This window comes from Phyllostomus discolor, chromosome 13 (genome assembly GCF_004126475.2).
Source record: "Phyllostomus discolor isolate MPI-MPIP mPhyDis1 chromosome 13, mPhyDis1.pri.v3, whole genome shotgun sequence".
NCBI lineage: Eukaryota > Metazoa > Chordata > Mammalia > Chiroptera > Phyllostomidae > Phyllostomus > Phyllostomus discolor.
In genome coordinates this window covers 48461707-49038422 of record NC_040915.2, presented here as the reverse complement: position 1 = coordinate 49038422, position 576716 = coordinate 48461707, and the positions used below count along the sequence as shown (strand labels likewise).

General features: G+C 45.7%; 1 protein-coding gene, 1 long non-coding RNA gene and 2 pseudogenes across 4 annotated transcripts; 1 reads left to right on the top strand and 3 right to left on the bottom strand.

The window, feature by feature from the left end:
• Window positions 1-119947: 119947 nt before the first annotated feature.
• MED13L (mediator complex subunit 13L) lies at window positions 119948-381082 on the top strand. Of its 3 annotated transcripts, none has more exons than XM_036013872.1 (31): window positions 119948-120148; window positions 156018-156255; window positions 255219-255303; window positions 267340-267423; window positions 324755-324900; window positions 327422-327613; window positions 327991-328179; window positions 332259-332424; window positions 334496-334600; window positions 338279-339010; window positions 339848-340073; window positions 341082-341187; window positions 341507-341631; window positions 344167-344266; window positions 347593-347810; window positions 348103-348308; window positions 351744-352681; window positions 356293-356472; window positions 357016-357239; window positions 359394-359586; window positions 360168-360600; window positions 361175-361394; window positions 362937-363125; window positions 366463-366686; window positions 366873-367015; window positions 369672-369830; window positions 371070-371246; window positions 372546-372703; window positions 375394-375555; window positions 377600-377712; window positions 378226-381082. In XM_036013872.1, exons 1-31 carry the CDS (start codon window positions 120077-120079, stop codon window positions 378356-378358), a joined length of 6636 nt encoding a protein of 2211 aa, XP_035869765.1. In that variant the 5' UTR covers window positions 119948-120076; the 3' UTR covers window positions 378359-381082. The 3 variants fall into 3 exon arrangements, with proteins under 3 accessions (XP_035869765.1, XP_028383048.1, XP_035869766.1); XM_028527247.2 differs by having other exon boundaries at window positions 347590-347810; XM_036013873.1 differs by lacking the exons at window positions 119948-120148; window positions 156018-156255; window positions 255219-255303; window positions 267340-267423 and adding an exon at window positions 319681-319724 and having other exon boundaries at window positions 347590-347810.
• Window positions 172056-172481, bottom strand: LOC118497872. The gene is made up of 2 exons (XR_004900383.1): window positions 172363-172481; window positions 172056-172160 (listed from the first exon to the last, which is right to left on the bottom strand). It is a non-coding gene; the product is annotated as an uncharacterized LOC118497872 (long non-coding RNA).
• On the bottom strand, window positions 218993-238846 carry LOC114509304 (annotated as a pseudogene).
• A 116444-nt stretch (window positions 381083-497526) lies between the features above and the next one.
• Window positions 497527-499614, bottom strand: LOC114509369 (annotated as a pseudogene).
• Between the last annotated feature and the right edge of the window lie 77102 nt (window positions 499615-576716).

Sequence of the window (576716 nt, the reverse complement as noted above, 5' to 3'; positions counted from 1 at the left end):
GCTGTGCATGTGTCTTCTTCATTGCTCTGTCCCAGCAGACCCCTGGGCCTGACCCTTGACCGCCAGCCAGAACAGCTGCCCTGCCCCTAGCTGGGGTAGGTACGGGGTCTTAACACCTCCCCTCAGTTAAGACCCCACTATTCCTCCACAAACCCTGCCAACTCCCTCTGTGTCTTTGCAAACCGGACTCCCGTCCTCGCCTTTCCTCGCCCGTTCTCATCTGGACCACCTACCTGCCCCTGGCCCTGGGCCCATGCCTCCCTGCACCAAAGTGCCGTACCTGCAATTCCTCCCCTCCCCCTGCATGGCTCCCTGCGTTCAGGCTGATCCGTTTGCCTCAACACCCTTCCCCGTTCATCTGACTGGCTCCTGTCAGCTCTCCCTTCAGAGTCAGCTCAACACCACCTCCTTCCAGAACATTCCCTGTCCCCCCACCTGGGTGGGGCTGGAAGTCCCGTCTCTCTCTCTCTCTCTCTCCCTGAGGCCTCTCCACCTCCCAGATGCGCAACAGCCCTTCCTGCTCTGGGGGGGTCGCCGGCCGCCCTGCCCTCCCCTCCCTCCTTGCTAGGTCTGCGCAGCTTGAGGACAGAGACGATGTCAGTGTCCTTGTCCCCACTGCACCTAAGAGTGCCTGGCACACAGTAGGTGCTCAGTAGATGCTTTCTTGAACGAGTGCATAAATGCATGCAAGTATGCACGTGAGCGCCATGGAGGCGGGGGCTGTGCCCAGTGTCACCCGTCCCTACAAGCGTCGGCCTGGGGTGAGATCTCTGTAAACGTTTGGGGGAAGAAAGGGAGGAGGGAGGAAGGGAGGGAGACGGACGGATGGGTGGGTGGATGAATGATCCCCAGCAGTTGCCTCCTGCACACAGGATGGACAACTGTCCCAATGTGCCTGGGATGTGGGACGCCCCTGGGCGCGTCCAGGACGAGCTGGTCACTCCAGCCCTGACACCCTGTAAGGCCCCGCCCTAGTCGGTGGCACTAATCCTAGCCACCTGCTGTCATCACGGACTTCGGCTTCTAACGATTTCACGCATCTGTCCCCGGTCCTTCCGTGTCGCTAGAGGACACAGACCACCTCGCTCTAGGGCTGACGGTCACCACTCGGGGCTAGACAGAAACGGGCTCGGGAAGGTCTTCCTCGCTCCGAGTGGACAGGAATCTGGAAGGACACTGGTCAACCCAGCACAGAGGTTCCTTGGCTCGGGGCCTCCCCGCGTGTCCGTAAAACCTCACCCCCTGCTCCCTCACGCCCCCCCCTGCGCAGCACAGCCCTGACCGGCTGCTGTCCAGGAGACGGCCCCACGCCCCCCTCCGCAGCCCCGTGGACCCCCCTGGCGGGCCCACCCTGCCCCGCCAGGCCCCGTGGAAGCCCGATGGCTCCGTGACGAGCCCGCGTGCTCGTGGGAGCCGGGTGGGGAGAACCGCGGGTGCAGCACCCCAGCGTGAGCGGGAGAGGGAAAGTGCTGACTGAAAAACCGAAACCCTGACAGATGTAGCACTTTTTAACTCTGCGATGGGCCTGTTGGCACTTGTCAGATCCCAGCACGATTGCTAATGTGCATTTTCATCAAAGGGATGAGCCCGCGCCCGCGCCCATCGCTTGCCTAACCTTTTAGCTTCTGCTTCCTTTGCTCGTTGGTCCTGCCTGTTGCCCCCCAACCACCAGGCCGGTGGGCCCCTCCCTTTCTTTATATTACTGTCCTCCTCCCTCCTCTTCCCCCCACCCTCCCCTGCCTTCCCTTTTCCTTTCTCTCTCCTCATCATCCCTGGTCTCTCTCTCCCCCCAGCGCCCCCCCCCCCCCACTGCGGCCTCTCTTCCTTCTGTCTTCTCCCCTCTCCGACTCTGTCTCCCCTCTCCCCGTCTTGTAGTTCAGCAAGATAAACGTCTGTGGAGACGCACAGTGTAGCCGGGGCTGCGCTAATGGAGAGACACAAAGACAAACGGGAGGGAGTTGTGCCCAGCCCTTCCTGCCCCACGCTTTCACTCTGTTCTCTGTGTCTGTCTCCTCTTCCTTCCTGCCCCCTCTCATCTTCCTCCTCCCTCTTGGAATCTTATCTCTCCCCGTTTTTCGGGCCAGTTCGCCCAGCTCTCTCCCACTCTGCGAGGGGCTGGGGACGCAGACAGGTCCCTTTTGGTGTCAGAGTCTCCTGCACCCTCTGTCTCTCTCTTCTTCTTCCGCTCTGTCTCCCTCCGCCAAAGCGGCATCGCGGTTGCCCACTCCCTCCACCCTGCCCCCCCCCACCCCCCCACCCCAGCAGGCTCCAGCCTCCCGAACAGGAGAGGCTGCTGCGTGCTAATTGCAGGCCCCGTCTGGCGTCTCCGCGGCCCGGATCAAGCCTGGCCATGCCGCTGCGGGCGGGGAGCAGCTGATGCGTGCGGACAGACAGACGGGCTCCGAAGGGCCCCGGCCCCGGTGCCCCCCGGCCCAGAACTGCTGACCGGCAGGTTATGTGTGACGGAATAGGAGCATTTCTGAGAGGCCTTGGCCCCACGGGCAGCCAGGAAGGGTGATGCGGGTGGACACACGATTGGGGCAGAACGAAAAGTTCCCTGGCCTGGCCGTGAGCTGGGCTGGCTGATGGGAGTGGGCGTGCGGGGTCACTGGCTAGCCGGACTGGGGGTGGGCGGTGGAGGGGGTCGGTGATGAGAGCGCGTGGAAGGCAGGTGAGGCCCAGGTGCTGGGAATCCTGGGTCGTGAGGAAGTCAGGGCTGGGGGCACCGGGCTGGAGGATCACAGGACAAGCCTCGCTGGGGCTGCTTTTCTGACTCTCCGGAGGTCAAGGGCAAGGCAGCTCTGGTTCACACACCCCTCCCGTGTCCCCAGCATCTGTTCCACCCAAATGATGACTCCAGGCAGGGGACCCCCATGTCCTTTTGCCTGCGGTTGGGTTATTGGCAGTGACATGCCCCAGTGCCGGCCAGGGGGCCCGGTGGCAGCGTCTGTTGGGCTTGTGGAAAAGCACCTCCTTGCTCCTGAGAAGGAGATGCTGGACGGGACGGCCTTGCTCTGTGTGTGACGCTGGGAATGGGGCCGCCCGAGACGAAGTAACCCCGAGGACGCCAGGTCCCGGCTGGGCAGAACTCTGAGGCTGGCAATGCCCCGTGCCCACAGACGACACCCCTGGCATGTGCGCCCTTCCTCGAATTTCTTATTATGTGAAATACTGACTTTTCTGTTGTCTAAGGCCAGCTGAGCCCGTCTGAGCTGCGCTGTCTGTGCCTTGCAGCCTAACACATCCTAAGTAACAGCCAAGCATAGAACTTGACCTCTCCGAGCGTCGCTGGGGATCCCCCTGCCTGCGCCCCGGGAGGGCCGGGAGGATCTGTGAGACGGCACACTGGACATGGTGCCTGGCCCACAGGAAGCGCTCGATGGACATTCTCGTGATTATGTTTTACGTATCGGTGCATTATAGTCAGCACCTTATTCACAGTTCTCTGCCGTGGTCATTACAGCTGTTTGCCAAGTATTTCTGGGTCTTTCCTCTTCCAGCCCTAATACTATTGTCCCTCGTGGCCCCTTTGTGGGTGAGGGAAGCCACGTGACTGTTCACAGAGGCTGCTCCGCCCCCAACTTCCTGGTCCCCCAGTGGCCTCTCGCTCTGTCAGCGCGGCCCTCCGCCAGCCCACCCGGGCCGTCAGTGCCCCGCAGAGCGGGCGGGGTGCTGCCTCCCTCCAGGACACTCCGGGGTGCCCTGGGCCGAGCCGCCTGGTATCCCAGGGACCGGTTCTCTTCTCAATTCACACGCAGCTGTTTTGCCCCAAGGCACCCACACGTCACCCGGGGCAGCTGCCGGTGCTGAAATCATCGCCAGGCCCCGTGTAGGACGGGCACAGCCTGGAGCTGCTCTTTCTGTTCGTCTCTGCCCACGTGACGAATTCCTTCTGGATGATCCCGCATTGCTCCTCCTGCAATCCGCCTTTCACGGGCCTTTCCTGGAAATCAGGGAGACCGGGCTGGCTCTGTGTGTGCGTCCCCGTGGTGGGGGGCGGGCCGGGGGGGGGGGTGGCTAACCTCAGCCCCCGTGAAACAGCAGTGACTTTTTTGAAAAAGAAAGTAAGCGTGGGCAAGAATGTGGAGGAATCGCAGCCCGTGTGCCTTGTGAAATGCGGCAGCTACTGCAGGACATAGAACGGTTCCATACAGGATCCCATTGTCCCCAGCAAGCCCACTCGTAGGCGTAGATGCAAGAGGATTGAAAACATGTGTCCCCAGGAAAACTCGTACACAAATGTCCATCACATACTCATGAGGGCCAAACCCTGGAAACAACCCAGCGTGCGTCCGTGGGTGCATGGATAAACAAAACAGGGAAAATCCACGCAGTGGAATATTATTTGGCAATAAAAAATCGTGTGGCAGCCCCGGCAGGTGTGGCTCAGTTGGTCGGAGCATCGCCCCATAAGCCGAAAGGTTGCAGGTTCAATTCCCGGTCAGGACACATACAAGAGGTAACAGACCGATGTTTCTCTCCCTCTCTGTCTCTCCCCTCTCCCTTCTCTAAAACCAATCAGCGTGTCCTCAGGCGAGGATTAAAACAAAGAGAAGTAATGAGGACACCTGCTCCCAGGTGAATGCACCTGAAAAACATGAGGCTACGTGGAAGAAGCCAGGCAGAAAAGGCCACGTATGATACGATTCCACTGACACGGAATATCTGGAAGAGGTGAATCCACGGAGACAGCAGGTCTGTGGCTGCAGGGGGCTAGGGGAGGTGGGGGGGGCGTGGGGTGGGGTGAGGTGAGGTGGGGTGGGGGTATAGAAGTGACAGGTGCGGGGCGTCTGACAGAAACGTTTCAGAACTTGACACAGGTGGTGGTTGCACCAGACTGCGAATGTCCTAAGTGCCACTGAATTGTACACTTTCACTTGGTTAATTTCATGTTATGTGAACTTCACCCCCATTTTTGAAACTCCAGTACTAAGAAATGTGTGTGGAGCAGGAGAGGTGGGCAGGGCAGGTGGCAGAGGAGAGCAATGGCAGTGAGCCCCGGTCCCCAGAAATGCCCACCGCCTGTCTGGCCCCGAACCCCTTTCTCACAGAATTGGTCAGACTCAGGTGCGTGATAGGTGCTGAACCAATATTTGTCCTTCCCCCTGCCCCAAAGCCACACACTGCCCGCTCCCTATATAGAGGGGAAAAAATTCTTTTAACCATAGAGGCGCCGCACTTGAACCTTTGGACTGAATCCCACCTGCCCGTAGGGAGGGCCGTGTTTGCCTTTGTGCCCCGACCACAGCCTGCACTTGGGGGTCTGTGTCGCCCCCAGCATCATGGGCTGGAGAAAACCCTGCCCACCTCCAGTCCCACCAGCGTAATTACAGGTTAGGCGGCCACTATTTACAGAGCCAGCCTCATAATTAGCTGTTTATTAGGGTCTTTCGGGCCTGGCTGGGATTTCCCCCGGCTGGTTGCAGAGGCTCTGGTGCCTCCTTGCTGCTCCTCCCTCTCCCTGCCCTTCTGGAAAGACCTGGTTCAGGTGGCCGCTGGCCAGAGCCTCTGCACACGTCGGGAAAGTTCCCTTCTACAAAATCCCTCAGGCTCCCGGGGCTGGAAACTGTTCTCTGGGTGTGAGCGAAGTGGGGGCGGGGACACGGCTGTCCCTTCTGGCCACCTCTGCCCCTGTGAGGCCAGCATGTGACCCCTGCTCCCTGCTGGGCATGGACAGGGTGGACATAGAGATGAGGCGGCTGCAGTTTAGATTTGATGGAGCTCACGGTCTCAGGAGGGAGGAAGGAAAAGTAGATGCTGTAAGATTCTGAGCAAGGCCGGTGCAGCAGGAGCACGTCAGGCCCGTGTCAAACTGTTCGTTTCGAGGCAGCGAAAGCAGAGCATTAGCAAGCGCCAGCCTTCCGAGCGGCAGGCCCTGTGTGGCTTGCACGGGCTGTCTGCGGGCCAGGCCAGGAGCGTGACGGACAGCAAACAGGCACCTAGCGCTCACTGTCTGCCCGAGGCACAGCGCTCAGGGGCTGGGAGCCCAGGCTCCAGGGTCCGATTCCAGCTCCACCCCTTCCTCTCTCTGTGATCTTGGAGAGATTACCCGGCCTGTGCCTCAGCCTTCTCACCTGTGAAATGGGGCTGGTAAGAGTGCAGAGTGTAGCCTCATGTCTGGCACAAAGCACTGCTGTGTGAGCAGTGACCGTTGGTATTGAATTTGCAGGGACCGGTTCTGCTGATCTCCACCGTAATCTGAGAGGCGGATGCGATCCCCATACCCATATCCAGGTGGGGAAACAGAGGCACAGGTGACTCAACCTCAGTCACTCAGAGGCGAGGCCTAGATTTGAGCCCAGGGGCTCAGTCAGCACCTGGGCTGGCACCATCACGTTGTCACTGGAGAGGAACAGAGAGAAGAAAGGCAGAGAGGTGGCCATGCTTTCCTCCTTGGAGACGGGGGAGGGGGAGCACCCCCTCGGGGCTGCTGGGTCGGGGCCCCGAGCGGTGCTCAGTGAATGTGGGCAGAACAGAAGCGCTGATTTTGTGTGCAAACTTACACCTTGCGGAGCCCTCTCCTAAGCCTGCGTTCCCGTCTCAGGTGTGTGAGGTCATTTCTGCGGCAGACGGGGGCCCGAAGCTCAGCCCTAGGACATGTCTCTGGGACAGTGTCATTCTGCCGGGAAGTGGCAAGTCTGAGACTGTCCTCCTGGGGCTCTAAGATTCCAAACTCCAAGCTCTTTCCAGCCCAGCCCACTCCCCTCTGGGAGCTCTCTGCCCGGGAGCATTCACGGTTGGCGTTGCTCAGCCTGGGAGCAGGGCGCGCCCTGGCCCCGAGAGTGGCGCCTGCACTGCTGTTCCTTTGGGCCATGGGACGCTCTCCTCCCCCCTCCCCAGTCCCTGGCCCAGGTGGACAAAATGAGCAAAACTGCTCCAGGTACCAGCCCTCAGCAATGCTTCTGGGGCCGTGTGGGTGGGGGTGGGGGGCAAAATCCAGATGAGCAAGGAAGGCAGCATGGACCCAAGGCCTTGGCAGAGTGCCCCAGAGACCTCGCAGGAAAGACTTTTCCCAATAGCCTCTCTGAGTCCGTGGGTTCTCACCGTAAAACACCCAGACCCAGCCCGGCCTTCCGAGAGTGCACCGGGGTGGGGGCGCCAGGCCGAGCTGTGGCCGCTGACCCTTTCCAGATGCCGGACAGCCTGTGGGACACGGCCTGGGCAGCCCTGTCACGTGCGTGCCACCGGAGGGACACGAGAGAGGGGCCGAAGTCAGGGGCTTCCAGGAGGAGCCTGGCTGGTTCTGTCTGCCCCAGGTCAGGCGGGTCTTTCCTCTCCGATGGTGACCTCGCCCCCGCCACAGCTGGCTTCCTTCCTTAAAAGAAAAAAAAATGTTACTTTCCATTTTAATATGATTTCAGGCTTACAGAAAATTTGTAAAACAGTGTGAAGAATCACCACATACCTGTCACCCAGAGTCCTCGAATTTTTAAAATGTTTTTTTTAAATGCATTTTTAAACTACAGTTGACAGACACTATCATATTAGCGTCAGGTGTGCATGCAGCAAGGTGATGAGACATTTGTGCACCTTAGGAAGTGAGCGCCCTGGTAGGTCTGGTGCCCGTGTGACACCCCACGCGGCTGTTTCGATGTTACTGGCCGCATCTCCCGTGCTGTGCTCTACCCTCCTGAGACTATTGTTACAACGGGCGATCCGGACTTTTTAATCCCTGTCACCTTCCCCCCACCCCCCCATCCTGTCCCTCCACAACCCCTTCCCATCCGGCAGCCATCAACTTGTTCTCTGTGTCTATGAGTCTGCTTCTGTTTTGTTTTATTTGTTTATTTTTACACGCCACATGCAAGTGCAATGATGTGGTGTTTGTCTTCCTCTGTCTCATTTACTTCACGTGGCATAATACCCTGCGGGGCCATCCCTGCCGTCACAAATGGCGAGATGCCGTTCTTTTTCATGGCCAAGGAATATTCCCTTGTATATAGGTGCCCCCTCTTCCCTATGCAATCGTCACCTGGCGATGGACACGTAGGCCCCTTCCGTCTCTCGGCTCTGGTAAATTGTGCTGCAGACGGAACACCTCTGCACCTCCACATGCATCCGTGTGGGTGTCCCACACACAAATGCCATTGTTTCAAAACATATCTGACAATATACTTACCACAATCAGGGAGCTCACCCTGCCACAGCATGACGAGCTAATCAACAAGCTCTACTCCAGCCTCGCCACCCGTCTCTGCAATGTCCTCTATGACGAAAGGCAGCACTGGGTGACAGGTGGCACCCCACTGTCACGCCTTGCCCCCCGCCGCCCGCCGTCATTCTCCAAGTACGCCTCTGTCTTTCTTCGTCTTTCGTGATGTTGACGTTGCTTTGAGCGCACGGGTCACTTATCTGGTGGCGTGTCCCTCCATCTGGATGTGTCAGGTGCTCTTCAGGACTGCACCTCGGTCAGACACCTGGCATGATGGGACTGGCTGCCCTGTCCCATCACGTCGGCGCCGTGCTGTGCTCTTCTCAACGCACCTGTCAGGTGGCGCGTGCTGGGGATGCTGATCGAATGTTGTAAAGCTAAACGCAAGCACACGAACACATGAAAACAGAAAAGTTTGAATTCTAGTAATACCCTGTCTACCTCCCAGCCCCCGTCTATTTTCCTGTGTTTGGTGGAGAGAAGCCACGGGGGAGCCCTCTCCACCAATTTTTTTTTCCTCATACAGGAAAGAGTCAGTGGGTCAGCTCTCGATTGCTGCATAACAAAGCATCCCCAAACACAGTGGCTTAAAACAACAAATGTTGCCCTGACTGGTGTGGCTCCTTGGGTTGGGCATCCATCCTCCTTGCAGAGTGAAAGGTCACCGGTTCGATTCCTGGTCAGGGTGCATGCCTGGGTTGTGGATTCCGTCCCCATTCAGGACCTGGCAACCCCTCGATGCTTCTCTCTCACATCGATGTCTCCCTCCCTGTCTTTCTCCCTCCCTTCCCCTCTCTCTAAAAACAAATAAATAAAATCTGTATAAAATAACACCTGGTTTATTGCTCATGGGTCAGGAACTCAGGTGCAGAGCAGCCGGGGAGCTCGGGTCCCCATTGATGTCAGCTGGATTTGTGGGTGCGGCTGCCCCCAGGGGCTGGGAGGGCCAGGACACCCTCACTCCCGCGCCCGTGAGCCCTGGTGCTTGCTTTCCCTGTGTGCGGCCTCCCCAGCGGGATGGCTTCTGCTTCTTTACCTGGTAGCTGGGATTTAGGAAAGTGAGAGTGGATGCTCTTAGGGCTGAGGCCTGGAAATCAATCAGCCTCCCCTCTGGTTCATTCTGTTGTTCAGAGCAAGGCACGGGGCCAGCCCAGGATGGGAGACGTGACAACATCCATTTGCAAGACAGCCTGTGAGATAGGAGTGATTTTCTCAGCCATCTTTGGAGGCCAGCTACCCCACTTCCTGGAGACAGACAGAGCGCACCCAGGGTTCCCCCTTGCTCACCCAGGGCATAGGGGACAGCTACAAATAAGGAACTGGGTCACCGGCCTTGGCCAGGCCTCTCCCAGAAGAGTATCAGTCCATATCCTCAGAATGTTTCGTTCTCACTCTTCTTTTTAGTTCTGTGCAATTCTGAAACCCTTCCTTAGGCATCCGATTATTTCTTGAGCACCCACTGTGTATGCGGGGCCCAGCACTGCCCCCTGGGAGTTCGTAACCTAGAGATAAGGCTGACCTATGAACAAACTGCTGGAGATCGTCACCAGGAATTTGGGTATGTGGAGGGCGGAATCCAGAGGCAGGAGTGGCTAGGTACGCCTGGGGGCGCTAGGGATGGGAATCCAAGAGACAATGCGGGTGGATGACCCCTAAAGAAGGTACACATGGGCAGGCCAGGCCCGTATGTTGGGTGGGGAATTATCCCACCTGGTAATGGCTCTCAGAGAGGTGGGGTGGGGCTCAAGGGAGAGTCCAAGATGGAGGACAAAAGGGGGTTCATCATGGACTAGCACTTGACTGGCCTCCAGTGCTGGGGTTTCTGACCCCCTTCCCCTCTTCCTTCTGGAGTCTCCGCCAGGTTTAAATCTAGCCTCCAGGGGCTAGCTGTACCATGCAGATGATGAGCCTGATGAGAAAGGCAGGGAGGCCTCTGTAGAGAAACTTCTTTCATCTGATGACAAGGGCCCAGGCTCCCGAGAGGGGAGAGGTTGGTGGGACCGTGTTGTTGGCAGCAGGGGGGATGAGAGAACAGGGAAGAGGAGGGTGGGCTCGCACTCAGTGTCGCCACAGCGTTTGTTACAGCCGAGCATGCCTTCACATCATGTAGCAATGTTTCTGTCAATAACAGGCCTCCTATAATGGAGCAGAAAAGTTCCTTTCGCCTACTGATGCCCTAGCCGTCCGTGTAAACAAGCCTGCGCTGCTAGTCGTAAAAAAAGTATAACACGTGCAATCCTGTTGCTAATGACAATAAACGACTGTGTTACTGGAGTGTGTACTTACGATACTCTCCCCTTTATGTCACTGTAGAGTGTACTCTCCCCACTTAGGGTAAAAGTCGGCTGTGAAACAGTAGGCTGTGTTATGCCTTGTACATGTCGTCTTTATCTCGGCCCTGGATTGCATCATTTTCTCCTGTGCTCGATTTAATCCCATGTTGTTTTATCCAGCAACATGTCGTACAGATAGCCTAGCAGCAGATAGGCTCTGCCGTATACCATCGAGGCGTGCAGTAAGCTAGACCATGTAGGTTGGTGTGAGTGTACTCTGCGGTATCTGCCCCAAATCACCTAACGGCCCATTTCCCAGAACGCGTCCCCAGCGCTAAGTGGCTCCCAGCGGTACAGGCCGAGGGAACCGCATTCCTGTTTGACAGCAAGACTGCCGCTCTCTGCATGCAACTGAGTCCAGAGAAGGGACCATGGGGGGGACCCATCATTTATGTGGGTCACATAGTTTTATACGCGGGCACAAACAGTCACAAGGGCGGTCACAATTTCAAAAGGAATGTGTTCTTTACGTAATTAAAACCTCAAATAATCCAAGCACACCCAGAAAGGGGCGGCGGGCATTGTCTCTTGATCCACTAACATGTTGCTCACACATGGCAGCAAGGCACCACTGTCTCCGTCTCACTGGGGCCACTCGGCTTGGAACTGATGCAGTTTCTGACGTCTCCTTTAAAGCCGGGGAGGTTTGCATCACGCCCCACTTTGCACCTCAGGGAGGCTTTATATCGTACTGATGGGCATGTTCATACTGTACTATTTCAAACCTGTAGTTCTCTCTTATTTCATATTGTCTCTCTCTCCCGCAAGAGACCCCCCTCGCACACGGGAAGAGGTTCGGTGCAGAAGAAAGTTGGGCTGTCTTGGGAAGACCCCTACGGCTGAGGTGGCCCTCCAGGTTTTCTGGGGCGGCCCTTCTTCACGCAGGAGACAAGAGGCTCGCTGGGAAGGGGTTGGTTCTGTCCAAGATGCCGCACTGAAAGGCCGAGGAGGGGCGCACCCCTCCCCCCAAGTCAAGCTGTGCGGCCTGACTTTTCAGTCCTGGCTAAACAGCAAAGCAATTGAGAATTTGGGTTCCGGAGTCTCTGTCACCTGCTAGCTCGCTAATCTTTGGTAAGGCGTTTTCACCTCTGTTTTCTTTTGCGCACAACAGCTAGTTACTAATAGCCGCCTCCGGGGTCGCGATAACAGATGACCCGTTCCCCCCCCCCCCCGCCCCCACCCAATGCTCGGAACAGGTCATTGTCACGAGGACGGCACCACCTGGCCCCTTCAGGCCTTGCGTATCTGTTTCTGTCTGATAAGCTGCGGGCCAGGGCAGGGGCTGCTTCTGGGTTTACAGACCCTGTGACTGCAGGGTGTGGGCTGGACCCCACACCCCCACGGTGCAGGGGGAGTTCTTTTCCCTCCTTCTCTGGCGGGGAGTGGGGGGAGAAGGAAGTGAGCCGCCACTACCCTTTCCCTCCTAGCAGACCATAGGCGACCCCGTTTCTCTGGGCCCACCCCTCCACGCCAAGGTGCGCGGATTCAAACCGCTCACCCCAGTGTGGGGGATGCAAAGGGGCAGATCTGCACTTTAAAAGACCACTGAGGAGCGAGGGCGATGCTAAGCACCAAGAAAATGCAAAATGCTCGCTAGCCAGGGTGTTGTGCGGCCCTGGGCCAACTACCTAGGGGGAACCTTCCGAAATGAAAATAATCACCTCCGTACTCAACCGCAGAGGGCCGGCGCTGTCTCCGTTCTTAGTGTTTGCTCCCCGCCCTCCCCCCCCCCCCTTGCAAAGTTGACCGAGCTCAGAACTTGGGGAGGAAAGAAAATAACTTTTATTCTCACCCCAGGATATCCCCCTGCCCCCCCCCCCCACCCGGTTGCTTTTAGAGAGAAAGGGAGGGAGAAAGGGAAGTATTGGTTTGGTTGCCTTCCGTACACACCGAGAACGGCACCCAGACCTGGATCTACACTCAGTCGGGGAACAGAACGACACCCGGACAGGGAACGTTTGCACCTGGACCCGGGGCTTGTATGTGGTGGGGACGGGGTCGCCCGGGCCGGACAGTGGGGGTCGGGGTGGGGGCGGGAGGATCGATCTGACAAACTTCCCATTACGGTTAAACCCCGCAATCAGCTGAGCCCGCCGGCCAGGGCAGAGTGGCAGAGCGATAACTTTTACAACACCTCCAGGGTCTCAGACTCGCACCTGGCGAATCCCCCCCCCCCCCCCACCGCCCTGCCCCGCCCTGCATAGATAGCTGTGGCCTCCATTTGCAGAGTGGGAAACCCCCGCTCAGAGAAGTTAAGACAGAGCCCGGAGGGCACACAGCCCAGGGGCCGCCGAGGTGGGATCCAGGCCTCACCGTCGCTCCCCCAGGGCCTGTGTTCCTTCTCGAGTCGTTCCCGCAGACAGAGGCTGCAAGGCCAGCTCAGAGGAATGGAATGTCTGCCATCCGCAGGCCTCTCCAACTCCCCCAGAAGCCCCCGGGGGACCTTGATTCATGCGCAGGAAACCAGTCCCTCAGCCCCCTCGCCCCTGGCCTGCCAGCCTCCTCCGGAATGCACCAGATGTCTCAGACCTCGCTCTGCGTGGGGCTTTTCGGTACACGCGGTTCCCGAGTCCCGTATTCCCTTTGCCTCGAAAGCCGCTCCACCTCCTTAACGATCCAGATCAAATGTCTCCCGCGCCCAGGAGGATAACGCCTGTCTTTACTTTTCTCGCATGAAGCAAGGCCGCCACGGACTGCTCTCTGGGTCGCGTACTGCATGCTGCCAGAGGCGCCGTTTGCGTAGAACACAGTGGCGTGGCTACTTGTTACTCTATTAGAATTGTAATAATATCAGTGTTTGGCTACAAACCTGAGAGAAGGGACAGTTTCACCACCTTTAATGCCGCACACAGCACTGGGCCTAACTAATGCTCAATAAATGTTGAATGAATGAACCAATGAATGAATGAGTCCTAGTGGATACATACAGAGACTGCAAATGGCCCAGGACTTGCCCCTCCCCTGCTGTGCAAAGCCCAGTTCCCGGCTTCTCTCTGGGGATTGCCTTCAGTGCCAGGTTCCAAGCCACACAAGTAACCCTTGCTCATTATTTTGCAATCACAGATCTTTTCTTACCCAAAGCCAGCCCAGCCAGCTTCATCTCCTACCCTATTCATCAGCCCTGGCTCCGTTGAACTTTGGGCTCTGTCCAGAAATCAAGTCCACTCTCCAAGGATGAGAAAAGTCAGGAGAAAATGCAGCAGCCCGCCTTCCAGATATGCCGCTCCTGGCTGGCTGGGGGTCTGGCCTCCCAGGGCGGGGACGGGGGGGTCTCCTCTAAAGGCCCACCTGACTTCCACAGACATGGTCTGGTGTGTGGCTTTTCAAAAGTTCACTCCTCATGCCACAGTCAGACTTGTGAGGAACAGAGTGTTAGTTACTGAGCTTTCCTGGGTGCTAAGTGTTCTATGAGAAAGGCTGCCTGTCGGCCTCCTGAGGGTGCAGTGGGAGGGGTCTAACTCTCCCCATTGGTCTAACTCTCCCCATTCTACAGGTGAGGACGCTGAGGCTGGCATGTTTTATCGGGTCACTGAGGGGCTGAGGCTTGGACCCGGATCTTGGAGCCGTCAAAGCCTATGTGTGTGTTTTATGACAAGCAAAGGCATTGCCTTTCTGCCTTTTAGACGCCCTGTCCTGTGTGGTTCTATAATCCTGGAAGTAGGAATCTGGATTTCACTCGACCCACCCCTCCTGGGGGCAGTTGCTGGCTCCTCTCACTGCCACCAGGACGTGCTGGGCCTCCGCCCCCGCTTCCCCTCTGATGGGACCCCTCTGTGGAAATGCCTCACTCCCGTCCCTGGTCCTCCTTGTGACCATGGGCACCGGGACTCTGCTGGGACAGGGGTGCTGTCACTAGGTATGCACTCAGAGGTCAGAGTTCAGACCACATCAGCCCTAGGCTCGAAAACAGGTAAAACTGATCTCACAAAGTTGATTTTTTTTGTTTGGTCGGACACCACAATTGTTTAGCCTTGTATAGTTTTTTTTTTTCAAGAGTTTGGGTCACAGAGCATTAGCAATGAGTTTTCATTGTTTATTAATTTCTGCCCTTGGCCCTGACTGGGTAGCTGATGTGGTTAGAGCATCATCCTGAGACCAAGCCTCTGGGTTCAGTGCCCGGTCAGGGCACATACAAGAAGAAACCAATGAATGCATCAGTAAGTGGAACAACAAATCAACGTTTCTTCCCCCCTCTCTCCCTTCCTCTCTCTCTCTCTCTAAAATCAATTTTTTAAGAAAGTTTAATTTCTGCCCCAGCCTGGCCCTCCATATTCAATACGTTTCAGGGACACTGAGGGCTGAAGACTCAGCCAACACGTCCTGAGCGCCCAAGGACAGGCCGGGCCCCCTCAGGTTCTGGGACAGGGGTTGGCGATCTGTGGTCCTCAGGCCGCATCTGGACAGACAGCTGTTTCTGTGACGGAAGTCTTACTGGAACACAGCCACCCCCCCCCCCCCCCCCCCCCCCCACCCCCGCCAGTCACAAAACACCCGTGGCCGCTCCCATGCTACAACGGCAAACGTGAGTGGCTGTCCCCCGGTGACTTTTTAAGCCAAACAGAGTCACTCTCTGACTGTTTACAGAAAAAAAAAACAAAACAAAAAACTGCAGTTCCAGTTCTGGGAGACAGGGGAAGTTTTTCTGGCTGCCTGGCCTCCAAACCCCTTCCTCTCCTGGCGGAATCTCCCGTGGAAAGGGGTGGCCCTCACTGCCCACGACAGAAGCCGGAGACGCAGAGACTCCCCGCAGTGGGTGGAATGGCGGCCACAGAAAGACACGTCCGTGCCCTCCACCCCAGCGCCTGTGAGCGTGACCTTCTTTGGTAACAGGCCCTCCGGAGATGTAATTACTCGAAGAATCTTGAGATGAGATCTTCCTGGATGATCCAAGCGAGCCCTCCGTCCAATGAGCAGCGAGGCGACTCCTAGGACACCCGCACAGAAGAGCGATAGCAAGCGAAGAGGAGCCGGCCACGTGAAGATGGAGGCCGAGATTAGAGTGAGGCACGGACCAGGAATGCTGGCAGGCACCAGAGGCTGGAAGAGGCGAGGGAGGCTCCGTCCTTGAGCATCCAGAGGAAGGACAGCCCTGCCAGGGCTTTGATTTGTGGGGCTCAGACCTCCAGACCCAAGAGAGAATAAACTCCTGTTGTTCCCAAGTGCCCGGTGGGTGGTCATTTGTTACCGCAGCCACGGGACACTAATACACTCCCTTTCCCAGCTTCCCTTGCAGCCAGGGCACAGATGTGTGAATCGGATCTGCCAATCAGATGCATCTTCCTAGGTTAAACGAGAAGCTGATATTGGGAGGAATCAGGAACATACCTCTCCCGTCCTCCATGCTGCTGAGGATGGCAGCAGCAACAGCCACGCGGTATTCTCAGAAATATTGGTGGCTGCAGTTTAGTGGCATTGACCAGTGTCCAAAATTGTCAGTGGTGACAGAGCAGGTTCCTCTGTCTGGGTCAAAGGGGACAGCAGCGGCATCTGCAGTGGTGGACAATGTCTGGGGTGATCTGGGTTGTAACTCCTAGCTGCACAAACTCCAAGTCTAATTTGCCCACTGGGACTCCTGTGAGCTACGCCACAGCCTTTGGGTTCGCGTCTTTCCTGATACAATGAGCCGGAGTTGGTGTCGGTGGCCTTCAGGGCCGTGCCGACACCGGTTCATAGAGCCAACGGTCAGTCCCCCTTCCCAACTCCTCCCTCAGTCGTGTAGTCACTGTGGGGGCTTGAAGTCAGTCATTGGGGGTGGGGGGGGGCTACACCATGGAAACTGGTGAGGGCTACAAATCGGAGCTTTTTTTTTTGTTTTTAAAGAGTTGATTTATCAGCAATACCACAGACTGTTTCCAAGTAAAACTCTGATCGATAGCCACGATATTTTGTTTCATCCTTGTATCCAGCCGACGGAGAAAGGTTTTACATTCATCCTGCTACAATGCGCAATCTGAGAGAGAGGAAGGGATTGTCCAAAGGCGCGCATCTCTGAGGGCATGACAAATCAGGGTTGCAAACTTCTGATCTCACATCCTCTAGATCAAAATAAGGCTAATGACCACTTGTTTGGAAAGCGAACACTGAAAGACAGACTGTACCAAAACACAAAAAAGCTGCAAACAACAATTAAAAAAAATGCAACCCTCCACGATCCCCGAGGGACACTGCCAATCCGGCCTGAAGTGGTCCAAGTCACTTAGTGTCTTGTGGCGGAGGGGCCTTCCTGGCAGACGGTGGGCCGGTCAGAGCTCAGGTTTAGAGGCATTTAGATCAGATTTGAGTGCAGCCTGCTGCACAGTGAAACCTCCCTTGATGCTCTCGATGCAGAAAGAGACAGCCTTCCACATTTGGAGGGGGATAGATTGCAGGTGCAATTAACAGACTTGGGGGAGGCAGGCAGTCTCACCTTGATGCTCTCAGAGTCCAGGGCCTGCGCTGTGGGCACTGACAGATTTACCATCAGCAGGACGTGCCGAGAGCCTCCGTGCCCCGTCTCCAGGAGAGAGATTTATAATGCCTACACAGCTGTGTGAGCGCGGCCCCAGCCAGATACCGCGTTCTGGGAAGCCAGGCTTCCTGTCTGAAGACGCAGCCTCGCTCCTGCCTGACCGGCCCGGGAGCCTGGACCTTGGGAGCAGCAGAAGCAATCCTGTGGATGTCCGCCGGCTGGACTCACACGGCTCTGTGCCCTTGGCTTTCCCCGGACACGTGCTTTCCTCTTCGGGGGAAATGCCATTTCCTGACCTCCGCCTGCAAGACGGGCAGGTGCGCCAGGGAAGCGGCCGGCCATGGCAGCAGGAGGCTGAGCACGTGTGCACGGGAAGTGCAGGGGCCACTGGCGTGTGTCGGGGAGAAACACCAGCGGCGGGGGGTGGGCATATCCAGGGCAGATTCCTACAGTAATAAAGATAAAGACCTCTTCTGCTTTAGGAGACCCCCTGTGTGTTCAGATACACCTGTGCAGATCCCTACACTTGCCCTGCTGGGCGTGCATTGTAGCCTCATCTTTATGATGAGGAAACGGAGGCCTGGAGAGGTAAAAAAGCAGACCCAGGGTCCACTACCCGTGAGTGTCCGAGCCCAGGTTTGAACCCAGGACTTTATGACCCCAACGCTTGGCTATGAAACAGACTTGAATGACGATACCCTCCCAAAGTCATATCCACCCTGAACCTGCACATGTGACCTTATTTGGAAACTGTCTCAGAGACTGGAACTGGTAAGAAGAGTCACCCTGGGGTAGTAAGACCTGGTGCCCTCATAAGAAGAGGGAGATTTGGCCCAAGAGACCGGACTCACACACAGGGAAGACAGAGGCGGAAACGGAGTCAGGTGGCGACCAGTCAAGCAGCACCGGCTTGCCAGTGGGCACGGGCAGCCGGGAGAGGCCAGCCGGATCCTCCCCCGGGGACTCTGGAGGGAGCGTGGGCCTGCCGACACCTTCATGTCAGGCTTTTGGCTTCTCCAACTGAGATTCTCAGTCTGCGGTCACGGCAGCCCTAGGAGGCAAGTTGGCCTTCCCTGCCAAGGGAGCGGGGGAGGCAGGGCGGTTGGTACCTACACCCCATCCCTCATTGACATAACCCCTTCCTGCTCACCCCCTTCCTGCCAGGGCCGCACCTCGGAAGCCATGGGTCCAGGCTGCTTCGGCCCCTGACCAGAGAGAAGCCGCAGAGAACATTCACTCGGTGCGAAGGCCCAAGGCCCCAGTGACCGGTCCCTCCCTTCCTCCTTCCTTTTCCTTGGGAACCTGTCCTCAACCAACCCTGCAGGCCTCTGCAGCTGTAGGTGGGATGCAGAGGGGAAAAGGCCTGTTTCTCTCTGTAAACAACACTCTGAGGGCTTCTTGGTCGACAGCTGGTAGCCCAGGGGCTGTGGCGTCGATTTTGTGCGATGCTGGGGATATCGTTGTACCTCGGAGAGGCCAGGTGATGCCGTGTCCTCTCTGGGCTCCAGAGGAGCTGGACTGGTCGTCGCTGCTGCCCAGGGGACACCCTCCCAACCGACAGCCCAGCAACGTTCTTCTTCTTCTGTTTTTCTTTTGTTTGGGGTTGCAGAACCCTCAGATGTCACTCAGTGACATCTCCAGGGACCGCCACAGCAGTTCCCTCAAGACTCTGTGGTTGGGCCCCCCCCGTCCCAGGAGCCCCATCTGCCAGGGAGGCACCTGAGAGATCGCCTCTGCTGAGACGGCGTCTCCAGGAGAGGCCCCCCCCCCCGCCCGCCATCGCAGGACGCCATCCCTGTCCGGCCGCATGCTTCCCTCCCCACTGGACAGGGGCCCGGCCTGGCGCATGTCCGTGCAGTTCCCAGGTTCCCAGGAGCTGGCGTGGAACAGGTTCTTTATGAATATCTGTGGACCGGACAAGCCCCCAGCTCACCACGGAGAATCATTCTGATGGTCTCAAAACCGATCCATTCACTGATGACATTGATCCAACCAACAGAGCCGCCACTTTGGGCCTCCTACTATGTGCCTCACATTTGCCATTCCACAGGGGTGTACCGCCGTTGGCTCAGGCCCATGCAGCTGAGGCACAGCAGAGGTGGGACTTGAACTCAGGGCTCTGCAACCCTGGGGTCCCCTCCAAGCCCAGCATCTGCCTGGGCACTGGGGACAGACCCATAGCCTTGGTTCAGGTATTTCAGAGAGTTGATCAAAAATTCCATCGTGAAGTCAGGCATGCTCGATACTGGATTTCCTGGAACTTCTTCCGTCCCTATTGCCGAGGTTTCCCTGGAGGCCAGGGGACAGCGACCTCCTCCCAGGAAATCTCGTCCCTCAGGCACACCGACTGGGAGGGCCCAAGAGTGTGGCAGGGACGGGGGAGGAGGGTGGGGTGCTTCCTTAGCTCTTTGAGCTTCAGGATTCTTCGGTAGCTCATTGCTATGAGGACAGCCTGTTCACGGGGGGATGATGATGATGATGATGATGATGACAATGATGATGATGACGATCCCTCCATGGCTGTGCGCTGCCCTACGGTGCTGACCCTTCCCACGTCTACCTAGGCCTCAAACAGGGCCCCATGCGCAGAGGCACGCTGCCCCCATTTCACAGACAGGGAAACCGAGGTCGCTGCCACAGGACTCAAACCCCATCTGACCAATGAGCTGCCTCTGATTCTGGCACTCTGCTGCCTCCAGACAGAACCCACCAGAGAGGGGTCTTCTGGAATGTTCTACACAGAGCCTACCGTGTTTTGCCCTCAAGACATCAACGAGACGCTCGCTTTAGTTCTGTCCAGAAACCAGCAGTGCCTCCTTGCTCCTCGGCCCCCGGGGAAGTGGGACCCAGCGTGGGGCTGGGACCCCAGGGGTCGCCTTGGCCGGCGAGGCAACGGCCTCCCTTTGACCTGTCAGTGGAATTCCTTCAAGTCACCCCAGTTTTCCTGTGTTTAAACGGAGGAGGCTAATCGCAGCCACGCAGTTTGAAGTCCTGGTCTGAAAAGCATCATTATTACTGGCTCGAGGGTCTTGGCATCTCAGGGCCTCAAGAAGGAAAAAAAAAAACCTACACTGATTTCTAATGCAAATTGGGCTTGAAGAGGCTCGCTGGGCTGTCCAGGTTCTCCAGTCACCCTGGGAGGAGGGTACACGGCAGGGGGTGGGGGGTAGGGGGGTGGACTGTGGCCTCGAGCAAAGAGTTTCCGCTCATCCAGCAAAACCCAGATCCAGCCATTCCGCCCTCCGCCCCGCCCTGCCGCTTTCAGGCCCCGCCCAGGTGCCCGCCCCTCCGCCAGGACGTCAGTCAAAGCACCCCCACCACTCTCACAAGCACACACAAAGCACATTTGTAGGCACTCACAGACCCACACGCACGCTGACACACGTCCACACGCGTGCACACCCAGCCAGCCGCACGTCCCCACAGGAGGCACACACTCACAGACACACGGGCTGGCTCCCTGGCCCTTCCCTATCAGTGCTGGTTTCTCTCCGGCTCTTCACGGTTTCGCCGACTCATCAGCTTCTGTCTCCAGACCCTGGGATCCTCAGCCAAGATGGCAAAATACCTGATGCGCCCTGAGTCTCAGGGAGATGAAGCACAAACGTGCACCCCAGGTTTCAGGGAGATCTGCTCCTCCCGGGTCCGCCCTCGGCTTCAGCCTGCCCCCCGCGCTGCGGACAAACAAGGCACAGGAAGCGGGTCCTGGGAGGCTGTGTCCATTGCTGGCGTGGGGCAAAGCCTCGTCCTCTCCCCTAACCCCCCGAGAGACGGGTTATCTTCCCCATGGCTCCGAGGATGAAACCGAGGCCCAGAAAACTCAGTGACTCATCTCGGAGGAATTCATTCTTTCAGACAATATTTATTGAGTCTTAACTACGTGCCAGGCCCGTTCCGGCAGCGAGGGACGCAGCATCGGACAGGACAAAGGACCCGGCCCCGCGCTTACATTCTCCGGGCTGGTTAAGTGGCAGAGCGGGAGTTCCCCGTGCTTCTCCTAACCCCAGAGTCCCTGGTTTCTCCGGGTCCCCCCAGGGCCACCTGTGTGCCCTGGGCACTTGCGCCTGAGCAGGCCATTTCCTCTGTAACTGCATTTTATGGCTGTGTTGGTATAAAGACAAATATAATCCAGGCCAAATTAAAAATTAAAACATTCTCTTTAACCCTGGAAGTCCCTTTTTCCCCTCACTTGGAAAGAAATGAAGACATTTTGGTGGGTCGTGTATGTGTTAAGCCTGCTGCACACCACGGGCCCCGTCAAGCCCGGGTCCCTACACACCAGTGACCCTGAGCATGAGGTCCCTCCCCTTACAAAGCAAGCCTGGGGACTCTCCTTCATCAGAGCCAGGGCAGGGGGTCGCCCAAGTGTTCATTCAGCAAGCGACGGCCAACCGAAGTGCAGTCCGTCCGTACGACGGCCTAGCATTCAGCCATGAGAAGAATAAAGTATCGATGAGCGCTGAAAACACGCTGCTGAGTGAAAGAAACCACAGAGATCCACAGAGACAGGAAGCCCGTTGGGGGCTGCCAGGGGCTTGGAGGAGGGGGTGGGGAGAGGGAGGGCAGGGGCGTGGCTGCCAAAGGCTACAGAGTTTCCCCTGGGGGCTGGTGGACACGTCTGGAGCTGGAGAGGGGTGGCGGTCGCACAACATTGCCATTGTACTAAATGCCACTGAACTGTACATTTTAAAACGGTTCATTTTGTATCACATGAATTTCACCCCCGTTAGGACAAAACAGCAGCAGTGAGTGATGGGGTTTCCCTGACCAACTCTCTGGAGACTTTGGATACGAGCCCTGGCCTTTCTCTCCTGCTTTCCATTCCCCTTTCCTCCCTCCGGGGCTTTCCTCTTCCTCCAGCCACGTGGTATTTCTCCTCTGGCCCTTTCACTGGCGTGACAGAAGGCACCCTGGCCCGGAAGCCCCGGCGGTGCTTCCGCCGTGCCGCGGGGCCACAGGCCAGAGAGTGCACCTCGGTGACCCCTGGGCTGGGTCTGGCCTGTTGACATATTTTCCTTGGCCCCTCCAGCACACTTGAGATATGCCAATTCGTTGACAGCATTTCAAAACGGAGAGACTGACGTGGCAGACACAGATCCTGGGCTCCTCCAGAGACTTTCAGCGGTGCCGACCACTCTGGGTCCTCATCCCTCCCGAGGCTGTGGGGAGTGGGCTCTGCTGCCCCATTCAAGAGACCCCCTTGTCCCCGGTTTGCCGCACTCCCTACCGTTCCTTATAGTCTTAGATAGCATCCATTTCTCCCGGCTGGCCTCTGTGGCACCGGAGTTTGTGGCCCCAGCCTTAGGACAAATGACAGAGCCTCTCTAGGCCTCTCCCAAGACCAGCACCCACTCACTGAGCACACATTCTTCCAGGCCATCCGCCCACGTGCCCGGGGCCAGCCCTCCACGCGCTTATTTACCCGAGAGTGAGAAACCCATGCTGTTGTGCGTGGAGTGAATTTACACGGATATTGCTGAGCCACGAATCCTGTTCTGTGGCCTTTTTCACTCCACGCCCTGGTCTGGAGAGTCCCCCGTCGGGAGCCAGCCCTTCCAGGGCTGCCAGATTTAGCACAAACACCAAAACAACAGGTGCCCCGTCCAAGCGGAATTTCAGAGGAACTGTGAGTAATATTTTTCAGTATAAATATATCCAGTGCAATCCCTGGGATATCCTTACCCTAATAAGGCCTCTGGTGTTTTTTTATCTGGTAGCACTTCCGCTTGCAGAGAAAGATGGGGAGGCCAGGGAGGGGTGAGTCACTGTCCCCAGTTAAGTGGCAAAGTCCAGAGCCAAAGCTGGGTCAGTCCGAGACTGGAAGACTCTTCCACTCTGTGGCTTCTTAAGGCTTCTGGCTGAAAAGAAGTGGTTGATACAAAGTACACATGTAAAACTAGGAAGCCCCACCCAGGTAGGAGAGGTGGCTACTTCTGGCCGCACCTGGCTGGCTCTGCAGACTTGACGGCTGACTGCCTGGTGGCTTCTGGGAGGCATTTGGCATGGTGCATGGTGCATGGTGGGTGCTCAGGACATGTGTGGCGACTGGGGGTCATTTTTACAAAGACAAGCGACGCTTCCCTCTCTGGCCACATGTCAGAGGCCACTGCCCAGGGTCCACCTGCCAAAACCCATAAACCCCCAAACACCTTACGTTTCGTGCCACCACCAGGGTCTCTCTGCCTAACCTGTAAATGTGCCCTGAAACTCACTCTTAATCACGACTGAAAGCAACATGTTCCCGATTTCCATAATATTAGAAAGAGGTGGAGCTCGCCATAAATGATTCAAGACGTGTCAATCAAACGACAATTCAAATGATACATTTATTTGTTTTCGCCTCTCTGAGCTGCCTTTGCTTTGTTCCGGCTTCCTCCTTCTGGGGGGGTTTCTTGCACCCTCTTTTTCTCTTTGAAGTGCGTTGGCTAATATTTTATTCATTCCAGAACTTAACAAAGCCTGCTTGTGGCAGAGGAATTCAGGTGGGTGCCAGAAAGAGGTGGCTGGCAAAGCTGTACCGAGGCCTCAGGAGTCCGGGTGGTCCCCGAAAAGCCCGGTTCCCTGAAATAGACTCCATCCCTGCGGGAAGCAGCAGGGACACAGCAGTGAGCGGGTCACACCCCATGCCTGCCCTCCCTCGTGCAGCCGACATCCTCACAGTGACATTCACGTGCCCCGGTGGGAGGCTTAACCCTTCCGGGCCTTTCCTGGAAGCCAGGGGGGACCCCCGGGGCCATGGTTCCAAGTCCCACTTCCACAGACGCCCCGGGTGACCCATTTCAGTCAGCCCCGGCCTTGGAAAGAGGTGGACAACGCCATCAGTACGCATGCTCCCTGATGCTACTGTTCCCATCCCAAGAGTTTATCCTTAAGAAACAGGTAAGAATGTGCCCACAAAGACTTGACCACGAGGGTCTCCCTCTTGACCTCTCTCGCAGGGGAGAGAAATGGAAACCTCTCTCCAGGCGAAACCTTACGAGGCGGCCACTGCTGTGTCCTCGGCTTCCTGACGGGGAGGCCGTGCGAGAGGTCGCGCAGCCTGGGGGCTCCGGGGTCCGAGGCTGTGTCCTGTGCCTTCTTTTACTTATTTACTCCTGGAGTCCGCAGATACATTTATTTGTTTCAGTTGCTGTTGAAATTCAGTATTACTTGGTATTGGTTTCAGGTGTGCAGCACAGCGATTCGACCTTTAGGCAACTTATGAAGTGGCCCCCCCGATAAGTCTAGTGCCCACCTGGCACCGTACGTCGTTATCACACTGTCATTGACTGTAGTCCCTGTGCTGTGCTGTCCCTGTGACTGGGGACTGTTCTGTGACGACCGGGTCGTGCGTCTTACTCACTCTGCCTCTTTTCACCCAGCCCCTCACCTGCTCCTACCCGGCAGCCGTCGGCCAGTTCTCTCTACCGTGTCTTTGTTTCTGTTTGGTTTGTTTATATTGTTCTTTAGCTTCTACATGCAAGTGAAGTCACTTGGTATTCGTCCTCCTCTGTGTGACTTATTTCACTTAACATGATACCCTCTAGGTCGGGGGTGTCAAACTCATTTTCACCCAGGGGCCACATCAGCCTTGCGGTTGGTTGCCTTCAAAGGGCTGAATGTAATCTCCACTCCTTAACAGTTAAGGAGTAGTCACATTTACACAGTCCTACATTGTTTCGGCCTTTTGAAGGCAAGCACGAGGCTGAGGTGGCCCCCGGTGAAAACGAGTTTGACACCCCTGCTCTAGGTGTGTCCATGTTGTTACAAATGGTGAGACGGCATTCTTTTTCACGGCTGAGTAATATTCCATCACATACATATACCACTGCTTCTTTATTCAATCATCCATCAGTAGGCACTGAGGTTGATTCCACGCCTTGGCTGTTGTAAATAACGTGGTAACGAACACGGGGCGAACGTGTCTTTTCAAATTAGTGTTTTGGATGTCTTTGGTTCAACACCCAGAAGTGGAATCGCTGGGGCACAGGGTAGTTGCTATTTTTGATTTTTTGAGGCACCTCCACACTGCTTCCCACGGTGGCTGCACCAATGTAGGTTCCCACCAACACTGCACGAGAGCTCCCTTGTCTTCACATCCTGGCCAGCGTTTACTTGTCGATTTATCGTTGATGGCCGTTCTGACAGGTGTAAGATGAGATCTCATGGTGGTTTTAATTTGCATTTCTCTTAAGATTCGCATCTCATCTTAACGTTGGGCATCCTTTCATATATCTATTGGCCGTCCATGTGTCCTCTTTGGAGAAATGTCTGTTCAGGGTCTCTGCCTATTTTGAATCAGATTTGCTTTTTGGTGTAAAGTTGTAGGAGTGCTTTATACATTTGGGGTATTAACCCCTTATTGGATGTATCGGTGGCAAGTATCTTCTGTTAATCGTAGGAGTAGGTGGTCCTTTCCTGTTGTGGACAGTTTTCTTTGCTGTGCAAAAACTTTTCAGTTTGATGTAGTCCCATTTGTTTATTTTTTCTTTTGTGTCTCTTGCCTGAGGCGATGTATCAACAAAAATATTGCCAAGAGCAACATCAGAGAGTTTACTATGTTTTCTCCTGGGAGTTTTATGGAGTCTCACGTTTAAGTCTTTAATCCATTTTGAGTTTATTCGTGTGTGTGGTGTAAGAAGGTGGTCTGGTTTAATTTTTTTTTGCACCCATCTGTCCAGCTTTCCTGACACTATTTATTGAATAGACTCTCTTTACCCCATTGTATATTCTTGCCTCCTTTGTCATAGATTAGTTGACCATCTATGTGTGGGTTTATTTCTGGGCTTTCTGTCTTGTTCCATTGATTTCTGTGTCTGCTTTTATGTCACTACCAGCACCGTGCATTCTTGCTACCTAGCTTCTAGAAAAGTCTGAAAGACAAAGGCCACGGCGGTGTTCTCCAATGGTTAGACTCCACATAGTGTGATTTTTTTTTCCTTTTGGCCTCTGTATTTTCGGCGTTTCCTACTAACACCACATATTACTTACAGACCCAGCCCCCAAATTTAAAACAGTAAAAGGAAATATCATGGATTTAAATCGATCAATTGACAGGCTCTGCTATTTCAGTGTGTCTTCTTCTATGAATGAACCATGCCCCCCACCCCGTCACCATCAAAGTCGCTTGTCCCCAGACACTGTGGCCAGAGGGGTGCCTGCCAGGGCACCCGTCTCAGCTTGGGTCCTCCTGGGGCCATGTGGGGCTTGTGCAATCAAGGTGGGCTGCATCACAGCGGCCTGCCCTGAAGACGTGGGGCCGTCTGTCCATCACCCTGAGCTATTTTTATTGGTGCGTCAACCGAGCCGTCTTCTTCGGGAACTTCCTGGGCTGTAGAGTCTCACCGTCTCTGCAGAGGGTGAGCGGTTGTTGGCCGGAGCAGGGCAGAGCCTTGGCCTGGGGTTTTGCAGGGGACTCCCGGTCCTGATTGAGACATGAGCATCCAAAGGAGCTTGACGCCTGGCCTGGCACGCCGGGCGTTTGCCAGACCCGCCTGGTGGAGGCAGTCCTGGTGGTGATGACGATGGTGGTAACGTTCAGGTTACAAAGAAGACAGACAGCCCTTGCTTCGCATAGTCGTGCAGGTTGTAAGGACTGTGCAAGCCGAGACTGTGGGAAAACAATCTTAACAATCAATGGGATACAATAAGATGACTCTGTGACCTTTAACGTGTTTAGTCAAAACATTGGAAACTCTCTTACTGTTGGTTAAACTCTCTTATGTTTAAGGAAACAAAATACTAGTAGAGCTAACACGTGTTTTAGTAGACTTTAATGTAGTGCATCGGTAACCCTGAGGAGCGAAGTGCTGTATTTCTCTGTATAGAGATGACCCAGAGTAGTTCGCACAGAGCTCACCTTCTTCTGGTTGTCTCATAATGCACAGGGAGCATCTTCTCCGTGCCTTCCCTGGCAAACTGTCTTTCTACGGCGGGGTCAGGTCCCCACCTTTTGTCCTGTGCACTTTCAATGTCGTGAACGAGCTCCAAGAGCCGCCGCCGGCCTCCCTTCCTCTGGGACATGTGCATCGTCCTCGTCACCATTGCGTCCCTCACTCACGTTGGTAACCCCGCCTCCCCTCGGCAGCCACTGACACGGAGCCAGTGCCCACGTTCCCACGACCCCCTTCTTCTTCTGTGAGCCGGCAGTCAACCCTCTGGTGGTGTTTTCCGTCAGCTCGGCTGGGCCACAGTACCCAGATGGGCGGCCAAGCCTCACGCTGGCTGTTCCCGTAAAGGTGTTTTTTAGAAGCTGTTAACATCGAAACTGGTGGACTTTGAGTGAAGCAGATCACCCTCGTGAAACGGATGGCGTCAGCCAGTCACTCGAAGGCCTCAGCAGGAAAAGGCTCCTTCTCTCCCCGCAGCCCCGTCCACGGGGAAGAGGGGATTCTGCCAGCACACGGTGTTTGAACCCAAGCTGCAGCGTTAGCTGGGTCTCCCGCCTCCCATCCTACCCTGCAGATATTGGGCTTAACCAGTGTCCAGGGTCTCTGTCTGTCTGTCTGGAGAGTGTGTGTATACACATCACGTCTGTACATCATAAATTTTATGCACATCGTAACCGGAAGGTAGGGAGAGGGTTTGATGGATAGGTAGATAGAGACGCAGGCAGACAGACAGACAGAAATACTGATCTCCTACTGCTTCTGTCTCTCTGGAGCAGCCTGACTAACACAAAGCCATTGACCTTCAATTCAGATTTCATTCCCAGCATCGCCCTTTCATTTCTTTGCTGCGCTGCACTTTCATCTTTGTTGGCCAGTCCCTTCTTCCTTTTTTTTTTTTTTTCAATCTATTTGTGTAAAATGTCACACGGGTTATCACGGAGCGATAAGAAGACAGCACAGCTCACACTTAGCCGGCCGTGTGCGAACTGAACAGCAGATGCTCAGTGACCAATCCGCCAGACTTTGAAAGAAGTGACAAGATCGGTCACTGATCACGATGCTCATCCATTATTTACGCGGTGATTTGCGGACTGGCGGGCGAGCGGCCGAGGCCGCGCTCGGTGTCAGCGCTCACCTTAATACACGGAGGTGAGGGAAATGCAAGCCGTGTTGTGCGGGGCTAGGGCTACTCTGTAAACACGGTGGCTGAAATTCTCTCCTGTCGGGGCCGCGCTAGGACAGGACCGCTGTCAGGATACACGGTAGCACGCACTCCCCAGGGCTGACTCGGTGCCAGGCACAAACCCAAACCCTCACCGAACCGTAATCCTGAAGCTATGTGCTGCATGTCTATTTAGTCGCCTCATAATCGAAAATGCTTAAGGCTGAGCCTGCGTAAGGATGAACTTGAGAGTCAGCCGCTTGCCTCTTCCTGGGGGCTCTGCTTCAGGGGGTGTGTCACCGGCCAGGGGCCCACCACTCCAGGCATTTTCTGTTTTCGTCCATTCTGCCTCCTCCATCCTCTTGCAAACCTCCACAACTTTTTTTTTGCTGGGGTCTCCTCCGTCATGGATTGGAAGCCCCGGCTTGTCCAGTCCTGGCCACGTGACCCTGGGCAGAAGACACGGCCCTTCACAGACTTGCAGAGCCCCCGGCTTCTCCATCAGTGCAAGGGAGGCTCGAGTCCTACCTCGTCAGGATCAGATGGGATAATAACGTGTGCAAAGTGCATCATAACTGGCTCGTGGCGAGTGCTTAATACAGGTTAACTAGCCTCGTTGCTACTGAGCAGACGTTCCAACCCTCACGCGGAAATGGAATTGTTTACACTGCCACCCCCCCAGCAGAGCGGGGAGCTGCTTAAGGAAAATGAACTTTGCAGTCTCCGGCCTCGGCTCCCAGCGCAGTGCCTGGCACAGGGCAGGTGCCCATTAAACGCTTGTTAAACGAATGGCTGAAAACCAGGAAGAGCTTTGTTCCCGGCCTGCCCCTGTTGAATGTAGCTGCAGATAATAGCCAATAACATTTATTGAGAACTCGCCCTGTGCCAGGAACTAATGGTGCCAGGCCCTTTATGGGCATGATCTAGCTCACTATCCAAGCGGCCCCGGAAGGTGGCTGTTAATATCCACGTATTTAAGTCACGGAGAGCGAGGCTGGATCTCAGCGAGGTCTGCGTGCGGGACTATCCACGTTACGGCGTCTGTGCAGCTGGGGGGCCAGTGGGACAGGGGGTACAGGAGGCGTGGGGGAGCGCCTCTCAGACTGCGAGTGCTCGCCTGTGGGGTACAGCCTGCAGCGGCCATGGCGGCGTACCTGACCTTGGTGCTGCCGATTGTTCAGAGAAACCTGTTGCCAAAGTCCTGCTCCTAGCCAATCCTCACCCCGCCCCCCCCCCACCCGCATCCCTTCCTCCAGCCTCCACCCTGCCCAAACTTGCTGGGCCCAGGTTTCATCCCTCCGGGCTTCTGCTCCCTGGTGCTGCTGATACATGGGTGGTGCTGGGTTATCCAGCTGAACAGCTCCGCTCCCCCTTGACCACCCAAGTCCTCGAGGAGACAATTAATTAGGGAACCAGACGCAGCCAGGGGACAGCTCAGTTGGTTGCTACAGGGAGCCGTTACTTAATTTTATTGTCATTCTTCAAGTTTCCACAAGTGGGTTGTTTTGTAAGCTCCTCTTACACTCCCTGAAGTGACCCTCCCCCACCCCACTCCTGGCTCAATACACAATAGACATTCAAGAAATTCTCGTTTGGTCTTACTGTTGTATTATCTCCCCTGGCAGACGGAGCGCGTTGTGCCTCCAGAGATGGGAGAAAAGGGAGAAGATCTGGCTGAGGTGTGTGGGGAGCCCCAGACCCAGCGCCACCCACCCTGTCCACTCTCTCCCAGCTCCCAGCACCCAGGGGACCCCGGGGGCGCCAGGGAACCAAGTCTGAAAAGCCCTTGACCATTTTCCCCAACTGGCTGACGTGTCTGTTTTCTGTAAACTTCTTGAGAGCCGCTGGAATGAACAAGAAAATACCAAGCATTGCCCTGACTGGTGTGGCTCAGCTGGTTGGGCGGCGTCCAGCAAAGCGAAATGTCGCCAGTTCAGTTCCCGGTCAGGGCACATGCTTGGGTTGCAGGTTTGTTTCCCAGTCGGGAAGCACACAAGAGGCAACCAATTAATGTTCCTCTTTTACATCGATGTTTCATTCCCTCTCTTTCTCCCTCCCTTCCCTTCTCTAAGAGTAAAGAGGGGAGGGGAGGGGAGGGGAGGGGAGGGGAGGGGAGGGGAGGGGAGGGGAGGGGAGGGGAGGGGAGGGGAGAAAAGAGGAAAAGAGGAAAGGAGAGGAGAGGAGAGGAGAGGAGAGGAGAGGAGAGGAGGGGAGGGGAAGGGAGGGGAGGGGAGGGGAGGGGAGGGAAGGGAGGGGAGGGGAGACGGAGTTTAATTTGACTCTGCCACTTGCTGCCTCCTGAAGTAAACCCCTTAACCCTGAACTTCTCTGGGCCTCAGCATCCCCCTCTGCAAATTGGGGATAATCATAAACCCCTGCCTCAGAGCACAGTTGGGGTGATCGAATTAGCTTTCCAAGTACCTTGGGAAGTACGAGACAAGGGTGTGGGGGTCTCCTCCCCGCAACGGTCTCCGCACACTGCACACGGAAAAGATGCTGGCTGGCTGAGCGTGGGCACCCTGACAGCCCGAGTTTCCCGAGGAGCAGGTTGAGTGGTGGAGATGGGGGGGGGCACATTCTGCAGGCCCCTCCCATTAGCTCAGTTGAGTGACTCTCACTCTGCTCACACACCAGACCGGTCCTGTCTCCAGCGACTCCTCGGGTCCGGGCCTCAGTCACCCCCTAAGAAAGAGAAAGAGGAACCAGCGACTTCTTAGACAGCAGTGCCCATCCCACTTCCCAGGCTCCCTGACCCTGAGCTTCCTCCTCTTTCCCGCATGTGTTGGGTGGAGCCAGCTTCCTGTGGCCTCGGGAAAAGAAAACTGAACCCCAGTTTACATGCTCTCAGCTGCCTGGGGTGCGCCAGCTTACACATAGGGGGCCTTTTCAAATACGTGTCTCGGGAGAGGCATTCCTGAGCACTTACTACCTACTAATTATGGACACTTTTTCAAGTGTCCATTGACCCTCACAACAACCCTGCCGGATAAGGACCATTACTAACCCCATTTTAGAGATGAAAAACTGAGGCTTAGCAATGAAAGGGAACCAGGAGGAGGCCGAGTCAGGCTCTTGGGCCCTATCTCCTGGGTGCCAGAGCCCTCATGCTAACCACTGCCCTACACTGCCCCTAAAGCCCAAGCCGCCCTCAGGACCCGGTGCCCACCCACAGTTCCTGTCATGGTCTTGATGAGGCTCCCACGTCCCATGGGGCTCAGGGGGTTTGGCAGCTGGGGTCCCCCCAATCCTCTGAGGGGCCTTGGACGTCATGCAGCGATTTAGCATCCGACGCAATAACGGGTCGGCCGTGCCACATCACATAGTGTGCAGGGCACTGGGGTATAGGCGCGGTCCCTGCCTGTAGGGCAGGACATGGAGGAGACAGGAGAGCCAACAAATGGTGGTCTTTGGGACCCAGGCCCTCTGCTGCGAATGGGCTGGAGCCCAGACCCACTAAAGGAGACCCGTGGAACCCAGGATTGGCAACCCATCCTTCCAACCCGTATTAATCATCTATTTTTTTATTTTATTTTTTTGAGAGAGAGAAATATTGACTGGTTGTTCCACTTATTGATGCATCATTGGTTGATTCTTGTATGTGCTCTGATGTGCCATTGGTTGTGGGATCAAACCCACAACCTTGGTGTATCGGGACAATGACAACCTGGCCAGGGCCGTAGTAGTTATCTATTGCTGCATAACAATTTTCCCTGGAAGCTTAGAGGCCTCAAACCTTGCAGTTTCTATGGATTCGATGTCTAGGCAAGGCTTATCTTGGCCCTCTGCTGGGGGCCTCTCCCACGGCTGCCATCCATAGGCTGCGGGGTGGGGGGGTGCAGGGGGCCGGGATCCCATCTGAAGCTCCATCAGGGAGAGATCGCAGCCATGGAAGGAGAGCGCTGGGCGGTGCCCGCTGGGGGCTGGCCTCAGAGGGAAGAGCTAAAAGATACACTTTCCATTGAGCATACTAACTCCCACTTTACCAGGCTACAAGTGGGTCTCTCCCCTTCCTAGCCTTGACTTACCTCACGAAACATCCTCCTTGAAATGCAAATTAAGAAACAGTGACATACCATTTCATACTCATTAGATGATTAAAAACGGACAGAATCTGACGGTTCCAAGTGTTGGCAAGAATGTGACCAAATTAAAACTCTTTCTTATCGCTGGTGGGTTGGCCCTTACGGGTAGGTCAGACATCTGGAAATAGTGAGCGAAACTAAAGATACATTTTACCCTAAGCCTCAGCAAATACATTACTAGAGGTATGCCCCAGAGAAACCCTAGCATGTGTACACAGAGACATGCACAAAGATGGGTACTACTGATAACAAAAATTAGGAACAACTATCTTTTGCTAGGATGGTAGATTAATAAACTGTGGTTTATTTACAAATGAAAATACTGTTCAGTGGTTAGCATGAATCAACTAAGCCTCGTCATACAAAAAGGCAATTACGGGGGAACCAAACAAGTTGCAACAGGCATATGGAGGTGTGTCCGGGGTGAGAAAGGACCTCTGGACGTCCGCTCCCCCGTGAAGGAATGGGAACACTTATCAAAAGTTGTCCGGATCCACCTGTTCAGGACTCTGGAAATCAACGAAAGGCTCCCAACAACTCAAAAATAATTTTTCTTTCCCAAAATGGCTGAGTCTCACTCTTCCCAGCATCAGTGGCGGTTCCAGCACGTTTTTGTTCAGGGTGCCTCTCGCTCATTGCCACGCTCCACGGGGAAAAAAGGGTGTTGCTCGGTGGGTCGATTTTTCAACAGTGGCTCATTTTCATTTTACTCTGAGCCGACCATCTCTCTTCCAGCGGGTCTGGCCGTGTGACTGGGGGTGCCCTCCGTCTGCCGTGTGCGTCAGGCCGGGGGGCTGGCGGCCGTGTGTTTCCACGGTGCTGGATGGAAGGGCAGTTCCCGAAGCCTGTTCGGTTGCGGGCGGCGAGGGCCCCAGCAGGCAGCGCCTTCTGCAGCAAGCTTATTTTCTCGACAAGTCGAAGATCTCCAGCCTCCAAAGGCTCCGTCATGGGGAAAATGCCTTCTTCTCTGGCTTATTTGCTCAGGGTTTAAAAGGTATTTCTGGGCTTTGGCTGAGGGGAAATTTAGCTTTTGAGCAAATCCTCGTGCACCGGTTCTCTGTAAACATCTGAATGCAGTTTGTGCAGCTTGGGGCTTCCTCTGCTTGGCTTTGCCCGATCCGACAGCCAGTGGGGATGGAGTGAAGTCGGCTTGGTATTTGTACAGTGAAGTTGGGTTTGACAAGGAGGTTCTAGATGTTGCTGCTAGGGTTGGCTCCCCAGCGCCATAGCGGGGGGCGTGCAGGGAGGTGGACAGAGGTTAGTTGGCGAGAGTATTGGGGAAGGATGGAGGGTTAGGGGGCTTGATGAAGACCTTCCCACATCGCCATCCTGGAAGCTTCCCTGTGAGCCAAGGACTTCTGAGACGGGAGGTTCATTTAGTTACTTCTGCAATTATTTACTGTAGACCTACTGTGTGCCAGGCCCTGCACTCTACATAGGGAACTCTACCTTTGTGACGCTTGAGTTCTGGTGAAAGTGAGCCCTTTTCCAAGGAAACCCTAGATCAGAATTTAATTATGTGGAAAAAACCCTTCCAAAAACATCTGCATGAGCCCTGGCTGGCGTGACTCAGTGGACTGAGCGTGGGCCTGCAAACCCAAGGGTCACCAGTTTGATTCCTGGTCAGAGCGCATGTCTGGGTTGTGGCGGGGAGGGGGGTGAGAGGTGGCCCATCAATGTTTCTCTCACACATTAATGTTTCTCTCCTTCTCTTTCTCCTTCCCTTTCTCCTTCCCTTCCCCTCTCTCTAAAAATGAGTAAATAGAATCTTAAAAAAACATCTGCACGAGTGAAGATAGGCTAATTGCTGTAACAAAGAGCCCCATTTCACTGGGCATGCCCGTAAAAGTTGAGGTCCACATGACTCTCCAGCACAGCTCAGCTGGGAGGTGGGAGCAGCTCAGCTGGGAGGTGAGAGCAGCTCAGCTGGGAGGCAAGAGGAGCTCGACCCCGTGCAGTCTCTCGGACACCCAGGCACCTTGCATTCAGTGGTTCCAGCACTCCCCCCAGGGTCTCCGTCTTCCACGGAGCCTGTGCATCTGGCCAGCAAACAGAGGATCATGGGCTTTTCTCAGGGCCAGGCTGGAAGCCACCTTCATCACTTACCACCACATTCCACTGGCCAGAATTCAGTCACATGAACCCACCTAACTGCCAGCTGCGTGCGGGTCCACCCGTATGTCTCAGAGAAGGAGGACATGAGGTTGGGTGGTTGCAGGTCACTGTCTCCATCACATGTCCCCAGGACCGTATGAGGACACCCCGGGAGTGTCCTTGGTGATGGCGGGCTACAAGGACTGGGCACTCGCATCCTGAGTGCCAGACTCTCCGCTCACAGTGAAGAGGGGGCGTCTCCCGGCCCTGACTGCCTGCTCCCCACCCAGCTCTTGGTGCAATAACCATGCCTCCTCCGGCGAGTCACCTCGAGTCTCCAACAAAGCTGCTCAGCGCAGTCCCCCCGTCAGGGGTTTGTGGCGAGAACACGGGGGAAGGGGGAGGAGCAGCAAGTTCTCAGTCCGGTGCCTGCTGCGTGGTCCACAGCTTGGAAGCGTGGGTCATGATAAGAGGAGGCCTCCTCGGCTTCCCTCCACCATGTATCAGCTGTGTAATGACCGTGGCCGGGTCACCTTGCCCCTCTGAGTTTCAGTTTCTGAATCTCTGAATGAAGATAATAATCATCCCTGCCAGAGTAGCATTAGGATGGAAGGCAGTAAATCAGGAGGGTAAAAACCTCGCCCCACATGCAGCCTGATGCATAATAAATGCCCAGTAAGGACTAGCTATCGCTACTACTACTATTATTATTATTTAAACATTTGTACGTACATTACCGTGGGTTATCCTCACATCCCCTCTCTGAGATAGAAGACAACAGGCCAGGTTGCCCGTGTGTGTATGTGAAAGAAACACTCACGCACTCTGACAGTGAGTGAATGAATGAATGAATGAATGCAGGGAGGAATGAATGAATCATCACGATAACTGTGTCTTCTGTGGCAGTAGGTACATAGTCTCTGTTTCTCGGAGGAGTGGTGCAGCCTGCCAAAATAAATTAATTTCCCCACATCAGTGACTCATTTGGCAAGAAAAACAGCCTTGCAAACGGAATAGAGGGGAGAGGGAGGAGGCCACGGGGTGGGGGGGCGGGGGGGGGGGGAGGGATGGGAAAGGAGCTCGGGAATGACTCAAGGTATAAGAACCAGCTTGTTATTCCTTCTCCCTGTTCACACTTCCTCTCGGGCTCCCCTCTCTTTTTCACCAAAACTGGTGCCCTGACGCACACATTTAACCTTTGAAGTGGGGAAGTAGAGGCTCGGAGCTATTCAGTGGCTTTGGAGATTGGGACAGACAAGGGACCTGAGAGGCAGCATCGCCAGCTCCTCCCCGGGTGGGCGGGGGTCACCATGGCCACACTGTGTGTGGGTCAGGGGCAGGCCAGGGCCCCCAGCCACCTCATCTCCAGCCCAGACTTCTTCCTTATCCCATCGGCTCTGGGTCAGCCCTGGGTCCCCTGGGACGTTCCCCTCACCCAGCATTTCTCACACCTCCTTCAGGGGCTGGGGACGCTAGTCGCTAGTCGGGGCAGAGAGAGGGAAGATCAAAGTCGGAGACCACAGGTCCTAGAGAGGAAGGGACTTAATTGCCTGCTTCTTGTCCACGGGGGGTTTTATGAGGAGGCCTCTAAGAGGGGTTCCGCCTGTCCTCCTGGAAACCAGGCCAGCGGCAGTGAGCCTGGGATGAAAGAGATTGACAACAGCCAGAAAAGGAACCTTTTGATCCGGCAAACTTTCTCGAGCTCCCCTCCTGCCTGCACATCACAAGCCGGTTGCGGCGCAGAGCCTGGCCTTCGGGCCGAGAGACCGGGCTGGAAACCGACTTCGCTTTCCCAGCCTCGCTCCATGAACGGCGCCTTCGTTGGCCGGAGACGCCACAGCAAAGTCCCACAAAGTGGGTGGCCTTACGCGGGGGACGGATGTCTCCCAGCTCTGCCTGGAAAGTTGGAAATCCAAGTGTACTGCAGGATCGCTTCCTTCCGAGGGCTGTGCAGGGCAGGGCCTCTCTCCTTAGTGTGCAGACGGCTGCTGCCTCCTATGTCCCATCCCATTGTCTTTCCTTCTCTGTGTGTCTGTACCTGTGTCCAAATGTCCCCTTTTTACAGGGACACCAGCCGTATTGGATTGGGGCCAACCCTAATGACCTCCGTTTAACGATTATATCTGCCATGACCCTATTTCCAAATAAGGTCATATTCTGAGGTGCTAGGGTGGTTGGTGGTTAGGGTTTCAGCATACGAGTTTGGGAGGATGTGATTTAACCTGTGAGAAATGGGTGGCATAGTAGGACCTATCTCACAGGGTGGCTGCAAAGACTGAATGAGATCGTGCGCGTGAGGTGCTTACACTAGAGCCAGGGGGTCGGAAGTGTCCAAAAGATGTGACTAAGGCTGACTGTCACTGTGGCTGGCCATGGGCACCCGGGGTCCCTCACCTAATGGTCCCTCCTTTCTTCCTTCTCAAGCAAGCCTCCTGAGGGGGGCTGTTGAAGACACCCGTCTGTCCAGGCCCAGCCAATGGGCCATGTTTAAATTGAGAAAAAGGAAAAAGGTCTTTGGTCACATGTTCACCCTGTATTGGTTACCTGTTACTAAGTACAAATTGCTCCAAAACTTAGCAGTTGAAAACAACCCCCATTTGTCATCTCACGGTTTCTTCTGCGGGTCAGGATCCGGGCACCGCTTAGCGGGTTCTCTCTTCTCGCGAGGCTGCTATGGAGAAGGCATTAGCCCCGGTCCACAGTCTCACCTGAAGGCTCAACCAGGAAAGGGTCCGTTTCCAAGTTGACTCAGTGGTTGTTGGTAGGACTTCTGCTGCTCACAGGATGTTGGACTGAGGGCCTCAGACCCTTGCTGACCATGGCTTTGGCTGGAGGTTGCCCTTAGTTCCTTACCACCTGGACTCTCCCACGTGGCACCTTACCTATCAGAGCACGCAACCTGAGAGAGGAGTAGAGGCTGCAAGCAAGACAGAAATCGCAGTATTTTGTAGCTTCATCACAGAGGTGACACCCCGTTCCTTTGCTGTGTATTCTATTGATAGAAGCGCTCGGTAGGTTCATCCCATGCTCAGGAAGAAGGGATCACAATGAGGATGAACACCAAGAGACAAGGGTCCTGGGGCCATCTTGGAAGTGCCTACTGCACACCTGTACAAGCCAGGTAAAGTCAGCTCCTCCTGAACTACGGGGCTGGAGAGTGGAGGGCACGGTCCCCCCACACCCAAGGAATGTTGGGATGCTTGTACCAGAAGAAAGGAGAATGGCTCCAGGATGGACAAACAACAAGGTTCCTGACAAAGCCACTGGGGGAATTTGTAGCCACTCCGTGCCTGGCTTGTTTCTGAAAGTCTGTGCTATTCATTCACCCTGAATGAAAAATGTCTGACTCACCAAATTCTCACCAGCATGGAGCATTATTGATTTTCATTTCCACTCTCAACTCTGCCAGCTGAAAAGTTTGTAAAAATGATTTCTAAGTGTTTAGCTTGCATCTCCGTATAACGGTTTGTTGAATGCCCCCCCCCCCATATTTGTTTAACGTCTGCATTTACTTCTCTGACCGTTCTTCAGCCAGTTGTAGTACGTGCCTGGCTCTGAAGCCCTGACAAGATGATAAAATTCCAGGAGCAAGGATGCTGTCCCTGTAGGGCCCCCTGGCCAAGTGCCCTGCCCTCCTATGGGCTGGACAAATGATACTTACCAACTGATGGGTTTCAGGCTTTTCTGGGATTTGCTGGCCTCACTATTCTTTTGGAAGAGGGACTTTGAATCTATGTAAAAATACATGTGTGACTGAAAGAAGCAACCCGGCATTCTGCTGGGTCCACAGGGCTCACAGGAACTGCCTCTTGGGTGTGCGCTTAATAAGGTAACCGTAACCCCGCATCGCATCGTTTTGAAAAGAGTGAGTCAATTGGAGGGGGAGGTGGGAATGCTGTTTGATTCTTGGGATCAATGAAAGATTAAATTTTAAGTCTTCTTTAAATAACCTGCAAAGAAGTGCTCGAGACGAAATTACTTTTAATTGGCCAGCTGAGCCGTAGCTCTTGAATACCTAAGTGAGTGGGATGAGGTTTCTGTCTGTTGAAAACTTGAACTCGCCTTTTTATTTTTTTTTGCCTTGTTCTCCCTCTTTCCCAGGCCAAGAGTTTACTGCTGTGCTCTCTGAATCAGGGGCCTTCTGCAGGGCTCAAATCTCGGACCACCCTTGGCCTCTGCTCATCAGGTTCAAGGCAGCAGCCTTGGAGGATGAGGTGGGATGGAAGGAGTGAGCTTCTGCATTGTTTTTTTTTTTCCTAGTTTTAGCAGATAGGAAGGTATATTGATGCAGCAATAGAGGCATAAGCTGGGGTCAAATCCTGGCCCCCTCCTTCCTTAGCGGGAGACCTTGGGCAAAGGACGTAGCATCCCTGAACTTCAATCGCCTCCTCTGTTCAAAGGGAATGAGAATACCTCCCACAGGTGTTCTGATCAGGGGCGTACAGGTAAATGGTGCATAGCTGACTCTCTAGAGGAAAGCCCTGCATTGTACAACTTGCCATTCCCATGGTGTAAAGACTCCGGCTGTGACTGACTTCAAGCTACCAATGCGAGGTCAATGGACAGGGTTGGGAAGAGATTTGTAATAGCGTGCACCATTGTATAGCACCTTTCCCATGCAGACACAATAGACACAGACTATCTAAGAGCATAGATGATAGGAAAATGTGGAAAACAGAGGAAGAGGTGAGGAGTTTTAAGTACTTATTTTCTTTGTTTTTAATATAATTTGTTTCATTGTAAATTTATCTAATTCTTTAAATAATAGCAGTGGTGCCGTCCCTGCTCTGTCAAATCCTGTACCTTGGGAGACAAGGGCACCCAAAGTTGGGCAGACGAGTCTGCAGGTGGCTAAAGTACAGAGTAGCTTATTGCAGGTGCAGGGCCTAACATGTGAGGTCCGGCAGACTCGTGTTCAAACCCTGCCTCCCCGGATGCATTCGCTTAGTCAGGCTGCTCACCCTCTCTGTGAAATCCTCCTCTTGTGTAAAATAATGGTTTTATGCTCATCCATAAAATAATCTTCTTCTCTCCGGGCTATTGCCAGGTCTAATGAGGCAATGTGGGAGCAGCTTTCAGTACAGTGCCTGGCACATAGTAACAGCTCAATAAACAGTAGATGCTCTCAGCATTAATGTGATAATTGCGCTCATGGCAAAGCGTGAATGTCACATGGGAGCCTGGCAGAGGGGCTGACGAAGGAGCTGGGTTCAAGCCAGGCAGGAGAAAGCAGGCGGGGTCTGCAGTGTGAGCTGGGAAATTGAGAGGGGGTGGGCAGATATGCAGCTCTAACCTTAAAAAACAAACAAACCCAAATAGGAACTTTGAGCCTGCCCCTTGCATGGGATGTAAGCCCCTCTCTCTGGGGCGGGAACAAGGGTCAGGAGAGGGAATTGATGGGTTTAAAAACTGAAAGCCGGAGGCCTGGCTGGTGGGGCTCAGTAGGCTGGGCATCGCCAGTTCGATTCCTGGTCAGGGAACATGTCTGGGTTGTGGATTTGGTCCCCGGTTGTGGCACGTGCAGGAGGTGGTTGAACAATGTTTATCTCTCACATCGATGGTTCTCTCCGTGTCTTTCTTTTTCCCCTTCCCTTCTCTCTATAATTAATAAAAGAAAAAAAATAAGTAAAATGATGAGAGGCATCACCTGGCAGGCAGCAAGAGGCAGGCCCTGGCTGGCAGAATTGTGAGCTCGTGGTGGTGGCCGCAGCAGAAACCCCTGCAGGTCAGAGGGTCAGACTGGGGCTGAACTTTAGAAACGACCTGGTGCTTGGATGAGATTCAGCTGCTCGACCCAGCCTGTCATTGCCAGGGGCCCAACTCAATGTCCTCTCCGGCTCAGACAGACGCGACAGGACACCGGGAGGTGACCAGCCCATGTCCTCACAGCTGAGTCTGGTGGGGGCCTGGCTCTGCCTCCGGTGCCCCTCCCTCCACCGGGAGGCCTTCCCGGTGGCGCTGCAGGAACGCAATGGCTCCTGTGCAGACAGGAGGCAGAGGAGGCGAGTGTGGCTTCGCTACACGGGGCTGCGAAGCTGCACCAATAGCTGCAGACCCCCCCGCAGCCTCGCTTCCAGCCTGTCCTTTCCTTAAACAAGAAACTCCCAGCCCCCAGCTAACTCTGAATTTATACCCGATTGGCTCAACCACTGAAGCTGGCTGCCTTTCATCTGTTCCCAGGGGCCGCCATCACTCGGGCGGCTACCCCCTAACTTCCTCTTTCCAAGCTGCAGCAAATGACTACCATAGTTCACGCCACCGAGTGCCAGGCTTTCTGTGTGCTGACTCTCAGTCCCCACGGGAGCTTACCTGTGCGGTGCGTCCCCTCCCACTATCCCCATTAAACATGTGAGAAAGCCGAGTTCAAGTTAAAGAGAAGACCCATCTATGGCCTCCCAGCTACTAGGTGGCTAAAGGCAAAAGTTGAACCCAGGTCTGTGTGCCCTGGCAGCTCCTTTGCCACCGGTGGCCTAGAATGTCCTCCATTCCTCTGATACATTACCCCAGGGCAGTCCAGGACCAGGGCGAATCAGGCAGGTGCAAAATTTAAGGAGGTACTCACTCTCCAGTTCCGCAGTTCCAGGATGGGCACTTGCATGAGTCAGTGAGTGAGCGAGTGCCTCCTTAAGTGTTGTGCCCCATGCACCTGCCCCATCCCTGCCTCTGGGTAACATTCAGCTGGTAGCTCACTTGCCCACACCAAGCCCAGGGCAGCTCCCAGATAGGAAGACCCTTCTGGTCAAACCAGAGTTTCTTTCTGCTGTTTCCCCCTGCTCTCCTCAGCTCTCCTCTCGTTCCGGGGAGCAGGAGGCTTCAGAGAGGGGCTCGGAGGAGGTTTCAGAGCTTTGAGAGTTGGTCATGACACTGGCAAGATTTTCAGAAGGATGCCTGAGACAGCAGGTCCCATCTGCTGGACCACAACTTCCTTCAGCACCTGTGTGCTGGCCTCCCAGGAAGCCGGTGCTTGTCCTTGACCATGCCTGCTCCTGCGGACACATCCCTTCTGGGTGAACTCAGGGGTACGGGCTCCGGGCGCTGGAGTCGGACAGACCTGGGTTGGAATCCTGCCTTCCATTCCAACCACCTGTATGAGTTTTGGACAAAGGATTTTTCCCTCTGGGCCCTGGTTTCTCCATCCATAAACTGGGGCCAATGATGTGTGCTTGGCAGGATGTATTAGTTTCTCGTGGCTGCTCTAACAAACGAGCACAAGCTGCGAGGCGGAAAACAACAGGCATGTTTCCTCTCACAGTTCCGGAGGCCAGAATTTCAAAAACCAAGGGGTCGTCGGGCCCTGGCTCCCTCCGAGGGTGCCAGGGGAGAACCCTTGCCTGCCTGTGCCAGCTTCTGGTGCTCCTGGGGCTTCGCTGGCTCGTGGCTGCAACCTCCCCCCCCCAGTCTCCACCTCTGCCTTCTCCCTGTGCGTCTCGCATTTTCTGTCTCATGAAGACACTCTCATCGGGCGTAGGGCCCAACCTACCCCAGTCAGCTCTTGTCACGATTCTACCTTAGTGACCTCTGCAAAGAGCCTCTTTGCAAATAAGGTCACATTCTGAGGTCCCGGGTGGACATGAATGTGGGGGGACCCCATCCACCCATGACGCAGAAAGGGGCCTGACCTTGACTCCGGGGCAGCATCACCTTCTGCTCTCTACTCTCCCACTTGGAGGCCGTGACGTGTGATTTTCTGTGTCAACTTGATAGGGCCCCAGGGTGCCCAGATATTGGGTTAAACATGGTGTCTGGGGGTGTCTGAGGATGAGATTAGCATTTGGAAGGCAGGCTGAATAAGGCCCGTGGCCCTCCCCCAACACCTCCCCTAAGCGGGCCCCTTGGGGGCAGAAAGAACAGAGCAAACGGGGGGGGGGGGGGGGGGCGGTGGGAGGGAGGGACAGCTCTTCTCGCCTGTGTTGGAGCTGAGTTCTCGGTCCCCTCTGGGGCTGGGGCTCTCCCCGCCCGCTCTCCCGGGTCAGCAGCCTGCAGGTGCCACGCCGTGGGGCTTCTCCGCCTCCATAACCACGCGAGCCAATTTCTCACAGGAGACCTTTCCCTCCCCCTCTTGGCGGATCGATCTAGATAGATACAGGTACATGTGATACCTGTGTCGCATCTAAGGCTTTATATAGATTCATCCGTATCATCCCTGTCCTATCTCGGGGTATATATAGAGCGGTAGCTATGATATAACTATACAGAGAGAACTCTGTGGAGAGATCTGGACGGTTCTGTGCTCTGGAGAACCCCGGCTAATGCGGAGGCTTGTCCCCCAGGCGGAGACAAGGGCTGCTTCCAAGAACAGTGTGCTCGCTGCCAGTTGCCTCTCCTTCCACAGGCCCTCCTCCGGTGTCTGAGGACGTGCGGGGGAGGCCGAGTGCGGGCCAGCTCCCCTCTCGTCTGAACCGAACTTTCCACGGAGAGCAACTTTCCCAGGCGGGCTGTCTGCACCCCGCTCCCCTGCTCCCGGAGCCTGAGAGGGAACCCGGCCCGAGTGGCATGTCAGGTTGTCACCGCCGGGCAGGAATGTGCGGGGGGAGAGCTGGGGGTCAGAGGAGGACCGTGGGGAGCCCCGGGGCCCGCGGCTTCAGGGGTGGCCTGTGTTGGAGGGTCGCGCTGGCTGCACAGCACCCCAGCACCAGCCCGCACCGTCCAGGGTGACTCGGGCTCTGCGCCAGTCTGGGCACCTTGAGGGACATGGGCTCGCCTCACCCTGTCGGCCCCCTTGCGAGGCTGTTGGCCCCGGTCTGCGACCTGGGCTCAGAGGGGCAGGGGGAAGGGCAGTCCTGACTCTGTGGTCCCGGTCCTGTGGCCACCAGCCCGGGTCAGCCCCCAGGCTGCTGTCCCCACAGCCCTCCGCTTCCCTCTTCCAAGACCCCTGTCTGGTCTCACACTTCTGTCTCCCCGATCCTTCCCAGCAGGGACGGGGAAGGGGGGTGTGGGGGGCCAGGCGTGGAAGGAAGGTTTCCCCAGGAGGAGGAAGGCGGGCAGGTGGGTCATCTCCTTCGTCTGGTCTTCATTCTGTAGAACATGAGAAAGAGCCTGGGCATGTGGGTGTGTAAACGTGTGTGCTCCAGTGTCCATGTGTGTGAGAGCCTGGGTGTTTATGCATGTGGGACTGTGTGAGCATGAGTGTGTGTGTGTGTGAGAGTGTGTGAGAGAGTGTGAGTGGTTTCTCAAGGGGGCAGGGAAGGGACAGGGGCGGGAGCAGACATTCCTTGGACCTTGGGCCAGGGCCGGGGGAGGCATCCTCCCCTCCCCCTCCACCCTGCCCTCCCACCCCCTCTCCCCCCCTCCCTGTCTCCTCGCCCCTCTCCCAAGGATGCTTCAGGCAGCGGGGACAAATGCAAGGAGTGACCCCCGGCTGGGCTCTGCGCAGGGGGGCCGGCCGGCAGGGGCTGAGCAGGTCAGGGCCCTGTCTCTGCCTCCCCCGTTCCTGAACGCCGAGGATTACAGCCTCGACTTCTGCTGTTTAATCAGCTGGTAGCAATTTAACCATTACACCCCAGTGAGAGAATCCAAGACATTTCCTACAGGAGGGGGAAAGGAGAAGACTAAGATGGGAGGAATGCAGAAGGGAGGGCGGTGGAGACACAAAACAGCTTTATTAAAAGGAAAGGGGAGGGGGAGAACATGGTCTGTGATTGTTGTATCTCAGTGTGAAACAGAGCTCCCCAGGCTGGGCGGGGCAGCGGGCCCCTGGGGGCGCTTGCAGAAGGACGCCAGAGGGGGCTGAGGTGGGGAAGGCCGTGCCCATTGGGCCGGGCAGCAGAGGGGCTTGGGTGTGGGGTGTGGGAAGGAGCTCGGTCTCCTGCAGCAAGGGGCAGTCGGGAGACCCGGAGACGGCCCCCCCTCCTGCAGGCTCTGTGGGATGCGGCCCCTCTGAAACCTGAAACAGCCAGCAGGCCAGCGAGTTCTGACGGACTCACCGTGCCCCGCGGGTTTACCTCTAAGTGCACAGAACACGGGAGGTTCTTTATCAAATGCGTTTTCCTTCTTTAAAAAAAAAAAAAAAAGACTTCCCCAGCCCGCTTCCTTTTCTCTGTGTCCCTATGTGCCTTAAGTGTCCACACCTGTGTCCAGGTGGCTCTGCCGCAGTGGCTGCGCTCGGCCAAGCCAGGCAGGAGGGAGCCTCCTGGGCGGCCTGATGCAGAGCATGGGGGGCGTCCTGGAAGACGGCAAGGACAGCTCTGGGGGCACAGAAAGAGCACCCCCAACCCAGAATTCTGGGGCTCCAGGTTTGAGCCCCCGGGCTGTCCTCAGCTGGCTGAAGTTAACCTGGGTGAGCGGCTAAGCCTCTCCGGCCCTCAGGGCTTCCTCTTGGTTTGCAGGGCTGCCCCGCTTTTTCTGCAAAGGGTCCCGTGATCGAAGTCTTTGTGGCCACCCTACAGTTTCGGTGGCAAGTCTTCTACCTTGCTGCTGTGGCGGGGAAAAGCAGCCGCTGTCTCATGGTATAGCTGTGTCTGCTACAGCTCGATCGGCAACAACAGGCAGCCAGCCTGCAGGCTTACTCGTGACCTTGAAAGTGGGAATGATGGTGCCCACCCCTTGGGGTTCCAGGGAGAATGAAACACAGGGGTGCATGGCAGCACATGGCCAGGGTCCTGAAAACGCTGGCTGGTTGTCAGCCAGGTGGGATAAGGTGACGAGACTTCTCTGACCAACAGACTTCCCACCTTTTCGTGCCAGACTCTGGCAGAGGCAATGGTTAAGAAGGCAGAGAAGCTACGAGTGGAGATCTAAGGGACAAGTGTCTGAGTGCTGAGGAGCTGGGCTTTGCAGGGTAAATAGGAGTTTTCATAGAGTGGTTGAGGAAGATAAAGGGGAAGAAGTGCCATTCTTGCTCGGGGACCGGCAAGTGCCTAGACACAAAGGCAGGCGGGCCCAGGGTGCACTGCGGGTGTGGAGTGTGGGTGAGAAAGGGGAGGGAGAACGGCAGGCGTCAAAGCTCAGGCCCCGTCTTGGGTCAGGAATAGAGAGTATTGTTCCAGGATGCAGTGGTGTCCAAGACCCAGCAACCAGAGGGCTTCTCGGCTCTGTCCACTGACCACTTGCTCCCATGCCTCATAGCCCCAAGGGACTCTCCATTCTGTCCAGCACGAGGCTGCAGGGCATCACGGTACAAGGCAGACACGCTGGGGCCTCACTGGTGCAGCCCCAAATGCCCCATCGAACGTTTGCTTGCTGCGTGGTCTCTGGTAAATGTCTTCACCTCTCTGAGTCTCCGCTACCTCATCTGCAAACGGGGGCTGCAGTCTCACCCACCCAGCACTGGTCCTGCCCGGGGATTCAACAGGCTGGTGGAACACTGAGTAAACAGAAGCTGTTATCATTGTAGTAATTACCATTATTGTCACTGTACCCCTCCAGCCCCTCAGCTCCCCCTGCACAGGATCCGAAGGGGCCGTGGGGACACATTGGCACCCACGCCTGGGAGGTCTGGGTGGTGGCCTCCATCCTTCGCTCTGTCACAGGACACCAACTTGGAGCACTTTGAAAGCACCCAGTGCAACCCCCTCCTGGATGGTGGGTTGGGGAACAGGGAGCCCATGTGCCAGGCCGGGAACACGCATCGCTTCCTCTACCCCTGATAGCACAGCTTCTGCAAGATGAGGAAACCGAGGTGTAGCGAGGGTTTCAGTGACTTCCTCCAATCCAAACGACTCCTATGGTATTGGCAGAGCTGGGGGTCAAAATGAAAAAGAAGGCTCTCCAAACCCCGGCGTCTTTCTAGGCCACCCTGGGATGCCCTCCCCCACCCCATGTCCTAAAGAACCAGCCTATCCAAGTGTCAAACCACCATCTTGGTAGGGTGACCAGCCACCCTGCTTTGTCCGGATCAGAGAAGGTTCTGGGATACTAGGCTTTCAAGGCTAAAATGGGGAGGAGCCCTAGGAAAACCCAGGGCCTCCTACAGCTGGGTGTTCTGAATACTAGGCCCTAAGCCATTGACCTCCCAGGACCCCCAAATGCCATTCAGACCCTCTGGCCTGTGTGCCGCGCTGCGTGCAGGTGGAGCCTGCCAGCGCCGCGGCTGTGATTCCCCGGCGGTTTTCCAATGCACGTCTTTGTGAAGTCACCTTAGGGCACAGCATACTAAAATTAAAGCATTAGTTAAAATACATAAAACATGAAACAGCGAAAGCAATGGAAACAGCTGAAATAGTATAATAAAACATGTCATTACAGCAGATTAGGATGAAAAATAGTTCTTCCATTATGCCCCCAAGGTTGGCAAACTGGGACTCCGTAAATATGTCAGGAAATGTACACACAAGCGCACATGCATGGATATTTATATACGGAATCTCAGAAGCGGTGCAAACAGCTGAGGCGGTAGAACCCTGTGCACTTCGCGGGCGTCGCACGCGCGACTGCTTGGTTTAGGGAACACGCTCGGGTCTGTACGGAGGAGGGGACAGAGACTCCAGGGTGTGCAGGGCCGCAGGGCTCTGCCTGGACTCCGCCGTTCTCCTCGAAGCCTTCGCTGCAAAGCGAACTGCTGTCTGCGCAAGCTCAGCTTTCGGGCCCGGCGCCCTCGCCTATCAGAGCGGCTCCCTGGGCTTCACCTCGGTTTGTGCGGCTCTGGCACGGGCCCCACGTGACGCCGCATTCCTGCTGCTAATGGGTTCGCAGCCTGTGTTGCCACATGGGGGAGGTGGATCGTCTTAAAGGCAAGCCGCTGGCCAACTTTTACCCGCCGTCCCTCCCCCTGGGATTGGCTGACACTCGCACTGGGGTCCCCAGAGAAGGGGCATAAGTAGGGTGACCAGTCGTCCCTGTTTGCCGGGGACTGTCCCAGCTCTAGTGGCTAAGGTCCTCCATCCCAGAAACCCTTCGGTATCTATGCAAATGCGGACGACTGCCCCCCCCCCCCACTCCCCACAACAGAGTCCCAGTCCCCCGGCTATCTATCGCTGTTCAACTTCCTCCTCAAATTAAACACGGACAGTGCCAGTGACCTCGCTCCCACCCTTCCCTGAGGCACGCCCCCCCCACCCCACCAGCGGGAGCCTGTGATTCACGTTCTGCGAGTTAGCAGAATGACAGGACTTGTGTGTGGGTGTCGCAGAGCCCTGGAGCCCCGCTGTCCACTGCTGATCAGCAAATTGGCCAATTGCTTGGGGTTGATCTTCCTGGCGGGTCCCCAGGTCTGTTTTATTTAACCGAAGGCATCTGTCTCTGATAGCCGGGCTGGCTCTCCCAGTGATAAATTGCGTCCATATTTACTCTTCTTCCTTAAGCTAATTGTTGGGGGGGGGGTGTTTTAAATACCTTTTTGATGTGCTAAGGGCTCCCCAGGAGGTAAATAAACAGACCTTTAGGTTTAGCTCAGAAGTGTCTGCAGAAGCCAAGCTCCTAATTCGAGGTAGTTAATGGACATTAACCTCTCAGGCCTCCCTCCTCAGCTCGCACCCTCATCCTATAATCATTGTCATTACTTATAATAACATTTTACACTTGTAGGTCAGCTTTTCTTTCTAAGTGCTCGAGCCTTGCCTAATGAGTAGCTTTTGAATCTAAATAATGAAGTATTTGCCCTTCTCAGGTTTCCACCTCCGGTGCAGGCGGAGAACGCTCTTCTCCCGACCTTGGGTTGCAGTGTGTGGCACTCACACACACGCACACGCACGCACACGCACACACACGCACACCCTCGCCGGTGCGCACACTCGCAGGCACACACATTCACACTGCGTGGCGCCCACTCGTAGAAACACATGGACATATTCACACATGCACACACAGAGACACACACAACATGCACACGTGCACAGGCATGCGCACTCCCACACACCCCCTCTGAGTTACCCACAGGAACTCACCTCTCTTGTCTTCAAGATGCAAACGATCACGATAGCTACCATTTTTTGAGCGCTTACAATCTGCCCGGTCCCTGGGCTGAAGGCCCCGGCGTGCCTCTCCCCTTCACAGCACCCTGGAAGCACCTAATCAGCTCATCGTACCGACAGGGAGGCTGAGGGTCACACGGCTGATAAGCCACAAAGCGCCATCTCAACCTGTGACTGTCATCAGGGACCCCACCCTTAGCCGACGCAGGCCCAGATGATGTTGGCCAACTCTGGTCCTTCAAACACCCTTGCCCACTGTCCTTGGGCAAACCCAAGGGGCAGGAGAGGGCCCCAGAGCCCCTCCCAATGGGTGGCATTTGCAGCTACCAAGCACTGGATTCAGGCTGCCCTGTCACAGGAGCCTGAAGTGGCCTCGTCTTCTCTGGACCTAAACTGGCCGCCCCCCCCCCCGCCCCCCTGGGCTGAGAGGTGGCCTGGCTGTGCCTTGCAGCCCGCGGCCCAGTCCGCTTCTCTAGCCCGCTGCCTCCCTTTCCGGGTGGATACAGCCCTGTTCCCTCTTCTCAGCCAGGAAGGGGAAGAATGCAACTGTGCCTTGTGTCACAGCTACCACCGCAAGGTGAGGGACCCCAGGGGACAGAAGCCCAGGTTCTTGTTCCTTCCAGCCCCAAGGAGACAAGACTGTGGCCAAGACAGGAAGAGCTGGTCCCCTTAGCATCCCACGTGCTGGCAGCTTGGAGCTATTTGAGGTCTCCAACGTCCCCCTTTCGGTTTCGAGGCAAATGCCACTTGGCTGGGGAGGGGCCCCAGTTTCAGCAAGTGCTCTAGCAGAATGCCAGAGACCAAAATTATATGCTTTCCCCTCGCAGCCCAGAAAGCAGCCTTCCAGGGGGTTCTGCCCATGTATAATTCAAGAAGCGCCAGCGCTGGAAACTGCAAACACGGATTTTCTCTCCCCGGGAGGATCTTTGTCTCCAGCCACAATTGTTTAAGATTGCAGTGTCGCGTGCATGGAACGGCGTGGCTCTGACCCCTCGTTTAGGCGACACCTGTCAGGCCTTCCTCACTGAGGAGCCTGCAAGGGGACACACAGCCAAAGACCTGAGAGGCTTTGGTGTGCGTCCAAAGTTCTTGATCTCTTTTTCTTTGTCCTTTCCAAGAACACAGAAGCACGAAGCAAATAGCAACCCGCTCTGCTGGAGTTTGCTGCCCGGCATCACAGACGCTCCAAGGACACCTTGTTGCCTGGAGGTCTTGCGTAAATGCCCAGAGACTCTCAAGCAACCAGCCTGAGCGTGTCGCCCAGCCTCCACCCGAACTGGCAGGTGTCCAAGAGGCCAGGACACTGGGCTCCTCATGCTGATCACTTGCACCTTTGGGCCCCGCACACAGTTGCAGCCTCCATTATTTTGAGGGACAGAGTCACTCAGGGTTTGGCCACTGTCCAGATGGCCCCACTTCCCAGGAGCAGGGAGGAGGGCAGACATCAGGAGCAGGCAGACCTGGGTTCAAATCTCTGCCACGCTACTCACAGGCTGTATGATCTTGAGCCAGTTGCTGAACCTCTCTGGGCCTTCTCTTTGTCATCTATAAAATACAGCCTGCCCAGGGGGGGTGGTGAGGATTAAAAGACGGAGTGCTTGCCTGTCATGCCCCGGGTCGGCCTCTCTGTTGGGCATAGTGCCTTCAGCCATACTTTTAGGAACCCACGGAAATATGTTACTTCTTGCAAAAGCAAGAGGCATACCTTAGCGGTGTTGGTGGAAGAGTGTGTAATCGGGGCTGGGTTGCATTCACCCCATGTATGCAGTTCTAAAATATGTTTGGTATGTTTTCCCGGGGAAAGGGGCCCACGACGGTCATGGCGCGGCCCTGTTGATCCCCACACAGCGCACTGTAACGAACCTCACAGCCCTGTGTGGCAGTTGTGAGCCCCATTTTAGAGGTGAGGAGTCTGGGGCTCAGAGAGGGCTGGTGACTGTCACAAGGTGATAAGCCTGTGGCTCTCCTGCTTAGGTGCCTGTGTTAAATGAGAAGTTGTCTTCCTACAGCGAGGAACGGGGCAGAAGGGGCCTGGCCCTACCTTTGCCCACGTGTCCCCCGACCCGAGTCTTGGCCGCATTCACAGACCCATGCAATTTGTTGTTTATGCAACATGTTGCTTTAAATGAACTTGGTTCTTTATTTATCGACCTCAATGTATTTTAAAAGAAAAATGTTATATTCCTACCATGAATGGAAAGCTGGGGTCACTCGTCATCATTAAAAAAACAAACAAAAAACTCTAAGTTTTGTCATTCAAACTGCTCACATGTGGACCACCTAAAAAATCATCATGCATCAATCAAGGCTGGGACTAGAGTGACATGAGTGAGCATTATGATCGTGCAAGTGAGGGTCAGGTCGTGTGAGTGAGGGTCAAGGGCATGCGAATGGGGGTCAAGGTCATTTGAGGGATAGTCAGAGTCCAATGAGTGAGGGTAAGATCTTTGTCTTTATGACAACTTTTGATGTTTGTTCATTATGGATGTTGCTCATTAATCTTATTTTTTTTAATATTGTGTGAACTATTTTACTTTGATTTCTGAGTTTGTGGCAACTCTTGTCCTTTTGGCTCAGAGGCAAGTGCCTCGCCCTTGTCCCAGCCATGGGTTGCCTGGAGGAGGAATGTGTCCCCTCTCTGAGAAGCCTGCCCTAGCTCAGTGACTTCCTGGGCTGGCATCTGGGAGTAGGTCGGACCCGGTGGGCGGCAAGCACACGTGTATCAGGTATGTGCGGGTGCAGCGTGGAGATCAGTGTGGGCCGAAGTGGTCCACAAATGGATTTTGAGAACTATTTCAAGGCCGAATTAACTTCCAGGCCTGGAGGGACCATTAACTCCTGCTCTCAGACTCCCCTTAATGGACCACGCGCTCACTCCCTACCCAAGGTAAACCCTCCCCTCCTCCCCCCTCGCTGGCCCCAGGCCTGGTGTTTATAAAGCCATTTGCACTCCCAGGAGAAGGGAGAATGTATGGTGATTGCTTCATCATTAAGTTAACTGCGACAACTCAGACGCAGCATGGTGGTGGAGGGGTGTCCCCAGTCCTGTCCTCCTGCTGACCCACGGGCGTCCACTGTTTGTAAAGACCACCCAACACAGCGGACAGGTGTAAGACCCGGCTGAGTGAGCCGAGGCTGGGGCTGGAATGCAGACTCGCACCTTGAGTTTAGAGGGTTCTCAGGCGCAGAGTTCCGAACATTTTACAGGCCCTTTCTAGCAAAGCTAATTAACTCCCCGCTCCCTTGGGCGCTGGTGCAGAGCAAGGCATAGGAATTATTGATGTGACCGAGTTTCCTAACAGCTGGTGGGTTGGGGCAGCCTCCTTGGGCTGATCCGAGGGGGCGCTAGGTCTTCGAGGGGTGCACACGTGCATAGGAGCACAGACATGCAGAGGCCCGAAAACCCACCATTTGATATTCTAAAATGTGCCATTCTGATGCAGCTCTCCTGGAAAGGGGGACCCTTGAGCCTTTGAGTAGATAACCTCACATGACTGAGGTATAGTCCCAGAGTTAGGGGGTGGGATGAATGGGGTGGCAAAGAGAAGGCAGGAAGGCTGGGGTGGAAAGAGGCGCTCAATACCCATTCAGGGCATATACTGAGAGTGGAGGGAGCAGTGTGATAACAGCAATATGTACTGAGTGCCTGCCCTGTGCCAAGCATAGGGCTGGAGTCTAGGGACATTAGACAAGGTCTCTGTCCTCAGGGAGCTCACAGTTTAGCTGGAGGAGGAACCAGAAGCAGTAAACCAGCTCCTTATCTCAGCCTCTAAGCCTTTTAAGATCTGGCCCCTGGGCTGGACTTACCTCCCAGAGCCTCCCTTGCTTGTCAAGCTCCAGCCCCTTGGCTTTCTTTTGTCTCTTGAATACACAAACTGCATTCCTACCCCAGGGCCTTTGCACTGCCGTTTTCTCTGTCTGGACGACACCTTCCCTGGATTTTCAAGTGGCTCTTTCCTTCCCCACTCTCAGATCTCATCAAAAACATTGCCTCCTCAACAGGCCTTCTCTGACCACCCCTGTCGATGTTTTCTTTCCCTTCTCTGTCACTTTCTAGCCTTTCGCTTTGTTTAAGTTTCTTCTCAGCACTTATCACCAACCCGGCTAGCTCTTTGTCTCTGGGTTCGGTGCCTTTCTTCCCCATGTAAATGTGAGCTCCTTAAAAGTAAAGCCCTTGTCTAGATAAAGGAAGCAAACAAAAAGTTAATAAGTGATCGTAACTTGTGACGCGGCGAGCGGCTCCATGAGACAGCGTGAGGCGGGCAGGTGTGGCCTGTTGGGCAGAGGGTCACAGAAGACCTCCCCGAAGGGCAGCGTTTACACTGAAGCCTGCAGGACAAGGGGGGGGGAGGGGCAGCTGGGGAAGCGGCTGGGGGCCAGCGAGAAGGTTTCAGACAGGAGCAGCACCCGCAAGATAAAAAACCCACAACAGGCAAACGGGGGGGCGGGGGGGCATTTTTCAAGGACCTGGAAAGATGCCCCTGTGGACAGCCAGGCCCGCCTGGGCCTGAATTCCGGCTCCGCTGCCTCCCAGCTGTGTGTGACCCTCGGGCATGTCACCGCCCTCTCTGGGCCTCAGTCTGCTCCAGGATACAATGGGGATTGAGATGCCTTTATGGAATCGTGTTGTAAAAATTACGTAAGATAATATACAGAGAGTATGGCAGGAGTTTAAGCTACATTCATTCTTACACCCCTTCCCTTCATGAGGCTGCTAGGAGACCCCCCGGGCTGCTAGGACTGGCTCATTTAAGAGAGGACCCTCTCCATCCCAGTGCCCTATGCTCACTCCCATTGCCTCTCCCAGATCTGAGTCCCTACCTGCCCATCTTCTTCCATTTGCACAGCCTATCTGACCCCGTGGGTCTTGGTCTACAACCCCCTTGTTGAGAGCTGCCCAGAGGTGGCAGTGGAGGCTGGCTCCGCATCAGCAGCTGAGCTGGAATCAGACCCCAGACCATCTAAATCCAAGGCCAGCGTTCCCTCCACCACAGACTAAGGTTGAGAGCCCAGAGGTAGTGACCAATCAACATCAAGGGTGCCCCGCCCTTTCGTCCAAGACCCAGGAAGCAGTGGAGCTGACCTGCCTGCTCAAGCCGAGACATGGGCAGCAGGGTAATACCACCCCAATCACCGAGCACTTCGAGCCGGCTGTGCTGCGAAGTTCTTTACCAGCATGATCTGATTTTGCCATCACGGTAACCCCTGGAGGTCAGTATTATACTCCCATTGTATAGATGAACACATTCAAACTCAGAGGTGAAGCGGCTTGCCTGAGACCCCACAGCTGTGAAGATGCGAGGTGTATAATCCAAGCACTGGCAATATTAAAAACCTTTAATAATCGACACAGCATGGTCACTGGCCAGTCAGAGCAGACACCAGCTGTGGACACACGGGGTGGCGTACACATGCCCACCTGTGGAACACAGGCCCCTGAGAGGCTGACTTCAACCCGTCACGCTGTGTGTCCCCCCATACCCCCCTCCCCGGGAAGTCACTGTATTTGGGATAGAAATGAGGGAGCTCCCTACTAGGTCGGAGAGCTCAGGGGACAGACAGGAGCTCTGGCCCCAGCACCAGGGTGTAGAGAATGTGTTACGTGACCCAAGGTCACATCCATGAGACCAGCTAGCATACCATGAGGGGCAGGGACAACAGAAGTGTGGGCTGGAGTCCAGATGACGTCAGGTGGAGGGACAGGCTGGGTGGTGGATCCGGGCAGAGGAGCTGAGGTTGGTATTTACAGACCCACATGGGCCCGGGGGCGCTAACGTCAATGGGATCCGCACATCTCGACCAAGGGTCGAGTATCTGGACCCGGCCCAAGCTCCTGCACATTGTCCGGCCGGGGCGCAGTGTCTTCCTCTCAAGGCATCAGCCCTTCGGTCACGCTGCCCAGACCTGAAGCCCAGACCCGCCTCCCGTGAAGCTTGGCAACCTTGACCAAGTTGCCTCATCTTTCTGGGTCTCAGTGTCCCCATCTCCAAAACGATTTCTTAAACTTTTTCAGCCCTATGAGCGTATTGAACACATACATCATACTCCCAGGATGATCATATCAAAGACCAATCACTCAGAACGATTAGCTTTTCTTCTGACACTCGCATGCCTGGTATTGGTTAGACATTTTGCTCAGCTGCTATCATAACAGGAGACCTGAAATAATAGCAGCTTAGGTAAGGGAGGGGGTTATTTTCTTCCCCCTTAAAAAGAAATCCTGGGCTGGCACGCTATGTCCCCCAAATGATCAATATCCCATGTGTATTTTGTCTTTTGCTGTTATCATTAGGGCATAGTTTCCATTACCAAGGTCACAAAATGGCTGCTGCGGCTCTAACCATCATGCGTTCATTCCGGGCATGCAGAAAGAGGAGGAAGAAAGGGCAAAAGGGTGTTTCAGCTGAGTCAACTCCAGTTTTTAAGGTACCTGTCTGGGAGTTCCATCCAACTGATGTCAGAAATGCCTGGGCAGCAGTATCTGCAAGGGAAACCGGGAAATATATGGGCGTTTTTAGTTGGTTTGCTACCAGTCCTAACAAAAATCAAAGTTGCTAATTGCTAAGGAAAAGGGTGTATAGCTACTGACTGGGTGGGCCACCAGCAGAAACTGCCTCTTTTTGTTTCCGATGGTTTGCGTACCTGACACATTCCCTTCCTGTTAAAATCATACTGATACTTCGAGGCTTGGCTCAAATGCCAACACTTCCTAAAGCTTTACCCAGAATCCTCTGCCTGGCAGGCGCCGTTTCCTGCCTGCATTGCTCAGGACACTAGCCAGCTGTGGCCGCTGAGTACAGAAATGTGGCCAGGGTGACCAGGTAGATTTGTAATGTTATTTCATTTTAATTACAACTAAATTAAAAACACAAATACTGCATTCACTTATTGAGAACCTTTAAGTATGCTTGGAACAACAGGGGTATACGAATCTACTTTTTCAACTGTACATCTTATGAAATCAAAATACAAATCAAGCATTTTCGATGCGAAGTGAGCATCTGAATTGCGATGTGCTGTAGTTACACACATTTCAAAGATGTAGTCCAAAGTAAAAAAGAATGTGAACTATGTCACTAATTTTTATATTATGTATTGAAATAATACATTGGGTATATTGGGTTAAAAATACCTTATTAATTTTATCTGTTCCCTTTCATGTTTTTGATGTGGCCGCTAGGACACATAAGCTACGTTTGCGGCTCACAGAATGTTTCTGTCGCATACCCCTGCTTTCCACTTTCCGTATTCCAGTTGATTGTCTCCCTGCTCCGTGCACAGAAGGGTTTATAGCTACTATGTACTGAGCACTTACTATGTATTAGGCGCCATGCTTTCTTTAACTTAAACATTTTTAAACAATTATGGTTTTACAGGAAGTTTCCAAAAACAAAAATGAGAAAGGACAGTGAGACCCCGGGTACTGTTCACCCATTTCCCCCTGAAGGAAACGTCTTATGTCACTGGAGTGCAATAATCAGACCAGGAATCAGCTGTGGTACGATTGGTCCATGATTCAGCTTTCACTGGTTCGGGGTGCACTCGTCTGCGTGCACGTGGATCATGCTGTGCCGTTTTCCCGCGTGTAGATTTGTGTGACTGGCATAGTAGTCGAGGTACAGGCGTATCCCATCCCTGCCAGGCGCCCTACTCTCACTCTCGCACAGCTACCATGCCCTCTGCGCGGTCCCTGGCAACCATTCGCCTATTCTCCATTTCGTTAGTTTCAAAATGTAGCATAAATGAAACATACAGTATGCAAGCTGTTGAGACTGGCTTTTTTTCCACTCAGCACAATGCCCTGGAGGTTGACTGTGTATCAGTGGTTCATCCCTGTCTCTGGCTGCAGAATAGTAGTCCATCCTATGGATGTGTCACAGTTTTTTTTATCCATCTGCCAGTTGAAGGACATTTTGGTTGTTTCTACTTTTCTGTAATTGTGCATAAAGCCAGTGTAAACATTCGTGTGCCAGGCTTTGTATGAACCTAGTGTTTTTACTTCTCTGGGATGATTTTGCACGATGTAACACCATTTCGTGATATAATCCCTGTCACCATAGGCAGCGTGTTTGAGTGGAGGGAAGAATATGGGGTTTGAAGAAACACTCCAGGATTTGGGTTTGACTCGGCCACCTACGTGGGCACTGCTCTCAGTGCAGCTCCCTGTCCAGTGGGTGTGCTAAACACAGTCTCGGGGCTCCGGAGGCTGGGAGAGTCGCATGTGCAGTGCCCATGCCCGGCATCGTGCAGCGGGTGGTAGGCGCTCCTCCCAGTGCAGATGCCTTTCCTTGCATGTCCTCCGGGTCTAGCACGGTGCCTAGAACACGGAAGGCAGCGGGTCAAGGAAGGGAGCTGTGGGCAGCGATGATGGGGGACAAGCGAACAGCTGAGCCCAGCAGGGGTTTCGGAACTGGTGGATGGGCTCACGGACTCTGCACACAGCCAGGATCTGGCCTAGACCAGAAGCTGTGTGCTCCAGCTGGATTGGATTCCCTTCTTGGGGTGGCAGGTGGCAGGTGCACGCCACTTGCTTGGCAGGTGCTTGTGACTGGCAGTATCCACAGAGGCTCAGAGGTGTTGGTTGCAACCACGGTGAAGCCTTTCAGAGCCCTCGCTATTGCCCCTACATGGCACTGGAGGCCGGGAGAAGAGAACCCAGCTCTCCTTTGGTGGGTTGGGTAGAACTAGCTGATGGTCACTCTTTCATGAGCATTTACTATGCAGCAGAGAGTGTGCATAACGCCTCGCACCACACCGAGAGGGGAGACTTCCGTCCCTCCCTGTTGTAGATGAGAGCAGTGAGCCTCACAGAGGTGATGTTACCTGCCCCGGCTCTCTCTGAGCCCAACACCCTTCATCTGTCCCTGTGCTGTACGACTCCAGGATAGCCAATCCCCCCTCTCTGTCACCTATGTGCCATCACACCAACCCTTCCCCTCCCCACCAACCAAGTGGAAGAAACCAATAAGGAACCACGCAGGGAGGGGACTAATGTAGCCTGAAACCCACTTAGAGTAAGGCTTGCCCTGTGATTGGAGGTACACGTGTGGGCTCTTTTACTGAGCAAACAGAAAGTCCCTCCAGTTTGACTTATATCTAAATGAAAATGTATTGGTTCCATTAACTGACATGTATAGGTTCCAGTGTCAGGCACAGCTGGATCCAGGTGCTCAAGCTATGTCAGAATCTCTCTCTCTCTCTCTTAAATTGACTTCATTATTGAGTAGCCTCATTCTCTGTAGGGACAAAGACGGTCACCATCAGCTCCATGGCTGCCTCCCATCAGCTTAGCAATCCCAGTGAGAAAGGAGAATACCTATTCTCAGAGTTCCCCTCCAAGTCCTAGGACTGACCATCACTGGACCACATATGGTGCCTGCCTAGTCCTGATCTAGTAGTCACTGTGTAGCTAGGAAAATGCAACACACGCATTGACCAGCCTGGGACACATGCCCACCTCTAAATCTGGGGGCAGGGGATCCCCTCCATCCAAGCAAAGACTGACAATGAGGGTAGGATGATTTTCCAAAGAGGACAAAATGAATGCTATTCTCAGGAGGTATAATGGCATCTAGACATATCAAACAAACCCCCATCTCTGGGGGGGAGTGCCACTCCCCATCTCCGCCTGTGTCAGCTTGGGGACCGGGGGTGCTCTGTGGTGAGGGATGTTGGGAAAATTCCCGCTGGCTTTAGGGGACCAAAGTGGCAGTGTCATAGTGGCTGCCAGACATTTCTAGGGCAACTGTTTGGGAAAGACAAGTGTTCAGGCTGTGTGAAGCTCGCAGTTATCTACTTTGTAATCTTTATATAAGCTTTCTCTCTCTCGGCTCTCATGGACTTCAGTTCTTCAGAGATACTGAAATTGGGAGATTCACATCGAGGGGCAATTGTCAGAAGCTCACGAGTCAGTGAACTTGATTCTGTCTCTAACTTGAACCTGGCAAAGGAGAGGTAGGGAAAAGTCAGGGAGGTCCCCAGCCTTCCATGCCTGTAATTCTTTACATTTGGGGTCAAAATCACAGCCAAAGACTTCCACCAGCTGACTCACAGAGTCTGGGTCAGCCTGGAGCTCCTTGTAAAACACTAAGCCGAAGAGGTTCATGAGGTCCTGCTAGCTCATTTAAAATTCACAGCTTTCCCCCGTGTCATTTTTGTTCAAAACACAGGTCAACCCTAAGAGCCATCACACAAGAGAGCAATATGCTCTTTGGCCCTGAATCCTTCAGCTCTGGCTGTACAGGAACACTTTTTTTTTCCCCTTTAACACAGGAAATGCAGGAAACCAGCACCAGCTGATTTTTTAGAAAGAGGGGGTAGGGAGGCTCACCCACACACACACACATACACACACACCAAATAGTAAAAGCTTTTCAACTTGTCCAGAAACTTGCCCCCAGTACTTCTGGACATGTTTGGGCTGGGCCTTTGTGACATCACACCAGCAATCAACCAATGGATGGGTGGCTCCGACTTCCTAATCTGCATATGGCAGTCCATTGGTTCAATTTCAGGGTCATCAGTGTTGTGGTGGTTTCTTTATATTCAAGGTTACCCACGTCAGAGAGAGGACAAACTCCCCTTTGGGCCTTCCTGCCCAGCTAGATTTAAGGATCCGAATTGGCATTAGCTCCGAAAGTCCCTTCTGGGAAAGGGGCCTCGTGGAGGTTATGAAATCCAGCGGGGCCTGAAAGGAGAAAGTTGGCGATCCAGAAGGGATGCAGGCAGGGGTTGGCTCTGTGACCCCATCTTTCCTGTCTCCACCCCACCAACACCCCTTCCCCTACATTTCCTAAGTGATTTAATTATCTATCCTTTATCTCAGTCAGCCCTGAAGTTTGGGTGAAGAGAAATCAGACACAGGTTACCTGAGTCATTATGCTTGATTTTATCCTGCAGATCGGTAGCTCAGGCATGTGAAGAGAACACGCAGATGTGTACTGACCACAGGCGTAATTTAAGACCCTCAGATTAGCAAGGGGGAAACGATTGGGTTGCTTACTGTTTTCTCTGAAGCACCGTTTTTCTGAAACTATCATAAGGGGGTTTTTGTTTGTTCCGTTTTTAGCTGTCTGGAGGGAGGGCTTGGAAAATAGAAGGATTTGAAGCAGCAGGGTGTATGTAGCTACTAGTGGCAAGAAAAATGTGGGGAGATTGTGGCATGAGAATATTGCCTGGTTTCCCTCGTTCAGGTATCCTGTAATTGGGGTTTGCTGTGCCCCCCCTCATCCGACCTTCCCTCGACCTTGGTGCCATGGATAACCATGGCATCTATTAGAACCTGGGCTCTCAACGCCCAGGGATTTGGTTCAACAAGTCGGGGCAGAAATAAAGGAATTTTAACAGGGGTCCCAAGCCTTCCCGCCAGAAGAGGTCCACCCTTGAAAAGCTCTGCCTTGATTTTGAACCATTTACCGCAATGCTCCCCACAAACCACTGGGCTATCTCAGCAACTAACTCATCTTTGCATGCACACTTCATGTCTTTGATTGCCTCCCGTGCTCAAAAGGTGTGTAGAAACTCCTAATCCACACATAAACACGGACTTGAACTTAAAACTGGAGCCACCGTAACTATGAAGAGCAGTGGAACATCCATGACTGTGCCTGGAGGACCTCTTACCACAGGGGCTGTTGTGCGTCAAAGGCCTGATGTCCCCAGGGTTGCTGCTCCTAGCCGATGAGAACAGCAGCAGAACGCCAGCGGCCCTGCAGAGCATCCTCAGACTGCGTGGTCGTCTGAGATGCTTCCATTCGGCCTTCCTTCTTCCCTCTCCCCCTCATTCAGGGCCTGAGGGGCCTCGGAACCTTGGCGGACTCCCTCCCTATGTTCTCTCACACACGCCTTTCCCCTAATGAAATCCTCCTTCTCTCAGTCTCACCCCCCTGCCCTGGGAGAACCAGGACTAATAGGAATGGTTTGGATGTAGAAATGAATAGCATCAGAGTATAACAGCGATCGCATTCCGGGCCTTCCTTTTATTGAGAAGCCCCTTCTCTCCTTGCACCCTGACGACCTTCTGTTTAGGGTGTGTGTGGGGGGGGGGGGGAAGAGCCTAGTGAAGGCCATCTCAGGAAAGCAGAGCACGTGATGTAGGGGAAACCCATCTAGGCAGGAAGAGGAAGGGAAACCACTCTTTGGGAGGACTTCAGGCATCATTTGTGCAAAAGCAATGGTGTTCTGTTACCAAGTCAGCCTTCTGTTTTCCATCAGGGGACCCATCCACCACTTCCTACTTCTTCGCTACTTCTCCGGCTACTCTACTTTCCCCCCAGGTGATTAAATAATTTCTTCCCAAACGCACTCTCCGATTTGAACCTCGTTTCTAGACTGGGTCGGCTCACATCCTTCACTTCAGTGAGTCCCCATTCCCAGGTGCCGGGCTGTGAGTATCAGCTGGAAGGAAACCCGTGTGTGGGGGGAGGCCGCCGACCTCACGTGTCGTGCATTCGCTTGGCTCCTCACTCCGCCGCTGTCTCGCTCCAGGACGGTCACATGGTGTGCCTGCCTTGGTTTCTCTTCTCATCCCAGGGACAGACAAGGGCCCCGCTTCCTCTCTGTGCTTATTTAGAATCTGAGAGTTCTTTAAAAGCCCTGTCCCCGTTTTCTGTGGGTAGAGTTTGCAGTCGCTGTGTTTTCAGTAACTCCCCCAACTCTTGCCTTTTGGGCAGAAACACCACGTTTGCTTTGCTTTCGAGAGGGGCGGGTCGATAAAGTCTTCCTCTGGGCCGAGAGTGCCTGGCGGGCCCTCCCAAGCCTGGTTCGCAGAGCAGTGTGTTGCATTCCGAATAGCTGAAAGCAGGGAAGGCCTCTTGGGACGGCCGAGCTTCCCCTCAGCGGAGGAAGTGGGTCTGGTTGCCAGGGTAGGGACTCGGGTCAGCAATTCCCTGGCGGTTTCTGCATGGAACCCATTGAGTATCTGGCACTATTTTCTTTTTTTAAATCCTCATCCAAGGATATGCGGATTGATTTCTAGAGAGAGAGGAAGGGAGGGTGAGAAAGAGAAACGTCTATATGAGAGACAAGCATCAGTTGGTTGCCTCCCGTACGTGCCCCAACCAGGAACCAAATCCGCAATCATTTGGTGCATGGGATGGCACTCCAACCCGCTGAGCCACCCGGCCAAGTCAAGTCACACACTGTGGTCCTGATTGTCCTTGCTGGGAGGTGGGGTGCTGCGGTAAATTCACAGAGCTCTCACACTTCTGTTCTGGCTCACGACATGCCGCACTGCCTGTTCGCATGGGTCTCTCCCCAAGAGGTTTCCATGTAACGACTGGGGATGTCTCAGCAGCCATCAAATCTCTGGTGCCTGGCAAGTGCCCGGCACACAGTAGGTACTTAACAAATGTTTGAGAAGCGAAAGCTGTGAGGAGAGATCGGGAAAGGCTGGTGTTAGCAACCCCAAAAATCCACAGGTATAGACATCCTGCTCTAGGTCCCGAGGCCAAGTGGACCCAGGGTCCTCGCTTAGGCTGAGCGTTCGCTCACCGGTGCCCAGGTGATGTGACTGAGGGAGACAGTGAGAACCTTCACTGCGCAGGGAAGGCAGAGTTCGGTGACACGACTGCGGGTCACAGAGTCAAATGCGATGCATTATCCAGGAAGGAACTGTGAGATCACAGTGATTCGTTTGCATCAAATGCTGGCCTTGTGGCTGGGGCGAGACCTGCCAGCTTAAAGGCACAGGGCCAAGCCGGGCCCCATCAAATGTCTAAACATTGGAACAAATCCAGGACCAGGCCTCCCAGGCCCAGGCATGCAGGGCCAGGAGTCTGCAGCTGGGTTGGGTATTTAGGGTCCTTCCAGGGGAAAGTAGAGCCTCTGAATATCCAAGTGACCCCCAGCCCCAGACAAAACAGAGGGGTGACTCAGTGGAGATCCAAGGGGACGATGGCACAGGAGAATCAATACACAACAGTTACTCCTGGACAGCTGAGACTAGGAACCGGTTGTATGAAGAGGGAGGGCGGAGCAGGGAAGGGGAAGGGAAGGGATGGGAAGGGAAGGGAAGGGAAGGGAAGGGGAGGAAGGGAAAGGGAAGGGCAGGAAGGCCAGGGAAAGGGAGGGAAAGGGAAGACGGAAAGGGAAGGAAAGACGGAAAAGGAAGGAAAGGAAAGGGAAGGACGGGAAAGGAAAGGAAAGGAAAGGAAAGGAAAGGAAAGGAAAGAACGGAAGGGAACCGTAATGCCTTATTGCGTGAAAGCAAGTTAAATGACATAGGTCACTTAAATTCCAAGAACTTCCTTCACTTCCCTTCCCTTTCCTTCCTTCCTTCCTTCCTTCCTTCCCTTCCCTTCCCTTCCCTTCCCTTCCCTTCCCTTCCCTTCCCTTCCCTTCCCTTCCTTTTATGTGTGTGTCCAGCAGAGAAATAATGCCATATCCAGTTATCTGGTGCATGAAGTTGGGAAACTAGTCATTGGCCTTGAGGTCTTGAAGTGTGAGCAGGGCCAGGTGTAATGTAACTCACTCTCAGAAGACCGACAAGACGGGTCAGGAAGTCTAGGCCAAGGCTCAGCTGGTAGGCAGGGTATTAAGTACACCCAGTTTCCATGGGTTGGCTAACACAGAAGCAGGATCCCAGGTACACGCACGCACACGCACACTCCCCATGCTTCAAAGACAGCTCTGGACTGCCAATGTAAGGATTACCTACCTAATGATCCCAACACCTAGCAAACTCCACCCCCCCACCATCGCCCAGCCAGAGCCAGGGAAGTTCTATGCTGGCCAAAAAAGAACATAATTCGGAAGGTAAATTTGCAGAATTCAAATTGCATAATGCTTTCCAAAGTCTAATAGAAATTATTATGGATTAGCACAGACAGTGACGGGGTGGGAGCTGTGGGACCCGCTCATTCATGCATTCAGTCCCTTGCTCAGCAAATGATAATGTGGGGGGGAGCATGGGGGGGGTTAGGGTAGGGGGAGATGAGGCCACACCTGCCCTCCCAGCTTTCTACCTAATTCTGAGCAGCAAGTGAACAAAGGGAGACGCTGCAGACTCAGGCTCCTAGATTAGACCTCTAGAAAGAATCAGAAATGAGATGCCAGACCTGTTGAGGAAGCTGGGGGTGAGGGGTGGGCAGGGCATGTAGCAGAATGAGAACCCCAGATCCAGTCAGGTGTCAGGGCGGTTGAGCCCTTCTTGTCCCTTCAGGAGGTTCCTTCGGGCCCCAACAAGCCCCAGCCTGCCAGGCTGGATGGAGGCACTTCTTCCTCCAACGAATCTGCGCCAGGTTTGTGGCTTCACAAAGGGGGCTCAGCTCTCCTGTGTTCCTGCCCTGGTCTCACTCCTAGCACCTGAGAGCTAAATTGCTGAGCCTGCCTGGTAACCTGACTCTAGACCCCAGACGCCCGTGACTTGGTGCTTTGGTTTGGTGCTCTTGGCTCTGAACCAGTGCCTGTCCAGGATCAACCCCACTCAATCAGTCAGGATTACCTGTGGCTCGGTGCATAACCAAAACCATCACAGCGGCTAAACACACGAGGGCTTATCTTTTCATCAAACAAAAATTGCAGTGTTGGTTGAGTGGCTCGGTCATGTCCTGACTACCGCTTCTGAGAATCTTTTGACTACTGGCTCATGATCACACTGTGGCTGCCATAGCTCCAGCCCTTACTTTCCCAATTCAAGGCAGGAAGATGATGGCAAAGGCAATGCCAGCTGTAACTTCATTTGCCAAGAGAGCCAAAGCCTTCTGCTTAAGCCTCATTGGTCAAAACTGGGTCACATGGCCAGGCTGACTTAGACCCATCATGACCCAGCCTCGGAGGCTGGCACTTTGCTACCCCAAACAAAACTGCAATCTATTACATGATGGCTTGATGTGACAGGTTGCAGTGGAAGAATCTGGAGGCATGAAAGACTTGGAAGCAGAAGAGGAGAAGAAGGTCTCCTTCATTGGTGAGAACCAATGAAACCTGCGAGACCAAGTCACAGGGGGTTTGCTCCTCACAGAGAACAGCTAGGTGAAACAGGAACTCCGATGGCAGAAATTTCAAAATTTCAGGAACACTGCAGTGAGTCCAGAAGCAGAGCGATAAGAAAGCAGCAGAGCCACAGGCTTCGTTGAGTCAGGGGCTTTCGGTCACATATGAGGCACTCGCTGTCCATTATTTGTTCTTATTTCCCTGCGTGGTTAATTATTGCAGCCAGTGTCTGATAAGGCAGCAGCCCTCCTGCCCGGAAAGCCAGGGTTATCTGCGGTTTCACGGTCGCGTCACACAGTAACGAAGCAGATAAGCTGCCAGGTGGAGGCTTCTGGGACAGTCATGACAAGCTCTGCTGAGAAGTAGGAGCAAGAGGTGGGGACTGTCAATGACAGAAAGAGACCACAGGGCGATGGGCCAGAGGTAGTGATGTGGACTGACCCAGCAGCCCCCTGGGCCTCGAGAGCCAGCTGCTTGGGGCCTGGAGAACCTACGTGTTGACACCCCAAAGGGAGGCTTCTGTTGTAGGTGTGTAACCCGCATTTCTTCAACACACCCCACGTGGCAGGTACTGGCTCACCTGCTGTCAGAGGAAGCGGTCTCAAAGAGGCCCGTTTTGAGCTTAAACTCTTGCTTATTGGGTTCTGTGCAAGCCCTTCCCGTGTTTAACTCAGAAATCTGCAGATGACAGCCCGCGGGCCCAGTCAGGATGGCCACCTGTTTTATTTCGCCAGCGAGCCAAGAACATTTTACAATGTTTTGGGGGGGGGAGAAAAATCAAAAGTAGAGTAATACTCTGTGATACAGAAAAGCTGCATGAATTCACATGTCAGTCTTCACAAATAAAGTTTTTAAACAGCGTCACTGAGATACACTTCAGCTTATGTAAATGAGACCGCCCGACGCAGGCTGTCTTATAGGGTGCCTGTCAGTTGCCAGAGGTCATGAGCGTTTTTCCATCTCGGTTAATACAGACCTGCGGCACTATTTTTTATTGATTTTTTGAGAGAGAAACACTAATGTGTTGTTTCACTTATTTATGCATCCATTAGATGTACCCTGACCTGGGATCGAACCTGTAACCTTGGCATATCAGGATAATGCTCTAACCAACGGAGCTACCTGGCCAGGGCCCCCCAGCGCCATTTTTGATGGCTGCATAGTACTCCCTCACAAGAAAGCAGCATCAACACAACAAACTCCCTACCCATGAGTGTATCGGGGGGTGTTTTCCATAAGCAGGACTTTTGTTGTTGTTGTTAAGAAAAATAAATCATTTCTCCCAACCACCAGATTTCGGTTTTTCACCTTCTCGTCCTGTCTGTGTGCACACGACATAGTTTTAGGTGGTTGGTACCATAGCGAACATCCCATTTATATTCTGCGAAGCTTACCGCATTGAAAACATTTCCCCGTGTTGTTTTACAGTTTTCATCCAGCTTTCTCTTACTCCAGGGTCAGCGAACTTCACATCCCTTTTTTGCTTGCTTGTTGGTTTTAACAATCTGTCAAGAATGCTTGAAAAAAAATCACTCTTAGCTCGTTGGCCCTGTCCAAACAGGCCTCAGGCTGAAGTCAGCCCATGGGTCTGCCAGCCTGCAGGCCGCCCTGCCACCCTGTCTCCGCGCTGCAGGGAAGGTCTCTATGTAAACAGCTTTTTCCTTCTTTTGAGCCATTTCCTTTGGATAACTTCCCAGGCAAGAGATGGCTGGATCAATGGAGTTTGAATGGTCCCTGACATACGTTGCTGTATTACAAAATAGTGCCAACCAGCAACTTCCGACCATATTGGCGTCTTGCAACCTCACCGGCGTTTGGTATCATCAGTCTACATTTTATGCTAATTTAGTAGATACAAAATTATCTTGTTTTTGTTTCCATATCCCATTGTTCTCAAAGTAGGGTGTTTTTCCCCCCTGTATTTGATTGCTCTTTGTTGAGTAACTTTAGAGAAGCTGATGGTAGACTCAGCTGAAAAGGAGCAATCCTGAGCCCCTTTCTTCGGTTCAGAGATGAACTAGATGCTCCTCTGGTTCAAATGCGAGTGTGCATGTAACTTCTCAGTGAGTTCTGCTGCGTTAAAATGGCAGAGAGAAGCCCGGTGAGGCCTTATTGCTCTGTGGCAGCAAAAAGGACTGGAAAGTAGGTCGAGGAATTAATCCTGCTGGTTCCAGTAATTAGAGTAGACAATGGGGTCGAAAGTTCAGGCCGAGCTGGGAAGGCAGCCGGAGAGTCTCCTACCAGCCCGGGACACACGGCCCCTTGCCCTGGGCACTGCCCCGGGGCCAGGCTTCTCCACCAGGAGATCCCAGAGTGCCTTTTCTTTTTCGCTTCTCCTTTAAAGAGACATTTTTGGCTTTTCCTCCCAGGAGAAGTCAGATGGTCCCAGAGGCAGAACTGAGAACCATCATCCCCTCCAAAGGGAATTCTTGAGATTATGTTCCTCCTCGACCTTCAGCATCTGGTGAGAGGTGTTCATTCTCCGTTTCTCATCGGTTCCAAAACAACGGGAGATGCTCCTTTTATTTTCAGTGCGGCTTTGCACGTTAGATGCATTCAAATAACAAACACATGCTAATCAAGGCTAATGAAAATGGGACTCTGGCAGAAAGATTTCAATTGTGAGGTCGTGCTTGAACTAAATCATAGATCCTTCCTAACAATTACTTACCAAATATTTTACATAAAACACAGATGACAAACGCAATTGGCTACCGAAGCCAGCTGGATAATGTGACTAAGTGAAGGAGGCTATTGGATGTGTGGCAATAGGGAGCGGTGGGGACTACGGTACATGAAAGAGTACATTCTTGCCCCAAAGCATTTACACTCCAATTTTTAAAAGTCATGGCTCCAGCCCAGCCCAGTGAAACATATCTGCCTGCAAGGCTGAACTTGACCCCCAGGGATCCCAGCTTGTGAATTTCAGAAGAGCCAGTGGCTCCGTCCATCTCTTAGTCACCCTCCAGCCTCATGCTTCCCTTTTGCCACTTCCCTGCCCTTCCTCCTCTCCTCCTTATAGGCTTACCTTGATGCTGCTGTGAAAAAAGCCAAACTGTCTCCCAAAGGATACGCTTGGGGTGGCTGGGCGGCGCTTCCCCAGATAACCATACCATGGTGGTGTCTGCTGTGGGCAGAGGCAAAGCACATCCAGACACCTTCAGCTGTAAGGAACAGAGATCCACTCAGGCCCCCCCAAGCAAGGCAGGGTTTCTTGTGAAGATACAACCCTCTCGGAAACCAAAACAGAGGATCGCTGCAGCCTCCCCAGTGAGGGAGAGCCCCTGGGAGGTTTTCCAAGGCTGCGATGGAGGCAGGTTCCCAGCCCTGGGAACTGTGTGCAGGCAATCGTCTGAAGTGGGTCTGTTTCATGTGATTTAGGAGCAGATATATCATTCCACTTAATAAGCTTGGGGTTTTGACTGTTTCCAACAAAGTAGCCAATGGGCACCCACCAGGAATACAACTCGCTGCAGAGAACCACAAAGACACACCCACCCATCTGTTTTCCCAACCAGCATGGAGAATCCAACTCTCCACCAAGGCCTCAGAAACGAGTTGATAAAGCCTCATTAATTAAGCTTAACAAGCTGTGTGAGGCCACCACTGAAGGAGCAGCGGGATTCCTCCTTCCCAGGTGCTAAATGGGGGCCCTGCAAAATGAGTGGGGGCAGTGAGAGAAAGCCCACCTGGTCTGATGCCCGGCCTTGGGTCTCCCGGGGGTCCCTACTGGGTCCGGGCTTGTGTTTGGTTCTGGGGGTCAGAGCTGGGATATAGGCAAGCAGGATATCCCACAAAGAGCGAAGCGTGGGTGGAGCCAGAGATGACTGTGAGCTGAGGGCTCAGAGAGGTAGGTGGTCGGTCGGTGAATTGGAGTTGGATCAGCAAATGCAGGGTGATGACAGTGGTGCCAGCGGCAGGAGTCCGAGGCAGGGGATGGAAACAGGGAGAATGGGAGCCCAGGGAAGAGTAAGGGCGGGGATGCCCTGGCCATGCCAATCTTCTGGCGATGTCTTAAAAATACCAAGTGCTTTCCTAGCTCAGGCCTTCCAGCTGGTGGTTCCCCGATCTGGAGTGCTCTTCTCCTCATTCTTGGCCTGGCAGATCTTTTTTCAGGGTTCATTGTCACTTTCTCAGCCAGGTCATGGAGAGTCAATGCTCATGAATGTCGCCTACCCAACATCCACCCCAGTTTGGGGGCGGGTAACAGCTTCATTTTCGGCGTGTGAGTCAGCTCGGCTGCAGTTACAAACCACCCCACGTTTGGCGGCTTACAGCACGTTTATTTCATGTCTGTCGCATTCCAGCAGCTACACCTCTGCTCCACGCATTTTTTAATTCTGGGACACGGGTTGAAGAAGGAGTCCCTACTTGGGACAAGTTGCCCTTTATGGCTGATGGGACACAGCAGGTGACAAAACTGAATTGCACAATGTCTTTTAAAGCTCTTGGTTCGGCCTTAGCAGATGAATGTGAGTCATATCCGCTGAAATTCCACTGGCCAACACGAGTCACGTGCCCAAGCCTGTCAAGGATGGGGAAGACCCCACCACTTCTGAGGGTGGCTGCCATTCACATGGCAATGACAAGTTGTGTAATCCTGTTACAGGGAAGGGAGCAAATAGCCGGGAACAAATAATACAATTGCCCACAATTTCCTACAAAGTGGTCGGCTGCAAGGAACAGCAGAATACCTGAGGAACAATGGCTTTAAATAAGTAGAGGTTTCCTTTTCTCGCAAAACGAGATCTCAGGGGACTCCAGACTTGGTTCGGCCGCACATCAATGCCCAGAAGAGTGTGTCTCTGTAATCTTCTCGGGCTTTCCCCTTGGTTGTAAGACCCTGACGGCTGCCAGTCTCCAGGTTCAGAACACAAGGATGCAGGAAGTGGTGGTGACGGCCATATCTGTCCCTTTTATTCAAAAAACATAGGTTTTTCTAGAACAGCCTCCTCCCCAACCATCCCCACTCCCAGCAACCTGTTTCACTGGCCAGACCTGTGTCACGTGGCTACCTGTTTCTGCAAGGGAGGCTGGGAAAACAAGGATTTCGTTTTTCTTAGCCTTGGCAATGGAAGCAGGCAGAGGGAAGGGAGTGGAAATGCGCATGGGCTCGGCCAGCCAGTGTGATCTTCCGTAGAATCCCTATGCTCACCCCCGTCCCCACCATTCCATAGGGTCTTGGAGCAACATGCCCTGCCCGTCCACCTCCATCACCAGCAAGAGAGGGGCCCTTGATCCAGGTGAACCAGGGACCGGAACGGCTGGGCTTGCACATCCTGTTTGCAAGACATTTAAGACACACCACTCCTGGCTCCCTAGACCCCCCGAGTTTCTCTGGTTCCTGTCCTTCCAGGGCCTTTCTAGTTTTCCCATTGCTTCTGTGGCCACCCCACATCTCCCCCACCGGTTTCCAGCATCATTTTCTATTGCTTGTATCCACCGAACCCTAGCTGGTTCACCCTCTGTGTTTAAATAGGAGCTCCCCTGCTATTCTCTCCTGCCACGCTCGCTTGGCTTTTTTAAGTGCCGAAAATTGTATGACCGCTGTGCCTCCGCCAGACTGTAAGCTCAGTGCAGGCAGGGAAGGTGGCAGGCTTGAGTACCCTGTGTGCCCCAGAACTGACACACGCCTGATATGCGGTGACTCATGAATATTTAAGCCTTCATAAATATTTAAGTGTGCGAAGGAGGACCTCAGCATTTGGAGGTCAGAGCTGGAATTCGAGAGTCATTTATACATACGAGTTATCTAAAGTCCTGTGTGGGTAACCCCTTGTGCTTTGAATGCGGGGAGTCAGGGTTGACGGAGGGGTGGCCGGAAGTGTCAGGACTATTTAAATAGAGAGGGTGGGTGACTAAAGCACGCCAGAGGGGAGACTTCTGCATATGCAGGGCCTAGAAAAGGGGCTCTCAAACTCATGTGACCTTTGGCTCACTGAGACAAGGCCGAAGACCCTTCTGCTCACCTCCACCCCCAGTTCCCACTCTCTGAGCTGTGCGGCGGGAGTTCTACAGCGTCGGCAAACACGGAGCCAGAGCCAGGCCTCCCGCAGCCGAGCTCGTGGTGCACCCGCTCACACACTAATTTTAGTTATGACTAGTAAGTTGCAGTAACTCAGGTTCCTAGAAAGTGGCACTTAGTCATGCATAACGCTGGGAACCCATGGGGTGTGCGTGGCGTTGCTTGTTCTGAAGAATCAGAGGGAGAGTGTGGCCTTTTGGGGTCGATTCATGGCCTTTAGGAGAGAGCTATGGACCCACTCAGTGGGCTGCGGGTCCAAAACCCAGAACGACTCCACTCTGCCCTGCAGATGGCAGAGGTGGGGGCGGGGGGCGGGGCCCCGGCGCCCTCGCCAGGGCCTGCATTCCCAAAGGGCAGCTGGGATTGTCCATCGGATGAATAAACAATACCTCCTACACACAGACAGATGACTAGATGTTCAGCGCTGGTACAAGGGGAAAAAATGCAAATTTTTTTAAAAGCCAAGAATAATTCATAGTGGCTTTTTGTTGTTACGCCTCTTCTCCAACAGCGGGGTCTTGTGCAGGTTGCGGAGAGTTCTGGAGGGCTGTAAGAGGGTGCCCTAGCACGGGACAGAAGGGTGCCTGGAAACCATTGCTGCAGGCAGAAGCGAGGGGCTAGGTTTGCGCTTCCCGCAGCTACAGAAGCCGGTCAAGGAACACATGCATTCCCCCTCTGTCCCATGGCAAAACCTACCTGCCCCTTTGCCTCCTGAGGACAGCACTCACTTCCTCATTGCCAAGGCAAGCAGGTAGAGTTGCATTTGCATACGTTAAATGCATGTAGGGTGCAACTTGCTGGTTATACACTTTTAACGTGATTTTTCAACATCACATTTTTTTTAAAAAGTCATCAGGAGTCCCTTGCTGTCCACGTCTCAGCTCTGCCTCCTTTGGGGTGGCTCCCTTTGAGGGCAAGACCTCCCACAGAGAGTCCCCAGCCGCTCCCGGCTCACATTCTACCAGTTTAGCAACCCTACGGAGAAAAGAAAGCCGCTCTCCCCATGGCTTCAGCCAAAAAATAGCCGCCATTCACTGAGCGCTTCTTCAGAGCCGAGCCCACCTCCTGAGCACGTTACCGGGATGCGCTCATTTATCCCTCACAATGACACTCTGAGCTCTGATGTCGCTGCTATTATTATCCCACTTTAAAGCGAGGAGGCCGAGGTTACATAAACGAGCCCAAGGTCGCAGGGCTACTAAATGACAGCTAGAGCTGCCGAAGCTCTTAATGGGGCTACCACTGCGACCTTGGACTTCCCTGCAGCTAGTCCCTAAATCTCTGGGATTGGGCAGGGCCCCGTATTGAACAACTGGTTAGTGAGTTATCCGCTCCGTTCCAGCTACTTCGTGGGTGCGATCTCATTTTCCTCCTCCTTTCCCAGATGAGGAAACAGAAGCTCAGAGAGGTTAATTAACCTTCCCAAGCTCACACAGAGAGAAAGTGGGGAAGGAGTGGATTGGAAGCCAAATTTGCTGGATTCTAAAGCTCCCCACATACGGCCTTTGCACTGGTGGTCGCTGTGCCTGGACCAGCCCCTCCCCCAGCACCCACCCCTTCCTCCAGTCTTGCTTCAGCCAGGCCACCCCTGAGTAATCTTTTTAAAACCACAAGCACTCCTTCACCTCCTCCTAATCCCCCTTACCTGGCTCTACTTTTTCTTCAAGAGCACTCAGAACCTTTCAATACACTAGATCATTTGCTTATTTATTATGATTTGTTACTTACTATTTATCCCCCCTGCTAGACTGTAAGCTTGATGAGGGCAGGGACCTGATCTCTCCCAATTTTCTAGAATAGGGCTGTGTACAGTAGGTGCTCAATACATATTTGAAAGAATAAATGTTGCCATGGTATGGGTCCTGACAGGTGGAAATGACTCCTGGGCTGTGTCTTTAATTCTGTATGGAGTCCAGTCAGAGGGGCCAGGAGCATGGAGGGTCCTACAGGCACGTGGAGCCAGACCACCCAATGGTCCATGATAGGGTTAGGAGACAGGAGGAACCCAAGCCCTGTGGGGGTCAGCTGCCAAAAACTGGCAAGGAGTTAGAAAACACAGTGAGGGGGCTACATCTTATTCTGAGATAGCTGTTGATCACACAACAGGAATTCTGGGAAAACGCCCCCACCGAAAGTCTACAAGTGATCCCGGCTCTGGGTCTCGAGGCAAGTCCCTGCCTCAGTTTCTTCTTCTGCGAGTGAGCATTGATTACGAAGATCAGTATGTGGTTAGGGTTATGTGAGGGTGAGGAGCCAAAACAGAGTCGCTTGGACAAAGAAATAACTTATTGGAAAGTTGTGGGGTAGCCCTGGAGTTAAGGAAGAGATGAGCCAGCCACCCCCTACCCCAGGAAGGGGACAGACCTACAGTTGGTGGCCTCGGGAAGTCGTATCCGATGACCACCAGCTGGCTGGGCAGGAGTCCACACTATGCTCAGGAGTCCAGCTCCTGGGTGCAATCTTGCCCTGGCCTTTCTCTGAGCCCCTACCGTGATCCAGGCTCTGTTCTACAGCCTGAGGCGGGGGCTTGGGGGGGGGGGGCTGTGAACAAGACAGACAAAATTGCACCCGAAGAGCCTCATGGTGGGGAAGACAAACCATAGTCCCATTAACAAGTCAGAGGCTCCTAGCTCCTGACCAGTGTGCTTTGAAGAAAATAAAACAGGATCGATCGGAAAAAGCCTCCTAGAAGAGGCAGCATTTGGGATGGGCCTTGCAGGATTTCTGTGGGAAGGGAGAGAAGGAGGAATCCCCTAGACTTGAGAAACAGCAGAATAAATGCTCAGGGGACAGAAAGTCCAGGGCACGTCTGGGAATGGAGATCAGCCAAGGAGGAGCGGGGGTGTGGGAGCAGGAAGAGAATGTTGCCGTCACACCGCGGAGAGGCCCCAAGAACTGAGTGAGGCGTTTATCCGTCGCCTCTCAGTTCAGGTGGCTCGAGTACCCAGTGCCAGTTCCCGCAAAGCAGACCTGTGTTTCCCAGCCCTGCAGGCACCTGCCCCCCACACCTCCCCCCCACTGCGGTAGGGGGACGCCCCCGGAAGAAGGAGGAGGAAGTGCTGAACAGAGGAGAAAAAGAGGAAGCCTCCGTACTCTAAACCATTCATTCACTCACTCAGCAACTACGGACTGAGCACCTACTGTGTGCTGAGTCACGGGACCTTGGGCCCCAGGATCTGTCCTCCAGTGGTCCCCTTTCCACGAATGGACTCAACTACTCTCCACTTGCCTTTGATTACTTCGGTTCTTCAAGTTCAGATTCCTAAAGGAAGTCTGATTCCCTTGTGTTTTGAGTGCAATTACCTTACAGGCCGTGTGCTCTGTCCAATCAGGGCCCGACATGAGACACGAAGCCAGCTGACCGTTGTTCCCCGCAGCAGGGCGGTTTCCATGCACACAGAAGTCTGGGGGGACAGGCTCCACGTCACCGTAACTGCTGACAGGCACGAGGGAGCTTTGTAGCGTAGGTCGGCCCCGTACCGTCCTTTACTTAGACCAGTGTATCATCCCAACTTCGTCCAGAGACATCTTCATGGGCCTTGCTGGAGTCCCAGGCCAAGGTCGTGGATTCAGACCCTGGGCCGGGGGGAGAAAAAGTTATGAACTCTCCCAGTTCAGAGGATGACAGTGACACAGATGCAAATTGTTACTGACACATTTTGCTGCTGCATTTGCATGAAACCAGTTGAATACTGTTGAGCGATGTGTACTTTGAAAAGGTCCCCGTTCCCCATGGCAGGGGATGGGAGGCGCAATTAGCTAATGACTAGTAATCTCTGAGGAAGAGGCAGAACGGGACAGAGGGGGGGAAACAGGAATTGGTGCATTCCCGTGGGGTTGTACATTGGGCCTGCTTTTCTGAAGAACAGTTTGGCCATAGGTATTAAACACTAAAAATACACAGTCCCTTTGGTCCAGCAGTTTTAGGAATTTTCCTTGGGACGTAATCAGAAATGTATGTGAAAATGTTCCCCCAAGGTGGTTCACTGTAGCATTAATATAGTCCCGAAAAATTAGAAGTAAATGTCCAGCATATGGGGACCAGTCCAACATATGGGGACTGGCTGAATAAATGATGGTACGTTCATGTGACAAATTCAATACAGTCCAAAAAGGTTACCCAGAAGTATATTAAATGGCATGGGGTAATGTGGTATATGAAAGAAGCAGTTCATCAGACATGATGGGCAATCTGCCATTTGTGTAAGGTTAATTTTGGAAACCTCTCGGTAGAGTGGAGGAATGCTAGAGCAATGAGGACAAGGGCTTTGAGGACAGACAGACGTCAGTTCAATTCCCAGGTCCACCACGTATACCAACGTCAATGCCGGAAACCTCAGCTTCCCCATCTGTGAAATGGGGCCATGACAGTGGCTGGGCAACACTGAGGGCACGGTACTCGTTACATAGATGTTTCTAACTGAAACGGCGGGGGACAATGTACATGCGTGTGCATGCACGTGTGTGTGCGTGTCAGTACAGTGCTTTCGGGATGCACTCAGCGATTTCTGAATTGGCTGGGTGTTGCTTTTGTCATTAGGAACAAAGTATTGACATAGAAAAAAGGAGAGGCAGAGAGGAGCCCTGAGAGTATCATTCAGCCTAAGCCATGTCATCGGGGCAGGAGGAATGTCAACTGTGCGCTAATTTGCCATCTCCGCTGCTCTCAGAGTCGTCTGTTTCAAATCATTCTGTGGCATTTCTGTTCCTCTTTCTCTGAAGGACTTGTTCCAAGAATTAAAAAAAAAAAGATAGATAGAAAGAAAGAAAAATCCCAAAACTTCATGCCATGTGGGTGAGTATCATTTGCAGAAAATATTTCCAAAATGTTGTAGCCAATACAGGCCATGTTTGAAACCTCAGCTATCTAAGCAAATATCTAAATTATGCTTGTAAACCACAAGAAGTTCCTCTGCTGAGCCACACTTCGCCTGCTGGAGATCGTTTAGGGAAAAGGTTCCAAGGACTTCCATTAGTTTTGCTGTTCGGCATCCACCACCCCTTCCCGCCCTACCCCCAATGTCTGGCAGCAGAATCTGGATAGTTCTCTGGGAAAAATGCTCCTTCCTCTTGATCCTTGTGGCTCAAGTGGGCCTGCTCCTGTCTGAGTTTAAAAGGTAGGCATGACCCAGACCTTACTAATCAGACTACTGTGCTGTTCTGGCCACTGGGATTGGCTTGAGGATGGGCACGTGATCCAAGCTAGGCCAATCTGAGTCAAAGAATCTCTGCCCTGGGGTTTTTTTTGCAGGAACTATTAACAACGAGGTGCCCTCTTTTGACTGGGATGCTAAGCTGGTAGAATGTGAGGCTGAAACTGCCAGAAACAGCTTTACCACCATTTAGGAAAAGCCTGCTGGAGAGCGGAGTGAACACAAAGGAAGAAAAGCCAGAAAATGGACAAAGTCAGATTCCCGCTGACATGCTTTAAGTGCAGGGATTCAGCCATGCCTAATGCCGCGAACATTCCTTTCTGTTTCAGCGAATTGGAATTGGTTTTCCGTAGCTTGCAACTGAAAAAGACCCGGCGACTACAGGAGATCAGTCTGAAGTGGCGGAGACACGCATTGCATTATACATGTTGAGAGTTGATAGTGTTTATGGTATTTCAGGTGCTAGACTGCAGCGCTTCTTAAGTGGAGGGCCTCCAGGACTGGCTGCACAGAGCACCTAAGAGCCCTTTGTAATGAGCTCTTTAAAGGAGCCCTGGCAAAGTGGGCTGTCACCTTGCTTCAGAACAGGTGTCTGGAGGAGGCTAAGCCTCTCCCCAGCTACCTCACCTGAAAGACTTGGGCTTCACAAGGCATTTTTCAGAGTCGGGACAAACACAGACCCGCATTCAACCCCTGGCCCAATTAATAGAATTCTGACTATAATATTTCACTTTTTATTGGTAATCCTTTCACGCTAACAAAGAGTGTAGCACAGACTAACTATCTCAAAGAAGCTGTGTTTTCTACTAGCTGCTGCTATGCGTTATAACACTCTATGCAGATAATGGGGAGGCTATTTATATTTCATTTCGTCACCCTGGTCCCACTCCTTTCGGTGTGTTTACCAAGCTGCAGATTGCCCTGAAACGTTGAACTGTTCCTTTTTTTCCCTTGTCAAAAAAGTTTAAAGTACTGTCTGTCAACAATCTAAGAGGTTGATTCCCATCAAAACAAACCTTTATGGAATTCCCATTGTTAACAGGACAGGGTCGGTTCTGCGGGGGATGGAAGGAGGAGGAACTCTGATCCGAGTCTCCTGGGGATGACCACCTGGTTGGAGAGATAAGAATGTGGTTTAGTTTTGAGGGGCCTAGTCTATCTGGGTTCAAATCCTGGTTCTGCCACTTCCTAGCTATCTCCTTGGGCAAGTTATCCAATAGGCATGTTTTGATGATGACATGAGTTAATACACACACACACACACACACACACTTCATAGCACTCACAAAAAAAAATGAAGTCAAAGTTGTCTTTCCTTATTTTAATTTACGTCTCTATAAATTAAGACCTGGTTTTGATGTTTTCCCGATAATTCTCAGGTATATCTCAGGATCAGAAATCAGCGTATTTGATGGCAGCTCCTTATATTCCTCAAAACTCCCTTCGGACGCAGCCACATTGGCTTCCACAGACCATCTCTCAACACGTTACGTTCTGCCCAGCCAGAATCCCATCATATTCTTTGGCTGAGAACCAGTCCTTGTATTTGGGGGACAGATTGTAGGAGAAATGATGGTCCTTAAACACTTTAAAAACGTCTGTAAACAATGGACTCCTGGTCGTGAGGGGCAGCCATGGGCCACCCGTGGGAAGAGGCTAGTGATGGCTGAGTGTGACAAAGGATCAGCCAGCCTCAGGTCCCACTCAGGACTTGCCCTGAGCATGCACACCTCCCATAGTCTGCTGTAGGAGCTACCTATACTCATGACACTGTTCGTCTCTCTCACCACGCATACGTGACTGAATCCTTGTACACCAAGGCTTGTAGGATGCAATATTCCGATACTTAATTTGCTTAATAGTAAAGAGAGTTCAGAGATGTTAGACGTCAGGGCCAAAACTAGCATCTGACGTTCCCAACCCACCTTCACCTTGGAAACCTTTGTAAAAAACATGAGATCTGGGGTTCCAAGCATGAGATCTGAGTCTGAAGCCTGGATCCACAGTTTAACTGGGGAGCGACCTTGGGCCAGTCCCTTTATCTTTTTCAGCTTCAGTCTCTTCTTATGACAAAGAGGATGTGAAAAACACAGACCTCCCACAGTTCCTGAGAATGGAGACAAAGTCCGTAGAAGTGTTAGGTTAAGAAGCGCATTCAGGTCTTATTCACTAACTCGACAAAAGGAGTAGGGCCTGGCGATAATGAGCAAGTCAAGCCCTCACCTCAAGAAGCACCCACCCACGGGGGGACACACACGCAGTAGCAAGTGTGTAATGATACTATGATGCGGCAAGTGTGATTGCAATTATTTTCGAGTACCTGCCAACACTCCTGTCTTTTTTAGCTCCAAATGAAATGATCTGTTTTGTTTTGACAGTTAATGACATTTGGGGAGCTTCTGTTTTGTGTTTTGGAAGAGAAACACACTTTGGGGTATACATACATGTACATCCTGAGTATCGCATCCTCGCTAGCCGTCATGTGGGGAGGATCGGCCAATTCAATCAGTCTTTTCTGATCCAGGGAAATAATTCTGAGTAGCTGCTCCTGATCAAATTAGACAGATTTGTTTCCCACTTGTAAACAGTTGCTAACAGTTATTGAGTGTACGCTGTGCATATTTTCTCTTGAAAAGCAATTCAGTTTGACATCCAATGGGTTCCACCATTGACTAGCTTTGTGATTAGTCGCAAGTTTTTTTTTTTTAATAATTGTGAACCTCAGTGTCCCCTCTTGAGATAGGACAGGGCTGATACCTACCTCCCAGTGTCGACGTGAGGATGCAGGAACATGGCCCAGTGCGGTGGGAAGTGTTCAAAAATGGCGATCGGCATCATTGGCCTCACGGAAAAGTCTGGGCGACACAGACATTCCATGTCAGAAAGACCTTCGTGACCCCTGCAGGGCTCTTCAGGGAGGCCAGTGGAGTTAAATTTAAGAGAGAGTTTAGGTTCTCATGTCAGCACATCAGGCAAGAATGGGTGGAATCAAATTACCCTTGAAAATCCCCTGCCCATAGAGTAGAGTATATACGGTGTTGTGTGCCGACCTCTCGGGTCTGAGTCAGGCCAGGGGAGGGGGTAGAAGAGATGTTTATCTACCGCTGCCTGGGCATTCAAACCATTCTGTCTCCAAGGAACTGGGTCCCCACTGGGGGTAATTGTGCCCTTCTAGGGGACATATGGCAATGTTTAGAGACATTTTTTGGTTGTCATAACTAGGGTGGGGTATGCTATTGACATCTAGTGGGTAGAGGCCAGGGCTGCTGCTCAAATATCCCACAATACCCAGCACAGCCCCCTCAACAAAGAATTGTCCAGCCTAAAATGCCACTGGTGCTGAGGCCGAGAAACCCTGCACTGGTAGCAATCCACACATCGGAAGGAGAGATGGGTGGAATCTGCTAGGATGTTTCTGCTTGCCACGGGGGTTTAATGAGATGCCACAGGTGAGACCCCTTCGCACAGAACCTGGCATATAGTAGATATTCAGTAAACGTTTGCTAGGTCTAAGGTTGAATTTTGCTTGATGGGGCCCAGCCCCTCTGCTCTATTTTTGAGATGCGGTGGAGAAGAACCCGGCCACCTGCTTCCTGTCTTTCCAAGCTGGCACTTCCTGTTTTGCCTCACTCATCGGGGATGGGTCTCACTGCGGATCTTCCATGAAGGGGGGTTCTGAAACCAGCATCAAATTCAGTTGTCATTCTGCTATCCCCTCTTTCCCCATTACTGAAACTTAGATTGGAAATGACTGACCTCTCAACTCGACGTGGCAAGCCTTCCCTTGTAGCCACATGATGCCAAAACACAAACACAGACCCCATTTCCCCCCGTAAATGGGCCGGACCTGAAATAGGAGCCCGTGAAGCCAAAGCAAAGGAGGAGGAGTGTGGTTGTCACTCATGACCTAGGAAACGCGCAAGGACCACAAAGACAAGGAAATTGCTTTTAGATGAAAGAAATATTTCCATTTCATTTCAACCCCCAATGTATCACATAGCTGTAATATCATTCCCTGTCCATCTGAAATATTAGAATCCAAATAATTCTTAAGTCATTTGGACTCTATTCAAAGGTGAATTCATCTCTTTAATCATCCCTCCACTTGTTTTTGAAATAAAGATGAATATTGAAGGTTAAGAGCCTGTTTGTTGACTCTTTTTCCCTGTAAATTGCTTCTTTTTTTATGGTCACTGTTGCTTTTCTCCCCCATCATTAGTTATTCATCAGCGTCTTGAAGATCCTGAACTTGTTTTTTTTTGCTTCCCTTCATTTAAGTATGGTGGACAGCAAGCCAACTGAATAATGATGAATATGATTAATATTCAGGCTTACTAAGTCTTACGAAAAGATCTTTTTATTCCAAGGAAGGGGAATATGTTGTTCCAGTAGCATATGATGTCACAGTGACAGAGTTGAATGTCAGATAGCTGGGGGGATGAGAATGGCGTGTTCTGGCCATATGTCCCCTGAGAGGGAGGCACACTCAGGGTATCCTATCCCAGCATGCCCAGGGAAGGAAGGGAAGTTGCCCCCAACAGTGTGTTTCTGTGTCATGTCTGTCTTGGGAAGTTTCATGAGGTGCTGATTTGGCATGTCTGTGAAATGAAGTGAGACATGTGAAGCCATCTCCTTGACATTCTCTTTTGTCCCTAGGACACCTGTGTTAGAGGAGAAAACCACACCAAGACCCAGGAACAGCACACACAGAGCTGTTCAGCACTGCCTGTGCCCCTGCCTGTGGCAGACATTACCAATCGATCACAGCACTCTTTTCCAAAAACCATGCATACAGCCACTACCCATTGATTGCAGAGTAGACACAGGAGGCTGAAAGGTTTCCTGCCTCTACTAGGTGAAGAAGGATACAGTAAGAAGAGCCCTGGAATGTCACCACCTTCATATTTTTTTTCCCCAGAAACCTCTTCAGGGCTCCAAGTCCCATTTACCCAAACATTTGGAAGAGAAGAAAGGAAAGGCTTCATTTTCCACACAGCGATTTGGTTTGAAAAGTTGTCGCTGAGTCTCTGAGGGTGCAGAAACAAGTGAATTGAATGAATTCACCTTACTTCTTGATAGAACTTGAATCCATAGTTTTGTTGTAAGGTGCAGATTTATTTTTATTTGCCATTTCCTCTTGAAACCATACAAGGTTTCCACCCCAAACCCTACAACTGCTGCTTTCCCCCAAATTCCTGCTGTTATTACCACAGGGATTTTTGAAAAATAAGCCCCTGATGCTACTTTGTCCACGAGGCCTCAGTCTGGGGTGGAGATTTAGAAACAATCTAGGACCAAAATTAATGCTATCATTTTATAATTTGCCCAGTCAGATGCAAAAAAAAAAAAAAAGTATATGATTCTCAAGTACTTTCTACACTGGGGACTAAAAACAGCAGTTTTTTTTTTATTTTCTTTAAGCAAATGCAATCCTCTGGGTACTTACTGTAAGAGGATTTTAGTCATTGGAGACATTTATAAAAAGATCTCAAGCGAGAATCTTTCTTTGCATTTTTTTCCCAAAAGGATATTTACTTTGGAAAATGCTACATTTAGAAAAAATTGTGCTTTGGATGACAACGGGCCCACAAGTTTGACGGCTTTTTTGAGGGGGAGAGTGGGGCGGAGAAGGCTGGAGGCTGTGTGAGTACAGTTCTGTTCACCCACCAGCCGAGCGGGATTTGGGAGTTCATTTTCATTCATTTATTTTCATTCATTCATTTATTCAGATACATACTGAGGGTCTGCCACGTGCAGAGAGCTGTGCTAGACAGCGGGATCGTAGGCTGGAACCAAACCCTGTCTTCAACCTCCCGCCCTTCCTAACCGGGTGTGCCAGAGACCGACACCCCAATGTCCTGAGGCAGCCAGTGGTTCTCCTGGGCTGGGTGGCGCTGCTGTTTCCCAAGTGACATGAAGCCATGTCTGGACGCTTCATGCTGGAAGCCATGTCGGAGACGCTTTTGGTTGTCACGGCTGGGGGATAATGCTACTGGCATTTAGTTGGTGGAGGCCAGGGATGCTGCTAAGCATCTGACAATGCACAGGACATGCCTCCACCACAAAGAATGACCTGGATCCACATGTAAACTGGTCTGGAGGTTGATAAACCTAGCACCCAAGATGTGTGATGAATTCACTCCTGGTTGATGGTTTCGGTGAAGGTCCACCTTTAGGAGAATTGAGGGAAGAGGAGCCCGACTCATTTTCTGTCAGACTTTTTTCTCTCGTGGAAGCCCGATGGAGAAAGGTTGGTACCATTGCCTCAGGGAGAGGGCCATGGACTTTCGGCATCAGCATCACCTGGGAGCTTGTCGGAAATGCAGACTCTCGGGCCCCGCCCCAGACCTGCTGAATCAGAGCCTCGATTTTAATGTAATCCTCAGGTGATTCACGTGCACGTGACAGTTTGAGAGGCAGTGTTCCAATCAGACCTGTAGTAGGAGCATTAAGTGACAGTTTTCGTAAATGCTACTTCCATGGACTGAATTCTATGTCTCCTTCAAATGTGTGTATTGAAATCTTAACCCCCAATGTCATGGTATTAGGAGATGGCACCTTTGGGAGGCGATTAGGCCATGAGGGTGGCCCCCTCGTGACTGGGAGTGGTGCCCTTACAAAGGGGACCCCAGGAAGCTCCCCACGAGGGAGAAAACAGCCGTCTCAGGACCAGGGCCCTCACCAGACACCAAATCAGCCTGTGCCTTGATGTTGGATTTCCTGGGCTCCAGAGCGGTGAGAGAAACATGTTTGGTTTAAGTCACCCAATTGGCGGTATTTTTGTTAGAGCAGCCCAGGTGGGCTAGGAGCTCCAGGGGCCGGGCTTCCGTGAAAAACAGGGCTGTAAACGAAGGGCTGGGTGAGGAGCAGGCAGCAGCCAGAGAGGGGGGTTCCAGGCAGGAGGCAGGGCAGGAGCAGAGGCTTGGAGGCGGGAGAGAGCTGGCCACCTGGACGGAGGGTCCAAAAGAAGATGCTTTGTGTCTAGAGCCCAACAAGCACATGGTAAGTGGGGCTGAGATGGGTGAGGTGAGCAGAGTACGTGGGACATTTTTCTTGGAGCCAGTGGGGATGGTCGCTGGGCCTGATTCCCAGGCCTTGTCTGGTACGGCCTCGGTAGGGATGTCACTCATGGCCACAGGACAGGGTGAGGCCGGCTCCTCAGCCCTGTCACAGGGTGTTCTAAGAAGCTGAGCCAACTGGTCAGACCAGGGTCGGAATCCCACGAGTGGCAATCGTCCCAGGTGACCCACATCTGCCGTGAGACAGTGCAAGAACGCTTCTGGGAAATGCTGCTCCCCGGCCCCTCTGACTTCAGGCTACAGAACCATTATGTCGATATATTTCTGCACCGATTTTGTGGTTTATGACACATTCTGGCAGCGTCTAGATGCAATTTCAATGAGCCAGAATGTAGTACTGTAAACCTAAAACTGGATATCCCTTAAAGCTGCTAGAATCTGGCAGAAGACCTGCTTCCAATCGCAAGAACGGTTTCCAACTCCACTGTTCCCGTCCTCGGAGCACGGAACACAAAAGCCATTTTTAACGAGGGGCTACGAACACTCTGCATTCTGTCGATGTCCCCTCCGAGTTTCCAAGCTCCCGTACGCCTTACACACAAGAAACGACCTCCACTAGCTGGCTGCCAGGGCTAGGGGTACTTGGGTAGGCAAGGGGGTTGTTGCCAATGCAAAGATGGTGACAGAATGAAGAGCCATTGAGTCGTTCTGTCGTGGTCCTCGTTGCTGTCTATCTGCACGGGCGAGTCTCTCGGGCTGCGTTGGGAATCAGGATCCAGAGCAGTCACTTTATCACACAGACAGGATCCACTTGGCCGCCCGACTCCTCATCCTTCGCGTATTCCTAATCTTACAGACCATCCATTATCCACTCGGTAACTGGCAAACACGGACTTGGCCGCCGTCAGCGCCGAGCGATGAGATCCAAGTCAGAAGAAATGGGAGAAAGAGGGAAAGTACAGAGATGAGCCAGACGGTTTTCCAACCTGTATGAACATGCTGTATTTACCAGGCAGGGTGCGAGAGCCAAACGCCGTTCCCGTTGTTTGTCTCGTGCTCGGGGCCTGGGTTGTGTTCGGTGCAAACAGGTCAGCGCTCCCCTCACTCCCATCCGATGATTGGCGTATTGTTTGGAGACGATGAGGGATGATCTTGTGCTCTGGAGGAAGTTGGCAAGAAAGTTTAATTCTATAAAAAGCAACGCGCGGTCAGGATACGGTTTCCTATTCTGAGTCAAGGCAGAGAGGAGAGTCAGAAATTCCAACCCAGAGGGTCAGGACGGGCTCCAGGATCTCTTGAATCACATCTGAAACACGTTCCCCTGCTCCCTTCTCCTCCCTGTCCTCGAGGCCGGCCAACCGGGATTACGCAATGCACGCTCACTTTGTTCCACATGTGGCTGTTTCTCATTAGGGGCCTGGCCCTTATTTTTTCCTGTGCCGTGTCATCTCTCCCGATGCAGGTGAGTAATGCCCTTCCCTAACAGGGGGATTCTGTTCACACTCTTGGCTGGACTCAGAGAGCGAGCGAGAGAGAGAGAGAAGAAGGGAAGGAAGGAAGGAAGGAAGGAAGGAAGGAAGGAAGGAAGGAAGGAAGGAAGGAAGGGAGGAGGAAGGAAAAATGTGTACTCAAACTTTTTCTCAAAGTGAGAATCTTTATGTGCTTTTTAGCCCTGGAATCTTCCTTTCTCTGCCTGGAGCATCCTGCTTCCCCATTTCGAAGGGCTCTGCTCAATAGGAACGAGAGGAGAAGCGGGCATTTGAGTCACTCAGTGGAGTGGCTCAGGTCACCCCCCCCCACACAACGACTGTTTCTAGAGGGTTTGGTTTCTCCCCACCGGACTGGTACACTTCATTTTTAAATGGTCTCCCCAGAGGCCTTGGCGGCGCAGAAACCCCAGCTTTCCCGTCTTTCAAGTGGATGAAACGAGATTCAGATCACAGCGCATTGCCACCACTTCTCCAACCGAGCATTTAATGGTTCTCAGGAAAAATGTAAAGCCTGAGTGCAGTTTTCTTGGGGCCTTGGGGGCTCCCGATCGGATCCAGGTGTTGGCAGTTTTCGGCCTTCAAGGCCTCAGAATGGTTCTAGGGAAACCCCCCTTGGCATGAGTAGGTGTGGCCTTTCCCCGCTGATCCCTTCCTCCATCCCTTCTATTTTGCTGGCCGTGCATCAGAAACCATGACGCCACACCCCCAAGACCCCTGTGTAGCGGTGGCATGCGTGGGATTCAACCGCATCTGGAGAGACACGGCTTTGCGATTGCCCTCTGGTCTTTGCACCGCCAGCCCCCGCCCCCCCACCCCCCACTTAGCCAAAGCGAAATAGGACTCCTGCCCCGGCTTCCCGTCTCCCTCCACCTCCTGCCCTGTTTTGCTTAGAACAAGCCTGAGCATGCCATGCCACCTCGCCAGGCCCTGCCAAAATCCACGCATGGCACAGAGCGCACATTAAACAGATGGAATGCAACATACATGTAAAGAAATAAGAGCTCTGCCAGGAAAGTTGGCAGCGGCCCTGGAATGCTTTAAACAGCGTGTGTGTGGGTAGAAAAGAGTGAGCCCAGAGTCGGCGGGGCTGCCTCGATCTCAAGAGCTGTTTCTTTTACAGCCATGACCTGTTTTGCCAGTCAAAATAAATACGGTGTTAAATGCCCCCTTTTACTGGCTCCCGATACCTTGGCGATGCAGTTTGAAATACGACCTGGTCTCATTGGGAAAACGTCCTTTTAACCGAGCGGAGGGGACATGCCCCTTCCAGGCAGTAAGTGAGAGGGTCACGGGTGGTGAAGCCTTCTGCACACAGATGCATGTGGCAATCGGTGCAGGGCCGGCCGGGGCGTCCCGGCTGTGTGGTTAGAGGTCGCTGCCTGGAGAGGTTTTGGCGCACATGCAGAGTGATGCCCTGGGACCAGGCGGCTGACTGTCGGGGCTTCCTATCACCGTCGGCATCAGCCGGGGAGAACAGAGCAAGAGGCCAGAATGCCTGGCTAGTTCGCTAGGCACCTTGAGACAGCCAGGCCTTTGCTTTGGAAGGAAAAGAGCAGGGCCAACCAGGCAGGGCCCACAGGTCCAATCCCCTCGGGCCATTTAGCTTTGTCGGGGGGGGGGGGGGGCCCACAGCCACCTGGTGAGACGCTGGATGGGTTTGCCCCAAAGAGTCCTTCTAGCAACTGTTCATCAAGCATTTCCTGCATATCAGGCACACCAGACATATCTTTTGAATCATCCCATTATCTCATAAGATAGATCTATCACTGTTCCTTATATGAAGAAACTGAAGTTCAGAGAGGTTGAGTCACTTGTCCAAGATGGCACAGCTCTTAAAAGAGAAGCTGGACTTTGAACCAAGTCTGCCTGCTCTTGATGGTCAGGTTGTACGGGCCCCATGCTGGTTTCTAGCAAAACAACATAAGGCAGGAAACGTGTCGAATCACCTTCTTCATCCTCAGAACTGTCCAGCAGAGGCTAGTTGTCACGTTTCCCCGTTGAAGGTGCCATGAGATACGTTCACCTTCTGGGGTGGCTGTGACAAACGGTCACCAACTGGGGGGCTAAGAAAACCAGAAATGGATTCTCACACAGTTCTGAAGACCCGGAGTCTGAAATCAAGGGCTGGGCTCTCTCCGGAGGCTCCAGGGAGGACCCTTCCTCGTCTCTTCTGGCTTCTGGTGGCTGCCAGCTTCCTCGGCTTGTGGCTGCATCACTGCAGTCTCTGGCTCTGTCTTCCCAAGACCCTCCCAGGTGCAGGTCGTCCCCCCTCCCCTCCCCTCCCCTCCCCTCCTCTCCCCTCCCCTGCTCTTGCAAGGATACTTCAATTGGATGTAGGTCTTGCCCTAATCCAGGATAATCTCATCTCGACAAGACCCTTAATTTAATTACATCTGCAAAGATCATTTTTCTAATCAGGTCCCATTCCCAGGTTCTAAGGATTTGACTCTGGATCTTTGAGGGGACCCAGCGATTTATTCAATAAAAGTGTTTCCAACTTTTTCAGGTCTGCATGGTTTATTACAAAATTAAAAATATATATATTTCTGCCATCTCCTACCCTCTTCTTATACCGATGAGTAAAACAACCACCGACATGTCACGAACTCTCACCAAGTCCTGCCACTTGGTTACATCACTGAGTCCTCGCGCACACTCTGTGACCTGGACACTGTGTTTTCCTTGCCGGACAGGGTAGGAACACAAAACATGAGAGGTTACGAGCTCTGTCCAAGACCTCACAGCCAGGAACTGGGAAGGACGGGACTGGACGTCCAGGGTGTCTGACCCCAGGGCCCTCGTTCTTAGGCAAGAGGCAGCACTGGCATTTCTTAGAAGTGGAGGACTTGGCTGGGAGGCCGTGGTTCAGAGGGAGGCGAAGGTATGGGGCAATGGGACCATTTCTCCCATGGTTAGCCAAGGCTTATTCTTGGGCAGAAAAATCCAGAAAGGCTAAACACGAGTCATTTGGACTGGGAAGGCAAAGAGGGAGTTGGTTTATCCGGGAAACGGAAGAGCCCTGTCCACTCTGTCCCACGGCTGAGATTCCAGCCGAGAAATAGAACGTTGGAGGAATTTTTTTTTAAATGCCCATTTTTATTGTCTTCCAGATTTCAGTTCAGTAACAACTGCCAAGGCTTATGTTCTTGTTACAGGGAAATGTTCACTGGTGTTGTGCAAGCGTCTGACCCGGGAGACCGGGTGGCGCATGGGAGCCGAAAGCGGAGCTATGACCACTTGGGACTGCATCTCCCGATTCAGGCTCCTTGGTGAACGAGATCCCGTTTCTTTCCAGGCAGAGCTGCTGATGGCTGTTCTGCAGGTCTCATCTCCTTTGAGCTTCTCACCAGCCTGTGAAGCCAGATCAATAACGACTTGACCTACTGCTCAGGGAGGTCAAGTCTCCTGCCCCAGTATGCCAACCGGCAAGTGCCAGCGTAACCGTGGAAACCTGTAACAGTGGGGAATTCTCACACACCCCACCCTTCTTTTGGCACTGTTTCTGTAAGCGTGGACTCTGCAGGAATATGTAGCATGTAGAGAGACGAACAGCAGGTTTGTATAAGAATACTAGGAACTAGCTTCAAAGGATGTAGACCCTGACCTTCAAGCATCTCGGCTGACCTTCACCCACAGGGCCAGGATGACGTGGAGCCCGGATGACTAACCCAGGGTGGTGCACACCGGGCCATCGCTTACCTTATCAGAACGGACTGTGTGCATCTGCACGTAGAGAACTTTTCAACCCCCTCCCTCGATCTTTCTGTTCTCTTTCCCTCTCCTTCCTTAGAAAAACCTCTGCCTCCGCTGAGATGGGGAGACAGGCTTTGAGGCGTGAGTCCCTCGTTTTCTTGGGAGATGGGCTTTGAGACATGAGTCCCCCCTCTTCCAGGTGGCTGGCACCCGAAAATGAGCCACCGTCCTGTCCTGAACCTCAAGTATTGGCTTTCGTAGCGGCAGGCAGCCAGACCTGCTTTTGGTGACCCCAGGATCTCCCCGGGTTGCTGAGTGCAGAGTCTAAGATCTCAGCAGCTGCAATACTGTCTCTCCAAACCCTTGAATGAAGAATCAGTACTCTCTCATGAAAGGAAATACAGATAAGGAAAAGGGGAAATTTCCTCATTCATATGTTCGCACATCCATCCACCACCCACATGTCTACCTGTGTCTGTACCACATGTGGGAAAGCCAACCAGGAAATCCCTGCCCTCCTGTGTGTGCACCCAGGCACTTTGCTGGACTTAGAACAGGAAGTCATTGTCTCAGCCTTACAGAGATGGAGAAGACGGGAAAGTGTATCAATTAATCTAGGACAGTGTGGCACAGGCTATCACAGCAATATGGAAAAGCAAGATCAAGAGGGAAGAGGGAATCATGGAGAGCTTCCTGGAGGAGAAGACCTTTCAGCTGAGATTTGAAGACTCAGAGAAAGAAGGGCCAGCCTGCATTTTAGGCAATGGGTTCAGCAGGTATATGCTAATGTGGCAATGCTAGGTAAATATTGGTTTACCCGCATACTGATTGGTTAACAGCGAGGGCCTGGGACCCATCAAATGCCCCTCTCCCTGCCCCCTCTCACATTGGACTCTATCCACGTCCCCATGATGTAGAAACTAAAGGGTTAACACCTGGTACAGCAGGACGCTCCAGGGCTGGGCTTCTGTCTAGCTCTTCAGTACTCCCCATTTGGTGCTGTGATGCTATACTGGTTGTTACACATTTGATTTTTCACTCTTGGCCCAGGGAGCAGTTGAGTGAGAAGGCCCGGAGGTGTGGGGCGTGCTGGCAGCCAGCCAGGCTAGAAAATAGGGAGCCCCGGAAGTGCTGGAGGTGAGGCTGGGAAACCAAGAATGGGCCTTGGGAAAGGACCCATGTGACATGTGACAAAGGATAGACTGGAGGGTAATGTGGAGTCATTGGGCTTGTTTGTTTGTTTGTTTTTGACGTGCTATGCTGTATTGGTGTGTAATTATACACGGTATGATGCATTCCACTAAAGCCTACTGTCTGATGAGCCCGACAAATGTGTACCCTGACGCGACCACTACCCCTGCATCAATACCAAACGTTTCTGATCCTCCAGGAAGCCCCCTCTGTTTCGTCCACAGGAGGATGTTAAGCAGGGGACTTACATGGTGACACTTTGCAATTTTTAAGCTTGCATTTGGGAAATCCTTTTGCTCCCATCTTGGGCTCCTCTTGGGTGCCACACACTGTTCTAGCTATAGAGAGGAGGGCTGGGGTACATTCTGGTGCGAGGATGCCTTTGGGGTGAAGGGACAATTCCATCAGGGGCACACACAGAGCTGGCTTCATGGGCGTGCCACCTGTGCAGTCTCACACGGGCCCTGAATTTGGTTCAGTGCTCACTGTCACCACCTTTTTTAAAAAATTAAACAGAGAAGCCCTGGCTGGCATAGCTCAGTGGATTGAGTGCGGGCTGCGAACCAAAGTGTCGCAGGTTCAATTCCCAGTCAGGGTACATGCCTGGGTTGAGGGCCGTGACCCCCAGCAGCCCCACATTGATGTTTCTCTCTCTCTCTCTCTCTCTCTCTCCCTTCCCTCTATAAAAATAAATAAAATAAAATCTTTAAAAAATAAACAGAGAGAGGAAGGGAGAGAGAGAGAGAGAGAAATGTGAGCTTGTTTCACTTATTTGTGCATTCGTTGGTTGAGTGTCGTATGTGCCCTGACCGGGAATTGAACCCACAACCTTGACATATCAGGATGATGCTCTAACCAACTGAGCTACCCAGCCAGGGCCTCATGACCTTAAACATTCTTAAAATTTGAACAAGGGGACTCACGTTTTTATTTTGCTCTGGGCCCCACCAAAGGTGCAGCTGGGCCTGATGCTACAAAGGTAGTTCCCAGGGGCTGAGAGCGAGCAGATACAGAGGGTCTTAGAGAGAAGACAGTCTCGGGAAAGTGGGGGGAAGTTAGACAAGAGAAGAGAAAATGTCACGTGCAGGGTGCCATCCCCCAAAGTTCCCTTTCCAGGGATAAGTGCAGGATGATGGGGACGTTTCCTACTTGCTGCCATTCCGACAGCTCTGCCCACAGCACCAGCAAATGTAGATAGGCTCAATTAATTACACTGACTAACACATTTGACAAGCCAAATATTAGCTCTTGAGACCTGAGCACACTTATAAGTATTAAGTACAGATACAAACAATTAACAATAAGCTCGCCGGCATGATTATCTTCTAATTAACTGTAAAAAAAAAAAAAAGGATACCTTAATCCAGAGCAAAATGAAAAGAAAAGGAGAGGCAGACCTCTGCCAGCCCCAGAAACACAGGTGATAGAAGGAAGAGAGAAGGCGGGGTTGGTGGATTCCAGTTTGCACTAATGATGGATTAAATCAGCCTCCCCCGGCTGACGTCAAAGCCCCAATCAGCGACTCGGTCCCTGTGTCCCCCTGCTGAGGCCAGATGTCCGATGGGAAGAGTCTGGCAGAGGGCTGAGGGAAGGCGGGCGGAACCTCATTGGCATTCCCCTGGAAAAATCCATCTCCATCAGCTTCAGAAACGACCTCTTGTCTCCCCTCTGGAATCTGGAGCCAAGAGCAGGAAGGTGAGTCGAAAGGAATCTGGTTGTCTCTTGGCGCCCACGGTTCTCCTTCCTGAACGGAGTTCTGGAGTGGAGTGGCTCGATCGAAAACCCCCCAAAGGTACTGGGGCTGTGAGGGTCTCGCCGGTAAATAGTGCCAAAGCCAGGAATTCTAGAAACAAACATTTCCCCGACTAATGATACTTTTTCTACGCTATGAGAAGGAAGCTTTTGCAGTTAATTATAAAACGTGGGCCCCAAATCTCTATTGTGGTCTAAGTTGAGAGAGGTAGACTGTGATGCTTTGGGCTTCCCAGCTGTCTGCAAGGTGCAGAAGCCCTGGTTTCCGTTGTGTTAAAGCCTCGTTACCTCTGGTGGCCTGACAACTCATTGCAAATCACTGGGGAACCTTAATAGCTTCCCTCTCGCTCACTTGCTTTTTAGCTGCTGATCAGCCCCCGTAGGGGTGCACACTGGGCCCACCTTGATAATAATCGTGGCTACCATTATTTTGTACTAACTACATGCAGGTTCCGTGATAAGAGCTTTGCCTGCATTATCTTATTTAATCCTCCCGACAGGAAATCGTGTTGGCTCCACGTTCCGAATGTATTCAGAGCCCAAACGTTTCCCACCGCCTCCATGCTCCCGCCGTGGTCCAAGCCCCCATCTCCCCTCCCCTGGATCACTGCGGCAGGCTCCTAATGGGTCTCCCTGCCGCTGCCTGACCTGTTTGCAACCCAGCACATTGAATGATGCCTTTGAAATAAGAGTCAGCTGAGGTCAAAAACCTACAAGAGCTCCTTCTCCCTCTCAGAGGGAAGTCCAAGGTCCTCGTCGTGGCCCAGGAAATCAGCTCGTCGGTTCTGCCTCTCATGCAGCTGGGTCCAGACGCACCAGTCTCCTTGCCTTTCTGGGAGCCTGGCAGGGCCCTCTGGCCTCAGGGCCTTTGCACCCCCTGTTCCTCTGCCTCCAGATAGCCACCTATCTCGTCCCCTGCTTTCCTGCAAGTCTTTGCTCAAATGTCACCTTTGTTGTGGGGCTTATGGTGATCACACCATTTAAAATGCAGCCCTTCCCTCAGCCCTCTGGCTCTAGTTTTTTTTCTCATAAAAACATATCACCAGCTAAGTACCCTCGAATCACGTATTGTTTTTATTTATTGTCTGTCCCTGTGAAGGCAGCGATTCCTGTCTGTTCTAGCCAGGGCTGGTATACAATATTATTGCAGCATAGGTCTATAATACATGTTTGTTGAATGAATAAATAACTCATGAACTATGACCTATGATCAGTCCTGTATTACAGAGGAACAGATTGACAGAGTCAGAGGGTTATGTGGCCTCCCCAAGGTAACTTACTTAGTGGCAGAGTTGGAACTTGGACCCGTGTCCTACTGACCCAAAGCCACGGACCCACTATGCCTCACTAAATCCAAATTACCCCACCCTAAAGCAGGCCGATTATTGCCAGCAACCACTCAGCAAAAGGCCACCTGGAAGACCTGGCCTGCACTGGGACAGTCCAGGGTTAGTGTCATTGTGCCAAGGAATAGTCAGAATTGTAGGATTTCCGCAAGTGTAACAGAAAGTGAAACCTCCAGGAGAAATCCCAGATGAATCACTTGATTAATGTATGTTGAATAACAGTTCCCCAATTGCTCATGTAATAGCAATATTTGGAATATTCTAGAAGAGGCAGGATCTCAGCAGATGGCTTCTTAAGTCTCGAGAAGGCAGTTACATCTTATCTATGTATTTAACCGCCTAGACTCAGGGGGCGGGGTAGAGGAGCTTGGGGGGAGACTTTTCCCATTCATGACAGGTCCGCTGCGGTCGGGAGGCTCGCCCTCTGGGGCTTTAAAAGGAAACCTCGATAAGGTCAGACGTAGATACATAGATTTACCATAGACCGCACAACTCTGCTCCTATGTACACGTGCACAGGAATTGAAAACAGGTGTTCACAAAAGTGTGTACAGGCATGTTTATAGCAGCGTCATTCGCAACATGTGAAAGATAAAAACACCCAAACCGTCTATCAGCTGACGGCTGGATAAACAACTGCGGGACGGCCATGCCATGGACATGTTCCTCAGCCATGACAATGAATGACGTGCTGACACATGGTACCATGTGCATGGACCTTGAAAACATCGTTAGCGAAAGAAGCCAGTCACAGAAGGCCAGTCACATAGAGCACGGCTCCATTCACACGAAGTGTCCAGAACAGGCAAGTCCGTAGAGACAGAAAGCAAACCAGGGGTTTCCGGGGCTGGGGGGAGGGAAGGGTGCAGAGCGGGGCTGGTGGGTCTGGGGTTTCCTTTCAGAGTGACCGAAAGGTTCTGAAACTACAGGGTGCTGTCCTGGCGCCGTGAATGTACCCAATGGCCCTGAATCGTGTACTTTAAAGTGGTTAACAAGACACATTGGATGGTCATTCTTGTATACGAGGAAGTTGATAGCTTGCTGTATGTATGTTTCAACATAATTTTTTAACATAAATATTTAGATTCTGGTCTTGGCCAGAGGATGTTTTGGTTTGGTTCCGACTGGATAGTCCGGTAGCCGAGGGTGAAGTCCCTTCGTGGCGACACAGACTAGAAAGAGCTGTGTGACCCATCCCGTTAGGCTGCGTCACACAATCATCTCTGTGACTCGATTGGATTGTAAGCACGGTGGCACTGCACCCTGACCCTCCATGTCCTCAGAAACAGTGGCGAGCCTAGCACAGTGTCCTTCCCACATGCCAGAAAGCTAATTCTTGATTTCCTTTTTCATTACCAAAGCCATATACCCCTGTTACAAAAAAAAAAAATCTAAACAATATACAAGGCAAGTTCCCTCTTACCTGCACTATCCCCACCCATGGGTTTAGCCACCACCATCTAGAGCTTGGTGTATACCCTTTCAGACTTTTCTCTACTCATGTGGAGACTCATCTATGTAGAAATACGCACATCATTGTCAAAGGATTGTTTTTTCCCACAAAAATGAACTTACGCTATATATATTATTCTGCTACTTGCTTTTTTTTCCCCACTCAAGACCTTATCACAAAAATCATTCCATGTGAACACAGAATTACCTCTTTGTTCTCCATGGCTACGGAGCATGGACACATCACCGTTTATTTAACCACTCACTCTACTCTTGTCAAACCGTTATCTCGCCCCCAATTTTTCACCATCACAAAGTGGGTTGCAAGGAACACTCTACCCGTATGTTCTTGCATACTTGCAGGAGTTTTTCCGTGGAAGAGATTCCTAGAAGTGAAGTTGCTGGATTGAACTCAAATGCTTTCTGTTCTGTGAGTTTTTAAGAGCCTGTCAATTGGGGGGGCACGAGTGTGTATGATCTCTGGCCTTAGGACAAAAAAGCTAGAACTGAGAGCGTTCGCTCAAGCTCTGCTTAGCTTGGCATTCCTCCCCTCCCCACTCCCCCTGCCCCCTGCATCTTGCAACTGTAGCTATTTTCATTCATTTTATAGGCTCACTGTCTCCAGATTGACTCCAGCAGAGGGAAAAGAAATCAGGTCCTTCTGTGCCATTCTTCAAACATTTAGAGGAAATTGATTTTCCACGTGGGCCCTGGCCAAGCGAGGGATGCTCAGGCACAGAAGTCTCCGCAACGGGCTATTGCTACCAGCATTTGCAACAATTAGACTCAACCCAACTTGAGATATTTTATTAGCGAGTGTAATTCCTCATCAGGCTAATATTGCAGATTGCCAAGAGCAGCAGCAATTCTAAAATAGGATTTCCTTCATAATCCCTTGTAAAAGGGAGAACTTGTGGAGACTTGAGAAAGAAAGCTTTGATTCTCCTCAGCAAGGACAAAAGGCAGTTGGTTCAAGAAGTTGATAGCTTGCTTTTCTTCGTTGTCACCTTTTTAAGGTGCTTTCTTGTGGCAGCAGCGGGGACGCTCTCACGTGCAGAGACCAGAAATGCAGTCTCACACTGGCTTTGGTAATACGGTAATGCCCTGTACTTCTTACACCTGGATGTCCCAAGGGAGGCAGGTTTAGGGTCGGTTGACTCGGCGACTCAACGATGTTGTGAGGAATCCGGGTTCTTTCCCAAAGTGGCTAAGAGTACCAGTTCTAGAGCCAGACTATCCAGGAGTGAATCTCAAGTCTGCCCATACTGACTGTGGGATCTTGGACAAATGACTTAACCTCTCTGAGCCCCAGTTGTCTCCTCTGTGAAAAACAGCATAATAATGCTACACCAAGTTCTAGGGTCATTGTGAGCACTAAAGCAAGAGTGGGCAAAACTTCTCTATAAAGGGCCGGATATATGAGGTCTGTCCAGAAGGTATCCAGCCATGTCATATGAAAAATAGAGACATTTGTTGAAGAAGATACAAGATACAAAAAACTTTGTACATAGGGCAATGAGACCTCAGTCCCTTTCAAAGAAGGCACCTTGGGACCTCACACAGTTCCAATTGCCATCAGCTGTCCCATCATATTTTCCTGAATTTCATTGATGGTCTAAAATCTCTTCCCTTTCAAAAGTGATTTTAGTTTGGGGAGAGGCTAAAAGTCTCAGGCGCCAAATCTGGGCTGTAGGGGGGCTGAGTCACCTGGGTGATTTCATGTTTTGCCAAAAACCTCTGCACGGGATGTGATGCATGAGCGGGCATGTTGTTGTAATGAAGCTGCCAATCACCAGTAGCCCATAGCCTCAGCCTTCTGAATCATCCAAATAGTTTCCGCTGAGGAATGTTCCAGCTTAATACAAAATCTGATGCAGATTCGTGGCTCCACTTGCTCAGTCATTTTCAGTGCAACAACCACACAGTACACACGCTCACTCTACAGCATCTACCACCCCCACTAACTAGTACAGTGAAGTCATTACTGTTCACGCATGCGCATTCCAGTCCACTCGCCTTGGCTGCCAAGTTGCATCGATGTTGCACAAACTGTTCTTGTTATACTAACAATGGCTGGACTTTTTCCAGACAGACTTCACATAAGGCTTAGCTCTTTGCAAAGTACCTGGTGGTCTCTAACTACACAGCCCTGCTGCTGTAGCATGAAGGCAGCCATAGACAATAGGTAAATGAGTGGACATGGCTGTGTTTACTGTCCATAAATGAGATTTATGGACACTGAAAGTTGAATTTCATATAATTTTCATGTGTCGTAAAATATTATTGTCCCTTTGATTTTTATTCAACCATTAAAAACATAAAAGCTATTTTTAGTTCACAGCCCACCAAAATAGTTTGGGCTACCCTCCCTAAGCTAAAGCACATACTACGTGTTAGACTAGTATCTGGCAACCTGTAAGTCACAGGTGGCAAACACAAGGCCCGCAGGCCAAATCCAGCCCTCCACCTTGTTTTACCCGGCCCAGCACCTTGTTTCTACCCGGCAGCAGCACTGAGCTCTCGCTCAACTGTTAAGGAGTAGTTACATTTATAGAGTCTTAAAATTACATTCGGCCCTTTGAAGGTGACCACAAGGCTGATGTGGCCCCTGGTGACAATGAGTTTGACACCCCTGCTGTCAGTGCTCAGTAAATGCTTGCTGCTCTTATCAGTGGCGGGGGCAGTGTTATTACCGTCCACCAGAGTCCTCATTCCACTTGTGCCCTCTGCTGTGTTGGCTTTGCCCCCCAGTCTCACAGTAAGATGGCTGCTACAGCTCAAAGTGAGGCTCCCAGAGAGAAAAGTGTCTCTTTCTATGATACTTTGTTAGGTGCAAGGAGATCTTTGCACCTAATCGGCCTCACACATCCTGCGTGTCTCAGTGGTCAGAATGGGGTCACATGCCCTCTGCTGAACCAGTCACTGGCAAGCGAAAGGATCATCCTTTGGCCAATCAGGCCCACCCGCTGGAGGTGGGCATGGAGTCAGTTTGCAGGTAGGAGACTAGGTGGATGCCTGAGCCACACAGGGCTTTTGTTAGGACCCGGGGAAGTAAATCGCAGACACTGGGGTACCCACTCTTTCAAATCCCCTTGAAATTTTATCACAAGCAGAGGACCCATTAATTCAGCTTCTGTATATTGTCTTATAACAAGAGCCAGCCTTTTAAAGATTTGGGCCGGAGAGCCCTGGCCCTGGTCACCTTCAAGTCCTCTTAAATAGCCACCGTGGTCAAAACTCACTGGACTGTAAGAATTTCAAACGACTTTACAGCCCTTTTGCGTGTACGACCCACCTTCCCGGTCTGATCCCTCATTCGGCTGTCACAGTTCCCTGAGCCGAGGACCGGCATCCTCATTCTCAGGCAAGGCGAGAAGTGACGTGTCCAAGGGCACGTAGTGAAGCCCGAAGCTGGACTTTGAGCCTTGGTTCCCGGCCTCTAGGTTCCTGGCCCTTTTCCAGCTCCCCTCCCCCACCGGTTGCAGCAACAGCTGCTGCTCAGAGGAGATGGTGGCCCAGAAGGCATCCCTGACCACGCAGCCCGGGGGCTCGTGCTGCCGGTCCGCACGCCCCTCAGACCTGTGCTGTGGGTGAAGGCATTTGCGTGTAACTTGGGATTTTTCTCTGGAATATTCACAAGGTTCATACATTACAAAATCCCAGGAAATGTTAAACTAACAGCATTCATTATTCCGATGGAACACAGACCTGGTTTTTTCCGATCTTGAAAGGGAACCGTAATTGTCCGTGCATTCTTTATATGCGAGTGTTCATTGTATGTGTGCACCTCCTCACAGTGAAGCCCACGGCTTGGCTTACTGACCTGCAAGGAGGAATAAGGGACCTCCCCCCACCCCGCCCCCTGCCAACAAAAGCCATTCGCTTGAGTAAACTGGGTGTGTGCCCAAGTGAAGAAATATTATGCCATCATTAGCTTATGAAAAAATTAAATGCCTGGAGAATACTCTTCAGACACAGAGTTAAGGGATAAAAATAGGACACCGAATCATATACAGTTATGATATCAACTCCATTTCATGATAGAAAAGATTGGCGGCAAAGAAACCAAAGCATTCACCGAGCTGCCTCTGGATAGCGAGGTCACGTGTGGGTTTTCCCCCCGCGTCTTTATTCTTTCTACACTTTTTAGTCCTTCTGCAATACTCATTTTTATGATCAAAGAAAAAGCAAGTAAAAGCCAGGGGAAGACTGGGTAGTTTTGCAGGCTAGGGTTTCTTATTATACAGACAGATCCTGGCAATAAAGGACGGCGTGAGGCAAACCAGGGCCATTTGCAGAGTGAAGGGATGAAAACCACATTTTGAAGGATGCTTCTCCTCTCAAGGTGGCCGTGCGGCCCCAGCACAGCTGGCTGCCAAGGAGAAAATAGGCAGAATCTTCCAGATACGCACTTGGAAATTCACGAGCTTTGTGGCTTTGAGCAAATTAACCACGCTGACCTTCCGTTTCTTCATCTGTTACACGAGGATGCCTAGGACATAGCATTGAAAACCTTTAAATCATCCAATGCAACAAATGTCTATGGAGCGCCGACGGCCCTGCAGGCTGGAGATACGGCAGTGATCAAAGAGACGAGGTCCCCATCCTCCAGCACATTCATTCTAATGGAGGGTTAGCACAGGGAGTTGAGTTGCTTATTGGGGGGAACAGCAAGTGCAAAGGTCCTGCAGCAGGCAAACACTTGGCGCTTTATACCAGGGAACTGTCTTCTGAGTCTGGAGCTCAGCACACAGGTAGAGAGTGGGAGCGGATGCAGAAAGGTTGGCACGGGCCAACCCTGGCAGGCCAGGGCACGAAACTTAGATTTTATTCTAAGGGTAATGGGAAGCCACTTAAGGGTTTTTAGCCACAGACTAGCATGATCTGATTTAGAGTTTGTGTCTTAAAAAGGCCACTTGGCTGCCACTCGGAGAATGGATGGTAGGATTGTGCGAGACGATCAATATGTGAAAGCACTTAACATGGGGTCTGGCACAAAGGAGGTGTCTTAATAAGTGGTAACTGTTCTTCATTATTACTATCACGAGCCTTATCATTATTACTACTCTTTTGTCTGCCTGGTGCTGGCTTACGATTTCTGGACACTTGGTTTCACGCAGTTTGGGGCTTAGTAAAGCATTCTGACGGGCCAGCGAATTTTTCAGATTCGTGTTCCAGGTGTTTTCACATCCTCAGAGAGGAGACAGTTAGAAGCCAAGCACAAGCCGATACCTGCCTCGGATTCGAGCGATGGACACATTCCTGAATCCGGCATTCTGCCACCCTTCTGTCGGGGGCGAGTTCCAGTTATCCTGTGGCTCAGAGGACACCCCGGGTCTGGATTACGGGTTTCAACCTCCACCCAAGTCCTGGCTGAGCAGGCCCTGGTGTGGATCCCAGCATATTTGGGTCTATTTAAAATTACCTTCCCTCCTGCCAGCTCCTCCTTCCTTAAGACTCTGTGCGGAGATGACTTTCTTGGGGAAGGAAGCCTCCTGTGACCTGGTGTCAGGCCACACTGAGCACCCAACACCGGGGTGTGTTGGCTTCTTGGGGGCTGAGCACAGCATAACACTTACTGCCTTGATGACATGAATTTCTTCACCTCCATCCTGAATTATGAGAGCTGCGCTCATCAGTACAATAGTGACTGGCCACGTGTAGCTGTTTAAATGTACAATGACATTAACGCAAATGAAACAAAATGTAAAAACCAGTTCCTCAGCTGCACTAGCCACATTGTAAGTCCTCTGTAGCCACCAGCGGCTAGGTACTCACTACAAGGACCTTGAAGATACGGAATGTTTCTGTCCTTGCAAAAGGTTCTCTGGTGGACAGATCTGCCCGGTGCAGGGCAGATGCAGGTGCTGGGGGCAGGAATCATGTGTTGTTTATCAGTTTAGAGCTAGCCCAGTGCTTAGTGCAAATTCCAGCTCCTGATCTTTACTGGCTGTGTCCCCTTGGCCGAGATCGGTGTCTCCATGTCTACCCCACAGTGTGGTTGTGAACCTTAACATAAGTTAAGACACACAGAGGGCTTAAGACAGAGCCCAACACATGATAAAGCCCCAAGCAAGTCACCACCACTAGTGTCACCCTCTCCAGTAAAACAGCTGGTGCAGGGCAGGCCCAGGTGAGCATTTATTGATAGGCTGAATAAGTGAATGAAAGAATGATGAACTGAATGAACTAGATTTTTGGCTTTAAGGAAAGCAGGATACCTCTTCTGAAACCAAATGTGAGTGCCATAATAATAATGATAGCCTCCACTTATTTGGTGCTGACTGCGTGCCAGGTGGCTGGGCTAAGCACGTTGCACACATTCAGGAGCTGCTATTAACTGCCTCTGTTTACAGCTGAGCAAACTGAGGCTCGGAGATGGGGAGGCAAAGCCGGTGGGGAGAGGAGGATTAGAAGCTCCACCTCTCTGCCTGCGTGGAGATGTTGTTGCTTCTAGAGTCTTGGCTGGTGTGGTCGCTTCTAGAAGTGTTTCGGTGTCACCCTCTCTGGTCCTTCTTGGAGGAGAGGTGGGGGCTGGGGGCAATGCAGGCAGGGGCCCAAGATGCCCCTCGGGGAGGGGGGCCATGCCCCCCATTGTGAGAACGCACCTGCACGCAGGAAGGCAGCCTGCTCAGTTTTCCTTCCTGTTCCCAGAAAGACTTTTGACCCTGGTTTCTCAGATTCTTTTCTTTCCCCATCCATCCCCAGGGCGCCGGCCCTCTGGCCATGCCCACCCCTCCCCACCGCCCCACGCGCACCACCGAGCAATGGCGAGGCGGCAGACAAGGGCGCCTTTCTTCAAAGTGGTTCGCCTTCATCTCATAAATTCTCAGCCCCGGCCTGATTGGCTGCCACCAAAAGGAGTTAGGCCCCCGCTGGCTCCTTAGATACAAAGTGAGTTGTGTGCAGTTTGCCCACGTGAGGCCAATCACAGGGGCCCGCTGCGCTCAGAAATCCCAAAGGACAAAATAGCAGAGTCCCAACACAGCGACTGCCTGGCCTCGGGATCAAAATTATCTATGGCAGGACAAAGGAGAGCAGATAGCTGGGAAAGCTAAGACAATGAGGAGGCCATGTGAACACACTGCAGAGATCCGCAGGCATTTCTGACCTGCAGACTTGAAGGACATTTAACCCTTTCTTTGTCCCCCCAACCTTTTCTCTGCTAGCCACCTGGAGCCCGGGCACAGACCGGGACAGGGCCCTTGAGGAAACGGCCCCCAATTTCAGCCAGTCCTTGGGGGTCCCGTTTTGCCGCTTTCAAGAACCTGCCTTTCCCATGAAGCATGTGTTCAAATGTTTCCAATTTTTAGGCACTAAAATTAGTCCAACTGTGCCTTCTAATTCTGTAGACACAACCCAGCTTGTGTAAATGTCCCTCTCTTCCATTTCTGGGTGAGTTTTTGCACAGTACCGACTGCCAATTTTGTGGAGTGTGCTTGGGGGAAGCTGGAAGTTTAAAATCATCTCGCTGCTTACCATGAAACAAATGCTGTGGGATCCAAAGTTCCGACTTAGAGAGGAGGCTGCACGTTGCAGCTCCTGAGAAGAGAAACACAGCCCATTGCCCCACGCCCGACAGGTCACTGCTGGATGCCACAGCAGGGGGGACAGGGGCGGTAATTGCTTGAGCACTTACTATGCACCTACCTAATCCCCGGGCATGTATTTACTTCACAGGATTGTATACGTGCTGACCACAACCCTCCCTCTGAGGGGGATAAAAATTGTGTCCCCATTTTACAGATGAGAAAAAGCAGGCCCAGCCAGGTTCAGTAACTCGCCCGAAGATGCTGCTAGAAATCGAGCTTCAGTTCGAACCCAGATCTGTCTGGTGACAAAGGCTGACTCCTTAACCCCAGTGCTCCCTAAGTGGGGGTCATGGTGATCAGTGTCATACAATGCAGTGCATCATGGGTAGGAATTGGCACATGTGCGCCACGCAGAAATGAAAACCCAGGCAACAAGATTGCACGTAGTCTGATGCTATGTAAAAGGGATAGATAAAGGATAGGTGGGTAGAAGGAAACACACGAGAAGAATCTTTGCTAAGCGCTTGAGTGATATTCCCTCATGGGTTTTCTGCTACCCCACCCCCACTCCCCTGGTGCTTTTCTTTGCTCTCCAAGTTTTTTGCGAGGCGAGTATGACTTTTGCCATTAGGTAAGGGTGTGTGTGCGTGTGCATGTGTACACACGCGTGCTCACGCTTTAAAAGCAAGAGGGAATAGAGAAAGTGGCAAACTAGGTCAAGGGAGCGGAAATCTCAGTTATTTAAATCCTGCCCAAAATTGCCATTGGGGGGAGTTCAGAGTTAGCCCAGCGTGATGAAGCGAAAGTCTGCAGCCGTCGGCCCCCTCCACCGAGAGCAACCACGTGACAGTGTCAGTGAGAAAGCCCTTTGAGCCGTGCCCTGGAGGGTGCGCTGTAAGAGGGCACACGGAGCGACAAGAGTCACCGAACTCACCCAAGGGGCCCTCCCGAGCCACCGTGCTGCTGCTGGGACTCAGTCGGACCCAGTTATCAAAAGGGCCAAGGCAGCCGGGAGAGGCAGGCGGGAGACCTCCAGCCTGGCCCCCGAGACAAACCCCTACGAGTCTGGCAGGACACAGCCTCCCTGATTCCAGGCCTATATTTTTCATTTCTTGTTTTAACAGTCATAAACGCCTTCCAATGCCAAAGCAGAACATGACTTTAATCCAGATAAAATAGAATTCCTAAGCCCTGAAAATTATATGGAGATGTACAAGCCAGTTTTAAAAAGCACGAGCCTCGGTTCCAACAGTGGCACATTCCACACGGCCCGCTCTGGGTGCTGCCCCGTGGCCCTGCCTCCTGGGGACGAGGTCCCGGGACATGTCCCACAGCCCAGGAACCCACAGTCCCCTTGGCAGAGCACATGCAGGCACACGCTGCCCTCAACGTGGACTCTTCTCCGATTCCAGGGCCCTGGGGTCCCTTGGCTTCCAGGAGCCCTAGTCTGTTCCAGCTCCCCTCTCTCTACCTCCCCTCCCCCGCCAGCTGTTGCAAAAAAAAAAAAAAACAAAAAAAAACCCCGCAGCCAACATCTTCTTGCTTTAGGCAGCCAAGTTTTCTCTAAGTAAACAGGGAATGCAGCAGATCAGCTCAGTTCCACTCCCAGCCCTGTAGGTTGGGTCAAGGCCAAGGCCAGCCTGGTACCAACCTTGAGAAGTCAGGCTCCGGTGGGTTCTGGGGTAACCGTGAGCTGCCGCTTTGCAAAGCCTTACTCTGTGCTAAATGCCTTCTAGAGGAATCCCAGTGATCCTACGAGGTGGGACCTTTGCATATTGGGATTTCATCTCTTTGCCTCTCCAGGTCCACTCACCACTTTCTTTCTCCCCGCACTCCAGATCCAGGAGGCTGACCTGGGTGGGTGGATCGGTGGCTCAGGCCCCTGGGATTGTCCGAGAAGAGACGAGATCAGAGGAAGGAAGATAATGACAGGGCCATTAATCCCCTGGCTCCCCAGGCTCCTCCTCACCTTGTTGGCGTGTGTGCTCCACCTGCAAAAGCCACAGCCTTGGGTTGGGTGAGCGTCTTCCTACAGCCCCCTTTCCAGGTTCTGGAGCTAACCCTTCCCCTTGCCCCTGTAGTCCTGGGGGCAGAGACAGTGCCCTCCTTAGCGAGACCCAGGTATAGGCCCTCTTGATCTTCCCAAGCCCTGCCCACACCTGTGCAAATAATCTCTTTATTAAACTCGCCTCAAATTACCCAGTTTCAATGTGCCCTCTGTTTCCTGCATTTGTTATCATCTCCGGTTTATAGAGGAGGAAACTGAAGCTCAGAGAAGTTAAGTCAGTTGCCCAAGGGTGATTACCTGGGATTTGAATTGGGGTCAGCCGGACTCCAGAGTCCAAGCTGTTAGCCTCTTCACTGTGATGTAAAAAAAAATAAAAGAAGCTTTTGCTCAGTGCCTGCTGTGTGCCACCCAGTGTGTTTCTTTGTTATTTTGTCGACACTATTGTTGTTAATGCCTACTATCCCCATTTTACAGATGCAAAAACCGAGGCTCAGCCAGGGGACTGCGCCTGCCCACAGTCATGGAGTTACAGAGAGGCAGCATTGAGGCACGAACCCAGGGCCATCCCAGCCTCTTAACCACCTCTGATAGCTTGCCTTCTGCAGAAACTGCAGGCAGGGCAGCAGAAGCTAAAGAAGAAAACAGATTCGTGTTTCAGTGCGAGCTCCCAGGGTGGGTAGGGCTGGAGAAGCAGATTTGTTCATGAGATCCAAGAGACAAGCTTGAGAGGAAGACGGAAGGCAGACCAGAGGCAGGATGGTTGTGGGAAGGGGGACGGGCATCAGGCCAGCGGTGGGAGGAGGTCCAGGCCTTTGCCAGGAGGAGGGCTGGGGTCCCCGGGACACCTGCGTGTTAGTGCTGTCTGGGTGGGGTGCAGCCCCACCATGAACATGGAGTCTGTTCATGTTGACAAACATCTGCCGAGTGCCTGCTGTATGCCAGGCACGGCGTGGGCTCTGGGCAACCTTTGTTGAGGCGGAGGGTCAAGAACAGGCCCGTCCTGTGGATGGGAATCCAGCTTGGTTTGGAGCTCAGGTGTGAGTGCATCTCCTCAGCCCTGGAAGCCCTATTATCAGGGCCCCATCGCCACACTGTGGGGGCCTCCTGGAGTTTATAATGATAATGGACTCTCTCCCCTCTCCCCCTGTCCCCCGTCCCCAGCCCAGTGGCACCTAAACCAGTCTCTACTGGAAATCTTTTGTTCACCTTAAAATGACGTCCCTTCCCCAAACTGTCTGTCTATTTTCATCTATGTTGCAGCTTTAACTCATAATTGACATGCAATAATTGACACCCATTTAAACTGTCCAGTTTGTTAAGTTTTGATACATATACACCCTCGTGAAACTCACTGCAATCAAGACAATGAATATATTGTTACTCCCAAAAGTTCGCTTGTCCCCCTCTGTCATCCTTCCTTCTTGCCCTGTGTCCTAGTACCCAAGCAACTGCTGGTCTGCTTTCCGTCTTGAATTTCATATAAATGGCTTCTTTCCCTCAGCATATTCATTTTAGATTCACTCACGTTGTGGTGTGTGAATCTGTGGTGTGCGGTGTGTCAATACTTCATTGCTTTTTACTGCTGAGTAGTATTCCATTGTATAGACAACTTGTTCATTCATTTTCCTTTCTCCCATCCAACTCTCTGTCTGTATCATTCATTCATCTCCCTATAAAAGTAAACCTTTTTGTAAAGATGTTCATCACAGCACTTACATTTAGTAGCAAACTCACTTAGAACCACCTCTACTTCTGCCGGTAGGGAAAGGCTCACCCGCAGTTTGGTGCACCCCTGCAACTGGACACTGCGCAGCTGCTCAGAAGGGTGAGGTTCTTCTGCTGGAATCAGACCACAGCTGGCCGGTTTCGTGGCCAGTCTCAACACGGTGTCACATTCCAAAGAATCAGCAGACCTCATCCCCAAATCATGGGGCAATTGACATCTTAATTGAAGTCACATTAAGAAATCCTTAAGATCTTAAGTTTCCCTCATTACAGCAGCTACTTTTGCAAATGCTTCTCCTTACTCCTCCCAACCTCAGCCTGGGTTCTCTTTTTGTCCTCAGACATTCCTTCCTTCTTAATCCCTTGACTCTTCCACCTTGGTCTACTGACCAGAGGCATCCCACCGCGGCCCGAGGGCCACAAGCTGCCCAGGATGGCTCTGAATGCAGCCCAACACAAAAGTCGCAAATTTGCTTAAAACGTGATGAGACTTTTTTTATGATTACGTGTTGCGCTGTATTTAATATGTGACCCAAGACAACTCTTCTACTTCCAGTGTGGCCCAGAGACGCCAAAAGGCTGAACACCCCTGGTACTCTGTTCGATCCAAGGTAGCTTGTGTTCCTTCCCGATGCAATCAGTCTCTGTACGCACTCCTAGCTTTCTTCAGCCCCTGATGAGCCACCCCCCACACCCGCCGCCCTGCCCCAAGGTCTAGAGATTAGGCGGGCAAAGGTGAATCCCCTTTAGAAAAATGAGTAAGGGGAAAGAATGATGCATATGTAAGAAGTATTTTTATCCGACATACGTGTATGTTACGTGGGGAGACAACTAGGACGCACTGTGGGGTGCAAAAAGCAACTCCCAAAATGCTCATCGCACTTGTAATAACTCGTTTAATTTGTTTCCTCTAGCAGATGACAAAGTCCCTAACCTCAGAGACCGTAACTGTATTTTGTCCTTTGTATCTCCTTTGCCTGGCTCATGCTAATTGTTCTTTAAATACATTGTTTTTATTGCTTAATTAGATATTTACCAACATGTTAGCATTGGAAATCTCTGACTGATGGAATCATACATCATTTTCAGTTGCTTGTGAATATCTTTATTGTTTGATTTTTTAAAAAAATCAAAGGCTGTGTGTACTTTTCTCTCTCTTTTATTTTGTCTTACTTGTTTAATTTTGGGTATTATTTTCATAATTGGATGAAGCAAAAAAGTTTTAAAAAATTTTTAACGTGAATGGAATGGCAGGAATTTAAGGCATTTCCTTCTGGTAAGGAGGAGGAATTTGGTACCCATTCAATGACATCCACTAAGGAATACTGTGGTAGGAAAACCAAACTCAAGCATCGTGGGATCAAACCAGCCCTTGAAGGTAGCGGGACCTTGTACTTGGCACACACAGCTGCCCGCTTTCTGCAGCCTCTTTAACAGCCTGACGTCTGGGTTGCTCGGCTCCTCCCGTTGGTTCCCGCAGCCTTGGGACCTTGTCAGAGGACCACCAAACACAGAGTTCAAAGCCAGCTGGCTGTGATCTCCAGGACGGCTGTGTATGCCAGGTTCACAGCTGCCTTTCTCATGGGCCCTGCCACAGCGTTTGGTTCGACGGGGAGGAAAAGCCGCTCACCAGCAACTGGCTGGCATGTCCCAGGTGCCATCTCTCCCTGTTCTTTTGCTTTGTGTACTTTTTTCTATCTATCCATCCATCTATCTGTTCCTATCTATCCATCCCACCGTCAGCAACTGTCTGTTTCTTTATGTGTGCATCTTTTCCTCTTCTTCTCTTAAATGTGCACTCATACCAATGAGGCCAATAGATGTTAACATCCTCCTATAGGTGAGAGAAGATACAGATTACTTTCTTTATTCTTTATTTTTATTTTTAAAGGATTGCGTTTATTGATTTTTAGAGAGAAGGGAAGGGAGGGAGAAAGGGAGAGAAACATCTATGGGCTGCCTCTCGCATGTGGTCCCAACCGGGGACCGAACCCACAACCCAGGCTTGTGCCCCGGCCAGGAAGGGAATCAACGAGGCCCAGCCAGCTGAGCCACACTGGTCAGGGCAGGTACAGATTACTTTAACAGTAAATGTGACCCTCAGCTAAGAACCTCTTGGTTGCCAGGCTCAGCGTAAAGAAATTGGAAAGTGCTTAGCACGCGGCCTGACGCATATGTGTCATGGAAAAAACATTATTTTGAGTTCCCTCCTTTGTTAGTGGTTGTAATTACAGATCTCTGCCACTGCTTCAGTAAAACCTCATTCATTCATGACAATCGGTCTGAAAGGCAGGTTAAGAGGTCCGTCTGCACTAAAGGGACTGTTTAGAATCCTTAAACAAAATGAACCTTTATTTCTTTTGAGAACAGAGGAGAATTTGACAAAGAAAGGGTTCCCAAGTAGCATTACTTCCTGTCTGCTCTAATCAACATTTAAAACTCATCTGGATCTGGCAGGAATTTATTTGGGTAAGAGTGAGGTGCTAAAAGCCTTGAGACAGTTTATTCTTTTCCAGACATGTAGCATGCCTTACGCAGTCTTCTTTACACAGGGACCCTGGTAAACTTTTCTTCACAGGTAGATGGGGTGCAAACGGCAGCTTAGGCCAGGTTGAATTATAACAAATTCCATAATTAGCACAGTTCGCATTAATGAGATTTTCCTTTACTTTGGCTTCAAAAGGGGCTCAAGGCCACTTAGTAACTTGAGACCTCTTGTGAATCTCATTACTAGAATAGTTTTTAAAACACAGTTTGGTCTTTGGTTACCATAGGAAATTGCAAAGGCCAATGACTGTTCCATTTTGGATACAAGTTTTATGTCGGGCGATATGTTTAAGCTTTGATGATTTTTTTTTTTAATTTAAAAAATTCCCCACCAATGCTATAAGAGAAAATAAAATAAAACGATTAGCACACAGTGAACACATGAGCGGATTATTGGACCAGTTGAGTTCGTTGTCTAAGTTCTATGCCAAAAAAACGAAGAAAAAAAAAAAGAATGAAAAGTCAACAAAACTTTCAAACTTTACAATATTTATCTTTAAGCTCTTAGTAGCCACAGATCACAGATGCAAATGTTTTTCCTTGTCTTTTTTTTTTCTTTTATGTCTGGCAACCCCCTAAATTAAGTTGGATTTGTCCCAAGGACCAAATGAGAAAATTAATTCATGAACTCGGGCCCTCCAGGATCTTTTTTTTTCTTTCATTTTGTTTAGTCAGTTTTATAGACCTTTCCTTCTTCGGAGTCATTTGGATTTGATTGCTTCTTCGTGAAATTCTAATGTCAAGACTGTGTCTAATTTCTGTTTTATGAAGAAATCTGGAAACTATACAAAGGAATGAATTGAGATGTAGAGTCAAATAAAATCTGTAATGTGATAACTCTATCAACTCTGCCTGGAAAGATACTGTATTTCAATTAGATCTTGAGACATGTTCTTACATAAACTGACAGCGTCGGATTGACAGTGCTCATCTCTCCAGAAAACACAAGTCACAAGGACAGAGCGGCTGGATTCGGTGCGGGCTTCCGAAGGTATGTTGAGTTTCCCGCCTCACCCCGGCCTGAATGGAGGCATGATGTAGCCGACAGGCTCACTTTCAGTGTTAGAGAAGAATTGCAAACGCACTGAAAATTCCCACCCCCCAAAAAAGAGGTATTTAACATTTAAAGTAATAATAATAATAATAATAATACTTAGCGTTTAAACAGTACTTTAGATCTTCAAAGCACTCCATAAACATTGGTTCCAATTCTCTAGGTGTGCAGGGGGCTTTGTTGTGGGGAAGAGCTCCGTGCACAGTGGGAAAGAGAGAGCTGCATCCAGAAGAACTGGGCGGGGTTGCCTAATTGTAACACTTTCGTTTCTCCCTGCACAGCTCCCCCCCCCCCCCCCACCCCCCACATTCAGTTTCCTTTTTTTCCAACTACCTTTTGTTGTTCTCATTTAGCTCCCTCACCGGGTCACCTACGCAGGCCTGCTGGTAGGATCTAGGCTCCCATCCAAACCCATCCACGAGACCCGTGTGGCATTCTTTTCCCCAATTCACAGTGAAATAGAAAAAGCAAGTCCAAATGTATTCCAATTAGATTGATTTTATTTTCAGAGATTGCCTTTCAAATGTTTCAATGGAGTGAAATGCCCTTTTATTTATGAGACCATACGAGGCACTATGTTTTGTAGCTAGTGGAGTTTTAGTCTTGGTGTTTTGGTTCTTTCCTAGCAAAAGGAGACGTTGGCAGTCCGGTGTCAGTCTCCGCCACTCTCCCTGGAGGCTGTGCCCCTGGATGAAAGGCAGAAGTCAGGGAGGCACTGGACCTGCTGACCCGGGGACCTCCAGCGGTGTGGATGTGACTGGTACCACTCAGGGCGGTGGGGCTGTGGGGCAGCCGGTTCCCTGCTAAAGCAGGCTCTCTCCTCCACTTTCAGCGGAAGTATAAATTGGCGTAACCTTTTGTGATATGTGAGAACCTTGGGATTTTCCATATCCTCTGACCCAGCAATTCTACTTTCAGAACTTGGTTTTAATGAAAAGCTCACCCAGGCCCTGGCTGGTGTGGCTCAGTGGATTAAACACTGGCTTGCAAACCAAAGGGTCACTGGTTCGATTCTCAGTCAGGGCACATGCCTAGGTTGCAGGCCAGGTCCCTGGTGGGGGACGTGCAAGAAGCAACCACACATTAATGTTTCTCTCTCTCTTTCTCTCTCCCTTCTCCTCTCTCTAAAAATAAGTAAATAAAATCTTTAAAAAATAAGAGTAATGCAAACATACTATTAAAAAAAAAGAAAAGCTCACCCAGGTTTGAAAATAAATATGCAAGCCCATTAATGTCTCCTTGTCTAGAAGGGAAAACCTGGAGAACCCCAAGGACCCCCAGTAAGGGACAAGTGGAGAAAAGTGAGGCATAGCTAGACAGTGGAACACGTAACTTGGATGTGTAAGTCTTCACACAGGGAGAGGTCCATGGGGCTCATTCATCTTATACGTGTTTCTTCAGCACCTACTAAGTGCCAGGCACTGTTCTAAGCCAAGGATGCAGCAGAGAACAAAGAAGATAGTGTTCTTACCCTCATGGAGCTTACATTCTAATGGAAAAGTTTTTCACAAGCAAATAGATACATGTTATCAGGTACTAACATATTTATTAGTTTAAAGACAAGAGCAAGGTGCATGGAAAAGCCACTTTGGAAACAGTTTGGGAGTTTCTTATCAAGTTAGATTAATACTTTACCAGATGAGAGAAATGAAAACTTACATTCACACCCAAACTTTTATGCGAATGTTTATAGTGGGTTTACTTGTAATTGCCCCCAAGCTGGAAATAGCCCTAATGCCCTTCAGCTGGTGAATGGATAAACAAACTACAGTACATGCACACAATGGAATACTATACAGCAATAAAAATGAAAGGGCCACTGACTCATGTGACTACAGGGAGGATCCTCCAATGCTCTTTGCTGAGTCAAGGCAACCAGAAACAAAGGGCTGTGCACGCCATGATTCTGTGTCTTTATTTTAAATGACATCCTGGAAAAGTCAAAGTGTAGGGACAGAGAACAGATTACTCATTGCCACAAGCTGAGGTCAAGGAAGTGGTTGATTACAAAGGGCCACAAGGGAATTGGGGAGGATGATGGAGCCGTAGTAAACCTTTATGTTTTATCACAACTCATAGAACTCTACACTAAAGCCATTGAATTTTACTATATGTAAATTACACCTCACTAACTCCATTCAGGAAAAAGAGCGAGGTAAAAACTATATATGGTATGATCCTATTTTTGTAAATAATAAGAACAAGAATGAATGGTAGAGTATGCTTAGAAAAAAAAGTTCCAAATGAATACCCAGTATGCCAAATTAGCAGTAACTTATCTGGGTTTGGGGAAAGGAGTGTTTCATTTACCAGATTACACATTTCTTTGATGTTTCAATATTTTACAAGGCGTGTGTTACTTTCAGAATGAGTGGGGAAATTGAATTATACAGAATTTGATCCTCTGTGCTGGCCAGGCTGCTGGGGGAGAGGAACAGAACTCACCCGGGATGCTCAGGCTATCCGATCTAATCCATTTCTGGTTCTGGAAGGCATCTGCTCACTCGTGCTGTTGGTGATGCACTGTGACTTTGCTGATCCTTCTAGAAGGCCTGGAAATCCCCTCTCCTTCAGCCTGGGACCTCTTCCTCTCTTCAGGCGAGGAGCTGCTGCTGTCCCCTCCAGGTTGCTACTGAAGGGAACTGTCCCTCCAGGTCTCTCCCACAGGACTGATTTTTCTGGATGGCGGTGGAAGCGAGGCTCGGAGCTGACGCGTACCTTGTCCTCCTGATAAGAAGAGCTACCTGTGGCCCAAGGTGGTTTAATGCCTCTGATAATAATGCCTCTGATAATTCTTGCCCTTTGCCAGTCACTGGCCAGGAACTTGTGACAGTATTATTTTGCAATTCCTTCATTTAACACATATTTGTTAAACACCAACAATGTGCTAGGCGCTGGGGATACTGTAGTGAACAAACCGGGGGGTGGGGGGGAATACCCAATGACCCTGTCCTGATGGGGCTTGTATTCTAATGGGCAGAGAGGGAGACAGGCAAAAATATATTAAAACAAATATGTGTTGGGTGATTTTAGATGCTAAGAGAAAACTGAACAGAGGGAGGGGTGTGAGAGGGAGGGGTGGGGCATAATGTTTAGGTGCAGTGGTCTGGGGGGGCCTTTGTGATGTGAGGGCAAGAAGGCCCTGAGGCTGGGAACGTGAGCAGAGCCCAGGTGAGGTCCCAGGCCTGCTGCAGAGTGTGCACGGGGCACACCGGCCGGAGAGCAAAGGGGCCAGGTCACACAGGGCCCAGCAGGCCGAGGTGAAGTGTTTGGCTTTTACTTTGAAAGAGATGGGAGCTATGGAAGGCTTTAGAGCAGAGGAGTGATGTCTTCTGACCCAGGTTTGCATAGGATCCCCAGGACTGCAGTGTGGACAGGTGACCATAGCGGGGCTGGCACAGAAGGGACGAGAGCCACAAGAGGACAGTGGCTTAGGCTTGGGGTGGGTGGCGGTGGCAGTACGTTTGGGATATTTCCATTTCACCCTTCATTGTCCCCATCTGCAGATGCGCCTGTGCTCGTTATTGCTCTTACCGACCGCCCTCTTACCAAACGCCAACATTATGGATGAGCAGACCAAGGCTCCGAGGGTTTGAGGCTGCTTATCTGAGAGTCCGTGGCTGGTCAGTGGCAGAGCTGTCGTGCTCCAGGCCCCCGTGGGTCATTTGCAGGCAGGCACATTTGGCCAACGAAGAAAACAGATGGGAAGCTCAGAACAGGGGGCAGAGGTGGTGGGTGGGGAGGGCGAGTGCTCTGTAGCGTCTTAGGACAGGAGGCAGTGACGGCCAAGGTTCAAATCCTGCCTTGCACTTCCTCTCGAAGCCTCCCTTATCTGCACAATGGGGGCTGGGATAGGACCCACCTCATCAAATAGTTGTGACAATTAGATGCCTGGCATCAAACGAGCCTAATAAACACACTGAGAAGACAGCGCCCTCCCGAGAAGATGGTACAGCGAGGGGAGGTGTAACAGACCAGGTATGTGGCTGGCGGCGTGTCTTAGCTGGCCTCCTTCGATGACACTACACATCTCTGCTGGGAGGTGGGGAAAGAAAACTTTTCTTCTCCTGGGATTTTGAGAAGTGACTGATTAGAATGCAATGAACAGGCCTGTCAGGGTGCACATGCAACATACACAGTGACCTCGCCGTAAAGCCACAAATAAAGAACGATGCAAAATGTGCTTTGCGTCATTGCAGGGTTAGCGTGGAATAAAGTTGGCTGCTTGGAGACCATTTTAGGGGGTCTACTATTTTCTTAAAGGGAGGGCAATATTTACCGAAGTATTTTGGTAGAACCAAGAAGGGGCTTCTGTGTTCTGCAACCGCTGGGAAGATGCTGGTGGCAGACCCCCATAACACAACTCGCTAGCGTTTACAGCAGCTGTTGTGATTAAGTGGGAACCAAGCTACCGAAAAATCTACAACAAGAAGTCAGCACAGTAAGATCAAGAGACTATAAAGTAAACAATATAGAGAGAATGAAATGTAATTTATTTCCTTGGGGAAGCGATCTATACCGACAGCAGCGAGAGAGCGACTCCATTTCCATCCACGATAGGCTCTTGCAGTCAGTACATTGGAAAATTGAGAAATTGTGTCCACGATCTGAAACGCCAATGGGTGATAACTCACCAGCAGCTGAAGAGGTTGGCAGCCCATTTTGGGAAGGGAAAACTGAGGCTTAAGCAGTAGGGACGTGCGGCTTGCCTCACCCTTGCTGCGAACACATGACCCAGTGGACGGAGAAGCCCAGTGAATCTGTCCCCGGGGCAAAAGAAGACAAAAGGGCGACTCGAGTTTCACATGTGGCAGATTTTATTGCCTCCAAATTGTTGCCTGAGTGAGGATGGTGCCCCTTTCCAAGGGCTGCTTTTAAATAAAATGACCTGTTGCAGAAAGCAAGGTCCGGGCCCCAGGGCGGGGATCCCGCCAGCAGGGAGACAGGACACCTGTGCTCGGGAGCAGGAAAGTGACCTCTCAGTGCCAGACAGTGTGGAAGGACTGGGCATGATCCCTGGAGGATGACGGCCTTTGTTTAACATGCCAGGACCTGGATGTCAGCTCTCAAAGAGCCGTGTCACAGAGGTAGGTGGCTAGATCGGTTGCTTCTCACCTATCCAGACCTCGGCTGAAGTCCCTGATGTAGGCCACTCGTGAAAAGACATTTGTCTTCTTTACAAAACCCCTGGCCGCTTGGGCTTGGCCCGCAGCACAAAACAGAAAGGGTGAGGCATGTGGGCAGAATTGCCAGCGAAGTCTGTGTCTCTCCCCGCAGAGCACAGCCCGGCTCTGGGCCAGCTGAGCCGACCGTTTCTTTCCTGAGCATCAAGTTCGCATCTGCACAGCCCTGGACAGGAACAGGAAGAGGGTCCACACGCTCTTCTTTTTAAAATGACGTTGTTCCCCCTCAAACCCAAGGTGAGGCTCATCAGGTTTTGGGGGTGTGTCTCTATGTGTGTCCACCCCAAGAAACAATTCAATTTTGTGTGATACATTTTGCCACCTGCCAAGGGCACAGTGTACAATATATAAACTTAATGGAGGCTGAAAAATTATGAATGTAGTCACCTGTCTTTGGTCGAGTGGCAGTGTAGTCACAGAAAAATATCAGGGGACGTTGGTCATATACTTCTTTATTATTGGCTATTTGAAGGCATTTCGTCGTGGGCTGCTACATTTATTCCAACATTGGCATTACCAGAAGCAAAAGAGTCCTTTTTATGTGAGCAAAAGGCATAGGTAAAATGCCACTGAATACAGTTAACTTCAGCTTATTGGAATTTTTAGCAACCCTAATTATGGCTTAAATTATCTCTTTGGTGGTGTTTCTCAGAGTTCAGTCTCCTCCTGTATTTTATGAAAGAGCTCTGGCTGTTAACAAGGGTAGCTGGCATTTATTGAACAGCTATTAAGTGTCGGGCGGGGGTGCTGAGTGTTTTGTAACTCATGGAATGTTCACGATAGCTCTCAGAGGAAGACACAAGGATGACCCTGCTTTAGGAAACTGAGGCACAGAGAGGTTCAATCACAGCCATAAGAGGTCAGGAGGATAAAGGGCAGAGGTGGTATTTGAACAGTTTTGATCCAACTCGGAAGCTCTTGCCCTTACCCGGACTTCAAGCTGTGCTCCAAGCCAGCAACAACTGCTATTGTTTTTACTTCATCCTCTGCACCGTCTTAGGGGAGAGGTTGGAACAATTAGGAAATCCTTGGTGGTTATGAGCAAAGCTGTTATTGCCCAAGGGCAGCGGAGCTTGTTTGGTATAAGACCATTCTCTCAGAGGGAACTTAACACATGAACTTAAAAATTGAATTATGACAACGAGGGAATGAGAAGGGAAGGCCTGCTGCACGGAAGCATCCAGAAGAATCATTACAGGAATAGGGAACGAATTGCCTTGTCCACACCGGGTGAGAACATCCAAAGACCAGTCAGTGTCAGTGGTTGTGCCAAGGTCCACGCTGGTCTCACGGGAGCTGCGTTTAGAGCTCTTGCATCCTCAGCTGCTGGCTGGAGCGGTGAACAACTCGAGAGGAAACACAGACAGCGAGACGTGGAAGACAGGCCTTACCTTGCTCCAGTTTGGAGAAGGCAAATGGGAGCAGCAAGAATGCACCATTTTTACCATCAGGTTGGCAAAGAAGTTGAAAAAGATTTGGCAACATCCAAACGCTGGCATGGCAGTGAGGAAGTGGACAGTGTCCCAGATTGCTTGAGGCCGTGCAAATTGCTACACTCTTTGGGGAGTCTTCCGGCTGTATTTACTCCCAGTAAAAATACACGTTTATTAACAATATAAAAACAATCCTATTTTGGGGGGCTTTCTTTTACAGAAATGAAAGTGTCAGGACATAAGGATATATGGATAAGAATATTTATTGCACCCTTATTTAGAGGAGAAAAATACTAGAAACCACATGAGTGTTCAGGAATAAGGGAATAATTGGATACATTATGGCACAGGTGTTCTATGAAACATTATACAACCAATAAAAGAAGGAGTTAGATCTAGATATATAGGCCTAGAGGTGTATTTGTGATGAATTGTTAAGTGAAAAAAAGCAGATTGCTAGAATAATATGTGACACGATCCCATTTTTGTAAAAAGTTGAAAAACAATTCCCTTAGAAATGTGTGTTTAAATTATATTATTTGCACAGAGGAAGTAGAGTAAGAATTGACCACAATGTGTTAACTTTGGCGATCTCCGTGGGGCAGAGAGGACTCCCTTTTTCTGGGTATATTCCTATATTGTTTGACTTGCTTTCCTAGCATCTTGTGACTTTTGTTATTTGCAGCAAAAGAAATCCAATAAAGCTTAGGATAAAGGGGGAAGAACCCTCCAAGTGATGCGACTGGGTGCTGCTGCTTTCTGTTGTCTGGGGACGGACAGGTGACCGAGGTGTTTGAACTTATCGATCCCCACCTGTAGGGCAGGGCTCTGCGCTAAGAACTTTCCCCATGCTATCTATTGCTCTGGAAGGTCAATGCTAGGGAAGAAATGGGAGTGGCCTGCGGCTGAATGACGTGTTCAAGCCTGAGTGCTGCCGGGCAACAGAGCAGGGACTGAAACCCAGGTGTGTCCTACTCTGAAGCCACCACATTCTTAACTCCCACCGTACTCTCCCGCCCTGCAGCTGTGGCGGCTTCCTGTGGTTCCCCTCTGGTCGTATTTTAGCTTCCATTTCTCTGTGCCATTACGTTTGGTAACCATGAAAGGGAACTAAACTGTCATCCTCGGAGGAATATCTGGGGCTTGCGCAGAGTGGCATGTCTGTTTCCGTATGGGCAGCAGGCATTCTGTCAAAGGGGGAAACTGAGTCACAGGGTGTGGGCCATGAGCCCCCCCAGCACTGAGGACTGGACTTCGCAGCCCTGGTGCCCGCTGTTTCCTAGCAGTCAGTAGACGGTCTTTGTTTTCTTTGCCTCTCATCTTATCTCCCAAGGCCTCCCATCAACTCCCTTTGCTTTCTCTATTGAGTAAGAGCTCAGCCGATCTTTATCAGTCACCTCAACTGTGCAGAGACTCAAAGAGTTTCCTTGCTAGAAATGGCCGAAGCATGGCCCAGGCTGCCATCCTTTTCACCCGTGAGGAAACTGAGGCCCAGAGAGGTGGAGCGGCTTATATAAGATAACGAGGCTGCTCAGGGCCCCTCTGAGACCAGAACCCCAAGGGCCTGGGCCCTCGTTCTGTCCTCGGGTTGCCAGGGCAATGGCAATGCCACACTTCTGGCCTTTACTCTTCCACCCTGGGGATTTGGCTTTGACAGCCACGGAAATCTCCTCAGAGGAGGGTTTTTTTCGTTTGTCTTGTGTCGTTTATTTGCTGTTAGATTTACTTTTACAGTACCATTTGAGCGATTCTTTTGTTTTCAATTTTATTGATTTGTGTCATTCATAACTCATTGCATCGAATGGGTAATGTACATATTTGGGAAGGAAGAAAGGAAGGAAAGAAGGAGTAGAGCGACAAATAATTCCTTGTTTCACTCCTGTCTGTGATGTTACTAGTGTCTCCTTCACTTCCAAGGGCATCTCAATTCATAATCTACTTTTGAGGCTATCCTGTATTGATTAGTATACATAGTGCTAACTCATTATTTTTAATGGCTACATGGGATTAAATTATGTTGCAAACTACTCCCGAAATGATGGACTTGTAGGTTGCTTTCAGTATTTGGTCTGCAAACAGCACTGCAGTTCATGTCCTTGTTCTATGGGTCTTTATACATGTGCACAAGCACTTCTGGAGAATAAACTCCTAGAAGTGGCACTGCTGGGTCAGGGAGCATGTGCATTACAAATGCTGATATTCTCCAGATTGACACCCAAAGCTGTGGTGCTCACTTACAGCCCCAATGACAGTGTGTAAGAATTCTGCTTCCCTCCACATTAGCCTAAGCTTTTCAAGTATTGTCAATACTTATGATGGCTTTCGTTTCTGTTTTTCTTATGATGAAGTATCTTAGTGTTTCTTGGGCTGCTATAACAAATTGTCATAGACTTGGTGGCTTAAACAATAGATATGTATTTCTCACAGTTCCAGAAGTTGGGGAGTCCAAGATCAAGGGTCTGGATGATTTGGTTCCTGGCAAGAGCCCTCTTCCTGGTTTTGTCTTTGCTTGGGGAGCAATCCCTCTCGTTGTCCTGTCTTATAAGGGCACTAATCTTATCATGAGGGCTCCACCCTCAGGACCTGATTACCTGCCAAAGTCCCCACCTCCAAATACCATCACCCTGGGGACTGGGGTTTCAACGTAGGAATTTCAGGGGGACCCAGACATTCAATCCACAGCAATGACTGACATCGAGCATCTCTTAATATACTTAAAAGCCACGTGTCTTTCCTATTGTCTAAACTGTCTGTCCTTTGCCCATTTTTCTATTAAGTTGCTCTGGGAGACTTTTAGTGTAGGATGAAGGCCTCCTGGGATGTAAACCCACCTACATATGATGGACTGTCACACTGCCTCATTGCTCAGGCCTAAGTACCTAAGTACTACGCATGCTGATAAAGTGCTTGGCTTTTCTTCCTAAACACTGTCACCAGTACCTTCTCAATAGGAATGCACAACACTGGCCTGAGGTCAGTGGGTCAGCAATTAGGATCCCTTTTTCGGAGAGTAGGAAATGAGGCTCAGAGAATTAAGCCACAGTAGTCCCACCTTATCTGCCGGGGATGCATTCCAAGACCCCCAGTGGGTGCCTGAAATCGCAGATAGTATTAAGCCCTATAGATACTATGTTTTTCCTATAAGTACATACCTATGATAAAGTTTAATTTAGGAATTAGTCACAGGAAGACATTAACAACAATAACTAATAGTAAGACAGAGAGCAACTATAACAATATGCCCTAATTAAAGTTAAGGAATGTGGTCTCTCTCTGATAACGGATCTGATAACCACGTTGACAGCATGCACAGCCTGGACCACAGACAATGGGATGATTCACGTCCTGGGCAGGATGGAATGGGGGACAAGAGGTTTTATCGTACTACTCAGATCAGTGTGCAATTTAAAACTTATGAATTGTTTCTTTTTGGAATTTTCCATGTACTATTTTTCAGGCTGTGGTTGATGGCGGGTAACTAAAACTGCAGGTAAGGAGGGACTACTGTATGGGTCAATGGAACACAAGCAGAGTTGCCCAAGCCAGCTACAGGCATCTGCTCATGGAACCTTCTGGATACAGCCTTGTGCTTTGACGCTAGATACACCCGGTTTGAGCTATTAACTGGAGAGCTTGGAGATGTCACTGCAGTTCGGAGACTGGAGGTATTATAGTCTAAGGACAATAACAGTATCTGGTTGTTCTGAGGGTTATGTGAAATAATGTATGGATATTCATCTTAACAATGTTACTGGGTTATAACAGTATCAGCCACGACAATACACATGGCGCTCATGTGTTTTGCTTTAGCAGTTATTTGTGGTAGGTCAGAAGCTCAAATTAACAGGGGTAAGACTTCTCTCCTTTTGTTACACTCCATGCTTCCCCTGTTGGGGGCTTGTTGGTGAAAAAGTGGTTCTGTCCTCCCCACCTTTGTAGGGAACAAAAGCCGCGAGTGCTGCGAGAGCCTGTCCATACTGGCTCTCCTCTGGACTTTCAGACCGTATGCTGTCAGGAAATGTGTATTACTGAAGCCTTATTACGGGGAGCCAAGAAGGAGGGTCTGCTCCCAACACAGCCCTAGTACAGTGCCTGGCAGTGAGAACGCATTCTGGTGCACAGCAAGAGCTCAGGAAAGATTTATGGAATAAAGGGATGAGGGCACACTGTGCTTAGGAGTGAGGGTTCAAAAGCATCTGGATTCTGCATAGCGCCTCTTACACAGTAAGCGCTCCCCTTAACTATCGCTGGGCAAGGCTTATTAAATCTAGCGCAAGAGCTAGGCTTCCCTGTGCAAGGGTGCACCGGTTCGAATTCTGCCTCCTCTTCTCCCCAGCTGTGTGACCCGGGCAAGTGGCTTAATCTCTTTGTGCTTTAGTTTTCTCATCTGCAAAACGAGGACAGCGTAGTGCGACCTCCACGAGACGCTCCCCAGAGCACTTGGATGGGCTGCCTGGCCCACAAGGAGCCCCCGCCACGCCAGCCAGGCTGCGTCGGTTGGGGGCACACGCGAGGGGACCCGAGCTTCTCGCTCCGGTCGACACCGGCGTTCCCAGGACACACGGTCGTGCCCCACAAAGATCTGTGTCCCCAGGGGGCGGGGCGCGGTGCCCGCGCTGGGCAGCCCACGGCAGCCACGGGTCGGTCGGCCGCCGCCCGCCGGGGAGCTGAGCCGTCGGCACTTCTTTCTCTCCCTCCCTCTCTCTCTCGCTGCCCGAGATCTGGCCGCGAGCAGCTCAGCAGCGCCGCCCGTGTGCCGCCGCCGCCGTCGCGCCGCCGCCGCTCCGACCCCTCCCCCGCCTGCTCCTCGCCCCCCCGCGCGGCCGGCGCCCGTCACGTGACGCGGCACCAGCCAATGGCGGGCCGAGCCGCGGTCGGCGGCCGCCATTGCTGTCAGAGTGAGCGAGCCCGGGGAGGGAGGAGAAGCGAGGCTGACTGGGGAGGAGGGGGGGGTGGGGGAGGAAGAGGAAGGAGGGGACGTCGCTCGGCTGCCGGGGTCGCCCGCTGGCTTCGTCCGCACCCCCCCCTTCGCGAGTTCGCGCTCCGCGGCGGCGGCGGCTCCGAGGCGGCGGCGGCGGCTCCGGGGCTCGCCTCCCTTCACGCGCCGGCGGGGGCCGAGGGGGAGTCGGTGGCTGGAGATAAACAAGGCGGCGGCGGCGGCGGCGGCTGAGGAACAGGGAAGGCGGAGGCGGCGGCCGGCCCGCAGCGCCAGCCCGGGAGGCAGCGGCGGCCCCGAGAGGCGGGGAGGGCGCCGGGCCGCGCGGACAGCGCCCCCCGCTGCCTCCGGAGCCGCGGGAGCCGCCGCCGCCGCCCGAGCAGGAAGGAGCCCCGCGGCCGCCGCGGACCCCCCCGCCGGCCCGGGCCCGCCGCCCCCGGCGCGGCGTCGCCGCGGCGCCTCCCGCCCGCTCGCCGGCCCTCGCGCCCTCCCCGGGCGGCGGCGGCGGCGGCCCGGCCGCCCCGCGCTCCCCGGCGAGGCGCCGCCACCCGGCCCGGCCTCGCCTCGGACGCCTCGCTCCGACATGCCCCGCTCTGGCGGCCGGGCTCGCGGAGGATCATGACTGCGGCAGCGAACTGGGTGGCGAACGGGGCGAGCCTGGAGGATTGTCACTCCAACCTCTTCTCGCTGGTGAGTAGCGGGGCCGCGGGGAGGGGGGCCGTATCGGGGGGGGGGTCCTCGACCTCCGCCGCCGACCTCCGCCGCCGACCAACTTTCTCCTCAGCCGCCGGGACTTCGCCCCTCCCTCGCCTCTCCCCGCCGTTCGCCTCTTGCCGATTCTCCCCCTTTTGGATCGTCTCTCCCTCGCCTTGGATTCCATCCAGTGTTTATTTGGCTCTTTAAAAATCGTTTGTGAGCGCGGCGCTCGGCGTGGAATTTGCATGTGGAAGTCTCAGCGCTGCCGATTCTGGGTCGCACTTCGAACGCCCACCCTCGGTTGCGATCACACCCCCCTTCCCCTCCCCTTTCCCCCCCTTTTTTCCCCTAAATGTGAAAGTCTTTGCCTGTGCTGCCCGCGCCTGCGATAAGCAGCCTTCTTCCCCCCCCCCCCCCTTGTCGGATCGGCTGTCTGCCCGCCCGCCTTTTGAATTTTTTAAAAAATTCCATAATGACACCTGCAATTTCGCCCGAAAACAGTTGATTGAATGCGATTGTGTCAGTAAAGGACTCTTGCACCCGAAGCTCCCGCGATTGTAAACATCGACAGCCGCCTGCCTCTCGGGGCTTACTACGCTGGAGAGCCGTAAAGCCATTGCACCGAGCCGACGGAAGGTGGAGAAAGCTTTTTCTTCTTTCTCTCCTCCTCTGTCTTTTAAAAACTGTTTTCTCTATCCTAACAACGAATCCACACACACACAAAAAAGCAACAAGCTGGGCGGTTTGATAACATCGCTTTTATCTGCCTTCGCCTCTCTCGCGCTCTGTCTCTGATAATTGACAACTTTTCCTTCGGATTTGAATTGCCTGCCTTAATCTTGAAGCAGTTAGGGTGTCAATTGTTCTCCTGGAAGCCTGGCACCCGACGACGGCGTCTAGATTCACCGAAATTAAAAATGTATAGGGCTCCAGCAACTCTTCCCTGGCGGTGGCAGTGACATTTGGTGGTAAATGCCATCTTTGCTTTTTATTGGGTCGTATTACCTAGCTCTGAAAACATTCACGTTGTTAAACCTGGCGTTTAGGCTAATAATTGCAGTGCATGGTCTTTAAATATGTGCTTTGTGCATGAGTTACTGTATGTATAGCTATGTGCCCGGGAGACTACGAATTTGTTTAAATATTGAGCAAAGATTTGTAAACAGATGTAAGGCAATTATGTTTCAAGCGTAGAATATAATTGGAAAATTGGCTGAACGGTTTGTTTAATTTAGCCTAAAAAAACTTATTTCAAGTTGTGTACCCTTTTTTTGGTGGAGGGGACTGCCTTTTGGACAGCATGCGTTTTGGAAATTGTTTTTGTAACCTTTGCTGTAGATAAAAACATTTTCTCTTAATCCTTGTTTACACTGGATAAATAATTTAGTGTTCAAATTGTAATTAGTTACATTTAATTATGGGTAGCATAGATGCTTTTTTTTCCTTTGAGACTAGTGCAGAAATACAAATTCTTGCCAACTTTTCAAATGTGTTATTTTATTAAATGTTTCATTATGCAGACAAAAAAATCAAAACATGGGATTTTTATAAACTACTAAGACTGAGTGGCACAGTATCCTTGTTTTCACTGTAGTGAGACAGGTCAGTTCTTTCTCCCATTTTTATTCAGACATTTTATCCTAAAATTCAATTATAAGTTGTGATTCTTCTTCTCAGTGCTGTGATGATTTTACCTTGATCTTTTGATACGTGGGAATAAAACTCATTTTGCCTTCTCTTTTCTCCCCCAGTCTATAGTTTAGTATCAGACAGGTTTAGGGACTTTCATAGATTAGCAAATATATTGATTAAGTGGTATTTAAAATGGTTTTTGTTTGGCGGCTGGTGACCACATTGACACTTTAACAGGTAATTAAAATAACCAAGTAGACCAATATTAGTGAGGAGAGATCCTCCAAATTACCATATATCATGCTGACTGGTAATGGCTTGTGTGTAGGTGGCTGATTTACACACACACACACACACACACACACACACAGGTTTTTGTAGGCTAATGAGAGTATATGTGTAGCCAGTCTTTAGATACATCATTTCTTTTATCTTTTTCTTTTTTAATGTTTAAGTGAGAGTGATAATGTTATAGAGATAAGAGGATTCACATTCTTTTGGAGAAACAGTTCTGTAGGAGAGGATTCTGTGCTTTATGACCAACTCGAGGTTTGTGTTTTGGGTGAATCTCTTTAAACCAGGAACTGATTTTTAAATGTACTTAAAAAAACCCACAATTATTCTTTAGGTTGCAGCTTGGAAATGCAGAACTGCAGAAATGCATTGGGAAAATTATTTTTTAAGGACTACAATATCTACATTCTTTTATATAGAGAGTGAATAGGAGCTAATTTAAAAAAATTACAAGTTTGTTAAAAAGCTATTGATAATTATAAATTTTACCCATTCCAAATTGAATTTTCTTGAAAATCACAGCAGCAACCTAGACTATTAAGACTATGTTGTCTAAAGTACATTGTATAGAATAGTTAATTCTAAAGGAGATAAAACCATCACCTGTTCAAAATAAAGCATTCATTGTCAGAACTCTGTGCACTTATTAATAGTATATATTTTTCTTTTTGGCCTGCAGATTTTTTGAACAAAGTATTGTTTGTAGAGAAGTTAACTAGATACTCATGTTAATAGAGATTAAAGTTCTGTAACACATTAGTCGTCCACCCACTTTCTATTACCTTGAGGTGTTTATTGTGGTTTAGCAAAAGTTGATTTTGCAGTCAGGTGTCTTAAGGTTTTTGTTAGTCTTTTACTTAATTTGCTTTCTGATTTTCTACTGCATTAGTTTCTGTGGCGTCGAATTTCCTAAATTCTCTGTGAACCCCTATCTCCTTTCCTAATGTGAAAATGCCATTGTGTGTATATGATACGGGTCCGTGTGTGTGTTTTTTATTCTTACTATTGTGAGATTTGTAGCTGCTGCATTAAATGCATACATAGCTGTGTCTTTGTGACTCAAAACTGTTTTCTCATGCTGTCCATCACATTTCTGGGAGATTCTTGTTATGTAGTCATTCAGTTATAAATCAGTTAAGTGCATTAGATCTGTCTTTTCTGAAAGTGTAACAGTGCACCTTATGGTATGTCAAGTCACCCTTGTGGGAAGACATTGTGATTTCCAGATGCAAGTATATCTTTGGTTTTATTTCTCTATGGCGATGCTAGGGAGAAAAGCAGTTTTGTGTCCTTTACCTAGATTTAAGTATATACTCTTTGACATGAAGCAGTCTGATTTTTAGGTATACATATTCCACATTTGTGGTGTTTTATTTGCTTAGAATCTCCCTGACTATGGGGTAATTGGGTGATGATATCAAATTCTTCCTCCCTGAATTGAAACACACACAACACATTAGTACTTAATTCCCATTAAGGACCATTAATTCTGTATTTTAAGCTGCTGTTGACCTGATTCCTTTTTTTCTTAAGAGATTTATTTTTTACAGAAAGGGAATATAGTTGTAAATGTGGAAACTTTCGAAATCTAGTCTTTTTAGAACTCTTAACTGACAGTGAGGAAAGGGGGATGATTTCTCTAATCTTCTGAGATGTCAAAATACATACACAGGGTATTTTTTTGTCCCAATTTCTAATTTTAGTATTTACATTTAAAGCATCCTTTTCCCCTCATGCTGGTTCATTTTCTTTAATGAAAATGTTTGTAATTTGCTAATGTGTTTTCTCTTTAGCCTTTTGTTTTTAGTAACACATGGTGTTACAGTATTTATATATTTTTAATAGCAATAATTGTCACCCAGTAATAGTTGCCATATTAAACTCCAATTGCTAGTAAATATTTTAAAGTAAGTAATAGACAGCAATTTAAGGCATACTGTAGCAGTTTACTGGACCATTTTAAAGAGCCATTAATACTTGTGATTTCATAATTTAAAATTTACTTGTGTATTTATTGATTTTAGAGAGAGAGGAAAAGGGGGGGCAGAGAGAAGCATCAATTTGCTGTTCCAATATTGATGCATCCATTGGCTGCTGCTTGTATGTGCCCTGTCCAGAGATGGCACCTGAAACCTTGGTGTATCCCTGGATGATGCTCTAACCAATTAAACTACCTGGCCAGGGCTAGTTCATAATTTAAAGGGAAAATAAGTTCTCAAGACTTGTATGCTACAAAATATGTTGCTGTGTTATTGCTCGAAGTGCTCATTTGAGAGGAAGTTAGGTTGGGTTTGTTCTCTGTGAGGATCAAAGTAGGGGGATGCCTTTAGGACAGACAATAAGGGGTTTATTGAGTTTTTGCCAGGTACTTAGATAGCTTAACACTTTCTTGTAATGATTTGGTCATTTTTTTCATGATTGCATTCAGTACTTATTAGGGGAAAAAGTCTCTTAGGGCATTTCTTTGAGTAACATTAAGGTATAGTGTGGATTATATTAATTATGTATGGAAAAACTGATTCATCTTTTTTGTTCACTAATTTAGCCTAGTTAATTGTGAGTTAATTGTATTCATCAGACATTTCCAGAGATCTCTATTCTTGAGATTAATAGAAAAGATACTCTCACCAGTTTGTACTATATGCTATAAGTTATGATAACAATTTACAAAAGATGAGTACATTCTGTAGTTCTGTTTGTCAAGTTATTTAAAATTAAGATGAAGCTCTGTGTAAAGAGTAATAAGATCATTTACTTGAATTTTTGTGTCTGAGTAGTTAATTCAGCCATCTCTCCAAGTTTGATTCAAAGAGAGATGAGATATTTTTCTCAAATGACTTGACTTATTTTTGATAGAATAAAATAGCAATGCTCCTCTCATTTAAACTAGTAGTAAAGCATACTGATGTTTTTTCTTCCTGAAAGTGGGTGATATATTTATTTCACAGAAGCTAGCCATTGAGGGAGATGAGGCAAAGTTTATGAGAAATAGTAATATAGTTGAGTATTAAGTATTATTATTACTGGACTGTGCATTGCAGCCATTTGTTAGAAATGTAGAAAAAGGATTTCTGTAACACTGCTGTGTCACTTGTTTAAAATGGATTGTGTGCCAATCTGCTTTCCAAACTACATATGTTGTATAGTGTTGGCTACCAGAACTTCGATTTTGTCATTTTATAAACATTCGTATTTCAAGAAATTAAATTTAATACATTGCAAAGTGAGGTAATTAGGTAGTCTCAAAATGTGCTTTGGGGAGTAATTTAAAAAAGAACTCACACACATGCACATTTGTTTCATAGGACTTGCTTAGAGTTTTGGAATTAATGAATCAGTATTTGTAATGTGTTCTTGGAATTTAGCACTTTTTTCACTCTTGAATCATTTAACTTCTTTCTGATTCTGTTCAGGTAATTTCCTTTTGTAGTATATGCTTTCATTGTTTATTCGAAAGATTTGAAGGTGTTAGCTTTGTTCTATTGCGGGAATGCACTTCATTACATAGGGGAGATGATTTTCCATTAGTCTTGGTAAATATTAACATATACTAGGAATTGTCAATTCAGATTCATTTGCATGAATGAAATATGTATGCTTGCTCAGTATTGTTTAGTATAAAGTCACTTATGTACATCAGCATTTTCTATATTTGTTAATATAAAAATAGTTTTAAGTTCTGTAAAAATGTTGTGATTGGTGTTTGTTTACAATTTCAGAGACAGTTCTCCTACTCTACTGCATTGTTTTGTTATTTGATTTTTAAAATCATCTGTAGTATGGAATACATTCTGTCCTCAAGGACTGGCTATAGTAGTCTTTTATAGGAACTCCTGTTCCACTTGCATTTTTATATTAGCATGTTTTACTTATTTTTGTTGGAGTAGAGTTTTCCTTTTTTAAGCTAATAAAATATCTTTTGGAGTACATTTAGGTTTTAGTCTGTAAAAAGGAGAAAGATGACTTTCTTTTTCTCCTTTCTAGAAGAGGTTTAGGAGAATCAATCGTGTCCTAGGAAAGTGTGTTGCCATTTGTGTTTCCATACTCTGGTTTATTATGTGTATTTCTGAATGTTTACTTTCTCATTCTAGGTGAATTGTGGTAGCATCTTATTAAAACAGTATTTCTACTACTGTAAAACAGCACAGAGCCCTGGTTGACAGCTCTTTACATTTGGTACTTTTTCTAGCACAGCAAAATTCCATTACTGTTAAAGGAACCTCCTGAGTTGATTATATTAAAATTTCATTTGTATCTTTATTTTGCATAGTTTAAATTTATAATCTTAATTTAAAAAATGGAAAGGGGAAGATAAAGAAAATTAGGTAAATTTGCAGGTAAATATTAATTGTCTTAATTTGTATTAAATCATTCAATTAACTGCATACATTAAAACATTTGATTTTAAAATTAAATTTGAGGTAATGATTTGTTTCCAGTAAGATATAATTAATTGTGAACAGAAATTCTATAATAATATTCAGTGAAAATTTCAAAGACTAATCATCCAAATGGGTGTTAAATTTTATGAAGACTACTGTGATCCCCCCCCCCCCAAGAACATTGGTGAATTTCTAAGGAAGTACTTTTTGCATAAGACATGTGAAGCTTCCTCACATAGTTCCACATTATTTCATTAACTAGTAAAGATGATTAAATCCATCTGGGCTTGCTTTGAGAGCTAATAAGCAAGGTATTCAAAAGAGTATAATTGGTGTGTAAAAACATTTTGTGTTGGCAATTTTCATGATTGGATTTTAATGTCCTAAAGAGAAATAAGGAAAACATATATGTTGTACATGCCTGGCACAGTATTGCTCATTTTAAGTAGGTCATATGTCACCTCCCCTGTGAAGCTTTCCTTGACTCCCACAGGTAAAACTAGTCACTCTTGCTCCTTACGTGTATCTCCTTCTGTGGGCCTCTGATAAGCAGATGACACTGTCTAAATCATCTTTGCATTCTCTTCATAGTTAGGTGCTCATTAACTATTTGTTAAATGAGTTAATTGTTGGACAAGTATTCTTTGCTCTTACTCCCAAAGGAAGTGCTCGTTGCCCATTTAGGTCCTGCTCATATATATACTTTTTAATTTATTTAGATATTTAATTCTGTTCTGAATATATGTATTATCTAGGATTTATGTACTGTGGCTTGGCAATATTTTAGATCAGTTCTAGAAAATCATTAAAGAGAATCCAACTGATCAGGAGATGTGTGCTTATCATACCTCAGAGGAATAGGAATTTAGTTAGTATTTAAATTTTCTATAGTGTTACGCAGCCTATAGATTTTGGTGCCCCTTGGAAGTTTTGTTTGGGGCTTGATCTAGAATTCCTTCATTTCCATTCTTTTAAGCTATGTGGGAGGGTTTTTGCTCAGTCTTCAGTTCCAATATTACTTTCCATTAGCCCATTGATATGGCAGTGAGCTGGTAATAAGGAAGGCTGAATGGTATTCGATTTTTTTTTAAATGTCTGAATATCTTTTCTGTTTAATTGTCTTACACACTTAGTTTATCTAACTGCCAGTTTTGTAAACATATACTTTAATGTCAACATTCAGGTTGAAGCGGTTTTTTACAAAGATTGTGAGTTGAAATGTCATCATTGGATGGTATTTGATTTTTTTACTAGTGACTATTCAGATCAGGTTGGTTGCATAACAGTTTTGGGGGTTTTTTTGGCTTCAGTTTCTCTTTCGGTAAACTGGATGGAAATATGAGGGATAGGAGGCACGAAAAAACTCTTTCAGTATCTTCTAAGGAAAGCACTTTGGATGACTAGATAATGTTCTTTAACAGAAACAGACTTCTAGCAAATTACAATTAAAGCTGTATAGTAGCCCTGGGCAGTTAATCAGGAAGTTGGAGTGGCAAAATTACTTGTGTCAATTATTGGCAGTTAGGTTTTATTTGTTCTTTTTTGGGATGAGCAGAAGATTAAATTGTCCTTGTGTCTGTCCTTATAAATAAGCCGTGATTGAGACAAAAAACTTGAATTTCATCTTTAGCTGTTATTTGTATATGATTCATAGTTGTGTGGTATCTTGAATATGCTGGGTGATTTTGCTGTACCAACTCTGAGCTATGACTGGCTGAGACTAGAAATTGAACTGTCTCTTATTTGGTAGTTTAAGCTATTAATTCCTTGGCAGCTCCGGAGTGCTCTTTGAACTTGAAATAGCAGTTCTATTAACATTTTGAGATTTGTCTCAGGGAATGTCAGAAATAGTACTTAATAAATATCTTTTTCTTCCTAAAGACTAAATCACTTTTTCAGTCTGACATACATGTCACAACCCTTACTATGTTTTGAACAAAGTATGTATCCTCAACTACCGGCTAATTTCTATTTTCCATTTAGTAATGTCGCAACATTTAAAAATATTGTTTAGATCTTGTTGAAGGAAGGAAAGCCCCCCCCAACCCACAAATCTGTAATTTTTTATTAGCTATGCTGAATATGAATATTGTCCTAAGTTTTTATTAAGAGATGTAGAATTTTACATGGAGGTGGTTTTCAGCATTATAAAATGTTAGAAAAAGTTAATTTGTAAGTTTGTTTTCACTCAAAAACCTACTCTTCTATTGCTACAAATGATGGCTAATCTATTTACATTGTATGGTACTTGAATATTGGGTTGGGCATATGGCTCTGGTAGTGCTTAGTTGTCTTTAAGTTCATTTGAAACAATCCTGTTAGATTGTATTGTGACAGCTGTCATATCAGCATGCATTTTAAAAATACTTATCAACATTGGTGAATTTTTGTGCAGCCATTTTAGTATTGAAGATGGAAGAAAGCATGCAACATTTTGGGCATATTATGCTTTATTTCAAGAAAGGTAAAAATGCAACTGAAACTAAAAAAATTGTGCAATATATGGAAAAGGTGCTGTGACTGATTGGACGTGTCAACAGTGGTTTGCAGTGTTCTGTGGTGCTGTTGACATTTTGGCAAAATAACTCTTTGCTGTGGGCTGTCTTGTGCATTGGAAGATGTTTAGCAGCACCCCTGGCCTCTACCCACCAGAAGCCTATAGCAGGAGAGAGGCGACATACTCAAAATATCCAGATCAATAAAGTTACTGGTGAAAATGAAAAATGTGTCTTTTGTTTTACAGAAAAAATGTAACGGATTTTTTGGCCAACCCAATAGTTGTGTTAGAGAACTCAGATGCTATTTATGGCATGGAACTTAAATTTATTGTTCCTGTGTAGAATGGCAGGAGCACCTTTCCTCTGCCTGCAGTGCTGGCAGTCAGAGCAGCCACTCCTGAACCCTTTCTTGGCTCCAGCCATTGGGAGTGAGGATGGCCCAGGCTCTCCGTCCTTTTCTAGGCCTTGGAGAGGATCCCTGTCTGAAGGAGATGCTTGAAGGCGAGTGTTGAGAGGTGAGGATGGCCCACCTGTGGGAAGTGCAGCAGTTTTGGAGTAAGGATTGAGGCAGGTTCTCCTTTACTTTCCTGCAGGTATCTACCTTTGCTGATACTTGTATTAAAACGTTGAGAGGTCGGTGATGTCATCAGGAAAAGATTTTGTATTTCTTTGCCCCTTAGCCCTTTCCTTACCTTTGTTTTTTTCACTCACCACTGGAGACAAGCTTTCTGCCTTCTATTTTGTGTGGTAAATGAGGACTTTTGAGCTCCAGTGAAGGTAATCAATAAACTAGTATTTAGAAATGTTAATTGTTTTGAATGTCACGTTTGAGAAACTTAGGGTATATAATTCATTTTTGAGTAATGTACATACATCAGAAATGGTTAAAATCTGGCTTTAGGCTTACAGAAGGGCTAAGGGTCTTATATGTGGGAAAAAGACCTGCATGTACTATTTAATTTCCAAGATGCTATGTTGTATGTGCAGAGAGAGGGCAACATGGTCAGGTAGTATAGTGCCTCATAGGCAGAAAAACTCAGAAGGGGAGTTTAAACTACGTCTTGAAGAAATGGATGGGTGTGGCTTGCTAGAGAGGAGTGGAAAGGACATTACTTGGAAGCTCAGTTTACATCTCTGAGTTTGCCCTTGAGAATATTTACTGAAGTGGTATGAAGGAGAGCACTTCCAATTTATGGTCTTGGTTTCCTTTTAAAAAAATAGTACAAAACCCTGTTGAAATCTAGTTTTTGTTAGACGGACAATTTGAAGTGGGGACCGGCCACTTTAGATTAAGAAATGATGTTAAAATCGTTACTTTTCTAAAATAATTCAGTTCTGAAGTTAAAAAAAAAACCAGTGCTATATTACCCAAAATGCTAATGACTAAAGTGACAAATATTTCAGAAACTGGACAGACGTGAATCTTAAATGAGCAGATGGAATATGAAACTCAACGCAGGAGATAATCCAAGATGATATAGAAACTATTATGAGAAATGAATTGAGGAAAAAGAAGTGTGTTAAATGCTATTACGTTTAATAATGTGTTTAAAAGCCTTTCTAGGATTGCTGTCTTATACAGACAAATTAGAATTGTTGAACTATGTAACCTGTTCTTCTTTAGATTTTATGCATTTAAAACAAATTAAATTTTTGTGTAGGATTACTTCCCATGAAGTGTAGACATTTAAGTCAAGAAATGTATATGTTGTATGTACTTTCTATAGGTAATATAATTTTGCTTTCTGACATAAAAATAAAGAATTATGATTTTCAAAGGCAGTCATGGTGGACATTGAGTGGGAGAGGTTAATGAATGAAAGATGAGGAGTTTGCTCTTTGGACATCTTGGTACTTAGTTGAAATCATTACATTTGACAATTGAGGGTAGACTCCAGATCATAATGGATTGTGGAATGGATGGATGGTACACTTTTCAGTTGAAGAAGGTTGATTGTGAAGCAAGATGGGATGTGGGAGTGGGGAAGGTAAGAGACCAAAAGGTAGGTTGAAGGAAATATTTTAGTAGGCGAAAGCCTCATTTGTGTTTGTAGGCTTATGAATAACAATAGTGGAGAGACAGGAAGAAAGAAGACAAAAGAAAAATTGAAAGTTGATTAAACAAGTCTGGCTGGAGATGGTATCAAGAATCAAGGTGATAGGAATAATAGTGAAAAAGAGTAAAATAACCTTTTAGAAAGCAAAGATGTGAGGATGCAAGAAAAGAATTAAGTGTGAAGGAAGAGGAGACAATCTCGGTTGGAGCTTGAGTGCCTTTTAAATTCAAAGATTAAAGATACTGATTTTGAGACTGAATAAACATTAAAAAAATTTTAGCTAAAAATGTTACATTTTACTTGATGTGCCGTTGCAAGCAACCATCTTCATTTTTATTTTCCTTTAATGACCATTTTAAGTAGGTCAAATGTAATGCACTTTACAGTTACAAAATGATTTTGAGCTAGTCATACCAGAACTGATACACATCTGCCCAAATGAGAAGTATTTTTCAAAGTAAGCCCCCTTGAAATGAATCAGATACCAAGGCTATTGTTCATAATATTTTTTGGTCCTTTGGAATTGCTTTTAGACAGTTTAGTTAACCATCCCAGAAAAATCTTACTTCAAGGGATGCTTCTTTGGTCGGTGTCATGTCTTCTGTCTTTGTAAATTTACTATCTTAGTTCCATTTTTTTGCTCTAAATTGTTGCCTAAGTCAGCACTTCAGTACTTCCTGATGGGGGTCTTACTGATGATGAGCAAAAATCCTGGGAAGAACCCTAATTTTGGACATACTGGCATACATACATTATAGATGTGTGCCAAGAATTTCTGCCTACTCGAATGGCTGCCTCCCAGGTTCTGGTTATAGTGCTTCAGTGTACTGGGTTTTCATATAGTTTCAGTGGAGGTGACTTCAGTGGCCCATTGATTGGTAAGACTAGATATTGGGCCAAACTAAATGGGGGAAGTAAAATTGTAAGTTGTATCCTGTGTCTGTCTAGCAAATGTCATATATCCCGATGTCCATTTTTGGTTGGACTGAAGTTGTCATTAAGAAGATCCTTGGGCCCTGGCTGCATGTGGCTCAGTTGGTTGGAGAGGAGTCCTGTAAACTGAAAGGTCACAGATTCGATTCCTGGACAGGGCATATGCCTAAGTTACGGGGGTTCAGTCCAGGTCAAGGCACGCATGCATGCACGCACAAGAGGCAGCTGATCCATGTTTCTCTCTCCCTCTCTCTTTCTCCCTTTCCCTCTCTCTAAAGTTAGTAAGCATGTTCTCAGGTGAGGATACAAAGGGAAAAAAAGGGGGCAAAAAAATAAAGGCCTTGGGATAAAGAAAAGAATCCTGTTGAGAACACTTTAAGGTTTTACAAGAAGTTTGATCTGTGAGACCACAGTTCTTACCTTTGCCCACTTAGTGTGGCTTTTTACTCATTTGAGACTGCCTACTAAATCATCTAGTGTCTATCCCATTCATGTTCTTTTAGTAATGAAAGTTATCTATCCCAGTAAGTTCGTTCAGTTCTTACACAGTTGAAGATTAGGACAATAGCACTCATATATTTAGGGTTTTACTCTACTGTGATCTGCCTTAATACTCACTGTTAGGGGAGGTGCATAGGATGTTTTACCTATTGCAAGCCTGCCTTTATATTAGCTGTTTACGTTATGAGTTGCAGTGGCAAGTATTATTTTCTATTTTTGAATTCAAGAATATGAGATTTTTCTCAGTTAGTTTTGTTTCTGTATTCTTTAGATTACATATATGATTGTATATATTTTTTCCTTTTTTTAAGTACTACATTGAAAAAAGGGAGTTGAAATCCTATCAAAAGTATGGTGATAAAATTCTAGACCTAGAGATATTTTAGGAAAATTTACTTACATGATGATTATTCTAAACAAATAACAATAGGCACTTTTTAATTTTATAGATTTATATAACACTTGAGCTATTTAGCATTTAGAGTTTATACCAGAGCATAAATCTACATTTTTAGCTACGAAGGACCATAAATATTTATCTCCTGAAATACAAGTTCTTGACTGAAATTTAATTTATTAAAAACACTTTTCAAAGAATATTGGTTTACATACAAAGTGTAATTATCTGTGTGGATTGACTTAAGTGTTGTGATCCCAAGTAGATTACATTCATTAGTTGTTGATAAATTACTTGAGAAAGATATCTACGAAAATGGTATTTTGTTGCTGTTTGGTGATATGTGGTGAAACTGAGCTTTGTAACCCAGACAGATGGTGCTATTCTTGAGTCTGTCAGCAAGATCCTGTAACATTTAATTAAACAGTAGAATGATTCTCATGAGGACTCATATTTTGGTATGTATACGCTAGTAAACTAAGCTCTTCAGTAAAATTTACAAATTTGATTTGAAAAAGAAGTGTTTACGTGTTCTTAGGAAACTTTTCTAATGATTCTGTTAAGGCGAGTAGCTTGCTTTGGTAGTTCATATGATAAAACTCAAGGAATATTCCCAATGGAAAATGAATGGGACTCACCTAGGTAGGCACTTAATGTTCTAGTAACTTCGATTTTGTTGCATTTTCTCATATGATAGGTGTGGAGCACTGTTAAAAACTCAGAGAACTAACGGTTCCCAAAAAACTGACAAATTTGGTGATATATGTTAACTAATACTCATTTTAGAAAATTACTACTGATTTAGATTCCTTGTGATCCACCGCACATTTTAATATTGGAATTGAGAATAGAAATATTTTAAACAGCTCAATCCAGTTGCGATATATGATATGGATAGAACTTTGTTTAGCTATTTTGTAAAAGTTAGAATTTGGTGGTAATATTGTATGGTTGGGAGGATAAATTTGTCAGTTACATAAGTAATTATATAAATAATACATTAACAAGTCATACAACAATATTTCTAGATATCCTGGAAAATTATTCTATTTTTATTTTTTATTATTTTTTTAATATTGTTTCTTTAAGATTTTATTTATTTTTAGAGGGAAGGGAGGGAGACAGAGAGAGAGAAACACCAATGTGCGGTTGCTGGGGGTTATGGCCTGCAACCCAGGCATGTGCCCTGACTGGGAATCGAACCTGGGACACTTTGGTTCCCAGCCCGTGCTCAATCCACTGAGCTACGCCAGCCAGGGCTAAATTATTCTGTTTTTTAAAAAATATTTACTTACCTTTTATTTAATGCCTAGTCTCTAATAGATGGGAGACAACTGAAAGGCGATGTTTGGTGCTAGATTGGATGATATGAAGAAGCTGAAAGTTTATTTTGTGTGCACAGGGGAATGCCTGAAGTTGAGAATAGTGACATGATCAGATTTATGATTCAGAGAGAAAATTCACGTGGGCTCTGTGGAGTGTGGATTGTATTAGCAGAGAAATCAAAGGTGGACAGAAGCTCTTGGAGTAATCTGGATGTGAAAAATTATGCAGGGCCAGTAGGAATGGAGAAAAAGGAATGGATTCAGGTAATGTTTTGGGGGTAGACTTAACAGGATTTGGTGACCAATCTGTATATATCATAGGAAATGTGTCAAATGCCAAGCAGATATTCTTGGTTTTATGGCACTTGCATTCTTGTATATGAAAACAAGGAGGACAGTTGACAACACACATGAGCTATAGTTGTCAGCAGATTTAGACTTTGATCACAGGTGTGTATGTATGAAAGTATTCACTGAGTCCTGGCTGGTGTGGCTCAGTGGACTGAGTGCCAGCCTGTGAACCAAAGGGTCTTGGGTTTGATTCCCAATCAGGGCACATTCTTGGGTTGCAGGCCAGCTCCCCAGTGAGGGCCATGGGAGGGGCAACCACACATGATATTTCTTTCCCTCTCTTTCTCCCTCCCTTCCCCTCTTTCTAAAAAATAAATAAATAAAATATTTAAGAAAGTATTCACTGAGCCTGGGTTTTTGTTGCTAAATTAAGCCATATAGAACTCAGTTTTAAAATTAAACATATACAGGAGCTGGGGTGAGGCAGAATGGCAGGCAATAGTGAAAAGAAAGTAGAATCAAACATTACTGTTTGTAACTTGTCTATTTTCAGAAAATACTTGAAGCACTGAGAATAAGATTTCTCTTGTGAGTTGAGAGAAGAAAGATGCGTTTTCCTGTGTATAATGTGCTCCCATGTATAATGCACACCCATATTTTTGTGCACATTATACACGGGATTATTATACCCATTACTGTACCCATGCTACATAATCGTTATACCCATGTATAACACACACCCTTATTTTTCCCTCAAAAATTTGGGCAAAAAGTGTGCACTATACACTACAAAATATGGCATGTAAGAGGATGGACAAGTAGAGAAGACAGCAATACTGGTGGGGTGGATGGAGATGTTGGTGTGGGTGGTGGGAATCAGAAAATTTTGGCAGGGGAAGAGCTCATTAAATTTTGATTATTAGAAATGGGCATGGAGAAACCCTGATAATGGGGGGTGGGGAAGGTACCCTAAACAATCAATTGGCTCTTTCCATCAGCCTTTGTTACATAGAGCCTCTACATTTCATAGTGGTAGGCTCAGCAAATCAGTTATTTTCTCTACAGATCTGCTTTGGGTGTTTTCAGTTAGTTGTTTTTTAAAAGTTTGGTTGATACTAATTTCATATTGGTGATATTTTTGGTAGGAGGATAAAATAGACTTTAACCCGTTTTTCTTCTTACCTTTGTGGAAATTGCCAATTTTTAGGAATGGGCATAGAGTATAGCATAGAAAGGACATTTGTAAAGACTACAAAACAGTGCATTTCTTTTGTCACTGTTCCTCATTCCGATTCTGCATTCCTTCAAATTTTCATTCCTGTCCCTTTATTCTTTGTTCCTTTAGCATTTAGCTTTCCAATTGTACAAGCGTATTTATAGGTTTTGAGAGTGTAATTGTTATGCCATGTCATATATTTCCTCACATACTAGGAAAAGTTTTCCCTTCCTCCCTCCCTTCCTTCCTCTCTGCCCATCCCTCCAAATCCCTCTTCTTTTCCAGCACATTCCTGGGCTCCCTGTGTGCTGGAGCCTTCCCTGCCCGTTGCACTTTTTCTTGGCAGTGCCAGTTCTCAGTCAAACACTAAAATGTCCATATGCACTTCAGAACCTTTCGATGTAATCTCCTTGGTGTGTGGGGGATCCTCCAGTTGTTTTGAGTGTACTTACTGGCACAGCATGTGCTATCTATTGTCAGTCAGCTGTAGTTCATTCAGCCTTCTCATATGGTCAATTTTTCACTTGGCTACCCTGACGGTAGAGAGTTGGCTTTCTTGCAGTTGTCATTTTTCTTTAATTTCTCTCCAAGTGAGGTAGTACTAATAAAATACAAAATATTTCTAAGAAATAAAACTTCCAAGAAATTAAAAATGTAAAAAGTTATCCATAATCTAGCTACTCTATTGGATCAGATTTACTCCAACTCTTTTATTATTGTTAATGTGCTTATTTATTGTACACAGATGCAGTACCAGAGTAAACATAATTCTTTATTAATCTGTACACACTAACATTTTCATGGTTACAATTTTCAAAATTTAATTTTAAGAGAAAAGTCTAATTTTTATTAATTTAATAAAACATTACATAATTATTTTCAAATTCAAACAATATTGAAGGATGAAGGTTTTCTCTCCCAGGGGAGATAACTACCAGTAGTTTAATCTTTTTCATTCTAGGCTATTTTTCCCCCCTTGCTTTTATGTATATTTTTGCCTGTACACATATGCAGTTTCAAAATTGTTTTATTGGATATAGAGTAGATAAAAATAGTATGTATAAACCATAAGGTAGAAAGAACACAGTTCAATGAATACCCATGTACCTAATGCCCAGAGTAAGAAAAAGAATATTTTATCTTTCATAAAGGTGGTGCCTTTCCCTTCCCATTCTCTCTCTTGTCCCTTCAGAGGTAGCTACTATCTAGAATTGTATGTTTTTCATTCTTTATTAAAAAACTTTTAATTATGAATGTTTTGTGTGTGTGTGTATATATATAGTTATGTTTTTGAACTTTTTATAAATGGAATATATTATATTCTTTTGTAACTTGCTTTTTTAAATATTAATGCTCCAACAATGTGAAGTTATAATTCACTCCTACACCACAGTTTATGCATTCAATTGATGATGAAGATATTTGTAGTAAAAAATAATTATTTTTATATTTTAAAGATTTTATTTATTTGTTTTTAGACAGAGGGGAAGGGAGGAAGAAAGAAAGGTAGAGAGAAACATCAATGTGTGGTTGCCTCTCATGTGCCCTGCACTGGGGAACCTGGCCTGCAACACAGGTATGTGCCCTGACTGGGAGTCGAACCAGTGGCCCTTTGGTTCCCAGGCTGGCACTCAATCCACCAAGCCACACCAGCCAGGGGTCATTTTTGTAGTTTAAAAAATTGCAGGTAGGGGTTCATTCTCCAACTTCTCTGGCAATACGCTTTTTCTGTGAGAAACATTAAGATTCAGTTTTTTTGTGTGTGTATAATAGTACAGTTATATGTTAAATTTGGTAGTGATGGACATAAGTTCTTTAAAATGTTATGCCAGCTTACATTCAAACCTGTGGACAGTACATAAGTGGGCATTTCTTCTATCCTTGGCAATAGGAGGGAGGCATTGCAGAACTGGTTTGGTTACTTGGTTAAAATGAAATTTACTCATGTTATTTTTTTTCACTCTGATCAAAAACAGTTTTTCAGTATTTTAATTTGTAGTTTCTTTGAGCATCTTTTCATACACATGGGCATATGTATAATGTCAGTTTCCTTGTTTTTCAAAAGCATTTGATTGCTAATAAGTTTTTTGTTTTTTCTATTTAAAATTTCCAGCCACTCACTAATAGGAATCTTTATTACAAGTCAGACTCTTACATGTTCTGTACGCACAGTCTTGTCTCAGATCTTTTGCTTCTTCTAAGAGTGCTTACTGAATGCCTGGAACTACTTTACTGCTTGCCATCTATGTGCATATTTTCATTAAGGTCCTGTTCCCATTTTTCAGATAAGAAAACAAGAAATTCAAGTAACTTGTACAAGTTCACACAGCCAGCAAGTGATGGAACTGAGTCTGTGATTTCAGAGTCTTGAACACTTAACCAACACGTTGTACTGTATGCTCTTCTCCCTTCCAAGCGGGGGCTTCTGTGAAGTTCCCTTAGCCATGCCAAACATTGGTTTCTTTTTTCCTGAGCCTTTTAAAAATTAACAGTGTAGACCATATAATTTAGCACAAGCGTGAAGGTAGAAATCACTGGAGCATATAGATTTGCCTGAGATTAATGGAGTGATAATATAGTTTACATTTTTTTAAAGCTTCATCAGAGAGTAATGGAACAATAATGCAGCCTAAAATTTCTTCCCACAGATAGGCAGATAGATTTTTTTCCCTCTTAGACTACTTTATTTCAAATTGAGGAATCATTTGGGAATGAAAAATTGGTGTTCATTTTTTTGATCAGTACTGGGGCAAGGTAAAAACCTAACTGCGTAGTTCTTTTTTTTGTTTGTTTGTTTTTCCCCAAAATTCATCACCTCACTAAAGGCTTTTCGTTTTTAAAAATAAAGAGCCAGTTGCTGAAAATTTATATTTTATATACAAGCAGCTTGGAGGGAGGCATTTCAAAACTGGTTTGGTTGGTTCTCAGTCAGCAAGAGACCCAGGCTCACTCTTTCTTGTTACTCCATCATCTTTAGTTTATCACAGGTAGCGTATTGTCCAAGATGGCTATACAAACTCTAGTCATCATGGTGGCATTCTAGATAGGAAGGACGGGGAAATGTTGGAAGGCGACACCCTTCCTTTTAAGGAAACTTTCAGGAAATTCCTCACAGCACATCTGGCCATTCTAACCTCAGGCAGACTGGGGAAATGTAGTTAAGTGGGCATGTTGTTATTCCTGAGTATATGTTACTGTGGTGGAAGGAGCCATTCACGTTTGGGTGAACAACTAACAAGTGTCTGATATACAGAGAAAATAATATACATTTCTGTTTATAGTCTGTTATTTCAGTTGGGCAAGAAATCATCCTAATGTCACTAATGGACTCATTAAATAGTTCAGTTTCCAGAAATTTCACAAGAACTATCTTTTAGTTCAGGTTAATAAATGTAAGTCATTAACCAGTGTTCTGATATGTTTAGTTATGAAGATAATTTAAAAAAAATCTTGATCTCGTGTACTAGCTCTGGTTGGTGTGGCTCAGTGGATTGGATTGAGTGCCGGACTGTGAATCAAAGGGTCACTGGTTCCATTCCCAGTCAGGGCACATGTCTGGGTTGCGGGCTAGGCCCTCCGTGGAGGGGCACATGAGAGGCAACTACACATTGATGTTTCTCTCCCTCACTTTCTCCCTTCCCTTCTCTCTGAAAATTAAGTAAATAAAATCTTAAAAAATACATTGTGTACTTTATAAGAGATTCACAATTCTACCTTATTGATGCACAAGGTGTTACTTTAGCTATATTAAAAATAAATTTTTTGAGAGATTTTTTATATGGATTCTTCCCTTAATACATAAATTTCTGATTATCTGTATTGAGATATACTCTAAATACAATAAAATGTACTCGTTTTAAGTAAATAAGTACAGTTTCAGGAGTCTTGACAGATGTGTTTGTGAAACTGCAGCACCTCCAGGTAACCACACAGTTATAATAAATTCATTTTGCCTTTTCTATGATTTTTTATAATTGAAATGTGATAATCTACAGTCATCTTTATCTGGCTTCATGTTGTTGCTTAAGTCAGTCATTGCTTTTTATTGCTAAGCAGTAGTTCCTTGTATCTGTGTAGTACGGTGTGCTTATCTATTCATTATTGATGATTATGAAATTTCATGTACTGCTTTTTGTGTGGAGCATATGTTTTTATTTCTGTAAATACAGGCGTGCACTTGCCAAATCATACAGAAAATAGAGGTTTCACTTTGTAAAGCACTGCTAAACTTTTAAAAAATGGTTGTACCATTTTCTGCCAACCAGCTATATGAGTTCTAATTTCTATTCCAAGGTAGCAAAGATTTTTCTCTTCTGAGTTCTTCCAGAAGTTTTATTATAGTAATTATTAGGTTTTGGTCTGTGAGTGGGTGATCCATTTTTGAGTGTTGCGTGTGTGTGTGTGTGTGTGTGTGTGTGTGTGGTGGGAGGCAAGGGTTGAAGTTCTTTCTGCAATGTGACTATCTTGTTGTTCCAGCATCATTTGTTGAAAAGTCTGTTGCTTTTTGCATTGAATTATCTGGATGTCACTGTCAAAAATCAGTTGAGTGTATTGATGTGTATGTGTCTGCATGCATTTATTTCTTGAGTCTGTAATTCTTTTTGTTCTACATGGCTCTTAAGCCAATGCTGTGCTATCATGGTTACTAAAATTTTATAGTAGGTCTTAAAATCAGGGTAAATTCTCCAACTTTCCTTTTTTTCAGAATTGTTTTGGCTGTTAGGGATACTTTGCATTTCAATATAAGTTTTAGAGTTAATCAGCCAATTTGTTAAAAAAAAAAAAACCCTGGGGAAATTTGATTGTTGTTTTGTTGAATCCATAGATCAAATTGGGGAGAACTGACATGTTAACAATTTTAGGTCTTCCAGTCCATGAACACAGTCTATCTTCCATTTCTTGAGTAGTCTTCAGTTTCTCTCAGCATTGTTTGTAGTTTTTGGTATACAGGTCTGGAACATATGTAATTAAACTTATCTTTAGTAGTTCTTATTTTTCAGTGCTGTTATAAGTGGCATTGCTTTTAAATATTTTTCAATTGTTTCGTGCTAGTATGTAGGGATACAATTAAACTTTGTATATTTATCATACGTACTTCAGCTTTTCTAAACTCAATTATTAGCTTTGGTAGCTTTTCTCTAAGGTCCTTTAATTTTCGTAAGTGCACATGATGATGTCTGCAAATAAAGATGGTGTTATAGCTTTCTTTCCAATTGTATGCCCTTTATGTCTTTTTCTTGGTTCACTGGTTAGGACCTACAGTACAAAGTTCAATAGAAGTGGTGGGATTGTACATCCTTGCTTTGTTCCAGAGTTTTTTATTTTTACATCTATAAACATAAAATTTTTTAATGTTCTTTAATTCCAGTATGTATAGAATTTATATCTTTTTTAGACAAACGATGCATGTGATGTTTTAAAAAATTCATAAATTACCACATATGAAATTCCCCACAGATGTTCCCTCTTCCTTTTTAGTATTTCTTACTTGCCTACAGATTGAATTCTGTAGCAACCAAGGCCACAAAGTGTAGTCAAACGGGCTTTGTTCCAGATTTGGCAAAAAGTATTCAATCTTTTATCATTAATAGTTGATGTTAGCTGCAAGTTTTCAAACATCACCTTAAATCAGGTTGAAGAAGTTCCCTTTAATTTCTAATTTTCTTAATTTTCACTATGAAGAGGTATTGAATTTTGTCAATTGTTTTTTCTGCATCTGTTGAGATGATCATAGGTTTTGTTTTGTTAATATGGTTGATTACATTTATGAGGACTTTTGAACTAATTCAGCTAAGCTTCAGTTCTTAAGATAGACTCTTTGTGGAGGGTGTGTTATCAATATATGTATTGCTAGATTTGATTTTCTGGTATTTTGTTAACAATTTTTATATCTGTTTCATGAAGGATATTTGCATGTAGATTACCTTTTTTTTAAAGCAATGTCTTTAGTCTTAGAAGTAGTTTCTCCTCTGTTTTCTAAAAAGTTTGAGTAGGACTGGTGGTATTTATTTTTTAGATATTTGGTAGAATTTTCCAGTGAAGCCATCTTGCCTTGGAGAATACTTTGTGGGAAGGTTTTAAGTTATGAACTTCATTTCTTTAATAGATATACAGCTATTCAGATTTCCTAGTCTCTCTGTGTGTGTATGTATGTTTGGTTATTTAAAGAATTTATCCATTTAAGTTATAATTATTGGCATAAAGTTACTTAAAATAATTGCATTATCTTTTCAGTGTCTTTAGGATGTGAAGTAATTCCTCATCATTCATTCCTGATATTGGTAATTTGTCTTTTCTTTCTCTTTTGATTAACCTAGGAGAAGTTTGTCAATTTTATTGCTCTTTTAAAATAATCAGCTTTCATTTTGTTGGTTTCTTTCTATTGTTAGTTTTTTTATATTCCATTTATTGCTTCTGTGTTCTTAATTATTTCTTTTGCTCGGTTTTACATTTAGCTTAATTTATACTTTTTCTAGCTCTTTGAAGAAGAATCTTAGACCAATATTTATCTTTCTTACTTTTTAATATAAATACTTAAAGCTACAGATTTCTCCTTGAGAGCACTGCTTTACTTGTGTTCTACATGTTTTGGTTGGTGTTGTTTTTATAATCAGTCAGTTCAGAATATTTCTTCTTTTTTTGTTTTAAGATTTTATTTATTTATTTTTTAGAGAGGGAAGGGAGGGAGAAAGAGAGAGAGAGAGAGAAACATCAGTGCGCGGTTGCTGGGGGTCATGGCCTGCAACCCAGGCATGTGCCCTGACTGGGAATCAAACCTGCGATGCTTTGGTTCGCAGCCCGCACTCAATCCACTGAGCTACGCCAGTCAGGATATTTCTTAGTTTCTTAGTTTCTCCTGTGATGCTGTGATTTTTTTTTTTTTTTGTCATATGTATTATTTATTAATTTCCAGATTTTGTTTGTGGAGGGTGTTCTCAATATTTTGTTCATTTCAAATTTAATGCTCTTCAAAAATTTCAGTTTTACTTAGTATATTTTATTGATTATGCTATTACAGTTGTCCCAATTTTTCCCTTTTTGCCCCCCTTTGCCTGGTATACCTCTTCTTTCCAATAATCTTCTTCCCATCCCCCTGACTTCATGTGACTGGGTCATGCATATAACTTCTTTAGCTTCTTCATTTTCTATAGTATTCTTAACATGCTCCTATTTTGTATCTACCAATTATGCTTCTTAATCCCCCCTCCCCACTGACACTCTCCAAATTAACAGATGATCTCCTGTTACTGATTCTGTTCCTGTTTTGGTTGTTTGTTTATTTCCAGACTCAGTTGTTGATAGTTGTGAGTTTGTTGTCATTGTAATGTTCATAGTTTTTTTTTTTAAGATTTTATTTATTTTTAGACAGAGGAGAAGGGAGGGAGAAAGAGAGGGAGAGAAACGTCAATGTGTGGTCGCCTCTCACTCACCTGGGGAAACTAGTGTGCAACTCAGGCATGTGCCCACACTGGGAATTGAACCAACAACTCTTTGGTTCTCAGGCTGGTGCTCAATTCATTGAGCCACACCAGCCAGGGCTAATGTTAATAGTTTTGATCTTCTTTTTCTTAAATAAGTCCCTTTAACATTTCATGTAATAATGGCTTGGTAATAATGAGCTCCTTTACCTTGTCTGGGCAGCACTTTATCTGCCCTTCCATTCTAAATGATAGCTTTCCTGGATAGGGTAATCTAGGTTGTAGGTTCTTGTTTTTCGTCACTTTGAATACTTCTTGCCAGTCCCTTCTAGCCTGCAAAGTTTCTTTTGAGAAATCAACTGATAGTCTTGTGGGAACTCCTTCGTAGGTAAGTCTCTGCTTTTCTCTTGCTGCTTTTAAGATTCTCTTCATCTTTAAGCTTTGGCATTTTAATTATGATGTGTCTTGGTGTAGTACTTTTTGGGTCCAACTTGTTTGGGACTCTTCATTTCCTGGAGTTGTATGTCTATTTCCTTTGCCAATTTAGGGAAGTTTTCTTTCATTATTTTTTCAGATAAATTCTCAGTGTCTTGCTCTTCCCCTTCTTCTTCTGGCATCCATATGATTTGGATGTTGGAACTTTTCAAGTTGTCCCAGAGGTTCCTAAGCCTTGCCTCATGTTTTTGAATTCTTGTTTCTTCTTTCTGTTCTGTTTATTTCTTCTTTATTTCTTCCTTATGTTCCAAGTCATAATTGATTTGAATCCCGGCTTTTTTTCATTGTTGGTTCCTTGTATATATTTCTTTATTTCACTTAGTGTGACCTTCATTTCTTTGTTTTTGTCGTGGCCATACTCAAGCAGTTCTCTGAGCATCTTGATCACCAGTGTTTTGAACCCTGCATCTGATAGGTTGGCTATCTCCTCTTCGTTTAATTCTTTTTCTGGGGTTTTGTTCTGTTTTTTCATTTGGGCCATATTTCTTTGTCTCCTCAATTTGGCAGCCTCCCTATGTTTGTTTGTTTCTGTGTACTAGGTCGAGCTGCTTTATATCCCTGTCTTAGTAGTGTGGCCTGTGTAGAAAGGTTACCTGTAAAAAGGTAATTGGTAGGGCGGGGCAACCTGATTCACCATTGTGTGTGTGTGTGTGCACGTGCATGCGTGTGTTGGGTATGCTCAGAGAGTGGACAGTGCCACTGCCTGCTTTCTGGAGGCCTGTCACTCACCCCTGCTTACAGTCGCTTCACGCATCTCCTGGATGCAATTGGTACCCTTCCACCTGCTGCCGTGGGGTTTGCATAGGTTCTAAACCTGTGCAGGCCCTTTAAGTGATGAAAATCTGGCAGTTTCTTCTGCTGTCCCAAACCCCTTTGGTATTTACACCTAGAGATTATGGGGGTTTATCTACCTGGTGTTGGAACCCTGGGCTGTGCAGCCTGTCCTGGGGCTGGGATATCTCTCTTCCAAGGAATCCCTCCTGATTTTTATCCACCGCATGTGAATGTGGGACCTTTTGTGTTGTGGTCTCTCTGTACTGTCTCTGCCACTCTCCCCTTCCTACCCATTTAGATGAACGTGGCTGCTTTATATCCTTAGTTGTCAGATTTCCATACAGCTAGATTTTCTGATGTTCTGGGTGTTGTTTTTAAGATCTGGTTGTAATTCTTTCTGTGGTTGCATGAGGATGTGAAGCGCATCTATCTACACCTACGATCTTGACTGGAAATAGAAATTTCAAGTTTTAAAAATATACTGATTTTTCATGGCCCAGCATATAGTTTCTCTCGGTGACTGTTCCATGTGCATTTGAAAAAAATGTGTATTTTGTTTTTGAGTGTAATGTTTTATAAATGTCAGTTTGCTTATGTTGGTTGATAGTGTTGTTCATGTTTTCTATATCCTTATTGATTTTCTGTCTACTTGTTCTATTAGTTGCTGAAAGAGGCCTGTTGAAATCTCCAATTATAATTCTGGGTTTGTCAACTTCTCCTTTTAGGTATATCAGTTTTTGCTTCATATATTTTGAAGCTTTGTTATTAGGTGCCTACACATTTGGGATTTATGTCACCTTGAAGAATCGACATTTTTACTATTATGAGAAATTTTTTCTTTATTCCTAGTAATAGTCCTTTTGGAGTCATCTTTATATTAATCTAGCCACTTCATCTCTCTTGTAATTTATGTTTATGATTTTTTAAAAATAATTTTACCTTTGACCTAACTTGTCTTTGTATTTAAAGTGCATTCCTTGTGGGCAATATGTAGTTGGGCCTTTTAAAATTTTGTCCATTCTGAGAATCAATGTTTTTTAATTATAATAGACTATTTATATTTAATATAATTATATTGACATGGTTGGGTTTAAGTCTGCCATCTTTTCCCCTTATCTGTCCCATCTATTTTTATTCATTTTTTGTTTATTAGAGTATTTTCTTATGATTCTATTTTATGTTCAAAATTGGCTTATTAGATATATCTCTTTGTTACTTTTTAAGGACTGGTCAAGGGTTTCTAATATGCATCTTTAAGTTGTCACAGTTTACCCTCAAACACTATTACGTTTCTTTATTTTATAATGTATAAACCTTAGAATAGTATACTTTCAAAAGTTTTTCCCTCTGGCCTTTGTGCTGTTTTGTGTTATACATTTTTCTTCTATTTCTAGTATATATTTCACAATGCTTTATTATTTTTGCTTTAGCCAGTTAATTTGCTTTTCAAGAAATGTAAAAAAATAAGAAAACATGTTTTATTCTTATTTTTGAATCAGCTGTTTCTGGTACTTGTTCTTCTATGTAGATCCAGATTTCCATCTGATATTTTCTTTGAATTATTTTAAAAACATTTATTTTAAATTTATTATAGTGCAACTCCATTGGTTTCTTTTCATCTTTTAAAAATTGTATTCTATCTTCATTTTGAAGGACATTTGTGCTTGATCTAGAGTTCTAGATATGCAGATATTTTTCTTTCAGCATGCTCCATTGTTTCTGACTTGCATATTTTCTGATGAGAAGTCTGTTGTAAATATTATCTTTGTTTCTGCTTATATGTCTTTTTTCCTTTTGAAAGCCTTTAAGATTTTCTTTTTGTCCCTGGTTTTCAGGAATTTAGTTTGATGTATTTTCATGTGGTTTCTTGTGGTTTATGTTGCTTTGGGTCCACTGAACTCCTTGGTTCAGAGATTTCTTGTTTTCATGAAATTTGGAAATAATTTGGCCATTATTTAAAAAAATATTTTTATCCTCCCTCCACCTTTTCATTCTGGGACCATAGTTTTGTATTTTGAGTTTCATGTTTTTTTAAAAAATAATCTTTCATTTCTGTCCTTCAGTTTTGGCTGGCAGTTACTTGTAGATGATATTGTTATTATTGTCGTTGTTATTATTTTTGAGGTGTGGTTATTAAGGTGGGTAGGAGCAGTCTTTATTTGGGCCTAGTTTTTCTACTTTTGAGCCAAGACTCTTCTGTGACCTCTGTTTAGAGCCCAAGGTATATAACAATGTTTTTTCACTCTTGACTTTCAGAACTAGACTTATCTCTCAGCTTTGTGTAAGCTGTTAGAACAATAGGTCTCTAATCTTTCTTTGCCTGGCCCCATTGAATTTTTTTGTTTGAATGTGCATTTATTCTAGGAAAAGTCTCAAAAAAGAACCCCTGTCAGATCTCTGGAGCTCAGTTTCTGCATAGCTCTCCATTCTGGTGATCTTCCACAAAACTCGGCTGTGTCAGAGACCCTTAGCTCTGTGCTGCCTGCTGCCTAATATCTGAAAACATTTGTTTTGTATTTCTTGTCTAATTTCTTAGTTTATGGTGGAAGGGCAGTTTTGGTGATTTATATTTATAGTTTAAATGTCGTATTTGCCTGTGTTTGTTTTCCTAGTTCAGGGGCCAGAAAACTTTTTCTTGTAAAACCAAGGAGTAATCATTTCAGGCTTGTGGATCATGCAGCCTTAGTTGCAGCTACTCCAATCTATGGTTGTAGCATGCCAGCAGCTGCAGATAAAATGTAAATAAATGGGCACAGTTGTGTACTAACAAAACTTTATTTACAAAAACAAGTAGCCAACCTTATAAATCATATTTTCAAACCAACCCTTTGATGTTTGAAGCCCCATCTGGTATTGACCAGTTTTCCCATAACGCCCTGTATCTATGATTCTCAGGGATCTTAGTCAGGGATTCTTTTTTGTTGGAGCCCTCGCTGTTGTTGTTTTTAATAATCAGTTTTCCATTTGATTCTCTGCTATTATTTGGGTCTGCATTGAGCCAGTCAATTTCATCTTCCACATACCAGTCTTTTATCGAATTGAAGAATTTTCCAATTAATTCAACTGTGACTTTATGCTTTTATTTTATTTTTGCTGCCATGTTTCTTTGATTGAAAGCATTGAACATGAAGCATTATAGCCTCTAGCTGAATGCTTTGTTCAGGTTTCCTCACTCACCTAGCCCTTCATCTTTTAATGTGTTTCACTTTATCTAGATTCCTCTCAAAGTATGAAGCTATGAGCTGAAAATGATATTGACTAATGACTTGATAAGTAAGATCTGTTGTGTAGAATCTAGATACTGTACTTTTATTAATGTAGCTTAAGATGGCAGTAACATTTTTAGTAGTTACTTCATAGTTTGCTTGTCAAATAAAACCTCTGAGCCCTTTTCATCATACTTCTGTTAAACCAGTTTCCTATTTTTTATCTTTGTATCATAATGATAATATTAGTAAACTGAGGGCTGAAAAGAAAATTACACTAAGGAAAAAAGTTATGAATCAGCAAGTATGTATATACACACATGTGCATACACACATGCATGTGCGTGCACACACACACGTACCTATACACATGCATGCATATGTTAGTATCTGTGGTATACAACTTTATTGCATAGAGAGTTATCACATTACATTTCTCACAACATGAAAATACCATGTTGGTGGGAGTTACGTGCGAGGCTCTGTGCCCAGTTGTCCTCAGCCTCTCTGCAGAGGGAATCCCTGACAAACCTCTTAGCTATGGGAGAATTTGAACCGAGCTAGGTGGGAGGGAGCATGAAGCTGGAAGTATGTCTCAGCACACCTGGAGTTTTTTTTTTTTAATATTTTATTTATTTATTTTTAGAGAGGGAAGGGGGAGAGAGAGAGAGCGAGAGAGACAGACAGACAGACAGACAGACATCAGTGTGTGGTTGCTGGGGGTCATGGCCTGCAACCCAGGCATGTCCCTTGACTGGGAATCAAACCTGAGACACTTTGGTTCGCAGCCCACGCTCAATCCACTGAGCCACACCAGCCAGGCTATTTTTGTTTTTCTTTTTTAAAATCAGAGTATACTCTTACAGAGTAAAGAATCTAAATAATTTTACTAGGTTTATAACTAAGAGGAATCTTCTGCTTCTCCAGATACAAACATTTTCACCTTCTTTTGTTGATTATCTTGATTCTTAAATGTTTCTGAACACTAAAACTTAGAGAGTTACTTTTAAGTTTTTAAGTTCTGAATTCCCCATTATTGAAGATAAGGATTTCGCTCACTCTGCCTCTTAAAAAGCGAACATACCTTTTCCATCCTTCCATTTTACCAAAATGGTTATATAGTAGTTTTTCTATATTCAGTGTTAACATTCATTTGATTATGTTAGTGTATGGCTGATCCATCTAGTAAAATTTTGATTACCTTTTCTTTTTGTGTTACTTGAACATGGTAATTATCTTCTTCTTTTTTCTTGACTATTTACTTTTGTGTATATTTTTAACCAATTCATCCCCAGACTCTTTGCATCTTGTATGAATCTCCTTTTAAAACTTTCAGGTATTAGAGGTATTTATCAGTTTCATCTTCTTGGCAGAGTCTTTCTTGGAGCCATCTAGTCTGTCATAATCTAGATTGGTTCCCTTCTGCAGTGGTGAATGGACAACCTAAAATCATCCAATTATTCCCTGTAATCTTGGGGTTACATTTTTTTCCCTCCTGTGCTGGATCTATTTTCTAAATTTCGTCTCATGGCTTCTTGGTTAACTTCTCTTTTTGGTAGCGCACACCTCCAGTAGCTTTCTGAGAAAAGGGTACTTGTTAATTTAAAGACCTTGTGTACTAAAATGTATCAATTCTACTTCTACATTTGATAATGTAAATTCACATAAATATCTAGTTTGGAATAATTTTCCTCTAGAATGTTGGAGTTACTGCACCATCACTTCTTGCTTCTACCATTTCAGTTGAGAAGTCAGAAATCCTTCTGATTTCTCATTCTTTGTATGTTACTTCTTTTTACTATCTGGAAGCTTGGAGGGCCTTCTCTTTTTCTGCAGTGTGTTGAAAATTTATAATAATATGTCTTTTGTGAGTCTCTTTTTGTCTATTGTTCTGGAAACCCAGAGAGTTCTTTCAGTCTAGAAATTCCCATTCTTTTTTCTGGAAAATTTTCATGAATTATCTTATCACTCATTCTCTTTTTCATGTTCTCTTTCTGAAAGTTCTTGTATTTGGTTTTGAGCTTCCTGGGCTACTCCTCTAATTTTACCCCCCCACCCCAATTTTTAAATTTTTATTTGCTTTACTTTCTGGGCCATTTCCAAAACCTTATCTTCCAGCACTTTTACTGAGTTTTATCATTTCTGGAATCATTATTTAAAAATTTTCAATAGCTCTGTTTTAGTTCTCTGTTCTTTTCTGAAATAGTGTCCTGTTTTTTTAAAAGGTTTTATTTATTTTTAGAGAGAGGGGAAGGGAGGGAGAAAGAGAGGAAGAGAAACATCAATTTGTGGTTGCTTCTTGCTCGTGTCCTGCAGCGGGGAACCTGGCTTGCAACCCAGGCATATGCCCTGACTGGGAATTGAACAGGTGACCCTTTGGTTCGCAGGCTGGCACTCAATCCACTAAGCCACACCAGCTAGGGCATATCCTGTTCTTTTTATCTCTTTAAGAATATAGATAGATTTTAAATAAGTTTTCTTCTCCCAATGTAGTCTGTTTCCTTCAAGTTACTTTTCTACTTGTTTTTGTCTCTATAATTTCTCAGTGGTTTCACTTAACTGTTTTGTAATTCCTGCTTGTCTGTTCATGTTTAGGAATGGTAGACTAAAAACTGCTTGGAAGTTCTGATTATATGAATGGGTTTTGTTTACTGTGCACTTTGATCTGGGTGGGCTCTTTATTTGAGGAACCTCTGATGTCAATATCTTGAGGTCTTTTCTCTTGAGCTGGTCAGATGATCCAGAGAACTTTTTCAGATTTCTTTCTGAGGGGAAAGACTGGCTGCCAGCTTTTTGGGTGCTTGGAGGGAGTTTGGTGGGAGAGTGTGGTTTTTGACTCTCATTCTGTACATGTTCACCTAATGCACTGTTTTTGCTCTGGTTCCCTGCTTTCAGTTATGTCTGTGTCTCCCTGTCCACACTCTGTTCTACTGGACCCAGAGAATACCCTTTTTTGAATGGTTGCACTATTCTGTCTCTTTAAGAATATTAATAAATTATTTGCTGGGTTATGGATAGGCAGTGGGGAGGGTACCTGGGTTCTGAGTGCCTTCTAAGCAGACTTCAGGCAGCTTTCCTTATTTTATCTCCTCTCTGCCTTGCAGCCCTGCTTCCACAGGTTCCTGTATTTATAATTCCTGAGGCTGAGGGGATTTTGTGTAAATTGGTTCATTTCTTTGCTTTCTCCACAGCTAGGATTCAGCCTTCTGAAGTACCAGTATTTTGTGTCTTTATCTCTTGAGCCTCTGCTTCATAACTTTCAAAATCTTGAAATGTTGATGCTCTCCTCTTCTCTCCTCCCTACCATTGTGATTTTATAATTTAAGGAAGAACCCCCCACTCCCCCCAAAAAGCTGAACTTTTTTACTGATGTTTTTTAGAGGGATTTAAGTGAGAGTGAAAGCAGATGTGTGTGTTTACTCTGCCGTCTTTACCTGGAGCTGATTAGTTATGTTTTAACAGAAGTTTTCTATTATCCTGTGTACCCCCCCCCCCCCCATGAATTGAGTTGAGAGGTGACTTAATTTGTTTATTGTATGTTTTCTCTGATCTACTAGAACTGTAACCCTACCACAGGAGGAAGTGAGGTGAGGCAGACTTAGAATTTCCTATGCACTCATGTTATCCCCAAATGATCATATCTGCCTATTCTATACATTATCTAGATTCTTGCCCGGGAATGATATGAAGCTAACTGCTTTGTAGTTTGAGAAATCTTTCTTAAAAATTCGAATGTCTTCTGGCAGCCTTCCTATTCCTGCTGATCACTACGGCATCTAATAAGGGTTCAGTCTCATTAACAAGTTGCCTTTGTGAGCAGAATAATTAGCCTGGGCCAGGAGACTTGAACTCATTATAGTATCTAGGTCAGCCATATCACTTTACTGGTTGGGAAGCTGAGGTGCCCTAAGATAGAGATTTTTCTAATATTATATGTGTAAATAATTGAAAAAGCAGGACTTGAATCTAGACCTCCGGATCTCCAGCCATTGTTCTCCCATGGTACTACACCCTGGGTTCATTGTTACCAAGGCCTGTCAGTTCAACTCTGTTCCATGACCCCTGAAAACAGTTTTAACTCTGGAGAGCCACATTGTAAGTATAATACATGCTGTTGGTCATGAGGGATCTGATTGCAATGGGTCAGTGCAAATAAATGACCTCCGCTGGGAGAAGTTATCAGCTCATTTTCTATCTGTAGTACCTACAGAAGAGGACATTAAGAATCAATATAAATTTTCTTTAAACACACTCATGCTGTTAGAAAGTGCATTTATCCTGATTCTATTGTAATCTACTTAATTCGAACCATTCTGAACTGGCTGTAGTAGCCTCTGTTTAGGCTACTGGAGTCTCTGCCAATTAAGTTCAGTTTTCTGAGGACCTTGACTACCTACCTACCTGTACAACAGATACCAGCCATCGCTGAGAAAATTTCCCTCCAGTCCCTCTTGCTATTAGAAGGGTTATTTTCTTGGCTTGTTATGTGTATTCTCTAAGAATTAGCTTGTGTAGACACAGTTTTAGAGTGGTAACATGTAAAAGAAGGCATATAATTATCTCAGTGAAATAAAAATATCTTTTCTATTCATAGGATGGTGTGTGGGCACCCTTATACTAGTTTTCTTAATACCTCATGAAGACTAAAGAAAGATTTATGAACTTGCTTAAATTAGAAAATATGGCCATGAGCTCTTGTCATTGCTAAATTGAGTTGATGACAGTTTCTTTGTACTATTTTATAATCCTCTAGAGCTAATTTTTACCATTAGCGCTATGAAGCAGCCTGGCAGAGTGGAAAGAATTTATGCTTTAAATTCAGTTGTGCTTTAAATTTAGTTGTATTTGGGATCTGCCATTTGCTACTTGTGTAGTTGTGGAAGAATTATTTAACCTGAGTCCTAATTTCTTTAGTTGTATGTTTGTGAAGTTTAGAAATTATATATGATGACCCTACTATGGTGCCTCATGTTAGAAATTGTGAAAACTATGGGATGATGCCTGGTATTAAATTGGTGATGAAGACATGATGATGGTTATGGCTATATTTTATATATATATATATATATATATGCATGCATACTGTTTTTTCCTTGATTCTGTATTTTAAATGCCATGTAATTTTAAGCTTATATTACATTTAATTATGGATTGTTCATCTTTGACAATGAGAAATACTGCCATTTGGGGGGATAATTTGCCTCTAGAAATACTTACAGGGTTGCTTTATAATTTTGAAGTTATTAAAGAATTTTGAGTCTTGGAGATATATACATTTGTTGGAAATTGGGTCAGCAGAACTTTATGTTGAATATATTTTTAATTGTAAACATGATCATAGTGTATAAGGACATATTTTAGTCTAATTAAATGTACACATCCACGATAGAAATTTTTTTCTTAGATTTCATTACGTTGTCTTTCCTCTTTTGAACATTAATTCAAAATTAAAAGTTAAGTCTTTGTTCATTTTATACCTAGTTAGGCTTGAATGTTGGTTCATTGTTATGTTTTTCCAATGAACACTGGTATAATATTTAATTTTAGCTTTAAGATAAAGGAACTAAGTTGTTTTAATAGGGCATTTTTCAGTTATTTTGACTGAATTAGTATGAAGTGGTTAAGTTGGTAGCCTTGCTATTATATCACTTGCATTTGTGTTATATCACTTGTTAGAACAACTCCATGAAGAGTACAGAGCAGGTGGCAGTGGCTTCCTTTTACCACTGAGACCATAGAGGCACTGGTAGGAAGTTAGTGGAAGTGCTAGGATTAGGAAACTATTCTCCTGAATCAAAGCCAGATATTTTGTCTGTTGAACCATGCCAGATGTTACAGGTGAAAAATAGTCTAGTGAGTAAATTGCTGTTCATAGATTTTTGGGGGGACCAACTCACCTGATATTTAAATCTTAATATATCTTATTTTCTAATCTTTTGAATATGGTTAATATAAGTATTAGTAATTCATATTCATTTTTCTATTCCCTTTTTTCTTTCCTTCCTCTATACTATCCCCCTGCCACCCTCCTCAGGCACAGAATATTAACCTAGGGCAATAATAAGAAATTTAGTCTTTTACTTAGCTTTTCTGATTTCAGCTGCCCCCTTTTGGTCTTTTTATTTAGTTTCCTCGTTTGACCTTTATTTAGAAATTGATGTTAAGCTTTCTGATTAAAACACACAGAAACCTTTTATTTAAAGAAAGAAAGGAACGTGTGTGACAGAAAAACACAAAGAATATGGATAGACGACTCAAACAGAAGTAGTTCTACTACAACTTAGCACTACTACTACTAATAGTAATGGTAATAATATCATCTATATTTTTTGCTTGTGCCAGGTACAGTCTCTAAGTAACTTTTTATATATACTAACTCATTTAATCAACTCTGTAAATACTATCACCCTCATTTTACTAGTGAGGCAACTGAGAGACAAAGGTTTAAGTAATTTGCTAGGTACTTGCTGTCTTGCTCTACTTACAGTTAGTAAGTACAGAACTGGGATTCAAACCATGGAAGCCTGGCCCAAAGTTATACCTTTAATCAAATACATGATAATGATTTTTTCAAAGCAGAAGAAGGACTACAAATTAGTACAAGGATACCATTCTATTAACTTGGCAGTTATTTTAAAAGATGTGTAATTTGGGAGGAGGTTGTTACTGGTGGGACTATTAATTGAAAAGCAGTATGGTAGCACTCATCTATGGATTTTAAAATATTCACATTTATTGACAGGTAATTCTGCATTAATCCATCTCTCCTAAGGATATAATTAGAAAAATAACAATGTTCAAGGATGTTCACCAGTTATAATTTTAATAGTGAAAAAAATGAAAGCTTGTCCAGTTACTATAGAAGTTTTTCCCAAACAGTGAATAGAATATCATGCAAACATTAAAATTCTTTTTGAACAATACATTAGTAATATACATACAATATTTATAATAATTAAAAAACAGGGTATAAAACCATGCATTATGGTCCAAATTTAAAAATATATGTATATGAAAAAAACCAGGAAGAACATAGAATAAGATGCTTATGATTATATCTGATGTGATTATGGAAAATAATTATTTCTGGTATAATTAGTTTCTTTTCTATTTGTATTATTTCATTTATGAACTTTTTGCATTGGCTATGTTGCACTTTTATAGTCAGAGGCAACCAAGTGGCATAAATGAAAGCCTAAATGATGCCAGTACTAGCTTTCACTAAAAATATTCACTAAAGATTAGATTTGCATGTCTTATAGTGTAGAAAGATAGGTTTCTGAATTTCAGATAGTTTTAGTTTGGATATTACTATTTTTGGAATTGGAAACATTTTTTTTGGAGTGAAGCCTTTTGTTGAATCAGAGAAAATTGAATTTTTTTCTTCAATGTGTTTGTTATAGTGATTGATTGTTTCAGTACTTTAAATTTGTTTGGGTTATGTTAGTCAAATGGTTATCTTTGTACCCTGTGGTACTTGTTTTTGGAACAACAACTTGTTGACAAAAAAATGACTGACTTGGTGGTGGCAGGTGGGGAGGAAGAAGATGAGTAAGAATTGAATGCAAGGGACACATGGACTGTTTGGTACAGAATTATATTATGAATCAATTTTACTCTCAGTTTGAATACATAGTTGTAGTTTATAGTTATTTAAGTAAGAAATCCAACTTTTGTTTGTTTCGAAACATCTTTGAAGTTTAGTTCCTTAAACTTAAAATTTAAGAAATTTTTAAAATAATAAATCTGGGTAATGGAAGAAAGATAACAGGTTCTGTTCTCAGCTGGTTTAATTCCCATGTTTTAAAATATGTTTAAAAAATGAAAGACCAAATTACATTAGGGAACTGTTATAGAAACAAAGCTTTTCTGTATGGTACATGTTAAATAACACGAGCAAATTGTTAACTTTGCATCAGTTATATTAGCATCTTATTTGTTCGTAAAGAAGCACTGTTGTACTGCATTCAGACTGCTTCTTTGATTAAAAAGGATTTGAACTGTGGTTTTTGGATTGGATGAAATTGAGGAAATTCTTGGGAATTAATTGGATTTTACACTTATTTTTAAATTTCTTATCTGATTTATATATAATTAAATATAAATAATGAATCAACTAAGGATAATAATGTAGAAAATAATTTTATGTATAGAAACTTGATAGTGGAAGTTTAGGTAAAAATAATTAACAGGAAATAATGATTGTCTGTTGGTTGTATTTTGCTTTTAATACAAAGAGCTATGGAGAAATCCTGATAGGAAGAAATGAAATTTTCCCTTTTAAAAATCAAGCAGTATTCACCTTCTTCAGTGGGAGAAATATTGTGATTAAGTGTGGTGTAAATATTTAGCAAAATTGCTTATCTGTATAGAAACCTGTTTTTGGTGTTCTGTAATGAAAAAGAAAAATCAAAACTATTTCAATTGTTTTGTTTTTCTTGTAGGCTGAACTCACAGGAATCAAATGGCGTAGGTACAATTTTGGAGGGCATGGGGACTGTGGACCCATAATTTCAGCCCCAGCCCAAGATGATCCAATCCTGTTAAGTTTCATCCGCTGTCTGCAAGCCAACTTGCTGTGTGTATGGCGTCGTGATGTCAAACCAGATTGCAAAGAGTTATGGATATTCTGGTGGGGAGACGAACCCAACCTAGTGGGGGTGATACATCATGAACTGCAAGGTAAGGTTTTTGGTTTTCTTAAAATTAATTGCATCATATCTTTTTTGAGCAGTGGTAAATTCCAAAGAGGTTATTAAGAAGTGCTGAGAAGAAAATTATTAAAGTGTTTAATGGGTATGTTTCTCAAAGGAACATCCTTGCTCTCACCCTTCTTCTTTCCACTCCCATTTTCCACCCCAAATCTCTTGTTCTTTCCCAGTCTTGCTGGGAATGGAAACCTTGTGAGCCACTATTGTTAAAGGAAAGTATTGTGTCTCCTGGGTGTGTTGGGCTGGAAATGAGGCTAAGATCCAGTGTTTTAAAATGATAGTGAATTGTAATTAGCAAGTCAGTGAAATAAAAACAGTTGTTTTTTCTTGGACTGTGGCTTTTGTGGTTCATTGCCAGCAGAACTTGGGTGGAAAATTATAAAATTATAATAGAAACTTAGCACAGGCCTCATTGAGCAAAATTATGAGATGACATTGGCTAATATTTTAAAGAAAGATTAATATGAAGGATCTGGTCTGATACTGGCATAGCAAGTTTTCCTTTGTTTTGTTCCTGCTTTTTATGTAATTAGGTGATTCCGGGAAATATTTGTTGCAGTGTTGCCTAATTTTTAACTTCTGAATACATCTGATACCCGGAAATTTTGAATTAATATAAGAGTTTCATTATTCTAAGCTTTGTATTTTATATCTACCACAGATTTATAACTGGAGGAATCTCATCAAAATTTTTAAATTTCTGATGAAAGTTTTTGCCTCTTTACCTAAATGTTACCATCTAGAATGCTAAGGAATTTTTCTGAATCAAAACTAATTCTGATCTTTAGTTAGGGTAGGGCATTAACTCTTTGATTTAGTTTCCTAGAGTCACCTTTCATGCCAAACCACTCTATATTTTTTAAATTAGTGGTTGGAAATTTCAGATAGTGTTTGGAATATTTTGTTAGTTGGTATGTTTAATTTTTTTTTAAGGAAGGAGTAAAACTCACTTTATTATATATTGAGAGGCTATCCTAAAGTTTCTAAATTTGCCTGACGGATCCTGCTAACTTCTGCTTGACATCTTCCTAGCTTTTCCATTGCAGCCACTTTTATCTGCGATAGCTCCTGCCACAGCAGCCAGAGGGCAGTAAACCACAGTGGACTCACTGAACTGTTTACTTTGTGGCCCATTTGTCTATTCAACTCAAACTTTTCTCCCCATATATTTTAGAGTACCTGGTTTGTAAGTATAGGAGCCCATTCTGAGTAAGATTGCGAACTTAACTGGTTAATCAGCAAAATCTCAGAATTTATATATACACCTCAGCTTATTTCATGTAATTAGCAGTGAGCTCAGGTAAAATTTTTAAACATCTGGATTCCATTGATCAAAATTTTAAAAATAAGATTTCTCCTAGAAGATATTTCTGTCATTTATATTTGTTCATTTAGTAGCAAAACATACTTTTTTTGCATGAATTTTTTTTACACGTTGTAATGTGGCATTTGTTTTAGTTGTTTTTTTTTTTTTCAGTTATTTTTCATGATTGTTTTTTGACTCATTTCTCTACTCCACATTGATCCTTTATGTTTTAACTTTTTGGTCTGGTCTTTATTTGTTAGCAGCACAAATTAGCATTTTATAATGATGAAGAAAGTAAACCTGATTTTAATGAAGCTTATTTAGTTGATGTCTAAAGTTACTTATTCATACTAACACATGATCAGCATTCTTAGAAATAAGTCACTGTGTTATTTCTCATGGGCTTTGTTTGTTACTGAGTTAAGAAAAAGATGTAGGTTATTTAAATTGTTTTATAGTTACCTTAGATTGCATATGTAGATTCATAAAGTATTAAGTATTTTTGTAGTAAAGAATTAAGCAAAGATTAACTTCTTTTTAAATTGTTTTTAGAAATTACAGGAATACTACATTTTAATTAGAAAATTAGGAAAATAGAACTGCCAAAGAAGAGAACAAAGAAACAAAAATCCTAAAGTCTAAATCAGGTTTAATATTTGGTGTTTTTATGTATAAATGAAATTGGTATCATACTGTTTTGTAACAGTATGCAAAGCAGTCTACTTTCCTTAACAATATTGTGTGAATATTTCCTCATGAGAATAATTTATTTTTATTTTCTTTCCTATTGAGTCCAAAAACTATGTAGTGTTTATTCCTTTGTGAACCACCAGGAAAGTATTTCAGTGATGGAACAATTGTAACTTCTTAAGTACATCTGCTTTTTTTAATGTTGAATTTGTGAAAATTATTAGATTGAAGCATATGAAGCATGTAATTTTGTAGATAAAAGTGGTTAAAAGGGTAATTTAAAATGGTTCAACCTAATATTAGAAAATATTTGAAATTTAATTAGAAAAATGAAGGGCATAAAAACCGCTTTCAAGTTGGGGAGAATATGACAGAGCAACCATGAAAAAAAATGAAGGATACGAAGGGACTATTTTAATTGCTCTTTATAAAATTGAGGATTGCTGGCATCTGTTTCATTCTCTACTAATATATGTAAGAGTCTTTTCATTTTGGGTAAAATAACTTTTAGCAGAACATTGTTATCATTAAGCATGATGGTACCATTATATTTGTAACAGTCTCTTTTTATAGGGACATTTTACTTACTGTTTCTTAAAGTGCATTTTGGCTATTTTATTAGGCATTTCACTTTGTCTTTGCAGTACACCAAAAATAGGATATTAGTAAGAACCTGAAGATAAAATACGATACCAAAGCAATCATCCTAAATGTAAATGTTTAAAGTATCTCTATAGCGAACAGTCCTAAGGATACACACAGGAATTGGTTTTATAATATTAGACTTTTTGTTTAAATGTTTGAAATACCCATGAAGTAATCTGAGAGAAGATTCAAATCTACTTATAGCTTGTCCTTGTCACTTACTGCTGTTTATATGGCATAGTGGTAGATAGAATGGGCTTGGGTTTGAGTCCTTGCTAGCTGTGTATTCTTGGTTAAGTTATTTACCTTAGCAGTGCCTCAGTTTCCTCACTGTAAATTGGGTTATAAGGATAAAAAGTGAAAGTAGTTAGCACAGAGAGCAGTTAATAAATAATTGTAATAATTGCTTGCTGGTACTATAATGACAACAGTTAACTCATACATCAAAATTAAAACATTTTGGTGTTTTTCAAACGATTGGCCTGTTCTGTATCATATTCAGTGCTTATTAATATTTGTCAAATATTAATATTTAAAGTATACTTTCAGGTTGAAGTAATCATTCAGTAAGTAATCATTGAGTTTTAATGTTTGGGTGGAATAACTGGGAATAATAAAATGTTAGGATTGAAGATAACCCTGCTCATGTGAAATTTGTCTAGATTTATACTATAAACAGAGTTTCATAATAAATCTTAAGTTGTGTTACAAAAAGCTCAGAATTTAAGATTTGACTCTCTTAAATCCCTGTACGGTAGATTTGTAACTTTACTTCACACATTGGTGTTGAAGCAGGGCACTGGCTGAACAGTAAATACAGGTGCATGTCCTCTTGTGTCACCCATGAGCAGCTGTGTCAGTGGGTCCAGCTGTAGGGGTTTGATGTAATTTCTACCCTGGTTAGGTGTGCAGTCTAAAAATGGTATCGACAAGCTCACAAATATCTATAATGCAGAGAACACTCGTAAGTAAGAGAAACATAATAGGTTGACTACATTCCAAATGGGCAGACGTTCAGTTCTAGGACTCATGTGTAAGTGTTCTGTAAACTTCTAACAGGAACACTGTGAGTCTTAATGCCAAGGTTTATAACCTTCTTGGTTTCTGGTTTGTCTGTTTAACCCCTATTAGGCAAAACTGGTGATAAGTCCTGGGTATGTCAAATGAGTCCTTATCTTAGAGGAGCTTACAGTCTTATTGGAATAGCTAAATGAATCCTTAATTACAATACAATGGAGTAAGCTATAAATCATTAAGTTGTGGGATCCTGCATAACCATGAGATTCAGCCTTGGGGAACAGAGGATTAGGGAGATGACTAGAAAGCCCAGAGCTGGTGAGACTTGAGGTGAGACGTGCAGGATCAGTAGGAGTTATCTAGGTTGGGATGGGACTGCCCTAGTCAGAGGAAATAGTCTGTACAAAGGACCTGTGGACGGTGAATGAATTGTGGGAAGAGCAGGTTTGCCTGGAGCTTGAGGTATGACTGAAATCATTAGGGAGAATGAAAGCCTGGAAATGGTGGCATGGTGTGGAGTACACTGAAGCAAGGGTGAGGAGTTTGGACTTAATACGATACATTTTGAGGAATTGTTACAGATTTCTGATCAGAAAAATAAAGAATTAAGAAGATTGTGCACAGAGTGCATATGAGCAGGAAGACCTTAGTATTGTAATAAATTATTTTAAATTGAGCTGTGAACTTAAACATTATTTAGCTTAGGATACAGGTTTATTTAAATTTAAAAATGATTGACCCAAGTCATTAAGAGTCCCAGTCCAGAAGAAGTATCATATAGGGTCTAGCATATACTTTATGTTTGTTGATTGAATGAATGAAATCTGTCCTAAATGATTCTAACACAACGTAACTCTCTTATAAGGTTGACTTATAAATATACTTAAACTTTTAAATGGTTTGATAATATAAGGAGTTTGAAACAGTTAAAATTGGCATTATTACTTCTGTATTTTGTGTATGCTCTATGAAGAAATTTAGCTGTGAATTTGCACTGTCTTATTTAAAAATTTGTATGTGCTTTCCTTTTTCATTTTGATAAGACAGATGTAAATTATAATAGGAAGACATCTGTCCACCTCTAAAAAAATGGTCGTTTAATACCAGTATTAGAGGTCTTTGGAATTGGCTTTACTGTCATTGTAGGGGCAGAATGGCAGTTGTTATTCGTTGTCATTATGTTTAGAGTCATAAGTATTGTGCTTTTCCATTATCCAGAGTGCTGCCACCTATGCCAGGAGGTATGGGCCGTTGCAAAAACAGCATTAGACAATAGAGAGGAAAAATGGATCTGGTTTTCTGACTGTGACCAGTGCAAGATAATTTAAGACACTCTGATACTGTTGTTTATGCCACTGAACTGATTGCAAGCTTCTGGAAGAAGTGGACATTTTGTAGGACTAGAAGAAGGCTGAGAGAAGAGAGTGCAGAGCCGGTTTGCTAATATCCATCTGTATATATAGATTATAATCTGCGATCTCACATGATGGGATTGATGAAAGCTTTGTTTAGCTATCTCCAAGGAAGGACCTAACTCCTTACCCTTAACTTTTTATTTTGAGAAATATTTTTATGCATATATACATATACCTTTTTTTCTGTCCAAACCATTTGAAGACAATTTCCAGACATAAATCATACCCCTAAATACTTCAACATGTAACTCTTATGAGAATGTGGGACATTGTTGTACATAATCATTGTAGTACTATCATACTTAAGAAATTTAACATTGATATAATTAAATTAGCTAATATATAGCCTAAATTCAAATTTCTTCAGTTGTCCTTATCATGCTTTTTATAGTTTCTTGGGGAAATCAAGGATCACATGTTGTATTTAAATGTCTTATCTTGAGCCCTGGCTGGCGTAGCTCAGTGGATTGAGTGCGGGCTGCGAACCAAAGTGTCTCAGGTTTGATTCCTAGTCAGGGTACACGCTTGTGTTGCAGGCCATGACCCCCAGCAACTGCACATTGATGTTTCTTTCTCTCTTTTTCCCTCCCTTCCCTCTCTAAAAAAAATAAAAACATAAATAAAATCTTTAAAAAAAAAGTCTTTTAATCTCCTCTAATTTAGAATATTTTCCAAATTGTCTTTTGTGTATGTCCTTCATTGATGTTTATGTTATTTGAAGGGAGCAGCTGTACCATCAAATGTTCCATATTCTGAATTTGTCTAATTATTTACTCATGATTAGGTTAAACGTTTTTGGCAAGAATATTGAGTAGGTGACGTGTACTTTCTGAAAGGTGCATTGTATCAATTTGTCCCGATGTTGAACCTACTAAGTTTGATTACTGGTTAGGGTAGTGTCTACCAGATGTCTCCAGTGTAAATATACCCATTTATTTTTGAAATGCTTAAGTCAGTTTGGGACTTTGAGACTGTGAATACCTTTTTCCCCAACAAGTTTTTCACTCTGGCTTGAGGAACAACCTGACTTTGAGCCTATTTGAAAACAACAGATAATGTCTTGAGTCATCTGCTTTTATAAAAGCAGTAAAAAGATCAAATGAAGACTTCATTCTTAAGTCACAGGAAGGGGGAGCAGAAAAATATTGTAGAACTAGCAAAGGCAAATTTTGATGGTAAAGTCAAAATCTGAAAACAAATAATCCTCTTATTAGCATACTAAAAAGATGTTGACATTGAGTTTTCTGAAATCATAGACAAGTATGTAGGACTATATTATTGTATATCTTATTATAGTCTGAATTTTCCATTGATTTCTGATTATCTTTGACTAAAATGAAATAATTACAATCAACGTTGTAAATGGGTTCATTCTCAATTGAAATGGAAAAAATTGGTTTTTCGTGAAAATAACATCCCTTTTATATACAAAGTTAACAGGAGTGAAATTATCTCTAGGTAAAATGTCAGTTTGACAGTTTCTTGTAAAGGGAAAATCTGATCCCTGACTTTCTACCCTATTTTTACTGGTTTTATATGTTTTTTCATTATTGGTGGTGAATTTATGATTTATTGAAATTAAGCTCTGACTAAATTGGAAAAGAATTTTTTACATTGGTTGGATTTATCCTTCAAGACTATAATACTGATGATTTTAAAAACGGGTGAATTATAGCATTCCATAGCATTCTAAAGTTGTAGTATTTTATGTGTGAACATGCATATGATGTTATTTTACATGGAAGTAATAATTCTTCTACAGATTTTATTTATTTATTTTTAGAGAGAGGGAAAGGAGGGGGAAAGAGAGGGAGAGGAACATCAGTGTGCGAGAGAAACATAGATGGGTTGCGTCTCACATGCCCCCAACTACAGGCCTGGCCCTCACCCCAGGCCTGTCAACCTTTTGGTCTGCAGGCCAGCATTCAATTCACTGAGCTACTTCAGCCAGGGAGGAATGAATAATTCTTGAGATTGTTAACACAATGCATCTGAAAAATAAATATTACTTTAATTTTCATATTTGTTACTTTATGGGTAATAATACAGAAATGCACTTGTATTTCATGAGAAACAAGCACTTTTAGTGGAAACGTGCCCAGTGGTAAATGGTAGCTAGTTCTAAATAGTTTATGCAGTAAGTACTCCTTGTTTTTATTGGGATCTAAATTATTCAAGTCTTCATATAAAATTTCTGATTTTTAAAATAACTACTATGTTCTATTATTTCCTGTGTTTAGTTTGGGAGAATTAGTTTGCTAAAGCTATAAAATAGTATGATTATCCAACTGATTATAATGCATGTTTACTGAAATACTAGGTTTAATAGAAAATTATAAATGATATCCTTAAAGGAAAAAATGAAATACTTATTAAGACTTTGGTAAGCAGTAAAATTATGCTAGGATCATAACTTCAGAATTCTTTCATATGAAGAATAGAAAAAAGATCTAATGGATTATTTATTAACTAATGTCACCCCAGTAAGTTCAGTAAAAATAGTAATATCTAGAAAAAACATCTAATGGAGTAGATGGAATTATTAAGCTAAATGTGCTTGAAATTGAGAGAACAAGCTCAAGTCTAACTTTTGGATGTAAATAAAATCGATGTGTTACCACAGGCAACTTACTGAACCGTGTAATTCGTTTCGTTTTCTATGCAAAATGAGACATACTGAGATTATGGTGAAATAGCATGTAAAGAGCTTATGTTCTGATGAAATAAAAATTAAACAGTAAAAAATTGTAATTAAAGATGTTGCTTTAGGGAAGAGTTAAATCTAATCAGTTGATCAGTGGGAGAGATTTATGTTTTGGTAAGTATAGGAATTATGGTCTAATTTTTTTGCCTTGATATAAATTTACCTACTTGTATAAAGTAAAACTGAGTAAAACCCCCATTAATGGAGCAAGTAGTATTGAAACTTAACCTAAAACTAGGTAATCTGTTATTTGTTGTGGTACAGTTTGTTTTCCTTGATACGTAAATAATTTTAATGATAGATATAGGTATTTAACTCAATAATTTTAGGGATAGCCTGTTTGATTCTTCTTTCCTTTGTTTGTGAATATTTTATTCAAAATCTTGTTCTTTAATAGATAACTTTAAGATTTAGACGAGATTCCTGTACATGAAAGTGGTATAAAGATTTCTTTGTCCAGTAAAAGACTATCTTCATTTCATTCAGAGAGGTTGATATAAGAACCTGAATGTGGTAAACTGGAGCAAATGTTAGGTATTAGTAGAAATTAAGGGCCTAATGAATTCAAGAAAATAAATGTTTGAATATTAAAATTGAATGTGGAGGAGATGTAAAATTGCATATACAGAGAAAAACACCTTTTGTTGCGAAATTTACAAGCAGATTTATTGCTGACACATTCAAATGGCATCGGATCATTCTTACTATTTAGAGCATTTTATATAGGAAGTGAAATAAAAATTCCCTAAAATAAAACTTGATTTTTTTAAGGACGGAAGGAGATTGGAATGCCCTTATGGGTCATCACTGAGAGGACTCAGTGAGTGTCTTCTGCCATTTATACTGTTGTGAATAGCATAACCAAAGGGTCACTGAAGCTTAAAAAAAGTCTATGACTTAGTCATATCACTAGTAATAGTAGAACTCAAATCCATACTTTGTACCCTTTCAGATTGAAACCATTACTGGCTGGGAAGCTGTATGTAACATGAAACTAACTTTACCAGACTTTTAAAAATAAGACCCAGATAACTATTATAAGTCTATTAATGTCAAATCAAGTCTATATTCAGTACTTGCAGAAATTATACTGGCTTGCATAATTCTGGACAGAGAACTTATCTTTTTGATCATAAATGTTTTCTGTAACCCTTGGCAAATGTCAATTCCAGTGTCTAGATCTTCTGAACTGAGCACACCAAATTGATAATGGTGAAGTAATAATTAAATAAATAAAAATAGTTTTGGAGTTATAAAGATGACAAATCCATTTGATATTTAAACATAATATGAAATTAGCATTTGCTTTTATAAAGTATCTTGTTGAAGTAACTGAAAAGCTAGAATTATATGTCTATTGTCATTAGAGTTTTCTTTTTCCTCTCTCTTTTTTTTTAATATATATATATATATTCTTAAGATTTTATTTATTTATTTTTAGAGAGGGAAGGGAGGGAGATAGAGAGAGAGAGAGAGACATCAATGTGGGGTTGCTGGGGGTTCTGGCCTGCAACCCAGGAATGTCCCCTGGCTGGGAATCGAACCTGGGACACTTTGGTTCCCAGCCCTCGCTCAATCCACTGAGCTATGCCAGCCAGGGCTTCTTTTTCCTCTCTTTTTATAGATCTATTATCATAGTCGTAGATCCTGAAAAATCAGGGCAACTGTTGAGCTAAGTAGGAGTTGGTTGTTGAGGCCACCATTTAGTTAAATTATGTGGCTTTTGGACCTATTTAAAATGTAGTAGACTAAACCGATTGATAGATGTCTGTGCTTAAACTTTCATGAATAACTTTAAAAAGAGTATTAATATTTACAATTGTTGCCATTTTGTTTTGTTTTTATGATGCTTGAGCAAATAGTTAAGTACAACTTGATATAGGTATACTCAGCCATGAGCATCACTACAAGTTAAGATTTTCTAATTCTTTTAAAAAATATTTTAATAGTAGAAACATAAATATGCTTTGTCTTCTGTCTCCCAAAAGATCCCAACAGTCTAGAAATTTGTGTTAAGTACTAGAGAATTACAAAATTGGATTCTTTTTCTTAAAGTATTTCATGACTGAGCTGCTGTCTTAATGTTACCTGAAGAGAGTCTCATTGAATATTGTTATGGCTAGTAAGTGTTCGATAATTTTCTTTAAAGCTTCATCTCTGTAAATATTTTTGAACAATTTTCCACAAGTACTGAGCCACATACCTATTTATTATAAACCTGACATTGATAAAATGCACTCTTTGTATAATTGGGTCTTGTTTTGATCCTGGCTCTTTCATATTGTGATTTGGCGGTGAGTTCAACAGAATAAGCATTATCCTCTTGAGGCCTATCTAAGATTGAACTAAAGGGCTTCTGCAACATCCACATGATCATACAATTAGTTCTTTTTTTTGGGGGGGGGGGGGGTGCTGTGGTAGTGTAACTGAATATGAATTGGTTGCTAAGGTATTGTGGTAGAATAATACCCTGCAGTGTGTAGTTAATCATGCAGCAGAACTAGTTTGATTTAAAAAACACAAACAACTAAGAATAAGATAAAAATTAGGTAAATATGAAGTATTTTTCTATTGGAAAAGATTATGTTTACATTGGTAAAATGAAGGTTAGAGCATTCACAAATCTGTTAATAGTAATTTTTTCCTCTTATTTCATATAATATCATGTAAAACATTTTCCATTTTACAAATTACTTTTATTTATGACTTTGTTAGCTTTGGGTGGGGGAAGATAAGACTTTTTTTCTAATCTTATTGAAGGCTTACTCTCCCACACCAGTAGGAAATAAGTAAATATTTGTGGAAGGGCTGCCTGAATAAAGGAAGTATGAATTTCATCAAGATGAAATCTCTTCATTGAGATTATTTTATTTTTTCACAAGTAATAATTGACTTGTTTTAATGTAAGCAATTTCGATGTTCCCATGATACTTACAATGACATATATTTAGTCTAAAATAAAAATTTAGATGCTCTCAGTTCAGTTTCAGGCAATATATTTTAAACTTATTTTAAAAGTAGTCCAGCAGATATTAATAATGGAAAGAATTCTTGCCTTGGTATCCTTGGACAAATTACGTACAATTCTGTTTAGGAAGCAAATAACATTTGTTGACAATGACTGTATTATAGAAAAATTTATCATGCCATTTATTGGTTTCTGGAAGATGACAACAAAGAAAGGCTCTTGATTTAAGTAGCAAATGTGGCTGGGGCAATTATCCCCATTGCTCTAGTAAAGGCTTCATTAACCAGAACTCAGTTGGAGCCCTCAAACAGATTTAAATGTACAGCTGCCCAACCCCCTCACCCATCTTCCTTAAGCATATACCATTTTACAAAAAAGGTTAAATGACTGAAATGCACCATTATCAGTGATTGGTCTGGACATGCACAAATACCAATTTCTTTCCCAGTATACTTGGGGCAGTAAGCTAGAAGTTACTAAAGAAGGGCAAAAACATTTTCATGTGATGTCTTGGGCTCAGTACTGATTCAGCTGAGTTACCCACACATTTGAATTTATAGTATTGTGTAACAGTGATAAAACAATGTATGAAGGATGTTTTAAAAGCATTCTTGGAGCTTTATAAAGTGTTATCACTGTTTTATGGTCTTCTATATTTATAATTAACACCATGTATTCATTCAACAGATATTTGAGCCTACACTGTGTTAGGTGCTATGCAGAATAGAGAAATGAATCAGAAACATACTGTTTTGCAGAAGCTGACAGTCTCATAGGGGAGATAGCATATGTCCGTAGAGCATCATTACAGCTGTCTTAAGAGAGGCACACAGTGTGATGAAGTTATTTGGAGGCAGAGCTTTGAGGAAAAGTAGATTGTTGGACTGAGCCTTTACAGATGGGTAGAATGTGTGTATTTGGATATATGGCCATGTCAGGGCAAGGACATTTTATGTATATGTAATTGTGTGTGTAAAGGTATAGAAGAGGAAAGTTTAGAATATTTATTGGAGAAGAGTTAAAGGTGAGAAATTGATTGAAAATGCATATTTGTGCCTAATGGTGATGGAGCTTAAACATTAGGCTAAGAAGTTTGTATGTTAATAGGTAGTGGGGGATTTAGAGAGGTTTGAATAGGACTAGATGGGAAGCTCCCCACAGGCTATAAACAGCACGGAGGGGTGGGACCTGCATCTGACTTTTGTCCATCATTGTGCATGTTTGTTGAATAAATTAATTAGCAAATGAATGACTGTAATAGAAGTTTGTGTAAAGATCATCAGTCTAGCACTGCTGCATACTCTGAAGTCCTTGCAGTATTCTGGATCACGCAGGAAAACATCCTGTTGTTATAGGAGACTGTTTTAAGTGGAGTATATTGACCACACTGGAAAGATTTTCTTAGTGAATCAATTTCATTTTAACCGCATATTGAAAAGAAGTAATAATTTTCTTCTTTTATGGCAGTTGCTTATTTTTTTATAGTCTAGAGTTTAATTTAAAAAGTTTTATTAAAATTAATTATTTTTCATAAATTATTTTTATTAGTGTTGTAGGTAGCAGGTAGATTGGGCAGTTGACAAAATGGCTTGGTACAACTAGTGTTCTAGTTGTACTGTAGAGCAGTGGTTATGGAAGAGTGCTCTTTATTGGATAAGAGAGTGTAATGATATTTGTATGTCAGAAGCCTTGTTAACATCATGGATTGAATGACCTTGGCTTTTCTAGTTATGTTATAAATTGCCAGCACAATACCAGAGTTGATATTTGCTACGTATAAATGATTAGCTAAGATTGCTTAGCTGAGGCTCTCTGGGAACTGCATGTTTCACTGTAGAATCAAATGACCATCAAATGACCAAAAACTTTAATTGAACTTTCTCTCTCTCACCCTGAAACCCAAATTAATTACTAATTTAAATATCATAACAAAATACACTACATGATAAAATGGGTTAGTGTATGATTTAAGCAAACATTTTCAATGAAATCCTTAATAGATAATTTTTAGTGTTAGTATATATCTTTTCTATTGCATAAAGATAGCCTTTTGTTTCATCTACTTCTTAAATATTTAATATAGCAAGGAATACTTTGCAAGTTCTATAATTTTAAAATGGCATTTTCAAAGACTTAACAAAGTTGATCTGTCCCCTCCAAAGATGCTTGCAAACATGCTTTTGCATATATTCCCACAGTAGCTCAAATTTCCTATATTGGGTGTAATTTTTGTAGCACATGGAATGCAGCCGTGTCTCCTAAAAGGTGCTTGAAGAGTCCTTCCACCATTAGTGAATTATGCCTTTGTGTCCAGGAACTATATCTATCATCCTTTCTTCCACTGGTGACCTTAGCTCAGCAGGCAGCTTTCAGCAGATGTATAGGTCATGGATTGTGGATTGCTTCCTTCTGTTTACCCTCACCTATCCAAAAGGAACAAGGCCAGGAAGAAATTTACCATTCTTTTGTTACCTTTTACCTTTGGAGAGGTAGACGCCATTAGTATGGTGAGTAAACTGAAAATAAGATGGAATGTTCATACTGTGCTTCTTCCTGCAATATGTCATCATAGAAAACTCATTTAGATTAGCTCATCTTTTGTTCTTATCTATAGTATGGGAATTACAACTTTATTTTATGATATAACATGAAGTGCAGATGAAGAGCTCATAGTCATACTTTTCTTTTAATGAACTTCACTGTCAAAATACATAAATCTCCATCAATTTGTTTTTACAGTTCATAGATTAGGCCATAATTTTTACCTGTAGATAAAATTCTAATCCTTTTTCACGTGGCATTATCAACATTGTCTTAATTAAATTATATAGGCATTTGATTGTTTTTTTTAAAGATCTCTTATAATGGACCATTTTCTGGCTTTGGCTGTGCAAAGGCGATTGATAATATATATGCCTTTGCTCCTGAAGAAATTTTAGAGTAAAAATTAAAATGATGTTCCATATGATTTTAAACTAAGATTATAATCTAATCCTTGAAAATTGCGCTAAGTGTATGGTATGTGTTAATTATCTATTGACCAGAGTGTTTTGGACTTTCTATTGACTATTACATAATATAGACTTAGAAAGGATATTTGATTAACAAGGGTTACTATTCCGAATTCATGTTGCATGTCATATTAAGCCTTATTTCCCTTTCCACATTTATTTTCTAATGTGCAGCATAGTTTTTATTTATGCATATTGTGCCTAATTTTATAGTATAATAAACTAAGAGTAAATGATGGTTTGAAATACATGTTGAAACTAAAAGCCAGGGAATTATCAAATATTTATAGTTTACTTAACTATGTGCTAGGCAGGCATCATGCTGGGGGCTTGATCAGTCTTGGAGTAGAAAGTAGTTTTCGATTTATTCTTTCTTTCTGAATCTTGAATGACTTACAGGGAAAAGATTAAGATTTGCTGATTTGTTTTTGTAGCTTTTGTGGCTGTTAAACCCATTTTTATTTAATATGTGGGACAGATTTAGTAGTTATGAAATAAATATGTAGCAGTCTTTACCATACGGAAACTGTTCATTTAACTAGTTGAACACTAGAGGGACTTCAGAATAATCACTGACTTTGGTAGTTTAGTAGTAGTTTATTCATTGAAATGCTTTCTTCAAATAGCAGGACCATATAATGTTTTCTCTTTAGTTTTCCCAAGGTTAAGTACTGCGCCCAAAAGATTACCTGATAACTTACTTGGTTAATTAATTCTCAAGTATATGGACTATAAAATTTAACCTTTGCCGGTTTTGGTATATCAAAGCAAAATACCCTTGATGGGTTATAGCCTCTTTTTAAAACTCAGTCTATGTATATTAGATGGCCTGTGGAAAGCGATGAATCTGGATTTTGGTTATATAAATAATCAGTTTATAGTTTTTTTCTTGGAAATCTCTTTGAGTGGAAGAAAATAGAGTTCAGGAAAAGTATATAGTCATTGAAACAATAATTCAGATTATTGTTTTATAGAGATGTAAAATTATTCCATGGTTATTGGATATGTATTTTATGAAAAGATTCACCAGTTTATAATAGCACTAACAGAGCTAAGGTAATCTACATATTATAATTTTAGTTCATATAGGAGCTTTACTGATATTTTTGCTATTTCACATGAAAAGCTATTTGCAGTAGTTGAAGTTAATTTGAGAGGAACTTTCTGGAACTTAGTCTTCAGGCATTAAAATTGGCATTAATTTTGGTATTAACATTTTACTCAGAATAATTTTGCCTTGTAAATACAAATTTCAAATCATGAAAATTTAAATTAATACGTATACAATAGATGAATGCTTCTGAAAATTTGGTTTGATGGTTATCCAGGGATTTTAACTCAGATCACATTAAGAACATAAAAAATGAATCAATCTTTACATACGTATATCTCTTCATAGGGAAGTCCCAAAGATCACTTAAAGAGCTATAAAATAAGCCTTGGCTGGGTGGCTCGGTTGACTGGAGTGTTGTCCTGATGTGCAGGGATTGCAGGTTTGATTTCCAGTCGGAGTGCTTGTGGGAGTTGGCCAGTGGGTGCGTGATGGGGGTGGAGCAGTGGGTTGATGCTTCTCTCTCCCTTCCTCTCTCTTTAAAATCAATAAATTATAAAAGTTTTTTAAAAGGTCATAAAATGAATGAGTTGGGTACAGAAATCTTTATTTTCTTCTGAAATACATTTCTTCATCTTTATATTTACAATATATGCTGATTTAAGTTTATCCTATAAATACAGTCATGCTTCTATACTTGTCAGCTTCAGAACTTGTCAAAACCTGTCCTTGTCGCATTTTGACAAGAAAAAAATGTTTCAGCACTGGGTGCTTGGTCAGGACCCCTTGCTCTTGCTAGAGTCAGGACCCTGCCCTGCAAGAGAAAATGCTTCATTATTTGGTACTGGCGAGTACCAGAAAGAATAAACAGTGAGTACCAAGGTACCACTGTAGTTCGTTATAAGACTGGAACACTGGTAGAAATAGACATTTGCCTTCACCTTTAACAGTTTGCTACACTTTTTTTAATGTAGCACAAATTCACACTAATAAATATAATCCCTTTGTTTATGAATAGACACCTTCCTTTTTTATTTCATTTTCATTAATTACATATTTTTTAAATTCACTTTTTTTTTTAAAGATTTTATTTATTTATTTTTAGAGAGGGAAGGGTGGGGCGACAGAGAGAGAAACATCAATGTGTGGTTGCTGGGGGCCCTGGCCTGCAACCCAGGCATGTGCCCTGACTGGGAATCGAACCGCGACACTTTGGTTCGCAGCCCGTGCTCAATCCACTGAGCTACGCCAGCCAGGGCTTTTAAATTCACTTCTTCATAAATTGAAAATGAGGCCAGCTATGTGTAGGAAAAGAAAAATTAAAATGCTCATTTCTTTATTATTGCTATTCTGTCTGCTTCCAACATATTTTGAACCAACTAAAATGATCTGTGAGTTGGCTTTGTACCTTAAATATTCATTGGACTTTTCATTCTAACTTGTAAGAACTATGATTAAATTCCTAAGGTATGCATTTGTTTAGATGGTTGAAAAATTACATATTCAGTTCATTTGCGTTCCTTATATAAATGAAAAAGGTCTTTAAAGCTATCCTTTGTGGGCTTTTGGATTTATGAAAATAGTGAGGAAAATATAAATTACCATTGAATTCTAAATGTAGTCATTTCTTTGGGAAAACTAGCATTGAGAATATTTTATTGCTAGTCTGAAGTGCTTTGCTTAATTCTGATAATTACTGTTAATTTGCAGAATTTGTCTTGGGTTATTTGGAGAAGTTTGAAGTTGGAGATTATTTTACAATCTCATTATCCTTTTCTCAAAAGTATGGTTTTAATGTCATAAAAAATGTTAGTGTGTTAAGTATGAAACTGTTTTTTGAAGACTGAGTTTCTGGAAAATGCCAAAAGTACATGGAGTACCGAACTATGAATTTTAGAGTTAGGGTAAAGGCATGTTGGGTATAAAAAGCATGTTTTTGTGTTGTAAATGGTGGCTAGTTGACATAATTATAATTGTTGGCATTTCAGGAGTTGTCTTCAAGTGACTGTTGTTTTGAATGGAATAAAAACTGGTCCTGACTTAGTTATATTTAGGGGCAGTGGGTGGGTCAGTGGGCAATAATTGCCCAATGTATTAAATAATAGATTTAAAGGAGTCTTTTTTTTCTATGTAGAGCTAGATTAAGGTTAAGATTAAGGATATTATTAAGGAAAATTTGTAAAAATGAAATCTCATCTTTTATTCTGTATTTCAGCTTTTTAAAAACAGTATCATGTGAGGTAAACTTGACCACTGAATGCCTCTGGGTTAAAATATAATTCAGTGGTTCTAAAATGACCTGTAAAGGTTTAATTAAAATAAGGCTAATTAGATAGTTCTGTTACCAAATCTTTTATATTTGGAGGAGGAGGGAAGTATTGAGTAGTAGGCACTATGCTGTGTGTGGGAATAACATGATCATTGCTTTCTAGGGAGCTTGGCGTATATAATTAGTTACTCGTTTTTTCCCAGAAATATTCCTAATGAATATTTGAATTTAGTGCACCTTATTTTGGAACAGTTTTTAGGATGCTTGTGAGGTGTTAAATGGTTTTTCTTGACTGTGTCTCTTTGTTCAGTCTTAAGATATTGTACTTTAAACATGGGCCAGATATGTGCTAGGTATTTGCCATTCACGGATAAACTGGTCAACTAAATTTTTGGATCTCTTGGAGTTTATAGTGGGATGGTTACAGAATTACACAATACAGTGTGACAGATGCTCTGATAGGGACAGTACTTCTACTCAGTGCACACTTTATTCTCTGAGTTATTTCTGCTGTGATATCAGGGATTTGTGTCTTCAGGTTAAAATGTTTAGCCAACTCAGTTTGAGTTTTGTCTTTTTTTAAAAAGATTTTATTTATTTACTTTTTAGGGAGAGGGAAAGAGAGGGAAGAAGAGAGGGAGAAAAACAACCCTGTGTGAGAGATACATCAGTTGGTTGCCCTTTGGATGCTCCAAACTGGGGAACCTGGCCTGCCACCCAGGTGTGTGCCCTGACTGGGATTTGAACGAGCAACCTTTTGGTTTATAGGCCGGCACTCAATCCACTGATCCACATCAGCCAGGACTGACTTTTGTCTCTTTTAAGATGCCATTACTTTGGGATAGTAGAAAGAGGTGGGCATGAACTCTTTTTCTTTTTTGGATAAGTTCTGTCATCCTCCTCCCACCAATGTGTTTGAAGTGGTTGGGGGCAGGTAGAAGGGGGGTAGGGGGATAAATGGTGATGGAAGGAGACTTGACTTGGGGTGGTGAACACTCAATATAATATACAGATGACATATTATAGAATAGTATACCTGAAACCTATATAATTTTATTAACCGATGTCACCCCAATAAATTCAATGAAGGAGAAAAAAATGAAACTCAAGGGGGGCATAGTTAGGATTCAAGACAGCTAAATTTGCAGGTCCAAAATGTAAATTTTAAAAAAATTTGCTTTGTCATTTTTCTTCTGCATCCCCGGATTAAGTTTTCACGTTGTGCCCTTAATACCACAGACAATTGCTTATTAAAACTTGCCTTCTCTCAGTAGCTTCCTACTTCGTTCCCACATAGATTGTTATCTTCATTCAGGTGGATAGATGCCTAAGTAACTTTTTATTCATGCTCACGTGTTGCTCTCTCTTTCCTGGGCAGTGATAACCTTAGGGGTAAAATTAGACATTTCAATCCAATTGAGTGAATTTCTTCAATTAATGTTCTATAAAGCTAAATTACCAGTTTTGTTAGAAATGGCAAAGACTTAGCCCTGGCCAGTGTGGCTCAGTGGATTGAGCACTGGCCTGTGAACCAAAGGGTCACTGGCTCGATTCCCAGTCAGGGCACGTGCCTGGCAAGGGTTGAAGGCCAGGTCCCCAGTAGGGGGGTGCCAGAGAGGCAACCACACATTGATATTTCTTTTCCTCTCTTTTTCCTTCCTGTCTTCTCTCTAAAAAATAAATAAAATCTTTAAGAGAAAGTCAAAGAATTAAAGTTTTCTGTTCTTAATATCTCCTTTGCTGATCTTATGACATTTACATTTATTATTATTATTAGATATTATACATACCACATCTCTCTTGTAGCTAAATATATCTTCATTGGGATTTTTAATGTTAAACACAGTAATAGCATCTTAGGCTTTGCTCCAGGTATCATCTCTTACACTGTCAGATTTCTCTTGACCAGCTGTATTCCTTAGTCAAGCAGGGCGCCACATATATGGCCCAGGATGGCTATGAATGCAGATGAACACAAATCATAAATTTACTTAAAATCTTCTTCTTATTTTTTTTTGCTCATTAGTTTTCATTAGTATTTGTGTATTTAATGTGTGGCCCAAGACAACTCTTCCACTGTGTCCCAGAGATGCGAAAAGATGGGAACAAAAGAGGATGATTCAAGCCTCTGCATGGCTGCATGCTTCTTACATTGACCAGTAATACATTGACCAGTAAAGGGACCTTTCATACTTTCACCACTAATATTTAATCAGCAATTAGTACATGTTTAAACTTGGTGTTCTTGAGCAGCCTTTGCCATGGTTTTCACTTTTACCTATTGCTTTGAGACTTGTAACATAGCTTCCTTCAGAAGCATCCCTGTCTCCTTTCTTGAGTCAAGCATTGATTCTTGAAGTTGTTTAGATGCTAGTAGGAATGATGACCATCAGTAGTAATAATGCACTTTATCATGTAGTAGAAATCACAATGGAGGCACAGATAGAGTGCCCTGGGAATTTGGAATAGTAGAGATGAGACCCGTAGTTACCCTGATTAAGTGAGTCTTTGGAGGAAGTGGTGTTTAAAATGAAGTAGGTTTCAGAGACAGTAAAAGTGACTAGCAAGTGCAAAGGCATTGTGAAGAAGTATTGGTTGTAGCTAGAATTTCAGCTTGGCTGTTGAGAAAGGTGTGGTAAAGAGAAGAGGAAGAAGTAAGTTTAGAAAGGTAGTTCAAATCAGAACATGGGGAACCTTGACTGTGGGTTACTACGGCATTATTACTACATTTCAGTAGACTATTAATGGGATCCTTTGAGAGTCTTGAGCAGTTTGAAGGATTAATCTGGGTTGTAATGTGGTAAATAAGTGTGAGCAAGGAAGTTAGTCGTAAGGAGAATATTAGGAGTCTGTATAATAATTTTTGGTGGTATACAGTGAGAGCCAATAAATAGTCATTTTGTATATTTTAATCACATCTATTTTTTATTCTTAAATATTGAACTTTTGTGTGTTTTAATTTATTGATATCAATATTAAAATTAAATCAACCTGAAGTGTAGGGAAGAGAAGCTGGATTCACATTTTATCCATTAACACTGGACAGATAATGTTTCCTAAAAACAGTGGGTCTAAAAGTAAGAAAGATATGATTCTAGCACTTTAGGTTTTTACAGTTTAAATAGGATAGGAGAAATCAGATTGGATAGATGCTGAGTAATTCCATGTGTACCAGGCTTATAAGATATGTGGTAGAACAGTAGACAGAATAGGGGAGTGGGATAAAAGGTATAGGGAACAAGAATCATAAATGGTAGGTACAAAATAGGGAGAAGTTAAGAATAGTATAGGAAATGGAGAAGCCAAAGAACTTATATGTGCAACCTATGGATATGAATAGGGGAAGAGTCTGGACAGATAGGTAAATAGGAATCAAGATTGTCTGTGACTTCCTTGGCTTTAAGCCTTAAACAATGGAGAAAGACTTTGAAGATTACATGGAATGCCTGGTGACAGATTTCTCCAAGACTGCTGAGAAAAATAACCTGTAAATATGTTTGTCATTTCTGAAAGAAAGCTATTAGGCAACTTTCACTTACAGAAACTATTAATTATCAGTTAGATAATTTCATTCATGAGTGAAAAGAACAAAGATCATATTATAACATATGTGTATATGACCAGCATGACATGTATTAATCATATAAATACATTAAGCATATAATCAATATTATAGGTTATTGATCATTGCTAAGCAAAAATAAAGTATTTTTAATCATCCCTCCCACTGAAACCTTTTTATTGGGACATTGAAAAGTAAATAACTTATTATTAGTTCAATTTGTACGTACATCATAATGATACCCTTTGAAATTTTCATGTAGATTTTGATAATTTGATCATTAAGGGTGTCCTGAAAACATTAGGATACACTTGTTTAATAATAGTTATGTGAGGTCAGATTGGTGGGCTTACATTTTCACATAAGGTAGCCTGAATTTAGTTTATCAGTCTAATGAAAGGATATATTTGTGGAGCAGCAAAGATATTATGTATATAGGATTTTTTTTTCTAAGTTGTTTGAGGGAGACCAAGAGAAACAAGCTATACTAAGAAAGTCATATTTTTCATAGGTATTTTTGGTGTCTAAATAGGGAGAAATTTTAGTGCTACTTACATTTCATCCAGTTTTTAGATTAATATAAATACAGTATTTGATTTGGTGTTAATTAGATTTTTAGTTAATATTTTGAAAATATTTGATCCAGTCTAACACTTTGAAATAGATGTTGTGATGCTTATTTTCTTTTTCTTTTTTAAATACCTTTTGACAGTCTGAGGGGAAAATGATGGTTTCTTGGTAATTCCAGTTTCATTGAATGACTCTGAACTCTCAGAACTGAGTTATTAATGACTGGATGAGTCAGATGGTCCAAAGAGCAGTTTAATTTTGTTGTTGTTGTTACCATGACTAGAATATATTGGCAGGAGAATTTTATATTTTGTAGTTGTTATTTAACTTGACCTGTTGATAAAAAGTAGTTTCAGAGCTTTGTATCGATTGGAGTAGTCTACATCACTAGGGGAGCCTGCAGGTTACTGTGTGACTTAATTGTACTTTTAAAGATAGGGCAGAGTTTTTTCTGCAGGGTGTGTGTATGTGTGTTTCGGGGGTGTATAAAGGCAGTCTGTACAAGACAGATGTAATGCTGTGTTTGCAAGGTGTGAACTTGAAATTCTGGGTTTATGAGCAAAGATTTCAGAAAGCCATTCTGGAATCTTTACTAACTTATAACTAAATTAACTCCACCAGAAATAGGCTTCTTGAAATAAAAGGATCTCTTACTTGGTAATGATTATTATGTACAGGTAAGTTAGAAGCATCAAATTTAAGAATTAGGAATAATAAATTACAAAATGCTAAAAAAATGTAATTTTTGTATCTCAAAAGAAACTTGCAAATAATTTCAGTGTTAATATTATTTTTTAACTCCTAAATATTGCCCTTCTATACTTGCTTTTGATTTAGAAGTAGTTTAAAAGCTAAAAACTCATGGTTTGTTTTTAATATAGCTAGGGGAACTCCTCTCCCTCTTTCTCTTCCTGTTTCCCTTTCAGTCCATTGGTCCCTTCATCTTTGTGAAAGGGAATTGGTGGGGAGGAAACCTGGTTGGTTTATTGAGGGAGATTGAGAACTGAAATCTAAACTGTGAAAGTTTATCAGACCATGCAAATTAGGGGAGCAGTAAGCTTTATACTTAATTTATGAAATAGTATTTCTTCCAACACTGGACTTGTTCTTAGATGCTAGTATTGAGACTGTAATTGACAATAGTAATTGCCTTTTTTTTTTTTTTAGGATAGTCATCTCTGACTGCCATAGCAACATCTCAGAAGACATTATTCTGCTTGATCTAATAGAAGCATGTCAAGGAGTTGCCTTAAGCATAACTCTTGACTTTCTGAAATTGTACTGGAAATTTTAGTTTCAAAAGGAAGGTGATAGTGTACATTATAATTCTCTCTGTCTTTTCTGCTGTAGTTTTGTTGTCTGTAAGGACTATGTATTTTTAGGAATCACTTGAGATTCCTGATATTATTTGAAGCATGTTGTTTTGTATAATTTGATTAACTAGGGCAGAACATGATTGATTTTGTTTTCTTTATATGTGTTTTGCTCAGACTGTAGGTAAAAGGTTTTTTTTTTTTGTTATATGTGCTGCAGGAGATTAAATTTGAATACCATGTTAGGTTAGAGAAGTGGATTTTATTTAACATGTTCCATATGTACTGTTATGGAATAATTTTAATTATTGTAACTGGTCTTTAAAAAAATTCTTTCTGGTAGAAAGGCCAACTTACAAGGACAATACTGTCATAGATTAAAATACCAAAGAAAATTGTGGCATACAATTCTCTGGTACTCAGATATGTTAATGGCTTCACATGAGAGAATCTGTTATTCTTGAGCTATATTTGTTCAAATAGAAAAAGAAATAGCATCAGCTGTAATTATTTATAAAAATTAACAGTTACTATTATTAAACAATTAGCCACTTAATTGCATGGGTTTTTTTTTCTTTCTTTTTTTAGATTTTGTTTATTTATTTAGAGAGAGGGGAAGAGGAGAAAGAGAGGGAGAGAAACATCAATGCGTGGTTGCCCCTCATGTGTCCCCAACTGGGAGTCGAACCAGCAACCCTTTGGTGTGCAGGCCTGCACTCAGTCCACTGAACTACACCAGCCAGGGCTGTATGGATTTCTAAGAGGATACTGATTACAGATTTTAAAATTTAAGTACAGAGGTACAATATGGTTAACTGGTAGATTTGGTTTCCTTAGAGAAAATGTTATATATAAATATAATTTAATAAACATTTCAAAAAAGAGGTTTTATTATTTCAGCTTATTTCAGTAGTTATATATAGAGCTACTATTAGTCCTTTTCTCATCTTGCTTTATAATCTTCTTAATACTATGTCACAGTACTGTTAGAAAATGCTACTTAATAGAGCCATGTACAACACAGTTTTTAAACTGAATGTAATGAAAGATTAAAATGTGATACAGGCAGTACGTAAGAAGGAAACTTTTAAAACTGGGAATATAAAGATTGGCAGTTTGGGACCTGTGATGAATAGTTACTTTTACTTTTTAAAAAGGTTCAACTAAATAAAATCTTGGAAATGTCTAGATTTGTTTATTTTTCTATTCTATTCCTTTGCCACTTATCTTTCCTGTGTATCATAAAAATTACTCCCCCCTCCCCCCAATTCAGCTCTTCTGAAGTACAAACAAAGCAGTTTTAGGATATGCCTTTTAGTATTTAGGAGCTTACCTGGCTAATATTTAGAGGAAAAAATTTTTTTCCTGTGAGTTCATGCCTAAGTCAGTAAGCTGCCCTTCTATCTTAAAGGTGTATTTTATTAGTAAAACTGCCTTCAACAATAGAATCTCAGGCTTACTCACTTTGACTCTAGAGTGGCACTGTTCGATATGGTAGCCATTTACCATGTGTGGCTATTTGAATGTAGATTAATTAAAATTAAATAAAATGAAAAATTTAGATCCTAAATCACAGGGCATATTTTGGGCGCTCAGTAGTCACATGTGGTTAGGGGCTGCCCTGTCATACAGTGCAGATACAAAGCATTTCTGTCACCACAGGAAGCTCTGTTGGACAGTGCTGGTCCAAGGGGCAGACCTACAATGGTACAAAATGGCAGAAAGGCCATTTTTGATGCCATCTTAAGAAAGAGGCACTAAAAGTTTTGTAACAGAAGATCATTGAGCCCACTGTATTGTGGTAACACGTTTTCTTCATCTGGCTGGGGGTTCCATAAGAGTATCATGAAGTTTTCCTGTCCCTTTGCCCCTCTTTTCTTTTCTGAGGTGATAAATGAACTTATTCATTAGGATAGGGAACTAGCTTTCTTGATGGAAACCATCCTAGGCTTTTCAAGTTCATACTTTCAGGTGGCAAACCTGAGAGTGCTTTCCAGCATCTGCTTTTTATATGATTTATCTTGAACTGATGAGCTTTCATTTAGAAATGCCACTCATTTCCTATTAGCTTTATTTAGAGGTTCCTTTGTTTGTAATCTTGTCAGTTTACTATTTACATTTTACTAAACTCAGGCCAGATTTGTGGAGGCTTATTGTGGTGTTGTTCTGCTAGTGTGTGAAAATAAATGTGATAGATTAATTGTGCCATTTTTGGATTTTAGAGTCCTTGGTGGCTTTTTGTAGTACGTTTCTGTAGTGAAGGTTAGGTGCTGTACAGAGCATAGGCATTTTCCTTTAAGACCTGTAGTTGGTATCCATTATAGAAACATCTATACACATATGTTGGTTACCTTCTAAGATTGATTTTGGTCTGTTTATTTATTTTGGGGAGATGTTAGAAATGTGGTACATATTTTATGAAATAAGGCCATTTATTCAATAAGTATTTATTAAATGCTTTCAGAGGTTTGGGAGAAGTAAGAATATTATTCATAGCACTTGCTTAGCGATTTTTCTGATTTCCTTTAGGAATATAGATGTGGCAGCATTTAGAGCAGTCTGCTTTCCCTGAATGTAGCTGAAGACCCAGATGTGCAGTCCAGTTTATGCTCTGTCCTGAAATGATTTCACTGAAGATTATGATTGTTTGAATATAGTCTAGAGGATGTCTGTGTGCTGTTCTGATGACTGGAAATCATTTCAAGGCACCTTTGTTAACTAACCATGCTTTTGAGACTTATTCTTTAGATTAACCTGCTTGTACTCCCTCCCACAATGCTGTATTTCATGTAATGTGTAAGGTGCAGAAGAAGGGAAGGCTGTTGAATTTGTCTTCACGCATATTGGCTTAGTGTATTTGTGGCAATTGACTGACTATACCATTAGAAACATACAGGGAAATTCTTAGAGTTTTTCACAGTATTTCAGGAGGAAGCCTAATTTTGGTTAAAGTATGGTTTAATGTCATTAGCATTATGGGCCTAGATTATGGTAGAGCCACTTGGGAATATTCTGGGCTCACCACAGTTTGAGGACTCTGTATCATTTGGGGAAGTAGCATGTTGGTTTTATTTTGGCCTTGGCACAAATCTCACTGTGATAAGAGGTGAGTCCTAACAGTTATCTGGCTGCTCACTAAGCATTTGGTAGGAAGCAATGAAGAATAGTAAGAAACATACTGGATGACAGAAGGTGAAGGAATTTAGGCAAACAAAAACAAAAACGTGTATATAAAACACATAGACGTAGACAACAACGTGGTGATCGTCAGAGGGAAAGGGGCTGGGGATAGTGGAGGTGTGTAAAGGAGGGGAATGGGGATGGAGACTGCTTTGGGTGATGGGCACGCACGCAATCCATTGTGCAGATGATTTTTTTTGAGTTGTACATTTGAAACCTGTGTGATTTTATGAACTAGTGTCACCCCAATAAATTCAGTAAAAAATTAATTAAAACAAAAAAGGAAACATACTTATGGAGGAAAGCATAGTAGAGGATAGTTGGGTTGGGTATGTAAAGTGAGTGAAAAGCAGTTATTTCTGTGTTAGTGTAGTCACATCCAAAAAGCATGGATGGTAATAGTTAGCTGGATAAGGCATCAGAAAAGGTCAGAGACTAATAAAGTGGTACAGTTGTAGAAGAATTTTTTTTTTTTTGAAACAAAGCCATGAATTTTTAAAGGATAACCTCTAGCCTATGTGATTTTTTTCTGAGGACAGTTTATAAATATTTCCTCAGTGTGGCCTTAGGGTTCTCATTTAATCCAAAGTAGAAGTTATTAAAGGATGTTGAACACAAAGATATATCTCCTTGGTTTTTAATTATTCCTTCAGAACTGGAAACTTTGAAGCCTACCCTCTCTGTAATACACTTGCAATATTTAAAGTCTGCTGGTAATGAGTACCTGAAGTGTTGACAGTTTAAAAAGCCACTAGGCTCTCAGCACTGCCCATAATGATTGATAATTCTTGCATAGGTGCATTTTACTTTACCGAGACATATAGGCAGACATGTAAGTTGGAATGCACAAAATAGATATGATGACTCTTTTGGGAGGGGGATTAACATTTTATATCACATTTGACTGACACTTTCATTTTTATTTTGCTGTATTACATTTCATATAGAATATATGAATTAGTTTTGTCCTTCTCCCCTGATTGAAACATTTAAATCTTATGAGTTACAATTGAAATGGCAGGTTTGAAATGACTGGTATTTGAAGAAAACTTTCCAAAGGCATTTTTATATGTTAACTTCACTATATGGAGTGATAGTTAACTGTCCTCCAAAGATGACCTGTGTGTTTTTATTTTTGAATTATAAATGTATGGTTTTAAACATTGTGTCAGTTGATTACAGTTGTTATCCTTCTTGATGTCCAAATTGTCCTACCTTTGGCGGGTAGAAGCCTACTCACATGGCGTCAGAGTCCAGTTGATGTGACCTCAGCTGTCATTGACACCTTCCTTGCTTTTTGGCATGACAAGATGCTCCAGACTTATTGTGAACATTTTCTGATCCAGATCTGGAATCAGCCATTTTGCCTAAGAATTCTGGTTCCTTTAAGTGGGGTGTGGTATCTGGAGGTCACAGTCTGAGCTTTGGGGATTCTTGTTACTAGTAGATCAGACTTTGTTTCTAGGCCTTTTAAGTGAACAGACCTAGATACATGTCTTTTTTTTTTTTTTTTTTTTTAAGTTAGATGACCTAGTAATTCATACAGACAACTTAGCCATTCAGGTTCAGTGCTGTAGGGTTTTTATTTAATATTATCATTCTTACATCTATGTCATCTGTCTCCAATGTCCAAACTACTTATACTCCCCCAGTTTCTCATTTGCTTTATTCCATATGGTTAATACAACATTTTTAGATTAAGAACACTGCTATCAATAATATCTCTAGTGGCAACAGTACTTTTTGTTGTTGTTATTGTCTGTTATTGATGTATGCATGTATGTATTTTTACTGATTATTTTTGTTGGCCTTTGTGTATATGCCAGCAGGTATGTGCTTTTCAAGATCACGCAGAATAATTATTCTGTGTGGATTTATCACCCAACTGGTTACACACAGTGAGGCGTGTTTCTTTTCTTTTTGAGTTTTTTAGGGTTCGTCTTAAAAATTTAATCTTGTTTTATAATTATGTAAAATGTGATTCCAAAGCCAAACCTACAAAACAGGCATATTCAAAGAATTGTAGAAACACACATTTTTTTTTTTTTTAGCTTGGTAAATAGCAAGTTGTTTGGAGGATGCAGATTTATCTTTGGTTTTATCCTGTTTTGGAAACTTTTAATAGGAACAGATAATAAAGTTGTGAAAGCCTTTGTATCTCCCTTATGCTTAGGATCCCCAGGTAATTAATAATAAAGAGAGGAAAGCAAAGTCAAAAAATGGCAGGAGTGGGCAGGCTGTTCACTATTTTGTCCCTGCTGTGCCTTTGACTTATTGATTTTGCATCTCATTATAATTTTTTCCCTTTCTGTAAGTTACAGTCATTCCTCTTCATTGTTAGGTATGTTCATTGCTGAGATTGATGAGGCTTGAATGCACTGGTGTAGAGAACTTTATTTCTGTCTCCCATGTGAAGAAGTATCATTCCTTCTCTGCTCATTAGAAGTAGTACAGCTTAGCTCTGTTAGCTCGAGCTTAAGGCAAGGTTTTAAATATTCCTATGCTTTGATGACTTGAAATATAATAATACTTGCTTTATTTGCTGAAGGTAATTTCCTAGAGGTTAGTAGATTTCTTAATGTTGTCCAACTTATCATTACTATTTTAAGTTTCATGTTTTCTTTATATAACTAAAACAGAAGATCTGTGATTTTAGTTATGCAGTATATTTTAAATTCTTCAAGGAGGAAAACATTTAATCATATTAAGTGTGTGTATTTTTATGGGAGATGTAATATGTATGCTTATGATTAGTCAAGTGATGAAGCTTTTATTTCCTTAAATCAGGAATTGTTATTGCTTCCTCAGACTCCAGGGATGGCAGAAGATAGATCTGAATGAAAGGTCTGGGTAGAAAAATAATCTCAAATGAATTAGATTGGTGTCCATCTGTAACCCATTTTCTTCTTAATGGAATTGGTAGCTGAGGGTTTCAAACCTCCTTCCTCTGGCCAAAGAAACTGGTGGAAAAGAGTTAACTTTCCTTTTTGAAAGATCCTTCCTTTTTTTTTCTGTAGAACAGTTGAGAAGGTGATTCTTCTGGTCGAGGGGAGGAGTGACCATTTGTGTTTCCTTCATGTGTGGGAAGGAAAGAATCTAGTAATCACCCATGTCTTTGGTCCCTAGTAACTGATGAGAAGAGTTCTAGTCCTATTTGAGTATTTCTGAGAGAAAAGAAGCTAGGGAAAAAAACAGGTAAAAATCACTTGGGAAAATTTTTTTTACAATACATTTCTTTGAAGTGCTATCTAATTTTTCAGATATTATTGCAGTACACATTTAAATGGCATTTTGAAGTGTGTGTGAGGCCAGCACTCTAGGACAAACAGATGAAAATAAAATCTGGCTTCTTGCATCCTTTAACTGATACCTTTGTTATTTCCATCACTGCTTTCTCAGTTCTCTTAGGCTTTGGCATTGCTGTGAAAGTCAACTGATGGGCCCTAGAGGGCAAACCACATGTGTAATTTGGTAATTGTAGGAGTGCGTGTGCAGTTGGGGGAAAGGGCTCTCCCTCTCTACTCGCTGATATGTCCTTAGTATCCATGAGAAGAGATGGTCAAGAAGTGGTGTTTGTGAGTGAGTGCAAACTGTGATCACCACCAGTAATGCACTGCTGCTTTTTCTTGGCAATGATATTATTCCTATTCATTTATCTTAGCTATTTTATGTATTCTAAAAGGGATCACATCCTATCCTAGGCCAATTCATCTGGGACTCTGGCTGGGTTTATCTCAGGAAAACAGGTAGCAAACTGGGGTCTACACATAAGACAAGGGAAGTTTAGGATTAAGAGCAGGAGCCAGGTGTAGGGAGTGCAGTGAGTTGAAACAAAGTAGGAGGCACAGGCAGTGGAAAGCAAGATAAAAAAAAAAAAAGAGGTAGCAAGTAGGGGAGATTATAGCTAGGAATGATGCAAAGTTCTATATTGAAAGGCAACCAGGACACATACTGGAGGTAAGGAAGTGGGTTAAAGCTTTATAATTTAGGAATCAGAACATCCATCTTCACAGAAAAAGAGGACTATTGGGAACAGTGGCATGAACCACCTGCAGCAAGGCTACTGAGACAACAGTCTTTCCTAGCCTTGAAAGTTCTTACAGGTTCTTCCTGGGCAGTAGCTGCTGCTCCCAGATGACAGCAGAGAATGCAGCAATTCACTTCCATCTGGCAGCTCATGACTCTTGAGCAGCTGGTCTGAATCACTGGAGTTTTATGGTAAGTTAGGTTCTGTTAGGTTTTCTCTCTTTCAAAGTAGACCGATTTCTAGATCGTGGTCCATAAAATCTTAATTTGTTTGAGTTAGATTGACTTTTGGAAGCAGATCACTATGTTACTGTGATATAGCATGTTGACATTTGAAAGAGATGCTTTTTGAAGCCTTCCAAAAGTCCCATTTTTGCAGATACCATTATGACATATAATTTTCCTCCATAAAATACAATTTTTGCCCTGGCTGGTGCTCTCACCAAAAAACATTTTTGCAGATGGCTTTCTCTTGTTTCTGACTAAGCATATGGTTCACTGGTTTAGCTTAGAAGTCTGAGTGATCCCCAATGACTTTCCTCCCTGTATTTTTGGCTAATGCAGGTCCATTTCTTGAGCCTCCACTTTTACTGCCAGCTCTAGCAATTGGCTGGCTTTTAATTTTTATGTTCATTTCTGATTTTAAAAAAACTCTTAAAACTATAGCTTCAGGAAAGTTACTGTGTTCTGGCAACAAGTAGAGAAACATAAACAACAACAAAATTACAAACAACCCACATGTGGAGCTCATTTGCAAGTGAAATGACTGCTCCCTTTCTCCAGCCTCTCTGTGCCAGCAGTTCACATTGTAGCCTCTGCAAAATTGTAGGTTACTACATTTCAGTGGCCCTTTCTTTGCATCTTGAATAGTTGAAACTGAAAACTTTACATCTGTCAATGCCAAGAATCTTCTGTGTATTCTCCCCTTCATATGTAGATTTTCTTTTAAAAATTTAAAGCAATTTATTTGTAAATTAATACGAACTTCAGCAGTAGTTGAGTTGCAGGGATTTTGTAATTCTAACCATATTAAAGTTCTTAAAAGAGGCTTAGAGGAACTAAACAGCATATATTTATTTCTGTAACTCTGGTGTCTGTTTTTGGTATGATTTCCCATTATCAGAACTATATGAAAATAACATTTTAGATGTTAACTTTGTTCATGGTGGACATTTACCATATATAATGTGCTCCCGTGTATAATGTGCACTCATGTCTTTGTGTGCATTGGACACAGGATTATTATACCCATAGTATGTACTCATTATACCTATATATAATGCACATCCTTTTTTTCCCTAAAAAATTTGGGCAAAAAGTGTGCATTATACATGGCAAAATATGGTAGTTCTGGGGATAAACATAGTGGTGTAATTCTATGACATCTTGCTTATGTGAAAATATATGAGGGGGGACCCCCCCAAATAAAATTTGGAATTATCTTTTAGAGGGCGGGCTTCTTGTAGTACAGGCTTCCTCCACTATGTGAGCATTCTAGGAACCTGTCTTTATCAGTGTGCCAGCTGGTGTTGTTGTGAGAGGCTGTGTTCGACTTCAGTGAATTTTTTTTTGAAGACTCTCTAAACGCTTTGCCCATTTCATGGTGGGTAATTTATGGGTGCACCTGCCTCACCATGCTGAGTGTTCAGCAGTTTTTGACCAAAAAGAGCATGACCCCCTTGCCCCCCCCATTCATCTGACCTCACCCCAAGTGACTTTTTTTTTTGTTTTCCTGGATGAAAAAAGTGCCCAAAGGGAAATGTTTTGCTGACATGGAAGAAGTGAAACAAACAACTACAACAACAAAAAGGCAGAAACACTAAAAGGCACCAAAATAAACGAGTTCAAAAACTCTTTTGAACAGTGGAAAAAAATGTGTCCATAGGTGTATTGCATCAGATGGAAAGTACTTTGAAAGTGACTGAAATTTAAACATTCAAGAATAAATACACAATTTTATAACTAAATTCTGTTTTTGTTTTTTTTTTTGTGGGGGGGGGTCCTCCCTCATACATGTGGCTGCTTTGGGTTAGTAACTTTTTTCTTATTTGGAGATTTCATCAGTGTATAAATAACTATGGCCGTAATCATGTGTTAGTGTACACCTTCTATTATCCATGTTTTCTTCTCCCGTCATACTGCTACCATTTTTCCTGAATTTCCTGCTTTTAGAAGTAAGAAAGTAAGTACTATTGTTTGAGCTCTCATTAAGGAAAGGCTAAATGTTTATTGAATTTTCTTACGTACCTTTAAAAGTGTAGTGATTCTCTTAGGTTATTTGTCTTTGAGGATATGTAGATTAGTTTTAGTAGTACATTTGAAAACCATGGTTATATATATTTAATACTTTAACTGTATGATCAAAAATTTATTATGTAGAAGAATTTTTAAATTTATGTTGTTACATATATCGTTGAATGAATTCAGTCATTTAAAAGTTTTGTGTTTTTTTGGTGGATTAAAATTAAATTGTGTTTAAGCCCTGGCTGGCGTAGCTCAGTGGATTGAGCGTGGGCTGCGAACCAAAGTATCGCAGGTTCGATTCCCAGCCATGGCACATATCAGGATTGCAGGCCACGGCCCCCAGCAACCGCACATTGATGTTTCTCTCTCTCTCTTTTTCCCTCCCTTCCCTCTCTAAAAATAAATAAATAAATCTTTTAAAAATAAATAAATAAAATTAAATTGTGTTTATAAAATAAATACCAAGACTTTGTCTCTCTTCTTTCTCCCTTTTGACTTTGGCTATCAAATACTTTAACATGTCTATAATTTTCAAGTTACAAAGTTTTCTTACAAAGTTTTCTTTCAAAGTTTGATTTTAAGTGTTGCATATCATAATGTTAAATGTCTCGATGCTGTTGTTGTTGGAAGGACCCATCACTGTGTGTTGTTTTTTGGGGGAGCCCTATAATTCAATAATGCACAGTTTAGTGAGGGCTTTAGTTGTAATGTCAGGCTTTCAAGTTTCTGGCATTTTAACTCTTATTTTTCTCTGTTCTGATTGAAAGAATTAATGAGTTTCAGTAAGAGTTTTAACATTTAAAGAAATACATCTTTATTTTACTCACTTTTTGAATTGTGTTGAGGCTTTTAATTAACTTTTACATACCATGATAGTACTTGAAAAGTAATGCCAGGTATCTCTTGCAGTGTTAAATAGATATAGCTTATCAGTGTATGTACTGCAAAGCAAGTTTCTGTGAAACAAATAATCATTTTACTGTGAAATGCCATTTCAAAATGATAGTCATAAGCTTAAAGGATGTCAGAACTGTAAGGACTATTTCTTTATGCATCATCTGCAAAAGTAAGTACAACCTACTTGTAAAACTGTACCTTAGACACGGAACCCTTACATGGTTTTACCTTACTTGTAAAACTGAAACATACATAAAACAATACAGCTGTTACTTGTCCTGCTGGCAGATGGTGTGAAGACATTTGTCCTGAGACCTTTGGGTCACTTTCACAGAACCTGTGAGTTCAGAGCAGTGTGGTTGGTTGGAAGATCACTGATTTTAGTCCAGCTCTCCCATTCTGGCAGGTGTGAAAACTCGACTGAAGGTCCTATGTAGATTTCTGTGGAAAACGGTGATGAAATAAATCTCAAAAGTTTTCGCAAAGCCAATCCTTCTTGTTTCCAGGTACTTAGCATTGGTCCTGGAAGGAACAGCAGGGTTTTTTGTAAAGTTTTGTATTTATCTTTCCCTTCTTTTGCAAGATGTTCGGTCTTTGCATTTACTTGCAAGCTTTTGTGAGAAGGAACTTTAATTTTCCTAAAGCACTAAAATTGACTTAGTTAGGAGGACTTGAGTGAGACTGTGGGAAGATGCTGGCTCTGAAGAACCTGGGAGGCTGTATGGTGGTTAGGGGTTGGTGGTTATTAGGGGAAATTAAGGGTTCCTTGTGCATCAGTGCCTCAGGCAGTTTAGAAATGAGTAAACCAAGGCACAGAGGGGTGAAGCAACTTGCTCAAAGTCATACACTTTGTTAGTGGCAGAGCCAGAATTGCAACCTCATCTCTAGTAAGACTGTGGTTTTTTTCCTTTTCCACTGTGCTCTTTTGCCTCTGTTGTCTTGAGAGGTATAATATTTAAGAAGGTACAGTGTTATATTTCTCAGTAGATGAATTTCATCCTTAAATTTAAGACTTAGGTCTTGTAAATTGGAGTTTTGCTTTATCTGTTTAAAAAATCTTAAGCTGTGTAAAATGATTCTGCTTTGAATGAAGGGTACTGATATCTGCCAAAATCATTATCAAGTTTCCCTAGTCATTTATTTTCTTGAAATGAAACTTTCCGAGCACAGCCTTACTGAATATGGATTTCAGAGCCATAATAATGCCTCTTGCCTCTGCAGATTTTGAATTGATCTGCATTTGGCAGTGAATTATGTATGTGTTATTTCAGGAATCTTGCACATGCCCTGCTTTAAACCACTGATTATTTTTGTAAAATGCTGTTGTGTGGATTTGGCTCATTCCATTGACGCTGAACTCATCAGATGGCTATATTGTTTCTAGGAATGTGACTTGAATTGATTAAATGGCACAGGCAACAACATCTGTTTTGTAAAGCTAGTTTAGTTTCCTAAAATTTTAAATTTTCAAATTTACAGCTTACAAATAGCATAAAGTATATTTCTTTCATGCTGTAAAATGATTTACATGAAATTCTGATGATAGTTTATTTTAATCTTAATCTAATTATTCTTGTAACTTGTTTTCTTACTGTATTGTTCATTTTCAAGGAAAATTAACTTTAGGAATATTGGAAACTTGCAGTCTTAGATGAGTGACTCTTAAACTCTTCTAGGTCATTTATCCATTTGAGATTTGCAGAAAGCTTTGGATGGTTTCCTAGAAAAGGCATCGATGGACATGCTCCTGAAACTCTACAGTTAGTTGTAGGGAGACAGAGCTCCCCTGGGCAGATCCCCTGAAGGCCCATTACCTCCTGGTTGATGTCCTTTGCTTTACATGTTATTAAGTGCATGGATAATGCTGGTGATTGTGAACCACAGTTACCTTTTTCATACACAGATTGTAGATTTACAGAATATTTAAGTCACTGTTAAAAAAATATCTTATGGTGTTGATATACATATGTACCATTTTTCTTTGCCTGTCTTATTGTCCTTATATTGTTTTCAGTGAAGAAAACATCCATTTCAGGGTTTCTTTATTATCATAGGCCCTTTTTTGGATACATTTGGTGACCAAAATTTATACGGTATTAAAATTAAAAAACGTGAATCTTGTCTTATAGAGGTTCGTTCTTTATGCTTTCTGTGATAATATTTCTAAATTATATTTTCAATTTGGGATCGAGTACTTAAAGAGAAAATGGAGGCTCAGGGTAAGGTAGCTGCTCTGATGTGACAAATCATGGGGGCTTGTTTCTCAAACTAGTGGATGCGTATTTTATTTAGTTGATGCAGTACTCTGTGCAGTCAGTTTTATATTTTGAAATCTTGCCAATAGCTTCAAGGCTAGCATGTGTATTTACTAGTTAATCTTGAGAATGACTGTGCTTCTTTTGTAAATTTCTCTCTCCCAATTGGATCCGTTTTCAACTTAGAGGATGGGCCCATTTGCTCCCCTTCCTACCAACTTTTAAAGTTATGTCAGCAACAGTAGTTATCATGTCTCCTTTGTGATATTCTTGATCTCCATCCCTTTGTTTAAAAAATTTAACTTGCTGACTAGTACTCGCCAATTTCATCAATTAAAAGAATTTAAATTTATGGATAGAAAATGAAGGTCCAGTGAGGGTACTGTCTTTGAAGTACACTGCATATACCTCAGTTTGTTATCATAGGTTTCATGCAACGGAACTGTTTGCTTACTGGGCTTTTTCACCTCTCCGTGGGCCTTAGGCTCCTAGAGGGTAGGCTCTATACATATTCCTAGCACCGTTAACATAGTGCCTGCTACACAGTTCAACAAGACTTGAACAATTTACCAGCTGAATATATCCGCAATAGTTTTACAATACAGATTGGAGAGGAAGGATTATTTTTCTTCACCCGTTTCTCTTGGTGCTTCAAATTATTTTGAACTGCAGATAGTATGTTACTAATAAGAGTGAGAACTTTTTGTGAATATAATCGATGTCTTGGCTTAGCATCATTTATGGAGTGTGTGATGAGAAAAGTGGCTAAAGTATATTCAATTGTTAACATTGTAAAAAGTACAGAAGTGCTTTGAAAATGTTGAATGAGTGTCATATGGCCATTATTGCTTTTTTCCTGATCTAAGAAGGAAGTGAGACACTTTAAAAAGGCAGAGGATTGGTGTCACTTTATCAAACAAATCTTAGGTTGGTAAGTGAATTTAATTTAGTCACATATGATTTCTTCAAATAGGCTACCTAGAGTATGTTGGGTTTTTCCTCCTTTATTTCAATCAAAACAGAGTACAGGGCAGGGCAAAAGTTGGTTTACAGTTGTGAGTACCTGAAACACAGAGTTTATTCTTGTATTATTATTATTAATTACCATATTTTCCATTCAAACAACTATAACCCTTCTTTTGTCCCATCCTGTATTTTGGCTGTCTGCTGATTTAACTTATATTACGTAGAAAACATAGTCTAGGATTGGAAATGCTCATATAACCTTCAACTCGAAAATATTTTCCTGGGGAAGTAATTTGGCCTTCTAATCAATGCCCTTTACTAAATAAAGGCATTAATTTTGTTTGATTAGCTTTTTCATTGTTGGACGTGTGATGTTAGGGAAGATGCATTTCTTTATTTGGGGGATGTGGGGAAGAATGGGATTTGGTACTAGATCAAAATATAATTTCTTCTGGTGCAAGTGTGAATAAAAAAATAATGTTCAGTAAATTTGGAGTCCCAGTCTTAAAATTTGATGGCTATTCAGCCAAATGGGAAGGAACTATTTTCTTGTAAGTGCTTTAGGCCATCAATGCTAACGCCTCTATATGCTTATGAAAAGTAGAGATTTTGGCATTTATGAAAGTATTTTCTAATAGAGAATCTTTAAAGATCAGATAAATTTCTGTAAACCTCAAGTGTGACACAACTTAGTATGCCTAAATAGAGACTTAGTGTTTCCTGCAGATAAGGGTATTGCTATAGGAAGCTATTTGACATAAAAATAAAGCATACATGAAACCTGTGTCACTTTTGTGTAAATTATCTTCTTGATTTCTTAGGCAGAACTGGCTGAAATTATGTTTACTAAATATATTAAAAGTATACCTTGCTTTACTGCATAGAATAAAGTGTGTTTCTCTAGCTGGTTGGTATTGTATAAAGTGGGTCTGCTTCTCAGTAAAAGCTGATCTAGGAGAGAAGATGGAAGAGGTGAGAAGACAAGTGGCCTGGAGAGGGAAGGGAAATCACAGAGGTGGACAGTATCAGATGCTTAAAGCAGAGTGAAAGAGCAGCAGATAAGAAAATGGTAACTTTTTCTCTGAATGGATCAGATAGTAACCTGCACAGTCCCTAATCATTGTGTCAAACTGCAGATATATAAATTTTAGTGATTCCTAGGGGCAGGGAGGTGGGAAATAAGGACTTAAGGGAGGTAGTAGGAGATGTTAACTCTGTGTAATTGTATTTTTAAAGCCTTATATTCCTTGTACTCAGTTTTTTAAAGTGCATTCATATACTCAGTTTTTATCATTTTATTAAACAGTATTTGCATGCTTACTGTGTGGAGAGCTAGAAGTTGTAAGAGTAGTAAGAGACATATCTTGAGGCCCTATCTTTAAAGAGCTTTTAGGCTAGAGGTGTTGGAGGCAGGATGATAGACACTAAGAAAAAGGTAACTAACACTGTAAGTTATGGCAGTAGTAATATTCAGAATGTTTTCCAGTTGAAACACTGTTCCCTCAGTCCTGTGAGTGAAGTTGTCATAGAAGTTGCAATGTGAGGAGGTAGGCCAAAACTCTGTGTGGAGGGAAAGGAATTTGTTCCTATTGGTTATTGATGAAAACTTTGCAAAAGTAGATGAACTGTTGTGTTTAATGAAGAGTAGGACTTCACTTAGGAGGGAAAGAAGGAAGGAAAAGCTAGTCAAGGCAGACAACATAAGAAAGGCATATTTCCTTTTTTTTTTTTAAGTATGTAACTGGATACACAGGATACCTTGAACACTCTTGGGTCACTTGCACATAGAATTTTATGTCAGCAGGGAACGAAGGGATAGGTTGAGGTCTGGTTGTGATGTAAGATTGATTATACAGTACAGACCTGAGTAGGAGAAAAGATGAAATACTTAAATTTATTTTTCTATGTTATAGTTCTTTAGTGCCTCCTTTAAATTTTTTTCTGTGTTCAGTAAAAAGTTACTGAGTTTTTGGTGTGCGGAAGGAAAGTAATGAATAACAGCTCATGTTTTAGTTATCTGCTGTACTTACATAAACACCATTGATGGTATTTCTTCTGGTTAATGAACTTGTGATTTCATAGGCCTTTTCTAAGTAAGTGTTCTCTTATGTAAAAATTTCTTATGAAAGTGATTGCTTTTATGTGAACATGTTAACTTCCCCCCCTCCTCCTTTGGCTTTCTATAAAAGAGGATGGATTGCTGGGTGGTAAATGCCAATTTGAAATGTTATGCTCCTTTGATTAAAAAATCATAAAGTGTTGCTTTCTGATTTTCATGATTTTAGCTAGCAGCTGGTGAGTAACTGCTTTTGAAGCAGTCAGAGCTCCCATTTTTGTCTCAGAAGAACATCTTACTGATGAAAATAGAGTAGTGGTTGTACTAAATGAGTGAAGAATGGACAAGGAGATAAAGCAGAGAACAGAGATAAGAGTTTCTTCTGGGAGAGAGCCAAAGGCCTACTGACATTTACAGATAACTGGAAACGCACGTGGTGTGTTTCTTGTACTGTCAGATGGATTCTTCTTGAATTGTTTAGGTTAACAAGGCCAGCTCTCCACTACATGCGCTGTTCCATTCTACCATTAGCTGTATGTCTGCTCCTGGACTTCCATCCACTAGAATTCAGTGTAATTTTATGGTTCACCTGGGTGGAGATTGCAACTAATGTGAATATGCTGTTTATCACTCAACAAACAATATACTTCGTGATGGGGACACCAAACTGATGTTCTGTCTATAATTTGTGTTTCAGACTTATGTGGTTACTTTTCAAGCGAATATATATCTTTTTTTTTTTTGGTAGTTTTTAGAGAGAGGGGAAGGGAAGGAGAAAGGGAGAGAAACATCAGTGTGTGGTTGCCTTTTGTATGCCCCCAACTGGGGACCTGGCCTGCAACACAGTCAGGGTATATGCCTGGGTTGAACTGATGACCCTTTGGTTTGCAGGCCTGCGCTCAATCCACTGAGCTACACTAGCCATGGCAAGTGACTGTATATCTTTGAAAGATTTCTAATGATATGTATTCCCATCAAAATAAATGATTAATGTACATGATTGTTTGGAACCATGTCTGTGTAGTACTAAAATTAATGTGCTTTTATTAATCTAGTAGTGATCAAACACACAAAACTTTAACTGGTTGTGGATCTTAACTAGCTTAGACAAACTAGTAGATTCTTTAGCCATATGGACAACTGAGCCACCAGAAAGAGAATTAAAATTTCATCGTGTAAATGTATCCTACATTGTCAGCATTACAGTTTTCCTACCTATTTTAAATTTAGAGGGAAAAGTTAATAGACATTTTGATTTATCTGGGGACACTGATGATGAGGTATTAGGAAGACTTACCTTTTTGGGGGATTTTTGGTTTTGTCGATGGTGTGGAGCTGTTTTCTCCCTGAGATTTCTAGTTATGCTCGATTTTTTTTTTTTTTAAGAGAGGGAGAGAAACATCAATGTGTGGTTGCCTCTCACACCCCTGCTCTGGGAACCTGGCTCAAAACCCAGTCATGTGGCGTGACCGGGAATCAAACCGATGACTTTTTGGTTCTCAGTACGGTACTCAATCCACTGAGCCACACCAGCTAGGGCTATTTATGCTAGATTTTTATCTTGATTAGATTTGATAATGTATTTAAATGTATGACTAGTGTTTTTTTGTAGAAATATTGAAAAAGATGACTGGCATTTCAGGTTATTTCTAAAATAATAAATATGTTACTCTATTTCAAATTGATGTTTGTGCTTATCTAAATTTAAAGTTTAGATTATTAGACTATACTGACAATACAGTACTTTTATTACATTGAATATTAACTGAAAATACTTCTGATTATTTTTTAAAGAAATTAGTTTTAAAATTATTAATTTAGTGTTGAAGTATGGAAATGAGTCAGTTTTTCTTATTCCCTTTACTTATTCTTGTCTCTCTTCTGGAAATTGAAGAGTCTTAAACTGTCCAGCCTACTAAGTAGATTTATAACACAAGTTGAACACTGTTGTATTCAGGTTGCCAGTACATGCATCTAAGTAATTTAAGGAAGAACAGTCCTGCATTCCTAAAATAAGTCTCTTGTGAAGTCGTAGACAGCAAAACATTTTTATTAGTGGTCTGCTAACTCAGATTTAATTTCTCTTTTAAAATGTGTTTAAGTGATATTAACTCCTAATTTTCATTTTTGTTATTGTCAGTTTTTTTCCATTTATATTTGTTTTCTAATTCCTTATTGTCCTTTAGATTGAGCAGGTAGAAATCCTATTTGTTTCATTTATCTTTAAAGCAAACATAACTAATAGATATTAGAGAGTTAAATTTTCTGCCGCTATGCTAGCAGTTTTCCAATTTTGTTATGCTTGATTCAGAAAGTATTTTATTCTCTGTTATTTGGGAGGCAAAAGGAGTGCCTGGGTACATGGCACATAAGTAAGGTCCTGGCGGGAGAGGGGTCTTTGTCACTGAAAGGAGGGTATGGAGGGCTGGTTGGTCCTGTAAAGGTAGTAGCCACAACCCTTCCCTAGACTATTATTGCTTTTTGCTTTCTTTAATAAGTAGTTTTAGTGATTTTCAAACCCCTAAAAAAGCATTACCTTAATCATTTTATCTGCTTTTCTAGTATTTGAATATTAACTATTTTAGCATGCCTGTTTTAACTACTTTTTCTATTTATTGACCTTGTTAACTAAGAAAATACATGCTATTTTAGGTAGAATAAGATTATTAATATACTTTAGTATATCCTCTCGTTTATGTTCCCTTTGATAATCCCTGGTGATTTGAAGTAATTGGACTTCTAAATTTTGATGCTATATTACATGTACATTAAATTTGGATTTTTGTGCCCTTAAAAGCCTCAGTTTTAAACTTGAGAGTCAAAAACAGATACATGTTTAAATTCAGAGTTTGATTAAGGAGAGAACCACTGCAGTTTTAAACACTAGATAAATAGTGATTAGAGGACAGAATTTTGTTTGAGGCTTTTGACAGGAAATGACTGTTTCTTGACTGAACTAAGCTGTGATTTTCAAGGTAGCAGCAGAAACATCCCATGATAAGAAAGTCTCTTACATTTTCATTGACAAGGTCAAATTGTGTTGTTTAAAACAGTACAGTACTACAGCACAGTTTACACTGGAATTATAACAAGTGAACTTGTAAAAGCATGGAATGCAAAGGAGCACTTAGTTTTGATGAATTGATTTAACAAAAAATATGAGATTGTTTGACATGTTGCCCAAATGATCATGTTTTGGATTGCTTCCTGACAAAAATAAGACTTGAAGCTGTTGATATAAGGCATATGCTGTATAATAAAGAGGAATTCAGAAATTATGTAGTGAGCAGTTTTTCTGTATTCACAAGCTTCAACTTAAGAAAACCATTGAAATGAACAAAATTGAAAACCATTTCAAAGCAAAACTTCTTCATGAATTTCCTTTGCGAATTGTGACAAATTCAAGTTCAAAATTATTCATTCACGATAAAAATTCTCAGAAAAAACAGTAATGGGGGAATTTACTCAGCTTGGTAGAAGACACATACAAAAACCTGCAGCTAACACATTTAATAATGAAAGGCTGAGTACGCTCCCCCTAAGATCAGGAACAAGGCAAGAATGTCTGCTTTCACCATTCTTATTTAATGTAATGTGGAGGTTGTAGCCACTGAAGTAAGGCAGAAAAATGGGGGAGGAGATTAATATCATGAAGATCAGAAAGAAAGAAATAAAACTGTTCTTATTTGCAAATGACGTATTTGTTTCTGTGGAAAATTCCAAGGAATCTACCAAAAAAAAAAAAAAAGTCCAGAACTAATAGGTGAGTTCAGCAAGGTCATTGGATATAAGATAAACATTTAGAAATCATTTGTATTTCTATATATTAGTGTGATGAACATATGGACAACAAAATTGAAAATACAATGTTATTTATAATTGCTCAGAAAATATTTAGGTGTAAATCTAACAAAACATGTGCAAGCTTCATATGCTGAAAATTCAAATATACCTTTTCAACCATTGGTAGTGGAGTAATTGAACATCAATCAATAGGCAAAACAACGTACCTTGATCCAATTCTTATACCTTATACAAAAATTAACTCAAATTGAACCACAAGTTTTGAATGTGAAACTATAAAACTTATGGCACCTCCTCCCCCTGCCAAATATATATATAAAACATCTTTGTGATTTAGGACAGGTTTAAGAGGTTTTTTGTGTTTTTTTTTTTTAAGTTTTACTGTTGTTCAAGTATAGTTGTCTGCATTTTCCCCCTACTACTCCCCACCACCCCAGCCATCCCCTCTTCCCTTGCCTGATGCCACCTCCCCTTGGTTTTGCTCATGTGCCCCTTATAGTTGTTCCTGAAAACCCTTCCCCCTTTTCTCCCATTATCCCCTCCCACCTTAATTTCAATGTCTCTGGTTATATTTTGCTTGCTTGTTTGTTTTGTTGATGGGTTAAGAGTTTTTAGACCTGATACCAAAAGCACAGTTTGTAAAAGGAAAAATTGATCAATTGATCATCAAAATTAAAAACTTGTGCTCTGCAAAAACTCTCTTTGAGAGGATGAAAAGAAAAGCTGGAATAGAAGAAAGTATTTGTAAACCTGATATCTGACAAAGAACTAATATCTAAAATGTGTAAAGATGCCTTAGAGCTCAGTAGTAAAAGTCCAATTAGGACATGGCCAAAAGATATGAAGAGATAGGTATACAAAGCAAAAATACGTTAAAAGCTGTTTAACATCATTAGCCATTGAGGAAATGCAAATTAAAACTGTAATGAATTATCACCTCATACCTGTCAGAATGGCTAAAATAAAAAATAGTACCAGCACTAAATGCTAGAGAGGATGTGGAATTATTTTTATGTTGTTGGTAGAATTGTAAAATGGTACCCAGCCACTACAGAAAACAGTTTTTGCATTTTCTTAGAAAACTTAAACAGGCAACTACTATACAACCCAGCAGTTACACTCCTGGGCATTTATCTCAGGTAAGAGAAAATGTATGTTCAAACAAAAACTTGTACACCAATGTTTAGAGCAGCTTCATTCATAAAAGCTCCAAATTGGAAACAACCCAGTGTCCTTTAACATGTGAAAGGTTAAAGTATGATATATCCATACAATGGAATACTACTAGTTAATAAAAAGGAACAAAATAGTGATACACTTAGCAACGGATGAATCTCTAGAGAATTATACTGAATGAAAAAGCAAACTGTGGTGCATTTACACAATGGAATACTATGCAGCAGAAAGAAAGAAGGAACTCCTACCCTTCGTGACAGCATGGATGGAACTGGAGAGTATTATGCTGAGTGAAATAAGCTAGGTGGTGAAAGACAAATAGCATATGATCTCACCAATCAACAAGTGGAACCTAATCAACAAAACAAACAAGCAGCAACATAGAACCAGAGATATGGAAATAAAGAACAAACTGACTATCCAGAGGCGAGCAGGGGTGGAAGGAGAGGGATAACAGAAAGAAGGGGAAGGGTGGTCAAGGAACATGTATAAAGACCCATGGACAAAGGCAACAGGGGTGGCGGGGAAGGTAGGGCAGGGAAGAGTAATGGGGGGAAATGGGGACAACTGTAATTGAACACCAATTAAAAAAGCAAAAGCAAACCCCAAAGGTTATAGACTGTATGATTCCCTTTATATAACATTCTTAAAATGACTTGAGATACAGAGAATAGATTTGTAATTGATAGAAGTTTAGGTAGGGATGGGAGGAGAGGAAAGTTTGGCTCTTTGTGATGATAGAAATGTTCTTTACCTTGATGTATCAGTGTTATTAACCTGGTTGTGAAAGCACTTGGGATTGTATTCTAGTTTCTGCGAGCACTTAGATTGGGGGACACTGGAAAAAAGGATGCATGAGGTCTTTTGGTACTACTTCTTAGAACTGCATGTAATATACAATTATCTCAATAAAATGCTTAATTAAAAACTAATATAAACTAATTAAACTAATATAAATGAATTATTTTTCTTTTCATTACATAATGGCTTGTTTTCTATTTTACTTCAGCTTTTTGGCATCTGTATAGTTTGCTAGCTATGTAAAACTTGAACTCAAATCAATATCTATCTCCGTAATCACGGAGATAAAGATACTCTGTAAAAAGATATTCCCATCTTTTTTTGGTTGTTTGAAGATTGAAGATCTTTGAATAATATGTCCTTTAATTTGGGCATGGATATTTTTCACCCCTTTACTTTTTTACATGAATACTTAGCTATCTTCAAACTCCTAAAAAACATGGTTTTAGAAATGTAAAATAGGTTCTGTTGGCCATAATATAATTAACCTCTTCCTTCAATGTTTAGAGTTTCTTTTTAGGACTAATAATGGCAGCTGTGATATGACAGTGATTTTTATAATTTGTTAATCACATTATGTAAAATGTAATACTAGTGAGACATTAGTAACATTGCACAGATTATTTTAGTCCTGAAAAAAACAGGAATAAATTCAGTGAATGAGAAAACTGACACTATTGTTGGCACTCTGGAATTCTGCAGGGATGTACATTGTAGCTAAAATCAACTTTATCTTCTTGCTGTGTTCAAGAGGCTTTTCATTGATTTCTGTTGAGAGGAAAAGCCTTTTTTAACTTAAAAAAGAAAAGAAAAAAGGCAGTACTCTCCAGGCCCTGTGGATTATTAAAATCTTTTAGCAGGCACTTGCTCTTTCTTTGGGAAATTGGCTGTTAAAGTCAGAGGGGACTCTTAATAGTTTGCATAGTGTTTGATTAAATGGAACAGTTGGATCAGTACAGATTCCAGATTTAATGGAGCAGATATTCACCTCTATATATCCCTTATGATTAGCATAGTTTTGTTTTCTGTACTATAGAAATAAAATTTTAACATATGCTGTTTTGCATTATAAAATAAAAGAGATACATGTTCAAGAAAACCTGATAAATTGACCTTTTTTGGAAAGACTTAAAAGTTCATCATTAAAATATAACTTAAATAAAACTATGTGTCTAGCATTGTGGGATAGTTAATAGTTCTGTGGAGACAAAACTAACCATGATACTGGAATGACAGTGAAGCTGCTAACATTGGAGCATTATTTATATGTCAGGTTTTGTTCAAAGCACTTTATTTTATTAACTCATTTTATCATGACATCATTACTGTGAAGTAGGGACTGTCCTATGATTTCCTGTTTATAGATAGGGAAACTGAGGCATGGAGAAGTTAAGTAATCTCCTAAAGGACACACAAATGGTAAAGAAGGACATCTGGCTCCAAGGTCTTTGTTTTTAACCAGTACTTTATATTGACTTCTGCAGAGAAAAGCACATATAATAAAATGCAAAGTATGATTTCATAGGTAATAGGAGGACTGAAATCTGTGGCCTGGAGTCATTAAGGCAGTTTGCCTGGAGAACACAAAAAATTAGGGCAAGTGTGGGTAGTAAAGTGATAGCAGCTTGAGCACACAGCATTGGGTATTAATAAACGTGCTGTATGTGGCAGAGCAGTAAGCAGCTGTTGGGAGCTTGAAAGTTTGAGAGAGCAGTAGGAAAGATGGGTCAGATTAGGGTAAGAAATTTGGATTGCAAAGTGTGGACTTGAGCACACATTTTCTAGGTTGCCGTTTAGAGGACAACAGGAATCTATTTGATGCATGAAATGTGGGATCTTAGAACTAGAGAAACTATAAAGGTTATCACTGTGTTTTTGCTCTTTATTCTGTCTGCCCTACCGTAAGTTTGATATTTTAGTTTTGCTACTGATTATCCAAAGGCCAGGATAGTTGTGGTGAAACAAAAGATTGGATTTATTCTGGTACGAGCATTTTCCACTTTCATGCTGTAATGACCTTGTAATGGATTACTTAGTCATTTGAGATTTAATTTCCTCAGTTTAATTGCTGTATAATGGGCTTACTATCACACGTCTAAGTAAGGATTTTCATGACTATTAAGTGAGATATTCTAAGGCTTTTAATTTATTGAATTCATATAAATTATTCCCGAAAAAACAATATGCTACGCAATAAGCCCCTTAACGGGAATGAAAATGCAGATACAGAAATTGAATCTCCCTTTTTTCCCATGGGGTGAGTTGAAGACTGCTTTTTTCCCTGCAAAGATGTTATCTCATCTCTTCTGGCTTTGGGCTTTATGCTCACTGCTTTGATTCTGCAGGTGTGACCTAGTCACAGGGCATTCAGTCAAGGGGGGCAGAGAGAACATACTAAGATATGTAACTAAGTATAATGTTGTATACAGAATGGTATTTCATGGAGTAATTATAGCTATGCTATGGTAATTCAGAAGAGAGATTATTGCTGCTTGGGAGAAATGGAAAGGTTTTGTGGAGGAGGTAGTATTTGAAATTGATGAGCTTTGAAAGGAGGGTGTGATGAGATACTGAAGAGATTTTATTTCAGGGAAGGGAATATAATGAATAAAGGCATGGAGAAAGAAAAGCCTATGACCAGAAAACTGGTATTTTTATAATAAATGGGCAGGGCCAGGAATAATAGGAAATAGGTCAGAAATGTAGATTGGAGTTAGATTACCAAGGGCCTTGATTGGTACACTAAGGAATTTTAGATGCTGCATGCTGTTAAATGTTATGATCAGCAATCCTGTTGATTTTCCCAAGGTATTACCTGAGAGCAATTTAGAGCAATTTTAGGTTTACAAAGATCTTGGAAACACCCCAAAAACTTGTGTTGGAAATGACACTTCAGGAATGAACTTGTGTGACAGTGATCAAGTGAGTCACATTCCAGTGAGCATGTAGTATTTCTGTGTTTTTAAAAATAAGGAATGCGTTGTTGCCTTTACCTGTTCTTTTTAGTGGTTCATAATATTTCTGACTACCTGTAGGAGAGTAAAACAATTTGTAGTTTTTCATACTTTGATTAAATTGAATCCCAGTCTTCACCAGTTACAATTTTTTTTTTACCAAATGAGGTATTTCAAGAATAAAAATGTTTGTATGTTATAATTTCTTGATGTACATTTTTGATAGAATTTATGTGAGTTGTTGCCTGCTGATAATACAGAACAAATCTTTTGTATGTGCTGGCTTCTCTTAGGTCTTTTGTGATTCACTGGCACTGAAGACACTTCCTGTGATGATATTCCTAAATAGAGTCTTTGAAACTGAAACACTTGTGAAAAATCCCTTCACTATGCAGTGCTATTTCTAATAGGCATGGGTCATGAATATTTGGTAGTGATTGTCAAATAAGCCTTACATAGTATTGAAACTTTAATAGGAATGACTTTTAGTTCTCTTGTAAAACCCAGAATGCCAATTCCAGTGATAAATAGTTCATGGTTTTTAGATATGTGATTTAAATCAAAATAATGGCTTTTATTGATTTTGCGTGTATGTGTGAATATTTGACATCAAGAAAGTAGTTCAAACCTGCAGCTTAGATAGAGGCCTGGTATAATTGAAATCTCTGGAAATTGTTCAGATTTCAGGTTGGATAAATGATTTATTGTTATTTTACTGACATTTTGAGTGTTTACCCCAGAATTTTTTCTTAAGCTGTGTTTCTTTGAAGCCTAGAGTTCTGTTATTCTTATTGCTTCCTGGAAAATCTCATTTCAGTGACAGATTTGATTCAAAGTGAGACATTGGCTAGTTGCCACTTAGTTGAAAACATCCCTCTTTTCTTTGTTACACAAACTTCACATTTCCTGAAAGTATACAGTTTCCATTTATGCACTTTTAAAAACTCTATTTTACATAGCAGCCATGTTCTGTAACTGCTAATATACTTCTGTTAGTTTTTATTATTTAATATTGCAACAGAACATCATCCACCACATTTACTGCAGATTATAATTATCCTAAAAGTTTAAAGTTTAATTAAAGATTGTAGCCACCTAACAGAGGGGGTCTGACTTTCTGAACTTTGAGTAGCTTTCTTCAGTGTGTCTCTGTAGGTAATGAAGAGTACATTTACTGAAACCCATGTTTGTTTAATCAGGTTTGTGGATTCACCACTAAAGCAGTGGCGCAGTGAGGTTAGAATGTAGGCAGTAATCCTTCTTAAATGAGGCTTAAGCGGAGCTGGCATGGTGGTTTGTAAACTGTATTTGGAGCTTTGCAGGCTTTTCCGCAGTGTGATGTTACAGACCTCGGAGTTTTGTTCCAACCCAGATATCTCAAAGACAGTTCTCTCATTTATTTTGTCAAGGCAGCCATTAGTTGTTGCTGTTGATCTTTACACACACACACACCTTTTTTTTCCCCCTGCAGAAGGTAAATTTGTAACCCATGTGGAGGAAGAATCTGATGTTGATTTTCTCCCTTTTCTTTATGGTAAAGAAGTAGTGCTATCTAATTGCATTGAGTACTATGAATTTTTAAACAAAGTAAACTTTCAGAAACTGCGAACATATTGGAATATTTGTCCTACAGTTGAAAAATGACATTTTATCCTAATGGGTATTTTGCTTGTATTACAGAATTGACAGAGTTCTCAGTACCAAAAGACATGTTTGTTTATACAAACTTAGGAATTGGCAGTTTAGGAATTTATAAGTTGGTGTTCAGAAATTCAAAATTTGGTATTTTAAAATCAAATGTGACACTTGGTCCTTTTATTTGCTGTGCATTATAATACTGTTTTATGTTTTAAGTCAATTTTACAAATTGTGATGTTAAAAATGACATTTTAAAATGTAGCCTGAAGTTCTCATTACATTTAAAGTGTCACTAAACTGAAGAAGTTGATCACAGGTGATGTTTCATTTAAAAACTACTAAAATATTCATTTGCTCACAACATGGTTTGTGAAAATCTCTGAGATGTTAACACAGTTGTAATCTTCAGGGCCACTTTAACAACTATGAGTTTGTTTCCCAATATTCACACCCAGGTAAGTAGCTGTTAATAAACTTTTGTCAGTTGTGAGTTCCTATTTTCAAATCCATCTGTGATTCTTCTTAAAGGTAATTGTAATACATTTAAATCAGCTATTATTGCAGCAGTATTTTGGTCACTTTTTTCCAAATTTGTAAACTACAAGAAATTTATGCAAAAAGTCATTCCTTCCTTCCTCCAGCGAACAGTTGCTGCCTGCCTTCTATGTGCCAGGTGGTATAGTTACTAAAACACAGTCTTAAATCTGAAGGAGTTTAAAATCTCAAGAAGGGAGGTAAACATACATATCTGTCTGTAGTACTTGAAGAGCAAGCAGCGTGTTAGCAGGGTGATCCAAGTGCTCTGAGAGTGCCCTGCAGAAACTTGGGTGGGAGGGGGGAGAGGAAACTTTCTAAAGGGGGTGGTCCTTGGGTAATGACTGAGATCTCAGACTGGGGAGAGTAAACCTAAGATGTTTGTTGGAGTCCATTGGTTTCCACATTGTGTTTTGTGAATCTCTAAATTTATGACAAGATATCTATGTTTCTGTGCTTCTCCCTTCTACTTTTTTAAAACTTGTTTTATATGTTGGGAATGATACAGTAAGAATGAGAAAGCTAGGAAAGGATGGGTAGACTTTGCTGGAGCACTGTTAGGTGTTCTTCAGTAAGCTATAGGAAATGGGGAAGAGGGCATAAGGGGGAGGGGTTAGCTGTAAATGAAGGGAAACAAACTTCACCCTAGGATATGTTTATTGATTTTAGAGAGAGAGAAAGTGGGAGAGAGAGAAACGTTGATGTGAGAGAGGAACATCCATCAGCTGCCTCCCGCACACCCTTGACTGGGGGGTCGAACCCACAACCTTTTGGTGCACAGGATGACACTCAAACCAGCTGAATCACCTGACCAGGGCAGGAGGGGTTGGTTTGAGGCAGAACAAGGACGTGTCTGTGGTGATGCGAGAAAGCAGAGTTGATGAGTATAGATGCAGATAGGTGATAGATGTGGGATGTAGAATTTTTTTCCTTCAGTGGTTTCTGTCATGGAAAAAGGAAGCAACATCATCACTTGAGAGCAAAGATAGAGGAAGAGGTGTCAGAGGTTTGTGAAGAGTATGGAAGAAAAGAGTCTTCTAGCAGAGTAGTAAAGTGTAGGGCCTAGGGAAATGTGATTAGTTCTCTATACGATGACAAGGACTCACTTAGTTGTAGTTTTGAACTTAAAGCAAGACCAGTTTATGTTGGTTTGGGATTTTGTAGTCACATTCATCTGCACAGGTTCAGGCACAAATTAGCTGGTTTGGATTTAACTAGGGTTTTGTCAGAGTATGCAGGGAACCAAGAGAGGGCCAATGGAAGGTTGATGCATAGGGATGATTAGCATGACCAGCCATAGAGTTTCATTTGGGAGAAGGCATGCAAGATAGTGAAAAGTGGTAGAACCTGTGAGTTTTAAACCCCATGAGGTTTCCAGTTCTCCAAAGTTCATTGTGGCAATAGCAATTAAAAATGTGATTTTAGGGCTTAGCATTGGTAGTGAGGCTATGTTTAAATAACCAACTTCCCGCCACCAAATCAAAGTTTGTTTTGAGATTCTTCTAGTGTTCCCATTTTTTAAAATAAACCCATAATTTGTAGAAATGTAATCTTTTATCCTCTTCTGTTCCCTTTTACAAACATTATTTTAATTATAACTTTGATTTACTTTAAAAGAAGTGACTGTTTTATGATGTAATTTGTGGTGACGAGAGAGTGCTTTGTATTCCTGTTGTCTAAATTGTCAATGCCAGATTCCAGTTGGATGTGCAACGGAAATTTAGACTTCACTGATGTCGTGCATATTCTTAAACAGAAGGCTGGATGCTTGAATTGGGAAGAAAAATCTTAAAGTTGGATTGTAACTTTTAAAAAAAAACCCACTCATAAATGATGTATGCAGATAAGATTTCAAGATGACTGTATTAAAGAACTCGTTTTCAGGTTCTTTAGAAATTTCTTTCATATTTAAACAATAGTATATGTTAAGGAGGAACTGCTACAGCTTTGGTTGGATCCTTTAAGTTTGACTAATCAAATCTTTTGATATCTTGAAGTATATATTACTTTAAATAATAAGATTTTATCGGATTCATTAAATTAAGATTCTGCCTCTTATTTTACACAGATTGATGTAATAGTGAGAGGTGAGAATTGCTGGACAAGGCTCCTGTAGTAGCTGAGAGTGGATGGAATCTAGTGCGTCTTCCAGGGATTTGCCTTAGATAGGAACACAGAAAATTCATCTGTGCCAGGGTTTCTCAGTCTTGGCCCAACTGACATTTTGGATAATTCTTTGTTTGAGGGGCTGTCCTGTGCATTGTAGGACGTTTAGCAGCATCTTTGGCCTCAATCTGCTAGATACCAGTAGCATACTCCATTCCTCTGTCTTGACAGTCAAAAGTGTCTTCAGAATTTGCCAGATGTTCCTTAGTTGTCAGAATTGCCCAGGTTGAATACCAATGATTTATGGTAATAGAGGTGAGCCCCAGGTTCTGGTCTTTATGTAGATGTGGAATTAGGAGTCTGAGAAATTTATCTTTCAATTACTGTCCTTAGTGAAGTTAGAAGTAAGATTATGAGAGAGAGAAAAAGTGGCAGGCTGGGGATTATGTGAGAGATACATCTATGGTTGCCTCTCGCACTCCCACCTCTGGGGACAAGGCCCTCAACCTAGGCATGTGCCCCAACAGGATATTGAACCAGTGACCTTTTGGTTCAAAGGACAGTGCTCAATCTACTGAGCTACACCAGCCAGGGCTCGTTTTGTTTGACTTGACTTTGGGCACATCCTACCACTTGTTCTTTCCAGAGAGCGTTTTTGTCCTTGCCTTCTGTTAAGCCTCACTTTCTTGACTTTGTGTCTTCTCCTCTTTCTTGTGCTTCATTGCCCCGATATCTAATAATGGTAATGAAGATCCTTCTGTTGTAACAGCACCAAGTTGGGGTTGGGTATGTTTCTTGGGTGTTTTACTCGGGTTATGAGAAAGTCTAGTACTGTGTCGTGCCCCTCAGTAGTTTGTGCGTCTCTGTTATCTAGTGCCTGTCATGGTTGGCCTTGTTTCTGCTTTGGACAAACTCCTTTAAACAATATGTCACCCAAAATCCCATTGTCTCGTAATTGATTCAGTGCTGTGACAGTTGTATGTAATATTTACATTTTAATAATGTTTTTCTAAGGTCCAATTTTGATCTCTTTGATTGGAGTCACAGGACATCTTGGTTCTGCCACACTTTGAGGACTCCTTCAGGCTCTTTTATGCCTTCTGTGGCTTTTATTTCAGAGGGTGGGTTTCCTGCACTTCCTCCCCCCTTGCCTGTAATATCTGGTGGGTTTCCATTTTGGATTATATTCTTTCAATAAGTATTTGAGTGTCTATATTATATACCCGACACTTGTTTTTTCCTCCCTTGTACAACCATTATTGGAATTGTTTTAAACAAAGCATTGTCTTTTCAGGGGTGGTGAAGAAGAGAATTCTTATTTTAATTTGCATCTTGCTTTGAATCATCCCTATGTTCAAAGTAAGATAATAAGACTTTATAAAACAGGAAGACTTCCAGAAAGCATCTGGCAGGATTAAATAGTTTTATATAGAGAGTTGGAGTCTGCAGGCTTACAGGTTGTCCACATTTAAGACATGTTCAGTTTTCTTATCTTCCTTCTGGTTGGAGGCCAGGGATTAAGTGGTGAAGGAGCCTAATATTTGTGCCATTTAATTTGTTCCTTCAGTCAGTCAGAAACCAGGTACTACTGTTCTGGGAGTTAAATAAAGAGATATGTTACTTCTATTTAGTACTGTACTCTTATTTTTATGGCTAATTTACCATATTTTTAGGACTATAAGATGCACCAGACCATAAGATGCATCTAGGTTTTAGAGGAGGAAAATAGGAAAAAAATTTTGAAGCAAAAAAAATGTGGTAAAATATTTAGTAACCTCACCCTACCGCCCTCCCCCACAGTGAACCAGGCAAGCTACATTTGGACTGTAAGACACACCACCCTTTCCCCAAATTTAGGGGGTGTGTCTTATAGGCCAGAAAATACGGTGGTTAAATCTTTGTAACATTTAGGATTTTGTATTTGAATAAAAAGTTCTTCATTTTAAACTTTGAAAACTACATTCCCATATGGCTATTTGTTTTATACTTTGAAGAGGTAGAGAGCACAAGATTAGGTTGGTTTGATAGGCGATGGTGATGGAGACTTGGTAGTGTATGTAGTTTATATGGTCCATGAAAATTCCATGTGAATTAGTATAAAATATTAGATGATTTGGTAAGTTATGTTTTTTTTCAAGCTAACATTTTATCTCGAGTATTTCAGGTGTGGTGAAATGTCTAGAAAATGTCATATCTTTGAATAAACATCATTAAATAAATTCTTTTGTCAGTTCATATGGATTTTTATAAAATATAGTCCATCAATCCCAGGCATGAAAAGCAGTATTATAGCTATTAGCATGATCAATACGCATCAAAAGAAAATGTTAGCAGTGAAGCAATAATGAACAAGAAAATCAAGAAAATGAAAATCCAGGTGACTGAAAGAACACATTGGAGTATGTACATAGGCTTACACAATTTTTTTTAAGGTAGCTACATTTAAATGGTCACCATTTGATAGTATAATTTATAATTGTGTCCTAATGGAATATACAGAATACGATGAATCAATCTTTGATACTTCAAAGTGATCTCTACATGAAATAAGTACTTATATGGCCCTTACTAAAACAAGATTTTTAGAAGTGTAAATATTGTGGGGGAAAATTCGTCCTTCAAACCTGTAAGTCAGCATAAGTCTAAAAAGGAAAAATGAATGATACATAATATCTTTTTGGGCTGTCGATTGTGACATTTGTATAATGAAGTGTTACGCCATTAACAGGCTGGCATATAATTTGCTTCCTGTTTTTTGTTTTTTGTTTGTTTGTTTTTTAATCAGATATTTAGCCCTGGCTGGTATGGCTTAGTGGATTGAGTTCCGGCCTGCAAACCAAAAGGTCACCAGTTGGATTCCCAGTCAGGGTACATGCCTGGGTTGTGGGCCAGGTCAGGTTCCCAGTAGGGGGCGCAAAAGAGCCAACCACACATTGATGTTTCTCTCCCTCTCTTTCTCCCTCCCTTCCTCTCTGTCTAAAATAAATAAATAAATCTTTAAAAAAATAAAATCTTTTAAAAAATTAGATATTTAATCTGCCTTTATTTGAGGAATACTTTTTCATGTATTAAAAACATCGTAATAATCTCACTGTGCCAACAATTTTATACCTTATGCCTTTTTCTAACAGAAATTGAGATATAGTCTCCTGTGTAAGACCATTTACTCTTTCAGGGAGTTTCTTTATGGTCTGAGTTTTCTTTTTAATCCATTTTCATATCTATTTCTTTATCTTTACAAACTTGTCTTTAGTCTTCTGTCTCTTTAAAGTCGTTTTAAAGCATAGCCTCGTTCTTAAATATTTAAGTCTAGAGTGCCCTATTATTTTTGTGATGTAAATTCATGGGGTCATGTATGAAAAATTTTATCTTAATACTTGAAGTCAAAGCATGAAAAATTTGATCCCTAAAGAGTAATTTTCATGAATTTCCTATAGAGTGGAAATAAATTATTGGGGGATCACCATTGAGAATGTGGTAATAAATTTTCCTACTGAAAGATATATATTGATTTTTTTGATCCCCCTCTTGACTCATTTGTTCAACAGATATTTATTTAGGGCTCAGTTTGTGCCAGTCACTGTGCTGTAAGCACTGGGGAATATAGTGGCATGTACAAACAAACTTGAACTTGCAATTTTTAAATTTGGGCTGTGGTTGGGGGGAGGGTGGGTAAACATTTAAAAAATCACATAAATAGCCCTGGCTGGAGTGGCTCAGTGGATTGAGTGCCACTGGCCTGCAAACCAAAGTGTCACTGGTTTGATTTTTGGTCAGGGAACATGCCTGGATTGCAGGCCGGGTCCCCAGTTGGTGCGGGGTGGCGGGGGGCGTGTGAGAGGCAACCACACATTGATGTTCCTCTCCCTCTTTTCCTCCCTCTCTTCCCTTCTTCTCTCTAAAAATAAACAAACTCTTTTTTTTTTTTAAGATTTTATTTATTTATTTATTTATTTATTTGAGAGGGAAGGGAGGGAGATAGAGAGAGAGAGAGAGAGAAACATCAATGTGCGGTTGCTGGGGGTTATGGCCTGCAACCCAGGAATGTACTCTGGCTGGGAATGGAACCTGGGACACTTTGGTTCCCAGCCCGAGCTCAATCCACTGAGCTACGCCAGCCAGGGCTATAAATAAACTCTTTTAAAAAATCACAAATAAATGAAAAATATTTAAACTAAGCTAAGTATAGCAATTGTGAACTCTGGTAACATAGAAATAATATGGGACTTAATAAAAGGAAACGAGTAATCTGAGAACGTCATTTGAACTGAGATGTGAAGTAGGATAGCTGTAGATGCAGAACTGAAGTAGATGAAGAGAGGAATGACAATATTCTGTGACAGAGAAGGCAGCATTTCTTGATGACAGGAGGTTTGGTAGATTCCAGGAATGAAAGAAGACCAGTGTGGCTCTGCTGGAGAGAGTGCCTGTGGGTATGGTCATTACTTAAGCAGTGGAAACTTCTGACATGAGTGAATGACCAGAAGTAAACATAACCTGAAGTATGTATTAGTACAGGGCAGTCTTTGAAGTGTCTACTAGCTATAACCTATATTTAAGGTATTTAAAATTAATTTTTTGCTGGATTTATAGTTTTAAATTCTTGTTTATTCTATCACAGTTGTCCCAATTTTCCCCCTTTGCCCTCTTCCGCCCATCCTACCCATCCCTGCTCCCACAGTCAATCCCCACACAGTTGTCCGTGTTCATAGTAGCACAATTTACAATAGCCAAGTGTTGGAAACAGCCCAAGTGCCCACCAGTAGATGAATAGACTACACAACTCTGGTACATTTACACAATGAAATATAATTAATTCTTTACCTAGGCTTTAAATTCTGCTTCTTGGTATTTCTTTGTAACTTACAACCATCTTATAAATGTAAATTGAGGTGGGCAAAGTGAGATTGGTTAGCAGTTTTATCACCAGTCTGAGGTTCTATGTATAATTCTCAGTGTATCTGTATTGAAGCTATAGTAGAAAACTAGTGCTTTCTTCTTTGGCACATGTGACTGAGAGTGGGAGATAATGTCTGAAGCCTTTAGCTGAATAGCCATCTGCTTAAAGTGTCTGTTTTTAAATGTAACAACTCATGTCACATCAGTCAGAAGAGGCTCTTGCAGCTGCAACAGCCTCCCTTTTGCTTAAATAAATAAATAAACTTTCTTGTTACTATTTTATTGCTCTATTTCTTAGTCTTTTTGTTATTGGCTTTTTTCCTTTTGTAGACAGACACATGGATTTGGGTTGAGGAAATTGAATTGTTTATAGACAGGAGGGGCCAACTCATTAGTGAATGAATGATGTGACACCTCCAATGAGTAAGCTGCCCCTAATATGTGAATTAGTAGCACCTTCTGCTACTTCTGCAATAGCTTTTGCTAGTTTGTATTATAATTGGTTGTATCTGTTTCCTCTATAGTTTATAGGCTCCTTTTAAAGGAGGGGCTATGTCTTTGTCATTAATCCTCAGGATCTAGCTCCCATATTTACTGAATATTTAGTAAATATTTATTGAATGTAATTGCTTTATCTAGTTTCTGATTGATATTTTTAAGAGCAGTAAGATGGGTTCTCATGTTAATTTAATTACACACAAAGAACTTGGGGGTTGGTAGTGGAGGTTGCTCAAGAGGTGATAGGTGTTTTCAGACTCCTAGGTGTTCAGATTCCATTCTGCTGAGGCCCTGGGTACAGCCCAGAACTGCTTCTGGAGCTGCTACTGGAGGGATTCAGTGTGGGTCTGTTTTTATCCATTTTATTCTGGGGGCTTGACAGTGGCCAGGATTCTGCTTTAAAGGTTTGCAGACTAAGGATCTAGTTCCTACAGATGATAGGCAAGACCCCAAGTTGCTAAATGACGTGTCCAGTTTCATGCAAGCAAGCAGTCTCCCACTGCTTTGCTCTGTGCTGTCTCCTGCTGTACTGTGGTGCTTCTGGGGTGTTCGCTGCAGTGCTTAAAACCCTTTTGAACAGTAAGAGGTGGCCCCTGTTGTGATGCTTCATGGTTCATATACATTGTTTTATGTTGACTACGTTTGTTTCATGCAATAGCATTGAAATGTATGTTGGAAAAAAAACAGGACAATTGAAAAGCCTTACTGCTTAAAAATTAATTGTCACTATTTTTAAACTATAGGGTCTGGCAGAAGTAAAGCCTGCTTGAGTATGGTTGGTAGGATAATAATATATGTGTAATAATTTATAGTTTTAATTTGAACATTTTACCTAAAATGTCATATGGTATGCTTGAGTTGTGATATTGTTATGTTACAGAATTACATGCTCATGACTTTTTAATAAAAAGGGGGCATTATTTGTGCCGGACCCTGTATTAAATAAGTTAATGAACACTTATTTGGGACTTCTATATTTCTTTGTGAAAAATGTGACATTTCTGTCAATTTCACTACAATGAAATATGACCTGATATTGATGATTTGAATTGTAATAGAATTATTGGAAAACTCAGCAGTAAAAATGATATAAATTATTTTTTAGTTTATGTTATTTTTGTTCCTGTGCAAATAGTGGATTAATGTTCATGAAAAATAAATCACAGAGTTTGCATAACTGATTCCATAAGTGTAGTAATCGTTAGGACCACATTAGCTTTTTATTATTTCACACTGATGCTTTTACATAAGGAACGGGATGTGGCACATTATAACTCTTTCCTCTTGAGAATCACCTAGTGTAGAGTTCAATATTTACTTTGAAAAGCAAGAGAAGCAATTATTATGGAATTAAAGTATAGATGCTGTACATATGATCTATAAATAACTTTATATATTTGCATGTATTCAAAAACACGGTAGTCTGTATAATTCTTTCCAGACAGTTAAATATACCTGTGTATATTCTTTTAATATTACAGCCTTTTCACAGATGTCACCTTACAAAACAAGGTATCAGATTGGTGGTTTGTTGTTTTTTTTTTCTTTAAATCTCCAAAATCCAATTAAAATATACACTTAAAGTATACAGAAATGTTAACTCTAAGTTAAAATGATAAATGAATTATGGAACTTAAAAAAATTACCTGTTCACCTCCTAAGTCTACTTGTATATAAAACTAATAAGAGAGGAAATTGTATTGTGGGGTTATATAGACCTGAGTGGATTTAAAGTGGAGTTCATATCCATCCTGCTTCGTTTTCTGTCTACTTGGTTAAAATGTATTCTGGCACTCTCTGGGCAGAGAGCCAATACTAAAATAAACGCATACTATCAAAACAGTTTTTGTAATGTCTACATGAGCTCGGAGATTGGGATCTTCATTTGTTGGACGTATAATCTCAAAGCTTCTGCTTTGACCCTGTTGTATCCAGTGACACAGAAAAGAGAATTCATTTCTTTAAAGAAGTTTCTAAATAAATATTATGCTATCAATATTTAACTTTTACATGTTCCCCTTCCTTTAAAACTTAGAAAAACCCAATAAAGAAAATTCTTTTGTAGTAATGGTAATGGGTTTTTTGTTGTAGTTGAAGGAAGTAGAAATGAAATTTTTTTTTACTTTCTTAGAGAAATGAAATCTTAAGAACTATTGGCTGATGATTGACATGCCTTGTTACATTTCTGTGTTTTGCATAGAATAGAAAAAAATTGAATCCAAATGAACCACTCACTAGCCATGTGATTTTGGAAATACTACTTTAGCTTTTTGTGTCTTAGTGTCCTTATTTGTAAAGTTGGTGTATTAATAGTACTTACCTCATAGGATTATAAAAATTATTAAATGAGATGATGTATTTAAAGTGACATAGTAAATGTCCAGTAATTGTTAATCATTATCAATATTATCAAAATGTTAGTCACATGACAGTTCCTCTTGTCATTACACCATTTCACCTCTAATTTACATCTGCCATTTTGTTGGTGTTACATGTTCCTTCGTATGTGCAAATGTTGAATCTTTTGTGGGGTAGGTAGAAGTGGAAGAGGGTATAGAGGGGATAAATGGTGAGGGGGGAAAAGGAAAAAACATTTTGGGAATATCCTCTCTTAGAGTGCATCTTATATTCTTGTTCTCTTTCCTTTTGATTCTAAAGAATTAATATCATGCATTTATTTAAATAACTCCAAATCTGACTTTGCTTTGCCTATTACAGTATTTCTGCATACATACACATGTGATTGTTGTTTATACATTTGATGCTTTGATACTCATATATAAAGAGAAAGCTGGCAGTTGGAAACATGGCCTGCAGTGTATAGCATACCTTCCTTAACTTACGCTAATGCTTGACTTAGAATTAACATCACTTCTCTCCTGTCATAGGCATTAAACTTAAGTTTGGCCTATTAAAACTCCTTCTCAGGAATTGGAGGCTCTTCACATTTATACTGTGCTGCCTTTAATTTAGTATTCTTTTATTAATTTGGAGTAAAAAAATAGTATCTTAATGTATGTCTTATGTATAATGTATGTTTCATAAAAAATGCAAGTTATAGCTTACTTTTGCTGGAAAATATAGTTGGAGACAGATTTAGTACCACTGCAAAACTAAAATTAAAGTCGATGAACTTGAACCTTAACATGTTGCTAATAGTAATACAAACGTAAAGAATTTCACTATTTTTCTAAAGAAATAAAATCATGACAATTGTTTACAGTAACAGATTGAAGAAAAATTCTTATAAGTAAAGGTTTAAGGAAAACCATTCAAGAGTGACTTGTCTATAGAAACATGGAAATAATTGATATGCAGAAATTTTTCCTCTATTCAATTGAATAAAAAGTAATTGGACTGTAAGTTTACATGTATATTACAATAATGGAAATGATATTTTAATTTTTACTTGTTGCCTTACTATTTTAATCATAAAAATATATGTATAATTACATATCTTTGATCATTTTATTAAAATGAAAGAATGAATACTTGGAACTGAGAATCAATATGTTTGTTTTAGTCTTTTGAAGGACAAAAAAAATTCTCGGACTAGGCGCAGTAAAGAATAATTAATATGTCAACAGTTTCAAGTTTGATTGTTTTATGTAAGTCTTAGTTATAGATAAGTGTGAAGCAGACACTTATTTGAGATGTTGTGTAGCAAAATGGTGCTCTGACAGTTAAATGAACCTCAGCATTGCCCACAGTACTTCATAGGGTCAGATAAAAAAGCTTCTCCTATTTCAAGCTGTAAACATTTTCATGAGCAAATATGAAATGTACATACTGTGACTGAATTATGGTAGATTTGTTCTATCTAGCCTATTGGCCTTCTTTCATTAAATTAATTTAAAATAAACATGGGATTTGGAAGTATTCAAAGCCTAAAAAAGAGTATTTTTTCCAAAAATATTACTTGTAAAAGTTGAATACTTATTTTCTTTGGTTGGAATTAAATATCTATCTTTTAATAGGTTGTAAAAAGTAAAGGTTAAGAGTCTGTGTATTTTTATGCAGTGTTGGTACTTTACACATTATTTTATTGAACTAGTAATACTGCACAAATTTTCCATTCTTCAGTACAGTAACTCTTTAATTACCTGACATCTTCAGAGAATGAGTCATTCAAAACAGTGGTTTCTGGATAAGGTGAGCTTGAACTGACAGCATTGGAAAAACAAATTTTAAAAAAAGTAGAATTTTCTCCTGAAAGTATACCGACTAGAATTAGCTTTTAACAGTTTTTTATTGGGAGGTGGGAAGATGACTCTGCTTTATCTTTGTTAATGCCACTAATTGGCCTTGACAATACCAGAGTCCTAGGTCCAGGCTTATGGCTGGGGTAGGGATCCAATCGAGAGAAGGTTATAGGTAAATACAATAATTAAGAGCAGGGGCTTTGGAGTCAAACTTGAGTTTAAATCCCATTCCTTCTGGGTACCAGCCGTGCGACTTTTGACAAACCACTAAATTTCTTTTTCTTTGTAAACTGGGGAATTAGAATCATAATAATACTTCATTGAATTTGAGGATTACATGAGTTTAGTACATAGAAATCACTTAGCACAGCACTTAGCTCATAGGAAACTAAGTATAAGCTGTTCCTAATGTTAACCACTATTTCTCTACTGCTACAAGAACAAAGCTCTGGGCAGCTATTACTTTTTCTTGTTGTTATGTCTGCTATTAATTTAGTTTTCCTTTCACTGACACTAATATATGTATGCGTATTAGGTTTTCTCTTTTCTGTTTTTAATGAAGGGGTCATTTGTTTCTTTTGATCTGCATGTTGTCCACTTGGGGAAGGACCTGTGAGACCATGGTGTAAGTAAACCTTCATTGTGCTTGTGGACAAATGTACTAAGTGCAAAAGGAAGAATTAAGCTAAGTACGCTTTGAATATTAAGTTTTTCTGTTTGTTTACAAAATTTCCTTCAGTAAGGGAAGTGGGTTAAAATAGAAGCAGATGTTTTCTGCTTCTGGTTTGTTTCTTTCAGGAAGAGAGAAACAGTTGCCTTCCGTGGGGATGTGCCATTGGACTATTGACCATTATTTCTTCTAGGAGACTGAATTTAACTTGCTTTTGGCCTTTAAGTGTTCATAGCTCTTACCTTTAATTCTTTATTGTATGGATAAAAACAGATTTTTGATATTATAGATATATAATATATAACTATCATAGAAATTGATTGCTTCTGGTTCTCTTTTTTTAATTTAAAGATTCTCTAAAATTTATTTTTAGAGAGGAAGAAAAACATCGATGCACGAGAGAAACATCAGTTGGTTTCCTCTTGCCCCATCCCCAGTGGGTACCTGCCCTGCAACCCAGTCATGTGCCCTGACTGGGAATCAAACTGGTGACCTTTAGGTTTGCAGGGCGATGCTCAACCCACTGATTCACACCAGTCAGGGCTGGTTCTCTTTTCTGTTAATTTATGTGTGGTGGTGGAGATGGGGAAGGTGGGAGATTTGTGATAGCTGCCAGTCACAAATACACTGAGCCTTCTCTTGCCACCTCCATAGTAGGGACAATAATGACTATCGTATATTGGATCCCTACTGTGGAGGTGGCACTTCAGCTTCTTTTGTTCCATCATGTGCCTTTTAGCTGGTGCAAATGTGGGACTGGAGAAAGATGGTTGATCTTTTCTTTCAGGTACTCCCTCACCCCAAATGGCAGTAAGTTCTGTGTACAGTGAGAAAATAAGATTCTGACCAGGTTATTCCTTCTTTCAGTAGGAATATTAATAATAGCTAACATGTACTGTGTAATTGCTGTTTGATATCACTGTCCTAATTATGTTATATAGCAATGTAATCTTTGAACAACTCTTCGATGTTTGTATTATTGTCATTTTTTGTTTAAACAAATGAACTAAGGCTTACAGTGGTTTAGTAACTTAGCTCTATCTGTACAATACATGATTTAGCTGGAGCTGGAATTCAGGTTTCACAGACTGAGGTTTCTCTTTTTCAGTTTTTAAAATTCTTTTTATCCCCTTTAATGAAAAATTTGAAACCGCTGAAAAGCTAGGTAGATATTATACCGAACACTGCACATACTGCTCACCTTTGCCAGGTTTGCCTTATAAATTTTTTTCATGAAAGTTTTAAAACAAGTCTTATAAATAATGAAATTGCTTTTTTGATAAAAAATTGTATTCACTTAGAAACATTCAGAATGTCAACAAAACAGCTACAACTTTTTTTTTTTTTTTTGCAATTACGGAGTGGTATTCTGTTAACAGAACAACAGTTATTTTGTATAAGCTGTATCAGAGACAGCTGAAGATGAAACAACTACCATCCCCACACATAACTAATTTGTGCTGTGCACCAACCAGAACCTGCTTTAAACTTCCATGCCAATGTACAACCCCCATACTGTATCAGGCAAGGTTAGTGGCTATTGAAAATACCACCAGGACAGGGCTACCTAAAGACACATTTGGTAGTGTGTTAACTATACAAAAAAAGACACTGTACAGTTTAAAAACAAATCTTAAACAGCCTTACCTTTCAATTTTTTCTTTAAAAGGAGTGAGTTGTGTACAGGGGGGGTTAAATGCTTTATAGACAAAGAAAAACACTGCACTAGAACGAACTTATTCATCATCATCTTCCTCCTCCTCCTCTTTCTTGCTTTTTTCAGCCTTGACAACTCCCTTTTTTGCAGCATCAGGCTTTCCTTTAGCTCGGTATGCAGCAGTATCCTTTTCATATTTCTCCTTCAGCTTAGCGGCCTTCTTTTCGTCAGGCTGCTTGCCATCTGCAGCAGTGGTGTTCCACAGCTCTCCCAGCTTCTCTGCAGCATCACCGGTGGATAGGCCGGGATGCTCGCCTTTGGTTTTTGGGCGATACTCAGAACAAAACAAGAAAAAGGCTGAAGGAGGCCTCTTGGGTGCATTGGGATCCTTGAACTTTTTTGTTTCCCCTTTAGGAAGAATATAAGTTTTCATTTCTCTTTCATGACGGGCCTTCTCCGCCTTTGTCATGTCTTCAAATTTTCCTTTCTCTTTAGCAGACATGGTCTTCCACCTCTCTGAGCACTTCTCAGGAAACTTGGAGAAGTTGACTGAAGCATCTGGGTGCCTCTTCTTGTGCTCCTCCGGCAAGTTTGCACAAAGAAAGCATATGATGACATTTTGCCTCTCGGGCTTCGCAGGGTCTCCTTTGCGCGTGTTTAATTACTTTTCCTCAGCGAGCACAGAGTCATCCAGTGCCTGCCCGGCTTGCGCTTGCCTCAGCGCTGTCTCTGTGGTGCTCAATGTACTGCAATGGCTGTAAATGATGAAATTTCTTATTTCAGTATGCATCTTTAAAAAATTAGAGCATTTTTTTATATAACCACATTGTTCTGTTCACACATTTTGTTTGCTTATTGCTCTTAGGTGTTTTTTGATGTTGAACAACCTTCTCTCCTTCCCCTCTTTTTTCTGTACCAGTGGGTTTTAAAAAGAGTGGGTCCTGTGACTCCAAATTCTTACCTAGGATACCCTTCTGCTTTCTGAGGGACCAGGACAGGGTAAGTGGCAAGAAGAGGGCAAAAGAGTAGGAAGTCCCTGAGGTATAAAATGTAGCTTGCATTTTTTGAGGGGTAGACACATGCTGGAAGTTGAGGAAACTTTACGTACCTGCAGACAGACTGTGACAGTTTAAACACCCATTTCCCAGCAGAGCAACACACACACACATACACACACGAGTATCTTTTTATTATCGCACTCATGTTAGAAAGGTATGAACCATTGTTGCTAGTAAAGTTTATTTAGATACGGAAACAATATGATTATGCTAGAACAAGAATGCTAAAAATAATTTCCGACTTTGAAAAATGTTTATTTCTCTTTCATTCGTCAGACATATACTGAATATTTACTCTTTTCACAACCGTTTTGAGGCTTTATAAGAACATTCTGTTCATAGCAAGTTTATAATCCAGTAAGGGAGAGAGAACCTTCGTGAGACAAAATACACTCCATTTAAGATGGAGGTGGAAGTGCTTCAAGGTAGTGAAGGGAGAGGGACTGCTTTTAATTGAGTGTATAGGGGAGTGGGAGGAGATGGTATCTGAATGGTCCAACTAAAGAGAATTTGACATTCGGACGTCCTGGGCAAAATGAAGGAGGCACATAGCAGTATAGAGTTGAGAAAGCATAAGGAATAGAAACTGAGTGTTAATGCACTTGAGTGTCCTTAGAGCTAGGAAATGTCTTTCTGAAAGACCTGCATTACCTCTTGCTTCTCTGTCTCCGTGTTTTTGCCTTTAACTTTCACCCTCGTGAATGCTAATAATAGCATACATGGTTGTGCCTGGCTCCTGTTACAGCCACTATAGGCAGAAGGCATCATTTTGTTTTCTGACATTTTGGTTAATTCTAATTTTCTAAAATTTGCTGTAGATTTGTTCCTGCAATTAGATCTGTTGTAATGTGGCTTCTTGATGCTCAGGTTCAGCCACTCAATAGGGTATATTACACTCACATTTTCCTAAAGGCCATTTATAATACAGTTTCACTGTGTTTTATTGCAAAGTCAATGTAACAAAGGAATTCCACTGTATATATTTATTGCTAAATTTCTGTCATTACCTCTTCCTAATGTAGTTTCTTCATGATTCCTTTTAAAAATATTTGTTTTAATTGAAGCATTTTCACTTGAAGCATTTAACAGTTCTAACATTTCTATAGTGACTTAAGACATTTCTGATCTCTTAACCAATTATGTATGAAAATTGGCTTCTTAATGAAGACCTCTTTAATACACATTTCTTTTGAATAATAGTGTTATAACCAAACATCCCCTCCCCCGCCCCTCCAGGTGATTCTGGTTGCCGTAAGTCTAAAATGAAATTTAAATTATGGACCCAGTTTATTCTTACGACTTTAGTTTCTCATTTTTTTTTTTAACAGTAAGGTGATATGTTGGACCTGTGGGGAGTGGAGCAGAGGAAGTATAAAGTTGAATAACAGTAATGACTACCATATATTAGGTCCCTACTGTGGGTCTAGGATAGTACCAGATGCTTTTACATATATTAGCTCTGATTTTCAGAGCAGTTAATAGTGATACAGGTTGAAAAAGGAAACTTGGATCGAAAGAGGTAAAGACCTGCCTAAGACTCACAACCAGAAAGCAGCAGATCTGGCTTTCAAATCTAGATCTACCTAATTTCAAAGCTTATGTATTTCCATTATTCTTAAGTGCCCATCTATAAAGTAAGTTTTCACTATCTTCCTGGCCTTAGAGTCCAGCAAACATTTAACAATAAAAGTTAGGAAATTACCAGTGGGAGAGCAGTGTGCTTTAATTCTGTGGGAGGTCAGAGAAATAATAGATGATTCTGAGCATCAGCAAAACTTATGTGGAGAGGGGGGGTCAGTGAAATTTAGCTGGAGAGTAGAGGTACATTAAAGGAAGAGCAGGAGATGAGACCAGGATGGATGCTTGGGCCTGATTGTATGAGATGTGGGGTGCCAGCCCGGTGAATTAAGGCTTTCTCACCTCACTTATTCTAGAAATCTAGTTTACTAAATGATGACAATATCTAGTTGTTGATAAGAAGACTAGAAATCACCTTATTTTTGCCTTCTCAGATTTCTTTTCAATACCTCATTTTAATAATTTGAGCATGTTAAGTTGTTAGGGTTGAGCATGTGTCTAGTTGATAAGCTGGTTCTAGTGTAAGTGAAGGTAGGATCTGGCCTTAGGCAGACACAAGAGGACTAGACACTTGGTGGCTTGTTGCGTGTTGTGTGAAGTTAATGTTTGGTGACACAGGCTGCATGGTCAGCCAGAATGAGAGGTTTGGCTTAAGGCCATACTGGTACAGCAGCGATCTCAGCATCATCTCTGATTCCAATTAGATCTTTGCAAAGGTTTTTGCAGTTAGAGCCATTTTTTTGACAGCTAAGTTTCTCCATGTGCACATTTATTAAATATATAAAGTTAGGGTTTTTTGGGGGGCATATAATCCAATTCAAGGGAAATGAGTCACTACTATAGTCAGTTTATGTCAATTATGTCGCTACTATAGTCAATTTATGTCACTACTTTAGTCAGTTTTAAAAGTGTAATGATCAGAGGCCAAAAAAGAACTGTTATATCTCTCTCCCCTACTCTTTCTACCTTCCTCTTACCCCTTTTACCCCCCCCCCACCTTTACTCCTTTGAAGCGTATTTTCTCATCCATTTGCCACTTTATTTTATTTTATTGCCAGCTAGTTCCAGGCTCTATGGAGACATATGAAAGGAACCTAACATTTCCCACTCACTCATCTCTTAGGTAAACTGTCCTCACTGCCTGTTATCTCTGTGCCTTTCTTCATGTTGTTTCCTCTGCTTGGGTCCTCTCTGTTGTCCGCTGTCTCCTTAATGTCTCTCTTTCCTGATTTGGATTATTACCTGTTTTTCAAGGTCTGAAAAACAGGTAATAATAGAGTTAATCAAATAGAGTTGGAGAATCTGGCATTTAAAAACTTCTTTCACAAATATCAGATGTTGATCTTTAAGTTGCTTATTTATTCAGTCACAAACCATTGGACTGTTTGGACATACCTGTGCTCTAATTCATAAAGCTAGCTCTCTTTGTCAAATGAAAATTAAAAAGTGAAAACATGGGTCACAGATAGAATCACAGATGAACCAAACATATTTATGGATTATCTGAAATATGTGGACTTCTTTTTTAGAGTTCTTAGGGGTGCATATTTAACAATAGGACATGATTGCCAAATTCTGGGCAGCTCCTTTGATGATCCTTTGATTTATAGGAGTGTATTATACTTATTGTACAATATATAGCTCACTATGATATATGATAAGACATGACAAGTTTTGTAACATAAGCATAATCAAGAATGTCTTGAGAAGTCAGGAGAGAGAGAAATTAATCTCATTTGAGGAATATGAGGGAAGTTTTATGGAAAGCATGGCATATTAGCAAAGATGGGAGCAAGGTGTCCCATTCCAGGTACGTGGTACAGTACATGAACAAAAGTGTGAGTGTATAGGGTATGTTTAAAGTCTCTAAAGTGACTTGCTAGTGGGTGGGAACATACAGACAGAAGGAGGCACCCAGAGAAAACCTAACAAATAGGTGGGGAAAAGAAAAACAGTTCTAAGATCATTGAACTTTATTTTTAGGTAGTAAAAAAATTTTAAACAATGGAGCGACATGATCAGAGCCATGTTTTATCAAGATAACGGGAAATAGTGAGAAGAATGGATCAAAGGCAGTAAATTTGGAACACATTTTTATGGGAAGCTGATGGGGAGTAAAATATTTCAAAATGTGGTATTGATTGGCTAGATAGATAGTGTATTCAGTTCTCTACCTTCTCAAGAAGGTCCCGTAAATTCCAGTACTTCCCCTTCCTTTTTCTGTCCTCTACCCAAGATAACAAAATCAGAATAAGCTTTTATTATTATATATTTTATATAGTATTATATATTAAAATATATGATTACATATATTTTAAAACCCAGGTGGCTTTAGGTACAAATGCAGAGCAGGTTAATAAGCAGACATAAATAAATAAGCAAACAAGTTTTTGGTACAGATCGTCAACCTGTTGCATCATTTCTTTGCTTATTTTATTTTTAAGTGGTCACTATATAAAGCACTTTTTTGCTATTGACATAAGAATTTTTCAGACTTTATTCCCTCTTTTTCTCTTTTTGAGCTGCCTGTGGTAGCTCTCCTCATTTTGTAGGAGAGAAATGTAGTCCACATTTTTAAAGCTTCACCAGCAACAAATTATGTAAATAATTTTATTGCATAATTCCATAAAAATGTATGTAGTATTCTTTTATAAAACAAGTATAATTGTAGAGGGAAGAGTTGAGAGTTACTAGCACACTGAGAAATTAAATAAATAACTGGAGTTCCTTTAATACTTTTTTCTTTCTCTCTTGAACTTCCATGTAATCAAATAAATGAATATGTGTGTATCTGCGTACATGCGAGTGAATGAAAACAAATGACTTTTAACACTTAAATCACTCCTGGCAGCTTGAAAAAATCCATCTTTTAGCAGTGTATTTAATGATTTCATGTTCTTCAACACCAATAATATTAATAGGGTAGTTTCTTAGATTAAGGAATCAGTTTTGTGTTGCCAAATTTGACAAATGTATTGAAGTGAAGTGCTGCATTTAGTATGTGAAATGATTAATGATATTAGGGCTTTAGTAGAAAAAGGCTATTCTTTACATTTCTAGTAGAAAAAGGGAAAAACTGTTTTTGATAACTTTGATTGACTACCTTTTCTTCATTTTTGTCAAAATCTGTATTATATTGCATTAACCACTCTTTTTCTATAGTACAAGCTTTTTAAATAAGTGCAGCATTTGCATAGTAAATAGTTGTTGAATATTGTTTAAATGGATATATGTCTTATTGTCTCTAAGGGTATGGGCCCAGGGGTGTAACTATTTTTCTTATTTCTCTAATAATACCTTCTTGTACATAGTAGGCACACCATAAATATTTGAAAGTCATCTTTGTTGTAATAGGTAAATATTTGATACATTTTGTCTATACTTAGACTATTGCCACTCTTGAGTTGGTGCTATTGAGAGAATTTAAAGTAATTTTAATCAAAATTTAGAGTAATTTTCTTGCTAGCACTTTTAAAAACTTCTCTTGTCACAAATAGGAAAGGATTTTTTTTTTCTTATTTACTGAATTGTTTAACTATTGCAGAGATTCTGGAACCTGCTGTTAAAACTTCTTACTATTGTGTTGGGAATTTTTCAAGTTTTCCTTCAGTAAGCCTAGACTAATTGGTAAACTACTCTAAACAGTTACTGAGGAACTACTATACGGCATTTACTTTGAAAACCACATAGCAGCAGGAGAGAACATAGAAGAATCTCAGGGCTGGAAGGGAACTTCAAAAGGTGAGCCAGGTCAAGCATGCAACTGCCCTGGGACTCAGCTCCAGAAAATCCATCTAAAGTTGTTTTTCAGCCTGTGATAAGGAAATCTTTGTATATATACTATAGTTTCCCTTTCCTTTTATTATTTATATATTTTTAAAGATTTTATTTATTTATTTTTAGACAGAGGGGAAGGGAGGGAGAAAGGGAGAGAAACATTGATGTGTGGTTGCCTCTTGTGTGCCCCATACTGGGGACCTGGCCTGCAACCTAGGCATGTGCCCTGACTGGGACTCGAACCTGTGACCCTTCGGTTTACAGGCCAGCACTCAATCCATGGAGCCACACCAGCCAGAACTTGTTTCCCTTTCTTAAAGGATACACAGTGATGTGCATAGAGGTTAGTTGTCAGGATTCCTTGATTCAGACAGGTATTAATTTGTTGATCTGTAGATGATGGTGATAAACCAATTTTATTTAAATGACCATATGAAGATAATAGAGTTATAATATGAATTTAATGTACAGAGATGTCCTCTGCAATGCTGTGTTGTTTGACACCTTATCTGGGTGTCGTGGTAGATACACGTAACTACCTTTGTAAGTGTAATGGGATGAGTTAAATGGGGCAACTACAGGGCAGAAGCACTGCATTGATGCCATGAAGTGCAGCTTGAAGCGGTAGAGCGCAGAAGTTGACTGGTACAGAGCAAATAACGAAATCCCTGAGATATGTTAGCATGCAGCAGTCAGACTACTTAATGTGCATAGACTATCACAGTTTTTTATGTGCATTTACTCTCTTCCAGAGACACTGTTCTCTGTGCATTTAGATATCTCAGTTAATTCTTAAACATCTCTACATGAAGTAGTTGGAGCTTTAGAGACCATTCATTCATAGTGTATTCATAATGAAAAGTACAGTAGCTAAGTTATATGAGCCAAATTGCTTAACCATTAACATAAAGAATACATGTTAAGAATGCTTTAAGCAAAAATACCATGTTTTGGAGTAGGTTCTCTCCTTTAAGGATTTTTGTGTGTATATGTGAAAATAGATTTGGGATAAAGATTCTCAGACCAAACTCAGTGTTGGGATCACCCAGAATCTCAGAAATGGAATTTAAAATCATTCTTAGTGTTGGATATTGGGAGCTGAGCTCTTTGGGACAGTAGAGGGCAGGAAATAGGGGGATTTTCAGGAATACTTGAGCACCAACTTTGCTTTCTTACCCTACATGACAATGTGGCCTTGTTGATTCTGAATTTGATTTAGGAATCAGGAAAGTTTATGGTCAAACATTAATTTAAATGGAATAATGGTATGAGCACTTCCAAATGATGAGTTAAACCTTTGGGACAGTAGAACAGCAAGAATTGCTCAGCTCATTCAGCACCCTTTCTTGTGTGTGGCATGTGGAACCCAGGGGCGAAGGAAAAGGCAAGCAAAGATAAGCTGCACATGTGCCTGTCCTGTGGCTCTGTGCAGCCACCTGGCTTTTATTTAAGTTCTGTAGCATTGGCTACATAATTGGGAATTTGAAGGAGGTGTATGTACGTGTGTGGTCTTCTGTTTTTATAAAGGTACAAATCACTATGATTTTCTTGGAAATAGGTTTTGTATACTCATTTTATGTGATTTAGTATTTGTAACTTTATGTCCCATTTATAAACACGAACATTGAACACAGTGAAGGTCCAGGATGGGTATGAATGTGGCCCAACACAAAATTGTAAATTTACTCAAAACCTTTTTTTAACTCATCAGTTTTCATTAGTGTTTGTGTATTTAATGTGTGCCCCAAGACAACTTTTCTTCTTCCAGTGTGGCCCAGAGACGCCAAAAGGTCGGACACCCCTGGTCTACCCTGTTACTGAGATGTGAAGAAAAGAAAGCATTTTCGGTTTCTCTTCTTTTCTTGCCTTGCCCTGCAGATTGTTTGTTTGTTTTCATAGCAGTATATAGCAAGCATGGTGGTTTTATATGTACCTTAGACCACTAAATCATTTAATGCACAATTTAATTGAAACATTTTAGAAGAAGGGGGTCTCAGAGAAGAATGGAGGTCAGTCAGTTCCCAAGTAGAAGTGTAAATTAAGGTAATATCAGCTGTTATGGACAAGCTGGGAACCTAACTGATGTATTTAATGTTTCTGTAGAACAAAGTTTTGAATTCCAAGTCAGTGATTTACAAATAAAGTTTTGGAACACAACCCATTTGTAATTGAGATCTCTCTAAGTCAACTTGAAAGAAGTAAAGATGTGCCTAAATTTCCAGGACTCCGGTGATCATTGTTTCATTTTAGTTAATTTGTGACCAGGAAGTAATTTTGTGTTGTATTTCATTTGTCATATGCATCAACTGCGGCATGATAACTTTTTGTGTACGTTGGTATGTCAGAGTAGCACATTTAGTGGCCTCATTTAGTTTGACACCGAGGAAGGCAGAAAAATACTTAGCATTGATAAATTCTAAAATTTCTCCTCATGCTCTGTATCTCCCCCCTCCGAGAGAACAACAAAACAATACAAAGAAAAACAAAAACAAGAACCTTTTTCAAGCAATTTTATGACTTTTTCTTTGGAACATGTACAAGTGTGCTATGTGAATAAAATACTCTTGTCACATTTTACAATTAAGAAGTGACAGTGATGCCTTTTTCACATATGTGTTTACTTTAAATGCTTTCTAAGTTGCTTTCTAGGAGGTTAATCATAGTGCTGATCATCCAGACAAAGGACATGTGAGAATTTTAGAGGAGTATTATATTTTGCCTCTGTTTCTTGAGGTTCTTTGGTATTTCTATTGCTTGCCCAAACGTTTATTCTACAGTGTGTAAACAGTAAGGAAAATAAAATAAATCTGGGCATTTCATAATCAGTGGTTAGCTACTCATGTAGTTCAGAATTAAGCAATCAACACTGATTGTAGAGTCACTTGGCAGGGAGCAAACCTGTAATTCTTTTTCGCTTTGAAGCCAGCAGAGCCTGAACCCACAAAGCTTGTTGGTAGATAAGATAAAATACAGTAGGCAGTTGTGAATTCACCTGTTTAATCTGACTGTAAGGAAGAACTTGATTGTTTCCAATTCTAATATGTAAAGACACTGTAAAAATAGTTCTAATTTTTAAAATATGTAATTCTAACATATTAATATGGCCACTGTAACACACTTGACTTCACTCACATTGCTTTAAAATATATCTATTGTAAAAGTGGAACTTTATTTTTATATATATGCACACATGAATTGTGCATACTTGAACTTAAAAAACAGTAAATCAGTAATAGTCTTGAACTTTTAATGTCTTTTATCTAGAGTAAGGAACAGCTATACAACTATTGCTATATGCTTGCTTGATAATAGAGTCATTTACTGACAAATATTTAATTGCCACCACTTACCAGGCACTGGGAATAAAAAAAGTGAAGAAAACGTACTAAAATGTTGATTGTTGTGGACTTCAAGTTCCAGGAAAGGAGTAAACACATAAAATTAAGTATATCACATGCTGCTTAGTGTTGTGGAGAAAAATGAAGCAGCGAAGGAGGAGTATGGTTGCTGTTTTAAGTGGAGTGGGCTTAGAAAGCCTCACTGATCCAGGTGGCATTTGAGCACAGACCTGAAGAAGATACAGGGAAAACCATGTTGATGGCTCTTTTTTCAGAAGATCATACCAGAAAGAGTACAGCAAATGCAAAGGCCCTGCGGTGGAGAGTGCTTGTTGACCTGATGATGTACTATGTCTGGGGTAGAAAGAGCGTGGGGAAGAGTAGGGGCGAATTTGGGGTAGGGTATGTTAGGGTCAGTTCACAGAGGGTGTTGAAGACCATAGAACCTTTCTTTGAGTGGGGAAGCCATTACAGGGTTCTGAACAGAGAAGTGAGGTGACTTTATTAAAGGATCTATCTAGCTACTGTGTGGAGAGTAGACCGTGTTGGGGATAGGAAGGGGAGAGGAAGGCACAGAAGGAGGGAAGCTGTTGTAATATCCAGGCAAACCCTGGTGGTGGTGGAAATGGTGAGGATGGTAAATGGTAAAATTTTAAGGTAAGAGCTGGCAATTTGGATGTGTGGTATGTGAGAGAGCAAGTATAAAGCAAAAGTTTGACTACATTTATAGAAATTGCCATTGCTTTTTTGATATTACTCAATTATTTTATTATAGAAGTCATTGGGAAAATCTGGGTACAAAGAGACTGTTACTTTTATGTTTTGTTATATTTTCAGTTCCTTTTACCCATTTTATATGTGGGACTATTTGTATAATTCCACTTACGGATCAGATTTCTACATATGAGTATATAAAAATCAGTTTCAGGATTTTAATGCTGTGTACTGCTACTGCCACCTAATGTTTATAGCCATTCATTTATATAATTACAATAACTGGTTATGCATAGTTTTAATATTAATTTGAAACAATGTTAACAGATTAATTGAGGCTTTTTTAAATTGCCTTCATATTAGGTTTCTGGTATGGATATTTAATGATAATTGAATTAGCTAGCAATAAGGTTGTAGGTTGAAGATTAATTTTACTGGCATCTTGATCTGGGTATTGACTTCAGTTCAACAAATACTTATTTGTTGTGCTCAGAGCCCCTTGTCTCTCTGCCCTTACAATTATGGTTCTGACTGCTAGAGGACAGGTTTAAAAAAAGTAAGCAAATAATGAAATACTTAGTGGCTGAAGGAAGCAAACAGGACAACAGATACAGCCCCCCAAGATAAGGAACTTAGAGTCTAACAAGGAAGATAAGCATTTAAAAAGCAATTAGATTAAAATGTGATGACTGTATCATTTTAACACCCCCCCTTTTTTTTTTTTTTTGCTGCATAAGAGGAACACTAGGTAGAAACATAGCCAAAATTAATTAAGATGTTGCAGGAATAGTGTTAGTACTGTTTTCCAAGTCAGTGCTGAGTTCGGATCTTTGCTGCTGCACATTTACTTTAGTGATGACCACTTGTTATTGAAAATTATGGTTTCAGACCAGTTTTAGTAATTGTCTGCTTTTCTGGGTTCTTTTTTTTTGTGATTAGTTGCAACTGGGATGGCTTGCTCTCTCAAACATGTCCTTCTCCAGACACCTGCATTTCATGAGGGATGAAATGATTTTTGTTTACATGCATATATATATCTGTAAGACTTCTGTAATCATTTGCTAATGTAAAACAAGAGCTCTAAATAGATGATGCTATAAAAAAATAAGAACATCATTAATGAACTCTGAAGATGGATTTAGCAGATACTTAGTGAATGTTTAATGTATCCCAGGGAGTGTTCTGGGGATGTAGCCCTCAAAGAAAGCAAGCAAATCTTTGCCTTTATTAAGCCTGCATTCTAGTGGGGGAAGGGGTGAGGAGACAGACGAGCACATATAAATATATAGTATGTCAGATGGTGATAAATGCTTTGAGGAAATAAAAGTAGGATAAGGAGGATAGAGCATGCTAGAAAAGGGAAGGGAGTATGCTTTTTGTTCACTTCACACTTTTTCTTTTTGTGATAATTTTGTTCCTAGCTGAGTTATAAAAATTGTTTTAAGGTTCTGTCATCTTTGGAAACTGGAACAATTCACATCCATCTATTCATCTATTAAATACACAGTAAGGATATTATCTTGTGCTAGGTACTGTATGAAATAAAAGAGATGAAAGACATGTTCTCTAACCTTAAGGAGTCTTAAATCAGATTGAGAAGATATTAAACAAAGTAACATTTTATGGTAACTGTAGAAGAGTCATTTATCTTTTCTTAGAAAAAGGTAAGCATAACAAAACATTTTAGCTTTGACTTCAAATGACAAACTGTTATGAACTGGGACCCCCTTGGTGGGATTATAATACTGACCACCAACAAGCAATATTTTCTGTGGAGATTGTGATATCCGTCTTTGAAATAATGGAGAATCTGCATTGTGATACATTATTTCCTACTGAGTGTAATTTGGAAAACCTACCAAGTTTTTGTTAATCTTCATTGAATCACTATCTGCTTTATCTTTTAGTTTATACAGTCACTAAGATAGTGGGCACTGTAGACAGTCCCCTTTCTTCAAACTTTGAAATGTTGGCATAGTTAAAATTTGAGAAACATGCTCTATGATATTCTTGATTCAGAGGGCCTTCGCTTAGCAGCATGAAGACTTGGCATGTCATTGTATTTCTGGGTTTTTTGTTTTTTGGTGAAAAGCCTGTGTCTCATCTATATCTCATTCTTTTTTTTTTATCCCTTTGTTACAACTAAGGTAGTAATCATTGTGGATTCAGAAAATCCAGAAATATTCTTCAGTGGTATTCTGGTTTTGTGGTGTCTTCCATTAACTGAACGTGTTAATTGCTCTGGATTTCAGCAGTTTCCAGTAAAATAGGCATTTAAGGGTGGTTTCATTTGAAAACACAAGCACTTTCCTTTTAATTTAGGTATTAAAAAAATCCTAAGGCAGAGATTTTAGTTATCTTGAAACACCTTCAACTGTAGTTAAACGAAACAGAACAAAGAAATGCTACAGAATAAAGCGTTCACACCTTTCACTGCCAGCTTGTAACCTTTGCTTACAATTTTCTGTTAGGTCACAGTATGGCAGATGTTTTTTTAAAGGAATTTTGACTTGACCAAGGTTCAGATATGTGTTAATTGAGTTTCCCCAGATTTATACTTACGGCCACAGACAAACGTCTGGTATGGAAAGACAGCAACTTAACTCACCACCCACCTCACCGAATAATAAAACTCTAGAGCTACATGGAACCAGTAAAAGACACTGTGGCTTTGGGAGCATTCCAGCTTGGCCTCTGCTTCTCATGCAGAATAGAGCATTGAGAATTTCAGGGACCACCCAAGAGGTCTTTGGTTCTTTCACTTTCTCTATAATCTTTTTCCTTCCAGCCTTCCATGTTATTACCATCCTATTCCGTGTCCTGCCCTCCAGTCTGTATCCCTGACAACATCAACAAACTTTGATATGTATATAAAAAAAACCCCTTAAACCATGGAAATATCATTGTTTTTTAAGTCTTGGCTGTAAATACATATAGAATGGGGACTGTGTTTTATAAAATTTATTTTGTGGAGTAATTAATTTTTTATTTCTATTTATATCATTGTAAAAGTGTGGTAACCTACATTAAGCTCTTACTATTTTGCAAGGTATAATACTATATTCTTTAGATAAAGAAGAGCTATGTATAAGATTGTTCATATTCTCAAAGTATAGTCTAGATGGAGGCAGAATAGCATTAGGTGCAGAGTATTTCTCAACCTTCAGATATGAATATACTTGAGAAGCTGGCCAGTAGATTCTCAAGCACGTCTCCCTGAGATTTTAATGTAATTTGGCATACATGAGAATTTCTATGTAATTTTTACATCCCCTGTGATTCTGTAGAGTTTCCAAAGGCCCATGCTTTGATTAACACTAGTGTTACAAAAACAGACCAGGGTTTTGTTTTGTTTTTTAAAGATTTTATTTATTTATTTATTTTTTAGAGAGGGGATGGGGGGGGGAGGGAGGGAGGGAGAGAGAGAGAGAGAAACATCAATGTGCGGTTGTTGGGGGTTATGGCCTGCAACCCAAGAATGTACCCTGGCTGGGAATTGAACCTGGGACACTTTGGTTCCCAGCCCGTGCTCAATCCACTGAGCTACGCCAGCCAGGGCCCAGGGTTTTTGAATATAGCTCATTTGTTAGCTTTGTGACCTTGAAAAATTACGTAAAACCTGTCACCTCAGTTTCCATATCTGTAAAATAGAGATTATTATGGAGAGTGAATTTTGTGCTTGGAACTTAAAGTATCACTAGGTTAATGATAGCTGCTGCCATTGTCATCATCACACCGCCACCACCATCACCATTGTCATCTCATCATCAGCCATCTTGGTGACAAGAATGCACAAAATAGCTAACAGTGTTAGGCAGCCTGCCTGTGAATCGTGTAGACAATGTCTGGGAGTTTATAGGTTCTCAAAGGAATTTGGGCTCAAATAGTTTGGGATATTTGTATGTAGAGATGGTACTTGAATTAGACTTTGAAAAGTGAAAAAGATTTTACCAGAGTTGGAAGGTGAAGACTATTCCTTAAAATAAAGAATTGTTTCACAATAATTACCTTTTGGTTATTTACCTCAGTTATCTCTGCTTATGCTAATTGAGAATAATTAACATAGGTTAGTTGAGATCTTAAGTTTATTCAGGAAAATAAAATGTTGATGAAAATGTACATATATGTTAATATTGTATGATGTGAAAGTCATCAATTTGTATTCACTGTTGCTAATGAAAGCATTTTATTACATACACATTTTAGAGACTTGGCTGGACACTACTGATTTAGAATATATGCCCTATGCTTACAGCATAAATAATTATAAAACTGAAACAATTTTATAGGTTAAATATATCACAACTGTATAAGCAATAAAAATACAGATTTATAACATAGCATTGTATTCTACCTGATATTTACTTAAATGTAATTTTGGGCTCATAACAAGAATTTGGGCATATCTGCTTTTAAACAGATCTGTTCATTTTGGCTTGTCTGTACTACTGTGGATGGTGTGATGACTCAGTTCTTCCATCATTTTCTCCTGTTTGAACTGCTGTAAAACTTTCCTTCACACAGTTTACTGTAGCTTCATTTGGCCCTCATTTGGTGTGACTTTATCTCATATATACTAAATCTGTAGGGGAAATACGTACACACGTCAGCGCATGCACACTGAAACTTGTGGCATTCAGTTATGAGGTCATTTGGATGAACCCAAATAAGCTCTAATTTCAAAAGATTACTTAGTTTTTTGAAAATACAGGATAAATGTGGAGAGCTGCAGGATTTTCTAGAGACCCAATTTGAGAAACACCAAGTCTTTGCATGGTAGATTTGAAGGACTATAACATTTAGTTCTTTTACCTCATTTAACATCAAGAAACACAGCAGGCAATACTTTGAAAACTGTCCTAATTATAGCATTACAGTGGCTTCCTTATACAGTAAAAATAATTTCTAAGTAACTCATCAAGGCATATAAAACTCCGCATCATCTTGCTTCAGCCGTCTGACTGACTTAGCTCATAGCTCTCAGTTCCTTCTTTCTTTAAGGATTTGTACTTGCTCTTCTCCCTTTTTGGACAGCTTTTCTCTTGCATCCTCTTGAGTTTGGCAGTTTGATAGCATTAGGTCTCAGAACAGATGCTACTCCTTGTAGTGGTCTTCTTGTTGTCACTTATTCCAAGTATCTGTTGCTGTGTAACAAATCACCCTGAATTTGGTGTGAATGACAAACATTTTATTATACTCACAGATACAGTCTGTCTCTGCAGCATGATTTCTGAAGCCTTAGCTGGGGCAACTGGAACAATTGAATGGCTGAGTGCTAGAATCATCTGGAGGCATTTTTACTCATCTGTCTGAATTCAGGGTTGGGATCTCCTGAGGGCTAGGCTCCGTGGGGTCTGCTGAATGGAGTCCCTGGAAGTTGCTCGGACTTCCCTTTGCATAGTGGCTGCAGGGTAGTTAGACTTCATACAGTAGGACTTTTAGAGAAGGTGTTCCAGTGAACTAGGTGGAAGCTGCATGACTGTTGTTTAACTTAACCTTAGAGCTTATATGACTTCACTTTCATCCCACGCATTGATTGACCCAATCACAAGTCAATCCTAGCTTCAAGGGGAAGAGATACAGACCCTACCTCTTACTGGAAGGAATGTCAAAAAATTCAGGGTTATGTTTTAAAACTACCACATCATGTTATATGAAGTAACATCACAATCCTACCTCCACTGACCTTTGTAGCAATAGTTTTATTGTCTTAGTAACATTTCACATGGACTGGAATAATTTTATAAAATAAAATTGTTTTTTTATCTGCTCCTCTCGATTAAGATGAAATTTTTATGAAAATAGGCACATATTCCCTTCACTGCTAAATTTTAAGCCCTAGAGTAGTGCCTAGCTCATCATAGACAATAAATATTCACAGAATGAATAAATGTGTGAATTAAAGCCACATATCCAGTTTGTGTTAGAGCTGAGACCATCCTAGTATCTTTTCTATTGTTATAATATTTCTCATAAATTTCCTATATTGATATTTAATGTTGTAAATTATAAATTAAATGTTTCCCTGAATCTCTGTATTTTTGTTTATATTGTGCTTAGTAATAAAATCATGTGACTTTAAAATTCAGTCTTTTTTACTATTAATATACCACTTCTCCCTTAATGATTTATTATCAATTGATAATAAATCAGTTTTGGGTGATAAATACAATCTGAATGATTTATCACCCAATATTAAATCATTCAGATTATATTACAGCAAAACTAGTGTGAAGTAATACAATGTTTTTGTTTTTGTGACTGAGGTACTGAATCTTCTCTGCCTGGGGCAGTGGTTGTACTGGATGAGTTAACTTAGTGGCAGAAACAGCGATTCTTTTCATTCCCATGGACTCTGGGCTAGAACTTCAGACAGAGCAGCAAGGAGGGACTACCAGTTTGTGCTCCAGGATGTCTAAGGGCTCTTCTGGAAAAAATCCAAAACTGGGGAGTGACTCTGTGGCTAGGGCCAGATATCCTCTGGAGCTGTTTTTACTCACATAGCTAGTGGTTGATGCTGGCTGTTGGCTGGGACCTCAGCTGAGACAGTTGGCCAGAACAACCATATGATGATGGGGCCTCTCCAGCTCAGTGGTTAGGTTCCAAAAATGAGCCTTCCAAGAGGCAAGATGTGGAGACTGTCAGTATCTGAAGCTTTGGACCTGAAGTCTGGAATAGTGTCACTTTGACCAAATTTTGTTTGTTGAGGCAGTTCCAAAGAGCCACCTAAACAGGGGAGGGGACATAGGCCCTACCACTTGAGAGGAAGGGCGACATCACAATATAGAAAGATCATGTGGGATGGGATATGTTGCAGCAGCCATCTTTGGGAAATTGACTGTGTCAAACTGGGGGAGCTATGACCTTGAGGGCTTGTCTGTCTATATCCAGAGGCCTCAGATTAGTCACCACGGTCCCGAGCCTGCTAAGGCCAGTTTCTTGAACAGAGCATGAGTTGTAGTATTAGCTTGAACTAATAGGCCGGGATTCTAGCTCCTCTCCATACATAGGCAGTCCCAGATTGTTAGGAGCTCCTGTTTCTACTCTCATTTAGATTGAGCCTTTGCACTAGGAGTCCTGCAGGCAGGGAGGAGGAGCGGGAGAGGTTTAATTTTGGGTTCTGGTCTAGGACATGTTGACTGACTAGGTGAGTGTTGCAGGGTCAAGTACTATGCCTTATGAATGTACTTTGGAAATTTGAAAACAAAGGCTACTCACATAGTAAAGAAGAGAGAGAGGTATGGGAAAAAGAAAAACCATTGTAGGTCCTGCCAGAAGTCGTTCTGGTTTGGTTCAGCTGTGATAATGACCTCTGCTATTTGGAAATTTTGCCCCTTCACTATGTTGCTTCTGTCAAATTACCAAGGATTCATCGATTTTTATGCCTATATCATCAATAGTAAACCAGATTTACTGATGGTTTTCAAGAATTTCTAGTTACAATTTTTCCTAATTACAGAATCTGTACTGTGCAGCAAGTAACATTGAATTCATTTCTCCTGGTTAGTCCCTGTCCCCCACCCCCCCATTTCTCATCCACCTTGTAGGTCAGGATTGGCAAGTAGTGAAATTGTAGAAGGAGCAGGCAGAAGGAAATGAGCAGAGAGAGAACCACATTTCCATGTACAAATAGCATACTTAATTTTATTATAAGACTTTTACTCCAAGTGTTAATATTGTGTAGTATCCCAAAACAATATTTTAAAAGATTTTATGCTTTATATTAAGAGAATGCCATTACATTAGAGTTGCTGCAAAAATGACAGATTATCCTCTTCTCAATAACTTGAGTAAATTTGGCAGGTTCCAGAGATGTGCAAGTAAAATATCATGGCTATACTTAATTTGGTGCTGATATTTCTAAAAGGTGATTACATTGGGATTTCGAATGTATGTACATGCACACACACTTATATATGTATATGCATAAATATGATTTTTTTTTAAAACCAGAAACTAAAACCTAGAATGTTTTATTTCTAAGCATCTTTTAAAATTGACAATTCTGTAAATCAGTGCCCAGCATAATGCAGTTTATTTGATTATGGTTTGTGAAGTTTCATCAGTACCATTTGTACACTGTATTGAAGCAGAAGTATGAATTTTTTTTCTGTTTTGTAGAGAGAACGAAGCACACTTCTTATGTTAATGGAAGTTGTCTTCTTAATTCTGAATCTTTAGATGGCCTTTCTCTTTCTAATGATATGTGCTTAAGCTGTTCCACACTCTGTAGATAATGTTTGATTGTGTATACTTTCCATAATCAATCACTCCCTTTACTTATATTCTCTCTGTCCCCTCCAAAATAAACGTTAGACTTGAAGAAATAACAGTTCTAGATTATCTTCTCTAGTGCCCCTCAACTGGGTACCTAAGAGGGGAATGGGGAACAGGGGGAGATTTTGTCCCCTGGGGACATTTGGCAATATTTGCATACATTTTTGGCTGTCAGTATTCAGGGTAGGTTCTCCTGGCATCTAATGGGTGTGCCGGAGATGTGGCTAAACATCCCATAATACCCAAGTCATCCTCCTAACAACAGAGAATTTTTTCACCCAAATGTTAGTTACCCAAGTTGTGAAATCTGAAAACCAAGCCCACAATTGATACTTTTTCTGTATATCTGGATATTTCTAATTAATCTGGTTATGAAACTCTAATAATACCTTTTGAGCAATATATATTTTTCATGTATTTTAAGGGAAAAATTGCCACTTGAAACATAAGACACATATTCTTTCCTGTTTTTCTATTCAGTTCTTAGCTTGGCAGTTTTACGTTTCTGCCCTTTTTTTTTTTTTTTTTTTTTTTTACAGTGACATAGATACTTGCAGAGAGCTTACATTGTACAATAATCCATATATTCAGCACCTGTAGACTGTCAAAGGACTGTATGCAGCTACTTACCGAACTCCAGGATTGCTTGCATTGTCTGTTGTAGGACTTCTGTAGTTACTAAATTATCAGTCCTCATACAGTACATCACAGGAAGTTGGCAGATACAATGATCCATCTGTTATCACACCCATCAAGTGCATTGGCTCAGAGGGAAATGGCTGCAGATTGAAGCTCAGTGTGAGAGCTAAGTAGTGAGATTCCAAGATGCTTATCATTCTTTCCAGAAAGTCCTTTCTGGCCTTTTGATGAGATTGACTTGCTCATTTCTAAAACTGGCTTTCAGTTTATGCTGTCATTATCTTTTCATTAATATTTTCAGAAAAACTGGACATGTTATCAAAGATATTTACTTTTCTGAGAATGAGGTTTCAGAATATCATCTCCCCTCCCCACTGGGAAATTCTTGGTCAGATTGTCATAGAAATGAGCAGTGGAAAATTGAAACTACACAATCTGGGGAGTTTTATTTTTAAAATAGTTGTTCTTCACCCAAATTATAGTGAAGCAAGTATGAAACATTTTTATGTTATTTCAGAGTGGCAAAGAGTTTTTAGTTTTTTTCTTAAACTTGTACAGTGTGGTCACCTTCAAAGAAGGAGGCTCTGATTTTCATAGTTTATAAGAAATGCTTAGACTGTTACTTGTGAGTTTAAGAAACCCATTTGTTTCCTGGAAAGTCATAGATATAATGATACCAAGATCACTTAGAGTCTCTGAGATCTTGTAGACAAAAGCATTGATGCTGTACTCAGTGGTGCTTTGAAGTTTTGGCAACTACCTGAGAGGTGAATGGGCAAGAGCCATGCTTCCTACCTTGTGAATGGTCTTATTTATACAGTTTCCCCCTTGGCAAGGCATAATGTCTCGTTTGGGGAGGCAAAACTCCACTTCCGAATTACTGTCTGTGTATTATGTCTTTCTTAAAAGTTCACCTTCAAAAGGGTGAAATGGTTAGAGAAATAATTAAACAGGACAGTATATGACTAATTGAAAGTTAGAAGGGGCCTCACTTTTTCCAGACTGAAGGATACAAAATGAGTATGAGTAGTGAATAGTTGCTTAGTCAGTCTAAAAAAAGCCATTGTTTGTTTTTCTTCTGTTTTTACCTTCATTTTTAAGCATTGCTGATGAAAATGGGATTTTTAGTAATCTAATACAGAGTATATGTAATATATCGGTTGTCCTCAAATACATAAATTTACATCTTTTAAATATTGCCTCTCAAATCAAGAATTATTGCTGATTCCCATATATTAAGTTACATTTGATTAAAAATTTATTTTTAAAATTTTTTGAGAAAGAATCACAAAAAGTGGGTATCCATGAATAGGCCAGAGATAATTGAGAATAATGATAGTGAAGCTAATTTCCCAGGAAGAAAATCATAGAAAGCTGATAAAACCTACACAGAAATGATTCTATAGTATTTTTCTACAGTTTTTTTTGTTCACGGTTTCCTCTGCCTCCCTCAACCCCCCCCCCCCCCCCCCCCGCCTCAAATGAAAGGTTTCCCTGGGCCCATTTGTAGATGTGGCTTCAGATAACTACATAGGACCTTTGGGTAACTATACCTAATAGATGGAACAAATAACACATTTATTGTATCTTTTTATTTGCATGTATACAGTAGTATATCCATGTCAAATGTGAATATAACAACTTAATGTTACTTCATAATTATTTAACTTTGTTATTCAACTTGATGCATAGAATTGAAAGCCATTCGAAATTAGAGGACATTGTGAATTACAAGCAATGAAAAGGCCTCATCAATAATAATAATAGTAACAACAATAACAACAGCCTATAGAGTGATAACTAGAATCAGTCTAGGTAAGATAAAGTTAATTCTATTTTTAAATGTTTATTGGTATCAAAGTTCTATAATTTAGAATTGTCTGACTTTAACACATAAAACTCATAGGCTTACTTCATGACAGTAACTGCTTTCATTTGTGATAGTTCATTGTCATTATTATAAAGCCTTTTAATATAATTTTCTTGATTTTCCCCTCAAGAAGTTTTCTCGTTAGTCATTCTAATCTTACTAATTATCATAGGTTCAGATAACATTTTATTTTCATTACATCTTTCATTTATGCTTGTTTCTATAGAAATGTTTTTGTGTTTTAATTATGACCCTGTTTGGTTTCCATGGAAACAATATAAAATCATAACTCTGAATGTGTGTGTACAACTTTCCTTAGGAAAATCAGTAGGAAAAAAACTACATCTTTTATGGAAGTGTCTATTTTGGTGTTATACATAGTGTCAGAATTCTTAGACACATACTATACCATGCTGCCATGTCATATATAAATCTCTTGTCTGAAAAGTTTAATGTTAACATGTCTTTGGGTGGTAGGTTGCCTTTTGCTCCACTTTGAATCTTTTTGTTTGTGGAAGATTCTGTGCAGTATAGTAAGTACACAAGTACTGACAACTTCCTTGTGTATCTGGAGGTGACATTCTTCTCTGTGTGTGAATAAATGAATAATTTATATGGTTATTTGCTACAAAGCAATTGATAAGAAAATGAGTGACTGGGAATGGGCTACTTTAGTTGGGGAAAGCCTCTGGGAGGAGGTGGTTTTTGAGTTGAGACCTGGGAATAAGCCAGCCAGACAAGGAGAGACAAGGGCAAAACCCTTGAGCTCACTTTGTTGGAGAAATGGAAACAAGTCTGGTACCACTGGAACTGGTAAACCAGTGGGAAATGGAAGCGATAGCTTGACATGAGGTCAGATGGGACCTTGTAGGCCAAGGTGAGGAGCTGAAGTTACTAATGTCATGTGAATCTATAAAGAACCTGTTGAAGCTATTGGGAGCAGAAGAATGCTGTAGAGTGATGGCTCTCGCATGGAGAATGGACTTGCGTGAAAGCAGTGAGAGCAGTTAAAAAGTTTTTGCTTCTTGATAAAGTAGGGTTGTAAAATAAACTTAACAACAATATCTGTACTTTACAGAGTGTTAGTATATCTTCTGTCCAAACAACATCTGTTTCATGTTTACTGCATTTCTTTTCTTTTTTTAAAAGATTTTATTTATTTATTTATTTTTAGAGAGGGGGGAGGGAGAAAGAGAGTGAGAGAAACATCAATGTGTGAGAGATACATCAATCAGTTGCCTCTCACATGCCCCCAACTGGGGACCTGCCCTGAAACCCAAGCATGTGCCCTGACTGGGAATAGAACCAGTGACCTTTTGATTTGCAGACCAGTACTCAGTCCACTGAGCCATACCAGCCAGAGCTGCATTTATTTTTTAGGCTATTTTCTTTATTATCTGATGAATATTTGAATTGTTAAGTCATATTTGGGGTAAGTTCCCCTTTGAATATATACATATTCTAGTTAGATATTCATTGTTATTTTAAGGACTGTATACAGGTACTTATATTTAAAATGTAGTACAAAAAGCTTGGTAAAAATTGTAGCATTCATAAATTCTGTTTATTTCATTATAATTCAGATTTGAACACAAATCTTAAAAGTTGTGTTTAGAGTATATATACAGTTGAACTTTTAACCTTGTATTATTTCATGTGTATTTTTTGTTTTTGAAGTAAAGTTGAAAACAAGCTTAAAAATTGTGAGCTATAAGTATGGAGAATTGCATACAAAATAATAAATAACTGTTCCATAGCCATCTAGTGTATAGCCCCCAAGAAATAAACAGGCACCATAGAAGCTTCCTAAGTACTCCTTCATTAATAAAATGCTCTCCTTTCCCTTTAAGTGGTCAGTGCTAGTTAAAGTAACTTTTAATTGTTATACTTTATAATAGCTAGTTATTAAACTGTGGAAAGAAGAGTCAACATGGGGCAATACCTGTTGACAAAGCAAGTTGATATTAATACCATTGTGTTCTAAAAGGCCGTTTATAAATTAATTATTTGGAAAATATCTATTTTTTTCCTTCATGAAAAACCTATTGTAACTGGTGGATAAAATCTAAGGCCAGCCTGTAAAAAGCTGATTTACCATGCAGTACTTGAGTATTGGTTTGCATTCTGGGTTTTGTGATGCGCATGAATGGATTGGCTAGGACTTGACTATGTAAATTTTTGAAATCTTCACTATCTAACTTGGAAAGCTTCCCATATTCTAGTGCACCTCATTAGAATCATGCAATTTAAGAGCTGGGAAGAGTCTTGAAGAAAGTAGAGAGAGCTACTAAAGAAGCAGCAGAACTAGGGCAGTGTTTCTGGTCTCATTTACGCCTTTTCCTTTTCTAGTGGTTTGCAAGTTCTATTCCTTTTGCAAGCTCTTTGATTTATGTATGTTTTCAAATGAACTCTCTTGTAAAACCCCATTTTTTATAATGGATAAACATATGGTGGAGAAAACTGCAGCAATACTAGTTAACATATGGAGAGAGAAAGGGCCAGACTTGCTGGGGCTCTTCCACAGGGCGGGTAGTACTCCCCCGACCTCTGGGAGAAGCCTCTGCTCTCTTTGTTATCGAACCTACGTGGCCCTTCCCTATCCCAGATTGTGCGCTGTCCAGAAGTGCTGGATCGCTGCATCCTCCAATGAAAATGCCATTCTGGCCAAGTTTAGAAAGACAGTAGGATTGAACTAATTCATACCACTGTGTAAATAACTGATTTTCATTTCCCAAGTACCTAGAGTTTTTAAAATTGAATTGTGTTAATGCAAAAGACTCTAGTAATGTCTAGTAATGTTTGAAACACCTATATGAAGTAAAAATGTTGGCAGTGTTGGAATATTTAGGTCATTTATTAATTTTTTTTGCTTATGAGTTGGAAACTGCTTAGCTTGTTAAAAGTTTTGGGTAAAGACAAATTTTTCCTGGAGATGTTTCAATTTAAAGTTTTGAAAACCATTTATTACTTTCCAATAGGTTGTTTTGAATTAAAAACCAAGTTCATTTTGGAGACTTGAAGGGAGAATTATATATTCTGGGTTTTAAAAGTGAAGAATAATAAATTTGTGATTCTTCTACCAGATTAATATAATAGAAACTCATGTGTGAACTAAGTAATCATTTATTAAAGTAAAATGTTCTGATTACTAAGAATTCATTTATATTAAAATTTTAAAGTAAAGTTTTTATCTGATGACATGTTTGATATTTTTGATGGTTTTGTATTTCCAAACAGAGATGGCAGGGAAAGTGTATAGAAGTAATTTTTAATTAGTTTTGGGGGAGTCATGCTTTTTATACAGTACAAAAAAAACAACAAAAAAAATAAGATGGAAGTGTAGGTAGACCCACTTCACCTCCTTACGCAACCACAGAAAGGAATCACAACTAAATCTCAAAACAGATAACACCCGGAACTGACAGAAAATTGCACTGTGTGGAAGTCTGACAACCAAAGATTTAAAGAAGCCACATTTATCCAAATGGGTAGGAGGGGTGGAGTCATGAAGATCGGAGAAAGAGGCAAGAAGATGCGGTGTGGAGTGGAGAGGTGGCACAGTGGCTGAATGGTCCCAGGCAGTCCCACATTTGCAGGTGGTAGATAAAAATCGGGAGGGGTACCTTGAAGAGTAAGTGATTCCAGCCCTAGGTCAGACTACATAGCCCAGGGTTCCAGTGCCAGGAAGATCAGTCCCCATAACTTCTGGCTATAAAATCTAGTGGGGTAGGGGTGGTGGAAGAAACTGCTGGATTTTCAGAAAACTTCTCTTAAAGGACCCACACAGTGTTAAAATATACACAAACCTACCTACTCTGGGGTTCATCACCAGGACAGCCGCTGAAAGGGTGCCTGTTGCATACAGGGAGTGGGTATAGTGACTGGAAATGGGTGAGTGCTGGGCAAACCCCCAGAAGCCAGACAGCAGGTTAGGCCCTTCGGTGAGCCCTCCCCCAAGCCCTCACACAGAGCCAGGAAGCACTGAGGTGGGTTGCCTTGGTGATTACCTAAGGGTCCGCCCCACAAAATTTATAGGTGCCTTTTACAGGGAGTCAAAGCAGCTCTACCTAATACACAGAGACAAACACAGGGAGGCTGCCAAATTGAGGAGACAAAGAAATATGGCTCAAATGAAATAACAGAAGAAAACCTAGAAAAAATAACTAAATGAAACAGAGATAAGCCAACCCATAAGATGCAGAGTTCAAAACATTCATGATCAGGGTGCTCAGAGAACTCCTTGAGAATAGCAACAACATAATGGAAGAAACGAAGGTTACACTAAGTGAAATAAAGAAAAATCTGCAGGGAACTAACAGTGAAGGGAAGGAAGCTGGGATTCAAATCAATGATTTGAAACATAGGGAAGAATAAACATTAACCAGAACAGAAAGAAGAAACAAGAATTCAAAAGAATGAGGATAGTATAAAGGGACATCTCCAAATGTGCCAACATCTGAACCATAGAGATGCTAGAAGGAGAAGAGGAAGAGCAAGACATTAAAAACTTAACTAAAAAAATAACAAAAGAAAACCTCCCTAATTTGGCAAAGGAAATAGACATACCCATCCAGGAAGCACAGGGAGTCCCAAACAGGTTGGACCCAAAGAGGACCACACCAAGACATTTCATAATTAAAACGCCATAGGTAAAAGATGAAGAGAATCTTAAAAGCAGAGAGTTAGGCATACAAAGGAGTACCCATAGACTATCAGCTGATTTCTCAAAAGTAACTTGGCAGGCTGAAAGGACTGGAAAGAAGTAAAAGTGATGAAAAGTAAGGACCTACAACCAGGATCACTCTACCTATCACTCTAAATGATGGCAAAGCTATCATTTAGAATGGAAGGGCAGTTAAAGTGCTTCCCAGATAGTATAGCTAAAGGAGTTTATCATCACCAAGCCCTTATTACATGAAATGTTAAAGGGACTTATTTAACAAAAAGAAGGAAATCAAAACTGTGAACATTAAAAAGGCAACATATTCACAACTATCAGCAGTTGAGTCTAAAAAACAAACAAAGCAAACAACCAGAACAGGTACAGAATCATACTATAGAGATCATTTGGAGGGTTATCAGTGGTGGGGACGGGGACAATGTGGGAAAAGGTGCAGGGTTTAAAAAGCATAATTGGTAGGAACAAAATAGACAGGGGGATGTTAAAAATAGTATAGGAAGTAGAGAAGCCAAAGAACTTATATGCATGACCCATGGACATGAACTAAGTGGGGGAATTGCTGGAAGGAAGGTGTGTGTACTGGGTGGGTGGGGGGGAGTGGGACCACTGTAATAACATAGTTAATAAAATATACTGAATAAAAAAAGACCAAAAAAAAAAATAGAGAGGGAGACCTGGACACTTTTAGAGTAGAAATTGTATAGATATTATCCTCTGTAATAAGACTTCCTGCTTTATCCCAAATGATAAAAAATTTAAACGTGTAATTCTAATACAGTGTGGCACACATCTGACTTCTCTTCAAAACAGTTTAATTAAATGCAAATTTTAGCTCACTGGTTCACTTATAGACACATGAAAGATAGGCTGCAGGTTTCCTGGTTTCTAACCTGGTGTGTTAGCACAGGTCAGGAAACTCTAATATCCAACAGCTGGAAATTGCCCAAGCATTTTTCTGTTTACCAAAACTTGTTTGTGCTACGTAACCATTTTTTAAAATGCTATTTTACGTTTCATAGTTTTGTGAGCCAGGCTTAACTTTTTCTACTATTTGCTTTTACTTGGTCCTTTACTCTTTTAACAGAATTTCACATGTGCAAATGTTTTGCTAGTTTGTAACACGTTCTTAGTGTAAGATACAGTAATGTTATAGAAAACTTTAAAAAGGGACTAATAGTTTTTAAAAATGTTTATACAGTGTCTGCTAACCTTGAGAAAATACTTTCCATTGTTTTAACTGTAATCTTTCAGTTACTGGCTAATACATATTTATTTTTCTGTCAATTACTAAACTCACCATAAACAACCACCCAGTATCACACACGAGTGAGTATACATGAACCCACAGGAGACTGCAAGCTGTACGGGTGTGTGAAGAAGTGGTTCACTTTTCAAAATCTCCTAAGAAAATTGACTCTGCATGTTGTCAATATGATGTGGTTTGTGACTTCTGTTTTTTTCAGTGTAAGTGAGGGCTTTGATATTTACAGATTGTAACCTATGCCAGGCCCAGTGATTTGGGAAGTTGGGTTAAATGATAGACTGATACAAAATAATTATTCTACATTCCTGTTTTTAATCAGAATTGCATTTTTATTACTGTTTTATTTAAAATCGAAAGCAGGTGTTCTGTTTTGGCCTAGCATTTTATATAAAGGGGGACAAATTATTTTGTAAAGTAAGAAAACGGAAAAAGAAAAAAATTAATACTACTGTTGAATTCTGTAGTTCTATGGCAAAAGAAGTGGAGAGAAAAATTAAAAATTAACAGTTAAAGTGACAAAAGCATTCTGTAATTTTTACCTCCAAAGAATTGGATATATAGAATGGGATTGTTCAATAAGGGTCTACTCTATTTGCCGTAGATTGTCTAGCTTAAATACAGGCTGAAGTGCCCCGTTAGGTCTCAAGGATTTGGCACTGAGTCTGATCTAGAGAAACCTTTGTGTACAGAGTCTTCATGGTAGTTCTCTCTCTCTCTTGTTCTCTCCCTCTCCTTCCCTCCCTCTCTCTCTCTTTTTTTCTCTCTTTTTGTAATTTTTGCTACATTTGCCATTCTAACCTGCAGTCAAAAAAATAATTATTGTGTCAGTATGACTGGCGGCTCATATAGGAAAAATATGCTGTCTCTTAATCAAAGGTGATTACAGCTTTTTCCTGTCTATAAATGCACTTGTTGTGTAACGAGAATGCATTAGTCTCAGACTGATGTACGAAATGAAAGGCAGCAAGAAGCAACACCATTGTTATCACTCCAGGCGTGTCTAATGAATCGTGTTTCCATGTTCTCTCGGTCACGCAGTAGAATGCCCTCGGTTAGGGCTAAGCCTTCTGTAAAATGCTCTTTAAGATTATTGTAGCAAGAACAGAAATGTTGGATGAGTGGGGCTGGGGAGAGAATACCAACAAGACAGCTGCATTTCAAACAGTTACAGCTGCAAGGATTACTCACTGTAATAGCAGTGACAGACAACAGACAACTGTTTGAGCGTTAGTGTAAAAGGCAATTTGGGGACCTGCCCTCTCAGACTTATAGTAGCAATCTGGGGCTGTGTGTGTGCGCATGTGCACGTGCATGTGTGATATTTCAAATCAGGTTGTGTTGAAGCATGGGCGGAAATATTTTTAATTTTTATTGATCATTTGTGTCATTGTTGAAATCAATAGTTGAGTCATACTGGTGAAAGTAGTTATCTTAAACGAAGTTTATAAAATGTTTATTTTGTAGTATTGATGGATTTAAGTATAACTGTTCCAACTGAATCACATATCTGGTTTTCTTTCTGTAAATTTAATTTTATCCTGTGATTCCTGTCCTAGCAGTGATCTTTCTTGTAATTTCTGAGCATGTTGCTTTTTAAAGCATGTGGTTGTTTAGCTTTTTAAAAAAAAAATCTATTTCAAATGTGATGTATGCTTGCCAAGGAAATGCATGCTCCTCAAAGAAAATCTGGAAAATACACGGGGGCAAAGAAAAATAATTGTTTTAGCAACTTATGAAGCTCTTAAATTTGATGGTTCTTCTTCTAAGTCTGTATTTATTGATGCTTATTATATATCAAAATTAAGAGTATATTCATAGCTTTATAGGGTAAATAAATAATCACTATTTTAAAATCTTTAAAAGCAGTAGCAAATGGGGACAAATTTTGTTCTCTAAAGTCATAACAGCCATTATGCAAGTTTTCTTTTTCGCTGTGTAGCTATTAAAGTAACACTGTGGCCTGGCTGTTTTCTGTAGCACTTGTCTTTTGAAGGCCTTGTTCAATTTATCTAGAAATTTACTTTTATGGTTTCCTTCCATTTAAAATTTAGTGGCTTTACATGGAGTTCTGTGATCCATTGAAATGCTAACTTGGGTCATGTCTCAACTGCTACAATGCTGTGTGGAAACCATCATTAAAATTCCGATTATCCTGTAACTGGCAGAGAACTCATGCTGTCAGACTCCTTAGTAAGACATTGTACTGTTAAGATTTGAATCACAACTCTGCTTCTGTCTGATGAATATTATTAGTGTTCATAATCATTTAAAGTTGCAAATAGGTCAAAACAAATGGAGCATTTTGATACACATCTTCTATCCCTAATTCTCATTTGATTAATTGACACTGGGAAAGTTAAAATCCATTTTCAACACAGATGTGATAAGTGATACCAAATATGCTACACACACAAGCTATTCGAGGAAGCCAGAGCTCTAAGTGGGTTGAATTTGATATAAGTAATAAGTCCATTTAGTTATTAATGATTTCAGATATAGATTTTACAAGCCAGTATATGTTGGCACAACTGTGATCAATCAATAGTGTTGTATGTAATAGGATTTTTATGGGTATAATGCTATATTTTAGAATTAACATAGCATTATGCTACTTTGTTACTCAAATTTTTGTATGTCATTTTAAGCAGATACTTAAAAATTCTCTATACACTTATCTTTAAATTTCATTTGATGCAACCCATGAAATAAATTGATAAATGTTTTCTTATTATGTCTTTGTAGTGCAATTCTTAGGTAGTACGTGTAATAATTAAAAAATTAAAAACAGTATTTAAAAACTAATCTTGCTTTATATATTGCAGATAAAGGTGAAAACAAAGGCAGTGGGGCCGATTGGTGGCAGACCTGTTCTATCTTTAGCAGTTTGTCACTGAAACCTAACTGGGAAATAATCGTGTTTCCTGGGCCTTGCTTTAATCTATTTGTATTTCTGGAGTTTGGAGCAAAATTTGATTTTCAGTAATTTTAATGGCTGAATAAGGAGTGTCATCCCTGAACGGGCCCCTCCCCCTCCAATATTTGCAGTGGCCAATGTGGTTACTGAACTCAATGTTCTGGATAATAGGTTTCATTAGTTTTGATGCCTGAGGTAAAAAAGCAGTAGGTGGGAGTAAGAAGTGTTTTTGATGTCTAGACCTTCATTTCAGCTGTTGCTGCAATATGATACATTAAAAGGAAATATGTATCATAGCTCAGAGGAAATATGTATTCTTTGAAAGTATTTCTACTTTTAAACTGTGCAAGGCAGGGTGACCTGAATTCTAAATGGATGAGCTTGAATTTCTTAAAGGTTTCACAATCTTTATGCTCCTCCCTATCCTATTGCATTCCCCCTCCTCTCATTTTCCCCCTTCAAGTGAAGTGTGTCAGTTTCATTTGTCAAATTGGGAGGTATATCTTTCCAAGGTCTCTGCTGGGAAACATACAATCGTGGAAGTATGTGCTGCTTTGATATTTTGCCATAGTGAACCCCCCCCCCCGAAACTTTTGTATGGTTTTCCTTTCAGAGAAGCTTATTAATTCTGCAAAGAGCCATGCTTTGCAAAGTTAATAGTTTTGTATTACAGTTTGTGAGGATTTTGAAAAATTACTTGGGCATTTAGCAATACTTAGTGCTAATTAAACTTTCTAAAAGACTATATTCTGCTAAAAAATTTATATAGTATTTTTGCAATTTAAATATTTGATTATGAGGATTACTATTTTTAAAAAGGTTGAATAACAGCAATTTAAAAATATTCTGACTATAGCTTATACAATATAAGCGAGATAACTTTAGTACCAAAAATAGGGTTTTTTTATAAATAGGCAGCTGTAGTGGTACTTAGTTTTATTTTTTAGCTTTAGTGTGGCTGTCATAGACCACATAACAGCAGGAGGATGTTTTAATTTAGGAATTCTTTGTGTTGGTTGATGCTTGCCACTCCTTTATTGTTCACACATTTTAGGTCTCTTGGTGCTTTCTTTTCTGATAGTGTTGACAAATGTTAGAAAAATTATCTTCTGTTATACGTAAATAGGTTTATGAATATAGACTATAGAGATTGTCTTCTTGCAACTTTATATTCTGAAGTAATTAATACGCATTTAAGTTGCAACTTGAAAGATCAAATGAATTAGAAAGGCTTTTTTTTTTAAAAAAAGTGTGTCCCAAAATATGTTCCTACAATCTCCCAAGACAGTGTGCCCTTGGGAGATTGTAGGTTCCATAGAGACAGGCCCCAGCACCTGCAGGCCTCATGAACTTGGCAGTTGCTCCGTTTTATCAGTCCACTTGGAAGGGAGATAGCAAATTAAGTAGTAGGTGCATCTTACATCATTTATAGAAACTTATCTACATTAACTACTTTCCCCTACCCCATGCCAAAGGATGCTTTCTGAAGAATCTCAATATGAAGCAAATGAAGTGTTGGTTTAAATTTTACCTTGGGAGGAGGGTGTCTTAGATAAATTAGCCTAAGAAGCTATTATGTGATTTTCTCTGACTTTACCATGGAGCTGTACAAATAGATTGCAGAAGCAATTTTAATTTTGTTTAACTTTTGAAAAGGTTACTTGCAGCTATTTAGAAAACATTAATTTAAAGAGCGAATGGTGGATTCAAAGGGTAATTTAACTTCAGTGTTGAAAATTGCCTTTTTAGCCAGTACTAAGAGTAAAAGAGGGGGATGAGGTGGGTTAACTTAACACTAACCATATGGAGAAGCACAGCTTTATGGAAAGAGCACGGATGTTAGAGTCAGAAAACTTGGGTTTGCATCTCATCTTTGCCACTAATCCTCTTAACCTAGACATAAGGAGTTTATCATGTCAATTGAGCACATGTTTATGAATATCTGAAATGTCCTAGTCACAGCAGCTATGAAAATAAACTGTTTTGATGACTTTAATTAATGGAATAATTACTATTTCTAAAAGTAGATATAAAATACATTTAATCATGTTGGCTGCTGAGTATAGTAGTTATGTTTCACTCTATATTCTTGAACTTTGGTTATGTTACCTTGGGCAAGTTTAAGATTTTTAAGCCTTAGTTTTCTCATTTCTATAATGGAGAATAAACTGTATTGGTCAGAATTCTTAGTCACAAACTAAGAAAAGGAGTTGATTAAAAGGATTTTGGGTGTTCAGAGAACTCTTTGGCACTTCTAGGGTCGTTGCTGCATAGTTGGTTTGATGAGAAACTAGTGCTATCACTACAGCATCACTAGATGCCATGGAACCTATGCTACTACTTGTAGTGCCCACCGAAAGATCTTTGTCCTTTATCTCTGTTTTGTGTCTCTAGGTCCAGGGTCAGAAGTGTGGTTCAGGAATATCTAGTGAAGTTTAGTATATATAACCTTGTCCACATTGCAGGAGGATATGGGAAAGAAAGGATCAGTCTTTTCAGCTCTTGTTAGGGGGTGGTCATCTTTGACCCCAACCAGAATTCATGAAGTAGGCAATCATCAGTGAAAGGAGGATGTCAGATGCTGAGTGGCTAAAGTGAATGCCACATGTTCTTTACTCTGTCTCATAGTGTTGTGGTGAAAAGTTCTCTGCCCCTCCCCCCAGCCAGCTCATTTATGTATAGTGTTCTTGATTTAAAACTTGACACATAGAATAAAGCCTCAGAAAATGAACAAGGTTCTTTTCTGGATAGAAAACCGATCTTAAAAAATAGAAGTTATTTTGTTATTGTCATTTTGAAGTGAAAGACTTTTTAAAAAAATGTATTGATTATGATATTACAGTTGTCTCATTTTTTTTCTCTCCTTTATTCCCCTCTGCCCTGCACCCCTTTCCCACCCGCATTCCCCATCTTAGTTCTTGTCCATGAGTCATACATATAAGTTCTTTGGCTTCTCTATTTCCCATACTATTCTTGACCTCCCCCTATTTTGTACCTACCATTTATGCTTGTTATTCCCTGTACCTTTTCTTCCATTCTTGCCCCTTCTCCTCCCTGCTGATAAGCTCCCACGTGATTTCCATTTCTGTGATTTCTGTCCCTGTTTTAGTTGTTTGCTTAGTTTGTTTTTGATTTAGTTTTTTTAGGTTTGGTTGTTGATAGTTTTGAGTTTGTTGTCATTTTACCATTCGTATTTTTGATCTTCTTCTTTTTCTTAGATAAGTCCCTTTAACATTTCATATAATAAGGGCTTGGTGATGATGATGAACGCCTTTAACTGCCCTTCCATTTTAAATGATAGCTTTTCTGGATAGAGTTTTGCCTGCAAGGTTTCTTTTGAGAAATCAGCTGAGAGTCTAATGGGAACTCCTTTGTAGGTAACTGTCTCCTTTCCTTTTGCTGCTTTTAAGATTCTCTCCTAGCCCTGGCTGGCATAGCTCAGTGGATTGAGCGAGGGCTGGGAACCAAAGTGCCCCAGGTTCGATTCCCAGCCAGGGTACATTCCTGGGTTGCAGGCCATAACCCCCAGCAACCGCACATTGATGTTTCTCTCTCTCTCTCTCTCTCTCCCTCTCTCCTTCCCTCCATCCCTTCCCTCTCTAAAAATAAATAAATAAAATCTTTAAAAAAAAAAAGATTCTCTCCTTATCCTTAATCTCAGATAATGAAATTAGGATGTGCCTTGGTGTTTACGTCCTTAGGTCCAACTTCTTTGGGACTCTCTGAGCTTCCTGGAAATCTGTTTCCTTTGCCAGACTGGAGAAGTTCTCCTTCATTAGGTTTTCAGATAAGTTTTCAATGTCTTGCTCTTCCTTTTCTCCTGGTACCCCTATGATTCAAATGTTGGAATATTTAAAATTGTCCTAGAGGTTCCTAAGCCTCTCCTCATTTCTTGTTTCTTCATTCTGTTTTGGTTGATTGTTTATTTCCCCTCACTGTTGTTCCCTGTGCATTTTCCTTTATTTCACTTTTCATAGCCTTCACTCTTTCTTCTGTTTTGCCACCATACTCAACCAATTCCGTGAGCTTCCTGATTACCAGTGTTTTGAACTCTGCATCTAATAGGTTGGCTATCTCTTCACCACTTAGATGTATGTTTCTGGAGCTTTGATCTTTTCTTTCATTTGGGCCCCCCCTTTTTTTTTGGTCTCAGTACACCTGTTACATAGGAAGGGGTGAAGCCTTAGATATTTGCCAGGGTGGGGCAACCTATGTTGCTGTGTTTTGGCACTGTATGTGGGGGAGGGTCCGAGAGAGAACAAAGCCGCCTGCTCCACTCTTAGCCAGCTTTCAGTTACTTCCTCCACTACCCACAAGCAAATTGGGCCCTTCTGGTGCTGACTCTGAGGCTGGTCGGTTTGTGTACATTCTGGGACCTTCTGGGTCGCTCCAAGAAACTCGTGTATGAGGCTGGCAGTTTCTTCTGCTGCCTCAACCCCCACAGGTTTTTATAGCCAGAGGATTTGAGGCCTTAGTTCCCCACACTGGAACCCTGGGTTGCACGGTCTGTCTCACTCCCCAGTTGTTCTTCCCAGTTTATCCCCATAGAAATGTGGGACTGCCCAATCCACCAGCCACTTCCTCACCTGCCCCGGTCCTCCAGCTGCCCTGTAGCCTTGCTGTGAGTCCTCTCCACCCCAGCTGCCTGTCTCCACCCTTCCTTGCAGTCTGGATGAATGTTTCTTCTTTTAACTCCTTGGTTGTCAGACTTCCATACAGTTCAATTTTCTGGCAGTTCTGGTTGTAGGGGTTTTTTATTTGTTTGTTTTGTTTTGTTTTGTTTTTAAATGCTGTCCTTCTTTTGGTTATGCATGGAGGCAAAGTGTATATACCTACGCCTCCATCTTGGCCTGAAGTCCCGGATTTAACATGTGTTTTAATTCTGTCAGGATTTTCTCTGGTGAATGCTTTTGTCAAGATAACAAGTAAAAGGGAGAGGAAATTTTCTTCTACAAATGTCTTTTCTATTCTTCCAATATTTTGCTATCTCGAGTTGCATTAATACAATTTAAAAGAAAATTAGCTATCATCTTTAGGGTGTTTTATATCTTTTTATGTATGAAAAGAACGTTAGGAATGCATGGGCATTGTCAGTCTATTGGATTCTCTTGGTGTTAGTTACTTGTGGCTCAATGTTATAATATATTTCAAAGGGAAGTACAGTATTTACCCAAATGTCAAACATTAATGAAATTATGAATTTAGGAAATAAATTGGTGTTATATTAAGATTTAATTTTCTGATATTCTCCCTAAAATCATGTCCTTAAATCCTGTTCAGGTAATTGCCTTCAAAACATTTAAAAAGTTTTGTGTAACTCTGACATTATTGGGTATTTTTCCTTTTGATTTTCCCTGTGAAAATACATGTGATAACCTTGGTATTAATTCTGTTTAAATACCTTTAAATAGGACTTCAACAAAATTAGTCTTTGTAACATTATAAGGTAGAAAGATTGATTTGAGAATTTCAAATGACTTTAAACTTGGAATAAGCAGGTTGGAAAGACTTCTGTGGGAGAGGGAGTCTATACCATGTCTGTATTTCAAAGACTTTAAAATCTAAACACATATTTCCTTCAGTATCTTGTATTTTATGACTTTGAAATATTTGCCTTCCTTTTTCTGTTTCAGTGTGAAATAATTTATTTACATTTACTCATTGACTTTGCTTTAGAAGAAATGTAAAGTTTGTTTTTATTTGGATGCCTGCTTATTGGTTCATTTTTCTTTTTTTTCAGTTGTGGAAGAGGGACTTTGGGAAAATGGCCTTTCCTATGAATGTCGGACGCTGCTCTTCAAAGCGATCCACAATCTGTTAGAAAGGTAAGAGAAGGAATGGTGTCAAGGTGTTTGTGAGAAACCTAAGTGTAATGCTAGGCACTCAGAGGGTTCCTGTAGTCCTTAAAATGCTTTCATGAAGTTTTATAAAAATAAAATTTTATAAATCTCTTTTATATTGATACAACTTCAAAGTTAGAGAATTTTCAGGAATAGCACAAAGCACTTCATATATCCTTTTACACAAATTTACCGGTAGTTTTTATTTGCCCAGTTTGCTTTATGATTAATTAGTATGATTGCTTGTCCTAAAACCTTCTCCCCTGGGTGTGTGTGTGTGCGCACATGCCCACACATGTGTGTATAACACACACACACACATATTATTCTCTGAACCATTAGCATCATTTGCATATATTGGTAAAATACCATTATGAAATCTGTAGTTCACTTCCAGTGTTATCAGTTGTCCAGTTATGTTCTTTATAGCTTCACCTCCCTTCCCCAGGATCCAGTTCATGATCATGCATTATATTTAGTTCACATCCTCTTTAAGTCCACAAGAGTTCCTTAGCTTTTCTCTTTCTTTCTTGACATTGACATTTTGAATGAGTTCAGGCCATATGTTTTATATGAAGCCCCTCAATTTGATATAGTTTCCTCATGATTAGATAGATTTAGGTTATGCTTTTTAGTAGGAATACCATAGAAGTGATATTGTGTCCTTCTCAGTGTATCATAGTAGGAGGCCCATGATTTCAGTATTTCATTTTTAATGACATAAACATTGTTGATCACTTGTTTGAGGTGATAATTTTGCCAGGTTTCACCAGTGTAAATTAATAAGTACTTGTTAACTATATTGCTTAATTCTATCTTTATAATTAATAAGCATTTTGTGGCCAAATCCAAAGAGATTGTATAATTATCCTGTTATTAAATTTCGACTCACTTGTTTTAGCCTCTATTGGTGGTCTTTGTCTAAATCAGTTATTACTTCTATGGCTGTACTGTTAATTTTCAAATGCTACTGTGCCTTCTACTTTTATTAGTTGCCTTTCTATTGAAAGGAAGAGTTTTCCATTTCTTCCATGTACAACTGTATTTATGTCTTTATCTCCCTTAATCTTTATCTCTGTATAAATTTGGAAAATGGATTTCTGTGTTATCCAATAGCTTATAATTGATTACCATTATTTATTTTGATGCTTGAGTTCTTTCACATTTGGCCAGGGGAAGCCCCTTAATGATGGCTTCTATGTTTTTTGAGTTGTTCTCATCATTGTTTGAGCTCTTGTTACTTCCTGGCATAACAGTATGTTCAGGCTCAGGGTTGTGTTTTAAGGGAAGAAATAGATAAGAAAGAATGAGTTAGTTCTATGGAAAATCTTTTCCACCTCTCTTCCTGAGTTTATATATAGTACTTCTAGGTGATCATAAGACATTCTAGTATCATTGTTTCTTATCTAAGCTATTGTCTAGGGTAGTATCACTATACTATCACTGCTCAGGATTTTTAAGCTACAGTTGATAAGTTGTCATCATTTAAGTCACTCAGAAAGACCTTTCCCACAATACTTACCTGTATTTTCATTCTGAATTTTAGTTCCTACCTCTGTGATTTGGAGTAGACATAGAGGCTACCTGTTACTAAGGGCAGTGTATTTTAGATGCATTGGCTTTATGAGTTGTATTAATACTCTTACATATTCTGGAATATGTAAGAGAATTTGGTAATTCTCTCTCCTACTGCAAAAGAGAACAAAATCCAAGCATAGTACATACAAAGTCCAGGAAAATCTGGAAATTTTACTGTTTTCATAATCTTCTGCCAGAATCAATCTCTTATATCTATAAAGTAATTAATGTATCTTTAAACACAATCCTTTTCACATAAGTTTTTAATTTATAAGGAACAAAGTACCTATTTTAAAAATTGTATTTGCTGTGTTATTTTTTATAATTTAATTTAACAAAAATACTAATGAATGTGTGGTTGAATTGTATTTTCAGTTTATTTTTTTTAATTTTTAAAAAGATTTTATTTATTTATTTTTAGACGGGGGAAGGGAGGGAGAAAGAGAGAGAAACATCAGCGTGTGGTTGGTTCTCGTGTGGTCCCCATTGGGGACCTGGCCTACAACCCAGGCATGTGCCCTGACTGGGAATCGAACCTCTACAACCCTTTGCTTTGCAGCCTGTGCTCAATTCACTGAGCTACGCAAGAGCAAGGCTAGTTTTTTTGTATTTTAAATGGTAGCATGTTTTGGGTGGGAGAAATTAGAAAGCAGAAAGCAGAAACACTGGGAGAGGAGAAATGCAGATAATTCATTTATTCTGTGCTCATGAGTACGGAATTGGTGATAAAAATCACCTGAAGTCCAGGTCAAAATGAATTATTTTATAAGAAAGTTAATTGTGACATATGCAATATGCCTTGTAATAAAAGCTTGGGATAGTTCTAAAGGACTTTAGGTTAGACCTTGGTTTGATTTCAGGATCTGTTACTTGGGCCAGTTACCCTAACCTCACTAAGTCTTAGTGCCCTTTAAGTATAGGATACCTTGAGTTCTTGCTAGGTGGTATATATGATGTGCCTTGATTAATATTCGGCCTATTGTTAATGTTCAATAATTATTAATTCCTTTATGCCATAAATATTATTTTGCATATTTTGACTTCAATCATCTTAACAAGATTTTATTTTGAAACAAATAAAACAATGCTTATTTTAGAAAACAATCAAACCAGCTCTTAAAATGAAAGTGTTGTGATTTTTTTTTAAAAAATTGTAGTTATTCTTTTGTGCTTTAAAATAACTTTTAAGTATCTGTGTTCTATGAATGAAAATTACCCTACTTATGAGGCAGGGAAGCATTTTAAATGGTTGTTTTTAGCATTCTTTATTCACTGCGAATAGAAAGTGGATTGGCTAATACACGCTTGCCCTTTTGTTGTTCTAACAGCTTAGACCATTTGCTGTAACTTAGTTACTGTTTACAGCCTCAGTTTATTGAAACACAGTTTACTCTCTTATTTCCAGCAATTTTCTGTTATGCCATTCCATTTCCGTGCAGATAACATCCACGTGGTTTCCCAGTGTGGATGTTTTGAATTTCTAGCATAGAAAGCCAGAAGTAAAGTTACTGAAACAGATCACCAAGGAATTATCCCTTGAAGAGTATTTGTGCTTCCTGAACCATTTATTTTTAGTTTGCCTATTAAAAGCTTGTACAAGTGATTTATTTTTTCAACTTTTTACTTAAGCATACAGATTTAATTAAAAGGGAATTTCATGAAGCACCTTGAGAGCTCTTACTTTATAGCTAAGCAGGAGGCATATACAATCAATCTGTCTTCCAAAAGGTGACGTTGGTTAGTGTATACAGAATCATAAGTCACTGCATTGGTTTATTAAAAATAATTTCACTACAGAAATTCAGGTAACGTTGTGGACTTCACACAGAATAAGAATTTCATGTCTAGTTGCTGTTGATTGGTACTAAGGTAAAACTGTATTGATACGGTGTAGAGTATTTTAGATTCTAGGGTAATATGATTTCAGATATTTTATTATTCATTTACTCCTTTCTCCTATAACTCTTCACTATTTGCCTATGTTATATTGTGTATGTCTGCCAGTGTTATATCTGCCATAAAAAAACCACACACACACACACACACACACACACATCAGGGCTGCTTATTCAGGAGCTTTTTCCATTGAGGGTTCCCATGGAAGCTAAAATATCTGGCTTTAATTTTATATATCTCTATAGGAGCATACATTTCTAGAAGTCCATTTTTTCACAGCCTCCAGAGACAGATATTTTGGGTCTTGGCTCTGCCAGTTGTGTAACTGTATGGTTTGGAAGCGTGACTCAAGCTCACTGAGCCCCTGTTCTTTACCTATAAAATGGCGAAGGACTGTTTTGTTCAACACGGAGTTCAGTAATGGTTAACTGCTGTTACTGTCAGCCACTAGAAGTGTTGGTGTCAGTTTTCAGAGTCGGGCACAGCATTAAAAGTCAGTCTGTTTATCTAGGTGATTCTGGAATCCCATTCTATAATATCCTTTTTATGTGCTCATGTATTCTTTTGGAATACTCTGGTTATATGAGCACAGCTTCCCAAAGAAGGTCTTTTCATCTGTGGAGAGCATTCATTGTTAGAAAGTCTTTTTTATGCTGAGCAGAAATCTGTCACCCTATAACTTCATTTCTTATCTTAATTCTTTTCTTTGGAGGTCACGTGTAATTCATCTAATTCTACTTGCATGTGGTTCTCATTCTACAACATTGAACCCCCAGCCTTTCCTTCAGTCTTCCAGATATTTCTCTAATCAGTCCCATTCTCTTCATTTTGGTTGCCACTGGCCTACTTTTAAGATATAATGTGTTTCATGAGGTTTTGCAGTGGCCTCTTTCACCAATCAGGTTAGGCTCAGTTATGCTTCAGAAACAAAAGACCTGAAAGATCTTACTATCTTACAACAATTGAGGTTTATCTTGCTCATGCTGCTTGTCCATTGTGAGTCCTTTACTGCAGCACTGTCTTTCCTGCGGGCAGGAATCATGCTGACAGGGCAGCCCTGTCAAAGATTTGCTGAGCTCTTTGCAGTGAGGGCAGTGGTGTAATAGCCCATTGAAGCCTCTGTTCAAAAGTGGCGTATGTCATTTGTGCTCACATTTTACTGGCCAAGATATTTACCACCAAAGTCAAAAGGATGAGAAAGTAATATCCGTTAGTGGGAGGCACCAACATCTCATGGCCAAGCTTGATGTCAGTGAGAGAGGGGAGGGATAGCACGTATTTGGGAAAAGGGTACAGTCTGCCATCCTATCAATTAAGGCCATCTCCCTTCTAATAATCTACTCTCCAAACAGGTGTAGGTTGTGTTACTTTAACACATATATTTCTAAAGCACAATTATGAATGTATTTATACATGTTTTTAAAAACTGAGCCATATTGGCTGCTTTTGGTATTTTTTTCATTTGTGAGTTCTTAGAATTTCAATATTTGAATATTTAGGCCTTCCAACTATTATAATTTTAGATCATGCAGTCATCCTTTTTTTTTCCTTCCTGAGAAAGTAATATGAGCTTCCTCTTTTCTTAATGATTGATTATCTCTTTCTGGCAAATTGCCCAGAATGATGACATATCATTAATTTGCTTTTTATTTACATAGAATCTTTGCTAATTTGACTTGATTCTTCCCCTTTCGTCCTCTCCTTCCTTCCCTCTCCATCTGTTGTACTAGTTCAGATTGTTTTTCATCAGGTTTTGCAACTTAGCGGGATTTTGTTACATATTTGTAATGAATTTATCAAAGGTTACTCTTAGTATTTTAAGTTTAGGTTGTCTCACACTGCTCGCTAATGGGAAAATACTTTGGCTGGGACAAGGTAAGGGAAAACAGAAATCTGCAATCTTTTCTTGAGTTTCTTCATTCAGCATTTTTAGTGTTATAGATTTAATGACTGTTACTCTTATGCTATTCTAATTTGTATAGTTTTTATAATATACCATATCCTTCTCACCAAACTAGCTAAATGAAGTAAAACAGTGGGTTAAATAGTTAAAAAACAAACAAACCCGGAAACGTATGCAGTTCTTTTCACCCAGAGTTGTTGCTGTTGCCTCAGTGATTTGTACCATCTATGGAACTTGGGAACATCTTGCTTTTGTACCTTCATAGAAATATTTTAAATGTTGTAATGCTGTCAGATTGGCTTTTTTTGTGTGGTAGTAGACTTTAATTTTAGTTTCTTAAGTTTTTAGAATAAAACATAAACTGATTTTAGAAAAGTTTTTTTTTCTTTATAACATGCAAATCATTGCTTTGCACACAATAGAAGATCACATGGGTCTTTTGAAACTGTTATACTCTGTCCTGTCCAAGCTTGCTTAGGGGGACTTTACTCTGTGGGTTTCTGACATTTATAAAACACAATGGCTCTTCCAAGTAGTCCACTGGTGCTGTTTTCCTAGTGGATTGTCAGCACACTCACCCCTCAGTAGTTTGTAACGCAGCTGTAAGATTGCTTTTGGCCCAGAGCCTCTCGCTTTGCCAAGAGTTGCTGTTTAGAGTGAAGATACTCATTTGTAAAAATTAAATAAAATGAAAATTGGAATTATAATTATGGTAACGACATCTTTGTAAAGTACTAGCTTTTAATGCCCTGTGGTATCGTGGTCCAATAGAGGTGATCATCAGAGGGCAAATGAGCAATGTCCCTAGATGTGGTGAGCCAAGGATTTCAAAATAATAAACATACAGGGGTGGGCAAAAGCAGACTTATAGTTGTGATACAAATAAATAATATAATAATTAATAAATAATAATACAAGAATAAAATATGTGTTTTGTGTACTCACAGCGGTGAACTTATTTTGCCCACCCTGTATTCAGTAGAGCACAGTGGTAGGTACAGCCGTGGGTGAAGAAGTGGTGATATATCATTGCAACATTGAGAGTCCTTGAGGATAATGTGGTGACAGGAGCAGGATGTGAGTAATCAGTAAAATCCCATTTTATTGAATTGTGACAGTGTGCACTTCTCTAAAGGACCATAGGAAAATGAGTCTTTAGACCTAAGGGGCATATGCTTTAAAGGAACAGACACTAGACATTTAAAACACAGTGAATGAAAGCACATGTCCAATTGTAAATGAATAGAGAGAAACATGTTCACTGTAAAACTAATCATTTTATCTATTTGATATCTTTAGGACAGGGAAAGATTAAGACTTTAAATTTTTTAAAGAGTAAAAAATTTTGTGTGGTTCTTTGGAATTGCATTAGAGTGGATGTTTCAGGTGAGGCTAGGCCTACAATAAGAGCCTAACCTTATAGGAATTTGGGAGAAATTATTCCTATTATTTGGAATAATAGGGTTTGCTTGGCTAAAGGAGGCAGCATCCACTAGGGCACAGCAGGAACCCAGTGGAATGGAGATAGAAGGAATTGGTTGAAAGGTTTCTTCAGCCCCTAAATGATACGGGTTTCTGTTATCTGCTTGGGAATTGGGAGCATTGCAGTTTCTAGAAAGCAGACTTCTTTGCATATGTATTTGGCATAGATTAGGGTAGGAAGGAAAAGGCTTTTGATGATGGTGAGGTTATTCTGTTTTGAAGTTATATAAAATTAGTCTACCTGAGCAGCTCTGTAACTATATGATAACACTCAAGTGCAGTTTGGTTGAGGGGTGTGGTAGAGGAACACTATCCTTGGACTTGAATCTATGAAAACTGACAAATCTGCATAATTTTGTAATTTTAGGGGCACAAAAGTAGCCAGAGATGGGGTGCCTCCCTTCTAAATCTAATTGTCCCATCTGGGAAATGGCTTGCTGAGCTACTGCTGTGACACCTGTCATCTTATATGAGGTCTACCCGTGGCTTTAGGATTAGAGATTGGGGTTTGCCATCTTTGGAGTCAAGTTACTCTCAAGGTTAATTATTTAGAGCCATATGGCATAATGTGTACATGCACACACATGCACAGCCTGATTTCATTTTCATTTTCTAGCAGTTTTTTCTTCTTGAGACAGTGATTTTGTGAGCAGTAGTAGGGATCTGGGAATTATTTCTAAAGAGAAATGCTTTCCTAGTACTGTTGCTTGAAGAACATTTTAAAGGAAATGATTTGAGAGAGAGAGAAAGGGGGGTGCAGAGAGAGACAGAGACAGACATTGATTTGTTGTTCCACTTGTTTATGCATCATTTGGTTGATTCTTGTATGTGCCCTGACTGGGGATTGAACCCTCAACCTTGGCATATCAGGACAGTGCTCTACCCAGTGCTTGAGCCATCTGGCCAAGGCCCTTAAACATTTTTATAAATCAGTAGTTACATAGTGATCTTGTAAGATAATATCGCACTACTTTATAAAATTACCTTTTATCTTAATGCTAAGGTAATTTTGAAAATCTCAATAATAATGACTGGGATTACTAAATGGACAGCCAGGGTTAACTGATATGTATTCTTAGCACTATGTATATTAATTTACGGCAGTTTTTGGCAGATGGAATATGTTTGCGAGGTTTATTTATTTCAGTTAAATATAAATTGTTTTCACTTAAAAATAATAAAATAGAGATTGATAAGATATACAAAAGGGAAATTGTACTTTTGATGTTCTTTAAATTTTTCATCTTAGATTTATCTCTTTTAAAAAACTTTACTGTATTCTCTCCTTCAAGTGTAATTAAAGCATGTGGGTAGTAGTGCTAGTCTTTCAAAACATTTTTTAGCATCTATGTGATTCCCTACATATTGAATGTCTTGGCTATAAAGAAGGGAAATATGTAGATTTTTTTCCTCTTTAAATAGAGTGTCCATCCCATAGCGAGAACACATAAATAAAAGAAAATTAAAATAATAGTATGAGGCTCTTTATGGTTTGTGGTTACAAACAAGAATAACATTATTATATAGTGAGTAGGAAAACACCCTTGGTATATAGCATTCATTTCTCAGATAATTATTGAGCCACCTACTAAGACAAAGAACATAAAGTATATTACATAATCGACACTTAAGTATGTGTTAATACTGTCAGTGAATAAGATAGATACTGTGTCTTTCCCCAAATTGCTTATAGTTTCTTAGCAAAAAGAGCCACAGAAATAAATTATTATTGTACAAATCAGTTGTGAAAGTGCTGATTTGCAGATATTAGACTACTGAGCAGGCTGACCTGGGACAGGAGAGATGAACAGATTTATATAGATAAGGAAAGGGTAGAATGGGACAAGAGAAGGATTCCAGGCCAAAAGCAGGGTTAGTAGTGATTAATGGTAGTATTTAGTGTGGAAGTTCTTAATCTAGGATCTGCTTCAGAGAGTTTACCAATTATGTGGAATTACATGTGATACTTTGTTCTTCCACACATTTTTCAGAAGAAAGAATCTATAATAACCTTCATTAGATTTTTTTTAAAGTCATAGAATCATGAACCCCAAATGGATTGAGAACTAAGGGCTTACTACCTCATTATAGTCTGCTCTTGAACCATGTGGTCCCAAGTATCTGTCATGTAGAAGGACTGCCTTCCTTAACAAAGACAGCATCCACTTCTCTCTCATATCTTCCCATAACAGGCAGAAGGGGGTCTGGTGGAATAGAGATGAGGTTTGTGAATTTTCTTTTTTGGACCAGCCAGATTTGAGACTTAGGTAATTGAAGAGTGTAGAAATTGATGGTGATGGTTGCTGAGTTCTTTTTACCTGTTTCTTGAATAAAAGGAGACTTTTGGTCATATTTACTCATCTCTGTATCTACCTGAGCAATTGATTGTCTATCGGTTGAGGGGTCAGGAGAGAGAAAAGGAGCATAGCATTCAACACTTTCAATAATTTGGCCCCAAACTTATGTAAGGTACTTGGTGATTTGACTGACCTTTTGCCATATCACTGCTGACAGCATGGCTGTGACTGCTCCCTTATGCAGAGATGTCACTTACAAATCCAGTACCTAGAAAACTGAGTAAAAACATTACTTCATCTAACACAATTGTGTTCTCATGTTTTCCTTTCAGTGTGTAGGAAATCACTGATCACATAAAAACTGATTAGCAGTTGAAAATCACATAAGTAACTTATGATTCTCATTTGGAACCACATGGCTTCAGATTGAAGGATCAGTAGTTTCCATGGCTGTTTTGTGTAGTAGTGGTCATAACTTTTTGTTGACATTGCTTGACAAAGAAATAGCATCTGTAGTGGGAACTCCAGGAGATATATTAGTGCAGAGGGTTAGAATCTTGGCATTTTCATGAGGTTTTTGCCTTTTGCCTTTGTCCTTGAGCGGTCTTGGCTCTATGCTGCTCCTCCATCCCCCACACTCCTTGTTAGTTCTGGAATGAAATCAGCAAATAAATTGGTGGCTATTACTTCATAGAAGGGCACAGGTTTTGAAACAGACTTTACACCTTGTCTTCTTTAGTCAGAGATATTTTCCTTTTTTTTTTCATATTGTCTAAAATCTTGGATTTTTTTCTAGCCATAAACCATAAATTAATGTTATTTTCTCTGTTATTGAATAAATGATTTTTTAAAAAATACTGGCCTTCAAGATATATATGAGAGGATGAATACTTTATTTAAAGTGGTATTTGTTAAGTGCGGATACATGTCAGAAGAAGACAAGTATAGTGTTTGATGTGATTCTGTACTTGTTACATGCCCTATTGCTTTCATTCTAAGCATCATTGATTTTAAGCTATACCTTCAATTTATAACAGCTTTTGGAGAATAAAGAATCATTAAATAGACTCATCAATTATAAGATGCATCTGGGTTTCAAAAATGAAAGCGTTGAGGATATATGACAGCATGAGAAGCAGTGTATGGTAATAGTTTGGCGTCCTGGCTCTATGATCAGAATTACCTGGACTTAATTCCAACAGTGCTGTCTGTTAGCTGTGTGACCTTGCCTAGGTGACATTCTCACTGTGCCTCAGCTTTTTCATCTATGGAAATTGACATTATAATAACATTTATATCATATAGTTATGAGATAAAGGGTGGTGGTAGTAGTAGTGATTGTAGTAATAGTTATTGGTAGTATTATTGGAGGAAGGAACCTGATACCAAACAGTGGAGTTTTTCATTGGTAATATCTATATATGTAGTCTAGCTTAAAAAATACAATTAAATCTTGGGGAATAAGCTGTGGAGATACTTTTTCAGTTTTGCTTCTTGAGTACTTTAAGTTTATTTGATATTCCATATTTCCTATCCTAACTTTAATGGAGTCACATATCCTTTAACCCTACAAAGCAAGTTAATTTATAATGTTAGGAAAACAGATTGGGTTACTTTGAAAATGACTTTCAACAGTCTTGTAGAAGTTTTCAAAATAGAACCAGTTAAAACCAGTAAGCTTTTTTATGCAGCGGTGCTCCAAATTGTCTCTGCCCATTGGGAGTTACATTGTGGCCAGCAGAAAATATTGCCACTTACTAATCTGTCTAACCTTTAATGAGTTGGGTGAAGGTTTGAATTGTTTTCATCATCCTTGAGGGTGTGGAAATTACAGTCACAGCCACATGCAGAATTCCCTGACTGTTGAGTAAAGGATTGTTGTACAGCTCTTTCACTGATAGGTAGAACCTCGTATAGAAGAATCACATTAAGCTTTCTGGCAAAACCTGTGTCATTTCACTGAATAATGTTAGAGATCACTGCATTTCATCAATTTCAAAATGTACAGTTTCTCCCACAATTTCATATTTTTAAAACCAGGGGTACTCCTTACAAATGATGGCATCTCACAGTTGGCTAGATGGCAGTTATGGTACAGTTGCTATTTGCCTGCACATGAGTGAACTTGGTCAAGGCTGTCTATATTGTTGTCACTTCAGTTTAATTATGTGCATCGTTGGTTGAGTTCAATTGCTATTTAATGTGTCTTCAGAAAGATTACCCCTGATTTGACATTGGAACACAGTGTACACAAAATGTCATGGACACAGAAGCAGGGCACAACTTAGTTATGAGGGTAGCAAATATTTGTTATTGGAGAAATGACTGTAGTTCTTTGCTTTCTTGCAAAGCCACAACCAAGTGCTTTATTATGCCTGCAGAAGGAAAACACCTAAGTAAAATAGGCTCTGCTGTGCTTTTCTTTTTTTAAAGTGAGATCCTTGCTAAGGGTTGCCTATCACATGCCAAGCAAGAACGACCCAGCATTAAAACTTGTGAAATGGGCATCAGTGACTTGTAAGAATATCTCTGAAGTACTCTTAAGAAATGCTACTTGGACTCCCAGCACTCCTGATGACCCAGAATTGAAGTAATTCAGAAATGTGATTAGGTTTGAAGTAATTCAGAAGTATAATTCAGGAATACATCAACCAATTAATTTTACTTAATAATATATAATAAAAATCTATATCCAAAGTCAGAAAGTTCTATCAGTAAGTATAATGTAAAAATTTAAGTGATAAGGAAACATTTTGATAGTTTGGTGATGTTTTTACTTCCAAGTGTGTGTTATCTGTGATTATTGATACAGTGACTTTCCAATTTATGACTATATAAAAGTACTTTTTTATGTAATTGTCATAGGTGCCTAATGGATAAGAACTTCGTTAGGATTGGGAAATGGTTTGTCCGTCCATATGAAAAGGATGAAAAGCCAGTCAACAAAAGGTGAGTGTTTACAATGCTTTTGGGGTTTTTTGGTTTCTTTTGTTTGACCATAACTATCTTTGGGGAAGAGGTTGGTGAGGGAAGCAGCTTATTTATTTATTTTGTAATAATGTTAGTAGTTTAGATGTACTAAAATGGATTCCTTGGTCACATTTTATTAAATACTGTATTATAAAATTTTTGTGGAATATTAAAAATTGAACTGGAAAGATGATTATCAATCATATGATATCAATCAATATGATAATTATCACATTACCTATGTGTAAACTACTTATTACTGCACTATTTAGAATTGAAATACTGTTTTGTTAATTTTTTAATGTTTTTCCTTAAAGTATTATATGGCATAACCTTAAAAACAATCAAATGAATTCAAATGGTGACTATTTATGGAATTGATTGGTGTCCCTTAAAAGTCAGTCAATACATCCTGGATAATTGTCAAACTAGGACTGTGAATTACTTCTAAATAGTACTAAACTTTTAATCATCAAAGGCAGTCCTTGATACTAAACAAACATGGAGGTTTAGATTAATTAAACCAGAATCAAAAAACAAAGCCTTCAGAATCAAATATTTAACCTCACTGCTGAACACAACATAGACTTAATTGGAATCATGAGTTGATAGTGATTATTTCATTTCCGAAGAATAGGGTACACAATCTTTATCCTATTTTACTACCCATGATCTTGCCCTAAGCTAGGGGTCTCACCTCCTGGCTGCAGGTAAAAGCTCTTGCAGCCTTTTATAGTAGCTCTGAGGTTAGAGCTTTTGGGTATTAGCCAGAATTTTGGCTGTCAGTTCTTGCCTCTTTTGGAACGTTTACCTTCTTAATTTCCTTGTTCCTATCGGAGATTCAATTTTCAGCCTTCTCTGCAACATTTAATGTCTTAAAGCTTTGATGAAGTGGTTGTAGGATCTCCTCAGTAACCAAACCTAATTTATGAAAATTTGGGGTTTTTTTTTGTCAAATTAGATAAAATAGAGACTGGCTACCCCACTCCCCCACCTAAATCACTGTGAACTTCCTTGAAATATTTTTCCTTCATTAGTACATTCTAAATCCTTTAGGATTTACTCAAGAAGTGTATTCAAATAGAACATAGTGTGTCCTATTATATATTATGTACAGTATTATCGAAGTTTGTTTGGAAAGGATAGATGCTTTTAGAAATGTGTCAATATGTGGGTATGTAAAGGTGTGTTTCTGTTTACAGATGCTTTGATTGATGGAGAGGGTTTTTTTTTTCTTGTATTTATATTGATTTGGTCTAACACAGGTGTTCCAAGGACAAAATTAGTGTTTTTCTTCAATTTTCTGAATGGTTAAAATTGTGGCTTTTAATGTTGATGAGTGAATGGTTAAATATGGAATTGCTTTACCACAGTGATCTTTGTACCATTATTAGTATGCCTCTCCATGCTTAAGGTGCGTTCCCACCACTGCTCACTGGTGAAGTAACTGAGCCTCTCCCAAATATGTGGGTCAGTATAGGTGTTTGGTCAATAGGTACAGGTGTTTGTGTGATGATGTGACAGGAATTTGCAGGATGAAGAGAAGTACAGAAATAAGATGATTGAGGGAGTAGCAGTTAGTATTTTAGTGGTGAAAAATGATGTTTAAAAGTCAAATGTACTTACCAGTCTTTTATATAGAGTAAGCGTCATGACTTTTTCACATTTATTTGCTGAGTAGTTCATAGAGCTTCTTGGTGGATGCCAAAAGAGAATCTTGATGTGTAAGTCATTTTAGATGGACAGAGTGACACTGTGGAGGAGGACATTTAGACTCATAAGATTTGGGATCACATTCTATACTTTTCTTTACAAATTATTTGCCTTTGGACAGGGTGTTTACTTTTTCCTGAGCTGAATTTTGCTTTTTGCTGTTACTGAGTAGCAGTTACAGTGTTAGAGGATTGTTGTGAGAATCAAATGACATAATTTATGAGGCTAGCTTATAACTTGGGAAAAAACAAAAATAAATTTTCTTTAAGCTTAATTTTTTTTGTATATATCAGCTTAATGACCAATGAAGAGAAAAATTTGCTGCCCAATGCTAAACAATTGTATGCACAAACTGTTATTTTAAGGAATGCTCTTATTTGATGCCATTACATATGAATAAAAGGAATATATTTTAAATAATAGTATTCTAAATATAAATTATAATAACACCAGCATATATTTATTTTTGTTCAATATGTTAAAAATATGATTGAACACATGGCGTATTTTATGTAGCTAAAATAATTCTAACAGTGGAAACATGACTATATTGATGAATAAGTTTCACCTGTTGGATTAATAGCATATAATTCTTGACTTATAATTTCTCTGTGTATTAATAGCAAAACTAAGTCATTTGCTGGTGGACTCTAAAATAGAGTTCTCACTATTTGATATGAAATGATGCTCAGGATAATTTTAGAAAAATTGTCATGTATATGAACATATATAATACATTTAACCAGGCAGGTCCAAGAAGAAAAAACAAATTTATTCATACCATTTTCTTCTCTATAGTGACATACCTTTTATTACTCATATCCTTTGTGATGTAATAAATAGGAAAGAAAACTTTGGCTTTCTCCTAAACAGTTATGACAATTAACATTAAACATTAAAAAATTCTGATTTCTAAAGTATGTTGAATTTGAAAAAGCCTTTGCTTCCAGTATATACTTAAAAATAAACGGGTGAAAAATACATTTTTAATATATATTCCAATCACAGAATTTCTTTCCTTTAGAGAGGTATTCACTTCCACTTATTTATTTACTTATTTACTTATTTTTATTTCCCCTCCTACTTATTAGGAGGGGAAAGGAAGTAGAAAGAGAGGGAAAGAAAGAGTAATGTGTGGTTGCCTGTCATGCGCCCCCTACTGGGGACCTGGCCTGCATCCCAGGCATGTGCCCTGACTGGGAATCAAATCTGCAACCCTTTGGTTTGCAGGCTGGCACTGAATCCACTTTCATTTCTAGTGTAGTTTAGTTCCAGTCCACATTTGATTATGGCAGAATTTTCAGTGTATACACTTTAGCCTTTGAATGCCATTATTAGCAAAATAATTGATTGCCCCCTATAACAGTTTACACCTTTGATTTTTTTCTAGGTATCAGGTGTGCAGTAGTTGGGTTAATACAAATATTGGTTAACACAAATAACCAACTTGCTAGTGTAGTTTTTTAATTAATTGCCGGTAGCTGTCTTTCCTTAATGGGCAAACGTACCCTGCTCTTGGATGATACTACAAATAGCCTAATACACTTTCAAATATTTTAATTACTTTTGTATGTCACACACACACATGTGTGCACACACCCACCCACAATTGGAGGTATATTATTTTGACTGTCTTTGTGTTATTTCATGTGGATATTTTCTCTACTCTTAAGTCTGAGATTCTTTTTTATGTTCATACACTACCTAATGTACATATTTAAGAAATGCTCTGTCTTTTGCTGTTAAGAGCAAAAAAACCGATTTTCCTATAACAAGATGAAATATGTTGATGTAGGAGAATATTTTTTTTAGCATTTTAAAACTTCTCTTCCCTTTCTTCACCCTCCCCTTTCCCTTCATTGCTCACTTTTCTTCCCATTCTCCTCTTTCCTGTACTCTCGTTGTGATAGTCCAGTCATCAGTTACCTTCCAGAAGTGCAAAGATGAAAAGGCAGGGAAAGGGATCTCTTATTCAGAGGGTAAGCAGACATGTAACAAATATTTACAGTGTGGATGGTAAAGGGAATCTTCTCCCAGTGTTCAGAAAAATAAGATCACTAGTGATAATGTCTTCAGTTTTTCTCATAAATTTACTTTGTACATGTGATGCTTTTGCCACTTATCTATTAAAAAGGGATAGCTGATGGGCAATCCATAAAAGAATATTAATGGGACAATTTGTACTTATCTAATCATATATCATTGTTTTACAGTTTTTTTCCATAGGTCTATAAAATATGCAGTCATTTTCTGCTAGTTTATCTGCTGGAAGATGTGTCAAAAATACTATGTGTTTTGTCACTTGAATATTATTGAAAATTATGTGAAAGGTGAGAGGAGAGCTGAGGCTGGAGTACTGAAGAGTATCAACATTTCCAGGATGGGTAGGGAAAGAGGAACATATAAAGGACACTAAGAAAGGTCAGTGAGAGATGAGAACTGGAAGGATTGGTGTCACCCAAACCAGGATTTTTTAAAGTGTCAAGATTAGTTAGCTGTGCTTGCCATAGAGGTCATATAAAATCCATACTAAGAAGACTAGTGGACGAGGAGGTTTTGTAGACACGGTGAACAGAGCATGAGCAGTTTCAGTGGAGTGGGGAATTTCAGGCCGTAGCAACTTGAGTTTTCAGTGGGAGTTAAAATGAAGATACTGAGCGCAGAGTTCTTGGTGTTTTGTTATAAGTAGCTGCAAAATGAAAACTGTCACATCTAGGAAGGGAGGAGACAAACATTTAATAAGAGCCTATGATAAAACTAAGTGATACTGTCTGTGGTTTTTTAAGTGTGTCTCACGTACCAGGCACTCTGCTTTGCATTTTCACAAACATTATGCATAGAAGAGAGGTTAAATTGAAATATCAGTTCAGCCAGAGGTGATGATAGTTAAAATAGCATGTGCTTTCCAGGTGGTTTTGTAATTTTTTTCTTTCCTCTCTTTTTTTCTTAATAACCAAAGATTATCACCATTAGATTTTATTTTTTTTAAAGAATTTTTTTTTTAAGATTCTATCCATTTTTTTTAGAGAGGGAAGGGAGGGAAAAAGAGAGAGAGAAACATCAGTGTGCAGTTGCTTGGGGCCATGGCCTGCAACCCAGGCATGTGCCCTGACTGGGAATCGAACCTGCGATACTTTGGTTCGCAGCCCGTGCTCAATCCACTGGGCTACGCCAGCCAGGGCAGATTTTATTTTTTAATTGTCTTATTAGTGGTGTAAATAGTATACAATAACAGTGTACATCCTCAATATCAATAATTGATTCATATTTTAAAATAAAATGTTTAAAGATATACTGTCTACTTTCAAAAAGGATTTTAAACACCTTATAGTAAGAGGTATACCTTGTTTTAAAATCTACTAAAGCAGTTGGGTGAGTGTCGTTGTATAATTCCTTTTTTTTTTTTTTTTTAATTCCTGCTAGAGGACTGAAGCTAAGCTGAAAACAGAGTTCTCCTTGGTCACTAGACCATGCATCCAGAAATGTGGATGCTCTTCTGTTAACTATAGATTAGACCTTGTGGGACTTAATGAAGCCCTCTGAATTTTAGTTTTGCATTTATTTCTTTTTCTAAAATGTCTTGTAGTCCTTATATCCCACACGTGCGCACATGTACATGCGTGGGTACATTTATGCGTGTATCTTTCCTTCTTTATTCCACCACCAGGAACATAATATATTATGCATATGAACTTGTTTCTGCCTTCCCTGCTCCCAAGTAAGAAGCCTTTTGCCTAGCCAGAATTGGTTCCTAGCAGAGTCTAAACCCCTTTTCTCTTTTGTTTGTGTTCTTTTTTCTCCACTCTTTCTGTCTTCCTTGGGAACTCAGTTAACTTGACCTCTCTTCTCTGAGATCTTGTGCAGAGTTGCTGCCTCCTTGAGGCAGCTTTCCTAGCTGTTTTTGTCCCCCTGGCATTTTACCTCTAAGTTTTTTTATAGTATATTTTTACTATTCTTCTTTTTTTTAAAAATGTTTACTCTTCTCTTAAATTTATACCAAGGAAGATGAGAGTTGAATCTCCTTCCTCCTCTTCCCATTCCTACATTATTTCTAAACTGAATCTTTAAAACAGAATCATACGTTGGTGTTCAGTGTGCATCATTATTTTTTCCTTTTATTCTGCTCAACATCTGTTATAATTCCTAGTACAAAGGATATTATAGGTTTGGGTGAATGGAACATACTTCTTTCCATTGTAAATCTGTTTAGTTTGCTTTAGTATCAAAATGGAAAATGAGGTCATAAAAATCATCTAACCATGAGGCTTTTGGTTAAAATGTTGGAGTAGGTAAACATGGTACTCACATCCTCCCATGACCATATGAGAATTACAACTAAACTACAGACAGTCATTGATAACTGCCTAAAGTATAGCTGAGTAGGAGCCCTACACCTAAGGATGTATAGAAGAAGCCATATTGAAACTGGTAGGTGGGGCAGAGACACAGAACAGACTGGTTCTATAGCCGTATGTGTGGCATTTAAATATTAGGAGGGGTATGCCAGCTGTGGAAGTCCCCTGAGGAGCTAGGGGTCCCAGCGCCACACCATGCTCCCTAACCTAGGGTTCTGTTTCCAGAAAGAGAAGTCCCCATAACTTGGACTGTGAAAATTAGTGGAGATTGTTGCCGAGTGAGAGGGAGGGCTGCTGCATTCCCAGATGTTCCTCTTAAAGTGCCCATGTACAGACTTACTCATGGATGGACTCAACTTGATCTGAGCTACAGCTTGAAAGGCAGCCAGAACAAATGGGGAGGAACTGAATTGTCTTGCTTCAGGGCAAGATCTGGGGGGACAACTTTCTCCCAGAGAGAAGTGCTGACAAAAGCCATGGTTCCTTTGCTAAGTTTTCCCCCTGCAAGTGCAGGCGGGTACCATATCTGAGTTTCAATCACCCTGGCTAACACTGGTTCCTTGGCCTGGTAATTCCCTGAGGTCCCCACCCCACCCAGCTTGCAGACCCAGCCAAAGCTGCTTCCAGTGGCATTTCCACAGAAAACATAAAAAATGACCAGCCTGAAATGAAGAATACACTAGAAGGAATCCATAGTAGATGAGATGAAACAGAGGATCAAATCAGTGATTTGGAAAATAAGGTAGCAGAAAACACCCATTCAGACTACTCTACCCAGCAAAGCTATCATTTAAAATTAAAGGACAGATACAGAGCTTCCCAGACAAGAAAAAGGTAAAGGAGTGTTACAAGTGTTCAAACTAGTGTTATAAGAAATGTGAAAGGGTCTCCTTTAAGAAGAAGAAGGAGGAGAAAGGAAGGAAGTGGTAGGAAGGACAAGGAAGTGAGAAAGGGAAAGAAGGAGAGATAAAAAGTGTGAATAATAAAATGGCAATAAATATATACCTTTCAACAATTACTCTAAATGCAAATGGAAAAGGTGGCTGAATAGATACAAAAATGAGACCCACACATATGCTGTCTATACAAGACTCACATCAGATCCAAGACACAGACTGAAAGTAAATGATACTTCATGAAAATGGAGACAAAAAGAAAAAAAAAAAACTGGGGTAGGAATACTTCTACCAGGTAAAATAGACTTTAAAACAAAGGCTATAACAAGAGACAGAAAGACCCAGCAATTTCACTTCTAGGTATTTATCCAAAGAAATCCAAAACACTAATTTGGAAAAAAAACAAAACAAAACAAAAACATGTGCATTCGTATGTTCATTGCAGCATTATTTACAGTAGTCAAGATTTGGAAGCAGCCTAAATGCCCCACCAAATAGATAAATAAATAAAGAAATGATGCTTATACGAGGTCTGTCCAGAAATAATCCAGCCATGTAATATGAAAAATAAAGACACTTCTTGAAGAAGATACAAGAAACATTGTACTTAAGACAGTGGCACCTCAGTCCCTTCAAAGTAGGTACTTTGGGACCTCACACTGTTCTCCTAGTCACCACCAGCTGCCCCATCATATTTTCCCAAATCTCATCAATGGTCTGAAATCCCTTCCTTTTCAAAGGTGACTTGACTTTTGGGAAAAGCCAGAAGTCGCATGGTGCCGAATCTGGGCTGTATTGGGGCTGAGTCACCTGGGTGATTGTGTTTTGCCAAAAAACCCTGCACAAGATGTGATGCATGAGTGGGCATGTTGTCATGATGAAGCTGCCAATCACCAGTTGCCCATAGCTGTGGCCTTATGAATCATCTAAATAGTTTCCACAGAGGAGTGTTCAAGCTTAATGCCAAATTCGATGCAGATTCATTGCTCTACTCACTCAGTCATTTTTGAATGTGATGGCCACACAGTACACATGCTCACTCAATGGTGTCTGCTGCCCCCACTGACAGGTATAGTGAAGTTGTCAGTGTTCACACATGCTTATTCCAGTCCACTCTCCTTGGCAGCCAGGTTACATCAATGTTCCAAACCATTCTCATTGTATTAACAATGGCTGGACTTTTCCTGGACAGACCTCGTATATAATGGAATATTACTCAGCTATAAAAAAGAGTGAAATCTTGCCATTGCAATAATATGGATGGACCTAGAGTGTATTGTACTGAGTGAAATAAGTCATACAGAGAAAGACATAACATGATTTCTCTTATATGAGGGATCTAAAGAACAAAATAAACAAATGAAGTAGAAACATACAGATAGATACAAAGAACATTTTGATGGTTGCCAGAGGGGAAAGGATTAAGAAGCACAAATTAGTAGTTACAAAATAGCCATGGAAATGTAAAGTATAGCACATTACAATAATATTGTAATAACTGTCCAAGATGGTAGCATAGGTAAACACAGCTCACCTCCTTGTACAACCACATCAAAATTACAACTAAACTATTGAATGACTCACTCAGAACCATCAGAAATCAGGTTGAATGAAAATCTGACAACTACAGAATTAAAGAACCTACATCCATCTAGACTTGTTGGAGGGGCGGAGACACAAAATGAGCTGGTCTATGTGTGGTGGATAAAAATTTAGGAGGGATATCTTGGGAGCAAGTAATCCCAGCCTCACACCAGGCTTCCTAACCCAGGATTCCAGAGCCAGGAAGATACCCCATAACTTCTGGCTGCAAAAACCAGGGGGGATTGAGTCAGTGGAACAAAATTCTGGAGTCCCAAGCAGTTTCCCTTAAAGGACCCACACATGAACTTACTCAGACTCACTCCCTGTGAGCTTCAGCACCAGGGTTAGCAGCTTGAAAGGTACCGGTGGCATTCAGGGAGGAACTGAAATGTCAGGCATCAAGGCTAGAGTTTGGGGACAGCTTTCCCCCAGACAGAAAGGTGGGCAGAGGCCATTGTCCCTCTTCTGAACCCTCTCCCAACAGAACCATAGAGCCAGCAGGCCTGTGCCATAACAGAGGCTCCATCAACCTGGCTAATACTACTTGCCTGGCCCTGGAGATCTCCTGTAAGTTGGGTGTAAGTCCCACCCAACTTACAGCTGTCAGCGTGGCTTTTCCACTTGAAGGCTGATTTTGGCTCAAGCTGCACAACTTCCTTAATCCTTTCATGAGTAGCAGCAGCCAGCCTAGATTCACAGTGTGGCTTTGCCTGGGAATCTCCAAGCCCAGCACAAGGAGCAGCCATCTCAGATTGCTTTATAGCTCAGGTAGGATGGCCCTAGGCAGAACACAGGTGGAAGCTGACCTTGGTCTGCACCACCCAGGAAACCCCAGCACCTGTGCACCCAGTGGACAACTACAACTACCTTGGAGCACCCACCACCCTGGCTCTGCACAGCTGATCCTCCAGTGGAGGGTGGAAGTTGGTGTTCAGTGGTCACAGCCAGTCCCTGCAGCTGAATTCCTAGGTAAATCCCTCCCATTGACCTGCCAACAGCAGCCAAGGCTCAACTACAAGAGGAGGATGTACTCAGCCCACAGAAAGGGCACACCTCGAGTACCCAGCTTGGGTGATAGGGGAGGCTGTGCCATTGGACCCTGAAGAACGCCTACTGCATTAGGCCACACATCTAGAAACATATTTGTGCACTTGCTTTTATTCTTTTAACTTCTTAAACACATTTATCACTTCTGTAGCTTAAAGTGAGAAGAATGATCTAGATAAGAATGTTTGCTAATTGTACAAATGTGCCCATTTGTTCTTTTGTCCTTGGTTTAATAAAAAAATACTAAAGTGTTTTTTCGAATAGGATTTAATTTAATACTACTCATTCACTTTTTAAAGCTTTCATTAATAACTGTTCTTTTTGAAGAATGTGTTCATAAATCATCCCAAATATTTAAAAAACTAGAGTTTACTTTTCTGATTACAAAAAGATTGATATATTAAAATTTAGAAAATGCTTAAAACCACATAGAATCATCTGATGGTATAATTTTATTCTAACACATACATATGTCCTTTATTTGAACATGAGAATGTATATGAAGTCTTTCTTGATAGTTTATGTATTCCTATACATTCATTCTTCCTCAGTGCTTGATGATGAGTTTGTGAAATCTTTAAAATTTAGCTTTTTAAAGTAGGTCTATTCCTAAATACCCTAGAAAAAGACAACTTCAGTCTGCCAAAGTATTATTTACAAAAAAAGGCAAAATTGGGCCGCTAATGCAAATATAAAATGAACAAATGCCTTATATCTTAGTCAACTAATTAACGAGATGTTAAAACAAGGTCAGAGTAGCTAGATTGTTGTAGAAAATGAGTGTTTATGTACTTAAAATGTAGAAGCTGTTTGAACAAACAGTGCACATAAATTGGAAGAATACGATTTTATTTTTAAATAACTGTAATTGCTTATTTTATGGTGTGTATGTCTGTTGGGCACTATACAGCATCTCAGATCCAGTCGGAATCCAGTTGGACACTTCTGCTCTTCTGTTCATGTTGATTTGACTTTATTATCACAGTCACCACTGAAAACCCAGTTTCACAAAATTGGACTTTATTGCAAGGAATATAGTACAATTTAATGTTGAAACAGTATAATACCTTGAGCTGGTAGTTTGCACAGTCTCTGACAAATGTTTTGTTTACCCCTTAAAATTAAAAAAAAACCCTGCCACACCCCTGTGAAGTTGCTGCAGTGTTCTGGGTCACTGTTGAGGAGTGGCGGCAGTAGATAATCCTTGGATGGGCATTTTCCCTGTATGATACTGAAAGGACAAGTTGGTTTCATTTCAGAGTTTTCAATAAAAAGTTCTAACAAGTACTCCAGAGAACTTCTAATTAGAATTGTTCAGTTTCTCTCCTCAAACTGCCTACTGGATGGTGGTGGTGTTACTGATGTCCTGGTAGACTTTCTGTGTTTATCTAAAAACCCTGCCAAGTATATAGGCTGTTCTGGTAGGCCAGTTAACCACGCCACTGTGATGCGTTAGAGCTATAGCATAGTGGATTCTCAAACTTTCTGGCCTCCAAACAACTATAAACATTACTGAGCATGCAAGAGAGCTTTCATTTATGTTGGTTAAATTTACCAGTATTTGCTACAAACAGTAAAAACTGAGAAAACTAAAATTAACAATATAAACTCATTTTATGTTAACACAGATAGCCCATATCTAACTAAAATAATAATTTTGTAAAGGAAAAAATATTTAGTCAGAAGAGTAACCATGTTTTTTTCAAATCTCTCTAATGTCTGGCTTAAGTGAAAACAGCTGTATTTCCTGTCTGCTTCTGCATATAGTCTGTTGTGACATCACACATCATGTAGTCTCTGGAAAACTCTGTGGTGCACTTGGGGAAAATCAGATGAAAGAGATAAATAACGTCTTCATGTTATTCTGAAAATAGGTTTGATGTGCTGCCTGCTCGGAGTGGAGCTTTACATTTTTAATGCTTACAAAAAATTTTCCTGTAGATGTGGTCTGTCTGCATTCTAGTCTTAGGCAGGGGCAGGTAGGTTTTCTTGTAAGGGCCAGGTAGTGAGTGTATTCAGCTTTGCAGAGTGTATGGTCTCTGTCAAAGTTAGTCAAGTCTGACATTCTACTGCAAAGGCAGCTACAGACAATACGCAAGCAAATGGCCATAGCTTGTTCCAATAAAACTTTGCAAAAAATAGGTGACAGGCGGGAATTGGCCCTGGCCTCTGCCCTGAAAAGCAAAATTGCTGTTCAGATAGATTAACTCTAGCTGAGAGTCATTCTGTGTTTCTAGTTTCACAACACTCTCTCATTTCTTCATTCTGTCTTCACCAATAAGGTTGATGATTACAAATTTAATGTAGAAGTGATTATTGAATATAGATAACTTTTTAAGATAAAATATATATCTAAGTATAAAGTTGTATAGGGGCTAGCATTTAGAATCTCCTTAGTTACACAAGAAATAATTAGACAGGTATGAGTCGTTATCATAATGAATCAGATGCATAGTAGAGCATCTTAATTCACGGGTTAATTCACTAAAATGCACATATCAAAAATGTTTTTCAACAGGCAAGCTAAGTAATTATTTTATTCTAGTTAAAATATTATTTGGAGTGGTAAGTATATGGATGTAGTATGAAACCGAAATAGCATAAAATGAGGTAGGCGAAAAAACGTCTTACCTGGCCTGTCAGCCAGGTTTCTACTGTTAAGTCCTATTACCCATTTCTTTTTACCTTTCCAGAGATTAGTTTATGCAGGTACGTGCATGTGCATGTATATATTTCTCTTTTTTATACAGATTATGCATCTGTATAAAATGGTATACATACTCTACCCATTGTTCCATTGCTTTACTTTATTTAATAGCTAGATAGTGAAGGTATGTTGAAGATCAGTGCAAGTATATGCATACAGGATTATTAACTGTTTGAAAGCAGAAACATGTTCTGTATTCACTCTGAACATTTGTTCTTTCAGACTTACTAATTTTAGAATTTGTTTTGTTATTTATATTCCATGAATATCTTATCTAACAGTTTTTTTTTAAAAAATGATCTTGCTTTGGTATTTGGTGCACATGAGTCAAATAACTTGACAAAGTTCTACCAAATAATTTAGTATTATTAGGAAGGTAAGATGTAAACACTTAAAGCAATAGATAGTAAGCATTGAAGGTGAAAATTGGGAGTTTTGGGTGTGGGTTCCAGTGAAGAGAAGAGATTCATGAAATTAATAAATGGACTTTGGTAAATCTAAGGTTTGGATGGCTTGAATTAGAATCATGGCGAGGAAAAGAGCATAGCAAAGACATGTCACCATGCTGTCTCGAGGAAAGACCTGACTGAGTGAAGAGAAAAGTGCATGCTTAGCAGCAGTGGCAGATGAGAGGAGATAATGTCTAACAGGGGGCCTGCTCGAGTGATCCAGAGAGTTATAAAGACATTCTTTGTATGTCTTTTTCTCTCTGCTGTGGGCCCAAGATACATAAAAGATGATGAATTGCTTTGTAGGGTTTGTATATGATTGAAGTCATGTGCTTGTACTGGGAATCACCTACAGACTGTCTAGATGTTCATTTGTGGTGGAGAACTGCTGTGAGTGAATTTTGCTCACAGGCATTATACTGCTCTATGCCACAATGATAGATTATTGAGGTTTTTGTTTAGGTGTCTTGGTGAATGAATGTGGGCAAAGAATATGCGCTTTGATAATCCATGTAACATCAATATAGCAAGTTTAGAACCATTATAAAATTCAAAAGTCACAAAGCTTAGATGAATTGTGATGGTTCATGAGGATACTTATATTATTCTATTAATGAATAACAAATTAGAATAGTTGCTTGTTAGAATTTAAGAATTGCAAAATTCCAGAGCCATAGATAAGCATTGTCTAGAGAGTTACATATTTTTTTTTAAGCTTAAAAAGGAAAGCTCAGAAAAACTGAGCCTGCTTTTTGAGGACCCAGTCCCAATTTGCTACTAAATTATGGCTACATGTTTTCCCTGTTGCTTTTGACTTCTTGCTCCTGCAGGTTTTATTAGCGTATCATGGGACTGTTTTTCCTTAGTGCCTTCCATATTATCTTATTTGGTCTTCTGCCAGGAATTTTAGTATTTATAGTCTGTAGACTTCTATCTCTCAGGTTAATTCATTTAAAGTTGAAGTGTATCTTACATTATAGTGCTTGCTGGTGTCACCCAATAGCCTGTCTATATGTGCTTAATCAGTTGGCATCTACTTTAGACTTGAAGGGAAGGCACCAACAGAAATGCCATGCTGTTTCCTGGTGCCCCCCGTACAGGTGTGGATGTGCACTAAAGGACGAATCGAAATGGTCAAGTGAGAAGCAGCCAACTTAGAGATGCTCAGCAGCATGACCTTAGGTTGGAAGGAGGGGAGCTAGTATTTGTAAGTTAGGACAAACATTTGTTGAGTTATTGTGCTAACTGCTTTATGTAAATTATATCTAATCTTCACTCTGTACCTGGAGCTTTGTGTTATTTTCTTTGGTTTAACAGATGAGAAATGGAGACGTAGAGAGTTTCAGTAACAGAAAGTGCTGGAGCTAAGAAGAGTATTTTCCAGAAGGGCAGGACCTTTGCACATACTGCTCGTTAGGTACTTTGTGTTACTCCTAACAGCAGCTCTATGAAATTAGTGGTAGGAGTAGTGAGAGCCCCAATTTTAGTGAAAGGAATGGAGACACAGAGAGATGCGTAACGAGTCCTAGGTCACCCTCGATTAAGGGCAGAGCCAGATAAATCTGCTTCCAAGACTCTTGCCCCTTATTTTTAACAAATAATAAGTACTCTAAAAAATGAAAGAGAGAAAGGTAAAATGCAGAGGCTTAATGTTAATTTGAAATAATATAGAACAAACAAGTAAAAAAATAGGATGATTCACTCTTTAGCTTTTAGGCTAGAAAGTCTAACTGCAAACAATGAAAAAACTATTGTGGAGACCAGACTCAATGGGAGGCTGCCGCGGTGATAGTGTTCAGGCTTTGAAGATTTCCTAATCATACTTTTCTTTTATGGACCTTGCTTGCACAATGAAGCCCCATCCAGGGTATTTAAATGCATATTTAGAAGGAAGAAAGAGCTTTCCATGCTTGCACATTCTCTCAATTAATAAGCAGTGGTCATGGCACTTGCCCTACAGGGCTAAGCTGCAAGCTGCTCTGTCAAGGACTCCCTTGTGGTGGTCACATGGTTTGTGTTTTCCCTAGAGTTGCTCACGGGAAATCATTAGTGTGGTCAGTTATCTCAGATCAGTTTGAATCTTTGGGTCAAAGGAATAGAGATCAGGGGTACAGAGAAGTGAGATTTTTTTCTCTGCCTCTTGACAGTGTACCTAAAAAACACCAGTGACTGGTGTTTATTAGTAAATTAAAAGATACAATTTATTTGTGGCAGTTAGTCAAACTTAAAATTATGGTGGAAAAAATATAATGAGTAAAAGACAGGAAAACAATATTTGTTAGGTGAGGTGTAAGAAAAAGAGTATTTTTTTAAAGCTCAAAAATTGAGCATACCTTATTAAATGCTTAAGAAGACTTTAAGTTTTAGTATTTAAACAATATATTCAAGAGGTGTGAAATGGGCTTAAGACTATAACAGAGATACATATTAATAATAAATTATGAGGAAATTGCTTTGATAATGCGACCCTGTTATTGGTCTCTTAAAGCTGGGAAGAAAAGTGCCTTAACAAACTATTTTTCTCTAATATAGGATGAATGTTAAGATACAAAGAATAATTTTAGGCATTCAGATCCATCATTAGAGAGATCAATAATTGAGTTAGTATTTAGAGACAGAAAGTGTGATCCATCAATCAATTAGGAAAAAGAAGACAATATCCTAACCCCAGCAGAGTTGTAATTTATGTGATTGAGAATAATTTTTTAATTTAGTTACTTTACTGACATATGTTTGGAAAGCGTTCTAATGAAACATTCATGTCAAGATCTGAATATATATTTATTTACCTTTCTTAGTAAGAGATTTTGGATTTTCACCAAATTTATTTTTTATCCCTCCTCTTTTTCTTCAGCAAATAAAACATTTGCAGAACTCTGATGGATTTTTTGGGCTTTAAATTATTTTCATTATAGGAAAATAATTCTGCACACTTTTATATTTTTATTTAGCTCCTGCTGTTCTTTCAGTGTCCGATGTATGTACCGAATGACTGAATGAGAGAAAAGTAACTTCAGACCAGTTGATGCACAGCTGAGTCCAGTGGGCTGTGACAGAGTGAGCAGTCTCTCTCTTGTCTCCCTAAGGACACCGGAATGTTGTAACTCAGATGCACTTCTCAGGGGCACGGAGCAAGACGGAGCCAGACTAGAACTCTTTTCTTTTCTAGTTCACTGTACTTTCTGTTGTATTGTATTGCCTTCTGTGATTGAAGTGCAAAATTGTTTAATTGGTATTTTTAACACATCATACATGCTCATGAAAAAATTAGGTCATTCTGAAGGCAGCAGAAATCCCACCTCTTTTGCTTGATCCACTCATAAGAGATGTTTACTATGAGTGGTTTCTCATGTTTCTTTTAGAAATTTTATTCAGGAAATTCTAATATTGTATTTGTTGGTGAGTAAGTTTCTTTACCATAAAATTAAGGAAAAGTAAACACTTTCCGTTTTAATTCAGTTTCCTGATGTCTAAGTGTGGACTTTCAAACTATTCAGTGCTACTGTTTAACAAAGGAATCAGATTTGTTATGTTACTGGAGTTGGGAAGACCTGTGAAACAAGACAGCTTTTTAAATAAGAGGTTAAATGATTTGCATAGTGCTCCACATTATTAAATTCCACTAAGTGGTTCCAAGATTTAGATTTCTGCTCTCCCCAGTAGTCTGTACTGCGTTTCAGTTCATTTGATAGACTCCAGAGTGAAATACGTATCATAGATAGGCATGTTTCATGTATGTGCTAAAGGAATCTCTTTACAATATCAAATCCATGAACTAACACCCCACACATAGCAGATATGCAAATATTTGGATTGCAAAAATTTAATTCTTCACAGTTCATCAAGAAAATGAGGGAGTTGGACCAGGTCATTTTTAAGGACCTTTTCACAACAAATATGTATTATTTTAGTTCTATTCTGTCTTCAGGGAATCAAGCCATGTTTCTTTAGACTCAGAAGCAGTTGTGTTCAGGGGCTAGTCCTGACTACACTTCCCAGCAGGCAGAGTCTGCTGGTTTCCTGCAGCGTTTGGTGTGCTCTAGTGCCAAGTTCCCTACTAATCCTTTTCCTTCAGGTGCTGATTCCAATTAAAAGGAAATTTTACAGATGTGGAAAGTTGCAAAATGGAGTCAGGATTGATTACACAACATTCAGTATGAATAAAAATCTAATCTCACGTATTACAGACCAGATCCCGATTTTTTTCTGCATACTTTGGTATGCAGAACAAAGGCAGTAGTGCCTCTTCTATCGGGGGTTGGGGAGGGGGCTATGGCTAGAAATGGCAGCAAGGCGTTTGGGGCAGAAAGCAGACTGGAATTGAAGTGGTGGTGCTGGTGGTGGTATAGTGTGAGGGGTTATAGAGCGTGGCCCATGTAAATAACCTTCACCGGGACTTAGCAGGAATCTCATCTACCTGTTACCTTGACATAGACAACATAATGTAGTGTGCTAATCAGCCATGGGTACACAGACATGTGAAGTTTATGGGAACTCTAGGTTTTAGAAAATTCAGCTAAAGCATTCTTTTTTTGTTTTATCACTATTAATGAAATATGAAGAAAATATTCTTGGTGCTTAAACACTGCATAAAAAGGACATAAAGGGTCATTAATAGGATTATCTGCAGAATGATGAGCCTGCTTCTTCTTCAAATAGAATATCAACAACTTGCTTAGAAACCCATTTGAGTATATAATAAAAACCAATGCTAGCTTGATTAACATTAAATCAAATAAGGCGTAGAAGCTGAAAACCTCTGCAAGTTTAATTTCCTGAGATGTAAGCAGTCACTTCCCAAAACTGATAACGAATACTGAATTACCATAGTACTTTTAAATGATGTTAAGAAACTGATTTGTGGACTCACTGATTTGTTTAACAGATTCAAAATGACAAAAAGGATGCTTAAAGGGATCATTTTAAGCGTTAAGTTTTGTTAGTAGTTTAGAAGATTGAAAGGTGCATAAAGAGTTTTATCTGCCCTGTAAATTAGAGCAAAATGAAATCTTATTAAATAGGCCTTTAGTTTTATGGTAGAAAACTCAGAAAGATTCCATAAGACTGTCAGGGTATAGGAGGACGGGAGAAGGCAGTTTGCTTTACTACTTTTTATTACTATTTTCCTTGCCTGTTATTGGCTGATACAGTGGCTTGGATTTTGCTGTTGGTTTTTGAGGGCTATTGATGTTAATATACTGAAAGTGTATACTTTCGAATAGGTACTCATCTAAATAGTCTTGGTTTTGCCTGAAAGTTTGTTTTCATAGGACACTGTATTAAGAAGAACAAAAGTTACCTTTCTGTTTTAATTTGTGAGCATGTCTGGAACCAAACTAAATCATGTTATTGCTTGAGTGATACCCATTGAGTGATTTGGCCTTATCTGTAATACGAAAGAATGAATTATAATTCCAGCGTTTGTCATTAATTAATAATTAGTTTCTAAACATGCCTTTCATTTTATCAAAATGTGTTTAAATTGTTTTAAAAACAAACATTTTAGTTGAATTCAGTCAATCATGTCTATTGATGGAACTTACTTTACATTAAGCATAACAAGTGGAGAAAGCGTTTGTTATTTAAAACAATGGTAAGTGGAGCTAATATTTCTCACTTATTTGAAGAACATTGCTTTCTTGAAGCACCTTTACAATAATTACTTCAGTTCATGAAATTTCATCTGTTTTTAGAATAGAAAGAAAGAAGCTGTCGTCATCTGAAAATTAAATGTCTCAAACTACATTGAAAAGTAAAGATGATGTTGAATTACTGGTGATTCTTGTTTTCTGCTCTATAGCCCTGTATTTCTCAGTTTTACATTGAACATCTATTACACTATTGATCAGAAAAAAGTAATACTGATTTTAAAAAAGTAAATACAATACATTGAACTTTCTTCTGAAACTGTACACTTGAGCCCTGGCTGGTGTGGCTCAGTGGATTGAGTGCAGGCTGCAAACCAGAGAGTCAGTGGTTCTATTCCCAGTCTAGGGCATATGCCTGGGTTGCGGGCCAGGTCCCCAGTAGGGGGCATGCAAGAGGCAACCACACATTGATGTTTCTCTCCCTGTCTTTCTCCCTCCCTTCCTCTCTCTAAAAATAAATAAAATCTTTAAAAAAATAAAGTACTTGAGTATTTTCTTTGAAAACTTAGCACCTGTAGTTCATAATGGAAATTGAGTGCTAAATGTTGGTAGGACCAAAATATGAACTACTAATTACTTGCAAGATTTAGTTAACAATACTAAGAGAAAATCCAGGCTCTCGGTGCTGGGAGAGTGATTTAAAATACTCATTAGTGATTTTTGAAAAATTCCTTAAAAATAGCATTAACTTATATCTTTAGAGGTTTCCATACTAAATAAATTTAATCTGGAACTACTTACGTATCTTGTATGTCATCTTAATTAACACTGAGCCCCCAGCCGTCTTTGTGTCTCTAAAGTGCTGCATGCTTCTATGCTAGACTGGGCACTATGTGTTGTCATCATCCTTAACATTATGCCGAGTGCCAGGCGTGTGCTGTGGGTATTTTAAGAGGCACTTTAGTGTTGTGCTTTAGAGCATGGACTTGGAGGTCAGACTGCCTGGGTTCAAATCCTGGCTTTGCCACTTACTATCAGTGTGACCTTAGGCAAATAAAAGTTACTTAATCTCTTTGTTTCAGCTTCTCTGTGAAACAGAGTTAATTATTGTCTCTACTTCATAGAATTAGTGGGAGAATTAAATGAGTTAAGTTTACAAAGTGCTTAGAAGAGTTCCTGACATAGTTTATGCTTATTTATTGGTCAAATAAATACCTCATTTAACCCTTGTAAGAACCTTTAGAAAGAAATGATAGCATTCACATTTTATAGATGTTAAATGTAAAGCTCAGGGAGATTATATAATTTGCTTAGGGTCACACAGCTTTTATTGTGGATCTGGGATTTCAGTTCTAGGCTCTCAGATTCCTAAATGTGTGGGGATTATAAGTGCCTGTCTTATAATGGCTGTTGTACTTGAACATGTCCATGGCAGTTATTTTATCTATTCTAATCTTAATGCATAGTGTCAGAGTGAGTGATGCTTATGCTTTATAAAACTTGACATAATTATGGTCAAGTATGTGTAAAAAATAATCAGACATGGTTTTAATGAGTAAAAAGGACATATGTGGGATTTTACTTGTTTCTAAAATATTAGGACATGAAAGTTGTCTAAAATTTATGATATTCCAAACCCCCTCTCACCAGTACAGTTAAATAAGACACATAGAGTCATCTTTATGTGAGTATAACAAATAGCTGTTTGGGGGAAATAACATCATTGGGAAAGGAAACATTATAATAATTACTCTGTGGAAAGTTTATGTTAATATGGAAAACACCTGAAATTGGTAATTCAAACTACATGCACTAAAGTCAAATATGGAATGATACATCCTTATTAAAAGCACGTAACACCAGAAAAATTTATTTATCTTGTCTGTGCTTTAAAAACTTTTTAAAAACTTACTATATTTTCATGGTTTAATTAAAAATTTTCAAAAAGTACTTGTAAACCAGCAATACTGAGAAAAGAAAAGCAAGAGACTGATCATGATAAATGTATCAAGTGTAATGTCCAGAAAATATTGAAGTTGAATATATTATTTAGACCCTTCTCCTCCGCAAGGGGTTGATCAATAAAAACAGCCAGTATTTTTGAAGCAAAGACTCAGTTTCAGTTTTTGCAAGAAGCTTTAAACAAACAAATTTTGTTCACACACCTATTACTTAAATGAAATGCAGAGAAAAACAGGTGGGAATTACAAATTCACATGTATTAAAGAAGCAAAAAATAAAAATGAAAAAATACTTGGTGACACTTAAGGGTAACACACATATTTACCCATTGCCATTGTGTGAATAACTGTCAGTAAGTCTAGTCTTAACAGTGATACAGTACCACAAAATGAGGACTATAAAATTCATGTCATTCTTTCACTTAATAATCCCATTTTTAACAAATGGTGTTGTGGAAAAAACTCTTTTCTCAAAAGATGTTTGTAGTTGTATTACTTATAATTAGCCAATAACTGGAATGCCCCAGTTATTATTAAAAATACTTTTTAATAACTAAACAAAAATATTTGTCCAAATATGGATTTATATTTTCATTATCTAGATTTCCTAAATGTGTGTAATGTGCTTCCAAGTGATCAAGAGTAGGAAATGTGCATGGTGCTTACATTAATATAAACAATTTGTTAATAATGATAAAGGTTCTATACAAATCTTCTTTCTGAGTCCCAGTTTTTTTACATGTAAAGTGAAGGTGTGGGGCAAAATGATTCCTGGCACTGATTCTGTGAAAGCTGTGAAGCAAAGCTTCAAGAGGTGATAGATTTTTGTAATTACTTTTTATGTCTATGAAGATCCCCCTTCTCTCCTCCATTCAACAGATGCTTGACTGATAACAAATGTGTTAACCGCCCCCCCTTTTGTGTAGGATCTCAATAAGTTAGTGAAGGTTAGGTGAATTTATGAGTTAAACCTCATTCCTGTGATAGTTTTTATTTATTTATTTATTTTAAAAACTTTCCCCAGTTTTGTAATTGACATATAACTAGTTGTTATTTCCTTTGTAAAACAGATGCATAAGCAGCAAATGATATTCTTGCAGTATTTCTTTTCTGGTAAGCCTCTGGTTCTTATAAAACTATACAAATGAAATAATATAAGTAGTACACTTGCTGTGTACTACTTTTCTAAGCATTTTGTATAACAGCTTAGGGATGGCTAAAACCTTAGGTGCCAAGAAGTTAAGTAACTTACTGAAAGTTAGACAGCCAGCAAGTTAAAGGGGGCTGCTGGCCTTTGAGCCTGGCAGTATGGCTGTAGAGCCTGGCCTTTTCCCTAACACTCTGCCACAGCCCCTCAGACCTCAGTTCCCTGGACTCGGTGGGGTCTGATAGCTCCATGCCAGGGCCAGGTGGCCTGGGCCAGAATGTGGACCAGGGATGGTTTGCCATCAGACCAGGCAGTTCACATGCTGGTTGAAGATGGGGAACCTAAGCCAGTTGAAAAATCTTGTCCAGACTTGAATGAAGAAAGCTAGGCTAGGGAGCACTTCTGGAGAAAAAGACAAAAAGTAGAATTGTTCTAAATGGGGGATGAGTTTGGCCAGCAGGTCTCATTTCCAAGTATTGTCCTTAATAGGGCTGTTAAGGATTCCTTTGGCATTATTTTCCATTTCCACCACTAAGTTTCTGGCTTACAAGCATCTAGCTTATGGGCTGTTGCAGTGAGAGGATGTCTAAGTCGAATGAAGTGGAGCCTCTGTGTTCCTTGGGCCTTGAGCTTTCTCAGTCACTCTTGGAATGCAGTGCCCTGATCATTCTTGTGGACTAGGGCATTCTAGGGCATGACTTCAGTGCTGCATTCTCTTGAGTACCTTGGCTCTTGTATTCGGGTCATTCTCTAGCGGACAACCAGAGCTCTCAGATTGTGAAGCTCAAATTGGGGCCCTGCCTCTTTCCCCCCACCATTAGATTTTTATGTTTTGGAGATACACTCTTTCACTACAGCCCACCATGAGTGCACAAAGGGTGAAGCCAGTGCCAGCATGTTGTCACGCACAGCAGTGATAGGCAGGTCTTATTCCAGGGAGAGCGCAGACTGAGAGTCCTTAACGTGCACATTAACAGTTCAAATCCACAACACTGACACATTCTGAGAAAGCGTACGGGGAAGTGAGTTCAGGGTAGTAGATAGAATTCAGATTTCTTCTGAGAACAGCTCTTGCCAATCCTAAGGCAATAAACAAGAGGCAGGCAGAAGTCAGGAAACAAATTCATAGACCAGTGATTCTACTGTGCTGTTTACCACAAATATTGTCAGTACTTTGCCATCCACATTGGGGCTTGTGACACAGTGGCATGTGCTAGTTGATCATTTTGGAAGTCCTAACCAATATATTGGGAGTGTTTGTATCTGAAAAATGTTAGTGGACAATGTTAGAGTTTGAAAAATGTCAGTTGGCAGAATACAGTCTTAGAGAACAGATTATCAATAAAATTTTACTTGTTTAAAAACGGTTACTTGTTTTAAAAGCATTGTTTAAGAAAACCATCCTGTAAAAATGAGCCTTGCTGTTCTGGAGATTCTCCTGGCTTTGTGTTGTCGACAGGGTGCTTTTCTGTCCCATTAGCATTGTCAGCTGTCAGACGCATCTGAGGCCCAGAGCACTAACTCCCCAGCGCTAGATTAACAAAGCGTCTCACCACCTGAATGGCACATAAAGAAGGTAACATGTAATTTTTGGTGCAGTTCCCTTATTTGATCTTCACTAAAATTTATCCACAAAAATGGATTTTGATCTGAGAGTTCATCGTCTAAGTATTTTTGTGTCACGTTCAGTGATTGTGACATCTAAAAGTGGCCTTGGTGAATAACACAGATTTTAAGTCAGATACTTTCGAGTGTCATCTTTCCATCTAACAACTCAGATAACCTAAAGTAATTTAGTAGATGAAACACATTTCCACAAATGATCCCTTTGTTGCCATTTATTGAGTCTTGCTGTGTTCTGAGCATTTGCTAAAAGCTTTATGTGCATTTACTCACTTAATCCCTCGTTTTAATCCTGTGCGGTAAGAACTGTTATCTTCATTTTATAGATGAGAACACGGGAGTATCCACAGTGTTTTTCGTAGTGGGCGGCATAGACAGTCATGCTGCAGATCCCGTTGCTCTGCTCTGAAATCTGTGCCCTTGGCCTCTGCAGTACATTAGTCTAATTAATGAAGAGCCTGGGGAGGGGGTTACTGTATGAGAAATACTTATTGTCTGTTTTTTCTCCTCATTGAGTTTGTAAAAGGTTATGTTTATATGATATATAATAAGCGTGATAAAAAGAGATAAAGCATCTACATAGTTTTTTCAATTGTTTATTGAGCTCTAACATCATCTTCTACCAGTTCATTTTTTCATCCTCTGTCCTGATAGTGGATCTCCAAACTGGTATACAAAAGACAGTCCCTCAAAGTGCTGGGAAAAAAGTGTTATTTCCCCCTATTAACAATTTCAGCTTTGTGTGTATCTTAGCACGTACAAAGTACATTAGTATTAGTCAAGTACTACATTTCATTGCTTCTAAAATATACTTTTCCTCCTCATTTTAACATCTCAGATTGTAATTTTTTTCTTACTTAAGAATTATAATTAGTGTTTTTTCATAGTAGTTAATAAAATGTATCTAAAATGATGTCTTAGATTAAATTAAATACAGAAGTACATGTAGAAAATTTGAAAACAAACATACGTATTGGGGATGTGTGCTCATTTATTTTTTTATTGGTAAGTGTATGTAGTCGAAATGGTTTTTTCAAATTTTCCCTCTCCCGTCTAGAATTCCTCCCATCATCTGTGTTACCAAGTGTGCTCTTGCCAATCTAAGTGCAATGGAGTGCCTTTCCCAGGGCATACTACTGAGGCCCGTGTTCGAAGTGTTGAGGCAGGTGATGATCACCTGCAAATCTGGTGTTCACAAAGGTGTCAGAGAGAGCAGTGTTACCTTAGCACTCATTTCAGTCAGTGTTGTGCAGATTTCATTTGGCCTTGAACCCATTCATTGAACACTTCCTCTATAACATTTTGACTCTGTTCATCTTCTAGATTCTCCTGAATTGATATTATTAGGCTAGTAAGCATTCAAACACTGGTTGATGCTGATCATCAACTGTAATATCTTTACATCTTAAAACTTCCTCATCTCTCATTGATTATTTCCAATATTGCAGGGTTTGCTTTGTCCTCTACTATTATTTCCACTGATAAACATTCATCATTTTCTTACCACCTTTGTTAAAATGATCTCTTTTACTCCTGTTGATTATACATTTCTTATTTGTATTGTTTTTGTGTTTGTTGAACATGATGGGGTCATTCATCTTGTTAAAACTCCATAAAACTGCCCAGGTGGCTCAGTTGGTTGGAGTGTTGTCCTATACACAGAAAGGATGTGGTTTGATTACCCATCAGGGCACATACCTAGGTTGCAGGTTTGATCACCAGTTGAGCATGTTTACTGGAGGCAACTGATCGATGTGCCTCTCTCACGTCGATGTGTCTGTCTGTCTGTCTCTCTCTTTCTCTCTCAAAAAAGAAAAGAAAACTAAGCATGAATGTAGAGGATGAAAGAGCAGGCACTGGAGTGGCTGCCTGTGACCACTGATGCCATCTGTTGGGAGCTGGTAGAGTTGATTCTTTTGCTCTAGAGGTTTTTCTTTCTTCACGATGAGAAGTTGAAAGTTGAAAATCCTGAAAGAGGGTTTTTTTTTTGTAGTTTGCCAAAGAGAAAACTCTTACATGATTTCTAATGAGATTCTGTATGCAATGAAAGTAAAGCTGTTACATTGTTTATAATATTAAAGGATTCTCGTACTTTAAAAAATTTAATATAAAGCAGTATAGAAAATAAAATTGTTACATAGACTTTGAAATAGCACAATAAAGAGGTTAGAGTAAAACAGTTGGTCTTCAGAAGAAAATATGTCATTTTACAACGTCCTTCAAGTAAGATTAAAGATGTTAACCCAATTTTAATCTCTGAATCCCATGAAAATAAATCACGCATTCTTGCCATCAGTCATGAATTAGTTTTCTTTGCCTAGAAAGTAGGTTGTTTTCTTAGATTATAGACTGTGTTAAAGAAATACCCTTTTTTATTTTTGTTCTAGCATTTTCATGGGAAAGCATTAATGTTCCCCTCAATACCAAGTGTTTACCTTTTTCACTTACGTGTTCCCAAGGGGTGTGGTGTTTTCACTCTAGCTGCCTATGAGTCTTCCTTATTTAGAAGAGAATGGAAATATATGTGTGACCGAATCTGACTCATGGTGGGTTTTATAAAATGCATTGACACTGTCCTCTCACCTTTCTTCTACTTGTGCCTTTACCCCCAGACTCTGTAGAATCAGGGGCTTGTGGAGCTCCTTCTCACACACGGCCCAGCACTCTACGTGAGCAGAGCAACTACAGCTGATCCACTGCACGCTGCAGTTGTCCAGTGCTGCAGTCAGGCAGCTGTCATTGTTTTGCACGGTTCTGTTTTTCCTCCAAAACTGCCTGTGGCAATTTGTACTCATTCTTTATTACCCAAGGGTTTTGCAAGCAATAAAATAATGTATCTGACTACTTAGCGGCCTAATGTGATTCCCTTTTCAGAGAAGCAGCAAAGTAGAAGACTCCTTTCACTTTTCCTCTTCGCTGACCATGCAATATTAGGCCTGTTGGGGCAGGTTTTTGATATGCCGCCAGAATACAGGAGATTTCTACTGTATTGCAATCGTATTTTCTTCAGATTCTTCTAAACTGTATATAAGTAGAGCTCAGATCTGGTCAGAAATAATATTAAATGTTCTACATGTAATCCTGCCTTATAGAAAAATTGATGAATGTGATAAAATTCACATGATTTTAAAAGTATCTTCAGTGTAAAGAGTCGATATGACATTGTGATGATGAGAGTGAAAATGCTTTATTCTACACACACACACACACTCACACTGTTTTCCTTTTTGTTTAGGGGCCTGTATGCCATCTAGTTTCCTAAGTGCAGAGGGTATATAACAGTGGACAAAATTGATGGGGTCCCTGCCCTCGTGCCATTTGTGCTCAAGTAGTGTTTACTGAGTGGAGATTGACCGTGTCGTGTGTGTCAGGTCAGTGCTGTAGCTGGGTCAGAGGGGCTGTAAGGAGAGCAGTCTGCTCCTCTGGCAGCTCCGTGCTGCTGCAGAAGACTCACTTGCTTTGTGTGTTTAAGCAGTCTTCCTGCCTGCCTTTGGCAGCGCAGCCCTCTAGACATTCTGAGTATTACTAAGACCCTGGGAACACCCTTTGCAGTCAGAGACATAACTGAACTATTTGTTGTCAAAGCCTCTTGCTTTCCTACTAAGGCTTTCTTCCCCAGGAAGTCATATTCCAAATGTCTGAGGCACCAGATTCCAAAGTTTTTAGGAACAGAGAAGTTGAATCAAATTAACCTATCTGTAAGAAATAAATAGTAACTACTGTTTATATTTTTGTGTTAGTATTATCTAGCACTGTCATAATTAGTGGTGCTAAGTATATATATGTATATATGTATATATATATATATATAGCACAATTTTAAAGCTATAAATTTCAATAAAAATTTTTTGATGGTGATTAAAAAAGGCTTTTGCTTGATTAGTCTTAGGCCCTGCTGATATTAATTCATCCAGCTGAATGCAAGTATGCTTTTTAGGTATATGAAACTAGAAAAATTGATACTGTTTAAAGGAAGCAGTAACTTAGATAGTTCAAAACAATACTTAATTAAAATGAATGATTTTTCTTCCCTCAAGTCATACTCTGTGCCTACTACTAATACAAAAAGAGTAGCCTTCTAGGTTTTCTTCAAGGCTACCCAGAGGGTAATACATACCTTGTTCCCATGGGTGAGACTAGGTGTGGACAGAAGACAAAAAGTGCCCCTGAGTTGAGGAAGTATCAAGCAAGGTGCTATCTTTAGGGCCCAGGTGAGTGACACAGATAAAGTGCTCCAAGTTCAGTATTGTTCTGGCCTGTATCCTTGGAGCCTACAAGAACAATCTTGAATGTACTTTGAGAAATAAGGTAGACAAGGAGGAGGAGGAGCCAGTATTTTAGAAGAAGTCAGGCGAGGCACAGAGTGCGTGGGGCATCACGTAGACAGATTTGATTGGCTAGAGAAAGCAGCTCTCAGACCTGGGTCTAAAGAGCTCTGGGATGTAGTGCAGTTGCAGAGGCCATCTGAGTGAAGAGGCCTGGCTCCAGCGTGGGCCGCTCTGGGGTTTCTGTCCCTTTTATTTTTAAAATATATTGAGGCATGTGTAAAATTTCATATGAAAGGAACACATTATTGCTGGGAAGAGTTGAAAACCAATGGAACAGAACTTGTGCAAGGTATTACTGTTTGGATGTGACTTTGTCACATCTTATTTAGATATTGGAGAGGATTTTCCTTTCTAGTATGTGTTCTTACATATTTATTTTGCATTGTAAGATTTAAATTACATCCCAAACTTACATTAGGTAATTGGGGATGTTTGTTGTGTAGATGATTTCACTCTGATTTATAGTGGGGACTTGAAATAACTTTACTATTTTATCAAGAGCATGATCACATCTTATTTAATATTTACGTCTTTCCTAGTTAGGCATTATTATCTATTTTATAGCACTGACAACTGAAATACAGAGAGGTGAATTAACTTCAGGCCGCTGATACAGGTCACATTTGAACTCAGGTCTGCCTCATTGCAAGGCCCTCTGACATTGCCTCTCTTAGTGCTGAGCAATTAAGAATTGATTGTATTACCTTAATTAAAATAAGCATATTACTTGCATCTATAGTTTATTTTTAAATAGCAAAAAGGAAAAAAGCATTTGGGTAAAAAATACATATGGACAACTTTAGAAGACGTAAATTAAAAGTCAGAACAGTTAGTGAAAGCTTAGTTTTGGAAATAGGTAAGTCTTGTGACCTGGGGAGGTCTTCCTTTAAAATGACTAACTTCAGTTTTCCAAATTAAAGATGGAAACAGTAATCTATATTCTTACCAATTTAGTTTTCTAAGACCTCATAAAGAACCCTTAGTGTTTAGTGTGCTTATGAATGTGAGCTGAGGTTCCCAGGGGGTCGGGGGGAATGGCGGGGGACAAGATGGAGAGTAATAGGAGACACACATACTCATACACCATCTTGGGCTCCCACTTTTTCTTTTTAAAGATGAGACCATGGTTTCACATCTTTAACTTTCTTCTCAAATCCAAGCTTTCACTTCCATTTATCTTCAGTGAGTCAATAATTCTACAAAAGCTAGAGCTTCATAAAACAAATATCACTTGTGTGTTTGTTTGTATATATGTAAACTTATGGTGTGGTTGACTATAAAATCCATCTCCCCCATGCAATCTAACAATTTTAACCTGTGGTTAAATGGTCAAATTATTGGTATTCATACTGTTGCTTTTAATATCTCAGGCCTTAAAATAGCTGTTTAATTTTGAATACTAAGTATATTTAATACAGAGTAACACTTTTCCTGGCCACTTAGTGGTAGTCCTGATCTGTAAAAGCATACCTGATCATTGTTTCTCTGCCTGTCTTACTGAATTTTTCAGAATTAAAATAATTTAAAAACTTTAAGGCTTATTAGAAATGTGCCTAGTTGAATTAAAGTCGGCCCCACCTCAGCTACTCTGAGTGACGCACAGAGGAGTGCCGGGAGTTCGGAGAAGGTGAGGTCACCCTGAGCCTCTGCAGGAACGGCCTCGAACACATTGTGCTTCCTGCTCGCAGTGTTTGAATTTCATGTGTTGAATTGTATAGTATAACTTCAGCATTTGTTGAAGGGGGTTTTTCCCCACAGTTGAGGAAAAAAACAGGACTTTTTCCAAGTATTTTGTTTAAGGTGGTAATGTTTGAGTTACAACAGTGATTTATATTTGTTACTCTCCACTTGATCTTCAGCAAAAGGGCAAGAAAACAATATTTTTTGTTACTTTTTTATCTTAATTGAAAGTAATAAAATCAGATTTAAATTGTAATTTCAAGCTTTTTTTCTTGGTGACTTTATACTCTGTCTTTTTTCTTCTCTTACATTATTCAAATATTTTCTCCAATATTAATCAATTATATTTAATATATTTTATAACTATAAACACTTTTATAATCATTAAAAGTGTAAAATTATTCTTCAGAGTGTGATTTTAGGGAGAGGAGGGAACATTGCCTGTGAAATCAAGCTTGCTTAAGCAAACTTGACTTACAAATTGTGAACTTTTATTTTATTATAGCTATAGATGCTCTTGCAATAGGTTTATTGGGGTATGTCCCAAAAAACCTATTGCAAGTTGAAAATATCGTAAATCTAAAATGCATTTAATACATTTAACCTACCCGAACATCATAGCTTAGCCTAGCCTATCTTAAACATGCTCAGAACACTTGTATTAGCCTACAGTTAGGCAGAGACCTTGAGTTTCATCTCAAGTCATTGCCTTCCTTTTCTCACCAGAAGTAGGAGACACAGATGGATGTTTTGTAAACACAGTGGGGTGCGAAAACACAAACCATAGTGTCCAAAAAGCCGGGCCACACAGTACACTGTAGAGCAGCGATTGTCAACCTTTTTCATCTTGTGGCACACGTAAACTAACTACCAGAATTCTGTAGCATACCAAAAAAATGTATTTTTCCCTGTATGACAACAAAAAGATGTAATTTTGATTCATTCATACCCATTGGCTATTGCTGTGTTGGCTATTGCCATTTTTTTTTATTTGACAGTCTAAGGGAAACAAGATCATTGCCCCTAACTAAATAGGTATTGCATGTCTTAAAAATTCTTGTGGCACACGGGTTGAAAATCACTGCTGTAGAGTATCAGTTGTTTGCCCTCGTGATCCTGTGATGGACTGCGAGCTGAGGGTCACTGCTGCTGTCCAGCACAGTTAGAGTGTCTCATCACATGTCACTAGCCTGAAGAAGATCAGAATTTGAGGTATGGTTTCTATGAGTACGTATTAGTTTTATAAATCATAAAGTTAAAAAATTGTAAGTCAGATCATCTTCTGTATTTAATATAAATCTATAAATGGAAACACTTATTTCATGTGTCTTTTATAAGCATAACATTACTTTATTGGTAACATCTGTATATACTTGTATGATATTTTGATCTTCAATTAATGTATTTTATATTTGTGGACACCAGTCCATCTAACTAATAGATGTGAAAAACTTCTTTGTTTTAGAATGTTACTGAGGGAGATGGAGGAATATAATATTCGAAAATACATAAGTGCTAAATGTGGAAGCCCATAAACTGCTCTGTACGCCATCATTCTATCCTTGTTTTGCATTTGCCTAGATTGTTTTGACTTCATCTTCCCCTATTGGATGACATTCTGTTTCCAGCAACACTGTTTAAGAATATGTTAGTGAGTTATCTCTGAAGGAAAGTCTTCCCGTTTCATCTTTGGATGACCTTCAAAAAAGTATTTTGGGAGTTAAAAATAACTATATAAGTGGTTAACAAGATAGTACATTAACCCATGGTCTTTTTCTCTTCCGTTATGGATAAGGATCACAAAATAAAAGGTCTTATTGCCAGTTTATGCTATAGTATAAACTTTTTTGCTGTTAATAATCTCAATATTTGTTTTAATTGTATTATGTTTACAGACTTATTAGTTCAATAATTACACAGACTCATTCCCAGAATATGTATGAGGGAAATACTGTTTTTGAATTTTAGATGCTTAATAGTGCTTACGTTGAAAATAAATAGAGGTATGTTTTTCTTGTGCCCTTGTTCACGTCTTAAAATGAGAAATCAGATTGGCCGAGGATGTATACCTCAAATGGAATGTCAGATCTTAGCATTCTGATGTTCATTCTTGATGCATTTTTTAAAAACTTGTTAAATAGGAAATAATCACCACTTTTCAATTTAAGTGTGTTAGCTTGGTCAGGAAGAACGTATGGTTGGATCATTTTAGTACTTTAAAGAGTTTAAAACTTTTTCTATTATATTTCTTGCCAGAAATAAGTAATAAAAATAAAATTTTGTTTAAGTCTTTAACCAAATAATAATGCCATTTCAAAGTATATAAGATATTGGCTTCAAAAACATGAAAAACATAAAGTAATACCTTTCAATGAGCTGAATCCTATTTATAAATGTACTAGATGTAGCTAGGTCATTGATTTAAAATAAGCTTTTGCAGTTTCCTTTTGTAACCATCATAGCTTATTTTAAGAAAATACTAAGTTTCTTTTCTAAAGTTAGGTATTCTGAATGCCACATTTTTGAAATTAGTGTATATTTTTGACAGCTGAGAGTCAACTTTAATAGTTAAAGGAAATGATCATGTTTTTCCAGATGGACATAAAGATACTGAAATGGACTTTCAGACAGTCTATCTCCATGTAAACTGTTTCAGAGACCATAGTAAAGATCATTGTCTGAGTTTGGCATAGATTAGGCTTATCCAGCAGAAGAGAAGCAGTCACCAGTATCTCATAGTAGATGCTGCATCTTCATTTATTAGATATTGCCTAGAAAGCGCTCTCTGGAATTTAAGTGTTGATGGCAGAGTATGCTGGCATCAGTCAGTCAGGTGGTATGCAACTCTGCATGTCATGTGGATACTGAGCCACTTATAATGCAGCAAATGAGCTCTACCCCTGAGCAAAAGAGTGGTACATTAGAGAGAACTGTGGAGTTGGGATGCTAGGGATTTGGCATCTCTTCTCAAGTTTACTGCTACTGTCTCTGTCATCCTCTAAGAATCCATTTTACCTTTCATGTGGAATGTGCCTCTGCCATTTTAGGATTATTAAATGTAATCTCTTCGGGACTCTTGTCTGCCTCATAGAGCTTTAATTTATAGGCTGTAGTTTTTGCAACTTGGGATGATCTGCTGCGGTGCTTACTCCTTCGGGTGTCAGTCAACTTCGTTTTCTGTTAAATGATTCCACTAGTTTTCTCCAGGGATTCTGCTGCTGGTCACTTTTGCTTCAGGGTTAACTTTGTTTCACATGGGTATATATTTAATTCTGTGGAGGGAAAAAGACAATCTTTATTCCTTTACGAGAGCTATCTATGTCAGTTGTGGAGGAAATGCAGTAACCAAATACAAGTAAGTATCTGCGGTATATTCCAGACTTCAGTAAATCCGCCAAGTTAGGAAGACAAATTAAAGAGGTTTATTAAGTTTTAAGGAAAGAAATAAAGATCAGAAACCAAGAAAAATTTATCTTTTATCTATGGTAATTTAATTCTCTAAGATCAAATGCAATTTGAATTAGTACCCAAGATATTAATTTTATCCTATAATTATGCAGTCATTAAGATTAGATAAAAATAATTTCTTAAAGAATTTTAGAGAATTTTAACTGATGATGATTCTCATATTCCTCTCATTGCTACTTGGGGAATTTCAAAGAAAACAAATGTAGTTAGATTGTCAGTTTGTCATCACCAGCAATAGATGGAACTGATTCTTATACTTAACAGGGTCTTAACTAAGGTCCTGCAGGTCTAGATAGGCATTATGAATAAAGAAATGTGATTTATCAGTCAGTATATGCACTCACAGGTATAAATACTAGTCACTGTGGTGTAATACAGCCAGTTTATAATTCTCTCTTTATCACAGTCCTTAGAGCTGTTCAGCCCTGCTTGCTTGCCTGTTTTCATGCCTGCTCTTACAGAAAGCCACTTCAAAATTAGGTACTTTCTCCTAAGACCCATTTCTGTTGGACTTGTATCTCATATTCAGAACACAACTACCACTGACTGCATCATCAGGTGTTACTGTCATCACCACCATCATAGCCACTGTGGCTCTGTAAAAGTATTTATGTATGTATGTGATCTCCTTTAAAGCTAACAGTAATCTTAGGTCATAATTTGGCATGTTGGTTTCATTATACTAATTACACAGATAAGGACAAAAAGTAGTTTATGCAAGGTGATATAGTCAGTGACGTAGACACATCTGAAATTTGGGTTGTATTCTAACACTCTTGCTTGTCATTGCTGTGCTCTACCATTTCTGTGTCTTCCATGGAGTGTTGCTGGTGTTGTGGTCAGGGTCCTATTTTAACAGACTTGCCTTTGGGCTGCCAGCAGCTCACTGAACTGCCCCTCAGCTCTTGGTTTTAATCCTTTCCTACATGTGTCTGCTCATGGAGCTCATGATTCATATCCCAGGTATTTAATGAAACTTATTAAAGTTGGTAAGTTAACATTTTTAGGGGGTAGTAGTCATGTTTTCTAAGGGCCTCTTAGTACTAAAAACCATTAGTTCTATGACTCTTCCATTGGACGGTCCACTAGAAACATTGCTCACCCAATAAAAAAGAAATTTTATACTTCAATAAGAAACTCCAAAATTAGTGCTGTGGTTTTCTTGATTTCTTACATAGTGCATGACATGTGGAGAAAATGTTTTTCATACATCTTTCAGAAAGATAGGCTTTTAGATGAAAAAATGAATAGTGGATTATATATTATATAATGAATATAAAATTATATATTGTATAATGCATATAAAATATTATAAATGAATAATGATCATATATTATGTATTGCTTTTGCAAGACATTAATGATGAAGCTTAACTTACTACATTGCCTATTGTTTTATTGAAATATATTTGACTTCCTCATTTAATCAAAATACATTAAAACCTCAATTATTCACATATGGATTATTCTTGTAAATCTTGTAGATTCTTCCTTATTAATCTTTTATACCTGGTTAATATCTTCAATGCACCGAACACCCTCTGTCTGCCTGCTCTCGTGAGTACATAAGCAGGTTGTAATATTAGCTTAAGCAAAACAAGTTTGGAATGGTTCATTCATCAAAACCATGCAGTGCAAACCACAGCCCAGCACATGATTAGTGGTTTTTGTTCTTAACTGGCTGACATTTAAGAGTGAATGATGCTTTCCAGCTTTCCCCCACAAAGATCACAATTGATTTAACACTTTTTTAGAATGACACCAAGACATTTTTCTCAATGATGATGAAGCATTAATTTCTACAGCATAGCTCAGTAAAATCTTGAAGCAGTTTTCCCATGAGTTAATGTCTTTAGGTTCTGTTGCCTGCAGAGCCAGATGCCTTTAAGGTATCCTAAATGGAGTTCTTAGCCCAGTAATAGTCGACCTAGCAACATTCCCTTTCTTTCTTTGTTTTAAAGATTGTATTTATTTATTTATTCTTAGAGGGGAAGGGAGGGAGACAGAGAGGGAGAGAAACAGTCTGTTGCTTCCTGTGCACGGGGACCAGGCCCTCAATCCAGGCATGTGCCCTGTCCAACCAGCGACCTTCCTCTTTGCCGGACAGCACTCAACCAAGCGAGCCACACTGGTCAGGGCAGCATTCCCTTTCAACCTCTTACCTCCTGATGACTTTCATTATCTTTTCAGGCTGACCTTTTTGTTTCTCTGTCCTGTGTATCAGGTCATCTCTTTGAGCTAACAAAAGACAAGTCATTCATAGCTTTGAATTCTAATTCTTGCCCCCTAATGATTCAGTTGCATTGTGCAAGGCATTTACCACAAGAAACTGTCTGGCTTGCAGCTGTGTGGAGTGTGCTTTTGAAAGTTAGTTAACTTTAGACTTTTGAAAATCGGTTGGCTACTACTGCTATTACAATGAGGGGAAAGCTAGAATTTGTGATTTTCTGGTATGTGATTTCTTAATTTACACATCTCTTCACATGCAAGATGTATGGCTCTGGTTCACCTTATTCCTTAATAGCAGTTAGTGTGGCTCCTCAGTCATCAGAGATGACCTGATACACAGAACAATTATATCTCTTTTGATATAATTGTTGCCATTTGTCATTACTCTTTGCATATGACCCTATAGCCAACTTTTACTCCTCAGTGACAGAGTTAACGTGTTTGATGCATACAGTTTGATACAATACATGTACCTTTAAAATTTATTGTTAACTATTTGAAAAACGAGGGGTTTTATTAAGTTTGAAAAATGTTTTTCTTGAACTATAAGCTTAAATTAATTTGGATATCAAAATTAAGCTGACATAACTATTGAATGAAAAAATTGCCATCTTCTAAGTAGGATGCGCTTTTAATTCAAAGGCACGAATCTTCAGTTAATTTTACTGCTTTTGTATTAGTCAGGCTTGGCTTCCTGCCACTGGTTATTAGAACGTCTCAGTGGTGTTCATTCTTAATTTTCCATTTAGTAGATACATTTAGTTTACAGAGTTTTAGTATTGATGGGGCCTGTCCCACATGTACAGAGAGAAATGTTAAAGCATGCAGCTTGTCTAATAAAGTTTTGGTGAAATTGTCATTTCAATTTTCAGATTTTGTTCACCTTTCCAATTATTCTCTAATACATACACTACCCTGACATTCTTGGGTGCCAGTATTAGGAACGCTGTGCTATATCTTGTATCCAGAAGGAGCTATTTGAACTCTCAGAGTCAAATTTTTCATGGAGTTATACCTGAAAGAATATAGTTGTAAATTATGTTTTGGCACTTTTATAGGACATTGTAAAAGGCCAATATAATAAGAAATTTTTATGTTATTAAGATACTAAATTGAGGTTTATTACAATATTTGATATTTCAGAGAACTGTCAAATTTTTCTACACTGCCTTCAAAGAAATGGATCTTACATTGCAACCTAGTATGTACATGTTTGTGTGTGTTTCTCTCTTGCTTTCTTGAGCTTGAAATTCTTGTTTTCTATTTTATTCTGTTCTTTTTAAATAAAAAATATTGGTTGAAATCTACCTAATTGATATTTTGGCCCCTACCATTTGAAAAACCCTGTCCTAGATTTTTATTTCCTGGGTATTTTCTTAATCAGTGTTTATTTTCATTTCAAGCATAGTGCTAAATAAGGCTGAGTTTTCAGTTAACCTACCTACTTTTGTTACTTGACTATTTGGGACAAAATAAAATGTCTGTGTACATTATAATTTTAGACCCAATACTGGTTATGTTAGAACTGCTTAGGTTGAATATCTGTAAATCTTTAATGAAAAGCATTTATTTATAAGTATAAATTAGAGGTTTTGACAGTAATTGTGATCATGAGGTCTCTATATTTCATTTACTTTTTGGTCGTGGGAAATATGTTCACCCATGATGGTTTATGAGCAATTATCTCCATTTATGCTTTAACAGTATGACTTCAAAGCTGAGCCTCTTCCAGAAGAGGCTGTCACTAGTGTCTAAAAATAAAGGTGGTTTCAGTTGTCTTTGTTTTAATCTAGAATAAAATGCCACTGAAAATAGTAACATTTTGCTCCAACAACGTGTTAAGTAACGGAACCTATTCTTATCAACATATGTCTAGTAGAAAGTTCTGATCTCTATATGAAAATCAGAGACTTTTGTTTGATATCAAAGCAAAAAACAAGCTGGTCATTTTCATTCTGCTAAAGTGCAAATGTCTCATTGTAGCATACTTCCTTTGTAGTCAATAATTATGCAGCGTCTGGTATCCAATACTTAGCAGTTACCTTGGGAACAAGGTTTAAGTAGAGACAATGCAAGAATACTAGAATATCATTGTCTCTCCTCAGTTTTAAAAAACTATTAAAAAACAGTGATTTTAAAAATAGAAATCAGCGTTAGTAATGACTGTGACTTGATACACTGCCCCACCTCCCAGTTAAAAGGTGTGAGAAAAGACTGCAAGTAAATGTAGATAATAGTTCATTTTTCTGCTTTTATCCAGAAAAATGTTTTTTTTTTTTCTGGATATTTAAAAAGACAAAACTTGCCCTGCTGGCATAGCTCAGTGGATTGAGCACGGGCTGTGAACCAAGCATCGCAGGTTCGATTCCCAGTCAGGGCACATACCTAGGTTGCAGGCCATGGCCCCCAGCAACTGCACAACCACACATTGATGTTTCTCTTTCTCTCTCTTTCTCTCTCTCTCTCTCCCTCTCTCTCTCTCTCCCCCCCCTTCCCTCTCTAAAAATAAACAAATAAAATCTTTTTTAAAAAAGACAAAACTTCATTTTCATTTTTTGTCTTAAACATTACTAATTCAAAAACATACCCATATGGTATCACAAGGGATACTTTTTGGTTTATGTACCTGTAAAATGTTTTTTTCTTTGTATTTTCACTGTCATGTTCTAATCTAAGTTTTTATCACCTCACTCTGAGATATTGTACTAATCTTTTGATTCTCTACTCCTTTCCCTGTACCTCATCACTATCAGCCCCTATTTTCCCGTTATCTTAATCTATTTTCCATAATTTGGAGTTTTTAACACTAACGTTATTTTATCTTCAATTATATTGACTATCAAGAAGGTGTCACTTTACCATGTACCTACCCTATGCAGATTTGCTGGGTAAAGATAACCCACTTACCAAAATGAAAGCAATAATATTTTCTCACTATCAACATTCTTGTATACACATCTGTAAAACAATTAGCTAGATATATTTATCTTTATTTTTTTTATGTCCTTATAAGATGTTTAACTTGGGTGGTGTCCTCCTACATGGCTGTTAAGTAAAGAAAGACAGTTTCTTTTACTATTTAAAAAATATTTAATTCAAATATACACAGGTGGAAATGAAAAACACTAATTTTCTTTCCTATTAAAATTTCCATATGAATTGAACAGATACATTTTATTGTATATATTTATTGTTCACTTACAGTTGTTCCCATTTTCCCCTCATTACTCTCCCCTACCCTACCCACCCCCAACCTTCACATTCAGTCCTCCCCCCACTCCCTGTTGTCCTTGTCCGTGGGTCCTTCATACAAGTTCCCTGACTTGACCCTTCCCCTTCTGCCCCCTGTTACCCTCCTCCTCTCCCCTCTGGTCACTGTCAGTTTGTTCTTTATTTCTTTTTTTTTAAAAAAATTTTAAGATTTTATTTATTTATTTTTAGAGAGGGAAGGGAGGGCGATAGAGAGAAAGAGAGAGAAACATCAATGTGCGGTTGCTGGGGGTTATGGCCTGCAACCCAGGCATGTACCCTGGCTGGGAATCGAACCTGGGACACTTTGGTTCCCAGCCCGCGCTCAATCCACTGAGCTACGCCAGCCAGGGTGGATTTATTTCTAATTATATTTTTTTGTCTGAAGAACTGTTGGAGTTGTGTTTGAATGTTGAATTTAACATAGAAGATAAAATATAAGATAAGGGCATTAAATATCCAAAATTTCTTTTAAATGGCCATTCCAGCTATTATTTTGGGAGACAGAATTACTTACATCCATTTGGCTTTGGATTTTATGTCACAGTATTAACTATTTCTTTTGTGATTTTTTTTCAAATGAGCCAGTAGAGCTGCATTCTAAGGCTTTTCATGCTGATACTGAGCATGTTTGTGTTTTGTTTTTACAATGACTATTGAAAATTAACCAAATCAACATTTGAAAATAAGAGAATAATCAAGAACTCTCTCTTCTGTGTGTGTGACTTATAAGCCACTCTGTCATATTTTGATTTAGACATGGTATGTTAATGTTAAAATGTTACAAACCTGTTTTTTCTTTTTTAAGCATTAGTCTCTTTTCAGGGTAGGTTTTATACATTGCTTTAGATACAAGAATTGTCAGTTATAGTCCATACAGCCTACCTAGTAAAGGAAGAAAGAACCCATCACATCAGGGGCTCTTAAGAAGTACCTGAGATCCTATCCAGAATCTGAGTGCAGCCTCTGCTGTGGGATAATGGGAGGCAGTTGTCCAGAACAGCTCAGGTGGAAGCTAAGCCTAAGAGGAGCACTTTGGGGCTGTGGCGAGGGAGGCTTTCGTTGGTTGTCTCAGCCAGGGGGAATCAGTTCTCTCTGGGCCCAGAATTGTGACAGCTACATTAAAAGCAGAGAAGAGAAAAAAAGGAAACATTCCACCAATGTTCAAAAGAACTGTTTCTGGCATTTTTTTATCTGGTTTTGAACACTATCCTAAACTGAATCCAGAAAGAGCATGTAATGTAGCACTTTTTCTGCTGGGATTCACCATCTGAGAGGTACAGTCACTGAAATAGAGAATATGTTTTACCCAAACCCGTACAGACTCCTGCCACCCCTTGCATTTAACTGCTGGCATTTATTTGTGTATTTTGTAGTGATCTGTGGGATCTCTTACATTCATCATGTCTATATATGGTACTTCAAATTCTCGCTTAGCAAGGGAAAGCTAGACAGGGGAGGATGAATGAGTCCATATACACTTATTCGAACTACCTTGAAATCGACACAAGACACACACATCCTGCTGATTGTAGCTTGTTAGCTGGTGTGATTCATATTCCAGGGACAAGAGGATGATTTTTTGATGATGAGCTTTGGTTCACATGCTGAATCTTGATTAGTAGTGTTGTGTTTCGACTTGGGTTAAAAAAAAAAACAGACAAAAAACTTGTGTTCTCTCCAGATGTCTCTTTGATGTGACTATTCTGGGGATTAGAGAGGAATGACATTCAGTATTTTCTACCTGATGATTATTTGTAGGTCATAGTTGTTGACCAAATTCTCAAAGGTTGTCACAGTTTATATGCCCAGAGAAATATTCCTTCATTGTAACAGGTAATGTAGTCAGGCTTTTGAATTTCTGTTTTTAGATGCTGTGTGCTCTTACTAGTTTGGGTTACTGCCTGGCATGACCTTTTAAAAACTCTTCTTGAATTGGGGGTGAAGGGATTAAGCAAAGGAAAAAAAGCTCTTCTTCTCACTAAGTATCACAGAGCTGATCTTAAAATTTTGCCATTTGACTTCTCTGTGTTTGTGTGACGTGAACACAGAGCTAACATTGACTGTGTGCTTTCCTCCGTTTCGAATTGTTTGAGCTGGCACAGCTCCTGAGTCAGCACTGCATTTGTTTTAGGCCAAGATACGACTCCAGTTTTTTCAGTGCTGGATCTACATTCAAAGTTGATGGGTTAAATTTTTTTTATTTGTGGACCATTTGAAAAGTGCTGATATTTGCTTTGAAATTTCTGAAGCTAAATCATTCATTTGTAATCCATGGTGTGGCCACCAGAATACAAAGTTGATTTATTCTTGTAGTGAATAAGATCCAGGAATGAAAAGAAGACCTCTTTCTCTTGCTATTGGTCAAAGTAAGAAGTAGCATTTAGTGCATTGTTGTCATTCTTAGTCACATTAACTCTTAATGCTTTCTTGACACATTTGTTTAGAGAAAATACTCTTAAAACATGGACATCTGCTTTACATGCAGTGGTAAAAATCTTTAGATGACACATGACTAGTGCATTGAATTAACCCTATTAATTAGGCTTCAGAGTTATTCAAGGAGAAAGACACAGCTTTGTGGCAAAGTGCCAAACACATGCCAGTTTGAATAAAATGCATGCTTTATCTGTTACTTCCCCCCTTTCCTGTAGTTTGAGCATCATCAAGTCATTTTATTCTTGGTGGGGATGGCAAAGGGGAGTCAGACAGTAGTGGGGAGAGGAGCTGTATAGAGTAGTTTTATTCCTGAGTATATATTTTATACATCATCTAAGTAAATATGTACATGCATGGTCACATACTGTGAAAAGCCAGATAGAGGGTACACTTTTGGCTCCAGGTTAACCTTTTTAAATTAAGAAAATGAGGACATATACTGAATATGCTAGTGTGTTTTAGAGTGTTCCCCACTTTCAGTATAAGATTTCTCTGAGAATGCATTTCCTTTGCTATTATCAAGCATGATTAATGTGCCACATAGGGTTAACTGTGCTCTCTCCCCAAAGACATCAAATGGGAGGCAGCATGTTGAAGCTAAATTATTCTATTCGGAGAGGAATCAGTGATTGATTTAAATATAAAAGGATTAATTGGTCCCTGAACCAGACTATTAAACTGTACTGTGATCTTGACTGAAAGTGGAAGAATTACAAGTGCATTGCGTAGAATAAATTAATGCATTTTCATGGCTTTAATTCTTTTTTGCTGTATTGCTTATTGTGGTTTTATGTACTGCACTGTATTGTATGCTTAATTGACGTAGAGGGGATTCCGTGTATAATGATGAAATGGGAGAGAGGAATAGAACCATCCATTGTGCTTGGATGGTAGTTCTTCCAGGGTGGCTGAAAATATCTCCAGACAAGGAATATTCTTAGGAATTCTTATCAGCGATGACTCCAGGCACAGAAGTTCAGTGTTACTGAGTAAGAAATGTAAAGGTTTACATTCTGTGTGAACATCGTGAGTACATGAACATCAGCTAACAGTGGGTAAATTCAGCCCTTTGTCATTGAAAGACTTTAATTGAGACTTAGCTCTCAAGGGTAAGATAGTGTAATGACACTATGCTCCGGGACAATTTTCTTCTTTTATAGCTTTCTATTTAAATAATATCAATTTTTCTCATTTCAACTCAGACTGAAACTTCAGTCTGACAGGAGGATGCTGCTCTTGAAGGCTACCAGCCTCCTGTCTCCTTTCCAGGGAGAATAAATTTATGTTTATTCACCTCTGTTACTTGCTGCTTTTATAAATAGGTACTTGTGTTAAGTTCTGCTTTCAAATAGTAATCCTGGTAATAAAGGGAGAGCAGAAAAGTTTTGGCTTATTGGGCTGATTTAAGAATTCATGTATTTGAGGCTTTACTAGCAATACACATTTCAAGTTCCAGAGTGGTGTCTTCAAGATATGTCTCTTTACTCTGACTGAGTACATCTTTCCCGTATTAGTTGATGTGCTTTGTGTCAGTATTTTAGTTTGAATGGGACATTTTAAAATAGTCACAGCTTATCTGAGAACTGAGCTATAGAATCATTAGAATTTCTGAATCAAAGGCACCATTAAAGGTCATCCTGTCCCTTACCCCTTTCAATAACATTTGAGTTCCCTCCTTACCTTCAGGATAACAAGTAAGTCACCTTTCATGTAAACCCATTTTTTTCTTTAAACAATCTGGTTAGAGAGTATTTGTTACATTGAATTGGAATCTATTTGTCTGTAGTATGTATCTGCATCAGTGGTGCTTGCCTGTTGGGCGTAAGTTCCGTGCACCTGTTGTACACGATTCTGGTGTACCATGAAGTATTGACCAGTATGTTGCTACATTTTGATCAGTGTGTACAATTGAGATTTGCCATAATGAGAACAGCATATACTATTCTAACAGTAAGCAAAATAGGTTTCATGGCACTGTGTAATGGAGTGTAGTTTGTGCGTCAAAGATTGTTTATTCTCTTCCCTAAGCTCTCTCATCTCTTGGTTAAATATCTATACTTCCATGTCATTATGTTTGGTGGTTTTAAGTTCTTTCTGTTTTCTCTTTTGAATGTGTTCCAGTTTGCTTAATGTCCTTTTAAGTGTGGTATACAAAGGTAAACTAGACACCCTAAGCATTCTCTGGCTAGCTCAGAGCTGGAGCAGAGTACATTCTTAGCTCCCTTGTTCTTAACCAGTGATTTTTTACATTTTCTGCCCATCCTATCTGATGTACAGGGCAAGTGCTTATCAGAAACTGGCTTCTCACCAGGGCAGTGGTTTTTAGGAGAGATGAGCTTGTTTGATTTGAAAAGCAGTCTCCCTTGCAGATTCTAATTACCATCCACTTCGCAACACTGGTGTTGTGCATATTCTACATGTAGTTTATTGTTACATCTTATGATTGCCTTAGTTTCTTTTGCCAGTTACATTTAGATGCCTTCCTTCTATTGTCAGTTAAAACCCTCTCCAGTTGTTCTTTGGAAAGTCCTATGCTTAACACAGGCAATGGTTGAATTTTAGGCTAACTTCATCTGCCTTTATTTTGCATATATCATAAGTATATACAGCTCAGTGAGCTTTCCCCAGTAGAGCACATTTATGTAACCTGCACTCAGATCAAGAAATAGAAAGTTACCAGTACCTCAAAAGCCTCTCTCATTCTCCTTTCAAGTCACTTCCTCTCTCCTCCCAAGCATAAGTAATGTTATGAGTTCTGACGGTTTGGTTTGGTTTGCATTTTATATAACTCATACAGTATGTATTCTTTTGTCTCTGTCTTTTCTTGTTTAACATTGTTTGTGGTAGTTTTTCAGGTTGTTGTGTGTAGTTGCAGATCATTTATTCTGATTGCCATATAGCAGCATCCCATTGTGTGATCCTACCTCATTTATTTATCCGTTGTATTATTGATGGGAGTTTGGGTAGTTTCCAGTCCTGATAAATATTTGAAATCAGTAAGACAGACTTGGCCGGAGTCAAAGGTGGTAGGTCTGAAGTCTCTTGTTCTTGAGTAAATGACGCAGCCTTACCCAGAGAAAAGCAACCAACACATTTCTCCCCTACATTTATTAGCATTATGAAAGAGGAGAATTATTTCAGTGGAAATCTCCGAATTTAATGTAAAATTAAATGTGTGGTTGCCTCATTTAGTGTTCCTTCAGATTGTGATATTAATCAGATTCATAGGTGTGATACTAATTAGAAAAACTGGTTCTATTCAGATGATAATTTGACTTAAATAGTATTTTATAACTTCATTTGTTTTCAGTGTATTTTATTACTAAACTTAGTGAATTCTATTTTTAAAAAAGATAGTTCTGAAAGGAGAAAATAGGAATGTATTTGTTTGCTTTACATTTATTAAACTCCAAGTAGAAGAGAGAAGGAGGGAAGGGGAGCAGTGGGGTGGGTAGAGAGAGGGGGAGAGAGGGAGAGATGCACAGATAGGCAGACGCAGGCCCCGTCACAAAAATTAAGCAAAACCACAGCTTTCTTTTTTTCTCTTTACCTGTTGTTAGGGGAAATATCATTAAAAGACATGCTTCACATAGTGGCTTACTGAAAACACAGTAGCATTACTGCCACCCTCCCCTTAAAAGAACCTGAAAATGTCAAAGCAGAGGTTGCACTGTATCTCTTTTCCTCTGTTTAGAGCCTCTCAAACTCAGACCTGGATGCTCCTATGCATCCCCTTGGCGCTAAGTACTATTGATAAGCAAACTTCTCCCCAGTGACCACACCATCTTACCCTTACCTCTTTTCCTTAATGATATGTCCGAACTTCCTTCACCGTGTCTGTACTTGCATGATTGTCTGCTCCGTCTAAAGTACCTCTGGAGTCCGCGGCCCCTTTGTCTCTCCCACTCCCAATGTACTCTCAGCCATGCTTTTCTCCCACTTGGGCTGCCAAAATGCCCCTCTAGCTGTTTTCCCTGTTTATCTTCTTTGTAACAAATTGTCCAGAGAGTAACTAAAGCGAACTTTTCAAAATATAAATGAGACTGTTAATTCTTCACTTAAAATCTTGCAGGGTTTTATCAGTGTATATAGAATTGAATGCAAGCCTCATCCCATTGTTGAAATGCTTAAGTGGTATAAGCCCTGCTCACCTCTTTGACCTCGTTTTGTACCTGTCTCCTTCCTGTTTATAAGCTTCAGACACAGTGGCCATTCCGTTCCCCAAGCACATTAAGTTTGTTCTTCTGGCCTTCTTATGTGCCCTCTGCCTAAGTCCTTTCTCTCAGGTCCCAGGGGGCAAGGGGCTAACTTCTTTCTCTTCCCCTCCCCACCCGCCACAGCCTCCCATCTAAGGTGTCCTCTCTTCGCCTTGCATCCCTTAACTGCCCTCTCAAATACACCATTGTGTTTTGTTTTCTTCATAGCTTTTCCCCCTGAAATCATCTTTTAGAAAACTTAAACCGACTGCCCCTGCAGAATGTAAGCTCTGTGAGAATCAGGAATCTGTGGGCCTTTGTTGCTGTGGTACGTTTGGCATTTAGGACAGTGCCTACACGTGTGTTGAATGAACAAGTGAGCTGAAAGTGGCCTAAGGCTACTTGATTCTTGATAAAGAAAGCAGCTTCTCTGTCAGAATCCTTAAATTGCTGGACCGTTTGCAAATTCGTGCTGTCAAAAATCAAACATTCGTAATTTTAAGCATTCATATTTTTTTGGTAGTGACCTGATACTGATGGCATGTGATCGTCATTAAATGTCTACATAACTACTATACACATTAGACTGGGTCAAAGAGTAGACACCAATTTTCGCACTGCTCTGTCACCTGAAGAACTTTGTTTTCTCTTTGTCTCTTTAATGAGATACTAACGCCAGCCTTACATTGAATAAATATTATCCTTCAGATTTATAGTAGCTAATGACTCTCAGTTCCAATAATTCCTTTTTCTTTTATATCCTCTCAGTTGAATCTTACCTTATTAGGAGAAATTGCTTTTAACTAGTAAGAATCAAAGTTAATTCCATTTAGAATTTGTATAACATATTGCAAAACATGTATGTAGCTATCTGGAATTCATAGTTTTAGGTAGACCAGAAAAGTGTGGAAGCAGCTTATGTTTATTTTTCTGTGGGTTCCCGCCATCAGATTTACTTTTTTATGTTAGGGGTAGGGGAGCTGGGATCACAAGCAGTGCTGCTGATTAAAGGCTGCACTGCGTTTGGTTTCAAGGAAAAGAAAACCTAGCTCTTGATGTACGCCTGTGTCGGGGAAGAGTAGGGAAGACAAATACCTGCTGATGACAGCATTCTACCAAATAAGTGTCAATTCCAATTTTATTTTCCTTTTGCTGGGAAAACTGTGACCTTCTTTGAGTACTGGTGAGTGAGACATTTTGCAGCGGCGCTGAATACACAAGGCACTGCTCCCTGGTAGACTAATGCCAAATGGTGGAGAGTCTTTCAAGAACTTGCCAAGCCACACTGAGTGTCAGCTGCTAAATCTGAAATGGAGTGATATTAAAAAGTAGGGTTTTTTCCTTCTTGTTTATTGTAGGTGGTCTTTTAAAAATATGACCAGAACCCTTGCTGTGAATAAGACCATAAAATAATTGTCTGATGTTGTACTCTTTATGTATCAGCTCCCATTAAATACATACTATAAAATAACACTATAATCCTATGAGTCCCTTAAATAGAATTGGGGTATGAGGGGGAAAGCACATCTCAGTATGGGTCCTCCTCTCCTTTTCCTGTCTCATCCCATTCTAGAAGTATTTAAGGTAATTTACATATAATAAATACGAGTCACGAAAAATGGTAAGGGTTTGACATTCATTTGTGATGAAAAGTGCAGTAGTCGAGTATGGAGAAATAACACTACAAAAGCAAATGCTACACACCTAGCACCAGAATTGAACAGATCTCTTTTCGCCATTATTTGACCATGTAGGGGAATCCCTACGTGCTCTTGTTCACCTGATGAATGGCGGCACATTGGAATTCCCATCTGCTCTACACTTTTTCAGCAGGTCATTTCTCCCACTGTGAACTGGGTGTGGGAATCTAGGCAGATGTCAGAGGTCTGTCCCTGTATTTCTTTCAAGCTGGCAAGGACTCCACCATATATCTGCCACTCAGGCAGAAATGTGCCTGCCTGAAATGTGTCATAGTGGTTGGGTGTTTATGTAAAATAGAGGTAAACACTCATGATTTGAAGATGGAGTGTACAAATATATTTTGTAATCTGGGAAGATAGAGCATTTCACTTCAGCAGTAAGAAGCAGTGGAGAAAGCTAGTTTGTGCTCTCAGGCAGAGAGGCAAAAGGATATATATCAAGTCTCAGCTATTTTAGTGTCAGTTGATTATTTTGGCTTCCTTACAATATATAATGCCTTAGTAGTACTTAGTGAGAAAAGTAGTAGAAAATTTTATGTGGTTCTGCATTAACCCCTCCCATATCTCTACCCTCCACTTTGTTACTATTTACCAAAAAAAAGGGTGAAGGTTTTGTTTTTTATACTTAAAAAAAAAAGGAATCCAAGCACGTCTTAAAGTGAGCAATAAAAGGACTTTGCTGGTTATGAGTTACCTAATATAAATGTCTCTTGAATCTGTAGTCTGTGCCAGGCACACTCACATTGGATTTCCAGAGGGCTGTCCAGAGACTGTGACTAAATAATCTGGCCCAGTTTAGTAACTCATCAGAGATTTAATAAGATACTTTCATAAACCTCCTCAAATTTTGTGTATGTTGGCTTCTGATTTTTGAGCACATACGACTCTCTATTTTGGTATCTTAAAAATTATCTTATATAGTTTGTGCTGTCAGGATGGGCACCCTCACACACTGCCAGCCTTTGGATCAAGGACATACTGAGTCAAAGCCTCTGCACTGTCTGCTGCTTCTAGTAAGTGAGGTACCCAGGCAGAAACACAAAGTCCTTTAGGCCACTAGGGCACTGTTTTGCATTAATGCAAGATGTGCTCCTGCTGTGTGTTACCACTACAGTGTTAGCAATGGTCCCCTTGTGATCGAGAAGAATTCATGTACCGCCCCAGTGAGGATGGAATGGTAGAAAGGAAACAGTCATAAAGCTTGCTAATTTAATTCCTTGTGTGTGTGTGTATAAACCATGTATGTACATATTTATACATGGAGGCAAACTGATCACCGAAGCAATTTTGTATTGTAACAATGTAATTGGTAGCTTTTTTTTTAGAAGAGTGAATGATGATTCATAGAATGGTGATGCTAATTTAACAGTTCTAAGTACTATCCTTCATTTAAAAAATATATATGCCATGAACTTTTCCCAGACATTTTCATTGCTTTTGTAATTGGGTTTAACTTATAATTTAAAGGGAAGGCATATGAAATAGTGAATGAAAGCATCTCAGAGCTCTATAAAATAATTTAATCAACTTTTATTTTTTGAATATTATACTGCCACCCTCTTTTAAAAAGAAGTTGAAAGTGAAAGCCTGTCCAATAAGAGAAAGGTTAATATGCTGGGGAGCAAAGAATCTTGACATAGTCTGTGAATGCTGCCAAAGTAAATGGTATATTTTTAAGGAAAGAAATTGATAAAGTAACATTAGCAAAATATTCCCAAATGAGGGTCTATAGAGTGAGGCAAATTACTTCTTGCAAGAGGTTTGGTTTATGACAACTTGGAAATTTTAAGATGAAGTTCTCTAAATGTGTTCTGCATTGTGAATTATCAAAACACCCTTACACCATGAAAAGAACAGGAGTTTATTAATATTCATAATGCATTTTGAAAGCACATTGCATTCTGAAAACTCAATGTAAGAAGTTAAAAAAACCCTCTTTTTAAGATTTAGAATATTGTAAGAGAATAAAATGCTTTGGATACTAGTCATTCCTGTGTTGCATTTCTGCAAGTGCTTTCCTAGCTGTACAGGTGCAACCCACAGCAGTCCCTTGCGTTTCCTCAGTGAGCAGTTTTAAAAGTTGCCCTTTTCTCTATCACTGGAAATTGCATACTGCCTCCTTCTATTAATAATTAAACTTCTTCCCACTTAAAAAATATTCTCTGTGCACATCAGCTGTCCTTCTTGTGATGGAACTTTCTAAAGAAGAGTAATTCGATCTTTGGTTGTGAATAAAACTGTTACTGATTCAGTGACAATATTAAGTTTTATGTGTCAGGAGCTGTGCTAGGTGCTGGGAACACAGAGGGCAGCGAGACAGACATGATTCTTCCTCTCAGGGAGCTCACCTTTTGTTGAGAAAACCATCAAAATAAATTATTGCAAATTATGGCAAGCCCTATGAGGAAAAACAAGTGAGTTATGGAAGTATTGGACATACGAATTAATGTAGAGAGAGATGACATTGGAAAGATAGAATATAGTTTTACTTACTGGACCTCTGAGAATATAGAATTTTAGATGATAAGATGAAATATATGGGATATTTTTAAATAATAGGAAAACTACAGAGAACCTTCCTTATTCCCATGGGTTCATGCCATTCCTTACCAACTGATAATTCTTCAAGGTTCTGTAGGGTACAAACCAAAGTAAAGTATTATAATTATATGATTTTTTTAAAAAAGATTTAATAATAAAGTACAGAAATTTTGACTGAGGCATCCTACCAGAATTTCTCCATGTGTATTTTTTTATCCCTTTTGAATTCTCTGGGATCTTGCTGTTCATGTCAGTGAATATCATAGTTTTATGTTAGTGTTTTTGTTCCCTTTAAAGTTTTTAGGCACTTTGCTTAGGAAACTATAAAATACTCAAGGGCTGATTCTGGTCTTGTTTATTTCCATATCCCTAAATCTAGCACAGTGTCTGGCATAATATAGATAGATGTGCCTAATAAATATTCATTGATTAAGTGGGTTCTGATACTGCTGGTGCCAAACAGGAGGTAAGTGCTCTTGATAGCAGAGCAGTTGGCCTCTTTGGAAAGCCCTTAAAGTTTTAGCATGGCAAAAGAAGCAGTGGTACACAAATTACTTGTCAAAACCTCTAATTTATACTCAGAAATAAATGCTGTCTTTTAAAAATTTACAAATATTCAAACTAAGCAGTTCTAACATAACCTGTTGTACTTACTATAATCAATAATAAATCTTGACACTAGTAGGTTAAGTTTCTTCCTTTGTTCTTTTTCAAAATTGCATTGGCTATTCTTGACCCTTTGTTCTTCTATATACATTTTAGGATCAGCTTGTCAAAAAACTTACTGGGATATTGGTTGGAATTAGATTAAATGTGTAGATCAGTTTGGGGAGAATTGTGATCTTCATCCTTACATCCAGAAATGTTATACATCTTTTAAAAGATTTTATATCTTTTATATTCTTCAAGCCTAACATGTCTTTTATTTATTTATTTTCTAGATATTCATTGTTGTTGCTAAAGGTGTATTTTTTTTCACTATATTTTCTAAATGGCTTGTAAGAACACAGCTGCTGTTCACCACGTGTCCACTAACTTTACTGTCTTGTTCTCTCGTATTACTTCTATTAGTGTGTCTTGTCTACATAGAAAATCTAAGAGAATTATACCATCTGAAAATAATGAGTGTTACCTCCTCCTTTCCAGTTTCTATGCCTCTTTTCCCTTTTTTTGGTGTATTGCGTTGACCTGAACGTGTAGGACAGTGTTGAATACAAGGACAGATATCCTTGTCTTGCTTTTTTTTTTTTTTAAGGGAATTCTTTTAAAGTTTTAACACTAAGATCATTGCTTTATCTAAGTTAGATAGTTTCTCTCAACTCCCAGGTTGCTAAGGGTTTATTTTAAAAATAATAATTACTGGATTTTAAAATTTTAATGTATGCTTTTTCACTTAATATTGAGATGGATTCTTTGAATCCCTCCCCTTCATCTCAGTATATTGTTTTACGTAATAAATTTGCTGACGTTAATGCATTCTTGGATTCCAGCATAAATCACACTTGGTTGTATTGTAGATCTCTGGATCACTTCTGATTTCAGTTTACTTTACTTAATTTAGTACTTTGGCATTTGTGTTCACAAGTGAAATTTTTAGGTGATTACTTTCTTTTTCTGGTAAATAACTACACCTAGTTTTGCTGTCCAAGGTGTACAAGCCTAATGGAAAGGGTTGGGAGGCTCTTCCTTGTTTATCATTTGCCGAAACAATTTGAATAAAGATAGTTTTTTGAAAGTTGATAAAACCTTTTAGGCTGGTGGGTGAGTGGATTTCTTAGTTATTTTTAAAATATCCTAATTCTGTAGAAAGTTATTCATTCCATGTGTCTCATTCATTGGCATAAAGTGTTACTACTTACAGCATTTTTATCATTAAAACATCCCTACTTTATCTGTGGTTACTTCCCCCTTTTGGTTCCCAGGATTGTTTATTTAAGCCGCCTCCCTCCTGGAACAGCTGTCTGCCCTGCATCCCTTCCTCAAGTCAGTCAGCTCAGTGGTTTGTCTTAGTCTGTTCAAAGAACAAATATTGATTTTGTGAATTTTTTTCAATTGCTTGTCTTTTTTTCTATTTTACTATTTTATGTGTCTGCCATTATTTTCATCTTTCTGACTTAACCACTTTACTTTTTGTTTTATACCCCCAACTTCTTGATTTGAATACTTACCTCACTTATTTTAAGATTTTCTTTCAGGCAACAGGGGTATAAATTACTCTCTAAATACCTTTTTTCTCAGATTTTGACATGTGTTATGTTGTCGTTCAATTTTAAAATATTTTGTGATTTCCATTATGATTTCTTCTGTAACCCACGATTTATTTAGGGAGTATATGTTTAAGTTTTCAAACAAACAGATTTTATTTTTACCTTTTTTGTAAACGGTTGATTTTTAACTAAATTGCACTGTGGTTAGAGAATTTGTAATCTGTGCGATACCAATTCTTTGATATTAAGGGCTGGTCTTGCGTCCTAGTACCCAGTCCATTCTTGCTCATCTCCCACGCGTTCTTGAAAGAGAATACATGGTTTGTTTCCGGAAAGCCAACGTGTATACTCAGGTTTATATATTTTTATAATTCAATTTTTGTATTCTTAATCATCTTTATTAATTGCAGATTTGTGAGTTTCATCTTGTAATTCTACCAATTTTAAAGTACATTTCTAAGTCATATTGCATGCTGTATGGCTGTATACATACATGTTCAAGATTATTTAAATTTCCTGTTGAATTTCTCTATTATAATGTGATGATAAATCTAATTTTAAAAAATACTTTATTGTTATTTCTATACCAGATTTATTTTTATTCAGATTTGCCATGTATACCATTTCTACCTTTTATTTTCATTCTTTTGGTGTGATTTAACTTTGTGTGTCTTGGTAAGCATTATATAGATGGATTACTTAATTTCTTCAGCCACTCTGCCGATCTTTGTCTTTTTGATAGGCAGATCATGAATGACATATCTTCCCAAATTCATCTTCATTTTTACAGTGATACAGCCATGTTGCCTCTTTTTAAAGATTTCTTTTAAAATGGTGAACTCTAACTCAGTACCTTTGAACATATACTTTTCACTTCTTAGAATGGTCTTCACCACTTTCCTGTTTCTTTAAGATGCAAGCCTCAGTCTAAATGTTCCGCCTTTTTTCAGAGAAGCTTGTCTCTGACCCATCTTTTTCATTGAGTTTACTTTTTTGTTTTGTACCCCAGCTTCTTGGTTTGAATACTTCTTTTATAACACAAAACTTATTTATAGATAATTTTGTGATATTAATATATTATACTAATCATTTTACTTACATATTGGTATTTGATAGTAGTGCAGGGAGGAAGATGGGGTAACAGCCTCGAAGGGGTGAACATGGTCAACAGAAGGTATTTCAGGGTTGGGAACCTGGGGCAGGTGAAGAGATGGAAACAAAGAGAGAATGAATATGGATGGGAGTACTTTTACTGAGAAAGGAAAATACGTAGTCCCTTAGGACTCTGGGGAAGGGTGAGATAAGTGTAACTACAGACATGTTTAAGGTGAAAAGAGGTTAAATAAAGAAACCTGAATCAGGCTTGATTTACTAAGTAAAACATGGAGAATAAATGGAGTTGAGAAGGCTTGGAATACTTGTCAAGTGGAGTGCCCTAAGGGAATAGGGGTGAGACTCCAGTTTGAGTTTGAGTGAAATTACAGTGTTTTTCATTCTGGTATTCATTTGATAGTACCTTCTGCTCTATTCCAGTAGGGTGTTAGTAGAGATGATGCAGGGACTGGTTTAAGTAACATGTGTGATCGTGTTGGTGAGTGAATGTATTTTCTAGAGGTGAGTGTGGCATTGATCTGAGGTCAAACATCATGAATGCGTTGTGAACACTATGTCAAGAAGGGGTACCTGAATTCCTTCCTGTTCCAGCTGTGTTCTAAACTGCTTGTGTAACGTTGGGCATAAACCTACCTTCCCCGTGAAAGTGGTTGAGCTTTATCATCCCTAAATCCCTTTTCAGTTGTCAAATGATGGATTGAATGAAATAAATGAAGTTGAGTGATTAAAGGTTCAGGTAAAAGTGGGTGATGGGTGGGAAGAAGCAAAAACAGGTAAGGAGCTTGTAGTAGCTTTTACCTCCTAACTTTCTAATAACACTGCCTAATAATACATCTGTAATTGTATTTGTAGACCCCTTGGTTTTTAATATTTATTCACAAATGTGATCTCATTTTACTTATATAAAAATGTAAGGTGGTAGGGATAAAAATTAATACCCTCATTTATAGCAAGCTAGCTAGAGGAAAGAACATTAAATTTTAAGTCTAGTTCCAGTTGTGCCTCTAAAATGGCATTGGCAAACCAGAGTTTTAGCCCTTATTTCTCATCTGTTGGGGGGGGGGGGGGTGGCTTTTATATTAGACTGCCTGAATCTTACTTTTGCTTAGGCAGATTTGTAGATCAGAGAAATATGATTGTTGTTCTGTATCTGCATTTCATCAAGACATTTGACATAATCTTTGTGCTTATCCTTTGTAGACAAGAGATAGTAAATGGGTGAATTCCTAACTTGGAAATTATCTGATAAGATGACATAAGATTCTGTTCTCTGTGTAGTCTTTTTCACCGTTTTTATCAGTGATGTGGATAAAGATATTGATGGCTTGCTGATCAAATAACTAGTATGTTGGATAATAGAATCAGAATCAAAGATGATCTCAGCATGCTTCACCTCAGAGCCATATATGACAAGTTAAAACACCAGATTCTTGTAGTGCATTCCTCTAGTCGGGCCAGCAAGCACAAGGGTAGGAAGCAAGGGCTTCCTTCAGATCTTGCCTCCATTGCTCTCTGTGTGACCTATGGCCCCGCATTCAATACGTATAAAAGACTATTGTCAATTCTCTTTTTCTCCACCAGTCATGATGTTTTATTCCCCAAACACAACCAAGATCATTAGGTTTTTAAAGAGTATCCTTTCAGAGAAATTTTCTGCCAGGGTAAGCAAATTGTGTTTGCGTATAAATTCCCTTTCCCATTTTTATACAAATGGAAGAATATTACACTGTTTTATACCTTGTTTTCTCATATTTATGAGTTCATGTTGGAGTTTTTCCCCATGCCAGAAAATGTCAGTATGATCATTTTCTCTTACGTGGTTGCACAGTATTATTTTGTAGGAATCTATCATAGTGTAGTTAACCAGTCCTTTACTGATGGCCATGTTGGCTATTTTTAAACTATTACAAGCAATGACTGTATGGTAGTTTTTTTTTTCTGTGGAATAAAGTTTTAGGAGTGGTATTGCCAGGCCAAAGGGGAATTCTACTTTCTAGTCTCGGTACTGTCATCCTTGCCCGCTTTCTTCATACAACCTTAGAAAAAGTAGACTTTTCTAGCTGGGAAGGGGTTTAGGTACCATTAGATTCAGTGTGGTCCTTGAATTAGAAGTGGCAGCAGTATCACTTGGGTACTTGACACAAATTCACATTTGTGGGGCCCACACCAGACCTCCTGAATGAGACTTCTGGGGGGCCCAGCAATTCGTGCCAACAGCTGATTTTACATATAAGGAAACTATATTCGGAAAGATAAAGTAAGTTACCAAAAATTAGATAATTATTGGTGGCCTCTGTTATATTTCCTCTATGACTTGCTGTTTCTCTTACGATGTTTTAATTTTAAATGACATTTTGTTTTTCAAGTTATCAGTTTAAAAAATAAGTCATTGATTCAGTTCTTACCTTTGTCATTTGTGCTTCTCCTCTGTGTCTTTTGGGAAGTTCAAATGAATACTATTTTGAAGTTTTCATCATGATTCTTTAGGTTCAGCTGACTTTTTAAAAGCAAGCCTTAAATTGGCTCCGTGTTGTTTTTCACATACAAGTCTCTTTGTTGTCTGAAAAGGTGACCTCTGATTTCTTTTTCAGACTCCTTTTCCTTTTCCATCATGTCACATCATTCCTCCCTTTCAAATTTCCAAACTATTGGGTTGGCCAAAAAGTTTGTTTAGTTTTTTTCGTAAGATGGTTCTGGTAGTGCTTAGTTGTCTTCAACTTCATTTAAAACAATTTTGTTAGATTGTATGGCAACAGCTGTCATATCAGTGTGCATTTAAAAAAACTTATCAAAATTGGTGAGTTTTTATGCAGCCATTTTAATATTGAAGATGGAAGAAAATATGCAACATTTTTGGCATATCATGCTTTATTATTTCAAGACAGGTAAAAATGTGACTGTAACACACAAAAAAGATTTGTGCAGTATATGGAGAAGGTGCTGTGACTGATCGAATGTGTCAAAAACAGCTTGTGCAGTTTCTTGGTACTATTGACATTTTGGCCAAGTAATTCTTTGCTGTGGGGCTGTCATACGCACTGGAACATGTTTAGCAGCAGCCCTGGCCTCTACCCACTGGAGGCCAACAGCGGGAGATAGCCAACATGCTCAAAATATCCAAATTAATAAAGTTAATGGCAAAAATAAAAAAAAATGTGTCTTTTATTTTACACAAAAAACTAAATGGATTTTTTGGGCAACCCAGTATATTCTGTTCTTGGCTACTCTACTCCTTGCCTCCTGCTGTCTCTCTCACCTTTTCTCTGTACTACTAAAGCCCTATTTTTGCTGGTTCTTGTCTTCTTGAAACATTTGGATCTTCCAGATTGAACAAATCGGTATACCTTTGCCTTCCTGTAGCATTTTGTTTTTCTTTTCTACTTCGTTATTTGCCTGGCTTTATTTTATTGATGTGGGTTCATCTCAATCTTTTGTTAGCTTACTTCATGGCAAGGGCCATGTTTTGTTCAGCATCACTTCAGGCTCCTCGCACCATCCGTGGCGCTTACTAGTTGAAGGATAAATATTGACTGCGTTTTTTTTTCATGAACAGTTTAGAATCAGTGGAAAAGAGAACATACTCTGTGCTTCCCCCTCAGTATCTCTAACCAGTTGTTTTATAAATATGCTATTGACTACATGGTATAGTAGGCACAAATAGGGGTAAATCAGTTCAAACCCCCTCCCTGAAATTTATAGATGGGAAATTTACCAGCTCATTATCAGTAAACTTACATTTTGATCCTTGTTATGTGTCAGTCATGATGTTTATTGAAGATATGTTTCCGGTGTCATTTTCATAAATTAAAAAAAAAGGACATCGCTTTATTATTATCGATACTGTTTTATACCCACAGCATAGTTTTCTTATTTTGAATTTGAAACTCAAAAAGTATGGTATCAAGGGGATGTTGAAATTTTTAAGCATTTTAAATAAGTTTTAGTTACTGTCTTAAGTTTACTGCGTTGTGTTAAATACCCATATGCCAAGACTGGGTGTTACCTATTGATGAAAATTCATGTTCTAGTAAAACACAATTTTCTCAGGTTATCTTAACATAACTTGTCAAGGAAGAATATATATGCTTCACTATGTGATAGAGTGGACATTTATCATTTTTATTTCAATTTTTCCTTAAAGTCTTATGATTTTTTTACTTTAACAAAACTTAATGTTTTGAGTAGCACTCAAAATATACTTTATACTATTTTAAATAACTTTTGAAAAGAAGCAAATTTGGGGGATGATTTTTTAAATCGTGGTTGCCTGGCCTACAGTGATTTGGTCCATCAGCCACATGTTCTGATGAGCTGTCTGGAGAAGCAGAGATGTTATGGCTGGCTTAGGGCCAAAGTTAACAACTTTGATATAATATGCCTCTGTAGTAATTTTGAAGTTATTTTTTTCAAAACACATAATTTTTGTCAATTTTTAGCTAATTGTGTGGAAACCTAGGATGTGTTGAATGCTTTCATAAAATTTTGTGATCAGAAGTCAATTGCAAAAATAAATGTGATAGATTACCAGCTCATTTAGACACTTGTATTACCTTAGTAGTTGTACATTGGGAATTTATGTACAGTAGTGTCTTTAATTGCTATTTTAAAATCAACAGTTTTAACCTCACTGTAAGGTTGTATAAGCTTATAAGTTTGATGTTATTGTTGTGTCACACCAAACTTAACCAAAACTATTTTGGTATTCTCCCTAGAATCAATTAAAAGCCAGTACAGATACTAGTACATGAGAAGGTAGAAAAATGTCCCTCTTTTTCTGTACTTGGGAGTTTGTAAGTCAGCACAGGAGACTTTATGCAAATGAAGCAGGAAGCATTCTGCACAGTAGCTTTCAAAATTTCACAATGCTACATAACTAATTTTTCAGGTTTATCTGACACCTTTAATTTAGTTTGCCAACAAGTTATTGTTATATTGTCCACAATCAACTGGAAATTTATGCTGTTAATATCGTTAGAGGCCAGCTTTGCTGGATGGTTGATAAAGTAAGCTATATCCCATCTGTAGTTCCTGTGCCTAGCATCTGTTTTTTATCAAAATGTAGAGTTGAGTTTCTCATTGTTTCTTTTTTAGTGAGCATTTGTCCTGTGCTTTCACATTCTTTCTCCATGGGGAAAGTAATGTATGCACAAGTGTGGAGATTGCCCAACACCAGCCAATTTATTTGATCAATGAAGAACATATACACATGGCTCAGTCTTCACCTGCACCATTTCAAGGTAAGTAAATGGGGATGCTTCTGCTCTCCATCCCTCCCCCATTTAGTGGGTAGCCACCTTGCCCAGTAAAATTTTACAGAATGAAATGCTCTCTTAAATGGACATTTTGAACTTAAGTATAAGGGTTGATTTCTGAAGAAGAAAGGAAAGACCAACATTTCACAATTAAATAATAATAGCTTGCTAGGGTTTGGGTTTGTTTGTTTGTTTTGGCTGAAAGTTTCTTGTATTTGCAATATTGTCTCATGTGAAGTTGTACTGAAAAACAACTGTAGAGAATTTCCTTCAGGACAAAGGAAGATCGATGAGTATGTGAAAAATATAATTCAATGAGTAATTGACAACTACTATAAATTAAAGATTTCTATCATTTTGTTCATTCTGTGGTTTTGAGAATGTAATAACTTGCAGATAATTACTATTAGACTTAGTATTTGAAATTTCAACCAAAATGGTATTTTTAGATTTGTGTACTATATAGTTTCTTCAATGATGTTAATAACTTATTTTCTTTCATAGACTACATTGGTTGTAGGCATTCTGTTGTGATTTAATATACAATCATATTTTTATTAATTCTCAGCTTATCACCTAAGTATCACCAAAATAACTCCCTGTTTCTTGTCTTAATTGTGTATTCTTTGATTTTGTCTTTAGAATTCAGAATTTTCTATGAGTAACTTTTTAAATGTTTTAATATTAGATTGAACCATATGGAAATATCTTTTTTGGTTCAGTCTAATTTATCATTACTAGCAATGTCTGATTAAAATAGTCTTAGTACAGTACACAGTGTAATTTTAAAAACACTGATATTTTAACAGCCATGACTGAAGTATTTTTATTGATGTAACAGCCTGTCATGAATGTTTATCCTCCATATTATTTATGATTGCCTTTTGGTTTTGTACAGATGATTCTGATTTAATTTGATGAAAGCATCTGTTTCTTGCCCTGAAGATAATTAAGCTTTTTTTAAAAGGAAAAAAAGAAGAACATTGAATGCTCATTTAACTGTGTCCTAATTATTACCTAGCTCCCTACCCCCCACAACACATTTTAAGCTGTATTCTTTATTATTCTGTAATTTGAGGTGTTTTAGGTATGAACTGCTGTGAAGAAAACCAATTCTCCAACTGTGCACTTGGGAGTTGTACAGTATGTGCATATTTTGAATTGCCAAAATTATTTAAGTACTGTGTTTCCTTGACTGTGAAGGTGCTGAGGACCGTCTGACTTTATCACTCAAAATAAAAACATTCATTTATGATAACAAAGGGAAATACTAGTCTAAAGGGAAGGTAATTAACCTAAGTTGGTAAAGATACTTTTAGGAATACCAGGTCCCTGTGGACCACTTATTTTAAATCTTACTGGTTTGCTACTAATGCTTCAAATCATAGAAGACTTTCGTGGAACATTATCCTGCTTATTTCCCATAACTAGTGTGGAGGAGGTACATACTTAGGGCAGGTGCTGGCCTATGGATAACTGTAGTGAACATAACGATATCGATGTGGGAATTTCCTAGCAGCGTTAACACAGGAAAATTGCCCTTGATTAAATGTGTTCACTGGAGTCAGTAATTGTATCCCATTTGAATCAGTGAGGAACAGCAGAAAGGCACTGAGAAATGTGTGATGTCTGCAGCATCTCTGTCTTGATGTGATATATCATCCAGCTGTTAAAAAAAATGAAGCCATCAAAAAAAAAAGAACATACTATTTGATAACTATATTGAGACTTTTTTTAAAATTAGGAGTAAGAAAAAGTGACTTTTATCCCCAGAAAAGTGTTATTCGGGTGATTGAAATTCCCCGAGGCTAAGAACTGGCTGGGCTATCTATACACAGCACTATGTTAATTACATTTTTGTGTCTAGCTCAGTGAAAATGACATCAAGGTCAAATACTGAAAGAAAAAGGATTTCACATTCTTTACTTCAGTGAAATACATTTCTTAGGAGTCATTATATCAACAGACCTCTAAAACTGTCATAACTAAAGTTATAACTAAGTACTATATTTTAGAGTTGGTAAATTAGACCTTTTTTGTTAAAAGTTTTGTGTATACATTATTTTTTAATTACAACAGATTTTAGGAAGTGTCAGGAACACTTTAATAGTGTTAAAGTTCTTGGCAGGTTTTGGGGTTGTATATATTGGATGCTTTTCTGTTAAGGAAGATTTACTGTTTACATTGTATAAGCTATTAGCAAACATATGGACATAAGCTTTAGTATATGGACAGCTTATATATTGTGTGTTGATATAGCTGTCTGATATCATTAGATCTCCCCCATTTGATTTCCTTCAAAGCTTGATGTGAGTTGAGAGGCATATAAGTAAGTAGTAAAATAAGAAACTTCTAAAACTCACACTTTGAAAGGAATTAGGAAATAAAGAGCAATATACATTAAGTGATGCTGTGCTTTAACCTAAAATTACCACATAAGTAGCATTACACTTCAGCAGGAGTTATTGCTCCAATCTGCAACATATGTTTTTCCTCTCTGCCCTAGTACTGGTAAGTCCTTATGGATTAAATGGCACGCTAACAGGCCAAGCATACAAGATGTCAGACCCAGCCACCCGTAAGTTGATCGAGGAATGGCAGTATTTCTACCCAATGGTGCTGAAAAAGAAAGAAGAACTGAAAGAAGAGGAGTTGGGATATGACGATGATTTCCCTGTGGCAGTCGAAGTAATTGTTGGTAAGAGAAAATATTTTGCCTGAAGAACTTTATTCTCTTCTTCATCTTCCTTAATTTAAAAAGATAATCACTCAGATTCATCAAAAATAATCTCCATAATTTTCCCATTTTTTAATTCTCTTGACACAGTGGTCTATGCTGCGTAGTTATCTTGCCTGAAGCACCAATGGTCCCTGTATTCCAAATGCTATTATCATAATGTTGGAGCACATGGTTAAACAGCTATTAACTTATGGAAGAGTGAATCTTTTTGCAGTACCTAATGAGTGTCTCGTTTTCACCAGAGAGCCTTTGACTCTGACCACTGGAATAGTGAAATTGGCAGTCTAGTATGAAGTTTTTCTCAGGCCTGATTTTTCCTTGCTCCTTCCTTACAGGTGGTGTGCGGATGGTTTATCCTTCAGCTTTTGTTTTGATCTCTCAGAATGACATCCCAGTTCCTCAGAGTGTTGCCAGTGCCGGAGGCCATATTGCGGTTGGGCAGCAGGGACTTGGTAGTGTAAAGGACCCAAGTAACTGTGGGATGCCTCTTACCCCTCCCACCTCTCCAGAACAGGCCATCATAGGTGAGTACAGTCTGGAAATGTCCTGGATGCGAGAGATCCCAAAAGATCATGTAATTCCCTTGTCATGGAACATGAGGAATTCCTGGTGGAAGAGATCTAGGTAGAGTAACATTGGCATTTCACAAAATAGAAAAGGGAAAAGTATTTATTTGTTTTTTAATTTTATTTATTTATTTTTAGAGAGAGGGAAGAGAGAGGGAGAGCAACATCATTGTGTGGTTGCCTGTCACGCACCCCCAACCCGGGACCTGGCCAGCAACCCAGGCATGTGCCCTGACTGGGAATTGAACTTGCGACCCTTTGGGGTTCACAGTCTGGCGCTCAGTCTACTAAGCCACACCAGCCAGGGTGGAAAAGGAAAAATTTAAACAAACAGAATTTATGTGCATCACAATTTTTGTTTTTACTCCAATTAAACAATTTAGTTGTTTTTCTTAAGTTCTACACACACATCTGCCCCTTGATACACATATATATGTGTACATGTGTGCGCAGGAGACAAGATGTAGACTGCTTTTTTATTTTAAACCAATAGAAAAACCCTGAATCATAAAGTGCCTGAAATCTTTCTCAGTTGACCATTGCCAGACAGGGATGTGTCTTGGATAGTTCTTTTTCTATTATAAAGTTAGGCTAGCATTCAGGAACTCTGAATAAATGCTTCGCCCTACCTCTCTACATTAATGATAAATGTTGTCAAAATATGAAATTTTGACAGTTTTTCTTCATGGAAAAGTTAAGAAATCATTTAAATTAGGATTTTTTCTTCTTTGTTGAATAGTATATTTCATATATTCAATTTTGTGGTAGTTGACTTTAATTGGAAATCTAGACACTGAGGAAAAGCTATTCATCATACTTGAGTTGAAATGAGATTATAAGCATTTAATGGGGGGCTATGTTGGCAGGACCATCAGAGTAAATAAAGTCTTGGCTGCTGAACTTTGAAAACATTCTCAAGTATGATACATGCTAACTTGGTAGTTTTCATGAGCATTTGTTACCATATTTTAGCTTCTAGCATGGTGCTTGGCACATAGCGGTCATTCTGTTAAACAGTATGTTGGGGAAAATGGAGACTGTGTGATTGAACACACCTAATTTTAAAAGCTTGTGTACAGCTATTACTAGGTGAGTGACCTAATTTAATTTTCACATTTGTTCCGAACCTCACTTCCCTCCTCTGCTATACACCACATACACTACACGGTTGTGATGTGTATTAGGTATTACACCTGACTGTGCCGTGTAAACGGTTATGCAGTATACAAATGGTTGGGTACAAACTTAAAGCAGTGCTCAAAACTCCAGTTTCAGCACATGCTGTGCTGTCTATAAGGAATTACTCAGATACTACGTGGGAGATACAGGAATGGACACCACATGGCTTATGTTTTTAAGAGCCAAGGAGTTTCTAAGGTGGTGAAAATAATACACATCCACCCCTTAACATGGTAGTGCAGAGAATTTGGATGATTCCTTGTGAAAGGATTTGCTCAACCAATTTTTATTAAAACTACTTTTATAGTCTTTTGTAATAGTCATCACAGAGAAGATATAGTAAAGAAGGATTAGAAATTTCAGTATTTTGAAAAGTTTTAAACACATTTCATTTAAAGGTTTGTATTTTTAACCATTGCATGACATAGGCTGTCATTCATTTTTGTTTATTTTGCCTGATATTTAGTGAAATTTGTATTCAACTTAAAATTGAAGGCCTGCTGTGTGCATAATGCCTTGGCCTCTGCCACATTGGTTCAGAAATCTACATTTCATAACTCAGAACCAAGGGGTTTTGTTTAGCTGCATTTCAGTGTGGACTTCATAGCTATAGATCTTCCAGTTTCTTTTCCTCTCACTCACTCTGTATGTCATTGTACTAGGCCCCGGGTAAATGAATCCTCTAATGCTTCCTCCCTAAAACGAGCAGACAAAAAAAAAAAACTAAATAAAAGCTACTGGAGTCTGTGTTGTAAAATCAGTTTGTCCAAATGTTTATATCATGATATGTTGAATCACAGCTTAGACCTCCTAATGCTCCATCAGAAAGAGTCCTGCTTAGCCTTAGCCTTGTCATTCTGCACTTGACCAATATGGAGCATTGCCATGTTTTTCTAGCTGTAGCACAAAGTGGGTCACTTTGCCCCCTTAGATGGTGAAGGGTTGCCTAGAGTCACAGGAGACATAGGCCAACTAGTTTTGGTGAAATCGTTCTTGGCTAGGCACACCAGCATGCCTCTTCTGTTTATGGAGACGATAGTAGGAAACAACATTCAACTTGCATTTAACAGCATGGAGTATAAGTCTTATTTAATTCCATATAAGATACCACCCTTCATTTTAGTTGAATCATTAAAAGCTACTGAAAAGCATTAACCCAATTTGAATCAGAAAAGATGCTGTGGCTTGTTTTCCCTACCCCTTTCATACATTGGTCATAAATTACTTCCTGTAATAGCATGGGCATGTCATCTCTTTAGCTATGTTGTAGGGTCTTAGGGGCCAAGGGCTCTGTTAGCTACTTCTGCTATTTGTTTCTTCACTTTGCTTAGTTTTAGAATAGACATTTGAAAGTCCATTGTAAAATCAAAATGAATTATTTTGTACAATGAACCAAGTGAGGAACCTTTTAAGATAAAAGGTAGCAGTAAAGACCAAATTTCTTGTCTCCTTTAATTTATCTCATTTGTAATATAACAGTACTTTCTGGGGAATAAGAAAGCTTCACTTTCTTAGAACATAAGCAGCTGGGGTTCCTTCCTCCCTCCCTCCCTTCCTCCTTTCCCTTATTTTCCTTTCCCTCCCTTTCCTTTCCCTCCCCCCCTCCCTCCCCCGCTCCTTTCCTTCTTTTTTAAAAAATCCTTACCTGAGGACATGCTTATTGGTTTTAGAGAGAGGGAAAGGGAGGGAGAGAAACATCTATGTGAGAAAGAAATACCAATCAGTTGCCTCTTGTATATGCCCAGACTGGGGACCAAACCCACAACCTAGGCATATGTCTTTACTGGGAATTGAACCTGCAAGCTTTCGGTATCCTGGACAACACTCCAATCAACTTACCATCCAGGGCTCTTTTTTTCTTTTTTCTTCTTTTTTTTTTTAATGGTGCCAAGCCTCACCATTCAGCTCAATGGTTTTGTTGCATTTGTATCAAGAATATTAGTTTGTTATATAGGTTACTTCTTTTTTTTTCATATGAGAGTGGAGATTTCCAGATTCTTAAAATTCATTATTTTGGTCAAAATGTTTTGCATTATTCTATTCAGAGTAAAATCCACAGTGTATTTATGAAATCAAATAGATGAAAGTAATTGAAATTTAATACTGCAAGTTTACTTCAGTATTGGTTTTGTGTGAGGCAGAAGTAGTAAAATACTCAGGACATAACCAGTAATCACTATTATCAGCAATCATAATGGACATAATAGAAATAGATTATGTACCAACTGTAGTTGGAGAAACAAAGTGGAGTTAGAGAGAAACAAGTGAATTTTTAATCCTCTGATAAAATGTCTAGACAATCTCAGTGTTTTAGTACTAAGCTTTCATAGTGTCAGGCATAAGGATAGTTCCAAAGACAAAATTGAAATTTGACCTGTTAAAATCTTTGTGCCATTAAGTTTTTTCTTCTCCCTGGGTCACTGTGTGCAGTAGTTACACAACCATTTAGCTAAACAAGCACGAAGCTCCCTCTACTGTTGTGTTTTTCTTTTAACTTATTTACTGCATTGGGATTTAAAAATTCAGAACAGCCCACATGCATTTATATCATTGATATTATGATGTATGAACCCTTCTGTGTAAGTTATCTCTAGTACCTGTAGAGTAGAAATTTCTCTGTATGGGTGTGCTCATGGAGGAGTGCGAGTTTGTGAGTATTGTTGTGTTAAGGCAGTCATACAGAATGCCCCCCAAAAGGCTGTACTGACACAAATTATACTTATAGCTACAGATAGTGTTAATGCAAGGGGGTAATGGATATGAGTTTCAATGATTAAAGTTTTTATGTTAAGTAAGCCTGCACTCTCTGCACTAGAAGATGTTTTCAGAAAAATGACATTCCAAGTTGTCTTTTCCAGGAGAGAGTGGAGGTATGCAGAATGCTGCCAGCCACACAGGTTCCCAGGACGGGGGGATGATAACTATGCACAGTCCAAAGAGATCGGGGAAGATTCCTCCAAAACTCCACAATCATATGGTCCATCGAGTCTGGAAGGAATGCATCCTCAACAGAACCCAGTCCAAGTATGTTTTCTGTGTTTCATCTGGATCATGTTTTAGTAACCATCTCTTTGATTACTACACAGAGAAGGTCAATCATACTGCACTACTGTCTGACCAAACCAGAGGGGTCAGTGGTATTTCATCTTTTTGCACATAACAGGATAAAATTTAAAGCAAAAATGTTAAAATAAATTGATAACTTCACTTGATTTGATTATTCAGGAAATTTTGATGTTCCCAATCATCTCATGTTGGCATGGTATTCATCTGACATTTAGTAGCACAGATGTCTCAGGAGAGTAATCAGTGGGTTTGGTTTTCCTTTGTATGCCAATTTATGAATGTTTCCTGTTTACAGAGGGAAATGACCTTTGCCATGTTTTCTGTTACACATTGGCCTTATGATTTATTTACTTTTTAAAAGATTTTATTTCTTTATATTTAGAAAGGGTGGGGGAAGGGAGGGAGAAAAAGAAGGGGAGAAACATTGACCTGTTGCCTCTCCCGTACGTGCTTCAACCAGGGACTGAACTTGCAACCCAGGAATGTGCCCTGATCAGGAATCGAACTGGCAACCTTTCGCTTTGCGGATTGATGCCCAACGAACTGAGCCACACCAATCAGGGTGCCTTATGTTTTAATTGACAACTAGAGGGGTGTTTACCAGCTGCTGTACTTCTGTTTGTTGATTTGGGGAAATTGTATTCTTTTTATTCCCCTATCCAACTTGCCTTCCTTTCTTCCCTTCTTCCTTTTATCCCTCCTTTTCTGCCTTCCATTTTTCCCGTCCTTAACATACTTTTGGAAAAGAGGAAGAATTGATTTTAAGTGATTACTGGTGATTATTTTAATTGCATGAATGATGATGACAAGCAGTGGTCAAGAAATGCTTTTCCATCTATCAAGATTTACATAAACATTTTCAGCATATTTTCATATCTGTTTTGATATCAGGTGGAGATGACCATGTTCTTAACCAATGCAAGTAAACAAATGAGTCTTGAATCTCTGGAATAGAATAAATTTGGATATTCTTGCCAATAACTGCTAAGAACTACACTCACGTAAAAGTCAGGTGTTTCTTAGGGACTACTATTCAGTGTTTTACATACAGATTTAAAATCTGTCCTTTGGACCTAGCTTTTAGCAAATTCATACCACATACTTATTTCTCAATGAATTGGTTCTAAGATAGGCTGCTGAAGGAGATGTAGTCGTGAAAAATCATAGGCCACATTCTAGAATTAAAAAGTTATCTCTAGTCACTTAAAAATTATCCTTTTTTTAAGAATAATTGGTACAGATGTTTTTCTTCTATCTGCAATACCTAGATAATTTCCAAGTTAACATTTTCCTTTTCCTTTCATTTACCATCTTTGATTTTTATCACCATTAACCTCTTATCTCCTCCAACTCTTAACAGACCATATCCCCTCTATCAGCAGCACAGAACAGGGAGGTGAGACATTCAGGAAGGCGCAGAATGGTGGAGAGCAAAAGAATTCCTTGCAAAGCCACTGTTAAAATACTTTGCAGTGTCAGCTATAGCAAACTCAGCCATAAAAAATGTGGCCCAGTGTTCTTACTTTCACTGTCATAATAAGCATCCACTTTGGTACCAATTGTCAGTGACGTGCAGGAGATATTTTTGTTTCTTGTCTTGTAGTTCACATTACAAGTTTGGAGTGCTGCCCTTAATACTAGCAAATACAGGAGTTGCATTTATCGAAGGGCATATAATTTGTAGATGCTGTGAAAAGATTTTTAAAAATGTAGGTTACTTCTGCAAAATTTAGGCGACTTTTTAAAAAGCAACAACAGATAGTGCTGGATAGTGTTTTAATTGCTATGTGTACCATCCTTGTTAAAATATGCATTAAACTTAAATAGATATATTTTGAATCCTGCTTCTGCTGGTACATAGAACAAGTAATAGCCTCCCTTACTGTACCCCATTCCTCTTCCCCTCTTGGGTTGCTCTGAACTATCTGCAGGATACCATTACTATGTAAAATGTATTCAAATATTTAAAATAATTTTTCTCTCCAGAAGATACTGTGTTTGCACAAGTCACATTTTAAACCTTTTTTAGGAGGAGCCAAATGTCAACTCCGACTCTTGAAGAAGAGCCTGCTAACAATCCTGCTGCTTGGGATTTTGTGGATCCAACCCAAAGAGTCAGCTGTTCTTGCTCTAGGTAGGTAAAAGGAGGCAAACGGTTGTCTGATGGAATGGCGGCACAGTCTGTTGTCTCTCTCCTGGCCTCAGACCCCTTCTTCCTTGTTGTCTTGTTTTAAATTTTCCTTCTCCAGTAGAGAAAAAAAGGATAGGTCTGTTCTTATATACAGATGATACAGTTTCATTGTCAGGACTCAGAACTAAGAGGCTTTTTAGACAACTGATCTGTTATCAGTTTGCTCCCACAGATTTCTTATGGTAGCTATGTCAAAACTAAAGGCATTTATTTGAGAAGACAGTCCCTTGCCCTTTAAATGAGTTTGTTTAACTATTCTTAATTTTTAAGTAGAGATAAATATTAAACAAGTTGGTTTGAGTTACTAGAATGTAGATTAAATAGATCTTGCATAGATAATATGTTTTGTTGTGGATGCTGGTGTGTTTTGATGACTGAGGCAGGTATTTGTAACAACACCTGCCAAAGCTAAGATTATTGCTCATTCATTTAGATGTTTGAATAGGACCCCCAAACTGTTTTCTGTAGAAAAATTTTGCATTCCTCATGGATACTTCCTTGACTTACCACTCTTTGTGGCGGTAAAAAATCTTATTGTCATGAGTTTTCATTAGGGTTCTTAAATATCTCAAGTGTATGTCTTAAACTTAAATAGGTATATTTTAAGATATATATTATGCCTTAACCTCCCCATCTCAGTTGACTGTTAGAACCTGTGTTGTTGATGACTCACTTAATGAACGAACAACTTAGAGTAGCTTTGCTTCCCAGTGTGTGTTTTCACATTCAGTAGTGCTTGTTTAGATGAGATAAGTATATTTAAAAGATGGCCATCCATTCACTTCTCTGTTTAGATTGGAGTTCTTAACGTGGCATAAATAAATTGGCTTTGGGGAAGGGAGGTGGTCAGTTTGCCCCCTGAGAATATATGTAGACCTGGTGTGTGTGTATGCTTTCACAACTTAGACACCTTCTTCCTGTCTTCCCCTTAAACTGATCCCCTTTCATCAAGCTCTGCCTTGGCAGTCACCTTTTTGTTGAGAAATGCTCTAAGGATCATCCTGGTGAAACCCATAATGGGTTTTTCAAGGAGGGCATTTTCAAGAAGTTATTTGCTCATTAAGGGATCTCTCTCTGAGCATGAGAGAATCTCTAGTCTCAGAATCGGTGTGGTATACCAGGTGAATACTTGTTTTACTTTTGTCTCTAGGCCATTGTAAATTGTCTGACAGCAAGTATTTTCCAGTTAACATTGGTTTTTAAACAGCTCGTAGACAAAGTTTATCTCATCTGTAGAAAGTACATAGGAACTTTAGTGTATCGAGCTTTATTTCTTCCTTTATCTTATTTTCTTGCTCTTTTCCTTTTTCACATTTTAAAGAAGTTTTTCACTTTGCTTTTAGTTTTTTTAAAGATTTTATTTATTTTTAGAGGGAGTGAGAAAGAAAGGGAGAGAAACATCAGTGTGTGGTTGCTTCTTGCGTGCCCCCTACTGGGGACCTGGCCCGCAACCCAGGCATGTGCCCTGACTGGAAATTGAACTGGCAACCCTTTGGTTTGCAGGCCAGCGTGCAATTCCTCTAGGCCACACCAGCCAGGGCTCCCTTTTCACTTTTTTTAAAAATAACCCTTTTATTGACTTACATTACATTTTTATTTTTTACCTTGAATTATTTTTACCTTGAAGTGTAAACAAACAAACAATACTTTTTTTTGGTCTTCTGGAGTAATTGCTGTTTCCTCACCCAATACCTTGAATACCTGTGGTCTTTCTTTTAGTTATGCATTCCAGTCGATTGACTCCCAAATGTTGATCTATAGACCTGACTTCTCACAAGTACTCTAGTCTCTTGTATGTTTGGGGGTACCTCCCAAATCAGGTACCCTATTGTAATTTTTATCATAATTTTCTCAGTTGAGGAACTTCATCCTTTACTTATTTTTCTTTATTTTCTAAATCAGTGTTATCACTGCATTTTATAATGCCTTCCTTTGAAATGTCTATTGTAGACATTCCACTTCCCTCATTCTTTTAGCCTCCTTGCGTTTCAGCACGGTTTGGCCCTGCCTCTGGCTGCTTCCCACCAGGGGACCACCCGTATAGTTAGCCCTCCCAGGCTGATCATCCTTGCAGCCTGCTTCAGTGAGGTCCCTTTCTGTTCAGCAATTTTCAGTACTTGTCAGTTACTTACTGGCATGTCCCTAATTCTAACCATTTCACAATGTAGCTGAGTCATTAAATGCAGTAGAAAAAATATGACTTTATAAGATTATTCACTTTGCAAAAAACCCTTACTTTGAAGAGGCTACCATAAAATCTCTGTCAAAGGACTGATGTGGTTAAATGCTGAGAAAATCCAAATCAAGAAGTTGTCTGTAAAAGACTTTTAGAGTTTCAGTTTTAAAATAAGCACCCTTAGAAGGTATAATTGAGATATTATCAGATGAGACATTGATCTCTTACTGTGGCACTGTGCCCTGGGGACTTCAAGACAGTCTTTGCCTTGTTGACAGTAATTTTATGCTTAAACAACCTTCTTCAAAGTCAGGATTTTTGTTTTTTAGAGAAGCAAAGACTTTGGCAAGAGTGTTTTCAGAATTATCTACGGCAGAATTACCAAACCCATTATGGAATGGTCCACTCCTCACACTGTTTAATGGCCTTATGGGGCAGGGTGGCCATCCTGCTGTCCCACTAAACCATCCCATTATGCCACACAAATCCGTTTTACTGCCCACTAGGGCATCATTTAGCGCAATGCAGCAGTAATTTAATGCCACCCTAGTGGCCTCAGAGAGTTACTGGAGAGCTTACATTTTTCCCTGGGAGTGATTTATATATTGGGGGGAAGTAGCTGACCTGCTATGTAACTTGGTTGCACAGATTAAACCTTGGCATCATCTTGGGCTCTCACTGAACAGTTTCTCACAGCCGTCCTTGCCAAGAAGTGTGGCAGGGTATGAGCAGACTTGGTGTTACTGCCTGGATACTTCATGTGAATTTGGATGTGTGTTTACTCACAGCAACCTTTTCTGCTTATCTGATTTTAACATGAGTCTGTAAGACTCTAAGTTCTCTTTTCTCCTCTTTCTGAGGTAATAGTGGCATATATGTTTAGGCTGTTTGGTGTTCTTAGGATTCACCCTCATTACTCATTATCTTAGTTTCACACTTTGGGGGAGAGTTGCGCAGTTATTTAATTCCTGATTAACAATACTGCAAGCCATTATAAAAGATTCTATATTGGAGTTAATAAAGTGTTGTGAAATGGAAAATAGAAGCTTTTTTTTTCTTTTTTAGGGAGATGATCTCAAAACTTCCAGCTTTAAGATGCAGTATGAATAGATTTTCTGAGGCCTTCGCCAAATGTGAAGGACTTGGGATTTTTTTCAAATCAGTAATTTTGTAGGGGTTAGCAATGTATGAGTTTATGTTTCTCAAATCCATCTCTTATGTTCTTAACTTGTATGTGATTGATTTATCACTTTCCATCAGGGTGTTTTGCAGTTCTTAGTCATTAAAACTATAATTAACACCTAGAGCCCTTTTTGATGTATTAGTGCATCTAATGAGTACTTAAAAAGACATAACCTCATCAGAGGCATCTCTTTTGTAATATTATAATGATGCAGTGATTTTCATCTCTGTATTTGTTGACTTCATTTTAATTCTCATTTCAGGCATAAACTTTTAAAACGTTGTGCCGTAGGACCCAATCGACCTCCCACAATATCCCAACCAGGGTTCAGTGCAGGACCATCATCATCGTCATCTTTACCACCTCCTGCTTCTTCTAAGCACAAAACAACAGAAAGACAGGAAAAGGGAGACAAGCTGCAAAAGAGACCCTTGATACCATTTCACCACAGGCCCTCCGTGGCCGAAGAGTTATGCATGGAACAGGACACACCAGGACAGAAACTGGGGTTGGCAGGGATGGACCCCTCCTTAGAGGTGTCTAGCAGTAGGAAGTATGATAAGCAAATGGCCGTGCCTTCCAGAAATACAAGCAAGCAAATGAATCTGAATCCTATGGATTCACCTCATTCCCCCATTTCCCCTCTGCCGCCAACACTCAGCCCTCAGCCACGAGGTCAGGAAACGGAGAGTTTGGACCCACCATCTGTCCCTGTGAATCCAGCCCTCTATGGAAATGGGCTAGAGCTCCAGCAGTTGTCTACTCTGGATGACAGAACTGTCCTCGTAGGCCAAAGACCGCCTCTGATGGCAGAGGTCAGCGAGACAGCCTTATATTGTGGGATTAGGCCCTCGAACCTGGAATCATCGGATAAGTGGTGGCATAGTTTTCACCTCCCATCCATTGATGATGCTGAGTTCCGGCCTCCAGAGCTCCAGGGTGAGAGGTGGGATGCCAAAACGGAGGTAAACTCAGAGAGCACTGCATTGCAAAGGTAAGGCGACTCCCCACACCATCCACCTGGTCACCTCTCTAAAGAAGGGCCAAGGCCACAGGCTCCATGAATCAGGGAGAAGGGCTTTCTTCCTCTTCTTTCGGCCAGACCTTCAGATTCAAAATGAAAGAGGCTTTTCTTCACCCTTCTAGATGCTGCATTTGGAAAATGTTTAAAAGTCAGTGCTTTGTCGTTCCTAGGGTTTAACACACATGCCATTATTTAAACATGCTGGCATATAAAGGTCTCATTGTGACATTTAATATGTTAGCATTCCTTTGTTTTGGGCCTGCGTTTGTTAATCAAAGAATATAGCTTTACGAGACTTTCCATGTGGCAGTCAGTACTTTCTTTGTTTCTTGACACTTTGAAGGAGGGCTTTGTATGTATTCAGTTGCAGATCATCTGTCTAGTAATAATACTTAATATTTATAGTGCTTTTGAGCTACTCATTCTTTACCGTTCACACAGGCTATCTCATTTAATCTTCACCACAACCATATTACTACCTTAATTTCGTAGCTAAGAAGTAAACCAGGGTTATGCTGTTAGTAAATGGCACAGACGGAATTTGAACCTAAACAGTCTGTCCTGAGCCCATCTGTGCTTTTTAGTGGAATCCACGGAATGAGAGAGAAAAACATACATTCCTGACAAAGGCTACTAAGTTTTATTTAATTCTGAATATAGTCATTAGAAGAAATATACTATGTAGATGAATTAATTTTAACTTTAGTTTAAGCGTTACCAATGCTTTAAATCATAAATGCTACTCTTTTTAAGACATTAATCTTTTTACTTTATCTTGCCTGAATTGTCATTTATTTTCCCTTTTAGACTCTTAGCACAACCTAATAAACGGTTTAAAATCTGGCACGACAAGCAGCCCCAGATGCAACCACTTCACTTCCTTGACCCATTGCCTCTATCACAACAACCTGGAGACAGTTTGGGAGAAGTAAATGACCCATACACCTTTGAGGATGGTGACATAAAATACATCTTCACAGCAAACAAGAAATGCAAACAAGGGGCGGAAAAAGACTCCCTGAAAAAGAATAAGGTACCATTTAACAGAGAGAGAGTGCCCGACATGGCGTGGGTTCTGATCCATGTCAGTGCAACACGCGTGGGAAAACCTCTGAGGCAGAATGTTTGAGATAGTCGTGCCTGATTGCTCTGTCCCCATACTCATGCTCTTGGTACTACTGTATCGAACAGCGTATTGTTCCCTTTTATGTCATGGCTCGCCTTTGTTCAAAAGTCAGCCGAACATAAATGAAGCCTCATACTTTCCAGGCTATAGCTTGTACAGTGCATGTTTCCTCTCATATGCTAATTCTTGTTGGCCTATGCTCCCTCCTCATTTCTTTTAATTATGATTCCAAAACACCCAGGATGTAAAGAAAAAATGTTAATAACATTATCTACTGTTTGTTGAGCGCTTGCCATGTTTCCTATGCCGAGCGCTTTACCTCTAATTCTCTCTGAATTAATATCAGCACCGCTGTAGACTGTCAGTATTAGTTTTGCTGATTTCCTCGTCACAGAAATGAGTACTGGAGGTGTCTGCTGTCTTTATCCTTAAATTTGGAAACATTGTAAAATACTGGGCCCTTTAAAGAGGTATTCTTGAGCATAGAGGAAATAAGATAATTAAAAGAGGCCAGTATAATTCAGGAGACTGCTTCTTAGATTCTTTGACAGAGATCTGTCTAGATCTAGAAAGCTTGAACCATAATTCAGTATCCAAAATGTTGTTAAAGGCAGCTTTTGACACGATGGCAGGTCTGTAATCAAAGGCCCCAGTACCACTTAGGCATAAAACCCTGATTGACTGACTCAGCATACTCCTTAGGACTGAGGGGAAAGTGGGTGCGGGGGGCCTGATTCTATTTAAATTCAGGGATAGGGACATATCTTTTATTTCTTTTGGTTGCATAGACCATGGTTTATCATACTTGTGCTCATAACAAGTTCCATTCTCCCCTCTAATTCTTTGTGTTCTCCCTCATATTCCACACTTTGGGTTGGTGTTCATGTGTTTTGTTTGGCTGAATTTATTATACAGTCAGAGGATGGATTTGGTACCAAGGATGTCACTACACCAGGTCATTCCACGCCGGTGCCTGATGGGAAAAATGCCATGTCTATTTTCAGTTCTGCTACTAAAACAGGTGTGTACAATGATTATTTGCCTCACTTGGATTGTTGCTAAAATAAAATGCGAAGGAGATATACTTCTCAATTTAAAATTATATTCTTACTGCAATAACAATAATTTGATCTCATATTTAATATATTTTTCGTAGTTTGTTTTTCAGTTCCTTTCAAAACTGATAAACGTATTTGGAAATAATTGTCTCTAAATTTAACTGAAAACATAGGGAAAAAATTCACAGGCAGGTGTTTGCTCATTGAGATCCCTGTCCTCTCCGCACTTTTTCTCCCTTAATGAAGTCGCTCATTCTGTGTCTTTTGTCTCCTTTTCTGCAGATGTCCGGCAGGATAATGCTGCTGGCAGAGCTGGCTCCAGTAGCCTTACGCAGGTGACAGATTTGGCACCTTCCCTGCATGATTTAGACAACATCTTTGATAATTCTGATGATGACGAACTTGGGGTGAGTCTGCCAGTAGCTACAGAAAAAAATGTTCCTGAATGGAAGGACTTGCTTCAGTGTTTCAGTGTTTCTTTATAGTTTGGTCTGCTGAACTTGGGGGCTTTTAGTTCAGGTCCTTGAGTGTTCTTCAAAAAATATGTGTATACTATGAAAGGATTCTAATAGTTATTAGTGTAGTTACAACATTCCTTAGGTTTTACTTATTGATGGCTTTTCTTTATTTATGTTATTCCTGGTGTAAATACTAAAATCATTCTCAATTTGTTTTTTAAAATCCTTTTAAATAAGAATACTGGAAATATATTCTGTAGTCCCTTTAGTGTACTACATTTTGAAAAATATACAAGTATGATCTATACTTTTTAAGGTTATGGAAGCATGGTAGGGAAATAGAATTTATGCTCATAGACATTAAATAATACAAGGCATCATGTGATTAAATTGACAGATAATAATTCTGATTCTTTGGAGAATATAGTGCTGAGTCAGGAAGCTTGTGTCCTTGTCCTCACCAGCTCAGTACCTTTGGGCCAGTAGAAATGCCTATTATTTCTGAGGTACCTAGAGATTAGTAAGATAGGGTCTCTCTTCCAGGAAATCAGTTTATTAGCTTATTTTTCTTTTATTTTCTTTATCTTCCTTAACATTTATCTATTTTACATATTGGTTAATCATTTGATGATTAGTTCCTTTGTGGCAGGTCTGTGAGATTGCAGATAGTAAATTACCATTCTTATACTTGAAACACCCATGGACTTCAGGAGGAGCAACATATAAATAAAGTTAAAATTATACTTACTGCAGTGAGGGGAATAGCCTGAATCTAAAGATGCTGGCTGCTCACCTACAAAATGACAAGTGAACAGTGCTTAACTTAAGGATGGAAGGTTAAGTAGGAATCAGATTTCTAAAGCCCTTTCTCACTCTAAAATGTATCTGATTAACAGATATTATACATCATTAGTATTTTAAGTACTTAGAAGATTATGAGATCATAATGGCCTCAAAGAGTGGATATGACTTGAAATGTGGAAAGACTGGGTTGCTGGGACGTGGGGGAGGGACATTAATTTGAGCCTGGAATGAGCCTTGGTTACACAAGAATGAACTGGCTGGGCTTTGGGTGACAATGAACAGACCATTCCATTGGTCTGTTTTCTGAACGCTGGGTAAGGTTGATGGGACTAGGAAGGTTTGGGGCCATTCTTAGTGCTGTGGACTTTGAACTCTCCCAGTAATATGTTCCTCTGAAGGCTGCAGTGAGTGGAACTGACCTGGTGGAAGTGAGTTTTCATCAGTCGGACACACAGAAAGCAGGAGCACTCGAGAACCTGACTTCGGGCAGAGGTTGCATGAAGGAAAAGGATATGGCAGTGTGGCAAGCTTTGGTAGAAGGACACATTTCCTTATTGTTGATCCAGGTGTGGGAACTCCTTTCTGAACTGGGTGATCTCCCTAAAGCCAAGCATTACCCAGGATTGGTTTTAATGATCCCGAGGGTTAGGTTAGGTGCTTTGTTGGTGCTGGTGGGAACAGAGCATGAAAAGAAAAAGGAATTAAAAAAGAAGTAGGAAGGAAGAAGTAAGGAAAAAAAGCGAGCATTGTGGAATGGCTCGGTACTGTTCGTAAGCACTGTTGCTTGTGGTTGTGAGCCGTTGTACTTACTCTCTGTATAAATTATGAACTGCTGTGGACTAAAGGAGCCAGTGTTTTCTTTGTTTCTTTAATATATTGTTTGTAATGTCACTGTACAAGGAGAGCTGGACATTTTCAATCTAATTTTTATTTCTCTGATATTCACCCTGGCATTTAATCAAGGGAACAGTTTACCTTAGAATCATTTTGCTAATATACTGGTATCTGGCATTAGGATGCCGTTGTCCAAGTTTTGATCTCAAATGTCTGTGAATTTAATTTTACATTTTAACTCTCTGGCATTGAATAAGTATACATAAATAAAAGGTCTCTATTTGTGAGGCTCTTTGTTTTATTTTGCTTTATTTTATTTTCCCTTGCCACCAGTTTGTCAGTCTTGCCTACTGAGAGACAATTTGTTTTGAACAACAACTAAATCCTTCTGTGTGCATTTCAATATTTTATGAAATAGGGTTATTTTTTATGAAGATGGACAGTAACTGTGAAAATAGGAGCAGAGGATACATCTTTTTGTGTGTGTGATAAAAAATAAAAGAATAATCGCTTGACAGGGCTTGAGGTCATTTCTTTTGGCTGCTTTCTGCCAAACAGAAGGAAAACCAGACTGATAGCCAATTACTACTGGGAGGCGCCACCCTAATGTAATTATTGTGTTCCTGAAACTCCTCCTCTGATGATCGGGGAGGGAAGGTTGGCTACAGGTCTGTGAGCTCTGATTTGATGGCACAGTCTGCCCTCACCAGGTCATGGGAAGACGCCGTCACACAGGTCCTTGGACTCGAGAAGCTTGTAACCATCTCCTTGGTTTCACTGTCCTCTGCTATTGCTAGAAGTTCACCTGGCGAGCCCTTAATAAGGAAGCCTCTTTTCTCTACTTAGGCCGTGTCACCTGCACTTCGTTCATCAAAAATGCCTACGGTTGGGACTGAAGACCGACCTCTTGGGAAGGACGGGAGAGCTGCTGTTCCTTACCCACCAAGTAAGAAAAGGAAACATGCATGTAGTACCACACGCAGCGGTGCCTTGTCTGAGCTCCCTCTCCTTTTTTATTTCCTTTTAACAAAGTATTAACTATGAATTAAGCCTGTATGAACTGGCATCCCTAGGATGGCAGGCAGCTAAGAGACTATCTTAATTTGAATTCCTTTGCCCTTTGTTTTGAAGTTAGGAATTAACTTTTATGTTTAAAATGTAAAAATCATGTTCTGGGTTTGTTTTTCTAACAGCCCTTTCCTAGGGCACAGTGATTTTTCAGAGCAATATTCCACTATAAGAGCTTGTGTAAAACATTTTAATTTTCATAAATTTAATTCATACAAGGATGAGTACTGTTTGTTTTCTGTGGGTTTTTTTCCTGATTTTTGTGTTTCCTTTTGAGATTAATATTACATATGCTGACAAAAAGAGAAACTTCCTTTTTTCTAGTTATTCTTTGCCCTAAGAAACCACATTATTCTACAGGAGAAAAGAAAGGGTAGCTTGTGTGGGTACTCTGAAGCAGAAACATAATCTCATTGCAAATCATTCTTTAATACCTTCTCATTAACTTTAGCTGGTAATGAGAACAAATTGAGGGGAAAAACCACCATGTCATAGGGATGAGTCAAAAAGTTTTATGAACCTATAAATGTAGAGCTGATTTACTGAAATGTGGAAGTGTGAAAATACAGAGATTGGGTTTTGACAGCTTTAGTGGATCCATAGCTGTTTAAAATATGCAAGGCTTTCTCAAGCATGACATGTATGAAAATGAATAATGATAGCCAGCCAGTTGCTGTAGTTTTTTTAATTAAACATTTTTCTTTTTTTATTACTCTGCACTGCAGAATTTTACAAACATGGAACTCACAGATTAAAAGAACCAGTGTTAAAGTAGATACATATGGAGTATGTCAGATGAGTGAATTTTTTTCTGTATTAAACCAGTTAATCCTCTGTCTTTTTGACATGAAGTGATATGTGGCGATGTTACACGTTAACATGTCTGATAATTCATCCAAGAGTATTCACTCACAGCCATCCTGCTGCTTACTGTCATTGCCCGGTGACGTGCACGGTATGCTCTCTCGTTTCCCTCACTTTAATTCAAAATGGAATTGTCTTAAAAGGAAGCTACTCAATATTTTATGATCAAGTACAATTTATAAAAATTAATGAACATGACATGTAGCAAAAATATTAGCATTAGGAAAATACAGAAAATATAAGATTCAACAGGATTATTTTCATGTGCACAAAGTATGTATGTGTGAGTATATGTGCCGTATTTCCTCCCAAGACAGGACCGTGAAAATAGCATGGCAGTAGCTTTATTGTGCATTGAGGTGGAGAAACAACTTAATGTGTAGAACAGCACCGTCCAATAGAAATACAGGGTGAGCCACAAGGGAGACCCCACACAAGCAATTTTAAATTTTCTACTAGTTACATTTTTTAAAAATGTAAAATTAATTTTAATAATACATATTTAAATAGTGGCAATACTCTTTAAAATATTGTCATTTTACAAGTGATCAGTATTATAAAAGATACTGAGATAGTTTACATTCTTTTTTGTACTAAGTCTTTGGAACCTGGTATATATTTTACACACGTGGGCACATCTCACTTTGGACAAGCCCCGTTTTGAGTGCTGTGTAGGCACATGTGGCTGGTAGATTCTGAGTAGGCCCATGATTATTCCTGTGTAAAGGTGAAGAAAGCATCACACAGTAACAACTAGGTATAGTTTAATATCAAGTTAAGTACCCAAGGCCAAGAAAGGGTAAATTATTCAGAATTACATAATTGTTTAACTAGGAAACGTAAAAATTCTCGAATCCAGAGGTACTCACTTTTTTCCTGCCTCTATATGGTAGAGTCTTTCCCCTCGCCCCCATAGACAAAGGAATGAAGCAAAGCCTGGTGGGAATGATACACTTAATCAAGCCTTCCTTTCTAGATGAAGGATCTGAGGCCCCAGAGAGGAAGCGACCTGAGCATACCAGTGCTGGGCGGGGAGCACCTGGATTGTGGGACTGCTTCTCCTTTAGACAGCTGTGCCTTAGACTCGAGCCCAGGGAGGAGCAGGGTGCAGTTATTCTTTATTAATTTCTGATTCAGGGCTAGAAGTCACATCATCATCTATTCGGTGGCTACTATTGCCTGTTTAAATGTAGAGGTTGCTAGAAAGAGCAGTACCTTTGGAAATTAGGACATCAGATGCCATTCTAAATCTCTGACTCAAACGTGTGGCTCCAGCTTTATAAATGAATTTGCTGTACAGGGCACCCCCTAGTGGCCATATTTCACAACCACATCTTGCATTTCGTTACATGTACCCATGCTTTAAGAATTAGTGCCTTAATGAGTTACTGTTGATGATGATGATTAACCTCAGGTATATCAGAGTGATTTTTTAAAGGGATTATTCTCAGTATTTCTTAAAAGGTACTTTTTTTTTTCAGTTAATTCTCAATAAATTGTCGTTTGGGTCTAGGTAGGTCTGTTAGTCCTAACTCTGAAGTTTAATTTTAATGTCATTTTGGAAAGAGTGTGGAACCACTTTCTAAAAGAACAGTGAATGTCTTGGGTATGTCAGACTAGCTGAGCAATCCTACTGCAGGTAAACCATCATTAGAGCTTTCGGCAGTTTTTCTTTTCTGAAATATAAGTGCCTGATAGATTTTTCTGTGTAAAGTTTGCTGCATAACAGTTATGATATGATGCTGAAATATTTCGTACATACTTGTAATAGGGATAGAACTTTTAATAAAGTGGTTACTCCATCCAGTTGCTTCTAGTTCTTAGACTTCTCGGGGAATCAGCTGTTGAAAGAAAAATGTACATAGGCTTTGTTCACTTCATTAATGTGAGGCCAAATCCTAAAGGGGTGTCCAGCCTTTTGGCATCTCTGGGCCACACTGGGAGAAGAGTGGTGTTGGGCCACACATTAAATACATAAATGCTAATGAAAACTGATAAGCAAAAAGAAGTTTTTAAGTAAATTTATGATTTTGTGAAGGGCCATATTCATAGTGCAGGTTGGCTACCCTTTAGGACCTAGAGGATCAAGAGGATAGTGATCAAGCTTCAGAAAAATGTAACTTTCTGCTGATGGCCTTCTTCTTTGGGACTTCCATGATTAATATTCTATTGTGTAACTGATCTGACCATTCAATTAACATTATTTCTGATGCCAAATAGGGTTTCTGGCTATGAACTGGGATTTTTTTTTTTTTATGTAAGTCCTGCCTGTTTAAAAAAATGGTTTCTTTCCTTTCTTTTTTTTCCCTCCCTCCCTCCTTCCTTCCTTCCTTCCAGCAGTTGCAGACCTGCAGAGGATGTTCCCCACCCCTCCATCTCTGGAACAGCACCCTGCATTTTCTCCTGTGATGAATTACAAAGACGGAATCAGTTCAGAGACAGTGACAGCATTAGGCATGATGGAGAGTCCTATGGTCAGTATGGTTTCAGCACAACTCACTGAATTCAAAATGGAAGTGGAAGACGGCTTAGGAAGTCCCAAGCCAGAGGAAATAAAGGTGATTGCCAGTATAGTAGAGTGGTTTCCAAACAGATTCACTACATCTTCTTTAAAATAATACTGTCTTTATGCCACATATACATAAGTTCCTGAGGATTCTCTGAATTGGGTCATGAAGTAATGAATTGCTATACTAATTACAGTGTATTTTGATTAATTTAAAATTTTGGCATTACCATTCTCTGCTGATTAGATAAGAGAAATATTGAGTTACAGTCATTTGTGTCACTACCCTGCTGTGTCCTGAGTCACTTACCAGCATTATCACCAGCCTCACGTTGTCCTTGCAGGACTTCTCATATGTGCACAAAGTTCCAGCTTTCCAGCCTTTCGTGGGGTCCTCCATGTTTGCGCCACTGAAGATGTTGCCGAGCCAATGCCTGCTACCTCTGAAGATACCTGATGCCTGTCTGTTCCGGCCTTCATGGGCAATTCCTCCTAAAATTGAACAACTGCCCATGCCACCTGCAGCCACTTTCATTAGAGATGGCTACAAGTATGTGCTGTATTTGGTGTGATTTTTATCTTAACTAAGTATTAAAAACGATGACAGTAGCATATTACTTGAAACTTGAATTGGCCGTGCATGTTTTTGTGCACATTATTTTGTGTTGAAAATGCACATTATTTTCTAAACCAAATTTCATGTATATGTAAAAAGTTACGGTTATTTCAGTAGAGAATCATGGTGTTCATACTCATTCAGTGTCAAATCAGGGGTTACTACAGAATCAAGTACTAGATTCTATTGGTAGTACTTTGAGGGGGGTGGTGGTAAGTACTTTGTTTTATGTAAGCTGGTGATTTTTAAATGTTTTTACTTAAGGTGCTTTAAAATGATGTATTAACATAAACTTTATCTCTGTCACTGACCCCGCATCATATAAGAAAGCAGCAACAGAACTATGGTACGGGGGAAAGAAAGGGAGGTATTTATTGTAGCTTGGATCTATTTCATACTGTCCAGAAAAATGGTACTTAAATCAACAATGTAGAATCAGTTTCCTGTATAATTAATAACTTCTTAATAAAATAATTTAAATGCTATTAAATAAAGGGCCACAAACTCCAGTTTCTATTGGGACCAGGTAAACAATATGGGGATGAAATGGACTAGGTAATAAAGCAGAAGATTTGGTGCTAGTGATGCTCAGTGTCATTGTTAGGATTGTGAAGGACAGCAGGTGCCAGGGTCTGTGATGAATTGTTGAGAGTACATCCCATTAAAGGGACATTTGCTATTTAATTGCAGCAAGTTGTTTCGGCAGGAATGTGGGAGACTAGAGGCCTGGATTTTCATGTAAATTTCCTTTTTAAATATGTTGACAGTTAATTCAAAGTCTGTTGTCAGTTAATTCAAAGTGGCATTTTAAGAGCCAATAAGACAAATCCGTGGTCCAGATCCAGTCTGTGGGGTACTTATTTGTGACCTTGTATAAAAGCGTCTTGATGATGTCAGCTTTAATGTCATGAACAGGCTTTATGTTTATGTGTGTAAAGTCAGTATTGGAATGAAAAAGTCAGTTTTGGGGCAGAGAAGTAGTGTAAAAGAACCCTAGTCCTGGGAAGGTATTGCTGTATTGTCATAGAACCCTCAGAGGACCCTGCCTTTTTCATTTGTTCTATGTATGACCCTAAGTGACCATTTTACCTGTCTTCCCTTCTTTAAAATGGATCACCCTGACCTGCTTCTGATGCAGAGTTTTGAAAGGCCCCAACAACTAATGGTTGTCAAAGTATTACGGAAATTACAGCTCACCAGTACTGTAAAGGCATGTGAGCACCTGGCTTGTTTTCTGGGGCCGTGTTCCAGTTCTGCTGTAGCTTATTTCATTACCGACTGCTGCAGCCAGCTCGGGAGGGGCTAGCATGCAGACAACGCAGCCCCTCCAGAAACCCATTTGACTCTTGGATCTGTATTGCTCTTACAGCCTCCTCAAAAAAAAAAAACTGACATGAAACCCTGTGCTGTGATCGTTTTAAATAATAAATAATTTAGATCATTGTCTAGATCTACTAAATCTATTATTTGCCATCTAAAGATTCTTGGTATTCTAAACTGCCGCTGTTCATAGAACTTTCTATATTTTTCTAATGTCCTTCTAATATGGCATCTACTACCCTCATGTTGTAGCTCTGTCCCATGTAAAATGTGGCTAGTTGAGATTGACTGAATTTTTAGTTTTGTTTAAGTGAATTTTAAATTTAGCACATGGGGCTAGTGCCAGCCTTATCAGACAGCACAGTTCTGGAGTATGTAAAATCCTCCTGCTGTGGTCTCTATCACTCTGGACATCCCCCATGCCCCTCCCCCCCAGACACACACTTGTCACACTCAGCATACCAGCACTCATTTGCATGATGTCTATCACACTTGGTGTGAGCTGACTTTTCGTGCTCTTTTTCACTGTTGAATATCTAGCATCTAGCATAGGGCTGGTACTCAGTTCATTTTTATTGACTGGAAGAAATAAGGTTACTATAGAGAACAAACCATTCTTACTACCTAGGGAGCAATTTAATTATTTATAAAGGTTTTTCAGTTAGTAGTCATAGTTCCTTTTCTGATCTGAACTGCATAATAATTTTAGGATTTGTTGAACAGGAAAATTTGAAAGGAGTCCAATTAGAGTAAAGATCATTATTACAACATTATTTTGGTCTCTGAGATGGCAGTGATTGCTAATCAAGGTTTCTGGGTCATTTTTTATCTGTGCTCAAAAATACCAGTGTGCTTCTGATTTAAAATTTCTTTACAGAGCCTGATTTGGATTTCCAGGCTAGTCGTTTAGGCATAGCTAATTAAAAATCACAAGAAAATTATTTAAAGGACCATTATTTTATGAATATGTAGTTTATTGGATGAATATTAGTTTAAGCACGGTATTAATATCTTTCAAAAGGATATTAAGTATTAAACAAAAGCTGTGTTCTTTTGATACTTTCTAATCAGAAGGAATGGTCTGATATGCTGGTTTACATGTACCTTTAAGAATGTACATCAAAACAATTTTCTGCAGTAATAAAACAGCAGAACATGGCAGATACTGTTGTGTTTTCTATGTGGTCATTCCAAAAAGAAGTAGCTACTTGGGAGAAAATATCAAGTTTGGGAACTAAAAATAATTGTGCTGTAGGTAATGCATAGCATGTTGAAATTAATAAGTGAACTAGAATTGCCTTTCATCCCACAAAAATCTTATAAGTTTAGAAATTTTAGTACAATATGTGTACTTTTGTGCCACCATCTAATTAAGACTAAGGCCTCTTAACAGCATATTTAATATTTTCATTAATTGTAGTGTAGTACTGGCCAGTGGGTTTCCTAAAATAGAATTCCCTCATGGTCACACATTACTATTAAAATGCAGGCCTAGATAGAGTACATTTTGAAAGTTAGAAAAATGTTAAATTTTCATGTGCATTTGATTATAACTACTTGAGAATCCTATATAGATTATAGCCTCAGAGAACAAGTACGCTGGCAGACTTTCAATTTCAAAAAATGATAAAAACGTAATTGCAAATTAGATGGAAATTTCATCCTATGGTCTTCCAGCTAATTTAGCATCTGAACGCATGTGTTGGAGTTCCATTTAGTAGTCATCGTTTTCCAGAATTACACTGACCAGACGCAGCGCCGTGTTTCCTGTGAGGATGGATACTAAAGGTTCCCTCCAAAGGTTAAGATGAGGATTGCTTAAATGTGAAAAGAGTAGAAAGAAATGGCTTATTTTTCATTCCTCACTTTTTGCTTTCCCACATACTGCACTGATTCCTTGGAATCCTTTTACTTTTATTTTTTTAAAAGAAAGTTGAGCATACCAAGTAACAGCAAGCATAAGTGCTAAGACACGTGCAGGCTGGGTGGGGGGATGTGTTGTCCCGGCGTCCATGACTGGCCTCTGACTCTCACTTGGTGCCATTGCAGCAATGTGCCTAGCGTCGGGAGCCTAGCAGACCCAGACTATTTGAACACACCGCAGATGAACACCCCCGTGACGCTGAACAGCGCGGCCCCGGCCAGCAACAGCGGAGCAGGAGTTTTGCCATCGCCAGCAACCCCTCGCTTCTCTGTCCCCACGCCACGAACCCCCAGGACCCCAAGAACTCCCAGAGGTGGGGGCACTGCCAGTGGTCAGGGGTCTGTTAAATATGACAGTACCGATCAGGGGTCACCAGCCTCTACCCCCTCTACCACGCGGCCCCTTAACTCTGTGGAACCTGCCACCATGCAGCCAATTCCTGAAGCCCACAGTCTCTACGTCACCCTGATACTCTCTGATTCTGTGATGAATATCTTTAAAGACAGAAACTTCGACAGCTGTTGCATCTGCGCCTGCAACATGAACATCAAAGGGGCGGATGTCGGGCTTTACATCCCCGACTCTTCCAACGAGGACCAGTACCGCTGCACCTGTGGGTTCAGCGCGATCATGAATCGCAAACTTGGCTACAATTCAGGACTCTTCCTGGAAGATGAGTTGGATATTTTTGGGAAGAATTCTGATATTGGTCAGGCTGCAGAGAGGCGCTTAATGATGTGTCAGACCACCTTCCTTCCTCAGATGGAGGCAGCCAGAAAACCCCAGGAGCCACCTACAAGCCTTCTCCTCCACCTCCAGAATCAACACACACAACCTTTTGCTTCACTGAGTTTCTTGGACTACATTTCCTCTAACAGTCGCCAAACTCTTCCCTGCGTAAGCTGGAGTTACGACCGGGTGCAAGCAGATAACAACGATTACTGGACGGAGTGCTTCAATGCCTTGGAGCAGGGCCGGCAGTATGTGGACAATCCCACGGGTGGGAAAGTGGATGAAGCGCTGGTGAGAAGCGCCACCGTGCACGCTTGGCCTCATAGCAACGGTAGGTGTCCCGGAATGTGGGTGTGCTTTGGAGAGTATCTTGGTGTGATAGCTTACACACTTTCTTTGCTTTGTTCTCTGACAAAACTTTAAATTTCACTTCTTAAAAAATAAGACAACTAAAGTGAGAGCTATGATGATACCATCCTTAATTTAAGGACTGGGGGAATGTTTTATCGAAACATCTTCGGAGAGGAGTAATCATTTTGTGAAAATTCCCTCTTGTATTAATTCATATAGGCATTTCATTTGGAAACCTGTGACTGCAGAATAAGTCTTGAAGAGTCTAAAAACTGATCATTTACACAGCCTTTCATGTTTAAATCCACTCATTCTTCTGGGTCAAGTTACCATGCTACTTTAGAATCTTGTATAGAAATAGCCTCAGTTACTGTGTATTTTCTCCTTCTTCTGGTGTTTCAGTATTTTGTACTCTTGTAACAGTGATCAGATTTGACTTTGTGTTGTGGTTACTGGGTCTTGTCCCTTCTGTTATCAAAAGCTCCAGTTGACAGACATTTTCGTAGTTGAGCTCTAAAAGTGCCATGCAGGTTGTTCTCTCTCCCCTTACCACTCACTGTCAGTAATGCAGTGCGTCCTGACGGATAAAATGGTGACCAAAACAGACAAGGCACCTGCCCTCAGGGGAGTTTCTAATGTGTTCTGGAAAACGGACATTACACTGAAGCATATTATTACAAACCATGACAAGTGGTAAAAGCATGGAGTAGGAGAGCCGCCCTGTGCCAGAGGTCAGGGAAGACTTCCCTGGAGAAGTAGTGACACATTCGAGATTTGAATGATGAGCACAAATTACCTGGGGAAAGAGGATAGGATACAAGGAATTGTGTCCCAGGCAGAAGGAGTGGCAAGTGTGAAGCTCAGAGTTACACGGAGCTTGGGGCCTTCAAAGAAATGAATAGGGGCTAGATGACCAAGAACCTTTGGAGACATGCTGGGGGTTGGGTCTTCATCCATAGAGCACTGATGAGTCGTCGATGGGTTGTATGAAGAGGCCTTGGCATCAGATTTGTCTTAAAGTACTGTGACACTAATGAGGGCTGTGAATTAGGCAATGGCAGAATGGGTTTGGGGAGACTAGGAGGGTATTATAGTAGACCAGGTAAGAAGCAATGGCTAGATTAGTGTCTTTGCAAAGAAAATGGAAGAGAAGTGGAAACACTCAGACGATGTTTGGGAGGTAGTGTGGCAGGACTTGGTCATGGGTTGAGTTTTGCGGGCTCAGGGAGAGTGAGATGTTAAGGAAGACACTCAGATTTGGGACTTGTATACCTGGACAGACAGCGGTGCCGTTCAGAGATGGGTAGGCTAGAGGAAGACCAGGTTTGAGGAGAAAGTTCATAAATTGGGTTTTGGAAGTTGTAAAGGACTTTTTGAGGAATCTGGGTAGAGATGTCGGGTAGACATTTGGGATTTGATGGGCCTGGAGCTCGGGGGAGGAAGTAGGGGGCATACGGGTAACAAGTCAGAGGCACTGAGGAGGAAGAAAGCATAGAAGGAAGGGAAGGAGGGCCTGGGACAGGCTTTGCTGAATTCTGCCAAGTCACAGTGTTTCCAGAAGGAGAGAGGGGTCAGCAAGCATTAAAATGCTGGGCTTTTAAGGTAAGGACAGCCTTGTACTGACAGTGGGAGCTGTTTCTGTAGAACGAGGGGAACAGGGGCCAAGCTAGAGGGATTATGTGAATGAAACATGGAATCTGCTTCTGAGCCGCTCTCAGTCTTGCAGGGGAGAAGGCGGTATTAGCTTCCCAAATATAGTTTGAACTCTGGAATAATAAAAGTATGCCCAGAGGACAAAGATCAGTGGAGTAGGGAATGATGGGTGCTTTCTGAGTTGGCCAAGCAGGGAGACTTTTTGGAAGTGGAGGCTGACTCCTAAGGAAGTACTCAAAAGTCATACTCATTTTCATGACCGTTTAGCTTTAAGCATAGTGCTGCATACTTACAGACCTTTAATTATGTCCGCTGGATGAATTTATGAGATGAAAAAAGTGTATTCTTTCCCCTAAAGAAATGTGGATGATTATCTTAGCGGTTCCTTTTACTAGGTAGTGGCCTATAGACAGAAAGGCAGCCTGTGTGGGAGCAACGGTAGTGCCACCTTTGGGTGTGAAGAATAGCACCTTTGTTGCAGGGGAGGGGTGGGTTCCGAATTCAGGTGCTTGGAAGTACCAGACGTCATGTAAGTGGTGCAAGGAGCCAGATTTGCAAAAGGCAGTGCCCCGGATTGTGTCTTGCTACAGCACCCCTTCTATTTTGTACGTACAGGAGTACAGTTCACAGACAATTGTGTCTGCTTTTGATCTGGTTCACTTGGCCTGTCATTTTCCTACTTTTGATAGAGCCATGAGTGCAAGAAGTACTTTACTGTTTTCTTGTAAGAAAAAAAAAAAACCAGCACAGGCTTGAAAATAATGATTAGCACTGCTCAGTCTCAGGCAGACAGCAGAGGGGACCGTGGAGAATGGTCTGAAGGGAGTGGCTCCTCCTCGGCTCCAGCAAGTGGTGGTCATGCAGGAGTATGGTCTCGGCCCCCGGTTGCCAGGTCTGCCAGTGCTTAAGAGAGAGAAGCTAGAGATCCAGATTTGTTCATGAAATTTCCTGGAGCAATTTATTCCAAAGTTAAAAAGTAAATAACTCTGTGGTCCTCCAATTTGTAACCTGTGTTTGATTTAAGGACATAATCTTAAAATGTCTTAAGAACCCTAAGCACCCTGTGTTTCAGATTTCTTTCATAGATAAGTCAGATTTTCACCTGTGCCCCTTTCCTAATCAGCTAGAAAAGTAAAAGTAAGGAAAGATCTTCAGTAACTCAGCTGTGCAGATTCATAACCGATCACCTTGAACTTAATAGTCCTTCAGATCGTTTTGAGAATTTGATGAGCATTATGGATTGTCTCTCCTGGGAAAAAAATAACATGTTCATGTATGTGTGCGTGCAGTTTTGCACAGTTTCAGAAGTTATTCAGATTCTAGGTTAAGAATCCCTCCTGCTAGCAGGGAGAATGTTCTGAAACCTTTCCTCTGTATACAGTCCTGTCATTGCCTCTGCCATGTTCTCATGTGCTTCTCTCTGCTCGGAAGGGCTTCTTTCCCATCATGCATTTGGTATTTTGTGAAAATATTTTCCTCAAGTCAGCAAAAGCAATTTTTACGGTTTTCAAAAGCTCTTCCCACTTACCAGATAGTCAGACCATTGATGTTTGCGAAGTAAAGTTATACAATAATTAAGACATGTTTGCAGCTCTCTTGTGAGCATCCTTGGAAACAGGATGTATGATTTTAAAAAGTTGGGTCTGTCCAGCTTTCCACTGTTAAGCAGTTCTGTAGTTAGCCTTTTTATTAATGTAAAGTAACCTATTTTCCCTTGTATTATTTCCAATAATAAATTACTTTTCCACTTCAGTACAAGAATATCTTTCCTCCTGACTCCTAAGTCAAGTATTTTAGAATCTACTAAAAATAGACCCCACCACCAGTGTCTTTGTCACGGACTCTAAGCGCGGTCCGAAGTGATGGCAGGAGAGAGGAGAGTGCCAGTCCAGTCCTCCTGTATGATTTCTGTTTCTTTTCATTTAACGCCTGTTCCAGTGCTAGACATCAGCATGCTCTCCTCCCAAGATGTGGTCCGTATGCTGTTGTCCCTGCAGCCCTTTCTCCAAGATGCCATCCAAAAGAAACGCACGGGCAGGACCTGGGAGAATATCCAGCACGTGCAAGGACCACTCACCTGGCAGCAGTTCCACAAGATGGCGGGCCGGGGCACCTACGGTACGGTCCTCCTCCGTCGCGGGCCCCCTCGGCGCTCTGCCCCGTGACAAGCAGCTTTAGTTCCTGTCGGGTCCTTGCTTCACTGACAAAGTGGAATCTTTTCTTGGTGACTTAAGTTTTATATTCTCTTTGTTTTCCTCAAGTCAGTGTTGAAGTCAGGTTTTCTAAACATCGGTGGCATACTCAAGGGCAATGAGGAAAACAGTCCCTAAGTAGAGCATTTTTATTAGATTTTCATCATCCTGGTCCTTGTTGCATTTTCATTTGGATGAACTTCTTCATGGTCAGGAACAAAGCAAGTGGCATGGAGCTGCTTGGAAAGGGAACTTGTTCTACTCTCCCCTCTGATTCTGTTGTACCTTTATAACCACCTTCTCACTCATTTGGTTAAGTTCACCATCTGGGGCCATTTAATGAGAGGATTTGGAAAACACTTTCAAGACCATCATGCCGACCCACAGTGAGATGTCCGGTGCCAGAATTAAGACCGGTGCACCTGAAACAGACGGTGAGGCACCTTCCTAAACTGCGGTGTCGTTCCAGGTTCCGAAGAGTCTCCTGAGCCGCTGCCCATCCCCACTCTGCTGGTAGGCTACGACAAGGACTTCCTCACCATCTCTCCATTCTCCTTGCCGTTTTGGGAGAGGCTGTTGTTGGACCCGTATGGGGGCCACCGTGATGTTGCCTATATTGTGGTGTGTCCAGAAAATGAGGCCTTGCTCGAAGGAGCCAAAACTTTCTTCAGGGACTTGAGCGCTGTATATGAGGTGAGAGATCCGAACATAGTGTTCCTAACACGAGTTGAGTCCTCAGGCTGTTTCTGGCTATGCCTAAATTTTAAAGAATAAACATCTTCAAAACAGATTTCAGAGAAAATTTACAGTTAGTTGGAGGGTGAAGGACAGAATTCCATTAGGAATTTTTTCTAGAAGTAAATTGTTTTCCCATCTTGGCTTTATATTTTATTAGATTTAGGAGACTTTCTTCTGCCAGCCCTGACTACACATCTTAAAACCCTGTCAGCTGTTTCCCCCCATCTGTGTGCTCAGACTTAAAAGTGCTGCCCCGACCAGTGTGGCTCAGTTGGCTGGGCGTTGTCCCGCAAAGCCGGAGGTCGCTGGTTGGTTCCCTGTCAGGGCACGTGCCTGGGCTGCAGGTTCAGTCTCTGGTCGGGGCACTGGCGACAGGCAGCTGCTCGATGTTCCTCTCCCTCTCTTTCTCCTTCCAATCAATCAATCAGTCAGTCAGTCAATAAATAAATAAGAAAGATTTTTCAAAAAGAATAAAAAATAAAAGTATTATTCACCAGGGAAAAGTGGCTGTTCAGAAGATGAGCTTTAGGAAAAAAGAAGGCGCGTCTACTCCTTTTGTGAGGGAAGGGAGAAGGGGAAAGTTCCTGAAAACAGTATAAAAATGTTTAGCTTGAAAATCTCTAAATTGAAAGATAAGTTTAATGAATTATGCCCCTGTTATGTTTTATTTAACATTACATTCATCTTAATACTAAAATTTTGATATAGGTTAATAATGTAATAACCACAATAATGTAATGGCCAAGTAGATAATTTTATATATTTAGTACATAAATTTGTGTTAGTTTTGAAAAATTAGAATTGTCTGTCTTTGAAGAGGAAGTGCCACATCACATACACTATGTTTTTGTGCTTTTTACTTCTAATATCATTGTATTTGGGAAGGTTAAATTAAACTAGTATTTTTTTAAAAATTAAACATTGGGTTGACATTGGTTAATAAGATTTTATAAAGTGTTTAGAACTGTGATAGGTATATTATAAGTATTACAAATGTGGTTGTTAAATAAGATGCCAAGTTGAATTTCAAAAATATTCCGTAACAGAACATCCTCTCTCTATAAATGTAAGAAAGAGTACAGATGAAGTAGTAGACTTACGTGTTGCTGCAAAGAAGTGAGGAGATGCTAACGTATTAGGTAATGGCGTCAATTAAGCCCCTGAAGAAAACCCTTGGATACAATAATTTCTAAACAGTGCCTGGCCCATGGATACATAATAATATTAAACCATACTTATCCTAACACAGACAACTTGTCTAAGCAATTTCAAAGCCCGGCCATTTCTTGAATGAAGCCTTCACATAAGTAACAAAACATAGAAAGGCTTGCTGGATCTTTTTAGATCTTAATAACTCTACTAGGATTGCTCATTTGGCAGTACTGCATGCCTGCTTAAGATGTTGTAGGGACTTGGTAAGGCTTCAGTTCATCAGCTCTAGTAAGGGACAATAATATGGGCTCTCCTGCTGGCAAACAGGTAGTTAAGGAGCTTACTTTTGGTAGTTATATCAGTTATCTGCCACTTAGTGTCCTGGAGATCAGTAACAGATTCTTGTGCTAAAACAACCTTTTACTTTTAAAAAGTGATCAGCTTATCCAGCACTTCTGTGGTCTCTGGTATTGGTGATCTCCAAATGTCTGACAGTCCAGCAGATGGCCCATAAAATTTTAATGTTATCTAATGGGAAAGCATCATGAGTAGGGATTACCTAAGAGGTTTTAGTGGACACATGTGTCGGTCGGACTCAGTAGGCAGGAGTCAGGTTAGTTCCTTGTTTGACCACTAGCAATCAGGTAGTGCTCGGCAGTCTTCCCTCTTGCAGGGGGAATGGGCTGGGGTGCAGAAATGTTGATTGTTCTTCAGAAGAAACATTTATTTTTCTGTAGAGGAGCTAGTCCACATTTTGGAGACAAACAGCAATTTCAGAGTACATGATAATTACCAGATAGGAGCAGCTTACAATGTTCGTTTGGTTGCATGTGGTCACACTAAAAAGAAAGGGGAAAATGCTTCCATGTGTATGGTACAGAATCCCCCTTGCTAACGCTATGTGCTGAACGAAGCAGTGGTTCCTGTTGCCAGTAATGATCTCGTTTGTGGTATCAGATGTGTAGGCTTGGGCAGCACAAGCCCATCTGCAAAGTGCTACGTGATGGGATCATGCGCGTGGGGAAGACCGTGGCACAGAAGCTGACCGATGAGCTTGTGAGTGAGTGGTTTAACCAGCCGTGGAGCAGTGAGGAGAATGACAATCATTCCAGACTCAAACTGTATGCGCAAGTTTGCCGCCATCACCTAGGTAAGTGGGGATTTATTAGGCAAAGTAGAATTTGAGAGGTAAAATAGCGAATTCCCCTCCCCCGACCTGTTAGGGTGCAGCATTATGCTGCTTTTGTCTGACATTCCATTAAAGTTTCCTAAAGACGTAGTAACTAGTTTACTCCAGGACTTTGAAAACTAGAGAGCATGACTTGGTATTAACTGCTTAATTTTTATCCCAGATTCCTAGAATCTAAGAAGCTTATAAAGCTATATATGTGTATGAGCGTAATGTACCACAGTGGTCATAGACTTTATGGCCTCTCATTTTTCAGTGGTGGCGTATGGAGTCAGTCTGAAAGGAAAATGTTACGAATGATTAATTTTCTTTATTTTTAAATAAGGTTCTTTTTCAGTATTTATAATAAGTAGTTCCATGTTCGTTGCTGTGTTTTCAGGATATGTAAGCACATGTTCAATTGTGAAGATAGCATTTCAGGTATCATAACCAGGGTATTGCAGCCTGAAAGCGTAATTTTTAAAAAGTGACCATTTTGAATTTCTGACTGTGTGACTCTGCAGAGCCTCACTAAAATCACCTCTCTGCATGTACTCTTTCAGCACCTTATTTAGCCACTCTGCAGCTCGATAGCAGCCTGTTGGTACCACCTAAATACCAGACCCCACCAGCAGCAGCAGCAGCACAGGGACAAGCTACTCCGGGGAACGCTGGGCCTTTAGCTTCAAATTCAGGATCAGCAGCTCCCTCGGCTGGCAGTGCATTTAATCCCACCTCAAATGGCAGTTCTGCGAACCCTGCAGCAAGTAGCTCCACATCTGGTTCCTCCATGCCACCCGTCTCATCATCTGCCTCTGCTCCCACTGTTAACCAGCTAAGCACTACCTCTTCGTCAGGATTCAGTGGTAGTGTCGGAGGGCAGAACCCCAGCACTGGGGCCAGTTCTGCTGATAGAACGCAAGGGAACATAGGCTGTGCTGGAGACCCCGAGCCTGGGCCGAGCTCCTCTCAGCCCTCACAGGACGGACAGGAAAGGTACGTTGCTCACTGATTGATTGAGATGGGCGGCCTCAGCGCGGGCCCCTCCCTTGTCTGCTCTTCTTCCGCATCCCTCTCTCTCCTCGACCTCACAAGTCTCTAAATCCAGTGCTCTGATTTTTTTTCTTGCCAAGAGAAAGTGACAGCTGTCAATCAGTAGCTTCAGTGTTAAGAAATTTGAGACTTCTTGTGACCTAACTTATCAACTTACTATTAAATTCATTAACTTAATAGTGAGCTATTATTAATACAAATATTATATGAATATAATATATTTGTAACAGTAAGCTATTACTGTTAATATAATAGTATTATAAACCATCTTTGTAGACTATAGCCACAGGGAAAAAAGGGGAGTTGAAAAAGAGGTCTCTCGTTTTAGAGGCAGTTACATTATTTATGTCTATCTTGATGCTAACTGTCTTGGTTTGCCTTCATTTCAGTAATATGACACGTGTTAATGTTACATTTAATCTTTAATCATTGTCCAAGGACTCCTCGTGCTCTAGAACTGATTTTATTTTTGTGTAAGTTATATTTACTTTTACGTCTCGTGTGACTTTCTCTGCAGCGTCACAGACAGGGAGAGAATAGGAATCCCCACAGAGCCGGACTCCGCGGACAGCCAGGCCCACCCTCCAGCTGTCGTCATTTACATGGTGGACCCCTTCACCTACACCTCGGAGGAGGACTCCACCTCCGGAAACTTCTGGCTGTTGAGTTTGATGCGCTGCTACACAGAGATGCTGGACAATTTACCTGAGCATATGAGAAATTCTTTCATTCTCCAGGTATTTGCAAGTTTGTTTTTTACCTTTGATGGTGGTGTTTTTATGAAAGTAAACACAAGTTCATGTTTTTTTAATAATTGGAAATACGTAAAAATATATAGAAGAAAGAATATTCTTTTTGTACCTTTTTGATTTTTTTAAAAATATTTTATTTATTTATTTTTAGAGAGGGAAGGGAGGGAAAAGGGGAGAGAGAGAAACATCAATGTGTGGTTGCTGGGGGCCATGGCCTGCAACCCAGGCATGTTCCCTGACTGGGAATCGAACCTGCGATGCTTTGGTTCGCAGCCCGCGCTCAATCCACTGAGCTGTGCCAGCCAGGGCTTTTTGTACCTTTTTGATTCAGCCATCATTACTATTTTGGTGATTTCTAGCCTTTTTTTCTGTATGTTTGTTTATACGGTTGAGATCAGACTTTTTAAAATATAACTTACAGACTTTGTACTTAACATTATTCATGAATACTTTTCCATGTTATTTAAAATTTTCAAAAGCAACATGTTTAATGACTGCACATCTTCCACACTTCTTCGTGCCTATACAGTCAGATAATTTGCTTCCACTTTTCGCTATTACAAATAAAGTGATGACAAACATCTTTATGTAAAAATCTCTTTCTCACTTTTCAGGCCATTTCTTAAAGCAGATTCTTATAGATACTGGTAAACATCACCAAATTCCTTCCAAAAAGGTTATATACTTATTTACATTTCTTTCAGCAGTGAATGAGCATGACCATGTTTGCTGCACCATTGACAGCTTTATAGCATAATAAACTTAAAAATTTTATAGTTTAATAGGTGAAAAACAATTCCTTGTTTGGTTCTGTTTTACTGTTACTTTTTAACTAAAGCTATCTTATAGAATTAAAAGATTGAAATTTAAATTACCAGAATAGGTTGTTAATGCCTTTTTATTGTTTTGAAGTTTTTCTGTGGAATGATTAGATAATAATTTCAAAGATGCTATACACACTATATGTATATATTATAAAAATGAGAAATCTGTTTATAAACAGGTTTTTAAATTTGGGGGTATAGAGGCAGTACGTTAAGAATTTACCCCTACCCCCGGCTGGTGTGGCTCAATGGATTGAGCACTGGCCTGCGAACCAAAGGGCTGCAAGTTTGATTCCCAGTCATGGCACATGCCGGGATTCTGGGCCGGGTCCCCAATAGGGGGACGCTCGAGAGGCAACCACACAGTGATGTTTCTCTCCCTTTCTCCCTCCCTTCCCCTCTCTAAAAATAAAATCTTTAAAAAAAAAAGAATTTACCCCTAAAATAGGAGCAGGGTAATTTCTAAGTGACTGTGACGTGACTAATACAATGGCACCTATTCTTAAATTGCTGGTGTACATTTGGAATACAGGATTTTATGTCATTGGAAGTAATTAAGACTGATCTGTATTATGTTTGGTATTTATAATTGTACAACTCAAGTCTCCTCTCCCATTCAGGTTAAGAATTCATGCATTTCATTTTCAACATGGGTAGCAGGTCAGATCTCAGTGTCTAGCTCTGTCTGTGTCTGTGCCTGCAGATTGTGCCTTGCCAGTCCATGCTGCAGACAATGAAGGATGAACAAGTTTTCTACATTCAGTACTTGAAGTCCATGGCATTTTCGGTGTACTGCCAGTGCAGGCGACCTCTGCCTACCCAGATCCACATTAAGTCCCTCACGGGGTTCGGGCCTGCTGCCAGCATTGAGATGACACTCAAGAATCCGGAGGTAGGTAGGAGCAGGGCAGGAATTTGCAGAACAGGGAATTCTGTTCTAAAGATGCAAGCCAGGAGCATTGGTGGCTTTGTTGGTCTACCTTTATTTACGAGTGGTAGCTAGGCTTCTTTGATCCTTCAGTTCAAATAAAGGAGATACTCCTGAATTTGTAAAATCCTTTGAGAGAAGAGGCGAGAAACTCTTGCTATTTTTTTTGATGTGGGACCTAAGGCAACAAAATGCTTATCACTTGTACTTATGTTCAACTGTCCAATATTTATCTTGTTCCTTATTTTTTTAAGCTGATCTATATCTTTGATCACTAACTCTCTACCTTCTCTGGTTCTCTCTTGGTCAGCAGTTGTGTGGGTGTTTATTTCACAAGGGCCCCTCATGTTTCAGTCCACGTTCTTAGGGGCCCTGCTTTCTTTTCCTCTTGTCTCAGGGCTTCTGTATGTAAATGAATGGTTTTTCTCTCCATCTTGTTAAACCTACCTCCCACAGATACCTACCTCATAGGGAATTTTAAAACACCAAAGCCAAACTGTTTAAAACAAAAGTTGTATGCTTATTTTGTTTTACCAATCACTTTACCCTGAAGATAGAAGCACGGGGCAACATTGAGAATGTTCAGAACCTTCAGCAATCAGTTCCCTCAACTTGATTTTGTGGAAGGTTACCCTGTAATGAAAGCCAGCGAGCCCCGGCCGGTGGGGCTCGGCTGGAACGCTGTCCCGCACACTGAAGGGTCGCAGGGTTGGTCCCTGGTCGGAAGGCAGCCACTCTCTGTGTACTCCTTCTCTCTCACTCCCCCCCCGCTTCCTCTCTCTCTAAAAGCAATGAAAAAATGTCCTCGGGTGAGTACAAAAAAATTATTTTAAAAAGCCAACAAAGACCTCTTCATCATAAGAGAACTTAAAAATACAAAACTGCTGATTTTCATTGGTAATGAAAGTTTTTTGGAAAAACTTTGTAAAATGCTTATCCCTTCTATAAGTAAAACCTGAGAAGTGGAAAAATGATGCAACTATAGATAAGACTGCATTTGTTGTAACTTGGTTCGTGTCAACTTGGTCCCAAGGGAGGAAGCTGCTTAGCTGACAACCTACATTCATTCTGGGATTATATAAAATTTCTGTAGTTGGCAGTTTTAAGTGAGTGTATTCTTTTGAGTTTGAATTTTTCACTTTTGTGAGCAGTTCATCGATTTTCTCTATTAGCTTTTCTAAAATTAAAAAAGTCAGTTTGTTTTTACTTGTTTCTTATTTCGTCTCCAGAAATTTTGAGTTACTGATTTTTAAAATAAACTTAGTTCTTCACTCCTTGTACTATCCCACACTTCAGATGCAATCATTTCTTATGCTTTAGTAGGAAGTTGCCACAATTTCAAATGGTAATTAGTAGTATTTTGCATTTTCATGAGAGGAGAGTAAAGCCTGGCTACTTATACTAAGATATCCCAGGACATGACATACGGTTTTTAAAGAATATAACATTTTTGGCAGAACCCCATCAGGAGTTCATGAGATAAAGTGAGGCTTATTTGAAAATAAATGCCAAAAATAGGCTTTTTTCCCTTTTGCTTTGAAACAGGAAGAGAGAAATCACTTAACTTACTAAGTACAAAAGAACCAAATGTTATGAACAGTTACTGAGGTTTGTGCATTTTTACTTGCTTTACAGTGATGATGAATTGCTAAATGCAGCCTCTCCCTCCGTCTGCAGCTAGAATATTGCACTTACATTCAGGAAACTCCCATCTGCTGTGTGCCCAGCCCCGTACTGGGTGATGAGGGTGCGAGAGAGAACCAAAGTGCCAGGTCCCTGCTTCTAGGAATTCCAATTCTCTACAATGTTCCAGTCTCGTGGAAGCACATTTTCACATACGAAAGAATGTAGTTTAGTATTTATCATTCAACTTAATAGAAGAAAGCCTGTCACTGGTATCACTTCCATTTTTCATAGAACATCCAGCATCCCAAAAACACAGTTGGGTAGAATGTGTTACCTCGTGACTTATCACAGGCTCTCCATTGCATCTGAAATGTTTGGCATCTAACCTGTCGTTTAACACAAAACTTTCCAGGCAGCCTCGGCTGGATCCTTTTTTTAAAAAAGGACTTATTGAGATGTAATTCACTTATAAAATTCACCCTTTTAAAAGTTGTATAGTTTGGTGATTTTTAGTTTATTTATAGAATTTGCAACTGTCACTGCTATCTGACTTCAGAATATTTCATCAATCCAGAAAGAAACATCGTACCTGTCCGCAATCACTCCTCATTTTACTCTCCTCCCAGCTCCTGGCAACACTAATCTACTTTCTGTGGCTATGGGGTTGCCTGTTCTGGACATTTTATGTAAATGGAATCACACAATATATAATCTTTTATGTCTGGCTTTTTTCATTTAGCAGAATGTTTGAGGTTCATCCGTGTCATAGCATACAAGTTTGCTGACCCTGCTGTAGTTCATTAAATGTGAAAAAGTGTATGATAGCTGTAAGCCAAGACAACAGTTAAATGTCACAGTTTATGTGACATGTTCGTCTTAGGTAACAGCTATTGCTTTGATTTCTCAAATCACACACATACACACTTAAGTATAACATACAAACGGAAAAGTACTCCAGCATAACTATACTGCTTGATGAGTTTTCTCTATGTAAAATTATCATGTAACAAGCACAAGAAACAAAACATAGCAAATGTCCAGAAACCTCTCCTCCAGCCAGTCCAACGGTGATCACTGTTCTGACTTACAGCAACATAGTTTTGTCTGTTCTTTCACTTGTATATAAACTGAATCATATAATTGATAATCCTTTGTGTCCGGCTTCTTTTATTCAGTGCTTTTTTATTGCTTTTAGTGGTGGTTTTTTAATTCTCTCTGCTGTTTAATGTTCTGACTGCATGACTGTCGTCACAGTGTGTCCTTCATCTTACTGTTGGTGGGTGTTCTGCTGCTTTTCTGTTTGGAGCTCATATGGTGAACCACACCGAGGGTTTCCTGTCTTTTGTGTGAGACATTCTGGTGGGTGTGTGGTGGTATCTCATTGTGGTTTTAATTTCCACTTTTCTAATGACTAATGAAGTTGGGCTAGTTTACTTTCTAAAATAGTGATTTCTTTTCATAAGGAAATGTTGGCTTGGTTGGATGCCCTAACCTATATCATTTAAATAGGCTCTCTGTTGCTTATGTTATGGTTGCTGTTTATATAGATAGCTCTGGTGGGAAGCAGTCTGTTGTCATTATTTTCTGTTGGTTTCATTCAATGCTGTTCTAGTTTTTGTTGTAAACATGAACTTGAATGGCTTTATGTTGATACTGATTTTGATTTTGATTTCAGAGGCCCAGCCCAATCCAGCTTTACTCCCCTCCTTTTATATTGGCCCCAATCAAAGACAAGCAGACGGAGCTGGGAGAGACGTTTGGCGAAGCAAGCCAGAAATACAATGTGCTCTTTGTGGGCTATTGTCTGTCTCACGACCAGCGCTGGCTTCTGGCTTCCTGCACTGACCTCCATGGGGAGTTATTAGAAACTTGTATTGTAAATATTGCTTTACCAAACAGGTGAGGAGCCTTGCTCTATGTGGTGCATGAAAGTGACCCTCTGCCTTTCCTTAGGGTACAAATCTTTCTCACTTTTCTGTCTAAATACACCTGGTCCCCTGTGGGTGGGTTCTTTGGAATTTTCTTGGTTTTGTCTAAGTGATAACTTTGACTCATTTGGGGACCTTTTCCCCATTTCTATTTTAGGTCACGGAGGAGTAAAGTATCTGCACGTAAAATCGGACTGCAGAAGTTGTGGGAATGGTGCATAGGCATTGTCCAGATGACGTCTCTGCCCTGGAGGGTTGTTATCGGGAGACTGGGGCGTCTTGGCCATGGGGAGCTTAAAGGTGAGAAGCTGTTGAGGCAGTGCATGCCAGAAACGAAGGAACAGGGCTGCGCTGATGCCACTGGCCACACTGAGGGAGAAAACTGTGCGGCTGGTAGGAAGGGTGTGGCAGGTTGTATTTCCACGTTGCTTTAAATACACAGAAAGCCAGTGGTTTTTAAACTCTTCATTCGTAACAAAACCATTTACCCTAAGAAAATCAAGAAAATGTTTTATTACTATAAAAGTGATACTCAGTACATTAGAATTTCTAACATTTTTTACATATTGAGTCAAGGAACAGAACAAGTCAGTTTTGACACAATTTTATGTCAGAGGTTATGGATCATAGTAGAGGTCGTATGTGAGAACGGCCTTCAGTTTCTTTCATTCATTTATGTCGGCGGTTGGTGGTGATGAGTTTTGTATTTCTGTATTTTGCTTTGGTGGCACAATAGCAAGACTGCCCTGATTTACCAGGACTAGCAGTTGCAGACTGGAACAGTCGTTACTCACAGTGCCACTGTCTGGCACTCTTCAGTCTGGAAGCTGAATGGTGCGGGGTTTTTTAAGTTGAATCAGCAAATGTGTCTACCAACTGCTTATATTTCTTGTAAATACAATAGTCACAAAGCACTAGCAGTAACTAACATAGCACAGCTGGCCACCGGCAGCTGCCCTGCCAGGCCTCAAGCCCAGCTCATTGACTCATCCACTGTGGCTACTTGCACAGCTTTAAAAGCCTAGATTATTCTTTTAAATAAAGCCTTATGAATTAATGGCACATTTATAAAAAGTCCAACATATGCATATAGAAGGGAGAAGCATTTTTCTAAGGTCTGCACAAAGCAGGACTGTAGGATTTGGTGTCAGGACCACAGTTTGCTGACTCTTGCATTAGGCTACACACATTATTTCTTTACACAAAATTTGTGTCAAATATTTGTGGAACCCCTGAAATAAAACCTTTGATATGGATATAACTTGCATTGTAGCAAGTGCCTGAGTGAGTTAATTATTAGAGTGTAACAGCAGTTATACAAATATTACATAATATGTATTAAATGTTTCTTAGAAATCTATTGTACATAAATTTTTTAGTAATAAATTGTATTACAGACCAATAGACAATATTATCCTTTTCATTCTTTAAAGAATATCATACTTATAATGAATCTTATATCAGTAGCCTAGAGGTCTGACACATTAGGGAATTCATCATTTCATTTCTGTCAGAATTCCTATCTTCTCTCCTACTGTGCCTCTTAGTCAACCTTATTTCTTAAAGGTTTTAAGCTACTCTTAACCCTTGGGAAAAGTTAGAATATAATAGAAAAGAAGAAGAGGGGATAAAAATGTAGCCTAGTGGCCTAGTCCCTTGGTATTTTGGAAAATTATTAAGGCCATTGCCTTCCCTTGTATGGTTTATTAGAAGGGGCACGCTCCTCCCGGCTCTTAGAGAGGCAGAGTGTACATGGGACTGAAGACTCTGTCTGCAGAGGGGGGAAAGGGCGCTCCCGGGGATGGAAACACGGAGAAGAGCCCAGTGCACAGGAAGTCAGCTTGCCGCCCTGCAGCCCTTCCTGCGGGGTCGCAGTTCTGCACGCATTGCATTTCCGTGTGGCGGTGTCAGATGCGAGCCTGCAGGCTTCAGAGTCGGCTTTGTGAGTGTCTGTTCTTTATCACCAGAGTGTTTGTAAGAAAACATGCACCACCTTTTCCTCCTTATTTGATTTTAAGTACAAAACTTGCATCTGTTTGATTTTCTGTGGTTTTAAAAAATACCTTTCTGTGTTCCTGGCCACTTTTATTTCAGCTACTACAATTTGAGGTTACTTAGGAATAAGAAATATGAAAAAAACTTTCACCTTCTCTTTAAGGGGAGAACAGCTTGTTTGGAGGCATACAGAGTTAGAGAAGCCTGCAGGAGTGTCCTTTCATTGGTGGGATGCAGTGTGACGGCCGTGCTACGTGCTACGGCCAGAGTGTGACATGCTTCCCATATGTCAGGGAGGGCGTGAGAGAGGACCGATCGAGCTCAGTCCACAGAGTCAGTGTGGCCCATAACCCTCCCTGAGCAGACGTGGTGCTTCTGTTTGGAGGCAATAAACAAATATTAGAAAGTTTATGCCACCTTTTTAATCCGCCTAATTATTGTGGCATCATTCAGAGTACTTTATGGACACCCATTGTTTATTAGTGCTTTTGGGCTTTCTAAAAAAGGTTCTCCTTCGTTTCTGCTGCTTCTTGCCTTTCATGGAAACAACCGATTCACAGCAAGCAGTAAGCAAAACTGAGGTTCGCCCAACTGTGCCCTCCTCTAAAGAGAAGTGCTGATGGGGGCTGGAGACAAAGGAGAAGGGGAGAACAGACTGGCGGCGTCTTTGAAAAGTACCTGAAGTGTCTAAATCTACCAGGGTCTGTGCTGGACTCTCACAGGTCATTTCAGACCTGACTGCAGTCTACAGAATAGTAGGCCTTTGTTTCTTTCTTAATGAAGTGTAATAAAAGTCCAGCAACATTTCCTTTGCAGCAAAGGGGGGGAACCTCTGTAGAGCCACATTCCCATTAGGGCCCAATCCTGGAAATTCACTTAATAGGCAAAACTGGTAAAACACTCAAACATAATAGCAATATGAATTTTAAAGACTGTGTATGACCGTGATACTTGATTTCAGATTGGAGTATCCTCCTTGGAGAATGTTCACTACAGACAATCAGCAAACGGCTCAAGGACGTGTGCCGGATGTGTGGAATCTCTGCCGCAGACTCTCCTTCTATCCTCAGTGCCTGCCTGGTTGCCATGGAGCCCCAGGGGTCCTTTGTAGTGATGCCAGGTAAATCTCTCTCTTCTTGTCAGTTCCATTAATGAGCTATCACATCAGTTCAGTCCATTAAATTTAAGTCCACAGACAAGTGTAGAATGTGTCTTTATTTTTTCTGTTCATAAGAGAAGATTGTACTTAGGGCTAAAAAATGGAAACCATTTGGTCTCTTCCAAGGGGAGTAGTTTGTGATTTTATTGTCTTTGTTGACTATAGCTTGGTCAAGTACATTCTGGATATGACTGAGCAGTCTTAGAGTCATGGCTAACTACTGTTGCCTGACCCTGACTTGTTAGGTTGTCAAGGTCACCCTCCAAAAACGACTAACGTGGACACCAGCATGATGCGTATTTTAAAGACAGAATCTGTAAGCAGCCTTAAGAGAGCATGTGTAGAATCCCTTTCACGGCGAGGATGATTGGTGAGGCGCATAGAGGTGAAGCATTTAGTACATACAGTGCCCGGGCCGCAGTAAATTCTCGGTCAGTGCCTGTGTGCAAATGGCCAAAACACTGTGGCCACCGAATTTGTTTTTTCATTAGCAACCAAGCTATTGTATAATTTTATAACAAAGCAGTTTTATACTTTGAAACCTGTTTTTACCACCCAGATACTTCTTTGATCAAATGGGAGACCCTGTCCACTCATGGCTGTGAAAGTAAATAGTGTTGTGGTACAAGAGACAGATGGCCCATGTTGGCCTACTCGACATGCCACCTGGGCAGATGACACTGCTCCTTTGTGCACTGTCCTCATCACAAAGTGGGGATCATAGTTCCTGCCTCGAGGTGGCCATGACGACTGAATGCGATGGCTGGCAGGAGTACAGAATTTAGCACCGAGTCTGGGGTGTGCTAAACATTCAATAAATGTTACTCCTAACAGTCATTAGTTGAATGGTGCCATTGGTACAGAATTGTATCATTTAGGAGAATAGTGCTTTATAAATTGTGAACAATGACAGGAGGAAGGAACATGGGAGATTTATTTTTAGAAACACTTCTTATAAGTAATTAAATCATATTTGGTAGACTCGGTCTAATTTTACCATAACATTTCCGGTACAAAATGAGGGCTGGGTTATCGTAGCAGGTTTCTTGAAGATATTTAAACACTTGCGCTCACCTTTAAATGTATTCATTGTGACAGTTGTGTCAGACATGCATCTCTACAGCCTTGGTCCTCTTAAAAACCTCATTTCTGGAGTCACTCACTGCTGCACAAAAGGAATTAATACTTTTTTTTTTAAAGACGCGGTCACGATGGGCTCTGTTTTTGGCCGAAGTACCGCATTAAACATGCAGTCGTCTCAGCTCAACACCCCTCAAGATGCTTCTTGTACACACATCTTGGTGTTCCCGACGTCGTCGACCATCCAGGTGGCTCCGGCCAACTATCCCAATGAAGACGGGTTCAGCCCCAACAATGGTGAGTGGAGGACAGTGTGTGCCCGGGGCCCAGCTCCTCCCACGAGGCCCGGAGCCGGAGTGGGCGGCGGCGGGCTGCTGCGGGCTCTCTGAGTTGTGATAAACAACACGTGAAGTAGGAAGCAGGTCAGACGGTCAGAGTCTTTTTGGTTTTGGAGAATTAATTGGCTCTATTACCAAGACCAAGTAAATACTTACCTCTTTTGGGTAATTCACTTTCTCTTGTTTTTCGTTAAAAGGCAAAAGCAGTATCTGTTTGATATTGTGTACAGTACATGGGTGTTACTCTTTTGATAACTATTTCTTGATCTGATTTGAAGTGTTTGAAGACTGCTAGGCAATATAGTGATAACACCTGCCTTTAGCTAATCACTGGGAATCTAATTTGTTCTAAAACAACTTTTTACTTGATTATCGATAATATTTTTAGTTTGAGTATATTAAGGCATTTATTAAGAAATGATTATTTATAAACTGTAAGTGCTCAGTATTATGCGGCCATTTACATTGTGTTTTAAAGAATTTTTAACAGCTACCAGCATTTAATTCTGTTAAAGGGGTAAGGTAAGAGGACAGCACACTGTGTGTATGTATTCAGGGTGGGGCAGAAGTGGTTTGCAGTGCTGCGTGCACAGAACACGGTTTATGCTTGCATTATTTTCCATGTGGACAACTGGAACCCGCCTTTGCCCCACTCTGTTCATACTCTATGTAGTATGATAACCAATAAGAGAAAAAGAATCATAGAACAAATGTTTGTGGTAACTGGGTTATGGGTGATAGTGTTCCTCTTCTATGCTTTTCAGGTTTTCTGCTGTGCATGTACCTTATTCGTCTACTATGGGAGAGGATTTCTTAGTGAACACGTGGTGCTTTGATCTGCTTGCGGACGAGGCCTCTAGTTTCAGGGCAGGTTTACTGAACCTGATAACCTGCAGTAATTCAGCCTGCAGTATTTTAGATGCTAATTGGCTGCATAAATGCGTTCTGCTCTTTTCGTAGACAGTGTCAGTTTTAGCATCGTTAAATAATTAAATGCTTCTTTCTTTAGCAGTTCTTCCATCTTTATTTCTTCATTTATACTTCATTCTGTTCATTCTGTTAATACTTCTCATTGGAGATCATCGGAGAGAGTACAAAATCAAAGAATAATTTGCAGCACCTTGCACTCAGTCGGTGCACGTTAAATCTTACTAATTTGTTAATAGCACCTGCCTGTTATATTTGTAGCCCCCCAACTGTGTATTGGTTATGGGTAATTTTTTTTAATTTTTGTGTTTTTTTTTTCGCTCCCCTCTAGATGACATGTTTGTTGACCTTCCATTCCCAGACGATATGGACAATGACATTGGCATATTAATAACTGGGAACCTCCATTCCTCCCCCAACTCCTCCCCAGTCCCGTCCCCAGGCTCTCCTTCTGGAATCGGCGTGGGCTCTCACTTCCAGCACAGCCGGGTAAGGGCGGTTTGACGTGGGCTGTCGGGACAGGCTCAGCCGTCAGGAAAGCAGCCCTCCGGAAGGAAGCGTGGCCATCTTTGTGCTATGTGCGCCTGTCTCCGAGGTGCTCTCGTCCCCGATGCGGGAGAAGCAAGTGTGGGACGGTGGCTCTGGAGTTGTTCCATTCTGGGTAAAGGCAGGAATCTGAAAGAAATGTATTGTTATTCCGGATTAAATTTTTTTCAGAGGAGTAGTCCTATTACGGCTGTAAGGGTGTGTGCGATTATTGTTTTCTTAGCAGAAATGAGTTTTGGTTGCTTGTTGCTTCCCAGTTAGTTCTAAAGTTTTGCCAAACTAGTGGTTTTTTGGAGGCTAGTTGGACAGGTCTGCTTATTTAAATGCAGAGTACCTGTGTTAATTGAAGACCACGTTTGTCGATGGTTAATTGTTCTGAAAGGAGCCTGACTGTTCCATGTCACGGCCCGGCGCCTGCGTTTGCGCTGTCCGCCCTCCTCTGTGGCCAGGCCGTGGGCAGGGCATAGCCTCGGGAGGCTTTTGTGGGAGAAATGGTCAGGTTGATGCCAGAATATTAAGGAAAAAAGCCAGAGCTTACAACTAGGTTCATCTTTAAATATCAAAGGGATATTAAAGGTGGATTAACAAAAGATTGACGAGTAAAAGATCCTTCCATAACTCGTATTAACTTTGTTTAAACACCAGATGATTCGTGCTTTATTACTACATTGTACCCTTTATTTAAATGTTAAGAGACTGAGGGGTTGAGACACAGAAAATTGCTCTGTCTAATGTATTAAACTGGACAAGTGTACACAACCCTGCTCACACTCGTTTAGACAAAAGATGTACTTAGAGGGCTTAGGTCTCTGTCGGGGGCTTTGATTGCCAGCCCTGAGTTGAATCAAGAGAAAGAAGATTTAAGCCTCAGTCACAGCCCATGAAACCGGGGCAGGTCGGCTCACCGGGCTGCTCTCGAGTTACTGCCTGGCTCCCACCCTCCTCCTCCAGGAGGGAAGGGATTTTAAATGTCTTTATTTCCTCCGAAATCACTCACCAGTTAATGATAATTTATTAATTCATTGGAGATTATTGTGATAGGAGCCAGGAATACAAATTTTATATTGGCTAGTTTTAATTTAGGATTAATGTGAAATCTAGAGGCAGATGGCATAGCAGCTAAGAATGTGTGCCCTGGATGAGTACAGCCGACTCACAGCCGCCCAGGTCACTGGATTTGTGACCTTGGACATGCCTGCTTCACCTTCTCAGCCTTAGTTAGCTCATCTGTGAAATGGGAGTGATGGCAGCCGCCTCCAGCACTGCTGGTTGTAATGCAGTTTATCCACTCGCAGGGAGCTGGCGATTCGGGTGTGATTCTAGTTTCATAGGAAACAGAGGTGTGCTGTGTTTTCTCCCTCTGTCGCAGCCTCCAGCCCTAAAGGCCGTCATGGACTGTCGCCTTTTAACGGCCCTGCTTTGAAGCTGGCTCGTCAGGTGGCCTTTTTGAATTGGGAGCACGTGTAGCTAGGTGACCCATGAGGTGTTTCTAGCATTCCCTCTTTCTGAGCCGTTAAGCATTCTTTGATACTCAGTTAAGGCATTACAAAAGGGGAGCGGATTTGTTCAAAGTTGCAGTAAGTTTTATTTTTTAACCATCTCGGAACTAATACAGCTTGGTGTAGTAGTTGAGGATTTATTTTTTCCTTGAAACTGAAGGCTTTTAAAATCAGATTATTTATTATTGCTTGCATGAAAACGATATTTTCAACTCTTGAAGCTAGCTAAAAGTGTCAAAGATGAGGAAAATGCCAATTTCAGAAATGCACAGTAAGTCTCTTACAGGAGCCTGTTATTAAGGGGATTGCTGTAAAGTAAAACAAGGCTGCTTCTCGAGCAGAGCTCCCACTGCCGGCAGGTCAGTGACGCCCGGGCCCTGCAGGTCCCCGTGACGTGTCGTGTGTCCCGAGCCAGTGGGTGGTCAGGTGCGCTTGTGTGTTCTAGGTTGGTTGCTAGTGAAAGGGCACGTGAGTGTGGCGGTGCCTTCAGCTGTCAGAGACTCGCTCCTTTCCTTCTCAGTTTGATACCTAATAGTGCCGCACCGCGAGCTTACCATCTGCCAAAAAGAACCAAAGAGAGTAAATGTGTACTTAAGTGACTGATATCATTGGTTTTGCTGCCACCTCCTGCCCGAGCCATGCTTTCCACCAGCCGTCTGTGTGCCGCAGAGACAGTGCCTCCCTGTTGAGCTTTCTGGTTACCTGGCGTTTTTGGGTGAGGTGCTGCCAGAAGGGGGGCCACTCGTTACAGCGTGCAGGGCGAGCTGACCACCGGCCGGTGGAGGCGGCCCGCAGGCACAGACTTCCGGTGTGAAACAAGCAGGCCCTGGGAGCTGACGCGCAGCGCGGGGGCTGTGGTCGCCGACGCGGTGTCGCGGATCTTGCCGGTGAAGCTTGCCGAGGGCGCAGGTCTTAACAAAACAACTTTTGTGACTGTGTGTGGTGGTGGGCGCTAACTAGGCTTCCTGAGGTAATCGCTTTGCGATATATAAAAATATGGGAATAGGAGTTACTGTGTTATGTACCTGAAACGAATAACTCGTATTAACTTTGTTTTATGTCAATTATATCTTTTTTTTTTTAAGTTTCCTTTGGTGGTAAATGCTGATAATGCTTTTGGGGTTTGTGTCTCAGAGCCAGGGAGAGCGTCTTCTTTCTAGAGAAGCCCCCGAGGAGCTGAAGCAGCAGCCTCTGGCCCTTGGGTATTTCGTATCAACTGCCAAAGCTGAGAACCTCCCGCAGTGGTTTTGGTCATCGTGTCCCCAGGCTCAGAACCAGTGCCCCCTCTTCCTAAAGGTTGGTCACGCACTTGCGGTTGGGGGTGGGGAGGGGAGTGACTTACGCTTACATTCAGCTTCGGTTAGGAATTCCTGCCACCACAGCCTCACTCTGTGCCCCGTTTCTGATACATTGGTTTATACTCTGAGGGTGTGTAAGCTACAGTCACAGGTGGGGAGTAGAATCTAGGAGAGGAGCCCACAGCCATGTCACAAAGGAATGAATCACACTGACGGGAGGAGGGGACTTTGTGGGGCCCGGAGGGCACCTGTCGGTTGGACACGTGGTTCCGTTCAGCGGCCTCTCTCCCTGATCCGCTCGCCTCGCTGTCGGGGAAGGCAGCCTGGGCGGACGTGAGGAGGAGCTGCCGTCTTGCTCCCCTGCCCCCGCTGCCGCGTCTCCACGAGGGCAGGGCAGGAGGCAGCTGAACCGTTCCACATCCACACTCGCTCCTCCCTGTGCACTTCTTGGAAAGTTTTTATCCAAATTAAGGGTTAAATACAAAAGATTGCCCACGTCCAGTTTGGGTGAAGGAAACTGGAAAGAAACCCATTCCTCACCCACAGACTGGCAAAGAGCCAAAGGTTTGACACCATCACTCTGTTGGCGGGGCCGTGGGAGAGGCCGGGTTCTACAGCCCTACACGTTTGCCTTTTGATGCTGCAATCCCAACTCCAGAAATCTATTCCAGAGAAACTTGGGCAGAAACAATAAATGGCATATGTGGAAGATTAGAAACAGCCGAAATGTCCAACAGTAGGGGACTGGCTGAATAAACTGTAGTAGTGGGGTATTATTGCCCATACCAGAATGAGAAAAGTTTGTATGTAATCATCTCTGCAGCATAGATAACCAGGCAGTAACGTGTGAGACACACACATACACATACCCGCCCCCCGGAATGTTAAAACCAAGAATAATTGAAGGAATTTTCTTTTCCCGGTGACTGCAACATATTATTACAAAATCAAAGAAGTTATATAAAATGTTATCTAATCTTTGCATTTAAATTATCAGTGTAAACCTAGATTTATTGTTTCTTCTTTGAAAGTGTATTTTAACTCTGTCTACTGAAAAGGCTTAGGAGCAGTGACAGCTTAGTAGCAGTGAATACCTCTCTTGCCACGATTGTGGTTCCCAAATACCATTTGTTATTTATGATTCTTTGGAGAAATGACTGATTCCAGGATTGAAGTACGAATTACTCCAGATGAACCTGGGCTATCTTGTCACGCTTAAAAGCAAGGATGTTACCTGAGAGTAGAGCACTGGCAAAGAACCCAGCCGCCAGCGTGGAGGGGTTCCCGTTGCCCAAGAACAGTGCCGTTGGGCCTCCGAAAAGAATGTGGTGGCCGCAGGTGGAGGTCAGCCCATGGGTTCATGATTGCACTGGAAAGTAAAACACTTACCAGTCACCTGTTGAAGCTGGTAGAGCAGCAGCTCATTACCCTAAAAGTGGAAAAATAAAGAGAGAGAACCAAGCATTTATGTTGCTTCTCCTATGCATATTATATTTCTTAGTTATTTAATGAATTACACTGTGCTAAAACCATTAACAGTGGATGGGAAACTTTGTAATGGATGGGGCGTGCTGGCACCTCCTAATTCAGTGACCGTGCCAGTGGGACAGCACGTGGAGTGCCTCGTGCCGTGATGCAATGAGAATGGCACGGCCCCCGTTATAATATGTTCTTGTTTCTGCCCCCGCCCCCCACAATAATCTGAACCGAACTGAGCCTCTAGAACTATCAGCTCGTGGAAACCAGGATGGAAGAACGCCACAGGGACAGCAAGTTGTAGGCACCTTGCGTGGCCTCCTCCAGGTTGAGACCTGCAGGGGCACGCTACTTGTGCATCCACAAGGCTAGCTCCCCACTCCCCCAAACTCTAGGATATGGAGTTTTGTGGGATCACTTTGGGGTTACTGAGCAGCTTAAAATTCATAGACACACAGAAGCCCCACCTTCCAACTTAAGAGCACGTGCTCTGGGCCGTGGGCGACCCTCGCACTGCCCCTCGGTGGACCAGACCGGGAGGGTAAGGGGCTCTGCTCTCTCGCCAGGCTTCCCTGCACCACCACATCTCGGTGGCACAGTCAGACGAGCTGCTCCCTGCCAGGAATTCCCAGCGGGTTCCACATCCTCTCGACTCCAAAACCACATCTGATGTTCTGAGGTAGGTTCAGACCCCGGCGCATAGCAGCACAGTTTGAAATTATATTATATTCCTTTGCTCTTGTTTTTCAAGTGTTTTAATTGAGGTGTGGCGTTCACGGAAAAGATGCTACCTTTGTGCAGTGCAGCACTGTGATGAAAAGAAACCAGCGAAGTTAATTTTAGTAATAAATTCAATTGTATCAGAAATAGATCAGGATAACATCAGATATATCCAAAATATTCCAACAGTAATCAATATAAAAACATTCATGAGCTATTTTACATGGTTTTTAAATACCGAGTCTTTGAAATCCAGGGGCTGTTTCATACTTCAGCACCTGTGAGGTCACATGCAGCCGTGGCTGCGGTCCTGGACAGTGCGGGTCTGGGGGAGCGGGGCGCGGGGGAGCGCCCGGGCAAGGTGAGGAAGGACGGGAGGCCTTCTTCCTGCGGACGTCTGGAACGTTGGTCTGGATGGGTCACCACACCTCTGCTGGGCCTCATCCCCTGACCTGTGCCTTCTGTCCGGCAGGTTTGTCTTGGAGCAGTACAACGCGCTGTCCTGGCTCACGTGCAATCCGGCCACCCAGGACCGTACCTCCTGCCTTCCCGTCCACTTTGTGGTGCTCACTCAGTTGTACAACGCCATCATGAATATACTCTAATTAGAAAAGCACTTGTTCTCTCTGGCTCAGTTCCTTCTCCCGCAGCCTCAGTCCACGGAGCCTGCTCCACTCTGCAAAGGCCCCAGTCCTCCTCTCGAGACCACTCTCCACAGCCCGCGCTGTGGCTCCCCCTCAGCAGGCACACGGCATGTCCGCAGTGTTCGTCACCGGAGGGACTCACCGGCGCTTCTCCCGCGGGCCGGAGACTTCCACGGGCGGTGACTTCAGCCGGTGCCGGGGTGTGTGCAGCCCCAGACCTCTGGTTTCACAGGAAGGTTTTGCTGGTGTTGGTTTTCAAGAGGGAAACAGAAGAGACAGTATCCTTTTGCACAAGAGTCTGTGTTTTCAGTCTCTGTTTTAAAAGAAGGGTAGTGTGCCCTTTGGATGAAATCCTCTAGTTATTGGTGTACGGCCTGTGGGTTACCCGAACTCCCTGTTCTGGGACTTTTTAAAAACAAGAACCAGCTCAAGTACTCGATTTCACGCGGGGTTCCTCTCGCCCTGGCGCGCCCATCTCGACTGGCGTGAGTGTTTTGGTTAACTTCATACCTGTGTGCAGACACGAAAGGTCTGGAGACATCTCCATTTCATTTATTTATTTTAAGTTGCTTTGTCATATGATTTTTGTGACTTTCTTTTGATTTTTTTTAATTTGTGAGGACCAGGCACAGTAGCTGAAACCCAGCTTACATCCACCATAGGGTTCTTTGACTACATACCTCTGTCCTAGGAGCCGGAAAGGGGGTGACACAAATCGGGGAGCATGCCTAAAAAGTGCTATGTCCCAAATCACCCAGCAGTAGGTTTTGCTAAGAACAAACTGGGTAAACATTCTGCCGTGTTCCTTATTAAAAGTGGCCAGCGCTTCATGAAGGATAGCATTTTTATACAGAAGGCAGTCAAGTTCAACCCAGAGCCATGGAGGCAAGTACCTTCGTTAGTTTTATATAGTCACAATGGAAATATATTTTCTAGTGAATTCTTACTGAAAGCCAGGTCTCTCCTCTCATTAGATCAAAAGGGACTCATGTATATATTACAATCAAAAGTGTTTGCTCATAAAATCAGTTATAAATATGGTGAATTTTTTCTGGACTGTAGGAATATTATTTCAAAGAAATATTACAACTTAACCATTAAATTAGTACTTGAACTTGAGCCTTCCTGGTGGGACTTTTTTTTTAAATGCCTTTTTAGAGCATTAATGGCTAATTGAAGTATTTTATGACTCCTCATTCCGGGCCCCAGAGGGTGGTCTGTGAGCCCCGCCTCGAACCCCACCTGCGTGCGTGTCTGTGCGTGTCTGTCGGAGGGCGCGGGCAGGCGGCCTCCCGGGGGCTGCTCCGGCCAGGCTGCTGAGCGCTAGACGTCTGTGGAGAGAATCATACAGATTTTAAAAGTTCTTCCAAGAGACTACCATGTCCCGGTTATTAACAAAAAAAAAGGAAAAATGTAGTAACTGATAGGATTTTGTAAAAGTATTTTTCTTGAAATAATCTAACGTTTAAAACATTATATTAAAAAAAAAAAGTGGTGTGGTGGGAACGTGAAAGCAGAGAAAGAACTTGTAAATGGGTGATTTTGTTCTCTGTCCCACCAGCTGGGGGGTGACTTTCGCAATGTATAGGTTAAAAGAATCTGATATATCAAAATCATTTGTATCTAATGTGTACAGTGTAAAATTGACTTGAAAATATTGCAGTGCTATTTTTTCTTAATCAGAAAGGAAAAATTCTCATGGCCTTTTGAAGAGCATAAGATGTTGAAGATTGTAAACTTGTATAAAATTATCTTGGTGAGAAGACAAATTGTAAAGTAGATATTTGTAATCTTTTACCACTTTGGGGTTGCTTTTTTTTTCCAGAATTCATCAGAACTTTGAATTTTTTTTAAATGGGCTGTTTTTAATGCAGGGGCTTTTCTTCCCTAGAAACCCAGTTCTAAGCAAAAAAAGAAAAAAAAAAAGAAAGAAAAAGAAAAAACCCACAAAAAAACAAAAAACCCCTACAAAAAAATCTTTCAAAAAAAAGGCAGCAAAGGGTAGTTTTCATCTGGTGTCTTTTATTTAAGTTTTTTAAGTTAAGAAAAGCTGGTGACATATTTATACGTTTTTGTGCAAAAATAAATGAATGGCAATAGATTTTAAAAAATCTTATTATGTACTTCTGTGTGAAAAAGTCTGTATAATATTTCCCTTAAATATGCATTATTTTACTTGTGAGTTTTTTACTGAATTAATCTGAAATGTACAAGCCCTGGATTTGCTACAGAGTGAGAAGTTATTTTATTTTTTTCTTTATTTTTAATTTTTGAAATTCTGCAGAAATCAGAACTCTGACCCTGGTTGGAACTAAGAAGGGGAGTGGGGAGGGCGAGGGGCGGGGCTGGCCGGCATGCTTGTATGTACATCTCAGAACCTTTTTTACGTGTAAAAGCTGTACATTTCTGGGAAGTTCTGAATTCCTTTTGTTTCTTTTTTCCTTCAGGCATTTTGCAGTGAGCTTCTTTTATATATAGCAAACAATTTGAAAGAATACAAAAATATGTGAAGTTCATTTAAAAAAAACTACAGTATAGCGGTGGTACAGTACACTAAAAGACTTTGATAAAAAGAAACAATACTAAAAGGCCTCCATTTTAAATGTCATTCATATATACCTTGTGAATGAGAGCTATATACTTTTACACACTTTTTTAGAGGAATAAATTATTGAATTACTGAAATTTTGAGTGGCTTCTTTTCCCTCCCGTCCTGCCTTTGTAGTAAAAGCGGCCCGTACCCCCTTACACGGGGTGTCTGTGTTACGGGTTGCACACTCCGTGACCAGGTACCTTCCAGAGTGAGATGAACCTAGAGTTTCACTACCCCAACTGCCCCTGACTGCCCCGTCCAGCAGAATACCCCCTGCTCCTGGGTGGTCTCCTCCTCCTCCTCCTCCTCCTCCGAGGGGCGAGTTCGCTCCTGGGTTAGTTTCAGAGCACACACCACCGAGCTAGGAGCCCTGGTGTTGAGCTCTTCAGCTGTCTCGAGTCGCGTGTAATGGTGTCAAGATTGCGGTCAGTCCTAGAACACATTCACAGCGCTAGTTCTTTCTTTCTCTTGACAGCCCCAGCCGGTTTCTTTTTGCTGTTCCTTAGAAATAACAGGCACATCTCCCTGCACGTTCCCCCAGTTTGCAGGCTGGTGACAGTCACAGACCATCTACCGCACCACAGGCCCGCCAGGCGCTCCTGGCTGTGTGGTGCCCACTGCATTGTCCTCCTCGAATCCACCCAGGAGGAGAAATCCCATGCTCGAGGGGCAGGATGTCTCGTTAACGTTCCTCCATCTACTTACAAACGTACAGCGCCCTGGATCTCAGGCCGTCTGAGTGTAGGGGTGAGAGTGTTGAAACGGCTCAGCCTCGTTTGTCTGATGTGCAGAAGCGGGTGCAGGCGCTTCCCTGAGAGCCGCTTTGCAGACTCAAAAGCTGATAAAAACAAGGCTGCGCTTTTCAGTCCAAAGATGATACCGGCCCCTCTCATCCAGGCACCACTACGCTGTAACGCTGCTTGCCAAGAGCCTTATAAAAGACTTTAGTGCGTTATTTAAAATTTGTTAACACATTCCCTAGGTCTCATGCAATCAGATCAGTCCGACGATTCCTGTGTCCCCTTAAAACTCAGCACCGGGTGGTATTTTTCCAAGCGTTCACTAGCTTCAGGGCTTTGCTCATACGCTGGGTGGTGCTTTGTCCAGCAGTTAGGGAAGGATGGTTTTATTTGTACTAGGAATTCTGTTTTCATAACCACTACTCGCTGTACCCATTTGGCAACAGGAACTAAATCTCTTTGAGGTGGGGGAAATTATCTGTAGAATGCGCCTAAGCATTCTGCAAATTAGATGCAGGTAAGTCTGACGGGGCGCTCAGGAACCGTGGGCTCGCAGCCGCCTGCTCACTGAGATTCCGCTCACCCCCAGTCACCCCTCCAGCGAGGCCGTAGCCTAGTTTTACGTTCCTGCCACTCAGGAAGTCACGGGGCCGGGGATTTGTTTCCTACTGGTATCAAAGAGCCAATAAAAATCTTTATAGAAAGTGCAGTTTTGTCAATAGAAATCTTTAAAAGCAGACTCCTTATAAAGGACTTAATACCCCAGCGAGAGCCACACAGTGAAAACTGTCCTTGGTGCTTGCCGTTGACACAGCGCACACCACCGCCGTATAAAGAAGATTTTCACCTTTGAATTCACCACACGCTCAAATCCCATCACAGGGCAACCTCCGTGTATTACCGTGTCACCTGGGTGTTAAGTGGTTCGCGTGCTTCCATCCCCTGGACCAAAATGTCGCTTGGCTGGTGACTCTTTCAGGTCGTTAATACCTAATGAGACACCATTAGAAAATCCTGTTGTGCCAGGTAATTACGTGGTAGTACCGGCCGCCCTTGGAGCCAGATTTACCAGCCTCTCCACTTGCCTGGAAACTCTCAGGTCGGGTTTAAAAAAAGAGTTTTTGACACTTAGTGCTTCTGGCTGGGACTCCAAAGTAATGAAGCAGGTAAGAAATGGTTGATGAGGAAAGAAAGCTGAACCCCCCAGGAAGAGCTTGGATACGACCAAAGGATTGATTTTTTTCTCTGGAAAGGCTATTTCCTCGATGAGCATGAGTAACCAGGTGATGGGCAGAGGCAGGCGGACACCGGGGTCGGTCTCCGTTCTGTGTTTCTGAAACAAGCCAGGCAGCGATAAAAGCACGTGTTTTGTGGTCATCTAAAACCGTCATTTGTCTGGTCTGTTACTTCGTGCTCCGTTCATTCGTGGGCAGCAAAGCAAGCCTGTCTCGAACAGTGCTTCCGATGACCCAGTCCTCTCTGCACGGACACACATGGTGAGATAAGCAGCACCTCTCCGTGCTTCCCCGGCGGCTGCCGCCTGGCCAGCCGCTCCGGCGTGTTTCCGTCTGCCTGCTCAATAACATGCGGTGGAAGGCGGGGAAATGGACCCCAAAGAGCAAAGATTAGAGGGCTAACTCGAGGAAATGTTTTCGGGGGGCTGTGGAGGGAGAGCCTCGGTTTAAATAATGGAACGTGTCAGGTAGTTACTGTCTAATGTGAGCTTGAGCATTTGCAGTGAGCATTTGCCATTACAGTAGGTCTTTTTTTTTTTTTTTAAGATTTTATTTATTTATCATTTATTTTTAGAGAGGGAAGGGAGCGAGAGAGAGAGAGGGAGAGAAACATCAATGTGCGGTTGCTGGGGGGCATGGCCTGCAACCCAGGAATGTACCCTGGCTGGGAATTGAACCTGGGACACTTTAGTTCCCAGCCCGCGCTCAATCCACTGAGCTACGCCAGCCAGGACAGTAGCTCTTCTTATTTAAATCTTAGGATGTTGTTCTTAACTTACATGCATTGTTTCCGTAAATAATTTCCTGTCGGCTTCCTTTTTGAGGATGTACTTTTGAATTGGAGAGGAGATAATGTTTACATAATTATATCTACACACACCCATATTTTTTTCCTGGCATTTCTTGTATCACCACAAAGCTTAGGAAGTTTTCCCCCTTAATTAGGTCTAGGGATCAAGGTCATGTTTACTCTGCAAGGGAAAGCAGTGATCTTCCAGCCATTTTCTGTGACCCGGGAGAGCCTCCCTTACGTGACAGTGACGTTATATTGAACTGCCTCAACCAGGGGCTAGGAGTCAGCACCCAGGACATGTTTGCTAAACACAGACTGTTGAAAGAGTGGGATGAACCTCAAAAATTTGAAATAATTCACCAGCAAATTCATCACATCCTGATGTCCTGTGGGTGAGGGGGAGCAGAAAATATTTTATTTATTGGAAAAATTAGGCATTTTTGTTGATGATTTAGGTTTGTCAACTTGGGTAACTTAGATTTTTACAGGAAAAAAGAATTGTTCTTTTAACATATGGTTATACAATCGTGCAGAGCATTTATTCCCTGAATTCTGAAACTGTTGTTTTTTGGTAATGCATGGTCCTCCTTATTTCTTATAATATTTATTTGTTTATGCAGGGTTTTTTTCTTTCTTGATGGATTTTTTTTCTTTTTATTAGCATTTTGCCATTTTCCAGTTCTGTTTGATTTTTCCAAAGAAATACCTTAAGGATTGAATGATTCTGCTGTTTTTATCCTGGCCTTTATCTTAGTTTCTCTTCCTCGTTTCCTTGAGGGTTTTGTTTCATTTTCCTTGAATTTTAATTGCCTGCTTAGTTCATTTATTTTCACTTTTGATGATATAGGCCCTGGTAGCCCCGGGGGCTTCTGGCTGTGTGTGGGCTGCCTCACTAGCAAGATTCCTTCTGCGCATTTTTCTAGGGCGGAGGGTGGCGGGGGTGTCAGACCCTAAAAGCAATGAACAGTGCCCGAGTCCGGACTGGGTTAAAGTTGGTTACATCCTGCAAGTTTGGATGGATGTTTTCATTTTTATTTTTAGACTCTAGGTTCTTCCTTTTTTCTTTTTTTTTTTAATAAAGGAAATTTCTCTGGATCTGAAGTCTTCCCCTGCTCTAATTTTCTCTCACTGCAGTGTCCTCTGGCCATGGTTGCCTTTTGCAAACATTCTCTGAAACCTGCAAAACAAGGCATGTCCAATTTCTTAGGCAGGGCCACCCAATAAAAATACAACATGAGCCATAAAGTATAATTTTATATTTTTAGTAGCCACAAAAAAGAAATTAATTTTCATTGTACATATTTTATTTAAATCCAATATATCCAGATGTTTATTATTTTAAAATGAAATAATGTAAAAATGATAAGATGTTAACTGCTTATTTTTGCAGTTAAGTCCTCAAAATCCGGCATTTATTTTATATTTATAGCACATCTAAAGTTGCATGCTAAATTTTCAGTGGTTAAAGCAAGATGTAGTTCTACCAAAAACCATCAAGTCCCCATTTAACAGAAAAAAAAAATATTTTACACTGCTTCCAGTTTTTAAATTTTAAATTGGATGAAAACTTAGAAATCAGTTCCTGAGCCAGACTCACCACGTCTCAAGGTGCGGAGCAGACAGACACACAGCTGCCCTGCCGGACAGTGTGAGCTTCAGGGGTAAGGTCTGCAGTCTTGAATACATATCCCGTGTCTTCCAGGCTCCTGTCCGGGTAGACTTCAAGGTCTGTCCCAGGCTGATGGCAGGAGTTAAAATTTCCCACCGTAAGCCCTGGCTGGCGTAGCTCAGTGGATTGAGCTTAGGCTGCGAACCCAAGCGTCGCAGGTTCGATTCTCATTCAGGGCACATGCCTGGGTTGCAGGCCACGGCCCCCAGCAACCGCACATTGATGTTTCTCTCTCTCTTTCTCCCTCCCTTCCCTCTCTAAAAATAAATAAATAAAATCTTTAAAAAAAAATTTCCCGCTGTAGTTTTGGGTTGCCTGTTCTTCCTGACACCCTGGATGCACACAGGCTCCTGGTGTGTGCCTGTTACCTGACTTACCTCTGTAGAATGGCCCTCTGTCCTGCGGAATACTCTCTGCTGTCCATTGCCCTTTGATAGTAATACTATCTCCTGTTTCCCTTCCTCAGAACCCCATGTTACCTTTGGCCGCCCACTCATTTTCACCCTTCATGTTAGGTTTTCTTGATACAAGTGGCTGTACTTTGCTCCTTTACAGAATCATCGTATCATCCCAACAGGGTAATTGTCACCGCATATCCATATTTACTTGCTTTTCAGTTCTGCCTTTTCTGTGTATGGACTCTGCTGTTCACTTTTATCTTTTAAAAGCATTTCGGAAAGAAACCTTGGTGTTTGAATTCCGTCAGCGATTGCTTTAAAACAGTCCACAAACCCTCACGGGGCCCCTCTGGTTCCGTGAGAGCTCATTGGAGTAAGAGCAACACTCTCGGACCTACTCGCCCATCCAAGCCCATTCCCATTTTCTCGTGACTCGGGGCTGTGACCTCTCGCCCCTGCGTCCCTTTCCTAGACGGCAGGTAACCTGGGAGTGACCTGCAGTCCGAGCAGACTTTTTTTTTTTTTAAGATTTATTTATTTATTTTTAGAGAGGGAAGGGGGTGGGGAGAGAGAGAGAAACATCAATGTGCAGTTGCTGGGGGATCATGGCCTGCAACCCTGGCATGTGCCCTGGCTGGGAATCGAACCTGCGATGCTTTGGTTCACAGCCCGTGCTCAATCCACTGAGCTATGCCAGCCAGGGCTCGAGCAGAGTCTTTCTCACCTAGAGCTGTCCTTTGCTCTGGGGACCCTGGCATCTCGCTCTCCTGTGTCCACTCCGCAGTCCCGAACTCCCCCTGCACCTCGACTCACTGCTGGACGGTTCTCACCCGAGCCTCGGTGTAGACCAAGCGCCAGCCTGCTGGTTTCCGGGCCGCGGGGGAGCCTCCCCGTCCCTCCGGGGACTCCAGGCTGCCTGTCACTTCCCCGTCATGACAAGGACCACTCTGGGCCACCAGCACACTTTCCCCCGTGGACTCTGCTTGTGTGCCACCCAGGAGACCGTTGATGAGCCAGCTGGGCCCTGAGGCACGGTGCGATGGAGCTCCTGTCTCCTGGCTTACCTGGCCATTTCTCTAGAACCTTCTAAACCTGAAGGAGTGGGTCCGTTCGATCCCAGTTGCCTAACATGTCACGAATACGTAGTGTTGAGCCCAGAGCTGCCATCAATGTCCTGAATTCAAATGCAGACTCCCCCACCCCTCGCTCTGCCCTTTCCGTCCGTAAAACTGGGGTACTGAGGGCACTTCCCTTCGCCTGGTGCGGGGGGGGGGGGGGGACAATGAAGGACCCACCCGCGGCAGCTACGGTGCACACCACGCGGGAGCCACTCAGTAAACGTCAGCCCTTGTTTTTTCCCAGAAGGGTCGCAAAAGGGCGTGCCCTGCTGCACCACACGCCTGGTAAACAGCCACTCGAGCACGGCTGGACAGGCATTCTCAATCTCTCCCCCCCCAAACCCGTGTCCCCTCCGCAAACCCCTCTCGTTCAGGTGTCCGGGCCAGAACCCTCAGGGTTGCTTAGACGGATCTCCGTTTCTCACCCTCCACATCTGATCCCTTCCCCCCACCCCAATCTTGTGAGCCCGCCTTCAGAAGGAACCCAAACCCTGCCTTCTTACCACCCCAACGGGCCCCACGGGCGGGCGTGGAAGCCAAGTCCCGCCTCCCCTGGACCCCCTGGGGCTGCCCCCTCACTGCGTCTCCGCCCAGTCCCCAGAGTGGGTCTCAAAAAGTGAGCCACACCCTGCCCCTCCTCGGCTTCCCACCAGTGTGGGCACGAACGCCAAACGGCAGCCCACACAACACGACGTGCTCCAGCCCCTGGCGCCCGTCCCTTGCCGAGGGTCCAGCTACGTCGGCCTCCCCGCGGGCCCGGTGTTTGCCAAACACACTCCCACGCCTGGGTCTGCTCACATCCTGTTCCCTCCACCGGAAATGCCCCCTCCCCCCTCCGGGCCTCGGCTTCACTCGCCCACCCAGGCCTGTGTGTCACACGCCCTCCCTCCCCCTCCCCATTCCCACCCTGCTGGCCCCTCCCCCGTTTCTGGTTCACCGCACTGAGCATGAGCGGACACTCGGCCTTACCTAGTGACTTGCTTTCTCTTTCCTTCTAGAAGGTATGCATGGCGAGGGGTGCGGGAATTTGCTCGCGGCTGTGTCCCCAAGCGCTGGGCGCGCAGCCGACTCTGCAACCACAGCTGCTGAGTGAGTGAACCAGTTTGTGGGGCTTACTCTCCTTCATTCAGGCCCCCACTCCCGAGTCGCCTTCACGGGAAGCTCGCCGCTGACCCAGCAGCCACCGGGGACCCCTCTGTTTCTCTCCCTCTCGCTTTGCAGCCCTTCTTGCTCAGCACAGGTATGACTTCGGCTCGTTTGTGGGTTGTCCCCCCTCCTGGGACACAGGCCAGGGCTTTTGTGATACAGAAAGAAGGTCCACACATCTTTTTTTTTTTTTTAACTTTGTACTTGGAAATAAAAGTCCAGACTTACCGAAAAGGTGCAGATGTCGCGTGGAGATTCCTGCATGCCTTTCGCCGGCCTCCACTGAGGTCAGCGTCTGGAACAGTCACGGGCGAGCGTCAGAACCGAGAAAGTGAGCCTGGTGTGGCTCCGCTTCACCAAGCTCCGCACTTCACCCCGCATGCGCGTTTCTCCTGCACGTCCCGGTCCCGGATCCCCATTCATTTTCTCGTCACATCTCGGCCTCCTCCGGTGTGTGATCGTTCCTCCCTCTTTCCTTGTTTCGTGACCTGGACCTCGCGGCGGTGCGCTGGGCAGTCATCTCAGAGAAGGTCCCTCTGTGGGTCAGCCCGAGGTGTCCCAGCACGTCACGTGCACTACACGATGTCTCTCTGTGCCCCTGTAGGCGACATTAACCTTGATCCCTTGGATAAGGTGGTGCCTTCCAGGTGTCTCCACTGTCAAGTTATTATTCCCCCCCGCCCTCAGTTATTCTGAACTCCGTCAATTTACAAAGCACCTGAAGCAGACATTTTCTGTTATGTCCCAGAATGCCCACCAGGGGGCGACCTTCACCGACAAAGCGTTATGGGCCAAAGTCAGGGGTTTTGAAAAGCCAGAGGTCAAGGCTGTGCGGGGGCAGGTCAGAAGGGCTGGTGTGAGTCCACTGTCGCAGAGGAGCCCTCGCTTGGGTGGACAGCCCCAGGGGACAGACTTCAGGCTGGGCCAGGTGTGGGGGCGGTTTGGGAGAGCAATCTGGCTCTTACTTGGCAAATTCATAGTGTGTCTCAGGAATGAGCCAAGACTGCGCAGCTGCCGGGTTGGGGCGGGGGGGGGGCGGGCATGGTGTGTGCGTCTGTGCGTACGTGCGTACGTGCATATGTATGTACGCGTGTGTGTTTGGGCTGGGGATGGTTCATGTTGTTGCTTGCCATACCTGGGCAGCCGGTTAGAAATTAAGAAACCAAAGCCAGAGCCCCACGCCCTCCCACTGGCCCAGGTAGGAAGGGGCCCCCAGTATGAACCCGCTCCTGCAGCCGCAGAGAGTTAGGCTTGGCCCGGACCCCAGGGCAGTGGGGGTACCGCTCCTACTGAATTAAATATGAATTCAGCCGGACGTTTAAAACCAGTCTAGACTGCAGTGGGGCCCGAGAGAAGTTTCTGGGGTGAGGCTAATGTTTCTCTCTTGATTGGGGTGATGTTATATTTGGCAAAGTCCAAGGGTCTTTACACTTAAAATGGGTGCCTTCTTTTAAATTTTAATGTTTTTTTTAAATTTATGTTTTCTTTTTTATTGGGGTGATATTGGTTAATAAAATTATATAGGTTTCAGTTGTACAATTCTATAATACATCACCTGTACATTGTAGTGTGTGTTCACCACCCCGATTAAATCTTAATTTTTCATTGTGGTTAAAAAACACACAACATGGAACTTGCCATCTTAACCACTTTGGAGTGTTAAGGAGATCTCCAGGCCTTTCCATCTTGCCAGATGGAAACTCTACCCATGAAACACCAGCTTCCCTCTTCCTCCTCCCGCCAGCTCCTCCCTGACAACCACTGCTCTTCCACTTCCCGTCTTTACAAATTTGACGGCTCCAGGTACCTCCTGGAAGGGGGTCACGCAGTGTTTGTCCTTCCGTGTCTGGCTTATTTCACGCAGCATTGTGTCTGCAGGATCCACCCATGTGGTAGGTAGCATTGCTGAGTAGCGTCCCATTGTTTGGACAGACCGCGTGTTTTTGTCTATTCATGGACATTCGACTTGCTTGCAACTTTCGGTTATTATGGATGATGCTGTTTCGAACGTGGGCGCATAAATATCTCTTCAAGACCCTGCTTTCGGTTCCTTCGGGCAGACGCCCAGAAGTGGAATTGCCGGGTCCTATGGTAGCTCTAGGTTTAATTTTTTGAGGAATGGCCACACTGTTTTCCACAGTGGCTGCACCAAAATGGGTGCACTTTTCTGGAAAGAAATTGCACCTCAGAAAACTTGGTTTTCGAAGAAGGTTTAGGAACAGGACCTGTTGATAACTCCTATGGGGGAGCGACAGAAGGGGTCTCCTTTTCCTCACCTGTTCACATGGGCGGAGCCTTTAAATATCTTCCCCTGTCCTTAATAGACTCCTTTCTGGCTCTAATTTTGTCCCCTGCGATCAGCAGGAAGATTACTAGACATTTTTTTTTCATGGCTCCTGGGCCTACAGTCCCCCAAAATAAAAATAAACATCCCCATCCTGGGCTAGCCCCCCACATCTGCCCACTCGTCCCCCTGCCCCTTGAAGCCATTTCCAGAATTTCCCCTCTTGGTTGGATGTTGCCTTAGAGACGGTTGTCCATGAAACCCTGAGAGGCTGGGCCAGAGCAGTGGGGGCCTTCCCCAGGAGCTGGCACAGAGGGACAAGCCTCCGGGGACCCGAGCTGGCTGGCCATTGGCGGACTTCAGGTCAGGTGGCTGGAGGAACATTCTTGCTTCCTTCCCTCCCAGGTCCCAGGCAGAGAAGCATGACAGGCCTGTCCCTGGCTGGGTCTTCCTGCAACAGCACTGTTGACCTTCCCACCAGCCTGTGGCCTTCCAGATGTGGAAGAAAAACCCAGCCCACTCGGGGTGAGCTTCCAAATAATCTCTGTGCTTCTAGAAATCTCTGACACCGTTTCTGCAATGCAAAGGCACTCTGAATGGAAGGCAGAGTTTGCGAATGGGTGGCCCTTGGGCCTCCTGTGGCCTGCAGCCACATGTGGTCGGATTGGGGCCACATGAAGTTGGAGTTAGCAGCCAACATCGCAAAACTGGGTCATTCCCATTTTTTAAAAAGCAGGGAGCATTTCTACCAGGGAGACAGTTGGTCTTTTTTTTTCCATCTGGTAACAATTGGCTGGAGCCAAGTAGGGATCACCCTGCCCCGTCCCCTTTCAGTAAGGGCATGGGTCCTCCAGTGTGCCGCAGTCCTCGCCGCTCCCTGATGCCTTGTGATGGCTGCTGCTTTGTTCATTCCTGTTTTGTGCCTGACCCCCACACCAATATGGGAGCCGTGATCTCTGACGGGTACCTTTTTCAGCGTTCCCAGGGCCTTTAGTGACTGTCTGGTCCAGGGGTCAGCAAACTGCAGTGGGAGGGTCTAATCCAGTGGCCGCCACCTGTTTTTGTAAATAAAGTTTTATTGGAACACAGCCACACCCACCCTGGTAGATCTGGTCCCGTGACTTGCCCGCCACAACGCAATGGCAGAGGCTGGTAGCTGAAGCAGAGACCAGGGGCTTCGCAAAGCCTGAAGCTCTGGCTGTCTGGCCCTTTCCAGAGAAATTTAGCTGACCCCTGAGGTAATCCCCGTTCTTTTGTTATTGATGAGCAAACTGAGGCCTCAAGGGGAAAGAGAGCTCAAGGTCATTGTCAGGAGCCCTTCCCCCAGCTTCCCCTTGGAGAGCTCCAGGACACCCCTGGCCCTCCAAGGGGCCTGCACTCTCTGCTCGGGTGTGGGGAGGCCCCAGGCCTCCTGCTCACGCCGAGCCTGCTCCATGAGCCGAGGGGCCAAGGAGTCTGGTTCCCATCACCGCTGAGGGGCGGCGCTCCGCCCTGGAGCAGGCCCCGAGCTGGTCTGTAAACCCTGACATCATTACCACCCCATCAATCGAGTGGGCCAGGGAGGCCTCCGTCTGGAATTCGGCCCTGGCAGAGATCAAAGTCTGCCTGTCTGGAGCCCTGCCCCGGGGAGAGAAGGAGGGATGGGGGTGGGGCGCTCAGCTCTGGGCGCCCATGGGCTTGGCCTGGGGCCGATGGACAGAAGGGTGCCTCAGGGCCCGGGGGTCCCGACGGCGTGGTGCCAGGCCCGCTGCACACCTCTGTCGCTTTGGACAAGAACTTCACTTCTCTGAGCCTCAGCTTCCACATGTGTAAAATGGGATTGTGATGCCCGCCTCCCATAGAGTGCCTGGTGCGTGTGCAAACCCTTTAACAATTGTGAACTTGGATGAAACAATATGACATCAGAGCGTGTGCATGGGGGTTGCAGGGAGGCACGGATGCCCCAAGGTAGGCCCAACGCTGATAATTGCTAAATCTGAGTGACGGACACCTGGAGGTTTACTATATCCTTCTCCCTCTTTGGGGGATGTTTGAAGTTTTTCATAATAATGAGCTACATTTAAAAATCTATAAGTTCTGTAGAATGTGGGGGCAGGAGTTTTTTGGCTGTGGGGTTTTTGTTTTTGTTTCTTGCTTGTTTCTTTTCTTTTTTTTTTTTTAATTTTGGATTTTAAACAAAACGTCTCACGCCCCGGCTGATCCTGGAAGCTCACGTTTGGTTCTGAGAAGACCAGACAGACCGGGACTCAGGGTGTGTCTGTGTGTATGTGCACGAGCATGCGTGTATGTGTGTTTTTTGGCTGAACGCACCTTTCTTGCGGACCCTGTTCCGTGCTAGGTCCTGACACGGCCAGGCCGAGAATGGGCGTGGTCCCTCCTCCAAAGTGGCTTTTCAGACATTTCCCTTCCCTCTGGCAGCCACCCTCCCCACACGTATCACCCGACCCCACAAGGTCAGAGGCAGGGGCTGGGCCCCAGTCCCCTGGCCGCCTTCCCTGGGTCAGGTACTTCAAGGCCACACGTTAGGACCCGCTGTTCTCACCGCTGACCTGACTGCTGTGCCCGCCTCCCCAGCAAGCCCAGGCCCACGTTTCGGCGTCACCTCTGTCACCTCTTCCTGTCCTTTGCTGCCGTAAATGACTTCGCTATAAGGTCGCCAGACTTAGCGAATAAAAACACGGGGAGTGCAGCCAAATTTGAATTTCAGACAACCCACAAATGGTTTTCAGTGCCACTACAGCGTATGCCGTGTTTGGGACATCTCATACTCAAAACGTCCTCATTACTTATCTGAAGTTCAGATTTAACCAGGTGTCTTATAGCAATAAGAGGTAAGTCCTAAAAACAAAGTTCTGATATCATAATTTGTGAGCTTTTAAATTAAATATTAAGGCATAAAACAAGATTTCGCGTCAAAGGCAGTAATGGCTGTAACCTCGGAGTGAACAGGACATGCTGGTGAACTAGGAGACAGGTGTGAGGAAATACTCGGGATGCCACCCGAGACCAGGAGACGGGGGATACACAAAAGGGCCCTCGACATTAAAAGGGGAAGGCCTGACAGGTGTGCAAGAGAGAGTAGAAACCACTAGGGGGAGCCACTCGCCAAAGAGCGGCTTTCATGACCGATGCAAGACAGGATCCCTCAGACTGAAAACGCACCCCCGCCCCTGAGTCGGATGCATGGCAGTGAACCCCTGTATGTGGCACAGAACCCGAGAAAAACTGCGGTCAGTGGAAAAGACCATCATCCACTGAAAAGAGAGAAGGCCAACCAAGGCCCCACATCACCCTGCTGGTCCCCAGAGCAGAAGGTCGGTGTCACCGCCCGCGAAGCGCTGAGACCACGGCGCCCGGCAACCCAGAATTCTATACCCAGCCGAACTGTCCGTCGGGAGGGAGGGTGGACATAGACATTTTCGGATGAATAAAAGAAAAGCTTTTTCCGTCGACAGACATGCCGAAGCAAGTACTTACGAACGTCCTCTCGGAAGACCTTTGGGAAGCAGGAGGAGGCACAGACTATGGGAGGAAGTTGGAAAAAGAAGTGGGCAAATGTGGGTAAACCGAGATGCACTCGTTGTATTTAAAAAAACAAAACAAACACACCGGTGTTTTTGAGGATATAAAACCGCGTGGAGCCACACATTGTCACAGCACAATCGGAACAGAATGCGCTACGAGTCTTCGCATTGCCGGGGAGGCAGGTGCAAATGCTGGTGAACTCCACCACCCACAGGTAGCTGGGAACCAAGGGGACAAGTTAAAAATGTACGTGAAGTAATCAGATCAGAATGTGTAGCTTCCAACCCCCGAGAAGTAAAAGGGGGAAATAAAGAAAACTCAGCCCATCCAAGTACAAAGCAGAAAAGGAGGGAATAAAAGACCCACGTAGAAAAAGCAAAATAAATTTAAAAAGTGAGATGCCCAATACAGGTCCAAGTGTATCTGCTACCACAATAAATCAAACTCTGTCAGTACTACCAGTAAGAAAAGAAACACTGTCTTACTGGATTAAGCCCAGAAATAAAAATAATAAGCAGCTCTCTCCATCGCTGGTAAAAGGCAGCTAAAACCGTAAGCGCGCAGACAGATTACAAACACAAGGATACAAAACTACAAGGCGGGCAAAGGCCGAGCGCACGCTTGGGCGACCGTATTCCTGCGCGCCCCTGCTCCTGCGCGCCCGAGGAGACTTTCTGGCAAAGAGAAACAAGAGCCGGAGCTGGAGGCTACGGACACCGCGTCAGAAGACTTCATTTACGGGAAGCTGTAACAATGTCAAACTTGTGCGCACTTCACATGGCCCCGATCCACAATTGCAGCGGAAGATTTTAACGTGCCTCTCAGTGCTTGAGCGCTGTCTGCACAGCAAGGATGCGGAAGATGGAAACGGCACAATTCACAGTGCGGTTCTAATGGACCTACAGAGAACCCCACAATTAGAGGCTTCACGGGCCTTTACAAAAACCCATCAATGCTGGGCGCCTCCGTTCCTTCCCGGAGGGGAGGAAGTGGAAAGGCTGGAGCAGACCGAGTTTCAGGGGGGCGGGGGGGGGGGGGGGGGGGGGGGGGCCCGGGCAAACTGGGAGAAGAAAGGCTGGGTTGTTGTTACTACTGCCTCTTGAGGGGGCGGCTCAGGCAGGGGGAGACTCTTCCTGGGGTGTGGGGGTGGACATTGGGGCTTGGGGAGGGGAGACGGGGCATTTTGCGGGGGGCCTGCATGCGTTTTTCTTTCAAGAGCCTTTTCCTGGGGGTCAGGATGCTTTTTCCTGGTGGGAACAGACAGGAGCTCCACCAAAAAGACGTGGTGAAGAAGGGGCCGCCTTAGCCACAGACCCACAGCTGACGGTCATCAGTCTTCCTCGCGCCCCTGGCTGGTCTCATGCTCGGCCCCTCCCCACCCCACAGAGGCAGACCCTGCTGCCTCTCACCCTGGGCCTGGCCGGCGACCTCCTGAGCCGCCCATGGTAGCCGGCCCTTTGGGGCCATCCTACCCCAGCTCCCAGGACTTCCCCAGCTCACACATGTATGCCTGGCCCCACTCCACGTGGCCACGTGCTCTTCAGCTTTGACTGAGCGTCTGCTGTGTACCAGCCCAGGGCTGGGTGCGGGGGTCCCTGCCCCCTTGGAGCTCCCAGTCCGGAGGGCGAGTCCGCTCGGGGCTCCAGGAAGCAGAAGAGGCATCTTCGCGCTGTCACTGATCGGTCATTTCCCCAGGGCCTGCTGGGAGCCGGGGCTGCTCATCCCTCTCCCTCCATCCATCTCGTAGCCCTACTCTGTGCTGACTTCCGGGCTCCGTGCTGGCCGCGTGAAAAAGCTATGGGACATAGGCTATACCCAAATATCTGTGGGTTCATCTGTTCACACATTCATTAATCCAGCAACGGGCTCCCGGGTGCTTCCACGGGCCAGGGGCCACCCCAGGGGTTTGTGGGGAGCACACAGTTGTACTCGGAGCCTTTGAGGCACGCTCACCTCCCACCCGATATCACGGATACACGCGATACGGGAACTACTTTCTGTATTCTCTCATGGGCTCCTTTTAGCATCCTTTCGTAGTGGAGAAGCCAGACTCCGGGGCCTAGCGGCTGGAGTTTCAACCCTGACGCTGCCACGTATCAGCTGGGTGAGCTTCCGCAAGTCCCTCAGCCGCTCCATGCCTCGGTTCCCTCCCCTATAAAATGGGGACAACAGTGGCCCCTCTCCGAGGCTTGCTAGAAGGATTGACTGAGTCGATATTGACGAAGAGCTCAGAACGGCACCTGGCTCGGAGAAAGTATCTGTTAGAGATCTTTGCAAACAGATGCAAGAACGCGAGGGAGAGAAAGTTATCCCCGTGAGTGGCACGTGCAGCTTGGGTTCATCTCTTTCTCACCGCCGGGATTGCACACATCACAATCCACGTCTTCACCCATCTTCCTGTCCATCAGCCAGGGTGTGTGTTTTGAGATTGGCGCAACCGGTGTCCCCGTGAACTATCTTTTACTGACGGCTCTGGAAGTTTCTCCCCGGGGGGCAGAATTGCTGCATCAGGGAATGGTCACTTTCGACTGGATAGAGTCAAGCTGCACTGATATTCATTAAGTCCAACGGCCGTAAAAACGAAATGTGTAACGTTTTGCCTTTGAGCTTTGTTTCTTAAACTGGATCAGAAATACTAGTTCATGAAGATGACGAAGACAAGGAAATTTGGGTTGGTTTGGGGCTGGCGTAAAAAGGGCTGTAAAAACAATTGTTCGGAACTCCCGGCATTTCATGCTGTTTGCCACAGTAAAGCACATATTTAAATACCCAGCTGGGGGGCCGAATGTCCTGATTCGACCAAGACTGAAAGATTTTCAGGGCTTTCGGTGCCGAAGCCCGGGGTGCCCCTGGCAAACAGGTGATTGGTTGCTACACCCCTAACTGACCACATTGGAGCTTTGCTTTTCGGTGTGGTCCTCACAGTGAGAACACATACCTCATAGGGTTAAGACGAGGCAAGAACTGAGACAAAAGAAAAAAAAAAAAAGGAAATGTAAAAGCTGGGTGAAAAGAAAAATCACTGCTTCCAGCTCAAAGTGCTGTTCCCAGACACTCAGATCCGAGAAGAATCACTGGGGTACTTGTTCAAAACCCAGGGCTGGTTTGGGTTTTTGTTTTTGCTGTAGTTTTGTTTTAAACCAGCACCCAGGGTGGTTTTGGCTCCTCCCCCTCGGCCCTGAAGTTCTGAATCTTCAGTGAGCATCAGGCTCGCCTGGGAGGGCGGTGCCAGCAGGCAGTCTGCTGGGCCCCACCCTCCAGTTTCACATCCGGAATTTGCATTTCTAACAACTTCCCAGGTGATGGAAGTCCTGCTGCTCCTAGACCTCCTTAGAGAACCACTGGACTAGAGGCTCAGATGAGTGGTCTCTCTCAAGCACCCTCTTCCTCGCCATTGGCAAGGAGCTCCCTTGCAGCGTGTTATCACAGCGGCGTGCAATTCTTCGTTTAAACATCCCCCTCCCTTCTGCAAGCTGTGCAAGGGTGTCCCTTTCCTTCCTGGGTCCCAGTCCCAGATTGCAATGCCAGAAGGAGGACAGTGACTTATAAACCTTCTTTGGTTTTAACCAATCAAGGACTTGGGAGCTGGGTCGGAGTACAGAGATAAAGATGAATTAAAGTAACCTCTTTCTATGGTATGCCTTGAAGACTGCTGAAATATCTTCTCGACTGGTTTCTGTGTGTCCCAGATTTCCACCATTAGAGATTCATTCCTTTGGTGGTGTCCCTTGTGGGGAAAGGGGAGACTTCTTCAATCTTCCTATTCTGGTTGGATACCTTCACTAGATCAGGAGCATCTCAAGGTGTGTGTCTCATTTACCATTCATCACGCCCTTAATGCTTAGCACAGTCCTTGGCACATAGTTCTGCTGGAGAGATGTTTGTTGAATGAGTGGATTCTGGGCACCAACAGAAGCGGAAGCCAGCATGGAGTGGCGGAAGGAGCTCTGCACTGGGAGTCCGTTCCCCTCAGCTGTCACTGCCTCACTCGGTGACTTAGGGCCCTATCTTTCCGCTCCAGGTCTCAGTGCTCCGGCGGGAACAGGGCAAGCACAGACGGATGGTCTGTCTGCTCTCCTCCTACTTCGTCCCATACCCACTGTGCTCCAGTTCCTGGCCTTTGTCACCAAACTTAAACAGCCAGGTTCCTTTTTTCCTCAGGGCCTTGGCGCAAGCTGTTTCCACGGCCTGGATTACTTTCACCCCCTTTCTATGGCGCGTAGGAATTAATTTGTGGGATTGAAGCAGGTAGTCGGCGCAGAAGTTGTGTCATTCCGAGGATGACCAGCAGGTGTCGCCAAAGACCGGAAGGAGGCGAAGCGGCTCGGCGGGCGGCCTCGAGTAGAGCGGCCTCACCTGGCGGCGGCCCCACCTGGCGGCGGCCTCACCCGCCCGCCCTGCACCCCGCGGAAGCCCAGTTCCCGGGCCTTGGCGTCACCCGGGCAATTGGGAAAGCAGCGCCTGGAGCCACGAGGAGGGAGATAAAAGGCAGATGCCGGGTGTGGGCCGCCTGCAGCGCCAGGAGAGAGCGGGAGCCCCGCCCCGAGCCTCCGGGGCCCAGGTGAGTCAGGGCCCCTGGCCCCGCGGGGGTAGGCAGGTGACTCGGCCCCAACCCAGAAGCTCCTGCTGCTGCTTGGCCTCTACTCCGCCGGGTGACTGTGAGCAAGTCCCCTTACTCTCTGGGCCCCAGCGTCCTTGGTCTGTAAAATCCCCAAGATGCGTGCGTTTCGGTGGCTCAGGGTCATAATAACTTTCACTTACCAACAGTGTGAAAACATTTTCATAATGTGATACATTTTCCATCTGAGCCTCAGAATAACTCACCGAGTTCCTAGTTTCCGTCCATTTTAGAAGGCACGAGAGAGGAACAGAGAGGTGAGTCCCTTGCTCAGGGGCACACAGCACCCAGTAAGGAGGTTGCCTCACGTGAACTTGAACTCAGGTCTGCCTCCAGAGGCCAAGCTCTAGCCCTTGGTATGTGCGTGCTTGACCACAGAGTTCTGACCTTCCAGGAAGCACACCTCATTTTTTTAAAAGATTTTATTTATTTTAGAGAAAGGGGAAGGGAGAGAGGAAAAGGGAGAGAAACAACAATTGGTTGCCTCCTGCACACCCCCAACCGGGGACCTGGCCCGCAGCGCAGGCATGTGCCCCGACTTTTCCGTTTGGGGGACCACGCCCAACCCGCTGAGCCACACCGGTCAGGGCTAGTCACGTCTTATTTTTAATCGAATTACTTGTGTTCTATTTATGTATTTCTAGCTCCTTTAGTTATTGTCGTGATAAAATGTGCATAACGAGACCTATCATTGAACCATTTAGAGCCTGCAGTTCAGCCACACTTAGGACGCAGCGTTGCACGGCCACCATCGCTGTCCTGTCTTCATCACCCACGAAGAGCGGCCCCTGGAAGCAGTCCCGCCCCACCCTCCCCTCCCCCAGCCCCTGGCAGCCACTCATCAGTTTTGTCTGTATGGATTTGCCTGTTCTGGGTATTTTATTTTATTTTATTTTGCATCACTGCCTTTGTTCTATGCCAGAGCACCTTCCGTGTTCTGGAGAAGGCCAGGAAACTGGAACCCTGAGACCAGTGGTTCCCCAGTGTTGCTGTGTGTTGCAGTCACCTGGAGGCTTTAACAAAAACAAAGTAGACAAGAAATCCCCGGTGCCTGGCGCCCACCCCCGGACTTCCTGATTCCAGCAGCCTGTGGTCTGCCCGGGGTATCAGCAGCTTTAGACGGTCCCCAGGTGTTTCTGCTGCGCGGCAGCGTTTGGGAGCCACAGGCCGAGAACCCTGCGTGTCTCAGAGCCCTATGCGCCCCTTGTGCAGGTGGGGAAGCTGAGGCCCAGGGAGGGGAGAGGACTCGCCTAGGGTCGCAGAGAATCTTTGCAGCCGGCCCTGATGGGAACGCAGCATCCTTGCACTCCTGGGACGCACTGTCCCCCTCCTACTGTTTCTCTAGGCACTCCACCCCTCCGTGCCCCAGTTTTCCCTTTTGTGAAATGCGGGTCCTCCTGCTGCCCACCGGCAGGGCCGTTCTGCAGTGGGAGGTGATCACGCCGCCCGTGAAGGGCTTGGCGGCAGCAAACACGCTCCATTTCTGGCCGCTGTTGTCAGGTGCAGGGTTCGGAAATGAGTTGGGGGAAGGGAGACGGCGAGCTCACTGAGGATGGGGGCTAGGAGCCCTCTCATTACCCACATCCTCTGGGGACCCTGACATTTAATAAAAGTGTATTCGAGGTGGCGAAGAGCTGCTGGCTGGGGTCGCTACCTCCTCTCCCCCAGACCTGTGCTGAGGTTCAGCACCACCCCGGAGGCCCCTCCCCCTGGAAGCTCCTCCCCCACCATTGACCGGGCCCTGCCCCCTGGTCAGGCCCCGCCCACTCCTCAAGCCAGAGCTGTGAGACCCAGTAACTCTGTCCACCCTTTACACAGCTGTGTGTGTGTGTGTGTGTGTGTGTGTGTGTGTGTGTCTTAAATCTATGGTTTGACAACATGGTCCTTTTCGGGCTAGGGCCTGTGTCTCCGGGACCGCCCCCAGGGTCATGCACCAAGCTGGGCGCACAGGAGGCGGCTACTACACCCCATGTGAGGCCTTGATTGACCTGTAGCTCCTCTCTGCCCTTGTCATTTGTTTAGCATGGGATCTCAGGGGTGAAGATCATGGTGGGCACCCCAGCCTGCCCCCACCAACCGCGTTCTTAATGAAACCTCATTGTTTAAGGGGACCTAGGGGGCGGTGTCTAGTCCCTGGGAGGGCCCAGCCTCGGGAAGACAATTATGCCGCCACTCTAGGCAGTCCTGGTAAATGCAGATCCTCCGCCCCGCCCCCTTCCTTGGCTTGCGGGGAAACCATGTGACTCAGCGCTGGCCAGGGGACCCAATGGCAGCCCTGTGGGGGGCTCCTGTAAGGGTCCTTGAATTCAGGTCAAGGGAGTCGCAGTGACGTCAGACCAGAACGTGGCTTCCGGGAGCTGCTGCACGGAGCTGGCGGTGGCTCTGGACGCAGAGGGCGGGGACAGGGAGCCGTGGTTCAGGCACTCCTGGGAGACAGGCTCTGTTACTTCCTTGCAGCCCAGCACATGCCTGACTGTCCGATTTTTCCTAGTGTGCGTCCTTTCCTCTTTAAGGACAGAGGAATGGCCCAGGCCCGGGCTGGACTTCATCCCTTTCCTCCCCAAGGTTCTTCCTAACAGGAATCCTTGGGGGTCAGTACCACTAGTAACAATTGTTGATCCAGGCTCGTGTTGTATAACTCTTCCTCTTGCTAGCATTTGATGCGGGTTCTTTTATTCGATGCTCGCGCAGCCCGGTCACGTTTTTGCAGATGAGGAAAGGGACTCAGGAAGGCCCGGAGTCTGATGCAGGAGGGGCGCTGTTTTGGGGAGCCCACAAACCCTTGCTCCCTCGGGAACCAGCCCGCCTCAGGCACGCCACACTCAGTGCATTCCTTGATCAGCCTTCTCCCCAAAGCGCAATTCTTGTACACAGTAGGTGATTAATAGAGACAGGGTGCAGTGTTCACCCTCTTCTGTGTGTATCACCAGCCATTCACCAGGGAGGAAATGCGGAACAACCCCTGTGTGTAAAGGAGTGTGTGTGTGTGTGTGTGTGTGTGTTTGTGGGGGTGGTGGTGGGTACAGGCAGAGGAAATGGGGCTTGTCTTCAGTAAGAATAAAGACTCCCCCAGCCACCAGGGGCTCGCTAAGCACAGGCCCCTGGGCTCCACACTCCTTTGGGTGGGTGCTTCCAGTGGCTCTGGGGAGTGTGTCAAGAAATCGGGCCTCTGTGAGGTCAGAGAGTCGGCCCAAGGTCACCCAGGTGTGTCCGGCTGGAGCCCGTGTCTGGGCCTGGGCAGAGAGGGTAGCTGTGTCAACAGTAGACTGTCCCCAGCCAGAGGGGAGAGTCCTTCCTGTTGAAGGGAAGGGTCCCTGGGCGGGGCACCCAGAGCAGGGAAGGGCTGTCATGCCTCACGGAAGGCGGGCCTCGGGCAGGGGCGTGGAGAGGGGCCGGGGTGTGTTTCTTCAGGGCTGTAACAAGCCAGACCAGCTGGTCCCCGCACGGTGGTCCCTGGGAGTAGTTAGGTGTCGATCAGGTGGGTGGCATTGGTCCTGGGTGCCATTGGCTCTGGAAGGGTCCTGCCCACGTGAGTGCCGAGTCTCCAGGCTCCTCTCCGGGAACCATCTGTCCAGCTGCTGGTGACACAGCGACTTAGATGGAGCCCACGGCCTCCTGGGACAGTGGGGGCGAGAAAGGCAGACTCGAAGTCCCTGGGACTGATTTCCTGGCGTGACGGGTCACTGAGCACCTACTGTGTGCCGGGCACAGACCTGGCCCTGGCAGGTGCAGTCAGGCTGAGCTGCCACTTCTCAGTTCCACGGAGAAGATTTATTCTCTTATTTGGGCTCCTGCGGGGAACTGGGCTGGGCTGGTTGTGGCCATGTCTCCACCCCGCCTTCCCTTCCACCCTGAACAGCTTCCGGGGCGATCAGTTCTCTGCGTGGAGGGATCTTGTTACAGTTCTGCCAGAAGGGCCTGCGACTCTCCTACCTGCGATAAGAAGGCAGCCTCTCCTCGAATCTCCAGCTTAGAGGCCACGCTTTGACATTTCAGAAATGGTTTCCAGGCTCGGGGTGGGGTAGGGGAGCAGAGCGGCAGACAGGCCTGGCCTAGTTGGGTGTCAAGTGCACACCGGTGTCACTCAAAGGCCCTCGCTGCTCGTCAAGCCCGTGGGGCCTGGTTAGGCCGGTGCCCCTCGCCCATGGACCAGGGGCACCGGATGGGGTCTGTGTGATCGAGGAGACCCAGCTGGGTGCGGGGTGTGTGCTGGCAGTGGCCCTGAGTCCAGAGATGGGCCAGGGCCTGTGCCCGCACCCAGCCCCAAAGGCAAGAACAGTTCCGGGCCTGTGACTCCTGGCCGTCTCCCTTCCCCTCAGCTGCCGAGCGGCTGGCAGGCAGGGCCAATGGGAGGAAAACTGCGAGAAGGCTGCCGATGCTGAGTCAGCACCGACCACGTGCGTGCATGCATTCCAAGGGAGTGCGGCTGCCGGCCGGCTGGGCTGGGTTTGCACGGTGTCGCTGCTGCTCACGTGCTGTGTGCTCCCGGGCAAGTCACTCAACGGCTCTGGGCTTCTGTTTTCTGCTTCGTGAAATCGGTCGTAGGTGTCTACCTCACATGGCTCTTCTGAGACCTTAAGAAGCCCTGAAAATGCCCAGCAATAGGTTAGTTTGTTTGTTTTTTAAAATGAATTCATTCAAGAAATACGTATTGGTTGTAACACTTGTTGGCTGGGACTGAGACCTGGAGCCAGGGACCTGCAGCTTCTGGCTTCGCCCAGACGGGCCAGACTCCGAGTGGCCACTGAGGGAGTGGCTCTGGTGTCCCCAGCATCACGGGGAAAGCGGGTTCGTGGACGATGAGATGATGACAGTGGTCAGCCGGGATACACTGGTTGAGTGTGCCAGCCACCTAAGTAAGAGTGGCCCAGAAGAACAGCCTTCTGTTCAGAAAACAATGCCGCTCAATGTCACATCACACACAAATGCTTATCTGTTTATGTGTTTTTTATTGTTGCACGTAAAGAACCCTAGCGGTGGGGCTGTGTGTTCCATTCCTCATCCAGGGGAAGGTTGCCCCCCCTTCCCTGTGGAGAAAGGTGGTTTTTTACTCTGTGATGGTGCTTGTTAGTTTCCCTTGGGGAATCAGCAGAGGCTCTTTCTCCAGGGAAATGATGGAACTGAGGGGGGAGGGTTTCAGGGTGTGAATCTGATTTTGAACAGGTGACACACGTCGGTCGTTCAGAGGCTGGAAAACGGAACAGCTAAGAGTGAGCACAGATCCCCACCCCGGCCCCTCTGCCATCTGTGTCTCTCCCTCAGGGAGGCAGGCGGCTTCTTGGGAACCATCCCCTACCCTGCCTCGCCCCTGCATCCTCGTGGGAAGAGGGAGCCGTCACCCCCAGTGTGGCAAAAGTTGCTTCTCTGGAGGAGGGGCCAGTGAAAAGATCTCGGGTGCTATTTCCATTTTATAATTGTGTGCATGGGCCACCTTGTGGAATTTCGGGTTGCGTGGCGCCCGCCATTGGCCAGGTACACCCGTTGAGACAGGGTTTGTGTGGGGGAGTGGGGTCCGCTCTGCCGCGCCAGGGTCGCTTCTGTCTTCGGTGTCACCTCTGACGTTCCGTCAGCGAGCTGTTTTCTGCAGTGGGTGTGTGCCTCGGTCCCCGGTTTCCCTCCCTCGTGGCCTTAGGTCACGGTGCACAGTGTGCTCTGTGGCCTTGGAACCGTCTGGGCCTCAAGACCAGACCCTTAAGTGTGCATTTGCTGCTGATGATGCTCGTTCATCGTGGCGGGTGCACGGCGGCGGAGGCTGGACTCCGACTTCCCGCACCGTGCAGGCATCATCAATCGATCGCCGCACGCTTTTCTGAGCGATCAGACAGGCCCGCAGCATCCCACTCCGCACGGCGCCGCAGGGTGTGGGCGAGGGAGGGGAGACCTGCAGACAGAGCCGCTGTGATACCCCAGCACAGCGACGTGTCCAGACTTCGGTATTTTATAGAAGAGTGTGATTTTGGGGAAGTTACAGTGACGAACCTGAGGTGGTCAACTTTGTGTTGTGCAGAAACTAAAAATTTTTTTAAAATCCCTGCCATTTAAGAATCACATTCCTAGCCCTGGCTGGCGTAGCTTAGTGGATTGAACGCGGGCTGTGAACCAAAGTGTCGCAGGTTCGATTCCCAGTCAGGGCACATGCCTGGGTTGCAGGCCATGGCCCCCAGCAACCGCACATTGATGTTTCTCTCTATCTTTCTCCCTCCCTTCCCTCTCTAAAAATAAATAAATAAAATCTTAAAAAAAAAAGAGTCACATTCCTTTGTGTGTTTTTTTAAGGCAGCACATTTTTAACACCAAAAGCGTTCAAAAGATGGTTTGTAGAATAAAGGACAATGAGCATGTTTAGTTTAATGAAAAAAATTTTTTGTCTTATTGTTCTCATTTTGGTGCAGACACACCAGATCTTCATTTGAGGTGACACCAGTTCACGCCCCCGGTGGGCGAGGGAGAAGCTGGCCGTGGCGATACACGAGGTGTTTGGCTTCTGCTCTGGAGAAGTTACTCTCCATCTGAGAGTTTTGTCAAGACTCCTTTCTGTGGACCCGTAGATGCTTCTGTTAAAAATTAGCACTATTCCTGGCTGGCATAGCTCAGTGGACTGAGCACGGGCTGTGAACCAAAGTGTCACAGGTTCGAGTCCCAGTCAGGGTATGTGCCTGGGTTGCAGGCCATGGCCCCCAGCAACCGCACATTGATGTTTCTCTCTCCCTCTCTTTCTCCCTCCCTTCCCTCTCTAAAAAATAAATAAATAAATAAAAATGTTTAAAAAAAGTTAGCACTCTTATCTTTGGGGACTGACCACCAATATATCTCAGTTCCTACTGGAAACTCACTACAAAGGCAGTACAATAAGCTTTAAGAGCACGAACCTACCGTTCAAAGAGAATGGGAGAGAAGAGATCGGGTGACGAGAGGCGGCAAGTGCTCTCTCAGGTACTTCCTTGCTTACTCCCCACCCGTAGGCGGAGCATCAAGAAACTTCTGGCCCGGGCCAGGTGGCTCAGTGGGTTGGAGCGCTGTCCACAAGGCTGCAAGGTCCAGTTCCTCATCAGGGCACACACCCAGGTTGTGGGTTTGATTCCCAGGCAGGACGCATACAGGAGGCAATGGATGGATGGCTCTCTCCCTCTGCACCCCTTTCTCTAAAATAATAAACATACCCTTGAGTGAGGTAGAAAGAATTTCAGAAGTCTAGTAGTAAAACAGAATGAAAGTCAGCAAACTGTTTCCATAAAGAGACACATGGTAAATATTTTAAGCTTTTGCAGGCCCTGTGGTTTCTGTGGCAAACACTTGTCCTTTTCACTGCACCGGGAAAGCAGCCCTAGACGACCCGAGAGCCGATGGGCATGGCCGTGTGCCAATAAAACTTTATTGACAAAAACTATCAGCGGCCTTGCCAGCGTCAAGCCTTGGAACCCAAGGCAACCCCGACTCTCTCCCGACCTCCTGTTGCCTGAGTCAGCGGTCCTCAGGGAGTCCTCCCCGAACCCACTGCACCAGGGAACTTGTTAGAGATGCAAAGTCTCGGGTCCCACCCCAGACCCTCTGGATCAGAAGCCCTGGGGCAGGGCCAGATGTCTGGGTTGTGACCAGGCTTTCAGGGGACCGTGCCGAGTGCTCAAGTGTGAGAACCACCCATCGCATTCTTGCCGAATGAAACCTGGCTGCGCCCCAGGCTGCCTTCCCCTCCAGCCCTCCCCAGTGAGGCTGTCCTGCCCCCAGGATGTCAGTGCCTGGGGGCGGCTAGGTGTTCTCTGGGCTCCCTCCCCATGGGTGCTTTGGAATGATCTGTACTCCTTCCCCCTTCAAAGCCCCCAGCTCATGTGGAGGGCTTTGCAGCAGATGCACAGCAGCTGGGTCTCCGACCTGCTTTACATCCTTTCTCTCACCACCATGCTCCGTGGCTTTGACCTTGACGTCGAAGGTCACCTCACACTCACACTCTCCCCTCTCAGTTCCCAGACCCGCTTGGCCCCAGGGATCATCTTCCTCGTTCCACCTCGACTGCCCAGTTATGTGGTCATTCCTCAGGGCTTGACTTAATAATGTCTCTTCCTCCAAGAGGCCTTTCCTGGACTCACAGCCACTGCCCCCCACCAGTGCCTTTTTGCAGGAGCGTCATAATTTCTCTTATTCCTACGACAGATGAGCACGTGAACATGAGCTCGTTTAACTATTGACTTGCATGTCTGTCATCTGCTGTCTTAGGTCCAGTTCCCTGAACACAGTGACGAGAACATTATTCAAGAGATTTAAGAGAGTTCCCTCAGGAGAGGGGGTGAGGGAAACGTGGCGAGACAGGGGGAAAAGCTAAGCAAGACCTTGATGTCGAGGATGGACAGACAGGTCAATGGAACAGAATCTAGCACCCAGAAATCGATTGAAATCGACTCACACACGCACACACTTTTTAACAAACACCCCAATTCCATTAGGAAGGGAAGGTCTTTTGAGCCAATTGTATCGGAACAGCTAGATAAACGTGTGAAAACTTCACGTCAGCCCCTACCTTGCATTACATACAAAAGCTAACTCGAGAAGGATCGTAGACCCTTCTCAATGTAGAAGAAAACATTAGAGAATACCTTAGCATTCTTTGGAGCAGCCAAAAGATTTATTAGACACGGCACAACATGCACTAACCATAAAAAACACACACAAGATACGTAGCACTTCCTCCAAATTAAAAGTCCTGTTTAACAAAAGACCCCATTAGAAAGACAAGCCCCAGATGAGGCTTAACACAGGTATCTGTTGTGGACTTGTAGCTAGTGTATATTAGAAGCAGCCATAAATCAATAATAAAAAGATGGACAACTCCCTCCAATGGGCAAAAGGCGTGAAAAGACGTTTGAGAAGAAAACAGACAGGAGGGCTCATCACCCAAAGGAAAGGTGCTCACCATCGTGGGCCTTTGAGGAAATGCAAATGGAAACCACAGCAAGAGCTCATTTGACACTATACCCATGGGAGCGGTTACAGTTAAAAAGCTGACAACCCTAAGTGTTGGCACGGATTTGGAGCAACTAGAACTCTCACACATCGTGGGCGTAAAATGGTACAACCACTTGGGAAAACTTCGGGAAGTGTCTCACAGTGTTAAGTTTACATCCACCTGGTGACCCAGGCATCCCTGTCCTAGGTATTTATCCAAGAGAAACACACACACAGAATCTTGTGTGGGAATTTTTACAGCAGCTTCATTCATAGCCTCTAAGCACTGGAAACCCAGACTTCCATCTACAGGAGAGCGAGTAAGTACATCCTTGTCAGCCTAGCGACTGCTCTGCCTCCTGGCCAACTGGCGTGAGCTGTGCAGAGTGACGGGAGCAGCCGCAGGTGTGCGTTCATCCGGATTATCACTGAGTCCTGCGGCGGAAGCCGCCTCCCCGTGGGTCCTACGGGCTCTAAAGCCCAGAGCTCCTAGTGACAGGGGCGGAAAGCACACATCCCTCACGCACGCTACTGGACGGTGCTGGTGAGCGGAGCCATCCCTGCGCCCGTCTCCCCACCATTAAACTGTCAGATCTCCGAGGTCTGATCGGCCACTCTCCATCTCGTTCACCGCTGTATCTGCGCTGCCAAGAGCAGTGCCTGGCACCGGTTTCCCGCCCGGTTAATCCTTACGGTCGGGTTGCCAGAAACCGGCTGGGTGCTTTATGGGGTACGCGGAAGGAACGTCAAACAATACTCATTCTCTTGAAGTCATTCAATTTATTTTATGATTACAGAGTTATAAATGTTCGTCGTAGAGAATTTAAAAAGCAGGAAAAGCAGGGGAAAAATCAAAATCACCTGCGGGAGCCAGAACGCGACCATGAACTTGGTCTGCTCCATGCCTCTCCAGCAGCCTTCCGGAGTCCGGTGCTTCCAGGAGGTGCACCAGGGGTTCCCCTGAGGGTAAAGGGTGGGGGGGCGAGTTTCCCCCAGACCACGAAGCCCTGTCAGAGTTTTATTTCAATTTCATTTGGGGGAAAAAAAAGGGGGAGGTGGGGTTTGCAACCAAAACAACAAGAAAGGTTGAGATCCACCAGCCCACACCACGGAGCTGGCAGCTCCGATGCAGCTGACGTCGGGTCGCAGATCAGCACCGATAAACGCAGCAGATGGTCCGGTCCCCGCTCTCACGCGTGGCAGCTGCTGGCATGTGACCAGCCCTCGGGGTAGACGCCCCTTCTCCCAGGAACACCGCAGAGCTACGTGATAGACAAAGGGAACCTTTAACTGCGGGAAACCAGATGTTGCCGACGGGAGGAGACCAGTGGTGGTTGAAAACAGAACCATGAATGAGTCATGTCCAATCATCTCAGACAAGCATAAAAGTGTATAAAAGATTAGTGCAGAAGACAATTTATACCAGGCCCTGTGCTGTCTGGGAACATGATTTAGATTAAAAATGGTGGGGGGGGGGGTGGTAACATATCTCTAAGCCACCTGGAGCCCCGCAGTCAGAGGGCTTTTAGGGTTCAGATTTCAAGATCCATCCCGGGGACGTCTTAGATTATTTTTATTTTCTGAAAGCCATTTGGATGCGTATCAAAACAACCAGAGCTGAACGAGGCTCAACATGGTCCTGGGTCAGGCAATACGTCAAAGAAATGGGACCGTCCGAGGGCCGACCGGCTGCCCGGGCTCGGGGGTCGGCCGTGCAGCCGCCTCTCGGGCGGGCGGCGCGTGCATCGGCTCCTGCTCCGTGGCGTGGCGCTGCGGCCACCTGTGTGCCCTGGTCCCTCTCTGCCTGGGTTCATTGTCTTCACGGGGGACGCCGGGCTGGGTCGGGGCTGGAGCGAGGGTGGCGGGCCGGGGAATGCGCCTGGCTGGTGTTGATGCGGAAGGGCTACCCTGGGGGTTCGAAGTCTCTGGTCAGTCGCTGTGGTGCTTGGCTTCCTCGCGTTTGGGTGAACACAGCCAGTTTCTCCACTGGGAGCCAGGCTTGGAGAAGGGGCATCGTCGCCTGGTGCTCTCCACTTTGTAAAACATCGGCCGTTCTGGTGGGTGGGCAGTAAATGTCCCCCTTTTGGTCCTCGGTGGCATTTGCCAGGGGAGCAATGGCGTTAAACATCTTTTCTCGTGTTTATTGGCATTTGGAGAAATTCCTTTGTGACTTGCCTGTTCCCCCAAGTGTCCGAAATAGGCAAATAGAAAACAGGGTGGATTTGTAGCTGGAATACTATACAGTAGTGAAAACAGGCCCCCCGAGGCCTTCACAGCCCTGCATGGACCAGTCCGGGTGACGTGGGCCACCCTATGTGAAGCGTGTGTTTTTATTCTGATGTTGCGATGTCCGGGCCCCTCACCAGGGTCATCTAGTTCCTGCAGCTGGTGACTGACTGCCTGCGAGCTTACCTTTTATATGCAGACCTCCCAATCCTGAGTCCACACCCCAGTGACCTTCCTTATGGGGCTGCCACATGTTGGGTGACTATTCACCTGCCCTCCTCACCCCAAGGCCAGATGCCAGATACCCAGAGACAGCCCCTGCACCCCAGGGCGCCTTGATGTTATTCAAACTAGTCGTCTAAGCCTGCTCACCCTGCCTCCCCCATTCCTTCCTGTGGGAACCACCATAAAGCCTCTGTGTGCATTGCCCCCCATCCCCTGGGCCTCCTGCCCCACCTGGGTGCTGCCCCAAGTGGCCCTGTGGACTGGCAAGTCCCTCCTCCTGGGATCTGTGAGCAGGACCCTGTCTCGTCCATGGCAGGCGTCTCTCAGCTGCTGGCCGTGCCATACCTGGATGATAGTAACAGCCAGGTTTACAAGCACAGCCTGGGAAGTGGTATGACCCTGGGGGAGGCAGAAGATGGCATCTGGGGCCATCCAGACGTGGGAGGCCATGGCCTTGGGTGCGGTGGCTGGTGTGCACCGCTGGTTCTTTATATAAAGGTCTGAATAGCCCTTTGTTCCAGGCTGGCGCTGGGCACCATGAGTGAGGCCCTCAGCACCCCGAGAGTCCGTGTCCTCACCACACTGCGTGCATGAGGGGCCTTGCCCGGGTCGCTGTCCTGCTTCCCTGTGCTCTCTGCCCAGCAGCTAGAGTGGCCCCGTGTCCCTCCTCTGTCCTGACTCCTCCCAGGGCCCCCTTCTCCCTGAGGATAGCAGCCAGAAGCCTTTTCTTGGCCCTCCAAGGCCCTATGGGTTCTAGCCTTCAGGGCTTGTCTGCTCTGCTCCAGCCTCGCTGGTCCCTCATTCTTCCTCCCCAGCACGTCCCACCGCAGGGTGTTTGCACGTCCTTTGCCCTCTGTGGGGGCTGCTCTTTCCCTACACCCAGCCTCGGCTCCCTCCCTCACTTCCTTCAGGTCTTCGCGGGCCTATCCGCCCCTCCTTGGGTACAGCCTGTGCTATGAAATTCTCCATCCCCAGCCCTGGCTGGTGTAGCTCAGTGGATTGAGCACAGGCTGCAAACCAAAGAATGGCCGGTTTGATTCCCCGGCAAGGCACACATCTGGGTTGCCAGCCAGACCCCAGGAGGGGGCGCGCCAGAGGCAACCACCTATTGATGTTTCTCTCCTTCTCTTCCCTTCTCTCTAAAAATGAATAAATAAAATCTTTTTTCTTTTTTTAAATCTCCAACCCTGGCTCTTCCTGTCCCTCCCTCTTTCCGGCGTTATTTTTCTCTGCATAATGTGTCATGCGCTTCACCAATTTCGTCTAAAGTCTGCTTTCCCCACCGCGTGAGTGTAAGCTCCAGGGGGAGCGGGAGCGATTTTGTCTGTCTGGTTCGTTGCCGGGCTCCCACCGCCTCCACCGGCGCCCAGAGCGGAGGACCGGGAAATGATTTGCTAAGCGAGCGCGGAGGCACACAGCTCGGGGACAGCATTGCGGCGGCGGCCCAGGCGGCTCCCTGCCCCCTGCCGTAAACGCTGGTCTAACGCGGAGGCGCAGTTTATTTAATTACGGATGCGCCCCAGGTTAACCCTCCCGGCCCCTCCACACCCCTCTTTCATGTGGCCCCCCCCTCCCTCTCCTCTTTCATGTCCATTTTCTTTCTCTCTCCCACTCCTTCCCACTTTTTGGTACTTGATGGAATCACATTAGACTAATAAAGCTTTCATGACCTGATTGGGCTCGTAATTACGCACACTGAGAGCCGGGCTTGTTTTGATTTTCTGGGGACTTTTTGGTCGCTGATGCTTTTGAACACGCGCTTTTATTCCTCGGTGGCCACTTATCCCCCCCCACCCCCACCCCGGTTTTAAAAAGGATGAAAAGCTTAGAAAAACATCAGAAATATCCTTTTATTTTTCCCACAAATTGATTTGGAGGGTTTTGTTTTGATTTCCCTCTTGGAGACGGTGGGTGTTAAAAAAGAATCGCTCGTTGTTTCTCAACCGGCCACCAGGCCGTGAACGCTGCGCTGGGGAGATCAAGCTGTCGTTTATTGGGGAGCTCCGAAAGTTTGGTGTGACCCCTACACCCGCCTGGAGGCTGGGGGTGGGGGAGGCACGACCCCGCCCAGCCTCGGCCCTGGTGACATCCGGGGCCTGGCAGTCTCTTTGGGGGAGCCCCCGCCCCTGCACTGTGAGATGCTGACAGCACCCCTGGCCACCGTTCCCCAGTTGCTAATGGCGCCTCCCCCCCGGGTGTCAATCAACACCCGGCTCCAGACCCTGGCAGGTGTCCCCAGGGGCCACAAGGACCTCAGCTGAGAACCACTGGGTTCGCTCAGAACTCGTGTGGTGAATGTTCCTGGCAGCTCCGCTCTGGGTAGCTACAAGGTCCACCGACAGAGGAGTAGGCAGACAAAATGTGCTCTCTCCAGGCGGAGGAGTATTTCTTTGGCCATAAAAAGCTGATACGTGCCCCCCCACGGAACGCTCTTGGGAACGGTAAGCCAGCAGCGAAGGCCAGACACACAAGCTCACATGCCCTGGCGTCCGCGCGCTGCCAGGCGCGGTCCTGAGCGGGCCCATCCGTGCAGACAGAGAGTAGGTCGGTGGGTGCCGGGGGCTGCGAGGGCGGGAGAAGGAGGGGAGACCGTTTAATGGGGGAGGAGGGTTTCCTGATGAAAATGTTCCGGAACTAGATCGTGGCGACGGCCACACAACATTGTGAATGGACGATGTCATCGAACTATACATTTAAAAATGGTTACATCGGTGAAGCGTATGTTATGGGAATTTTACCACAGTACAGTGACAACTCGTGAGCTACAGGGCCCTGAAAAGTCAAAGGTTTGATCCTTCCTGTCCCCTCTGGAAAAGGCCCCTCCCACTCCCCCCCTTTACTCCCCCCAGGGATGAGAGTCACTCATTTGCATACTTCAGATCCTAATACCCTGATTGGGGAACCTTTCTTGGGGTGAATATTTATAGGGCGTTATTTCAGTTATCTCTTGCTACAAGACGTCTTGGCTTCACTATCACTGTTTATTGGCTCCCGGTGCTGTGATGCCAGCCCTTGGACGTCTCTTTGAGTGGCAGGAATCTAGAAGAGGGGTGGGCAAACCGGGGCTCATGGGGGAAATCCGGCCCGCTACTTGTGTCTGTAAATAAAGTTTTATTGGAACAATCATTTACATATTGCCTGGCACTGACTTTGTGATGCCCAGCAGGGTCAGGTAGTTGCCACGGACACTGTGTGGCTCGTCAATCTGAAAATATATTTTGTGTGGCTCTTTATAGAAATTTGTCAGCCCCTGGTCTAGGCCATGTAGGGTCTTGATGGAATTTGAATTTTTTTCTAAATGTGATGGGAGGGAAATCACTAGGGGCTTTAAGCAGGGAGTGATGTGTCTGCATTGTGTTCTGAGGAGACCACTCTGGCTGCTTGTGGAGAATGAACGTAGGGACGAAGTGAAGGAGAGAGGCCGTGGAGAAGCAGATGTCCACCAGGAGATGGCACGGCCGCCACGCCCCTCTCTTCCAGTGCATTCTGCCAAAACCCCGCCTGGTCCAGGTTTACCTCTTCTCCAGGTGGTTCTACTTCTCAGCTTCTGGAAACTGAAACAATCGGGCCATTCTTGGCACGTAACGTGATGTTAGAATTTATATGCCTCATTGGCAGATCATCTACTCTTTAAGGATAAAATAATGTTTAAATGAAAAAACCTGTCAGAATGGCCATCATCAAAAAGACAAAAGGTAACAAGTGTCAGCCAGGGTGTGGAGAAAAGGGAACCCAGGTGCACCGTTAGGAATGCAGGTTGGCGCAGCCACTGTGGACAACAGTAGGGAGGTTCCTGGGAAAGTTAAAAATAGAACTGCCATGTGACCCGGCAGCCCCACTTCTGGGAATACAGCTGAAGGAAACGAAATCAGAATCCCGTCAAACAGGTATCGGCACCCACGTGTCCATTCCGGCATGATTTCCAGGAGCCGAGAAATGGAAGCAACCTAAATGTTCACCAGTGGGTGAATGGGTAAAGAAAAAAAAAGTGATACAGATACACAGCGGAATATTACGCAGCCTTCAAAAAGAAGGAGACCCTGCAGTATTGCGACAGCATGGACAAACCTGGAGGACAGGAAGCGGAGTAAAATATGCAGAGCCTAAAATAGTCCCATTTGTAGGTGCACAGGGTGGATGGTGGTTTCCCGGGCAGGACATGGCAAATGGACAGGTGTGGGCAAAGGGGGCAGAGGTGCAGTTAAGCCAGAGGAGTGAGCTCTGGAGACCTGACGTGCGGCGTGGTCACTGCCGTTAGGGGCACTGAATGTAACGGTGCCGGAAGGCAGAGAGGGAAGCAGCGTGGGAGGCTGGACTCTGGCCCCAGGGCCTGGCGGTCCTGGGTGGCTTTGTCTGCAGCGGGGGCTGCAAACTGGGGTCCCTCAGGCATGTTTTCTGGCCCTCACCGTAGTGGATTTGTTTTGCTTTATTTTGGTGGCATTCCCTGGGCCAGTTATTTTCAACTAAAAATGGGAAGATGTTTGCCTATGAATCTTGATTTCTGCGTTCTCTCGAAAGAATCGGAGGAGCTAGCAGACGGGGTTCTCGGATTGGCATGGGTCCCAAACGTTTTGGAGGACCTGCAGAGAGGCTGCGCTATTATTTTCATTACTGTTACCTCCATCTGGGTAGAGCCACAAACTCTGTCAGCTGGCAAGAGCCGTGGGGGTAGCATTTTCCTATCTAAATGCTAGAAGAACAGCGCTTGGCGTGTATTTGTTGAATGAATAAATGAAACTCCTCAATTAGGGACACCTCCTTTTGTCATACCTCCTGTCTCGAGGAGCTCAGTACCAGAAAAAGTAGCTTTTTACTTCACCAGGGGGCTGGGTTAATTCTACCGGGAAGAGGAGCAGACATGAGGCAGGTAATGGAGCATTTTGCCGACCACGGCTGGGCGGTTTCTGGGACGCAGTGGGGGCAGGTGGGAGGCAGGAGTCACAGAGACTGTGCACCAAATTCTCTCCAACCCTGCCAGGACCCTCACGTGGCCCAGGAGGAGGAAGTCAGCTCCCAACTCAGTCCCCACCGGAGTCTCCAGAGTCCCCAGGGTGGAAAGCATGCCTGGAGTTTTGGGTACTCACCAGGTCCCGGGTATCACTTTAGCCCCAACAGCACTGTGATTTCCGATCTAAATTCATAGGAGACTCTCTGAAGAGAAAAATGACGCCGTTCCAAAATAATTGTCTCACACCAGCACCCAAGTGGGGGCGGGGAAGGGCAGGCTGGCCAAAGAAGCACCCGTTACTATTCTGACTCTGACTCCCGTGGGGCTGGAAGGGACTGGAAGGGGCCCTGTACTGTCCTTAAAGATTCTTAGTGGTGCCTGCACCGCACCGACACCAGGCGGGTGCGGCAGAGGCCAGGGCCGGAGGGGAAAATAAGTAAACGAACACGGACAATCAGCCAGCCTCCCTGCCCGGCAGCCCGCTCCCGTGGCCCCAGGTGCAAGGGTACGGAGCCTCATTTTGCCTTTGGGCCACAATCAATAGGGCCGGCAGGAAATGAGAGGAAATTAATTCCTCCCCCTCCTCTTCCCCTGCCCTGCCATCCCTCCTGGTTTTACACAAGGACCTTTTAAAATGTTGGTTACTCTCTGATTACAGCACAATAGAGGTTCGCAACAGCCTCTTCTCCACTAAACTCCCTCTGCCCTTAACCAGAACGGTGGGCCGGTTGCCTTGGTAATTGTCCTCATTCGCTGTGTAGAAGCCACAATTATGAGGCTTTTTCTGGGTCCTGATCTTCTTAGTGCCTTTTTCTTAGAAGTTCACGACAAGATGGGACAAAGGAGCCCTAATAGATTCTATTGCTCCGGCTCCTAGGAGCGCTCCGAGCCCATGACATGCGGCGGTGAGCCGTGAGTGCCATCTAAATTGGTCGGCTGTGCCCGGAGAGAAAGCTTTATGCTGGAGAGAGAGCGGCTGAGGTTCTATTAGCAGGAGGGCCAGGGCCAGGGCCCGGGCTCCCAGCCCCGGGCCCTCCCACTCGGCGCATAATGGAAACCTGAGATGGGCGGCTTGGGCCCCAAGGGCCGGGGCACTTAACCTTTCAGTGATAATCGAAGAAAATGGACATGTAACTGCTCTCTCGAAACTCTGGCGTGACTTGGAGTCCAGGCAGGAGAGCTCCGTGGGTTGTTGAGAGACCCACGCTGGAAGTGTCTGGGGTGGGGGTGGTGTCCCCCACGCGCAGAAGCCGGGCTCCATTAGCCGGGGTCATGAGAGAGGCGATAAAGGGAAAAGTCGGTGATTATGATGGCGTGGCTAATCACGGTCACTGGCGTCCTGTCCTCTAGCTGGACATGCTTATTGAATTTAGAGAGAAGGGAAGGGAGAGCAAGAGAGAGAGAAACATCGATAGGTTGCCTCTTATACATCCCCTGACTGGGGACCGAACAGCAACCCAGGCATGTGCCCTGGCCGGGAATCAAACCTGCGACCTTGCGGTTTATGGGATGATGCGCCAACCAACCGAGCCACCCTGGCCCGGGCTGTATGTGCACCATGCTAGGTGCTGGGCCTGGTAAGGTGAATCAGACAGTTCTTGCCCTAAGATAACATCGGAACAACAAAGCTAACGTTATTGAGTACTTGTGATGTGCCCAGCACTGGACATGTGTCATCTCACTTCAGCCTGCACCGGTCCTGTGAGGTGTGGGCAGTATGACCGTGTCATTTGCAGATGGGGAAACCGGGGGTCAGAAGTGCCAGGAAGTGCGCCCAGAGTCACACGGCGGGGAGCAGAGTCTCAGTGGGCTCTTGGGCCGTGCTTGAGCGCCCACTCCCCATCCCTGCATCCCTCTGTCTCTGAGGAATGGCAAGTTCCATAGTCTCGTACAGATTGGCTATACGGTGTATCAATGATCGATTCACTAGTTTGTTGATGAATTCATCGATTTATTCATTCATTGTTTTGTTCGCTGATTTGCTGAATAGTTTATTCATTGAATTATTCAACCATTCATTGATTAATCCCTCCATCCATCCATTTATTATCTGTTTGTCCATCCCTGCATGCATTCATCCGTCTGTCCATCCCTCTGTCCATCCATTCATCCTCCTCCCATTGTGGTCACTACACTGCTAGGTTCCGAGGACACGCTGGTGAAACAGGACAGATACACAGTGTCTGTCCTCATGCAACCTACTCTCTAAAGGGGGAGACAGATAATAAAAGGTAGTCAGTGTTATGAGAGTAAAACCACAGGGAGTGGGGAAATCTAACCTCATCGACGGGGCCAGGGAAGGCACCCCAGACCAAGCGGCATTGAAACAAAGTCCCAAAGGCCACTAGCTCAAAAGAGAGAGGGGTATCCTTTCTCAGCCTTTTGCCTAAGATCAAGTGTAAAAGAGAGAGGGATTGCTTCTGGGTTGGAAAAAGCAAAGAGAGCTCCCTGGAGGAGGCGGCATTGAGGTGGGGTTTGGAGTATGGGTGGTTTGTGAAGACTCAGAGCTGCGTGAAGCATTTCCCAGTGGCAGGAACAGAATGAGCCAAGGAGGGCGTGCACAAAGGGAAGTCCCGCCAATTAGTCGGTGCCCCGGCTGCAGAGGTTTCATCAGCAGCTCCTCCCACCCCGCCCGCCCCCCTGGGCCTGCTGACCCAGAGGCTGTGAAATGGTCTTTCCCACACGTGAAGCTCGCTGAGCATGTGTGGGTCGTCTGTGCTTTTGTGTTTTGACTTGGTCCGCCAGCGGGGCATCGTTTTGGGTGCAGAGACCACCCAGCCCTACTGTGTGTTCTTTGCATCCTGGGACCTTTGCACCCCAAAGCTCATTCCACAAAAACATGTGGCGTGTCCACGGCGTCCCAGCTGCAGTCCAGGGCCTGGGGTTACAGCAGCGAACCAAACAGAAAACAGCCCATGCTTCCTGGAGTGCATGTTTTCCAAACATAATTGGTCATTGTAACTGCAGACTTACTTGCAATTTACAAATAAAGGCCCCCATGTGGGGGTTTGAAGGTCCCTCTGTTTGAAGTACAATGTCCAGATAAAGCGGTAAAACCTTTACCTCCAGTGGACAGGAGACCTGTCACCGAATGCAGAGCAAGCCAGCGCCTCCTCTGAGCCTCAGTTTCCCCATTCCTCAAGTGAACGGGCTCCGTGAGACCTTCCAGCCTCCCCCAGCCCTGAGATCCCTCGGTTCCGCAGATGGGAAGGGCAGACGCACCCTGGCACGCGCCGGCGTCTGGGTGTGGGCGGACCTGGGCGCCTCCTGCTTCTGTTGCCCACTTCCTCCAAGGCTCCTGGGGACCCTTCCTGATGGCTCTCCCCTCCTCGGCCGGTCAGCATTCTCCTCTGTCTGCCTCGGTTTTCTGCTCTTTGACTCGCGCCATAAATTATTCTTTCTCTAAATGGCAGGCGTAGGTGAGCCACCAAAAGGTCGGGCGGGACCCAATCAATCCCAGCTGCTTTAATGACCTGGGCGCTGTCTGGACGCTGCTGCGCGTGCGCGCGCCTCGCAGCCACCCACAGGACAGGCTCCTGACCGTGCTCGGCCGCAGAGTTCCCTCCAGTGAAAGTTAACTGTGTCCACTTCTGTGGGCGTGGCGTTGGGGGAACCTGTCCAAACAGACCTATTAGGAGTCACAACAAATGCGAACTTGGTTGCCGGGGCGTCCCCGGCCTTTGCCAGGCTGCCGGCAAATTCTGGAGACAAAATAAAGGATGAGAATGTTGGGAAATTCAGAGTAAAAATTGTCGATTTATTCCACTAGGCCCCCTTTCTCCTTTTCAGATCCTGGAGCACGGTTGCCAAGCCCCCAGGGGTGGGAGGGGGCGGTCCTGCCTGTAGTAGGAGTTTCGAGGCAGAGCTCCGGGAGCCCAGCAGTGAGCAGGGTCAGGCCACCGGCCCTGGGTCTCAGCGCAGCTGTCTCCCAGGTGGGTGGTGGGTGGTAGGAGCTCCAAAAATGAGGCAGAGCACGCGGCGTTTGAAATGGGAGGAAGCTGGTGGCAACCCCAGGAAGCTGACTGGTGTTTCAGGGCGCAACTCCGGGCCTCTGCTCAGCCCTGTCTGGGTCAGGGCCTCGCCTTTGCTGGTGTTCCCCAGCAGGGGGCCACCCTGGTCTGCCCTGCAGGAGGGGTCTCCCTGCACGCTACTGGTTGCCACCTGTGACTGGCTTCTCAGCAGGGGAATATAGGAAAGGCTGTGGGGTGTCCTGCCCCCGTTCCATTACACAAGCCTGGAACCTCTGTCTTGCTAGCAGACTCCCCCTTGCTGGCTCTGATGAAGCAGGTTGCCGTGTTGGGGAGGCCCAGGGGCCCAGGGCCCAGGAGGGTGGCTTCTGGCTGATGCCCAGCTGGGACCTGAGGTTCACGGCCCTCCATCCTACACACGCAGATCTCTTTCTGGCTCTTTCTCTCGTGTCCTCTTGTCTCTCTCTCTCCAAGCAGTGCCGTAAGGTACACGGAATGCAGCCCACACATCTTGCAGGCTTCCCTAGATGAGTGCTGAGAAACTCACACACCCCTGCGACCTCTGCTGCAATCAGGAGAGGGAGCGTTTGACCCTCCCCGGATTTTCCTTCCTCACCTTCCCAGGGGCCGTCCCCCACAGAGGCAGCCACGGTGGGCTTCCTGTCAGTAGCACCTAGTGTTTTGTGGGTGGCGTTCTAGAATTGTATTTAAATAGAATTGTACCGTGCCTACCCTTTTGTGTCTGGCTCTGTTTTCCTTCCCTCAACATAATGGCTGTGAGATTCATCCGTAATGTCGCTTGTATTACTTGTTTCTCTCTATTCCATCGTACAGTGAGGCCACGGTTTTTGAACGTTGATTTGCTTGCTGACGGGCACTGGGGCTGTGCCCTCAGTCTCCTCGCTCCCCGCTCCCCACCTCCCCCTGTGCTCGCTAACTAGACTTTCTCACTGTTCTCTCTGTTGGAATATCTGTCTCTGCTTTTCTTTGGCGAACTCCTACTCATCCCTCAGAACCCAGCTCGTGTAACCCCTCTGGATAGCCTTTGCCCACCTCAGGCTGTTATTTGCGTCCGTCCTCCCCCATTATTAACATTGTCACGAGCTATCCGTGTAAGTGTCCGTTTCTTTGAGGATCGGGTGAGCTCATGGAGAGCGAGCACACAGAACACTGTGGCTGCTTGCTCGACACCTGCTGAAGGTTCTGTAGAGGAAGCACGGCCTAGGAGATCCAATTCCGGAGTCAGGCTAAGCTTTAAAATCTCGTTTCTGCCACTCACCACTGTGCGATCTGGGCAGTGGACCCAGCCTCTGTGAGCCTTAGAACTTATGCACGAGGCTTTGATGAGGGTCGGACAATGTGCATATACAATGCTTAGCCCAGGGCTTCGCACGTAGTGAGCACTTGGGAAAATGTTGGCTGCTATTATTATTATTATTATTGTGCTTGTTATTGCTGTTCTTTGCAGAAGGAACATTCTAGGAACCAGTCCGGATTGGGGCAGGGCACTTTCCATCTGTGTCTCAGCTTCCACACCTGCACAGTTTAAGGACAGTTCCTTCTCCCAAGATGCCAGCCAACAAGCTCCTCGCCTCTGTAACACACAAACTGTTCTACCAGCTGTAAAACTTCCGGGCGGTGAGTCATCGTGCATCTTCTCCGTCGCAGCAGTGGCCCCGGTTTGACCGGCTCCGCCTGTCGGGGCACCTTCTGCCCTGGACTGTGCTGGGAAAAGCAAACAACCAGTGAAAATGCCCTTTCCCTCCCACCAGCTCTCTGCCCTCACCCCTTTGTATTCCCCACATGCTAGATTGTAGAGGTTTTCCCCCGGCAGGGTTAATGCGGTCGACCTGGATTTAGAGACCTGGGTTCAAATCCCAGCTCCCCCGCTTAACTAGCTGGATAACTTTTAGACAAGAGATGTAACCTCTCTGAGCCTCACCTGTAACATGGGGATTCAAGTAAACACCTCTTCGAGTTGTTGTGTTAAGTGAGATAGTATGTGTAGGCTTCAGCAGGGATGTCTGGTACCTGAAAGCGATTTTTAAATTTTTATTTATTGATTTTAGACAGAGGTGGGTAGGAGAGAGAGACACACACAGACAGACAGGCAGACATTGATTTATTGTTCCGCTTACTTATGCACTGCTTGCTAGAGAGAGGAAGGGAGCAAGAGAAAGAGAAACATTCATTCATTCTTCCACTTATCGATGCATCCATGGGTGGATTCTTGTATGTGCCCTGATCAGGGATCAAACCCGCAACCTTGGCACATTCAGATGATGCTTTAACCAACTGAGCTATCCAGCTGGGGCTGAAAGTGATGTTAAAAGACCCTGTTTATTAAATTTACTTACAAACTCCATTGCTGGTTTGGAATTCGAGATTACTCTTCAGGAGCCCGTGGGTTCCAGCACCCTGGCCAAGCCCCCACCCCCCACCCCTGGGTCTCCTTCACCCTGCGGACAAAGCACACTGCTGGTGCTTTCAGAAAGCCGGGCGCGTCCCTGGCACTCTGCTGCTCCGCATCCCCGGGCCTCGCCTTCCCGGGCTCTTTGATTCGTGACCTTTCAGATGCCCTGGAGCCGGCCTGTCTGCTCCTGCGGCCCAGGCTCCGCTAATGGGTAAACAAAGCATTCTGGAGTGAGAGGGCCTGGGCGGGGCCCGGCAGAGCGGCTCTCGCTGCGTGTGCACCGCTGCCCAAGAGGTGCTGCTGCTCCTGGAAGTAGAAGGGGGCGCCGCGTCCTCCCCTGGAGGACGTGTGGAGAGCGCTGGAAGAAAGCGCGGAGGATGGTCTTTTGGTGAGATGTGGGGAAGCCCTGGACGCCGAAGGCTAGGCGGTCAGCACCCCCGCTTTCTCCAGGTCACCTGCCCACCCCAGGTGCCACCGGTCAGTGGTTTGTTGCCATCGGACAGGCAGGCTGGGACCCACATCCCTGCTTTACGTGGAGAAACGGTTTCCCGCCTCAGTCAATGAGTATACCTGCTAGGGGGTCCTCCCTGGGACCCTCCTGCCATTGGTGGGGTGCCAATGGCAGCTCGCCGTGTCAGCAGGGACTCTGTCAATACTTCGGGGGTCTGAGTGCTTATGCGTGGGCCCCGTGACAGAAGGCGGGCTCACAGGAGGGTGTTCAGAGCACCCTCAGATATGGAGGCCAGCGCGGTTTCTCTCACGGTCTTCTTCAAACCCCTCCAATGCCTTCCAAGGTGGGAGGCCAAGCTCCCACTCACACCTACTCGCCACCGCACAGGCAAGGCTGCTCGCACCCCAGGGTGAGGAGTTGTGGGGTTCAAACCCGGTGACCCCAGTCCTCGGAATCCAAGGCGCGAACCTGGAACCCACCCCCGAGCCGGGCACGCTGTGGAAGCCGCCCTGGCCAGCGGGAGCATCCTTCGGACGTGGAAGTTAAGCACCTGCGCTCGGAAGCCCAGAAACCTGAGTTCGAGGCCTGCTGTTCTCACTTGAAGGCCTCTGAGCCTCTCACCACCTGGAAAACCAGGACAAGATTTCCTCCCGCTAGGGCTGGGGGCCGGGGTTAAACAAGGTCACCTAGGTTTAGGTCCTCGCCGAGTACCCGCTGCCAGGCCGATGCTCCAGAGGTGGTCGCTGTGATGGCATCGTGATTATTTCTGTTAAAATGCCACCGTTCATTATTGTTATTAATCGTTGTAGGGCCGCGGGCATGGCCACGCCCCCTCCCCTGAGAGCCATCCCCCAGGCCCCGCCTCTGCGGGAGGCTCCCCAGGAGGCCAGGGGCTGGGTCGAATCCCGCGCCGCCGATCAGGCCGGGAGACAGATGCGAGGAAAAGGGCGCTGACAAGAGCGGGCATCGAGCCTGTTGCTGGGACTTAGTCTAATTATACCTGACAGCTCCGGGGCCCGCTTCTCGGTGCCTGTCCGCAGGAGGACAGGTCACTCTTTTGTCTGCTGAGTAATCTGTGTCGTCCGGAGTCCTGCAGTGTTTGCACCCCAGCCCCCTCTCCCCGGCTGCACTCGGGCAGCTGGGTGAGCTCTGCTGAGGAGCGTGCGCGGAGGAGGCGGGGCGGGTGGGGAAGGCTGGGGTGCGGGAGATGCTGGCTGAGGGCGGACTTCGCAGGCCGGGAGAAGTTGCTGAGCTCCTGGAAACAACCCCTGGAGTGGAAATAGAATGATCAGGAATGCTCAGCTGTTTGCGGGTCACTCTGACCTCCTCCCAGGTCAGGGCACACATGCGCTTGTCCCGGCCGCACACGCCAGCAGAAATTAGACACCAGGCACACTCCCACTCTGCTATCTGGCTCCAGGCAGAGCTCCGGCCTGCTCTCCGGATCTATTTCCACACATGTGTGCAATCTCTCAGCGTCGCCCTGCCCCCGCCCCCCCTCTCTGCTAGGTGTGGGAGACTGTGTCACTCACTGGATTAAATCTCTTCCAGGGTTCACCGTTGCCTCCCGTTTCTCAGTCAAGTTCATTTCCATGGTCTGTGAGGCTCTGCATGGCCTGGCCCCAGCCTACCTTTCCTACCTCACAGGCCACCCTCCACCCGATGTCCCTCTAAGGTGAACGTGCTGCCCTCTCCCTCTCGCCCCTGGGACACTGACCCTGGTCTTCCATCCCTTCACACGGCACACTCCTCCCTTTCTTCCCACCCCGGGCAGGTTTCCCTCTCTCCAGGGAGCGGCCCTGGAGCCCCCTAAGGCTGGGAACTGGCTCTGACCTTGCACAGCACCCAGGGTTTCTCTGTCATTGTAGCTTCGCCACTGTCTTCCCCTGTGTCCTCCCCGACACTCAGGGCTCTGGGGGAAGGGGGACCTTGTGGAGCAGGAGGTTTGGCTCTGTGTCCTTGCACAAGCCCCCTCTCTCTCTCTCACAAGCTCGGTGTTGGCCATCATCACAATGATCACTACCCGTCACAACCTGCGAACAAGGGGGGGCATGGCCCTCTTAGGTTTTGGGGTCCCTGAGCAGCTGGGGCTCTTCTGTTTGTCCCTCTGGACCCATTGTCTCTGCTTCCCCACCCTGCCCTCCGAGCTGGGGGTGACCTCTGTCACTTTGGGGACCAGCTCAGGCTTAGCCACTGGGCATCAGCAGGGAGTCACAGGGAACAGGGCACTTCTTCCCACCCCCTTGGTGTGGGGATTGCCGTGGGTTGCCGTGCCCTCAGTGTGAGGTCACAGCGCCTGACAGGCAGCCCTCTCTCCAGGTCCCTCCCCAGCCCTTGGGGCCTCAGGGTGGGGGGCAGCTCTCTTGGGCACTGGCCCTGGGGTGCTGCCCAGTCCCTGCATCTTCCGCCACCTCCGCCACAGCTTTGTACCTTGTGCCCCGGTGAAATTGTCCAGTTTGAGCCTGTTATCTGCCTACAGCTGGGATGCTGACAGCTGCTGCTTTGAGGAACGTGGAGCAAGTTACCTATCGTCCCTGTGCCTCAGCTTACGCATCTGCAAAGTGGGGCTCATTATAGCATCTACCTCCTAAGGTTGTCGGAGGAGCACCCCAGAGGCCATGAACTTGAAGGACCTAGCCCGGCACCTGGAACCGAGCGCAGAACAGTAGCATCTATAATCCCTATTGTCGCCGTCATTGCTATTAATAGCCCTCTGAGCTTCACACGGCTCTGATCCCTGGGCAGGACACCCGAGGCTGCTGACTTTGAGGGTGGAATCTGTGGGTGGCCATCTTGGCTGATCTGGGGTAAGTTCACCCACATTTGTGTCCATTTCCCAATCAGTCCTGCTCCCGTCTCCCCGGCGGACACACCGGTCCAACCGTGCTTAGCTCCAGCCTTCTCACTGGACGCGTTTCTCCTTGCCTCACCTTCCTGATCTGTAAAATGGGATGCCTGCTCATTCCCAGCACCCAAGGATACCTGTCCAGCGGTGAAAAAAATTAATTAGCCACAGGGGGCCAGAACCAAGGTAGGGTTAGATCAGCTTTTAGCAAATATGAAATGCTAAATAATAAATAGCTTTTACCCATTCTCTTAAATAACTCTTCTTACTGCCTTGGCTTAAAGTGGCCACAGGGCCCCACGTGAATCAGCACCTGTATTTCCAACTCCATCACTTGAGAAACTTCTTCCTGGTTCAAAAACAGGCGGGGTGCCTCTGAGTCTCGCTTTTAGACCTCCCCGGACCACTCTTGGTTTTAAGAGAGCTGGGAACTGCTTTATGTTTCTCTATTTTGAATTAAAATTCTCATCACTGTCTGATTTATGTCTTCTTGTTGAGTTTGTTAGACGTTAATCTAGGTGCTTCCTGATTTGCATAAAAAAGGAAAACGTAGTTTGATCCCAGATAATGCAAAACACCTGTAAGAGCTCATCAGCTGGCATGGCCGGACTTGAAGACTGCCCAGACCAAGATGCATAAAAAAAGAGACCAAATGAACCTCAGAAACTCAGAATTTGAGGAATAATGGTCGCTTACTGGATACTCGCTGTGTGTCAGGCCCAGTGCCAGCGCTCCCCACAGATCATTTCATTTCACTCTCTCCACCAGCCTGTGAAAGTGGCTCCGATGTCTCCTGATGGATCCAGGCCCAGGCTCTGGATCTGACTTGATCTCAGTTCTGTTCAATAATTGCCTAGTTTTCTTTGCAGCTGGGAGGGTATGTGATCCATTTCTGTCCCAAAGGTCTGTTGCAAGAGATTCTAGGGGAAAATTATTCTCCTAGAAAAAGGGGACAGATGCAGAACTTTCCACTTCCACTTTTTGCTCTGTCTTGAATTTGGATGTGATGGCTGGAGCTGCAGCAGCTGTTTTGTCAAAACCACAGTCAAGACATGGTTGAATTGCTGAACCAGAGTACATAACTGATCACCTCCACAGTATTTGTTATGTAAGAAAAATGAATCCCTGTTAATTTAAGGCAATGTAGTAAGATTTTTTCTTTTTTTTTTTTTGCTGGAAGCTGAATGTATTACCAATGAATAAAAGAACATTTCCAAACTTTCCCTTCAAATGCAAAATAAAGTACCAATATTTCTAGGCTTAAACTGACCCAGTCCCCCTTCCCCCCAAGATTTTAAGACCTTTTATTATGTTTCAGAAGAAACTGTTGCTGTACCCATTTAACACACAGTGGCTTCCTTAGCAGACCACACGCTGTCTCTCCTCAGCTTACCACACCATCTGTGTCCCTGGGGAGGACAGAAGAGCCACGTGGATGCTGCCGAGCCCCAGCCTGTGGTCCCGGGAGCTGTGAGGATGAACCCAGCCCTTAGGTGTCCATGCTATTCTGGCCTGGAAATTTACGCCACAGCTTTGAAATCCTGGAGTGTATCAAACGTCGATTTGTGATTATAAGGGACACTTATGGGGTGGATTTGCCTGAGTCTAGGTGAGGACGACAGATCCCGCTCCGACCCTCCAAACTGATAGCATTCCCACGCCCAGCGGCCTGGGTGCGGGTGCAGAACCTCACCGCCGAGAGGGAGGGGTTAGGGAGGAAGGCTTACCGGGACGCGTCCAGGCCCTTTCTGCCCCAAAGGAAACCACTCATCAACTGCAAATGTGGGCCACAGCGGCGCTTTCTCTGACAAACAGGCCGACTGCTGTGTGTGCTTCCAGCATCTTTTTGCTTAGGTGAACCCCATTTTAACTCCATTTTGTTGGCTATAAAGATCTGGGTCCAAAACGGGATCCCGTCGTCATCGTAATGCCAGATCTGCTATTTCTCTTTGTTCCCCTGCCCCGCCCCCGGAGGCTTGACTTGGTTTTTATTTCAATGCAGATGATTCTCCTATTGCTCCTTCCCCAGGCTCCTCCAGCCATTCCATTTGTGTTGTACTACATCCAGAGTTTCCTGTTCTTTACAGCCATTAAGTTAGTCGGGGGCATGTGCGGGAAGCAACTGGTCAATGTCTCTCTCTCTCCCCCCTCTCAGTGAACATGTCCTTGGGTGAGGTTACAAAAAAACCAAAAAACAAAAACACCCAGTTCTTGTAGGATCTTTACTGTATGCTAGACACTGTTGTAATTGTTTCATATGTATTCACTTGCAATATTTTATGGGGAAGTACGGTCATCCTCATGTTACAGAAGAGGATACTGAAGCACAGAGAGGTTAACCAACTCACCTGAGGACACACAGCAAGTGTATAGCCCGGCCAAGAATCAGACTGGGCAGTCCTGTGATTTCAGTGCGAGTTCTCACCGGAATGTCCTTTCTCTGCCACCCTCGCCTCTTTGCCTGGGTCATTCCTGCTCCTCACCCTCCTCTGGGGCCCCCTCCGTGGCCCCCCCACAGTCTGATTTAGGAGCCTCCAGCTCTGTATGTGTATAGTACCACCACATGCTGTAATAGTTGGTTTCCTTACCTATCTCTCTGAGTTCTTTATACAATATATATTCACAGTGAAACAAGTACTAGAAACACCAAAAAGTACCGAGTATAAAGAAAAAAAACACCTTAAGTTCCTGGCAATATTTAGGTGTCTCTCTTATTTTAATATATATATTAATATATATAACTTACACGGTTACAATGATACGTTTTATGTTTTCTATTATATAGATATATATAATAAATGAAGCAAATATTATATGGATACATAATAGATAACAAAAGGCACCATTTTCACCCTGTTCCGTGTACAAGTCAGTGACCGTGAGCATCACTGAGGTATTGCACAAGCCTCCCCACTGCCCGTTTCCAGAACCTTTTCATCATCCCCAGTGGACACTCTGTACCCATTGAATGCCCGCCCCTTCCCCCAGCCCCTGGTGACCTCTGGCCCACACTCTGTCTCCGCCCACATGCCTGTTCTGGGCGCCTCACAGAAGTGGGGCCATGTCAGGCTTGTCCTCTGGGGTCCGGCTTCTCTCTCAGCATCGTCTGCATGGTTCCTTCACGCCGTAGCGCATGTCCGAACTTCATTTCTCTTGAAGGCTGGACTGTATCTAGGGTGGGCACCTACCAGCTTTTGTTTATTCAGTCATCTGACGCTTCCCCTGCCTTCGGCTATTGTTAACGATGCTCTTAAGAACGGGAGTGTACAGATGTCCGTTCAGGTCACAGGTCGCTGCTCTCAGTTCTGCTGGGCGCAGACCTAGGAGTGGGCTTGCTGGTGGTTCTGCTTCCCTCTGAGGAGCCGCCCAACTATTTGCCCCGGTTGCTGAGCCCTGGCACACATGCACTAGCAGTGCCCGAGGGTGGCTGAGCCCTGGTGCACTAGCACTAGCAGTGCCCGAGGGGTCCCACTCTTCCGCATTCCCTCTAGCATGTGTGATGTTGTTTTGTTCTGGATAATCGCCGTCCTGGGGGTGCGAAGGGCTGTCTCGCTGGGGTGTGCATTTGCATTTCCCTGACCACGGAGGGTGTTGAGCACCTTTCCCTGTGCTTATTAGTCACTTGGATGTTTTCTTTGGAGAAAGGTCTACTCAAGTTCTTGTTCTCCATTTTAAAAATACTTAAAAAGTATAATGTAAATACAACAGAATTTACCCATTTCAGCAAACCGATCCATGGCAGACGCATTCCGTGACTGCTGTAACAAATTGCCATCCACGTGGTGGCTTCAAGGACAGAAATGTCTCCTCTGGCAGTTCTGGAGGCCACAAGTCCAAAGTCAAGGTGTCGGCAGGGCTGCGCTCCCTCTGAGGCCCCAGGGAGGTCCTTCCCGGCCCCTCCAGCTCCAGGGGCCCCTCGGCGGGAGACAGCGCCCCTCGGCGGGAGACAGCACCCCTCAACTGTCTGCTGTTCCCCGCATGGCCTCTCCTCTCTTGTTGCACTCAGGACACACAGGGCGACCTCATCTTCATCCTCACCTTAACTCCATCTGCAGAGATCCAATCTCTAAATAAGGTCATGGTCACCAGTACCAGGCATTGGGACTTGGACATATCTTTCGGTTGGGGCGGGTGGATCCATTTCACCCCACTGCATAGCTCCACAATCAAGATACAGAGCACATCTATCGCCCTTCTCTCAAATGCCGTCCTTTTTCCTTTCAATTAAAAAGCAATCAAAATGGAGACGTACTGTCCTGTTTTATAACCTGCCCCATGTGATAATGGATTATACATACTTTTTGCATGTCAGTAAATTCAGATAAAAGTGTTCCACCATCGCTGAAAATAAATGCATATTATAGCTGTGCGTCCCTTGCACGTGAGGTACTGGACTTGAACCCTAGCCTCGTGCTGAGCGCATAGTAGGTGCCTGGCCCCCGTTTGCTGAGTGAGGGAACGAAGGCGTGACCTTCCCGGGGCTGCGCGGAGCTGCCTGGGGCTGCGGCAGGCCTGGGCTCTCCGCGTTTCCAAGCCCCCTGCCCTTTCGAGGTGTGACTTGCATTGTCCAGCCCCACACCCGGCCACGAGCACCGGCCCCCCTTGCCTTCCCCGGAAACCTCCAGAGACCTTGCAGCTGACTGCTTGGGGCGGGGGGGGGGGGGCAGAGGTGTGCTTCTCCCGACTTTGCCCCCCCACTGCAGGGCCCTCATTCCGCAGAGGGCCAAGTCAACTCTCTCCAGATTTTATAAGCTGACAGAACAGGGCTGTCAAATGCTTTTTATGGGAGAAGAAACAGGAAGATGGTTTGTTTTGCAGACAGCGGGTTATTGGGTAATTACATTTTTACAGAGCTGTTGTGGGACAAATCACGGCCCGCTGTCTCCTTTGATGCGAAAAGGCAGATGGCCCCATAAAGATCAGAACAAGGGAAGGTGAAAAGGGTCAGGGACAGAGCTGCCCCTTTGGGGTCAGCTTCTGCCTGGAAGCTCCCCACCCCCACGTGCCCCTTTGGGAAGCGCCGCCCTCTGGCCGTGCGCTGGGTGAAGTCCCAGTTCTGCCACCCTCTCCTGCTGCTCCCTCGGACTGCACAGACAGGCAAGGAGGGGCAGGACAGGGGCGTTGCCTGATGGGGCTGCCCCCGAGGGCACTGCCATGATGCCTGACACATTCTCACTCTGTTGCTTACGGTTTCCCTCAGCCACCCATTCATTAATTCACTCACTCATTGATTCACTCATTCATTATTATGCGTTCTCTCATTCACTCAGTCGTTTGTTCACTTAGTCCTTCACTTATTCATTGATTGCTTACTCACTCACTCACTCACTCCCCTATTTACTCACCCATTTATTTACTCACTCATGAACTCATTCATTCATTCACTCATTTGTGCATGCAGGCACGTGTTTGAACCCTGGCCTAGGAGCCTGAGGTAGACTCAGTTATTTTTGCCCAGGGTTCCTTTATTCATTCATTGAACACACATTCATTGAGGGCCTACTATGTGTCATGCACTATGGCTGTCAAGGTGAGCATGAGAGAAGCAATGGAGAAGGACGGCAATAGACAGTCCCACCGACGTGAACAGAGGTGCCAGCTGTGATGTGCACCGGGGCCGGGGGTGGGGGCTGGGGACAGGAGAGCCTGTGACACGGCCTCTGAGCCCGGCCCGGTGATCAGAGACACCTTCCTGGTGGACCGAGTCCTGAGATGAGAAGGGACGCCTGGCTGGCCGTGTGGCGATGGCGCTGATGGCAATGGTGGGGGTAGTGGGGGTGGGGAGAGAACATTCCAGGCAGAATGAGAAAACCTTGTGGAAGGGCAGAGTATGATGCTTCCCAGAAAGGAGAGTGGTGCTGATGCCCACGCCGGCTGGGGGGTGCGCTGCCCAGAGCCTGGCCGGGAAACCCGGGTGCAGACCGTGCCCTGGTTCCGTTGCAAAGCCAGCCTCCCTTTGCAGACACAGAACGTGCTGCTGGGCTGCCGGCTTAGCCCCAGCCGTGGATTCAGAGAACGCCCGTCTCGGGGAAGCCTTGGCAAACCAGCCTGCCTGGTGGCCTGGAGAGGGCTTTTCTTTCTGCCCTGAAAAGAAGGTTCTAGAAGGTTGTTCGTTGCTTTTTTTTTCCCCCTCTTCTTCTTTTTTTTTTTTGCCTGCGGGTTTTGAAACCAGGCTGAGGGCCTGGGATTTTACGGGTCCCATCTGGAGACAAGTGTTTCAGATCAAGTTTTTTACCCTGTCTCTTAAAGGTGGCTGTCTTCTGGGGCGGCTTCCCCATGCTCACTTCCTGCTGAGAGACAGGTACCTTCATAAACGGCTATTTATGTGGCTGGGCAGCCCTCGGTGTGTGTTTGGTTTCCTGCTGGGACCTCGAGCCAGGGTCCAGAGGTGTCTCTCTTAAAGGGACAGAGAAGACGCAGGCCCTTGCCAGTTCTCCTTCTGCGTTTCGGCTTGAATGAGCCACAGGGCAGCCTTCCTTGGGGGAGTTTCCCCTCTAAGGCTTTGCCTCATTCTGTTAAACACAGTCCCCCCAAAGCCCTCCAAAGCTGCCGGCTGGGACCGAAGGGGAGTCCCCCCGCCTGGCCATCAGGAACCCTGGCCTTGGGGGCTGGAGACGAAGGCAGCAGTGGCCCCAGGAAAGGACAGAAGGGATGGAGACAGTTCAGATGAACCCTCAGCCCAAAGCATTTCGGCTGGTCTTCCAAGGACTCAATGCGTCCGGTTGCTCGGGGGTGGTGAGGCCGTTTGCCATAGCTGGGGTGGGGAAGGCAGGTCACTGGGGTCGCGCCTTGTCCCCCTCGCCTTTGCTCAGGCTGCGCCCCTGGCCTGGACTGCCCTCCCATACCTCCTCTAGGGGAGATCTGGCATGGACAGTGGCCCGAGGCAGGCCAAGCCCTGCTCTGGGTTTTGGGGCTGCAGCGGTGACAGAACAGGGCACGTGCCTGTCCGCAGTGAGCTCAGACTGAAGGACGAGGAATGGATACCCAGAAAAACAGGCACATGGTGGCCATGGGCTGGCGAGGAATAAACGTGCAGGATGAGGGGGTGGGCAGCCGGGGTGGGGCTGGCTTTGTGCATGACGGGTGTGCAAGGTCTGCGGAGGCTGGGCCAGCACCGAGAGTTCTGTGGGCAAAGCATGCCTGGAAGAGGGTACAAAACGTGCAAAGGCTGGAGGCAGGGCCAGAGAGCCGAGCCGTGGATGAGCACTGAATCCGAGGATGAGAAGAGAGGGGAGGGAGCTGGACGGCCAGACCCTGGGGGCCTCCTCCCTGGAAGGATTCTGGCTTTTTCTTCCAAGTGAGACTGGAGCCCGTGGCCGGGCTGGAGTGGAAGAGTGTCGTGACCCGATCTCTGTGTTTGAAAGGGTCACTGGCCGCAGCGATGAGCACGTATCGCCTCATCTCAGGCTGCCGATTCTAGGAAGCAGCACGGCTGTGGTTTCCCTGGCACAGATGCAGACACCGGGCTCAGAGAGCTCAGGAACTCCCTCCCTGTGCCCCAGCCAGTGAGGGGCAGAGCCAGGGTTCCATCCTGCCACCTGGTGGCAGAGCCGGTGGTCAGACACGATACCACCACCTCGGGAAAGCTACCTCTGTGGGCTCCAACTTTCTGAGCCTCTGTTTTATCTGAAACCCGAGCGGTAGAAACCCTCCCAGCCGCAATTAGCTGCACAGAGCTGTTGGCGAAACCAGCCGAGGTCAGCTGCAACACAAATGATACAACTAATGAACGTCGTTCTAGAAAGTAGCTCCTCTGTATTGAGCCCCTGCGGGGGGGCAGACTCCTGCTCATTGGGTCTCATTTACTTGCCAAACAGCCCCACGGTCTAGGTGCTGTTTCCCCACAGAGCCTGGGGCGGGGAAGATGGCTAAGCAACTTGCAGTGAATGGATAGAGATGATTTTCATTTGATGGGAAGATTATATCCAAGGGGTATAGTACTACTATCTTCTACCTACAGAGCTTGCGAGGCTGCCTCGGAGCCACCCAGGTCCCCTCCTGGGAAGCAGTCAGCCACCCGTTTCTTTTGCCTCCTTCCCGAGATACTCCATGCAAATAATGCACGCACAGAATCCGCACAGCTCTGGAGAGGGGTAAGGCCTGTGGTATCAGAGAACACCTCCTATTCAGGTCACTCCATAGTGCGCCTCGGAGATGACTTCATCGTCATCCACGTGGACCATTGTGTTCTTTTGAACAGTTACTAGCGTTCTGTTCTATGGAGGTTCCGTGCCCGCACGGACTGGACGTTTTCAGCCAGACAACCGATTACAGTGTTCTAGAAAACTGACATTAACGCAATCCAAGGGAAGAGGGCACAGTGTTTGCCTCTCCCGAGTCCCTTGCAGGGGGCTGAAGAAAGAGGGTTCCGGCAAGTGTATTTCACACGGCTTTGATTTCAGAAGGGATCAGATACACTCTTTCTCTCCCCCAGAAGGTCACAAGGGGGAAGAGGTCGATGGGTGAGCACCGCTCTCCTTGGCCTCTGCTGCGGCCGTCGCCAAGGTCAAGTGAGAGAGGCCTGTGTCGGTGAGCAGAGATGTCCACGGCTGCTCGGTAATTGAAAGGAGCAAGTTCAAAGGCAATGTTTTATATCATCCTATGTTTGAGAGGGAAATTGTGTCATAAAAATATATATAATTTCTTATATATGTCAATAGAGTTATATAGGTAGGTACAATAATTTTTTTGCATATACACTAATATGTATATATATAATTATATATTTTTCTACATAGAAAAACTTGGGGAGGAGCTTTTCCAATATGGTTAAAGGTATTTCCTGTACGTGATAGGACTGTGAAAAGTTTCCATTTTCTGACGTACGCATATCTGTATGGATTGAATATTTTAAATGAGAAAACCAATAAAAAGGAAGTATCAAAAGGCGGTATGCCACTTAAATACGTATACTCGTAAAACTGGGTCCAACTCTGCGCCCCCTCCCCACTCCTCCCCCAGTCCAGGGCAGTGGATAAAGCCACAGTGGGTTTTCAACCATGGCGCTTACATCCCGCAAAATCTATGTTTTATCACCGATGGCTCTTCCTCCCCATCTTAAAAGCTTTTGAGAAGCATTTTCCCCTTTCTGCTCCCTTCTTTTTCCACTCTCTCGGCCAAGTTTACATCCTTGGGTCTAAAGTTGCTTTCAAAAAAAAAAAAAAAGAAAGAAAGAAAAAAGCGCAGTTGCCGTGAAATATGATGTTCCGCTGTGACAGAGATGGATGTTTACGGCATGGTTGACCGGTGCGTAATTTGATGACAGGGTTCTGGGGGATTCTGTACGGTGAGGACCCTTCTGCCGCTGACGTTTGGAAACCCGGAGATGGAGCCGTTTCAGAAAATTGAAAACATGAGTGGCAACACAGGAAGAAAGCGAAAATCACTCCGTGTCTCGGGCCGAAAGTGGTTATTCTTCCTCGCCTCCTCCTGCCTGGAACAATTTCTTCTTTATACGTCTCTTGGCAAGCGGTGGTTCTCTTTCGGGCTTGATTTTGAGAGCGGGGCTCTTCCAGTGGCAAGGAAATGAGATACATTTGTATTTCTTTCTTTCTTTCATGTTTTATGATTCTGGTAGAAAATACATCACGTAGCATTTTCACATTTTAACTATTCTAAGACTGGCGTGCATTCACGATGCTGGGCAGCCGCTACCCCCGTCCACCTGCAGAACATGCCCACCGTCCCAGACCGAGTCTCCGCCCTCCTTAGACTCTAACTGCGCACCCTCCCCTCCCCCGGCCGCTGGCAGCCCTGCTCCCTCTCTCCACAAATTTGACTGTTCTGGGTCGTGTAAGTGGGGTCAGGCAGTGTTTGTCCTTTCATGTTTGGCTTGCTTCATGTAGCATAATGCCTGCAGGATCACCCAGAGGGTAGCGGGTGCCAGAAATCCCTTCCTTTTCAGGGCCGAATAATATTCCATTGCATGGACATGCCATGTTTTGTTTATCTAGTCACCACTGATGATCATTTGGGTTGTGTCCACCCTGTGTCTGCTAGAAACGTGAATGAACAAATGTCTGTTCAAGTCCCTGCTTTTGGTCCTTTTGGGTTCGTAGCAGAGGTGGGATTGCTGGGTCATAGGGTACTTCCGGTTTAGTGTCTTGAGGGGGTCCAATTTCTCCACATCTCTGCCAGTGCTTGTTACTTTCTGTTTTTTGGAGGGGTTTGTTTGTTTGTTTTTATGGCAGTGAACCTCACTGGTGTGAAATGATGCCTCGCTGTGGCTTTGGTTTGTATTATTTCTGTTTTGGATGCAGTGTGGGACCTTTGTTCCTGTGGGTGCACTTTCAGGCACCCCGTGGAGGTCTCGGAAGGCGTCGGTGCCTAGAAAATTGAGTTCAGATACAATGTGCTCTTAGAACCGCTGGGCAGATCATGCTGGGTATGTGAATCCTTTGCCTTGTTTAGGAAGTTCATTTTTCTCTACTTTAATCAAAAATATTTTTGAAAACCTCTTCTGTTTCTTGATTATCATCATTTTTTTTGGCCTGAAAATTGAAAGGAGGACTTTTTTTGAGTGAACAAAGAATAAAAGCGATGTATACCTCTGATTTCTTGATAGATACAGCTAAGACAAGAATAGCCATGGAGCTAGGAGGTGCGTAAAGGGGTCCATTATATTGTTTTTCCCACTTTTATGTACATTGGAGGTTTTCAGAATTAAAAAATGTCCACGTGACTCAGGTAATGAGTGCACAACTAAGCAGCCATCATTAAGACCATGACTTTGGGGTCAGATGAACCAGGGCTCCACCTAGACCCTGACTGACATCAGCCTGGCTTTGGGACAAGCAGGGGGCCCCAGGGGTGAGGGGCGGGAGAGAGTGGGTGGGAGGGAGGTCCTTCTAGGCAAAGGAAGCCTCGTGATTAAAGATACAGAAGGGACAGTGGGCAGGAAGGACAAGGCCTGTGGTGGGAAGCCTGGCTTGGAGGCTGATGAGGGCTCTTCAGGGAAACAGAACAATAGCAGGCTCATTTATATATATATACACATATACACACACACAAAAAATATGGAATTTTGAAATGCACATGTAATTTACATATAGTTATATATGTTGCATATGTAAAATATATAATTTAGAAATAGATATGTTACATGGAATTGACATTTACATATAAATGTATAATTATCTTATGGAAATGGAGCATACATGATAATTTATAAATAATAAAGCCTCTAAGTTTGTGGCCATTTGTTACAGCAGAAACAGGAAACCAAAAAAATGACCTGTTTTCTTCAGTAAAGAAAATTCATGTTAAAAATGGAGACTGTATAAATGATAATTTGTAAATATGTATATAGTTTATGTATAATTTATAATTACATACATCTTTATATGAGATTTAAATATATAGAAGTATATTCCTACATCAGAGAGAGTGTATGCATGTGTAGATACATATGTACATACACAGAGAGACAGAGGGAGAGATTTTGAGGAATAGATTCATGCAGTTGAATTGGCGGTGAGTTTAAAAGGTTCAGGGCCGGTCGGCAGGCTGGCTAGAGGGCCAGGGTAGGGTTGCCGTTGCAGCCGAATCTGACGTGCGTGTGGAGCAGCGTTTCTTCTGCCTGGAGGGACCTGTCTTTCTTCTGTAAGGCCTTCGACTGATTGGGCGAGGCCCACCACCTGGTGGAGCGTAATCTGGTTTACTCAGAGCCTGCCGATTGCAGTGTTAATGTCAGCTAAGAAACATGCCTTCACAGTGACATGTGGTGTCTGACCAAATGTGTGGGGACCACGGCCTAGCCAAGGTCACACACAAAAGTAAGCATCGTAGTGGCTGTCACCGTGCTCCAGACGAGCCAGTGTGACTTCAGGTTGACCTGATTCCATCAGAAAGGACCTTATTCCCCGATAAGGTTCTGCTCACTGGCCCTGGGGTTAGGATTGGGACATATCTTTCCAGGGGAGAAAATCCAACCACCACCGGCCCCACCACCTCCATTTCTCAGAAATACTCCATGAATGACTGACCGCCCTGAGAAACGGGAGAGGGCGTGGCTGGCCTGGCAGTCCCTGGGTCTCCAGGAGACGCCAAACCTACGTCGGTAGGTGAAATGTTCTGTGGAGAGTGGAGAGGAGGGAAAAGGCATTTATGAGACAGTTTAGATGAACTCGCACACGCATGCACACCAGCCTCTCTGCTCAGTGTGGTTCAGGGGAGGAGTGGTGGCCCTGGGTGGGACCCTCGGCAGCCACCGCGCCCCCCCACCTGTCCCCCAGGGCCACGCTGCGGTGGGGCCCAGCCACCATTTTATTAGTTGTGATCTACTGTGGTTAATTCCCTTAATCTAGACTTGCCTGCCTATAAAGCCCAGACCTCAGGTATTGGATTTCCCTGATCAAAGGGCAGCATGTGGGGGGCGCTGCCCAGGAGGGCTGGGCGGGCTCGTAAACACGGCTGGCCCAGGACGCAGCATGCACCCTCGCCGGGTCCGGCCGGCCCGTGGCTGGACAATCTCGTGTGAAATATGACTGCCGCTTACACGCTGCTTCTGGGATTTACGGCTGGGTATTAATCTACCCTGCTTAATGCGTTGACCTCTGCTCTCCTGCAGTTCGGGGAAGGCGCTGGTGGGGCCAGAAGCTAATGCCTTGGATTAAAGCAGATGGAGCCCCTAGCGTTCAGAAGTGTCGGGACTGCGTAAGCACCAGCACGGTATCTTGGGCTCTCCCCATCGCAGCGGCGCGGCGTGCTTGCGGCTTCCTAGCAAGCTACACAGGGAAGGAGAGGGCGGTACCAGCTGCTGGATGCCACCGTTTCTCCATCTGGTTCACACCTACCTCTACCCCACCACCCTCTCCTCCTAGGCTCCAGGACCCCACACATTTGTTTCTTCCCCCCTGGAATGCTCTTCCTTCCGTGCATCCTCCCGTCTTGCCTTGAATGACACCTCCTCCAGGGAGCCTGCCTAACCTCCAAGTCTCTGTCCTGTATGCCCCTCATCATGACCTCGATGTAGTCGTGCCATGGACGCTGTGGTTTTCCCAGCCTTGCTCACCCGCCGCGCTGTAAGTTCTTGAGGGTAGGACTGGAGTTGTTGCTCAGCTGTGCAGAGTCAAACTCAGAGAAGACACCCAGTCAACAGTCGTTGCTTGAACTAATCAAAAGAAAAGTACTGGCAGCCGGAAGTGCAGATGGCAGCGTTTAGTGACGACGTGACTGCTTTGGACGTGTTAGGTCCTTTGTCCGTGCACTTCCTCTCCCATGCCTCAGTTTCCTCCTAAGGAGACAGGAATAAGAAGAGTACTGAGAACACGGCATTGCCATTCGTCCATTCGTTCCGCAAGTGTTTACGGAGCACTTGCAAGGCGCATGCGCAGACCTAGGCACTGGGGACGTAGCAATGAACAAAACGGACGTTCCGGTAGGGGGAGACAGATCTTACGGGCCTGGAGTTAAGTGCCAAGGAGAGAGAAAAAAAATAAATAACAGAAGAGGGATGCGAAGTGTTAGGATAAGAGTGGGTTGGCATTTCAGGTGGGGTGGCCCTGGCAGGCCTGTTGAGAAGGGGGCTCTGGAGTAAAGGCTAGGAAGTGAGGGAGAGACATGCGGCATCTGGGGGAGGGAGCACTGCGGGCGGAGGGAGCAGCCGGTGCAAAGGCCCTGCGGCACAGACAGCCCGGGGTGTCCAAGGAACAGCGGGGAGGCTGGTGGGATGTAGGGGGGGAGGTCAGTAAGGATGAATGAAGATTGAGTGAGGCTAAAATGGGTTAGAACCTATGAATTCTTTTTTTTTTTTAAGAATTTATTTATTTATTTTTTTAGAGATAGAGGCAGGAAGGGAGAAAGAGAGGAAGAGAAACATCTATTGGTTGCCTCCAGTATGCCCCCTGACGGGGGAACGAACCCACAGCCTGGGAATGTGCCCTGACTGGGAATCAAACTGGTGACCTTTTGCTTTGCAGGATGATGCCCAACCCACTGAGCCACCCCGGCCAGGGCCGTACATATAAAATCTCAGCACAAGGAATCACACTGTGGGCCGTTCACAGAGGGAGTTCCATGCAACGGTCAGAAGCAATGAGGTGGATTTGGATGGACCAATAGAAACACGTTTCCAATGGGCGGCTCACCAAAGCACGTTTTAAAAATGATTATATATTTAAAATACCATGTTTGATGGTATTGCAACAATTAAAGGAAATGAGAGTGTGTGTCTCTACACACTCTACAAAGGTCCAAGAGGAAACTCTGGAAGAATAAGTACTAAAGTGTTAATTTGTGGTGTCCACAGCGGGAGAGGAGGGGATGGGGCAAGGGGAAGGCAACCTGGAGCTGTTTCCCCCCTTATCCTTCTACATGTGGCCTAAGGTTTTCACAACAATCACGTACGTGGATGCTGCCTGAGGGATAAACATGCTCCTTAAAGTCTCCATTCTCCTCTATGGTAGTGACGAGAGGGGGGAGAAAGGGTCGTGATTTTTTTCCAACCTTGCCTTCCTAGGCGGGTCAAAAGTGCCTGCCTGCCAGCCCTGGACCTCTGCCCCAGCGTGCCCTCCCTGGGGACCTCAGCCATCGTGCGGTCATGCGCCAGGGCCCTGGCCGGCAAGCTGAGGTGTTGTCTGTCTGGGCTCATGAATGCTCACGTGTCGGTAGGCACTGACAAAAGCAATGGCACTTTGCATCTTTTGCCCATGAGAACCGAATAAGGGACTGGAATTTTGTGGTTAATTCAAGGTGCACCAGAAGCCTGGGGAGACAGCTTCTCTGAGCACCAACAATGCTTATTTCCATGGAATGTTCTGTCGAGGAATTCAGGCAAACTCATCCTAGGGAGTCGCGGGAGGAAAAGAGCCAACATCTTATTATGATGCAGGGGGCTCTGTGCCTGGTGGGCCTCCAGGCTAGTGTTCACCCCTTGGGAGGCTGTGGGGTAACCTCTCTGGTGGCCTCCTAGGTGGACTTTATCTTTCCCTTGCTGAGTGGCAGTCTCCAGAGTGGAAGGGCAAAGCCCACCCTCAGTTCCAGGGTTGGCCCCGGACTGGCCCACGTCACACTGTCTAACCCCATTCCTCTCGCCCAGGATTGGATTGGGTGGAATGGCTGAGTGTGTGACTAACATCATCGAATCTGAGCTGAGTCTTTTCTGGAAGCCACGGGAGTGTCCAGCCATCGGACAAAGGTGACAGGAGACCAGGCAGAGTTAGGGAAGGAAACAGACTGGATCCTGTTGGCAGTGCTGAGCACCTGGATCAAGCTGCACCTGAATCTGTATTCTGTTGTGTTTCTTCATGGAAACCAGTACATTTTCTTTATTGTTCAATGTTTTCTTCTTGTTATTTTAAACCTAACGTTTCCCCAATTATAGCCTGACAACTGAGGCTCAAAGTGTTGGGGACAGCGGTTTCAGCATCCCTGGCCTGGCTGCCCCTAACGCTGCCTGGGCCTGGGGAAGAACCCTGTGTACAGGAGCATCTCCAGCATGCAGGGCCAAGGGCGGGACTGCACTGGAGGACCGCGCCAGCTGTGGAGCTGGCAAAGGGCCGGGACAGCAACTGGTGGGCTGCCGAGTGAAATGTCCTCAGGGTGAGGCACCGGACAGCTCAGAACTGGGAAACCCAGTGTCCTCCTCTGCACCATGGGGGGAACAAGGGAATGAGCGTAAGGAAACGGACAGGCTCTGAGAGATACTTGCTGCGTGTGTCTCGGCCCCTCTCAGAAGCATCACAGGAGGGGGACCTCTTTTTTGTTCTCCATCTGCACTTCTCCTGCCTGTCTCTGGGGTCCCTGACCCCCCCCGCCCCCAATGTCCCCTGGGCTCTCCTCCGCTTTTCCCTGCTCCTCCCAGCTCCCGCCTCTGAGGTCTGGGGCTGAGACCACAAGAGCGACACCTTGGCCCTTCCTGTCCTCTTTCCTTATTCCAGATGTTCATATGGAGGCGTGGGCGTGGTCTGTTCAGGCAGGGCCCCTTTGCCGCTGTCGTGGAAGGAGGGTGGTGACCTCAGCTACCGTTTCCCAAGCCCTGCCCTGAGTGCATCCTCCCGTCAAATGGTCCTGCCCTCCTGTTTGGTAGATAGCATTATCGTTCCCACCGTAAAGTAAGGAAACAGAGGCTTAGAGAGGAGAAAGAAACGGCTTGCCTGGAGTCACCTCTGTTGTTGGTGCCCAGGACAGTCACACTTGGTGGCTTACAACAGCAGGAATTTATTCTCTTACCTCTGGGGGCGGGAAGGACAGTCCTGCCTTGCCTCTTCAGCTTCTGGTGGCCCCTGGCACTCCTGGAGAGACAGCCTCATCACTGTCTTCCATGGCCGTCTTCTCTGCGTGTGTCTTCTCTGTACTGTCTTCTTAAAGGACGCTCATCATTGGCTGCAGGGCCCGCCCAGATCCTTACCTTAATTACCTCTGTAAAGACCCGTATCCCAAACCAGGTCACGCTCTCTGGTTCCAAGGAGACATTTTTTGGGGGGTGGTTTGGGGTGGGGGTAGTGTCCACCAGTGTCCACATCTCTGACAAGTGCCAGAGGCCAGAACTAACGCCGGATGGGACTAACTCCCGAGTCCCTGCATTTAACAGACACTGGACACTGGGATTTTTCCATAGAAAACTCAAGGGTAGTAAACTTTCTGTAAGTTACCGGGGACCTGCGACCTGGTGGCTCCTGACTCTGGCTTCCTGTTTTTGCGTGTGAAGTCGAATCTGCACCAAACATAGATTCTTAATTTTCAAACAAAAAGGAAGAAACTTGACTTGGTGTCGTGAGCAGGGGAGCAGCCCCGAGGGGGGCCACACACACACCTTGCGTCTTCCCACAGTGCCAGGTGTGTGAGGGGAGACTCCCCAGTAAGCCAGTAGGGTCACACACAGGTTACACGCTGAGAGCGGGAGCTTATGCAGTGGAAGCGGGCAGAGCAGGAGTCCGGGGTGAAGTCCCGGCCGCTGGCGGCATCTGCGGGTGAGGAGGCAGGTGTCGGTCTCAAGCCAGGGGCTGCAGTGGCGGGACAGTCTGGTGGAGTGGAGTCCGGCAGGGCTCCGAGTGTCGCATGGGCGGAGCTCTGAGTCCTTGTAGACCCCCAGGGGTGGAGGGCCCACCCAAGTCAGTGTCCAGACGGAGCCCTTATCCCAGTGTCCAGACTTGTGGTTTGGGGACGTTCCGGTTTTACCCCATTACCTCGGTCTTGACCTATCACTTGACCTGACTGCATGGCTGACAGCGACTCCATACTGGATTGTCAAAGCGCCCGAACGTCCGCTCCGCTCTTGCTCTACACACCTGGCGTTTAGATTCACCCTCCACCCCGTCGCCGCCACCTGCCCCCAGTCCGGCCACTGGCCGCGTGTCTGAGTTCTCCCTGTCTTCACGCCTGACTTCTCTCTCACATCCCCCGGCTGCCTGGTGATTGCCTGCCCCCGTCTCAGGTTGAAACCCTCACGGTGGCGTTTCTGTTTGCGGCAGAGGGGCGGGGAAGGGAACCGCGAGATGACCCCTAGTGCGAATGTTCGGTTTACAGCCAGCCAGCCACTCGCAGAGCATGCAAACGGAAGTCAGCGGACCCTCCACAGTTTCCCATGGGGCTGCACCCACGGGCAGTCCCACCAGCAGGGCATGGAGGCTCCTCTTCATCCTCAACCGCACTTGTTTGCTGACTTATTGATGATAGCCGTTCTGGCAGGTGTGAAGAAGTGTCTCACCTTGGCTTTGACCTGTGTTTCCCGGGTGAAGAGTGGTGCTGAGCACACTTTCCTGGACCCGCTGGCCATCTGTCTGTCTGTTTTGAAGAAATGTCTATCCAGATCCTTTACCTGTTTTTTATTTTATTTTTTTAAAATATTTTATTTATTTTTAGAGAGAGGGGAAGAGAGGGAGAAAGAAAGGGAGAAAAACATCAGTATTTGGTTGCTTCTCATGTGCCCCCTACTGGGGACCTGGCCTGTAACCCAGGCACGTGCCCTGACCGGGAATCGAACAGGCGACCCTTTGGTTCACAGGCCGGCGCTCAATCCACTGAGCCACACCAGCCAGGACTACCTGTTTTTAAAACCAGGTTATTTGTTTCTCTGTTACTGGGTTGTAGACATTCCTACATATTTTGAATACTAACTCCCTGCCAGACATGCGAGGTAAATGCTCTCTCCCATTCCAAGTTTTCAGTTTTGCGTGGTGTACAGGTTCCAGTTATGCAGGAGTTCATGGGCAGCGTGCTGATTGTGGTTAACAATGCTGCTCTGCGCGCCTGAAATCTGCTAAGAGGGTAGATCCTCAGTGTTCTCATCCCACTCGGGACCATGGTCCCTGTGCGAGGGAGTGGGTCTGTGATTAGCTTGTTTGTTGTGATCATCTCACAGCGTTTATGCACGCCAAAACCTCAAGGTGTACATAAATATACAGTTTCCGCTTGTCAATTATACCTCAATAAAGCTGGAGGGAAAAGGGAATTAGAGTCAGAAAAGGAACAGGGGATTCGTGCCAGCCCTGCTTGCCTGGCCGGTTAGGCAGCGCTAAAAACTTCCACTGAGGCGTGGGTGGGGGCGGAGCGGTGGGTGGTTGGCGGAGCGGAGAGCAGCTGCATCCTCTCCCGCCTCTTGCTGAGGGGCTGCACACTGGCCCGGATCCCAGGCAGAGATGGGGGCCAAGGTCACAGCCGAAGGGAAGGGGACGTTGCTGGTGAACACCGAGTTTTGACCCACCACTGAGATTTGCGTCTCTTTTATTCACGCCTTCACCCAGCCTACGTGCATTTATTGAGCACCTACTGTATGCCAGGCAGGGTTCTTAGTGCTCGGATTGCACAGTAAACCAGGTATCTGCAATTTCCCTGAGCCAAAGGAGTTTTAGTGCCTGCCCAGGCCTCTCGGTTCGTGTCTGTAGTGGATCGAATCGGCCCCTCCCCCCAAAAGGTACAGTAGTCCTCCCTCATCTGCCCTTTAGCTCTCTGGGGTCTCAGTTATCCTCCCTTGCTTGTGGTCTGAAAATACTAAATGGGAAATTCCATAAATAAACAATTTATAGTTTTACATTGTTTTATTTTGCAATTACAGTTTATATTCAATGTTATTTCGTATTGGTTTGAGGTATATAGCATAGTGGTTAGGCACTACATTGCGCGGCGCCAGTAGGATGATGAAATCTCGCGGTTTCTCGCTGGCTCCACCTCCAACGTGACTCCTCCCACTTTCCCAGAGTCCTTGCTGAGTAGCCCCGGGTCTGGGTTATCAGACCCGGTATCGCGGTATTGCAGTGTTTGCGGTGAGGTCACTCTTATCTTACGTAATTATGGCCCCCAAGCGCTCGGGCAGTGCAGCCGGCAATTCGGGCATGCGCAAGAGAATCCTGAAGTACTTCCTGAGAGTGACATGGCGAGCTCAAGGAAAGCAAACAGTCCTGTGCCGAGTTTGCTAAGATCTGCGGTAAGAACTAATCTTCCATCCTGGAAGTTGTGAAGGAGGCAGGAGAAGAAACAAGTGTTAGTTTTGTTGTCGCGCCTGAACCTGCGAACGCTCCAGCCGCGGTGCGTGCAAAGTGCTTTGTTGAGGCGGAAGAGGCGTTGGATTTGTGAGCGGAAGGACGTCACCGTCACGGCTCTGTGACCCTCCTGACCTGTCCTGAGAAAGTCAGAAGCCGCAGGAGGTTGGTCCCAATGCCTGCGTCATTCCCCCCGCTTCCCTGCGTCATGGAGGCCTTGGCTCATCTCCCTCATCCCCAGCAGAAGGGTGAGTGCGTACAATACGGTATTTTGAGAGAGAGATCCTGTTTCCACAACTGTTACACTCTATTGTTATAACTGTTCTTTTTATTATTAGTTATTGTTGTTAATCTCTCACTGTGCCTAATTTATGAATCAAACTTTATCAGAGGTGTGGGCGTGTAGGAAAAACGTAGTATCTATAGGGTTTGGTATAGCCTCAGTTTTCGGCATCCACTGGGGGGGTCTGGGAACATACCTGCCTCAAATAAGGGGGTTTACTGTATGTCTAAGTCCTAACGCCCGGCACCTGCGAATGTGACCATGTTTGGAAACAGGGTCTTTGCAGATCTAATTACAACGTATGAAGGATCTCAAGATGAGACCATTCTGGATTTGGGGGGGGCCCTAAAGCCAAGGAGACGACAGGTGTTCTTCCAAGAGAAGGGAGAGGGGTGAGACAGGCCCAGGGAACATGCTGTGGGACGGTGGAACCCCGGGCGGGCTGGGGTGGGCAGAGTTGGAACTCAGGGTATGTCTAACCCAGCCTCCTCTTGCCTGCCCGCCCACCCAGCTGGTTCACGGCTCTGCGCCAAAGCTCGGTGGTCTTCAGAGCTTCCTCGTCCACTTGCCTTTCTCCTCTTAGGTTCTGCTAGCCACTTCCTCCCTTGCCTCTCGAGAAGCTGGGTGGTATGGCTCCCAGCTGTCGCCAGCCCCTGGCATCCATCCTAGTGCGTGACCCTGCTCTGTCTTTGTAAATAACTCCCCTCTGCAGCTCTCCTGAGGAGCCCAGGTGGCTTGTGTCATCTCTGTTCTCCCAGGACCCTTATTGATCTGATGAGAAATCCTACAAATGTAGGGAAGGTGTTCAAAAGGCGATGGAGGGCCAAAAAGCGTATCACAGGTCCCCGGCAGAAAACCACGTTAGAGCTATGGTATCAGCCTCCATATGCTCTGCAGGGTCAGCGCCCACGGGCTCCTGACAGTGAGGCAGATGAGAGACTCCATTCTGGCACTCTCTTTCGCTGATGGACAGATACTGTAGTTTTCTTTCCTTTAGGATGTTAGCATCTTTTCTTATGTACCACCCCCACCCCCGACAGCCCAGAAAGAAGACAGAAAACTGTGTTGATGAGGAAGCCAGGCAGGAGCGTGGGAGGGGTCCAACAGGGTCTTCAGAGTCAAGAATAAAGCACCAGTTGGCTGATTCTCAAACTCTTGCGCACCCTTAACCCAAAGTCGTTTCCTCCTGGAAAAAGAGGCTCAACACTTGTCGTATAGCGTCTTCTGACTTCTCTGAGGAAGTGCAGTGCTGGGCCGATGAATCAGGCTCAGGGACCAGAGCCGAGCTGGAAACCCAGCCTCCTTCCTCTCTTCCGGGCTGTGCCGTTGTAGGCGAGTGGCTTAATGCTTCTAAGCCTCAGATTGCAAGTCTGTGTAAAGCGAGTATTAACATCAGGCTTACTGTGAGTCTCTAATGACCTGGTGGAGATAGATGCTCAGCACAGTACCCGGGGCATAGGCAGCACTCAAAAAACATGTTAGCTGTGACCGTTGTTACCCTCTCCCTGCCTTGCCTCGCACACCTCTGATCCAAGCCTCATCATTTCATTTCTCCTTGGAGTGGGAGCGGGGTGGTGACTCACGCTCGCTCTCCCAGCCTCGCAGGGCAGCTGGCCCCAGTTCCCGGTACTCCGTGTCCCTGCGCTCTGAGCCCGTCCTGAGGCCGAGCAGCACACAGCTCTTTCTCTGCTTGTTTGTTCTTTCCTGTTTGCTCAGGGTTGATGTCATTAGTTTAATGCAGGCTCCCAGACATCGGGGTCTGTGTCTCTGCGACTTGCTTTGTATTTATATGATGAGGATGCTTAATAGTGTTTGGTGACGATGGTGTATTACAAATGACAGCTGAGTCAAGAATGCTCTCCTGCCGGCTCAGAGCAGCCAAGGGAAGGGTTAGTCCACCATGCTCACCACGAACAGATGTGCGTGACGGACGCTGGGTGGGAGGGGTGGAAGACGGTTCGGGGAGGTGTCTGTCTTGTTCCTCTGCACAATCGGAGCTTTTGGAGGCCAGGGACCGTGTTTGATCCCTGTCACAAAGCCCAGTGCTGCGCACAGTGTCAGGCACATAATGGGTCATAAATCCATATTTGTCTTAATCTTTGTTAATTTGAGAACTGTTTTTGAACTGTGCTGGGCTCTGAGCTAGACTTTGAGAAGGTAACAATAAACGAACAGGCAGTCTCTTGGGGGGTGACAGATTTGTAGTTTGGTATGTTCACGAGGACAGGTCCTGGAGCAGAGTTGCGATGGGGCCACAAGGACAATTGGCCACCTCCACCTGGAGGACATGCAGAGCGCAAGCATTTGAGCTGGGTCTCGACAGGGGAGGGGGGCGCACCAGGTGGGGATGGTGGGGGGGGTGATCCGAGCAGAGGAAAGCTGTGCAAAGTCACGGAGGTCAGGAAGCACCGGGTGTTTCAGAGACCACAAATAGCTTGTTATGGCCAGCGCTCAGAGGGCAAGTGAGGGAATGGATCTGGAAAGAGAATTTGAAGGTGATGGGAGGCTATAGAAAGATTTCCATGGCATGTCTCAGTCAAATTTGTGTGTTCTAAAGACTACTGTGGAGGTAGCGTGGAGGATGGTAAACGGGTCCTCCTCTGATCTTCTGGGTGGACAGGGTGGGAAAATCTCAGAGCCAGGAGACCTTTAGTACGTCCAGCGATGTGCTGGCGAACTGGCTCTCTGAAAAAAAACAAAAAACAAAAAAACAAATAATACAAACAAATTTGTAGCTTTGGTCAATTTCCATGGTGTACATACTGCCACTGGGGCTGTTTTCAAGCTACCAAGATGATGTTGCTCAAAGCAGAGTTGGAAAGTGACGTGCACCCCCTGGGCGAGCACGGTGGGACACAGCAGTCAGAAGCCTGTGTTCGGTCCCTGACAGAGCTTTCGTGGAGCGGATGGTCCCGTGGGGAGGACACGTGGGAAAGGCCTTTGGAAACGGTAACAAGGTGACCCACATGTGAGCTGGAGGTCCGGCCTTTTGCCACTAGTGTTCCTCTGCAGGATTTGTCTCACTTTGCCACGTGGTTTGGGTAGAGGGCTCTAAGCGCCAGCCCGTACAGGCAGTGAGTGACGCCCCCTCCCAGAATACGCTCTTTGGCTCAGGGATGAGTGTTTATCTCCAACCAGAGCCTGTAAAATGCAAGACACTGGTTCAGGTTTCTGACAAGGGCAGCCTCCCCTTCCCTTCTTTTCCACCAGAGGAGACCCTCTCTCTTCCTCAAACTGGAGGAGGAGTCATGTGGTGACCCTGTTGCCGACCGGTAGGAGGCCCCTGGATCGTGGGAGGAGCTTGCGCGGATGGCCAGAGGTGAACCCATAGGATCCAAAGCTAATGCTTTCCAAGACAGAATGGCAAGATGGAGAGCAGCTGGGCACTTGTTTTAACTTCTGGGTCCTTCTGTCAGCTTGCCTGCCCAGACAGGGACTTCTCAGCCATGTGGACCGACAAACCTCCCTTTTTGGTTAAGCCAGCTTGAGTTGGGGTTCTCTTCTTTCTGGCTGAGGCGGGATTATCACGATCACCGGCTCTCACTACCACCATCACAGTGCACCCCGTTGATGAAATGGCCAAGCCTGAGGGCGCAGCCTGCTTAGGAGGCAGGCCCCACGGCTGCAGCCCCGAGGAGGCTTCGGTGTGCGGCTCCGCCCCACTGTTGGGCGGACGGGGCTCTGCGTCCACCCCAGTGCGATCCCAGAGGGCATGGATTGGGTTTCAGTTTCAGAGTTATCTGTGCAAATTGTGTTCGCATCTGTGTGTTAGACCCTGTTCCAGGGGCCGGGGATATGGCGGAGAACAAGAGTGTGCCTTCATCAAGGGTGTATGCTTTCCCACTTACTTGCCCACTGGAACTTCAGGAGACCGGCGAGGCGAGCAGGGGCAATCAGATTACCTTCTTTTCCAGAAGAGGAAAGGAAGACTTGGGAAATAAAGTGTCTTATCTGCGGTCCCCAGCCTGCATGTCAACAGCAGGGTTGGGAACCCAGGTCTCTTGATATCTTTTGTGGTGTCCACTCTACCATGGCTGACGGCTCCTATCTTGTCCCTGACACTAGTCTTTCTGCTCCAGGCACGTGCTGGTTCTGGGTGTTCTCCACTTGCTCCCCTGGCTCTGTTCTCCATCCTTTTCTGCCCAAGCAGCGGACCTACATGGATGGAATAGCGGGCTCCCGTGCTGTCTGGCTCCTGGTTGGGTTTGACCAACAGTGTCCCCAGAAGGAGATGAGAGGGAAGGGAGAGAGATTGCTGTACTTATTCTGTTGTCTCTCCTCCTTCTGGGTTGTCTTGGTCTGTCTACGTCCTCGGGCTCGAAGTCACTTACTTCTATCCAGGAAGCCCTTAATCTATGACTCTCTCCTTGGGTCTGGTAACCCCCTGTGTCTCCTTCTCTTAGACCCCCGAACAAGTGCATCAGCCAGGCATGTCAGCACTCAAGTCATGACTTGTAGAGAACTAGGAGCATTGTGTTAGAGTAACAGTGTCTGTGTCTGAGAAGGAATCACAGACCTGGGCCCCAGAATGTGGCATGTGGACCAGGTCACACAATGTGGGTGACCACTGGTCCAAGAGGGGTGAAGGACACTTGAAACAGATCTGAGCCCAGTTTACAGCCTGGGGCCCAAAGTCAGTGTCTGGGGCCTGAAGTCTGTCCGCACGAGGCTGGCTGCAGTCCCTGCACAGATCTGTGGGCGTGAGAGTAGCGGCTGTCCTGATAACCCACTGAATTGCAGGAGAGTTTGTTATGCAGCGTGGTGGAGGCGTAGCTGACAGATACAGATGGCTGGGGCCACTTGGATGATGGCCCTCCCAGGGCCACGGTTCCATGAGTATTATTTCTTGTGTTTGCTAAAACCTGTCAACTGCCTGATTCCAATTTTGCAATCATGCGCTGCCTTTCCTTGAACCTCCCGTGGACTTACCTCCGTCATTTCTTTCGCTGATGACCCCTGCACTCCGTGCTGGGTGGGGCGTGTGGGCGCGCCCGCTGCTGGAAACAAGCCCTGTGGGGCCGTGAATTAGGGAAGCAGGAAGACCTCCTCCCCCACCTCTTACCCCACTTTCCTGCTGCCAATTAAGCCATGTAATTGAGGATACCCCTGAGCCTGGAGCGACTCAAAATTTATTTGGGGGAAGGACACACGGATGGTGACATGTGGAAGAAGTTACTCCTGCACCGCTGATGACGTCATGGAAACGGACGAAGACAGAAGCCAATCCAGTGTGGGACATTTCCTCCCGGAAACAGCACGGCCAGATGGAGCGCGCGCTGGGCTGTGTTCAGCACGAACACGGCTCAGTTTTTCTTTTTATGAAAGCAATAAGCATTTATAAAAATCCAGCCCTTCCACCCTTCACCTAACTTATGAGCCCTTTAACTATAACCTCCTTATGACCCTCGGCTTATGTAGACCCAAGTCATTTAAAACACCACGCAAAGCGAAACACGTTGCAGCCTTGCTAAAATTAATTCTTTCACTCTTCATTGCTCCGGGACCTCATGGGGGAATCTGTGGCCTGAGGTGGGGGGGCTGGGAGAGGCAAAGAAGGGGAGTGTTTGACTAGAAAGAGGCTTCTAACAGGAAAGATATTTATAAAGCTGCATTTGGGTACCATTGAGTTTGGAAGGAATTTGTTATAATGGCAATATATAAATCTTCGAATGCTCTCATAAATCATAGCTTCGTGCCCGGCCAATCAGAAGCCACGGAAACCTGGCACCTCGGAGCGCTCACTCGTTACTAGAAAGATCCTGTGTGGCTCCTTGGAAGCGGAATCGGAAAATCTGGCTACATTTGGGGGTGTGTGGAATGTCTTGAATTACTTCTCAAACATTTTAGATTTGATAAAACCCAAGACACGGCTTTTCCAGCCCCACTTCCCTTCCCCACCTCCAGTTATTATTAAACCCATGTGTATATCAAGAGAAGCTTAATCCATGTGTTTCTGATTCATTTACACTTAACTCATCAAAATATTGTTTTTAAAGGGCCGTTTGTTGTCCAAAAAGCCTTTCCCCTGAAGCTTGAAAGCTTGACTTCGCGGCAGCAGGAAGCTGCGTGTTGCCAAGAGTAAATGGGTGAGAAGTCCAGAGGGCTCGGGGTTTGGAAGTGTGTGCGGCGAATGTTCACACGGGTTCTGAGCGGAGCCAAAACCGGCTCTGCTATCTCGGAGGCATCTCGAGAGGGCCGTGGGAGGAAGTGGCGGGAACATCGGCTCTCCCCAAACTGCGGGAAATTGCACCCCAATGAGATGCACGGCCAAGCCAGCCAGAAACACAAAGTGCAGGGGTGGGAGGGACCGGGCACGCCGCTGACCCTGGGTCATGGGAAAGAACAGCCTTGAACGTCAGGAAAAGCCACGGGTCCTGTGTCCCAGCAAAGGCACTGAGGGTCCCTCTTCTGGGGTTCCCTGTCTGCAGGGCCGACGTGACTGCACTCTCGGCCACCAACACCCATACTTCCTACCTGTCTTAACTCACCTAACACCCTGGCGAAGGAGGTACTGTTATTACCCCTGTTTTACAGGAGGGGCAACCGAGTCATGGAAAAGCAGGGTAACTGGACCAAGCTCATTTGTGTAGAAAGTAGTGGAAGCGGGATTTGAATCCATCTGACCCCGAAACCTGAGCCCATCAACCTCACACTGCCCTGTGGCTCGTCGGTGAGTGGTCCGTCCGTCCGTCGGACAGTTCAGGGTGAAGAGTCTGCTCTGTGCCGGTCACCGGGGATGCCGTGTGAAGGAGGGGCACAGGCCCCAACCCCACGAACTCAGTCCGGCGGCGGAAGATCATGGGACAGAGTCGCTTGAACTCTGAGAAGCACCGCCAGGACAAGCATGTGGGCGTGATGAGTGGGGGGGCCGCTTGGACCGGGGAGCCAGGGAGGGTTGTCTTGTGTGAGTGACATCTTTGCTTCAAGCTTGCAGGGTGGCGCCCTGGGCTGTGTCGTGTAACCCCCGCCACTCCCCAATTTATATGTGGAGGCCCCCACCCGCTAGGACTACAGAGTGTGATCTCATCTGGGCAGAAGTTCGTCGCAGATGTGGTTAGCGGGGATGAGGCCATCCTGGAGTCAGGTGGGCCCCCCAGCCAGTGTGACTGTTGTCTTTATGGAAAGGGGACCCTGAGAGACGGACGTGTGAGGGCAAAGGCAGAACTGGGGGGCTGTGCCCGGAAGCCCGGGAGCACCAGCCATGGGTAGCAGGCCAGCAGGAGCAAGGGGGTGGCCAAGGGCAGCCCTTTCCCAGCCCCTTCCGAAGGCATGGGCCCTGCCACACTGTGACCCTGGGTGTGCGGCCTCTTGAATTGTGAGACAACCCCAGAACTGGGTTTCCAGCACTCCGTTTTAGGGACTTTGTCATGGCAGCCTAGCAAACTCCTATGGGTGGGGAGTGATGAGCCAGGGGAAGAGGTTGGTGTGGGCGGGGGGGCGAGCAGGCAGGAGGGTGGAAGGAGAGAAGACCGGGAAGAAGAACGGGCGTGTGCCGAATCCCAGAGGGAGGGAGGACTCAACAGAGTTGGGGATGTGCAGAGGGAAGGAGGAGAGACAACAGGTAGAAGACGAACAGCCCTGGCTGGGGTGGCTCAGTGCATTGAGTGCCGGCCTGTAAATCAAAAGGTCACTGGTTCGATTCCCAGTCGGGCACATGCCTGGGTTGCGGGCCAGGTCCCACTACGGGGCGTGTGAGAGACAACCACACATTGATGTTTCTCTCCCTCTCTTTCTCCCTTCTCCTCTCTCTGAAAAGAAATAAATAAAATCTTAATTTTTTTTTTTAAAAAAGATGAACAGATGGATGCCATACCCTGGTGTCTCTAACGCATAATGTGCCGTGTGTATTCGAGACGATGGGAGGCCAGTGCAGGGCTTTCACTAGACAACAGGCGTCGTTGGATTTGAACTCTAGAAACAGTGCTTTGTCTGCCGCGTGGAGACCGAAGTTGGCTGACCGCCGGAGCGCCACATGGAGTGACGCGAAGGTGCGAATGGGCCGGAGCCGGCTCCTCCGGACCGCCAGGCCTCGAAGAGGGAGCGCCGCCCTCTGTGCCTGGCCTCGGGGCCCCACGTCCTGTCTCTTCCAGGCCCGTTCCTCAGGGCTCGGGAGCCACCCCGTCATCCTCCAACAATGTCCTGCTTTGCTTACAGAATCCGGAGCTGGCATCTGTGGCTTACGACTGAGAAAACCCTAAATGAATACTCTTGTATAGTCAGGGCTCAGAAATGGATGGATGGAATTAATCATTATGAATCATGGAGACCTCCCCTTGCCAGCTTCAGAGAACGGCCGTGTTTGCGTTGGACCGGGACACGGGTGATTTACGTGACAAGAGGCGCCGTGTGAAGAGGAGGGAACCACTGAGCTCATGGGGTTTTGGATGTCACGGCCCGGAGTCCCCCCCCCCGCCCAAGGGGGTCTCATGTTTTACTTGCTTGTCAGAAGCATGAATCTGAGATGGAGAGGTTGAAAAATACAACAACAGCAAAAACTCGGTCCACTCCCTGGAGGCTCACACCAGATATCTCCCTGCCGTGGACTGTTTGTCTTCGATGGTCATCTCTCGGGATCTCCGTGCAGCTTGCTCCGCAGTGATGGCAGCACGTGTATTTCTGGACCCTCAGAGCCATCCTGGAGAGGGAGACCATTAGGCGAACCTGTTAAAAAATGAAACACTCGAGGAATCGGCTGTTCCTTTCCCCTTTCCGGATGTGGGGTGAAATGAGGGTGTCCCTGTAGACTTGCCCGTGTCATCCCGACTGCCACCGACACCGTTCCAGCTGAGCTGTGCGGGCTCACGAGCAACTCGGGCACGTGCCAGCTCAGCCGGCCGCTTTCCCAGACCTCACGGCCAGTCGGTCCGTGGGGAAGCATGTGCATTTTACCTGAAGCAGTGTGTCCCACCTGGGCAGTTACCCCTCCACCCTGACCCTCACCCACTCTCCCGTGTGTCCACATCTATGCGGAGGTGCATTGTAGCAAAAGTGGAAGAACACCCACCAAACTGCTGGTGCACGTATCTTTGAATAATGGGACAATGGGCAGTTTCTCTTTCCACCTGTAAGTTACATGAACGATTTTTCCCCCTTCGACGAGCATGATGAGCTGTATAATTAATCAACAAATAATTGCATACCTGTGAAAAGAGAACATATATTTTCAAAGGTATTGCATGCATGTCTCAGGTCAGCACTAGTCTACCAGTTACATTCGGTGGCTTTAGAATATTAATATTTTCACAAACCAACACAAACTTAATGTGGATTCTTTAAGTAAGCCTATTTAAAAAATGGTTTCTAAATATAGGACTAGGCTGGAGTTTTGTGATTGTAGGGACTGTGTGTGTTTGTGCACAGTATCCACTCCGTAGCACAAATAAAAGGCAGGTAGGAAGAGGTCATGTGGTGCATTGGAGGGAACTGGAGAAGATGGAATCAATGTCTTAGACTTTCAACCCCAGCTCTGTTTTGACCGACCTGTGTGGCCTTGGGCAAGTCATTTCCCCCTTGGTTTTCCCTTCTGTGAAATGAGCCGATAGGACTAAATTGTTCTGGATCAGGGACTGGCACACTGTGGCCTGTGGACCAAATCTGGCCCACAACTTGTTTTTGTCAATAAAGTTTTATTGCAACAATCCATGCTCATTTTTTGCATATCACTCGTGGCCACTTTCATGCCACGCTGCCAGAGTTGAGTAGTTGTGACAGAGATATTAGGATTTGCAAAGTCTAAATTATTTACTGTCTGGCCCTCGACAGAAAACATCTGCTCCCCTGTGGTCTAGAGGACTCTCAGTTGGACTCCACGTGGGGATGGGTATTACCAAGGGCTTTGTTTTCCACCCTGTGATCTCGGGCGTAGGATTTACATCCCCCCCTCCAATCGATCCCCACTCCAACCCTGTGATGGGGAGGGAGGGTGGTCAAGAGTGGCCTGTGAACTACTGTGGGCCACCCTGGAGCACAGTCCCTTGGGTCACTCTCCCGAGGTGCTGCTGGGCAGAGTCAGCTGACCTGGGAGGAGGGATCTGAGGGGCGGGGCCGGAAGAGTCCACAGTCAGGGTGCCGCTCCTCAGCTGGAGAACCACCCAGGTAATGGGTCCCGCTGTCCATGCCCTTCCACGACCGGTAGGTGGAGATTCGGGTCCTTCCTGCCCTGCCTCTCGTGCTGGCTCCCGCACGTCTCTTCACCGTCCCTCCATCGGTTCCGGAAACAGTCCTCCTTCCAGTGCAGCCTCATCACCATCCTTCTGAAGACGGCTGGCGGCAGAGCCCGCTGGGCGTGTGTGGTGCGCGTTTCCCCTCTGATGTAGCGGTCCCGCTCGGGTTGAACTCCTGAATGATAGATTACAATCTCCTCTTTGCCTTTTAATCTGACCCATGGCTGCCGAAACCGTCTCCACTGGCCCTGCACCTTCCCCACAGAGGGCTTTGCAGACAAGACAGGCCCGGCTTTCCGGGACGATGACTCCCCGCCGCCCCATCTGTGTCTGATCACATGCCAAGGCCTCCTTCCCGCCAGAGATCGCGCTGATCAGAAGTATCCACGGTCCTGGTCCTTGGGGAAGAGAGGCCCCTGGCTTTGAAGGCCTGGGGGCCCCGGAGCAGTGTGTCACCGGTGCTGGCAGCTGCCCCCCTTCTGGGCCATCGCAAGGGCTGATTACCAAGGACTTCTCCCCACACCCGTGAAAACACAGCAGGCATGACTCAGTGCGGCTGGTCGGTCTTGGTTTTCCTCGGGGGGAGTCTGTCCTCATTTGACTCTGATTTCCAGGATGAGCGAAACAGAAAATGAAGACCAAACATTTCTGAGTTTCCTCCCTTCTGAGTGAGGAGTATTTCCCAGATCCAAGTCTTCCTCCCGAATGGCGCCTCTGCGGCCCATGGGGCACTGCGTTTCTCTGGGGCTGTTAAGATAAATCGGACCCTGGCTGATGCGGGTCAGTGGGTTGAGTGCTGGCCCGTGAACTGTAGGGTCACTGGTTCGATTCCTAGTCAGGGCACATGTCTGGGTTGTGGGCCAGGTCCCCAGTAGGGGACGTGCAAGAGGCAGCCACACAGTGATGTTTCTCTCCCTCTCTTTCTCCCTCCCTTCCTCTCTCTCTCTCTAAAAATAAGTGAATAAAACCCTAAAATAAGTCAGTATCAGTCAAACACGAGGGAGAGGATGATAGAGTCATATTTCATGTACGGGCCACATCTTTGGATGTTTTCCTCCCAAGGATGAAATCGAATGGTGGGTGCAGAGCGTGTTCTGGAGCAAGGACTCTCGACCACAGTGCTCACGTGAGTCTGTGTAAAGGCATCCCTGGTTCTGGGGTCTGGGTGGGCACAGGAGCTCTAATAAGCCCCCAGGTGGTGCCGACGCTGCTGGTGAGAGGACCACACTTTGCATGAGGTCTCTAAGGTTCCCTTTGCTCCACACCCTCCCCATCCATCGGTCATCCTTGTGTCTTTAGTAAGAGCCATCTGAACAGGTGCGAGCTGGTATCTCATTGGGTTTCTGTTTGCATCTCCCTGACGGTCATGATGTCGAGCATCTTTTCCTGTGTCTGCTGGCTGCCTGCGTGTCCCCTTTGGAGAAGGGTCCGTCCAGGCCCTTTGCCTGTTCTGTAACTGCGTTATTTGGTTTTTGCTGCTGAGTTGCAGGAGTTCCTTACATATTTTGGATACCAAACCTTTATCACATATGCGGTTTGTGAATATTTTCTCCCCTTCCGTGGGCTGGTTATTTCCTTTGCTGTGCGGAAGCTTTTCAGTCCCACTTGTCTTTTTTTTCTTTTTTCTTTTGTTGCTCGTGCTCTGTCTCCCTTCTAATTGCAATCTCCCTGAGCTCCCAGGGCACTCCAGTTTCCCTCTGTCGGCAGTCTTATCACTTGTTACCTAATTACTGCTTTTTGCGAACTCAGCTCCCGGGGGCAGGCAGTTTGCACAGGGCTGTTTCGGTTTTGCTCACGGCTGCCATTGCAAAACCCAGCGCTGCTCAGCGACGTGTTGCCGGCTTACCCTGACCACGTGACCATATGCTGCCGTGTATATGTGTGTGTGCTTTCACTCCAGAGCTCACGGCCGGACCTGGATTCCTTTCATTTGGGAAACCCATGAATAGTCCTCGAGTGTTTGCTGGGTGCCAGGCGCATGCTGGGCTCTGGGAATAATGCGGTGACGGAAGGATGAAGTCCCTGCCCTCAGGGTGGCCCTCTGTTGTGGGGAGACAGATGAGACGCCAGGAAGCAAAACAAACCCATTTCAATGCACTTTTAGGTAATGACGACTTCCCTGGAGAAGGTAGAACATGGTGGAATAAACAGAGGAGGCTCACCGGGTTTATTGAATGAATGAATGAATGAATGCATGACTATGAACTATACACAAGGCTTTCTCATTGGTGTTTTCCCTTAAGCAGTCCGTCAGGACGCTGCAGGATAATCGGACATGCTCATTTGGTTCCAGCCGTCTTGTGCTGCTTTTTAAACGTTTAACTGTTTATTGCAGTATGCATATCAGGATAAATATTGTATAAATCTCCTAAGTGTAGAGTTAATTGCATTTTACCAACACGTCCAGCTCAAAAACATTATCTGTACTTCAGAACTTTCCTCCGAATCTCCCTCTCTTGTCATTTTAAACAAGTTATCTTTTAAAAATTATGTTTCACTTACAGTTGACAAACCGTATTATGTAGTTTCAGGCATACAGCGTAGTGGTTAGGCGCTTTTTTTTTCAAGTTTTTTAAATTTATTTTTAGAGAGATGGGAAGGGAAGGAGACAGAAAAACATCATTGTGTGAGAGAGAAACAGTTGCCTCTCCCACGCCCCCAACCAGGGACCCAGGCACACACCCTGATTGGGCATTGCATAGGCAACCTTTCGGTTTGCAGTCTGGCACTCAAACCATTGAGCCACACCAGGCAGGGCTGGTTAGATGTTTACGTAACTTAGGAAGCGATCCCCCTCATGATTCTAGTGCCAGCCTGGCCCCACACATAGTTACTACACTATCATTGACTATATTCCCCAGGTTGCTCTTTACACCCCTGGGACTGTGTGTATAACCAACAGCTTGTACTTCCTGGTCCCTTCACCTTGTTACCTGTTCCTCCAGCCCCCCTCCCATCTGGCAACCACCAATTTGTTCTCTGTATCTGTGAATTTGATTTTTAGATTCCACATACCAGTATAAGTGAAGTCCTGTGTTATTTGTCTTTCTCTGTCTGACTTATTTCACTTAGCATAATACCCTCAAGGCGCACCCACGTCGTCACAAATGGCAAGATTGCATTCTCTTCTGTGCCTGAGTAGTATTTCCATGGACGTGTGTACCACTCCTCCATCCGCTTGTCTACCCGTGGGCACTTGGGTTGCCCCTCTATCTCGGCTATTGTAACATTAATTCTGGATCCTTCTCGTTGTTGGTAATGCCATCTTGACTTTCAGGTGTTGCTGAATTTTAAACCCTCCACATCAAAAATATCATACAGTAGAGTGCTAAAATAGCACTCCCTAACTGCGGAGCACAGCTGTGCAAATACCGGACCCCAGACTGGGACCTTCCACCGAATAATAGGAGCTGACTCTGTCCTGACAAGGCGTTCCCAGGGTCCTCCCCACCCCTGAACACGGGCTTCGTGAGTGAGCTGTCTTCGGTCTGGAGCAGGCAGCCTTTGGTGGGTAAGGGATTCCAGAGGGGGGAGGCTGGCGGAGGAAAGGTGGAGGGACTGAGAGGCACCTACAGGGTAGGGAATGTGGTTGATAAAATTGTAACGACTTCGACTGTGTATGGTGTCAGGTGGGTACTGGATTCATGGGGAAGGGCATCACGTTGTAACCGCTATGTTGTACACCTGAAAGTAACTTAATATCAAATATCAACCATAATTAAAAAATAAAAGAAATAATTTTTAAAGAAGATGCTCTTGGAAGGCCAGATGCCTCAGCGCTCACTGGCGGCCTTCCCACATGCAGGCTGTGGGTTTCATTCATGCCCCCCCCCCCCCCCCCCCCCCCGGCCCAGGCCTCTGTTGCTTTTGTTTTCATTTTAAAATCTTGACTCGCCTCTGCTCTGTTAAGTGTTAGGAGGGTTGCAGAAGGATTTTCAAATTGGACCGGTCCCCTGCCTGGAACCTGGGTCTGACCCCACCGAATGTCCTGTCAAAGGCCGCTTGATGAGTTGGTTTCTGGGGAGAGTGGGGAGCGCTCAGGGGGGCCCGTTGCTCAGGTTCCAGCTCTGCCCTCGCTGTGTGCCCGCAGCCTCAGAGTTAACCTCCTCGATGACAGTTCCCAGGTGGGACTTCCCAGGTGGGACAGCTTGAAATCCCTCTGGCCAGACGCCTGAGTCCATCAGTCTGTGGCGGGGCCGGCGCTCTGAATTCTTAATCAAGCTGTTTCCTTTATTCATCTCTCAGAGAGGCCGTGATTTATAGGGCGGGCTTCCGCTTGGTCCTGAGAATGAAATTCATTTCACAAACCAATCAGCGTGGCCCAAATCAATTGGCCATGATACTTTCCTATTTCATGCTCCGCGACACACTGATCTTTTAACTTGATTGTTCTGTTACCAAGTAGTCACTTAAAAGCCTCTGCCGGGTCCCTGGGCCTCGGGGAAATAGTATTAGTTAGCCTTGCGTAATGATCGGGACTGACACAGCCGAGGCTGGGCTTTCGGACAGGCGACTGCAGCCGGAGAGGGGAGGAGCTGAGGCAAAGGGAGGTGACGCAGACTTGAGTCACCAGGTGCTGAGGTTGCTGAACGGATGGAGAATGGGATGGTCACGGGGAGCCCATTCAGATGCAGGGTTCTGGGCCCCCCACACCCTCCACATCAGCACCTCTGGGGGCGGGGTAGGAAAATGGTATCGTGAGACTCCTACAGGTGAAGCCAGAGGCTCTGGGAGCACAGGGCGCGTCTCCCTCTGCCCAGCAAGGCCAGGCGCTGCGTGCAGGCACGGGGGTGTCACCGGGGATACCTCAGTGAGCAAATAGACAAGGACTACTCAGCTACGTGGATATGGGGATCACTTAATTGATTGTGAAGAATGTAATAACATTGATCATTAACCCTCATGGACTCTGCCCTAGAATATCTTATTTAATCCTCACCCTAGCTGTAAGCAGTGGTGGGTGCCACCTGCTTTTAGAGATGGGAAAACCGGGCCCAGGAAGGTCGAGTTACAGAAGGTCACTGCTGATAAGAGGTGGGGCGGAGACCCGAACCCCGGGGCGCGGAGCGAGCCTGCCACAGCGCTGTCCGTCTGCAGCAGCTGCAGGGTGTAAAGCGAGGATGGTACTTGACTGAACACACAACTGGTTCTTCTGTTCACGCAGTTAGTTGTTGCTGAGCATCTGCTGTTGTTGTGCAGACCCGTCCTCAGAGTGGGAGGCCAAGGGCCACTGAGGTCTCACGTCCGACAGACGAGGGAGAGACGGCAGGACGCAGCCTGGCGGAGGAGCTGAAGCTGCAGTGGGGTTATGGGCAGGGTGCCCACGGCAGGGGATCCTGAAGGGGGGGAGGGGGCTGAGTGGAATGACACCTGGGAGCTGGCCAGGCCAAGAGCACGGCACCGGCGGTGGGGAGCTGCCCGCACAGTAGCCCTCAAGGTCGTGGCCGGGCTGGAGGGCTGGTGGGATGCAATGCTGGACACGGAGGCAGAAGCCCAGGCATGCGGGGCTTTGGTGGTGGTCTGTGGAGTCTGTGCCTTTGTGAGGCTGTTCAGAAGACATGGAATAAGCTGGATCGTTCTAAACTGAAATTTCAGGAAGAACCTTCCTGTTGCAAGGGGTTTGGAAAGTGAATTCAGGCGAAGAGAGGGGCCCAAGTAGCCGGGTCAGTGGTCACGGGAGGGGACGTCCTCCAAGGGTGTCTCTGTGAGTGTCCAGGAGCTGGAGGTGTTCGGGAAGCTCCTCTTCGGAGACCTGGAGCTTTGGAACCAATGAGCCGGGGCGGCAGCCACCTGAGAAGGATCCGTTACACTTTGGAACAGCTTCCAGGAGCCCAGAGCCAGAGCGAGGCCAGCGCCAGCCCGATGATGTCCATGCAGAGAGCCTGGAGGCTTGTCGGTTGGTATGAATAATGTTTGGATAATCTGGACCACCAACCCCCATGTTTCTTAGGCAGTGGCCCACTTGGGTGGGACACAAGGCCCCCAGTGGGGGACACACAGGACCCAGGGGGCAGTTTGTGGGATTCAGGGTGTTTCGGCGGGTGTCAGGAGGAAGAGAAGGGCAGGGAGGTGTAGGCAGAGCGAGTGTTAGCCCTGCTAATGGGTGCCACCTGGTGACCTTTCGGTGATAATGGTGTCAGGCACATGATACAGACCTGTGATGGCAGGAAACACCCTGCGTTTACAGAGCAATTTTCTCAGCATGGGTTCAAAGTGCAAATTGCTCGCGTTAATTTGGAAATCCTCCCGGCAGCACCAGAAAGGTGCGAGCCTCTCTGTGCTCGCCTGGATGCTGTTGCTGGCGTGCGGGTGGGGTGACCCGTCCTGTCACATCGTTGTCATCATCGCCATCCACATCGGGCCCCGGTGTCTCTGTCACCTTTATCGCCACCCTTCCACCTCTTGGAGTCTTCTGGGGCCAAGCTGTGCTAATCACTGCACAGGTCATGTCCTCAGAGTGGCCACGAGTCCCCGTGGGGTCGGACACCTTGTTTCTTCTCTGTCCGCCTCCTTGTTCCCTCCTCTGCAGCCATGGCGTCCTCCTTGCTGTGCTTGCACCAGACACATTTGCACCACAGGCCCCTGGTGCTGGCTGTCCTTTCTGACGGGGACCCTCCTCCCCCTCCTCCCCCCAACTCACCTTCTTCAGGTCTCTGCGTGAGTCTCGCCTTCTCCGTGAGGCTCACCCTGACCTTCCTGTTCAGTACTAAAACCTTTTTCTCCTCCATAATCACTCCCGATTTCTACTCCTTTGCTCTGCTCTCCCCATGCCCCACAGAATTTATCTCATACACTCAAAATAATTGTGTCTTAATGTCTGTTTCCCCCGTTAGAATATAAGCCCCATTGTGGCATTGAACTTTGTTTCTTTTATAATCCCCAGTGCCTTGTGCTGTGCCTGGCAAGCATAGGGGCCCAGTTAATGTTGATGTGTGATTAGCCTAACCCTTGGAACAGTTCTGTGCAGTGGAGGTTATTTGTGGTTGAGGAAATGGAAGTTCAGAGAGGTTAATTCACTAGCCCTAGGTAACACAGGATAGTGTCCAATTGAACGTAGCTCTGATTCCAAAAATGTTCTTCCCTGCTGCTCTTTGTTGGGCTGAATTGAGTGAGGGGCTTCGAGAGGTTACTTGGCTGCTTAAAGTTACTCCTTGAGATGAAGAAAGAAGTCCATCATTCTGGAACTTAACTCCACCTGTGTCCCGTGAGACCAGGGCTCTTCTCATTAGCAGGAGGTCTTTGATGTGCCGTTTCAGCCGCGGGTAGGCCCACTGAGCTGGAAATCCGAAAGGATCAGCAGATTTCAGAATACCAGCAAATGAGGTAAAACTTACAGGGGGATTAACCTGTCTTGAGGAGGTCTTATGGGGATCATTGAAACTAGTCCTGTCTGTACTATGTGTACCACCACTGGGATCTAGAATTTTCCATGTGGGAACCCCAAACACTTTCCTGCACTAATCTATTTATGAGCCTTATGGGAAGCCATTTTCCCCCCTTCTTAGAATCCTTCCCTCTTCACCTGGAAAGCAGCTTCCTGGTTTCTCTTAGGAGAACCACCCGTTTCTACTCACAGGTCACGTGGCTGGGATGGGGCTGAGCCTATCAGATCCAGAGCGAGGCATGAGACTTAGTCTGGCCAATTGGGCAGTCCATCCCTGGGCCCCACTGATTGGTTGGTGGATGGGTGCGAGACACAAATGGGTTCAATGAGAATCAGTTCTGGGACTTTTGCTGGAGCTCTTAGCTGTTGTCTTTCCAGTGGTTTTTAGGCTGGCAGATGTGTGTCTGGGGTTTCTGGTGGCCTTTGTGGAAACTACACATGGTGAACCTGTATAGGAATGAAGTCAACAAACAGCGAGAAGAGCTGAAAGCTGGAAAGAGATTGCTGACATCACTTGAGTCCCTGGGTCCAGCCATGCCTGAAGCTCATCCTCTAAATTTTAAAGCTACATGAGCTGATAAAGTCACTCTTTTGCTCAGGTTGGTTTCAGTTTGATTTCTGTCACTTGTAATCAAAATATTTCTGCTAAATACAAATGGCCTTGGGTTTTAAGTTGGAGAAATAAATAAGTGGGGTTACTTATGTACCAACACAGTCCCAATAGAAAAGTCCACTAGAAGGGATGGGGTTGGTTTCAGATCCACTTTAATAGAAATGATGGATATACAAGTCACTTCATAGCCTCCTATGTAAGCCCGTGCTCTTATTCCTTTAAATAAGGGTTTGAGCTGGAAGGTGCATGCCTTTCTGCATTTGGGATCCCTCCCAGTCAAAATGAAAACATAACAATTTTGTTGCCTAGGACTACTTTCCTCCTCTTTCAATACTTTCTCTTTCTTTCTATTTCAACCTACTGTGCCCCAACTGTGCAGGGAATTGAATGCCTTGTAGCCTTCGATGTAGTGTCCTTCAGCCCTTCTATCCTCTGCATAGACTTCTGGACTTATTCTTGTATGTCTTGTTCCCAGAGCCTTGAGTACACAGACTAATTCATACTAAAGTGTAAATGGCTAATGGTGAATAATTGAATGCTTTAAGTGGAGCAACTGGATAGGGCAGTACCTTGATCCAAAAGATGGGGATTGTCAGAAGGGGCCACTAGAGGCTGTTGGGGGAGTTCTGGAAGGTGATCTCTTTGGGAGCAGTGGGGAGGTCTCCAGCATGGTGGTTCTCCCATTCTGGCTAGATGTGAGCTTGGCCCTCCTTTGTTGAAGGAGGGTGGGGGCACGTCCCAAGCCTTGTGCACTAGCAAAGGTCAGATGGTGGGGGTGAAGGAGCAAGGACAGTCCAGCCTGGGCCCCTACACAATCTCTTCCTGCACTCCCATGCTATGGGGCCGGGCGTAGGTTGACCTGCTGCTGCCCAGCAGCTGAGAATAGCCTGGCGCTGGTCCCAGAGGCCATCTTGCCCCATCAAGGACTCAGAGGACAGAACAGTCCATGCCCCAGAGCAGCAAGTTTTCCACCTAGCACCTGATAAACAGGAGCTGAGTTTAACGAAAGCCCATCAGATGGGACATGTTTTCAGCAATAAGACTCCCCTATTGGTCCCAAGTGGCGGGGGCGGGGGGGTGGTGGAGACATTGGTGAACTTAATGCATTGCTGGCCGAGACCCAGGCTCTGGCGGCCCATTCCTCTCAAATTCCTCTGTAATCAGCTAAATTAGCCCATTGATAGAACAGCTCATCAAGGGGCAGCTCAGAGGAGGGATTGATGGACGGTCACCTTTTCAAGGAGCTCCGGACTGGGGGATAAATGGCCCATTTACTCATGAGGTTGTAATCGAGTGCTCTCCCTAGGTCAATAATTTTTCCTTTCTGGCCCTCACTCTTCCTGGTCCTGGGCAGAAAGAGGCCCATGCCACAGCAGGGCTGGGTGCCGCCCGAGCTGACGTGCAAGGCTCGTGCTTAACCCCCTCGCGGCTGGCTGAGCATAGACGTCCTCCGGGAAGTGAGGCCTTTTCTTCCTCAACACTGCAGGCACCCAACCAGCATGGGAGAGGTCTCTCCCCATCACGATCCCACAGGAGAGGAGGCATGGGGAGCGACGCCCGGGTTCCTAGAAGGTCCCTCAGGTCACGGGCCACCCGCAGTTATTTATTTAGACCAGCCAAGTTCTGCTTGGGAGCGCCGTGAGCCTCAGAGCTTGCTCTCTGCAGAGTCCAGACCCCACCCGTCAGAGCCGAGGAGGCTGAGCAGTAGTACCAGGAGGCCATGACTCAGAGCTGCCGGGGTTTGCTGTCACGTAAACAGGCCTCCCAAAGCTCGCCCTACAAACAGCTCCGGCCCTGACGTGCTGAGGATCACAGACACGAAAAAGGGGAATGAGGGAGAGAACACAACTCTTCCAACGGGCCCCGAGTCCCCAGTGTGGGTGCTTGTGGCCTGGGAAGACACGCCCGGTGACGGCACAACCATGGGTGAGACACGGGCACGTTCTGCGCAGCCTGGGGAGGGCGCCATGAACGGAATGCTGTGGGGGGCAGCGCCTCGAGGGGCCTCCTCAATGCAGAGGTGTAGGCAGAGGGTTTGCACTGATTGTCCGTGATGCGTGGGAGTGGGAGAGAGCAGGTTTCCTGCATCAGCACTATTTCACATCATGTGCAATTTAAAAATACGTCAGACTCAGTAAGTTACATGTGATGAGTCAACATTTGACTCTTTCATCTAGTCCCTAAAACTTTGTAAACTCAAGTTTTACACACACACACACACACACACACACACACACACGGGCCGGCAGAAGTAACGCCTGCATGAGTGGGGTTGGCAGAGTAATAATATGGGTGTAACAATTTATAGTTTTACTTGGAACATGTCACCTCGAATATCACATGGCGTGTTTGAGTGTGATATTGTTACATGACAGAATTACATGCTCATCATTTTGTAATGAAATATTTTTGTGATAAAAGGGGGTGTTATTTGTGCTGGACTGTGTATATAACATTTTTAAATACCGTTTTTAGATTTTCTCATTGGGGAAAAAGGCATGGGCTGCCCCTGCCTGTGAGGTCGTTGTACATTTGGAGTTGTCTTATACTCAGAGATACTGTAGAGCTGAGAATCTTGGGCATTTTGGAATTCTCAAGGATGATCTTGGGAGAGATCTGGATAATTTTTCTTGCAGTCTTAGATTTAAACATTTTAACTTTTCTGCTGTTTTCAGTGTGTTGGGCAAAGCAAGCAAGAAGAAAGAAGGCATGTCTGCTTCAGGACAGCCTCCGGCCACGCCTGTGCACCCTGGGGAAGGCCCCAGTTCCGTGGCCAGGCGGACCTAGGGTCACATTTTGGCTTTGCTGCCGGGAGCTGTGTGCCCCTGAGCAAGTGTCTTCACCTCTCTGAGCCGCAGCTGCCACTTCTAAAAACTGGCTCCATGAAAGAACGTCTAGGAAAGACGAAACGAGCACCCGCCTCATCTCGCCTTACCCTGTCTCATCCTGTTCTCTCATCCCTGCTCTCTCATCGTATCTCGCCTTATCGAAATGCCCGGCATCTGTAAATTTTTGCTCGGGAACTTTTTCCTTCTGTTTGCTGTCATGTTCTTTCTCTCCCAGCCCCTGACTTCTGTCGGGCTGCTCACGGGGCCCAGGTTCATCTGGTTCATCCTGGAATGGCACGAAGGGAAGGTGGGGAGTCACTTCAGGGGTGGGGGTGGCCTGATTGCCCAGGTCTTGGCCTTGGGAGCGTGCAAGAGATTCAGGGAGACTCAGTCCACTCTGCTGGCGGGGGGCAGTACCAGCCCCAGGAGTGTGGCGACCTCACAACTAGCTCAGCAGCAACGAGGCTGTTGGAAACCTCAGGACACATACTGTCCCTTTCAGAAGAGTGTCATTAAAACACAACAAAACAGCAACAACAGCACCTCCCTTCTTGCATTTGAATGACGAGTCAGATACACACACTGTAGAAAGTCAGATGTGATTAAGGCGCAGGGAGAGGCGGGAGCCTCCCTTCCATCAGCACCCAGGCCCCCTCGTGGGTGGGTGTTCTCCCTACGGACCACAGCCAGGGCTCCCCGAGTGCTCGCCGGACGCCCAGCCAATGCAGGTGCTGTCCGCGTGTCCTCTCCTCTCACCCTCACACTGCGCCGTGGGCAGGATGGACACTGGCGTTCCTCCTTTGGAGTTTACAGGTGAGGCCGGCGGGGCTCAGGGAGGCTAAGAAGATCCGGGGCCCCCTGGCCAGGAATTAGTGGGGCTGGGAGTGAGCCCCGCTTTGCTCGGCCAGGGTCCGTCTTCTTAGTCATCATTGCACACAGCGGCACCCCGGCCCACAGTTCCCCCTCTCCATAAAGGGTCGGGCCTCCTCTGCTGGTCTCCACTCGCCTCGCCCCGCCCGCACCAGCGTGTCACGGACACCCTTCCTTCCCGGGGCCTGCGAGCTCCGCTGCATTCCCTCTTCCAGCCACACGGACTCCATTACGGGGATGGACATAATTTATTTAACCAGTTCCTTCCCCGCTGATGGGCGCTTGTCCATTTGCGACTCTTCCCTGTCCCTCCTCGGCCCCGGAAGGGCTGGCCTCCCCCAGCTCTCCGGCTTTGAGAGGAGCATCAGAGTAGTGTCTCCATCCATCTGAGCTGTGTGGTCTTTAAAAATACATAACCCCCAAAGAGGGCTCCATTAAACAAACTTATAAAATATGAATGGGCTGCTTGCCCCGCCCCTGTGCGGGAGTGCAAGGGTTGTCCCCCTGGAACGGAGGCGGCCGGAGCCCCTGAGGTCTCCCTCCACATACTTCCAGGAGGGGTGCCACCCTGCCAGGTGTGGGGTCTTGCATTCAATTAAATTGTGAACCTCCAACGGAAAGGACTCGGGTCACTTGCTGAGCCACGAAGTGTGGTTGAACTGGCCTGAACGCATGTGCATGTGTTCACACACACTTGTATCAAGTCCCACACGGAACCGGAACAGGTTCAGATAAATGCTTAGTAAAGCAGCGACAGTCCTGGTCAGACAGCCACAGAGGGGCGGCTCTGTGGTGAAGGCCACAGGCCAGCGTGTGCAGCCAGACCAGCCTGGTTTGGAGGTCTGGCCCCGCCAGGTGCCGGCCTCGTCATCTCGGGCAAGTCCCTTCGTCTCTCTGTGCCTCAGTTTTCTCACCTGGGAAATGGGGACAATAACAGTCCCTGTTTCCTGGGGAGATTGAGAGGATTCAGCGAGTTCAAGTAGATCTTTCTGGAATGATGCAATCAATACATGGTCATGGGAGGAGCAGGGTTGACCGGCAAGGATCAGGAACCACACCCGTGCACCCTCAACTCCCCGCAGTTGTACCGCCTGGACTGAGCCACTGTGAACATTCGGTCTCTGACTTTGCACACGTTTTCCTTTGTATGGGTATGCTGCCTGTGCTGCACACCCCCACCCGCGTGTTCACACGGATGTGTGATCTACATCTCACGTACTCTTGTGTGACTTTGTTTGCTCACCTCGCCCACGCCCACGGGGTTCATCTGCCGGGGCTGTCACAACGGTGTACCTTGGCCCAAGGGGCTCCAACAACAGAAATGCGTTTCCTCACAGTTCTGGAGGCCAGACGTCTGAGGGCAAGGTGTCAGCAGGCTGGTGTTGTCTGAGGCCGCTCTCCGTGGCTTGTGGACGGTCATCTTTCCCCTGTGTCCTCAGACGGTCTTTCCTCTGTGTGTGTCCGTGTCCTCATTCCTTCTCACGGCTCCTTGTTATGACGTCATGCTGGGTTGGAGCCCACCCTCGTGGCCTTATTTTTGTGAATCACCTGTTTAAAGACTCTCTCCAAACGCTGCCACGCTCTGAGGTACCAGGGCTTAGGATTTCACCTTATGGATTTTGGGGGGACACACCCAGCTCGTAACATCCATGATGAAGACCTCAGATTGTCCCCAAACTACGGGTCACAGAGATGAGTGTGCTTTGTCTCGTGCGACCGGCGGGTGCGGGCAGCTGGAGGGCTGAGTGTTGCGGAGGGTTCTGGGGTCCCATCTGGGCACCGCGGGAGGGACAAGGTGGATGTCGGCTGCAGGGGGCACGCATGCAGACGGTCGTCCTGGCGGCCGGACCCCACCTGAGATCACCTGCTTTGTGGTCTGGCTGGAGCCTGTCGCATCACCGACAGCCACACCATGGAGTAGCCACATCGGGAACGTGGCTTTGTCCACAGTGGCTCCTTTCATTCTGACCCCCAGGGTGACAATGGTGACCGAGGAGTGGACAGACGTGGTTGAGTCCGTGTGGCTGATGCCCCTGGCCACGGAAGTCTTAGCTCTGAAGGACCACTGGCTACTGGTTTGACTGGTGTGTTCCTTCCCTCTGGAGTGACCGGCTGCTGTGGGATGTTTGGGCCTCGGGGGCTGGTGTTGATTCCATGTGTGGCGCTGGTGAGACCTGACCTGGCGTGCGTGTCCTTGCACATGTGCGTGCACGCATACACATCCACGGGTAGCCTGCCTTAGCTCAGCTTTTTTTTGAAAGACCCTAGTTACCTTATTAATATTTCTCATTACACCGTTCTCATGATTTGGGGATAAGCAAAAAAAAAACCCCTTAAAACAAAACACCTTATGAAAATAGGCTTTCTATCTCTTTGTCTCATTCATGCCATGCATTAATTAACTCAACAAATATTTATCAGGCGCTTAAGTACAAAGCATTAGAGCTCATTTAAGAAACAGAAAATGCATCCGAGCAAAGGTCAGGAGCTCTCTCTTGTAGTCGATGGTTCGTCCATTTTTCCTGACCCTCCACCCCATTAATTTTTCTCTTCCCCCTTTGTGCTGAAATGTTGCCATCTTGGAGATGCCGGGAAGACCCTGGCACCGAGAAAAGACCAAAACAGCACTAAGTGTTGGGGGAAGGTCTTAGAGATCCAACTTAGCTCCCTCATTACTCAGGTGGTGAAATGGCGTTTGCGTAACACTAAATAATTTGTCGAGCAAATTGTGGGCGGAAGAGCACAGGACAACAGCCAGGTGCCCGAATTCTTGGCACAACCTCCTCTTACACCCCAAATCTGACTCTCCTGGTATCCTTAACCCCCCAGATGTGTAGATACCAGGTCTTACCGCATACATATTTACAAGTAAGAGTTACATGTGGAACCTCTCCGTCTAAGGAGAGTTGCTGGACATTCCCCCGAGCTGTTTCCTGGGAGTTTTTGGAAGGGATAAACTAACTTACTGACTTACACCCTCTCACCTGTGAGGTCATGCACCTGGTTTACCTCTTGTTGGTTTTTATTGGATGTCGCCATTCCCGTGAAGAACAAGCATGGAAACAAATCTTTTGCTGATTTGATAGCAAAAAACTGTTGCTACTTTGATAAGAAAAAAATGACATCACAGTTGTTTCGTTTTTGCTTTTCTGATTTGTAGTGCAGTTGGGCATTGTCTGATGTGTTAATTGCCCGTATGGATTTATTATGTGTGGAGTTACCTAAATATGTCTGTCCTTTGCTTCTTTTTCTACTCTGGGGGTTTTATTTTCTTATTCATTTGCAAGTATGAATAATGCTTCATGTTAATAACTACATTTATCATTAAAACGTTAACCCTCTGGATGTAGCAAGTGTTTCAGCATAGATTTGGGCACATGATCAAGGTTTTGCTATTTTTAGTCATTTCTGTCCCTGTGGTTATTTTCTACCAACCTTCCTCCTCCTAATTATGTGTGTCTTGTGTTTTCCCCTCCCAATTAGAGCCTTTAGCGTTTTGCATCTTTGTTTTGGATTTTTTAAAGGTTTTATTTATTTATTTTTAGAGAAGGAAGGGAGGGAGGGAGGGAGGGGGAGAGAAACATCAATGTGTGGTTGCTGGGGGCCATGGCCTGCAACCCAGGCATGTGCCCTGACTGGGAATCGAACCTGCAATGTGTTGGTTTGCAGCCCTCGCTCAATCCACTGAGCTACACCAGCCAGGGCTGTTTTGGATTTTTTAAATCTAAGTTCATGCATTTCTCCTTTTCTCTTTGTTAATAGTTCCTTGTATGTGTTTTTGTTTTTGGTTATTTGGTTGTTCATCTTTAACTTCCTGAGTTGATGCTCGGTTTGTTATTTGTCTCCCTTTAAATACAATCCTGGCAGCATTAATGCTATGCCTGCGCTTCTGATTACAGCTTTGGACACTTCCCATATGATTTTTAAAACGTGCGGTATTCCCATTGTTGTTGTTTTTCTTGTAATGGTTGGTTTCGATTATCTCTTGGTCTCAAGTGATTGGGGACTGTGGCTTTAAATTTCTAAGTTGTCAACATTTTAAAAAAATACTTCAAGGAAGTTCAAGTTTTATTTCCTTGTGGTCAGACAATTCAGTTTTGACCAGCGGCTCATCACTTGACCTCTTGAGCTCAGACACTCATGCGTCTGAGATAGTCCTGAGGATGCCCTGCTCCTTGGGAAGCTTCAGGTCAGAAGGAACTCGGACCCAGATGGACTCGAAAGAGCTCAGACCCACAGAGGGATCCTGTCTGTGGCCCTGATGTGGTGTATAGTGACGGGTTTTGAAGAGCCAGGGGGCAGAGGGGCAGCTTCAGGATCTGCTGTTTAGTTTTCTTCCCCATGTAAACTGTTTATTTGGATTTCATTGCTAGTCCAATTAGGTCAACTTGTGTGGTTTTGCAACTTAAAAAATTCTTTTTCAATTGAGGTACAACATTATATTAGTTTCAGGTGTACAATAAGAGGAGCCACTATTTGTAAACAGGGTCCTGCAGGAGTGCCTCCAGTGTGCGTGTGGCAGGTAGGGTCATAAAGTGGGTGTCACGATTTATAGTTTTCATTTGAACATGTCACCTAAATGTCATATGGTGTGCTTGAGCGTGATATCGTTATGTGACAGAATTTCATGCTTACTATTTTGCATAAGATTTTGTAATAAAAAGGGGGCGTTCTTGGTGACGGACCCTGCATATCGTGAGCCGACCACCACAGGAAGTCTGGCTGACCCCTGTCCCCTCACATAGTTGCAGACTCTTTACCTGTGGTGAGAGCGCCTCAGATCTGCCCCCGGCGCCACTTTCCCATACCCGGCGCGGTCTTGTCCACTGCGGCCACCACGCTGTGCTCTGCATCCCCAGGGCTTATTTTTATCTTCTCACCGGGACGTCCTGTGTTTCGACCCTTCACCCCTGTCACCAGCCCGCTGCCGTCCCCCTGCTGCCTGCAGCCACCCCCGTCTCTGTCCCCGTGTGCATTTTTACCTGGCAGGTACCCGGCGCTATCTGAGGCCAGAACTCTCTCCCCTTAGGTAGATGTGGGTCCGCATGATAGACCGTAACGGTCCCTCCGTGCAGGAATTGGCTTCTGCTGCTTCCTCCAGAGACAGTGCCAGGACCGCGTGTGCGTCTTGGGGACGTGCCCGTGCCCTGTGCTGCCCCCTCCCCGCCCTCGAGCGCCGTCGGTCCAGTGGATTACTCGCTGTCCATGAAGCGGAGGTTTAAGAGGGGGCCTCGCTCGTTGGCTGAAAGCACCTTCTGCATTCACGGGAAACGCATGTGGCTGAACCGTGGATTTTCATTTGAAGGGACAAAGTGTTGCCCATTATAGAATCCACTTAAAAAACAGGGCAAGGGAGGGAGTTTTCCTTCCATATGGATTATGTTAAGGAATGTGCGCGTGTGCGTGTGTGAATGTGTACACACACATGAGGAAGAGAAATGGCCCTATTATAGGAAGCCTCATTAAAGAGGCCTGGAAAAGGTTAATCCATTTGCAGACTATACATCTTAATCTCCCCGCACGGCACACTAACCTGGAAAGAGAGAGAGAATCCCCGGCCAGAGACCCTGGCTCCATTCCAAGCCCCGGATCAAGTAGAGCTTGCCTTTTCCCACCGGCTACCCCTCATTAGCACCACATATTGACCCGGAGAAACTGCTCTCCCAGGGGGCCCCAGGAAATGGGAGGACATGGCAGCCAGTTCAGAGTGGGGGAGACCCAGGTCGCCCCTCGGGCCGCCGCTCGTTTGCTGGCAGGTGCATGTGGGGATGGGGCCCCTGGAAGTCGGGGGGAGGGAGCCGGCGGCATGCTGTAGCCGAAAGTAGTGCTGATAGGTTGAGCGGCCTTTCACCTGTTGCTGGCTGGTTCCCATCTGTGTTAACAGCTTCCAACTGGCCTCATTATTGGGGAAACTGGAGGCCTTTGGAAAGAGCCCTCAAGCAGGGTCTGCACACGGCCCCGGAGCCTCGCAAGGGCGTGTTTAGGTTCCGTGTTGCGAGGCAGAGCGGGGGGAGAGGCCGGCGTGGGCTGGCTGCTGGCGTGCGGCTCGGCTCTTTCCCAGAGTGCAACCTGTGACTGGTGACTCATCCTCTGGAGCCTCAGTTTCCCTGTGTGAAAGGGGAGTGTGTTTATGTGCGTGTGTCAGGGGCTGGAAGAGGGAAACCACAAGTTCACCTACGTGTGAGGTCGCAAGGATTATGGAAAGAAGGAAAACAAAACTTAATCTGTGTTTGTTTTTATCTTGCTTTAGACTGGTCCTTTCGGGCGGTTGCTGGTTTCCCCTCCTGCCTCTGTCCTGGCAGGTGGCCCTCTCCCTGGCCCTCTTCTCCGTCTTCCTGCAGCACGGAGTCTGCACAGGGCAATCTAGTCCTCCAGTCCCAGCCCCTCGGTCCCCAAAGTGAGATCCGTGGACTGTTGGCGTCGCGTTCCCAAGAATGGACTCAAAACAAAACAACAAGCAAAACACGGGACCGGGTGCCAAGATACGTGGACGAAGATGTTCATTGCTGTGTTGTTTATCGTATTGAAAAAATGGAAACAACCTTCATGTCCTGCTGGGCATGGGATAAATACATTATGGTATATCCAAACAATGGAACAATGGGCAACTATTCAAGATGTTTATATCGTCAGGGGGAGAGGCCTGTCTTATATTCAGGCGATAAATATAGATAACAAATTAACATGTGTGCTGTAAACTTATTCACCTAAAAGCCTTTAGAAGGCTAGAAGAATACATCAGATTGACAGCTACAGATATCTGTGGGAACATGTGGAATTAAGGGGATATTTTTATTTTCCCCAAATTTTGGTTTGAATAGTCATCACGTGTATTGCGGAGAGAAATGACGACACGCACGTTTGAGAACCAGAGGCCTGGAGGACTGCTGGGAATAAACGAGGTTGGCCCCTCCCCGGCTCGCTCCGCCAAGCGGGGCTTTCCACATGGGGCCCCTCGCCGGTGCGGCCCCAGCCCTGCCTCAGACGGCTGGAGCGGGGAGCCCGCCCAGTGGGAGGTTACATGCCTGTAGGAAAAGCCACAGAATTGCAGGTGCTTTCTGATGTCTGTAAAACCTGGGGCAAAGGTTACGGCGTGGGTCTGAGAAGTCTCTGGGCGGGAGGTGGCCTGGCCCGCTGCGGGTGGGCTCCTGAGTGGAGAGACCGCTGCTGCCTGGGGACTCCAGGAGCAGCATGGGGAGGGAGGAGGGAGTTCCACAGAGCAGGGGGCGGGATGCAGGAGAGGTTCATGGGCCTGAGCTCCAGGGACAGAGCATCCTCGTTGTTCACGGCAGATGTTGAACAGAAACTTCAGGGTAAACCTGAACTGACAGGACATTCGGTAGCAAGGGATAACGGCTACCTGTTGCCATAGCAACGGAGCGAGTACTGAGAAACAGCTGTGGCGCTTCGCTCCTCTGAGGTGTGGCACGTTAGAGAGAAGGAAGGGAGGCCAGTGTCGCTGTGGCCCAAGGGTGAGGGGCAGTGTGGGGTGTGATGGGGCCAAAGAGGTGGGCAGGAGCGAGACCAAGGTGGGCCGTGGTGAGAATCTGATTTGTTCTGGGCGCGGTGGCCCAGGAAAGGGCACTGGAGGTGCCTCGTGAGCCCCGGGAATGCTGGAATACCCCTGGCCCCTCTCTGAGCCGGGACTTACCAGATAAACATCTCAAGCATGCATGGGAATTCCTGCATAAGGCCCAGGATGCGGGCAGGTAAACAGAAGGTCATCACTCAGCCCTCTATGCTAACAAGAGCCACAGACACAGAGAGGGAGCGGAAGAGGAGAAGTGACAGAGAGTGGCGGGGATTTCCACAGCTTCCTTCGCACACCGAGGAAAGGCCAACCTGGCGACAGAGGTGCCAGGGTGGGAAAAGAAGGGATGTCGTTGAGGACTAGTCAGTGAGCTTGGTTGAAATCCCTGCCAGGTACCAGACAACTTGTCAAGCTTGTCCAAGCCTCAGTTCCTGCCTCTGTAAAATGGGTGTAAGAAATAGAGAGCACCTCAGAGGACTGTTAGGAAATTAACTGGAATAAAATATGCTTAGCACAATGCTTGGTGTGCGGTGTGTGCCCCATTATTCCTCCAGCCAGGGATGCTACCCCTTCCAAAAAAACCCCCATGAACACCAGGCTGTGGGTGGCTGCTACGTCACATGTTCATGTTCTTCTGTGCTTTCAATTATGTATGTCTTGCCTCCTCTACTTGATCTTTGAGGTCAGAGAGATGACTCCTCATTGCTGCAAAATGGCTGCAGGGGCTCCAGACCTCACATCCCCTCAGCTTCATGTTCAGAGAAAAATAGAGCTTTGAGCTTCCTTGGCCTAATTGGGGTCAAATTCTATTTATGAATGAACTGTGGTACCCAGGGCATTAGCTTAGACTGGGGATTGGCAAACATTTTCTTGGCAGGAAGATAATAAATAGTTTAGGCTGTGAACAATATGATATCTATTACAACGATCAACTCTGCCTTTATAGCATGAAAAGTGCCATAGACCATATATAAACGATTGGGCATGGCTGGCTTCGAATCACACTTTGCTTACAAAAGCAGCCGACTGGCCCGTGGGCAGTGGTGTGCTGACTTCTCTGGCTTAGACCTGTTAGAGCCCCGTCTCTGGAGAGAGATGGACCCAAAGCAGAGGGAGCGAGTGTGTAGAGAGGCCGCAAGAAAGTTCAGGGCACTGTTTTAACCATGGAAAATGGTAAAGTTGGAGGGGCAGAAAAAAGCAACTTACGGCCTCCAAAGAGGACTGTCAAATAAGGGTCCCCTAGCCATCAGCTGGTCTTGCTCCGTGCATCTGAGTAGCAAGAAGAAAACCAGGTTTGCCTGCTGAGAGAACCACCTTCCTCCCGAGAGCTCCTCCCCGCCTCTTGGGCGAGAAGGGGGTTGGCTGGAAAGTTCTCCACGTATGCATGCCCTCATCTTTCCCAAGCCCTTCCGTGATGATTCCAGCACCTTCCTGTGGGGGGGGGAGGGGCGAGCGTAACATCACTCTCGTTTTACAGAAGGAGACACGTAACCTCTGGGTGTGAGGGGGAGCCTTGACGAGAGAGACAATACATTCTAAATACGGGCCACACAGAGTTAGCCGCCCACATACACAGTACTGCTGCCCACCCCATCCTCACGGCAGACGTCAATAATCCACCCCCGCGCTCCTTCCCGCTGAGCCCAGATGGTGTCTCAGAATCTTTGCCGCAGCCGGCCTCTGGTGGCTCAGGGTGGGCGCCTGAGAGGAAGCTCACTTGCTATCTTGAGTTGACCATTTGTGGAATGACCGACTGAGGCAGCAGCCCCCTCCCCCTGCCCCGTAGCTGTTCTTATCTGCCAGGGTAAGGCTCGTCTCCTGCACCTGGATTCCAGGTGGATGTCGCAGGTGCTGCTCCGGACAGGGTTCGGCCTCAGCTGCAGCAGACGGTTTCCTGCGGCCTCCCCCAGGCCTCATGCTGACAGACACGAGGACCCGCTCCCCGCATTTCTGCAGGCTCCCAGGGCCCTCTCCGAGGCCCCGGGAGCCTGCTGGGTGGCACCCAGGCTCTGTCTAGAAGTGCAGGGACCGAGTCAAGGGACAATGGGAGCCACCGCCTAAACGCTCCAGCGCCCCAACCCCCGGGGCGGTAGTTCCGGGGCGGGGGGGGGGGGGGGGGCTTCTGTGTGCCGCTCAGGATGTCCTGGCAAAATGTAGATCCCGTTGCCTGTGGCAGAGACTTGGACAGTAACGGACATCAAACTGGCTTTTTTCTTCCTCATTTGTTCACTCCTACTTCCTGGGATCGCTTTTCAGGTAAATCACCTGCCCACGAGTCCCTGAGCTGGGTTCTGCCTTCAGGAAGATACCAGCTAGGACACCCAGGACCACTAGGAGGACTCTGGGTCCCTGTTTACCTATTAGAAATGTCCCCAAGGTCACCAAGGTCTTTCTGATTCTAGAAGTCACCGTCTCGCCACCAGGCAGCCCGACCCCACCGGCAGGACTGCATATCACGGGGGTGGGGGTGGGGGCACCGAGCGATGGCATCCCGTGCGTTCAGTGCTGCATTCGGTCTGGGAAAGAAGCTCACTGGCCTGGACACGGGGGCGGCGAGCCAGCGTTCTCTCTAGAAATAGCCTTCCTCCCTGTCATCCCCTTCAGGATCGACCACACTCACCACAGGAAACACCACCTGTGCTTCAGAATTTCTAGGCTGTCGAAGCACTCTGCCCGACCCGATCCCACGAGAGGAGCGTGGCCAGGGCCAGCATCGCAGAGCCCACGGCTCGGAGACAGTGAGCGGGCGCCCCTCCGCCGTGCGCTGCAGCAGTGCCGATCCGGGCCGCGCTGAGACACGGAAGAGGGTCGAGGGTGTGGCCGAGCGATGCCCCTTAAAGCACCGTGGGAAATCCCTGGCTAGAAGTTCCTGCTTGGAGGCTAAAAAGCGAGTCTTTCATTGACTATTCCGTTCCCAATGCAGGTCTGCTTGGTCAGAGGCCAGCGTGGCCGGGTCCCCTTTCTGACGGTCAACAGATGCTCAGTTGCCAACTTGTCTGAGAAGAAAGAGGGGCCCTAGGGCTGTGCGGGCCGCCGAGGCTAAAAGGACGCCTTCCGAAACCCCTTCCAACTGGGCAGGGCTTGCGTGTGGCCAGCCTCAGGGGGTGTACTGTACTGAGACAATGCAGGTGTGGGTCACGTGACCTGGGCCACCCGTTTGACCCCCGCCGTGGAGAGGCCTGTGTGACTGGCGGCTCCGTCAGAACTGCAGTCACGCCAGCTTAACGCCAGGGGACACGTTCTGAGAAACGGGGCGCCAGGCGGTTTCTTGTGGGAACACCCGGAGTGCACCTGCACAAACCTAGGCATTGCTGCTGCCATTCTGTGCGCGCCACTGTCCTAGGACGGCTGGAGAGCGCAGTAGGTCTGTTCACACCAGCGTCATTGTGAACACACGAGTAATGTGTTGTATGGCGCACACCAGCTGCGGGGTGGCAAGGCAATAGGAATTTCTCGGCTCCCTTGTAGCTAATGGGACCACCGTGATACATGCGGTCTGTTGAAGTGTCCTTACAGGGCACATGACTGTACACGGAATTCGAGGGCAGCTATGTCCTAAAATGCTGTACGTGTGTGAGAAACACCTTTATCAGAAAAAACAAAGCAACAGCAAAAAAATCCCGGGAGGCCGGGCTGACAGTGACGGAGTTACAGCCACACACATATCCCCTCTCCGCCTCTCCCGCCGACACGAGGCAATCTGTGTTTGCGCTCGGTAAGCACGGCCCCGCCCGGACCTGCTGGAGTCGTGGGTAGGGCTGGGGCAGCGTGGGCTTCGGGTGGAGACACGTCAGAGATCGAATCCCAGCGTCCCCCCTCCTGGCTGGGTTACTCTGGGCAAAGGACGGAACCTCTCTGAACTTCAGTTTCCTCGAGCGTGAAGAGAGGCCGTAGGGCTGCTGGGTGGGGCAGCTGTGAGGACGCAGTGAACAGTGCACCAGTGAGTGGCGGCTGGTATCGTAACAATGACTGTTACATCGTTATCTTCATCATAGGTATCAGTATCGGGGGGACTGAGGTGGATGGACAGGGAGGAACCCCAAGAAGTGAACCGGAGACTCTCGCGGTGCTGGGTTGGATCAGAGAGGACCTAACCCACTTACGGCATTTTACAGTGGGGAGACTGAGGCCCACTGGGTGGCTCGGCCGGCGTCAGGTGCCCGAGGCGGGCCTGAGGGACAGGTGCAGATGAGGCCTTTGCAGGAGACTGAACCAGGAGCCCGGTTCCTGATTAGGCTGGGAGGCCTCCAGCCGACTGTCGCCACCTGGTCTTTGCAGGGAAGCCCCTCCCCATCCTCGTTACCTAAGGGCTTTTTGAGCAGGCGCAAGATCTTAGGAATCATTTATGGATCTTGCTCCCGACATGCCAAGTGGAAAATCGTTTTTATCCCTGTGTCCACTCTGATTGATTGTTCATGCCTGCCTGGAGTTCTGTGTTTCAGAAGCCTCAGGGGACTGCTCTGGGCTTGGTGGAGGATGCCGCTGTCCATTAGCAATGTCTGCTGTGGGTCCCTTCAGGGGAACAGCATCCCCTATTCCTGTTGGTCACCTTTGACCTCTTGGGGCACCGGTCTCTGGATGTCAGGACTCACCTGAGTCCCCAAACCAGTCCTCTGTCATTATTAGGATGACCTAAAGTATCGGTTCTGCTGTTGCTACTTGGCACAAAATATAGGTATTTTTCCCCTCTCTCCTTCTCCTCTTTCCCCTCAACATTGGTTTCTCCCAGTCTATCTCACAAGCATCTTGAAGGACCAGTTAGCCCCATCTGGAAACCTGATTGACCAATTCATTAGGTTCTTTTGCCTCGGGCTGAAACCGGAATGTCAATCTATCCCCTGAGGGCGGATTTCTCAAAATGCAGCCTGGGAGCGGCTGCCGGTCTGGGTCTCCGGAGCTGCTGGTGAGGAAGCAGGTCTCTGGGATCTGCCCTCTCTGCTCGCCTTGCTCCTGGGTGCGGCACCCAGAGGTGACGCCGTCCCCCATAAAAGGCCTGGAGCGCCGTCTGGCCAGGGCGGAGAGAGTTGCCTGGCGCTGTAAAAGGAGGTGGGGTGCGGGGCAGCCAGTGCTGCTGATTTCAGCCGTGACCTGCAGGTCCCAGCTTCCTTCGGCCAAACCCGCCCCCAGTTATTTTTAGCACGGGGCTGTGGAGGAGCCCTGGTGGGCAGGGCTTTGCAGTTCTGGCTGGACTGGTTATTTGTGTATGGCTTTGGGGCCTCTATCCCCTCAGCTGTGACCTGGGTAAATGAGCACGCCATCATCGCCCCCTGTGCCGTTAAAACCACCGTCACCACCCTCATCGTCTTTATCATTCCGTTCGCCGTAACCACCATCACCTCTGTCATTCTCATCATCATCATCTCCATCATCACTGCTGTCACCACCAGCATCATCTTCATCAGCGTTTGTACTGTAACTGCCGTTGTGATCACCATCATCGCCATTGCCATCATCGCCACCCACCACCATCATCTTCATCATCACTGTTTGTACCGTCACCGCCGTTGTGATCACCATCATCACCATTGCCATCATCACTACCCACCACCATCATCTTCATCATCACTGTTTGTACCGTCACCGCCGTTGTGATCACCATCATCACCATTGCCATCATCACCACCCACCACCATCATCTTCATCATCACTGTTTGTACCGTCACCGCTGTTGTGATCACCATCAGTGCCGTTGCCATCATCACCACCCACTGCCATCATCAGCTCCACTGCCACCGGGGCGTCCTCAGTCTCACTCCGGGACTTGGTCCTGAGCGTCCTCTGTGAGCCGGGCGCTCCACCATTCACAGCACAGAGCGTCTTCCTGTCCGGTCCTCACAGCGCCCTCCGAGGTCTTCACCTCTGCGGTGAAGGTCTTCACCCACAGGTTCTGCGGTTTTAAGTAAAACGACGTGTGATGGAACCAGCCTCCCCCCAGGCGAAGCCATGTGCGCAGGGTTAAGTTTCCATGGCACCGCGTCAGCGTCACAGCCAAACGGTGTTGAACGGGGTGACGTTGTTCGAGGGCCTGCCGCCTTAGGAGTAGCGCTGTCCCTCCCGTTTCACGGGTGGGGAAACCCGGCCGAGCGCGTGGCAGAGCCTCAGTCAGACCCGCGTGCCTTTGTTCTTCACAGCCAAGTTGTGCAGCCTCTCTCAGCTCCCTCTTGCGGTCTGTTCCAGCTTAAAAAAAAAAAAAATCCTAGTGTCTTTTCAAGCTTTGCCATTTCCCAGTCCAGAGAGAGCCTCTGATGGATTCTCAGAAACATGTTTCTCAGAGCCAAGAGCGTTGAAGGTTAAGGTTATTTTACGGCCCCGCCGTTCAGTGGGTGGACCTCCGTGACTTCAGTCAGGACAAACGGAGGCCCAGGGGCACAGGCCTGGTCCAAGGCCCCACGGCAAACCAGGGACGGCCCTGGAGGCCGGGCTGTTGTCCTCTGGGGGGGAAGGAAGATTGGTCACACGTCCCTGGATTAATTTCCCTCGAGCTCCAAGAGGGCAGGACGAGGGAGGCAACATTTCAGATCCGTGGGTCCGAGTTCAAAATCTTACTCTTCACTGTTGTGTGACCTTGATTGGTGAGTGGCTGAACTCTCCGGGCCTCAGTTGCCCTGTCTGTAAAGTGGGGATTATAGTATCTACCTTACTCCAGGCCCATAAGGATGGAGCGATGTATTACCTTATTTAAGGCGCAGTCCTGGGGCGTAGGGAAGACTGGCGCTTCCGTCATGAGTATAGTGACTATTTTTATTGCTCTGCAATCTGGTTCATGAATATAGATCCCAGAGAATACACTGCTACTATATCTTGTATTAAATTAATTACTTCTCACAGCTTTAAAAATAGTCACTTCCCTCCACTGTACCATTCCAACGGGAAGCAGAAACCCAATACAGAGGGAAGCACACCCGGAATTCGAGTTCTAAGCGCAGACTTGCCGTGCGGCGAGGTGTTGCTGGAGCCGTGTGGGCGGCTGCCGCCCGGCGGGGTCCCCCGACCGACATCCATGCACAGCTGAGAGGTTGACTTTTGTCCCCCGGTCAAATTATTAATTAGTTGCCTTATCCACTAATTGCTAAGCACTCAGTCAAATTGGGTGACCAATTCAATGTGGACAGGACAACGGCGAACAGCTTCTGTCCCTGTATTTTTCAGCTGGCTGCGGGCCATGACCTGGGGAAGGGACCTGAGAACGAGGCCTCGGACCTCGCCCGAGCACGGAAAGGCCGTCTTGTCTTTGTTCTTCCCTCTGCTTGGTTTCCTATAATAAAAGACGGGCAAAAAAAAAAATCCCTTTCTCGTTTTAAGATGGGGAAGAAAGAGCTTGAAAGTCTACTACCTCTATTAAAAGGAAATATTAGCTGTTAAATGCCTTCTCTATTGGGCGCTTTTACTTATTAGTAATCACCAAGCATTTTTTGGGTGCAGGTCTCTTAGGGATTCTTTGTTGTCGAACCCACCGGATGTCAACAGTGGAATAAAAGGTGCTGTCACAAGGTGCTTTTAAAAATCTCTGTATTTTTATGCAGCTTCTTGCTCTTAAGGATTCCCAGATCTTTTGCAAACATCCTCTCGGACACGTTCCGGGATGGAATGCCGTGAACACCGTTGTGGTTTTAAAAAGGCCGAGGGTTCAGGTGCAGAGAGACGGGGCAGTTTTCTGGAGAGTAACGAGCACGCCCCCAGCCCTCTGCCTTTGGCACAGGCCCCCCGCACAGACGCTGAGAGGGAGACACAAAGAGGAAACACGGTCTGTCTGCCGGCTGGGCTTGTCGACCCGGCTAGCCGAGAGCAGGTACTTTCTCTTTCTCCGGGGAGCCCTGAACCCGGAGGTTAGGTCACACACTTGAGCCACTGAGCCCCTCACACTCCCCCAGCAGAGTGGGACCCCAATCCCGTGGCCCAGTCTCCCCTTTCCTAATGGAGGGCCCCCTCGGGAAACCAAAACAAACACGGCACAGACAGCTGGCTTTGCGTATGTGGGGGGGACTGCCTGGCACCACCCTGCACCCCAAACGCACTTCTGATATGGTTTCATTGGCTAGTGAAAAGAATCACTGAATAATAGTCAAGAGCCAAGCAGTGACCACGGGATTCAGGTAAATTAGCTTCAGTTCTTCTGCAGACGGTCCTTCCTCTGTGGACTTTGAGCTTTAGAAAATAAAGCCTCCTAACCACTTAGCCCCTCCACCCCACTTCCCCCTAAGCCTTTAAAAAAAGGGTTTTTCCTCCCTTTCTAAATCTCCTCGAGAAAGAGTTCCTTTTCTTTCCTACACAAGGGTTGAGGGAATTAAATTCGCCAAAATATCCTCACCTCGGTGCATGCAGAAAATTCAATGAAAACCCAAATTAGGTGCCTTAAAAAAAAAAAAGTTGTGTTGTTGAGACTGTTAAAATATGCAGACGTACACCAAGAGGGACCTTCAAAGCCCATTTTAATAACTAACTGCATACCTGCTCAGAGCATTTCCTCACAGCTTCCCGTTTCACCCCAGCCCCAAATACTTAAAACGTAGTTAAAGTTTAAGCTTTTAGTCCCTGAATGCTGCAACAGTCTCTTGCACAGAAGCCGGTGTCCATAAAACCTACAAGCCCGGTTTTCCATTACTCTGTTGTAATTAGCAATCCCGTAGTAGATTAATGGCCTGGAATCCACAAATGGTGTGGAACTACAGGGCTGAAATATTTAGAAGGGGCTCCTGACAGCGTGCTGGGCTCTGTAATTTGGTTTCTGTAACTGAAACGCACACAAAGGCGTGACACCCTGACGGTGAATGTTTTTCTTAAGCACAGCCAGAAAGGGCTCCATTGACAAATCTGGGGGGTCCCCCCCACGCCCCCCTTCTCCACCTTTCAGTGGATCCATTGTTTTTCCCTTTTGATTGTGTTTGACAGCCTCAGTTTCTCTCAGCCTGGAAACGCTGTGGTTCTGGGAGTCTCCTCTCCTGTTAAATTCTCTCCTCATTGCAAAAGGAATTCAGTTTCTCCAGAAAGCCTGTCGGCCCCTGACTGGGGCTAAAATGCAATACATGTATTTCAGGCGGCGCAGGACAAGGGCTGGGAGAGACATAAAATGTGCCCAGGGAAACAAAAGAAGAAACAGAAATGGCAACCCTCCCAAGGCCGGCTGCTGTTGAAGGAGCACTTGGGTGTTTAGGCACCAGAGGCTGGAAGTCAGGGCATTTGAGGTTCGCCCTGACTTCTGCTGGCTTCCATCTGCTGCCGGCTCAGGGGCACGGCGGCGTGAGTTCTCAGCGGAGCGTCAGCCGGACTTTGAATTTCCTGGGTTTTTGCTGGATTGTATCACAGTGAAACATTATATTCTTCCCCCTCCCCAACAATACCTAATTTCCTTTACAAAGACTTAAAAAAAAAACCCATATTTTTCCACCAAGTTACAGGAAAACACACGTTACCTCTCCCCATAGGGCATTATCTATTATTGGGTATTTGGAGAGCTAAAAACATGCATGAAAATAATGTTCTGAACCTGTTTATTGTGCTCTGTCAGATAAAAAAAGCTGATTTTGATTTATTATTTCATGTAGATATTATGTAGGCATTGTGTTTGACATTTCCTGAGAAATATTTCCGCCTCTGAGGACTCTTAAAAAATGCATATTTTAAAAGACTTTGGTGTTTTTTTTCTTCTGTTTTTGTATGTGTGGTGGAGGATGGGGGCGGTGGCATTTAAGGTCCTTTATGCTTAAGATGTTTATTAACTTAAAAGAATTTACTGGGAAATTATAAACTTTATAAAAGGCAGACATTTCTTGAGAGTCAATTGCTTACAATAATCCAAAAGAATTACAATAATTCTTTTTAAAAAATCCATTTCATTCTTTCTTCCTATATTATGGAATGTTTAAATATGAGTGATTACACCTTGACGTATCTCGTGATTTAAAGGGGACCTTTGAGAATGACACTAAAGTGGTTTTCTGCATTTCGTAGGTCAATTAAATCAAAAGCATTAAAAAAAATAGTATACAACTGGATTTGTTATTCTTTCAAAATCAGTCATACATATAGAGGCTTTATAAGGGCTGGGGGGTGGAGAGGAGTGGGTGAAGTTTCAGATTGGAACGAAGTTATAACCCACATCAGGAAAATTGGCCCTTTAATGAAAGAAATGAAAAAAAACTTAATCACCAAAACCCCTCCAAAGTGACACTTCAAATTACATCAGAACTCTACACGGTAATTCAAAAGGAGAGCCTTTCATCTGAAAAATGAAATACTTAATGATTTCAATGAGTTCGTACCTCCCCAAATTTGAGATCTGCACAGTGCCTGGATTTCTTTTATGGCTCAAACATATTTATGGAAATCATTCTTTCTCTTGCTTCCCCCCCCCCCCCAACCCCCTTCCTTTGACATGAAGGTAATTTGTTTTTTCTGGAAGAGTTGGGAGGTGGAGACGCGCGGGTGTAGTTATAAAAAAAATACCAAATGGCATTTCCTAGCTATCTGAGAGTATTAACATCCGAGCGGTCAGGTCTGCCCAAAGGCGGAAGGCATAGCTTAAGATCATTTTTCTCAGCTGAGCTGCAGTGATTTTAATGTACTTGTCTGAGAGAAAAAAAAATAGGGGATGAAAAGAAAAAAAAAACATTGAAATTTACGAAGAGCACCTAATGAACTAGTTAACATTCTTACTATCAGGAAAGTCTAAGCCATTCATAAATAAACAATTTCAAACCGCCTTCACCCACCAGCGCGCACTCTCCCTTTCAGCTCCCTTCAGCATTTGGAGTACAGGAGATTAAAGTCTTTTGGAAATTTCCAAGGTCAGACCTCAACTAAAATAGGATTAAGGGGGTAAGGGGGAAGGAAAAAAAATGAGGAGAAGGGTTTTTTATTCCCTCCTTCCCCTACTCCTAACCACTCGGAGTAAATTGGAAGTTATTTCTCGCAATCCCCCTCTCCCCTGGCCAGTGGCAACCCTTCAAAAGAGCCGAGGTTGTTTAAAACTTCCCAGTCCCCTTCTCCTCCCTTCCCCTCCCCACTGGAAGGAGAACCGGCGTGGGGAAGTTCAAGGGAAGCTGGGGGTCCCGTCCAGGCCGAGTACTCCAGGGGGCACTGTGACGTCGAGGACTTGGGCTGGAAGAGGCAGCTGGTTTGATCACTGCTGAGGGGGGGGAAATGCTCTACGTTTGCAACCATTTTCTCTTCAGATGTTCCCAGCCAGGATTCCAACAAAGGAAATGGAAAAGGGAAACCTGCTATTTTCCCCTTCGTCTTTCTGTGCCCCATGTGTAATGTTTAATTTCGGGACCAAGGACACAAGGCTTTGAATAGGAAACAACACAAATGAAACAGCTCGGTCAATGTTTCTCATTCTCTCTTCACTTCCGCCTCTCTCCCTTCCTTCCTTCTTTCCCTCCTTCCTTCCCTCCTTCCTTCCCTCCTTCCTTCCTTCCTTTCTTCCTTCCCTCCTCCCCTCCCTTCCTCCCATCTCTTTTTTCTTTTTCCTACCCCCTCTGTTTTCCTTCTTTTCTGTTTTCATGGTTCCTTCTTCCCCTCTTCTTCCCTCCTTCCTCTTTCTTGTTCTAATTCTTCTCTAGAAATAAAGCACAGCAGAAATCACATCTTTCTACCTACGCTTGGTTGTGTTTCTTCTTGTCCTTAATCTGATCCATTCTTTTTAAAAAGTCTCCCTGGACGCAGCTCGCCTGCTCATCATCGGATTCGAGCCAGGAGCACTGTCTCTCAGTCCCTTGTGACAGATCTTACCAGTAATTATGTGGCAACTTCAAAGCAAAACTATTTTGTTTGTGTGCGTTTCCCCGTCTCTTTCTCTCTATCTTCCTGCACAACACACAACACACACCACACACGACACACTCCCAACCCCACTAAATCCAACAGAAAATCCTTTTCAAACAGGGCAGAAAATGAGTTGAAGTTAGCAGCTGGTATTTCAATGTATGATGATTGCTAGAACCTCCCCAAATTTCTGGGGAAATAATGAAAGAATCCTGTAAAGAGACAACACTTAAAAAAAGAAAGAAAGAAAGAAAGAAATAGAACTTCTTATTTGAGTAGTTTCAATTAAAAATGTTTTTTGATCTTGCCTCAGAATGTCGACATTTTAGACCAGGGATCAACGACAGAAAAAGAGTTTGAAGATACACATTTGAGTGGGATCTGCTGGAACTGAATGTGACAATGGCATGTTCTAGTTCCCAAAGTGATTTCGTCCCAGCAAACTTGTGCCTTGGGAAAGGCTACTGTGTGGCAAAGAGAAAACCTTTAAATAATATTTTTATATCTTAAAACATTACCCCCCCACTTCCAACTCTGCCTCGTGTCTTCCTGCTTTTCAATAATCAGAGGAGCCGGTCTCCAGGTTTCAAAGGAAAATAATTCATTCAGGCAACGTACTGAGCAACAAAGCTGAATGTTTCATTGACGAGATGTTTTCCAGGGATTTTGACTTTATTATAAATGAGGTTGTTTTTCTTTTTTTTTTTAATCTCAGGAACTAAAAATACTAGAAAGGAGGAAATCAATGAAGAGGCTGAAAATACTAAGAACTATGAGCCAAACCTCCCCTTTTAGAAGGACCGGAGCGGTGTAGAGCCTGTGAAGGTCTGAGCTGGCACGAAGGAGTTTACTTCTAGAGTCCCAAAGATGTGTGCGGGGCCGGGAGCTGTACACGCATCCAGGCAGAGAACGAGGCGCCCGTGAGCGTGGCGGGCTGGGGGACACGTATGTGTGTACATGCAGTCTGTACCGTCTCCCCATGCATGTGTCCGGACCTGTGTGGTCGCTCACCGGGAAGAGAACAACCCACAGGCTGCAGTCGGAAGGAAAACATCTGATTTTTGTACACGATCAGCACGCTTCCCGCAAACACTGCAGATAAAACACACATCGCACGTCCTTTTCAAGGAGGACATCCCGTCCCTGCTGCCGATGTTTGCGGTACGTTGTCCGGGTTGAAACCCGAAAGAGGGCAGGCAAAGTCTGCTCCAGAGAAGCACCCTTTGGCGTGAGACGTTCCGCGTCCTCACTTAGGACGGGCGCCGTGCTTAGGCAGGGCAGGGCCGGTGTCTTCTCTTGGACGTTAGCAGACGGAGCACAACAAGAAGAAATGCAGTGGCCCCGGGAAAGGAATGAGCCCATACGAGCTCTAAGCAGAAATGCATATTTTTGTGTGAAACATAACAACCTAACCACGGAGAATATACATTGTGAGCTGTGTTCTTGCTCCTTTGGAAAACGGGCTCATTTGCTTCAGCGTTATTTTCCATTTCCTTTATTTATTTATTTTTGGGGGCTTTTGTTGTGTTAAGTTCTGTAAACTCGCCGAAGGTCGTAAACCCCTTTGCAAATTGTGACGTGCTGATTGAGGGGGTCTGGGTTAATAGTGCACAAAAGCAAAGATCCAGAGAGTTGTTATTATTATTATTCAGCAGTGTAACACTTGAACAGCAACAAGGACAACGATAATAATAATAAAAGCATTACAAGCGACCTCTCACATTTCTGATTTTGCCTTTAAATACCTAAAAACGAGTGGAAGAGAAGAAGGGCTTTATTCTAACTGCCTGTGCCCGGCAGTAGGATATTCATGCAGCAAAAATCAGTTGTTTCCATGCCTGAAGCTAACATGAAAAATTTTTTTTTGCAGTTTTGAAACGGGGGACACATTTACTGGGGACTCAGAGGCAGGATGCTGTCTTATCACAATGGCCAGCAGATGGCACTCTGCCCCTGGTTACTACTCCTCGGCCTGACTGTTGCCTTTCCTGGCCTAGCGTGGACAGGCACTTGGGGCTGATTCCGAGCCATCCACGGTGTCATCAGCAGGCCTAGAGCAGGAGAAAAGTACCCCAGGCAAGGAGCTGTGTTTGTGGGCCTGGCTTGCTTTTGAGAAGCTCGCTGGAGCTAAAGAAGCGCCCGATCCCTTGATGATGGTGTGTTCTGGCCGGCCACCCTAGGGCAGAAGGCCGGGCTTTGTAAGGTCATCCCAGTCCTTCCCGGCCTTTGGGGGGGAAACCAGATTCTTCCATTAATGGTGTCATTTCAGCCCTTCCACACACCCTGTGGTCATGAGAGACATTGTGGTTTTCCTCGAACCTTTGAACCAAGGTTTTTGTTGTTGTTGTTGTTGTTGAGTGTACATTGTAACAACGGGGAGGCTCATGGAGGAGCGAGAGAGATGAGTGTGTGTGTGCGTGCACACACGTGCATATGTGGGTGACATTGTTAGAAACAGGGAAGGTGATCGACACACGGATATATAGTCGAATGGCCCGGATGCTGCATGAAGGGGAAAAGGCAAGATAGACCGTGATTATAGAGTCCGAAGATTCGAATCAGAGCCGGAGACACGTGAACCATCAATGGCTTCCTCCTCGGCCACTTCGCAGCGGGAGAGGCTCGGAGGCAAATTACAGGTTAGACGCCCGAGTGCTGGTAATTTCTGGGGCAAGTCCGGTTGCTACAGAGCGTTGGAAAATCGGTCCCGTTTTCCTAATCTGAGGAGTGTTTGGCCACCGCGCCCTGCGGAGGAAGGGGAACGAAAAGGAAGTTTTCATTTTTGTGGAGGCTTCAAGGTTTTCATAACACAGCTTCCAAATGTAGTCTGAAAACCTCAAGAAGCTGGAACTCGGCCAGCGAGAGCCGGCGAGGCGCAGGACCAGGAAACGGTGGCGATCAGGAATGCATTACAACAGGAAGAACAAACCTGCTCCGTGCGCATCCCGGGGTGGACGCAACCCAGCCTTTGTTTCGCGTGTGCTTCCGAGGCTCCACGTTTGCACGGGGCCGTGAAGTCTGTTTCTGTTTGTTCAGCGTGCTGTCGCAGGCTGCAGGATGGAGCTGGGGAAGCCAGTGGCCCTCCTGCCACCCCACAGTCAAGGGGGCAGTTCTCTCCGAAGCAGGAATAATAGTTGTTGGCCGTAGGTACTTTGTTTAAAGCCGGGGGGGGGGGGGGGGGGGGGGGGGGGGGGTGGGGGCGGTGCTTGGGGTGTGCTTGGCATAGAACATCTCATTTCATTGTCAGGGAAATTCGTGGGAAAGTCTATATTGTCCCGCTTTACAGACAAGGAAACTGAGTCTCAGAGAGGTTAGGTCACTTGCCCAAGGTCACACAGCCTGCAAGACACAAGGGTGGAGTTCAGACACCTGGTGGAGGGAGCTTCATCCAGACTATCTTAGCCTGATCTTCAAGCCCAGCTTTGGAGGCAGCAGGGGTTCTCCGTTCGTGAGGGAGACCCATGGCGCCGACGGTGTCCCTTGCAGTTTCCTTAGGGCGATGGCCCCGGGGAGGAGAGGCCTGAGACCCTGAGTCGCAGCAGTGTAAACTTACTGTCCTCACGGGACACCGCGCAGGTGGGGGCTGAGAGAAGCCAGCACTTCCTGTTCAGCGGTGACTTGGCACCGCAGTCCTCAAACGGCAGGAGAAAACCACAGCCCGCTTACCCGATCCGGTGGCCGACACGTGGGACAGAGCACACAGGGTGCAGTAGTGTTTTCCTGGAACTCCGGGATTTCCAGGCTGTAAGGTTCTTCGCCAGCCCTTTCCCACTGCACCTTTGTGACTCAGCGCCGGCTGTCTGGCCGTCGCCGGGCAGGAGTACAGCCAGAACCCAACGGCAAGGAGGCGGGAGCGCTCCTGTCCCAGGATCTCGACCTTCACATTTCTGTGCCTTCTCGCCCAGCCTGCTCTGTGACCTCGAAGGCTTTTCCCAAGCAGCTTGTCTGGGAAGCTGAACTGGCGGGGTGAGGCTGTATAGGACAACGTTAGCTTGGTGGGGAACTGTGGGTAGCACGGTGGGGCTGGAGTGACCTGGCAAGTTCAAGTTGATTTCCTGGTGGGAGCCCTGGTCAGGCTGACTTAGTCTTCTGTGCACCCTGGGGTTGGGGGCTGGCGGTTGGCAGATGCCTGCCTTTCTTACGATGTTCAGTACTCTGCAGCTCAGCCGTCGTACTGAAGGAACCTTAAGTGCTTTCTACTCGGTCCTCTGTGTCCCCTGCAGGGCCCTCCCCCTGGGCATGTATTTATCCGTTCACACAACCACTGTTCGTGGAGAGCCTGTTGCAGGCCAGGCTCGGAGACTCAGCACCTAAGGGATTCAGGTGCAGTGAGGGTGATGAAGAAATAAATGGACATCTCTAATAGGGCCATCAGTGCTGGAGGGGGCCAGCTGTGATTGTGCTGGGGGAGGGCATCTAATTCAATTCGTTGGGTGGGGAGTGGAGGGGAGGAGCAGGGAAGGCTTCCTGGAGGAGGTGACATTGTACTTGAAACCTGACACTGAGTGTCAGGTGAAGAAGGTGGGACAGAGAGGATGTTTCAGGGAGTGGGAAGAGCACACCCAAAGGGGCCAGTGGTGAAGAGAGGAAGCAAGAGGCTGGAAGTTGTCGGTGAGCTATTGGCTGAGGGTCAGGCAGTGCACAGGTCAGAGAGCAGCAGAGTCCAGGTCTGTGAGCCGTGCCAAGGCGTTTGTGCTTCATCCAGATGGCGGCGGGGAGCTATGGAAGAGTTGAGGGCAAGGGGTTGGCCCAGCCAATCCCAGCTAGACCTCAGTGGACTTGGAGAACCATGCTTTCTTAAGGAGTAGCATTTTTTTTTTTTTTTCAAAAATATGGTTGCCATCTCTGCTTCCTGGCTGCTGCTGCCCAAGGCTCAGGGGTGCAGGGCCTTGAGACAGGAGAAGGTGCAGTCTGTGTTCAAGTGGAATTGTAACATTCAAACCAAAACAAACACAGGAAGGGCCAGAACGCCCAGCCCAGTAGCCACAGAACTCAGGAAGAAATATAACAAACCCAGTGAAACAGTATCTTATATATTGTTCCTAGCACTCTTTTCAGGAGGGCGAGCTGGATCTCAGTGAGAAAGGCTTTTGGAAGTTCACGGCAAGCAGCGCACGTTGGCAAGAGAAGCATTTTAAAAGACACAGATGAGAAAGAGACATAGATTTCTCTGTCCGCCCCTGCAGAAGGACTTGACACCATAAGCATCTCTTTTACAAAGGGAAAACATCGTGCATGTTGTGACCGATTTCCCGTCCGCCCCGGCTGTCCTCCTCCCGTGGAAGAAGTAATTGGGGGAGAAAGGTCTGCAGAGCATAAACTTTGATGTTTGGGGGAGGGGGCCACCTTTTCAACAAATGTCCGCCGCAGACACAGTGATTGAGAAAGGCACATCCGTTTTGGAAAATGCCTGCTAATTAAATGAATGTTTTCAACTGGAAAGCATGTCTGAGCTGTTAAGATACATCCTGATGAAGTTGGAAGGAATGCTTTAGATGTTGGCCTGAGATGAGTGTTTCATGTACCTGGGCCTCCTCGTCTCAGGCACCACATCTCTCTCTCCCATGCATACATGCATTCATTCATTCACTCACTCGTTCACCCACTCACTCATTCATTCACTGATCCTTCAGCACACGGTTGTTGAGCCCCTGCTGGGTGTCCAGTGATGCCGGAGGCTCCTTGTGGGGACCGCGCTCTAGGAAAGCACAGATCTTTGCTGAGGACCCTTTCTGTCAAGTGTCCTTATTCGTGAACTTGAATCAAGAGGGGATACAACCGGGTCTTCAGAGACCAACAGACATGGGTCCCGGCCCAGTCTGCTCTATCTCCAGACTCAGTTTCCCCTTCCATAAACTGGTTGTAACCATGGCACCTCCCTCACACGGCGAGAGCGGCTTTTAAACGAGACCGTGCGCGGGAGGTGCTTTGTTTACACCTGGATCCACAGCCAGGAGTTCGCGTGGAGTTAACGCTTATCGTGGAGACCACGGGCATCCAAGTATTTTTGAAAATAATTCATACTCATTGTGAAAAATAGTCACAGAAGTAGAAGCCCCTGAAATAAAAGGGGGGATGTGGTTCCATTGCCCTGCCAGCGGATGTCACCTATTAGAATAAAAGGTACAAGTGACCACCCCACCCCACGTGGCTTCAGAGTGAGAAGGAACCAATGGCCTTGCTGGGTTACAGAGTTCAGGGTGGAGATCTTTTCACATGCAGCAGGGCCTAGATCTTGAAAGCGCACCACCAGCCTCGGTGGTCTCCCAACCTCTCAGCTCCTGCCATAGGGTCATCCTTAGGCGGCGTCCCCTTTCTGGGGGGACACGGAGATGTGGCCCGAGGATGGCCCCAGGACACCCCCAGGCTTCCTCTCCTTGGCTCAAGGTTCTAGGGAAGGCCCGGTTTTTATTCTGATTGGCTGGCTTGGGTCACGTGCCCAACCTGAAAGTCTTGGGGGATGCTGCTCTCCTATTGGCTAGGCCTGGCTCAGCTATCTACTGGAGCCGGGGAGGGGAGGCAGAGTCAACGCCACCCAAATCACGTGGGCTGAAGGAAGAGGGGGCGTTAGCAGTGGCCACCTGCTGACGGAGCCCCGAGTCGCCAGGACCAGCGGAGGTTGATCGCACACCACCCAGAGGCCGTTATTCTCGTCCACCTTTGCTTACGCTTTGGAATATTTCCTTCTGGGCTTTTTCTTCGTGCGCGTGTCTTTCTGTGTTACCATCTGCTGTGTGTGGGTCCGTGAGGGAGTTGTGCGCACGGAGTAGTGAATGCACGGGATGAGAAGAGCCGAGCTGTTCTCGACGAGGGTTTTTTGGGGGGGAGGTGCATTTGTGTCCTGCCTTCGCTGACTTTTATTGCATACAAAGAACTGGATCTGGCTGGTATTCTGGGGATGGTAAATATTGAGCAAGAGACTCTTTGAAGAGCCTGGAACTAAATGATAATTACTGGTAGGCTCACATGAAGGGACAAGGAAATGCTCGTGCTTTCTCTCTCTCTTTCCCCCCGTGTGTGTGTGTGTGTGTGTGTGTGTGTGTAGGAGGTCTGTCCAGAAAAAGTCCAGCCGTTGTTAATGCAGTGAGAACGGTTTGCAACATGGATGCAATCTGGCTGCCCAGCAGAGTGGCACTGCACTAGTCAGGGGGGGCTGTCGACACCACCGGGGGAGCCTGCGCACAGTGTGGCCGTCACAGTCACAGTGGCTGAGCGAGCAGAGCAACGGATCTGCTTCAGATTTTGCATTAAGCTTGAGCATTCCTCTGTGCGTGTGTATATGTATATATACACACATGTTTACATATATGTGTGTATATGTAGATATGCATATATACACACACACACACATATTCCCAAAGCGATTTAATTGTGGGGGATGACTAATCATTAACATGGAAACCCGTAGAGCCAAGAGTTTCCTGAACTCGAGGAATTTGCTGCCCTGAATTTTGTTAACGGAGGAGGGGCTTGTTTACCATTCGTCCTGTGTGGCCAGTTAAATTGAAATTAATGAAAATTAAAAATTCGCTCTCTCAGTTCCACCACCTCGTCCCCAGTGGTCAGCAGTCGCCTGTGGGCAGTGGCTGCCGTGGGACTTCTCCGTGATTGCGGGTGGGGCTGTGGGTCCATGCCGGGACCGGTGTTTCACGAAAGAGCGTCGGCTCTGCACTTGCGTCTTCGTCTCCTGGGAAGGGGGGCGCTGGGTAAACGAAGGTTCCTGGACTCCACGCCAAGCGAACCGCAGCAGGAGTTACGGGGAGACCCGCTGGGAACCTGCGTTTTTAAAGCGGTCCAGGGCGGGACCAGCGCGAGTTGATGGTGGTCCATGTGGAAGAAGACACGCGGGTGGTGATGGCTACAGCAGCTCTGCTGTCTCCGTGGTTCGTGGGCTCACAGCTGTGAACCGACCCCGCCCCACCCTGCGCGTCTCCCCGGTGGACGTTGTGGGTGCACGCGGGCGTCCGCGGAGCAGGAAGAAAGACTGAGACGTGTGAGGAGATGGGGGGCACCAAGAGGCGGGTCGAGAGTGCTTGACGGGACTCCCTGCCCACCGAGGGACCCTCAGCCGCGACACAGGCCGTCGGTGCGCAAGGCAGCGGCCAGCGGTGTGTGAGGTCCGACGGCTCCGCTGTCACAGACGTTCTCGGGGACACGTGCGTTGTGAAAACTTCGTTTGTCGGCCATTGCCGAAGTCCTGTTTCGGACGTTCCGCGGTGCTGCCTCCCTCCGGCCCCCGGCACGGCCCGGGGGGACAGCAGCGTGGCGTCTGGACGGAGGGCTCTCGGTTTTCCTGTCAGAACCTTCCACGCCACCTGTCACTGTCACTCATGCTTTTCTCTCTTTGCATCTAGAAACAAAAATAAAAAAAACTTTACTCTCAATTCATGAGAGTTAATGTGTAAAATTTGTATTTTTAGTTCCTTTGTTCCCCTTTTATTTTTTCAAATTATAGCATGAAACGTTAGTTTATACATTGTTCTACGTGAATTCTCCCTTATATATCTCCTGTGAGATCTGTCCCTAACGACCAGTCATCTTTATAGCAACGTTATATTTATCCACCCGTTAATTCATCGGCCCCTGTTTACCTTGTAACGTTTTCCTCCCCATTTCACACCACTCTCCATCTGGATGGTTTTCCCTCCCCCTTGCCAAACTGGTGGCCACCTCAGGTCCTTTGCACAGTCTGTTCCCTGGAACGGTCTTCTCTCGTCATCTTATCGGGCTGGACCCCTGCCGTCCCACAGGCATCTCCCAAAATGTCTCGTCTTCAGAAACATTTTGCTGCGGTGGCCCCATCCAGGTGGGATGTCTCCACCCTGTTTAGTTTCTTTTATTTTCTGTCCCTGCCCTGGCTCACTTGTGTTGCTTTTGTAAAAAGAAAAAAAGGACTTCAAGAGAGACAGAGACAGATTTAGAGAGATGAAGACAGAAAGAGAGATGAATGCAGAAAGAGAGAGAAACAGAGGAAGGAGAGGGAGAGACAAAGACGGGCAGGAACAGAGAGAGACCCAGTGAAAAGGAGAGGAGAGAGAGAGAGCCAGAAGGACTGAGACCTCCTCTCCTAGCACGGAACCCCAGAGGGTACCACAGGTGAGACAAGGGACCCTTCCCAAACTTCCTGGAAGGTTCCCTCCTCTGACACTTGGACTTGGTCTCGCTCTCGGGGAGAGGCGGTGTCAGTCCTCAGGGCGATTGCAGGACCAGCGTGGTCGGAGCTGTGCTTTGCACAGGGCGGCCAGCGTCTGTCCTCCGTGACGTTCAGATCAGAATGACGCAAGGCAATACGGCGCACGCTGCGCTCTGAAGACTGACGGGACAACGGACGAGCACTAGCGCGTGCATGGTTTTTACGCTGAGGGCATGGCAGAGTGATAGTGTTTCTGGGATGTCGGGTGAGAGAAAAATGCCATTGAAATGAGTGTCCCCTATTTTATTTTACTTGTTTTGCATTTTTAGTGTGGTTGCTAGAACATTGGAAAGTGCCACAGTGGCTTGCGTTGTTGCTCTCTCGGATGGGGCTGAACTGGACCCTCACACTCTCCAGACCCCACGACAGCAGTGGGTGAAACTGTCACAAAGACAGCAGCAACCTCTGCTGCCCCCCGCTCCATATCCCCCCCCCCCCCCGCCCACCTCCTTCCTTGCTCCACGGAGCTCCGTCTGGGGCTCAAGTCTTGCTCGGTGCTGTGGCCATTAGCACAGCAAGTGGCAGCAGGTACAAGGCCCCATCGAGGCCGCCCCCGCTGTCCCCGCCATGACACCCAGGCGGGGGCCGCAGGCTCCCACTACCCGAGGCTGGGCGGCCTTTTCAGAGAAGCACTGAGTTGCCACTTGGAACGGCCGGTCACTGGGTGATTCTTTGCGGCTCTGAGTTGGTAAGAGTGCTTTTAGAAAGCAGAAAATGTTTCAAGTGAGTTCGGAGCCATGAGTGTTTTTACTGGAATAAATATTTGCCCTCCATCTGCCCTTGATTACATCGGAGTACCCTTTTCTCTCTGAATGGAGTTGAGGGAAAAAACAGTTCATTTAAAGCTTGAAAACACTCGTCTTCGATTTTGCACAAGTCTCTCTCCTCCTCTAAGTAGCGACGTCTGCGTTGGCCTGAAAGCCTGGCTCGTCCTCTCGTGCCCACCTCCCTTCCTCGGTCTGCCTTCCGGAACAGTCTCGCCTCCCTTGGACCCGCGCTCAGTAGATGAGTTTGCCTTGCTCACAATGACAATGGTCTGTACCAGGGGACGTGCTTCCGTGCCACCTGCGCTCACTCCACGTGTGTGAAATGGTGATGAGGTGGGAAGGGAGCTTCCTCTCGGGTCAGCATCCAGTGAGTCCTACTGTGTGCCGGGCGCTGTGCCAAGAGCTTTTCTGTCGTCATCTCATTTAGGGCGTCCCACAGCTTCGTCCTGTAGGCGCTGTGCCCGTCATACCCATGAAGAAATGGAGGCTCAGAGCAGCAGCATGACCGCACTGTGGTCTTGCCCCTGGACAGCCTCGGGTCTAATCTTTGGACTCCAGAGTCTGTCTTCCCTTGTGTGTGTATACCGGTGTGGCGCAGGAGGAAACCGAGGCTCAGAGAGATTAAAGGGCTGCAGCTGTTTGCAGTTTTTCAGGTTCAAGTGTTAGTAAATGCCACTGAAACCGGATTTCACACAAAGGGGAGTTTAATGGAATTGAAAGCGTAGCAGTAAGTCTGGCTTCAGGCAAGTCTTGATCCAGGAGCTCAGTGTTTTGAAGAACCCAATTTTTCAAAAAATTGAAATATAACTGACATATGACATTGTATTAGTTTTTTATTTAAATTAGTTTTACTTTAGAATTTCCAACATGGACAACTCTTATAAAAGCATCTAAGCACAGGACACAGAACTGCAGCACACAGCATGCTCATGGGTAGCTAACAGACATTAGAACGTCCCCCTTTTCTGAGACCTCCCCCCCCCAGCTCCCTGGTGCAGACTTCCAAGTACTCCTGCAAAGCACACCACCAGCTCAGTCCATGTTCTCAACCCCCCAGCTTCAGTTCACATGACCACACTTACAGATCAGCGACAGAAGGGCACACGCACCATGCACCATTCCCGGCAGTGGACACAGGGGTAGGGTGTCATTTCACTGAACACCGCATCACTTGCTATCGTTGCTCTCTGCGCACTGTCTCCGCAACGCCACAGGACGGAGAGACACACCTCGCCAAGTGGAAGGATGCCCGTTTCACACCACCGTCTCTGCACGCGCTCCCTCCTTTTCTCACTCGTACCAGCCTTCCACGCCTCAGCACCGCCGTCCATCCCAGACAGGGTTTGGGGAGTCCCAGCAGCCTTCTGGTCGGGTATCACAGCCTTGCGTTCACAGCGTGGATGCTCGGCTCCGTGAGATAATGAGTGGCGGATGAAAAGGGCACGCCCACTGTCCAAGACGCGGCCTGTGCAGGCCGATGACCAAATCTTGAAGGAGAAGGCGTGTGGACAGAAGTATTCCTAGGGCAGAGTGGTCACGGCGCCGCTTCGAGGAAGTGCGTCTCCCGTGAACATTTGAAAGGAGATGAACTGCATAGGGTACACGAGGGCTGCATGCTCTGCTTCTGCCCGTGCAGGGAGACAAGCATTAACACACAGAAACAAAAGAACCGAACACTGTGGCGCCTTGATCTCCAACAAGGAGATTTTCCTAAGGGGAAAAAATCCGTAGGGTGGGGTTCAAATTAAACTGAGGAGAAAAGGATGTAGTTCTGATTGATGTTTTCCATTTTGAACATGCAAAGAATTCACTTGGCAAGTCCAGGGATAAAATGTTACAGGAGAAACTATTTTTTTAAAAGATTTTATTTTATTTTATTTTATTTTATTTTTAGAGAGAGGAGAAGGGAGGCACAAAGAGAGGGAGAGAAACATCAGTGGGTGGTTGCCTCTTGTGTGCCCCCTACTGGGGACCTGGCCCGCAACCCAGGCATGTGCCCTGACTGGGAATCGAACTGGTGACCATTTGGTTCACAGGCCAGCGCTCAGTCCAGAGCCACACCAGCCAGGCTTACAGGAGGAAGCCTGGTTGATATCAGTTGCTGTGTGGTGGTTCACTTTTAAAGACTCTGTATTTCAACCCTTTGCATAATAAAACTTAAAACATTTCTTCAGCCCTTCCTCTTTTTTTTCTAAAGAAAAATTCTCAGAAACACTGTGGAATACACTCCACACTGAACAAACCCATTTTGAAGCTTCTTAGTACATGTGTATTGTACAACATACTCACCATGAATCGAGAAAAATTTGAATGCCCACTGCCTACAACCCCCAGCGACAAGGCCAGAATCCACGCTTGGGCCGAGGCCTCCATTAAAGCCACTGGCTGACCCTGCATGGGAAGCCGATCCCCAGCCAGCTGCTGCACCTGAATTAGAACAGCCACCGTGAGAGTTATTTCCAGACCGGAGGCCTGATCTGGCTCCCTCCGCGTGGCACCTTGGCCTTTGGTGTGTGGTTCTGGCTGACGTGCCCATCACACCCCGAAGGCTCTGCCATCCTTGCAGGATTAGTGCGAAAAAGCATTCAGCTCCATCCCCCTCCCCCCAGGTTACTACCTTGATTGTTTCCCAAGCCAGCTCCCGCCCATCTGCCTGTCACCAAATCCACCCTGGTTCCCAGGGACACCTGGATTACCGCCACAGTTTCCACGTCTTTCTGGTGGTCTGCGGCTATGGCGCCGAGGTTCATCATTGGCTGTGTGTACGCTTATTCCTTCAAGATCAAGTCCTCTCCACAGAGAGACTGGGTGGCTTGACGGTCTGCAAATGTAACGAGCAAAAGCCCAGAACTGGTCTGGGGACGAAGACCTCTATCGTTTCCTGCCCTCCGCACGACACCCTACACACACCTTCCTGCCTCTGAGGCTCCTCTGGGCTCTGCTTGGAATGGGGAAGTTCACAGTCACGCCGTGTCCGGCCTCCCGGTGCCGCTGTGACGGTCTTCCACCTGGGTTTCGTATTTGGAGAGTTGGACAAAGCCCAGCCCTTTTGAATGGCCAGTTTTCACCTCTCTCTCGACGGGAACCCTAGGAAGCTCTCCAAAGGCACCAAGGTACTCTTTCAGATCCTGTTTGTTGTTTTCCACGGGAGACCCTGCCCCGTCCAATCAGCTGTTTTCTGGACGGGTCTTCTCACTTTCGCTGCCAGCGAGGCATCATGGGTCTCATCCGTTTTGCCTTTGTTATCTTGGGGACAGTTGACCTCACGGACCAGATCTCCACAGCCAGCACTGGGGGCGTGCAGAACTCCGCCTGCCAGCCCGACACCTCTCGTACAGTGAGACACGGGGCTCCTGAAGGGTGGCCCACACGCCCTGGAGACCAGCCCGTCCCTGTGGACCGCTCCCCTGCCTCCTGATGCTCTTTCAGTGGGCTCGTCCTGTTCATCTTCCGCTGCCCACGTGTGTGCACACAGTTTTTATTTTTTCCACGGGCCACTGGTAGGAAGCCTGATAAGGAAACTTAGCGTGTGTAAGTTCAAGGTCTACAACATGTTGATTTGATGATTACAAGTTTATAAATCACAATACAGTCACCACCAACGTGTCAGTTGATGCCTTTATCACATCACATACTGATTATCTTTTTTTTTTTTGATGGGGGGGTGAGAACAATTAAGACCTAGTCTCTGAGCCGCTCTGAGGTTCATACTACAGGGTTGTTGACTGGAGTCAGGCGCTCAGCTTCAGTCTCCCACGGCTCACCTGTCTGCACAACTTAAACGACATCTCCCCATTTCCCCCCGAAGATCCTGACTTCACCATTGTACATCTCTCAGTCACTCAACAAACACTTGTTAGCATTGACCACTAACCCAGCACTGTGCAGGATTTGGGATGTGGGTATGTTCTCCTACCAACCCTGGAGTCTCAGCTGCTAGGAGAAGGGGGGAGAGATTGATAGTTAAAACAGAAAATCGCAGTAGAACTTGGGATCATTTATTATCCATCTGTCTATCCAGCATCCGTCTTTACCCCACCCCCCCGACACCCTCCCTCCCGATCTAACTCTATTTCCGTCTCTCTCAGTCCTTTCTGTTTCTGGACTATTTGCTACCTAGGCAACTGCACATGGAAACTGAGTCACACAGAGACTCTCAGCCTGTGTGTGATACTTAACTTTAACCTCTCTGCACCTCAGCTTGCCCATGGTGATGCCGGAGGCCCTAGCTTCGAACCCACGCAGCCCAGCCCTGGAGCTGCTGGCCGCCATCGTTACGTGCTGGCTCAGACTGGGGCCAGTCCCCAAAGCCCCTGCCCACCGCCGCCGCAGCGCACGTCGCCCTACAGAGTGCCTGGGGCCTTCCCTCGCAAACAGACGTCTTGTTCTGAGCTTCTCACATCGAGTTGATCTCTTCAGGGATCTGCTGGGGACTCTTGCAGGCACAGCCCTGCGGTTTCACTCTCCGAGGCTGACTCCCAGCCCTTCTCCGCACGGATGCCTCTTACCTGAGAGCCTGCGTCCCCGTACTGCTGGTGACCTCACGCTCATGCACACTGCACGATGCCCCATCCTTCTTGCCTGGCACTCCTACATCTTTCCAAATGCCACCCCTACTTGTAAAGCCTTTCTAACAGACACAAACCCGCACACACTCACATCTACTCACACACTCACACGGACACACAGACCACATGCATTCATACCCTCTTCCTTATTCATACACATGCACCATTCACACATATAACACACACATGACATATGTCAAATGCATTCATTTGCAATACACTCATTCACACACACTGACTACACTTTTGTTTACACACTCAAACATGCATCTGTACAAGCACACACATACAAAAGCACCCTGACCCACACACCCTTGTGCAAACTCACCCACACATGCATGCACACCGGTGGATTCTCCGTCCCAGACACACTCTGGGCCTCTGCTGGCTGCCGCTCACCAGACAGCTCTGCGGTGCTGTTAGAGAAGAAAAGTTCAAATGGAAATCAGATTTGGTAATTATAGGATTTTCTACACGCACATTTTTTTTTTCTGGGCCGGACTTGAAAATGAAAGAGGCCCAGGAGATGAGAGGCTTCCCCGGGGGTCGGGAAGTAAGTAAGCAGAACCACATTTAAGGGAGTGAGAAAGATGCCCCTCACTGCTCTCAAAACCGCTGGATGGAGGACAGGAGGGCAGGTCACGCCGCGCTCTCATCGGGCGTCCCGTCTGACTTGCGCGTCTTTGTGCTGTGCTGCTTTGTGGGTTTTTCGAGGGCAGAGCCAAAGCCTTTCCTCTCAAGGCCCCACTGTGATCTGGAAGAGACTTTGCATCTCACCCAGACCCCGTCTCCTCTCGCAAACACGGGCTGAGGGTCGAATTCGTGGGGGCTTTGGAGAACCCACCTGGGGACGCGAGATAAGCCAGAGGTGTCCGGAATGGCACGGGAGGAGGTAAGTACTCTCCAAGGTGGATGCATTGCAAGGGATGGAAAGCTAATGAAAACGTCCGAGGGGCTCTGGCTTCAGGCCCTGCTGGATCTCGGGGAGGTGTGGCGTGCTCAGGTGTGGTCGGTCACCGGAGGCCACCACTGCAGTAGTCCAGGCCGCAGAGCGCGGCCGCCTGAACTGTGCCGACGTGAGGCGGGGAGGGAGTGAGGGGCTGTGAGAGAGAGGGGTGCGGCGACTGGCGCAGACCTGGTGGCGGGGGCCCCGGGGGGTAAGGGAGCAAGAGGGGTTGCGGGTGATTCCCGAGCGTCCGGCTTCTCCATCGGGAGGGCGGGGGCCGGTCGTCCCTCTTCCCTCAACCGAGAAGATGAGTTTAGAAATTCTGACTTGAAGAGGATGGTTCTTTCCCCGCCTCCCCAGCATTATTGGAGTATAGTAGAAAAATAAAATTATAATGTATTTAAAGCATACAGTGTGATTATTAGTGATACATGTATATGGTGAAAGGATCCCCCCTGTCAAATTAATGAACACATCCATCACCTCCCCTCGTACCCCCCCACCCCTTTTTGGGGGAGAACACTTAATTTCTACTCTCTCAGCAAATTTTAATTATACATCATTACCCACTTTATCCACTGTAGTCAACTCATTATATATACAAGTATATACGTGTATATATAGCATCTATCTATATACATATACATATACATATATATAACATCATCCATTGCAGTTTTCTGTTTTAACTATTAATCTCTCCCCCATTCTCCTAGAAGCTGAGACTCTGGGATTGGTACAAGAACTTACCCACATCCCAAGTCTTGTGCAGTGCTGGGTTGTCAATGCTAACAAGTGTTTGTTGAGTGACTGAGAGAAATACAATGGTGAAGTCTCATATGTATATATGAGAGTAAGGTCAGCTCCTCAGGCCCCACTCATCTGATAACTTCACCCTTTTACGAGCCTGTTCCTGGTTCGCCCATTCAAACAGCCCCTGGCAAAGAGCATCCTAGCCTGTGTTTCGCAGTCCAACCCAGATTCCACATACTCATGAGATCCCATGGTCCGTGTATGCGTCTGGCTTATTTCACTTAGCGTAATGTCTCCACATTCATCCATGTTCTTGCAAACGGCAGGATTTCCTTCCCCTCGAAGGCTGTAAGATGCTCCATTGTCCACCTATGACCCCACATTTTCTCGATCCATTCATTCCGTGATGGACTCTCAAGGCTCTTCCCCCACCTCGGCCGCTGTGCGGGACGCCGCCACGAACGGGGGCGCGCAGACATGGCTTGGACGTGGAGGCTTCGTTACCTGTGGACGTGGGCCTAGGAGGGGGTTGCCGGATCCCGTGGCAGTTCTAGTTTTAAGTTTCGTGGAGAGAGGCGTTGCTGCAGCACTGTTAGCAGTGCCGATCTGGCCCCGGCTCCCCACCCGGGTTCAAGTCTCGGCACAACCCTTCACTAGCTAGGTGACCTTGGCCAAGTGACTCAACTTCTCTGGGCCTCAGTCTCCTCATTTTTTGAGTGGGGTGAAAAATGTGCCTTTCTCTTGACTTGTCTTCAAGTTTTAATGAGATAATATGTGCAAGGTGTTCAAAGTCACATGCATTTTTAATAGGCACTCGGTAAGGCTGAGTTCTCGTCACTATTGTCCTGCCCACCTTCCTCGCAGAGTGTGCTGTGGCCACAGTGGAGTTGCCAGTGGGGCTCGATGTGTCCTGACCCGGTGTTGGAAGGGTTGCGCTTCCCGGCAGCTGGGAGTGAGGGCTGGCCATGGCCGCATGGTGTCCTTTGGCCACTAAGTGTAAGTAGAAGTGATGTGTCATTTCTGAGTGGAAGTTTTAAGAGCCAGGATGCAATGGACCACATCTGTTTTTCTTTCTTCCGTGGTGACCGTCAAGGTTCTGGCTGCTCCGTCGGCCTAGTACCAGAGCAAGGACTTGGGGGACAGAGCTCCCAGCTGACCTGCAATAGGACTAGTGTGCAAATGAGAAATAGAGCTTTGCTGTTTTAAGGCAAACGTAACGGGTGGTTGGTTGTTACTGCAGCAAAGCCTGTCCTATCCTGACTGACACAGTGATGGGCACTAGAAACTGAACCATGGGAATCTTCATTCTGCAAATAAACACTTTAGAGGTCCACACTCCACCGCATTGTACAATAATCCCATTGTACAGATCCAAATAAAGACAAGAAAAAAATTTTCTTTAGTTTTTGGAGAAAGATTCTAGTAAGCTCAGAAACACCATGAAATGGATTTGTATTGAAAAAAAAATGGGCTTGATGGAAAATATATGGCTTTTATATGTAATGAAAATGGAAGTGGGTATCACTGTGCATGTGAAAAGGAAATCTATGAAAACCACAGAGCATTTTAAGAGGTTAAAGGTAAAAGCAAATGGGCTTATTATGTATCAGTTAAATAAACGAGGGCTCCTTGAACCAGCATGGGAGGGTTTCTGGTCTCCATCCAGCTGCTCAGAGATGTATTTAAATGGTGACATTAGGTAGGTGTGGAGGCTTTGCGTTTGCCAGTGTCCTGCGCAGAACACAGGAGAGCAGAAACCTGGGCTTAGGAACTGGGGGTTTAGGGGTCTCAGGAAATGGAAGTGAGGCCAGGCTTCCAGAAGGCTATGTGGATCTTGGGAAACGTGAGGTTTAAACCCATTTATGATCTATGAGGTTCCCCACCCCCCCCAATTTCAGAAATGTGTTCCATGCTTCTGATATATTTATTACAGACCCTGGAAATGATGTTTTTTTAGGGGGGGGTGTGTAGTGGGGCTCCCAACCCTCTTTGTTGGCAGAGATATTTTGAGGTGTGTGGTTAACGTAGTTAATTTCCAGGTTCTTGTGGCTTGATTATGATGTCCTCTGAGAAAGAAGTGGGACAGAGGTCTCAGTGTGCTGGGGACTCATGGAGACTTGTCTGTGCTTTTCATGATGTGATGTCACTGTGAGCCCCCATGCGCTGAGCCATGGCCCGAGTGACAATAATGGCAAAGAGCACAGCCCTGGCAATGGAGAGAGCTCAGCTTACATCTCCAGCTCTGCCATGGGAGGTTTACATGAACTCCCTGCACCTCACTTTACTCATCTAATAAATGGGCACATTGGCACTTCTTAGGGTTGTCGTGAGGATAAACCGAGATGAAAATATGAAGCCAGGCTCATCCTAGCATGTAGCATGTGCTCAGTAAATCTGAGTGATGACAATAATAAGATGTCACAGGATGGTGACCCATGATTAGATCAGGTCAGACCTGGGCTTTTAGTGACATAATTTCCCTCAGTGGGACACCACATCCAGGAATACAACTGAGATGACCTAATGACCGTTGAGATGCCTGGGCTGCGGAAGTGACACCTGGGACGTTGTTGGCCAACTCCACAGCTCTCGTGACAACCAGATGTTTGCCTCCAACTTAAGCTTTTACCCGACAGCAAAGGTATAATTTCCTCCTCCTAAGGCAGCACTTTGATACCTGGTGACTGGCTCCATGCGAAGGTCAATTCGGAAGCTGTAGTGAGTGGTCAGGGACCACATTTCACATTTCAGCTGCCCTCGAGTTCCACATGTTGTAGCCCGAGTTTTATGTGGAGCCTTCTTTGCTGAAGAACTCAGACTCGCAGTCACTCCCTGCTGATTCAGTCAAGTCCACATTCCATGTCCTCCTCGAAAAATAAGGCTTTGTGACATACGCTAAGATGACCTTTCAGCCTTCTTGCTTCTTCATCCTCTAGTATGCCCTGTGTTCTGCAGTGTCGTGATGGCAGGTGTATAGTACTTGTGGTACCTGGTTCCCATCCCGTGCCTGTGCCCATGGCAGACATCACTAAGCGATCTCAGAACTCTATCCTCCAACTTCTAACACAGTCTCACCGTTGCCCCCAACAGAGTACTCCAGGCAACCACTTTCAAATGATGAAGCCTGGTGTGCAAAATAAAGGGGACTTCCCATCCCTGACATAGGCAGACGGCTTCCTTTCCTAAACACTCCACGTTTGCTCACACTGCCTGCTTTTGAGGTGCTGGCCCTTTTACCAGAATTCTTGGGTCTCTGCCTAACTCAGCCCCATCCACCCTTCAAAGTTTAACACAGCCCATCAAGTTTCTACAAGTATCCATAATATTGTAAAATCACAAGTAGTATTTTTTTTCTGAGTTGATGTGAAATCCTGACAACTCAGGCATTTCCTGATGATCCCCACTCAGTTGCGTCTCCTTGTCCTGATCCCATGCAGTAGGCGGTATCTGAGGAGAGCCACGCCCACTGTGTTTTTAAGCCTATGACCAATAAAGGTTTGCCTGTCCCGTCTCTGCAACTAGATTCTTGAGGGTAGGAGCTGCCTCATTTTTAGAGGATGCAGATCTGAGTTCAAATTCTGTCTTTGCCTCTTCCAGCACAATGAACTGAACTTCAGTGAGTGTCGGCTTCCTTATACACAATGTGAGGAAGATGATAAAACCAACCTCCTGAGGCTGGTTGCAATTATTCAATACACATATAGCCCTTAGCCCAGTTTTGGATGCATAATAGTGGAAAAATGTTATTCGTGTGTCTGTACATTCTGTACAGGGCACAGTGAGGGGCAAAGGGCTGTGGAACAGAAATCCCAATTTCAAAACCAGGTTTGGCCATCGATTCGCTTGGAGAAGTCACTTTGGAGTCCTAGCTTGCTCAGCTGTGAAATGGGCTTTTAGTCTGTTTCCCAGTTTGGTTTGTGGCATAAATGCGGTCATGTCAGTGAAAGGCGAGGCGATGGTCACAATATTTAGCAATCTGAACAGCACGGAGATGGATCAGTTGGGACAGACGTTGGGCAGATTCCGGCTGTAACACGTACGGTGGCCACTCTGAGTATTGATGCACGGTGAAGGACTTCTGGAAAGGACGAAGCCCTACCCAGACGCAAAAGATTCCCATTGTCATTAATCCATATGAAACAAAGATGAAAATAATTTACACGAGTAATAGACACACTAATGTGGACACTTCCAAAAAAAAAAAAAAAGGCTGGCTTGATCAGGACCCTCGGTTGAAAGCAACAGAACCCCAACTCAGCAGGAGTAAGTGGAAAGAGCTTTATAGACTTAAGTCCCTGAAAGATATCAGTCGATCCAAGGACTCCAGGGACATATTCAAGACTCAGTTGTATTCTCCTCACTCGTTAGCCCTGCTTTCCCCTGCACGGGCTCCGTTCTCAAGCAGGGTTTTCCTTTCGTATCAACATGACGAGAAGGCACCACGAGCTCCAGATTTGTATCCTGTTCTCCCAGTTTGCAGCGTACCAGGTAGGGTGCTCCTCTTTCCCATCAGCACCAACAAAAAAACCTGAACTCACTCACTTCTTTGATTGGCTGTCAGCAGTCACGTGTTCATCCCTGAACCAGTCACTTGGGTTGGGATGCATGGCTCTGATTGGCAGGGTCTGCTTCACATACGCAGGAGATGGACCAGGGGTGCTAACTGCCAGGACTGGGGAGAGAAACATCCCCACTACAGGGAAAGTGGATCCCGACCAGGCGAAACCAGCAGCTGCCCATTACCCAAAGCTAGAGAAATGCAGGACAGTACTGCCCCGAGCCAATCCCGGTCGCTCCTCATTCATCATGAGTGCATGGCTCTCAGATGGAATCAAAGGGTGTTGTGTCTGAATTCCTTCCTCCCCAACCCCAGCTGCTCCGTGGGGCTCTGCCTCCACACACTGGCTCATGAGAACATGGGTCTGTCCTCTTGCCCGCAGAGGAGACGCCGCAGGCTAGGGTGTCGCTACGATGTGCGGCGGCTGATATCACTCGGGTTTGGCGTGCTCTCTGAGACTGCACAGATAAAGTTCTGGAATCGCGAAGGAAAGGCAAAACCACAATGTGATCATCCAGGCGTTTCTTTTTTCTCCTTATTTTTCCCCAAAGCCCTGGTACTTCGAGGGAAATGTAATCCTTATGTTTCTGTTTAATTTGTCGTCTACTTAGGTCATCAAAATGGAGCCTGTAAAGAGCCATTTGATGTCTAGGAAGAATTATGAGCTTGTACATAATCCTCTTAAAATACGTGCGCGAGTGAATGTGTGTGTGTGCATTAGCACTTGAGACTTACCCCAAAGCTCCGCATTCCATTGGGTTGGAACGCATCAGAAAGTGAAGTTCAGACCTCACATTCACATAGAAACGTCTACTGAGAGACGGCACTTCTTTCCTTTTTCAGACCCACACATGGGAAAGTGGAGGTCTAATGCACGCTTCCTCGGCCCATCCGCTCGAGGGCGGAGGCGTCATTACCAACGCCGACTCTTGGATACACGTTCTCTGTGTTCACTGTCTTTGTCTTCCCACCTCCCGCTCTTCACCCGCCGTGGCCTGGCTCACACCCCAGCTGTCCATCCACCCCTGTCCCCACACAGTCCCGGAGAACCTGCATGGTGTTGCCAAATCCAGGGGGTGTCCTCATTTCCCTTGGCCACTCAGCAGAACATTTTTATTTCTTATGTCATGTGATCTCTCGGCAAGATTTGACACACTCACTGCCCCCTCTTGACACAGCCTCCTCACCTGGTTTGAGTGACTTCAGGGCCTCCCAGTGTATCCACCTGTCCAGCTGCTGCCGCTTCATCCTCTTGCCTTACCCTCCTGTTCTGCCAGCCTCTGGGTATCGGAGGTCCTCTGAGCTGAGTCCCTGCATTCTCCCAGGTGGGAGGTCCTGGCCCCCAAAAGGGACATCTTGGAGGCAAGGCAAGGCTCTCATTGAGCTACAAGCTATGGCTGTGGCCAGGGCACTTTGGATTTCTTGGGTCCAGAAATGAGGCGGCGAGGAGTCACCACTCAGAGAGGCGTTTCCGACCCTTCCCGGCAGGAGGAGGTGGAGTTTCGTTTACACAGCAGGGACCGGGAACTCAGGTGTGCAGAGTTCACGCCTGTGACCCACCTGGGGCCTGCTGGTACGCATGGCCCATCACAGGTGAGGACGGACATACGTGCCAATACTGGCCTGAGAAGCACCTCGGATACACGGGGAGTGAGCGGTGGAGTGAATGAGTGACTCTCAGCTTCTGGGACCACACTGTCCACTTGGGTAACGCCCTAAGGGTCAGGGGGTAACTGCCCTCGGGGTTGGAGGTTCAAGGTTTTCCCAGAGTCCTGGGACTCGCTGACCCGTTCTGGAATTCTCTTCGTCTACACTCCTTTCCCAGCCCTCGGCATCCTAATCAGAAGAAGACTTCAGAGCCCGCCCTGCAGTCCCCTGCGTCCAGATCTGGGCGTGCCGGCCAGGTGTCTGAAAACTTTATGGAACGCTGGTTTTAGCTAAAAGTGACTTTATAGGCCATCAAGTCCTTTATGTGGAAAAACAAAGAACTGGAAAGACGAGGTGATTTGTCAGAAGTCATCGTGGCTGTTTTAGAATGGACTCTTTTTTAAGATTTTATTTATTTTATTTTTAGAGTGTGGGGGAAGGGAAGGAGAAAGAGAGTGAGGGGAACCTCAGTGTGTGGTTGCCTCTTGCATGCCCTGTACTGGGGACCTGGCCTACAACCCAGGCATGTGCCCTGACTGGGAATTGAACTCCCGACCCTTTGGTTCTCAGGCCAGCACTCAACCCATTGAACCACACCAGCCAGGGCTAGAATTGACTTTTACTTAACTGTAACCTACATCCCACAGGTTACTTGTTCTTGGGTCGTTGAAGTGCTAAAGGGTGAGTCTAGAGTATACGACACTAGTCCTGATTATCGATGTCATTGTCACCACAATCATTATTGACGTAGTACTTCTCGAGAGATGAGTTTGTATCAGGCACTGTGATAAGCAGCTGAGCTCACCTGGTGCCTCCAGCAGCCGCGTGAGGTGTAGCTGAACACTGTCTCCGACTCCAGGTTTGGAGACGGAGGCTGGGGGAGGCGGAGCCGCTTGCCCACGCTCGGAGTGTTGGCGAGCCTCGGAGTGAGGCTGCAACCGAAGTCTGTCTCTCCAGGGTCAGGACCCCTAACTGCTTCGCTACTTCTACGAACAGGCTGAAGTTCTAATGAACCCACACTGTTTTAGATGCCCTGTTTTTAAAATTAAACTCAGCAGGAGAAAGAATCAGTGAGTGCTTCCCCTGTTCTAGAAAGGCAGAAATAGCAAAGTCCCCCATCGCACCCTGTGAGTGTGACTGTAGTAATTTCTCATGCTACCTGGTGTGACTGAGTGGACCTATCAGCACTCCCCACCCCGTTTTTTTTCAGCTGGGGAAACTGAGTTCCAGGCCCCCGGAGGAGCCCGCGGGTGCTGCCGGGGCCATCACTCAGGACGGAGGCGTCTCTGTCAGGGCCGTATTGAGCAGGGCTGCCTGCCGCCATCGGCACTTAAATAATGAACAAGGATCAATACCTGTCTCTGCTGCTCTGGTCCACACTCCCTTGCTGACGGGCCTGAGACCGGGAGGCCGGATTCGCCACGGAACTCCAGCCTGCTGCAGTGGGAGCTCTTCAGAGCCTCGCCGTAGCTACCTTTTCCTCGTCAGGGGCCACGGGAGCTACCGAAAGGGGCGATGGGAGAGGTCAGGGGGAATTCACCGGGATCTGCGTCTTGAGTGCCAGTGAGCTAAGGCCGCTGAGTTTCCGTAAACAGACACCCACCCACTCACAGATGTTTATTCCGTAGTGAACGTGAACGCAGCTATCAGGCGGTACTGCCCAGTGGTTAGAGCGCACTCTGAATCCAGGCAGACGTGAGGTCAAATTTCTCCTTCTGCCATTTAATAGCTGTGGGAATTCGGGCACGTCCCTTTGCCTACCTCCCTGCGTTGCTTCTTTGCAGATGTATTCAGGTATAACACAGAGAAATGGAAGTGCATGCAGTACGCTGATGTTAAACGCTGATGTATCTGTCTCTGTGTCTCACACGTAACTAGGTCACGCGTGTGTGTGACTACCGCCCAGGCCAGGATACGTCACCCCGTACCTGGCATTTCTTCCTGCCTCTTCTCCATCTCTAGTCACACCGAGAGGCCATCACCCCTCTGGCTTTTATCTTGCATCGATTAGTTCAGCCTGTCCTTGACATTCATGGAGACAGAATCATACAGAATACACTCCTTTGTGTCTGGCTTCTTTCACTCAACATGCGCGTGCTCCGAGAGTCTCTTCCATGTTATTGTATGTAGCAATAGTTCATTTCTTCTTTTTATGTAGTATCGCATTGCATGAGTATAGCACCCCGAAGTCATCTGTTCTCTTGAGAGCTGTGTCTGCCATTCTGGCGTTTGGCCGTGATGAGCCGCACTGTGGCTCCTGTCAACGAAGAGCATTCTGTGCCTGTCGTGTGGCACCGGCCAGCCCTTCCGCTGGCGGTACAGTTAGGCGTGGCATCAATGGGCCCTCGCGCTTCTGTTCCTAAAGCCTCACTTTTCGTATTTAATCTGCTCGGCTTCAATGAGATGCGTAGTCTAACACGTGATAATCGCCCAATAATTGTAGAAATTATTCTAATTACATGTTTCAATGCTGCAGGCTTAGGGAATGCGGTCTTGAGCAAACCTTTTCTCAAAAGCGGCGCCAACTCTTCATTCTAGTGCTCGGGCCGACCTCGGCGAGGCTGGGTGTGCACGCCAGGCAGCTCTCTCTGTGCAGGCTGTGTGTGTGAAGTCAGGGCGTCACGATCGCTCCCCCCGCCCACGTGAACAGCAGGTTCCCCCACCCCTATCTGTCAGGGCACAGCTCTCCGCCTTTGGCTTTATTTCGTCTGACCACAGGACAAACAACGTTTTGCTACTTCCCACCGTCTGGCGGGGCCACAGAGCATGATCGCTCCAAATGAGCTTTTTTCCCCTTTCTCGACATCACTACCCTAAAATATTATCTAGATTAGCCAGGTGCGCTTCTAATGGGAGTGTCCCCCCAGCCCCAAGAGCGGGGCCTGCCTCAGAGTAGCACACCTGAGGTCCTGGGGCCCCTTCCTGCGCTCCGGGCTGGTGGCCGTGCCCTGGGGTCTGTGTGCTCAGAAAGCCAGGCAGACCCAAACGGGCTGAGGTTGGGGCCACAGAGCAGCCCAGCCGCTGAGAGGCAATAAATCAAGGACGACTGTGAAGGTGCTTTGTGTCCCAGGATGTTGAAACATCCCTCTCCATCTAATGGAACTTCCCCAAGGCGCTATTAGCCGTGGGTGTAGGATAACAGGAAGAGCCACCCTCTGCCCCATCCCCTTCTCCTTCTGCAAATAATGGGATGATGTTTCATCTCCCGAAATAGCCCGTTGGGCTTGGAACGCTTTTCTTCCCTTCTTCGGGCTCCGTGGGATTATTGGATTATGAAGCTAAGGGTTTTTTCACCTTGCTGGCGTGACTGACGGGTGATAGGGGCAGAAAGCACAGGTTCGCTGGAGCTCGTGGAATCTGTTGGGTTGAATAACATCAGACCCGAGTGTACTGGGCACTTACTGGGTTCCCGATTCTGTGCTGGGTGCGTGCCTGGGTGCAGCTGCGTCTCACAGTGACCTTGTTAGGAGACGGAGTCTCCCTCTTGCCCCTCCCATTCTGAGAGGGAGAACTAAGGAGGTTGGCTCCCAAGACTGTGCGGTTAGGACAGAGAGAGCTAAGGTGGGAATGCTGTAGCCCATCGTACCTTTACCTTGGAAAATTCGTCATCGGCAAATGGTCATGACCACCATCGAAGTATAATTGGGGGTTCCCTGCTATTCCTCATTGACATTTATTTATTGTTTTACAAGAAAATTGAATTCATTTTATTTTGAGAATTTGATTGTTCCCCTCATACCTGACCCAATGCCTGAGAAATTCCAGCCCTAGTAATCTTGGCCCAATGAACCTTCAACTAGCGGTCCAACAAAAATGGTGCCCCCTCGCCTCGCCTTGTGCTCTGCGCTCCGTGGGGAGAGCCGCTTCTCTCCGTGGTTTGTCACACGCCTTTTGGACTGCACTTCTTGACCCTGTGTCCTTCTGGGTGGGACTTCCTGTCAGGGGTCCCTCTCTCTCCATCCCTGCCCAGTCTGGCATTTAAGAGCACCTCTGTCACCTCGGGTGTAGTGGAACGGTTCGGGTGGCACTGTGAGTCCTGTGCTGAAATCGAGGTGGAGGCTGGGATGGAGCGGGCTTCCCCCCTTCAGAAAGGAGGAGCTTTCTCGAGGAATAACCCAAGCCTGGTGGTGTTGAGAGCTGTCCCTAGGTTTGTGTCATTTGCACCCAGTGTGAAGCTGTGGAGACTTTGCAGAGGAAAGAGGATGTGAGAGACAGAGATGGTGATAGAGATGATGGAGATGGAGATACACATAGGGAGGGAGGGGATGGAGGTAGAGAAAGAGAGAAAGAGATATCTAATGACGCACCCTAACTAATTGGGATTCAGCTACGCCTGAAGCTTCTCTCAGCTACCTGGGACAACCAGGGGAGGCGCCACTCGGGTCTCTCTGCTGTGAGTGGCATGGCAGGGAGCCTCCCACTCCTGCAACGTTGGATCTGCCTCGTCGTTCACTCTGGAGTCACACCGTCCCTGGGCTGCCCCAGCCTGTGACAGGGCGTGCTGGGCCATTTCTCTTCACTCCAGGGCTTCCCACTGGCCTCGGTGGGGCTCGGTGGGGCTGCACTGCGTTCGGAGGCTCTTTCTACCCAACCCTCCTTTCCCCCCCCTCCCCTCACCCCTCTCCCGGGGGTCAGCCCCGGGTGTCACCACCTGGACGCTCACCCCATCTCTTCTTGCCTTCTCTTCCTGGGCATCTCCCCAGTAAGCCTCTTGACCGTCTCATGCTGTCTTGGCTTCTGCTTCCTGGAGGAACCGAACGAACACGCCACCCATTTTCTGCTTAAGCTGCTTTGAATCAGCTCTCCGTCCTTTGTAACCCAGGGAATCCTGTTACAGATGTGCCGTGCAGCATGCAAAGCTGCTCGGCAAACCCTAGGCCCTGTGGAGACAGTGGTTCTAGTGACTCTTGTTCTCCAGGCTGTGTACTGGGAGTTGATTGACAGGAGGTGAACTCCTCCCGGGAGGGCATTTGCGTGTTCACAGGGAACACTCAGAGGTGGACGAGACTTCCAAACTCGGACAAGACGGGAGATTGGGGCGATGGTGGGGGAGCTCTGCACGAAGCTGAATCTTCTCTGGGACTGTGGGCGTGGCTGGTGACGAAATCCAAGTCCCTGGTTCCGTCTCCGTCCTGGACCTCAAACCCGTCTAGCCCAGGGTCTTCTGGACACTGGCACTTACTTACCTGTCTCCCAGGCCCTGGGGACTCGGCCCCTCTACGAAGCTACTTTTATTCTCTCCCTGGTCCCCTAATTTTTCTCTTAATGTAGTGTTCCTTAGCTTAAGGAATGCCCGTGTCACCTCGGTGGTTGGAGACAAAAATCTGGGGGTTATGCGTGGTCCCTTCCTCCTCTCCCTCCCCATTCCATTAATTGCAATTCCCTCTTTGTGAAAAGACTCATCACCTCCTTTTCTGCTCCTTAATGAAGCTGCACAAAATACGTCAGTCGGGGGCTGGCCTGCGGAAGCTATTTCCAAGCGTTAAATGTTAATATCCACTTCCTTTACCCCCAAACCTGGGCTCATGTGGGCTTTTTTAAGTCCACAATCAGCTTTTTAAAATGATTAACATAGTGTTTATTCTAACTAAATTCAGAAGGTTGCTTATCCTCGTATTTCCTTTTAGAAAGAGACCCCATTATATGCAGAATAAAAGGAACACCCGTGGAGACAAAGCACCTTCCTGTGCTAGAGCAGCGCTTGGGGACGTCACAGACCATGCGACCCTGAAGCGTCCTGGGCCGCTGACACAGGGTGGCTGGTGTTTCCCTTCGCCAAGTTAAGTGATATTTTAAACGTTGCCATGCGCGATTACTGTTGGTTTGTCAGCGCCTGACTTGGTCACAGTCGTGGCTCAGAAGGTCCAGTTCTGGAGTGAAGCTGCTCCGAAAGGGGTCCAGCCTGTCGGCCCCCTCTGCAGGGTTTTCACTCGTCCATGTGTCGAGTGTCCCGGTCCCCACCCCGCCCCGGGAGTTTTGTGCGTGTCCAGTGGCTTCTCCTCTCGCCCCCTCAGTCCTCCCCCTTCTTCTTTCTGGGGACACTGTTCTCCTCCCTTTCTCCGAATCAGTCTCGGAAAAGCTCCCCTCCCCCACCTCCCCCACCAGCTGTCCAGCACGTGCAGGTGGGTCCTCCAGAGGCAAAGACCCAGAGGACGCTGGGGGGCCGTTGCCACCTGCATCCTTCTGGCGGGCGGAGCGGGAGGAAGAAAGCTGGGGGCATTCACCAGTCCTGTTCCGCGGCAAGAGAGACTCTTCGTTGACAGTCACCGGGAAGAGCAGAGTCCTGGAAGAAAGGGCCGTTGTCGACAGCGAACACGCTGTCCTGCGTGGACAGTCGGTGATATGTTCTTCCTTTTCCGTTTGTCATCGACTGTTGGAAACTCAGGGACTGTCTAGTTTGTCGTCCCTGGGTGGGTTTTTTTGCCTCCTTCTTTCTGGGTACACTGAACCCCTAGTGACCAAAGCCCCTGCAGAACAACGGAACGGCCTCCCGCTTTGGGGGCTAGGGACGGAGGTGGACCAGACTGCAGGCTCCGTCTCCGTCTTTCTGCTGTAGCGCCCACCGGCGTGCCAGCCCCGGGCGGAGCCCTTTCACTCCGGGAAAATAAACTGGTGCTGTATGGGAACTGTTCGGGAAAAAGAGGAGTCCGCCACGCTGACCCGATTATGGGCTTCCTTTTTGACCCGGAGAGGGAAAACAAATGGGAAAGAGTATGACAAGAAGCAGGACCGAAGATGGAAGAGAGGTTTTTGCTAGTGCCTGCTTGGACTTGTCGGTGCACCTGAGCTGCAGTTCCGTCTCTGCCGCTCCGGGTGACCCTGCTCGGGGCGGGTCTCCAAGGAGATGTCTGTCCTTTGTACAGCTGATCACGCTGTAACTTTTTCTTTTCTTTTCTCTTTTCTTTTCTTTTCTTTTCTTTTCTTTTCTTTTCTTTTCTTTTCTTTTCTTTTCTCTTTTTCTTTTCTTTTCTCTTTTCTTTTCGTTTCTTTTCTTTCCTCTCTCTCTCTCTCTCTCTCTCTCTCTCTCCTTTCTCTCTCTCTTTCTCTTGCTTTCTTTTCTCTTTCTTTCTCTCTCTCTCTCTCTCTTTCTTTCTAATCCATTCATTCCTCCCTCCCTCCCTCCATCTTTCCTGTGAAAACAAGAGATCTTCATTTTAAGCTTTTCAAATATGTTTCATTTCTCCAGAGTTAACTTCTCACGTGCTGGCTCTGGGGTAGGGAGTCGTTAACGAAGCTGTTTCTGGCGTGAGTACACAGAGAATGAGACGCTGTAGTGATCTGGGGTTTAATAACGTGATAATATCCCGAGAGCCTAGAGGTGTTGGCCGCCATACTCATGTGTTTGTCATCCACCCTCACAACAAGCCTGCAAAGCAGGCGTCACTGTCCCTGTTTCACAGGTGAGCAGACTGAGGGACTGGGGGTCCGAGGGGCCGAGGTTCTTCCCCAGGGTGCTCCGCTGGCCGACGGCCGAGCCAGACTGTGCGCCCTATTCTGAGACCCCACCTTCTCCCTGCGGGTGTCACGTGTGTCACCTCCCTGAGCAGCGGCTGTTATCTCTTCTTGTCTGTGCCTCCCATCTGGTTTGGCTGAAACGCTGGCGCAGATGAGGTCGGAAACTAGGCACCAGAGAAAATCTCACTCTTTCAGGGAGTCCCGTGTGGAGCCGCACCCCGAGTCCCATCTCCAGGACTTCCGGTGGTGCGAGCGGTCACCCTCCTTCTCCACTCCCTACGTCCCGGCCTCCGGGATTTAGGTTTCGCTCAGACAAGGCTTCCTGCTGTGCTGGTGGTGCTGGTGGTGTGGGGACTGGGGGAGGTGATGATGGGGGAGGGGTTCTGGACATATTAGTGGCGGTGGATGTGACAGTGGTGGCAGTTCTTCTGTGGGGTCGGTCCACCCCACAAACTTGATCTGACCAGAGTAGCCAACTTGATAAGAATCTGGGAAAGTGACACATTTTCATCAAGTTGCCTCAAGACGAGGGTGGGAACCAGACTCCAGTCTGGTGACTCACAGGACGCTTATTCTTTCTTACCACACCTTCTCCGGTCCGGTCTCTCGGCCTTGCCCGCCCCGAGCTCGGGAGCCGGGTGAGGCTCACGGTCGGTCACTCAGGGGGCAGCGCAGGGAAGCTGGTGCGAGCTCCGGGCCGCTCCCGCACGTTCGCAGCTGAGCGGGAGGCACGGGTTCGAGAGCGCGGCTTTCCAATCCCACGGATTCAGGATTGGACGGAGCTTGAACTGGGGCCTTCTCTTACCTGAGCCCCAGTTTCCTCAGTTTTCAGAAATGCTGCGCCTTCCAAATTATTCTAAGGATCGAATAGGATAATGTATGTTGAACATTCAGCACACTTTCTGGCACAAAACAGGTACTTGGCAATTGATACCTGATAAATAAAATGTCATTAAATCCATGTTCATGACAGCTCCCCAGAAGATCCCCGTTTTAAAGCCGTTCAGACTGAGGCACAGAGGAGCTAAGTGCCCTGTAATGGGGGTTGCCATTTACCGGGAGTCCGTGGGCGCCAGGCACCGCGCTACCCATCTCCTCCGTCAACCGTGACAACAACCCCATCGGGTTGTGCTCGTATTCTCCCCATTTCACAGACGAGAAAACTGAGGCACAAGGGGTTTGCCCAAGTGGTGAGGGGAAGAGGCCGACTTGTACTCAGGCTGCCAGCCTCACAGTCATGTGCTTAATCGGGAACTGGAGTGGAGAGGGCGTCGGTCTCGTGGTGGGTGGCGCGGACTGGGGGTCTGGAAAGGGGCTGGCGCAGAGGCAGCCCCCAACCCAGCAGCGCCTCCTTCCCGCGCCAGCATCTGCACAGCCCGCACGGCCGTGCTTCCCGAGGCTGCCCTTGACCGTGTGCATGGGAGAGGGGTTCCGGGCCAAACCCAGCTGCCTGAGCGGGATGTTTATAGAGGGGACGTCTCCTCCACACCAGGGAGGGTGTGCTGCTCACACCATTTGGGCTCCAAGAACCCGGCTCCAAATATATCAGCAATTAAAACAAAAGTTCATGTTCGGTCTCTTAGGGGAAAAAACAAAAAGGAACAAGAGCCCTTTCCCATCCATCTGTGACCAAATATATTTTGTGCGTGGTTTCCTTGGGCGGCCTTCTCTTAACGGCTTCTAATTCACAGAGACAAAAAACATAAAACAATTTAAGGCATTGGCACACACAGCTCGGCGAGGCAGTTTATTCCTGCGAGGGCGAGGGCGGGGGTGGGGGAGGGTGTTCTTGGCAGGGACCTCCTGAGGCTGGCTTAGGGAGGAGGCCGTGAGGTTCGTGGGGACGGAGAGAGGAAGGGTGTTTGCTCCGCTGTTCCCTGCTTGCGGAGCGGAGAGGTATTGGTGGGGGGGGAGTGGGTTGGCCCGATAATTACCCAGCTGGTAATTACAGCCAGTTGCGAAGGAACACTGCGCAGGGCCCCAGCCGGCCGCCACGCCAGCTGGGAAGAGCCCTCCCCACTGACGGATTTACGGCCGGCCGCGCGGAGCTGGGTGTGTGTTTTGGCTTGCGCACATGAGAGCGCGCCGCGTCCCCCTCTTTCCCTGCCTGCCCCTCTCTCGCTTTAATCTCGACTTCAGAAGGGAAGGGGTCGGTCGTTAATTCGTTTGGGTTCAGAATCTGGGCTTTTTCAAGCGAAAGGGGCAGGAGCTACGGGGACGCCGTGTCGGGGGTACTGGGCTCAGTTCGTGTTTGCGGAATGGAGAGAACGCATCCGCGAAAGAGCGTTGTTGGTACAGGGTTCGCCGGTATTGGCAACACACGCCGAAATACTTCCCATGTGTTGGGAAAGAGATTCCCGTATTATTCCCACTTTATGGACGGGAAAGCGAAGGCTCAGAGACGCGGGTGGTTTGCTCAAGCTCACACCGCAGGAACGTCAGAGCAGGTATTCAAGCCCAGGCTGCCAACCCCAGCACCATATCATAGATGGGTGGGTGGCAGGCTTGATACGGGGGTGACAGATGGGAGCCTTTGGCAGGAGTGTGACCCAGTCCTCCCTGGTGGGCGAGAGGCGTGCCGGTGGGCGCACAGTTCTAGGTGGTGAATTCGTGGTGGGACTTGGCCACAGCCCCTCTCCCTCTTGTCTTAGTGAAGTTTCTAAGCCCCGAAAGACCGAGTTTTCACCTTCATTAAACTCTACCTCCCCAGGCCCCTGGGCCCTGAGGGAAGAGACACCACTTGGACCATGAGGAGGGTGACCCACCACCCCAGGCCGCCTAGGACTGAGAGGTTTTCCAGGAGGTGCAAGTTCAACACTAAAACTGGGGTCACCAAGAAAACTGGGGGGCAGCCCCCATCCCCACATGACTTGGTAAATGCTTATAGTGTCTATTTAAACCTGCGTGATGAGAAGGCCTTTCAAGACTATTACCCAGTGTGGGGCTGAGGACCACCGAGACCTTGGCCTCAGACACACGGGAGCCCGTCTCATCTGCAGCACTTCCTTGTCAGCAGGTGGCCTTGGGCATGTCCCTGACCTCTCTGAGCCTCAGTTTCTTCATCTGTAAAATGGGCGGAAGCTTGTGGGGTTGTTATGAGGTTGAAACGAGATAATGTGTGTGAGGTGCTCAGGATACAGCGTCTCTAAGAACACGTGACATCTGGCCACATAATTCTAGTTAAATGTCAAGGACAAAGGCTAGAGGCATGCTTAGCTGGCTGCCGCTGGCCGCATCACACATGCTTCTCTGTGTTATCTCTCAGGGCTGAGAACCCAGATGCGTATAGCGACCAGGAATGACCGGAATCTACCATGCTCAGATGTTCTCGGTGGGGTGTCCAGCAGGGGTGTCCAACCCAAGGCCCACATGCAGCCCAGGATGGCTGTGACTGCGGTCCAACACAAATTCATAAATTTACTTAAAACATTATGAGATTTTTTTGTGTGTCATTACATGTCACAGTGCATTTAATGTGTGGCCCCAGACAACTCTTCTTCTTCCAGAGTGGCCCAGAGATGCCACAATGTCCAAGATGCTCGAGATGCCCCCTCCCTGAGGGCGTGGGGATGCCTCCCCACTTTCAGACACGCAAACAGACTCCGGAAGGCAAAGGGGCGCGCCCAGGGTTGCTCACGCGGTGAGCGGGAGAGGTGAGGTTTGCGCCAGGGGCGGTCTACCTCCAGGCTCCTGGCCATGTCTTCCTGTCGGCACGGAATCTTTTCCACGTGAGTTTAATGCACATCGTATAACTCATTCCTTTTTGGTTTGCTTTCAGGTATTTTTGGTGTTTTTCAATTTTTTCAATTTTTATTTTACATCTCCTAAAACAGCCCTGGGTGAATACCCTTTGATCTGAACTAGGGTTTCCCAGCCTTGGCTCTCTTGTCAGTCGGGGCTTGCTAATTCTTCGTTATCGGAGCTGGTGGGGGTGGGGGGCCGGCCTGTGCATGGCAGGGTGTTGAGCGGCATCCTGGCCTCTGCCCACCAGGTACAGCAGCACCTCCTCCCCCAGTGGCACCAACAGACAGGTCTCCAGACATTTCCCAGGGTGCCTCGAGTGGCTGTGTCGGGGGGCGCAAAAGTGCTCGCAGCGGGGAACAACCAATCTGCATGTTTGTGTTCCGGGGCGATCATTTGCCGGATGTGAGTGTGCAGGCGCGTGTTTCAAAGGTTCCTGATGCACGGCGCCCGACTGTGTTCCGCAAAATTGCACCAATGCACGAGGCCCCCGGAGGGGCGTGAGAATGTCATCTCCCACCTGCCCGCCTGCCCGTGACCAGGGTTACGCTGTCCATTCCCTGGGGAATCCCTGGTACGTACTTCCCTACTTCTAGGTGTGCAGGGCAGAGAGGCCCTTCCTGGTCACCAACCCCATCACTCCAAGGAGGGGAACCGAGACCGGAAGACACAGTGACGTGTCCCACATCGCATGGGGAGTGACTCGGGTTTCTCAACACCGCTAACCAGCAATGGTGATGTTATTATTACTGTTTTCATTGATTTGAGAGCGACAGGGAGAAGCCTTGACGTGTTGCTCCACTTACGCACGCAGTCACTGGCTGCTTCTCGTGTGTGCCCTGATGGGGGACCGAACCCACAGCCTAAGGGTATCGGGACGGCGCTCTCACCAGCCGAGCGCCCTGGCCAGGGCCCGCAATTTGTAATTTTAATTTGGCGTCCCCAGTAATAGCCTTGATCACTCCAGATCAGATTGATTCATTGAGGCAAATATTCTTTTCAGGACTTTCCTCCCAGATGGTGTGGGATTCTATAAAATTTTTTTTATTGTGCTGGCTGTGGATAAAGGCAGCGCTTTGGTGGCGAGGCAGGGAGTGATGTATTCTAGGCAGCCGAGAGGCCGGTAAAAGTTTATGGGCCTGCAGCCTGCCACGGACCGGGTTTATTGTCCTTTGTGAGCGCTCCGCCATTTTCCCCCCTTTGAAGTCGGAACGATGGGATCAGTGGTCTAATTGATCCAGGATGGGGAGAAGCTGGGGATGCTCACGAGAGATGGGGCGACGCACCCCGGCGACCGGCTGCAGCGCGGTGCGTGAGCTCCTCAAAGGGAAAGACGGGCCTGCTGACTTCACTCACTCAGCTCAGCTCTGAACGGGCGCGGGCCCTTCCCCCAGCAGCGCTGCAGGCCCTGGCCTGCCCCTGGCTCTCTGACCTCATCTCCCACCTCACCCCTTGGGCTCGGGATGCTGCAGCCCGGACTGCCTCCTTTCTTTTCCTTGAAGAGCCGTTGTCTGTTCCCTCCTCCAGGCCTTTGCCTCCGCTGTGCCCTCTGCCAGGCCCTCCCTTTCCTGGCTCTTTGCACGCCTGGCTCCTTCGATTGCCGGAGGCTTCTGCTCATCCTCCAGCTCCTCAGAGAGGCCTCCTGGACCACCTAGTTGGAGGAAGGTCTCTGCCCCCCTACCGCCCCTCCAGTTGTTTTCCATTGCGCTACTTTAATGAGCGCACCACCTTTTCGGTGTCGCTCACGACGTGAAATTTTCTTACATGCTTGTTCACAGCAGGGTCACTCTGTCCTGAGGACAGGGATCGCTCCCACCTTCCTGTTGGCAGGCTTATTTCCCGGGACCAGAACGGTGCCGGGCACCCAACAGCTGCTTGGTAACTGAAGGAAGTAGTTAAGGAGCATCTACGTTGGGCAAGGTCTGGGGACTTGAGTCTCGTGAGAGGACTTGGATGGGGCATCGGGAAGCGTTTAAGAGCAGTAGGGGGCTGGAGTTAGATGGGACTGAGGTTTAAATCTGCATTTTGGAAGGTTATTTATCCTCTCTTTTCCCTTCTGTAAAATGGGGCTAAGAAGTATATGATACCTTGTAGAGGTTATACAGGATTAAATGAGTAACACATGAAAAACTTAAAGAGTTACGCTTCGGTACACAGTGCTGAAAATGCTAGTGATCACAGTATTAACAATGTTAGCTAAATGGATAGGAAATCATTACCATGGCTGTCATCATTACAGGTGTGTGTGGTGAGCTCCCATTTTACAGATGGGACAACTGAGGTCTGAAGCAACCGGTGGCTAGCTCAAGGCCCCGGGTTTATGGGACAGCAAGGCAGGGATTTGAACCTTCCGTCTGGGCCATGCCTCACCCCTACCCTCATCTCCTTGGGAGATTTCAGGATTAGCTTTGCTTCCCTTTTGTACCACACCATGGGCCCCACCCGGGGCCCTTCCCATCCCTGTAGGTTGCCCAGGCTGCTCATCGCACTCCCCGTGACTGTCCCCTTTCAGCTCGTCTCTTGCGGCTCACGCCGGGTCCCTCCTTGCATCTCTCCCTTTCCTGCCTCTGCGCCTTTGCCCGCTCTTTGCCCGGGGCCTGGATGACCCCTCTGCTCTTCATCTGGCCACCCGTGCCGCATTCTTTCTGACTCAGCCCCACTCGGGGCGCCCTCCCACACACAGCTGCCCCCGCAACCCCCTGGGGGACTCTCCAACTCTGCCCACATCATAGACCCACTGTGTTTCTCCGAGCCCAGGGCAGGGGCCGAACCTTATTTGTTTATTTCTCAGTCCTCCATACTTGGCCCTGCATCTGCTACAGGGCACACAGGCTTGTGACCATGTGAATGCATGCAGGAACACCTGAGTGAACTGGCCCCAGGGTTAACCCCGAGAGCCACCCAAAGACGGCAGTGAACTTGGGAAAAATTGAGACCCACGTTTAGCTCGGAGTCCCCTGAGCCTCCAGTGGCGCCCGGTACCTTCCCCGAATGTTCGCGTGACTGCAGGGAGATGCTCACCACAGAGTCCCGGGGAATTCAGAACTAGCTGCACGCTCCCTGGAAGGAAACCAGGCCTTCCTCGTCTCTGTTCTCCCTTTTTGGGAGGCACTCCTCAGCGTTGGTTGGATGAATTACTAAGGACGCACGCGCATGAAATTAGTGTAGCAACGATGACTGTGGTGCAGTGGAGACTTGTGAAACCCTCAAGTCAGGAGACCCATTTGTGGTCCATCTTATATATGCCCAAGGCCCTGGGCAGTGCCTGGTGCACAGTAGGCCCACAGATTCGGGAGTCAGGAAAGGGATCCTCAGGCCTTGAGGCGATCAACCCTCACCCGTGGCCTGAGCACTCGCGAGAACTCCCCGCCCTGGGTGCTCCGGGGCCCGCCTCCCTCCTGCCCTTGCAGAATTCTGTTCACCACTGTGGTCTGCAGCCGGTTCCTCACCATCGCATAAACATGGTTTTGTGTGGTTGAAAATGTATTTTAAAAATGTCACTAATTACCCAATGGCCTGTAACCACTCTTTCAGGGTCTGTCATGTAAATACCTAATTAGGGGCCTTGGAGGATGGGGCGGAGAAGAGGGCCCGGTGTCCCGAGGCCTTCTGGCTACCTCGTTCTCCCCAGGCCCAGGGGAGATGCAGACGGGGGCGGGGGTGGTCCCGTGCCTCAGTGGCCACAGCAGAGGGGTGCTCTCAGGCCACGACAGGGGCTCTGGCCTCCCGGATGGCGCTGGGGCTGGCATGTATTCACAGGCCGGGAATTCTCAGGCTACCAAGCTTAATGGGAACCAACTGCCCAGCCCCTCCCCCACCCCCCGTGCCCAGTAGACACTGCTCCGTTCAAACTGAAATGACTCACAGATGTGCGTCTCGGCGCCCCACTTTCCTTTTCTCCCCAACGGGCCCAGCTCGCCGCGGTCCTGCCCCTGCCGTAAGAACGTCTGCCCGCCATGGGTGGCGGGAGTCTGGGTGATGCTGGGCAGACTCCCCCTTGAGTCCATTTTCGGGGGTTCAACACAGCACCCCCACACCCCACGCTTTCTCCCTCACTGAAGCCTCGACAGACGGGGTGACGTTTTATTTGTTCTGGAGGAAGGTGGCTCTTCGTCCCAGTCAAGACGTTGGGCACCAGCTCCTACCTGCCTCCTGGGAGATTTCTTCTCCTGACCGACCGCCCATCCTCACGGGATGGGCAGGGGTGTGTTGACTGCATCTGGTCAGACGGTAGCCGTGACGTTGCCAATGTGGCGGCACCGTGGGCTGCATTCTGGTCCCTCGAGCCTGCTCTGCCTCGGAACTTTTCCCCGTGACAGGCCCCTGGTTTGGTGGCGCCAGGGTTACCCAGGTGTGGGCAGGGCTGGACTGCATGGATCTGGCCACATGGGCGGCAGACACACTTCCTTCTCCTCCAGGTCCTTCTCTGTGCGCTCCAGATGACACGCTCTTTGTTGTCACGGACGCTCCTCTGGGTGGCCACAGCAAATGAGAGTGCCTGCGTGGCAGCAAGAAGCAGCCAGACCCCTGGTTGGGAAGGAGCTAGGGCACCCATTATCAGGCGTCCACCGAGTGCCTGTAAGCCCTTCAGGTCTGGGGGGTGGGGCTTAACTGAGAGTCTGGCCTCTGCCTGTGAGCTGGGTGAGCTTGGTCCAGCCATCAGCCTTCCGAACCTCAGTTTTGTTGCCTGAACAATGGGCCAGCAGGGGAGTGGTGGAAGGATGGAACGAGACTAGCATTTAGCCACAAGAGGAACCTCTCACCCATGGTCACTGTGACTGGCAGGTCTGTCTTTTCGTCTGTACAATGGGGGACAGTAGCACCTGGCGCAGTGCGTTGTGGGGACGTTTAAATGTGTAACACCGAGCCTGGCACACTCTAGGTGGTCAATATATGTTCATCATTGTTTGGATTACTCTTACTTTATTATTTTTGTCATCCTTTCATTGAACTGTTTTGGCCATTGTCAGGCTTGGAAACTGAGGCACAGAGGGATTAAGTGACTTGCCCAAAGTCATGCGGCTAGGAAGCTGCAGAGCTGGATTTGAACACAGGTCTGTGGTTCTGAGTCCGTGGTTCCCTGCTCTGCCCTGCCGCCCTGCCTGGGCTCCTGAAGCAGGAACTGCGGCTGTGGGCAGGCAAGGGTCATACAGAGGGGTTGTGGGAACTCAGTCACGAGAGCGGGGCAGATGTGCAAAGACAGACCACAGTTTCCGGGAGCCGAGACGCAGTCTGGGCGGGGAGTGAGGGCTCTGTGTGGCCAGGAGGCTGACGTGTACAAGAGCGAGGAGAAACAGGGACACGTCGAGGAGGAGCAAATATTTTTCTTCGTTGCATTGAAAAGACAGCAACATGATGAGTTAGTGATGCTGACATTTTCATTTTTTGTGGAGTTTATTTTGCTTCCATGATGATAAAACATTGTAAAACTATGCAACATTTTAGCACTTTTCATAATAGTACAATAAAAAAGGCCTAGCACATTATCTCTCCTTGGGAGCTTGTAAAGGAGGCTTCCCTCGCAGTGGGAGAATACCATTTATTCACTTGCCAAGTGGCGAATTGATCGACTATTACTTTTTGGTCACCAAATTGATTCATAATTTTAACAGAAATTTGGAAATTTTGAAAAATAGAAAAAAATATAAAAATCACTCATAGTTCTTTTATCCAAACATAACCACTGTTCACATTTTGGAATGCTTTCATTTTAGTCTTTTTCTCTAATGATTTTAAAAAAACATAATTCTGATACTGTAATCACAGTATCATGTCCTGCATTTTCCTGTAGCATTTTAACACCGACACTTCCGCATTATCGTGTAGCCGATATTAACAAGCGGGTAGTAACTCCCCAGGGTGGGATGCACCCACGTTAACACCGTCACTCCTCTAGGGCTGATACTGTGTTTCCGATTCCTCACTGTAACAAAGAACACAGCAGTGAACATGTTTTTTCGCATGAAATTGTTTTCCGTTTTTTCCCCTTCCTTCCTCTCCCCTCCTCTCTTGTCCCCTTAGCTCTTCTCATCTTAACGCTTGGAGTTTTCCTTGGGATGACCTCTTAGAAGAAAACCACCAAGCCCAAGCTATGGACATTTTAAGGCCCTGGATATATATTGCCATTTTTCTTTCCCGCAAAGATACTCTGTGAGCCATCTTTAAATCCATCTCCTTCTTCAGTGTGCTGACTGTGAGGACGGCATATACCCGTTCGTTACCCCTTTGACAGCATCTCTCGAGGCCTCACTGTGGGCAAGGAACCACTCTCCAGGCACAACCGTTGGGCCTTCCCAGCTGAGTTCAAGGTCACGATGAGTCGTAGATGTGACCCATCTCAGATCGTCGCTGCCTTTTCCCTGGGAGCTGGCCTCCGGAGGTCTCTGAGGGGGGAGCGCTGACTCTGGGCGAGGTGGGCCCAGTGAGTGGTCCAGCGTGTCCCGGGATGCTGACCTGCTGGGCTCCGGCACCGGCTTCCATGGGCAGACACTCATTGTCTGGGCTCCTCGGAGCGCACAGTCGAGTGTCCCGGCAAGCACTAGAGCACTCTGCCTCCTCCCCGCCACTTCTCCCCGACAAAGCTTTTATACGGAGCACGAGCGCCCATAAATAACAGACCGACCTATAAATAAATACAGCTGGAAGCCCACAAAAGCCCTTGACAAATGCTGTTTATTTAATTTCTCAAGTGTGGTCCATTTGAGATCCAATTGGAAAGGCCTGCTAAGCTTTTAAAAGGCTAGCTTATGTGCTTAATCTCGATTCCCCCTTTGAGGGGCCATCCTGCCGTCTCCCCCACACCTGCTTAGGTCAATAAAGCAGCACAGCCATCAACGGGGGCAGGGGGTTGGGAAAAAGAAGGTGTTCCCCAGGTCCTTCCTAACGAGGGGCACTCGATGCCCGGCAGGTCCGAGCCACACCGTCATTATTAATCTTGCTCCAGCCCGGCCGGTGGGATCTGTCCTCATTATTCATTTACTGGGCGGGAAGGTCTGGGCCCTCCTAACCGCCTACAGAGGAGTGATGAACACAGTGCTAAGAGCAGGGCGGAGCCCGCGTGGGCCTCTTGCTGTGAAGTGTCTCAATCGTTAATTATTAAAGAGGCTAGCCAACGGGGCAGCGAGTTACAGAAGGAAAGCACGTTCTTAGGAGTATCCACGGGGCGACGCTTGCCCACCTCCTTCCTGCCCCAGGACCTTTGCTCACGCTCTTCTTCCTGCTTGAGATGCCCTTCTCCTCATCCCCATTCAACTACCTCGATCCCACCTTCCAAGTTGCGGCATCTCACTCATGAGACCCCTGTCACCCCTCCCCAGCAGTCTTTCTTCCTGTGGCTGGCTTCACGCCCCCGTGGCAGTTGTCATGGCTTCACGTGACACGCACTTCATTAGCTCATCATCCCGCTTCTGCTGCCCCGCATGTGGGCTGAGCTCACTGCGCTGTTTCCATTGCCTCGGAGGTGCTCCATTGAAATTAGTGTAATATTTTAAGATTTTATTTATTTTTGGACAGAGGGGAAGGAGGGAGGGAGAAAGAGAGGGAGACAAACATCAATGTGTGGTTGCCTCTTGCACGCCCCCTGCTGGGGACCTGGCCTGCAACCCAGACATGTGTCCTGACTGGGAATCAAACCAGTGACCTTTTGGTTTGCAGGCTGGTGCTCAATCCACTGAGCCACACCAGCCAGGGCTGAATGTTGTATTTTAAACAACGCAGCTCCTTACATGGGTTTGGCCAACAAGAAAGACAACCGGATTCTTGAAGTGGAACTTCCTGATTTTGTCTGGGGATTTATCAGCAGATGTTCATGCACCTTGACTTTGTTTTCCAGCTATGAACAATGCTTCTACAACCAGGGTTTTAGAGATTCTTGCTGGAGTATGGCTAGGAGGCAGGAAGGTGATCCCCAAGGAAAGCCCAAGATGGTGCACAGAATGGGGCCATCTGGAAAAAACTGAGCCAATGGGAAGTGGTTCTCCCTGGGCAGAAGCCGAGGGTGCTGCTGCAGGTCAGCTTGGCAGGAGGCTCTGGGGCGTGTGGGCTCGTCTGTCGGCTGTGGTGCGAGCAGCACGGGGGTAGACTCAGTTAAAGGTGCCAGCCCACACTGACCAGGAGTGTCCATCCAGCCGTGGCCATGGGCAGATTCCACCAGGGACTCTTGCGTGGGACTCTGATGGTTGAAGTCTTGCTCACCTACATGAAAAAGCTCCATCTTGGCACTGATCCCAGGAGGCAGAATGCAACAGTGGGGAGAGTGTGGACTTGGAACCCTGAGGACCCCAGGCTTGAATCCTGGCTCTGCCCCTCGCTGGCCCTTTTCAGGGCTGTCCTTGGCCAAGTCACGTCACCTCTCTGATTTTCATTTTCCTCAGAAGTAATCACACTTCCCTCCAAAGATCCGCTGACCTCCTGGACCTTATACGCACCTGTCTTCCTCTCACTTACTAAGCTCCAGCCACACGGGCTTCTTCCTTGAGGTAGTTTTGCCTCAGGACCTTTGCTCCTCCTGCTGCTGGAATGATCCGCTCCCAGTCCTGCATAGCTGGCTCCTTCCCATCATCCAGGCCCCAGGTCCAGTGCCAGCTCCTCAGAGAGGCCCTCCTTGCCCACACTCTCAAAAAGCATCTCCAGACACCTAAATAGGAAGGCACTTAGTGTACATTATAGCATTTAACACCATCTAAAAATACCTTCTACATGGGTTTATTCACTTGCTTACTGCTTGTCTCTTACCCTCCCCCACCCTGCCACACACTGAAATGAAGTTCCGCGTGAATGGAGACTCTCTCTTGTTCACTGTTTGCGTCCTCAGCAGCTTGAACAGTGCCTGGCACATAGCAGGTGCTCACTAAATACCTGTTGGAAGAATGGATGAATGGTTTGTTATAAGGGGAAAAATGGGGTTTTGGTAAAATCATTGCCAACACGACTGTAATTCTCAACCCCTTCTATACCCTTTGCATGATTTTGTTGCTTCTTCCATCAAAAGGTGGAGTTAACTGTCCCCCTCCTGCCTCTAAGCTGGGCGGGTGACTCGGGACCAATGAAACGCTGCAGACATGCCAGCCAGCCCCGAGTCTGGGCCTCAGGACGTCTCCTCCAATCTATCTCTTAGAACCTTGACCTCACTATAAAAGACGCACGGCCCAGTCACCCCTGTCACCCCAATGAAAAACTCATCAGTAACTAGACAGGTGAGTGAGGTCATACTATAGTAGCAGCCCATAGCCAACCCACCAGCTGAACACAGACAAATAAGAAGACCCAGCTGAGATCAGATGAACTTGCCCAGATCAGCAGCACCTATCAGCTAAGACATAGATGCATGAAAATCGACTGAGTTTAGGGGTAGTTTGTTATGCAGCAAGAGCTAGCTGATACATGGAATACCCGTACACGTAGTCATGCACGCACGCACACACACACAGCTTGTCCCATTGTAGGCGCTCTATAAATGGTAGTCATTTATTGTGGTGGCGGGTACTCATTCGAAGGGTAGTAGAAGGGACCTTCTCCACCTCTTACGGGGAGTCGTACGTTTCACAATGAGATGTAGCCATGTGTGGACCAGGAGATGTGCACCCCTTCTAATCCCCGGCTCATTTGTGGTGTGAGCACATATCCCTCCGGCCTTGTACTTGGGCCCTTGACCTTGGGGTCAGAAGAGCATTGAGGAGCCTTATGCAGATCCAGCTCTTTGTTTGACCTGAATAATACATGCATTTTCCTGTTTCTATGATGTGTGTAGGCCTCTGATTTATGGCAGCGAGCATGCCCCTCCATTTGCCCTGGCTTTTGTTAATGACCTATCATGAATTATCCAGGAAAGAAATGTTAAACGAGCTAATTAGGCATTAACCTTACATGATAGATCAACCACACAATTGGATCCTTCACAGCTACGAATGTGACAGCAGAAAGCATTAAGTATTGATGGCCACAGGAAGGGCCGAGAAAATGGATGGAGGTGGGGAAGCAAAATCCAGGCCGGGGGGAGGGAGGCGGCGAAGATGCCTGCGTGCAAGCCTGCTGGGAGGAGGGGGGACGGCGGGATTTCCTGGGAAGGTTCCTGGTAGAATTCCGAGCAGGAGCAACTGAGCATCCTGAACACGAGTGATGCACAGATTAGCCAAGTCGAGATGGAAACAGTTTTTGTAAGTAGCTGGGTGACCTTGGGCAGTGATGATAATGATGGTGGTGACGATGGTGATGATGGTCTACTATCTATGCAACTTACAGAACGTGCTTCTCCGTAATCTAATCTGACTCACAAAACATGCCAGAGAGGTGGTCAGGGCAGGCTTTATTTTCCCCATTGTTAACAGGTTAACAGGTAGGGAAATGAAGACCCGTAGAGGATAAATGTCTGAAAGTGATACCATGAGTGGAACTGTGGTGTTTCATTCCAAGTCTCGTTCTGTTTTCAAAATGCCGTTTGACCTTTTCTGTCTCCAACTCACCTCCCCTTTCTGGGACGCGTCCTCGGTCATAAAGTGACTGTGAGCGCGGCACGCCCGCTGTGCCCACGTCCCCTTCTAAGGGAAACCGGCCGGGCTGAGCGCCTGTGCTGCGCGTGGCCCTGCGGTGTAGCTCAGGACCCCATTCCCTTCGTTCTCTGATGGGATGAGAGGGGGTCACCGGATCAACGGCAGCCAATCAGTAGATTTTCCCGCGGGCACTGGTGAAACTGAGTGAACCAGACCCTCCGTGAGGAATTCGAAGTACTTGGCACCGAATGTGAGGACGGGCAAGAGCCGGAGGTGGGGCCGGGGAAAACAGCGGCCAGCTTGGGGCAGTCTCCCGCGGGAACAGAAAGGTGGTAGAGCTGAGGGTGACGAAGCTGGCTGGGGGCAGACACAGAGTGGGGAGCAGGTGTGGGGAGAGAAAGAAAGAGAAAGGAGAAGAGAAGAGAAGAGCAGGGAGGAGGGGAGGAGGAGGAGAAGGTGGAGAAGGAAGGGAGGGAGGGGTGGAAGAGGAAAGGAATGGCTGGGAGGGGAGACTGAGGGGTTGGGGAATCGCGGTGAGTCCTAAGATACCCCGCTTCCATCCCTCCCTGTGTGTCCTCACTCCCCCTTTTGTTTCGAGCTAGTGTGAGCAGATTGGATACAGTGATTTTCAAAGTCGAAATCCTGGGCTTCCCGAGCTCCGCGGTGTGTGTCCTTGGCACACCACGGGGGCAGGGAGGACACGTGATATTTCATCGGAAAAGAGCACTTGACCTCCTTTCTTCCGACCCCGTCAGGTGGCAGTGTAGAGGAGACCGGGGAGCCTGAGGCAGACTCTGTGGGCCTGATGGAAGCTGACCGTGAACTTGTGCCTATTGCTGCCACCCCAGAGGAGCTGTCTGGTATCACAGGGGAGCCAGGTGGATGACCCCATGGTGATTGGGGGCTCCACAGGGGTAGGATGCTCCTCACTCCCGCCCTAGTGGGTTCTAGGCAGAAGGTCCCAGTGTCACACGGTGCGGGTGTCCTGGTGAGAGAAGGGTCTGCCGTGACCCCATCTGTTACACGGTACAGATGGTGGTCGGTGGGAACCAAATGTCAGTGCCGGCCATGTTGCCCCCTTGGAACCAGGCACCACCCAGGCCGGGTGCCAGAGAGCACCCAGAGGAAGCACAGCCCTGACCAGGGTGGTGGCGTGGTGAGTGGTGTCAGGGGAGTGGACTCTGTGTGAGTCCGTAAATGGGGAGGGTCACCCTGCCCCCCCGAGCCTGACCATCAGGCCGTTATCCCAGAGTTCCTCTGCGCACTCCGGGAGGTGGCGGGGAGCAGAAGCCTTTAGGTCCTGAGAGTTGAAACTGTGATGCATTAATAATGCGTTCTTGGATGCTTTGAGTTTTATTAACACTGAAAATAAATCTACATTAAGGACAAGTGGTGGCTAAATTTCATTTTGCAAAAATTTGCTGCGGTTTTTGTGCCTTTTAAGGCTGTTTTCCAGAGGAAAGCGCATTTGAAACCACCAAATTACCCTTATTATCTTTTCCCTTTTTTGAGCCATAAATCACTGATGGCATTGGGAGCAGGGACTGAACGGGGTTCTTGGATGCTTTGGCGAGGCCGGTGGTTCTCACCCCAGGTGTGCGGGAGGAGCGGGGTATATTCCGCATCCTTCTGGAGACGAGTTTGCACGCCGGAGTTTACTCAGGGCCCGGTCTCCAAACAGAGGAAGTGGGGGAGTCGGAGTGGGTGCTTGGGCCCGTCTTGCCTCCCTGCCTCCCTGCAGACTGGCTTGCTTTCTGCCTGACTCTGCTTCTCACTGGCGTCTCTTTCCCGTCTTCTGTTCTGCTTTCCTTCTCCCCCGCCCTCTCTCCTCCTCACCTTTATTTTATTGTACGAACATACATGTGACATGAAATTTATCGTTCTAACCATATTAAGGGCGCCATTCAGGGCCACTCAGTCCGTTCACATTCACGCAGCCGTCACCGCCGTCCATCTCTCGAACCGCTCGGCCGCCCACACCGGAACAGCGCTGTGCCCGTTAAACACCGACTCCTCCTGCCCCCGTCCCTGTGCGATTTGTTACAAGAGATGAGCTCGTGTCGTCATGGGGGCTGAGAAACTCACAGTCTGTCATCAGCAAGCCGGAGAGCAGAGCAGCTGGTGGGGGGGCTCCAGCCGGAGTCCGGAGGCCTGCGCCCCCGGAGAGCCCGCGGTGCCCGTTTCAGTCTGAGAGTGTCCCGGCCTCAGCCGTCGGAGGGTGGGGGGTGGGGGGAGAGAGGGGGTGGGGAGAGAGTATTCTCCTTTTCTCCACCTTTCGGTTCTGTTTACCTCAGAATGTTCTGAAGGTTCATCTGTGTTGTCTCACGTGCCAGAATTTCACTCCGTGTTGAGCTCGAATAATACCGTGTTGTATGGGTGGACGGCACCGTGTGTATCCATCCGTCTGCTGATGCACGTCCGGTAGTGTCCACTGCTTGGCCGTCGTGGAGAGTGCTGCTGCGAACACTCGTGGACCAGTGTCCCTCTCCCGGCCCTGCCGGCGTCCCCAGAGAAGCTTTCAGGCTCACACGACGGGCAGGTGGCCTCTCTCCGGGACTCTCTCTGCTGCCTCGGGCTCGCCGCTCTTCCCCCGCACCCAGCAGTGGGCCCAGCCACGTGGGCCGTCTCAGAAGATACAGCGTGTGTTGTCCGTCAGCTTGCTAACCGATTCTAGGGTGGGTGGGGCAGGGGAGACAGAATCAGGGAGATCCACAGTCTCTTCTAACAGTCAGGTGACAGTCGGCGGTGGTCCCCCACGGGGCATGAGGGTGCTAAGCGGCAGGGCAGCAGGCGTGAGAAGAATGAGCCTGAGCGTCACCCAGGTGGGACCCCTACCATCTAGGCTCCCTGCAGCCTCAGTCGCCTCATCTGGAAAATGGGATGGTGCCTCCTGCACTCTGGGCCCATCTTGAAGATTAAAGGAAGCTCCCTGTGCATGTTGGATGGCTCGTCTTAGCGCCTCCGTTTCTTGCATAGCACAGACCTTAAAGAGCCCAAGGTCGCGCAGCCCAGGGGGTCAAGGGGCTGCTCCTTCCTGTGGTTTCAGGCAGGGAGCACTAACTAGAGTGTGACGCTGGGCTTTGCTCGGGACGGGCAGAGGGTGCAGCGGCTTCCGGCCCCGAGTGCCCTCCAGGGGCTCCCTCCAGGGGCTCCGTGCACGAGGCCCCCGCCCAGGAAGAGCTTGCTGGCTTCCGAGGGCTGTGGCTTGAGCTTCAGCTTCTCCTCCATCTTGATACTCCGACCCGGCGTCGGCGTCCCTGAGTCAGAATGCTGCCTTTGCAGCCATTTGAGCAAAGCTGATCCTTCTCTTTGCTCTCTCCCCTCCCTCCGTCTGGCGGATAGAGCGGGGTGTCTCCTGCCTGCCCCTGGGACGCTCGCCTCCGACGGGAGTGCAGGGGGCAGAGGAAGGAAGGGGGGTCCTGTGCCCCGAGGAAGGGAGGATTTTCCTAAAGGTCAGGACATCGGCTTCCTAGGGCTTCCCGTGGCAAAGCAGAGCCCATGGTATTGTCCAAGCGGCAGGAAGGTGTGGGCCCGCCCGGTGGCCCACCTGGCTAACATTTTCTGAGCGCCTGTGACGTGCCAGGCTTTATGTCGTGTGTGTGTGGACGTAACGATGTCATCTTGCTGCCCTGGCGGCATTCAGGTGAAAAGTGATGCGACAGCGAGAGGCACAGGGTGCTCTGGGGGCAGAGAAAAGAGGCATCTAATGCAGGGGAGGCTTCCTGGAGGAAGGGGTGTGACCTGAGTACAAGAATGCAGGCGAGGCAGCCAGATTAAGACGTGCTGTGTGAAGACCTAGAGGCGAACAGGAGGAAGGCTCCTCGGAAACCGTAAGGGAGGTAGCGTTGCTGGCAAGGGGACCGTTCATGGACGGGCAGCAGGAGAGACGAAGCTGAATGGGGGGTAAGCAGGACCCACATCAGGAAGGGGCCTGTGTGTCCCGTTAAGGAGCTGGCATTCGATCTCCAGGGCACGGGAGCTACTGAGAGACTCTGAGCAGAGGAGAGGTGGGGACAGTCGGCCTGGCATGTGGGACGTTCCCCTCTGCTGCCAGAGAGGGGACGGGCAGGATTGGAGAGGCGTAGCATCAGCCCCATCTCTGGGGCCTGTAATCTGCCACACGGGCTGGGCTCCACGCATGGCCCAACCAGCACACTGCCCCGAACCTTTATTAAATGCCAACTGTGTACGCAGCAGGGTGCCGAGCAGCCCTCTGCAGTGGCGCACGAGCCCCACGACGGCTGATGCAGCAGCGAGCGCCTGTGCGGAGCCGTGATGGCCCACAAGGAGAGGAAATAGATTTGAAGATGCAGACGGGGGAGGGGGGGTCGCTGGAGGGGACGGGAGAGAAAGGTATAAAGGTCAGCCGGGGCTTCAGCTTGGCATGAAGATTTATAACCTCCCAGGCGCTCCCTCTCGCCCCCTCCCCACCCCCGCCCCTTCCTCTCTCTGGCGGCATGTTCTAGAGACACACATTATCTCTATTAATACCAGCCACACGGCCATTACTCAGGCACCAACTTTTCCTCCAGCATAAATATTTATACAGGACTGACCTGTGGCTGCTGCGTTTTCCTTTTATTTGATTCCTGCCGCCTTTTGTGTCTCGCTAGTCTGTGGGCTAACGTGTTTAGCTCCTCTGTCTGGAACCTTCGGAGCCAGCCCCGTCTCTGGGAGGGGAAGGAGGGGGGTGGAGGGGAGGCGAGGAGGAGGAGGAGGAGGAGGGTGGGTACCACTTGCCTGACACCAGTGACAAGCCAAGTGGTGTGGATGTGAGCTCCTCGTGATTGGCTGTTCACTAACCGGCCGGCCGAGCTCGAAAGGGAAGGACTGCACGGGGGCTCCGTGCTCCCTGAACCCTGCACTGCTCCCCACACCCCCCAAAAATCCAGACCACGGCAGATTTCCCAAGAAACCATTGTTAAGAGCCCCATGTCTGGCTTGGAAACATGTTCCCAGGGTCATGGATTCTTAGAAAATTTGCAAAAGCCAGTTGGGGGGGGCAGGCTTCCTGTTAGAGATTCCCCCAAATGCATGAGCTACAGGCCCCCCAAACCTGGATCTGACCCCATTGGTGGTGGTTTGAATTGCACACGGCTCTTGTACCGGGAGTAACTGTCAAGATAGAAATATCGCATGAAATGGTAATAATAACTCTTAGAATAGCAATTACTATGCTTAGAGTGTTGACTGAAAACAGAGTCCTTTTTATTGGGTCTTCACAGTGATGTTGAGACCAGCACTCTCTTCCCCAGGACACAGATGAGGAATTCGGGGTTCAGGGAGGGCAAATGTCTGGTCCAATGTCCCACAGTTAGTGAGTGGGGGACCCCGGAGCTGGCCCCGGGGCCCGCTGTGTTTTCCTCTCGCCCCCTGAACGTGGGAATGTCGGAAGAGTGTATGTAGTGTGACTCCCATGTACCGGGCATTGCGGTGCGCATGTTTATTTCACACGCCCGGTCAGGCAGTGCAGTGAGGCCAAGAGAGGGCATTGGCTCGGATGCGTGAGTGAGAAACCAGAGGCCTGGGGAGAGGAGAGTGATGTTGCTAGGTCAGCACGGCAAATGCATCCCAAGCCCAAATCCGGCACCTGGCGTGTCTGGCGCCTGCCCGGCTCCATGGTCACACCTGGCCACGAAGGTGGGCAGGGAGCACTCCCAAAAGGGAGTGATGTCCGGTAGAGCAGTTCAGGGTGATGTTCCCCCCGACATCTTCTTTTATGCTGTTTTGACAGTTTCTTCAAGGAAATCTTATACATTTCATAAAGGAAACATGGAGAGCCACAGAACGCCTTCCTTCTCTCTGCACTCGGGTGGGACATGAGGCCAAACAGAGGGCCCCACATCAGAGTCGGGGTGGGCCCTGTGAACCAGTAAGGTAGCAGGGGTGGGGGGGTGCTGGTCTTGGGTAGAGAATTGGTGCCTTCAAGGACTGCTCTCCGCTCCGGGGTTGCCCCCAGCCCCACCCCGTTCCCAGCCCTGCAGCCCAGACCTCAGCCTCCCACCGCCTGCCAGGACCTGCTGACCCACCACGATGCTCTCTGAGACCAGGCGGGCGGCGAGTCCCACTCTCAAGGCCTCCTCAGCGCCCCGCACAGCTCCGGGCCCGGTGCGGGCCCCCGATAGGTATTTGTTGCGTAAATGAATGAGTGAATAGATGACCTCGACCCCGGGGACCACTTCTTCGAAACATTTGAATTTTAATGAAAGCTCTGGAAATCAGAAAAAGTCCTGCAAGACCTAAGGAGCCCAGATGCATGTGGAAGACCAGGGGGCATCTTCCTAGATAAGCAGCCGTGAGAACCGGGGAAGCCATTTCTCCCCCGGGCCTCTGTCCTATCTGGAAAAATGAGGGGCGGACCTTTGGAGTTCCGGGCGGAGGCAGGGGTGGTCCTGTGAGGGGCGGGGTGCAGGAATGCCAGAGGGTGGCCACACTTCCTGCATGCAGGCCCTGGCTTCAGCAGGACTGGCTGCGTGTCTGAGGAACAGGGGACTCGACCTTTCGGTTCCCCAGTGTCCCGTCTGGAAGATGAGGGTGGTCCTCGTATCTGACTGACTCAGGCTTCCCAAGAATCCTGTTAGTTAATACACATGAAATGTGAAGCTCTTGGAGCAATGAGTGCCTGGTGTCAAGGACTGGACTGACACATGCCGTCCGAGGCGGTTGTCCGTGCCTGTGGATGGAGAGGGCCGTCCGCTGGTGTCATGGTCCCACCGGCGGTCACCGCAGCTCTCACCGGTCAGGTGACCATAGCACGCCAGACCTCGGCTCCTCGGCTCCTCGCAGAGCTCTGCGGGGCGTCTGCCTGTGCCTTTGCCGGCACGGTTTTGCAGATGGAGAGACAGAGGCTCAGAGCAGCTTGGCCATGGGACGGAAGTCACAGAGCCTCAAACTCACAGCCGAGTCTGGCTACAAATTCAGATGCTCGCCACGGCCAGGCAGGCAGGTTCAGTGGGTGAAGGGGTCCCGGCGTGAGAGGAGAAACAAGCAGCTGCGCGTGTTTTGACCAAGCACAAGCCAGCCTAGGTGCCCCGTCTTCGGAGCTGGCACGGGTTCTCGGGCTTGAATGGCTGCCACTTGAGTCACGTGAGGATTAAATAAGCCCCCCACGGATGTGGGGTGTCGTCCGTGGAGACTGTGACATCATGGGTATGGGGGGTGGCACCTGAGGTGCAGGGTGATGTAAGGCCCTCAGGAGGTCCTGCCGTGAAGCACCAGGGAGAGCCATTGTTCGAGAGCACCCGTGGGCCTGATGAAATGCGCTGGCCGTCACACGGAGCGAAGGGGACCCCGATTCATCATCCTGCGCAGCACGCAGTGTCTTTGAGATGAGTCAGCCCATCCGTCCCCTGATCCACTCACCGTTTATTCGTATACCCTCACCCTCACCCACCCATCCATCCTCTTAGACCTCCGTCCTCCTACTTAACCTGTCCTTCCTTCTGTCTGTCCATCTGTCCATCCATTTGTCTGACCAACCATCCATCTTCACCGTCATCCATTCCTGTATCTACCTGTCACCCAGCCCACCCACACAACCACTCACCCATCAACCTACGTATGTAGTTGTCCACCCCCCCCCCCACGCATCCCTCCTTTCACCCCCCCCCCCCACCCTGCTGTTGTTTCCTCCCCCCTCTCTCTAATCTGGCCAGTCCCCCTCCAGACCCCAGCCTGGGCCACCCCTCAGCCTCAGTGCGCGCCTGCTGGCAGTGACATAAACAGCCCCCCACCCCCGCCACCCCCTTCTCTTCTCTTTAAAGCTTCTCTTCCTCCATGGAGGCACCAGCATGCTTCTTTGAGGTGCCTGGCGGAAGTGAGCCCAGGGGGGAAAACCAAACAAACAGAAAGCTGCTTCTGCTTTTCCCTGGATGACCTCTCCTTCCCGAGGAAGTCTCTTACAAACACTTCCAGCACTGGCAGACGCTGGGGCGTTTGCAGGGCCCCTCCCGGTTGAAAGGCCTGCGCTCGAGGGTACCTGCTGTGCGTGGATCTGAGTCCAGGGCGAGGCTGACGTGGACGCGGACCGTGCAGCCCAAGGCCAGCGTCCCGGCACCGTTTTCCTCCCGCAGCCGGCAGGTCCGGTGCTGCCGGGGCGGCACTGACTACTATGAAGGCTGTTCCCGAGTTTCTGACAGGACGCCCCACTTCCAGTCTTTCCCCATCCCCGCTGCTGAAGCGGGGTTTGCTGTCCTCGGCGCTGCTGATCCTCAGACCAGACGATTCTCTGCTGTGGGGGACTGTCCCGTGCATTGTGGGGTGTTCAGCAACACCCCTAGTCTGCACCCTCGGGATATCGGGGGGCACCCTGCCATCCCCTCTTGCCAAGTGGAACCATCAAAAATGTCTCTAGACATTGTCAGGTATTTTCTGGGGTTACAAGTGCCGCCGGCTGGGGTGCACCGTTTTAAGCCAGGCTCGAGATGTCACCCACTGGAATGTCGTCTTTGTCCTTAGTCAGGAATAGTCAGTGTGGTAGTAGCTACCAAAATCAGCACAGCAGGTGCGGGACTAGACCAGCCGTTCCCCCTGACAGCAACGTGCGATGTAACCGTAGTAGTCGCGACGATTAGCACTGGTTGTTTTCTCCGCGCGCTCGGCCCCGCCCACGTCAGGAGCTGTGATCCTCACCCCCGACTGCAGGCCGGGCTCTCCCAGAGGGTTTTAGCAGTCACAGCGCCCGGGCCCGGCCCTGGCCAGTGCGTCAGGCCCTTGGGGGGCGGGGGCCAGGATGCGGTACGTCTCCCGCTCCCCAGGTGAAGGCAGTGTACGGTCCAGGTAGCGGCGACTCTACGTCCAGGTCTGTCCGAGGCATTCACTGTCTGCATCTGCTGTTTCAGAGTGACAATGGCTCTTGCTTCTCCGAGTGCCTGGTCTGGGCAGAAAACGAGGCAGTCACCCACCCGCCGTCTCACTCCATCTTCTTACCGATGCGTACAGTTCCGTGCAGTTATGACCCCCAGGTACGCCTCTGCAAAGCGGAGACCCAGAGAGGTGAAATCATTGGCTCAAGGTCACACAGTGTGTAAATAGCAGAGCTGGGATTTGAACCCAGGTCTGCCGAACCCTGTGCTATCCCACCTCTCACAGCAGCCTCACCGGAGGGGTTCCTAGGCAGATTAAGGAGATGGAATTGAATGAAATGTTGGTCTGTGATAAGGGAATGTTTTCCTTTATAATGACATCATTTACAGCTTCCAAGATTCTAAAGTGTCTTAACATCCACACGTGTGTGTGTTTTCCTCTGTGGAATGTTCTCTTTTGGCGTGTAAAAGAAACACCCTTTTTTTTTTTCAGTTAGGGTGAGTCGGGTTATGATGTGATAACAAACAATTCCCAAATCTCAGTAGGCTTAACAGCAAACAGAGAAAAATATGTTTGCTTCTCTTTTCCTGCTAGTGTGACCAAATAGTAATCAAATGTCCTAACAACACTTATTGAACCATCGGGCTTTCTAATTTATTTATTAACTTGCCTATTTTCTTTATATTAATACTACAGTTTAGATTATTGTATCTTTATCCTCTGCATGTGATGGTATAAACCCACATGCCCTGCCCCCACCTGCCAATCCCTGGGCTGTTTTCGTCCTTTCATTTATGTGGTACTTTGTGGGGGAGGTGAGTGTCCTTCGGTCGTATCTCCCGGAAGTCCAATCAAAGAATTAACAAGGGTGAGGGGATCTGGTGGGTGTGGTTCCCTGATGGCAGGACCAAAGCTGTGGAAAGCGTAGGTATTTGGGGGCAAGTCCCCCACACAGTGGAGCACATAGGTAAGAGCTCAGGGCAAAGAGACTCCCGGGAACTTGAAGGAGGGCCCCGGCCCTTCCCTGAGAACAGAAGCTGCCTGCCAGGCGGGCGATGAACTCATTAACATCACTGGATCCGGATTCCTGAGGCCTTCCCTGCCACCCGTGGAGTGCAGACCCTCCCACGGCACGTGCCTCCGCCTCTGGGAAGGTGGAGGGTGCGTCTGCGTGGCCACGCCTGTTCCGTGGCAGGAAGAACGAGAGGAGGCCCTGCATGGACAGTGGACACCTCCCCACTCCTGCAGCATCGTCCCTCAGGTCAGATGCTGGTGACAGCGGAGCTTCAGAGTCAGAGACCAGGGCTGGGTTCTGGTTGTGCCGCTCACTCGCTGTGTGGCCTTGATCAAATGGCTTAACCTCTCTGGGGCCCCACTGGTCTCATCGTTCTCCTAAGTGTAGCAGTAGCACCTTTCTCGCTGTGCGTTTGGGAGCCGTGAATGAAGTTATGCCCCGGCTGTCTCTTATCGTTGTGGTCGTTACTAGTACGATTACGGAAATTACGATGGGCAGTATAAGCGATTGTAGTTACTGATACAGAGGCCGTTCCTGGCGGTGGTCACCGTGAGGACTGTGCGGAGCCTTTGCCTGTGACCTGCGGTTCTCGTGCGTCCCCAGGTCCCCGGGCAGCCCCCGCGGGAACTGTCGGCCCGTTACAACTCAGCCTGGGCCGACACACGTCCATGGGGCAGGGCTGCCGTGGGGAATTCTTCGGGCCTAGTGGCTGTGGCGGGTTGAGTGGTGGCCTCCAAAGGGATTTGTCCATGTCCTGACCGCTCTTCCCCTCCCCCACCTTATGAGTGGGACCTTGTTTGGAAAAAGGGTCTTTGCAGATGAAAGTTAACTTAAGGATCTCTAGATGAGATCATCTTGGCGAACCAGGTCGGGGGTGGGGGTGGGGCCACATCTGATGAGAGCTGTCCCGTGAGTAAGGCGGGGGGATTGGACGGCAGAGGAGGACACCCGGAGACTCGGAGGAGGAGGCCGTGAGAAGACAGAGGCAGAGGTGGGAGTGACACAGCCGCAAGCCGAGGAGTGCCGGGAACCGTCAGAAGCTGGAAGGGGTGACCCAGGACCCACATGTAGAGCCTTCGGAGGAGGCAGGGCCCTGCCGACACCTTGACTTTGGACTTCCGGCCTCCAGAACTGAGAGAGTACATTCCTGTTGTTGTAAGCCCCCTGGCTTGTGGTGATGTGTGACGTCAGTCCCAGGAAACTGCGACCGCACGGCACACGCAAGGTGGGAGGAGGAGCCTGGAGGGAGGGCCGGGAGGTCGGGCTCTAGGCTTGGGCTCACCCCCCTCTCCCGAGTGATCTTGGATGGCTCCGCTTCCCTCTCTAGACTTCAGCGCCTTCAGAATCTGAAAAACGGAGAGCTGGCTGTTCACGGGTGGCAAGCTCTTCGCAGGCAGCGTCGCTGAGTGAGCGGGCCTGGGGTGCCGGCACACGAGGGTGGACCGTCACGAGTGAACCAGCCACCACTCAGCTCCTGCCAGTTGTTGCCAGACAGGAGTGCCGGCCCCACACGGCCAGAACTTCTCATTTTTCAAAAGAAGAGAAAAATCACGATTTTTATGTAAAATCTAATTTTTGAATGTCTGCAACTGATCCAAGTTCTTGCAAGCACGACATGGACCAAACAAAGCGGTCGTGCCAGCCGGTGTCACCTCCCATGTCCCTGCTCTTGCAGGTCTGTCCCCAGCCCCCTGTGCTACGGTTCTGTCGCTCACGGGGGTACGAGCGGGCCCCAGGGCCCCATCTTTGGCAAGCCTGGGACAGACCGGGTGGGAGGACAGCAGCAGCAGTGCAGGGACGGCCTGTGCTCCTCCCTCTGGACTCAGACAGGACCCGGTGGCGGTGGCGGAAGAAAACTCCAGCGGCGCGGTGCACCCAGCGTCCGTCCGATGGTGTCTTCCCCTCCTTGCTGAGCCGCTGAGGTTTCAGGGAGCAGACCTGACTTTTATGTGCGAGGCTTAAGCCCACTATTCAACCTGGGCTCCACGGTGCTGCATAAATCATAGGCTGTTTTTATTATTAATAATAAAATCCAGCTGATGCTGGAAGTGGTAAAACGTGGCATGGGAGAAAGCAAGGTCAGAAAGTAGTTGAACACTCGTCTTGCACCCGGGAGCAAAAGGCCCATGGAGTCAAAGTCTTCCACCGGCACGCGGGCTCATGTCTCTTTTCACCCGTCAGGCATATGGGGGGCATTTATTGTGTGCGAAGCACCGGGTGGGAGCTGAGGACACAAGACACCTTCCGCCAGCGTGGACTTGACTCTGTGGGAGGGGCAGGTGGATAATCTGATAAGAAATCCCTCCGCGTGCGAGAGACCCTAATAGAGCGGGGTTTGCGGGGAATCTATGGGCGGGGTCAAAGGCTCCGTCCCGGCGGGACTGACATTTAAGCTCGCCCCAGAAGGACGTGCAGAAAGCCGGCCGCGCCAAGAGCGTGCACACAGCAGCCGGGGCCCCGCCCGGGCCGGTGGGGTCAGGACAGCGGCTCCTCTGTGGAGGAACCGGTGATGTGATTAACCTCCCTGGGCGTCAATATTCCGATCTGAAAAATGAGAGGGCCGTCTGGACAGTCTCTCAGGCCCCCCGAGCTCCGCGAGCCCATGAATCTCGGGTGACAAACCGAAATTGAGATGGATGGGGGCGTTGCGCGGCACCTGTTTGGCCTTTGTCAGTCTCAATCATAATTTAAGGCGCAGCTCTGGAAGCTGTTGAGGGTGGAACAAGGCATGCCCAGCTGCGGGTTCCATCTTCATTAGTGTGGGCGGCGTGGGCACCGTCCTCTCAATGTGCCCTGAGATCTGGCACCTTGCCTTAGAGCCCCCCCAGCCCCTCCTCCTTTCTAATAGGCATCGTCAGGAAACGGTTCTGGTCTGTTTACCACATGCTGAGCACATGCATCCTTCAGGGGCACACCACATACTTGTCAAGTCCCCAGCACTGTGCCGTGCGCTGGGGACACTCTGGTGGACCGGACAGAAAGACTGAGGGCTGACACAGAGCTCAGATGAGCAAAGGGGACCCCAGACGAGCCAGGAAGTGTTGTCAAGCTGTGAGATGATGAAGCCAAATAGCATATGTTCACGAGTGAGACAGACAGACAGACATGACTAATCAAGCATGGCACCTGAGATGACCACCTTGAGAAGGTGACTTCCGAGCAGAGATCTGAAGTTGCCAAGACATCTGGCAGGTGAAATCAGGGGAAAGACAGTCTAGGCACAGGGAACAGCAGGTGTGAAGGCTCAGAGGTGGTGTGCTCAAGGAGGAAAGCCAGTGGGGCGGCTGAAGCGTAGAGGGCAGGCGAGAAGCTAGGAGGGCCTTTCCCTTCCAAGCACCTCGAGAGCCTCCTGGAAGGGGTGAAGCTGGGAGCGAAGTGGTCTGGCTTGGGTTTTCCGAGGGCAACCTTGACCGCTGTGGGGAGCAGTGGGAGCGGAAGCAGAGAGACCAGGCAGGAGCCGGTCGTGGCTTGGTAGTGGTGCAGGTGGGACGCCAGTCGTGTTGGGGACACCTTTGGGGATAAAACTGACAAAATTTGCTGACGGATTGGCCACAGGTAACCAGGGGACAAACAGAAGGATAAAAAAATTACTCCTACCTGGCTGGCGTAGCTCAGTGGATTGAGCGTGGGCTGCGAACCAAAGTGTCGCAGGTTCGATTCCCAGTCAGGGCATATGCCTGGGTTGCAGTCCACGGCCCCCAGCAACTGCACATTGTTGTTTCTCTCTCTCTCTCTCTCTCCCCCTCCCTTTCCTCTCTAAAATAAATAAATAAAATCTTTAAAAAAATTACTCCTATATTTTGGCTTGCTGGAGCCAGTTAATTTTCATACCTAATCCCCACGACTGCCCTTTGAGGTAGTTGTTGTCTCTGCTTTATGGCCAGGGAGTGGAGGCGCCTCTAAAGGCCAGCACTGGAGCTCGATCGAGCACAGGTCTGTTGGCCACCAGAGGCCATTTGGCGTCCTCTCTGCTCAATTTCCTCCCTGTCCTTGTTTGCGTCGCCCCATTCCTTCCTCAGGGACCAGCTTGCCACCCAGGATCCAGCCCTTTGCGCCTTGCTCTGGGTGAGAGGCCTGGTTGGTGGAGCTCTGTCGGTGACCCCTGAAATGTCAGCTGCTGCCGGCTCCCCCGGGGGCGGAGACCAGCGGGGCAGGAAGCGCCCCTGGAACCCGCTCTGGGAAAGCGTGTCTCACCGAGCCCTTGATGCTACCCAGCTCTCCGCACCCCCTGCTCCCGCGATGGCTTCTAGCTTTCCACTGGTGACAGCTTTGGTGATCTCCTGTGACAGGGGGAATATGCAGCCACAGGGATGCAGCTCTGTGCCCGGGAAATGTCACCTCCGATCGATGTCACGGAGGAGAGAGAAGCAATTAAAGCGCTGGCCAATTCTTGAAGCTCTGGCTCCAGGCGCACTGTGGAGGGTGGAGAGGGAGGTGGAGGAGGAAGGAGCAGGGAGTGCATGGCAGTGGGCAAGTGAGGGGAAGGAATCAGCTGAATGAATGAATGAATGAATGAATGAAGATCATGGTGGGTGGTGTTCTGGGCCACCCAGACTCCCCCCTTAGAACCAAGAGACCCGTTTCTCCAGCTCCAGAGAGGTTAGATGTTCCTGCTCGCAGCTCAGTCCCCCTGCAGGACCTGCCGTTGGCCGGAGGGAGAAGCCTGCACCCAGCGGCCGATGGACTGGGGTGTAGAAAGCCCCAGCCCCTTTGCACTGATGTGAACCGGCTCTGACGGGCCAGCCCAGCAACCCAGCTCCCTGTAGGACGGACTGAGACCTCTGTTGCAGCTGAACAAGGCCCACGTTCCCCTCTGCCCTGCACGCCTCCCGGGCTCCCTCGTGGGTGCTCCTGCGGGCAGCCCCTAAAGGGCGAACCCCTGCCTCGGAGACCCCACCTAAGACACGATCTGTCGGGGACAACAGTCAGAAGTCTACTCGGTCATGTTCCAGAGCTTTCTTGGTGAGGAGCTATCTGAGATTGGCTGTCACTTCCCTTCCATGTATGGCGTCTTTCCGGCGGAGAGGGTCAGAGTGTCTTCCGTGTCCTGCTCCTCTAGAAGCGCCACGTCAGGGGGACAGAGGAGGGTCTCTGGAGCCGGGGGTCTGAACCCCAGGATTGTCACGCAATCAGCCGGGTGACTTGAACACGTGGTTTCGTTTCTCCGAGCCTCAGTTTCCCCAGGTGTGACATAAAGAGAATGCTGTTGACCCGAGAGGCACAATCCAAAGGCCGGATTTAACAGACACCGCTGATCCACGAGGCTGCTCACTCGGCATCTTACGGGAAGTCTTGAGAAACTTCTCCCTCTGGTCACTCTGGTCCCCACGATCGCAGACCCCTGCTTCGTTCCCACGATTTCATTTCTCCGTCTCCTCACTGACAGTGGCCCCTTACTGCGGCCGAGTTGGGGGACAACATCGTCCTGATCTGGACATTCAGAGGCAGGTCCAAGGCACCCTCTCGACATTCCTGAGTTTCGTTTCGCTCCCTTGGGTTTCTTTCAGCTGGGCTCTCAGGACTTGCTGCCATCTCCTGTAAAAACGGCGCGTGTTTGGACATGAGAAATGAGTTCGTGGCGCTGTAAGGACAGATCCAAGTGCGGACGCCGAACGGAACTGGACGTGGAGAGCCCAGTTATACTGCCAGATGCCAGGAAGGCCTGTGCACCTGCCTCGGAGTTTCAAGATGAGGACACCTTTTTTTTTTTTTTTTAATAAGACCATCACTGGCAGGGAGAATGGCAACCAGAGAGAGCAAGGGGGTCATTTAAAATTGCTTTCCTTTTCAGCGTTTACACGCCCATCTGGAGTCTCGCTCCAGCCTGGAAACCCACGCCAGACAGCCGAGCGCGTGAAGTCAGCTCCCAGTGGTATTTGGCAATGCTGGGCCTCTCGGGGCCAAGGGTTTAGTGCCAGGAGTGATTGTGATTTACACCCCGCACCCCTTTGGGTGCAAAATGGTTTTGATTAGATGCATACCGTGTTGATTAAGCCGGGCACAGGCAGGCGGGGGGCTTGGCTGCTCCGCCATAAAAGGGCGGGAGATTTACACGGCTCCCTGCAGGATTCATTTAATCTCTCGGGGATTTACTGACCTTCAATTAGAACTGTTAAGTACTGTTTACATGGTCCCTAATTCATACAAGACCAATGTAAGGTTGGATTTTGCTTTCATTAAGGACCTGTGAATCAAGAAAATAAAAATAAAAAAATAGAGAAGTATTTGCCAAGCAAGATGTTATTTGGGCCAAAATAAAAAATCGAAAACTAAAAGCCATTCAAGTTGAAAGCCTTCCCTTGCCAGCATTTAGGAGTGGTCTGATGCTGGAGAGTTGATACATTTTAAGGACAGGTTCAAAAAAGAAAGAAACCTTCCCAATTTGAGATTTCTTGCATAAGGACTAGCTTTACAGTTTAAAAATTCTTTCTTCCAGAGATCTAGGGAAGGATGAATCCTTGAATTCTTTTCTGTTGTTCAAAAGTCAGGATTCCCTCTTATTTACCAGAAGGAAAAGCGCAATTTATGCTTTTAGGGGCCAACTGTGCATACGGAAGTTGCCTCTAGTTGTGCTTTTAAATTGCGGTGCCTGGATTCCCATTAGGTATATGGAGGGTACCGGGACTGTATCAAACCATGAAACATCCTCTGTGTACATTACGTAAGGATTTGGGAGAAGAGAACACACATTTTGAAAGATATTGTAAACAACAACAACAACAGTATTGGGTCAGAAGTCACTAACTCAGATGCCCACAGGGGACAGGGGGGCGTGCCAATGAGTGAATTTTTCTCGTTGGGCACTGGTTGGGGCAAGTGAGGAACTCACATTCCACCTCTAGAGACACCCCTGCCATCACAGGCTCAGCGAACACTTTGCTGTCCGCCCCTTCTCCTGGCTTGGGGGCTCCTTCCTGAGGGAGATCCCAGCACGAGTCATTCAGGGCCACGGCCTCATGCAGGAGAAGTGATTGGATGCCCTTGGATGTGTTAGGGGCATTGCCTCCAATTTCTGCCTTGGAAAGAGACTGTCCGCCAGGACAGCCTAGGTAGGGGTTTACAAAACATTCGACCAGAGGGAGGCGTGATAATCACAGTAGTCACAACCAACAATGATCCTGTCTCTGTTATGTCACTGAATGCCCCTGATTGTCCTGCATAGGAGGTATTATTACCTTTCTTTGACAGGTGGGGAAACTGAGGCTCAGCTAGGTGAAATTCCCTGCTCAGGTCACAGAGCCAGAACATGGCCGACAGAGCCTCCCACTCAACCTCATGGCCCGGAGTCCGTGTCCTTGGCCTTCAGAAAACGTCGTGCAGAGACTGGCACTTCCTCCTGTGGGATGAGTGACTTCCCCCCACAATGAGGAGTTTGAGGACCAGGAATAGAGAGGGAGCCTGATGAGTAACAACAGCGTTTTCTACGTCCCTGCGTCCTCTGGTGAGACCGAGGGTCTCCTTTCCTCGCATTCCGTTACACAGAAGACTTTCAGCCTTGGCTGAAATGATGAGTTGAGTCAACACCTACTTTGGTGAGGAGTTGAACTCCTGGCCAGGTAAACTGCGGGGGGTGTTTGATGGGGAAACTCTCACATCTCTGCCCCGAGTGGCTTAAAGCCTGTGTCTTAGGAAGTGAGGCGGGGAGCCCTTTGGACGTGCCCATTTTTCCTTGGAAGAGGCGATACCCAGGAGCTCAGTCTGAACTGAAGGAGAAGGAAGGCTTGCCACCCTCAGTGATAGAAGGTCTGTTCATCTGCCCTGTGTGTTGGCAGTGTGGTAGTGTGTGGCCACAGGGAAGAAGATCCGCCCCCTTCCCCGCTCCCTTCTTTGTCCCATCCTGCCGTTCCCATCCTGTGTGCTGAGTGTCATCTGACATTCACATGCTACACTTGGTCATTTTGTCTGTAGTGAGGTGTCAGCCTGTTTCAGGCAACCAAATGCTTGTATGCCCGGTTTTCCTTGGGTGGGTTTTCTAACATCCTGCACTGTCAACCAATTCTTCGTGTTGCTTCAAGTCCTCCCATAACTTGTATAGTTTTAGTTAGCTCTGGTTGTCTATGAACTTGAGACTTAGAAATGAGTATGAATCCCACCCAACACTTGCTACATGTGAGATCTAGACACTGGGCCAATCACTAAACTTTCCGGTGCTCAAGTTTCGTGCCGACGGGATGAGAAAGAATGGTATTTATTGTGCAGGGTTGTACGAGAGTCGGGAGAGGTGAAGTCATCCTACAGCAATGCCCAATCTGTAAATCTCAGTGGCTTAAAACCACACAGGTTCCTTTCTTATTCCTGCCACATGTTCTTTGCCCCTCAGCAGGGGCATTTTTCTGGCATCCTCACTCTTAGACCACCAATAACCAAAGAATATTGACAAAAACAAGGTATCTCAAGACAAGTCGGATTAAAGAGTTAGATCGACACTCACGTGGTTGACCTGATGGTGAGTTTAGCTCATCTCCTGATAATTCCAAATGGGATCTGCAAGCTCTAACCTCAGTGGATTCAGATTGCTGTTTACGAGTGGGTAATCCCCCACGCAAGCGGGGGTTGAGTGCAGGAAGTTCATAGGGAAGTGAGAAAATGAGAAAGGAAGGGAAAGGGGCCAGCACAGGGTGAGTTAGTGGGCAAGTACGGTGCTTTGGGCAGCTGGGACTCAGTCCCAACAGGGACCAAGGCCCCACCAACTGGAGTGGCACTTTTCATGGAGGCGAGGGGAGGTCACATGCATCAAGGTCATGCACTGGCTCTTAAGCACTCCAGCCAGGAAGTGGCAGGCGTAACTTTCTCACGTACTGATTGGCCAGAATTGGTGTCATGGCTCAACCCCAATGCCGGAGCAAAGGGAAGTGCAATTGCCTTGAGGGCGGAAGGAGAACCGGCCGTATTACAGAACAGCACTGATCACAGGTGGCTGTGCAATCCAGTGAGGTAACATTTGTAGAGCACATAGTATAGAAAACAGCAGAGAATGAATGCCTAGTAAGGGTTGGCTGCCCTTGAAATATGATGATGTGTGCCCCACTAGATTCTGAGCAATGGAAGTGGAGGTAACTTGTCTTACCTCTAAGAATACTGACATTTGTCATTGAATACGTCCCATGAGTACTCTTGGCCACAACCCCATGATGTAGGCAACTACTTTCAGTCCTGTTTTCCAGATGGGGAAACCAAGTCTTTGTGGGATTAGGAGAGTTGCCCGGACTCATGTGGCAAGTAACTGGCAGCACAGAGATTTAAATCCATGCCAAAGTCCATGCATTTGGTGTCACACTCTAGTTGGTCCCACCTGTCATTGTACTGCCAGCTTCTTGTGCCACACCCCAACAGCAGCTCCGTGAACATTTGCAGAATTGACTGGAGTCACTTTTTTTGACCTTGTAAGTGCATCAAAGACCTTCCACTGACTCCTCCTGCGGCACGCGCTCTCTGCAGAGACGGCATTGTGTACAACTGTTCTACACTTTTGGCCAAACCAAGCTTCCTTTTGCCATAAAATCCCTGTATGTAATTTCAGGATTTAACATTCCTCATCAGATGCCCCTTGCCTCCTCTTCTCCTCTTGGTCAACTCCAGAGATTTCTCTGATACCCTAGAGTTCTAATACAGGTCATATCTATGGATATCATGACTCTCGTTTATATAGAAGATGGGCAGAATGTTCCAAAAAGTTCCCAAGGCTTACTGTCATCTAAAATTGCTACTCCACTTGGGTGTTGACCTTTTTCCTATTCTAGTCGTCTTAAAAAAAGGAAATGGAATTTCATTTTGGGGGGTCCTCTGGGAAGCTGACAATCTCTCCTTCCTTTTATTCAGTTAAAAGCTGAAAATATCAGCTGGCTCCTATCTGACTCCTGCTCTGCAGTTTTTATTTTTACTTTTTTTTTGGTAGTGAGGGGTCATGGTAGACAAATAAAAATAATTCTGAGGTTATCTGAGAGCTGACATCCCACACAATAGCAATAAGAACGTTTTCCAAATTTAAAACTCTCATGGAGGAAGTGGGTTACAATAGGAGCAACCTTTGACCCTGATCAGTCATAATGGTTTCCTGGATTCAGGGATACCGTGGGCTGGAGCCAAGGGGTTCAGCAGAGAGAGCACAAGACGTGTCAAACATAGAACACAATGTGCGAGTTCCGGGCGGGGCGGTTGCAGGCACATCTTTCTTTCTTTCCGGTGAAAACGGTTCCTTTCCAAACAAGGGCCTGGCTTTTTCTCCCCGTCTGGCTAGTGCCGGCGCATTTGTTCTGTGGCGGATTTGAAGAGGAATTTTACTTTCCTGGAGACGCTGAGGAATCTGGAAGTCCTCACTCTCCACAAAGGCCATGTCTAGGGCCCGTGTGCCCCCCCAGATATTTGCAGGGTAACTCCAATGCCAGGACGCAGCACTGTACACAACATCAGCCCCCAAGCCCTGCTCTTGAAAAGCTTCATTCCACAGCCTCGGCGCTGTTGACCCTGCGGGCTGCAGAACTGGGGCGGGGCTGCCCTGTGCTTTGTAGGAGCTTTAGCGGCATCCCCGACCTCTACCCCCTGGAAGCCAGTCATACTCTTCCCAACTGTGACGGCAAAAAATGCATCCAGACGTTGCTAAGTGTCTGGGGGCAAAAATCACTCTTGATTGAGAACCCCCGTTCTATAGGGAGAAGGTAGATCGTAACTGTTTTCTTAGAAGATAGAACTGTTAAACAGAGAAAGAGGCAAATTATATCAGTACCATCTGTTGGAGGTTCATAGAGACACAGAATTGGCCAAGGAGGGCTGAGTCTCAGCAGTGGGGTGAGGATGCAAGATTACTGCAAGTTAAATGATATAGCTGGGGCAGGTGATATTTGACAAAGACTTGGAGGAAGCAAGGAATTGAGCCACATGGTCTTGGAGAAGGAACAGTCCAGAATGAGGGAACAGCCAGTACGAATGCCCTGAGTGCGCACAGCGACCTTAGACCCAGCAAGGGAATCAGGATGGTGGGAGCAGAGGGTGATAGGGGAGCGTGCTGCTTTTCTCTGTCACCTCTCCTTGTTAGACTCTGCCCAGGTAATGTCCCAATTTCCATTTTGGAAATAGCATGTTCTAGCTGGAAGACCAGAGGCCCCGGTCATTATAATAATTAGTGATGTATGGCGGGAGTGGAAAGCTAACGGTTACCAGGCAGTTATTTGCCAGGTGCTGTGCTGTGCTGTGCTCCTCCTAGGTATTACCTTGTTTAATTCTGGCCATGACCCCCTGAGGCAGGCCCTCATCCCACTGTGTCCCGTGTAGCACAGATGAGGAGACTGAGGTGCGGACTGCTTGCGTGACTTCTCCGTAGTCAGAGCCCCTGACCGAGTTGACGGGTATGGGGGCGGGACGTGCGGCTGCTCAATGTGGCATGTGGGAGCTTCCTGGTTACCAGGGGTCCCGGCCCCAGGCCCGACCCTGTCCCCTGCCTGTCCTGGGGCTCACCACAGGGATGGCAGAGAGGGGTGCCGGAGGAGAACGTGCACACCCCTCCCCTCCAACTCTGAGTCTTGCCAGCCAGAGCGCAGACAGTGGGCTGTGGGCGGAAGGCATCTCAGAGCTCACCCCTGCCTTCAGTGAGTGGGGCTGGGGACACTGGAATTCATAGCTCAGGCTTTGGCATCTACAGACCCCAGTTCAAATCCCAGCTCTACCACTTAGGAGGAGATGGGTGATCTGGGCCAGTTACTTCACTTCTCTGAACTTCAACTTCCTCATCTCTAAGACTGGAAGAGTGATAGTGTCAAAGGTACTTTCGGTGCCCCGCCCATCTGTCCTTGACCCTCCTAACCCCCCGAGCCAACTGGAGCTTAGGTGGCATTTCCCAGAAAGCTGACTGTCGTTCCTCTACCCAAGGGCTTTCTCTGACTGCAGATATGAGCTGAGCCCTAGGTGGGGCAGGTCAGAAGTACCAGCAGTTGCTGCCAGGTGTACCAGGAGGAGCCTCCACCCCTCCTGGAGGGGTGGGAGGTGGGCACACACCCTGCTCGCTCACGGGAACGGTCCTGCGGCGTGTTCTCACAGCTCCTCCTCGGGAGGCTCACGTCTGGACTGCGCCCCGGTTACTCTCAGTACGGACTCCTCATTAATGTGGCCTTTGTTTCGGCTTCCCTACCTATTTCCTGGGATCACCTCCCAAGTAAACTGCACCCTAATCCTCTTATCAAGATCGATCTCTCTGGGGAAACAAGAAAACCAGATGTCCTTATGATTGTAGTGATGGGTATGAGGAAATCAATGTAAAAAGTAGTTAGCGTGTCGTCGGATGGAAAGTAAACACTGGAGACAACGGCAGCAATGCTGAGATCGTGATAATGATGGTGATGAAGATGATGAGGGTGACGGTGAAGGCAATGAAGATGATGACATGATGATAAGGAATGAAGGGAGAAGGAAGAAAGAGGAGGAGGAGAAGGTAAAAAAGATGGTGATGGCGACGGCAACAAGGATGTCAATGACCATGATGCTGATGGAACTAAGGCCAGGAAGGGAAGAGGTAACTGGTGACTGGGGGATTAGCAGAGCCCGGTGCACTCGGGCAGCCACTGGCTGGCCACTAATTCCAATGCCCCCAGCCCCACTCACTGAAGGCAGGGGTGAGCTCTGAGATGCCTCCCGCCCACAGCTCACTGTCTGTGCTCTGGCTAGCAAGACTCAGAGTTGGAGGGGAGGGGTGTGCACACTCTCTTCCGGCACCCCTCTCCGCCGTCTCTGTGGTGAGCCCCAGGACAGGCAGGGGACAGGGTCGGGCCTGGGACCGGGACCCCTGGTAATCAGGAAGCTCCCACATGCCACATAACGGAGTCACCCCTGCCCACCTACCCCCCCCCGCCCAACGCTGCCTGAGTTTATGGAGATTTCTGCCGGTGGTCAGTGTTCTCTGGGAGACAAACCTGCCCCCCTTTCTCCTGAGTAGTTGATCGGCAGTGCATTCTCACAAGCATCAGTTCCGTGTAGGACGTGGTGGGAAGGACCGGGACCTGGACAATGCGGTCTGTGTCTCAGCTGCTCCTTTATGGAAGCGGACTCGCCTCCTGCCCACGAAGGCTGTCCTTGCCGCTTCACGGTTGGACGTGCCCCGAGGCCTTGCCCCTGGGCAGGCGGACGCACAGCTTTGGGACCAGTTTGCATGTGTCGTGTGAGACTGTGATTTAGCTTCCTGTGTGGCTTGGGTTATTGTCTCCTGTCTTGCTCATTCACTTCAGAACACCCTGTCCTTAGATCAAAGCCCCGGAAGATTCCACGTCAGCAAATGGCGTTGTGAGTTTCAGCTGCAGCCTGCTTGCTGGATTCAAGTCTAACACCTCTGGGGGCCCCGGGTCAAGGGAGTGGAGTTAACTCTTCAGCGGGGTGAATGGGGAAATGTTAACATCCGGCTGGTGAGCTCTGGAAGGACAGAGCTGGAAGGCGCCTCTCCCAAACCCTCCCCGCCGCTCCAGCAGGAAGATCAGGGCACCAAGGGCTTACTTTACCAGCCGATGCCACACAGCTGAAGGGTAACGTAGCCCAGCCCCAGACTCACTCTTAGGGACACTCGCCCCATTGTTTTTCTCGCTCTATTATTCCCACCTTTTGTAAACCAAGGCGCCAGAAAGGCACCAGGAGCATCTTTTGGTCAAGGACAAATCTCATTGTGAAGTGAACAGTTGCTTCTCATTCAGCTCTTTCCTGAGTCTTGATTTTCATGTATGAAGTTTGAAAATAAGAGCAACTCTGCACTTTAAAATAATGAAGCTGTAAAGAATTTCCATTTACCCTCAATGTCACTGAAGCATGAAGAGCTACATATTGAAATGAATGGTAACCTTTTCATCCTGAATAAAATGTAACTCACCTAATTGATTCAACCGAATCCACACGTTCTGAAGTTTTGGACTTTTTCCGAGTGAAGAGGCCCGCCTGCTGAGCTCTGACAGGTGCTGGGAGAACCAGGAGAGGAGAGAAGCTACAGGGAAGAGGGTGGGGGGGGAAATCAGAGCATAAATACATCAAAACTCAGCTCTCCAAGGCACCAGAGAGAGCTCACTGAGAATTCAAGAAAACCGCATTGTTGGCACCCATATGAACCTCACAATTATTCATTTACGTTTGTTTATTTATGTCTTACTTTCTCCCTCCAGGAAGAAGCAGTGCCCTTCGGATGAGATTATTAATACACAGCATGTATTGATTATTTGTCATGTGCCCAGAACTGCATGTACATTATCCCATTCGACTTGTTATCGCAGTAACTCTAGAAGGCAGCCATTCTTATTCCCCTTTGTCATGGGTGGAACCGTGACCCACCTCCCCCAAAAGATACGTCCACCTGGAACCTGTAAATGTGAGCTCATTTGGAAAAAGAGTCTTTCCAGATGCAGTTAAATTAGGGGTGTTAGGATGCAGTATCTTGGATTATATGGCTGTGCCCTAAACCCAAGGACAAGTGTCCTATGAGAGGAAGAGACACAGGAATCGAGGAGAAGACACAGGAGTGGAGGAGAAGACATGGGAGTGGAGGAGGAGACACGGGAGTGGAGGAGAAGACACGGGAGTGGAGGAGGAGACACGGGAGTGGAGGAGGAGACATGGGAGTGGAGGAGAAGACACAGGAGTCAGGGAGAAGACACAGGAGTCAGGGAGAAGACACAGGAGTCAGGGAGAAGACACGGGAGTGGAGGAGAAGACACAGGCAAGGAGTGGAGGAGAAGACACAGGAGTGGAGGAGAAGGCAGGGGAAGACTGAGGCAGAGATTCAAGTCGCAGGTCCGTAGGCAGGAACACCAAGGATGGCCAGTGGCCGGCAGGAACTAGAGAGGTGGGGACCGACCCTCCCTCACAGCCCCCAGGAGGAGCACCCCTTGATCCAGGAGGTAGGTCCTCCGGAACTGAGGGGGGATCAATTCCTGTGTCAAGCCACCTGGTTTGTGGCACTGTCTCACAGCAGCCCCAGGGAATAGATGCACCCTTTTATAGATTAGGGCCCAAGAGGCTCAATTGCGTGTCTAAGCCCCACAACCCGCAGTGCCGTGGCTGGGTTAAAACTCACAATTTCGCAGCGGATTCCAATGCGGCGTGCGTGAAAAGGCATTCCCTGTCGTTAATGGCAGCAGTCTTAGGAGGCCGGGCTTTCCAGAGACTTCTGCTTTCTTTGCTGTTTTATATATTGTTCAAACGTTCTATAAGGAGCAATATTGACTAATCTGAAAAAAATTAAAACAACTGTCCTTGGGGATGATGCATAGCAACAGAAAGTGTGGACTGAAAGAGGCGGCAGACAAACGTGTGGGTCTTCAAGCGTTCCTGCCGTTGCGTGTAGCGGTCAGCCTTCCCGGGCCCCCCTGCGGCAGGTGCTGGTATGGCCCCATTTTACAGATGAGAAGCCTGAGGGTGAGCAAGTACTGGAGCCGTTGCATTTACATCCCCACTTGAGAGGGTCTCCCCTTACCCTCACTCTTCCTCCAGGCCTTCTTCCTTGGGGCTGAGTTGTGAGCCACGCCAGCAGCACTCACACGTGCTTGTCCTTGAACAGACTAATCCGTGGCCAGGTCTCCAAAGTGCCCCCAACTTGCAGAGGATGGAGGTGGTCTTCTATCTTCATTTTCTCCTTTTCTCTCTTCTCAGCCAACTCTCTCTTTCCGAGTGTAAAATGTGAAAGTTCCCTAGTGGTAAAGGCTCTCCCTTGGGTGTGAAGAGAATAGACAAAAACATGAGCCCTGAATTCTGTTCCTTGGAGAAAACCCAGAGCACGCCTTGTTCTCTTAAGCTCATCAAGGAATGCGGGTTTTCTCTGCTAGCAAGTTTAACCCTATTTAAGCAATTGGAACCTATAGTCTAGGTCTCGGTGGTTTGGAACTGGATGCTCCACAGCCCATGTTTCAGCCAAGAGTAGAAAGTGGGGGATTCGGACTGCATCTCTGGCTCTTTCGGGTTTGTGCTGTCGTGGCTGCGTCACGTGGGGAGGGCTCTGGGGTTTCTGCTACTCAGTGCGAAGAACCGGACTGGAGACTCGAGCCATTCCCGCCATTCTCCCAGGCTCCCTCTGCACCCGGCACCTGGCCACACCCTTGACAGCCATCCTCTCCTGGACGCCGTTGAACATATGTTCTGTCACCTCCAAGCTCCAGACAAGGAAACTGAATCTTGGTAGGCCGAGGTGCTGGGATGCGATGGGAGGACCCGGGACTGAGCCAGAACCTCTGTCCTCGGGCCCGAGGTCCCTCTGCGGAGCCTCCCCTCCGCCACTGGACAGCCGGAGCCGTGCCACGCGTAAATGCATTAAACTCCACAGATGGAGCGCTCCTCTTCCATATCCGGGAGGTGTGGGCTTCAGCATCTGCATTACGCCCACAGGCACTGGGAATGTTACGGGGAAAGTGATCCCGGACAAGGAAGCCAGGGCCACGGTATTAACGGTCAGTGTCAAGGCCGGGTGCTTCCTGGACCCCGGGCTACCCCTCCCAGTGGCGTGAGGCCGGAAAGCAGTTTCCCATCCCGGGCCTCGTTGTCCCACTAACACACGGCGATATCATTCCAAAACCGCCCGAGGAACTTTCTATTTAAAGTTCTAAGGTTTATCGTTGACTTCTAAACCCGGATCAACTGGAGGGAGTCTCACCCACTAATCAATTAATACGGCAGATATTTAGTGCTATTTACTGGGCCATTAGCTGCTGGAAATGGGGGGGCGTATTTGTCAGCGTCCCGTTAGGACGCGTGATAGCCCGCTCCGGTCAGGATAATTTGAGTTTCACAAAGGGGCTAAGGCGGGGGGCGGGGGGCGGTGGGCGGTGGGACACCGGGGGAGTGTAAGGATTGTGCAGCATGTGGGCGCTGACAATCCCGGGGTTTTTACAGCCCCTCAACCTAAGGAAGGGGGAAGTTTTTACCTGGGTTGGAAGAAGAAAGCTCTGCAGAGGGGGCTCCTTCGAAGAGCTGTGTGACCTTCATCTAGAACAGGTTGTTTTTAATCTTGACACTGTTTGGGGCTAGATCACTCTTTGTGGTGGGGGGAGGGGCACTGAGACAGAACTCACGCGGAGTAAAATATGCAACAGTGAAACACCAGTTGGTGAGTTTTTGTAAATTTGTTGGCTTCTATAACCGTCATTCAGATTAGGTACAGAACATTTCCATCTCCCCAGAAAGTTTCCTTCCTCGTCTCCTTTTCTCCTGCTTCCATGCTGACCTTTACTGCCATCGATTGGTGTTGCCTGTCTTTGAACTTCAGGTAAATGGAGTTGCGTTCCCGTGCCTGGGCTCCTTCACCCACCGTTAGATCTCCGTGGTGCACTCTGTCATGTAGCCTTCTGGAGCTTGTTTCTTTTTCACTGCTGACTAGTATTCCTTTTGCGTGGATGTACCGCAGTGTGTTTCAGCCACTCTGCCCTTGACAGGCATTTGGGATGGTTCCAGTGTGAGGCTGTTCTGGGTCAAGCTGTGGTGAACATCTGCTGGCTAGTCTTTTCGTGGATACATGCATGCACTTCTCCCGGATGTGATGTTTGAGTTCTACGAGGGAGGTGCCTCTATTAGAAATCTCAGTTTTGCCTTAGACTCCACTGTGAAGCTAGGCCAGGAAACCACAGGCTCTAAGGGTTTCCAACGCCCCTTCCGGCTGGGAAATCCTAACATCCCATAGCAATGTCCCTTTGCTGCTCCCACCTCACCAAACATGTAGGTCTCTCGGTCCATGCTAGTAGCATCAGCCCTCACCCTGTCACCCAGGTACCAGGCCCCCCCTCCCCGAGGCGGCTGCACTTGCGATGGGTACCTGGGCAACCTTCCCCTGCCCGGCCCAGCCCCCCGCCTGCTCCAGGGGTGTGTGTATATTAAATCACGGCACAGTGGCTAATTCTTTGCAGCTTGAACGTTGCTGCCTCCATCCGAGCAGACAGGAGGGCGCCCTGACACAGTTAAAGATCACAAGCCTTGATAACCTGGCCTTCTGATTTATGATAATCCACGTCTCCACGGTCCCCTAATGAGGGGACCTCAGAGTGTCAACCTGTTTATTAAATGCTCAGAACCATGTGTGAGCCGGGCCGAGGTAAGAAGTCAATCATATTTTCATTTATTCTGCATGTCCCCCTCCCGCTCACGCAGTCCGCTCTCCCCGGGACGATCCGCCCGCCACGCTCTTTCTTTTCATCCTCAAAGGGGAGGACTCTGGGACAGATCATTTGCAGAGACGGTCGGGGTCCGCAGTGTTTGCACTTTCCTACTGATTTCGTAGGTGTTTGGAAGTTAATGATACTCAACACCTCATGATTCTTGCCCGTCTGTCAAACAAAGGCATGAAAGGGAAAGTGGCCGGGGGCCCCGGCAGGGGAGACAGACACGCATCCACGGCTCTCGCCTTCCGTCACCCCGGCCCCGGGGAGATCCGTGAGCTTTAATGCAAATGGAAGACGGATTAATATTCCTGAAGCCGTCGGGCTCTAATGAAGCCTTAATTCATTCCTTTAATTCACTTTGAAATAATATTAATAATAGAAAGAAGCACAAATCAAAATAACGGATGGCCCGGCTGCTTTAATCTCCACGTCTTGTCACCCTTTCGCCCTTGGCAGCTCGGTCACTGTCATTCTCTTAATCTCCGGAGATTCCACCCCAAGTCCTTGCAAGAGGCATCGGCTCTGCCCCTTGGGTTTAGTTTTCTGGACGTGGCATGAACGTTTCTGCCCGTTAAAGGCCCCTGGCTGGATTTTTTCCCTGGACCTGCCTGGGGGAGGCGGCTGAGCAGGATGCTGGGAAGGTAACCGGGGGTGAGAAGAGCTCCAGGCAGCCCAGCCCGGAGACCCCCCGCCCCTGTGCAAAGAGTTGTAGCTGCGCATGTGCCTGGGAGCTTGGTGCCTTCGGCGTCCTTTAGTGGAAACCCCGATCTGTCAGACCCAGAATGGAGCGGCCGCAGGACAAACGGCCTGTAGTTTCCTGCTTAAGAAACAAAGGTTGCCATCAGTTGAGAAGAAATTACTTTGGCTATTCAATGGCACGTGTAGGTTGACATTCTGTTTTCTGAAAAATGTATCGAACAACCACCCAAAATGCTTTGAGCCCAAGACTTGGGACTGTTAGATAAACATGTCCCCTTTCGTCGGGGACACACCAGGACCAGGATCAGGCTGAGCAGGAGGCGCCCAGCACAGGGCTGGGCGTGACACAGTCGTGTGGCGGGCGTCAGTTTCCCCAATTCCAGTCTCCTGCACCCACCGCATCTCCGGGTTTGCAAGGTGAGCAGAGACCAGGGCTAGCAGGTTTTTAAAATAAAGAGTTTTTAAAAGAGTTTACATGCCATCCTGAAGCCAACAGAGAGACACCAAAAGGACTTACGATGTAATCTGAGATGCACGTTTTAGAAAGATACCGGGTGTCTCTGGGGAGGGGAGAACTGGGGCGAGACGAGCAGGGGAAAGGCTAGGGAGCCCGTGAAGCAGCTGGTCCAGGAGTCCAGGAGGAAGATGACAGTGGCCTGGACTTGGCTGGTGGCGGTAGGGAGGCGGAGGAGGACTCCCCACGCACGCACAGGGGTTGGCGACGGACGGGAGGTGTCCTGGAGCAGTGGCACAGGACAGGACGTCGTGGGGAACGTGACTGGGTGCTGTGGGTGTTCTCTGGGACAGACCCCTTTGGGGGGGCGGTGGTCAGAGAGGGCTTCCTTGGGGATGTGACCGAGCTAACCTGCCAGAAAGGAGCTGTAGGGTTTCTTTTGCAGCCCCAGGGAAGAGAAGGTGTGTGCCCCAGGCACCAGGCTCGGGGATCCTTTCAGCTGCGGCAGGAAGTGCTGTGGGCTCGCGAGCCAGTCGGGGCAGACAGCGCTGGACTCAGGAGCCTGTCTCGGTGGAGCGGCGGTGCTTGGAGGCCCGGGGCAGGGCACCGGTGGAGAGAGAAGCAGCACTAGTGGCTTCTGGCTGGGGCTGTGCCCGCCCTCCCTCCTGTAGACGCCCTTCGGCCGGCGATGGCCAGAGCGGCTGCTGGCCAGCTCACCACTGTGTGGGAAGGCGGTCCGCATCCGATGGACCAAGGGAGCCAGAAGGACAGTGTCATCTCTGGCCCCCAGGGCTGAGCTCTACCTGCCCCCTGACCAGAGGCCCCTCCAGAGGCGGCAGGCCACTTCTGTCAGTCCGAGGCTCCTCTCTATTCTAGGATGGGAATGACCCCCACCCCTGGAGGGCTGTCCCTTTGCCACTTGGACGCAGGCAGAATAGCTCGTGTAAATTACCCTCCTCCGGGTTCCCCAGGTGCTGCTCCGCTGTGTCTTTTCGGTGCTCAAGGTCTCACCCGGAAACGCGGGGCCTCCTGGTTGTGTCTTGTCACTCTGCTCTCCCCCGTTCTGGCCACGGGGGAGAAGGAAGACTGAGCGATGTTCTGGAACCCTGTTTCCAGCCTCCTCTGGTCCGTCAAGAGCCTGCATTTGTCTTTCATGAGAACAGGTACCGTGCCTGTGTGAGGTGTGGTTCATGGCAAGGTTGCCTTCACATCCACTCTTCGTCCTTTTCCTTCGGTGCCGCGCCCCGTTTCTTAGCTTCCCGGGAAGGGCTGGCGAATGAACAGAGTGCTGGCAGTTTGGAGAGGAGGAGAAGGGGAGAAGTCGGGGCCGTGCTCCCCCTCTCTCTGCTTCCAGGGCTTCTCCTGCAGCTGCTGCCTCCTCCCTCGGCCCCTCTGCCTGAGGACAGCTCCTTCCTCCGCCATCTCAGCTCTGTGGCCACCCTTCCCGGGGCTCCGGCATCTTCTGGATGCCCCGACTTCTGGCTCTGGCAAAACTGCCTCCTCTTGTGGTCCTTCCAGCCCCGGGGTGTGGCAGCTGCCTGCTCTGGCCAGCTTCCGGGTGGCTTCCCCATTTCCGGTTGGCTCCCCAGCCCTTCCCTCCTCTGGGCAGTCGAGTCCCTTTGCTTACCTCCCCGTTTGAAACACCTTTACTGGTTGCTCTTTCCTGATTGGACCCTGACAAGCACGTGTGACACCTCGCCAAGAAAAGGAGCTCTCTGCTGCGTGATCTCATGTTGATTTTTATGTGCACGGCCCCGGGGAGGACCTCGGTGCAAATCCCCCTGCACCGTGATGCAAAGGGTAGGAAAATGCCAAGGGTAAGATGTGTCACTCAGAGTCCCAGATGAGGGCAGTGACTCCAAGGAGCCAGGGGCACCGTCCCTTGAGTCCTCCCTTCACTGATTGTCTGTGACGACATCATCTGGTGACTCCACTTCTCCGAGCCTCAGTGTCTTCACCACTGAAGGACGTGGTCACGATAATAGGGTTGCCGCGAAGATGAAAAAAAAAATGTTGTATTGAGCACTCGGCGCTGTCTGACCCACAGCAGAAGCTGAGCAAACGTTGGTGCCGACAGCAGGAACGGGCTCTGCCGTCCCCAGGGCGAGTGGCTCAGCCCATGGCCAGCCTTCTCCTCCGTGTCCGCTGTGCAAACACCGCTGACAGTGCCGGGCGTGCTCCTGGGTCTGAGACGCCGGCACGCTTCCGCCTGTGCTCAGGGCACACGTTTACTCACCACCAGTCACGTCGCTTCCACGTATTCTCCGGAGACGCAGCCGATGTCACTTCAGCTTCGGATCTCGCACCTGCCCAGGCTCCTTCCAAGGGCCTGGGAGGGCCCTAGCACCATGTCCACAAGGACACCATGTTTGTTCTCTTAGTTTTTAAAATTAGTAAACTGTTTTCTTTAGAGTAGTTTTAGGTGCATAGCAAGATTGAGGGGAAAAGCACAGAGGTTTCCTGTACACCCCCTGGTGTCCCCCCATGCACAGCGTCCCCCCACTGTCGACATCCCCCACCAGAGTGGGGTTCGTTCATGTGATTCATGGAGTAACGCTTGACCCAGCAAGTGGTCCCCCATCTATGACTATCTTCCTTTTCGTCCTCACCTGGAGGGGCCAGACCCATCGGGTGTCCAGTAGTGGCCCTGGGAAACCAGAGTCCGAGACTCAGGGGTTGAAAAGCCCTTTTCCGGGGCTGAAGGTGCTCACTTCTCAGCTCTGCAGAAAGGAAAGGGAACCCTGCTCTTCTTAGTGGACTGGGACGGGTATGCCATTACGACCACGTCGGTCTGGGGCTTTCGTGTCGGGCTTTCGTGACGAGATCCCCATTTGTCACGTCCAGTTCCTCTGACCTCGGGTGAGCTGCGGCCCCCCAAACGTGGACGGTCTCTCTCCCGGGGTCCAGAGACACAAAGCCGTCTGCTCACCACCAGCACACTGACACCCCGAGGCGGGGTGTGTGCAGGGACAATGAGCTTGGGTCTCAGCCTTGGGGTCTCCCCTCTCTCCTGGCTTCAGTGTCAGACCCAACCGCCCCTTCAGAGGGAGCGGGCGGAGTGGGTGACAGTAGGGGTAGATGGAGAATCGGGTGAGACGGGTCCTCACCCGGGGCGTGTGGATTCGCACAGGTGCCCTCGCCTCTCTCGTGCCTCACCGTTTCATCTTTCAGGTGGGACTGACTCCACCTGCGCCCTCGCCGGTGTGTATCCCGCGGTGGCACTGGCCTGTCTGCCAAGCAGTCTGGGTGCATCCCTCGCACCTTACCTCGTCGCAGGCTCTGCTTGTGGGGGACTCTGTGCTGACCTAAGATGGGGCCATCCTGTCCTGTGTACCGTCAGCCGGCATGGAGTCTGTGCGGTCCCACCATGGTGACGTGTCTCTTGTGTCTTTATCGTATTTACTTGCCTTGAAACCAGCGCGTTCTGACATAACCTTGACCACCACAGCTGATTGCCGGGTTTTCACGGCACCCAGAGCTACAACGATGCCCTCCCTAAATGTGCAGAGTGGGTGCTCGAACATTACAAAACATGGTTTTGGATCCCGCTTTGCCTGTATTGCTAACTATGCACCATCATCTCCGAGAGCCTCAGTTTTCTCGGCTGTGACATGGAGGCGACAGTAATTTATCTCCCGAGTCAGATGTGTGCAAAGCCCTTCTCAGCTGGGCACAGTTCCTGCTCTCCGGGACTGTGGCAGGTGGCGCTCATAGCTAGGGAGCCTCGACCTGGGTTTTTAGCATCCCTGAGATGCGATCCTGTGTGGGCTCCTTGGTTCTTTCAGCTTCATCCGTAAAGAATCTTTTCCCAGTTCATGAGTTTCACCAAAAACTCCAGTGTGGGGTCCCTCAGCCGTCTTTCTCCCGTGGCTCTGGGTGACACATTGCCACCAGGTGGTGACGTGGTCGTGTGTCCTCAGCAGGACAACGGGGCCCCCACCTTCCAGAGCTACGGTGAAGGTGTTGCAGTGCGTCCCGTTCCGTACACGCCTGCTCCCCATAAAGACACGGTGAAGGCGGGGAGGATGCGCCAGTGAGAACTGCAGACCTGCCGACACATGTTTTAAAGTGCCCTTGCACAGTGACTGGGCAAAGCTGTCTGAACGACTGCAACCAGATGCTCTCGGAGCCAAAGCAGTAACATCCATGATTTTTATTGTGTTAAATTGTGAAATGAAACGATTGGGAGGAAGTTGTGCAGAAGGTCGAGTGAAGGACGTGGATGGGATCCGGGATGTTGTATCCTTGCTGAGGCAGGAACATGCCGCTTGTCATTCTCGACATTCTGCTCAATGTGAATCTGGGCTATAGTAGGTGCTCAGTAAATACTAATGGGCTCAGTCAGTTAACCAGTCCATCAACCCATGCACATGTGAGTGAATGGTTAAGGACAGAATACAACAGTGGCAGAATACATTTCCTCTTCAGGATAAGTGTAAAGAAATTTATCTGAAATAGACACATGCTTTGGCTTTTGAGGAAATTGAACAAGCCATGCAAATGGGTTTCAGGTACCCAAAGTCCTATGAACTTCCTGTTATAGCTGAGCCAGTTGAGGAAGGGAATTGCTTGGAAAACTATGCTCTTAGCAGTGAGGTTCTTGTCAGGCCCCTAAATAAAATCAGTCTCTGGCTCCATCGTGGTGTTAAGGAAGTGAGAAGATCTTGAAGGCAGGGTCTCCTTTCTCCCAAGATGCCATCTTCCCTCGGCCTGTCCACACTCTCCGGTCAATGGTCTTGCCTGTGTAGATTCACAGCTCTGCCACTCCCCTGTGGAAGGTCAGAGGCCAGGCCAGGCTGTTGCAAACCACCCTGCTGAAGGCTCCAGGGTGACGCAGGGAGATAAACTCAGAGGGGACAGAGAGAAGATAGATAATTTGCCCCATCTCTGTCCTGTGCGTCTTGGCTTGAAGGGTTATTAGCGTGTCTTTCTGCCTATTTTTTTTTTCCTTTGGCATTTGGTAAAGCGGAAGTCAGCATTTCCCCCCAAGCTGGAAGAACGCTCAGATATATCTAGGCTCCTTGAAGATGAGATTTCTGGGAGCCGGGCCTAAAGGGAGGAAGGACTTCTTTTCTCGAGTTTGCATTAGCTGCGAATGCACATAGTAGCAGACCTGACTCCAGTGGCCTAAGTCATGCAAATGACAAGAAGCCTGTTAGTGGGTGGTGGTTGGCATTGGGTCCGTAAGTCTTGGGAGCTACTGCAGTTCTCTTGGGCTTTCCCTCATGGCCACGATGGTCCCTTTCTGTACTCCCAGAAGGGGAAGAAGAAAAGGAGACACCAGGAGAGACTTTGCTAGTTACAGCTGTCCCTTTTTCTCAAACTATAGAGTTTCCAGAATTCTCCCCAGCAAACTCCCCTTTATGTTTCTGAACCCCGTAGCTGCAGGGAGGCTGACAATGCGTGTTTCTGGCTGTTGAGCGTCTCTGGTGGGAGGTCGCCAAGAAGGGAGTGGGGATAATCTTGGGTCTCCAGTCAGCAGTGTCAGCTCACGTTCTACAGCCTGCCTGCCGGGTTCCCATTGCTTAGCTGGGGACCCGCCTCTCACCTGGTCGTTTACATGTGGGGTGTTCCCATATGTGAGAACACACCTCCCGACACACACACCTTCTATCACAGGCAGTGGCATCCCAACGAAACTGACCTCCACCCATGTCAAAGACGCCCAGAGGCAATAGCTGGTGTCTGCTGAGGACCCGTGTGCCACACACTGTGCTAGGCACTTTCCATTGCTAATTTTTAAGATCCTGACAATGACCCCCTGCAGCGGTTACTATTAAAGTAACCACTTCAGAGGGAAACAAACCAAAACCAAAGCAAAATAAAACAGGGCTCAGGGTTGTGGAGAAGCTTGCCTGGCTAAAGAGGCATAGCTGGGATTTGAACTTAGGCGATGCCAGGCTCCTCGCTGCTACAGGCCTATGCTCAGCTGGGTTCACTCGGAGCTGACCTCCCTTCCAAGGGAAGCGGCCCGTGACTGCCCTCCCTCCCCCTTAACCACAGATGTGCCTGGGATTCCTACCCCTTGCCCCCACCCCTCCCCTCTGCGCTCTCAGGGTCTGTTGATGCTATTCTTCCAGGCCGGCAGTAAGATGACATTTATGAGGATTTTTCCCCTTTGAAGTGAGAATGTTTGCGCACTTCACTTTAAAGCAAGGAAAAAACAAGGGCTCGAGCAGATAAATAACCGTGGCTTTGGAGAAAGGGCGTGACGTGTGCGGATGCACAGCCTCCACTCTGTCGTATCGCGTCATCTCACACGGAAGGTCTTTGTCTCCTTTGAGTCCGCTCGTTGTTAACCCCTTCCCCCGTTCCCAGTCCTTCTGCTTACAGAGAAACTGGCTAGTTGTTTCTCTCTCTCTCTCTCTGTCTCTCTCTCTGTCTCCTCTTATCCTGATACTTTCTTTGGGGTTGGAGGACATTCTTCCCAATTCTCAGGTCACAGTGTTTGTGCTGAAGATTTTGAATGAGATGGGGCTCGGAATACCTGTGCGGCCCTTTGCTAGCTGTTTGACTTCAGGACACTGATAACTTCTCTGAGTCTCAGTTTCCTCCTCCGTAAACGGGGTGTGATAATAACTGCCTCCAGGATTGCTGAGGGGAGAGAATAAGTCCCTCTGGAATGCTGGGTTTAATGGGAAAAGGGAAAGTGCCGTGTTTGCCCCTCTAGGTGAAGCTAAGAATCTCGCTGGTCTTCCCTCCGACTGTGATATGTTCACGTATACGATACAGGTATCCTGGCCTGTCCTGTCCTTCCATCCATCCATCCACTCACCCAGCCATCTCTTCCCCCACCCACTCCTAGAGGGATGCATGGAGATTGGAGGGAGGGTGGATGGAGGGACAGATGGATGGATGGATGCAGGGAGGATGGGTGGGCGGAGGGAAAATGAATGATGGAAGAAGCATGGAGGATAGAAGGTGGATGAATGGATTGATGGACGGATGGATAGATGGGTAGATGAATAGATGAACCTATTCAGAGGTACACAAATGTGATTTTTGCCTCTTTTGTTCTTGGCCACATTCTTTTGCTTACATTCTCAGTACCTGTAAAATGCATGGAACATAATAGGTCCTCAAAAAAATGTCAAATGGATGCATGTATGTGTAACAGCCACTATCTCACAACGCTGGGGGAAAGGACCTTTCCCCAGGGAGGTTTTATAATATGTATCCAAAGTCTTCACCATGTGTATCCACTCGGAGACCCAATACTACTTTCTCATATGTATCCTAAGAAAATATTCAGAGATGTGTCTGATGCTGTAGCTCTGAAGATGCTCACCCCTGCATTATTTAGAAGGGTAAAACAAACACAGCAAAGCTGAAAGCCAACAGAAATGTCCAACAGCGGGGGACAACTAAACAAGTGGAAGGGCCCCACGGGCTGTAGAAACATCGGCCGTCCTTGTGATCACCACGGAATCGGGGGGCGAAGCGCACACATGCACACCACGCACCCAGAGGACCAGACTGTTAGCGCCAGACTGGTAGCAGTCTGTCTCGGGCAGTGTGCAACTTTTGTCTGTTTGTGTTGTTTCACCATTGCTCCACAATAAACTCACATAGGCTTTGCAGTTTTTTAAATAAGGTTTCCAAAAGAGAGTTGAAAGAAAGTATAAGGATCATTTTTTTTTAAGTGACCTCCAGCGAACGGGGCCGGACCAGAGCTACCGAGCTCAGAAAAGCGGCTGTGACAGACATGGAAGCTCTCGCCCGTGGCTGGGGTCCCTCCCCCCCCACCCCGCCGCTGTTCTTCCTGCTTCGAGCGTACGCGTGTCTGCAGAGGTTAAAACAGGGGAGATCGTGAAGGCGGGGTATGTGGTTCCCTCACTCAGATGCATTGACTCTGGGGTGTGAGCCGGGGACACATTGTTTGTGCCTTTCGTACCATCGGTGGCTCGGGTTGGGAACCGTCCCTTGGACACCACTCGCCCCGCCCAGCGCTGTCTGGTGCAGGCTCCCGGGAGCCCCGGGGCCGTGAGGGGCACGGAAAGCAGATACTGATATCGTTGACCCTCTCGGGCATCCTGAGTCCCTAACGAAACTTCCCAACTTCCCGTTTCAGCTCCCTGGAGTGCAGGTGGGTTTAGGGCAGGGATCAGCCAGTGTTGTCAGGAGAGGGCCACACAGTAAATACTTTTGATTTTGCAGGTCATAAGGTCATCTTTGTTATTGTGACGAAAGCAGCCAGGGACAACATGGAAATGACAGGCAGGGCTGAAGGCCATCAAACTTCATCTACGGACACCGGAGTTAGAATGTCGTATGATTTTGTGAAATCTTCTGATGGTTTTTCAGCCGTTGACCATGTGAAACCACTGTCAGCTCGCAGGCCGTGGGGAAGCGGCGGCTGGACTGCGTCCCGGGGCCACCGTCTGCTGCCCTTTATTGGGAGGAATAGCACGAAGATTTATACCATGGAAATTATTATTTTTTAATGATGCGGAAATATTGATTTTTTCCACTTAAATAACTATGTGCTTTTGATAACGCAGAGGACCAGATGCAACAAAAGCATATATTTTTTTTTCTGATGCACAACATGTAATTTTAAAACTGCCTAAGACGTCGTGTCAGATCCATTGATAACTGCAGTGTATAAACCATATGAAACTAATTCCAGGAAATACCTTATATTTATGTCCTTGGGTCTGAATTTCTGAGCGCTCTGTGTTTAGGGATGGAATTCGGTTTATTCAAGAGGTAGCAGGCTATATATCTTGATGGCTACATTAGCTCAGCATTTCCTTTCCCTTCTGGAGCAGGTAAGGCTCGCACACTGTTTCAGTTTTCAGAAATTACATTTGCTTATCGCTATGAAATGGAATTTCATTTGAAGCCAGTTATTAATGTCTAAAATGCACTTCCAGGAAATAATTTTGAGCATTTTATTTATTAAAAAGAACTCGATGTTTGTTCAAAGGCATTGATGTAATTTACAGAGTTCGATATTAGATATTTTATGAGGTAATATAAAGAGGCCGTTTTCTGAGACCCTCGTTGCCTAATTGTGCTACGCTGTTACTTGCAATGTCGGAATAAGGCGCGATGTTGGATGAGGGTTGTACGCCCCCAATCAGGCAGCTTATGAAAGAAGCGAACAAACAAAGTAACAGACTTCTCCTCTCCCCAACCAGGAAGCCTTCTGATTTCTGGGTTTATTATTAGGAAACATCTCTCAAGATAGTCAAGTGAAGTTCCTTTGTGTTTTTTTTACCTTTGGAGATGTGTCCTAATAACAAAGGTTTCATAGTAACTCTTAATGGTTCCCCTTTATGGGAAAATAAGACGTCTGGGGATGTGAGGACCCTGAGAAGTCTGGAACCTGCAACACGAGAGCAGCCAAGGTCAGGCTCCCCCCAACGCCCCTCACCACTCACTGTCCGGGGGTACTCCTCTGCACCACCTGTGAGCACCCCCCGAGGGCTCTCCCTCGGCCTCAGGGAGGGTCCGCTAGAAAGGCTGGGAGCTCCAGGAGCAGGCCTCTCCCACCGATGGGTGGGTGTCGGAGCAGAAGGACCCGGCTTCTCCGGCCCTCAGTGGGTGTAGCTCCCAAGCACGTCCCGAATGCAGACTCCCCGAGCTCCCCAGCTGGGCCTGTGGGGCTCTGCTCCATAAGGCAGTGTATCAGAACAAATGCCCCCGCTCCGTACTCAGTGGCTTAAGGCTGCGGAGCCCTACCACTCCGTTGTTTTGGTGGGGCAGGGTTGCAGACGTGGCTTTGTTGGGTGGATCGGCGCAGACTATGTTTACTGAGGGTGCCATTCAGGACGGGCCGCCGTGCGAAGGCTGGACCGGAGCTGGGGGATCGGCTCCCATGCCGCCTCCCACGACTCTGGGCCGGAAGCCTTAGCCGCTCACTGCCTGGGCTCTCCATAGCACAGCTCGGGGTCTCTGGGCGCCCCTGGTGAGTGACCCAGGAGGCACACGCGGAGACCAAAGTAGAGGCCCTAGCGCCTGTCATGAGCGAGTCTCAGAAGGCACACACAGTCCAATGAGCACGTTTGCTTTCCGCTCTCCGCTCTCTGCTAGAAGCGGCTCCCTGAGCCCCGCCCGTACTGGAGGGCCGGAGAGCCAGGCCCCTCCCTCTGCGTGCGTCTTCGCTTGCGTCGTTCCCTCTGCCACGTTTCGGTGCTTCTCCGCTGGGGCTTCACGACCACTGTCGCCCTGGACGAGCCTCTGCTCTGGGTCCGCTTGGAGGACCCATCACCCAAGACTGCCAACAGCACCCTGCCGACAGCACCGACGGTGACGGCCCCTTATGGAGTCCCTGCTGTGTGCCAGGCACTGAACAGTCCTTTTAAAAAGACCCTTTGTTTTTCATGATAATAACACATTTTTGTGTATTTTCTAAACGAAACTCACTACGATTCAATAAATCGTTGTTCAAGGTCATTCCGCGGGCCCGTGTGGAAGCCTGACCTTTATTCAGCGATTTCACTGTCGGTCCCTGGTCTGGGCACCAGGGAGAAACCAGGGAACCCGGCAGGCGGGACCCAAGACACAACTACCGTTCCTGCCTTCCGGGCACGTGTGGCGTGGGGACCGTGGGCGAGTTAGCATGTAGATAAACGTGACATAAATGCTCGGCACAAGCGTCCCTGTGAGAGGAAGGAGTCACCTCTGTAGGCGGAGCTAACCAGCAGATCTGCTTTAGCTGGGATGTGGGACAGGGCCGTTTATGTATTTTGCCGTGTATAATACGTAGTTTTCCAGCCCATATTTTTGAGGGGAAAAAAAAAGGATGCACATTATACATGGGCAGTACTAATTCCACACCTATATAAATATTTTTAATTCTTTTATTCATGCTTATACATTAAAAGTGTAACTTGAAAAAGCAATAACAATATCTATATGCAACATAATACTCCGGAATATGATAGTAGGTTTTGTTGCTGAATTAAAAAAATTGAATTAAAAAAAAGGAAAGATTTTTTTCCCAGCACGGTTGGGCCAAAAGTGTGTGTGCGCCTCACACACAGCAGAAGATGGTGTTCCGACGCCCGAGGGTGGCGAGGAGCCAGCAGGTGGAGAGCAGTAGGAAGAGCGTTCCCGGTAGAAGGAACCGCCGCAGCCTGCTGTCTGGTCCAGCCGAGGACTGCGGGCCGTGGGGGGTCCCTGGGAGAAGCGGGGCTGTGGGCAGGCTCTGTGGACTGTCCTTCCCACACCTCATCACCCAGCCGGTCACGGGGGCTAGGATGACATATGCCCCCAGTCCAGGGTGACCCATCTGATGCAGATGACGGCTCGGGGGTTGAGACATGAGCCCCTCCAAGGGCACAAGCTGCCCCCACGGGGAAAGGATGGAATGGCAGGTACGAAGCCCCGCCCCCGTGCCAGGTGTTCCGGGCACCGTTGCAAACGCACGCTCTGGGTAACACTCGTGGCATCGGCCTAGGAAGCTCTTGTATGTCTCTCTTTGCTGGGGAAAAAAATGGCAGCTCAGAGAGCTTCCGCCACTTGACCAGGTCTCACAGGGGAGAAGTTAACCGAACCCGCAGCACCGGCCATGTCTGCTCTGTGGCTCGATGCCCTCCCTAGGACGTGACAGCAGCTGTCCACAGAAACTAACCTTGGCCTTGCCTCCAGCCTGGGACATTCTTGGCCTCTGCATTCATCAGGGTGGGCCAGTTGCTCAGGCAGCAACATCAGCTCCAGAATGTCTGTGGCTTGACTCAAAGCAACCCGTTTCTTGCTCATTTCTAGGGGTGGGCGGCAGGGGTGGGGGAGGGAGGGCCCCACTCCTTGCAGTCCCTTGGGCCCCGGGGGCCTTCCACCTTGGGCTCTGCTTCCTGTTCTGCCCGAGCATCCTCTCTGCGCAGAAGACTGAGGGAGCGCAGGGAGGAGGGGGAGGCCCCTGGGAGAGGCGTGGACAGGGCGGCCGTGGAGCTCAGGCTCCCAATTTCAATCACACAGCCCCGCTCAATGGCAGAAAGGCTGGGAAGGGCGATGCCGTTTAGGAGGACGAGCGAGTGGATTTGGGGAGCAGCCAGCGGGCTCTGCTCTGCCTTTGAACCACCCCCGGAGGAAAGGGAGATGCGTAAAATCATGTTTATTGTTGCACTTTTCTAGAGTCTGCGTCCTAGTTTCTGCCTCACGACATTCTGGGAGAACAGCAGGAGCGCGTGGACCAGGCCCTGGTGGTGGCCCTGTCCGGGGACTCGCTGAGACCCCGCAGTGTCCCTGTTAGAGGCGAGGAAACGGAGGCACAGAGAGGTCTGCTCACCGGCCCGAGTCACCCAGCTCGTCCGCGCTGGGGCCGGAGCTGGGGCTGAGCCCAGGCCCCCCGGCTCCGGAGACCCCGGGGGCCTCCGGAGGGAAGATGCTCTGTCGTCACGGTTTTGCCGACGGGAAGCCGAAGCCCAGAGGCTCTGAGTTTCTTGCTCATGATTTCGCGGCCTGAGCTGAATCTGAACCCAGATCCTGTGTCCTTCCCAAGGGAGCCGGGGGGTGACCCCCAGGGCAGGACTGACCTTGTTTTGATCACCCTGCAGATGAGCGAGTGCAACTGTGCTGTCCGATGCGATAACATCTCGGAAGCTGCCGGAGCTAGAGGGGGCTCTTCCCAGAGCCCCCCCTTCCCTTCCTTAATGAGCCAGGAGACGCCGGCAGGACGGCGGCCGCCGATGCAGCCGATGGACAATTAGCGGAGAGGGCCGTCCCGCATGGGCTGGGCCCTGCATCAGGGCCCTAAGTGTCTGCTTATTAAATCACAGCTCCGCCTGGAGCCGGCTCTGCCCCCTCCTCCCCACCCCCGGGGACGCCACACACAGCCCTCGGCCAGGCGGCCCCCTGGGAGGCATCTCCGCTCAGCCCGCAGCCCACACGGCGTCCGGGGTAAACACAGCAGAGAAAGGCAGGAAGACATTCCGGCCCAGCACAAAGGCCCCGCGTCATCCACAGGGCCGGGGCGGGCGGGCCCGTCCCTCTGCCGGACAACAAAGGGGATCTGCAGCCCCCTGCCCCCCCTCCACCATGCCCCCGCCCCGGGCCGGGTGCTGGGTCCAGCCTGTGGCCCCTGAGCCGCAGTTCCCTCCTCTGTCCAGCGGGGCTGGTGCCTGTACCTGACCCACCAATGTTTGATGAAACGAGGCTCTCGGGGGTTCAGTGCCGCGCCTGGCAGAGAGTGAGGGCCCCTCCAAGGCTCGCGGCTGCTGATGAAAGTGCAGATTCCTGGGCCCGGCCCCACGCCCACTGAGTGGGGGGTCGGGGCCACGTAACCTGCATCTGTAGACTCCACGGTTTCCACGGCGGGGCTGTGTGCACGGGAGAGGGGAGACATGGTGCCTCTGAGCGGGAGTCAGGGCGCCTTCCCCTAAAGGCCTGGAGAGCGGCTTCTGCTCTGCTGGGCACAGGCTGCCAGCTCCTCCCTCCGCGGGGGCAGCCGCGGACCGCACGCGGCCGAGCGGGCAAGGCTGCCCCCCCGCAAAGCTCTGCTCCTAAGCGCTGAGTTCCGAATGCCATGCCATTTCCCCGTGTCATGAGATACGTTTCTTTTTAATTTCGTTTCTGAAGCATTTAAAACATCAAAGCCCCTCTTAGCTCACGAGCGGCAGGAAGGCAGGCCGTGTGTCAGAGGGGGCCCCCGGGCCACAGCTTTCCAGCCCCTGCTCCGGAACAGCGGTGCGGCTCGGAGGTGCAATGTGAGCCGTCGAGGCAATTCGTAAAGTCCTGGCGGCCACATCCAAAAACAGAGTGAAAGAACAGAAACGACCACCACAAAACGAGATGAAATTACCTTTAATAATGTATTTCATTTGTACAAAACATTGTTGTTTTAACGTGTAATCAATGTAGAAGTAGCAAGCTGTCCGAGTTATTTTGCACCGAGTCTGGTGTGTCTTGCACGCTTGCGGCGCTTCTTGGCCCGGACAGGCACCTTGCAGGCACCCAGTGCTGCCCACGTGGGCTGGCGGCCCCGTGCTGGACCTCCCAGCTCTCTGCAAGGGGGTTTCCTGCACGTCTGTTGTCGCCTGAGACGGCAGTGGCTCAGCCATCGCCCATGCCACAGAATGGAGAAACTGAGGCCCGGCGGGAAAGTGTCTTGTCTGAGGTCACACAGCAAGTCAGGTGGCGTGAAGTGCTTGCTGCGACTTCTCAGAGGTCAGGGGGCCCTGCCGGGCAGAGCGGCCCAGTCCGTGATGTAATACAGCCTAAGAGCCAGGGGCGGTGTGACCGACCCTCGCAGCTGTCCTGGGAGCATGGATGATGGTGGGCCTCATCTACTGACAGAGCAGGAGAGCCAGGCTCCGAGACGCAGGACCACTCGTTCAGTGTCATTCAGCCGGCTGAGTGGCAGGGGGCGACTGTGAGCCAGGGAGGGCCCGGTGCCTGCGCTGGCCGCCTTGCGGTAGTGTTGCCTGCTGGGGGAACGAGGGGCGTGGCAGTGGAGCAACCATTTATCAAGCAACTACTGCATTCCGGACCCCACGCCAGCCCTTTTCAGTGAGAATCCCAGGCCCGTCTTTGTTCCCCTGGAGACTCTGGGCTCTGTCTTCCCCTGGCAGGACCCAACATCACCCCTGCCCGAGCCCTGAAGCCCTCCGGCCGCCTGACCCCTGACCCCTGACCTGTCCCCTCCTCGGGAAGTTCTCCTTTTAGTTTTAACCTCCTTTTGCTCCCTTGTTCTAACTGAAATCTGGTCCTTTCTTTGTATCTTGCTTCCTTGCCCTTGTTGACTGATGGGGTTTCCCCTCCCCTCCCTGCTTACCACTGGGCCTGTGGGTGGTGGTTAGGTGACTATTGTCCTTGCCTTGTCCTGGAATCTTCCCTCACTGAAGCTCACACCAGGTGACACCCCACCTCCACGGCCCTGGTTGCTGCTACCTGTCCTCCGTGTTCCTTCTCCTTCATGCCAGGAAGGTCCTGCCTCACTGTACCTGCTGCACTGCCCTTCCTTGCTAGTCCTCGATGCCCTCAGCATCCACGTGGCCATCGCTCCAGCACCCACGGCTCTGTTCCTGGCTCCCTCTCCTCCAGAGGTCTCAGCCCCCACCCCGTGCCCCCCACTCCCACTCATGCCTATACCCCAGCCTTTCTCTGACCCCACACTGCAACCCCCATAATCTCAATTTCTACCTACGTCCGTCTTTCTGGCACCTGTCTGCCGCCACGCCACCTCCGGTCTCCTGTCTCCACCTCCTCACCTCCTCACTGCCCGCCTCAACCAGCTGTGATTCTAAGACATGGCATGAAGCCCTGGCTTCCCCCAGTGCTTTCTCAGACTTGCCAGCGCCCTGCCCCCCACCCCCCACTCCATGAACCAGCTCCTGCAAAGAAATCTCCTCTGGGTCCTGTCTCTCTGGAGGGCCCGGGCCCTGACTGACACAAAAACCCTCCGCGGTGCCGACTTCCTCACATTCACTTCCGGCCCACCACCTCCAGGCAGCCCTCCGGGAGCCCAGCAGTCCTTCCTGATACACCACCCTGACCTCCTGCTGCCATGGTCCCTGTCTGCAGTATCCAGCAGCCCCTACCCTGACCACCCTGGTCAAAACAACCCCCAAACTCCACTGGGTTCAGCATCCCCTTTTCATCCTCCTTTATTCCTCTCCTGACCACTCAGCCTCACTCAGCACCCCAGATCTCGGCTTACTGGTTTTGTTTAGTTAGTGTCTGTGTCCCCATTAGACGGTGCGTGCCCCTGAGGCCGGGGCGTGGTTCATTCGCAGCCTAGAGTACCGCTGGCCCGCGGGGAGCTGTCAGCAGACAGTCAGTGGATGAAGGAGTGCAGGCATTGGCTACGTCCCTCGTTTCCCCTGTGAGGTGGGCACTGCTGTGAAGCCCCATTTTATAGATGAGGAGACTGAGGCCCAGAGACACGGCAGTCGTGTGTCTGAGGCCACAGAGCGAGCAGGTGGCAGAGCAGGATGTGAACACAGGTCCGTCTGTCCGTCTGCCTGGCAGGTGTGCTGTGGCCCGCCCCCCGCCGGGAGGAAGCAGCTGCCCCCACTGAATGGAGGGCCAGACGCTGGCCCAAGGCTGCGGCTCACGGCTGTGTGACCTTGGCCAAGTACTTGCGTGGCCGAGGGTCCGTTTGCCCATCTGAACGGTGACGGTCACTGCCCCTCACTCACGGATTCCCGCGTGTGCTCCATCCACTAGAACCAGCTCCTTCCTCAGAGCCACGTCCCAGGCTCCTCTCCCCTGAGGCTGGCGTTTCCCTTCCCGCAAGCCCCAGCCCCAGCCTGCTCCGGGTCCTGGACAGCCTCACGCTGCGTCCTACCTAAGGCCCCACCTGCCTCTGGCTAACAGACCCCAGGTGAGGAGCGACCCCCAGGTTCTGTGTTATTTTCGCTGCCGCCTCCTGCGTATTGAGTCTCAGAGCTGATTTAGACCCAGCTCTGTCTCCCACTAGCCGTGGGACCTTGCGTGGGCAGTGGCATCTCCCCACAGGTGCGCTCGGCCTCATCACGCAAACTCCTACACAGCCCTCCACAGCCTTTCTCCCCCCACCTGCCAGCTAGATGCGAGAACCGAGGGGTTCTCGTAACCTGGACCTGTGACTCTCAGTTCATGCTCCCTGGGCCAGCAGCACCAATGTCTTCGGGGGAACCTGTTAGAGATGCAGATATTGGGGGCCCCCTCCAGCCTCCTGGAGCAGAAACTCCAGAGGGGGAGCACAGTGTCTGTGTTTTTACAAGCCTTCCAGGGGGTTCAGGTGCCGGCTCACTGTTTGAGAATTGCTGCCCTTGAAGATGACAAAGATGCAAGTGGGAAGAAGCCTGGGTCCCCGAGGAAGCGGAGCACAACCCGGCCGGCCCACGGAGAAGCCAGTGCGTGTGGGGGTTGCTTGTTACAGCAGCTGGCCTGCGCTGACTGATACACTATTTACTGGAACTGGCATAGAACGGGGGCTGAACAGTTGGGCCTGTTCCCACAGCGGTTATCACAGCTCTTGTGCCTTTCCTTAAGGGTTGAGTGTGTGAGGTTTGGAGGGACGCTGAGAGAGGAGGCCTTGGCAGAGCAAGGAGCCGTACCCTGGGGCCAGGATTTGCACGCTGGCGAGTTAAACACCTGCAGTTGGGAATGAACTTTTGCCTGCGTTGCAGAGGCTGGGGTGGGCGATGGAGGGCCACTGCCCACGGTGACCTCCCGGGCTAGGCGGCAGGAAGCCGGAGACAGGCATCAGCCCGGCATCCTCCAATTAGCCGCCATCCCTGACCCCAGCAGGGCCGGAGGAAGTGCCGGCGCTTTCCGGCACTTGAGCCCACCTGCCTGGAGGGCTGGCGGGCCCGGCAGCTGGGTGGCGGCACCTGAAGGTTCCGGCCAACAGAGCCCCCCTTATTCCCGAGATCTGCAAAGGGCTAGCGGGTGGGGGGCCGGCGGCGGCGGCGGGGAGGAAACGTCAGGGAGCAATCACATGGGCGCAGGCTGACCTCGGGGCCAGACCTGCCACGTGTGGGCCAGGCCGGACTTGTTTTCTTAGCCGTTGGAAAATCTCCACTTTCAGGGGCTCTGGGCTGTCCGTGCAGTCTCGGGGGGTGGGGGAGGGGGAGCAGAATTTGGGGCTTGTGGCTACCGTTTATTTGGGCTGGGGAAGCTTAGATGGCATCTGCGGTCCCCAACCATGGGTGAGGCCACCTGGACAGCCAGAGTGACCCGTGATTCTCCCCACTCCTGATGGGCGTTGTGGGACATGTTTACTGACCACACACCGAGGCCTGGGCGGATGCTCCACGGGCGTCATCTCTCTCGAGCCACGGGCGTCGTCTCTCTCGAGCCGCAGGCTGCCTCTCCCTGCTGTCCAGAGGTGCGGAGGGAGGCACAGTTGCATTGCACTGTGGGAGAACGCACAGGCAGAACTCGGGGTCTGCTAGGGGCCTGGGGTCCACACCCAGCCCAGGAAGCGGGGCCAGGGGAGGAGGCTGCCAGGGGTGTGCAGCTGAGAGAGCGGGCGCTCCGCTGGGGGGAGGGAGGGAGGCAGGCGAGAGGGGCCGGCAAGCAGAGCCAGGCACCACACTGGGCAGGACCTGACGGCGGGTCCCTGGAGGGGAAGCAGAATTCGAGGAATTCTAGGTTGCTTGGCGGCTTGCGCATCCCTCCAAGAGACCCTCCCTGAGCCCCCTGCGTCCTGGGACTCTCTGGGAGGGTGAGGTGGAGGGGGCATGTGTTTTCCGATGGCGCGGAATTTGAC

What these genes read in the sequence shown, in the direction of transcription:
- MED13L (XM_028527247.2), top strand. Translation starts at nt 120,077, where the DNA reads ATGACTGCGGCAGCGAACTGGGTGGCGAACGGGGCGAGCCTGGAGGAT. An exon ending in GGCGGGCCGGGGCACCTACG is followed by an intron (nt 356,473 to 357,015) that starts GTACGGTCCTCC and finishes GTGTCGTTCCAG; the next exon opens with GTTCCGAAGAGTCTCCTGAG. An exon ending in ACTTGAGCGCTGTATATGAG is followed by an intron (nt 357,240 to 359,393) that starts GTGAGAGATCCG and finishes TTGTGGTATCAG; the next exon opens with ATGTGTAGGCTTGGGCAGCA.